General features: G+C 37.3%; 6 protein-coding genes, 3 long non-coding RNA genes, 2 other non-coding genes and 2 pseudogenes across 57 annotated transcripts; 6 read left to right on the forward strand and 7 right to left on the reverse strand.

Moving 5' to 3' along the window:
* Positions 1 to 114,292: 114,292 nt before the first annotated feature.
* On the reverse strand, positions 114,293 to 122,269 carry LOC134808472 (uncharacterized). Its single transcript, XR_010151479.1, has 3 exons — positions 122,137 to 122,269; positions 119,801 to 120,035; positions 114,293 to 114,835 (listed from the first exon to the last, which is right to left on the reverse strand). It is a non-coding gene; the product is annotated as an uncharacterized LOC134808472 (long non-coding RNA).
* Positions 122,270 to 127,272: 5,003 nt separating this feature from the next.
* Positions 127,273 to 257,227, reverse strand: CDC73 (cell division cycle 73). Its single transcript, XM_001167188.7, has 17 exons — positions 256,630 to 257,227; positions 253,751 to 253,856; positions 248,752 to 248,821; positions 243,552 to 243,614; positions 243,416 to 243,468; positions 240,832 to 240,920; positions 236,960 to 237,176; positions 231,040 to 231,138; positions 228,632 to 228,710; positions 226,570 to 226,634; positions 175,513 to 175,570; positions 167,232 to 167,267; positions 166,855 to 166,942; positions 147,669 to 147,830; positions 144,298 to 144,398; positions 130,780 to 130,921; positions 127,273 to 129,968 (listed from the first exon to the last, which is right to left on the reverse strand). The coding sequence occupies exons 1-17, from the start codon at positions 256,758 to 256,760 to the stop codon at positions 129,932 to 129,934; spliced, it is 1,596 nt and encodes a 531-aa protein (XP_001167188.1). The 5' UTR covers positions 256,761 to 257,227; the 3' UTR covers positions 127,273 to 129,931.
* Positions 192,708 to 200,337, forward strand: B3GALT2 (beta-1,3-galactosyltransferase 2). The gene is made up of 2 exons (XM_001167219.7): positions 192,708 to 193,348; positions 197,697 to 200,337. Exon 2 carries the CDS (start codon positions 197,817 to 197,819, stop codon positions 199,083 to 199,085), a length of 1,269 nt encoding a protein of 422 aa, XP_001167219.2. The 5' UTR covers positions 192,708 to 193,348; positions 197,697 to 197,816; the 3' UTR covers positions 199,086 to 200,337.
* Positions 242,422 to 242,501, reverse strand: MIR1278 (microRNA mir-1278). Its single transcript, NR_035628.2, has one exon. It is a non-coding gene; the product is annotated as a microRNA mir-1278 (primary transcript).
* Positions 257,192 to 296,491, forward strand: GLRX2 (glutaredoxin 2). Of its 16 annotated transcripts, XM_063794278.1 has the most exons (6): positions 272,891 to 272,942; positions 273,257 to 273,370; positions 277,788 to 277,851; positions 281,238 to 281,414; positions 282,240 to 282,351; positions 284,032 to 284,140. In XM_063794278.1, exons 3-6 carry the CDS (start codon positions 277,789 to 277,791, stop codon positions 284,082 to 284,084), a joined length of 405 nt encoding a protein of 134 aa, XP_063650348.1. In that variant the 5' UTR covers positions 272,891 to 272,942; positions 273,257 to 273,370; position 277,788; the 3' UTR covers positions 284,085 to 284,140. The 16 variants fall into 16 exon arrangements, with proteins under 16 accessions (XP_063650381.1, XP_063650342.1, XP_063650348.1 ...); XM_063794306.1 differs by lacking the exon at positions 284,032 to 284,140 and having other exon boundaries at positions 282,240 to 282,529; XM_063794291.1 differs by lacking the exon at positions 284,032 to 284,140 and adding an exon at positions 296,312 to 296,491 and having other exon boundaries at positions 272,911 to 273,370.
* Positions 293,018 to 319,443, reverse strand: RO60 (Ro60, Y RNA binding protein). Of its 6 annotated transcripts, XM_009439889.5 has the most exons (10): positions 319,241 to 319,392; positions 318,795 to 319,143; positions 309,372 to 309,972; positions 302,946 to 303,166; positions 302,339 to 302,485; positions 301,936 to 302,073; positions 297,519 to 297,635; positions 296,703 to 296,816; positions 296,294 to 296,440; positions 293,018 to 294,430 (listed from the first exon to the last, which is right to left on the reverse strand). In XM_009439889.5, exons 3-10 carry the CDS (start codon positions 309,949 to 309,951, stop codon positions 294,278 to 294,280), a joined length of 1,617 nt encoding a protein of 538 aa, XP_009438164.1. In that variant the 5' UTR covers positions 309,952 to 309,972; positions 318,795 to 319,143; positions 319,241 to 319,392; the 3' UTR covers positions 293,018 to 294,277. The 6 variants fall into 6 exon arrangements, with proteins under 6 accessions (XP_009438164.1, XP_009438170.1, XP_063650264.1 ...); XM_009439895.5 differs by lacking the exon at positions 318,795 to 319,143 and having other exon boundaries at positions 319,247 to 319,443; XM_063794194.1 differs by lacking the exon at positions 318,795 to 319,143 and having other exon boundaries at positions 319,241 to 319,443.
* On the forward strand, positions 319,019 to 364,633 carry UCHL5 (ubiquitin C-terminal hydrolase L5). 25 transcript variants are annotated; one of them, XM_063794256.1, is made up of 13 exons: positions 319,520 to 319,604; positions 327,204 to 327,267; positions 329,175 to 329,280; positions 349,327 to 349,452; positions 349,535 to 349,596; positions 349,675 to 349,805; positions 350,836 to 350,899; positions 351,030 to 351,110; positions 355,043 to 355,145; positions 355,952 to 356,062; positions 357,793 to 357,891; positions 358,584 to 358,658; positions 362,572 to 364,633. In XM_063794256.1, exons 1-12 carry the CDS (start codon positions 319,556 to 319,558, stop codon positions 358,620 to 358,622), a joined length of 1,035 nt encoding a protein of 344 aa, XP_063650326.1. In that variant the 5' UTR covers positions 319,520 to 319,555; the 3' UTR covers positions 358,623 to 358,658; positions 362,572 to 364,633. The 25 variants fall into 25 exon arrangements, 18 of the variants coding, with proteins under 18 accessions (XP_024206442.1, XP_024206445.1, XP_009438203.1 ...); XR_010151423.1 differs by having other exon boundaries at positions 319,541 to 319,832; positions 355,949 to 356,062; positions 358,509 to 358,658; XR_010151424.1 differs by having other exon boundaries at positions 319,541 to 319,832; positions 358,509 to 358,658.
* Positions 321,602 to 321,736, forward strand: LOC112207603 (small nucleolar RNA U109). Its single transcript, XR_002942031.1, has one exon. It is a non-coding gene; the product is annotated as a small nucleolar RNA U109 (small nucleolar RNA).
* A 3,963-nt stretch (positions 364,634 to 368,596) lies between the features above and the next one.
* Positions 368,597 to 389,478, forward strand: LOC129135733 (zinc finger protein 101-like; annotated as a pseudogene).
* A 34,129-nt stretch (positions 389,479 to 423,607) lies between these two features.
* LOC107969611 (uncharacterized) lies at positions 423,608 to 442,888 on the forward strand. 3 transcript variants are annotated; one of them, XR_010151493.1, is made up of 6 exons: positions 423,608 to 423,680; positions 429,213 to 429,425; positions 430,378 to 430,548; positions 431,283 to 431,340; positions 441,178 to 441,327; positions 442,724 to 442,888. It is a non-coding gene; the product is annotated as an uncharacterized LOC107969611 (long non-coding RNA). The 3 variants fall into 3 exon arrangements; XR_010151484.1 differs by lacking the exon at positions 429,213 to 429,425 and adding an exon at positions 430,939 to 431,029 and having other exon boundaries at positions 423,623 to 423,680; positions 430,375 to 430,548; positions 441,208 to 441,327; XR_010151486.1 differs by lacking the exons at positions 423,608 to 423,680; positions 429,213 to 429,425 and having other exon boundaries at positions 430,387 to 430,548; positions 441,208 to 441,327.
* Positions 442,889 to 510,882: 67,994 nt separating this feature from the next.
* On the reverse strand, positions 510,883 to 535,438 carry LOC107969608 (uncharacterized). The gene is made up of 3 exons (XR_001711544.3): positions 535,223 to 535,438; positions 525,823 to 525,996; positions 510,883 to 511,174 (listed from the first exon to the last, which is right to left on the reverse strand). It is a non-coding gene; the product is annotated as an uncharacterized LOC107969608 (long non-coding RNA).
* A 26,421-nt stretch (positions 535,439 to 561,859) lies between these two features.
* On the reverse strand, positions 561,860 to 565,345 carry RGS2 (regulator of G protein signaling 2). The gene is made up of 5 exons (XM_001166601.7): positions 564,960 to 565,345; positions 563,875 to 563,976; positions 563,711 to 563,772; positions 562,995 to 563,161; positions 561,860 to 562,733 (listed from the first exon to the last, which is right to left on the reverse strand). Exons 1-5 carry the CDS (start codon positions 565,067 to 565,069, stop codon positions 562,539 to 562,541), a joined length of 636 nt encoding a protein of 211 aa, XP_001166601.1. The 5' UTR covers positions 565,070 to 565,345; the 3' UTR covers positions 561,860 to 562,538.
* Positions 565,346 to 573,019: 7,674 nt separating this feature from the next.
* LOC100615758 (integrin beta-1-binding protein 1-like) lies at positions 573,020 to 573,627 on the reverse strand (annotated as a pseudogene).
* Between the last annotated feature and the right edge of the window lie 3,089 nt (positions 573,628 to 576,716).

The following is a 576,716-nucleotide window of genomic DNA, read 5'->3' on the forward strand; positions in this document are numbered from 1 at the left end:
ATTATTGTAAGTTTAACCAAGTGGTGATTCCAATTGCAACTGCTGTGCCAGATGTGGTTTCATTGCTTGAGCAAATTAACACATCTCCTGGTACCTGGTATACAGCCATTGATTTGGCAGATGGCTTTTTCTGCATTCCTGTCCATAAGGCCCACCAGAAGGAATTTGCCTTCAGCTGGCAAGGCCAGCAATATACCTTCACTGTCCTCTCCAGTTGTGTGTCATAATCTTGTTCAGAGGGATCTTGATCACTTTTCCCTTCCACAAGGTACCACACTGGTCCATTACATTAATGACATTATGCTGACTGGACCTAGTGAGCAAGAAGCAACAAACACACTGTACTTATTGGTGAGACATTTGTGTGCCAAGGGATAGGAAATAAATCCAACTAAAATTCAGGGACCTTATACCTCAGTGAAATTTCTAGGGAGTCCAGTGATGTGGGGCCTGTCAAAATATTTCTCCTAAAGTGAAGGATAAGTTTTTGCATTTAACCCTTCCTACAACCAAGAAAGAGGCAGGTGCCTAGTGGGCCTATTGATTCTGGAGGCAAAATATTCCTCAACTGGGTGTGTTACTCCAACCCATTTATCAAGTGACCCAAAAGGCTACCAGTTTTGAGTGGGGTCCACAACAGGACAAGGCTCTGCAACAGGTCCAGGGTGCTGTGCAAGCTGCTCTGCCACTTGGGCCATATGACCCAGCAGATCCAATCATGCTTGAGGTGTCAGTGGCAGATAGAGATGTTGTTTGGAGCCTTTGGCAGGCCCCCACAGGTGAACCACAGTGGAGGCCTCTAGGATTTTGGAGCAAGGCCCTGCCATCTTCTGTAGATAACTACTCTTCTCTTGAGAGACAGCTCTTAGCCTGTTACTGAACTTTGGTAGTAACTGAACGTTTGACTAAGGGTCATCAAGTCACCATGTGACCTGAACTACCTATCATGAATTGGGTGCTTTCTGACCCATCTAGCCATAAAGTTGGGCATGCACAGCAGCATTCCATCATCAAATGGAAGTGTTATATATGTAACTGGGCTTGAGCAGGTCCTGAAGGCACAAGTAAGTTGCATGAGGAAGTGGCTCAAATGTCCATGGTCTCTACTCTGCCACTCTGCCTTCTCCCCCCCAGCCTGCACTGATGGCCTCATGAGGATTTCCCTATGATCGTTGACAGGGGAAGAGGAGACTAGGCCTTTGTTCAGAGATGGTTCTGCACAATATGCAGACACCACCTGAAAGCAGACAACTGCAGCACTACAGCCTCTTTCTAGGACATTCCTGAAGGACAATGGTGAAGAGAAATCTTCCCAGTGGGCAGAACTTTGAGCAGTGTACCTGGTTGTACACTTTGCTTGGAAGGAGGAATGGCCAGATGTGCAAGTGGATACTAATTCATGGGCTATAACCAATGGTTTGGCTGGATGTCAGGGACTTAGGAGAAGGATGATTGGAAAATTGGTGACAAAAAAAAATTGGCGTATGAGTATGTTCTCACACTGCTATAAGGACAAACCTGAGACTAGGTAATTTATAAAGGAAAGAGGTTTTATTGACTCCACAGTTCAGCCTGGCTGGGGAGGCCTTGGGAAATGTACAATCATGGTGGAAGGGGGTGCAAACATGTCCTTCTTCACACGGTGGCAACAAGGAGAAGTGTAGAGTGATGTGGGAGAAAAAGCTCCTTACAAAACCATCAGATCTCAAGATAACTCATTCACTATCATGAGAATAGCATGAAGGTAACTGCCCCTATGATTCAATTACCTCCCACAACACATGGGAATTACGGGAACTAAAGTCTAAAATGAGATTTGGGTGGGAACGCAGCCAAACCATATCATTCTGCCCCTGGCCCCTCCCAAATCTCATGTCCTCACATTTCAAAACACAATCATGCCCTGCCAGCAGTCTGCCAAAATCTTAACTCATTCCAGCATTAACCCAAAAGTCCAAGTCCAAAGTCTCATCTGAAACAAGGCAAGTTCCTCTCGCCTATGAGAATATAAAATCAAAAGCAAGTTAGTTACTTCCTGGATACAATGGGGGTACAGGTATTGCATAAATACACCCATTCCAAATGGGGGAAATTGGCCAAAATCAAAGGGCTACAGGCCCAATGCAAGTCCAAAATCCAATAGGAGTCATTAAACTTTTAAGTTCCAAAATGATCTCTTTTGACTCCATGTCTCACATTCAGGTCATGCTGATGCAAGAAGTGGGCTGCCACAGTCTTGGGCAGCTTCACCTCTGTGGCTTTGCAGGGTACAGCCCCACCCCTGGATGCTTTCACTGGCTGGTGTTGGGTGTCTGTGGCTTTTCCAGGTGCATAGTGCAAGTTGTTGTTGGATCTACTATTCTAAGGTCCGGAGGATGGTGGCCCTCTTCTCACAGATACATGAGGTAGTGCCCCAGTGGAGACTCTCTGTGGGGGCTCCCATTTCACATTTCCCTTCCACACTACCCTAGCAGAGGTTCTCCATGACAGCCCTGCTCCTGCAGCAAACTTCTGCCTGGGGATCCATATGTTTCCATACATCTTGTGAAATCTAGGCAGAAGTTCCCAAACCTCAATTCTTGACTTCTGTGTATCTGCAGGCTGTGTATCTTCCACATGGAAGCTGCCAAGGCTTGGGGCTTGCACCCTCTGAGGCTACAACTTGAGCTGTACCATGGTCCGTTTTAGCCACAGCTGGAACAGCTGGGATGCAGGGCACCAAGTCCCTAGGCTGCACTCAGCAGTGGGACCCTGGACTTGGCCCGTGAAACCATTTTTCCCTCCTAGGCTTCCCAGCCTGTGATGGGAGGGGCTTCCATGAAGTTCCCTGATGTGCTCTGGAGACATTTTCCCCATTATCTTAGTGACTAGCAATTGGTTCTTCATTACTTATGCAAATTTCTGCAGCTGGCTTGAATTTCTTCCCAGAAAAGGGTTTTTCTTTTCTATTGCGTCATCAGGCTGCAAATTTTCTAAACTTTTATTCTCTGCTTCCCTTGAACACTTTGCCATTTAGAAATTTCCTCTGCCAGATATCCTAAATCATCTCTTTCAAGTTCAAAGTGCCACAGATCTCTAGTGCCATGGCAAAATGCCACCAGTCTCTTTGCATAGCTAGAGTGACCTTTACTCCATTTCCCAAAGTGGCTTCCATATTTTTTGCTTATGTTTATAGCAGCACCCCTTTCTATGGTACTAATTTACTGTATTAGTCCATTCTCATGATGCTATAATGACATACCTGAGACTGGTTAATTTATAAAGGAAAGAGGTTTAATTGATTCATAGTTTAGCATGGCTGGGGAGGCCTCAGGAAACTTACAGTAATGGCCACTCTCTGAGCGGCCAAAAACTGTGAAGATATTTGTATCCCATGTGAGTGCTCACCAACAGGTGACCTCAGCAGAAGAGGATTTTAATAGTCAAGTGGATAGGATAACTCATTCTGTGGACACTACTCAGCCTCTTTTGCCAGCCACCCTTGTCATCACACAGTGGGCCCATGAACAAAGTGGGATGGAGGTTATGCATGGGCTGAGCAACATGGACTTCCACTAACCAAGGCTCACCTGGCTACAGCCAACACTGAGTGCCCAATTTGCCAGCAGCAGTTATCAACACTGAGCCCTCAATATAGCACCGTACCTCGGGGTGGTCAGCCAGCTACTTGGTGGCAGGTTGATTATACTGGACCTTTTCCATCATGGAAAGGGCAACGGTTTGTCCTCACTGGAATATGCACTTACTCCAGCTATGGGTTTGCCAAGACTACCATCCATGGATTCATGGAATGACTTATCCACCATCATGGTATTCCACACAGCCTTGCCTCTGACCAAGGCACTCGCTTTACAGCTAAAGAAGTGTGGCAGTGAGGTTATGGTCATGGAATTCACTGGTCTTACCATGTTCCCCATTATCCTGAAGCAGCTGGATTGAGAGAATGCTGGAATGGCTTTTTGAAGTCACAATTACAACACAAACTAGGTGACAATACTTTGCATGGCTGGGACAAAGTTCTCCAGAAAGCTGTGTATGCCCTGAATCAGCATCCAATATGTGGTACTGTTTCTCCCATAGCCAGAATTCATGGGTTGAAAAATCAAGGCTGGAAGTGGAAGTGGCACCATTCACCATCACCCCTAGTGACCCACTAGCAAAACTTTTGCTTCCTGTTCCTGCGACATTACGTTCTACTGGCCTAGAGGTCTTAGTTTCAGAAGGAGGAATGCTGCCACCAGGAGACACAACAATGATTCCTTTAAACTGGAAGTTAAGATTGCCACCTGGCCACTTTGGTCTCCTCCCACCACAAGTCAACAGGCTAAGAAAGGAGTTACAATGTTGGCTGGGGTGATTGACCGAGACTATCAAGATGAAATCAGTCTACTACTCCACAATGGAGGTAAGGAAGAGTATGCGTGGAATACAAGAGATCCCTTAGGGCATCTGTTAGTATTATCATGCGTTGTGATTAAGGTCAATGAGAAACTACAACAACCCAATCTAGGCATAACTACAAATGGTCCAGGCCCTTCAGGAATGAACATTTGGGTCACTCCACCAGGTAAAAAACCACAACCTGCTGAGGTGTTTGCTGGAGGCAAGGGGAATACAGAATGGGTAGTCAAAAAAGGTAGTCATCTGTACCAGCTACCACAATGTGACAAGTTGCAGAAATGAGGACTGTAATTGTCATGAGTTTTCCTCCTTATTTTGTTAATAACATGTTTGTGCATGTATACACTTGTATTAAGAAAATGTCTTCATTGTATTTCTTTTTCCTTTATCGTGTGACATAAGATTTATTGACTTCATTTCAGCATTTAAGTGTTGTTACCTTTATGTAAGAGCATTTAGGTTTATTGCATTTCTGGTTGTACAAAGGATCGTAGTATTATGTTCGGCATAATTATGACCTTATTGTCTTTATTTGAAGATTATGTATGATTTAATGGGATGTCTATGGGTTCAAGTTCACAAGGGGTGGGCTTGTAATGGTTAATATTGAGTGTCAACTTCATTAGAATGAAGGATGCAAAGTATTGTTCTTGGGTGTGTCAGTGAGGGTGTTGACAAAGGAGATTAATATTTGAGTCAGTGGACTGGGAGAGGCAGACCAAACCTTAATCTGGGTGGGCACCATCTAATCACCTGTCAGCATAGCTAACAAAAAGCAAGCAGAAGAAGCTGGAAAGAGCGGACTTGCTGAGTCTTCTGGCCTTTATCTTTCTCCTGTGCTGGATGCTTCCTGCCCTCAAACATCAGACTCCAAGTTCTTCAGCTCTTGGACTCTTGGACTTAAACCAGTTGTTTTCCAGGGGCTCTTGGGCCTTTGGCCACAGACTGAAGTCTGTTCTGTCAGCCTCCCTACTTTTGAGGTTTTGGAACTGGGGCTGGCTTCCTTGCTCCTCAGCTTGCAGACAGCCTATTGTGGGACTTCACCTTGTGATCATGTGAATCAACACTCCTTAATAAACTCCCTTTCATATATACCTCTATCCTATTAGTTCTGTCCCTCTAGAGAACCATGACTAATACATAAGTGATCAGGGAATTGTAAATTAAAACAACAATGAGATACCACTACCCACCTATCATAATGGTGAAAATCCAAAACACTGACAACAGCAAATGCTGGCACAATGTGGAGCAACAGGAACTCTTATTTATTTCTTGTGGGAATGCAAAATCTTATAGCCACTTTGGAAGACAGTTTAGATGTTTCTTACAAAACTAAACATACCCATACATCAAATTCAGCAACCGCACTCCTTGCTATTTACCCGAATGAGGAGGGAGAGAGAAAAGGAGGGAGGGAGGAAGGGAGGGAGGGAGGGAGGGACAGAGGGAAGGGAGGGAGGGAAGGGAGGGAAGGAAGGATAAAGAAAGAAAAGGAAAAGAGAAAAGGGAAAGGGTACACAAGAAAATGTTTAGGGTGGTGGATATGTTCAATATCTTGATTGTAGTGATGATTTCATAGGTGCATACATGTGTCAAATGTACCTAGGTATGTGTAATTTGTTGGAGGTCAATTTTATCCCAGTCAAGCTGTAAAAAAAAATAATAAATACTAAAGCCTAATAAGAAAACAAAATATCCTATCATACTGACCCTCTGAGCCCTGCACTTTATATTGGTAGCAGTTTCTATCAACTTGTTAAAGCCTCCAATCTGGAAAGCAGTATGTGAGGTGCTGCCATTTAATCCTCTCAACTGACCACTGGCTGCCTCTCCCCCTTACAAGATTCCCCTGACACTCCCTTATGCCACCACTAGATTTTATTTTTATTTTATTTTTAATTTTTGTGAGCACATAGGAGGTGTATATATTCATAGGGTACATGAGATGTTAAAGAATTTATATAGGTGAAAATTTGTTCATAAAAAGATGCTGCATATCATTAGTTATTACGGAAATGCAAAATGGAACCACAGTAATATACCACTACACATCAATTAGAATGGCTAAAATTTGAAAAGACTAAGCATAAAAATTGTTGGCAATAACATGAAGGAACTAAACTCTCATATACTGCTATGGGAATGTAAAATGGTACAACCACTTTGAAAAACAATATGGCAGTTTCTTAAAATATTAAGCCTACACATACCATATAATGATACTCTGAATATGGAATCAAATTTATCAGTTTGTTCTTTTAGGGACTGTGCCTTTTATGTATATAAGAAAGCTTTGCCTAAGCCAAAATCGCAGAGGCTTTCTCTTTATATCGTCTATAAATTTTATAGGTTTAGGTTTTATGTTTAGGTTTGTGATGCATTTGAGTTAATATTTTTAATATGGCATAAGATAGGGATCTGAGTTTTAAAAAAAATATATTTATTTTTCCAAATAGATATTCAATTGTTCCAGCACCATTTATTGAAAAAGACTATCCTTTCTTTACTGAATTGCCTTTGCACCTTTGCCAAAAACCAGTTTTTCATATATGTTCGGATCTATTTCTGCATCCATCATCTTGAATTGCAATTACATTCTTATATGTCAAAATTTGTTGGGAATAACATACGTGCTGCCTTGTTCATGTTTATCTTCTCAGGTCTAGCATTATGCTTGTTTGAGGAATGAATCTCTAAATCAGGGAACAAACTATTATAATCTGTATGGAATTTTTCCTTCTAAGGTGCTTACAATTCTTGCTCAGTGTTTACAGTTCTTGAAAAATGTCTTTTGTTTTTCCCTTTTGGCCCTGTGTAATACAAACTGTACCAAAAATAAATTCAAAAGCTAGAAAATAAACTAAATCAGAATTTAAGGAGTTATAGTTATAACTCAGACTCCAGGCTGGGCACGGTGGCTCACACCTGTAATCCCAGCACTTTATGAGGCCAAGACAGGCAGATCACTTGAGGTTAGGAATTCCAGACCAGCCTGGCCAACATGTTGAATCCCTGTCTCTACTAAAAATACAAAAATTAGCCAGGCGTGGTGGCACACGCCTATAGTCCCAGCTATTCAGGAGGCTGAGGTGGAAGAATCACCAAACCCAGGAGGCGGATGTTGCAGTGGGCTGAGATTGCACCGCTGCACTCCTGCCTGGCTGACAGAGTAAGACTTCATGACATTAATTAATTAATTCAAATAAAACTCAGACTCCAGAAGTTTTTTTTTTTGTAGTCCCTCAGCTTAAAATTTTTAAAAAAAATTTAACTTTTGACTGTTGATACCACAGTGTTCAAAACATAACATGCTTCGAAAAGCCATGTTTGACATTGGGTTTCCAGGCGTTTTTCCTCCCTGTGTAAATGGCCTTATGTGGGTACCGTTTTACCTTGATGAAAACAAAGAGCAGGCAATTTTTCAGTCAGAAAACTGCTGAGAGATATTATTAAACTGTGTGAGATGAAGAACACAGAACTGACAGACTGCACAGCAGTTGGCAAGTTTGAAAAAAAAAAAAAAAAAAGATGTGAGGTAGAATATCCAAAGAGACCTGGGGAAGAGCTCTTAGCTTATAAATGGGGAGGAGTGATTTGCCTTGCAATCTCCAAGTGCATTTGCCATGTTAGTGCTGTCACTCTTCAATTCAGTCCAATAAACACTTCTCCAAGAGCCAGACCTATACTTCATAAATAGACAAAATTTCCATAGCAGCAGCCATAAAGGTAATAAGCATCTTGAACAAGGAGAGACCATCTTCTGAAAGGATTGTTTTATATTTATTTAGTATGATAACATCCTCTGTAATTTTCAAAGTGTTTTACAGGCTTAATTTCAAATAATCTTCAACCTAAAGTCACAAGGAGGATGGGGGAGGTATAAGTTCCACAGGGACTTGAAGAAGTTAAGGATCATGCCCACGATCACACTGTAATTTGGGGACTGAACTGGAACTGGAAACAGATCTGATTAAACCTGTAGCCTTTCCACTGTCTTCCTCTTAATTCTTGCTGACCTTCAAGAAACTTAAGGATGTCATCTTCTGGGGGGGGCGAAATAATTCCCTTTTCTAAGTCTTCAGCCTTCTGCCATAGCTCCTTTTTCTCTCCTTTTCCACCCAGCATCTTAAAGGAATTCCTTGTGATACAAGCATTCCTGCCTTCAGACCTCCACCCTCACCACTCTAAAAAATTGCTCTCTTGAAAGTCATCGGTAATTGCAAAATTCAGTTACCTTTCTCACACCTCATCATCTTACCAACCTTCAGTGTTTGGCCCAGTGAACTGTAAGCTCATTAAAAAAACAAAACAAAAAAAAAAAACCTCCAAACGTGCTAGATCATCAGCAGATAAAGTCTTAGGAAAATTGAATTATTCAGGGCTTTCTAGACTGAATAACAACAGTAAATTATTTTTAAAGAAGCTTTACAATAGTCTTGTCTTCTAGGCAAGTGCTAGATGAGTTCATGTATTTGGTCTCATTTTACTTTCACAATAATCCTGTGAAGCAGACATTGCCATCTCTAGTTTACATCTGAGAAATGCTAGGTTCAGAGAAATTGAAAAACTTGATCCACAAAGTTGCTAAGTGGTCCTGATCATAGACCTCCTTCTTCCAAAGCACAGCCCCCTCTTCCACCCATTAACCCGTTAGGGAACAATATGCTTTGTATAAATTAATTTTGCAGATAAATTTTCGAGCAAAACAAAAATTTTAAACCAAGGGGTTTTAAAATTATTTTTTACAGGTATCATTTCAAAAATTTATTCTTAAAGAATAGAAACATAATTTAACATCTTCTTAATGGCATAGTCATATTATGAACATCTATTTGCACAGTCCATGCAACATTCTTGTGTTCTTGCTTCCTCATTCAGCATTAGATTCTTGGTAAGCGCTGCTAACATTTTTGCTTTTTACAATTATGTCATACTACTTCTATTCTACGAGAGTATTTCGAAAACAATTAACTAGAACATGAAATAGCCAAAGTACTAACAGCTACTTGAAAAACAGGCCAAACCATTTTTGCATAAGAACATCCAGAATACTGTGTTTGCCTTTGGTTAGGGACTGCTTTGAGACATAATTTTTATTGGGAAGGGGTTTTTTGGGGTTTTTGTTAGGTGGGGGATGGCAGTTGCCCTGTTTGGTGTTCTTTCAGGCATTAATGGGAATTCTAATAAAAAAGGACTCTATAGGCAAATACATTTGGAAAGTGCTGCATGCCATTTCTTAGCCTTGGATATTCACAAGATATTTTGGCATGTGTTTTTAATGCCCCAGTATTTTATACTTATTCTACAGCTAAGTAGATGATAGATGCAGGAGTAGATGTAGATTTAGGTACTAGGGTTTCTGTCTTAGTCTTTTTGGGAATAGAAGCCAGCATGTATCTTACAGGCAATAAATGCTAGCTATTAATTTATATTAAATCATCATTGAATAACAAATATTATACAACCCATTTTTTAAAAAAAAAACAATGAAAACAAGATAAAAATATTACTAGCCATCAAATTTTACCAGCTCACAGCATTTTCACCATCTCTTTCAATACTCACCATTATTATAATGATGCCATGATTACTATTACTACAGGCATCAGTGACCTGAATAACTATAATAATATTAGTATGTGTAGTAACAGCAAATGAATTTGAATATTAATTTTCTCATAGGAAAATTATAAAAATCTGGTCTGCATGAAGTTCATGGTTTTTTTTTGTTTGTTTTGTTTTGTTTTATCTTTTGAGATGGAGTCTCACTCTGTCACCCAGGCTGGAGTGCAGTGGCACTATCTCGGCTCACTGCAAGCTCTGCCTCCCGGGTTCGCACCATTCTCCTGCCTCAGCCTCCCGAGTAGCTGAGACCACAGGTGCCTGCCACCATGCCCGGCTAATTTTTTGTATTTTCAGTAGAGATGGGGTTTCACCATGTTAGCCAGGATGGTCTCTATCTCCTGACCTCGTGATCCGCCCGCCTCGTCCTCCCAAAGTGCTAGGATTACAGGTGTGAGCCACCGCGCCCGCCCCAAAGTTCATGATTTTTTAAAGAATAAAAATTTGGGGCCAGGCACGGTGGCTCACGCCTGAAATCCCAACACTGTGGGAGACTGAGGTGGGTGAATCACCTGAGGTCAGGAGTTCGAGACCAGCCTGGCCAACATGGTGAAACCCTGTCTCTACTAAAAATACAAAAATTAGATGGGGGTGGTGGCGAGCACCTGTAGTCCCAGCTACTTGGGAGGCTGAGGCAGGAGAATCACTTGAACCCAGGAGGCAGAGGTTGCAGTGAGCCAGGATAGCACTACTGCACTCCAGCCTGGGTGACAGAGCAAAACTCTATCTAAAAAAAAAAAAAAAAAAAAAAAGAATAAAAGTTTTGGTTAGGCGCAGCAGCTCATGTCTGTAATCCCAACACTTTGGGAGGCCAAGGAGGGAGGGTCACTACAGCCCAGGAGTTTGAGACCAGCCTGCACAATATAGGGAGATCTGTCTCTAGGAAAAAAAAAAAACAAAAGATTGGCCGGGCTTGGTGGCACATGCCTATAGTCCCAGCTACTCAGGAGGCTGAGGTGGGAGAATTGCTTGAGCACGGGAGGTAAAGGGGGTAGTGAGCTGTGATTGTGCCAGCCACTGCACTCCAGCCTGGGTGACAGTGCAAGATCCTGTCTCAAAAAAAAAAAAAAAAGAATAAAAATTTTAAAATCATGATAGAAAGATGGCAAGATGGGAACAGGGAGATAAGATAAGAAAGAAATGTATTTATCCAAGAAAGATTTTGGTGCATGTCACAAAGACAAACTATATGTGGTTAGAGAGCTGGGGCTTTGAGCCATCTGATATCAGACAGGGGAAGGAGTCTAGAGCCAATGATCCAATCAATCATCCCTATGTAATGAAAGCCCAATTAAAACTCTGACAACAAAGCAGCTTCAGTGAGCTTCCCTGGTTGGTGATACTTTTGAATATTGTCACACACTGATGTACTGGACAGAAGTAGTGATGTCCAGGTCTCCACTGAGAGAGGATGACTAGGAGACTTACGCTTCAGCTCCTCCCAGACCTCATCCTATGCATCTCTCCTTTTGGTTGGTTCTGATTTGTATCCTTTTGCTATAATAAAATTGTAGCTATAAGTACAGGCATACACTGTTTTATTGTGAGTTGCTTTATTTTGCTACACAGATATTCTGTTTTTACAAATTGGAGGTTTGTGGCAACCCTGCACTAAATAAATCTATAGGTGTCATTTTTCCAACAGCATGTACTCACATCATTTTTCTGTGTCACATTTTGGTAGTTTTTGCAATATTTCAAACTTTTTCATCATTATTATATCAGTTATGGTGGTGTGTGCTCAGTAACCTTTGACATTATTATTGTAATTGTTTGGGGGCACCACAAACCATACCAGTATAAGAAAGCAAACTTAACTGATAAATGTTGTGTGTGTTCTGACTGCTCCAACCACCAGCCATTTCCTCATCTCTCTTCCATTTTTTGGGCCTCACTATTCCCTGAGACACGACAATACTAAAATTAGGCCAATTAATAATCCATTGCACAATGTTCTATAAGTGTTCAAATGAAAGAAAAATCGTCTGTCTCTCACTTTAAATCAAAAGCTAGAAATGATTAAGCTTAGTGAGCAGGCAAGTTGAAAGCCAAAACAGGCTGAAAGCAAGGCCTCTTTCACTAAATAGCCAAGTTGTGAATGCAAAGGAGAAGTTCCTGAAAGAAAATGAAAGTGCTACTCCAGTGAACTTACGAATGATAAGAAAGCAAAACAGCCTTATTGCAGATAGGGAGAAAGTTTGAGTGATCTGAATAGAAGATCAAACCAGCCACAACATTCCCATAAGCCAAATCCCGATCCACAATAAGGCCCTAACTTTCCTCAATTCTGTGAAGGCTTCCTCTGTGAGGAAGCTGCAAAAGAAAAGCTGGAAGCTAGCAGAGGTTGGTTCATGCTATTTAAGGAAAGAAGTCATCTCCTTAACATAAAAGTGTAAGGTGAAGCTGCAAGTGCTGATGTAGAAATGCAGTAAATTATCCAGAAGATCTAGTTAAGATCACTGATGAAGGTGGCTACACTAAACAATAGATTTTTACATAGACAAAAAAGCCTTCTATTGGAAGAAGATGCCATCTAGCACTTTCATAGCTAGAGAGGGGAAGTCAATGCCCATCTACAAAGCTTCAAAGGACAAGCTGACTCTCTTATTAAGGGCTAAGGAAGCTACTGACTTTACATTGAAGCCAATGTTCATTTATCATTCTGGGACTTTTAAGAATTATGCTAAATCCACTCTACTTTGGGACAAGAAAGCCTGGATGACTGCAGATGTGGTAGAAATAGCAAGAGAACCAGAATTAGAAGGGGAGCCTGAAGATGTGACTGAATTGCTACAGTCTCGTGATAAAACATGGATGGGTGAGGAGTTGCTTTTTATGGATGAGCAGAGAAAGTAGTTTCTTGAGAATCGACTCCTGGCAAAAATACTATAAACATTGTTGAAATGACAAGAAATGATTTAGAATATACAGTTCTGAAAGAATTTCTGCTTTAGGTGAAATGCTATCAAATAGCATCACGTGCTACAGAAAAATCTTTTGTGAGAGGAAGAGTCCATTGATGCAATAAACTTCATTGTTGTCTTATTTTAAGAAATTGCCACAGTCACTTCAACGTTCAGCAACCACCACTCTGATCAGTCAGCAGCCATCAACATCAAGGCAAAACCCACCACCAGGAAAAAGATTATAACTCGCTAAAGGCTCAGATGATTTTTAGCATGTTTTAATAATAAAATATTTTTTAGATTAAGGTATGTACATGTTTAAACATAATGCTATTATATACTTAATAGACTATGATATAGTGTAAACATAATTTTTATATGCAATGGGAAACCAAAAAATGTGTGTGACTCACTTCATTGCAGTGGGCTAGAACCAAACCTGAAATATCTCCAAGTTATGTTGGCACAGCACCTTCCTAAGTTCTGTGAATTATTCTAGCAAATAATTGAGGCTGATTGGATAGTAGAAACCCCCAATTTCTAGGCAGCTCATCAGAAGCCAGGGGGCCCTGAGGACACCAAGCCTGTGGCTGGTGTTTAAAGTGAGAGGACTCTTATAGAGCACCATGCCCTTAACCTGTGAAGTTTTCCTAACCCTGGATAGTTTGTGAGGGAAGTCATTGCAGCCACATAATGACCTAATGAGATTGGGATTGTTTATTATCCCTAGTTTACAGATAAGGAACTGAGGCACTGAGGGTCACTCAGCTGCCAACTGGGTAAAGCCAGATTCCAATCCTGGCAGGTCTGGCTCCAGAGTCCACAGTTTTATCCTCTCTATGATGCTCTACCATGCAGGGGGCTGGAGAGAAAGCAAGTGTAGAAAGCTTCAACATTAGTTTTCTCTTTTTTTTTTTCTTCTTTTTTTTTTTTTAGATGGAGTCTTGCTCTGTCGCCAGGCTGGAGTGCAGTGGCGCGATCTTGGCTCACTGCAACCTCCCCCTCCCGGGTTCAAGCGATTCTTCTGCCTCAGCCTCCCGAGTAGCTGGGACTACAGGCATGTGCCACAATGCCCAGCTAATTTTTCTATTTTTAGTAGAGACGGGGTTTCACCATGTTGACCAGGATGGTCTCGATCACTTCACTTCCTGATCTGTCCGCCTCGGCCTCCCAAAGTGTTGGGATTACAGGTGAGAGCCATCGTGCCCGGCCAACATTATTTTTCAATCCTCAATGTTTCTCGCCTATGTCTACTTGGAGAGCAATATTTTTAGCAATTAAATTTTATTGCATCTCTACACATCATTCAACTCAAATTTTCATGGCAACAATGTTCTCTTCTTTTTGCATTTATATGTTATCTGTTTATGTGTTATTTAAATTACATCATTTCAGGTGCAACTGGTGTAAAACGATTTGGGGGGAAATGCCATGCTTTCTGTAAGCAGACAAATTTAAAAGAGGAAAGCAAATGTGTCACAGCTTGCTAGAGACTAGTCTCCTAATCATGAGTGTGCAGTATACGCACACGTTGGATTTATATGCAGTAAGATTTATGGAGGGAATAAAAAGCATCAGTGAAACAGGAGGAGCTAGGTTAAGAGAGGTCCTAATATGTAAGAGAAAAAGTCTGCAATGACCATGACCTTCTATTGATCCCTTCCACTAGCTCAATTCTATGACCCTGGTCTCATTTACAATGGTATTTGTTCCTTTGGTCCTTCTTTATTATCCCACTCAATAAAGCCTCTTTTCAGATTCACATTCACCCAACATTGATTGAGAGCCCGTGTTTATTTATTTATGCACCATTCCATCGTCAAGCACCACAATCTGACCAATATTATGCCAGGTGCTTTCATATATATCACTTTCATCAGACCCATTTGATAAATGAGGCAGGAGGTTAAGGAGCTTACTGAATTCATGTCCTCTCATTTCCCATCTACTGTACCTCTCTAGAAACACCTCCTGACACACTGTGGATCTCAACCACTTCTGTGATGTTGTTACTAGCTCTCTGGAAACTTCAGGCCTCTACTCTTTCACCTTACTGGCCTCGTCCAATCCTGGGAAATGTCCTAGGTTCAAAAGTGCAGAAATATATGAAATCATTAGTCACTTGGACAAGCCTACAGCTGGTTTTTAGCCATTGAGCATTGCTGGGGAAATGTTCAATGTACCCTACTAACCTGAACGATTCCAAAATTCTCCAATTAAAAGAAATTATTTCTTCTGTTGAATTATCATAAAGTTTTATAATTGTATTTAACACTTTTTTGTATTTTTGCATATATATTATCTCCCCTTCTAGACGACAGTCTCTTTAAAGCTACTGTCTTATGCATTCTCATTCAACAAATATTTAACTCATATGGTTCCTTATATATTACTATCAGTCTATTACTACTAATAACAATAATGACATAAACACACGGCTCTACAATTTTTTCTCACAAATTTACAAGCACTATCACATTTACGTCTTACGCTAGTCTCATTACAAATAACTCCTTGAGTGAGTCTGGTGGATTGTATTAGTGTTTAACGTATTTGCTGCCTTCCCTAGAGAATTATCTTTCCCCACCCTAGTGATAGTGGGCTTGCCTGGGTGCTTGCAGGGCCCCTCTATAAGTGAGGATTGTACATCCCTGCATTTTGAAACCAGGATTGGCCAAGTGACCTGCTTTGGCCAATGAAATATGGGCTCAAGTAACACACTTCCAAGCAAAATCTTTAAAAGCAAGCTCATGGATTCCCACAGCTTTCCTTTCCTTCTGTCCTAAGACAGGCAATATCTTAAACAGAGTTTGTTCCATCAGTCTGTATCATGGAGTAAAGTGACATTGATCTGAACCCATGCGGACCTGTGAATGACATGTGGCTAAGCAAAAGGCAAACCTAGGTCTTTTTAAACCAGTAAGATTTGAGAATTGCTTGTTACTGCAGCATTACTTAGTTTACTCAAATAGACATCGGGGATATTAATATTTTGCCTATCTTAAAAATGAATAAATGAATGGCCAGTCTAATGGTATGGAGAAAACTGGGCATCAAGGCTATTTACTAATTGTACTTCCAGATTTAGTCATCACATAACATGTGACCTTGATTAAATGGCCCACAGGTCCAGATGGGACCACTCATGGTTCCCACTTTTCTACTTTATCCATATGCTCTAATAATTACTAAGGCAATGTATTCTGTGAATTGCACACAAATTTTACCCACAAAATAAGCAGTAATTTCCTTGAAAAAGGAGTCAGGTCCCCATTAGAATTTAAGTGGCACATTTGCATTATTTTGTCAATAAAGATATAAAAACAGGTATAAATTTCTGGGTAATAATTTGAAGTTAACGTGAATTTAGTTGCATCTTTACTTTCCAGAATCAATACAAGCAGTCACTAGAGTGCTAATGATTTAGTTAAGCCTGCTATCCCCCTACATAGCCCATTTAAAATTTTCCCTTTTTCTTGATTTATTCTTCAGGTGGTAAAACAAACTGCTCTAAAATAAAACTATCACTTAAATTATTTGACAGAACAGAAAGTTAAAATAAGATCATAGCCACTATTCCTGTCTAAATTTCAAAAGCGTATTACTTAATACCCAGTATCATAAAAGCTAGCAGTGATCCCCAGAAAACAACTTCTCTCCCCACACATTCAGGCCAACTTCTTCCTCTGAATCCAGAAAGATGAAATTAACTCAGTTTGAAAGATCTCCATACCTGTCCCTGGTTCCTGGCAGTGATTCTCATGTACACAACATGGAGTAACTCCCTTCAGGCAGCCAAACAGAGGTGCAGGAGACAGATTATGGACCAAGGTCTAACCTGACCTATGTCGCATCCTATTTTGACTTTCCCTTAGGTGCTTCACATCCTTATTAATCTCCAATGGGACATGTAAAAGGCATCTTATGAAGTTCCCAACCTACATTAATTCCAAGTTTACAATTTGGCACAAGTTATCCTAGAATTTAATCACATTTAAATAAGGAATGGCATTTGGCGATGCCCAAAAGGAAAAGAAAGGAAGCAGGGAAGACATTTTAAGGGATCATGAAACTCTTTGTACATGAATGCTTTTCATAGAGTAGCCTTTTATAGGTTGTATGGAATAGGAGGAGATGGAGCAATTGTTTTCCATGAAACAAGGGCATAATCCTCCCGGGGAGAAATTCTTGACTAAAAGCAACTGGTACCTATCCAAGTTCAATCTACTGAAAACATATTTATTAACTATTTTGCTGAACCCCAACTTTACCTGGCACTACCATCCATTAAAGCTGATTCACAACGAGACCTAAAGCCCTCAACTTAGAGGCCACTGGATGTGTTTAAAACAGAAGTAAAAATTCATAGGCACTGTGTTCTTCATAACTGAAGTGATGTTATTGACAGTATCTTTATTTCTAGACCTACCTGTGTCTCTGGAGTGATTTCGCGGCTCTTTGGAATACCCCTAAAGCAGCATACTTGGTGATGTTGGTGATAAGATAGCTGTAATGGAATTCATGATCTCAGTCGTCCAGGTGTCCAGGAGAATACTTATTTGGGAAAATAGTTTTCATTACGGTGGCAGCCAGCCTCCACAATGGTCCCCAACAATCTCTGCCTCCTGGTATGCCTCTTTTGTCTCCTATTCATGCCCTGTGTACTCTCCCACATTGCATAGAACAGACTTGTATAACCAATGGGATGTTGCAGAAATGATAGTGTTTGACCTCCAAGGTAGGTCATAAAAGACATCAAGGCTTCCATCTCATTTTCTTAAATCACTCGATCTGGAGGAAGCTAGCCACCATGTCATGAGGACACTCAAACAACCTTATAACGAAGTTTACATCATGAGGAACTGAGGCCTCCTACGTGAGATAACTGCTTATTTTAAAATCTAGGCTTGTGGGTAATTTGTTATGCAGAAATAGAAAACTAATGCAATTAACAATATAAAGATGACTTGCCAGGGTTGAAACACAATATTTGGCCACCAAGTAAACATTCCAGACACAAATCTATTAGTAAGAGAGAGCTCTATGTCTGCCCTACGTCTTCCCTGTCCTGATTACAGTATCATCTATTTTTTAGCGCTATAACAAAGTTCCTAAATTTCTGCTCTAAACCTATAAAAATAAACAGAAAATTGAGTTGTGAGGACAAAGGTGTTGATAGTGTTAAGTGCTAAAAATAAAAAAATAAAAAAACAGACACAGGATCAAGCTTGAGTTGTGCTTAGTCCAGTTGGTGTGTGAAAGGCTTCCAAAACATAATGTATTTGCAAGGAACATGATTCAGAAATGAATATTCTATTTGTACTTCAAAGGACATTTGATGCTTTATCTTAATTTTACCAGATAAAGCCAGTGCTGGACTCTCCTTTCATCTTATTCCATATAGCCAATTGAATAAAAAGCCAGGTATGTGTTCCGTGGACAAGAATTCTTTATACTGAAGGAAGCATGTTTATTTTCCTTACCAAAGATGAAACTAGAAATTTTTAGGCTTAAGAAAATTCTAAGAAGAACCTCCAAAAATCCCTAGGTCTGAAGTTCAACTAAACACTTACTATTCATCTTCATTAGTCCCACCTTGTCACTCCTAATGTGTTATTTCCTCTCCCAAGCCCCATCAGTGTTTGTGGCTCAAATCTTCCAGACCCTAGGCCTTTCTTTCCCCAGAATCTATGCCAGGAAGAATGTGGGAAAATATAAGAGGCATTGAAGTTGCAGAGCCTGGCGAAACCTATTAAGGTTTCCCTGGCATTGACATTTCCCCAAGATTCTATTCTGAGACTTTGATTCTTCTTTTTTTTTTACTTTTATTTTTTATTTCTTTTTAAATTTTTATTTCCATGGGTTTTTGAGGAACAGGTGGTATTCATTTACATGACTAAGTTCTTTAGTGGTGATTTGTGAGATTTTGGTGCACCCATCACCCGAGCAGTATACATTGAACCTGATTTGTAGTCTTTTATCCCTCACCCCACTCCCACCTTTTCCCCCGAGTCCCCAAAGTCTATTGTATCATTCTTATGCCTTTGCATCCTCATAGCTTAGCTCCCATGTATTAGTGAGAACATACAATGTATGGTTTTCCATTCCTGAGTTACTTCACTTAGAATAATGGTCTCCAATCCCATCCAGGTTGTTGAGAATGTCATTAATTCATTCCTATTTATAACTGAGTAGTATTCCGTTGTGTGTGTGTGAGTGTGTGTGGCACACACAACACAGTTTATCCACTCATTAATTGATGAACACCCGGGCTGGTTCCACATTTTTGGATTTTGTGAACTGTGCTGCTATAAACATGCATGTGCAAGTATCTTTTTCATATAGTAACTCCTTTTCCTCTGGGTAGATACCCAGTAGTGTGATTATTGGATCAAATGGTAGTTCTCTTTTTAGTGATTCTTCTTTTTTAAGACACCTTCCTATTGGTGTCTCAGGTCCAGTACTCATCTCTTTTTGCATTCTATTCTAGTGGCTCTTAAACTTCTCAGGGCAAAAGACCCCTTTGAGAGTCATGAAACCTTTGAACCATTATTTCCAGAAAAAAAAATGAATATGAAACTTAAAATTTTCATACAAGCTGTAAATGTTATGTTAAAATTTTCATACAAACTGTAAAGGTGCAGTACTCACTGAAACCCATATGTGTACTCTCCGGGAATCTAGCTTAAAAGCCTCAACAATAGATGTTTTCCCTGGATGATCTTAACTAGTGTCAGAGCTTCAATCATCATCCAAGTCTATTATTTCCAGCCCAGGCACCTGTCCTAAATCCTACAACTCTATCTCCAATAATCCAATGGACATTTTAACTTCGAAGGGCCATTCCCACTTCACTCTACAAAGTCTCCTCCTTTTATGCTCTCTGTTCAATAAATGGGATCAACATCCATTCAACCGCCCAAACCAAAAAACTGGGAGTCATCTGGACGTGTCTCTTTTCTTCATTCCCTATATAGAAACTACTACTAGCCAATTCTGTCTTCTCAAATCCACCCTCTTTTTTCAATCTCTTCTTCCCACATTTATAGTAATAAAGTATAAACTGTTCTTCCTGCCTCCAGGAAGGAAGATCACCTTCCTTCACCTGATTTGAAGATCTTGCATATCAATCTGAAACTTAAATTATCATTTTATTTTGATTTATTTTTAATTGACCAAAAACTGTGCATATTTATCGTGTACAACACGGTGTTTTTGAAATATGCATACATTATGGAATGGCTAGATGGAGCTAATTAACGTATGCATTGCCTCACATACTTATTTTTTGTGCTGAAAACACTTAAAATCTAAACTATTATTTAGATTGTAATCATGTCCCCCATTAACTCCAAAAATAACTTTGACTGGATCCTCATTTGTTTTAGAATAAAATCAAAAGTCGTGGAGTGAGATTACCCCACCCTGCTCTCAAAGTAACACTTAATATTGCCTTAACATGTTGCATGTTGTTTCTCTTCCCTACTACAATGTAAGATACTCTTAAAAGTCACTTTTTAAAATCTTAAGTTACAAACAAAGGTACTCATTATAACTTGTGACACAATGCAAACAAAAATAATAATTTTCCCCTCCCTACCCCACCCCACATTCAGGGCTGCGCATCAAGAATCCAAGTGTCTAAAAGGCAGAGATTGTACTTTTTCATAAACATATCTTGTGTTTTGCACAGTACATGCACAATGCAGGCACCCAATGATTATTTTCTAATAAATTGTTTACATCTTATGGCACTGTGGAATCAAGGCAGACTGCCTTCATTTATTCTAAACTCTTGCTATTCAAAATGCGGTCTGTGGGTCAGCAGCGCCAGCACCACATGGGAGCTTCCATATTGAGAAAAGCAGAATGTCAGCCCCCACCTCAGACCCACAGATTCAGAAGGTCCCCAGGGGACCAAAAGCACATTAAAGTTTAAGGAGCACTCCACTAAAGCACATTTTAGAGCAGCTGCCCCGAATGACCCATGGTCATTCTATGTAAAAGACACCCATAGAAGCCATCTCCTAAAGACATAAGGCAGATGTTGTAAAAGGACACCTAAATACCAAATCAGTTTACAGCAGTGGGTTCTAAACATAATGTTGTTGGTTTGCATGCTAAGTCGAAGCACTGCATTCTCTGATAACTGTATTTCAATTAAGAGATTTTCAGTGAAAGCTGGCCTTGAATGTTACACAGAGTATGTGGCTCTGGTGTAGAGCACAGCTACTAAAAGCAGAGACTATCAACTTTTGCTTTTATCGGGAAATATGTTTCTCTCCATTGAAACAACTGAAATTTAACTATCAAATCCTCAATACTTTAAGTAGGACACACTTCAGAACAATTATTAATATATGTACTTTCTAATACTCAGGCAGCAAGGCAAAATGGAAAACATGGCACTCAAGAGTTTGTTTTTGAGCTCGGTCTCTGTGTTAACCTATATAATTCTTCATACCCATTACCATAAGTACCCACATCTGTAAAACATGGATAAGACTCCCTTCCTCATAAGGTTATTGTGAAGACTTAATGTAATGTATACACAATTCGTGGCATGTAGAAGGCACTTGATAAAGGGTGGCTATTCATAAATATGATTATTTTATTGAATAATCTCAGAATCTTCACTAGCTCCTTTAAAACCCGTGCCTAACCTCAGAGAACAGCTTTCCCTAATCTAATAAATCATCAAAGTTTAACCTAGGCACCAACTCTGTAAAGATTTTGATACCCACTTCCACTTCACTCCCTCCCTCCCTTCTGTATGTTTCCTATACACTATATACATTTCTGTCGTCATAGCACTTAGTCTTTATTGTACTTCCTTTTTAACATCTTTCTCTTCTCTATATACTGCACTCTCTCAAATAAGGACAAGCTGTTTCTTTGGAGAAACCCTGGCATCTAGCACAATTAATGACACATACTAAGTAGTTAATTCACAATTGAGGAATAAGTTAATGAATAAATATCAGATCCTCCAGAAACTTCCTTTCGGACTGATCAACGACTTCTATTGCTCTGTCTTTGGTGGGAAGTCATTTTCAAATTCTCTGTTTTTCTCCTGTGACAGCCTCTTTAAAAAGTCTCTGCCCTCTTCACTGTCCCCAGCTGCCCATGCACCTCACATGCATTCCACCTCCAAATCATATTCAGGGCTCCCTCTTTATTTCTCTTGTCTCTATTGCTCTTTCCTTCCTACAGAATCTAAATTCTTCAATTGCAAGGGAGGAAGGGAGGTTGTTTTTGGCTCAGGTGTAACATTCCGTACACCCAAGTCAGAAATAAAGCCAAGAGAGGAAACTCTCTGCAGAAGGTTCTTTTTACCTGATTTTCCCACCACGGACACCTGATACTTATTTGTAAGAAACATGAAATCTACCCAATTTACTTAGGCTTTCATTAAGGAAACATACAGATTTTGGGGGTGAGTTGTTGCTCTGTTTCTCTCTGTGTGTCTCTCTCTCTTTTCTCTCTCTCTCTCTCTCTGTCTGTCTCTCTCTCTCCTCTCTACCCCTCTCTGTCTCCCCTCCTTCCTTTCCGCACCCTATTTGCTTGTTCAGCTCATCCTAAAATGGATTTAATTACTTATTTAATAGCCTGCATGATATTTCCTCACAAGGGGAAAAAAGATAGTGATTATAAACATTAAGAATGCAAAATTTAAACGGGAAAACAGAATCTTGCCTCATGGGTGGTCTTAGTTGCTCCTGAGGCATATGAAGGAAAAATGGGTTTCTAGAGTTTCCTTGCTCATTTCTAGAAACACCTGCAGGCCCTTGGGGAAGATCGTCTTTTAAAGTGCCTCATCAAAAGCTGTTTACAGTCTAATTTTTTTTTAACTCCCGTGTTTTAATTTACCTGTTTTCAAGCTGAATCTAATAAACTGCTGGTAATAGAAATATGATGCAGTCCCAAATTTGATCTTAATTCTCTAGAGATTTCTAAAAATTAAGTCAAGATCAGATGGACTTTAGTTCTTATGTTTTACAGTCACATGAAACAAATTTTCTAAGATTTACATCAGATTTAAAATGTTAAAATCCATTATAATTCTAGGCATTTTGTTTAGTTACTTCTCTGGGCAAAATTTTAGAACTTTATAGCATATTTGTAATTTCTGTGATACCAATTTCACTTACTTTAACTTATATTGATTATTTTTATTTGATGCCAGTTCTTACTTGGCAGAATCGCTACATCATTCCCAGTCAATTCTTCATTTTCAAATAGTCCTAGGATTATAGTAAGATTGTCAGATTTACTAAGTAAGAATGCAGAATGTCCAGTTAAATTAGAATCTCAGGTAAACGACAAATTATTTGTTAGTATTAGTATAGTCCCTGTAATATTTGGGACTTATTTATATTAAAGATGATTCAGCTGCTTGAAACAATAGAAATTTATTCTCTCAAAGTTTAGGAAGCCGGAAGTCTGAAATGAAGCCATCGGCAGGGCTATGCTCACTCCGAAGGCGCTAAGGGAGAATCCTTTCTTGCTTCTTCCAGCTTCTGGTGGTTCAGGCATTCCTGGGATGTGACTATAAAACCCTGATCTCTGCCTCTGTCCTCACATGACATTCTCCTCTAAGGCTCAAATCTCCCTCTGCCTTTACAGGGACATTTGTCATTGGATTAGGACCCATGCAGTTAATCAGGATGATCTCATCTTGAGATTCTTAATTACATCTGCAAAGACTTTTCCTTCCAAATAAAGTAACATTCACAAGGTCTGGGTATTAGGACATGAACACAACTTTTAGGGACCACCATTCAACCTACTGCAGAGAATGACTAAAACTTCAAACATCATCCGAGGTTGATAAATTCATGGCTTAGGTGTAACATGCAGTACACCCAAGTCAGAAGTAAAGCTAGTGGAGGCAAATCTGTGTAAGGTTCCTTTTACCTGGTTTTCCCACAGTGGGCACCAGATTCTTATTGAAAGAAATATATAAAGTGTACCTAACTCATTTAATCACTCATTCAATAGCAATCTTTTGAGTTCCTTTTATGTACCAGAGTCTGAGAATCAGGATAAGCCAAAGAAACTGCCCTCCTAAGGATTATTTTCTAATGAAAGGAGAAAATTAAATAATCAAATAAACAGGATTATTATATAATTTAATAAATGCTATGAAGAAAATAAATAAAGTAATGCAATAAAGAGTCACTGGGAACAAGACATGCTGCTTTACAAAGGGCAGTCAGGAAAGATTCTCAAAATAGATGACATTTGTGCTGAGTGCCAAGAGATGAGGGCGAGCCAGCCACGCGGAGATCCCAGCAAAAGTTTTACAGGATGAAGAATAGCAGGGATAAGGGCCTGAGGTGGGGAAAGGATCAATGTGTTCTAGAAAAAGGTGGAGGCCAGAGAAGCCAGAACATAGTGACTGGTGGAAAGCATGGTGCAAGGATAGCACTGGGTACACTAGAGCCAGGTCATTGCCAGGTCTTATGGCTCATGGTGCAGGGTACGGATTTTATTCTATGGAAATAGACACCAAAGGCCTTAAAGAAGAGTGATGACTTGGTTTCTGTTCTTATGAATTAGCAGCCACGGTGTCAGAAATGACTTGGTGGGGCAAGAATGGAAGCACGCTGACCAATTAGGTTATTGTAGTAAACCAGGCAAGGATGAGGACGCTTTAGACTAAAGTGTTGTTAGGAATATGGAGAATAATGGAAATCATTTGGAAGTTGGATTGTTCAAATTCAGTTACAGATTACATGCTAATGGTGAGAGAGGGAAGATGAAAAGATGACACCATCAATTTCAGGGCATAAATCCTCCCCGCTATAAACTATGTTGCCCAATCTTTCTTGCAGTTAAGTATGATTGTGTAAGTTCTACACAAGCAAATGTGAATAGAAGTGACATGAACAACCTCTGGGTCACACCCACAGGAAGAAGCTTGTTCGTCATTCCCTCTTTCCTCCTCCTAATGGCTGGGAAATGAGACATCTAATGGAGCTGCTTGACATCTAGAGAAAGAAGTCACATGTTGATGATGGCAAAGCTGTCCCAGTACCCAGGATCCTTAGATGGGCTCACTGAGCAGGACATGCCACCTGCCCTGAACTGCTCACCTACCTTGCTCTCTGTTATGTGAGAAATAAAATTCTATCTCATTTAAATCCCCCTCTTTTGGGACAGGGGTTTGTTGCAGCAGCCCAGTTTATATCCTAACTAATACTCTCAGAAATGACTTCAAGCTTCCCATATTCTCTTTTTCTCTCTAACCTGAATGTTCTGTTCTTACATTCTCATTCTCTTTCCTGTTTCCTGCCAAGATATGAGTTCTGCTTTCTGTGATAATGAGGCCAGAGCATCAGGGTCATTTAAAGCCATGTTGATGGAAAGAATTTCTTCCTCTATAAGAGTCCAAAGTCCAAAGGATTCTTGTTGCACAGTGTCATGACTCATACTGTACAATCCATTAAATATCACCTTAGGTACAGGAAATGATGGGTATTAACTGTTCAAATATTTTCATACCAAATATTATATTGATTACACAGGGACTCAACACTCAAGTTAAGACGTGTAAATTCTGGGTAGAATTTTAACACCAGTCTAGGAATTCAACAAAGAGCTTGAATCTCAGGACTTAAAGCATTAATTGTAGAAAAATAAATTAACATTTAGTGAGAAAATAATTACATAGATTGTGTAATTGCATAGTATTTTTTCTTTATTTTTAGCATAAACTCTAATATGAAATGAATCCTTTTGGTTAACTTTAGTTGTATTCAGAGTATATACAATTTATAATATATACTACTTTTCTACATCTAGGAATTTATTTTATTGAAAGTAAGTTCACACACACAAAAATCTGCTGTTGCTCTCCTTGGGGATTGGTAACAACACAAATGATAAGAATTATCCCCTAGTAAACAAGGAAAGTCACAACATTTAAGGTGCACTACTGTGCATTTAAGTCTGTATTTTGGATTAAATAGATAATGTTCTATCAAATATTATCAATTATTAAATATGTTAAACTAATAAACTGAAAAACATTTTAATTGTGGCATTTTATAATTAAAATTGAACCCTTAAATATCTTGTTCAAGTGGAATGTCTCTCAAAGAACAGTAACATATCTAATCAATATTTATAAAATACTACTTAGCATTTAAACTTTAAAGTGGAAAAGAACTTTTGTACATTTCACTTAATCTTTACAATAATAGTAAAAGGTATTACCATCAAACTTTTGTAAGTTAACACCTTTATGAGATTACGTAAATTGCCCAAGTTCATTCATCTAGCAGATGACTGGGCTTATACCAAGGTTTTTGTTTTGGTTTTTGTTTTCTGAGACAGAGTCTCGCCCAGGCTGGAGTGCAGTGGTACAATTCAGCTCACTGCAACCTCGGCCTCCCAGGTTAAAGCAATTCTCCTGCCTCAGCCTCCCAAGTAGCTGGGATTACAGGTGCCCATCACCATGCCTGGCTAATTTTTTTTTTTTTTTGTCGGGGGTAGAGATGGGGTTTCACTATGTTGGCCAGGCTGGTCTCAAACTCCTGACCTCAAGTGATCTACCTGCCTCAGCCTCCCAAAGTGCTAGGATTACAGGCAAGAGGCACCGTATTCAGCCCAAGATCTTCTATTTCTACCTTCAGTGCTCTTTACACTCAATAGCTGCTTGGAGTATATAAAGACCTAAAACCTAACAAACTAGCTTGCCAGTGCTAGATGTGCCGCTCTCCATAATTTTTCATAATTAAAGTAGGAAATGCTATGCAGGAACTGACTGTATTTTTTTTCTTTGTTACAACCTTCTTAAATTATATATTATATATTTTAAGGGATTATATATTAAGGAATTAAGATATGTATAAATAGAAAAATTATATATTCTGAAAATAATCACAATATTTCTCCCCCCCCCCCAACTTTTCCCACTCAGAACTATTCTGCCACCAAAATCCTGAGGGTTATGAAATCAGTGGACATGTCCTTTCTTCCCATTTCTCTAACCCACGTCTCCCATTAAACAGTCTCCCTGTCTTCATTAAGTCATTTTGTCCCTTGGCTCCTTCCTGTTCTCCCAGACCAATAATCCCAGTGCGGCTCCTTTTTCTTTTCAACTCAGCCTGGGCATCACAGTTACTTTCTTAGTTCGTAGTTCATTGGTTGTCACACCGGTTGTTCTCAACCTCCTGACCCTCAATAGTTCTCACCGTGCTGATTCCCATGGTCTATTCTTTCTGTCCCTACTTCCACAGAACTAGTATTCTCACAAATGTTACAGAGCCATGGTAATTTGTTCACCATAATAAATTCATAGAATCTAGTCTTAACTGGACCCTTCACAGGCCTCTCATTCAGTTTATTTGATAAACACCAAGTATTTGTTGAGCACTTTCAAAATGCCAACTATTGCACTATGATTTTCGGATATAAAATGAATAAGACAGACTCCCTTTTCTGGAAGAAGTCACAGTCTCAGGTACCCACTTAAATGTTCTTTGGAAACCTCTACTTTTAAGCCCACTCCTCATTTTCATCACATATGTTAGTCTCTCATTTAACCAAAAGGTTGATATGACTAACCTGAGCATCTTCAAAATCCTTCCACTTCATCCTGAACCTCTGCATTACTCAGGATTCCCCACAGAAACAGAAGCAATAGGACACGTATATATGGGTCGACTCAGGGTCCACTACTTTGAATGTTGATTCATCTTTAAAAGTACCTTCACAGCAAAATCCAGACTGGTGTTTCACCAAACAACTGAACACCATAGCCATCAAAATCTCTATCTTCATACTTCTTTCTTAATTGTAGTCTCTCAAAAGATGTTCTGCTTTTTTGCTAATGTGAGCTCTTGATCTCCCCTCTTGTATGTGTGTGTGTGTGTGTATATACATATATATGTATATATAAAGTATGTATGTGTATATATATGTATATATAAAGTATGTATGTATGTGTATGTGCGTGTGTGTGTGTGTGTGTGTGTGTGTGTATATATATATATGTAGAGAGAGAGAGAGATTTATTTTAAGGAATTGCCTAAAGCAATTGTGGGGCTAGCAAGTTCAAAATTTGCAGGGCAGGCCAGAGACTCAGGGAAGAGCTGATGTTGCAGCCTGAAACCCAAAGGCAGTCTAGAAATAGAATTCCTTCTATTCCTTCTTTCTCCGGGGACCTCAGTCTACGCTCTTAAAGCCATCAACTGATTGGATGAGGCCCACTCACCTTAAGTCATCTGCTTTACTCAGGGTCTACTACTTTGAATGTTGATTCATCTTTAAAAGTACCTTCACAGCAAAATCCAGACCAGTGTTTCACCAAACAACTGAACACCATTGCCACCAAAATCTCTATCTTCATACTTCTTTCTTCATTGTAGTCTCTCAAAAGATGTTCTGCTTCCTTGCTAATGTGAGCTCTTGATCTCCCCTCTTGTATCTCTTCCAAGAGTTTTTTCACAATGATGCTTTCTCTTTTGTATCATCAAACTCTCTATTTTCACTCACTTCTCCTTCTAGGTAAACATGTTCAAGTCCTAGCTTCAAACAGTCTTTTCTCTTTATAATATACTCTGTAGCTACTACCCTTTGGTCTCTTTAACTTCATTACCATATTTCTTGCAAGATTAGTTTTCTGCATTTGTTGCTTCCATTTATCACCCATTTACTCTTCCTTACTTTGCTCTCTGGCTTTGTTTGCCATTGCTTTAGGAACCTACTACTTTTTCCAGTTTGGCTCTCCTCAACCCATTCTTATAGAAATGTCCCACAGTCTGATTCTTCACCTCCACCTCTCTCTAATTCTTATTTACCACAAGGTCAATCAAGGGCAGAAGCTGCAATTAGGGGACTTGAAGCACGGAAAGGGGAAGCAAAGGAAAAGGGTAAATGACTCACAATTTGAAACCCAACAAGGCTTGAAAATATTGCAATAAATAATATCATTTGTATGGTTAAATCAAAGGAAAATCTGGTGTGAGAAAGCCCTGTACTAGCATACTTGAGTTCTTATGTAGGAACTGTAACTTAAGTTAGTAGGTAAGCAAACTGAAAACCTAACTTAGGAGTATACCTCTGTAACAGTAGCTGAGTCTCAGCCAATCATAGCAGCTGAGCTTCAACCGCTCATAGGCTGCTAACTGTCCAAACCATGTTCAAACAAGGCAAACACTGAGCTGTAAGCAACCCAGTTGTTTCTGTACTTCACCTTCCTTTCCTGTATGCCACTTTCCTTTCCTGTATGCCACTTTCCTTCTTCTGTCCATAAATCCTCTCCAGTCATGTGGCAGTCCGAGTCTTTGAATCTGTTCTGATTCTGAGGGTTGCCCAATTGGTAAATTGGTTCTTTTTTTTTTCTCTCAATTAAACTCTGTTAAATTTAATTTGTCTAAAGTTTTTCTTTTAATAATACTAAATAATACTTGTCTCAGGAAGGGAAGCAATCTTTCAATCACTGAGTTAATCTTTCTAAGAGATTGCAGAATACAAATTTTGCATAATTACTTACAAATTGTAGCTTTGACTACAAGTCGAGGGTCTTTGCTCATGAGGTTTTTCCAAAGCATAATTATAGATGATTGATTACTAGCTGACCATCTGTGTCCAATAATGGGAAGGTTTGGTCCAGACTAAGGAAAATCTCCCTAGAAATACAAATTTTAGAAATTGTTGTAATTGATTTCTAGTCATCCTAACAGTAACAAAAATACATGAACAAGAATATCTCAGAGGATAGTCATATTGCTATAGATACCTATAGAGGCAGACATAAAAAGAAAACAGCTATTGCTTCTCCTGAAACACATGACATGACAAATGTTAAGGAAAAGACTAGCTTGCATAGAAAGATTCCAGAGTTGCTGAAATCCCCAGATATATATTATTAATTCTTCTCTCAGTTCTGAATTTGTGTGATAATCAGAATGAGAAAAAGCTCATTCCCAAATTGTTTTAGAAAGGGGAACTATTAAATGAGAAAACCTGATAGTGGGAAATATGTGTCCCTTAAACTAACATACACCCAAATTAGTTGCGGAAGTAAGGCAAAGGGATATTTATGAATGCTTTGGCAAAAAGAAACCATTTTGCTCAACCCCTTCTGTTTCAGGGGAAGTGGCTTGAAATAGCTAAATCTTTGCAAATGAATAATTTATGAAAGCTCCAGTACCCTTTGAATAACATAATTTAAACTGAAGACATTACAGCATAAAAGGAAAAAGAAGAACTCGCTTCAAATTCTTCTAATTTCAACATGAATTAACACATAGTTTTGATTTAAGATAATCTAATAATCATTTTTGTTTCATTGTACCACTCTCAGATAACTCCCTGCTTATGTAGTCAAAGTACTACATAAAAATTAGAGTTCGAAGTCGCTTAGACGAACAAATTCATCTCACTGAAGACCTGGTTTAAGTCCATTTTAAAAATAAATTGTATCATAGATTGGTACATTTTAAAAACACATTCTGATTATAGATCAAAAGAGAAGACTTATGTACAAACAAGAATGGAAGCTGACCAACCATGTAAAAAACCAAGTCGATTATCATTTTTACTTATTGTGTCAAAAAAGGACTTATTTTATATTCCCGGCATTCTTTTTTAAAAGCTTATCTTCTAGTTAACATTTTGAAGTTACATAAATACAACATTATCATTAATTCCATATTTTCCTTAACAAGGCTATGTCTAAGAAATGAATAGAACAAATCTAGACTAAAGTAGCCTTTCCATCCTCTGATAAATAAAGAAAATCAAGCCAAATATAATACAGCAATCAGTCAGCTGGTTAGTGCTTCGACAGTTCTCTTCCTAAATGCATTTAAAGATCTCATTCTTAACACCTCACCCACTTCACATGAGTTTAAGCAGTTTTTTAAATCAACGCTATCTCTATCCCTTGAGCATACTTATATTACTATACTTAAAATGCTGTATAAAATTCAATTTGTTTACATGTATTTTTACCTGCCTAGATTAAATTCCTTAAGGTGTAGATTGGTGTATTCATCTTTTTATCCCCAGTACCTTGAAAATGGAACACTTTAAATCATTTGCAAATTGGAGGGCTAGTCCTATATTGTTAGGAAAATAGAGAAGGTGGTAAAAGAAATGAACACTGGAATAAAGTTCCTAAAGGAGGTAGAGGAAGCCGGTATATATGTGAATAATAAAATCATTTCTAGACCATTTTCTAATTGCTGATTGGTGGGATGTTGGGTCTTTTGTTGTGTGCTGCTTTTATTTTTTATATGTTCCTCTCACAAGTTTGTGAGTGCTGGGTTTCCTAAGACTAAAAATATTTTCATCCTCAAAACTTCTAAACTCAGTTCCTAAACTCTTCATTCTCTCCATCATACTGGGAATGCAGCCAGGTCCTGCCCTAGCTCCATTCCACTTAATTGGGCCACATTCCATGCACACAGTTACATGTCAATGTTAATTAGCAATAAGCAATCCATAACTTACAATCAAGTTACTTTAGCAGGGGTTTCCTCAAAGATCCCAAATAACTACAAACAGTGGCTCCTTTGACCCTCCACAAGACTGTCTTCTCTTCTCTATTCTGATTTTTTAGCAGCAAGCCAACCAGACAGAATAGGAAATACATGCTGGAAAGGAAGAAGAAAACTATTTTAAAGCTAAGCTTCTAGTCCAGGCCTTTACTACAAAATTCTATTTAGACCTCACACCAACCTGGCACTATCCCTTTTTGGATTTGTAGGTAAAAATGACAAAGGTGAGGCCCTTACAATGGAGGAGAAAAAAAGGTTGAGACAGGCCTCCATTCCACTAGAATTCAGACATAGAAGCTCTTAAGTGAAAGAATCTGGAAATAAAATCCTTGGCCTATTATACACCCTAAGAATGTAATCTCACCAGCCCACACTGCCTCTCTAAAAGCTTGATTTAGTCTGCTTTCTACTTCCACACCTTCTAATTGTGGAATTTCCTTTCATTTTTATTCTCCTCCGGGCCAAACTCTGATTAAACTGACACATATGGTTTCTAGGATTTTGAAACTGAGCTCCCCCAGCAAGAATCTACTTACAGAGTAAACCAGTCAGCCCTCTTCCGTTTTCCCTGCTTGAAATACACAGGGCAGTGCTCTGGTAGGCAATTAATTGACCCAGACTCCCTTGCATTTTCTCTTCTTGTCTTCTTTGTGAAGACAAGACAAAAATTCTCCTCTGGCAACTGCAGGCTGGATATCAATTTACCACTAGCTCAGCACATTCCAAGTTAATGTACTTAGCTTTTTAGGATCCAGCACAATGTTAACATATTATTTACAACTCAAAGATAACCTTACTTTCTAAAACTTAATTGAAACTCTCACTTTTTAAAAGAAAAAGCACTGATGGCTCCTTAAGTAAGACTTACGGAACATAGCCTTTTCAAGTTGACACTCTAATGTCTCAGAGAAATGGCAGCTGGCAGGAAGACGCAGTAATAGAGAGACTGGCACGTCCATCCTAATAACAAAACCACTTACACGCGCTGGATTGCTTCTCTAGTCATGTGAACATACAGGGTTTTCCCCACCTCTGCCTCTGCTCCATAAGCTTAGAGCTCAAAAAACTATGTGTCTTTTGCTTCCTTCGTTATCTCTATGTCAATTGATAGTTTTAGCAAGTCTAAAACATTTTCATATTCAATAAAAACAGCAAGGATATTTTAGCTATCTTTTGAACTTTTGTGAATACATATCTCTACATATTCATTGATATGTCTATACTTATGATATTTTATTGAGCACCTACTAGTATATGCCAGGCACTGTTCTAGGCCCTAGGAATAGGACAGGGAATAAGAAAGACAAAGTCCTTGCTTTCAGCTCTCATGGAGCTTCTGTTCTAGAAAAGAAGTTTATGTGGTTATTTTATATAGTTTAAGTTCTACAAAGAAAATAAATTAGAGAATGTAATGAAGCACGACTGAGGACCCCTTTGGAGACTGGAGCTGATTTCTGAATGACAAGATGACCTGGCAATGACAAGATAGGGAGCAGAGCATTCTAAACAAAGGATATAGCAAGTTCCACAGGCCCTAGATTTAGATGTGACTTTGGCCTGGTTGATGAATGGGAAGAAGGTCATTGTGCCTGGAGTTTAGTAAGAAAGGTAGAATGAGATGAAGTAGAAGAGAAGGCAGAAACCAGAATATGGAAATCTTTAAGGCGATAGTAAAGAGTTTGTATTTTATTCTAATGGTAGAGGGAAGGCACTCGACGGTCGTTTATAATTTTTAAGTAACGCTTTAACTGCTGCGTGGAGAATAGATGGTAGAATGGCAAGACTAGAAACAGAGAGACCACTTAGAGGTCATTGCAGAGGTCCACATGAGAGACAGTAGTAGCTTGTCCAAGTGGAAAATGAAAAGATGAAAAAAAAGTAGATAGGTTAAACAACTTTTTTGGAGGTAGAGCTGTCTAAACTTGTAGGATTATACACAGGGAGAGTAACCCTTTACTTGCATCTTTACTTGAGATGTCTATGACATATATCTGACTAAGAATGGACTTGGTTTGAAAAATAAGGAGGAATATTGTGGACATGTGAGATTCCTGCTAGACATTCAAGTGGAAAAGTCAAGTAGGCAGTTGGACATACAGGTGTATATCTCCAAACAGTGGTGAGAAATTTCTGCAAAGTCAAGACAGGGCACAATTTCACTGCAGAAAAATATCTGCCTAAGATGACTCATTTATCCATTTGTTTAGCCAACACCTAACAGCCACTGTGTACCTGACACTGCTCTAACTGAGGGAATATAGATTCACAAGATGCATATTTTTCCTTATAAAAGTTACCATCCAAAGGGAGGACACAAATAACAAGCAAACAAATAAACACATATATGCCAGATAGTTATGAACATCATGATAAAAACAAATCGTGGTGGTAACACATATGCACTTGATAATGACTTATAAGCATGTTCCTTTCATGTGAATATACCTTAATTTTGGCAGACATAGTTACACGGGTGGAAAAAGGACAATGTTTTGGTGACAAAAGAACTGGCAATCTGTCAGCTCTATCTGGTGCAGGCTTTCAGGTGAAACACAGATACTCAAAATTCAGAAAGAACTCATAAATGCATTTACAAGTAGAAGAGGTAAAAAAGAAAAAAAGACATTCTGTAACAGTCTAAATTCAGCCTAGCAAGATTATCAGAGCTCTTTTTCAAGTAAGACTTTATGGCCCATCCTCCCTCCCCATATCTGCTGCTCTTTTTATGTCTTCAGACAAAGAAACTGAAACAATAAAACATTTTTATCTGCTTTTATAACCTGATTCTGTGTGAAAATACCCACAGGGAATTTCCATTCTTTTTTGCCTTAAAATTCACTGGTATTGCTTCTCTCTAGTTTACTTGTCTCTCCCCTTGATGTTCAATTTCATTCTCTGTGACTAGTAGTATCAAGTTATCTCTATCCCTGAGAGAGAGACAAAGGTCAGTGCTAAAATAGTTGAGTCTGTGAGTGAGAGAAGTCATAAAAGGTCTCAAATCAACCTTGCCAGCTGTTTTTCCAAAGTCAAAGAAGAAAGTGAGAGGAAAACCAATAATCTGGAAGTTGATACAAATCTGATCCTAACATTTCATCTACCTCAGGAAGAACTACATAGTTGAGTACTGGAACACTGGGACTCTGAAATCACATTTTTACTGTAAGCTTAAAATAGAAGAGTAATATTCTGAAAGATATAACAAAAAAGCTGTGAGATTCCTATTTGATTTATATGATAATGCTTTTATAAAAAATAGAAAATTTCAATACCAAAAAGGACTAATAAATGATGATCCCCTTCCAAAGTTAAGTTGCAAACAACCATTATCTTAATGCCATACACTTGATACAATTAATTCAAAAATTAAACTTCTCTGACCTTACTAATCTTCTACAAATCTCCCCCTTGATAAAATACTGGCAAAAAAAAAAAAAAAAATTACTGGTGTACCTATAGTACCAATTACAGCTTAACTCTCAAACCAAAGTCATTGAAATTTTCCTTTCTGGTCAAAAATTAAATTAGAATGTATTGAAACAGCTCCTATTCCAATTCCCAGTACTAAAGCTGCTCCTATAAAACTGTAATGTGACACATCTTTTTAGCACAGGATTTTTTTTTTTTTTTCCGAGACGGAGTCTCGCTCTGTCGCCCAGGCTGGAGTGCAGTGGCGCCATCTCGGCTCACTGCACGCTCCGCCTCCCAGGTTCACGCCATTCTCCTGCCTCAGCCTCCCTAGTAGCTGGAACTACAGGTGCCCGCCACCACACCTGGCTAATTTTTTTTTTTTTTTTTTTTTTTTTTTTTTTTGTATTTTTACTAGAGATGGGGTTTCACTGTGTTAGCCAGGATGGTCTCGATCTCCTGACCTCGTGATCTGCCCGCCTTGGCCTCCCAAAGTGCTGGAATTACAGACATGAGCACTGCGCCCGGCCGGCACAGGTTTTCCATAGCTTAATCCACATTAGTGACATGGATTTTAAAAACTGGAATCAAATTTCAATCATTGTAATAGAAACTTGTAACTAGATTGGAAATGGAGTGATAATGAAGGAGTGTATAAAGGAATTAAATAAAACTCTAATGTCCCACTTAAATAAAATCATATATCTTTGTGAAGTAAAATCTGCACTTAAGGGTATATATTGGTATTTTCATTTTAAAGTTCATATTTACTTAAAAAATGAAAAAGATATATTTTCCACAAGATCTTTTGCAAACTTCCTCCATTTTCCTACTATCCCCAGACACAACCAGAAATAAGAAATTTCTGTTGACTAAATATTTGTCCTGTGGCAAACCTCTCTGCATTCACCATTTTTCAGCTGCAACTACTGAGATAATTTTTTTAATTTACTTCTGGCTCAGTATACCAGTCTTAAAATAACACTGAAGCATTGCTCTTAGAAGACGTGTATTAATCAAATGTTGCTGTAGGAACATGGAATTGAATGCATGCTTACTTGATAACAAAGTAAAGAGAAGTTGACAGTAGTTTTGAAGGGCTATTAATCTGTCCCTTTCTAATATCAATGTACTTAAAAACCGAAACCAAAATGTTCAATAATCAACCAACACTAATAAGTGAGATTAGAAAATCATCATGTTTCTGCATTTACTTTCCTTTCATTGGAAAGGCATGAAATTCTGTAAAGTGAAGACGAGCTTTTAAATCTACCTGTGGTGACTTCAACAGAATTATCTGTCTATTAATATCATTTCTGGATTTTTTACCGTAGTTAATTCTATATCAAATTATGTTACTTCAAAATGAAACTTCGTTTCTCCTGAAAAAAAAAAAAAACTCATAAAACCAATGACAATTAGAAAAAAAATCTTGTAAAATCCTATCATTTGTAGCAAGAGCTACAAACAATAAACAATATAGCTGGGCAGGTATCTAAGGGAAGAGGATTCCAGGCAACAGGACGAGCCAGCCCAAAGCCCCTTGGAGTGAACCTACCTTAGTACAGGTGAAGCCAGTAGAGACTTTGGAGTAAAGATTGGAGAGTTCTGACCAACTTTTAGATCATTCTGCCTGCTCAGTAGAGGAGCAAAATTACTCTTGGAAATCATCATAATTTATATGAATATTTGCTCTATATTTTCTACTGAGGCCATACCAAAATCTAAATAGTCTTAGATAATCATTATTAAATAATTCTCATTATCTTCTTCAATATATTACATTGGTGCAAAAGTAATTGTGGTTTTGCCATTACTTTTGCACCAACCTAATAGTAATATAAGCAGAAATAATCTGTATTTAATAGTGTAATCTTACTTACATGTCATTTGCAATTCATAATTGTCTAAAAGTTATCTTGCTATCACTGCTTTCACCAACGGTAGGGTCAATGTTGATTGAAGAGGAAAGTTGGTGTGTTTACGTTTTATTAACACAACAAATATGTATTGAATATGCCACTATGTGTCATGCAGCATGGGAGGCATGAGAGATATATAAGTGACAAAAAAGATATTGTCCCTTCTTTCACAAAACATATAATCTCATGGTAGGAGTTACAGTAAAGCACCTTGTAGAAAAAAGAGGTTTTGCTCACTTTTTTATAAAAGAGTTTAATGTTTGAATCTTCTGGTTAAGAAACAAATTGTCAGAGGCTTTTCAGACACTTAGCAATATCATGCCAATATTCACACAATCATTTCTTCTTCAGTTATATAGATAAGAAGAGAAAGATCTCAGGTAGCCAGCTTGAGTTACATAAGAAAATCTCATTATTTTTCATTACACCCAATTTTATTCTCTTCTCCAAAATTATAATACCTAGCATGATCAGCCACTTTATTTACCAAAGTTCACACCAAATAATTTTTGACTGGGTGCAAAATCAAACCCAATCATAAATAATGAAAAATTACCATTATCGACAATATGCAGAAAACTTTGCTTAAAGCTCTGAAGGCAATTTCTATAAAGAAGTCTCTAAAACATTTTAAGTAAAGGCAGAAACACTAGAGTGCTTTTTTTACAGTGAATATAATACTTTTAATACAAAATCCATATTTACAAAAAAAAAAAAACTACCTCTCATCAGAAGCACCTTCTACGTACTTTTATGTAGCTTATTGACAGTTTATAAAGGGACACCTGCCAGGCAAGGACTTAAACACTAATAGATACTGTTCATCGACTTTCAGTGTAATGATTTATTTAGCTATTCTTCCCTGAATTCAAACAAGGGTGTGCATGGGCGGGCGCCCGGGTGTGCATGGGTGCGCGTTCGGGCGCGCGCGCGCGCGCACACACACACACACACACACTCACACACACACAAATGGGAGTCACCAGCAGCTTCTGCAGAAACAGGAGAGTCCAGCAAGTGCCAACAGTTTCAGTAGCAGTTTAGGAGGAACACCTCACTTCAACTGCTTTGACGGATATTTTGTACAATCTGTCTAGAGCTTTGTGCCAGCAGAGGAGCACAATCACATTCACTTACCAAGTACTGTCAACTAGGCCACAGTAGTGGCAGCAGAAACAGGAAATTGTGCTGATGGGATATATTTCTTGATGAAAATGGCCAAAAGTAGAACCTTCTATTATTTCATGAATGCTTGCTCTACTGTATGATTAGGAACTACAGTAATCCCAAAATGAATAAAGTCCTACCCCTATGGGAGAAGAAGAAACAGTCTCTTTTGAATGAATGAATTTTAGAGATCTTCAAAAATCAGTGTGGCTAGTCATCTATAAACCAAAAAGTCTCCATCATTATGTGCCGGAGATATCAATATCAGGATGCCAATCTACTGAAAAAGAAGACTCTCCTCCTACTTTGAGACGGAGAGAATGGTCCCAAGATTGAAAGGAAATAGACTTACTGATTTAAAAGGAAAGTGTTTTACAAGAGTCAAGATCCCAACCAGATGGGATATTAGAGAACTTCTTGGAAGTCAGCAGCAAAGTGATTGGTCCTTAGAGAGGACCCTACAAGGGCAGAGACTGAGGTGTCTGGTAATTCTGGTAAGGATACAGGTAAAAAGGAGCTCAGCAGGAGCCAGGTGGATTGTGTCAGAGCTTGGAGGCAACAGTGGGTTATTTGAGGATCAAAGTTTATTCAGAGTGTAGATCTCATGTTAAGTCTTCTTACCACAATAAAATAAAATAAAATTGTGCTGAAAAAAATGTTAAAGACTGTGCTGTTTAAGTTTTATATAAACTTAAAGAGAGACAGAGAGAGCAAGAAAGCGCCCTTAATATGTAATCAAATTACTTGTAAATATTTCTCTGTCTCGGGTATGCTTAACGAGAAACCACAAAGGAACTCCATCCAAATAGAGGCTAGAGTTTCCTAAGGAGAAAGAAACATCCCTGGGGACTGAGCTAGTTCATCAGTACAGAGACAAAATTACAGAAATTGAGGGGAAAAGTACAATTCTGGGAGAAAGCAATGGAGACTACTGAATTCACACTCACTGCCCCTCTGGAAACTGTGTTCCAAGATCTCCCTCACTCAAAAATTGGATGGCTTTTTATTTTGTTTTTACCAAGTAAAATGGTTCCCTTGCAATAACTCTGTTTTATAATTGTTTTATCATCACTGTTTTCTTTTCTACAAGCATGATACTGTGCAACACAACAATTTCTTTGCCAACTTCAGTAACTCTGCATTCCTAAGGTCGCCACTGAGGCATATGCTCAAGCTAATTTCTAGGCCTTTGTAATTTAAACTCTTCTAGCTGGATAATTTGGACTAATGCCCAATAATCCACCCATTAAAACCAACACTGTTTATTACGCTGTTCAAAGTAACAAAATGTTCCCAGATTCAATCATAACACAAAACAGTACAATTTCTGAAATCAACTTTAATCCAATTATTTATTCATACTGAGTTTTATGTTGGAAAGTTTTGCAAATGATTATAAAACCAGCGTCTAGATTAAGGATTGCTCACTAAAATGCCAGCAAGAAAACCTAAGTCTGTGATATAACACATGAAGGCCAATAAAGAGGTGAGAATGTTGTTACAAACTGGGTAAGTACATTCAAACTCAAATTTTAATTGATTGTGCTGGACAAATAAAACATGCCTACAAGCTAAAGCCTCCAAATTAGCAGTTGTACCCTCAAGCATAGCTGCATAACATAGGTTGCTTTATACTACTCTTTAAATCATTGGTAATAAGAAAGAACAAAATGGCTGGGCGTGGTGGCTCACGCCTGTGATCCCAGCACTTTGAGGGTGGAGGCAGGTGGATCATGAGGTCAGGAGTTCGAGACCAGCCTGGCCAAATTGGTGAAACACCGTCTCTACTAAAAAATACAAAAACTAGCCAGGCGCGGTGGCAGGCACCTGTAATCCCAGCTACTCGGGAAGCTGAAGCAGGAGAATCACTTGAACCCAGGAGGCGGAATTTGCAGTGAGCCGAGATCGCACCACTGCACTCTAGCCTGGGCGACAGCGCAAGACTCCATCAAAAAAAAAAAAAAAAAAAAACTACCCTACCCTACCATAAAGTTATACGCAATCACCCAAAGCCACATACTGCACTGAAGCACTAGCAAAATATTAATTACCAAAGAACTTTAGTGCATATGTTAGAAGACTGATTTACTTTACATTAGCTTTATCACCGTTTTATCTTCTAAGACCTTAGTTCCATGATTTTCCTTCTGCTGTTCCTATGAGTGAAAGGCCTTTCTCCCCTCTTCATTACAGTACTTCTTTATATCAACTCTACTACCTTATTTCTGTAAAAATCTTTGACCTTGTTTTTTAAGTCCCAATTAATAAGGCACTTCCCCCAGGTACATTTCCAAGGAAACTAAACATTCCTTCTTTGGGTTTTTATTGCACTTTGCTATATCTAAGTACTTACACATTTCAAGGTATATTACAGCTTTTTGTGAGGCCTTTGTGGGGAAAGAATATGTCTTATTCATCTGTATGTATTCAAGACCTTGTACCATACTTGGCATGTAGTATTTACATAAGAAATGAATGTGAATGAAGCAATAAATAAATGAGGGAATAAGTGGGTTTATTAGATAGTGTAAAATTGAGGAATGCAAAATAATTACATTAAATCCCTTTCTGCTTATGGATGATTAGATAGGTCCAGAATTCCTTTAACTTTTCTTTTCAGGCCAGACGCGGTGGCTCACACCTATAATCCCAGCACTTTGGGAGGATGAGGTGGGTGGATCACCTGATGTCAGGGGTTCAAGACCAACATGGTGAAACCCCGTCTCTATAAAAATCCAAAAATTAGCCAGGCGTGGTGGTACATGCCTGTAACCCCAGTTACTCAGGAAGCTGAGGCAAAAGAGTTGCTTGAACCCAGAAGGCAGAGGTTGCAGTGAGTCGAGATCGCACCACTGCACTCCAGCCTGGGCAACAGAGCAAGACTCTGTCTCAAAAAACACTTTTCTTTTCAATATGTTTACCACATTTATTTCAAAAACAAAAGCAGACTACTTATAATGTTAGCTTTGTACGTCATCTTACTACAATTCTCTGTATAAGCTGGTTCAAATCATCTTACTTGGCAAAATAGAGCTTACCCGATCATAGATTAAAATGTAAACTGTGTGACATAAAGTGGCATACAGCCACTGTCACCACTCTTCTGGAATGCATTAGTGCATTAATATCTTTCCAGAGTCCTGTCCTGAGTAATGGTTTAACAGAATTTAGAGCAGATAAGCTCCAGATTTCATCTCCCCTCTGCCCTATTGACCTGCTTCTGAAATTCCAACTGCCTGACGCAGTCAGCTAGGGCTTTCCTCTGCCTTTCCAATGAAAATTATATATTTTCCAATGTAAACATTTAATTAATGTTGAATTAACTGAACCCAAAATATCGATGATTTATGACAAAATTTAGTAAAGGAAAATAACCATTTAAAGGCCTCCCCAGGAGGGATGGAAGGGTGGCAAGGGTTGAAATCCTACCTGTTGGGCACTGTGTTCACTATTTGGGTGATGGGTTCACTAGAATCCCAAATCTTAGTATTATGCAATATACCCATGTCATAAACCAGCACATGTACCCCTTGAATGTATACTAAAATAAAAATAAAAATTTTAAACTAAACACCTTATATTTTCACCAAAAATTAAAAATTAAAACCTCCCCAAAAATGGAGCTTTCGCAAAATCTGAGTTTCTAATTTCCATTCCAATATGTTCCTTTTCTTTAATTATTTCATTTATGTATTCATTTCTCAAGATATTTATGTGTTAAGTGCATAGAGCTAGATATAAGACAGGGAAATGCCTTCATGCCCCCATGCAGTCAAAATGGATTTAGAAACAACTAACTGATTATTACGATTTACTGTGAAGAATACTATAATCAGGAAAAGTGCTGAGCAAATGTTGGAAATGACAGAGGAAAATACTTCAGACTTAAAAAACTGAGATATGCAGGAAAACAAATGTAGTTGTCCCTCGGTATCCATGGGGGATTGGTTCTAGGACCCTCAAGGATACCAAAATCCAGGGATACCCAAGTCCTTTATATAAAATGGTGTAGTACTTGCATATAACCTACGCACATCATCCTGTGTACTTTCAATCATCTCTAGATTACTTACAATACCTAATACAATGTAAGTGCTGTGTAAATAGTTTTGTTATATTATATTATTCTTATCTGTTTTATTTGGTGTTGTATTGTTATTTTCTTTTCTCAAATATTTTCGAACCTCAGTTGGTTGCATCTGGATATGGATACAAAGGGCCAACTGTAGTAAAAATAAATCTCCTGGAACAGGGGAAATAAGACAACCACAGAGAGGAAGAAAAAGTATTTCTAAGCACATATTTGATCATTTCCCAAATTTCATACTTCATCATGTGTACAATACAAAGTATTCATTCTGAAACTCATAGTCAAGTTTTAGTAATGATGAAGTCATTTATATTTGACCAAGCCTCAGAAAGCTAACAATTATACCTCTCAACAAAGTTTTAAAAAACAAAACCATTTGAAGGCACCAGAGGGCAACCATAAGCAGGTAAAAACTATAGAAGATTAGGCTTCTGAAAGTATCAGGTTGTTGCAAAAGTATAATGGTGAAAACTACAATCCCAAAAGTAATTACTTATAATGGTGAAAACTGCAATTACTTTTGCAGAAACCTAAACCAAATTATGTTCACTGGGTGAGGTCCACGTTTCTATGGTTTTTCCTCAGGGGTAATTCCCAGTCCACATTTAATGCAGGATAGGCAGAACTCATGCAGAAAGGCAAAACATCATCGAATTGAGAAGTCAGTGTGTAGTGGCTCCCAGAATGGCAAGAATTTGAGGAGGAAACCCCCTCAAAAAGAAGGGGAAAGCCCCAAATCTATATATAAATTATCTTAAAATTCTTGGCTAACCACTGAACTGTGTATAATCAAGAACAACTCCAAGGAGCTCAGGAAAAAGAAACAGCTAGAAGTTTGAAAAAATTGAACAAATAAGTTATCTATTGTACACCACGGAGAGACAAAGTTTGGAGCTTGAATCCTACCAAATTAGAGGGGCTCAAGAAACATGAAGGCCTTTCCCAAGGTGTATTATAACAAAGCATAAGACCAAGCATTCCTAAGATAAAGGTGACAATCCAGTAACTGAATTGCTACTAGACCAAACAATCAAAACATCAAAGGTAACAGAGTCTAGTCTCCCTAATGCGTCATAAACAATGTTGTGTATGTAATTTTTTTGTTTGTTTTTTGAGACAGAGTCTCGCTCTGTCGCCCAGGCTGGAGTGCAGTGGTGCAATCTCGGCTCACTGCAAGCTCCGACACCCTGGCTCACGCCATTCTCCTGCCTCAGCCTCCCGAGTAGCTGGGACTACAGGCGCCCGCCACCTCTCCCGGCTAATTTTTTGTATATTTAGTAGAGAAGGGGTTTCATCGTGTTAGACAGGATGGTCTCTATCTCCTGACCTCGTGATCCGCCCGCCTCGGCCTCCCAAAAGTGCTGGGATTACAGGCTAAGCCACCGCGCCCAGCCATATGTATATACTTTTTTGAATTACTTCACATTTTAAATACTAAGTAAAGGTGACCCATAACCAAGAAAAAATAAAGCAGTCAGTAGAAACAGTTCCTGAAATGACCTATATGTTGGAATTGACAAACTAAGACTTTAAAGAAGCTATAATAAATATGTTTAAGAACTTAAAAATAAGTCATAATAACTTCAACACAGAAATGGAAACTATAAAAAATAACTAAATGAAAATTTTAGAACAGAAAATTATAATACCTGGAGTAAAAATTTCACTAGATGAATGCAAGAGCAAATTGGAGAATAAAAAGTTAGTGAACTTGAAGTTGTATCAATAGAAATTCATTCGAAGGAAAAGAGAAAATAATTAAGGAAAAAAAAAGCAGAGCTTCAGTGACAATATCAAATAGTCTGACCACATGCAATTGGAGTTTCAAAAAATATAGGAAGGAGAAATGGATAACAAAAAAATACTTGAAATAATGGTTAAAAATTTTCCACATTTGGTGAAAAAAAATTAACTTACAGATCCCACAAACTCATAAAACTACTGATATATCCAAAAATATGAATGAACCTGGGAAGCATAATGTTGGACAAATGAAGTTAGACATAAAACACTGCATACGTTTGTATTTATAGGAAGCCCTAGAACAGACAACACTAATTTATGCTGAGAAAAAGCAAAAGAATGTTTGCCTATAGCGGATGGGGAGGATAGAAGTAGGAATGGGAAAATGTTCTTTATCTTGACTGTAATGATACTTACACAGGAATATATATTTATCAAACTTATTAAATTGTACATACACTTAAGATCTGTGCACTTCACTGTATGAAAATTCTAACTCAATAAAAATAGAATATAAAAAAGAAGTTTGTTTTTATCAAATTCTGTTCTGTGCTAAAACTGTAAATATAGACCATCCTGAATGTTGAAACCAGCATCTGAGATAACAGGGAGAAAATGTTGTTTTTGCTATAAGTTACCCTATAATGAAATGTTTATCCACTTTGGACCTAGTGTCATTCATTAGCATATACAACAGTTTCTACTAAGCAAGTTTCTCAAATAAAAAAAAAGAGTACCATTCCAAACATCTCTGAAATAACTCACAGTACTTTTTGAATTCCTTACATTGTTTTTTAGTAATATATTTAAAAATCTGAACCGTGGGATGACAGCTGCTGTCTAACAGAACATGGTGGCATCTGGAGTTAAAACAAAGCTGCTTCCCTTTGAAAGGACTGCATTCATGATGCTTTAGAATCAGTGCATATCCTCTCCCAACTGGGCTTGCCCTGGAAGTAACCTCTGATGAATTGAGTGTCTCTCAGGAATGCTGACCAACTGGGGAATGAATAAAATGTCTTCTCAAAATAGAGAATTAAAGCCATATTCTAAAAATTACATACAGCTGGCATAGCACATGCAGTACTCTTAATAACTGCTTTCTCCAAATGGTCAAACATACAGCATTCATACTGGAGTTGCAGCAGAATGAAGCACAGTCAAGCTTAAACTTAAGAAGTTCATGGTACTTTTAAGCAGTGGCTACACTTACAGCTTCTTATCACGGTCAATGGAACTCTTGATGTCGATTGTCTCTTCATTTACCACAATCAAGAACAGCCCTAATTTGAGGTTATGGAAGTGGGTTTCTATGCATTACTAGGACCTACTAAAGTCCAGATGGGACCCTGGACATTTCACAGAATTGATAGATAAGACTAAGAGTCAGTTGTACACCTATGAATACCCAAGTTAGGTATCCTAGGACTTCGCCTGCTCCATCTAGTCATTATTGAATTACCTTGATTTTAATCTAAGTGGTCTACCTTGGAACTCTCTACTTGCAAGAGCAAGGGGGCTAAGCATAATGAAAGAGGAGACACATCCACGTACACTGACCTGTTAGTATCCCTGCCCCACTCTCAACATCTGAAGCTGAACTGAACCTACTGTATTTGGAGCCCTATTCTGCCTCTAAATGTTAACCTTGAATCTTAGGCCAATTGCAGATTAAATGCAGACGAGTGCGGAGGGGATACAAACATATAATCAAAACCATAAGCATGCATTTTCCTGGATATCTTTCCTGTTCTTCTCATTTCTAAATGAAGACCTAAAATGTTCATCTAAAAGGGCAAGATGATATGAGAAATCCTAAAATTTCTATGTCTCTGTATTTTCTTATACATCTATTACAGTATTTCCCATATTATACTTTAATATATCAGCACATACTTATGTAACAGAATGTCAAGTGAGATTATCTTATCCTGGAATTGAGGCTAATGCCCAAAGCAGAGAACAAAAAATACTAAGTATCTCACATTCTAAATAGAGCCCACTGCCAGTAGACTCACATCCCCACAGAGATTATTGAGCAGCATCAGATCAGAACAGCCCCAGTAAAGAAACAAACACTCTCACTTCAAATAATGTAAAAGGAAGCTGGGGAGAAACAAGTCATCAGCCTTGTGGGGAATTCAGTGCCTGTCATGAAGGGCTACTATTACCTCCTTTCTTTACTGGAGACAGAAGGGAGATATATTCTTCCACTCCAAGTTAAGAGGGAGGATAACAAATAGAAAAAAGTAAGGAAGAAACTTGAGGTTATGGGATCAAGAATGTAAATAATGGAGTTAGTCTTTAATTAGAGGAAGTGACAATGAATACCAGAGAAAGCCACCCTCTTGATGGGAATGGCAGTATCTATATTTCAATGGGTTTAAGAGTAATCAAGGTCTAATTTTTGATGCCTAGTTCACCACTGCAATTGAAAAAAAATTGAGTTTTGGTTGAGGGAAAAGCAAGATGGTGGAATAGAACTCTCCAGCAATCATCTCCTTACAGATACATCAATTAGAACAACTATCCATGGACAAAAATACCTTCACAAGAGTTAAGAAAGCCAGGTAAGCGATCACATTAACTGGTTATATCATAATAATAAGAAAAGACACAAATGAAGAGCGTAGAAAGGACACTTTTCCATTACCCATGTTACCCCTCCCTCAACCCCAGGCAGCATATCGTGGAGACAGATACCACCTGCTTAGGGGAAAGTAGGGAATTAAGCATAGAATTTTGTATTGGATCCCCAACACTGAGCCTACCACACTAAAAGCCAACAGTGGGCAGAGTCCCACAGCCCCTGACTTCAGGCCAGTACCCATGGACTGAACCACCAGACTTGTCCCAACACCAGGTGGGAACCCATAGCCCATGCCAAGCAGACTCAATCTATAGTTAGCATCACCACTGGACAACTACAGCAGCCTTGGACTCAGGACAAGCCCTAACAGAAGGCAGCCCTCAGAAGTCTGCTATAAGATTCACATGTACTCCAATGCTATGTTAGCCTTGGAGGACGCAGAATTCCAGACAGGTACTGCACTCATGGTGATACTGGGCTTAGGAAGCTTTCTAGTGCTGCAATGGCTGCAGTGCAGGCTTACAGGCCGGGCTTTGGGACCAGTACAGAGGATCTGCCTAGAAACTCTGAAAAGGCTTACTACTGAAGGGCATTCCCAGACAAAAATAGACTGCAAAGACGAAAATAAGCATTTACTTCTTCAATGTGCAGACAACAGCATGAACACAAAGATCAAGAACAATCAGAGAAACACGACATTTTTTGTCCAAATTGACAGAAAAGAAGGTGCTAGTGACTGACCCTAAAGAGACGGAGTATATAAACTACCTGATGAAAAGTCAAAATGAATGTTTTAAATAAGCTCAGTAAATTTCAACAAATACAGAGAAACAATTCAACAAAATGAGTAAAATAATAAGTGACAAGAACACAAAATTTAACAGAGAGATTGAAATAATTTAAAAAATCCAACAGAAATCCTGGTGCTGAAAAATACTATGAACGAAATGAAAAATGCAATAGAGCACATCAACAGCAGACTTGACCAGAAGAAAGAGTCTGCAAACTCAAAGACAGGTTGTTTGAAAATACACAGGCAGAGGAGAAAAAAGAACAAAAGAATAACAAAGAATTTAAAAAGCATATGGGATTTACGGGGCAACATTAAAAGAGCAAATATCCGAGTCATTTGTTTTCAAGAGTGAGTTGAGAAAGATAATTGGTAGAAAGTGTACTCAAAGAAATAATAGCAGAAAACTTTCCAAACCTGGGTAAAGATATAAATATTCATGTATAGGAAAGTCAAAATCCTCCAATAATATTCCATCTAAATAAGACTACTCCTTAGACATATTATATTCAAATTGTCAAGAGGATCCCCAAAACAGCAAGATAAAAGAATAAAATAACATATAGGGAAGTTTCAATAGGCCTAGCAGCAGACTTCTCAAGAGAGATCTTACAGGCCAGGAGAGAGTGGGATGATGTATTCAAAGTGATGAAGAAAAAAAAACCCTGCCAATCAAGAATTCTATGCCCAGAAAAGCTGTCCTTCAGGAATGAAGGAGAGATAAAGACTTTCCCAGAGAAACTAAAGCTGAGGAAGTTCAGTACCACCAGACTTGCCTTATAAGAAATGCTAAAAAAGTTATTTACCTGAAAGAAAAGATGATGCTAATGAGTAACACAAAAATATTGAAAATATAAAACTCGCTAAAAAAAGTAAGCCAAATTCAGAATACTATAATACTATAATGGCACTGTGTACATTATTTATATTATTAGTATACAGGTTAAAATACAAACTATTAAAAATAATAACTACAATAATTTGTTAAGGAATATGCAATAAAAAGATATAAATTTTCCTATCAAAAATTCAAAAGGGAGAGGGTGGACTAAAAGTATAGAGGGTATTTTTGCAATCAAATTAAGCTGTCATTAGCTTAAATGAACCAGTTATAATTATGTTTTTTGTAAGCCTTATGCTAACCGTAAAGAACCTATAACAGATACGCAAAAAATGAAAAGCAAGGGATCAAAACAATAACTAAAGAAAGTCACTTAACCACAAAGAAAGAGAAGAAGAAAAGAAGAAAGGATCTACCAAAAAACTAGAAAAAAAATAATGGCGCTAGTAAGTGCTTACCTATCAATAATTATCTTGAATGTAAATGAATTAAATTATTCAATAAAAAAATAGAAGGGATGAATAAAAAAAAAAACAAGACACAACTATATGTGACCTACAAGTGACATACTTCACTTATAAGGACACACATAGATTGAAAGTGAAGAAATGGAAAAAGATATTTCATTCAAATGAAAACCAAAAGTGAGCAGGAACAGCTATACTTAATCAGATAAGATACCACATCGAAAACAGAAAAAAGAGACAAAGAAGGTAATTTTATAATAATAAGGGTCAGTTCAGCAAGCAAACATAACAATTGTAAATATACATGCACCAAACATCAGAGTACCTAAATATAAAAGCAAATATTAAAATATGAAAGGATAGACAATAACACAGTAATAGCAGGATACTTTAACACCCCACTTTCAGAAATTAACAGATCATACAGACAGAAAATCAGTAAAGAAACATAGGATTTTAACTCCAGTTTATACCAAATAAACCTAACAGATATATAACAGAACATTTTTATCCAACAACTGTAGAATACATATTCTCTCAACTGCATATGGAGCATTCTCCAGCATATACCATGTTAGACCACAAAACAAGTCGTTAAAAATGTAAGAAGATTGGAATCATATCAATTGTCTTTTCTGACCACAATGGTATAAAACTTGAAATCAATACCAAAAGGAATTTCAGAAAAATTACTAATACGTGGAAATTTAAAACTATGCTACCGAGCCGGGTGCGGTGGCTCATGTCTATAATCCCAGCACTTTGGGAGGAGGAGGTGGGCAGATCGCCTGAGTTCGAAACCACCCAGGGCAACATGGTAAAACCTCATCTCTACTAAAGTACAAAAAATTAGCTAGGCATGGTGGCGCACACCTGTAGTCCCAGCTACTCGGGAGGCTAAGGCAGGAGAATCACTTAAGCCCTGGAGGCAGAAGTTGCAGTGAGCCAAGATCGTGTCACTGCACTTCAGCTTCGGCTACAGAGTGAGACTCCATCTCAAAAAACAAAAACAAAAAATAAATAAATAAAAATAAAAATATGCTACTGATCAACTAATGGGTCAATGAAGAGATAATTAAAAGGGAAATTTTAAAATTTCTTGAGACAAATGAAAATAGAAACACAACATACCAAAATGTATGGAGTACAGTACATCAAAAAAGATCTCAATCAACCTAACATTGAATCTTAAGGAACTAGAAAAATCAGAATAAATTAAACCAAAATTTGTAGAAGACAGGAAATAATGAACAGCAGAGCAGAAATAAATAACACAGAGACTAGAAGAGCAATAGAAAAGATCAACAAAATGAAGTACTGGTTTTTGAAAAGATAAGCAAAATCAACAAACCTTTAGTTAAGCTAAGAAAAGGAGAGAAGCATATAAATAAAATCAGATTGATATAGGAGACATTATAACTGATACCACAGAAATACAAAGAACTATGAGACGATTATGAACAATTATACACCAACAAATGGAATAACCTGAAATAAATAGATACATTCCTGTACACATACAACCTACCAAGATTGAATTATGAAGACACAGAAAATCTCAACAAACAAATAACCTGTAAGATTGAATCAGTAATAAAAATCTTTCTTTTTCTTTTTTTTTTTCTTTTTGAGAAAGAGTTTACTCTTGTCACCCAGGCTGGAGTGCGATCTTGGCTCACAGCAACCTCTGCTTCCAGGGTTCAAGTGATTCTCCCAAGTAGCTGAGATTATGGGCACCTGCCACCACACCCAGCTAATTTTTGTATTTTTAGTAGAGCCATGTTGGCCAGGCTGGTCTCAAACTCCTGACCTCAGGTGATGTGCCTGCCATGGCCTCCCAAAGTGCTGGGATTACAGGTATGAGCCACCATGTCTGGCCTAAAAATCTTTCATCAAAGGAAAGCCCAGGACCTAATGGCTTCACTGCTGAATTCTACCAACATTCAAAGAATGAATACCAATTGTTTTCAAATTCTTCCAAGGAATTAAAGAGAAGGAAATACTTCCAATCTCATTTTACAAGGTGAACATTACCCTGATACTCAAACCATACAAGGCCACAAACACACACACACACACACACACACACACACACTCAAAGAAAACTAAGGCCAATATCCCTGATGAACATTGAAACAAGAATCCTCAACAAAATACTAGCAAACCAAATTCAACAGCACATTAAAAAGATCATTCATTATGCTCAAGTGAGATTTATCTCAGGGATGCAAGGACGGTTTAACATATGTAATTCAAAAAGGTGATACATTGCATTAACAGAATTGAGGAATGAAAATCATATGATTATTTCAACAGAAGCAGAAAAGGAATTACACAAAATTCAACATCCCTTCATGATTAAAAAAAAAACCTCTCAACTCTTTAGGTGTAGAAGAAATGTACTTGAACATAATACAGGCCATATGCCACAAACCCATATATGAGGAAAGTTGAAAGCATTTTCTCTAGTATTTGGAACAAGAAAAAGATGTCCACTCTTGCCATTTCTATTCAACATTGTACTGGAAGTTCCAGTTAAAGTAATTAGACAAGAGAAAGAAATAATGGGCATCCAAATTGGAAAGAAAGAAGCTAAATTATCTTGTTTGCAGACAACATAATCTTATATAGAGAAAACCCTAAAGCCTCCACCAAAAAACTATTAGAACTAATAAACAAAATCAGTAAAGTGGCAGGATACAAAATCAACACGAAAATCAGCAGTGTTTCTATACATTAACAGTGAACTATCTAAAACTTTTTAAAATCCTATTTAAAACAGCAAAAAAAAAAATACTTAGAAATGAATTTCATCATGGAGGTAAGAGATTACACTTAAAACTATAAAATATTAATGAAACAAATTGAAGAAAACACAGATACATGAAAAAAATATATCATCTTCATGGATTTGAAGAATTAATATTATTAAAATGTGCATACTACCCAAAGCAATCTACAGATTCTATGCAGTCCCTAACAAAATATAACTTTCTTTACAGAAATAGGAAAAAATACTAAAATCTGTATAAAACCACAAATGACCCCAAATAGCCAAAACAATCTTGAGGTAAAAGAACACAGAGTCATCACACCACCTGACTTCAAACATATTATAAAGCTATAGTAACCAAACAGCATGGTACTGGCATAAAAAGAGACACACACAGACCAACAGTACAGAATACAGCGCCTAGAAATAAGTCCACAATCTTATAGCCAACTGATTTTTGACAAAAGTGCCAAGAAAACAGAATGGGGAAGGGATTGGTTTTTAAATAAGTGGTCCTGGTAAAATTGAATATTCACATGCAAGAGAATGAAGTTACATCCCTCTCTCTCACCATATACAAAAATCAACTCAAAATGGATTTAAGACTTAAGTGTAAGACCTGAAGCTATTACTAGAAGAAAACATGGGGGAAAAGTTTCATGAAATTTGCCTTGGCAATGATTTTTTTATATATGATCTCAAAAGCACAGTAAACAAAAGCAAAAATAGACAAATAAGATCAAACTGGCTTGGTGTCAGGGCTCACACCTGTAATCATAGCACATTGGGAGGCTGAGGCAGGAGGAATGCTTGAGCTCAGGAGTTCAAGCCCAGCCTGGGCAACATAGTGAGATCTCATTGCTACAAAAAATAAACAAAATTAGCTCCACGTAGTGGCATGCATCTGTGGACCCAGTTACTCCAGTGGCTGAGGCAAGAAGATTGCCTAAGCCCAGCAGGTCTAGGCTGCGGTGAGCCATGGATCATGCCACTGCACTCCAGCTTGGACAAGAGAGTGAGACCCTGTCTCAAAACAAAGAAGATCAAACTAAAAAAGCTTCTGCGCAGCAAAGGACTCAATTAACTGAATGAAGAGACAACATACAGAATGGAAGAAAATATTGGCAAACTATCCATCTAATAAGGGGATAATATTCAAAATAAATAAGGAACTCAAACAATTCAATAGCAAGAAAACAAATAGCCGAATTTGAAAATGGGAAAAAGACCTGAAGAAACATTTCTCAAAAGAAGACACACAAACACTTAACAGGTATATGAGAAAATGCTCAACATTATTAATCATCATGTAAATGCAAATTAAAACCACAATGAGATAGCACCACATTTCTGTTAGAATGTCTATTATCAAAAAGAAAAAAGATTTTTAAAAGTATTGGTGAGGTCATGGAGAAAAAAGGAATTCTCGCAAACTAGTGGTGGAAATGTAAATTAGTACAACCATTATGGAAAACAGTTTGGAGGGTTCTCAAAAAACTAAAAATAAACTAGCATATGATCCAGCAATCCCACTACTGGGTATATATCCAAAGAAATGAAATTACTATGTCAAAGACATATCTGCACTCCCACGTTTATTGCAGCACTATTCACAGTAGCCAAAATATGAAATCAACCTAAATGTCCATCAGTGGATGAATGAATAAAGAAAATGTGCTATATATGCCCACTGGAATACTATTCAGTCAATAAAAAGGAAGGAAATCCTGTCATTTACAACAACATGGATGAAACTATGGGACATTATGTTAAATGAAATAAGCTACACAGAAATAGCTACAGAAAGACATATATCACATTATCATACTCATGCGTGGAATTTGAAAAGCCAATTTCATGGAAGTAGTGATTAGAATGGTTGTTAACAGAAGCTGGGGTTCTTGGGGAGTGGGGTAGGGAAATATTGGCCAAAGGATACATAATTACAGTTAGATCGTTAGATCAAAGAAATACATTCAAACAATCTATTAGCATGGTAACTAGTTAATGATGATATATGGTATTCTTTAAAAATTCTGAGTGGATATTAAGTGTTCTCACCACAAAAATGATAACAATATGAGGCAATGCGCTTGTCAATTAGCTAGATTTAACCATAACACAATGTATTTAATTAGCCCTGCATTGCTTAATGACAGGGATACGTTCTGAGTGATACATCATTAGGTGATTTTGTCATTGTATGGACATCAGAGAGTGTACTTCCACAAACCTATGTGGTATATACTACTACATACCTAGACTATATGTATAACCTATTATTCCTAGGCTACAAAGCTGTATAGCATATTACTATACTGAGTACTCTAGGCAATTTTAACACATGGTAAATATTTGTGTATCCAAACATATCTAAACATAGAAAAGGTAATGCACTGTGCTACATTATGACAGCTATGACATCACTAGGTGATATAAATTTTTAGCTCCATTATAATCTTATGGGACCACCATCATATAAGCAGTCCATTGTTCACCAAAACATCAGTATGTGCCACATGACTGTACTTTAAAACATTATGTTGTACAGAATACATGCATATAACTTTATATACAAATTTTTCCAAAATAGTCAATTTGATAAATAAATAAATAAATAAACCTGTGATCTGCCTCACAGCTACAGGAGATAATAGTCTCCTTTATTCCTGTTGTAAAGGCTCACTGGCATTCCTAACACTCCAAAACTGGGTAACTAAGTGTCTTGAGCCTGCTTTTTAAATTTTTATGAAGTTTTAATGCAGTCATAAGATGCAATCCCAGAAAAGGAGGGTTAAGTAGGAAGGGAATGAGAGTCAGAGAAAGAGATTAAAAACAAGAAGGTACTACATTGAACTATATACAGCTTCTTAACAAGTGCCACTGATTGCTCTACTTCAAGCGGCTTCTTTGGATAAGAACAATAGCTGTCTTTGTCTTAGGACAGACCCATAGGGAAAGGGAAAAAATCATCTGATGGTTCCCTCCCATCTACTGTCTTCTTGGTGAATAAACCTTCAAGTGGTCCCAGTGAGTCACTTCTTTGTGTCAATCTCCTCCTGGAATGCAGATGGAACCTGTAACTTGCTTCTAACTAAAGAAAAGGATGTCACTTACTTGGTTAGGTTACATTATATGGCAAAGGTGATGAGATGTCACTCCCATCATAAAGTAGAATTAAAAATGTAATCATAAAGGTGATTATGTTTTGCCGTGGACCCTATCCCTGTTGGACTGAACAAAGGATGACGAACACGGGAATAAAGACAAAGACACAAGATTATATCTGGAAGAAGGGGTCAGGGCGCTCCTTGCTTCTAGTGAACAAGGGCCCTGAGCTTTTTCAGCTCTCCATGTTTATTAGGTAAAAGAGATAGCAAGAAGCGGTGGGGTAATTGTCGGGTGATTGTTGATCGGCAGTTTGATTTACAGCAGGCTTGCCAGACTGCATTCTTCGAACAATAGGCTCTAGGTGTCTCAGTAGATAACCTCAAGGAGCACAGTGCCAGGAAGTGATTGCCTTCAGCAAACCTTCTGGCAGCTGGAGCAGAAGTAAGTTTGCCCACATCCTGCATTCATGATAAACAGTTTGCTATTTGATCATATGGCCTCCAGTGGAATGTTGACTTGGTCACGATCCCTTTGCAGCTCTCTACAATGTTTCACTATACATGACTTTTCCTAGTAGACTATAGAAATATATTTTTGTGATGGCCTTAAAGAAGCAAATAGCCATATTATAAACTATTTATGGAAAGAGCCATGTGGCAAGGAAATGAAGACAGTCTCAAAAACAGGAACAAATTATGAATAAAAAATGAACTTGGAAAGAGATTCTTCCCTAGCCAAGCTTCCAAATGGAAATGAAGTCCAGATGACACCTCAATTGTAATCTTGTAAACTTGTGAGAACCTGATCTGAGGACCTAGCTAAACTGTGCTCAGACTCCTACCCATCATAACTGTGAATAAATAAATCAATAAATAAATGTGTCTTGCTTTAAGCTACCACATTTGTGGAAATTTTTTACTCAGCAACAAAAGAACTAATACAACATTAAAATAATACAACATTAAAAATACAACATTTAAAAAAAGAGAAAAATTGAGTCTTGGGTGAGCAGTAAAGTGGTGAACTGTAAAACTTCCATAGTGACCAAGAGACCATGAAATAGTTCCAGGTCAGTGGCATCCTCTGGCTTACAGCATGAGTAATGAGTAATTTCTCTCTGAAGGATAACATCTACAATTCCCATCTTAAACCCACAGGACTCCCATATGTTTAGATCAAAATAGATACCAAAATTTTAAATAAAATTTAGCAAACCGAATTCATCAGTCTTTACAAAAGATTATACACAACTAGGCAGAAGATCAACAAAGAAATAGAAGACTTGAACAACACTATAAAGCCAACAGACATTCATAGAATATTCCATCCAAAACAGCATAATACATATTCTTCTCAAGTGCACATGGAACATTCTCTAAGATAGACCATATATTAGGCAATAAAACAAGTCTCAATAAGTATACAGGAATTAAAATCACACAAAGTATGTACTATGACCACAATGAAGGAAATTAGAAATCTGTAAGAGAGGGACATTTGGAAAATTTCCAATTAGGCAGAAGTTAAACAATATACTTCTTTAAAAAAAAAAAAAAAAAAAAAAAAAAAAAAAACGAAAACAGCAATGGGCCAAAGAAGAAATGACAAGAGAAACTAGAAAATACTCTGAGATGAATAAAAATAAAAACACAACATACCAAAATGTATGAGATGCAAGTAAAGCAGTGTTTGGAGGAAATTTATAGCTGTAAATGCTGATATCAAAAAAATAAGAAAGATCTCAAATCAATAACCCTAAACTTCCACCCCAAGGAACTGGAAAAATAAGAACTAAACCCAAAGCAAGTAAAATGAAGAAAACAACAATTATAGCAGAAATAAATAAAATATAGAATAAGAAAGCAGTTTTCAAAATACAATGGGCCGAGCACGGTGGCTCACGCCTGTAATCCCAGCACTTTGGGAGGCGGAGGCAGGTGGATCATGAGGTCAGGAGATCGAGACCATCCTGGCTAACACGGTGAAACCCCGTCTTTACTAAAAAAAATAAAAAATAAATAGCCAGGCGTGGTGGCAGGCGCCTGTAGTCCCAGCTACTCAGGAGGCTGAGGCAGGAGAATGGCGTGAACCCAGGAGGCGGAGCTTGCAGCGAATCGAGATCGCGCCACTGCCCTCCAGCCTGGGCAACAGAGCAAAACTCCATCTCAAAACAAACAAGCAAAACAAAACAAAACAAAACAACAACAAAAAAACCACACATACACACACAATTAAACCACAAGTTGGTTGTTTGAAAAGATGTATAAAGTAGCTAGACCAACCAAGGAAAAATGGCGGGGCGGAATTCAAATTACTAAAATCAAGAATGAAATAGACATTACTACTGATCTTACAAAAATAAAAGAATTATATGAAAATACTATGAACAATTGTACACCAACAAATTAGATGGCCTAGATAAAATAGACAAATTCCTAGAAATAGACAAATCACCAAAAATGACTGGAGAAGGAAAATAAAAATCTGAATAGACCTAATACAAGTAAAATAATTTAGTTAGTGTTAAAACCTTCCCACAAAGAAAAATGCAGAATGAGACGCTTTCATTGGTGAATTCCACAAAATATTTAAAGAAGAATTAACATCAATCCTTCACAAACTCTTCCCCAAAAATCAGATGATGAAAAAACAATTCCCAATTCATTCTATGAGGCCAGTATTCCTGATACCAAAACCAGGCAAAAATATCAAAAGAAAAGAAAACTACAGGCTAATGTCCCTTATGAATATAGAGGCAAAACTTCTCAACAAAAAACTAAGCAACAAAAAGAATCAGCAGCAACATAGAATAGGTTTATATACCATGTCCAAATGGGATTTATCCTAGGAAAATCAATTATGTAATACACCATATTCATATAATGAAGGACAAAAACCACATGACCAATTCAATAAGCTCAGAAGAAGGAGCGACAAAATCCAATACCCTACATGATAAAAAAAAAAAAATACTAAAAAACTAGGAATAGAAGGAAACTAGCTCAACCTGAAATAAATCATCTATAAAAACTCAGCCAACGTTATACTTACTGGTCAAAGACTAAAATTTTCCTTCTAAGATCAGGAACAAGACAAAGATGTCACATGTGTCTTATAATATTGAACTGGGTGTTCTGGTCAGGGCAATTAGGCAAGAAAATAAAACAAAATGCATTAAGATTGGAAGGAAAAAGTAAAATTATCTTTATTTGCTGATCATATGATCTTATATGCAGAAAGTCCTAAGGAGCTCATACAACAATCAAATTGAAGGATATTTTTTCCAAAATTCTCAACATTATTAGCCATCAGAGAAATGTAAACCAAAACCACAAGATGATTCCACTTCACACCCAATCAGATAACTGTAATTAAAAAAAAAACAGACAATAACAAGTGTTGGTAATGATAAGGAGAAACAAGCCTCATACATTGCTTGTAGGAATGGAAAATGGTACAACTGCTTTGGAAAACAGTTTGACAATTCCTCAAATGATTAAACATAGAGTAGCCATATGACCCAGCAATTTTATGCCTAGGTATACCCAAGAGAATTGAAAACCTAGGTCCACACAGAAGCTTGTACAGAATGTTTATAACTGCTTTATTCATATAGCAAAAAGTGAAAACACCCCAAATGTACATCAACTGATGAATGAATAAATAAAATATAGTATATTTATACAATATAATATTACTCACTTATAAAAAGGAAAGAAGTATTGATTCATGCTACAATATAAATGAACCTTGAAAATATAATGCTAAGTAAAATAAGGTGAACACAAAAAGCCACATATTATATGATTCCATTCATATAGTATGTCCAGAACACACGAATCCATAGAGGCAGAAAGTATCAGCGGCTGACTAGGGCTGTGGAGGGGAGAGAGAATGGAATGTGACTGCTAATGGCTATGGAGTTTCCTTTTGGGTGATGAAAATATTCTGTAATTAGATAGTGGTGATGTTACACAACTTTGTGAATATACTAAAAACTACTGCATTGCACCCTTTAAAGTGTGCATTTTATGGTATAAATGGTATCTCAATTTTAAAAAAATTTATAGTATGCCCATAAAACATAAAACCTAACCTTTGTCAATGCCCTTCAGCTAAAAGATAGGAGGACCACACCTGTAGTTGGAAAAGTTGAGCTTATTTCTCATTGAAGCAAGGGAAAAAAGACCCCATTGGGAACCGTGGGACATGTCAGTAAGACAATATTAGAAGAAGTTATCAGTTTCAGGTCTATGGTAGGTGACTTTGGGAGAGTTTAAGGATGCCAGGCTTTCTTCTGGATTGAATGCTGCCAGTAAGCAGGGGTAATTCTATGACTGGATGACTGGGTATCTTTTTCTTTTTTTTCTTTTTTGAGACAGAATCTCACTCCATTGCCCAGGCTGATGCACAGTGGCATGATGTTGGCTCACTGCAGCCTCCGCCTCCCATGTTCGAGCAATTCTCCTGCCTCAGCCTCTCAAGTAGCTGGAACTACAGGCACACACCACCATGCTGGGCTAATTTTTGTATTTTTAGTAGAAGGAAGGTTTCACTATGTTGGCCAGGCTGGTGTCCAACTCCTGACCTCAAGTGATTTACCCACCTCGGCCTCTCACAGTGCTGGAATTACAGGCATCAGCCACCGTGCCCAGCCATGACTGGTTATCTTAATAAATTTTATCTAGTAGGAGGAAAGGCTATACTGAGGCTAAAGATGTAATTGGCATGAAGAAAAATAGAGAAGGAGAAAGCTACAGGCACTCATTCATTTTAGCCAGGATAGAGGGCTGTCTGGTCACTTTTGTGGTTTGCATGATATCCAGGCTTCCTTTGTGTTCAGACATAATTACAGAGTGGTTTTTTCTAGCCTTCATCAATCATGGACCCTATAAAAATTTGATGTTCTGTGACCAGAATACAAAAGAATACCAGGAGAGCACTACAGTCCAGCTATGAATGCCTGACCAGCTTAGAGTTAACACCTAGGCCCAGCTGTGATATAGTGCAATATATCACTATGTACAAAATGATAGCACAAGGACATGTCATGTACATTTAAAGACTGGAGTCACTATCAATCAACTTTTCAAATTAACAAACTAAGACTAGAAAGTAACTCCCTTATTCTGTACAAGATACCTGTATCAATTTCCTTTGCTGTTGTAGCAAATTACACAAACCTCCTGGAATAAATACCACAAAATTATTTTCTTACTGTTAGAACTCTGATACGGGTCTTACTGGGCTAGAATCAGGAGGTCAACAGGACTGTGTTCCATCTGGATGCTCTGCAGAAGAATCTATTTCCTTGTCTTTGTCTTTTCCAGCTTCTAGAGGTCACCCACATTCTTTGCTCAAAGTCCATTCTTCCATCTTCAAAGCCAGCAATAAAGGTTGAGTCTTTCCCATGCTGCCATCTCTCCTGTTTTCTCTCTTCTGCCATCCTCCTCCATTTATAAGAACCCTTGTGATTATATAAAGCCTATGCAAATAATCCTGGATAATCTCCTCATCTCAAGGTCATCTGATTAGCAACTTTAATTCCCCTTTACGATGTAACATATCATATGCACAGGTTAGGGATTATTAAATAGAATATGGACATCTTGGTGGGGTTGGGCATTATTCTGCTCACCACAGTATCTAAAAAAAGCCTATAGCATATATCAGAAGCTTCTGTTTTGAAACCAGGACTAATGAGAATGCCCACTGTCACTGCTTCAGTTCAAGACTAGGATAAAAGTTTTCTAGTTGTCAATACAGTGTTCCTTGGACTATACCACACTGTCATTACTAGTTTCTAAAATGCAAGCACGGTCCTAATAAAGACAATCTGCTCAGAGGTTACACATAAACATGCAAATACATGTCTTGAGTAAAAGCTAAATCAGAGCTAGCAAATGCATGGCACTGTGCCTCCAGACCAACTCTTGGGCCCCTGGTGAATGTTGTTCATACAGCACTATGCTTTCTCCCACAGATCAGGAGTAAAAATGCAGAATCCTTCCCAATATATTATTTGCAGCAACCACAACTGGTGGATAAGTGTTGGCACATAAAACAAAATCTATTTTCCAATCTTGATCTAGATAATTAAAACCTGATATATAAAGAAATGAGAACAGTCAGCTCCTTTTGTTCTAAACCACACACAACAAAGTGGAAGTGGGAAGTTTTACAACCAGAAGATTTAATTTCCTAAAGATGCCACAGACCTTTAAATTAGTATTTAATAAACCTCTAAGGGCAGTGGAATAATTTTCCCTTGACTCGCTTTATTCTTGATACAAAAAGAGCAACCTATAATTAGCAGCACGATCTGCTTAAACTAGCATCTTTTTCTTAGTGCCTAAGGATTAGACACTAAGGTAAAGGTACTGAAGCACTAGTTTATTAAAGTAGTCAATTAATAGAAGATGCTAACAGCTCAAATACTTTTTTATTCATAAAGAAAGCAAATTGAAAAATTCAGGCAAATATAAACTATTTTATTTCTCAAATTAATTGTTAAATGAGATTAGAAAACTAAACCTTTCTAAACCATCTGCAAGTTCCCAAAGAAAAATAATATCACTGATGATATGATTCCATACTTAGAAAACCCTAAGAACTCCACCAAAAGGCTATTAGAAATGAAAAATAAATGATTGTAACAAGGTTTCAGGATACAAAAATCAATGTACCAAAATCTGTGGCATTTCTACACATCAGTAACGCCCAGGCTGAGACTCAAATCAAGAACACAGTCCCATTTACAATAGCCACAAAGGAAATGAAATATCTAGGAATACAGCTAACCAAGAAGGTGAACAATCTTTACAAGGAGAACAAAACACTGCTGAAAGAAATCAGAGACAACACAAACAAATAGAAAAACATTCTATGCTTATGGATTGGAAGAACCAATATCATTAAGATGTCCATACTGCCCTAAGCAATCTACAGATTCAATGCTATTCCTAGCAAACTACCAACATCATTCTTCACAGAATTAGGGAAAAAACTATTCTAAAATTCATATGGAACCAAAAAAAGAGGTCAAATATCCAAAGCGATCTTAAGCAAAAAGAACAAAGCCAGAAACATCACACTACCTAACTTCAAACTATACTATAAGGCTACAGTAACCAAAACAGCAAGGTACTATACAAAAATAGGCACATACACAATGGAACAGAATAGAAAATTCAGAAATAAAGCTGCACACCTACAACCATCTCATCTTTGACCAGGCCAACAAAAACAAGCAATAGGAAAAAGACTCCCTATTCAATGAATGATGATGGGATAGCTGGCTAGCCATACGCAGAAAATGAAACTAGTCCCTCCTTACCTTTCACCATATACAAAAATTAACTCAAGATGGATTAAAGATTTAAATATAAGAACTCAAAATATAAAAATCCTAGAGAAAACCTAGGAAATACCCTTCTCAATATTAGCCTTGGCAAAGAATTTTTGGCTAAGTCTCCAAAAGCAATTGTAACAAAAACAAAAATTAACAAGTGGGACTTAATTAAACTAAAGAGCTAGTGTAGCAAAAGGCACTGTCAGCAGAGTAAACAGATAGCCTACAGAATGGGAAAAAATGTTTGCAAACAATGCATCCAACAAAGGTTTAGTATCCAGAATCTACAAGGAACTTAAATCAATCAGCAAGCAAAAAATAACCCTATTACAAAATAGGCAAAGGACATGAACAGACACTTCTCAAAAGAAGGCATACAAGTGGCCAAGAAACATGAAAAAAATGCTCATCATCACTAGTCATCAGAGAAATGCAAATCAAAACCACAATGAGCTACTACCTCACATCAGTCCAAATGGCTATTACTAAAAAGTCAAAAAACAACAGATGATGCTGAGGCTGTGGAGAAAAGGGAACACTTGTACACTGTTGGCAGAAATGAAAATGATTTCAGCCACTGTGGAATGCAGTTTAGAGATTTCCCAAAGAATTTAAAACAGAGTTACCATCCAGCAATCCCATTATTGGGTATATACTCAAAGGAAAATAGATCATTCTACCAAAAAGACACGTATGTTCATTGCTATGCTATTCATAATAGCAAAGACATGGTATCAACCTAGGTGCTCATCAATGGTAGACTGAATAAATAAAATGTGGTACATATACACAATGGAATACTATGCAGCCATAAAAGGAATAAAATCATTAACTTTGCAGCAACGTGGATGGAGGTGGAGGCCACAGTCTTAAGTGAATTAATGCAGGAACTGAAATCCAAATACTGCATATTCTCATTCATAAGTGGGAGCTAAGCATTGAGCACACCTAGACATAAACATGGGAACAATAGACACTGCAAGCTGTTAAGGATGGGGACATAGGTTGAAAAATTACCTATTGGATACAATGCTCGCTACCTGGGTGCAATATACCCCTGTAACAAACCTGCACATGTACCTCCTGTATCTAAAATAAAAGTTGAAATTTTAAATAATAATAACAGTATAGCTCCTAGAATCCAGCTTCCCTTAAATCTGTGTACTGCCTTTCTCAGAACCCGGAACCTACCACATGAATTTATGAAAATAGAGACTACTTTCTTATCCAAATTTGTAGTACAGTTTTTAAATACTAATTGCCCTCAAACAGATCTGCTTTTCCACTTTAGGATGATACTGAATCTTAACTTTCTTCTCTTCGGTGGGGAAAAATCCCATAGAGTATCCTCTAAGACACTTTTACATACAATGAACATCACATACCACTCAGGGAAAAAAATGTATTCTATTTCTGAAATTACTCAGACAGAGCCTAGATTTCATCACAAACCAGCTTTCCTTGGTATAAGAAATTCCCTAAATAAGGTTGACAAAATTTAAATTTTCCTGTAGCTGAGTTTAATAGATAGAATCTTCAAAGAATGGCAGGATTTCTTTGGCTGATTCCTACCCTATTATGAATCTGGGAACTTTTGAAAGTTAGGAGGAAGGTAAGAGGTGAGATAGTCAGGCTAATCTATTTTTTCTTTTTAAGGTGTAAGTCTATTTGTCACTGCTTTGTGTAAAGCCATTCTGTTGCTACCCACCACATTTAGGAACAAAACTGAACTCCTTAGCATGACCTATCAGGTGCTGCATGCGCTAGCTCTATCCTGCTTCCCTCTCTAGCCTTCTATCATTCCACCACTGTTCACTGGTCTTTCTCACACCAGCCTTTCTGCTGTTCTTAGGTAGGCCGAGCTCATTCGTGACTCAGGACCTTTGCACTAGCAATATCCCTCTTTCTGAAATAGTCCTCCCTGACATCCTCAAGTGATGTGTTCTTTCATTCCATTTGGGTCACCAGTGAAACATCACCCACTGACTGAGGGAACTCTTCCTGATGACCCCACTAAGAGATCCCTCTCCCTTTATTTTCTTCATAACACTTATTACCATGTACTTGTTTATTCTGTCTGCTCTGCTGAAATATAAATTTCAGGAGGGCAAGGAGGAACCAGACATCAGAAGAGTTCCTGGTACTCAATGAAAGCTCAATAAATGTGTAAGTGCTTTAAACGAATATCATTTCAATAGGGGGAAAAAGGTCCATGGTTTTTACAAAGGCATACACTTTGTAGGTCAGTTCTCTAATCCCTAGATGAGTTTCTAACCCTCTAAAATCACATTAATCCCTCTATTTTATTCCCCTCCCCCATTGGAATAGGTGACCCAAAAAGTCTTTTGGGAAATGGTAAATGCCCTTTTACTGTGATATATTTGAATTGTGACATTATAAGAACACCCTTCTCTAAAAAGTAGTTGTGAATTAAACAGGGGAAGATGAAGAAAGATGAGATAAAATATAAATGTGGGGGTTTAGGCATGTTCGAATGTCACAGCTTGTATAAAATCTTTTCTTCCTTTTACCAAAGTAATACATCCATATGGAAGATCTAGACAATATAATAGCCAAGTGAAGAAAATAAAAGTTGATCATAATTCCCTCAATCAGAGAGTCACTGTTAAAATTTTTGTCTTATATATTTACAGTTTTGTTTTCCATTTGTGCATGTAGAAACTTTTAAAAAATAGGTCTTGCTATGCATCTATGTTTGTAAACCGCTGTTTAAAAAATCTAATTATATTTTTATGCCACTAACTATCCATCCTTAGCTTGATTTTAATTAATTTATTCAACAAATATCTATTGGGCTTTACTGAATTCTTGTTCTTGAGGAAAGCAGATGAGGTTCCCTGGAGTCAAACACTTTCACTGCAGCCAATCATGGAGAAACAGAAACTTCAGGTCAGTTGTTTTAGAATGCAAAAGGACAAGAAGATCAAAATTTTGGATAACTCAAAATTATTTTTAGTTAAATTAAGAGTTTTAAGATGACGCTTGACAGAACACAGGATGAGTCAGTCCAGAATAGTTGCCCAGGACTCAAAATGCTTATTGATTAAAATAGAATACATCCTACTAGAATCATTTTAAGATTGAGAGCAAGATGAAAAGGACGTTAAAGGGAGAGGGAAGGAGGAAGGGTGGAGAGAGTAGTAGACACACAAGAACTGTTCTCCACTTGGGAAAATAAGCCACTTGTCCACAGCCTCAAAACCAAAAGAAAGGCTAATCAGAGATAACAGGGGAATAGAATCCAGAGGGCCAACTGACACCAAGAAAATAGCTTTAACTTACATCAAAGAGGGCTTTAAAATGGAGAAGCAATCCTTCTCCTTCCAGGACCAACAAGAGCTGAAAGAGAGGTTTCAGCCTCTAAGATGTGGGTGGAACAGGAAAATAATGATGTCTGGGACTTGGAGAAGGGAGGGTCCTGCAGATGGCAAGAGGTGGAGTGTAGCAAATGCTTCAAAGAAAGCACTGAATTATTTAGCCATGTGCCACATTCCTGCAGTAGACTACCAAGAAAATAGGTAAGAAGAGGGAAAATGTTATTGGTTACTTTAAGCAAGGAGGATCAGCTGAAAGGGAGACTGCCTTACCTTCTGGCATTTAACAGAGCTTTATATAAGCTGTAGGCTACCTCTTATAGGTGCTCCAGTTGGTCAGGGAAGAGAAGGAAGAAGGACACACAAATGTGTTCAGAAAGCAAATGCTCCCTTTCTATTCTCAGAAGATGGCCTAAGGATAAGATGGACAAGAAGAGTACATTCTGTGGGTATGAATCTTGCATCAAGGGGAAAAAGACAGTTTAAGCAAACCTGGGAGATGTTTACCCAGAGTAATGGGTGCTTTGGGCTTCGGCCTTGCAACTCATGGTCACATAGGTGTTGGAAAAGAATGTGTTTATGAGTTACGTAGGGGTTGCAGAAAAAAATCACACATGTCCCAAGTGAATAGCATGAGACTATTCTTTTGATCCCCAGGTGAAACACCCTTTCTCTTTTTTTTTTTTCTTTCTTTTTTTTTTAATAAGGTTCTCATGGTGAAGAAACACCCTTTCTAATTCCTTCTTTACCCATCCCCTACCTGCCACCCAACCAATCCCTGGCAAATGCAGTCTCTCTTAATCTGGATTGACCACAGCTTTTATGTGAAACTTACAAGAGTCCAATATCTGGGTATATAATCATCTATGCAAATGTCATATCTCTTTGTCTTTACCCTGAAGTTCTTAAGGGCAGAGTCCTTGCATGATTTATTTTATTTTATTTTATTTCATTTTACTTTATTTTTTGAGGTGGAGTCTCACTCTTGTTGCCCAGGCTGCAGTGCAATGGCGCGATCTCGGCTCACCAGAACCTCCACCTTCCAGGTTCAAGGGATTCTCCTGCCTCAGCTCCCTGAGTATCTGGGATTGCAGGCATGCACCACCATGCCCGGCTAATTTTTTGAATTTTTAGTAGAGATGGGGTTTCTCCATTTTGGTCAGGCTGGTCTCGAACTCCTGACCTCAGGTGATCCGCCAGCCTTGGCCTCCCAAAGTACTGGGATTACAGGCATGAGCTACCGCACCTGGCCCCCTGCATGATTTATAACTGAAGCTCCACAAGACTAAGACTAATGCTGTGCACTCAATCAGTGTTTGTTAAATGACTATCTACGTAACCTCTGTCTCCTATACGACAAAGCACAGATCCTACACGGCCCCTCTGTAGAAGTCCAGGCAATGTCATATGTGTGCTCACAGAGAATGAATAAATGAATCCTGGTTTTCTAGGCTTCCCTTCCTGCCCTGACCCTTCACCACAAAACCTTGTTCAGTGCTGATCACACTGTCATTCCCACCAAGTGTGATGCCAAGAAGGGAGAATAGCACAGGGTCTAAGACCTCGGGCTCTGTCCTAGACTGGCAGGGTTGGAAATGCTGTGTGCCTTTCTAGCTGTGTGGTTGCTTTTTTCATTGTGAAATGGGGATTACAATAATATTTACCATCTGGGATTGCTTCCTGTCGATTACATGAGTTACATGGAAAGTTCTTGGGGCCTGGCGCTAGATTGGCTCTGTCAGTGTTACTATGATGACTGTTTCCTCTTTCAGTCAGTGCCTTGGTCCTGACGTCCTGGAGCCCTCACAGAGTTCTCAGTTGAAGGCAATAAGACTATCTTTCTCTAACTTTAAACGCTACATTCTTTTTTGAGTTACCCAAGCAGTGGGTATCATTGTTCCCTAATACCAATTAGAATTTATAATGTGTTTATTCACAGATCCCTCTCTCTTCCTGGAGTCCCGGATTGACGTTCATGGGTGGCCAGGGTGAGGACAATGTATGATTGCATTCCGAATTGCCCCTCTGCCCTCACCTCTGAGGATCTGTTCCTGAGTTAGCTTCCCTCAGTTCTCTTCTGTGAGGAGGACGTCTCACTCGTGAGGGCTTCTCAGTTGTTCATATAAATAGACTTTGCCCACCCCAGATTACCAGGCACACCTGCACATGTTCAAATCTGACGCCACTGAGCCCTCCCTTCTGAACTCTGACCGAGTGCTCATGTATATTGTATCCCTGCATGCCTTTGAACTATAATAATAATTAAATAGCACTTGGACTATCACATGAGCTAAATAACAACAGACAGAATGAGGCAAGGAGGGGAACTGAAAGGTGAGATGTTTTCTGAGGTCAACTTGCCTTTCGAGTTCAAATGAATAAACCAGAATGCCCATTTCTCTTGCTGTAGGAAAGCTAGCGGCCCTGCAGTCTCCCCAGGGAAACGCATACTTTTCTCCTCAGGATATCTGGTTCCAAATTTCTGCACTCCCTCAGTTCATTCCAGTTTTGGAACATCTTGCCATGCAGCCCATGGCACCCCTTCAGCATACTACTTCACCCATGCTGGACACCACCTCAATCCCTTCATTCCCCAAAATGTCACCAACACGAAGGTACAAACAGAGCAGGTTTGGACTAAAAATTTCAAGAAATGGAAAGACTTTACATTACATCACAGCCAATAATTTAAAATCAAGTATTAGCTCCTATTCCATTTTTGGTTTTGTTTTGTTTTTTTAATAGAGACAGAATCTTGCTATGTTAGCCAGCCTGGACTTGAACTTCTGGGCTCAAGGGATTCTCTTGTCTCAGTCTCCTGAGTAGCTGGGACTACAGGTGCATGCCACCATGCCTGGCATCAACTATTGTTCAAGTATTTTGACTACCTTTCCACGTAGTTTTCCTTCAGGTCTCTTTTCTCCTGTGCAGTCCATCATGTTGGGACCTCCTTCCTGCTCTCCTCTGACCTCCTCCTCTCCCAGCAGGCGGTTTAGCACCCGCCCCCCCACCCACAAAGCCCTCTTAACTCTTTCAGCAGAGCAGTTTGCCATCTCATTGTTAAACATTTTCCTGATCATAACCCTGAGACTGTACCTCCCACCCCCACAGCATAACAGGTCTCATTAAAGCTGGTTATTCAAATAACATTTTTTTGACCTGCTATAGCTGGAAAAGAAAAAATATTGGGACCAGGCACTGTGTCTCATGCCTTTAATGCCAGCACTTTGGGAGGCCAAAGAGGGTGGATCACTTGAGCCCAGACATTCAAGATCAGCCTGGGCAACATGGCAAAACCACCAAATCGCTACAAAAATTAGCTGGGTATGGTGGTGTGTGCCTGTAATTCCAGCTACTTGGGAGGCTGAGGTAGGAGGATTGCTTGGCCCCAGGAGGTCGAGGCTGCAGGGAGCCATGATGATGCTGCGGCACTTCAACCCAGTTGACAGAGTGAGACCCTATCTAAAAAAAAAAAGAAAGGAAAAAGAGAGAGAGCGAGAACATTGGGAGAGTCTATAGACTGAAGTTGCAGTCTTTGGAGAAAAAAAAATCTCTTTAGTACCCCTGAGGATGGTCCTTCATCCATGACTTCTGGCAGTGGAGAATCCAGATCCACAGTTGGATAGCAAGTGAAGGCACACTTCTGTGAACGATGAAATGTGTAAGAAAATGTGTTACAACAAGAAGGAAAGCACACCTGGACATGACAAACATATGAATCCTAAGCTACACAAAACAGCATGAAACCCATTCTTGCTGAAATAAAACCCCATCTGTCCCACACAATCATTTCTCCCTTATTAAATAAGATGCCAAGTTGCTTTCATCAGATTGGCATTTGGCCTATTCAAGAACAAGCATCAGAATCTCCCTAAGTTTGTTCCTGGATATGAACAATGGTGATTACTGCTGTTGTTTGTGGAACTTCCCTGTCAAAGCAGCTGAGTGATTGGCAATAGGCAGGCAAGAGAAAGGCAGAGCAAAGGATGCCAGTATCTATTGCAGTCATTTGCCAGTATAACGTAGGCTTGTCAATTATCTTGTCATGCAGCAACTTATGTTGAGTTTAAAAACAGTAAATGTCATACAAAAGTATAAGTGATTTATATATGAGACTACAGGAACACTTAAAATCTGCAATGCAATAAAATGAGATACACCAACAGATTGCATGTGTTGTGGTTATTACCACAGAGAAAAAAAAAAGAAAAAACAAAAAAGCCTTGAGAAAATAACTATCTGAGAGCAATCAGCTCTAAAGCACGAACCAGAACCACTTCCCACTTCACCCCCTTCCCCAACTCTAAGACCATTTGATCGATCAATCTGACTATCTAATAATGCTTTAGTACTTTAAGTAACAAAAGCTATAGCACTCAAATCAAAAGCCAGGCTGTTGTCTACTGCACTTTGCAGCCTCACAATACACCATCTGACAAAATGCAAAAGGCCTTGCTAAAGGCAGAGGGAACATAACAACAACAACAACAACAAAAACACAGAAAATTCAAGATGGGTTATAAGCTATTGCTAAAGTGACCATACATAGGGTGACCTATTTTGAAACAGACAATCTTCCATTTGTTTTTAGAAGCTTGTTCTTTGGAATCACATTTTTAAATGGAAGCATTGAAATGTTTGGCTTTATTGTTAGATCTGTTACCAAGAACAAAACAAGTTGAGAGACAAGAAATCAGAAATTGGTCACACACCTAAGCTTCTCTTATTTTTCATTCCCTGCTCTGCTATTCCATCATGGAGGCTGCTTTGATCTAGTGCTTCTATTACTTCCTATCTGTTGACATGACTTTAATCTATCTCTCCACTTCCCTCTCGACTACTCTCAGCTTTGTTCTCAGTCTTCCTGTGTAAATTCTAACCTGTTTGCCTAGCTATTTTGCCCTCCAGATTGGCTTCTTGCACCTGGCTTACACATTTTATTTTTTCTGTCCTGTTTACATATCCACGCTGCCTGGGCAGTTTCCTATTTTGCCATTTCACCTCATAGTCCTTGGATTGTCTTTACTACTTTTTTTTTTTATCCTGCTATTTTTCCTACAGTACTTTTACTGTGGTTACTTTAATTGTATGTTCCTATAATACAGTCCACAAGCTAGTCACCAAATGTTCAATTCAACGGTTTGGTTTCATTGCTGCACAGCTAATTTTCCCAGCCAAAATTTCTGCCTTCCCTTTCCACCTTGATACTTCTGCACAAAGCCAGGGCACCTCAGCTCAGGCAGCAAGTGACTATACATAATTAAACATAATACAAAACAACCCTACATGATTACGGCCTGTCATGAAGAAACACTGCATTCTTTATTTGACAAAAGAGAAACATGAGAGGTTTTTTCAAGACCAAAGTGCATGGTCCAGACACTATATCTAAACTATTCTATTAATTATTGTTATTTTTATGAACTTCATCGAACATTAACAAATTCAAATGCGAGAAATGAGGGTTATCTTTAGGAAGGGAAATATGGAAGACTCCAACCTGAAGGTTCACCTTTGTTTTTTAATCATTTCCTGGCAACCTCAGCAGTTTATGAGGCAGGGCAGTCTTCATGGCACTCTTTGTGTGTGTGTGCTTTTATATTGTGATAATTTGACAGACCATCATATCTGTATATCTTACAGTTAAACCACCATACCTCAGTATATCTTATGCCTTATTGTTTTATTTTAAAAAGTTTAAAGGGGTTATTTTACCTAAAGAACATAGACATCTCTTTAAAATGTACGACTCTCTGTTTGACATATACTGCTACACTCTTTGACATCATCAACGAAAACTAGAATATAAACTAAGATTACATATAGTAAGCCATTATCTCACAAGCCCTAAAAGTCTCCCTTATCACAAGAGAGGTTCTGCTGAGAGGCACATTGATTCCTTTATTTATCACTCACTGGCACTCCTGATGGGTTGGGTACAAGTGGCAGGGTTCATGACTCCTGGTAGTTTACTTTCTAAAACGGAAGGATATCACAAATATAAAAAGAAATAACTACTATGCAAATAAACATGAATAAAAGATACCCAAGGAAAGCTCTTCAGCAGAGATAAACATTAATACTTTTACCAAGGAAATTACATAAAGGTGGGGGTATGTCTGAAATCAGACATAATTGAGTTCAGATCCCACATCTACTGCTACTAATTGTGAGAACCATGGCAAGTTATTTAATTTATATGATCTTCTTTTCTTTTGTTTTCATCTGGTAGAAAGGGATAATTTCAAATACAGTCATCCCTCAGTACCCATGGTGAGATTGGTTCCAGGATCCCAACAGACACCAAAATCTGCAGATGCTCAAGTCCCTGTTATAAAATGGCATAGTATTTGCATATAACCTACACACCTCCTCTCATACATTTTAAATCATCGCTAAATTACCTATCATGTCTGACACAATGTAAATGCTATGTAAATAGTTATTTGTACTCTATTGTTTAGGGGAATCGTGACAAGAAAAAAAGTCTGTACATGTTCAAATACAACCATCCCTTTTTTCTTTTTCAAATATTTTTAAATCTACAGTTGGTTGAAACTACAGATGCAGAACCCATGGATACATAGGGCCAAGTGGATCTTCAAAATTAAAAGCAGTAACATAAATTAAAAGGTTTAATAAATGCTATCTCTCTTTTTCTCTTCCATTGATGCTATTCAAAATGTTGGTTATACCATAGCCCCTACTGATCACTCTCCAGAATACTGGCCTCCTTCTGTTCCCTAAACCTAACCAAAGTGTCTCCCCAGGGCCTTTGCACTTGTTCTTTCCTGTGCCTGGAGGACTCATCACCAAGAGCTTCTCATGGCTAACTGCTGGCAATTCACCTCTCAGCCCAAATCTTCCACCTTTGGAAGAAAAGCTGCCCGTGCTCCAATTGCTCCCTATCCTATTACACTTTCATCATCTGTGTAGTACTTACTGCCACATGAACTCATCTTATTATTTGTTAGTGTCATTGTTTATTGACTGGTCCTCCTCCTACACACACACACACACACACACACACACACACAGAGAGAGAGAGAGAGAGAGAGAGAGAGAGAGAGAGAGAGAGATAAGATTAGTCTCCATGAAAAAAGAGAACTTGAATGCCTCATTCACTGCCAGACCAGCACAGTGTTTAGACATGACTCTGAGCAATGGAGAGTTAAGGGAGTGAATGAGAAGGTTATCATCTTAAAAAGATTACTCTGGCCACAGTGTGAGCAATGAATTGATTGTGGAAGAGGCAAAACCATAAAAACAGTCAAAAGATCAGTGACTAACAGGGATTAGTGAGAAGGAGAAATCAATAGGCAGAGCACAGAGGGTTTTTAGGGCAGCAAAAATACCTTATATGAAAGTATAATGGTAGATACACGTCACTACGTATTTCTCAAAACCCATACAATGTACAACACTAAGAGTGAGCCTTAATGTAAACCGTGGACTTTGGGTGATAATAGTGTGTCCATACAAGTTCGCCAGTTATAACAAATGTACCACTGTGGAGGGAGATGCTGGTAGTCGGGGAGGTTGCACATGTGTGGGCACAGAGGGTATATGGAAACTCTGTATACTTTCTGCCAGATATGCTGTGAATGTAAAACTGCTATAAAAGGTAAAAAGTATATTGTTAAAAAAGGAAAAAATAAGTTGGAGAAGCCAAAACTCTAGACAGGGAGAGTCGAACAGAATAGTGCCCTAATCAGGTAAGATTCACGTTACAGGTAGGTTTATATCCTCATTTTGCATAAATGCCCCTCTTGATGCAGAACTTCTTGGCATGGACACACCACCATGGCTAGCATCTTCCTGGAGTTAGTATAGTGGGTCTTTTACCTACATTGATCTATCTCTTTTGCTTTTTATTAATTAAAAACATTTTATTAATTTGAACAGTCAGTTCGTATAATAGGCTTTTAATGAGTTACAGTCACTAGTTCCCAAAAATATTTCACATAAAATACTGTCAAAACACATTTTTCTCCATCTTATATTTTTACAAATCTTCAGTGATTTCAGACCAACCTGCTAGGCTATTGTGACATTTTTGATTCCTCATTCATCCAATACAATAATTGGCTGGTCCATCCTTCCGAGATGTGTGTTGCCCACATATTTTACATGCATTCCTTCTATATTTTAATCCCATTGCAGTAAATGATTATAAGCAACTAGAGATTGTAGAGACTTTTAGAACCTACAAATACTCTTCACCTGTCATTTCAAGCTGTGTTCTATACACTAAATTATACTACAAGGAAGAGACTGTCTAGGAATTTTGTGAAAAAATTGATCAGTATAGTGCCAAGAGGTTTCTGTGGGACAAACCTAGAGAATCCATTCATTTTTATATCAATGCATTAATCAAATCTCTTTGATTTTAGTGGTTTTAGTTGATGAATCACATTTCTCCATCTTGTCTGTAAGGTTATCAAGAGACAACTCATTGAAATTGGTGATTGTGTTGAGACTAAGGTTGTAGTGACAACTGTTTAAATGCCAGACACCATTCTAGGTGAATACAGCACTAATCAAAAGTGTCACAAATCCCTGCCTTCATGGAGTTTACATTCTACAGGAATGACATTCTAGTGGTACCTGAATTCTGGCCTTTTCTTTTCTTTTCTTTTCTTTTCTTTTTTTTTTTTTGAGATGGAGTCTTGCTGTGTTGCCCAGGCTGGAGTGTAGTGGTGTGATCTCAGCTCATTCCAACCTCCGCCTCCCAGGTTCAAGCGATTCTCCTGCCTCAGCCTCCCGAGTAGCTGGGACTATAGTCACACGCCACCATGCCCGGCTAATTTTTGTATTTTTAGTAGAGACAGGGATTCAGCACGTAAGCCGGATGGTCTCGATCTCTTGACCTCGTGATCTGCCTGCTTTGGCCTCCCAAAGTGCTGAGATTACAGGCGTGAGCCACTGCACCCGGCCAATTCTGGCCTTTTCTATAAACCAGTTTATTCTGTTGAGTTAGCCTTTCTTTTGGGATTTCCAGGTCAGGATACACTTAAAAGTGTACGCTGTTTCTTTGTATTTGTGCTTGATACCTTGCCTAGTTTCATTTTATACATGCCCTTTTAAAATTCTGAACTCAACAGACTGGTTCTGAGACGGAGGCATTTATTTCTTTGGATGCCTCCCCTGACTTCATGCTGCTCATGACCACAGCTGGGGACAGAGAGATTTGCCTCCAGTCCTGGCTTTCCCACTTATTGGCTGTTACTAGAGCAAATTACTCTACCTCTCACAGCCTGTTTTCTCATCTATAAAACATGAAGAATCAGACAAACTGCAGAGCATTGTTGTGAAGAGTAAATGAGCTAACTGATATGGTACATCTAGCAAGGTGCCCAGCCATAAAGGAAACCCTCAGCATTTCTTTGTAGCAGGTCTAACCCTCTTGATTTATGCTTTCATTGTGAGTTTCTGACAATGTCATCAGATTTTTTCTTTATGAAGTTGTAAATCTATGTTCCAGTTTCAAATGTCACTTTCTCCTAGATACCATCTTTATTCCTCTATGTCTGTATGAGGCCAGTCACCCAGGCATCCACTGTCTCACCTATAAGATGGTGGGCTCCAAGAGAGCCAGGAGCTTGGTTTTATGTCTTTCTTCCAGTTGAATTTCCAGCAATTAATGCAATGCCGAGCACATAAAGGGCATGCAAATACTTGCTGAAGGAACTGTCTCAGTTTAGGAGATACAAGTACCTATGCCTGCTCTTCCTTACTCCATTAATACTAACTCAAGGATGAAAAGGCACTCTCTCAGCTACCGTCACTTATAAAACACTAACCACATTTTCTTGTACATCAGAATTAAGTAAAAAAAAAATCTCCTAATTGATGCTGTGCAATTTGAGTGATGATATTTCCATCTTATTAAACATAGGAATAAACTACATTTGTCTTGAAAGCTTAATGTGCACTAAAACTATTCTTGTGACTAATACATTAATGTTTGTGGAGATTCTTATGGTTGTTTTCACAGGTGTGCTTGAGCACAAAAATATGGAAGCACTTTATATGCAATAGTTGATTTCTGCCTGTTATGTGTTAAAGTCTAAAAATGACAGTCTACCAAGTAAGCATGTTAGCACTAGGTCTTATATAAATTAATAGCCTAGCCCTATAGATTATAAGGGTAATCTATAAGCATTTATTGAGTTATAAGTATTTATTAGAATACTGTTATGTGCATAGCACTGTAGTAATTACTATGATAATACAAAAAAACTGTCCAAAGAGCATATTTATATTAAAGGATACAAATGACACTTCAGCTAAATAAACCTGAGAGATCAGTGGCGTATTCTATTGTTAAAGTCCAGTTTGATACCACAGTCTTGGGCAATCTATACAAAGGAAACAAGAGTAACAAATACTAGGTTTTGTAGCTACGAATGTAAAAAATGTCAATGACAATCTACCAAACCCAGTCCTGAGAGGTGACAGCGTGCTGGCAGTCCTCAGAGCCCTCGCTTGCTCTCGGCACCTCCTGTGCCTGGGCTCCCACTTTGGCGGCATTTGAGGAGCCCTTCAGCCCACCACTGCACTGTGGGAGCCCCTTTCTGGGCTGGCCAAGGCTGGAGCCTGCTCCCTCAGCTTGTAGGGAGGTGTGGAGGGAGAGGCGAGAGCGGGAACCGGGGCTGCGTGTGAGCCAGCGAGACCACAAACCCACCAGAAGGAAGAAACTCTGAACACATCTGAACATCAGAAGGGACAGACTCCAGACGCGCCACCTTAAGAGCTGTAACACTCACCGCGAGGGTCCGCGGCTTCATTCTTGAAGTCAGTGAGACCAAGAACCCACCAATTCCGGACACAATCCCACACGTACACCTCCTTGGTTTACTTCCATTATCCTGTGATGAAAGGAAAACAGACAAGGACATGTCTTTATAAACAATATTACAGGCATCACTATCTGAGAGATTATCTGATAATGGAATCATTGTTAGGAAGGAGATAGGAATGGTCTAAGAAAGACATTTATGTATGTCTGTGTTATTTTCCCCCCATCACTGAAATGTATCTCTTAGTGATTGCTTATCTTACAACACAGCATGCTGAGTATGTATTCTCTATTAAATATCTGCTAGAATTTCTCAAGTTCAATAAGTTAGAGATGGCAGACAGGACTGAAGAGGGGCCTGTGTACATGGATTCTCCTTACCTAGTCTGGCACAATCTTTTATTTTCAGGATTCAGATTAATCCAAATACAATTAGAAATCCAACATCCACTAAAAAGCAACCTCCCTTAAAATAGCCCTCTAAGAGAAAAATCCTTAGGACCTATATACATGAAAATTTATACAACATTTTACACAGATATACAACTTTTACTAAGTAGTGATTCACAAGTTATTATTGTTTTAGCTTGGGATAGAAAGAGCTGATCTCTATTATGTCATGAATGAATTTTTTCTGTTTATCATTTCTTTGAGGTATTTAGGTAAATGATCTGTAAGGGACATTTTGATAAACACTTTTAAGGCTATAAAAATTCTTTCAAATACTAGCCAAAAATGTAAGCAACTTCATATATAACATGAAATCATTAGAGATAATCATGAGGTAAGTAAATGACAAATAGGTAACAAGTGTCATGTAATATTGAAACTGCCATTTTCTGAAACACGGAGTCAGCAAAATATAACCCACTGGCCAAATATGGGCTGTTACTTGTTTTTGTAAATGATGTTTTACTGGAACATGGCCATGTCCTCTGCTTTTCTACTACAATGACTTTGTTGAGTAGATGTCACAGAGACTGAATAGCCTTCAAAGCCTTAACATATGTATTATCTGGTCCTCTACATAAAAAGTTTGCTGACCTTTGCTCTGGAATATATAACTAATGTTCTAGCCAAAAAAAAGGATAATCTCTTTAGTAGATAAAATATATTTTAGTAATCACCAAAGCCAAATCAAATTGAAAGACTATAGAGTGTAGGTATAATATTCAAGCTTTATTGTTATAAAAAGACTTCAATAAACTCACCAATTAGTAGTTATAGTTGATACTTGTTCATAGCCACGTTACATATATCATTTCTAGTTTTCAAAACAACCCTCCAGGTGACAATTGGACACGTTCATTTTACAGCTGAGAAAGTCGAAACCAAGAAAACGTACTGAAGACTACTGTTATGGACTGGATGTTTGCCTCCCCCTAAAATTCACATGTTGAAGCCCTAATCTCTAATGTGATGATATTTGGAGATGGTGGCTTTCGGAGGTAATTTGGTTTCAATGAGGTCATGAGGGTGGACTTCTCATGATGGGATTAGTGCCCTTACAAGAAGAGACCCAGAGAGTTTGTCCTCTCTCTGTGTCTTTCTCTCTCTCTTCACTATGCAGGATACAGAAAAATAAATAAATAAAAATTTAAAGAAGACCCTCTGTAAGTCAGGAAGAGAACCTAAACAACCAGGCTGGCACCCTGAGCTCAGTCTTCCAGTCTTGAGAACTGTGAGAAATAAATGTTTGCTAGTTAAGCCACCCAGTCTATGGTGTTTTGTTATGGGCAGTCTCAGAAGACTGATACAGACACACAGATCTATTCAGCTCCAAATTTGGCATTTCAGGTGTCTCCTTAGCTCCAAATTTGGCATTTCAGGTGTCTCCTTAGCTCCAAATTTGGCATTTCAGGTGTCTCCTTAACATTTTAAAGAAGGCACATCAGGAACATTCGCCATAAGCAGTACTAGCATGAATTGATATCATAAGTAGCTCCAACATGCTTCTGCACCCTGCACTGAGAAAATGCTAATATAAAAATTACTTCTGGAGACTTCTCATTAAAATTAAGGAGTAAAGGCATTTATTTCCGCTCCACTTTCTTCTCTGAAACCAGTTGAAAAATGAGAGAGAAAATAAAACACAGTAAGTAGAAATAAGACCAACTCCACACTATAATCAATGAAGAAAAGTCACCAAGTGCAATGAAATTTGATTTATATCTAGGAAGAACATTAAGCAACAACACAAGGAGCTCTTGTCAAATGGTCCATGATTTATTTATCTGCTAGTTTGTTTTACTTCAAGTCAAGTCTTTGCATCAATGGGACTCATTTTTCCCCATGATCTAGTCAACTGAGCACATCAGTCTACATGCCTTGTTTAAACTAACATGAATCCCATTGAAACACCATAGAAAATGAAATAAAGAGTTGATTTTACCAGCTTGTCATAATCCCCTTCCATAGTCAGCTCTTCCTAACTTTTCTCTCTGCTTAACCTTTCAACTTCTGCTCCTTTCAGCAGTTTATATTGCCTCTTACTTTATTTCATATAAAACAGGAACGAGTAAAAATAATTGCTTTCATGTTCCTTATTACAGTTTCTATTCTTATATTAAAATCCCTATGTTGTTATAGGTCCAAAACTCCAACCAAATGGACCACTTGCTGTTCTTTTTTATGCTAGGAGAATCTTACTGAAGCGCAACTTACGTGTAGTAAAATGCATAAATGCTCTATGAATTTTGGCAAACATGTACACCTATTCACATCTATATAATTATCATCCAGATAAAGATATAGAACATTTTCATCACTCTAGAAACTTCTCTCATGCCCCCTTTCCAGACAATTTACCACTATACATTGAGGTAAAAAAATATTCTGATTTCTATCACTGTAGATGAGCTTTGTCTGTTCTAGAATTTCATACAAATGAAATCATTCAGTGTGCACTCTTTTGTGTCTGACTTGTTTAACACGTTTATGAGATTCATCCATAAACATTCCACACGTTTATGGTGCATGTACCAGTAGCTCATTTACTTTTATTGTGTAGATATAACACAAATTACTTACCTATTCCCTTCTTCATTAATCTTAGGATTGTGCCCAGATTTGAGCTACTATGGATAAAGCGAATATGAATATTCTTGTGAGTCTTTTTGTGAATATATGCTTTCTTTTCTTAGAGTATATACCTAGAGGTGAAATTTTTCAGTCATCAGGAAGGCATTTGTTTATGTGTTAAGTTCCAGCATCCTTTGGGGTCCATTTCATTGGCCTCATCTTCCATGAAGTATTTCTAGCCCCGACTCCTGCGCTATCAGCCACAATTTATTTTTTTCTACTTTAATTTTTCTCAGCATATTTGTTTCTTCTCCTAGAACTTTTTTTATTCAGGTTTTTGTATATTACATACCACGAAGGCAGGATTACGTTGTGTACTGTTGCCTTCCTCAGGCCTCAGTCACAGACAGTGCCAAGTATATAGCAAGTAACAGACTAAATATTTGTTGAATGAGGGAATGATTATTTTTATATATACTTTATCTTTTTCCAAAGATTATAAGCTCCTTGATGGCAGAAAATATGTCTCATTAATTTATATAATACCCAGAATTCTCTGCACTAAAATAGTTGAATATCTGATGTGTACATATAAAAATAATTTTATATATAATATATGTATACATATATAATTATACATGTACATATATAAAATGATTTTAAATCACTTCCAAAATACATGAATATTATAATTAAATCAAATTCAATTTGGAGGCCATGCAAATAATCAGTGGGTTTAAATTTTATCACATGGTTCTAATGGTCTACATTTTCCACCAAAAAGCTACCTTTTTGTTATACTGTAATATAAGGTGAAAGTGGAGGCATAAGTGCCCTTCCCCAAATCTTTATTTCAAATCAGAGCTGATTTCATATAATGTTTTCATAATACACATATATTTAAATGTAGTCACAGAGATTCTTAAACATTAATCAAGAGCACTTAAGCATTTAGTTTTTCCAACTGATTCTCATTTGATAGAAAATTTTTGAAGAGGCTGATGTATTACAACTCAATTATTTCTTAGGATATAATTGTATTAACATTCTCAATTTTAAATTTCCAGGCATATTAAATGGCAACAATAAAATTAATGTGTAAGTGGAGGAAAGTTTCTAGCCTTTAAAATAAAATATTTTGTTCAAGATAATTGTATAGGATCATTTAAACTCATAAAGTGGGTACTTATTTTAGAAGAAAGACAAAAAAAAACACCTTTCTGAAATGTTGCTTCATTATCTAGAATATCCATTCACCTCCTGAACTTAAAGGAATACTTCGGGATTTTTCTACATAAAGCTGTTTATTTGATGTCTTCTGATATTTTATCTGCTGTTCTAACACTTGGCTATTATGAGGAATGTCATAACACAAATGCAATTTATTGTCAGTAGAAATTTAAGAGGAGCTATGGGCTTGACATCGAATTCTAGTATTTTATTTAACTAGTTTAGTAGATGAGTTTTCAAGTAGAAAGGATTGAAAGAGGGAAAAAAATGAAATTTAAAAAGCACAACATAACAACTTTGCTTGGTAAGAGAAAAGTGTAAAACATAGGTAACTATGCCTTTGATAATTGTTATAACAAAAATAATGTCATAAAAATTTGAAAAGAACTGCTTAGGGAAGATTGCTTAGGTGGGTTGTGTGCTTAGTCTGATACTTTAAAAAGCATGGTTTTATCATTTAAACTAGGGGTCTGAACTTTTTCTGTAAAGGGTAAGATAGTAAATTGTTTTTTGCTTTGCAGCCCATATGATCTCTGCTACAACTACTGAACTCTGCTTTCAAAACTCCAAGCAGTCATACAAAATATGCAAACAAATGGGCATGACTGTCTCAGTTTTATTTCTACTTTAAGTAGACTCTTTTTTTTTTTTTGAGACAGAATCTCACTCTATCGCCCAGGCTGGAGTGCAGTAGTGCAATCTCGGCTCACTGCAACCTCCACCTCCCAGGTTCAAGCGATTCTCCTGCCTCAGTCTCCCGAGTTGATGGGACTATAGGCACCTGCCATCATGCCCAGCTAATTTTTGTATTTTTAGTAGAGATGGGGTTTCACCATGTTGGCCAGGATGGTCTCAATCTCTTGATCTTGTGATCCGCCCACCTCGGCCTCCCAAAGTGTTGGAATTACAGGCATGAGCCACCATGCCTGATTGTTAAGTAGACTCTTTAATGCAACGAAAGAGTAACATCTTCTCAGCATCACTTTACCCCAATCAGCCTTTTTAAAATTCTCATACTCTGCTATTTAACTGAAATGGCTCCACCAGGAAATAACTATTTGCATGTTATGTTTTTAAAAATGTAACAGAGGACTTCCAAATTCACCTCCAACATGAAAAGAGCTTAGAAATCATCACTTTGGTCTTCACAAGAAAAAAAAAAGCTGAACAAACTGAGAATCAGTGACTTTTCTTAAATCAATTAAAGAAATAAGTTTATAGGGAAACACCACCCAGAAATCTGGAGAGACAATCAAACACAAAGAATAACAGACATCAGCTTACCTGTAGTAGAAGCCCCTGGAGCCATAAACTAGTAGTAACAGCTGATTGGTAATTTTAACAAATTGCTGAAATTTTGTTTTAAGAGTGAGAAACACCTGAGTGGCCAGTGTTTCGTGGGTTTTACTTCCTCAAACTTCAACAGGTTCTAACAGTGAAGCTCTGAGGGAAAACAAAAACAAAAACAAAACCCTCTTGTTTCAAGCAAGGCAAGGGAGAAAGTCACCATTTTTAATAAACTCAGAGCATTCTCCACAATAAAATCTTGCTGTCCAAAAGAAATTACTTCATCAGAGCCTTATCTGAGGGCCTTATTTTCCTGTTTCACCAAAGGGTAGAAATAAAAATGATGGCTGGGCATGGTGGCTCACGCCTGTAATTCCAGCACTTTGGGAGGCTGAGGCAGGCGGATCACCTGAGGTCGGGAGTTCGAGACCAGCCTGACCAACATGAAGAAACCCCGTCTCTACTAAAAATGCAAAATTAGCTGGGCATGGTGGTGCACACCTGTAATCCCAGCTTGGGAGGCTGAGGCAGGAGAATTGTTTGAACCTAGGAGGCAGAGGTTGCAGTGAGCCGAGTTGCACCATTGCACTCCAGCCTGGGCAACAAAAGCAAAACACCATCTCAAAAAAAAAAAAAAAAGAAAGAAAGAAAGAAAAACGCTGAGAAACATTTCTGAAGGTCACAGGCCAGGGACTAGGGCCACTAAAAAACTGAGTTTTTTTTGTTTTTTTGTTTTGTTTTTTTTTTTTTTTTTGAGACAGGGTCTTGCTCTGTAGCCCAGGCTGGAGTGCAGTGGCACTATCAAGACTCAGTGAAGCTTTGAACTCCCCAGCTCAATCAGTCCTCCCACCTCAGCCTCCCAAGTAGCTGGGACTACAGGCACATGCCATGATGCCGGGCAATTTTTTGTATTTTTTGTAGAGATGGGTTTCTCCATGTTGCCCAGCTGGTCTTGAGCTCCTGGACTCAAGCTACCTGCCCACCTTGGCCTCCCAAAGTGCTGGGATTACAGGTGTGAGCCTTTAATATCTAGTTAAGACCTAGAAATAACTTCATACTGGATCATATGGTAAGAGTGTATTTCATTTTTTTTTTAAACTGCCAAACTCTTCCAAACTGGCTGTAGCACTTTGCATTCCCACCAGTAATAAATGAGAGTTCCTGTTGCTCTATATCCTCACCAGCACTGGGCACTGTCAGTGTTCTCGATTTTAGCTATTCTGGTAGGTATGTAGTGATACCACTTTGTTGTTTTAATTTGCATCTCCCTGATGATATATTATGTGGAGTATCTTTTCATATGCTTATTTGCCATCTGCATATCTTCATTGATGAGGTATCTGTTAAGGTCTTTGACTTATTTGAATTCAGTTATTTATTATCCAATTTAGTTCACTGAATACTTTGTATTTTGAAAATACTTTCTCTCAGTCTGCAGCTTATCTTCTTGTTCTTTTGACAGTGCTTTTCATAGAACAAAAGTTTTTAATTTCAATAAAGTCCAACTAATTAATTCTTTATTTCATGGATTATGTCTTTGGTATTGTATCTAAAAAGTCACTGCCAAACCCAAGGTTATCTAGATATTATGTTATCTTCCAGAAGTTTTATAGTTTTGTGTTTTACATTTAGGTCTATGATATATTTTGAGTTAATTTTTGCAAAGGGTGTAATGTCTATAATCAGATTCATTTTTGCATGTGGATATCCAGTTGTTCCAGCACCATTTATTGAAAAGACTTTATCTTTTCCCCATTGAATTACCTTGCCCCTTTGTCGAAGATCATTTTGCTGCTAAACCCATCAAATATATTCCTTATTTCTAATACAGTGTTTTTATTTCTAGCATTTCTTTTTGATTCTTAGAATTTCCATCTCATTGTTTGTATTACCCATCTGTTCTTGCATGTTTTCTACTTTTTCCATGAAAGTATTTAAAGTACATGAAGCATATTAATAATATAATTGTTTTAACTTTGCAATCTGATAATTCCCATATCCCTGTCATATCTGAGTCTGGCTCTGATCCTTGCTCAGTCTCTTTAAACTGTGGGAGGTTTGTCCTTCAATATGCATTGTAATTACTTTTTATAAGCTAGACATGATGCACTGGAGAAAAAGGTACTATGGTAAATAGGCCGTTAATGATGTGGTGGTAAAGTGTGGAGAAAGGGGTAGCATTCCATAGTCTATGAGTAGGTCTCAGTCTTAGTGAGCTTGTACCTGTAAACTGTAAACTTCACAAGTGCTTCTCAGTTTCCCAACCCCCCCCTTAGGTAAGACAAGAAAGCTGAAGGGGACTGGAGTTTGCTATTTTCTTTCCCTACATGGAAGGCTAGAGCAGAGTGGAGTTGGGTATTTCCTTTCCCCTGGGTTGGTTAGGCTCTAATAAAACCCCAAGAGGTTAGGCTTTGCAGGGGTAAAATATTTTCTCTTGAAAGCAGGCCTTGTTAAGAAGAACAGAATGCTCTGGGCATATTTCAAAATGACTACCTTTCTTTTCTTCTTGAAACACAAGGGGATTTTTCTTCAATCCTTACCTAGCAGAGCTCCTAGAGGTAAAACTCACAAGTCTGGGGCCTCCCTATGACTAGGTCGCCATGGTGTTTTTAACTCTTAGACTTGTCCACACTGAGCCTCTAGCAATTTATCAATCACAGTTCAGGTTTTCCGACTCTGGCAATGGTTCATACAAAGGTTTCTGCTTCAATTAAGTTGTGATTCTCAGTATCCACCTATCTGTCTCTCCAGTGTTTGCATCAACAGTTTGCATTATGACCTTGATTCTTGAACAGATCTAAGAAGTTATTGATTTTCCATTTGTTTGACCTTTTACTTGTTAGGACAGAGTGATGACTTCCAAGCTCCTTACATGCTGAACCAGAAACCAGTGCCAAAGAAAAACATTGCCAGACACTTGTTAAAGGTAGCAAGACAGATTTTATGAAGACTACTGCAAAAGAGGAGAGAAACTCCAGTATAAACTGAGCTCAGCTCCAACTAAGACAAAGGTGACCAAGGTTATTAAAGGGAGAACAAAAAGAGAACAAAAAGGGGTTATGAGGAAGTGAAAAGCGGGGAACAAGAAAAGGGACTGGGGAACTAGGGAGAAATGAAAATTACAGAAGGAAGGTAAGTGGAGAATTACTGAAAATGGTTTGTCAAGGTGTGTTGGAACAATGTATACTTTGCAGTTTGGCAATAGTGTGTTTTCTTGAGTAGAAACTAGGCATGGGAGTTAGAATCACCCTTATGAATGTGGCCTAATGCAAGTGGAAGCCACACTAAAGTTTGGTCAGATCTTTTAGCACAGTGTTGGGACAAGTCTTTTGTACCATATGAGAGTTCATAGTTCACAATTATATTCCTTTTCTTGATATATTTGAGCAACAATCTAAAATGGGTAAAGTATACAATGGTATTACAGCCCTCAAGGTTAATGGCTGCTTAACTTATACAAACATTTAATATAATTTTATAGTCCTAAAGAAACTTAATATTTAAGGTATCATAGCTTATTAGATCTGTTAGAAGCAATCATCTTGTGTGCAATTTAACAATTAGGCTATTTTTTCCCCAGATAACTCTGTATACACCTATTGCTGAAACAACTTTTGAAATAGTTTTTCTCTTTTTTCTGTATTTCTAGTGGTTTCCTTTTTTTTTTTTTTTTTTTTGTTCTTGTTGCCCAGGCTGGAGTGTAGTGGCACAATCTCAGCTCACTGCAACCTCCCCCTCTGGGTTCAGGCAATTCTGCATCAGCCTCCCAAGTAGCTGGGATTACAGGTGACCACCACCATGCCTGACTAAATTTTTGTATTTTTAGTAGAGACAGGATTTCATCACGTTGGCCAAGGTCTGAACTCCTGACCTCATGTGATCCACCTGCCTCGGCCTCCCAAAGTGCTGGGATTACAGGTGTGAGCCACCACACCCAGCCTAGTGGTTTCCTTTTAGAGGGTTAAACTTTGCCCTCAAATCTGTGTTTGAGAAATTTGTTTTAACAGGTATCTAATCATTTGTTACCTATTCCACTGAACATTTGAAGACCATCTTAGCTTCGACTCAACTTCCTTCTGCAGAAGAGCTTCACATGCTCAAAAAAAAAGCCAAATTTTCTTTGAAATAATATTTCAAAAATGTTCAGCACTTTATCTCATCACTATTAATATGAATGATCCATAAATATTGCATATTGGCTGCCCCATAAAGTCTTAACTTTTTTTTTTTTTTTTTTTTTTTGAGAGGGAGACTCGCTCTGTCACCAGCCTGGAGTGCAGTGGCACGATCTTGGCTCACTGCAACCTCCGCCTCCTGGGTTCAAGCTCCTGCCTCAGCCTCCCAAGTAGCTAGGACTACAGGTGCCCACCACCACACCTGGCTAATTTTTGTATTTTTAGTAGAGACAAAGTTTCACCAAGTTGACCAGGATGGTCATACTCTCTTGACCTCATGATCTGCCCACCTCAGCCTCCCAAAGTGCTGGGATTACAGGCATGAACCACCGCGCCCGGCCTTAACTCTTGAAAAATAATGTTTCTTCCCAAAGCAACTAAGGGTATATAACATGAAAATAATCTAAATTAGAAATTGGAAGTTTGGAAGTCTATTGTTCATTCACTTTGCCAATATAGGTTCACAATCCTTCACTGGAAAGCCTTGGGACCAGATGCATTTGGGAATTCAGATTTTTTTTTAAGTTTAGAAAAGTGATACGGTACATATACATATACTCTTTAGTATATAATGCCCACAGTGGAGTCTAGAATGAAACATATTAAGATTTTTGCAGCAAAACATATGAATATTCACACTAAGTGATATATATATTTATATATCACCTCGTTTCAGTTCAGGTCAGATTTCATACCCAAAGGCACTTTGGTGCCAAACTTATGAAAAACGTTCAGTTCACCGAGGATTTTACATTTCAGAATTGCAGATGAGGGACTGTAAACCTTTATAGCCGTGCACTTTTTTCTTAACTAAACTGAAGTCTTTTGAAGCGAATTAAAACCCATGTCAAACTGATGCAGCAAAATAGGATTTAGGCTAAATGTTATTTCTAATAATTTGTAACATGACTTAGAACTTCTCCTGAATTCAGTTTGATTGGTGTCTAATATTTGATAGCATTATTTCCTTTGGGGATCTGTACTGTGTAGACACATGCTGGTTGGTTGGTTGGTTTTTCACGTGGGCTTTTTTCAAGTGAAACACTTTGTTTTAGCCTCTGTTGTAACTGTCTGCATGCTCATGCATGACAATATCTAGTTCACATGCTCCTTCCAGCTTACAGTCTGTCAAGTTCCTTCTTGGCAACCTCCCTCTTGGGCTGATATTTTGACAAGCATCTGATATGCTGTAGCTCTCAAAATCCATTTCTTATCTTGTAAAAGTTAGAGTGACCATGGATTTTACGCTGTCTCCTCTGCCCACCCCCACACAGCCCTTTTAGAAGTTTTTGACAGGCAGTTTGAGGAGCGTTGTGCTAAGAGATGGCTCTCCTCTCAGCTTCTCTCAAATGCTACTTCAAAATTAATTTGAAAGTACTTTCTCTTCAATTTTTTTCCACCAGAAGACTTCCTTCCCAATCAAGCTTTATCCATGTATTTATCATTGTCAGAAAAGATGAATGGCAAAAGTATCACACAGAGGAAGATTAAAACTCAATGTTTTAATACTTTTAGAATCATGTTCTATTATTCTTCATGGGAACTTTAATAAAGACAGTCAATGACAGCCAGCAGTAAAATTCCCTGATGGTTCTAATTCTAGATTTTCTACTTAATAGATGACCTTGAACAAACTATATGGCTGGACTGTGTCTCACGTATCTCATCATGGGGATTAAATTACTTAATACTTTTACTCAGAACAGAGCCTGCATGTAGTAAGCACTCAATAAATATTTATTATTATTAAACTATATCTGAAATGGTCTAGAAAGCTCTATTCTGTACATAAAGCAAAAGGAAGAAAAATATATAAAATATACTAATAAAAAGCGCGTCTCAAAACCTATAACTTTTGAAGAGTAACTTTCTGCCTCCATTTTTGTCTATAGTACTATAAATTCATGTGATTTCAATACTGAGGGAAGTCATAAATTACTTCTCTGTGCATATACCCAACTGCTTAGCAATTTCTTTTTTCCTAAATCTAAAGTAGTTCAAAAGGTAATTCTCTCTCTTCTTTGCCTGAAATGACCTTCTCTCTTGTAGTTTCAAGAGTAATTTCGAGTTACCCTTTTAGACTAAAGCTGATATTTCCTCCAAGAAGCCTTTACAGATTTTCTTGTCCCACCTTAAATACACTGTGTATATCTCTCTCACTGTTGTTCTATATTGTTTAATAATTCTCTACCAGCTTCTTTAGGGCAAGGAAAATCTTGTTCATCTTTGTTTTTCTAGGGATTATTAGAGTGATTGGCACAGGTGAGGGGCTGAGGATACAAGGAAAAGTAAGTCAAGGGCTGATGGACTGAATGATTCAATGAATGAAGTAGACCAAAGTTATGCCAAAGCAAAATATCAACAATTTCTTATCATATTGGTTTCATTTTATGTGCATTGCATATTTCACTTGTAAAATATATTGCATGCAAAAATCTTGGAATAAACAGTATTTAGAACTCATGTCATTGTGTCTGATAATCTATGAATTAATCCCAAACGTTTTACTTGGCCCATCTTTATCTTCCATTGGAATCTTCCTTTTCACAAGTAAGAACATGTCATAAAATGAAACAAATTAGAAAATAATTTTCCTTGATGCTTCCATAGGTAAAGTGGTCTTATTGGGAAACATCATGGCAAATAAAAATTTTAGGCAAGACTTTGAAAACTTCATTAAGAGATTCCAAGAAGCTAGAATCACAGATGCAGGACATCCCCCTATTTGACTCACTAATGATGTAATAGTCCCTTACCTTATTCTGAACTATACTTTATTTCCTCTTTCACAGAATTAATATTTTTTCAAGATTTTTTTCTCTGACTACAAATGTTGTATGTGTTCACACAGAAATGTTGAAAATGTAAATAAGCTCAATGAAGAAAATTAAAATTCAGAATTCTGCAATCCAAATATAATCACTTAAAAATTATATTGTCCAATACAGTAGCCACTATTTATCTTTCCAATTTTTAAATAAATTTCTAACAAGTACTGTTTCATAATTTGCCTTTCATTCACCATAACATAAAATTTCTATGCCATTAAATATTTTCTTTAGCATCATCTTTTTTCCCCAGCTTTATTGAGGTATAATATTAGCCAAAGGGTACAAAATTTCAGATACAAAATGAGTAAGTTCTAGGGATCTAATGTATAGCATGCTGACTATAGTTAATAATACTGTAATTACTTGAAATTTGAATACTTGTAATTACTTGAAATTTGCTAAGAATAGAGGTTAGGTATGCTCACCATGCAAACACACACACACGTACACACGCAATATGCATGGTGATGGATGTGTTAATTAACTTGATTGTTATAATCATTTCATAACATGTTTGAGTATCACATCATTACATTGCACACTTTGAATATATGGAATATTTATTTGTCTACATAATCTGAATAACCACATACTACTCCAAAGAATGAATATATCATATTTACTCTTTCTGCTGTTTCTAATTTTCTATTATAAACAGGAAAGAGTACATACTAACTTTTTAATATGGCTTACCTTGGGGCAGGGAGCAACAGATATTTGTGGAAGGAGAGGGCAGGAAACAAGGTAGTCAAAAAAGGGGGGAAAAACTATATATATATACCCTTACCTATGATATGATGACCTATGACGTGATCTTTCTAAAATGTTTCTCAGTGACAACATGTACATATATCCTTTCATCCAGTGATTCAACTTACTAGTGGGTCCTAAGGAAACTCAATGGTTGACCAAATACATACATATCAGGACACTCATTGCAGTTTGAACTGTTTGAAACAGCATTCTTGAACCAGCCAATATCCAATAACTCAACAACTTTTGTCAAGGCCACAAATAATTTCCATGTTACAAAATTCAATACTGATCTTTCACCCTCTTCGTACACACTATCAAAGTCGATCACATCACTTTTCGAAACTCTCTTTGCTGGCTTCTGGTACTCAATGCTCTCTTAGTTCTTTTCTTACCCCACTTGCTTCTCTGCCCTTTTACTGATTCCGTTTCAACAGCACAACCTAGAAACATTAGAGTGCCTCAGGGTACAGTCCTTGCACCTCTTCCCTTATATTATCTCCTAATGATCTCATCTATCATCTTCCAGTTTGATAGCTTTAAACACATACAGTGATGCCTCCAGCCCTGATCCCTCTAGGGCTGGAGATCAGCCTCTCTCTTGAGCTCTAGCCTCAGATATCCAACTGTCTGCTTGCCATCTCCACTTGGGTGTCTAATAGACAGTGCAAATCTAGCAAATCTAAAACTGAACTCTTCCTGCCTCTGCTGGCCCTGCCCACACAAACCAGCCATAAACTTGCTCATCCACAGTCATTATCATTTCAATAAAAGGTAACTACATATTCTAAGTTCTCTAACCAAAAACCTGTAGGTATTCTTGACTTCCCTTTTTCTTTCACAAACCATTAACAAATTCTACTTTAACTTCAAAACACATCCAGAATCCTACCATTTCTTATCACTTCCGCAACAGGATTACTTGACAAAATTGCTTCAAGAGCCTCCTTTCTGATCTCCCTTCTATCTGTGTACTCTCAACAGAGCAGCCAGTCATCCTTTTAAAACATATTTCCCTACTCCCTCTCTGATTTCATCTCCTGTACTCTCCCTCTCTCTGGTTCTGCCCTATCCACATTAGCCTTCTTACATATTTCCAAGCACTCTTTGCCTCAGAGCCTTTGCCCTTGCTGTTCTTCCTGCTTGGAACAATTTTCTTCCAGATGTCTATGGACCTTCCTTCACTTAATTTATTACCCTGCTTTGTCCTTCTCCATATTATTCTTCACTTATTATCACCTGAAACGCTAAATATTTACTTATTTGTTTATTGCCTGACTCTCCCCTACTAGGATATATGCTCCATTAGCACAGAAACTTTGTTTGTTTTGTTCACTGCTACATTCCCAGTGCCGAGTATGGTGGGGAATATAGTAGATACATAAGAAATATTTGTTGAGTGAATAAAACAGAAAATTTCATGAAATGTAAAAACAGCATGAAATATTGCAGAAGGTTTCTTCTCTTCCATTGCTGTCATCTAGTATTTGTCAATGTTTTTTTCTGGAGCTGTATTGTCCAATACAGTAGCCACTAGACACATGTGGCTATGGAACATTTAAAGTGTTTCATCTAAATTAAGACGTGATGTAGCTGAATATTGCACATTTGGAATCAAAGACTTAGTACCCCCCAAAAGAATGTAAAATATTATATTAATAATTTCTGTGTGGATCACATGTTGAAATAATATTTTTGGATAGATTGAGTTAAATAAAATACATTAACATTAACTTTTCCTTTCTTTACTATTTTAATGTGGCTACAGATAAATTAGAAATTATATATGTGATCATGCTATCCTAAAATACACCTTTTCAAGTTTAGTCCTATTTTTACTCTTCTCAATTTATGTAGCAGAGATTTAGAGATCTACCCAAATATCTGTTTTCCCCTTTTCCTTTGGTAATAATGTCTACATGAGAAGAAGCGATGTGTGCCTGTGAAAGAGAAATGATGTCCGCTTCTATTTCTCTTGCCACTACTGGCTAAAATTTGGACAGAGTGATGTACCACCTTAGACCTCAAAAATCAGAACAAAACCATACAGATGGAAGAGCAAGATAAGGTCAAGACTGACTCCTCTATGACTGTGAAGATTATACATTTTGATGAGAGACATAAAATTCAATATTTTTCAAGCCATTGTTAATTTGCATCTCTGTTATAAGCAGTGAAAACAATAAATTTCCTAATCCAACTAACTAATATAACAAATCAATTTCACGGTACATTCATATAGCTTATTTCAGTTTTTCAAACACTTCTCAGTATCTTATTTGATGTTCACAACTCCATCAAGTCAGTAGGATAGATATTACTATCCTGATTTTATAGATGGGAAAACCAAGGCTTAAAGAGACTTTAAGAACTGTCAAAAGATTACACAGTTAGGAAGTCCGACACACTTGGAATTAATACTTAGGTTTTCTGCATTTTACTCTGATGCTCTTTCCTCTTTGCAACCCTGGAGTAGAGCGTGAACTTGTATCACACCTACAACAATAGCAAATTGGACATTTTGTCAGGCCAAATGAATACAACATAAATCTTTTCAAAAAACTATGTTTATTTTCCATATGAAGTATATTTAAAACTGGAGAACAGGAGGACACAGATCATATTTTCCATAAGTCATGTCTTTCTTTGCTCCCAGCACTCTGTCCAGTGGGTCACGTTAGTGGCAAAAAAACATAGAGAATGGTGCAGAGAGTTCTCTGGGACAAAGTAAGGGCCAGAAGTGATGTGTCATAGATGAAAAAGCAGATTACTAATGAAATTGAAGAAAAACAACATATGGCATGGAATTAACCCACAACTAGCAGTAGGACTTAAAGATGAGAAATATTAGAATTTTTTCAATGACAATATTATAATAAAGGAATAAAAGCATTGCTATCTAAGACACTGCTTACATCTGGATTTAAATTTAGCTATTTTCTTTTTCTAGACTATTATTATTTAAAAAGAGAAATGAAAATAAGAAATTTGATCACAATTAAATGGGATTCAACGAATCTTTTGCAACACATCATTTCTTATTAACCTGAGTTTTAGTGAAGGACCAACTGTAGTTTGGTGCTGTAAAAACAAAATCCTTTTTTTTTTTTTTGAGACAAAGTCTTGCTCTGTCGCCCAGGCTGGAGTGCAGTGGCGCGATCTCGGCTCACTGCAAGCTCCGCTTTCCGGGTTCACGCCATTCTCCTGCCTCAGCCTCCCGAGTAGCTGGGATTACAGGCGCCCGCCACAGCACCCAGCTAATTTTTTGTATTTTTATTAGAGACGGGGTTTCACCGTGGTCTCGATCTCCTGACCTCGTGATCCGCCCGCCTCGGCCTCCCAAAGTGCTGGGATTACAGGAGTGAGCCACCGCGCCCGGCCCCAAAATCCTTTTTTTTAACAACTGAGGTAGTAGAAGTTCCCACATTGCTTTCTACTTAAGCATCTCAACCTGTATCCATGAATCCACACCCAGGGACAAATCACTGGGTTGAGTTTCTGCCCATTCAGCTTCAGCCCCTGCTTGCTAAAACTGCCAGTAAGGTAGCTATTGCAATGGCAATTTGGGGGATGAAGGCATTGGTCTATAAGAAATTGAATTGAAAACATTTCTTTTTATATAATATCCAGCCATCAAGTGGTATAATTCAATCTCTATGAAGCCATGAAAAAAATGAAAATGCTTGAATTATCTTAGGAATAGAAATCTAGTTCCTATCTCCTTACATGTTTTTATTTGAATACTGTTTTAATTGGAATATCACTAAAGAATACATTTAAAATAATATGATTCTTTAAGCTTAAGATTACAGTAATCATGTTTTTGTAAAAATTGTATCCAAATAATTAGACTTTGTTTTAGTTGACTTTCTAAAATCATTGCTTTTTTAAATTAAAAGTTCTGAACTGAATCAGTGATAACTCACACTTCCACAAATGGGTTCCAAGTCAGTAAAACCAGAATATCCTAGTGATGACTAAATTATCAATTTCTACAATGAACAAGTCAGAAATCTTTGAGGTTTTATTGACATTTGCCTGTCTTTCATCCCCTAGATTCCAATCAGTACCTAAGACCTGACAACGCTCCTAAATAGCTCCACGATCCATCACGTTGTCATCTTCACTGCTAAAACCTTAGACAGTTCAGGTCACTGTCACCTCAGTACCTAGAGTATTCCAATAGATTCACCATGCCTCTCACATCTACTCTTGCCTTCCTTCCCTCCATTTCATTCTTTCACAGAAGCTACAATGACCTTTTTACATTAACTGTACTCAACAGAAACCCATATATATATATTTCACCAGAAAGGCAAAAAAGCATATTTATCCTGCAGAATATCCTGCAGCATTTTTTTTGTTTTGTTTTGTTTTTTGTTTTTTGTTTTTTTTTTAGACAGGGTCTCACTCTGTTGCCTACGCTGGGGTGCAGTGGCACCATCTCAGCTCACTGCAACCTTCACCTCCTGGGTTCAAGTGATTCTCCTGCCTCAGCCTCATGAGTAGCTAGGACTACCGCCACACACCATCTGACCCAGCTAAATTTTTTTCTATTTTTAGTAGAGACAGGGTTTCACTGTGTTTGTTGTTCAGGCTGTTCTCAAACTCCTGACCTTAAGTGATCCACCTGCCTTGGCCTCCCAAAGTGCTGGGATTACAGGCGTGAGCCACCAAGCCCAGCCATGAGCCACCACTCCTGGCCCTTATTTTAATAGCATCAAACGGTACACTCAAGTGCCCATAACAATAGAGGGGGTGCACTAGAATTCTATGTGGTAGAAAGTAGAAGGAGGTACAACCATGTGCAGCAACATGGCTGAATCAAATCTCACAAACATATTGAGTGAAGTAAATCAAACACAAAGAAATACACTTTAATAATTTCATATGTATAAAGTTCAAAATTAGGCAAAATCAATTTGTGATGTTGGAAGTCAAGATACTGATCATCCTGAGGAGAGATAATGACTAGAAGAGGGCATTCTGGGGCGCTGGGGCTTCCGCCCTTGATCCGGGTACTGGTTACATGGGGTGTTCACTTGGTGAAAATCAAGCTGCACACTTGATGTATGCTCTTTTCTCTACATGTATTATACATCAACAAAAAGTCTACTTAAAAAATTAGTTTGATCATGTCACGCTTCTATTTAACATTATTAATCCTGAGATTAAAGTTCAACACCATCAACGTAGCCTTGATAGTCCTTTACAACATGGCTCCAGCTTCATGAGAATCACCCTGCCTTTCTGCAAATTGTCGCTTTCCTCAAATGCTCAATGATTCTTCCCACTTCACGGCCAGCTCATGTGCCACTCTCTCTACCTGGAGGTCTCTTTTCCTGCCCTTTACCTAGTTAACTACTACTTATCTTTCAGATCTCGGCTTAAATCTACTTTTCATGGGGAGGCTTCCTGACCCTAGACTGGGTCAAGTCCTCCTGTTGTGCCTTCTCTCTTCACATCACTTGTAATCTTTATGACCTCTTCAACAATCTCATTCAGAAACATAGTTTCCTCTCTCTTTCCAATTACCCAAAAGCCCACAAGTAGCATTAAGAAGGAAGTCCACTATCTCCCTCTTGAGGTCTCCCCCTCAATGATGCAGGTATGCTGGAGTTCAATCAGTCCAAAATGCATATGCTTCCAAATCAAGAGCAGCTGGAGTCTGTATAGCCCACCACTGCTTCACTTCTCACATGCGTCACCACACAGAACTAGTTCCAAACAGCTTGATTGGCAAAATTGGTGAACAGCAGCTGCCTCGTTCTTATTAATCCAGATAAAGAGATTTTTATCTGGGCAGGCTTTGGTGGTATCCCAAACTTGTTTCACCTTCACTTACACAGCCATATTTCCCAAACCACCACATCATGTTGGCACCTCAGGTACCTGTTCTTGTCTTCCTCATATACAATTATAATTTGGGGCAGCCTACACATCAAATTCAGCTTGCAGATATTTTCTTTGTTCCAAACAGTGTTTTTTGTTTGTTTAAGATTGACCTTTAACTGTCAGAAGACATCACATGAAAATCTGGAGTTGTTGCTTCTCTTGAAAATCTGGAAGATCCTCTACCACTGGGCCTACATTCCAAAATGGCAACAATGGGCTGAAATCAATCAGCACTTGTTCTCTTAAACAAAGCATGCACCCTCCAGTTTGCCACAGTCCCTACTATCCCCTGTTGCCTCCACAACTCCAAGCCAAATGTCAGTTGCCATTATCACTGAAGATTCACTGTTAATTTTCCTTTCAAGAGAAAAGTGAACTACTCCTTTATATCTATTTCTCTCAGACATGAGGAAATGATAGACTAAGTATCTTGTGTTTCAAGAAAAATGGGAAAAGCATGTTTATTTGAGGATGTAGAAACATTCCTATGTACTTACAAGAAAAGGGTGTTGCTATCAAAAGAAGGCAAGACACCATAAAGACACAATCATAGAAGCCAGGCAAGAACTGTGCCCAATAAACCTAAAAGTGATGTGAACTAAATGCCCTAAAAAAACACTAAAACTTCAACTGTTTTTAATATTAATAAACTAGAGGATATGAAGCAAATCAAATATTAAATATACTAATTGGGCCAGGCATGGTGGCTCACGCCTATAATCCCAGCACTTTGGAAGGCCGAGGCAGGCAGATTGCTTGAGCTCAGGAGTTCAAGACCAGTCTAGGCAACATGGCAAAACTCATCTCAACAAAAATTAGCCAGGTATGGTGGTAAGCACCTGTGGTTCTAGCTACTTGAGAGGCTGAGGTGGGAGGATTGCTTGAGTTCAGGAGGTCGAGGCTGTGGTAAGCTGAGATCACACTACTGCACTCCACCCTGGGCAACAGAGCAAGACCCTGTCTCAGAAGCAAAACAAAACAAATATACTAATTGCCCAAGCATCATTATCTTTTGTAGATTAATCTATTTTAATGTGCCTACTGACTGCAGCAGAAATTATGTGTCCTGAACAGAAACAAATTTCTATAGTTTTATATCTTCCCAGAAATACTATTGTTCAACATGCTGAAAGATATAGCTGAGAACCTAAAGATCTAGTAATATGAAATGATGTTTGGCTTCTCTGAACTTACCACATCAAGAAGGCAGCAGTTTGCAAGCAATGCCCCTCCTCCACCAAAAAAGGCCTTATTATATTCTAAAACCAAGGAAACTGTTGTCCATTAATTTTGTAGTAGTTTAACTATAAGGCCTCTGAAGATCTGCTCCAAACCAACCTTTTGTCCCTGCCTGGAAGGAGAGGAGCTCACACTTTCCATGAACTTAAAACAAACAAAGAAAAACACAAACCTGTTATTATCACAACTGTAACTACATGAGTGTGAAGTTAGTTGTTTAAGGTGTATCTCATCTACCACATTGAAAATTTTATAAAGGTCAAAATCATTTGTCTGTTCACCACTAAGTAAACAAATCACCAGGGTTCAATAAATATGCTGAGATGAAATAGGTTTATTAAAGGCTATGTAGGCCGGCCAGGGTGGCTTGCGCCTGTAATCCCAGCACTTTAGGAGGCCGAGGTTGGCAGATCACTTTAGGCCAGGAGTTCGAGACCAGCCTGGCCAACATAGCAAAACCCATCTCTACTAAAAATACAAAAATTATCCGGGTGTGGTAGGAAGCACCTGTAGTCCCAGCTACTCAGGAGGCTGAGGCAGGAGAATCGCTTGAACCCTGGAGGCAGAGGTTGCAGTGAGCCAAGATCACACCACTGCACTCCTGCTTGGGCGACAGAGTGAAACCCTGACTCAAAACAAACAAACAAGGCTTTGTAGCTAGAGAGAGGCAAGATCAAAGAGATGGTTCAAATCTTATTGTTTCCAACTTCCTGCTAATGTAAGTGTTCCACACCTCCTCAAGATTCTCAAAATTTAGGCTATCTCACCCAGCCCTGCACCCAGGTCCCAGGCAGACCACTGTAAATGGCCCAGCTGCCCGCAGATAAGATAGTTAGGCTTTCAGTGGACACACAGGAACTGACTTCTCCAGCTGCCTTAGATGACCAGAAGTGCGTCCTAGGTGAAGCTCACCTGCCTCTGTTTGACAACTAGCCTCTGGGATGGCTCCCAATAAATCCCACCTCCTGGGTTTCACATTTGTGTAGTTCCCTCCACATTTACCAGTATTGGTTTGTGTGACTAACAGAATATGTTACTTACAAGATTTGGTAATAAAAAAGGCTGGGACTCTCTCTTTCCCTTTTGGATCATGACTCGGGGGAAAGCAAGCTACCCTGCTGTGAGCAGTCCTACATGCAGATGAATTGAAGCTTCCAGCCAACAGGCATGAAATAACTGAGGCCTGCTCAGAATGACATGAGTGTGTTTGAAAGTAGGATCTCTGGCCCCAGTTAAGCCATGAGATGACTGCAACCACAAGAGAGGCCCTGGGCCAGAACCACAGCTAAGTCACTCCTGGATTTCTGACCCTCATAAACTGTGAGACAATAATTGTTGTTTTAAGCAGCTAAGTTTCAGGATACTTTGTTATACAACAATAAATAAATAGTACTCTCTGAGAGTGATTTTAAGGCATGGCCCTATCAAAGGAGTAGCCTTACTTTAACACCTAATCCAGTGGATCTCAGAGGTATTAATATCTACCATTTGTGATTGTCTTATATTACCCAAAAGACTTAAGCTTTTAATGGGAAGGAAGATTATATGAACTTTTTTGATGTCCTAAAACAGCACAGTGCCAAGTGCATGTAAGTACTCTATAAATATTTCCTGAATTGATTTTTTAAACTACATTTTTTAAACTAGAATTCATGGGACTGAATCAAACTACATTTTAACAGAGCATACTATTGCATGTTCGTTCATCTTGATGCAGTTAGAAATTATTCAAGGTACTGGCTGGGCGTAGTGGCTCACGCCTGTAATTCTACCACTTTGGGAGGCCGAGGCTGGTGATCGCCTGAGGTCAGTAGTTCAAGACCAGCCTGGCCAACAGGTGAAACCCCGTCTCTACTAAAGTACAAAAATTAGCCAGGCATGGTGGTGCATGCCTGTAATCCCAGCTACTCAGGAGGCTGAGGCAGGAGAATTGCTTGAGCCTGGGAGGCGGAGGTTGCAGTGAGCCGAGATTGTGCCACTGCACTCCAGCCTGAGTAACAGAGCTAGACTCTGTCTCCAAAAAAAAAAAAAAAAGGAAAAAGAAAATTATTCAAGGTACTATGACTAAGTTAAAAAGAGTAATACACACAGGGAAGATATATGTCACTGAAGAATTGACTCCAAATACCATTCAAATAATTTGGCACTAGAAATATGTCCATTAAAATAAGACCTCTGACAAGGGTCTCTGATCTCTATAACTTTGATTTCTCTTTCTTGTAGACAAAGTGGACAGGAAAACATGTTAGGATAAGAAAAGCATCAGTGTAAAATAAACAGACACAGATGGAAGAATCTGACAATTAACATGAAATATTGGTATGATGTTGAATTATAGAAATGCAAAAACAAATATCTAGGGGAAAAGTTCTCAAGAAATCTCAAGTACATTGTTTAAAGTATCCTGATATGACAAAATAAAAAAAACAAAGTGAAAACTTTTCTATGTTGAGACCCACTAGTTAAGCATTCTTTCCCAGAGAGACTCTGTCAAAACTTTATTTAATGATATTTCTATGAAGATTTTTTAAAACGGGCAATATATCATTTAAACTTGGCCACCAAAAGAAAACTTGAAACATTTCCAAAATAAGGTTTTATTAAAATACTTTAAATTTTTCTATGATTTATAGCCAATTTTTCTGTCAACTGATATAAGCTTAAGGTATCAACAATAGATTTATCAGATGATAGTGTACCTTTCGGTGGTGACACATAGGCAGCTCTGTAATAAATTTAGTGAGGACTAGATAATGACTCCTTATGTGAAAAAAATTATCAGATTTTATATTAGATTTTATGTTAGTCTTATGACATTGCATGATTCAGATTATCAAAGCTAAATCTTGTGAGACTTCTTATGGCAGAAGGTAAGAAAGTGCTCAAAAATATGTTGGGGGAATGTCCTGTAGATACAGGAGACAACTTGAAGGGAATGTCACAGGCCAAACATGGAACAGTAATGAATTATAAGTCATTGAAAAAATAGGAATCTGTGAGACCAAACTGATAATGAATAAATTAATATAGAAATAGATTAGGAAAGGCTCTTGTTTACAGTAGACTGCTGATTGCCAACTGTGGAGACAGTGTTGGAATTGGAAAACTACCATTTTGTAATCATCATGGGAAAGATTAGTTCAGGCAAGAAATGTCAGTGGATGCTAAATCTAGGAGGAAAATTTGGATGAGAAGCATGATATTTGCACAGTCTTAAAAGTATCTCCCCACAAATTGCTTACTAAATATACAGGGAAAATATAGTAAATACATAGTGGAAAGATTGGACAACAGCTGAACCAAGTGATCAGAAGCATCATCACCAAAGAGGGGCAAATGGTTACTGTGTGCATCCAGATGTGGTACCTCAAGAAGGACTCAACGTCACTTACATCAGATTTCTATCAGGAACACTATCTGAGACTAGACATGAGAAAACATCTAACAAACCCAAAGGGAGGAACATTTCATTTAAAGGAAGATGACTATATTCTTTAAAAATGTTAGTGTCATAAGAGACTGAAAAACTATTTCAGATTAAAGGGTCGTGACAAATTAATGTATGATTCTAGACTGGATCTGTACTGGAGGGAAAAAATCCTATAAAAAAGAATATTATTGGGTTAACTGATAAAATTGGAATATGGATTAAAGTATTGCAACAATATTAAATTTACTTACATTGATAACTTTACTGTGATTATATAAAAGAATATCCCTATTTTCAGCCAATACACACCAGAATACTAGGACAATGGTATATGCAACTTACTTTCAAATGACATGAAAATCTGTGTGTGTGTGTGTGTGTGTGTGTGTGTGTGTGTGTGTGTGTTTAGGGGGTTGTAGAAAGAAAAAAGAGAGAGAGAGGGAACATGAGTACGAATGTTAAAGCATTTAAATGGTAACAATGTTAGGCTGGGCGCGGTAACTCAGCCTGTAATTCCAGCACTTTGGGAGATCAAGGCGGGCGGATCACCTGAGGTCAGGAGTTTGAGACCAGCCTGGCCAACACGGAGAAACCCAGTCTCTACTAAAAATACAAAAATTAGCTGGGCGTGGTGGCGTGTGCCTATAATTCCAGCTACTAAGGAGGCTGATGCAGGAGAATGGCATGAACCCGGGAGGCGGAGCTTGCAGTGAGCCCAGATGGCACCACTGCACTCCATCCTGGGCAACAGAGCGAGACTCCATCTCAAAAAAAAAAAAAAAAAAAAAAATTAGCCGGGCATGGTACTGTGTGCTTGTAATCCCTGCTACTCAGGAGGCTGAGGCAAGAGAATTGCTTGAACCTGGGAGGCGAAGGTTGCAGTGAGCTGAAATCACGCCACTGCACTCCAGCCTGGGCAACAGAGTGGGACTCCATCTCTAAGTAAATAAATAAATTTTAACAATGTTATACCGTAATAACACTATGTAATCTGAGTATAGTTTTTCTTAGCACTTTTCTTGCATCTTTTCCATAAATTATTTCCAGATAAAAGGTTTAAAAACTCTAAATCTTTACTTCAAATCCAAACACATAGAAAAAGATTTACAGTGCAAAATTTTAAACATTGAAAAAAACCCCACATTTTAAAGATGCTAGCTAATTCTCTAAGCACTATATATAAACTAAGGCTGGTTGCAGTGGCTCAGCCAGTGAACCCAGCACTTAGGTAGGCTGAGGTGGGATCCTTTGAGACCAGGAGTTCAAGGCTGCAGTGAGCCATGATCATACCACTGCACTTCAGCCTGGGTGACAGAGCAAGATCCCGTCACTAAATAAAAAGAAAATAAACTAAGTCCTGGATCACATCATTATTCATGTATAACTTTAGCAGAAATAATTTTGATTTGCACAGCCTCTTTATTTTATGGTCCCCAGGATTACTCCAATACTGTGCACACATGCATTTGAGGTTCACAGGCTTCAAAGCTGGGCATGAACTTGAGCATTTTGGCATTACATATAATCTTTGATCCTATAATAATGGTACTTAAACCCTAGCTATCTAAAAGTTGCTTCATAAAGTAAGGAAGCCTCTTATGACATTTCTTCTGTTAGTGCTCTTTCATGCTGCAAGTTCACACACACACAACACACAACACACAAAATTGGTCACAAAGAAATCCCTCAGTTTCCATGACTGAATTTTTTCCCTGCATATAAATTAGGTCTGGATGTTGAAATATTTGTGCATCCCCTTGTTTCTTCCCAGTGTTTTCCTCTTCCTGTCCATTCAAGCACAGCGTCTCCTCACAAATCCTTCCCTAGGAAAACATAGTCTTCAATACAAATGTCTTTATTCATTCTCTACCTATAAACCAACTGTAACCCCTCCTTTTTCCTCATTTCCTCCTCCCTCACAACATACAATTGTGAATCTGGAATTATTTTCAACTCTATAAGCCTCTTTTTCAAATCTATCACAGCATGTCCATCCCCACAGCTACCACTGTTTGCATAAAAAACCTACATCATCTGATACATCAAAGAGATACAAACCCTTCATTCTATCCTCCAACTATATTGCTGCCAGAATGTTTTCTCAAAACGAGCATGCTATTTGCACACTCATGTTCATAGCAGCACTCTTCATAATAGCCAAGCGGTAGAATCAACCCAAATGTCCATTGAATGGACAAAATGTGGCATATACTTAGAATGACATACTATTCCATCCTACAGAGGAAAGAAATCCTGCCATATGCTACAACAGGGATGAACTTTGAGGACATTATTTTAAGTGAAATAAGCCAGTTACAAAAGACATTATATGATTCCACTTACACGAGGTATTTCAATAGTACAACTTAGAGAAATAGAAAATAGAATGGTTACCAGGGGCATGGGGAGGGGGGCAAAGAGAGTTGTTTAATGAATATAGAGTTTCAGAGTCACAAGATGAAAAGGTTCTGGAGAGCTTTCAAAATATGAATGTACTTCATATTATAGAACTGTACACTTAACAGTGGGTTAAAGTTGGTAAATTTTATGTTATGTGTTTTTTAGCATAATAAAAAAATGAGCATATAATTCTTTTATTTAAAATTCCTCACCAGCTTTCTAGTGCCTCCAAACAAAGCCTAAACCCCTAACATTTCAAGAAGAATCTTTTATGATCTGGTTATATTACATAAAATTAAATCCCTCCATTCATCATTTTCCCTCATTCCTTCCTGTCTTTGCACATAAAGTACCCTCTGCCTGGTACAATCTTTGTTCTCATCCACCTTCAAGATCAGTCCAAGCATCACCCTCTCTTTTATTCTTTAGAGCCCATGGTTGAGGTAGGAGCCACCCACCTCCTTCTCATCTCACCCCATATGTATTTCAGCTTAGCACTCTCTTCTACAATATAATCATAGGATTCATTGCTAATCTCTCCAAATGATGATGATCTTGAGGATAGAAATAAAAAACATCACAGATTTGGTATTTCTGGATCTCTAGCCCTAGGACAGTGCCTCATACATGGTAGCAGATCAGTAAATCCTTATTGAATAAGTAAATGAATTCCTAATCAAGTTGACTCTTAAGAGAAATAAGAAATCATCTTTTTTTCTTTTTAAACATTCTAACATTTAAATATTTGTCAATATCATAAAAATGCTTTTTAAACATATACTCAATGTTATTCAATAAGGGCCCTTGTAGTTATTTTTGGTAAACCAATACTCATTTTGCTTTCTTTTAAGGGAATTAGCACATCCTCCATCAAATAAAGTCTGGTAAGAATGACAATAAAAGTGATGTTGATACAGGAGCTAGAAAGAAATTATTTAGGCAGGTAGTGAGGGTAACAGAGTCCTTGATAAGGTTTCCCTTTTAACAAAAAGCATCCACAAAATCATTTCTTTTCTAACAAAGAGCAGCCTGTAAAATCAAGCTGCAAGCATAAATAAGCAAGTTGGAAGCTTGCATAGGTAAATGCTGGCAGCTGTGCCAATAAGAAAAGGCTATCTGAGGGCCAGGCATGTTCAACATGGCAGCTCCATCTTCCCTTCTCTTTGTCAACCCTATGTACAGTAAAGAACAGACAACATGGCGCTGGCCAGGCAGAAAACCCATGTGCATATATACAAGATTAAGGTGGGGTGGCCAGCTTCTTTACGCACTAGGTAAATGTCACACCTGGTCTGACCAATCTCTCAGGCCCTATGTAAATCAGACCCTGCCTCCTCAAGATGCTCTCTAAAACCCCATGCACTTCACCGAGAAACCAGAACACCAACTTGGGTGCCCCTCTCTCTGCAGGAAAGAGAACTATTCTCTTTTCTCTTTCTTTTGCCTATTAAACCTCCACTCTTAAACTCACTTCTTGTGTCCATATCCTCAATTTCCCTGATGTGAGATGACAAACCTTGGATATTTACCCTAGACAACAATACCGCTTCAGTGTGCTTTCTTCTAGCCAACATATGGGCACATGACCCAGTCTACGTCAATTTACCTTTTTATTTATATAATTTGAATCTTGAGCAGAAGACAAAAGATTGAAAATCCATGTTTCTAAAATAGGCATCCATTAGCCTTCTTCGATATCAATTATGTTTTTTGCCACAATAATATTATGTAACCAACTACTCAGTGACTTAAAAGAATCAGCATTTCTTTTGGCTCATAAATCTGCAGATCGGTTATTTAGGCTGGGCTTTGTTTAATGGTTCTTCTTTGGGCTGAGTTCACCCACGTTTGGCATGTGATGACAAAATAGTAACAGCAAACAAGCTCCTTATGTCATATCAACTAACATCCCATTGACTAAGACAAGTCTCATAACTGAGTTCAGAGTGAAGGAGTGGAACAGAAAGGCACATCTGGAGTGGTGGGAGAACACTGCAAAGTTACACGACAAAGGTGTACACAGATATAGAGAGAGAGAATCCTAGCCATTAATGCATTCTATCTGCTACACACACCAACCCAAACCCATTCAAATTCCTCTGCTTCTCTTTTCTCATTCGAGTTCTTTACCCTTCCCTTCAATTCTGTGAGCTCTCCCATGGCCCTCAAAGGCTTTTCCCTTTATCTTTAAATCCAATTTAAAATGGATTTTGGATCGTCAAGGTGAACGGGAGGCAGGACTAGATTGCAGCTCCAACTGGGACAGAGGAGCATTCGGAGGCTCGCATCATGAACTTTTGCAAGAACAAATCAGCAATCCCGAGAGGACCCACAGACTCTATGAAGGAAGCACACTGCTCCTGCAGGACACGGGAGACACCCTAGATACTCAGCTGCAGCAAGACCCACCCAAGGAAAGGAGACCCTGAGCTCTGACAGGCCTAGCCCTGCTCCCACCCAATGGTTCTTCCCTACCCACCCTGGTAGCAGAAGACAAAGGGCATACAATCTTGGGAGTTCTAGGGCCCTGCCCACCACTGGATCCTTTTCATACTACCACCGCTGATGCTCTCTGGAAGGCGCCACCTCCTGGCAAGAGACCAACCAGCACAAAAATTGAGCATTAAACCACCACAGCTAAGAATCCTCATACAGTCCATTGCACTTCCCCTTCCCCCACCACCTCCACCAGAACAGGCGCTGGTATCCACAGCTGAGGGACCCATAGACGGTTCACATCACAGGACTCTGTGCAGACAGTCCCCAGTACCAGCCCAGAACCGGGTATACTTGCTGGGTGGCTAGACCCAGAAGAGAGACAATAATCACTGCAGTTCGGCTCACGGGAAGCCACATCCATAGGAAAAGGGGAAGAGTACTACATCAAGGGAACACCCTGTGGGACAAAAGAATCTGAACAACAATCTTCAGCAGAAGACCTTCCTTCTGACAGAGCCCATCCAAATGACAAGGAACCAGAAAACCAACTCTGTAATATGACAAAGCAAGGCTCTTTAACACCCTCCAAAAAATTACACTAGTTCACCAACAATGGATCCAAACCAAGAAAAAAATCCCTGATTTACCTGAAAAGGAATTCAGGAGGTTACTCATTAAGCTAATCAGGGAGGCACCAAGTGAAGCCCAATGCAAGGAAATCCAAAAAGCGATACAAGAAGTGAAGGGAGAAATATTCAAGGAAATAGATAGCTTAAAGAAAAAAACAATAAAAAAATTCAGGCAACATTGGACACACTTATAGAAATGCAAAATGCTCTGGAAAGTCTCAGCAATAGAACTGAACAAGCAGAAGAAGGAAATTCAGAGCTCAAAGACAAGGTCTTTGAATTAACCCAATCCAACAGAGACAAAGAAAAAAGAATTAAAAAAATGAACAAAGCCTCCAAGAAGTCTGGGATTATGTTAAACGATCAAACCTAAGAATAGTCAGTGTTCCTCAGGAAGAAGAGAATTCTAAAAGCTTGGAAAACATATTTGGGGGAATAATCAAGGAAAACTTCCCTGGCCTTGAGACCTAGACATGCAAATACAAGAAGCACAAAGAACATCTGGGAAATCCATCACAAAAAGATCATCACCTAGGCCCACTGTCATCAGATTATCCAAAGTTAAGACAAAGGAAAGAATCTTAAGAGCTGTGAGACACAAGCACCAGGTAACCTATAAAGGAAAACCTATCAGATTAACAGCAGATTTCTCAGCAGAAACCCTACAAGCTAGAAAGGATTGGGGCCCTACCTTCAGCCTCCTCAAACAAAACAATTATCAGCGAACAATTCTGTATCCAGCAAAACTAAGCAACATATATGAAGGAAAGGCATAGTCTTTTTCAAACAAACAAATGCTGAGGGAATTTGCCATTACCAAGCCACCACCACTACAAAACTGCTAAAAGAGGCTCTAAATCTTTAAACAAATACTGGAAACACATCAAAACAGAACCTCTTTAAAGCATAAATCACACAGGACCTATAAAACAAAAATATAAGTTAAAGCAAAAACAAAAAACAAAGTACACAGGCAACAAATAGCACAATGAATGCAACAGTACTTCATATCTCAATACTACTCAAACATTGAATGTAAATGGCCTAAATCCTCCACTTAAAAGACACAGAACCACAGAATGGGTAAGAACTCAGCAACCAACTAACTGCTGCCTTCAGGAGACTCACCTAACACATAAGGACTCACATAAACTTAAAGTAAAGGGGTGGGAAAAGGCATTTCACGCAAATGGACAGCAAAAGCAAGCAGGGGTAGCTAGTCTTATATCAGACAAAACAACTTTAAAACAACAGCAGTTAAAAGAGAAAAAGGGACATTATATAATGGTAAAAAGCCTTGCCCAACAGGAAAATATCACAATCCTAAATCTATATGCACCTAACACTGGAGCTCCCAAATTTATAAAACAATTACTAATAGACCTAAGAAATGGGATAGACAGCAGCACAATAATAGTGGGGGACTTTAGTACTCCACTGACCAGCACTAGATAGGTAATCAAGACAGAACATCAACAAAGAAACAATGGATTTAAACTATACCTTGGAACAAATGGACTTAACATATATACAGAACATTTCATCCAACAACCACAGAATACACATTCTATTCAACAGCACATGGAACCTTCTCCAAGATAGACCATATGATAGGCTATAAAACGAGCCTCAATAAATTTGGGACAATTGAAATTATATCAAGCACTCTCTCAGATCACAGTAAAATAAAACTGGAAGTCAACTCCAAAAGGAACCTTCAAAACTATGCAAATACATGGAAATTAAACAACCTGTTCCCGAATGAGCATTAGGTCAAAAATGAAATCAAGATGGAAATTAAAAAATTATTCGAACTGAACAACAATAATGACACAACCTATAAAAACCTCTGGGATACAGCAAAAGCAGTGCTAAGAGGAAAGCTCATAGCCCTAAACACCTGCATCAAAAAGACTGAAAGAGCACAAACTGACATTCTAAGGTCACACCTCAAGGAACTAGAGAAACAAGAAACAGAAGAAAGAAAATAACCAAGGTCAGAGCAGACCTAAATGAAATTGAAACACCACCACCAAAAAATACAAAAGATAAATGAAACAAAATGCTGATTCTTTGAAAAGATAAATAAAATTGATAGGCCACTAGCAAGATTAACCAAGAAAAGAAGAAGAGAAAATCCAAATAACCTCACTAAGAAACAAAAACAGGAGGTATTACAACTGACACCACTGAAATCAAGATCGTTTAAGGCTACTAAGAACACCTTTACATGCATAAACTAGAAAACCTAGAAGAGATAAATAAGTTCCTGGTAAAATACAACCCTCCTAGCTTAAATTGGGAAAAATTAGACACCCTAAATAGACCAATAACAAGCAGCAAGATTGAAATGGTAATTTAAAAATTACCAACAAAAAAAGTCCAGCACCAGAGGGATTCACAGCAGAATTCTACTAGATATTCAAAGAAGAATTGGTACCAATCCTTTTGACACTATCCCACAAGGTAGAGAATGATGGAACCCTCCCTAATTCATTCTATGAAGCCAGCATCACCCTAATACCAAAACCAGGAAAGGATATAACCAAAAAAGAAAACTACAGACAGATATCCTTGATGAACATAGATGCTAAAATCCTTAACAAAACACTAGCTAACCAAATCCAACAACATATCAAAAAGATAATCCACCATGATCAAGTGGGTTTCATACCAGGGATTCAGGGATGGTTTAATATACACAAGTCAATAAATGTGGTATACCACATAAACAGAATTAAAAACAAAAATCACATGATCATCTCAATAAATGCAGAAAAAGTATTTGACAAAATCCAGCATCCCTTTATGATTAAAAATCTCAGCAAAATCAGCATACAAGGGACATACCTCAATGTAGTAAAAGCCATCTATGACAAACCCACAGCCAACATAATACTAAATGGGGAAAAGTTGAAAGCATTCCCTCCGAGAACCGGAACAATACAAGGATGCCCACTCCCACCACTCCTCTTCAACACAGTACTGGAAGTTCTAGCCAGAGCAATCAGACAAGAGAAAGAAATAAAGGGTATCCAAATTGGTAAAGAGGAAGTCAAACTGTAACTGTTTGCTGATGCTATGATCATTTACCTTGAAAACCCTAAAGACTCCTCCGGAATGCTCCTAGAACTGATAAAAGAATTCAGCAAAGTTTCCGGATACAAGATTAATGTACACAAATCAGTAGCTCTTCTATATACCAACAGTGACCAAGCAGAGAATCAAATCAAGAACTCAACTCCTTTTACAATAGCTGCAAAACGAAACAAAACAAAAACTTAGGAATATACTTAACCAAGGAGTTGAAAGACCTCTACCAAGGAAAACTACAAAACACTGCTGAAAGAAATCATAGATGACACAAACAAATGGAAACAAATCCCATGCTCATGGATGGGAAGAATCAATATTGTGAAAATGACCATACTGCCAAAAGCAACCTATAAATTCGGCACAATCCCCATCAAAATACCACCATCATTCTTTACCGAATTGGGAAAAACAATTCTAAAATTCAAATAGAACCAAAAAACAGCCTGCATAGCCAAAGCAAAACTAAGCAAAAAGAACAAATCTGGAGGTATCACACTACCTGATTTCAAACTATACTATATGGCCACAGTCACCAAAACAGCATAGTGCTGGTATAAAATAGGCACATAGACCAATGGAACAGAATAGAGAATCCAGAAATAAACCCAAATACTTACAGCCAACTGATCTTTGAAAAAGCAAACAAAAACATAAAGTGGGGAAAGGACACCCTATTCAACAAATGGTGCTGGATAACTGGCAAGTCACATGTAGGAGAATGAAACTGGATCATCTCTCACCTTACACAAAAATCAACTCAAGATGGGTCAAGGACTTAAGTCCTGAAACACATCAAGGACTAAGACCTGAAACTAGAAAAATTCTAGAAGATAACACAGGAAAAACCCTTCTAGACAATGGCTTAGGCAAGGATTTCATGACCAAGAACCCAAAAGCAGATGCAATAAAAACAAAGATAAATGGCTGGGACTTAATTAAACTAAAGAGCTTTTGCAAGGCAAAAGGAACAGTCGGCAGAGTAAACAGTCAACCCACAGAGTGGGAGAAAAATCTTCAAATCTATACCTCTGACAAAGGACTAATATCCAGAATCTAAAACAAACTCAAATTAGCAAGAAAAAACAATCTTATGAAAAAGTGGGCTAAGGACATGAATAGACAATTCTCAACAGGAGATATACACATGACCAACAAGCATATGAAAAATGTTCAACATCACTGAATGACCACAGAAATGCAAATCAAAACCACAATGTGCTACCACCTGACTCATGCAAGAATGGCCATATTCGAAAAATTCAAAAAATCAAAAAAGAGTAGATGTTGGTGTGGATGTGGTGATCAGGGAATGCTTCTACACTGCTGGTGGAAATGTAAACTAGTACAGCCACTATGGAAAACACTATGGAGATTCCTTAAAGAACTAAAAGGAGAGCTACCATTTGATCCAGCAATCCCACTACTGGGTATCTACCTAGAGGAAAATAAGTCATTATATGAAAAAGATACCTGCACATGCATGTTTATAGCAGCACAATTCACAACTGCAAAATCATGGAACCAACCCAAATGCCCATGAATCAATGAGTGAATAAAGAAACTGAAGAAAAATAAAATTGAAGAAAAATAAAAGATTACACAAGAAAAATTGCAATTGGACCACATTACAAGCTAGGCTGGCTTAACGTACTGATTACACTAATAATGTTCAGTTTATAGATTGCAATTATGTAAATACATCTTATAGAAATTTAAATTTGAAGAGGCTCTAACATTCTGTAGTATAGTGCCTTTTTCCTAATATTTATGGACTGAACTGTAAAATCCGCATTTTGAAGTTCTTAACCCCAGTACCTCAGAGTGTAACTGTATTTGAAGATAGGGTTTTCAAGTGGTAACTAACTTAAAATGAGGTCATTAGGAGAGGAAAGACCATGAGAAGGAACAAGAAGAAGATGGTCATCCACAAGCCAAGCAGAGAGGGCACAAAAGCAGCCAACCCTGGTGACAACTTGCTCTCGGACTTCCAGCCTTCAGAACTATGAGAAAATAAGCTTCTGTTGTTTATGCCACCCAGTCTGTAGCACTTCTTAATGGCACCCCTAGCCAACCAATAACATTATACACAATTAGGAAGAGAAGAGGGATTTAGTAATTTGCAGGACATTTGTGTAAGGTTCAATTTAATTTTTGAAAATTTCCCTTGACCTATTATAAACTTCCTTTCCCTCTCAAGTATAAAATACAGGTTCAAGCACAATAATTCTAGTATTCATCACTACTGTAGCATGCTTTTCTCTGAGACAATACTTAAGGTTCTTTGGAGCATTCATAAACTTTTCATCACCCTTTATTCTATAGGCAGGAATCATCTATGATATTAATCAGGTACGAGGCTTCAATACAATGTACAACCGCTTTTGAGTATATTATTAATATACCCCCACTGGAAATAGATTAGAAATTGTGTCCCCGTCTGTATCAGAGGAATTAGGTTTGATATCATACCGAATTAAGATGCAGGTTTGTATTTTAATTCAGTCTACTTTCTACTTGTTTGAAGTGTTTCAGCAAACAACTCAGAACAGTTAGTGAATTTGGAAGCAAGTTTAACTACTGCAGGAAACCTCATTTCTCTATACTATTGATATGTCTATGATGAGAAAAAGGTTTTAAAATGCAATTAGACTTGTTAAATAGCTACTGTTAGAAGGTATAACTGACCCAAACCAAAATCATTGTATTTTGTAGGCATTAGCTAACATTTAATGGACTGTCTTACATAAACTCATTCACCAAAGAAATTAACTCATTAACTTGGGAATACTGTTTTTAGTTTCAGGAAGTTCTACCAGAAGTTTTACTCATTTCGCAGTATACATATTGAAGTTACTGTATAGGTAACAAGGTCAGCTCTAAATATCTACATTAAAATAGTTTAAGCTAATTGTAATTCCACTTCCATGATGTGGTTTAACCAAGGACTTATATAAGTACTTAAGCAGATTCACAGCTACATCTTTTGAGGAAAATGTAGACTGTATTTGGTGGTATCACTGTTGACATTTCCATGCAAAAATGCAAAGCTATAGCTAGCAAATAGTCAAGTTAAATTCTTATATTTTCACAATAGACTGACAACTCTTCCAGTCAAAAGGCATCTATTTGGAAATGGAAATGGAAAAAAACAGTTATTGTCAATAGTATTATAATATTCCTAGGTCTGACAATTATGGATAATACATGGAAAATGTAGTGATTCCTAGCTGTGTGACCACAAGCAAGTTTCTTCTCTGTGCCTTACTTATCTGCAACATGAGAGTAAGAGTACCAATCGGTGTTATAAGAATTAATAAGTAGATACATATAATTACACAAGTATATATTACTATGTGCAAGGCATTTTTCTGATAAGGAAATGAAAAGATGAACAATAATCTCAAACCTTAAGGAGAACCTACATGCTTGCAGTACACTGATGGCCCAAATTAATGACCTCCCTGTATCTACCCTCCTCATAATAATTTTGAAACTCCTCCAATCAAGAAGTAAAATTTATTTCCTCACCTTTTAAATCCAGGCTAGACTTGTCACTTGCTACAGCCAACAGAAAGTGGGAAAAACTAAAGTGTGGCAATTTTGAGCCCAGGCCTCTGCTCTCCCTTGGTTCCTCAGTCTTTGCCATGAGAACATGCCTGCATTCTTCAACTGGATAATAAGAGACATGTAGCCTAATTACCTGCTATTGCTCTAGTTATGAGCAAGCTAACTCCAGACATAAGAATTGAGTCCACTCTAGAGTAGCCAGACTGCAGAGAACCTACCAGCTTACTGCAGATGTATGCATAAACCAGCCATGACTAGCTAAACAGAGCCCAGATTAAGAGCAAACCCAGAAGAAATTTATTGCCCATAGACCAAAAAGCAATAATGGTTTGCGAATGGCATGTTATGCATGAATAGCTAAGCAATGTAACATTCATTGCCAACTTAGTCTTAACCCTTAAGAACATGATTCTGATAGTAATCCTCCCAAAACAGGCCCATACTTGGTATATGTAGAATCTAAATTATTCTTTCGGGGTTGTGAAGTTGGAACTGTGTTGTCTTTGAATGCAACTCTATACAGAAACTTAGAGACCACCAAAGCCAAATCCTGTTTTAAAATACATTTTGTTTGGCCAGTGAACAAACAGTACTTTTAAAAGCTTTGGATATGATTCCCTTTAGGACGTATACATATTCTTCGGTATTCTGCATTCCTACCATTTCCTATTATTTTAATCAGCCCAATTTACACATATGTTACTTGCCTGACCGTATGGATATTTCAAGTTGCAATGCTTAGTGTAGATTTTGACTGTGGGTTTTTGTGATTTTTTTTAAGTAGTACATCTCTAATTCAACATAGTAATAGAATTTCTAACCAGCACAATAAGGCATGAAAAATAAATAAAATGCACACAGATTAAAAAGGAAAAAATATAACCGGATCTATTTGTAGATGACATAATGATCTGTACAGAAAATAGTAAGAAATCACTGAAAATAACTTCTAGAACTATTAAATGAGTTTAGCAAGTTTAGCAAGGGTACAAAATCAACATTAAAAATCAATTACATTTCTATATACTAGCAATAAACATATGGAAACTGAAATTTAAAGAACAGTGTCATTTACAAGTGCTCAAAAAATAAATATTTAGGTATAAATATAACAGAACTTGAAAAAAATCATCGGCTGAACACTATAAAATGCTGATGAAAGAAACTAAAGAAAACCTAAATAAGTGGAGATGATGTACTAATTATATTCATGGATTAGAAGACTCAACATAGTAAAGATGGTAGTTTTTCCCAAATTGATCTATAAGTTTAACATAATTTCTATCCAAATCTTGGCAAGATATTTTGGAAAATATAAAGAAGTTTATTTTAAAGTTTACATGGAAAGGCAAAGGAATTAGACTAGCTAATAGAATTTTTAAAAAGAATAAAATGGGAGAAAACATTCTACCCAATATTATATTTTACTACATAGCTACAGTAATCAAGACAGCATAGTATTGAAAGGATAAATACATAAATCAATGGAACAGAACAGAGAACCCAGAAACAGACCAACACATAGATGGATAGCTGATTTCTGACAAAGGTGCAAAGGAAGGATTGTGAGTAGAGGGAGGATTGTCTTTTCAACAAATGGTGCTAAAGCAACTGGACACCTACAGGCAAAAGCAAACAAACAAAAAACCCCAAAAAACAATATAAGCCTCATATCTTATATAAAAATCAATTCATAATGGAACATAGGTTTGAGTAAGTAAACCTAGACCATAAACCTATAAAACTTTTTAAATAAAACATAGAAGAAAATCTTTGGGACCTATAACTAGGTAAAGAGTTCTGGCCGGGCGCAGTGGCTCATGCCTATAATCCCAGCACATGGGGGGGCCAAGGCGGGTGGATCACCTGAGGTCAGGAGCTCGAGACCAGCCTGACCAACATGGTGAAACCCCATCTCTACTAAAAAAAAATACAAAAATTAGCTGGGCATGGTGGCGGGCACCTGTAATCCCAGCTACTCAGGAAGCTGAGGCAGGAGAATCGCTTGAACCCGGGAGCTGGAGGTTGCAGTGAGCCAAGATCACGCCATCGCACTCCAGCCTGAGCGACAGAGTGAGACCCCGTCTCAAAAAAAAAAGAACAAAAAAAGTTCTTAGATGTGACACAAAAGGCACTATCTATAAAATTTTAAAAACAGATAAATTAGACTCCATCTCAACTAAAGCCTTTACTCTATGAAAGACCCTGTTAAGAGGATGAAAAGACAAGCTACAGGCCAAGAGAAAATATTTGCAAAACACAAATGCGACAAAGGACTTGTATCTTGAAGACACAAGCGCTCACTCCTTGCTTTGCATAGCAGGACCACAAAAATGGCCATGCAAGCTGAAACCACACAACGCAATCTTAAATCTTAATCAGTGGGAAAAGTTATGATTGTTCTATGACCTTTAAAAATTTGTTAAAACTTTCTTATTATTGGCAACAAATGTACAGGTAAATTTTAAAAGTAGTAAAACTAATATTTATTTAATACATTGTAATTTAAAGCATTAGAAACTTTTAGAATTAAAGTGCTTTATATCTTTGTAAAAAAACATCAGTAATAGTTTAAGCAGTGTCTTCTCATGATGTAACACAATAGAGCAAGCACCCTTTCTTTGCTTGGCGAATTGTCATATTCCTAAGTTTGGATCAGCTTTTGACGTTTTACCTTTTGCATTTTCAATGTCATGAGATATCTTTAAGAATTCCTTAAATGTGAAGATATATTTCACTTCCTCTGGGACATCTTCCTTATTTCCTTATTTATGCCAACAGTTTTGCTGTCACTAAATTTCTCTGGCTGGATGCATATGTAGAGTCTCTTGTTTGAATGGCAGCAGGATCAACATTCTCAGTCAACCATTTCATCTAAAACCCCACAAATGGTTAATTCAAATTTCACTTCCAGTGTTGTAACTTTTTGTTTCTGTGCTGTACTTTCATGTCTGTGGCCAAGTCTCTCTTTCACTTATCCATTTTTGTAAAATGTCAAGTGGGTTTATTACTGGGAGACAAGGAGGCAACAAAACCAAACATTTACTGTCTGTCTTAATAAGAGATGTGCAATGGTCAGTCATGAACAAATTTTCAAAAAAGTAATTGGTCAATGACCATATACATATTTGTTATATTGTGATTTGTAGACTGTAAGAGGGAGTACTTCATGCAATCACAGTTAATATGTCATAACTTCAATTTGAACCATTTAAGCCATGGCAAGTGGAAGTCATACATACTGAAATTGTGCAAAAGTGAGGGCTGCCTATATAAATAACTCTCAAAAGTCAATAGTAAAAAAAAAAAAAAATCAGGCTGGGCGTGGTGGCTCACACCTGTAATCCCAGCACTTTGGGAGGCCAAGGCGGGCAGATCACGAGGTCAAGAGATTGAAACCATCTTGGCCAACATGGTAAAACCCTGTCTCTACTAAAAATACAAAAATTAGTTGGCTGTGGTGGCACGTGCCTGTAGTCTCAGCTACTCAGGAGGCTGAGGCAGGAGAATCCCTTGAACCCAGGAGGCGGAGGTTGCAGTGAGCCGAGATCACATCACTGCACTTCAGCCTGGTGACACAGCAAGACTGCATCTCAAAAAAAAAAATCACATTACACAGTGGGCAAAAAACATGAACAGACAGTTCACCAAGGAGGATATATGTTATAGATAGCAAATTAATACCTGAATATATGCTCAACATCTTTAGCTGTTAGAGATGAATTAAGACCATGATGCTAAATCACTAAACATCCATTAGAACAAGTAAAAAACATTTTTTTAATCCTGACAATATTAAATGCTGGTGAGGATTTGGAGAAACTACATCTCTCATACATAGCTAATAAGAATGTACAGTGGTACAGTCACTCTGGAAAATAATTTGGCAGTTTCTTAAAAGAAAAACAATCATACAATACCATACAACCCGGCAACTGCATTCTTGGGCTTTTCTCCTAGCAAAATAAAAACATATGCCTACAAATTCATGTGTACATGAATGTTCATAGCATCTTTACTTGCCACAGTCAAAACTTAGAAACAATCCAAACGTCCTTCAGTGGGTGAATGGTTAAACAAACTGTGGTACATTAATATCATGGAACATTACTCAGAAATAAAAAGGAACAACCATTGACACATGCAACAACTTGGATGATCTTCAAGGGAATTACGGTGAGTGAAAAAACCCATCTCAATGGTTACATGCTATACGATTTCAATTATATTCTCAAAATAACAAAGTTACAGAGATGGAGAACAGATTAGCTGCTTGTCAATAGTTAGGAATGCAGTGATGACAAAAGGAGGAGAGGAGGTTTGGTATGACTATGAGGTAGCACAAGGGATCTTTGTGCTGACAGAACAGTTCTGCATCTTGTTTGAGGTTATACAAATCTACTCCTGATAAAAGCACATAAAACCACAAAGACACAGACACACATGCACACAAGGGCATGTAAAACTGGTGAAACCTGAATAAGGTTTGTAGATTGTACCAATGTGCTGGTTTTGATATGATATACCATGCTGTATCATGTTATGTAAGAACTAGGTGAAGAGAAACTAGGTGGGAGAAACTAGGTGAAGGGCAACTGGGGCCTCTCTGTCCTGTTTTTGCAACTTCTTATGAATCTATAATTATTTCAAAATAAAAAGTTTAAAAAAAAATGACCTCCAATCCAGTGGCGTCACTTTTAGGAATTTATCCAGGATACACTCATACATAGGTACAAAGAAGTATACACATGAATGTTCACTGCAACCCTGTTTATAATGGTAAAAAGACTATACTCAACCCAGACTCTCTCCAGTGTTGGCACAGCCATAGGTTGACAGGGTATGCAGCCAGTTAAAAGGAACAAGACATTTACTGTATAATGAATGCTTACCTCAATTAAAACATTTTTTTAAAGAAAACAATGATTTCCAAGATATACTATTAAGGGGACAAAGACACAGAAGAATACTAATATCTGTGTTAGAAAGAGAGGGAAAGAGAGAGAGGTATTTATACATCAGATACCTGGAAAGGTCCCAGGAATCTGCACATAGTAATTACCTCTAGAAAGAGAAACTGGGTGCCCTTTGAATTTTGTAGCTTATGAATAAATCAATATTCATTAATCTAAAGATTCCCACTACCACCACCACTGGTTTCGTACTCAGGTCAGTCACCAAGACTTTATCAAATCTCTTCTCTCTCTGGTTTCCACAGGATTACTTTGCCACAATGGTGTTTTCCTCTTTATGCTCCTCCTAACACTGTATATATTAATGTAAACCACAGCTCTAACACGTGACCCTTCCTGATACAATATGCCTTCTAGGACATAGTTTATTCACCACTCTGAAAGCAATCTCTCATGAGCAGCATACCCCAACGTATCAGTCAGGATCCAATCAGAAGGGAGATAGAAACCACACAGGAGGGAGATAGAAACAAATCACTAGGCATTTGTTTGTTTGTTTTTTTCTATAAAATCTAGATTCTGCACAAACTACTAATTTGAATAGAGAAAATATAGAAAATTGTTAATAAAAGATGGTTTACTAAAAGTTATAAAGAAGATTCTAACGGGTACGGAAATAACAAAGGGAGAAAGAATACTAAGAACTCATGAGTCACTCCCCAGCACTATTCCAGGGCTGAGACTCAGAACTCTTTGGAGAGGGCATAGTTGCCACAGGAACTTGGGCTGTAGATGGAAGAAATTTACCAAGGGGAAAAGCCAGAGCTGATCGAATCAGAGCACCTCACCCGGTAGAAGAATCACTGGAGGTTCTGGGTAGGCCAAAGGTGTTCTGTAGGGACATTTTACCAGGCAGCAGAGAAACTCGAAAGGAAGGTGTGGGCCACCCTTACGAAGGTTGTTGAGGTGAGACTGACCTTCTGCAGGCCAATCTGCTGGCAGCCAATCAAATAACAGCACACCAGAACCAGAAAGAGAAGCCTATTCCCCTTGCTATTGCCTTACTGTGTCCCTCCAATGAAAAAGCCTAACACTGAACCTGCTCACAAAGGAGAAACCTGTACAAGCATCGAGTTTCAACACTGCAAAGCAAGGTGTACCTTAGAGCTCACAGATAACAAATTGATAACTGGTACACCCCACAATTTTGAAGATGAATTACAGTGCGGTGATTACTATAATTTAATGGTGTGCTGATGTTATAAAAGTATGGAAGAGGGAAAAAGTGAATTTTTAATTACTCCTTACTAGATATTGCTATGACTTCTTAGTCTTCCATATATATTTGTGTGTGTGTGTTCATTTCTTCAGATACAATCTGTGATCATCCCCATACAAGTAGATTTGAAGATTTTGTAGTATATGTGTGGAAAATAAAGATCTGATTTTCATAAATCAATGAGAACACGGATAACATTGATGTAAACACATCTTTGCTCAATTAGCTTTAAGAGCATTAATTCTGGTCTATTTTTTTTCTCATATGGGATAATACTAACAATGGCAAATACCTTATGCTGTTCATAATGTGAAGAATCACAAAAACACACATCTGTTATTTGATATGTACAAACTAAGGTAGATTTCACAGATGTGAATTTGAGCTGACTCTTGAAGGGTAAGAACACATTCCAGGCAGGGAAAGAAACATTTACAGAGGTATGGAGATGCGAAAAGGAATGGTGTGTTGAGAGGCTGCAAAAGAATGTATGTGGCGCTCACGTCTTTGGGAGGGAAGGATTAGATGAGGCTGAAAGATAATTAGGCCTTAGGTTTTCTCAATCTTGTTAAATTTGTAGATCCCAAGGCTATAACCCACAAAGGCCTATTTAGTAAATTTGGGACGGGGCCAAGGAATCTGCATTTTAATCACACACCTACCATTGGATGCTAATGCTCATGACCCACACAAGACAAATACTGTATAAAAAGATTTTTACTTAGTACTATAGGTCTCCAAAGTAGGGCATACACACCTCAGGGAACATGCAAGATAATTCAGTGGGATGCTAGAAGAAGTTAAAATACATATTTGTATTTAAATTCAACTTTATTAATAGTTAATATACAGGTACAGATGGCTTCATCTGATCTGTATATAAGGTGAGGGGAGAACAAGACCTGACAGTGAAGCCTTATCCCCTCGCATCCAGCATACCATGACAGATAACAGTTTACAGATGCCACACAAAATGGAAAGTGGCACAAAAAGATTTCTAGGAAAAAAAAAAATCAATAGATTAAAAGATAACAGTAATAACGCAAGCATATGGGAACAAGGAAATGACAGGGTTAACCCTTCTCCTAAACCTGTATTAGCTCTTTGCCAAATTACAAGGATAAAAATTATAAAATCAGATGACCAGAAGTCTGTGAATACTTTTAGAAAAAAGTTTGTGCCACGTAAAGAACATTTTGAAATATCTTGAATATTAAAAACACTGTATTTTGTGCTTTTGTGGCTGCAAACATATTACCTACCAAAACTTTTTTATCTTCACAATATAACAACTTAGAAATAATTTCCTGACCTATTTAAAAATCTCCATAACCTCAAAAGAAGTTGTTTTAAAAAATATTCCAAAGGGCTTTAGTGGCTTTTAGAAAGCTACTTGTTAAAAATATGTAAGTTCTGATTAGTTGCAAGAACAAATGTTGTTCTTCCATGAAGGCAAACATTTGTTGTCACTAGGGTTGTGAAATTTAGAATGCTTTCACTCACTCTACTCCTCTGGCTCAGCTGTCACTTCTAAGTTTTGCTAAGATAGCTTACTTTAGTACTGATAGTTACTAGTGTGAGATTTTTCCATGTATTATCTTTTCTGCTTGAAGATTACTTAACACTTATGTTATAAATACCCAGTCACTCTATCAGAGAATACAGGCCTTTGTTATAATTTGCTGTCTGTTTAAAGTTTTTAAGTTATTTTCCTTATGTGAGGTTATACACATATAGATATATCATTTGGATCATTACATATCCTCAAGATGAATGATCTTACCTGAAAAAGGGATTCTTGGTTGCATTCTAAAGTCTAGAGATGTCATTTTCTTTTTCCTTTGTAAATTCCTCCTTTTACCCTGAAATTCAAGAATTTGAATATCTCCTCCATGTTTAATAGCATCTCAAACTCAACATTCCGAAACTAAATTGATTCCTCCAGCTGCTACCACTGCAAAATCTGATCCTTACACAATCCTCCCCATCACAGTATAAACAGAAACTCCATCCTGTTACTGAGGGGGAAAAAAAAAAAGAAGAAGTGTTTTTGATTTGTATCTCACACATTGTAATCCTATCCATCTACTTTCAAAATATTTACAGAATCTCACCATTTGTTTTACTCCACTGATACCACACGGGTCCAAGCCTGTGTCATTTCTTGTCTATATTGTTGCAATATCCAATGATCTGGTGTCCTAGCTTCTGCCTTTGCTACCAACAAGGTTGAGTCAATTACTCTTAAATCACATTATCACTCCTCTGCTTATAGCTCCTCAAATGGCTTCCCATATGTATCAGCAAATTAAAGCCAAAAAGGCTTCCATTCATCTACAAAGCTCCGTAATCTTGTTCACTACTGCCTCTGCCCTCATCGCTCACTCTTCTTGCTCCCTCCACACTAGCCAAGTGGATTCCTTAATGGTCCTTTAAATGGCAGGTATATTCCTGCCTGCCTTAAACTTCCTGTTCCCTATCTGGAATGCTGCTCCCCCTGCCCTTGCTCTCCCCCCACCACCACATATTTACCACACTAGATACCTCACTTCAAATTGCTGATCAAATGTCTTATCTGAGATGTCTCTGACCATCCATATAAAATAGTAAATCCTGCCACTACCTTATCCCAACATAGCCTAGTCACTCTACTATGCTTTATTTTTTTTTTTTGTATTACTTATTACCACCTGAGACATATTTATTCATTTACTTCCTTCCACCCAATAAAGGAACTAACATTGCTTTGTTCACCCTGTATTCCCAGCAACTAAAACAGTACTTGTCACTGCAGGAAGTAACAATAAATATTTGAATGAAATTTATCTGCCTAGGTGTGTCCCCACACTCCAACCCCGCCCATGTTGCTTGGAACCTATTAGAGTGAGAGCCCTTTCGAACTAAAGTTTCCTATAGTATTTAGTAATTGTGCCCTCCTGTATCGTTTCCCTTTTTCTCCTTGTGGTTCTTCACTTACTCACATTAAATATCTTAGACTCGTCTTCTAGGTGTTTTGATTTTTGAAATCTCCGTGTCTTTGGATTTTTACTTTTCCAAAGATAACTACTTCTACATGATATCCAAGGCCACTATTTAGTCCCCAATAGTGGCCATGCCTCTCTTTTTCTACCACATTTTAATGTAGTTTAATTGCTAGAAAGTTTATTTTATACTGACTGAATTTTCTCAGGTGCTTTTTCAAAATTAAAGTTGTCATTCATCTCCACCAGCAATTCTTTTTCACCATCCATTTCTTCTGTGTTCCTGTTCTCTCTAGATGCTATTTTTCTTTAGGTTTCCTTAGATATTCTTCTTTGTCCACTCACTCCCCATTTAGCATAAATCAAACTGTGGGATACTCTTGAGTGGAAACAAACTTGTGAGCAATAGAAGGCAGCTCTCTTCTGTAGGCTGATTATCTACTAACCAGCAAGTTGCCACTCCTCATCACAGATGACAGGAGGAAAATCTCTTCCAATCTCTTTTTTGTTTTTTTGCTATTTACTTCCCCTCCCCCAGCCTCACAGGGAGATGTGGAATTGTGCCCACCATGCAGCAACCAAACAGGTACTCTGAAGCTAGTCTTCCTAGTACCATACATATGAACTGCACCGCTTTTCCTCTAAATCCATTATCTTTGAAAGCAAGGTTCTTTCCGTTCAGACCTTTGCTGAAGGCTTCATAGCTGCCCGTCTCTAAACCTTCATCTGGATTACAGGAAGAAAATCAAAGCAAGCTCTCTTTCCCATCTTCTGGTAAAATCAAGGGACTGTATACACTCTTATTTGCCCAAAGGCTCCGGGCTCACAGCAGCTGCTCTATTCAAGACAGGGTAGTTGGCAGATGGAAACAGAGATTGAGGGGAGGGAATTTAAGATACATAATCAAACCATCTCCCTAGAACCTGTTTACCATGAAAGACATAACTAAGTTTAAAAGTGGGTGGAAAATAAATAAATACAGGGTGACAAGATGAAAATACAAGAAAGAGATACAGTAATAGTGCAAAATGCATGACAGAGTAGGAAAGGTGTAGGAGAAATACATATGAAGGACAAGTCCCTGATGGGTGACAGGATGTTTAAAACACTGGAATACGAGGAAATAAAAGATTCTTACATGCATACAGGTTTGTGAGATATAGCATTAAGAAGTCCATGGCTTCTGTTTCCTCTGTCATGAAAAGGTGAGGTCACTTCTGGGTGAAGAAAGTGTAAAGCTGGATCATAGCTGGATCATAACATCTAAGGAACTGGCAAGGGAGTGAGTGAGAACGAAAAACTCAACATCAATCGCCAAAAAAGAAAAGGTAAACAACTTCATGCTTGCTAACATGGAAATGGATTTGGGTAAGATCTAGATAAAGTTCAGAATAGCATCTAACCATCTCACTGTAGGCAAAGAAAATTCTCAACCTCCCAAGAATTCTCCCCTAAAACCCAGAACAAAGCAAACTGAGGAAATCAGCCAGCCCATAGAAAAGTCAAAGAAAAATCCTCAAGAATGAAAATCCTTTCCTACCACACCAAAATCTCCAGGGATTCCTTTTAGCCAGCCACCCACCATTGGGAACTGCTCAGGATATTCTCTCTTAGTAATGAGTTGCACATACAACTGGGGGAAGTGACCCAGCAACTGGGGCAAGTGACCCCAGCACTTAATGAAACCTTAGAGGGCATAGCTCAGATTTTCCAACAAAGGTTTTAACCACTTTCAGTATCATTAAGCGACAAAAGTAGCAAAGAATACAAGAACTAGCCTCACATGAGAGCAAACTTAGAAAACAAGACTCAGAGGGTGGGAAGGCTGTCAATAGCGTCTTAGTAAAAGTCCTCATCTGGGCTAATGGGACAAGTATGTAATTCTTTAACAATTTGGATGTTGGAGAAAGGCACTGAAATGATCTATACCTTTAACATTTTATTAATTCATCTTTAAATATATTTTCATCTTTAAATATTCATCTTTAAATATCTAATCAAAGTTTTTAAAGCATGGATCCTGTAAAGCTAATGCCAACCAGTCACCGGTTACCTTCTCCTTGTTGCCATCTTTCTCCTCACTCCTATGCTTGTCATTCTCATTTCAACACTCACACGAGTAATTGCAGCCCCATAGATCCTTGACTCCTCATTTTAATGAATACCTCACCCTCTCTATCTCAGTTACTTCCAAGGTCTTGACTTTTTCTCATCAATATCAGATCACCTCTGAAGTCTTGACTTCACACATCCCATCCTCTGACCACCTCCCCCTATCTTTCAGGCTCACTTCACTGTTGTTATCAGTTCACAGGACAGCACCACTTTCTCACCATTCACCACCTTCCCTCTATCATGTATTCCTTGAACAGCTTAGATTCCATGTTTCAGTACTACAATTATTACCTTGAAAATATCTCCAACTCCCTGGCCTGCTTCTACTGCCATCAAAATAGCTTAAAAATCTAACTGCAATTCTCTATACCTGAAATCAAGCAACTAAATGTCACTGGAGAAAAATCACACTAGGTTTGCCTAGCTTTTCTTAAATTCATGACAACCCCAGAAGCATATAACGCTGTCCAAATTAGTATTTTCCCATTAAGCTGAAGTCTTCTTCTCCTCAAATTCCTACATCAAACTGCTTTAGCCTTAAACTACTTTAATGCATCTCAAATTTATTTCATCATCAGTGACCCTTACACTTCCTTTTTGTCCTCAGTAGTGCATTATGGAATAAAAATATATTATCTAAAAATATAAATATTTTAAAACTGTGATATAGTCAAGCCCTTTAAAAACATTAGTGATGCTTAATTGTGCTAAAACAACTGAATGAGCCACAAGGAAGTTCACTTGATCTCCCCCCAACCATTTACACTGACTTGATAAACACTTTCAAACTATTCCATTTTAAAGAAAAATGTTTGTATTATTAAAAAGAGAGAAATAGATGGCCATTACACTTAGAGTATTCACATTGTGAACTCCATGAAGGCAGTTCTTCTGTGAGTATCCATTACTATATTTTATTAAAGTGAATATGTTGTATAACCCGATGTTTTGACTTGTACTTTGTTGGCAAAATAATCATAGTCCAATAAAATATCCAAATGTAATCAAAAGTATCTCCCAAATGTCTTCTGCTTCACTATGGTCTCAGCCCTATTTACATTACTTATGTAATAGAAATCATCATTCTCTACATGAGGGTGAATTATAAACTATAAATAATTCTGTGTCAAAGGATCCACAAGTAATTATGAGACAGATTCAACAACAAAGCCTTCTTCAGAGCTACTTTACATTGTTTTCTAGGGTCATTTAAGAAAATAGAGAGGAAAAATTATTCCAACTCACCATAAATGCTGATCATTACATGAGTAAATATGAAAGTACTTTAGAAAATGAAAGAAAAAATGCTTATTTGGCAATGTGCTGTTATTTATATACTAGCACCTTTGAGCCTTAAAAAAATTCAACAGCATTTACAACACATGCTATATCTATTTTAGCTATGAGATGCTCACTGAAAAGCAGATAATCAAAGGAACAGAACAGCAGAAATAAAATACATATTTAGTGGGCACTTATGAATTGAATAAAAATTAGGTTTGAATATAGCCCATTAAACTCATCATTAAAGAAATTTTGTTGCAGAAGATTCACAATTATTGGTACCACTGACATGATGCTGCTGTTAATGCTCTGATTATATGAGTACAGTTTGTTTTGAAACTACAAAATGTTAAAATCAGAATGCTCAAACTGTGAAGGTAATGTAATTTACCAGGACACACTCTTAATTCTACTATAATAATAACATAGAAAATTTGACCATAATCAAACTGTAAGTTCAGCAGAGCATGAACTTGCTACCATTACGAACTATGATTCTATACATTATTTAACTTGTTAACAGAAACTGTACATGGTTTTAACTCATTAGTTTCCAAAGTGAAATTTATATTTCATTTATTCCTCAGAGAAATACCATGCCTGACAAATCCCAATAATCTTTTCATGTAAAGATAGCATTCCAGCCCACAATACAGCTTCTAACTTCTTCGTATGAATGTTTTTGGGGGATTGAGGACAAAGGGAGAATGGAAATGTCCCTAGTGCTCTTAAAACAAAATAGGGCAACATGTTTTATTTACAATTAAACCTAAAATTTAAGAGCCCACCAAACTGGAATCAGAATGAGCAGAACAGGCCAGGCATGGTGGCTCACGCCTGTAATCCCAACATTTTGGGAAGCTGAGGCAGGTGGATCACCTGAGGTCAGGAGTTCAAGACCAGCCTGGCTAACATGGTGAAACTCTGTCTCCACTAAAAAATACAAATATAGCCAGGTGTGGTGGTGCGCACCCATAATCCCAGCTACTCGGGAGGCTGAGGCAGGAGAACTGCATGAACCCAGGAGGTGGAGGCTGCAGTGAGCCAAGATCGCAGCACTGCACTCCAGCCTGGGTGACAGAGTGAGACTCCATCTCAAAAACAAACAAAGAAAAACAAACAGAATGAAAAATAAAACAAAGAAAACAAAACAAAGAAAAACAAAAAGAATGAGTAGAATATTTTATGAGTTCACATGGCACCCAAACTTAAACTCTAATTAAGAACCACTTTGAGAAACAGCACCAACTGGTGGTTAAAAAATCACTTACAGCGCTTATCTCTATGTACATGAACTGCATTACTTATGAAGCATTATAATCAAACTCAGGTTAAATAGCTTTTAGTAAATTTAAAGTGGACAGAAATGGAATTCAATGGCAAACAAAATCCTCAGACAGATCATTTGCTTAAATTCGACATAGCATGAACCCCACTTTTTGAATTTTGGCAATAAAACTAGTTTTATTTCATTAGCTTTACTCATAAAAATGCCTACCACTTTTCAGTAAATGGCACATATTTATAACTTCCAAGATGCCCTTATAAAGATTACCTAAAATAATACACAGAAACCCAAAACACATAAAAAACCTGCAAGTATTATCTATTACATACTAACTAAATATAAATCTTTATACATCTATTATACATTTTCAATTTTTCCTTAGTTATTATTCCAACAGATATAAACAATGCTGGGATCAACATACTTGCAAATGTGCCAACAAATATGCCAGAATATATAGGACATGGCATTTCAAAATTCCCACTCCAATCCTTAAGTTAAGTCAACTTTAGTCATTTCTCCACTTTTTATTTCTATCATTAGAATAGCTGGGTGAATCTCAAACACAAGTGAATAAATAGTAGAAATTCAGTCAAGTAATATTAAGGCTAATGTAATTAAATTTTCATGTTGTACTTTTTTAAAGAAACAGAGCAGCTGCCAACTTTTCAGCTGAGAACAAATTTCTATAGTTCTTATTTTATAAATTACTTCTCAGCATTCTATATGGACTTTAACCAGACAAACCAATAATTTCTTTATTAAGAATCTTTTTTTTTAAAGTATGTGTATATGAAGGGCTTTAATAAACTTCCAAAAAAATTAAAAATAAAAAATTTAAAAAGACTTATCTTACTCATAATTTTGCATTTAAACAAGCAATTTCAAAACACAAAGTTTACAGCTACTTTCTAAGCCATTAATTTGACTAGCTTTTATAAATAATTGTTGTATTTGTAATATTATAAAATATACTGCTAGTCTCAAAAAATTTTATATACTTTAGTTCAACAAATATTCCTCCCCACCCCTCCAAAAAAGAACAATGTAATCACTTTAATTTTTGTTAGCAGTCAGAAAAATTTTTATTTAGGAAAAATATTCCCTCAATATTTATTAGATAATGAATCTTATTTAAATGAATAGTTTAGTTTTACTTTTCTGTGTAGACCAATTTAAAAGTATGCCACTTTCCTTTCATAAGCAAACTGTATTTGTCTCATTCTACATGGCAGATCAAAAATTAATACTTCTTTCTGCCTTAAAAATTATGAGATTTTCCTCATTATGAATTAGTTGTTTCTATATGGATTACTGTTGTGCTGCTAAAAACAAATGTTAGTAAAAGTTATGGAGACATGGGAAAAAAACAAACTATAATACTAGTTAATAATGAAATACATTAAACATTGTTTAAATATTCAACAGTAAAATACTCCTATATTAAATAAATAATTAAAAATTGCATTTGTCAATGGGAATATAGGCCAATACCACCAATAACAGGGATGGTCTAGTGCAAAGGGTGGCTACAAAACAACAACAACAACAAAAAATCAAAAACCACACATACATACAGAAAAGAAGGAAGAGGAAACACATTTAATACTGGTACTGTTTTCAATAACAAATTAAACCAGTGATTCTGAATCCTTCCTGCACATTCAAATTACCTGGAGAACTTTAAAAAAAATACTGATGACCAGGTCTTGTCTCAAATTACATGAAAATGGGAATCAAGATTCAGGCATGGATATTTTTTAAAACTCTCCAAATGATTCTAAAATGCAGTCAGGGTTGAGAGCAACTGATTGAAACCTACATATTTCTTACTGTTCCTTGACTGAGAAGAATGTCCTATAAGTATAGAAATAGAACTTTTTCCTTTACAGGTTGGGCATACAAGGGTATCTCCAGTTAGCAGTAACTTATGGAGGGGTAAGTCAAGTTATTAATTTATACTTCATTTCCATTAAAATATCTACTTATACCTCTCTTCATTCCCTGTAATTCTGTACTCTCAAACTCCAAGACCAAGAAGAGTCAAACTACACTTTTATAATAAATTTGTTACACTGAAAATACATTATTCATTCATGCATGTAAGTATTTACTGAATGCCTACTATGTGCAAGGCACTGTGTTAAGTGCTGCTATATAGGACCATGTCATGGGAGAATAAATGGGAGTGGCTGAAATTTTTTGTTTTTTAGAATAAACAGCTAAAAAATAATGGAATGAAATTAATTACATGGACCTAAATAAGAGACTAAATTGGCAAAGAGAAAAAGAAAAAGAGGTGCTTATACTAAGGGTCTGATTTTAAGATAGATGGTTATAGCATATTTGTCCTTTTCCTAATGTTCCTTTACAGTATTTCCATAAGCCTTTGAATATAGATAAGGCAAATTCAAAATGGAAAAATAAACCTCATTCAAAGTAGATGTTCCTAATTTTAACCATATTCTGTCTCAAGTAAAGTTCATAAATAAGTACAAATACCAAAAATCTTTATGGGAAGGTAGTTCATATTGACTTGTAGTAGTCTTGACAAGTAATCTTACATAAAAATATTACAGATTCTGGTCCTTGACTATTTCATCATGGAGAAAGTTTACACAACATGTAATTTATTTTGGAAATATATTTATATGCTAAGAAAGCCTAATGTAAACAAATTTGAGTTTTCTTTTATCTTTAAGGAAAGAAGACACTAAAAAGGGAGGAAAATAGGGGTAGAATCTGTTCAAACCTTGTAAGTATGCTAAAATCTAGTAATTTAAAATGCTGACTGTTCCCTTCTGAAGAGCCTTGTAAATATCATGTGAATAAATATCTTTTCTAGTTACTAGTGGTATGAACTATGTGATCACTTAAAAAATAATAACTTCTCATTTTTGTGACAGTGTTAAATTTCATTAAGAAGCTAGATAATGTCAGCTTAATACCTATGGAAGGCCTAAACGTTCACCAAAAATATGTTAACCTAGGAGAAAATTGCTAGGAATAAAAACAGAGAAAAAAATGACATAAGACTGTGATCAGCAAAAATTCCAATGGCAAAAACACTTTAGGAAAGTAAAGCTTCCTAGTTGCCTTTAAGGAAAAAAAAAAAACAAAGTGAAATCAAGGTTCAAGGCAAATGGTCACTTGATGTACCTTGGATGCAACATTTTGTCTGAAGTAGAGAAATAGTAAAATATTTCACTAAGTTAAAATATAGTTTTTATATTTTATACCATATTGAATACAGACATAAAAATACCAGTGTTTTTCTCGTTTCTTTTCAGACAATTAAGCAAATGTTTTCTTTGGTGCCTGGGAGTTTATCAATATTTAGGGATAATGGAAGATAAGAACTCCAAGACTGACAAGCCTAAAATAGAAGATTCAAAATCCTATATCATAAAAATTAGAATCAAAAGTGGACTAAAGAGAAAAGGAGCTTAAAGTTATACTGCAATAGGGCTGATACATATTCTTCCCCCAAATCATACTCTGGCTCCCAAAATAAAAAATACTACAGCCTATTGTGGTTTTAATCTGTGTTTTGAGATTTTTTTCAAATGGAAAGATATTACAGATAGAAACACATCATTCTAGGTTTCAAAATCACCAAAGTCAGTGAGAAGAATGTACATTCATTTAAATGTAATCATTTGTAAATAAAGAAATCTTGAAAAGGCTGAACAGTTGAATCAAATTGAAGAATTGATCTAGATTTTTCATTATTCTTTTTAAATAATGAGTAAGTGTAGATATAGTGTACATACAAGTTGACATTCTGATTCATTCAAAATAGTCACATCCCTTTGCTTGGTTTTGGATGTTCCAGAGACTAAAATTTAATACCATTCATAACATAGTATTTTCAGTAAAAAGAATTATAGAGCAATGAAAAATCAGAAGATGGCTCAGAGAGCCTTATAATCTCTAAATATACACACATTTATAACCTGCATTTATTTTCTAAAGAAACAAATTTTAAGTAATGCTAATTTAACCAATGGAGAAAAAACTTCTATCAAAATATACAATTTCCATTACAGACTAGAAGGCTAATATTAAAAAAATAGTTGTAAGCCAAAAAGTTTGCTTATATGGATGACAGGCATCATCTCCTTGAAGCACAAAGCATCAAATAAGGTCTTATAAAAGATCAATCTGTGACCTTCTTCATTTTTAAGTTCTTGATAAATTCATAAAGCTTGAGTCTCAATTTCCAGAAATGGAGGAGCCAAATAATTCAGAATCTCAAGTGGGATTTATGCTTTACCATGTACCTGAAAAAAATATTATGGTAGGTTATAATGACTATAGGAATTTTAGAATTTTTAGAATAATGCATGTAAAAACAAGTTGACATTTCTTAAAACTTAAAATCAACAGAATAAAATGCTGTTTTCTAGAAAACTGGAAATATAAAGACTTCTGGAATAAGCTAGAAATAACACTCCTCTTATTAAGTAATATAATCTAAGAGCTTCTAGCTAAAATAATATATGTTTCACAGATATGAGAGACTTGCACCAAAAATGTTACAGATTTTAAGGAGCATACCTCAAAGAGAACCGATTCAGTGGTATTTACTGTGATCATAGGCTGTTCTTAAATTTGCCGATTACAAAACTGTTATTAGTGTAAAGGGCTTTATGAACACTATACTAGTAATTAAAATAAATTTTAAAAAATCATTTCCTTTTGTGAACCATCCGTAACACAAATAAATCTAGAATCATAGATCTTTCAGTACTTGCAAAAAACACAGGGTTCTCTTAATCCAAAGTTCCTTGGATAGAAAATAAGGTTCAAAAAGGTCACACAGATAATTAGAGACAGATTACAAAACCAAGACTATAAGTCTAAGTCTTCTGACTCAGTTTAGTGTTACTTCTATCAGGCTATATTAAACTCTCCAACTAAAGTAATTATACAATAAAAAATTGTTAATTATGTACTGAAGATAAGCATCAAGTTAATGATGAAAGAAGGGAATTAGGGAATAAGACTGACAACTCTATGGAACTTAAAATTTAACTGAGACAGAAAAATTACAATAAAACACACACAAGCATATTTTAGAATCGGAATTACCTGTCCAATGTTTCCCAAAACCGTAAGAACACTGGTCTATCCAAATGACGTTTGTGATAGCTGAGTTCTAATACTGTTACATCCCATTTCTGAACATTTGGATCCAGACGAACTTCATCATACTTCAGATGGAAGGCTTTAACTATAGAGAGGGTGGAGAGAAGTTATCATTTTTACTCAAAATAAAAAAAAAGAAAAAAATTTCTTTCTTCCACCAACTGAAGCCGTATTATAACTAAAGTGATCTTTTAAAATATTATCTTTAAAAACATTCAGGGTTTATACACGCCAGCCACTGGACACTAAAATGAGGAATAAGGTAAGGTAAAATGCATATAGTCTAGTGAAGGACAGTAAGAAAGACTATAAGGTTGGTACGTTATCACAGAAACATAAGAGTGCAACCATACCTTGGAGATATTGTGGGTTCAGTTCCAGACCACCGCAATAAAGTATCATAATAAAATGAGTTACGCATATTTCCTGGTACCTCATTGCATTATTATAAAAGTTACGTTAACACTGTATCACAGTCTATATTACGTGTGCAATAGCATTATGTCTAAAAAACAATGTACATCCCCTAATTAAAATGTACTTTCTTGCTAAAAAATGCTAACAATCATCTGAGCCTTTAGCAAGTCCTAATTGTTTTTGCTGGTGTAGGATTATGCCTCAATGTTGATGGCTGTTGACTGAACAGGGTGTGGTGGTTGATGAAGGTTAGGGTGGCTGTAGCGATTTCTGAAAATAAGACAACAATGAAGTTTGCTGCACTGATTGACTCTGCCTTTCACAGAAGATTTCTCTACAGTATGTGATAATATTTGACAGCATTTTACTTACAGAAGAACTTCCTTTAAAATTGGAGTTAATCCTCTCAAACTCTGCCGCTTTACTATATTTATGTCATGTTCTAAATCCTTTGTTGTCATTTCAACAACGTTTATGGCATCTTCACGAAAGTGCTCACTGGAATGAATTCTATCTCAAAAAAACCACTTTCTTTGCTCATCTGTAAGAAGGAACTCCTCATCCATTCAAGTTCCAGCATGAGTGTGCAGCAATTCAGTCACATCTTCAAGCTCCACTTCTAATGCTAGTTTACTTGCTATTTCCACACCCTATCTTTATTTCCTCCACTGAAGTCTTGAACCCCTCAAAGTCATCTATGAACCATGAAGGTAGGAATCAACTTCTTCTAAACTTCTGGTTATGTTAATATTTTGACTTCCTCCTATTAATCACAAATGTTCTTAATGGCATCTAGAATGGTAAATCTTATTAAATTAAAAAGTTTCAATTTACTGTTCCCTGATCCATCAGAGGAATCACTATCTATAGCAGCTAAAGCCTTACAAAATTTATTTCTTAAATAATAAATCTTGAAAAGTCTAAATCACTCCTTGATCTATGGGCTAAGGAATAGATGTGTTAGTAATCATGAAAACAACATTCATCTCCTTGAACACCTTCATCAGAGCTCTTGCATGACTAGGTACATTGTCAATCAGCACGAATATTTTGAAAGGAATCTTTATTTCTGAGCAGTAGGTCTCAACAGTGGCCTTAAAATATTCACTGAACCCTGCTGTAAACACTGTTGTCATTCATGCTTTTTTGTTCAATTTCTAAAGCACAGGCAGAGTAGACTTAGCATAATTCTTAGCAGCCCTAGGATATTTAGAATGTTAAGTGACCACTGGTTGCAACTCAAAGTCCCCATCTGTATTAGCCCCTAACAAAAGAGTCAGTCTGTCCTCTGAAGTTTTGGAGCCAAAGCACAGCCTTCTCTGCAACTATAAAAGTACCAGATGGATCTTCTTCCAATAACAGGCTGTTTCATCTACGATGAAAATGTGTTGTTTAGTGTAGTCAACTTCATCAATAATATTCACTGTATCTTCTGGATAACTTGCTGCAGCTTCTTTATCAGCACTTGCTGCTTCACCTTACACTTTTATGTTATAGAGATGGCTTACTTCCTTAAATCCATGAACCATCTACTGCTACCTTCTAACTTTTCTTCTGCAGAATTCTCTCCTCTCTCAGCCTTCACAGAACTGAAGAGAGTTAGGGCACTGCTCAGGATCAGGCTTTGGCTTAGCAGAATATTATGGCTGGTTTGATCTGCTTTCCATACCAATCAAGCTTTCCCCATATCAGCAATAAGGTTGTTTTGCTTTCTTATTATTTGTGTGTCGACTGGAGTAGCACTTTTAACTTCCCTGAAGAAGTTTTCTTTTGCATTCACAACTTAGCTGTTTGGCATAATAGACCTAGCTTTTGGCCTGTCTCAGCTTTTGACATGCCTTCCTTACTAAGCTTAATCATGTCTAACTTTTGGTTTAAAATGAGAGATGTGCAACTCTTCCTTTCATTTAAACACCTGGAGGTCACTGTAGGGTTATTAATAGGCTTAATTTCAATACTGCTGTGTCTCAGGAAAAAGATAGGCCTGAAGAGAGAGAGAGAGATGAGGGACTAACTGGTCAGTGGGGCAGTCAGAACAACAGTTATCAATCTAAGTTTGCCATCTTATATGGGTGTGGTTTGTGGTGCCCAAAACAATTTTAATAGTAACATCAAAGATCACTAGTCCCATATCACCATAACAGATATAAAAATAATGAAAGTTTGAAATATTGTAAAAATCACCAATACGAAAGAGACACACACTGTTGGACAAATGGTGCCAATAGACTTATCAACACACAAGGTTGCCACAAACCAATTTGTTCACAAAAAAAATTCTGCAAAGCATGATAAAGCAAAGCACAAAACAAGCTATGCCTTGTACCTTACACGCACAAATTCAGTCAAAAACCTTGCAAAGGCACTGATGTCTAACCTAAGATCTAAAGGCCAAGTACGAATTAAGCGAGCACAGAACAAAAGTGACCTAGTGAATAAGCTGATCATGCTGAAAGAGAAAATGGATTAGTCTAGAAACTAGAGAAAGTTAATAGAACTGCATCGTGCAAAATAATGTAGGGAAGGGATATATATAGCACAGAGGTTCAGAAAAATGTTAGGCTTGCAGGCCATATTAAGTAGTTTTTATAATATTTAAGTGACATGGACAATCACTGCAAAGTATTTAGTAGAGAATAATTATAATTTATTAAGCTAGAGGATAAAGAGATTTTTCTTCAATAGAACAGAATATATATGGGTGGCAAGAGAAAAGTGGGGAATGAAAACTAACAAAATTTGTTAAGAAATGATGAAGAGAAAAAAACTGCTAGGAATTTTGGTGGTTTTTTTGATAGCTACTATAAATGGGATTGCCTTCTTGATTTCTTTTTCAGCTAGTTCACTGTTCATGTACCACAGTGCTAGTGGTTTTTGTATGATGATTCTGTATCCTGAAATTTTACTGAATTCATTTACCAGTTCTAAGAGTATTTTTGGTAAAGTCTTCAGGTTTTTCTAAATATAAGATCATGGCATCTGCAAACAAGAACAATTTAACTTCCACTGGGGAAAAGACAGTCTTCAATAAATGATGCAGGGAAAACTGTATATCTCTATATACAGAAGAATGAAACTAGATTCCTACCTCTCACCCCATACAAAATCAACTCAAGACCTAAATATAAGACCCCAAATTATAAAATTACTAGAAGAAAACATAGAGAAAACACTTCAGGACACTGGTCTGGGAAAAGGCTTTATGAATAAAAGCACTGACAACAAAAACAAAAATAAACAAATGAGATTATATCAAACTAAAAAGCTTCTGCACAGTAAAGGAAACAACCAACAGAGTGAAAAGACAACCTAAAGAATGGGAGAAAATATCTGCAAATTACTCATCTGACAGGGGATTAATAATCAGAATATACTAGAAACTTAAAAATTTCAAAGCATAAAAAATCAGATTTTATAATGTGGAAATGATCTAAACAGACATTTCTCAAAAGAAGACACAAAAATAGTCAACAAATATATTAAAATATGCTCAATGTCACTAATCGTCAGGAAATCCAAATCAAAACCACAATGAGGTATCATCTCACTCCAGTTGGGATGGCTATTATACAAAAGACAAGAAAATACCAAATGCTCTAGAGGATGTGGAGAAAGGGCAACTCTTATACATTGTTGGTGGGAATATAAACTAGTAGAGCCACTATGGAGAATAGTCTAGAGTTCTCAAAAAACTACCAAGAGAACTACCATATGATCCAGCAACCTCATTAATGGGCATTTATCCAAATGAAAGGAAATGAGTATACTGAAGAGATATCTGCACCCCCACGTTTAATGCATTCTATTCACAGTACTATTCACAACAGCAAAGATATGTAATCAACCTAAGGGTCCAACAACAGATAAATGGATAAAGAAAATGTGGCATACATGTACACAATAAAATACTATTCGGCCATAAAAAAAAATGAAATCCTGTCATTTGTGGCAACATGGATGGAAATGGAGGACATTATGTTAAGTGAAACAAGCCACAAACATAAAGTTAAACACCACAAGTTCTCTCTCATATGTAGAAGCTAAAAAAAAGTTGAACTCATAGAAGTAAAAAGTGCAACAGAAAATACTATTGGCTGGGAAGAGTAGGGGGTAGGGGGAATACAGAGAGATTTGTTATGACTGGATAGAAGAAATAAGTTCGAGTGTTCCACACCACTATAGGATTATAGTTAACAATAATACATAGTTTCAAATAGCTAGAAGGAGGAAACTGACTATTCCCAAAACAAAGAATGATAAACATTTGAGATGATAGCTATGCTAATTATGATAATCTGATAACTATACATTGTATGTATCAAAATATCACTATGTATCCCATAAATATGTACAATTATATGGCAATTTAAAAAGTTAAACTAAAAAATTATAATCAAAGATATATCTAACATACATTGTCTACTACACATTATGCATTATTGTAGGCACTAAAGGCACATAGTGACCAAGACAAAGTCTCCACCCTAAGGGAGTTTATATTCTAAGAGTCAACAGTTTAACAGATAAATATACAATACTCAGGTAGTATAAATGCTACTGAGGAAAAGTAAGGCAGAATAAGGACATAATACACGTGTGGAAGGTTTTTGTCAATAGTATTTAGAGAGGGGTTCTCAAGATTATCTAGAAGCAGGTAATTGAAAAAACAAGTCTTGCAAAGATTTGGGAGAGGAAGATTTTAGGCAGAAGGAACAGCTGACACAAAGATTCCAAGACGGAAGCAAGCACGGAATGTCCTATGTTGAAGAATAATTTTTTTGAAAAATGTTAAAAAACGTTACACTTGCTACTTTGTTTGTTTGGTTGGTTGGTCAGTTTGAGACAGGGTCTCACTATGTAGGCCAGGGCCTCAAACTTCTGGGCTCAAGTGACCCTCCTGGCCCAACCTCTCCAGCAGCTGGGACTGCAGGCACATACCACCACAATCAGCTTCAGTTTAACTTTCTTTGTAGGCAATAGCCTATATATACATTCTCAGCTACAGTGTAAAAAATCTGATTTTTATTCCACATGTGATAGTAAGCCACTGGAAAGTTTACAAGAAGAAGGTGAAATTATATGATTGCCATTTTAAAAAGACAACTCTGGATTGTTCGGCAGATGATATAATCTAGGGCAAAATTTCCCAACTAGTTGTACTAAAAACAGGTAGGTTATAAAATAATGATTTACAATCTTTTTCTCTCCTTAATAATCAAGTTGAATCATCCCAGCTAGTTTATCATTATATCTGCAATTCCTTTATTATCAAGGGAGCTTTTGTTTTGCATGTGCATGTACAAATGTTAAGCTTTTTCCCCCCAATTTTTTACTTTTTCACTAGCATATGATTATGATCAGTATCAACCTGGTATAAGAGGTTTTAAAGAGAAAACAATTGACTTTTAAAGTTTTTTCTGATAGCTATTTTATGGATTGCTTGTTTCATATTGCTTGCTAGCATATCGGCTTTTGATGTTAACAACTAATCAAGATTCAATTCTTAATAAACATTTAAAATGAATAATTTGTGTCCAGAAAAATAAACTTATTTCTAATTTATTTGCTTTTATAAATAAAAGTCTCTTCATCAGACATAAATTATTCATTTTGAATTTAATCAAACAAATTCATTAAAGGGGCTACATGTAATAACATTCAAGAAACTTACTTTCAAAGTAGTATTCATATGTGTAAAGTAAATTTGTCAATTAAAAAAATTTAAAACTCATGCATTCAGTGTAAATCAACATTTTAATCATTTCCATTCTGCTTAGGTGTTGCTTTTCTAACTTGTTCAACTATTTGCTAATCATTCTTCAGAATGCATCTAAGTTACATTTTTTAAAATGATCAAACTGAAGCCATAATGGCCTACAGTCTTCTTTAATAATTTCAACAGATTTCATCTTTATTGATATTTATTTTTCCACCAGAATAGACAACTTTTAAATTTAAAGCTAGGATACTAGAGTCCAAAAAGTGTAAGTCACTAATTTTTAAAAACATATAAAGTTTCACTCATACTTTATTCGCATGAAGCAATGATGCGAAACAAACTTACACCAACATATTATCATTAAAAAAAACTTTCCTATTCAGAAAAAGTATTAAAAGTTTTTAAGCCTCTGGAAGTTAAAAACAAGAAGTAAGCTGGGCACGGTGGCTCACGCCTGTAATCCCAGCACTTTGGGAGGCCAAGGAGAGCGGATCCTGAGGTCAGGAGTTTGAGACCAGACCAACATGATGAAATCCCGTCTCTACTACAAATACAAAAATTAGCCAGGCATGGTGGCGAGGGCCTGTAATCCCAGCTACTCAGGAGGCTGAGGCAGGGGAACTGCTTGAACCTGGGGGTTGCAGGGAGCCGAGATTGCACCACTGCACTCCAGCCTGGGCAACAGAGCAAGACTCCATCTCCAAAAAAAAAAAAAGAAGAAGAAGAAGAAAAAGAAATAAAGTTATTTTGTAAGAAGCCAGTTTTACTGCAGCACAATGAATTACAACTGCAAAATATTTCACACAACTCAGAATTGCTTGTTTTTGCAAACTTCATGAATGCTGCCAACATTTTTTGGGGAAAGCAACAAAGCAAAAGAGATCAAAGAGGTGCCCTTTTAAATAATATTTAGATATACTGATCACATGACAAATGATAAAGGGATAATACAGAAGATTATTAAATAAAAATATTTTTTCAATGGTAGCTAGCAATAATTTGAAGACATTTATCATTAAAAATATCTTGAGAGCGGCTTCAAGATAGCTAACTAGAGGCATCTGGCACCTGCCTCCTCCAAAAAGAAGAACCACCTTCTGTAAGTTACCAGGAGGGTCAACAAACAAAAAGAACCAAAACAGTGAGTAGATAATCACACTTTGAATAGGTGATCTAAGAGAGTGCACTGGAATTCAACAGATAAAGTGAGCAGAAACACCTAAGGCAAGGAAGGAGAAGGGAAGCCAGGATGGGCTCACCAGTGAGATAAGGGTGAGAGACCCCTAATGGTCCACATTCCCACCTCAGACTCCTGCAATCCTAGCCAGGGGAGAGCCACATGACCCTCAGGGGTCCTGACACCAACACAGACAGCTGCCTAGAGACCACAAGATGCTCCAGATAGGAGGTTCATGCTTGGGTCCTACACATGCCCTAAGCAGCTGCATGCAGCACAGCGCCATTTTGAGGGCTCGGCCCCCACCAGACTGCATCCTACCCTGGGGCCCAAGAGTCCTTACACCCTAAGTCGGGGTGGGGGAAGCACCTGAAGACAGCCCCCCAACCCCTGCAAACCTGCAGACGATGATACCTAAGTGCAAGCCACTGGCAGTGACCCCACAACTCCAACAGTCATGTATTTAAAAGCACCCTGAGGACAGATTCTCCCAATCACAGCCACCAACTGGCGGAAGCTCACATGCCCCAGATGCCTGCTTACTGGCCGTTGCCACTGAAAACAACGCTGCTCTCCCCAGCAGCAGGACCCAAGTGCTGGTAGCACGCTGCCAAGGACCTGAAGAACACCCCACCCCTGCCTGCGACCTGGAGGCCTGAGGACAGGCCAACTTGGCTGGGCTCTGTCCTCCCCTTCTGCCACCCTAGCAGTGCCTGAGCACACATTTTGGGGCCTGAGGGTAGCCCTGCAACATCCTCCACTGTTGGCACCTGAGCACTTTTCCCAGGGGCAGAAGACACGCCCAACCAACCTGCCACTACCACCACAACTGTTACCCACCCGCACACACCCCCTGTGGGCCTGCACACTGTCCTGTCCAGCCCATCAAAGCCACAATCGGTAACAGTGTGGACCTCTGGGGAGCCAGAGGTTGCCCCTTCACTGCTACTGCCATTGCCCACTGCCCAGAAACTTGACCTGCTCACCCTCCAGGCTCACCACTGCCACTGCTGGCACCCAAGATGATGTCTGGACTTACTAGCACAGGTGCCAGCATACGTGGCCTTGGGACTCAAAAACAGGCAGGTTCAGCCTGCTGCTGCCACCACTGGGGCCCAAGGAATAGCCTGCCTGATGTCACTGACCCCAGCAAAACTTCACCACACCCTCCACTAACAAGCAAACCTTAAGCCACTGAGGAAACCACAGACACCACTGACGCTGTTTATAGGTAAGAAATTACACAGCCAGTATGAAGAACCAAAGCCAAAGTGCCCCACCCAATCAAAATCATAGGTACATCTTCGGGAAAAGTCCTCCCCTAAAAAAGCAAATTCAAAAAACTAGAAGAAGCAATGTTTATACCAGATGTGCAGATATCAACACAGGACACAAGAAACAGAAAAAGTAAGAAATTATGATACCTCCAAAAAAAAAAATAATAATAATTCTCCAGCTACAGATCCCAATGAAAAATAAACTTAGGAAATATCAGAAAAAGAATTCAAAATAATGATGTCACAGAAACTGAGTGGAATACAAGAGAACACAGAAAAACATTGGAGAACTGCTTCGGGACACTGGTCGAGGCAAGGACTTTATGGCTAAGACCTCAAAAGCACAGGCAACAAAAATAGATGGGATTATATTAAAGTAAAAAGTTTCTGTACAGCAATGGAAACAATAAACAATGTGAAGAACAACCTGTTGAATGGGAGAAAATATTTGCAAACTATTCTTCCAACAAGGGACTAATATGCAAGAAACTCAACAATTAAAAAAAATCCCATTAAAAAGTGGGCAAAGGACATGAACAGAAATTTCTCAAAAGGTAACATACAAATAAATGGCGAACAAATATATGAAAAAATGTTCAACATCACTAACCATCAGGGAAGTGCAGATCAAAACCGTGATGAAATATCATCTTACCCCAATTAGAAGGGTTATTACTAAAAACAGAATAACAGATGCTGGCAAGGATGCAGAGAAAAGGGAACTCCTACACTGTTGGTGGAAATATAAGTTAGTAGAGCCACTATGGCAAACAGTATGAAGATTTCTCAAAACTAAAAACAGAACTACTGGATGATCCAGCAATCCTACTACTGGGTATTTTTCAAAAGGAAAGAAAATCAGTTTATCAAAGGGATACTTGCACCCCTTGTTTACTGTAGCACTATTCACAACAGTCAAGATCTGGAATCAACCTAAATCCATCAACAGATGAATAAAGAAAATGTAGTATATATACACACTGAAATACTGTGTGGCCATAAAAAAGAATGAAATCCTGTCATCTGTGGCAAGGCGACATGGACAGAACTGGAAGGTCCTTCTATTAAGTGAAAGAAACCAGGCACAGAAAGACAAATTTTCCTATGTTCTCACTTTTATGTGGGAACGTTAAAAGTTGATCTCATGGAGGTAGACAGTAAAATGATAAGATACTAGAGGGTTGGAAGGGTGTGTGTATGTGTGTGGCAGGAGGGAAGGAGAGGGATGAAAGGTGGTTGATTAATGTGTACAAACATACAGGTAGAAGAAATAAATTCTTTTTTTAATTTCTAACTTTTAAGTTCTGGGGTACATGTGCAGGATTGTTACACAGTTAAACATATGCCATGGTGAACAGCTGTACAAAGGAATAAATTCTAATGTTCAAAAGCAGAGTAGGAGGCTATACTTAACAATAATGTATTATATATTTCTAAACAGCTAGAAGAGATGACTTGAAATGTTCCCAAAACACAGAAATAATAAACACTCAAGGTGATACATACCCTAAATACTGACTCGATCATTACACATTCTATCCATGTAACAAAATATCACATGTACACCATAAATATGTACAAATATTATGTATCAACAAAAAAAAATTTTAAATGTCAACCAACAAATAAATATAGCCACGTCAAGTATAACATATCTAAAATATATCCAGATATCAGCTTAAACTTATTCTAAATTTGTAAAGATTTTATTTGGCAATTTTATGCAAATCAGTATTTAATCTTCTCTCAAACGATGTATTTCATTATAATTATGCAACATTAACAAAATATAATACAATTTTCTATCAAGGCCCACAGAGATGCTCCCAAATACCCTCAGTTTTCCCCCAATGCTGTACAGTGTAATCTGATGGAGAAAACAACTGGAAGCCAGAAGAGTGAAAGCAGAAAGATCAACCAAGAGCTAAGATAATATACTCCCAAGTTTCTGGCTTAGGCAAATTACTGAAAAGGACTAACAGATAATAAGAAATAGTTTGAGGAACAAGAAAGAGAGTAAAACCATCAATTCCATTTGGAAAAGGTTGAGTTTGATGTACCAATGAGATATCACAGAGAAGTTATCTCATAGTGAGTGAGGTATATAGGTCCAGAATATTGAGCTAGAGACATAATTTTTAGAATGAGGGAATATAAATGGTAATTGAAAGCTATGAGATCTTCTTGAGAGGGTATTTAGAATTATGGGAGAAGAGAAATAGGGACATAACCATATACATTTGATCCTTGAACAATACAAGTTCCAATTGAGTGGGTTCATTTATACATGGATTTTCTTCCACCTCTGCCACCTGGGACAGCAAGACTAACCCTTCCTCCTCCTCAACCTACTCAATGTGAAGACAATGAAGATGAAGACCTTTATGATAACCCACTCCCACTTAATGAACAGTAAATGTATTTTCTCTTTCTTACGATTTTCTTAACGTTTTCTTTTTCTCTACTTACTTTATCATAAGAATACAGTATACAATGCTAACATGTAAAATATTTGTTAATCGACTGTTTATGTTATCAGTTAAGGCATCCAGTCAACAGTAGGCTATTAGTATGTATGTTTGGGCTAAGTCAAAAGTTATATGGGAGTTTTCAACTGCATGATATTGAAGGGTCCACTCCAGTTGATAACCAGAGGAAAAGTAGCAAGAAAATCTGAGACAAAGTGTAACAGGTACTTGGAAAGTAACTTAAAAAGGAGTAAAGGAGTCAACAGAATCAAATTCTGATAAGTTAACAGTATCCAATATTTGAGTCACTGGTGACTTCAGTGAAAACAGCTTTAGTACAGAGCAAGAGCCAGACTACAGGGGATATGAACAGAAAATGAGTTGGTAGAGACAATTCTTTCCAAAGTGTAGCTATAAAAGGAAAAAGAAGAAGCTAGGGGAAAGGGTGAGGTCAACGGTAAGGGTTTTGTTTTGTTGTTTAAGAAGGAAGGGGAAAGAGTATTCTTAAACGCTGAGAAAAAGGAGTCAGAATAGAAGGAACAGGTGAAAGAGAAAGAACAGTTCATGAAAGTAAATCACTGATGATTGTTAAAAGAAAATTCTCTAAATTCTTATCTAAATTTCAGAAGACTAAATTTGAACAAAAATTAAAACTTTATATTCTTAATGAATTTCATACAACATTTATATCTTACAGACATCCTAATCATTTTTTGTTGAAACATTATTCAACAAGGCAAGCAAGTAGGTAAAAAAGAATTCTCGTTGACATTTTACTTTCATTAAAATTCTCATTCCCTTTTTATTTAACTTTCCATTTACCAACTCTGTGTATCACTCAAGTTTCAGAAATAACATAAAAAGCTATCATAATGTCAGTTGCCGGGCCCAACCTACAGATCCTGGCCGAACGACAGAAGGAAAATGTACGCAGACACAGGTTTTTTCCTGGACGTGCAGCTAGGGGACTAGGCCACTCACAGACGTCGAGGAGGATGCCGTAAAGAGTCACAGCAGCCACAGCCCTGACATGCCAGCATCTTTTTATTACAGATTTAATGACAAAGGCTTTGAGTCAACACACTTGTGGGTAATTAACGTGGTCACCACTGCCTCGCCACCCCACCACGCCACCTCCAACCCGCCACCCCTACCTCCCGACTCCTGCGGTTGATTAAAGGCCACGTTCCAGGAGGCCTAAGTAAACTAACTTATCTAGATCAATTTCTTTACATCCCCAGGTTATCTAATCTTTGCTATCAGGCTCCGGGTAAGAGAATCCAGTTGACTTCAGCCAAATTATCTTTCAAAGCTTTTGCAAAACCTCCCAGCCTTCCAAGAAGGTTTGCATCTTTTTTCTATTTCTCCCACCACTCTGACCAATTTCCTACAGTCAGTAATATTAGAATTCTTTTTTTTTTAATGAATGAAGGTAACAGAAGAACAAATGACTAAAACTTTCAAGCTTGGGTATTTTCTAAGGAAAAATGATGGTACCACTAACAAAAACTGGGGCTGCTAAAAACATAAGACATTTCAGAATTGTACAATTGACATTCATAATAACTAATGGGTAGATCACAAGGTCAGGAGATTGAAACCATCCTGGCTAATACAGTGAAGCCCCCTCTCTACTAAAAATACAAAAAATTAGCCGGGCGTGGTGGCGGACGCCTGTAGTCCTAGCTACTCAGGAGGTTGAGGCAGGAGAATGGCGTGAACCCGGGAGGCAGAGCTTGCAGTGAGCTGAGATCGCGCCACTGCAATCCAGCCTGGGCGACAGAGCCAGACTCCGTCTAAAAAAAAAAAAAAAACTGGCATCAATTTTAATCAAAATCTATGGACATGCAACAGTATTAATTTTTTTTTTCTATTGAGACGGAGTTTCGCTCTTGTTGCCCAGGCTGAAGTGATCTCGGCTCACTGCAAACTCCGCCTCCCGGGTTCAAGCGATTCTCCTGCCTCAGTCTCCCGAGTAGCTGGGATTACAGGTGTGCACCACCATGCCCGGCTAATTTTGTATTTTTAGTAGAGACAGGGTTTCATCATGTTGGTTAGGCTGGTCTCGACCTCCCGACCTAAGGTGATCCACCTGCCTCAGCTTCCCAAAGTGCTGAGATTACAGGTGTGAGCCACTGTGTCTGGCCAATGATTTTTAAGTGATCTAAAAATAATTAGTAATGTTGTGGGATAGGCAATATTCACTTTCAGATATACCTACACAGAAAGTATTAATATACAAAGCTTTTAAAAATATGTCACAGATGCTTAAACATTAACATATGTTACTTAACAGCAATCTTTTGACATACACATCATATGCGCAGAACTATATGACTGTTTCTCTTAAATAAAGTGAGAACATTTCTATACTGGATACAGTAAATACAAAGAGAATCTTACTTTTAGCAAATATATCAACTGGTGATCCATCAGGCAAAAGCCATGGCCAACCTTTGAACTGCCATGCAGGACCCTGCACAAAAACGGCTACAACGCGGTCCCTACAAGTAGAAAAGTGGGTGGGGGGAGGTAGGGGACAGACGGAGATTATTTCAAACTTGAGCTTTAGCTACTATAAATCCCTTAGGCAACAGTCCCATAAGCATTCATGTGATAGAATCTTATCAATCCTTCCATGAAGCAAATACAGTACTTACCACCTTTTCAATATGATATTGCCATTAGAATGTATTAATGATTGTTATACTTCTCATGTAACTGGTTTTTACACCTAAGTCTTTTAAACATAATTCAATGGACAATACTCGTATGTAATCTTGTTTGCCCTTTCTGTTCCCTTCTGTTAATTAGAGTAGTGGCCCACTTTTCCAATGTAATAGGGAATAGTGGTTGATAACTATTAATCAAAAAAGTTGTTTAAAAAATCATTTAAAATTCAAACACATCTTAAATATTTTACTTTAACTAAAAATATTACATTATAGGAACTCATCAACCATTTTACGAGGTCCCAGGGCCTTATCTGAGTTCTTGTGATTACTTAGGAAGTAATCTGAGTATAGAAACCATTTAGACTTTTATAATTTTTGCAATTGTTTTACAACTGTTTCATTCACCCTAAATTTATAAGTAGTTTTTAAAGCATTTTTTTCCCAACCAAACAACCCAGTTTTCCTAGAAAGAACAAACTTCTTTGTAGGCCCTCAAATTTCATTATTTTATAAAATACTTAATTGAATTGAGAAATTATAAGAAGTACTGCCATAAACAGTTAAAGCCAATAACTAAAGCGGTGGGAACAAAACAACAACATTATCAGCAATAATGGTTAACATTAGTAGCATTTATTGAGCATTTACTATGTGTCAAGTGCCATTTTAAGGACTTTATGCGTTACTTATGATGTTAACACATTTAATCTTCAAAACAATCCAATGACGTCACTGGACACTATTAGAAACCTCATTGTATAAATGAAGAAACAAGTGCATGGGCATGTTGGAGAAGAGAAAGGAGGAAGGTAGAAGTACAGAGAAAAGGAAGAAGAGAAGAAGAGAAGGAGGAGAATAAATTACTATGCTAGGGCACTGGGTATGCTACTGTTCCTATTTAAGGGCAGATAAATCATGAGAATAGCCATCTCAGTATTATTATGAAAACAGTTTTGACCTTGCAACTCTGTGAAAGGGTCTTAGGAATGACCTGAGGTCTGCAGACCACACTTTGATAACCACTGCAATTAATGAAGACTGCAGACATACAAAAAAACATTAAACCAGGGTTACCTTCTATTCAAGCAAAGACCTACAACTATTAAAAACTGCCAGCTTAAAGTTCTCAACCTGCTCAAAATCTCCCTAAAACTTAAAGTATAATAATAATAAAATAAAAAAATTAAAAAAAAATCTCTGAGACTAAAATTAAATCTTAAGTTAAAAAATTTCCCCTTTCATGGGATACATGCCTCAAACTGTCAAAATCATCTTTGGCAATGCAGCACACTATTAAATAATCTTTCAGTTTTTTTTTTTTTTTTTTTTTTTTTTTTTTTTTTGAGACGGAGTCTCGCTCTGTCGCCCAGGCTGGAGTGCAGTGGCGCGATCTCGGCTCACTGCAAGCTCCGCCTCCCGGGTTCACGCCATTCTCCTGCCTCAGCCTCCCGAGTAGCTGGGACTACAGGCGCCCGCTACCACGCCCGGCTAATTTTTTGTATTTTTAGTAGAGACGGGGTTTCACTGTGTTAGCCAGGATGGTCTCGATCTCCTGACCTCGTGATCCGCCCGCCTCGGCTTCCCAAAGTGCTGGGATTACAGGCGTGAGCCACCGCGCCCGGCCTCTTTCAGTTTTATGATGTAACTTACAACAGTTGAAAGCCCAAGATGCCTGCCAAAGCAAAGGGATTTTGCTGGACAGAGGTCACTTATATTCTACTGGATCTCATAGCATCAGCACGGAAGCAGAATAAAAATGTTATTCCCCATGAATTCTTGGAAGGACAATTAAAGGAAAAGGAAAATAAGGAAGTAGGGAAAATGCTGGAGGCTTCAATGGCTGGAGACCCTAACTAATATACACAAGCAGTATTTTACAGCATAGTGATGAGATTTGTATACACTGTATTATTTCTGCAAATACACTGCAAACATAAAATACAAGTGATATAACTTTCCTACTTGGTTTTAAGCTTGATATCTGAAATTCTCATCTTACTCATTTTCTATATTACTCAAAGTATCTATTAGGTACCAGAGAAGAATTATAATTTTAAAAAAATACATATATATATATATGAGAGAGAGAGAGAAAGAGAGAATTATCCTACCAGTCTTGAGGCATAAGTTTAAGGGGCTGGTCTACTACTCTATAAGATACTGTGACACTAATTAATTGCAGTGCCCCCTGGTTGCAATTTTCTTAAGAAAATTTTTAATATTAATATTCTCAATGCCTTGACTTCTTAATGCCTGAAAACTAACAAGTACTTCAAAGGTAAATTCATCTAATGTGCCATGTGTTGCGTTCTCTGTATCACGGATATATACTCAACTTTTACTCCCAGTTAAAGAAATAAGGTAATTTGTGTGTCTAAATTTATAGGCACTTTATATTATAAACAGCTTAATATTTTGTTAAAGGACATTTAAATTCAATAAAAGTGTTAAACCATGATAAAAGAGCTATTCCTATTTTTATTACATTATTCCCTTACAATAAAATATGCCTTCATTTTTTTCTTACCAGAAAATTGAAATTCTCCAAACCAAAAATCTAAACATAGAATACCTTACATTAGCCTAATTTGCTGGGTTCTACAAGCTGATCCAGAACAAATGAACAAGTGGAAAGAATTTTTTACACTGGGTTTTCCAGAAGTTGGAATGTTTCTTCTTATAAGTAAAATCAAGTTTACTTATCCAAAATATAAAGTTATTGAGGAATTATTACAATGTTAACATTATTGATGACCAAAGTAAATATACATCAACACACTTTTCAAAGACAGTTTCTATTTAGAACCCATGATAAAATTTGATAATTGCTCACATGAGAAAAAACAACCAACAATATACAGAAAACAAACGAATATTTAAAAAATATAGGCTGCCAGGTGCAGTGGCATGCACCTGTAGTCCTAGCTATTTGGGAGCCTGAGGCAGGATGACTGACAGAGCCCAGGAGTTCAAGTTCTGCCTAGGCAACATAGTGAGACCCCATCTCTTAAAAAGCAACGTCATCAACGGCAATAACAACATTCATTCTCTTGGGTTCAACACCTGTGAAAAGATATATATATATATAGACTATCTTACCAGTCTTGAGGCATAAGTTTAAGGGGCTGGTCTACTACTCTATAAGGTACTGTAACACTAATTGCAGTGCCCCCTGGTTGCATCTGGTCTTTTCTTCTTTGTATTAGAGTTTCATTTTCTCGTTGACAACCTTGTTTCTTCTTTTCATCTGATGGGACAAATCTTTGAAAAAACAGAGATGAGAAAAAGTCAATGTATTCCACGTGACGAAAATGGGAAGATAAACTATAATTTGAAATTTTTTTTTTTTTGAGACACAGTTTTTTCTTATTGCCCAGGCTAGAGTGCAGTGGTGCAATCTTGGCTCGCTGCAACCTCCACCTTCCAGTTTCAAGCGATTCTCCTGCCTCAGCCTCCCAAGTTGCTGGGATTACAGGTGCCCGCCACCACGCCCAGCTAATTTTTTTGTATTTTTAGTAGAGACGGGGTTTCACCATGTTGGTCAGGCTGGTCTCGAACTGCTGACCTTGTGATCCACCCGCCTCGGCCTCCCAAAGTGCTGAGATTACAGGCATGAGCCACCACGCCCGGTCTGAAATAATTTTTTAAACATTAATTAGTTTTAAACTAAAGATGTTTGTTTTTAAATAAACCTGCTCTGCAAGTACAGATCATGGAGTGTATAGGTCTTTCCTCTGTATACCAAATAGAACTCAAGCTCACTCAGGCCCTAAGTTGGGTGTGTGTGTGGGGGTGTGTGGGTGGGTGGGTGGGTGTGTGTGTGTGTGTGTGTGTGTGTAACACCACACAATTTATATTCATTCAACTAGCACTTAGCATTTTCCACACTAATACTTAATTTCTCAAATTCTATTAGAGGAAAACTTCATGATAAAGAGGAATTTTATTAGAAATCAAAAGGTCATTTGAAATGAAAAAGTTGTTGTGGCTAGTAGGCTTCTTTACGACTTAGCCTATCCAGGAGCTTCATAAAACTTTTTTTTTTTTAAGATTTTATGCTTCAGCAAAATTACAAAAATACCATCAAACTTCAGAGTAGCCTTGAAAATTTTAAAGTATGAAAATTAAATCAGTGCATGCTGATAACCTGCTATTATTATCAACTAGTGGCATTTATCAACTTACTTATGTGGATCCATTCTCAAGACAGATATTCTTAAAAATAACTTAGCAATCTGGATAGCTATTACCACCTGTAAAATTTGCTAGTGTTCACAAAGTATTTTAAAAGTCTTATTTTCTAAATATATACATAATCCTAACAGTCCAATAACATATTTTATTAACTATGATCTAGTCTCTCCAATAAAATGGAGGGAATACAATCAATATATTGAGAGTATCATTCTGCTTCTAAAGTTTAAAAGAGATGAAAGGGTGAAAGGACCAAAAAGCACAGGAGAACGTGCACTAATTAGAGTTCTCTGAAAAACTTCAATTCCACATATTGGATTCATCACATAATACTAATTTTATTGTCTAGAAAGTTTTTAGTTCATGGTGATAATGATGATACTGAACTTTGCTTCTGAGCTGATTGTTCTCACATCCATTTTACATTTGGTTAAAAAGTTAAGATTTCTATATCATTTAAAAATTTCCCCCAGATAATCATTTGCTTCCTATGGCATTTGGTTTATTTATTAATCAAGCTCACTTAGAAAATGCCAGACAGTACTAATACTTTGAATAATGAAACACATTATTTAGAAAATTTAATATGTGTGCATTGTTTGAAATTGCATTCTAATAAAAAGCCACAACAAAAATGTTTTAATAGTATGTGCAATATATTGTGCTATAAGTTTTATAATATACATAGTTGTACAAAACACAGTCCCTGCCCTCTTGAACTTATGTTCCACACACAGAGAACAAAGGGATTCTACTGCCAAGAGAAATGCTTTGTTTTATCTCAGTCTATAACTACATGGGATTTAAACTGTTTAAGTTGTTAAATATAAGACTGCATCTCCCTCTTTTCTGGCTTCTGAAATTTTAACATGGTGTTAAAGTTTAAATTTACTTGTACAAAATTACTTATAAACTTATAAACAAAATTACTTATAATCATATGACTAGAATGCAAAATACATACAAATGAGTGATCTATTACAATACCAAACTAATAAAAAGTCTATTATACACCTATTTCAACTTTTGCAGGTCTACACATTGGTTGATATGTTTTATAAAAGCTCAGAAACATTAACGTGGTTTTTACAATTAACCACCGTCCTAGAATTTTTAGATGCTGTAGCATGTTAATTTCTGATTATATCTACGTATTTTCTTAGAATTAGTCATCTCTATTAGCAATAAAAAAGGCTTTATTTCAAAACACTTTTCAGCAAGGATCTCATTTGAAAACATAAGGATAGATCTTATGACCTCTTCCCTAAAGTTAAGTCTACTAAAAAGATTAGTATTCCACAGAGTCAATATAATTTTACCTGTTCACCCTACTGCAGTTCATCAAATCTAAGACACAATGATTGTGAGCTACACCATTATATTGTACCACTATGAAAGGAAAAAACTACCGCCAATTAAACTATGATATTCTACATAAATCACAGTCATCATCCCTCCAGAAAACTGGTTATTTCTTCTGGCTTGGGCTGCACTGCTGGGTGTGTGATAGGCAATTGTTTCATATGTATCTCAGGCAAAATAGGTTCATCTACTATTGCTATCTTCCATTTTTAGGTTCCATAAAGCACCTGGTTGTTGCTTTGCAAAAAAAAAAAAAAAATACGGGATTAGGGCGAGGTGCAGTGGCTTATGCCTGTAATCCCAGCACTTTGGGGGGCCAAGGTGGGTGGATCATTTGAGGTCAGGGGTTCGAGACGTCTGGCCAACATGGTGAAATCCCGTCTCTACTAAATATACAAAAATTGGCTAGGTGTGGTGGCATGCACTTGTAATCCCAGCTACTCTGGAGGCCGAGGCAGGAAAATCACTTGATCTCAGAAGGCAGAGGTTGCAGCAAGCCGAGATCACGCCACTGCCCTCCAGCCTGGGGGACAGAGTGAGACTCTGCCTCAGGAGAAAAAAAAAAAAAAAAAAAAGAATGGGAATGTCATTCCTCTAATGCGGAAGAATTCAAACATCAAATCTGCACTCCACTGCTTCATTTTAGTGTATTTTTGAATATACAACATTTTTATTGACATAAAATTTACATACAGTGAAATGCACAAATAGATGAGTTTTGAAGAACGTATACTAAGTATAAGCACCATTCCAATCAAGATAAAGAACATCTGTGTCAACCAGAAAGTTTCCTTATATACCTTTCAGTCAAATGCCATTCCCTTCCTAACAAGCAACCACTCTGCTGCTTTCCATTAGTTTTTCCTGTTTTGGGAATTTATATACACACACTCATATACCAGATGTATTATTTTGTACCTGGCTTCTTTCATTCAATGTAATGTTTCTGATAATCATACCTGCTGTGGGATTTATCAGTAGTTCATTATTTTTTATTGCTAAGTAGAATTCTATTGTAAGAAAATACCATTCTCCTGCTAGTGGACATTTCGGTGTGTCTTAGTACGTTCAGGATACAGTAAGAGAAATAGCACAGACTGGGGTGGCTTGTAAACAGGAATTTCTTTATCACTGTTCTGGAGGCTACGAAGCCAAGACCAAGATATTGGCAAGGAAGCTCTCTGGGATCACTTTCATAAGGGTGCTTATCCTATTTGTGAGGGCAGAGCCCTTATGACCTAATTACTTCACAAATACCCTGGGGCATTAGCGACTAAGTTTCAACATATAAATTTTGTGGGACACAAATGTTCAGTATACAGCAGGGTAGTTTCAAGGTCTGGGTTCTTACAAGTAAAGCTAACATAAATAATTCCTGTATAAGTGTTTTTGTGAACACATGCTTTCATTTCTCTTATGTAAATACCTTTGAGTGAATCATGGGGTATGTATAACTTTATAAGAAACTGCCAGGAAGTTTTCCAAAGCAGTTGAACCATTTTATACTTCCACTAAAAATGTATGAGACTTCTAGTCTTTTGAATTTTAGTCTTTCTAATGGGTATGTGAAATAGTATCTCAACATCATTTTAATTTTTACTTCCTCAACAACTGATGATACTGAGAATTTTTTTCATGCGCTGATCGGCCATTTGTATACCTTGTTTTGTGGAGTGTCAACATCTCTTGCTTATTTTTAATAGGATTTTTAAAAATACTGACACACAGGATTCTAGACACAAATTTTCTGTTACAAATGTGCAATGAAAAGATTTTCTCCCAGCATGTGGCTGGCCTTTTTATTTTCTTAATGGTGTCTTTTGATGAACAGAAGTTTTAAAATTTCTTTTTATGGTTCACCCTTCAAAAAAAAAAACTATTTCAAAGTCACAAAAACATTCTATTATGCTTTATTCCAGAAGCCTTACAGTTTCAGCTTTTAAGTTTGTGTGTACAATCTACCTTAAAAAATGTTTGTGTATGGTGTTAGGTAATGGCTGACAGTCATTCCTCTCCACCCATATATTTATCCAATTGTTCCAGTACCATTTATTGCTAAGGCATTTGTTTCTTAATTGAATTGCATTGATGTCTTTGTCGAAAATAGTATAGCCCCATTTAAGCAATCTCCATTATTTTCATTCATCTATCTATCTTTACATCGTTAGTACAATGTGTGGATTATTGCAACTTGATAGTAAGTCTTGAAATCAGGTAGTGTGAGTCCTCTCTCTTTGTTCCTCCATAATAACTGTTTCAATGCTAAATTGCACCATATCTTTTTTGAAGATATTTTGCACTACATTTAAATTCAACATATATAGTACCATCTATGTACATATCTCACAGAACTGATGAAACTATGAATTGCCATCACTATTTTGTGCATGTGCCAGTAATAAAAACTATGTCAGGACTGCCACCTAGCCACAGCAACTCTAAGATACCGTCAATTATATGACATATTACAATTTCAGAGATATTAAATCATGAAAAATAACTGTATATATTGGAATTAGTAAAGTATATAATACTCTAGAGCTAATTAAACTTAACAAAGGATGTGACCAAAGTGCTATATATTACAGCACTATCAATTCAGCTACCCTAGGTCAACTGTCAAATGTATCCTGTTCCACTACAACTCCACTCTCAGCTTAGAAGCATCAGCTAATGGCAGCAATGACCAGATGGAATACAACTTAGGATGTTAAAGAGGGCAAAATTTAAGCCTATCAAGTACTACCCAGACTTAAGCCTTAAATAACAAACAACAGTACTTTATTTCTATGCCTCCTCTTGCACAAGAAATTTGAACAAATCACCTCTGGCCTATCAATATATAATAATACAGTTGTCCATAAGGTAGCATCCCAAAGGTAAAAATGCATCTGAAATTCAAATATGACGAATGTTATAATTTTTGCTTCCTAGCCTACAGAACTTTAAATATATCTCTATGGATATATTTAGGCATTTATTTAATTCTAAAGTTAAGCCATATGTATTTCACTATGAATTTACCTTCTTTATTCAAAGTAGAATTCAATTTTCTACAATTTTACAGTGGGCTTTTAAAATTATTATTATGATAATCTACAAAGTCTGTTATCTCCCTAACAGACTTCAGGTTTCCATTCTTGTAACTTTTCTTTCTTTTTTTTTTGAAACGAGGTCTTGCTGTAGTGCCTAGGCTGGTTTCAAACTTCAAACTCCTGGGCTCAAGCAATCTTCCCACCTCAGCCTCCCAAAGTGCTGAGATTACAGACATGAGGCACCACGCCAGACCTGGACAACAGTTTTCTTGAAGGCAAAGCCAATCGCTCAGATATATGGCACACCAACCAGTGTGCTGCTTTACATGTAGCATTCTCATCAGAGCAGAACTAAATGAAATTGAAACAAAAATAAAAAAATAGAAAAGATAAATGAAACAAAAAAAGCTGGTTCTTTGAAAAGATAAACAAAATGGGAGCTATTACACCTGACACCACCGAAAGACAAAATATCATTCAAGGCTACTATGAACACCTTTACATGCAAAAACTAGAAAACCTAGAATATATGGATAAATTCCTGGGAAGATTCAAACCTCCTAGCTTAAATCAGGAAGAACTGGATACCCTAAACAGACCAATAACAAGCAGCAAGATTAAAATGGTAATTTAAAAATTACCAACAAAAAAAAGTTCAGAATCAGAAGGATTCACAGCTGAATTGTATCAGACATTGAAAGAAGAATTGGTACCAATCCTTTTGACGCTATTCCACAAGATAGAGAAAGAGAATCCTCCCTAAATCATTCTATGAAGCCCGTAATACCCTAAGACCAAAACCAGGAAAGGATATAACCAAAAGAGAAAACTACAGACCAATATCCCTGATGAACACAGATGCAAAGATTCTTAACAAAATACATCTAACCAAATCCAACAACATATCAAAAAGATAATCCACCATGATCAAATGGGTTTCATACCAAGGATGCAGGGATGGTTTAACATACACAAGTCAATAAATGTGATACACTACATAAACAGAATTAAAAACAAAAATCACATGATCATCTCAATAGATGTAGAAAAAGCATCTGACAACATCTAGCATCCCTTTATGATTCAAACTCTCAGCAAAATTGGCAGACAAGAGACATACCTCAATGCAATAAAAGCCATCTATGACAAACCCACAGCTAACGTAGTTCTGAATGGGGAAAAGTTTAAAGCGTTCTGTCTGAAAACTGGAACAAGACAAAGATATCCACTCTCTTCATTTCATTCTCTTCTCTTCACTATAAGGACACAGTCACCAAAACAGCATGGCACTGGTATAAAATAGGCACAAGGACCAACGGAACAGAATAGAGAATCCAGAAATAAACCCAAATACTTACAGCCAACTGTAAGTATTTTGCCAACTGATCTTTGGCAAAACAAACAAAAACATAAAGTGGGGAAAGGACACCCTATTCAACATATGGTGCTGGGATAATTGGCAAGTCACATGTAGGAGAATGAAACTGGATCATCTCTCACCTTATACAAAAATCAACTCAAGATGGGTCAAGGACTTAAGTCCTGAAACACATCAAGGACAAAGACCTGAAACTAGAAAAATTCTAGAAGATAACACAGGAAAAACCCTTCTAGACACTGGCTTAGGCAAGGATTTCATGACCACGAACCAAAAAGCAGATGCAGTAAAAACAAATATAAATGGCTGAGACCTAATTAAACTAAAGAGCTTTTGCACGGCAAAAGGAACAGTCAGCAGAGTAGACAGTCAACTCACAGAGTGGGAGAAAAATCTTCATAATCTATACCTCTGACAAAGGACTAATATCCAGAATCTACATCAAACTCAAATTAGCAAGAAAAAAACAAACAATCCCATGAAAAAGTGGGCTAAGGGCAGGAAAAGACAATTCTCAAAGGAAGATAAACAAATGGCCAAGAAACATGAAAAAAATGCTCAACATCACTAATGATCAGGGAAATGCAAATCAAAACCAAAATGCAATACTGCCTTACTTCTGCAAGAATGGCCCTAGTCAAAAAATCAAAAAACAATAGATGTTGGCATTGATGAAGTGAAAAGGGAACACTTCTACATTGCTAGTGGGAATGTAAACTAGTACAGGCCACTATGGAAAACAGTGTGGAGATTCCTTAAAAAACTAAAAGGAGAACTGCCATTTGATTCAGCAATCCCACTACTGAGTATCTACCCAGAAGAAAAGAAGTCATGATACAAAAAAGATACCTGCACACGCATGTTTACAGCAGCACAATTCGCAATTGCAAAAATGTGGAACCAACCTAAATGCCCATTAATCAACTAGCGGATAAAGAAACCGTAGTATGTATATATGTATGTATGTGTGTGTATATATATATATATATATATATATATATATATATATATATATATATACACACACACACCATGGAATACTACTCAGCCATAAAAGGGAAGGCATTAATGGCATTTGCTGCAATCTGGATGGAACTGGAGACTATCAGCCTAAGTGAAGTAACTCAGGAATGGAAAACCAAACATCGAATGATCTCATTTGTAAGTGGGAGCTAAGCTATGAGGATGCAAAGGCATGAGAATGACAAAATTGACTTTGGGGATGCAGGGGGAAACTGTGGGAGGGGGGTGAGGGATAAAAGACTACAAATCAGGTTCAGCATATACGGTTCGGGTGATGGGCACACCAAAATCTCACAAACTACTTAGTCATGTAACCAAATACCACCTGTTCCCCAAAAACCCGTGGAAATAAATTTTTTTTTAAAGACAAAAGGTAAGAAGATAAATTTAGGCAACATAATAAATCTTTAAAACAATAGAAAAAAAAAGAAAACACATTCAGCATCCTCAAACATTGGTTGAGCTAAAAAATTGGTCTGAAATAATTATTTTGATAAAACCATGTAAGATTTCTAAGTGCTCTGAGACCACCATTTGGAAATTATGGCACTTGTACTCATATATGTACATATATGAATGCATATTTCTTATATGTATATATGTGAATGATTTCATATATGTGTATATGTGAATGCATATTTCATATATGTGTACATGTGAATGCATATTTCATATATGTGTACATGTGAATGCATATTTCATATGTGTACATGTGAATGCATATTTCATATGTGTATATGTGAATGCATATTTCATATATGTGTATATGTGAATGCATATTTCATATATGTGTATATGTGAATGCATAAATTTCGTATGTGTATATGTGAATGCATATTTCATATGTGTATATGTGAATGCATATTTCATATATGTGTATATGTGAATGCATATTTCATATATGTGTATATGTGAATGCATAAATTTCGTATGTGTATATGTGAATGCATATTTCATATATGTGTATATGTGAATGCATATTTCATATATATATACATGGAACAATGGCATTGAGTAAACGCTAACAAATTATGACCCTTAGAAACTATGACTTTATGCTGTTTCTGGTATAATATGACAGATCCCCTAAGTAACTGCAACAATAATTCCCAAAAAAAAACAAGTAAACAGTAAATCTCATGAAGTGAGTAGTCTGGTAGTTATCAGAGACCAGGAAGGGTGGGGGAGTGGAGGAGATAGAGGTTGATTAATGGGTACAGAAATACAGGTAGAAGAAATAAGACCTAGTTTTCAATAAATCAGCAGAGTGACTACAGTAAACAATGATTTACAGTATATTTCAAAATAGCTATCAAAGAATAATTTGAATATTTCCAACATAAAGATAAATGTTTAAGGTAATATATATCTTAATTACCCTGATTTATTACATATTATAAAAATGTGTCAAAATATTACATGTACCTCAAAATATGTGGGTCTATTACGTATCAATACAAAAAAAAAAAGGAAAAAAGAAAAAAAAATCTTAAAAGCCTATCTGAGCTAGCGCAAGGTATAAAAAATACTTAGACCAAAGACCAAGTGAAAAGAGAGGAACCCAAAGAAGTAAGAACAACACTGCAGACTGCTATTCATTGGATTTGCAAACCAATTAAAGTTAAGCCTGGTTTTTCACTATATTTCACTGGGCTCCTGAAATAGAAAATAAGTCCAAATTCTGCTCAAGGTAGAAAATCTAATAAGAGTTCCTTCCCTTATAAAGCTGAGACTCAGGGGTTAAGTTCAACATAATGGTAAACTAGAAATAAACTCACTGTTCACCCTCTTCCCCAACAACCCCTAACCCTAACCCTACCCTTATTTTGACAACTGCAAGGAAAATCAAATATCTCAAATGGTAAAACTGACCTCATTTGAATTTGCAGCAAGAACAACAGTATCTAGATATTTAAAACCTCCAATAGAGAATTTAATTTAAAGTTATGCTAGATTGGTAATGCTCCCAGGTGCTTAACAGACACAGATGCACATCTTCTCTGGAGTTCTGTCATATTCACTTGGAGATCAAAGAATTTCTACAGAAAATAATTCCAAGGAAAATGAACAGTAAATTAGTAAATTAACAAAATAAAAAAACAATAAAATGAACAGTAAAAAAACCCACAAGAAAACAAGTTATCATGTATGAAACAACATTCAAAGGAAGATGACTAAGGACTCCAAATGCTACAATTACCAAAAACCAAGGCTTAGAAAATAAAACAAGCTTGCAAATATGTACAGTAAAAAAGAATTACAAAGACAGATAATGGTTTGAAAAATAACTAAACAGAACCATAAAAACTGAAATATAAAATATCTGAAGTTTAAGGTGCAATGGATAGGCTTAAGATCAGATTAAGGTGTGGCCAAAGAAATGGACAACTATAAATTAAAAGTAACGAAATAATGAAAAATGCAGGCAACAGAGAAAATGAGACAGAAAATGGAATCATTTAAGAAACATGGAAGATAGAATGAGAAGGTCTAAAGTATGTCTCATTTAAGTTCCAAAAAGAGGTGAGAAAAAAGGGGGGATGGGGAACAGAACATATGCAAAAAAAAAAAAAAAAAAAAAAAAGCTTATTTCACGGATTATCAAAACGACCAAGACTTTGAGAACTGATGAAAAACACCAATACGCAGATTTAATTCTGACAAATTCCAAGTGGGGTATATAAAAAAGAAATCCACATCTAGCTACAGCAGATAAATTTAAAATGATCTTTAAAATAACCACACGGAACAGATTTCCCTCATAGGACTGATTATCACACTAACAACTAACTTATCATCAAAACAAAGGAAGCTAGAAGATAGTGGAGTAGTATTTTCAATGTGATGGGAAAAAAATAAACTCCCATATTATTTTCCAAAGTGGCTAGATCATTTTGCATTGCCTGGGGCTGTTGGGAACAAGTACTATTCTCAGTCCAGTCTACGCTCTGGTAATTTTTCTGCCTGTTTCTTTCCCGGTGACTTTTTCCCAGGCCTCATGTAGTTTTCTCACATACATGTGCTGAATAGTATTTGGCGGATGTAAGGAGAACCCTCTACATAGCATCTGAGCTCCTTCTGCGCACAATCTCTCCTCTTTGGAACTCGGCCCCATGTGGCTGCCAACATGGCCAAAATCAGGAAGTTACACCCAATCGTTTATTTTAAATGACCTTACAGTTCCAATAAACAACTTTCATGATCATGTTTATAGATGTAAAGTGTATTTTTTAAAATACTTCCATAATACAATCTCAATTTTGTTTGTTAGCATGTTAAAGGGTTTTATTATTATTTTTGTTTCATTTACTTATTGAAGGGATATACAAAACTAAAGAATCCTCAATTGTACATAAAACTAAATAGAATCTATGCTATTTGCAAGTTGGATATTTCTATCCAACTTGAGCTATGAGTTACAGCCAGTACCATAATTGTGTGGAGGAGGTTTCAATTATGCATTAATTACATAGCAAAGCCTCCAGCTGACTCAAACTGTAGGGGAGATGTCAGTTGCAATGAGGTGTTAAACAATGAAGGGAGTGTTTTAAACTTGGAAGAAACATTAGGCATGGTCTATCCTAAGAATGTGGTCTGTTTAATTGTCTGGTTTCTCTGTAGTAAACAAGACTAAAGAGAATGACACTAAAATTTACTTTGTGATTTCTTTCACTATTCACTATTTTCTGCTATAAAACAGTGTTTAAGTATTAGATTTGTAATACATTCAGATGAACACTGCAAAGGTTCTTGAGAGTGGAGAATGAAAAGACAATTTCTTTTTTTTAACATTCCACAAACTTAGTGTAAATTTTGTATAACCAGTTAAATATATTTATTTTTTAAAAAGTTGTCAATTACTAAAATTTGTGAGATTGGATAACACCAAATTCACAAATCATAAAATTGGTTAAAAAAATACAGTAAATGCCAAAAAAAAAAAACAAAAACAAAAAAAACCCAACACAATACCAAGTGTAATGAAGCATCATGGGAATTAAATCGAGTCCCAGGCGTGGATATGACTACTATGTATCAAAAAAGGTATTTCAATTTGGAGATAAATGCAATAAATTAATTCACAGGTTGCACAAACACACATACATAAAATCAAACTTTAAATTTCAGGTATACAAGTCCCCCATCCTCCAATCTTCTCTTCTCAATGTGCTCCCTCATCCTTTTCTTTTTATTTACTTAGTACTCATTATTTGGCTAACACTGTTTTAAACAATGTAGCTACAAATAACAATAAAATAACAAGCCCTTGTCTCTGAGGAAATCATAATTTAGTTGGAAAGACTAGAGATAGACTGCAAGACACAGAAACTATCACCAAAAAATACATGTATTTCAGATTATAAATCATGAAAAGCCATATATATTGACTAAAAGGTGGAAAGCTCATACAAAAACTAAACAATTTTTAGAAGCAGTTAATGTTATCCATTTCTGTGAGTCTGACAGTTTCTGTTATATTATCATATCTATTTCAAGGACCAAAAGTATATCTTGTTCACACAATTGTAAATTACTTGAGGAATCTCATCAGATGACATATGCAATCAAAAAACTCACATCTGCCAGAATACTAAAACTTTACTATAAAAGCCACACTATTAATGAAAAAACAGCTCAATGAATATTTTGTCATTCAAAAGTACTAAAAATTTTTTAAAAAAAGAATTCAGGTATGAATATACTTGTATGTGCCGGGATACCTAGATTTTGTAAAGAAAGCTACTTAAGTTGGAGGCACTTAAAATTCAATTCTACATTTAGTGAAACCTGAAATCCACATATATTGCAAATTGGCTTCTCACTTTGAATCAGTTAAAAGCAGTATGGTTTTTTTAGATGTGAAGGGGCTTTTCTTTAAAAGTTATCATTAGGCCAGGCACAGTGTCTCATGTCTGTAATCTCAGCAGTTTGGGAGGCCGAGGCAGGCAGAGTTTGAGACCAGCCTGACCAACATGGTGAAACCCCGTCTCTACTAAAAATACAAAAATTAACCAGGTGTTGTGCCGCACGCCTGTAATCCCAGCTACTCAGGAGGCTGAAGAAGGAGAATCGCTTGAACCCGGGAGGTGGAGGTTACAGTGAGCCAAGATCGCACCACTGCACTCCAGCCTGGGTGACACGGCGAGACTCCGTCTCAAAAAAAAAAAAAAAAAAAAAAGTTATCATTGTTACTTTACTGAGAAAGAAGCCAGAGCATTCACATTCCCCTTTTGGGTATTTATTATGTTGCTGAATAAAACTGTTTCCCAGTGATCAGTAAAATTTTTAACAGGAAATTTTCAACATTAGAGCATTCAGATTACAAAATATAATTATTCTAACACTGACTTAGGCCTTGACTCTTGTAGAAGACTTTGCTTTGTTCTGGATTATTATCACACTACTATCAAGACCAGAATAAAACCCAATTTCTTTATTTTGCTGTTCTTTCCTTTTATGGTCAAGAGGTACACGTACAGGTTTGTTACATGGGTATATTGCATGTCACTGGGGTATGGTGTACAAATTATTTCATGACCCAGGGTAATATGCACAGTACACAACAGGTAGTTTTTTGATCCTCTCCCTCTTCCCAGCTTCCACCCTCAAGTAGGCCCTGGTGTCTTTTGTTTCCCTCTTTGTGTACAACATGTACTCGATGTCTAGCTCCCACGTAGAACATGTGATATTTGGATTTCCGTTTCTGTGTTAATTTGTTAGGATAATGGCTTCCAGCTGCATCCATGTTGCTGCAAAGGACATGGTTTTGTTTTTTATGGCTGCATAGTATTCCGTGGCATGTATGTACCAGATTTCTTTATCCAATCCACCACTGATGGAAATTTTGGTTGATTCCATGTCTTTAATATTGTAAAACGTGCCACAATGAACTTAAAGAGTGCATGTGTCTTTTTGGTAGAAAGATTTATATTCCTCTAGGTATATATCCAGTAATCAGATTGCTGGGTCAGATGGTAGTTCTGTTGTAAGTTTTTTGAGAAATCTGCAAACTGCTTTCCATGGTGGCTGAACTAAATTACATTCCCACCAGGAGCACATAAGCATTCCCTTTTCTCCACAACCTCACCAAGATCTATTATTTTCTGATGTTTTCATAATAGCCATTTTGACTGGTGTGATGTGAGATGATATCTCATTGCAGTTTTGATTTGCATTTCTCTAATGATTAGTGATGTTAAACATTTCTTTCCTATGTTTGTTGGCCATGTGTATATCTTCTTTTGAGAAGTGTCTGTTCGTGTCCTTTGCTCAGTTAATGGGACTCTTTGTTTTATGCTTAAGGTCCTTATAAATTCTGGGTATTAGATCTTTGTCAGATGCATACCTTGCAAATATTCTCTCCCATTCTGTATGTTGTCTGTTTACTCTGTTGACAATGTCTTTTGCTGGGCAGAAGCTTTTTGGTTTAGCTCCCATTTGTCTACTTTTGTTTTTGCTGCACTTGCTTTTGAAGACTTTGTCATAAAATGTTTACCAAGGCCTAAGTCCAGAATGGCATGCCCTGTTTTTTTCCTAGGGTTTTTATAGTTTCAGGTCCTACATTTAAGTCTTTTAATCCATCTTGAGTTGATTTTTGCATATGGTGAAAGGAAGGGGTTCGGTTTCAATCTTCTGCATTTGGCTAGCCAGTTATCCCAGCATCACTGAATAAGGAGCACTTTCCCCACTGCTTGTTCCTGTCGACTTTGTCAAAAAGCAGACGGTTGCTGCTGGGCAGCTTTATTTGTGGATTCTCTAACTTGTTCCATTGGTCTGTGTGCCTGTTTTTGTACCAGTACTACACTGTTTTGGTTACTCTAGTCTTGTTGCATAGTTTGAAATTGTGTAGTGTGATGCCTCCAACTTTGGTCTTTTTGCTTAGGATGCTTTGGCTATTCTGCCTCCTTTTTGGTTCCATATGGATTTTAGAATAGTTTGTTCAAATTTCTGAGAAAAATGAAATCTGGTAGTTTGCTAGGAATAGCAGTGAATCTGTAAGTTGTTTTGGGCAGTATGGCCACTTTAACAATATTGATTCTTCCTATCCATGCACATGAAATGTTTTTCGATTTGTTTGTGTCTTCTCTAATTTCTTTCACAGTGTTTTGTAATTCTCATTGTAGAGATCTTTCACCTCCCTGGTTTAGCTGCATTCCCAGGTGTTTTGTGTGCGCATGTGTGAGTGTGTGGCTACTGTGAATAGGACTGAATTCTTGAGTTGGTTCTCAGCTTGGACATTATTAGTGTATAGAAATTCTACTTATTTTTGTACAGTGATTTTGTATCTGAAATTTCACTAAACTTGTTTATCAGTGCTAGGAATCTTTAGGTAGAGACTATGGGGTTTTCTAGGTATGGAATCATATCATCTACAAAGATAGAAGGCATCTCTATTTGGATGCCTTTTATTTCTTTCTTTGTCTTGCCTGAGTCCCCTGGCTAGTACAGTCTCTGAGGGTTTTCTGTATTTCTGTGGAGTTGGTGGTAATGTCCCTTTGTCATTTCTGATTGTGTTTATTGGGATCTTTTCTCTGTTTTTCTCTATTAATCTAGCTATTTCTCTATTAATCTTATTATTTCAAAGAACCAAATTTTGGTTTTACTGATCTTTTGCATGGATTTTCACATATCAATTTAGTTCAGCTCTGATTTTGGTTATTTTCTTCTGCTACCTTTGGGACTGGTTTGCTCTTGTTCTTCTAGTTCTTACAGGTGTGACGTTAGCTGGTTAATTTGAGATCTAACTTCGTGATACAGGCATTTAGCACTATGAACTTTCCTCTTAATACTGCTTTAGCTATGTCCCAGGGATTCCGGTACATTGTATCTTTGTTTTCATTTGTTTCAAAGAATTTTTTGAGGCTGGGCATGGTGGCTCATCCCTGTAATCCCAGCCCTTCGGGAGGCCAAGGCAGGCAGCTCACTTGGGCCCAGGAGTTCGAGACCAGCCTGGGCAACATGGCTAAGCCCAGTCTCTACAAAAAATACAAAAATTTGCCAGGTGTGGTAGTGCACACCTGTAGTCCCAGCTACTCAGAAGGCTGAGGCAAGAGGATTGCTTGAGCCCAGGAGGCAGAGGTTGCAGAGAGCCGAGATCACACCACTGCACTCCAGCCTGTGTGACAGAGAAAGACCCTGTCTCAAAAAAAAAAAAAAAACAAAACAAAACCTGTGTTAATTTCATTCTTTGCCCAAAAGCGATTTAGGACCAGGCTGTTTAATTTCTATGTAACTGTATAAAAACTTAATTTCTTAATCTGAATGTTTGTTAGGTATCTCCACAGTACAAATAATAAGACTACTAAATTGATCATCAGGAGATCTGGTTGTATTTCCTGCTCTGCAACTAAATGGCAGAGGTAAAAGGCTAAAATAGACTTTAAGTTTCTTTTATATATCAGTATTTTTGTTTAGGAATAAGAGTGGGTCAAACTAGATATACTGTATATCATTTTTAGGTCTCAAGTTGTAGAAAACAATACATTTCAAGTTGTTTATATACTATGAAAAATCACTATTATATACATTCTCACTAACAGCACATAATTTGAGAGAAGCTAGATAAAGCTTTTAAAGGCTAACTGTTGAGGTCTAATTTGTTTCTGAACCTATCTTCAGAATGTGATTCAAGTTTGCAGAGAGTCAAAAGACAGTATATTTTTCACTGTACTTAGAATAAGGCATTGAAACTGAGTTTTACACCAAGTGCTAAACACATTTCTCAGCAGCTGCAACTAGTGACAAACCAGTACCACTCTCATGTGAGCTCCTAGAAGGTTGGGCGTGTTGTATATTCATCTAGAGTAATTTACTTTTTAGTTATTGCTCTGTAGATGTTAGTTGAAACAACAAACCCAATATACACATCAATCTCCCCAAATGAGAGTTATCACTAAATTCATCCGAATCTGTCTCATAGTTAAGGCATCAACATCACTGATTAGAAAAACATTAAAACTTATTTCTAATGTCAAGTGTATCCCAACTGCAAACAATCTATAGCTAAGTGGCCAAATAGCTTATAAAATAATCTGCTATTTTTTTTTTATTTTCTGAGGAGTCTCGCTCTGTCGCCCAGGCTGGAGTGCAGTGGCGGCATCTCAGCTCACTGCAAGCTCCGCCTCCCAGGTTCACGCCATTCTCCTGCCTCAGCCTCCCATGTAGCTGGGACTACAGGCACCTGCCACCATGCCCGGCTAATTTTTTTTGTATTTTTAGTAGAGACGGGGTTTCACTGTGTTAGCCAGGATGGTCTCAATCTCCTGACCTCATGATCCACCCACCTCGGCCTCCCAAAGTGCTGTGATCACAGGCGTGAGCCACCGTGCCCAGCCAATAATCTGCATTTTTAATTCCCCTCAGGTACAACTCAAACAATTATGAAACATGAATTAAGAAATTTGCTACATTTGGCAGACTAATAAGTTCCTACTAAAATGGGTTATACTATCTGGTATACTGCATTATTGGAACGGGAACTTTATACATAAACACCTGGAAATGCTAAATACAATGTAACATATACCTGAAATGCTGAGCTAGAAAGAAAATAGTCATCGGCTACAAATGAAGAAAATGCTGACGACCAATAAAGTGCACTGGTGTTGCCCATGAGGAAAGTGTAGGCAGTACTAAGAATTGGCTTTTACCAACTACATAGGGAAAGGACACAGAGGAACTGGAACTAGAGCCACAGAAGAGTCACATGATCAACAAAAGGTTAAAGTAGAGGGAAAAACTGTTTCCAATCAAATGTCGGGGAAGCATATCCAACTTGCTCTACCTCTGGAGCAGGGGAAGAAAAGGGGCTCCTGGATAATTTGTCAGCCAGGTTCCAATGTCACTCAGGTCTGATTCAAATTTGAATTTATACTACCCAGATGGACTAGAAATCCTTATGTTAAGAATTTAACACAAAAATCAACTCAAGGCTTGAGATATTCTTGAAGCACCTGGCAAAGCAATCACAAAATCACTCTGGAAGGACGTAACTTCAAGCCAGTAGCACTTCAAATAATACCATATTAAGATTAGTGAGCAACAGTCCAAATTCCTAACAAATACCAAAATTAAATAATCAGGTATGTATGTAACACAACAGGACAATTTGACAGCTTCTGTTTAATAAGAAGTACCATGAGAATGCAACAAACACTACGAAAATATTAAAGCAGAACACAGTTAACCACCTTCGCTCCAACTAGTGATCACAACATCTCTCTTATCCTCTGAAAGAGTATGTATTACAATTTTTGAATTCCTCCATTTTCTATCCCCTGTTTCATAAAACGCATTCTGACAGAAGGAACTATCTTAAAATCCCACATCAGCCAATGGTATTTAGCTGAATATATAAAATATTCACCCATTTTAACAATGAGTATGACCAAAAAAAAAAAAATCTACTGAGGAAAAACTTTGCAACACTGTGTCTAAAAAACTTGATAGCATTCTGAAAATCACTTAAACATGGCTCATTTTAAACCTTGTTAATGTCTATATCATTGAAGATTACTTAAAACAATTTTTATATTGCCATCTTTCTTCTGTAAACTATAGCCAATCCAAGAAGTAGTACACAGATTTAAAAATAGTCACAATATTTAAAAGTGGTATGTCTACTCATATTCATTAATAGAAGAAATGCTATGGGAAAATATATGTAAACTACTTAAATTTTAAATCTGAAAGTGGTTGGGGATGGAAGAGATTTATTTTGTGCCCAATAACCATGATGTATGTTTATTAGAACAAACTGGGTACAAGTGTGACTGTATTCATTTTAATAAGGAAATGAGGAAGGAAAATAGACATTAAAATTTTTGAAAAGTTAAGCATTTGGAAATTTTATCATCATTTACAGGTTTCATTTTTCACTTCTTTAACTTTCACTGCTATCTAGGTTAAATAACTATGCCCCCACCTACCCGCCTACTTACTCCCGCTAGGGTATAACATCTAATATTCAGAGAGAACCTGAATTTGCTTTAGAACTTCCTCAAGCTCTCTCAGAGAAAATCATCAAAAGAAAACAATTCATATTAAAAGTTAATACGATAGTACCTTTTTTCATTAGGACTTTAGCCAGAAGTTTCTGTAACTTTCCCTAAAGGATCCAAATATAAAAGAATATATTCTATTTTGAAAAAGTATGCTTCATACTATGTGTAAGGCCTATAGCACAGAAACCGAAATTTTGTTTTCTCCAAATAAGTAATACTGATTCAGTAACTACTATTTTCCAATGATATCTCAATATCCTACGTACAGGATAGTTTAATAAATTACTTACTTCAGGTCCTGTAGAAGGTCTTTTGCATTAAGCATGGTTATTAAAGAGGTGGTAGCTGCAGGAATTATGATAATGGGTGTTCGAGATCCTATAAAGACAAGATTTTACAGGTAGAAAATATATTATTAGAAATTATACTTACTTTCTCTACTAAAAGTTAAAAGATTATAAATTGTAACTTTAACTTTGATCTAAAAAATATTTTAAGCCAGTGGATATTAAAAAATATTTAATAATCAGTGTGGCTTGGGCACTAATAAATCAGAATGGATACCAAGCACAAACATGTGATATAGCTGCACAAGAAAATTATCAGGCCTGGTTTTGCAATCATTTACTTTTTAAAGTTAAGTTTAAAATCATATGCACAACCTCACCTTTCTTCTGATTTGGGGGAGGTCTTGCTTGAGAAACTGTGAAAAAGAAAAAAAATCACAACTCTGTGTCATAAAAACCATATTCTTATTTTCAAACTTACAAATAAGGGATATTTTTTAAATTATGTGTATTCCCATATGACTAACTGTAAATCAGAAGACTTTTTTTACAACTATCTTCTCAACACTCTGTTTGACAAAAATATTAAAATGCATTATTCAACAATCTGTAGTCAAAAGGAAAGTGAATATACAACATCCATAGTTCTGTTTTCTGCAGTTTCAGTTAACCACAGTCCACTGTGGTCTGAAAATATTAAATAGAAAATTCCAGAAACAAACAATTCACAAGACTGAAACTGCACATTTTTCTCAGGAGCATAATGAAATCTCACACTGCCCCACCCAGGATGTGAATGCTCTTTGTCCAGCATATCCACATTCTATACACTACCTACCCTTTAGTCACTCAGTAGTCATCTCCCTCACTGTTATCACAGTGCTTGTTTCAAGTAGCCCTTGTTTTACTTGTGAATGGCCTCAAAGTGCAAGAGTGATAAGGCTGACAATTTGGATATGCCACTACCAAAAAAAAGACATTAAGTGTTTCCCTTAGGTGAAAAGGTGAAAATCTCTACTACTAAGTAGACAAGAAAATCTCTACTACTAAGTTGAAGAGAAAAAAATAAAATAAAATCACATCCCAAGGTTGCTAACATCTACAATAAAAATACTGAATCTACCATCCGTGTAACTGCGAAGAAGAAAAAGAAATTCGTGCTACTTTTGCCTTTGTACCTCAAACTGCGAAAGTTTCAGCCACAGTGAGTGATAGTGTTAAGATGGAAAAGGCATTAAATTTATGGGAGACATAAGAGAAACATGTTCTGGTTGACCGAATCTGGTTTGGTACTATCCCTCCCTGGTTTCAGGTATTCGCTGGGGGGGTCTTGGAATGTATGCCCTGCTAGTAAGTGGGGACTACTGTATTACAATGCCAGGCACTGAGTATCTTACATTCATGGATGTTCAGGTCTAGCAAAAAAGAGAAGAGTGAGACAAGAAATAATTTCATAATAAGCTGATTACCACTGTAATAACTGTGAAAAGAGAGCATACGAGCAAATATTACTGTGCGAAGTGCGAATACGCTTAACCATTTTGGAAGAAAAGGAAAGAAGTTATTGAGAGCTAAGGCTAAAAGATTCCTTTTATTTTTTTTTCTTTCTTTTAAAAATTGTTTCTTGTCTCTTTTTAGGTGAGAAATACAGCATCACAGGTAATCAGTCATGTGTATGTGAAGGTCTATATTATCTGAAAATGACCATATGATTGATTGTGATCATGTTATACATACACAAATCTTCCTATCTTTCTTTTTAACAAAAACAGGGTCTCGCTATGTCACCCAGGGTTGATCTCGAACTCCTGAGCTCAAGCTATCCTCCCACCTCAGCCTCCCAAAGTGCTGGGATTACACAGGTGAGCCACTGAGCCTGGCCCATATGTTTGTATTTTGTTTATATACAATGAACTTTTAATGCTTAGAAATATTTGTTGACATAATGGTAATAATAACCTAACATAAGATGAATACATCTTAGGATAAAAAGTGCTGCAAGTTCTATTTTCAGTATTTGACCATACAACAACTCAATGTGCTACAAGCTGTGCTTGAGTTTTGTTTTTTAAATGACAAAAATAAAGAAAAATTTAGGAGACTTAAAATTCTAATTCAATGTCAGTTCTTAAAAATGGATACCATCTTTAAAGTGAATAACACAGCACACACACTTTCAGAAAATGTTCTATTTAAAAAGCAACAAAATGCTACATTTTCACTAATTCTTTGTAATCCTTTATATAGCTCTCTCATTGTGATAAACTATCATAGGATTCAGTAGTATGACCTTCCCAGCCACAGAAAGCAGATAACTATATACACAAACACATACTGAGACATATGCCTTTACTATTACAGTTTTCTTATCTTTCTTCTTGCTGAGAAAAAATACTAGAATTTTCTTAAATCAATTTGAGAAATGAAGGGTCATGGATAAATCTCATTGGCTACATAGTGTCATGTGGAATATAATATAGTCTCGGTAAATATTTGGCATTTGTTGGAGAGATAAAGGGGTAACAGGATGGATAAACAGGAAACAGGAGTTGCTATTATGACTAAAGGGAACTACAAAAAAACAAAGAGGTTTCAAGAAAGAAATCTGTGATGGACAGATGAAAGGAAGGCAGAGAGGGGGGAGAGGAAGAGAGGGAAGAAGAAAGAGAGAGCAAGGGAGAAATCTCTGACTGAAGTACTGTTGGATTTGGTAAGGAAATCCACAAATGCCCTCAGGAATTTAGGCAAACATTTACTAAACTCAAGGCTGAGAAGACCCAATATAAGAAAAAGGCAAAATAAAAAAACTCACAAATGTTAAAAATAAAGTTTAGAGGTTTAGTTAAAAAAGATAACTGCAAAAGAATATAAACAAGTTCCCTAGTATGTAAGGACCCAGACTGAGACACTGTGATGAACATGTCAATGAGAAGCTTGATCTTAACGGGGGAGGGGGAGAGAAACATAAGGAGTTTGTATGACAGAGTGATCAACAGCAAAGGTCTGTACTCAGATTATTTTAGTTCATATCCTTATTTTGCCACTGTCTAGGCAAGCTGATTAACTTTGCTCGGCCTCAGTTTCCTCAATCGTAAAAGAGATAATAGTTTCTATATCTTGATACTGCTGTGAGAATTTAAAAAATAATAATGCATGCTAAAGTCCTTAATTAGGTGTTAGCACATACTTACCATTTACTGAATCCTGCAACTACAGTAGATGCTAACTGCTGCCACTTCTACTACTACCGCTACTCAAGCAAGTGTGCTAATTGCCAATTTACAAGCTGAGAATAAACCATAAGAAAAATTACTGTTGCTTTGTTTGATTTCAAATAAATTAGATTCTTAAGAAACATTTATTTGGAGCCTATGTACAAGCATCACTGCTAAGTTATTATTAAATTGCAAATAAAACAGAAGTAATTCCTGCCCTCAAAGAGCTTTCAGCAGAGTACGGGAGCTCAGACCATAAACAAAAATGCAACCAAACACATAATCTAATTGGAACACATACTAAGGGAACAAAATGAGTGTATAGTGGCAGAAAAGTGTCCTTTAGATATAATGCAAACAGCTTCTCAAAGAAAGTGGCATTTAAGCTGAAATTTGAAAGATGAAAACAAGCCAACTTGCGAAGAACAAGTAGGCGAACAGTCCAGATAAGAGGTAGGAATACGGGCAAATACCATAGGCAGGAAGAAACTGCTGCACTTGGGGAACTGAACAAAGCAGATGTGTAGACCACAGGGAAGAAAGGAAGAATGGCAGGAGATGAGGTTACAAATATATGCAGAGACCAATTCATGTAGGGCTTTTTAAGCAATATTAAGTTTACATTTAAGTGACACTGGAAAGTCCTATAACTATTAAGCCAGAAAGTGAAAAGATTTTATTTTCATGTCACAAGTCTGGAAGAAAAAAAACAATGGATTTGGACAAAGGATCGAAAAGAGTACAAGTGTGAAGGCAGAAAGCTCAGTTAGGACTATTACAACAGTCAACAATGGTGCTACTCAAACTATGTGTGGTTGAGTTTTTGTTTTAAATTCCAATTCAAAGCCAACTGAATAAAATATAATAGCAATGAATTTCTAGAAAGATGGTTATGTACTCAGATGCTATGACACTATTTTACCCTCAATTTCTATATCTATTTTGTTGGCACCAGAAATAAAAAGGTGCCACCAGAAATAAAAAGGTTGACACCAGGCAACCGACCACACTGAGACCCACTGGTCTAGAGAGATGATGATGGTTTCTACTTGAGTTGTGGTAGTGGAGATAAAGAAAAATAGATAAATTTGGAATACAGAAAAGGCACATCTGACAGAACCCACCAACAGAAAAGGAGTAAAGAAATGTGATGAATAAAGAATAACTTCCAAGTTTTTGATTTAAGAAACAAAGTTGATTGTGGTGTCACTCTATGAAAAAGCAGAAGACTATAGAGTAAGAGACCTTGGGGAAAATAGCAGGGAAAAATTTATCTTAATTAGTTTTAAAATGCCTACGGCAAATCCAAATGTTACACAGACAGTTAATATAAGATACCAGAGGTTTGAATTGGAGATAACAAATTTGGAAATCATCAGCACATAGATTTAAAACTATGGGATAAGAGGAGAAGTACTCCTTCCCTAATAATACTCTTATAATTTCTTATGCCTGTCTTTACTTTAATCTCTTAATCCCATTATCTTCGTAAGCTGAGAATGTATGTCACCTCAGGACCACTATTGTACAAATTGATTGTAAAACATGTGTGTTTGAACAATATGAAATCAGTGCACCTTGAAAAAGAAGAGAATAACAACGATTTTCAGGGAACAAGGGAAGATAACCATAAGGTCTGACTGCCTGTGGGGTCAGGCAGAATACAGCCATATTTTTCTTCTTGCAGAGAGCCTAAAAATGGGCATGCAAGTAAGAGAGATATCGCTGAATTCTTTCCCCAGCAAGGAATACCCTGGGGAAGGAATGCATTCCTGGGGGGAGGTCTATAAAGGGCTGCTCTAGGAGTGTCTGTCTTATGTGGTTGAGATAAGGACTGAAATACGCCCTGGTCTCCTGCAGTACCCTCAAGCTTACTATGATTGGGAAATTCCAGCCTGGTAAATTTTGGTCAGATTGGTTCTCTGCTCTCGAACCCTGTTTTCTGTTAAGATGTTTGTCAAGACAATATGTGCAGAGAGGGACATAGACCCTCATCAGTAATTCTAATCTTGCCTTTGCCTTGTGATCTTTATTGCCCTTTGAAGCATGTGATCTTTGTGACCTACTCCCTGTTCGTATACCCCTTTTAAAATCCCTAATAAAAACCCCTCCCTTTTTAAAATCCCTAATAAAAACTTGCTGGCTTTGTGGCTCAGGGGACATCACGGACCTACCAATATGTGATGTTACCCCTGGAGGCCCAGCTGTAAAATTCCTCTCTTTGTACTCTTTTTATTTCTCAGACAGGCTGACACTTAGGGAAAATAAAAAGAACCTATTTAAATATTGGGGGCTGGTTCCCCCGATACTTTCAACTGCCTGTATTTATGAATCCACTGGAAAACATGCGCCTCTTGTTAGTTATATTCCCTAAATGAATTTTGAGAGGTTGGAAATTTTTAGAGCTTTAGAGGTTTAAAGTGTTTAACTGTAAACACTTTAAAACATTAAATTTACCCAGAGACTTGCCTGGCACAACAGCACTAAATAAATATTTGATGAAATGAGAAATAAAAATTTGTAAATGCTCAAAAAACAGAACTCCACCCTTGAGGTATCTCATTCAAAGAGAGAACAGGTGAGACAGTCTCTCATTTCCAAATTATGCAAACTCTACCCAACAAATAACAGTTATACTTCTATAATCCCCCTTCTTACACTGGCCATATATATTTTGGGCATTCACATTTTTCAGATTTTAAAGAAATAATACTAGTGTACATGTCAGATATTAAACAATATCCTTTCAAAACTGGGCTACACCCCCATAAGCAGATGCATTTAATAGTTTTGGCAGCAAAATAAAAATACACTGATTAGGACAAATAAAGACTTCAAACTACTACTATCCATTCCAATCAAGTCTTATTGCTGAATGAGAGCAAAAACCTTAATTATTTTAGAATGATGGGTAGGAAATGTGGATGTATGGGTGTGAAGCAGTTAAGTGGAAGCAGAAAGCAGAAAGTTCACATGGATGAGCATTAGAATATCTGAGGTATGATGAGACACTCATTCAGAGTAATTTCCATTGGTTTAATCCCCAGGGCACTTTAGCTGAAAAGTAAGCTAGAACATTAAGAGGTGAAAGACTTAGAACCCCTTACTTTACACATATGATCTTCCCCTAGCCACATACCTGGCTAGTAAAATCCAGTCCCTTTAATTTTATCACAAGACACATATGAACAAAATGGTTTGTTTAGGTATCAGTGCCTCTCCCAGCCCTTTCCTTACATACTAACTTCTTTTATGAAAATGCGAAATAGAAAAAATTTTACATCACAGATTCTAAGTTAGAATCCTCAGGTGGTGGCTTTTCCCCTTTTATATAATACCATTTCTGACATACCATAACCTCCCATCCCTACCTTACAAAGAAAAACAAACAATTCTCTTATCTGTGATTCAACTGCCTCCACAATATTCCTATACTTCATGTTTAGTATTCTTTGGGCCCAACCCCATCTGTCCATCCCTATTTCCTTCACTTTTTTCTTCCTTCCTGTAAAAAGCTCCTTTAGCTTCTCTTAGTTTCTGGACAAGAGCCTATTATATAGAAATTCAAATAATATTTGTTGAATTTAATTGTTCTTCTTATGCTCTCACGATGGATTCTGGTATGATCATCCCTACTGAAAATTAGTCATGTCATCTTAACTACATCCAATCTAGTCTAAGTATAACAAGGCTGACAGAGCACTCCTCTTCTCCACACCTACTTAATAACAGCAATGACAAAAATTTCAAACAAACCTACTGTCAAACAAAAAACAAAAACAAAACAAGGAAATACTAGCCACATCTAAGAGGAGTATGAATACAAGACACAGGGAAATCACACTGCAAAAACATCCCAATATAAGCCCCATGTACCATACTTTTGATGTGCCTCCAGAAAATATTTAATATTCATAATCTACATAATTTTAGAATTAGCCTGTGTACATACTATGAATAAGAGGATATCCAAATCTGCACTATTGATACTGTGAAATTCATGCAGAAGATTCAGTTAAGTTCTTGCCTGTGCCTTTCCAATCCTTTATTTTCTTTCTTCATACTCACTTTCAACAGCACTGATGAGTTTAAAAAAAGGGGGGGGGGGGGAAGGGGGGACAGGTGGTATAGCCTAGCACTGAAATTATGCTAAATAAATGTAAAAATAAAACAAACACCAAACACCAAAAACAAACCCAAAAGACCAAAAATAAATACAGGGTTGGTATCTAAATGATCTATAAAGATCAGTCTTTTTAGTTACTAGGAATAGGGGGAAGACTTTTTCTAAAATAACTTCAATACCAGCTTTGCTTAACATATTTAAAAAAAAATGATACAGAATTTTAGGTGTTCAACACAGATATCTCAAGTTCTAAGCATCAAAGCTGAATATGATTCTATTAAAATTATAATTCTGTGCTGCTGCAGGAAAAAAATTCACATCTGTACATACTACCACGGAACTATGAGAGAACTGATGAAAGGATGTATATACATAAATAGCTTTTAAACATTTAAAAATGTTTTAAAACATGTTTCTAAAATCTTAACCAAAATGAAAACATTTTCTTAAAAAGTTTCTTTAACTCTTCTCTATACTATTTATTCAAGTAAATGTTCTATAGTATAAATCCATTATTGAAAAACAGTGTTTTATAACCTATTTTATCAATGACCTTTGAATCAAATTGGGGAAAACATTACTTCGGTAAAGAATATCAGTCGGGCATGGTGGCTCAAGCCTGTAATCCCAGCACTTTGGGAGTCCGAGGCAGGCGGATCATGAGGTCAGGAGATCAAGACCATCCTGGCTAACACAGTGAAACCCCGTCTCTACTAAAAATACAAAAAATTAGCCGGGCGTGGTGGCAGGCGCCTGTAGTCCCAGCTACTTGGAAGGCTGAGGCAGGAGAATGGCGTGAACCCAGGAGGCAGAGCTTGCAGTGAGACGAGATGGCGCCAGTGTACTCCAGCCTAGGTGACAGAGCAAGACTCTGTCTCAAAAAAAGAAGAAAAAAAAAAAATATATATATACACACACACACACACACATATATACACATATATATACACATATGTGTGTGTGTGTGTGTGTGTGTGTGTATATATATATATATATATATATATAAAACAAAATCCAGTTCAGCTGCTTAATACACTATAGGAAAATAAATAATTTACTATGCTTTCACTTTATTTATGTCTTTCTGCTAAAAACATGAACATTTACTAATGATGCTGACTGAAGTTTAGCAAGCATTTTATGTATATTATCACAGTTTTGAGATCTGCTTAAACAGTATCGACAGTCTTCAAAGAAACATGACTTTGCAATGTATTTTAAGTAAAATTTAAGTTTGTTCAAAGCATTATACGCATACTAAAAACTTGCACTGTTACGATCTTTTGAAAGAAAACAAAAAGCAAAGTTCTATATTTCTACCTGGTCTTGGTACTGGCTGGGCTGCAGGAGTCTGAGTCTTCCGGGCAGATGCACCCTCCTTTAAAAGAATAAGAATTGATATACAAGATCAAAGTTTCTTTACATAATAAACACTTTAATTATTCCAAAGAAATCTCATATCTCTCTGTCTCTTGTTCTGTTTTTCTCACTCAGTTGGTTACTCCACTGAACATGTTATGACCTACAGTTTAAGAAAAAAATAAAAATGAAAACTCTCCTGATCTTTTATGCTATTAGTCATGAGATCATAATAAACATCTTTAGCATAAAATAAACTTAGTTACTACAGAGTAGTTACTGTAAGCATGTAATATTTTTAAATGATTTGCTTAACTGCTGACAATTTTAATATTCTCAGAAATGTCACTGCCTGTTCTAAAATCAAGTCAATCTTTTTTTCTCTAGACAATCTCAAAATAAATAAATGATATATACCCTCCTGTTGGAAAAACCTAAAATATGTTATATTGGAATGTATTTAAAAAACAAACATTTCAAATAATTAAATGCCTTTAAAATATTCAGGAAAAATCACATTTATAAAGAAGAGATGTTACATTTGAATTAAGAGCAGATGAGAGTATCTTAAAAACTAAATGACAAATCTCAATAATTACTGAAAATGTAAGATGTACATGGAAATATGGTAAGTGTTGAAGTATATCAATTATATACTCAAGGATAGATGCCTCTGAAATGCTTAAGATTCTTAAAATGTCTGTTTTTAGTGCAATAGTTTCAATCATATTCACAGTGATATTTCATAATACATTTTTCTTTATAGAAAGTTGCAAGTGTAAATTTCATAACTATGAATTCATAAAGACTTTACACTAGTTGTACATAACAGAAGGAAATTTGACAAATTATCAGGGGAGGTACATAAATATATAAAAATTAAAATCAATATTAGCATCACAAAAAACATTTCCAAAGAAATACTGCTAAATACTAATTATAATTACATTACATTTTCTTCAAAATTTGAGATGGTAAACGTGGTAAAACTGTTTGAAATAGCAGGCTATCCCATGGCATTTTTAAAAAAATAAATGACTATAAAAATGAGTACAGGAGAAAAAAAGACTTTCACTTCAATACAGTGGTATTCCTAGCATTCAGTTAGAACATCACAGAAACCATTCTTTATTACAAGAAACAACAGCCGCAGGAGCAGGTAGGTAGCAAAAACTCCAAGAAGGGGAAAAAAAAAAAAAAAGACACCTGAGGACAGCAAAATATCCTTTTTCCAACATTCTCACTATTGTGCATTTAGTTATTAATATATATTGTTGTATTTACTACTGAGTCATTCTGGGTGCTGGTTTCATAGATGTATTGTTCATAAAAATTTATCAATCATACTTATGATATGGTTTTCCTCCAATTATATTACATTCAGGTAAAACTTTAAATGTAAAAAAAAAAGTGAGTCATAAGGTGGAGAGCATATCAAACATTTAACATCATTATGATGTGGGGGAACCTTCTGATTATATTTGTCTCTAAGTTCATGTTAGGGGACATAACTGTTTTTATTCTTCTTTGTAATTCCAGTACCTGGAGCATAGTAGGCTCTGGGCACTGCAGCTAGTTGAACTGAACTGCACCTAGATTTTTAAAAAATCAGAAGCCAGCGGATAATCATTAAATAGGAATCCATTAAAAGGAACATTAGCCCCTATATAAAGAATCAACTAGACATTATATAATAAGAGTAAACTAATCATATTACTTACCTATTCTAGTATGTAAATACTGACTCGTGGGGATGTGATTTAAGAGGAAAAACATAGAAAATGAGACAGAAAAACAATGAGCAGGCATATATGCAGACATCTTCTGTCCACATTTAACCATGAGTCTGGCTAGATTCAAATCAAAGCCCTTCTTTTTTTTTGGATTAGAGTGGCCTAAGTTCAAAATCACCAGAATAAAAATTATGTGCATATAAAGATAACTACACAAACCCAAAGTGATCCAATTAACTGCTGAATTAGTTGTACACCTGTATTATATAACAAAGAGTACGAATTTTACAACATGGGTCAGGCAAAAGGTATAAGCATATGTAAATAATATGGAAAAAAAAACCTTTTCCACTATAAATTGTAACCCTTAGGAATTTTTGTCTATTTTTGAATAAGCTCAAAACTTGATCCTTTTAAATACCAATAATGGGTATTTTCTGTTTTCCTAGTAATAATCCTTGTTTGATGACCCAATCACTCCCTTTTGGCAATAAGCTCTATCCTCTGGTCACTAGGAAAGGTTTATATCCTAGACTACATCTATCAAAAGTCCTTCTCTGGGATTATTTTTTATAGACTAGAGCTAGCTGTTAAAACCACTAGCTACAAGGAAATAAGCCTAAAATCACTGAAGATGATGACCCTTGACTCATGGAGAAAATGCATTGGCAGAATGAGAGAATTAAGCTATAACGCAAGAAAAGAGGTAGAATATAATACCCTTTATAATATCTACTATCTATTTCTAGTGGCCTGCAAGACCTACTTTACCCTTAACCATTCTTGATTACATGAGTCAAATCTCCCATCTCAGCACTCTACAAACCCCACACACACTTTCATTTGCCTCAGTTGAATCAAAGTCCTGTCCGTTGCAATAGAAAAAAAATGTTACCTAATTTTGTCTTCTCAAGGCTTACTGAAAATTTCAGTTGCCAAGGTCAGTACAGTACAACTTTAATTTTTGAGTTGGTATACACACCCACCCCGCCAATACACATACAAAGAGTTATACAGTTGTGACACACAACAGACTAATGACAAAACAGTAGAATATGACCTTCTTGGAACAAAACTGGGAAGTTCTTTGCAAATCACGCCATGAATTTATAGCCATTTCTAGGACTCCCCAGCCAACACCACCCAAGAGGCTAAAAGCACATTCTACTCTGATTTCCATTATTTTTAAGTAAAGGTGGAGTAGTCACTGCATAACGGAATGCAGAAATCAACCCCACCACCCTCCACCCTAAAGATGAAGAGACAAAGGTGAAGTCATTTTTCAAAGGCTATACGCACGCGCGCGCGCACACACACACACACACGCGGAATGTATTAAGAAACAGAAAAAATAATCTGGAATATGGAACAGACTGACAATTCTATATTTTTAAAGATTTGGATTGGAAGAAAAAACACTACCCAGCTGGGAAAAGAAAGGTATCGGCACAAAAACAAAAGAGCTGACAAGTTGTGCTAAGTGGAGAGGAAAACCTGCTTTCTCTTGAAAAGTCAGAAGCATTATAATTTCACCAAGACTTGAGGCATTCTAGAAAAGTAATAACTGAATTAACACAGAAGGGAAAAACAGTGAGAGAACCACATTTGCGAAGAATAAAAATACAAAACAAAGTATGCTGTTTACAAGCAATCCTTGCTTTCATTATTTTAGCAAATGAGATCATCTAAAATCTTCTGATATTTGCAAAGTACCAGTATGTGCTGCTTAAACAAGTGGAATAGATATCGTAATATATAATACCATCAGAAAAAAATATTTGTTGCAAGTGAAAAAGAACACACTATATACATTATATTTAATTTTAAAATGTTACCTGAAACAGTGAAATATTGAAAACTTTTTTTTAAAAAAACAGGATCTCACCCAGGTTGCAGTGCAGTGGTGCAATCTCGGCTCACTGCAGCCTTGACCTCTGGGGCTTAAGCAGTTTTCTCACCTCAGCCTCCAGGCACGCACCACCATGCCAGGCTAGTTTTTGTTTTTTTTGTTTTTTGTTTTTTGTTTTTTGGTGGAGACAGGGTTTCGCCATGTTGCCCAGGCTGGTATCAAACTCCTGAGCTCAAGTCTCCCAAAGTGCTAGGATTACAGGCGTGTACCACCACGCTTGGCCTGAAAGTTTTTATGAAGAAAACATATATAGAACATATATGCAGACTCCAGGAGTTTCCGATCTACTTTTCTGTTGTATTAATAAGGGCAAAAGTCACATATGTTTTAAAAATTATTTAAATATTAGTCATACCCTTGAATGCTTTTACCTTTATTTTAAAAAGTAACTTATTCCTATGAATTCTGGATAATTAGAATTCCCAAAGATTAGAATGTTTAAATATGTGTGTGAATCTCTTTTTTTTTTTTTTTTTTTTTGAGATGGAGTCTTGCTCTGTCACCCAGGCTGGAGTGCAGTGGTGTGATCTCGGCTCACTGCAACCTCTGCCTCCCAAGCTCAAGAGAGTCTCCTGCTTCAGCCACTCAAGTAGCTGGGGCTACAGGTGCGCACCATCAATGTCCGGCTAATGTTTGTATTTTTAGTAGAAACGGGGTTTCACCATGTTGGCCAGGCTGGTCTCAAATTCCTGACCTCAAGTGACCCACCCGCCTCTGCCTCCCAAAGTGCTGGGATTACAGGCATGAGCCATTGCGCCCGGCCTGAACTTCTAAACACATTGAATGAGTCTTTTTTTTAAGGGATCAGGCCTCATTTTGTTGCACAAGTTGGTCTCAAACTTCAAGCAAACCTCCTGCCTTGGCCTCCTAAAGCGCTGTGATTGCAGGAGAGAGCCACCATGTCCAGCTAGTCTTTTATAAGAGTGTTTTGAGAAACCTGTTGTAGAAAAAGGAAACAGCAATTCTGGGGACAAATTACAATGAGGCTAAAAAATATAAAGGATTTTAGAAGCAAAACATTACAACATAAATAATAAGCACAATTTTTTTAAGACTTCTTATAACCTTGAGTTATATGTATACGATATGTTGCTAACATAGAAAACAATTAACATACTTATAAAGCATAGTACTTCCCTCCCTTTAAATATACAGATAAAGGGCTATAAAATTTAAAAATAAATTTATCTTTCTTTCCCTAAGCCCAGAAACTCTCTCCAGAGAAGTAACCACTTAAACGGCTGAGACATGTTCTCTCTCATCACCCAACCTCTAAACAAACTGATTAAGGTAGATGTTGTATCTATTGTACGATGAGAAAATTAAACTACAACAAACAAACAAGCAAAAACCAGTTACTTGCCCAGGTCACATGCCTAGTAAGCAGAACAGATCTGGGCCTTTTTGAATCCAAAGCCTATGCTTCCTAACTACTAATACCTTGTAACCTCTGATTTGAAGACTTCCCTTCACAAACTTTTTTCTCTCTTTCCTCATTCTCTCTCTTCCCATAATTCCAATGTTCCCTTGTTTTGACCTTTTGGCATTTTCTGGATACCTTTATCATGTCTTAGGACATTTGTGCTACTATACCAAAATACCACACACTGGGCAATTTGTAAATAACAGAAACATATTTCTCAAAATTCTGAAGGCTGGAAAATCCAAGATTAAGGCACCTGCAGGTTTTGTGTCTCTCTGCTTCCAAAATGATGTCTTATTGTTGCATCCTCTGGAGGGGACAGACAGTGTCTTCACATGGTGGAAGGTGGAAGGGCAAAAAAGGATTTAAGCTAATTCCCTCCAGCCCTTTTACAGGGCATTAATTCATTTGTAAAGACCATGCCCTCATGACTTAATCACTTTCCAAATGGTCCTACTTCTTAATATCACCACAGTGGGGATTAATTTTCAACACACAAATTTTGGGAGGCATTCAGACCATAACACCTCATTATACTATATAATTCCCTAATTATTTGTCTGCTTCCCCCAATCAGACTGCAAGGTACTTTACTTCCCATCAGAAACTATTACTCCTCCAATCTTGATACAGCCAGGTGCATGGCAGGTGTTTAATCACTATACACTGACTAATTAAAACAAATATATTTGCCTTAGGATTACTGATTCATGACTATTACATTGAGTAAAAACTGCTTTATCTATTAAATGAATATGGCAAAAATAACTGTCACACAGGATTATTAAGAGAATTAAACAACATTCATTCTTTGCACATACACTTTTTTTTTTTTTTTTTTTTTTTTTTTTTTTGGTGAGATGGTATCTCACTTTGTTGCCCAGGCTGGAGTGCAGTGGCACAATCTCAGCTCACTGCAACCTCCACCTCCCAGTTCAAGCGATTCTTGTGCCTCAGCCTCCTGAGTAGCTGGGAGTGCAGGCGTGCACCATCAAACCTGGCTAATTTTTCTATTTTTAGTAGAGACGGGGTTTCACCATGTTGGCCGGGCTGGTCTTGAACTCCTGACCTCAAGTGATCCACCCACCTCAGCCTCCCAAAGTGCTGGGATTACAGGCACGAGCCACCGCACCTGGCCTCTACATACACTTACTGAAAGCATAGTAAGTGCCAAATAAGAAAACAGAAATGCAGAAATATAAACAAGAGCACGAGGTCCCTACCCTCATGGTGCTTGCAATCTAATGAAGGAGCTCGATAATAAATACGTGAAATGAAAAAATTATTAATACAATTACATATGTATTTAGTTACTTGCAATATGCATATGTGTTTCTGTCTGTGTATTTTCAGCTCACTGCCCAAAATAAAGTCGGACTAATAACTGTTAAACAATTTTAACACTCTTTATGTAAGGATAAGTCACGACCTAGCAAACTGAATTCAGCAGCAAATTAAAAGTATTATATACCATGACCTAATGGGATTCATTCTTGGAATGCAAAGGTGGTTCAACATATGAAAAATCAATGTATTAATATTTAATAATACACCACATTAACAGATAAAGGTGAAAAACCCTCATGGTCATCTCAAATGAGGTAGAAAAAAAAGACAAAAATTAATACTCTTTCATTAAAACATTTAAAAATTCAACTAGGAATGGAAGGCAATGTCCTCCACATAATAAAGATACATATGAAAAACCCACAGCTAACATCTTACTCAATGGTAAAAGACAAAGCTTTGTCCCTAAGATCAGGAACAAGACAAGGATGCCCACTTTCATCACTTCTATTCAACATGATACTGAAAGTTCCAGCCAGAGAAATTAGGCAAGAAAAACAGAAGGCATTCAAATTGGAAAGGAAGAGGTAAAATATGTTTGCAGATGACAAGATTTGTATGTTAAATAACCTAGAAATGACACCAAAAAAGTTATATTAATAATAGACAAGTTCTGCAAAGTTGCAGAATACAAAATCAACACACAAAAATTAGTTGTGTTTCTATACACTAACAATAGACGGTCCAAAAAGTAAATTAAGAAAACAATTCCACTTACAATAGCATTAAAAAGGATGAAATACTTAGGAATAAACTTAACCAAGGAAACAAAAGACTTGTACACTGAAACTATAAAATATTGCTAAAAGAATTAAAGACACAAACAAATGGAAAGACATTTGTATTCAGGGACTAGAAAAATATTAAGATTTCTATACTATCAGAAGCACAACACAATCCCTATCAAAACTCAACATTTTTGCAGAAATAGAAAAACTCATCCTAAAAGTCACATGGAATCTCACGGGACCTCAAATACTTAGCCAAACTCATCGTGAAAAAGATCAAAGTTGGAGGACTCAAACTTCCAGATTTCAAAACTTACTGCAAAGCAACAATAAACAGAAGAGGCATAAAGACAGACATACAGATTAATGGACTAGAATACCCAGAAATAACCTCACACGTATATGGTCAACTAATTTTTGACAAGGGTGTCCAGACCATTCAATAAGGAAAGGACAGCCTTTTCAACAAATGGTGCTGGGGAAACTGGATAGCCACACGCAAAAGGACGAAGTTGGACCATTACTTTAAACTATATACAAATTTAACTCAAAAAGGATCAAAAGACTAAACTTGAGTGAAAACTATAAAACTCTTAGAAGAAAACAGAGGAAAAGCTTCATGAAACTGAATTTAGCACTGATGTCTTGGATATGAAACCAAAAGTACAGACAACGGAAAAAGAAACAAACTGGATTCCATCAAAATTTAAAACTTTTGTGCAAAGGATATCAACACAGTGAAAAGGCAACCTACAGAAAGGGAAAAAATATTTGCAAGTCACACATATAAGAAATTAATATCCAGACTATATAAAGAACTCCTGCAACTCAACAATAACAAAACACAAACCAGCCAATTTAAATATGGGCAAAGGATTTGAATAGGTATTTCTCCAGAGATACAGATGGCTAATAAGTGCATGAAAATACACCAGACATCACTAATCGTTAGGGAACAGCAAATCAAATACCATGAGACATTACTTCAAATACATTTGAATGGTTATTATCAAAATCCAGTAACAAAATAAGAAAATAACAAGTATAAATGAGAAGATGGAGAAATTGGAATTCTTACATATGACTGGCAGGAATATAAAATGGCACAGCTATTGTGAAAAGTGTATGATGGTACTCCAAAAATTAAACAAAGAATTAACATATGATCCAACAATTCTGTTTGAGTATATATATCCAAAAAAATTTGAAATCACGGACTTAAATAGATATTTTTACACCCAAGTTCATAGCAGCATTATTCACAATAGGCAAAAAGTAGGAATAACTCTAATGAACGTCAACACATGAACAGATAAATTATATATATACACAATGGGATGTCATTTAGCCTTAAAAAGGAATGGAATTGTAATACATGCTACAACACAAATGAACCTTGAAAACATTATGCTAAACGAAATAGGCTGGACAAAAAAAAAATTCTGTGTGGGTTTGTGACGGTGTTTCTGGATGAGATTAATATTTGAATAGGAAGATTGAGTAAAGCAGATTCCCATTCCTAATGTGGGTAGGCTTCATCAAATTCAATGATGGTCTGAATATTACAAATGGGCAGAGTTAGAAGAGAATGCACTCTCAGCTGGCTGACACAGATCCTGAGACTTCTTAGACTCCATACCTGTGTGAGTCAATTCATTGTAACAATCTCCATATATACACATGTGTGCTTATGTTTTGTGTGTTAAACCACCAGTAAAATAAATACTAATAACTAATATACTAAATCTATATGTGTGTCTATGTACATACACATATAGAGATTTATTTCACAAATTATAAACAGATATAGAAACAGATTCTATTGGCTCCATTTCTCTAGAGAACCCAGACTAATATAGCAATTCAAATTGGAATCAAAAGAGAGAAAAGGTGATACAAATCACAAAATCTTTAAAAGGGGTACTCTTGCATATTAGAAAAACTTTTTTCATTTACTTATCTACTGATTAAAAAATGACATCCATGTGAATGTAGTTGAAATGTTTTATCACAGAACTGCAATTAGCAAAAATCCAAGCATGTCTATAATGCTTGGATTAATATCAAAGTCTATAATGATCTCATATCTTAGGGCACAGATGAATGATTCTGTCATAAGTCTCTCTGAGGTTTAATAAAACCACTATGTTCATTTAAAACTGGCAGAATTATTTTTATAGTGGCAGAGAAACATGGATAAGGTAGATGGTACACATAATCATTTGTGTAACATATGGGTCCATGAACTAAAAGAATATACCAAATAACCGGAAGTGTTAATCAGCGTGAAAAAAGTTGATCTGTAAGTCTTAAGAGCTATGTTCCAGCTTTGACTTGCCACAAAGTGAGGAACTTTGAGAAAATCACTGCCTCTCAGGGTCTTAGTTACTTCACCTATAAAGTGAGAAAAATAAATTTTTAGATGACCTCAAAGGTCCAATTCTGCTCTGAAATTTCATTTTTCTAATGTAAATAATACCTTTTCACTAGAAACAATGCCACTGTAGTACAACCTTGAATGTGCAATTAACTGATTTAAGTTTGAAGACATAATCCAAAATGGGTTTCTTCAAAGGTAGAAGAATGGTATACCATATAAATTTGCTCTTCTTTTGTTCCATGTAAATTAAAACATATTCTCCTGCCTAGTTCCTTCTATCACAGGGTATATCTTTGTAATCAGTTATTAGTTTAGCTGTTTTGGGAATCACAGAATTATAGTTACTGGCATACACGTAGAAAGATAAGTAACAACATTACAAGCTTTAAAAGAAAACATTTAGTATGATTCAATAAACTGACTGAGGAAGCTACACTGAAACAAATCTGTATGTATACTTAACTACCTGAAACCCATCACTGCCCCACAACACACACACACACACAAACACACACACACACACTACAAGTAAGACAGTTAGCTGAAATGTTCTGGAACATTATAAATTCTGGAGACAGTAATAAATTCCGTGAAAAGTTAGAAAAGGGTATATAAAACTCAAAGGTGAGAGAAAATCAGTGAAAAAGAAATATACAATATGTTCATTAGCAAATAAGGATAAATGGAGGATATAAACAGAAATACTACATTTTTCTTTTTTTGGCTCACTAAAACTCAGCAATTCTATTTTCTATGAGACCACATCTTATTTAAAATGGGTGAAAATACAGGAAATGCATGAGAAATCAAAAGAATAACAACATAATACAAACCAAGTTCAATTGGGAACATAAAAGTATCAAAACACAGTGAAAATGAGTGACACCATATGAATTTCAATTAAGAGTTTATATATGAAAGACAAAATTTAAACACCACTTATTTCCAATTATCTTGCTATCTTTATAATGATCTATGTATCCATCAAGGCTATCAGTTTCTTCAAAGAAAGGAACCTATTGATGCATCTCACAACCCCTTGTAGCTTGCATATAAAAAATGCCTAATGTATTTGCCAAAGGTTAGCAAACCCCTTATACAGCCTAAGAAGTTGGGGGCAGGGCACAGAATCAAACCCTAAAAGTCAAACATTATCTCTTGATCTGTAATCCTATAACCTTTACATGTCTCTTGTCTGCTTTGCTGTAACGGTTTGCTGTAGGGGCTTGGTCAGGGTGGTGGGAGAAATTATAAAATTACAGGAAAAAAGCAAACCTTCTTGGAAGGCCGGAAGGTTTTGCAAAAGCCTCTGGATAGGGTTATGGCTGAAAGCAGCCTAATTCTCTTACCTTGAGTTAACAGCTCAGAGTAGGTAAAAAGGAATGTAAGGGAGTTTATCTAAAGAGCTTGTTTACACATGTGGTCCTAAGACTGGCTTTTGATCATTCATAGGACTGCTCTCTCCAGCGGAGGGCGACCAGATTAACTAACCACACATGTGTTGACTCAATGCCTTTGTCATTAAATCTGTGCTGAATAAATGCCGGCAAGGCCAGTTAGTTGGCACGTGGCTGCCACAACTCCTTCTGTGAGTGGCCCCCTGCTCTTTCACTGAATATCAGTGTCTGAGTACGTTATTCATCCATCGTGCAGCCTGGTTCTGTAGGTCAGACCCCGGCACTTTGCAAAGTTCCTTTACACTGAAGTCCCTATTTCTAATCGGGCCATAACCAATCATACTGAAGATGGCTACATGAATCAAGTATGTTCAATGTTCCCTTCTTTCTTCAAAAAAGCCCTTTAGGAAAAAAAAAAATTCTATTTACTTACTTCCAACACTTGCTTTCTTGTTTTGTCTTTTATGAGACAGTGTCTCACTCTGTCGCCCAGGCTGGAGTGCAGTGGCGCGATCTCGGCTCACTGCAATTTCCGCCTCCCAGGTCCAAGTGAATCTCGTGCCTCAGCCTCCCAGGTAGCTGGGATTACAGGCATGTACCACCACGTCTGGCTGATTTTTGTATTTTTAGTAGAGATGGGGTTTTGCCATGTCAGCCAGGCTGGTCTTGAACTCACAATCTCAGGTGATTCGCCCATCTCGGCCTCCCAAAGTGCTGGAATTACAGGCATGAGCTACCATGCTTGGCTCCCAACACTTGCTTTCTATTCGTATCTACTACAGCCATTAAAATAAATACTTTCTGATACTAATAATTTATATTAGGGTAACTATGCTTCTTTGCAAAGTTTTAGTAGAATTTTAAATTTCGATATTTTACATATACTTGAATTTACAAATTGTTTGTTATACTTTAAATAAATTGTGTTAATAATTTTAAATATCAAGAATATGCTGGGTTTGCAAAGAATGGAGAGTAAGCTGCCTGAAATAATTTATTCAAAGGTGCTGACCCAGTGGATGTCACAGTTCTATCAAATTCAACACATGCCCTTTATATTTAGTTCACATGGAACAAGTATTTATATAAGAAATACTTTACAATGACCCCTCTTAACTACCTGAAATGAAATGCACAGGTAATACAACCAATCTACATATATATTTTAAAAATTAATACACTAATACAAATAAAATTTTTAAAGAAATTAATGATAGAGGCCAGGTGTGGTGGCTCAGGCCTATAATCCCCCACACTTTGGGAGGACGAGGTGGGCAGATCACTTGAGGTTAGGAGTTTGAGACCAGCCTGCAACATGACGAAACCGCGACTCTACTAAAAATACAAAAATTAGCCAGGTGTGGTGGCACACGCCTGTAATCCCAGCTACTCGGGTGGCTGACGCAGGAGAATCACTTGAAACTGGGAGGTGGAAGTTGCAGTGAGCCAAGATCATGCCACTGCACTCCAGCCTGGGCAACAGAGCGAGACTGTCTCAAAAAAACAAAAAAAAAGAGAGATTTATGATAAAAATATGCATTTCAGTATGTAAGTCTCAGACATGATTATACCAGAAGATACACTAACCAGATGCTAATACCTATACATAAAGTCATAGTGAATGTAACAATTACAAATGCCCATAAACGGGTATATTGGTGACTCAAATGCCATCAACACAATTTCATTTTTTGATATGGTGAACCACTGGCCAAGTTTAGAACAAAGCAAAGTACAAGCTTCCCTCATTGTACACTGTAGTTACATTTCTAGATAATTCAGTGCACGTTAAAACTGAACAAAATATACTTTATGTTCCAACAATGTTTTAAATTTACTTAATTATAAAAAAGTGTTTCACCTACACAGATAGCCAATGAAACACTCAGAAGTCCTGCAGAACACAGAGCTAGTCTTTGCTGTTTACAAAGACTGTCCCACACACTACTGGACTACTACCTACCCTGGCCCTAAAATGCCCTTAAAAATCATTCTGTTAACTAGAAACATCCTCACAAACTTCTAGAACACCTCGTAGAAATCAGTACTACCCCTACCACTGCCCCCTTGAGAACCACAGCTCTAAGAGTATTATTCCTGACTGAAACAGCTGTGCCTCAGAAAAACCAAGGAATACACAAGCATAATAAAGTATTTGCCAAATCACTGCTGATTGTAAATGCTCATTGTTAATAGTTTGCATGAATTAAAACAGATAAAGGTGTCTATAATTAGTTCTGAAAGAGACACTTAAATTTAGCTTTGTTTTCAAGTCAAAAGAAATTCTTAAACAACATGCCTATCTGCTGCACAAGAAAACTGAAGGAGAAAAATAAGGCAGGCAAACACTGACACTTGTGGTCATTCTGAGATTGCTTATTTGCAATCAGGCTAATTCTTGCTTTGTGAGTTCAAGGAAAGTAAAGCTGATTCATAAATCATCCACTGACTTTAGAGGAAAATTACAAGCTTTTAATAAACATTTGACTTCTCTTCAAAAAGGGGAAACTACCTATACTAATATTAAATAACCAAAAACAAGCCATTTGTCCAAATCCTTTATGTAATGAAAAAGACTGCATCTGATTAAACAGTCAAGAGAAATAAACTCCAAGCAAACATTATGCAAAATTGTCTAGTCATCTCAATAAAACTAAAATTGGTCTCTAAATAATTGTGTCAAGTGACAGTTTTCAGAGTGGTATGGTGGAAATTATACCTGATCTAAAACATTAAGATTTTTGTCCAACATGGGAAAAAATAGCTGGTATTTCTGGTAAGTCCTAGCTGAAATTAATTCCTTGAATTCAGGGACCAACCACTCATAATAAAGCACAAACAGGAAAGGAGACCAATATAAGAAGACCAGATTCATGTCTCCCTTCTAATGTTACTCAAGGATTTTGCTCATTCCCATTAGATGAAAATCATCCACCCTGGTTGAAGTGCTCTCCCCCTACCTTTCTCTTTTAATCTTTTTACCAAGGACATATTGTTGAATGTACATACATAGATAAATAGATGATGTAACTCCATGAGTTACTATTTAGTAGCCACTTGAACAGCAGATTTACATCTGATTCAACATGTAATAATCATTCAAAACCATTAACTACATGAATACAAAAATAATTATTTCTATACCCAGTAAAAACTGACAATTAGGAGGCATTACAATTCCTGTCTTTAAATTCTGACTCCTTGAAGTCTATACTAGACATGCCCAGGAAAATGCTAAAACCAGCCTGGACAGCTCTGGCCATGATGCACATAGTAACGGCCACCTATTTTGCCATCACGGATGTGTTGTAGGATTAAAAATAGACTTATGCAAGTGACAATTACAAGCCATTTATAACTATAAAACTTAACAAAATAGCTGCCAGTTTGCTGAATCTGAAAAAGAAACCTGTCACATTTACTGAGTTAGTTTAACCATAGAATTCAGATGTTAAAAGAAACTAGACTAAAGGAAGAACTTCTACAAGCTCTCCTGTCATAAGATTTTTACAGTTTCTCTTGACTGGAAACATGTAGGTTGCTACAAAAAGTTACTAAAGGAACTTTTATCTCACATCTGCCCTGTTTTCCTGAACTTTACGTAAAGTTCTTAACTAGCTTAACTTAAATTTAACAAACAGGTTGGCCGGGCACTGTGGCTCACGTCTGTAATCCTAGCACTTTGGGAGGCCAAGGCAGGTGGATCACCTGAGGTCAGGAGTTTGAGACTGGCCTGGGCAACATAGTAAAACCTCACTTCTAGTAAAAATACAACAATTAGCCGGGTGTGGTGGCACACGCCTGTAATCCCAGGTACTCGGCAGGCTGAAGCACGAGAATCTCTTGAACCTGGGAAGCAGAGGTTGCAGTGAGACAAGATCGTGCCACTGTACCCCAGCCTGGGCAATAGAGCAGAACTCTGTCTCCAAAAAAAAAAAAAAAAAAAAGACAGACAGAAAGAAAGAGGTTGCAGCTGTACTTTTAAAGTATGAAGTAAATTCCAGTTAAGTACACAGGCACCTTTTGTTAGTAATATTTGGAAGTTTCTTGCTGTTTAAATACTTGTCCCATAACAAGTAGTTCGGGGTGGGGGGGTCCCACTGGAAATTCAGGGACTCAACCCGATACTGGAGGGACCCACTAATGAATAGGTTACCCATATAACTCTCTTAATAATCAAAATCTATAATAATCCAGGGAGACATTAAAAAAATCCAATCAAAAGAACTGGCAAAAGAATAATAATTATTTAGTCCTTTCCTGGAAAAAGGGGTAGGGAATGTCTCTAAATCAACTTTGTATCCCCTATACTTAATAAGCTATGCCTAAATGCACATGTTGGTACACAGTAGTTAATCAATATGTACCTGTTGAAAAAGTGAAAATATAAACATTCATTTATTATTCTATTAATGATTCCTGGGTATGCTGTGCCAGTGTTCAGAAAAAAAAAAAAAAATCTCACAATTTCTCTAGCAGTGCCATGTAATAAAAAGTTTAAGAACAGAGATTAAAAAGAAAAAAAAAACACAGAGGATACGAATTTAGATAATCTTGCTTCAATTCCCAGCTTGGCCTCTATTCTTATCAGTATTTATCTGACATTTGGACTATTTTACAACTCCAGGCACTGGTTCTGCATCTTTTAAGTGGGTATTACAATAATAAAACTATTAGAAAAGAGCCATTTGCATAACAGCTCAAGTAAGCTTAGCACGCAATCTGATTTTCAGTAAATACTCCATAAATAGTCATTGTGGCTAGCTTCATAGTCAAATCCTATGTAAAGAATCACTGATAAATAAATACTGATCTACAAAAACACATCTGTACTTCTGGAAAATAAGTTATTTTAAGTAAGTTCTTAAGCATTACTCTGTTAACTAGTAAACTAATTTTAAAAACAAAACGGTAGTGAATGAGAATTGTAGTATGGGTGGATATAGACTACAAGGAAGTTGGGTTTTAGTCCTCTCCTTCAAACTTAACTAGGAAAAGTCAAAGCTCAGTCTAGGCTTTAGGTTTCCTATTTATAAAATTCTTTTTTTTCTTTAACGATCCTTCTAACATTTCTAATACAGTGGGGTTCTTAAAACTACAAAGCACATTTCATCAGCAAAGCTCAAAAATATGTGGACAAAATTTTTTTTAATATCAGAGAAAACAAATTCATATTCATTTGAAATAGCATATATTAATGGTGGAGGCAGTGAGATGAAGAATATGTATATAACTGTTAACCTTTAGCTTAAGCTCCAAAACTATAACTTTCTAGGATTGAATTACTGTCCCTAGAGTCACAGAGGAAAAACTGATAATAAAGGCTATTTACTACAACAAAAAATTTTAAAAACCTTCCCTACTGCTCTGCAGTAAGAAAAGAAGGTGCCAGCCCCAGAAACTAACCATATTAGAAAAATCTCAGTGAGTATGTAGTGTTAATAAAATCTGCTTCATGGCAAGTTATTAAATCTTTCTGAAACATCAGAATAAGTAAACATAATTAGTAAAATCTCATTACCCCCAGATCCTGTACAAGTGTGCTATATCTATTACATCATTTTACTGAATTCTACGATACATGTAATTTTAAAGGGAAGGAAAAATAAATAAAAAATAAATGACAACATTAAAAAGTGGTTTAAAATAAAGTTTTCTGCCATCAAGAACACCAAAAACCACCTAAGAGCAAAAAAGAAGTGGGCTGTATCACATCATGCATTAGTAAAGTAATCCATGACAGCTTATTTATACAAATCCCAGAAAACGGGGGGGGGGGGGGGGGGGGGGGAGAAGATCTAAATTACAAAGATACATGGTTTCAATAGAAACCATAGGTCTTAACTACGTATTAGTAAAAATCAAGAGCAATTTGAAAGCAGAGAAAAAAAACTTCAAGAAGAGAATGCACTGAAGGGGTTAAATTACACCAACTTACACACAAAAGCTTATACTGCTTACACCCTACAAAAGCATGTAAGAAACATGAAAACCAACATCTAACACAGAAAACACTTAGAAAGCCTGTACTTAAGAATAAAGTTAAAAAAAGGAAGCAAGCTGGAAAAAATAAAATCATAACCATTTCATAATCATCACATTTTCAAATTATTCACTCATCACTACACTTGCATTCAACATATATAATTTATCACATAAAAGCAAAATCCCTAAGCTTCTCCCTACCTTAGGTTTTTAGTCAAAATGAATGCAAACAATCACGTGGGATTCAGCCAAGCAGTGACGTTAAATTCTGCTCTGTCAGAGAGAGCATCTGTCAAGCCCACATTTAAACTGCTGCCTGCCTGTGCAGCAGCTGAGGAACCGTGGATTTCATATTATAGACTAAAACCCCATTAAAACTGCTCAAAATCCTTCCTGCAGCTGCCAGGCAACAACGAAAGAAGAGAGGTAAATCCTATTCTTTTCCAATACAACTGAAGCACTACATTTTAGCTCTGGCTGCTTTACATTGCAGCTCAGTGTTATTAGTAGAAATATGGATACTGAGACGAGAACACAGCACTGCATTGTCCAGCCAGGAAAATAGCAGATGTAAAAAGCTTCAATGCATCAACTGTCGGGAAGAGTCAACAGTGCTACAAGCAGAACGGGCAACTACAGCTCTTTTGTTTAACGAAAGAGAGAAAATGAAAGAAAGGGAAAATTTCAGAAGACTAGGACCCATGTGAACAAGGAGGGTAACTCGAAGACAAGCAGACAGATGGACACTTTGGATACTGTGAAAAGCAATCGCAGGAGGCAGACTGTTGGGGGATGTGCGCATGTTCGATAGCATCTTTTTTGCTGAAGTGATGGCGTGCCAAAAGTATTTTCAGTGGGCATAATCCTCTTCACATAAATGGCCTGACCAAGGAAGGTATGTCAATATCTTGTGTATGATAGTCATTTAAATGTGTTACCTTTTTATAGCCCTGGAGGCACTAATACCTGATAAGCAAGTTCATACAGCTCACTGCCCTTGAAACTACGAAAAGGTTTCTTAATATCTGATTTTAAAATCTGTCATTGTTTAGAAGACAAGCTGTCACTGCTTTATGCAGCTAAATATGTAGCTTGGAGTAATTCTGGGTTATAGACATCAGAGGGAAAAGGCAAATAAGAAGAAGATGTGTTTAAAGGATTCCTTAAGAAATTAAACTTAAAAAAAAAATCTGTAGCCCTTTACAAAAAACACAGCAATATTCTATCAAATTAGGTCATATTGAATCCTTATCTAGTAAATTAAATGCTCTCTTAAAAATGGCTATCAAAAGAGACAATGCAGTGAAATGTCATTAAATAGTAGCAAGGAAAACCTTAAGAGTTTTTTTTTCAAAGTCCTTTTAAAACAAAACCTTAATATGTAACAGCTTTTAGTAACAAAATCTTCCCCCAACATCTCCCTAAATGAAGATAATGAACACAACCAAAGAGAGTATCAACAAATTTTAAGTATTACCAAGCTACAAGAAGATACTAAAAGGAAAGCATTAACATAAGATCACATAAGGTAGTGTGAGTTTATGCATAACCCCACAATAGAGCCTCGTGTTATTATAGTGCCCATGAATAGAACTTTAAACAAAGGGACATCAATAGTGGCTTTAAAAATTAACTATTTTAAATAGCTTATATTTTATGTAAAAGACTGATTCCAAATGATCAAATTTAACGTTGTCTCTGATTATCATTTTAGAAGTGAAATTCAAAAACATAATATGGAAATACTTTGATACAAAAATATCCACAAACGGCAATACAAGGTCAAAAAATTAAATATAAATGTAGCTACTATGCTTCCAGGCTATATTAATATGCAGTAATGAACTACCGCCCCTATATGTGTGTGCAGGGCACAGATAAACCAAATAAACTATTTTAGCAACAATCATAGAATAGCAACTCAGGGCTCAAGAACTTAAAGATATTTCTAAAATTTTACAAATCTATCAAAGATCCTGATTTTTCCTCAATTTCACAACACAACTCAGTAATTATCTAATAATCACAAAAGGCAAACATTTTTTAAAAATATGTAAGTACTGCATTCCAAAATGAAGATTAAACAAGTTTACCAGACTCTATTACACCTCAACATCCCTCTCACCCATGAATTTTTATTCTAATAAAGACTAATAATAAATAGTACTAAAAAATATGGTTGTAAAAATTTCAAGTCGCTCTTGGTACCTTAATCTCTCAATATTGAAGTCACCAATTGAGCAGTTTTATAAGCTATACATCTCAAAACAAAAGTGTAAGTTTTTCTATTAAACCATCACCAATAGACTAAAGAGATCAACACTTTTAAAAGCCAAATGATAAAAACTGAGTGTGTACTGAACAGCATTTTACAGTAACATTCTCCCCATGAACTTCATCCACAAGCTATAAATACACATTAATAATGTGAAGATATCAAAAAAGAAGAGATAAACCAAAGCTATTTCTCTTCTAAAAATGTAAAAGTGCAGAACTATTTTGCATACTACTGAACTTTCTTGTTTTGCTCTCTCTTTTTAAGAATTAAAATACAACAGGCAATAAACTGGAGAATAATTTTATCATTTAATAAAAAGCAGGCATGGTTATTTTAATTTTATATTCTTTTTAACAAAAAAATTTATAAGACCTGAGAAACTTTTAATAAGGAATTTTTTAAAGGCTAGACACATGCACTTCATTTATCAATGGGAGATTTATAGTTATATATGGATTTAATATCTCAACAGCTTAACATCTAAAACATACAAATACCATGAAGTCTAAATTAAGATGCATCTCTATCACATACTGTTACAAAATCATATTAGGACCAAAACTATGTATTTATGCTACATTACAATATGCAATAATTTGCTGTTTTCTGTAATACTAAAATACTTTAGAGACATCTCAGGTATATTGTTCTTATAAAAGCAACATAAATTATGATTATTTTCCATCATTTATTTACTTAGTCCTTTAACTCAAACATCCATTCAAACATCTGACCGTATTGTTTACTCCTTCTTACACCACCAAATTTACACTTTAAAAAAAATCTGTATGATTGGACTTCAACCAGATTCCAAGTGTTATTATATCAGCAGAAAACAGATACACTTAATTTATCTTTGTAACACTTAGAACAGATTATCAAATAAATTTTAAAAGCAACTTTTGTTTCTTTTGAATTTACACACATAACCCTTATATCTACTGATATCCTTATGAAGTGGAGCGGAGAGTCATTATTATTTACCAAATATGTCATTTGGAAATAAAAGCTTAAAAAATAGTTCCCTGGTCTAAAAAGAATGGCCAGCTATTTAAAAGTACAAGAAGGAAAACACTGAGTTTCTAAATCAGAATGCTCAGCTCTATTATTTTCAGCTTAGCTTACAGCAGAACTATGTTTTGTTGGTACAGTGAATAGCCTTGGTTTTCATTACAGTAATGCTGAGTTTAAATTCATATAAACAAATTCTAACAAATAGCATACTAGATGATTTGCTTTTAAAATTCCAAACTTAAAAAAATTGTTCACATCTTTCAAAATGCTTAATTTTTTTACATTTTAGAAATATTATAACTTCTAAAAGTACTCTGTAATCTCAGAAACTAGAAATTTCAAACACTGGTGCCTATATGGTTGGACCTTAGATATTTGTTCAAATTCCCACCTACTTGCTCCTCCTAGTGGCTGCTACTATAATAGTACTTTCATTCATTTATGTCTAACATTTTCAATCAATATTTTCAAAGTACTTAACGTTATGTACGTGAATTTTACTTTATAACTATTCAATTACATGAAGATTTCCATGTAAATTCTATTTCCCAGAAGTAATTAAATTCATGCCAAGGTTAAACAAATTTAATATTAACCATGACTCTCTCAATATCACAGGCTAAATACATACATGTATTTATGCATACAGTGTAATTTCAAATAAATGCTCCTATATTAAAACTTTTTAATTGATTTCTTTTGCTTAAAGAAGTAATTTTCATAATAAAAAGTTGGAAAAATTAAAATTACATATTCATCACTCCTTCTTGCCAAAAAGTTTTCTCCTGTTTTAATGGAATTCAAACTATAGCTCTTTGCCCACCTCTACTCCCTCGACATATTGGTCCCCAAAAACTAAAAACAACAACAAAAACACTAAGAACAAATGTGAACAAATCTGTGCTATGCACTGAAAACCTTGTTGCAAGATAACATAACCAGTTCTTAATATATGCCATCATGAACCTCACATATTGCCATCTCATAACCTTTTTAAAATATAGGGCTCTAACTGTGCTAATGACAAGTTCTAAAAGTTTAACAAATTCTCTGCATGTAAATTTAGAATAAAGCACAACTCAAGGATATTTAAAAATATATTGTGTGAAATTCAGAATTTTAAACAGTTGGTTTCAAAGTAGTTCTTTTAATTCTAACATGGAGACTCAACCAAGATATGTAACAGTGTTCTGCCAAAGCCACAGATAATCAAAGATACTTACATGCTGTATTTTAAAATTAATCTTAAGTCTAAGAACAATTATATCATGAATACTTCATATTTACAAAGAAAAGTTAAAATTTTTGAAAGTGTTAATCATTTATTACTGTCTAAAAATCCTACACTGAAGTTACTAGACCCTGAAAATTAATTTTGACAGGTGCATCTTCTCATTGACTTTCTCAACACAGTAGGGGCCAATGGAAACATGCCAAGCAGTGTACTGTGACTAACAGAACTCTGCCATAATCAACCTTGCACCGTCTGTCCCACAACTGATACATGACCATTTTACAAAAAAGGCCTCTGACTGTGCACCATACCACCAATAGTATGTCAAATCAATTTTAATTAATGCCAATAAATTTTCCATCTGCTCTTAAGGCGTTTTTACACAACCTTTCTCAGAAATCTAGTAACATTTTTCTCGAATACATTCAACTTTTAAATCTTTAACTTGGGTCAAAAGTACAAATGACCAGTGTACCAAGACAATGAAATGAATCCATCACCTCATCTCTTTAAAATGCTCACTGTGCTACAAAGGTATATTTTTAAATAAATTAATCTTGTTCTCAGTGATGTTATGTTGCCAAGGGGAAATAAATTACAAGCTTCGTTCCTGGGTTATATTTTCACAGCTTAAGACATTCCTATTTGCCCTGATCATATTAGTACCCAAAGTCCCTTTCAGGCAGTTCTGTAAACTTTTGTGCTTCATTTTTATAGAATGACTACAAGAGAGACAATGTGACTGAATTAGAAAATGATTGCCAAAGAATAGTATTAAGGAGAAGAAAACATTTTTGGTCACCAATCTCTCATATACCACTACCGGATATTTACAACATGCTTCAGTGGAGGAGAAGACACTGCTGCTTTGCAAAAATGACCTGGAATGCCAAAAGGTCTCTGTTCCGCACTCATCTTATTGGAGTACTTTCTCTAGTGTTTCTTTTTGCTATGTTTTTGTTTTTCAATCATCATGACTGGCTGCCAGGCAGAGCTGGATTCAAAGAAAACCCTGTGACATATACTTTCCGAGGATTTCGGTCAACAAAAAGTGAGACAAACCACAGCTCCCTTCGGAACATTTGGAAAGAAACAGTCCCTCAAACCCTGAGGCCTCAAACAACAACTAACTCTAATAACACAGACCTGTCACCACAAGGAGTTACAGGCCTGGAGAATACACTTAGTGCCAATGGAAGTATTTACAATGAAAAAGGTACTGGACATCCAAATTCTTACCATTTCAAATATATTATTAATGAGCCTGAAAAATGCCAAGAGAAAAGTCCTTTTTTAATACTACTAATAGCTGCAGAGCCTGGACAAATAGAAGCTAGAAGAGCTATTCGGCAAACTTGGGGCAATGAAAGTCTAGCACCTGGTATTCAAATCACAAGAATATTTTTGTTGGGCTTAAGTATTAAGCTAAATGGCTACCTTCAACGTGCAATACTGGAAGAAAGCAGACAATATCATGATATAATTCAACAGGAATACTTAGATACGTACTATAATTTGACCATTAAAACACTAATGGGCATGAACTGGGTTGCAACATACTGTCCACATATTCCATATGTTATGAAAACTGACAGTGACATGTTTGTCAACACTGAATATTTAATCAATAAGTTACTGAAGCCAGATCTGCCTCCCAGACATAACTATTTCACTGGTTACCTAATGCGAGGATATGCACCCAATCGAAACAAAGATAGCAAGTGGTACATGCCACCAGACCTCTACCCAAGTGAGCGTTATCCTGTCTTCTGTTCTGGAACTGGTTATGTTTTTTCTGGAGATCTGGCAGAAAAGATTTTTAAAGTTTCTTTAGGTATCCGCCGTTTGCACTTGGAAGATGTATATGTAGGGATCTGTCTTGCCAAGTTGAGAATTGATCCTGTACCCCCTCCCAATGAGTTTGTGTTCAATCACTGGCGAGTCTCTTATTCGAGCTGTAAATACAGCCACCTAATTACCTCTCATCAGTTCCAGCCTAGTGAACTGATAAAATACTGGAACCATTTACAACAAAATAAGCACAATGCCTGTGCCAACGCAGCAAAAGAAAAGGCAGGCAGGTATCGCCACCGTAAACTACATTAGAAAAGACAATTTTTTTTCAAATGTGCAATTTGTAAATATTGCTAAAAGCATGTATAGTTAGAACTGATTACATCCGTAGGACAAGTTTTAGTTAAAACTCATCACATAAAGAAATTCAAGAAGTATTTTTTTAATTTCTGAAGAAGTTAATTCTTAAAACTATAACATTATATAACAAAAAAGGTTTCCCAAAACAATCTATTTAAAAAACTGTATAAGGAGATTCTGTGTATTAACATGCAATAACAAGCATGCATAAATCAATGGTTCAAGTCTTCTGTTAGGGGCCAATAAAATGTATCTGCATACGTTTTCCACGTAAATTTTAATTCAAGAAATGACAGTCAAAAGATCCTTCATTTTAGATTAAGCTTTTCATTTTCATATATAATTTAATGTAAATAAAACATCACTATCAATTTTAAGGAAACTTTTTAATTGTGCAAAGGATAAATTTTTTGACCTAACTATTTTAGGGTTCTAAATGCAATAAGATTTAGTTGAGTTATTCCACAAACACATTATAAAGTTCAGATGTTTCATCAATGCAGTTCTCATGAAAGTATTTACTTTTTAAAAATAACTGAGATATTATTTTAAATTTCTTTTATTAATACTTTCTTTTATTAATATATGGGGAAAATTATTTTGACATGACGTGGTAAAATGTGAAAAACTAATGTGTCTCAGGCTCAAGTTTTTATAGTTATTAAATGTTTCAAAATAGACAAGTTTTGTTTCCTCATTGGTGTTAAGAATCAAACTCCTATTTCAATGAGTTATTGGATTAGACCAATTACTGCACTCTTAAACAGCACCACCATTTAATTTCATGTATATCTAACTTCGAATATATCTGTAAAGATAATCGAAGCAAAAGTAATCACTTAAAGGCACAAATAGGATGTACTGTTGAAAAAGATAAAGAGTGCAGGTGCAGTTTCATTCAACACATTTTTAAGATGCATGTCTGCCAAAATGCAACATACGGGAAGTTTATTTCCTGACAGCAGGTGTACACATGCCAACACTTAATCATTTTATGGCACCTATTTCTTTCTTGGAGTGCCAAGTTTGCAAACCTGCAGTTTTTAATTTGGTAGATGACAAATATTCTGAATCACCAATTAAAAACCTTTTTGGGAGGGATGGGGAAAACTACAAACGTTTGACAAACACAATTCTAGGATGAACAATGTATACAATGCACTTTTATGAAGTTTTTAAAAATAAAGGAAAACAAAAAACTTTACTGAGTGTTATAAGTATTTTCACAATAATTTTGTTTGACTCCATCATGAATTTTAAAATCAAGAAATACCAACCTACTAAAATAGTGTTTTTATTCCATACAAGTATGTAAATTTGTCAATCTTAATTTAGTCAGAATGTTTCTTAATTCTAATAACAATCATTTTTACCTCTTATTCTATTATTAAGGGATAAATCACCAGAAGAGAATTGTAACATTTGTGAAACTTGAAAACACTAAAACTGTTTAAGTGCTTATCTCCATTTCAAATCAGTAGCCTAAGTGTTCTACTCTAAATCAAGTGATTCTGAAAGCTGATCTACGTAACACACCCCAGCTCTTGGATCAAGTCTGTTTTTCACTTAATTTATTCTATATGACTACAGAAATACCAGAATTACTTAATAAAAGTCACACATAAGGGGATAATACCAAATCAGATCAGTATGTTTGACAGAAGACAAAAGGAATCCTTCCCTCAGTGTAGAATAATGCTGATTTATGCTTCAAAAGTTTTAAACACAGTGTGTGTGTGTGCATACACAGGTGTGTACATAGAAAGAGAACTCAAGTTCTATTTGTCCAAATTATGACTATAGTGCAGGATCTTTGAAAGATAGTAATTTCCATCTGGAAAAAGTTTTTTAAAAAATGACTCATGAAAAACAGATAACAGACACCTAAATTCTTCCTATCTCAAGTTTCAATTTAAAATGTATAAAATTTATAAAATCTATATAAATTTCTATATTCCTAACATTATCTTGAAAAACGACAGTAATCTGATATCAGACACTGTGAGTTCTCAAAGGGGACTGGATCAAACAGTAAAGTGTCTTTGTACTGTTGAAAATCCTTACTTTAAAATAAATATTCTATTAATTTACTTTTGACTTTTCCGCAACAATATTCAAGTCATTTTCTTAAGCAAAATAAGCTGATAGTGTATATAAACATCTCACCACTTGTTAACTGTGTCTTCTTCATCCCGACACTATGTGATTTTTATATACATAAAAATATAATTTTAAATGACAGCTTTGCTTTTGGTCAAAGGGTACACAAATAACTAATCTTTATGTTCAAAGTGTTAATAGGTACTTAAGAAGATGAACACACCAAAACTTTCAATACTTAGAATACTTATTTATTTTCATCAAGTATATAAGTGGTGAAATTCTAATTCAACCAAATAATTGAGATTTCTCCTCACACCTCTTTGTATACAGCATAATCACATATAATCTCAACTGCAATTTTATTAATGTGCTATTTCCAGCAAATTCTACAAAACTAATACCAATAACAGCAGTAGAAACTATTTACTGATTGTACAAGCAGTATGCTTGGTACTGTGTTAAAGCACTTTACATACATGATCTCATACAACCCTCGGGAACAACACTAAGACAGGAAGGACTCGTGTAAGAGGTTAAATACCTAAGATCACACAGCTAGTAAAGCAGCAGATTTCCATTTCAAGGATCATGTTCTTTTTTTTTTTTTTTTTTTAAGACGGAGTCTTGCTCTGTCGCCCAGGCTGGAGTGCAGTGGCCCGATCTCGGCTCACTGCAAGCTCCGCCTCCCGGGTTCACGCCATTCTCCTGCCTCAGCCTCCCGAATAGCTGGGACTACAGGTGCCTGCCACCGCGCCCGGCTGATTTTTTTTTTTTTTTTGTATTTTTAGTAGAGATGGGGTTTCACCGTGTTAGCCAGGACGGTCTCGATCTCCTGACCTCGTGATTCGGCCTCCCAAAGTGCTGGGATTACAGGCTTGAGCCACCGCGCCCGGCTGAGGATCATGTTCTTAATCATTACACTGTTCTGCTATTATTTCACATATGACAGCTGATTAAAAAAAAAAAAGTCTAGAGCTGAGCAAAAATGGTCTGTCCCTTTATATTCCCATTCTCTGTTCTTCACCCTTTGCCAGGCCTCCAGGCTTCATACCATTTTCACACACTGGAGGGGCACCTGATATTAGGAGCAATAAAGACAAGAGAAAAGAGAGTATATCTGATCCCCCAATTATTTTCCCTTCTTTTCAGTTGTTGTTTAATGGTGACAAGAACCATTGCAAAACATACACATTACTGCTTATCTCTTGCTTCTTTGGGCCCTGAGGCACAAATGCAAACAGCAGGCAGGTGGCACTTAGAAATTATAAAATTTGCTTCTTTTTAAAGAACAACTGCTAATTTTTAATAGATAAAAGTAGAACTGCATTTACCCACCCTACTGTTTGGTCACCTACCATTTTGTCATGAGAAGGTAAAACCAGTTCATCCAGACTATTTGGATAAATTTTCTATTTTTTACTGTTTAACTAGGAAATTTCACTATGAGATTAACATAGCCTTAAAAACTAGAAAAAAAATTCCTATTGACAGACATTTCTAAGGCATCTCCAAGAATTTCAATGTATCATTTAGACATTAATCCCAGAAGGCAGATGATGTATATTAAATACTAAAATGGGATAGAAAACCCACTACCACCAAATTTTACAGTAATAAAATTGTTTGCTGCTCCTATGATGATTCTTTAATGCTCTGTAAGACAATGTCCTCTGTCTGCTATGCCACCTGAACAAATCCTTGGCAAATGGATCCAAGGACAACTTCTCCTAAAGAGGACATGCTGAAGATTTTTTGTCTGTTCATAATCAGTATCCATGACCAAGCCTCAAAAAAGCAAAACAGTTCTTGTGTATACAACATAATGGAGTTGATGCTATGTTGCAATAAATGCCTTATTACTGGGAAAAGATCAGGGAAACGGTTTAGGGGCCTATGTTCCTAGGGTCACACCACCATGAGGGAGGGCCAACACAGCCCCAAAAGTAACCACAAAAACTGACTACCTGGGCCTGATACAATGCAAGATGTTGTCTGAGCCTAGAAATTAATGAACAAAGAAAACTAGCCCAATGTTTCACATTTGCTTAACATTTAAAATTTGTTTTAAAAATGTGTTTAAAATTTTATTCCCTTATCAGGGATCTGTTTGTCTTCTGAAAAGGTTAATGGAAAAAAAAATAACTACAATCTTCTTCCTAACAGATTCATGCAAGAGAGGGAAGAGAATGACTCCTATATACTTCAGAGAGAAAGCTAATAACTGAGCAAAAAAAAGACAAGTAAACTTGATTTTTACAAAAGTAAAGTTTTAATCAAAGGTCATAAGCAAAACCTCTAATTTAGAGTACAATTATACCTCTGTATCTGTGGGGAATTGGCTCCAGGACTCTCTGCAGACACCAAAATCCACAGATGCTCAAGTCCCTTTTATAAAATGGCATACTGTTTACATATAAAATATGCACATCCTCCCTGCATACTTGTAAGTAATCTCTAGATTACTTATGATACCTAATACAATCTAAATGCTATATAAATAGTTGTTATGCTGTATTGTTTAAGAAAAAAATAACTCACACAAAAGTCTATACATGTTCAGCACAGGCGTTCTGGGTTTGGGTTTTTTGTTTTTAATATTTTCGATCGGCAGTTGGTTAAATCTACGGATGTGGAACCCACGGATATGGAGTGCCAACTGTGTCTGTATGTCTGTAAGTCATGTACACTTAATATAAACTAAAACCTAAGTTATCTTCTATCATCACCTTTGCCACTTCTTTCTCTTGCTATTGCCCATATCCATTTAACCCAAAGACTTACTTGGATCCCTACTGGAATCCATCTACTTTTCTTCATCTTGCCCCTATTTAAAACAGCATCACTCATTTTTTAACTACTCCAATACCTTTATAGCCAGTTTCCTCATATCCACACAATCTGTTGCCAATATTACAGCCATAATGTTACTTTCAAAACACAAAGCTAGGCATGCCATCCCACTGCTTCAATGGCTTCTCAAGGTACTATATACCAAAATCCCTAAAACCCTTGGCCAGCTACAAGGCCCATAAATGATTCTCTTCCTTGCTAAAGCTAATCCCTCTACCCAATCTTTTGATCCCATTCATACCTTCTATCTCACTGTAAATTATTCTCTCTCTCCCTCGAGACTTATTTAAAAGAAAAAAACAAAAAATTCCTGGATAAGGAATAGTGAATTACAACTTGACTCAATGAAACAGTCTCACCCTTTTCGTTTAAAGCATTTTCATTTCATTTAAAGGAAAATGTTTTACAGTATCAAATCAAGTTTTCTCTATAGTGAGAAAGGGTAGTAGTGACATGGAGAGAAGGGATTCCAGAGATGTCAGCAAGTAAGGTCTACAGGCCTTCATGATGGCTGGATACTAGAGATGAGAGAGGAGTAAGTGACAAGGATGATGCCTAGAACACTGGCCTGAACACTGACAGTGCCATTTACTGAGAAAGAAAACACTGTATAAAGAACCTGATTCGCCAGGAACAATGTAATAAAGAATCATCAAGCAATGTATGAAAGGATTGTCAAGTGGCACTTGAGGGCCTATATATTACAAAGCATCATTAACAGTAATAATGAATTACAATTACCACTCTACACCCATATGAAAGTATGGAAAATAACTAAAAATATAATGTATAACATAGGCTTCAGATTCATTTGAAAATACTTTTCAAGCAACATTTACATGCAAAATACTCTGTTCTCAGTACTGGAGATATAGTGGAAGGCAAGAAAGACATAGTTTCTACCTTCGAATTCATATATTTAAAGAAAGATAATCAAAGAAAACAAATGAACAAGATAACTAGAAGAAAAAGGGTCCTGAAAAAGTGGCTGATGAACTGAGATCTGAATTATGAGAAGGAATCAGTCTTATTAAGAGCAAGAGGAAGAATGTTCCAGACAAACAACTGGAAGGACAAAGGCTACGAGGTAAAGAACTCGTCAAGTTGTTGAAAAACTTAGAAAAAGCCACCGAGAAGACTTGTAGCCAAGACCTTTCTTAATATGTACTGCCCCTTTAGAGCATGGAATTGTGGATAGAATTCAGAAGAAATGTAACGGGAAAAAAATTTACAATTTTATTTTCATTAATCTCTTAATGAAATTAAGACTTTCTTCAGGAATGCAGATAAACCACAGTATTATTATTATAAATGGTTATAACTTTGCCACCAACAAAAATCAGATTTTTTCATAACATATTAGAATAAAGATATCCCAAAATTACATATGCTCATTAGACTTCTAAAATGTGGTATTTATCAAATTTGCCACTAGATCATGTTACATAATGCATTAGTAAAGAAGCACAAATCATGTCATAAATGTGTTTTTAAAAAATATCTTGATTTTACTTTAAATACAATTGGTTTTATCTTATGTATTTTCTTTTATGCCTTAAAAATATATTCAGAAAGAGGATTCATAGGATTTCCAGTCTGCCAAATGCACCAATGGCACAAAAAAATTATGAACTACAGCAAAAGATACTTGAGATTCCTAACAACTAAACGCAATTTATGGTGCTTGTTTGGGTCTTATTTCCAACAAACGAATTACAAAAAGACAATTTTCAGGAAATCGAAACTGTAAAATGAACTGTGTGTTAGGATTACATCAATATTATTTATTTTGTTGTATACAATGGCACTGTGGCTATGTAAAAGATGTCCATATGTTTAAGAGAGGCAAAGTGTGTAGGAACAAAATCACAGTGTTTAGATTTTGCATTTAAATACTTTAGAAAAAAAAGGAAGAGGTGGAACAGATAAGGAGAGCCTTTAAAAATGGTAATTATACAATCTGTGTGATGGGAAGATGGAAGATCACGTGCTATTTTCTCTCATTATATTTACGTTAGAAATGTTTTATAATTAAGTAATTAAGAAAACCAAGAAAAAGAAATAGAATAAGGCATACCCTTTTAACAGCTGCTTCACAATAAGGAGCCTCTCTAAAGGAAAAAGATCACAAAAAAGCACAACCTGCAGAGAGCAAACCAGAGAACAAGACTCCTTTCTCTAGGCTTATGTTGCCCTAGGCCAGGTTGCCTGACTTGATGAGTGTGCAATGTAACCAGGGATTTTCCTCTTTTCTCCACCACTGTGCTCAGGAAGACTGCAAGAATCCCTAAAACTTGCTATAGTATTCATATTTTTTGACTATGTACTCTATCTTAAGGCACTCATGCACTCATTTCAAAGAAAAAATAAACCTAAATCCATTATGTCAGTTGTCTGGGCCTAGAAAATTAAGTCTTTGATCAAACTGGTACATCTTGGTATTAGATATAGCAATGGTTTAGGAACAATAATCTTATAGTCTTAAGTTACCAAGTAACAATCAAGTTTAGGCCTTCTATTTAGGTGGACCTGACAATTCAGAACACAGGATGGCAAAAGGAAGAGGGAAAAAGGATGCAGTGCCAGGTAACTGTAGTCTTCACTACTGATAGAAAGCAAAACGTCTGAATGGAAGAGTGATGGAATGCTTGACTTAGGCAAGTGGGTCATACAAGATGGTTCCCGGATTGTCAAAAAAATGACAAGAACTGAAAGAGAACTCTTCATTTATGTTAACTGGGATGAACTATCCATCTCTCGGATCTTAGCATATTTAAGGTAGGAACACATAAAAGGCTCTATAACCTGCAGGAAGGTTGGCTCACTAATTCTCTCTTCTTCCCTAATCTATTTATACTGTCCTGCTCTCCTAATCTGTCATCAAACTCAGCAGTCTCTCACCAATCAACTGCTTATCTTTCCACTGCAAGTCAATACAAAAAAAAGAAACCTCATAACTTTATCATATGCTGTTATAAATCAGTTGGATATCTTAGCATAAATATTACTCATTTTAAGTAATTTTCTTAAAAAAAAAAAAAAAAAGGTACCAAAAATCAGCCGGGCGCAGTGGCTCACGCCTGTAATCCCAACACTTTGGGAGGCCGAGGTGGGTGAATCACTTGAGGTCAGACATTTGAGACCAACCTAGCCAACACGGTGAAACCCCATCTAAACTAAAAATACAAATATTAGCCAGGTGTGGTGGCGCACACCTGTAGTCTCAGCTACTGGGTAGGCTGACGCAGGAAAATCATTCGAATCCAGGAGACAGAGGTTGCAGAGAGCTGAGATGCCACTGCACTCCAGCCTGGGTGACAGAGAAAGACTCTGTCTCAAAACAAACAAAAATCAACTCTGTTTAACATTAAGCAACCAAAAATTCATAAAATTTTTATTCTTCCAACACTAACAAATACATCTTTTTTTCATTTATTAAAAAATATTGATTGAGTGTGGTGGTATGCAGAACAATGGTTCTCCAAAGATTTCCATTCGCCCTAGCCCCCAGAACCTGTGAATATTTTAACATTACATGGCAAAGTTACTTTGCAGATAACTTTAAAATAGGGAGATTTTCCTGATTGGCCCAGTATAATCACATGGACCCTTAAGAGGAAGGGAGAAGAGTCAGAGAGAAACACAGCAGAAGAGAAGAAGAACAAGGGAGAGTCAAAGCATGAGAGGGACTGTATCCACCAATGCTGACTTTCAAGATGAAGGAGGCCATGAACCAAGTGGCCTCCTGAAGGTTGAATTAGCCCTCAGTTTACATCCAGCAAACAATCAGGGACCTCAGTCTTAAAATCACAAGGAACTGAATTCAATCAACAACCTGAAGGAACTTGGAAGTGGGTCCTTCCCCTAAGTTTCCCAAAAGGAAAACATTGCTGTTGACACCTTGACTTCAGTCTGTGAGACTCTAAGTGGAGGCCTCTCCCTAAGCCACGATATACCTGAACCTTGGATTTACAGAACTGTAAGAGAATGTTTTAAGCTGCCAAACTTGTAGTAATTTATTACTGTGACAATAGAAAATGAATAGAGGTATCTACTTTGTCCCAAGAACTGTGCCAGGTACTGGGAATATAGCTGGGACCTAGACAGATTGATACCCTGATAGCTGGGACACAGGCTCAACCATGTGCAGTGTTCAGCAGAGGCTAGTTCTTTCTTGATCCTGTTTGCCAATAGTTCCTAAAGCAATTTGCTTGCCAGTGTGTGCCTCAGTCTCCACAGTTGAAAGACAGCAGTTATCACACAGGGCTTTTCTCTGGAGGGGTAAACACTTGTGAGTTATCCATATAGTCCTTGGATAACCTGTGCAGACTTAACTGCCTCCTGATGCTGAAATGCATCTCCCACCAAATGTGGCTGTGCCCCCTTTGCTCACAGATGTGGTTTAGAAAGATGTTGCCTCCAGTTCAGGGTGTAGCACTTACTTGATGAGATAATTAGACATCAAAAGTAACTCAACAAAAGCAAAAGATGACAAATAGGATCTAAGCAAAAGAGATTCTGCACAGCAAAAGAAACTATCAACAGAGTAAAAAGAAAACCAACAAAATATGGGAAAATTTTTGCAAACTATGCATCCAACAAAGGTCAAATATCCAGCATCTATATGGAACTTAAACAAATAAACAACAACAACAACAAAAATCATTAAAAAGTAGGCAAAGGGCATGATCACTTTTCCAAAGAAGACATACATGTGGCCAACAATCATATGAAAACAAGCTCAACATCACTAATCATTAGAGAAACGGAAATCAAAACCACAATAAAGATACCATCTCACGCCAGTCAAAACGGCTATCAAAAAACAAGATGCTGGCAAAGTTGTGTAGAAAAAGGTAGGCTTACACATTGTTGATGAAAGTGTAAATTAATTCAACCATTGTGAAAGAAACTGTGGTGATTCCTCAAAGACCTAAAGACAGAAATACCACTGAACCCAGCAATCTCATTACTGGTTATATACTCAAAGGAATATAAATCATTCTATTATAAAGACACATGCATGCATATATCCACTGCAGCACTAGTCACAGTAGCAAAGACATAGAATCAACCTAAATACCCATCAATGATAGACTGGATAAAGAAAATGTTACATATACACCATGGAATACTATGCAGTGATAAAAAAGAATGAGATCATAACCTTTGCAGGGACATGGATGGAGCTAGAGACCATTATCCTTAGCAAACTAACACAGGAACAAAAAAACAAATACCACATGTTCTCACGTATAAGTGGCAGCTAAATGATGATAATACACAGATACATAGATGGGAATCACACATACTGGGGCCTGTCGGAGGGTGGAGAGTAGAGAGAGAGGATCAGAAAAAATAACTAATGGGTATTAGGCTTAATACCTGGGTGACGAAATAATCTGTACAACAAACCCCCATGACACAAGTTTACATGTGTAACAAACCTGCACATGTACCCCTGAACTTAAAATAAAAGTTTTAAAAAAAAGAAATAAAATTACAAAAGGGATCACACTAAGAAAAAATATTTGTCAGGATTTTATTTTCAAAAACTCATTTGGAAATACATCTTACAGCATTGCCTCTTATTGCTTTATAAAATCCAAATTCATCATTAGCAATTTTCATTTAATATTCTTGCATCTCATAAGATAAACAGGAAAGTAATTTTATCTACAGTACATAGGCATCAGCCATTATGCAACTGCCTCCATTCTTACAAATTTATTTTTTATTTTTTTTTTGAGACAGAGTCTTGCTATGTCGCCCAGGCTGGGGTGCAGTGATGTGATCTTGGCTCACTGCGACCTCTGGTTCCTGGGCTCAAGTGATCCTCCCACCTCAGCCTCTTTAGTAGCTGGGATCATAGGCATGTGCCACCACACCCAGCTAATTTTTGTATTTTTAGTAGAGACAGGATTTCACCATGTTGGCCAGGCTGGTCTCGAACTCCTGGCCTCAAGTGATACACCGGCCTTGGCCTCCCCAAGTGCTAGGATTACAGGTGTGAGCCACCATACCCAGCATCATTCTCACAAATTGAATGTTAAAGTTCATATTTTTACTTAATGCATATGCCAGGTATGGGTGTGTTTAAATAGCATCCTTCTTAAAATTCATCTAAACATCAATTTCTAAAGACATAAAATGAGACAAGTACTAATTACTTGAATTAGAAATAAACAGTTGCCTCCATATCCACTGATAAAAATTTAAGTCAAGAGTAAGCAAAATACAGCAGTGAGCCAAATCCAGGCCGCTACTTGTTTTTGTATGGCACACAGGCCAAGACTGGTTTTTACACTTTAAATGGTTGGAAAAAAAAATCTAGATAATCAAAAGTATTATTTAAAATGTAAAAATTATATGAAATTCAAATTGTAGCATCTATAAAGATTTACTGTAATGCAACCAAACTCATTCATTTACCTATTGTTGATGACTGCCTTTAAAACAGCAGAGGTCAGCCAGACGCTGTGGCTCACGCCTGTAATCCCAGCACTTTGGGAGGCTGAGGCGGGTGGATCACCTGACGTCAGGTGTTTTGAGACCAGCCTGGCCAACTTGGTGAAACCCCGTCTCTACTAAAAATACAAAAATTAGCCAGCCATGGTGGCAGGCGCCTGTAATCCCAGCTACTCAGGAGGCTGGGCCAGAGAACTGCTTGAACCCAGGAAATGGAGGGTGCAGTGAGGCAAGATTGCACTACTGCATTCCATCTGGGTGACAGAGAGAGACTCTGTCTCAAAAAAAAAAAAAAGGCAGAGTTAAACATGGACAACAGAAACCTTATGTGGTACTCTCAGGTTTAGTTAGCACTGCCAGTTGGCACAATACAAATCACAAAAAATGCAATTATATTGCTTTACCTTACTTTAATCCTCCAAAAAGCATGTAACACTAAATTTTGTTTGTCCTCCCTCCTATTTATATCCCCAGGGCCTGCAATACTGCCTAGCATACAGCAGGCACACAGCAAACATTTCCTGGATGAATGCAAAACACAGCATTTTGTGTGCCAAGCATTTTGTCACATAAGGACATCTGAATTTTATTTTTTTAATTACTGGTACCTACATCACATTAAAACAAAAAGAGGCTGGTACCTACTCATCACATTAAAACAAAAAGAGGCCAGGCACAGTGGCTCACACCTGTAATCCCAGCACTCAGAGGTGGAGGCGGGCAGATCACTTGAGGTCAGGAGTTTGGGACCAGCCTGGCCAACATGGTGAAACCCTGTCTCTATTAAAAATACAAAAATTAGCCAGTCGTGGTGGCAGGCATCTGTAATCCCAGCTACTCAGGAGGCTGAGGCAGGAGAACTGCTTGAACCCGGGAGGCAGAGGTTGCAGTAAGCCAAGATTGCACCACTGTACTGAAGACTGGGCAACAGAGTGAGACTCCATCTCAAAAAAACAACAAAAAAAACACAAGAAAAGTAGTATGTTCTTTAATGTACAATAAAATTAGATGGCAAAGCACTGTTTACCATCTAATGCAATGACACTACAACTGTGCTAAAAGAATACAATATAAATATTACCAGACTAAGCACTCATTGCAACATTCCCAACTCACATGAAAGGAATGGTCAGAAAAATTAAAAACTTTAAAATGGATTATCTCATCACAAAATTTCTTTACAAAAATTAAAAAATTAAAATTAGGCTGTGAAGCAAATTTGAGAGGTTCCTTGTTAGCCAGGGAAGGAAAATGGTTAATCTATGGTTAATTAATTAAATTTGATTTGATTAAAGCAATCAAAAAATGTATTCAGAGGAAATAAATTTGTTTTAGACTATTAGCCTTTCACTACTGCTTAATGAGTTGAGGTCATGGTGTAGCAACATCAATTGTCAATCAGAAGTCAAGGCAAATGACTGAGTGGTTTTCTTTAGCGCTTGTTAACATGTTACTAATACCACTCAGTTATGGTTTATTCGAGGAGTCCAAATCATGTTTTGAAGTGGCTGAGGAATTAGCCTCTATGAGTAGCCTACATAAAAAAACTACAGGCAGGAGTAATTTCAAAGTAGTTCAGAAAACACTAATGAAGTACAACCTGAAGGGGAATCTATTAAGATGCTGATGCTACCAAACAAATAGTAGTTAAAACTATGTGTGGAGCTGAAAACAGCTCAGATGGGCAAATTTAGTCCATCTAAGAATTCTACTACACTATTTTCTTGATTATTTGCAGATTTATCACTGCCAAAGGAGGGTTATGTGGAAGTTCCCCAATTACATAGTTAATGAATTTTGAAATAATACATAAAATCTCATTATAAACCAGCATTGATGAATTTGCAATCAATTTTGGTCATAGAGAACACTAACTTGGAACTTCAATTAAGCAAAATGTTCCCTCACACCCAAAAAGAAATTCCATTATTCTCATTATCAAATCAGTATTGCAAATTATTATCATGCATTGTACTTGTCATTAAAAATTTGTGACCAGCCTGACCAACACGGAGAAACCCCGTCTCTGCTAAAAATACAAAATTAGCCGGGCGTGGTGGCACATAACTGTAATCCCAGCTACTCGGGAAGGCTGAGGCAGGACAATCACTTGAACCTGGTATGCAGAGGTTGTGGTGAGCCAAGATCACTCCATTGTACTCCAGTGGCAACAAGAGCAAAACTCGGTCTCAAAAAAAAAAAGAAAAAAAGTGTGAAAATTTGATTTATCTCTTGTTACATAAGCGCCTACATAATTTCCGTGGTTTTGTCTATCGGCCTGTAAGCCTAAAGTACTTAGTTTCTGGCCCTTTAAAGAAGAGGTTTGTCAATCCCCAACTTGAATCATTACATTTAAACCATTTTAAATCACTGTAGACTAAAAAATGTAAGGCAATAATGAAAACACACTTAAGGCTGGGCGCAGTGGCTCACACCTGTAATCTCTGCACTTTGAGAGGCCAAAGCAGGAGGATCGTTAGAGACCAGCCTGGGCAACACAGTGAACCGTGTCTCTACAAAATATACCAAAATTAGCTGGGCATTGCAGTGCATGCCTGTGGTCCCAGCTGAGGTGGGAGCAGTGATTGAGCTCAGGAAATAAAGGCTGCAATGAGCTCTAACTGTACAACTACATTCCAGCCTGGGTGACAGAGCAAGACCCTGTTTCCAAAAAGAAAGAAAGAAAAAAAAATGCACTTAAACTATACAAACTCCTGCTATATTACTTACTTTTGCTCATACCTGACTCTTCATTTTTATATTATCATTAAAAATAATTTCACATTAAAGTTTCTAAGAGTTCAGCTTAGATAACAAACACTGGTTTTGGAAACTAGGTTTTATGACTAACTTGATAATTGTTTTTTAACAAAGTCAACCTAAAATTACAAGGCATAACAGAACTTACATGTAAAACTCATAGTGAAAGGATGGCTGGCTTATTTTTATGGGCAAACACCAAATATCAATACAGTGTAAGTAAATAAGGGCACATATAAAAATGGTAGGTTGTTCCTTACAGACCAAATGTTAGCATGCTCAGCTTAAGTGTACCAGTGGAGACCTCAACCACATTTTGATCAATTTTATGCATATGTGGGAGGGAGAGAGAGATATGAATGCATGTGCATGCATTCATGTGTGAAAGAGAGAAAAAGACTAATTATTTTCTTCTATTACTGAAAATGGTTCTGGTAATTTCACTAAATACATTTTATGTAAATATAATCAAATGAGTAAAATGTAAACAAAACTTTTACACAATCCACCAATTATGAAAAATATTTCATGCTTTGCATTTATGCTGTATGTATCTTCACGTCTTTCAAATATGTCACAGCAGAATTTTTTAATGTGTCCATCCTGAGACTGTGTAAAACGTTCATCCCAACATATAATTATTACTTATCTACTGATACATAAAGTCTTCTTTATACTTCTCTATTTGTACTTTACAATGATACTACTTTATTTGCACTTTAACCATATTTGATTTTTTACTCATATTGACTGCATTCTGAATCTTAAGTACTTTTATACAATGCTAAGAAACACTTAAATTGTAATGTCTTTGCAGCACTGAAATTACTAATTGGGAGGGTGAGGTTTAAGAAGCCTCATTAATTTGACTATCAACCTGTAATAAGTGAAAGGTAGAGAAAGTGATTTCCATGCTGAGGAAAGTGGCATACACCTGCAATCTCAGGTACTTAAGGCAGGAGGATGACTTGAGCCCAGAGTTCAAGTCCAACCTGGGCAACGTAGTGAGACCTCATCTCTTTAAAAAGAAAGAAAGATTTCCAAAACCCAGCAGGAAATCCCTGCTCTTCTCTCCCCTTCCAAATCAACAAAGCTAAATGTGACTAATCCTAAATTTACAGCTCAAACTTGCAGAAAGGTCAGTCTATCGCTCCTCACCTCTCCTGTGACAAATCAGATCCTTTGGATATCTACATTATAAATCCCAAATTCAAAAGAGCTAGTTCCCTCACCAACACTTTTTAACAAATCAAATAGAATGGAATGAAACACAGTCCTAAAGCTGACTCAGTAATCTATACATCTAAAGAAATAACACATCACATCCATCTGGCAAGGGATTAGTCAGACACAACAAGGAACAGAAATCACAATGGCAAATCAAAACCTATCTAAGCAGTGCCCAAGGGGAAAGGTACCCTGGACTTGCAACAAGTCCTTTTTTTTAATGAAGAGTTAAAAATAACAGACTACTTTAATACCACTAAACATTTGAAGGATATAATTTATTATATGCTCATTGCACAGTATACTGTGATTTCCAATGTAGCTTTACACAGAGAACATGTTATGTGCTAGAGGTGAGAATCCAGTGCCCTTGTTAATTACATTTATCACTGCAAATTAATAAATCAGCATTTGATTTCAAATGCTACTCTCATAAGCTTAATTAAAATGAATCAGTTTCTCATGGTATACTAACATTACTTAGTTTCTCAGCCTTTCTCTGGGCTACAGCAAATTACTAACATAATGCCACCCTATGAGACAACTCAGGATTCAGGCAGCTGATCAACCATAGGCAACAAAACCTCTACACTGCTGTTCATCACCAGCAGTTATTTCTCCTTTGATCTGTTACACAGAAAATATGTTGACTGAAATTATTCAGTCACTTAGAACCAGTTACTATGTACTGTGGACTAGTCTTCGATGATCTACAAGAGGGTTCTAATATAAAATGTAAATGTAATACTGCCAGTATGACACAATGAAGCATAGTTTTGTAAAATCTACTATACTGGGCTGGGCATGGTGGCTCATGCTTGCAATCCCAGCACTTTGGGAGGCCACCGATCACTTGAGGTCAGGAGTTCAAGGCCAGCCTGGCCAACATGGCGAAACCCCATCTACTAAAAAGTACAAAAATTAGCTGGGTGTGGTGGCGGGCACCTGTAATCCCAGCTACTCAGAAGACTGAGGCAGGAGAACAGCTTGAACCTGGGAAGCGGAGGTTGCAGTTGATCCAGATCACACCACTGCACTCCAGCCTGGGTGACAAGAGTGAGACTCCATCTCAAAAAACAAAAAAATCTACCATACTATAGCCTTTTTACACTGATGTTTAAAGCTTTAAAAGTTATACAAACTTTTCAAAAATATTAATAATGACTCAGAAAGTTAGAAATAATACAAATGTCTATCACAGGTGCCCCAAAATTGGTATCTATCAATTTACTGGAAAATATGAGATGATTTATGTCTACTGCAGTTAACCTAGGTAAAGAAAAATATTTTCCAATATCAAGTTATTTAAATAGTTACGTTCTTGAAGTTTCTTCTTAAAGTAACTTCTTTTTTTGGGGGGCGGGCAGGGTCTCATTCTGTTGCCCACGCTGGAGTGTGGTGGCGCAATCATGGCTCACTACAGCCTTGACCTCCTGGGCTTAATCAATCTACCTGCCTCAGCCTCCTGAGTACCTGAGACTACAGGCACATACCACTACACTCGGCTAATTTTTGAATATTTTTGTAGAGGCGGGATTTTGCCAAATTGCCCAAGCTGGTCTCGAACTTCTGGGCTCAAGGAATCCACCCGCCTCAGCCTTCCAAAGTGCAGGGATTACAGGCATGAGCCACTGCGCCCAGCCTGTTAACTTTTCTAGGAGGGGGGAAAAAAAAAATATATACACACACACACACACACACACACACCCACCCAAAGTTCTTGATGAATTATAATGTACCTACAAATTTACTATCAGAATAATTGGTAATTATTCTGTCACTCTAAAACTCAGTAATTCCTAAGGATATTGTGAAATACCTTGTATAGCTAGATAAGTTACTAAAATATTATAATCCTATCAGAAGCTGAATGGGGTGTTATTTTCTAAAAGCCATCTATAGAACACAAGTAAGAATTCAGTAACTTCTGAAAGATCAAAAAGCTGCTTTATTTTAGTTCTCAAGTTTGGTATAATGAAATATATTAGGAATTCAATTCCAGAATATTTATGGCACCACACATAAGACAGAAATGACAAAAAGACACTGTAGAAAAACCGGAGCATCTCTCCAAAAATACCAAATTTGGGGAGGTAAATGATTACAGGATTGATAATGTCCAGAATTCACTGTAGAGGATGATAAAAGACTGAATCAATTCTAATTGTAATGTGTAAAAATGTTAAACTGGCGGGGTGTGGTGGCTCACGCCTGTAATCCCAGCACTTTGGAAGCCTGAGGTGGCAGATTACTTGAGGTCAGGAGTTCGAGACCAGCATGGCCAACATGGTGAAATCTCTACTAAAAATACAAAAAATTGCCAGGCCGTGGTGGTGCATGCCTGTAGTCTCAGCTACTCAGGAGGCTGAGGCAGGAGGATTGCTTGAACCTGGGAGGCAGAGGCTGCAGTGAGCTGAGATCGTGCCACTGCACTCCAGCCTGAGCGATAGAGACTCTGTCTTCATATATATATATACTATATATGATATATATGTATATCATAATATGTATGATATAATATAATATATATAATATATAACATATAATATATATCATATAATATATATATTATATACTATAATATATAATATATATAGTATATATGATATATAGTATATACTATATATGATATATATGTATATATCATATATAGTATATAGTATATATCATATATACTATATATATTATATATAGTATATATAATATATAATATATATATTATATAATATATATAATATATATTATATAATATATATAATATATATATTATATAATATATAATATATATTATATTATATGATAGATATATATTATATATTATATATTATATATATTATCTATCATATAATATATATTATATTATCTATTATATATTATCTATTATATATTATATAATAATATATATGCGTGCGTATAAAGTTAAATTGACTTGATTTCAAAATAAAACTAATTTGATCTTATATACAGTTTCAAAAATCTAAATGTAAAAATAAAAGCTTTTTCAATGACACCCATAAAATATGACAAGTTCAACAGTGAGAGAGTTATCTGAGTTCTATGGTATGACTTTTGTCTCTAATTAAAACAAAAGTAAGATCTTAAAATTTTTCATTTCTAAGCATTTCAAGTGAATATGTCTTCAATGGATTCAGTGCAAAGCACCATTCTGAAATTTCAAATAAGAACTTAGTTTCTAAATAGCAAGATTTGTCCAGTCCAGAAGCAAGTAAGAGTTTAAAAACAGGTATTTAAAAAAAACATGGGAACAGTCACTCACAGAGGAACATGAGAAGCAGGAAAGACAAGAAGAACAACACTAAAAGAAACATCCATCAAGAAAAAGACCTGGAAAAGAAACCAAAACTTAGAATTAAAGATCAAATGAGGTTTGGTAGGATGGGGGAGGGGAAAGGGGATGAACTAACTAGACACTTCAATGAATACTAAGACAAAAATACTGAGACAATTAATTTAAAAAATTTGAATGCAGGAATTATATAAAAGATTAAAAAGTCACTCAAAAATCTAAATCAATTTACAAAGACCGAGAAATTGATCCAACAAACTAATGTTCAGCCAGCAATAGCCAATGGAAAAGTTCCCATCAAGGACATGCCCAAACACCCAAATATAGCATGTTATTAAATATACTAGGTTTTTTTCATATGAACCAATTGATTTAAAACATCTGTCATAAAGTTAAAAGGGACATTAAAGATTAATATTTGTTCAAAATAATAAAGAGAAATACAGAAAATAAAAGCATTTGTATGTTAAAGAACAGCAGTGGTTAATCTAAAAATACAAGGAGTAGTAGGAAATTAAAAGTTATAAAATATGTTTAACACTGACAATAATTTTGTTAAAATTGAATTAAAGTTACACTGATGCAGGTAAACAGAAAGTGGAATAAAAAGCTCTATTAAGCTGAAAGAAAACTAAAATCTTTGTGCAATTCTGAAAGTCATCTATAACTACAGCATTACATACTAAACTATAAGAGAATATATGTAACCAAAACTATGTTTCATAGTATAAATTTTTGTTATTTAACAAAATATATTTCCAAACTGGTTTCTATGTTTCCTATTCTTACAACGATCAATATTACAGCATTTTAAAACAAAGTGATGTTAAATTTATTACTAAAAATTATTAGTCATCTTGATTTCAAGATTACTCTGATATACGTGGCAACAATAACTTTTCTTTCTTTCTAAAATAAATCTCAAGTGTTTTGTGATTGTGGCATTAACTCCATAGTCATCGGTAGAATAATTTTAAAAGTTATGTTACAGATATTAACTAAAACCTCTAATATGTTTTGGGTAAACTAATAGTTATTCTTTAACAAAATGCAAAGCTAAATTGAGTTGAATTGTACAGGCTTACACAAAATGTATCAACCAGCGTGCAATGGATTTTCAATAAATCTCAGTTAAGATATATAAACTAAACCACATAAAAATAATATTTGCTTTATATGTATTAAAATTCCCTGACATGAATATGTTGTTGCTGTAATTCATTTTTCTTGAAGTACATTAGCACCAAAATGCTAATAATGCTGGCAAAATATTAAGGTTAAATCAGATTCTAACACCTCTTACTACAAGGAAGGCACGAAATGATTTAATATTTACCCATCTAAATAAGTGTTCAGTCTAAATACTAGCCAATTAGAGAAAAAGAGTATATCTGTATTATTCAGTATAAAACGTTTACAAAATATTATATATGTTTAATATAAAAACATTTATGCAATAACTACAATTAATTCCATACTACAATCAAAAAGCAGTGAAAGGAGGCCTGGCACGGTGGCTCACGCCTGTAATCCAAGCACTTTGGGAGGCTGATGCAGGCAGATCACTTGAGGTCAGGAGTTCACAACCAGCCTGGCCAATACAGTCTCTACTAAAAATACAAAAAATTAGCCAGGCATGGTGGTGCACGCCTGTAATCCCAGCTACTTGGGAGGCTGAGGCAGGAGAATCACCTGAACCCAGGAGACGGATGTTGCACTGAGCTGAGATCATGCTACCGCACTCCAGCCTGGGTGAGACAGTGAAACTCCATCTCAAAAATAGTAATAAAAAAACAAAATAAACTTTTAAAGAAGCAGTGAAAAGGGCAATGCTAAACAAGGTGTAACTGGATACATTTAAACCTCAAAACAAATCCCTAAGGAAGTTATACCACCTTTCTGATGAGAAAACTGAAGCTTAATTTGCTGTAACAAACAGGCCAACAAATCATAATAGAAAGTTCTCTCTTTTATCTCCCTTATATTAAGACTTGGTCCAAATCTATAACCAGAACATTATCTGCCCCCGTCAAAAAAAGTTGGAAAAAATCACAAGGGGGAAAATTATTATAAAAGGGATATAAAGGATTTTTTACAAGTACCATTTGTTGAGCTTCTTTGTGCTAAAAGAGAAAAAAATATTGCCTATTCACTTACGTGATGGCTTCTTAGAAAAGTCTATGAAAAATGCATATCTAACAAAAAACTGTATACAACAGATAATATGCTAATACGGATATATGTTCCGTAACACATAATACGTTCATGTAACAGGTAACAAGTATATAAAATAAACTTTCAAAACTTAAGGGATACAATGGACTATTATATACATACTATCTTAATTTTTACATTTTGTAAACAGTTTTTACATATATATAAAAAATAGTGTTTCATTTAAGGGGTACACCTTTATACTGCTAGGCGGACACATGATAGAACCACTCTGTTTCCTGAAATATCAAGACAAGCAACAAGTTTTGAAAATTGTTTAAAGTGTAATATAATATTCTCAAATAGAATAATATGCCAGTCTAAACACAGAGTACAGAAAAAACATTTTATAAAAGTAATATTCCTACTTATAATTATGTAACTACATATTAAAATCCTGAACACTTTATATACTTTTCAGATGAAAGTTACTTAATTTTTTTTTTTTATTTTTAGAGACAGGGTCTCGCTGCTTTGCACAGGCTGGTCTCAAACTCCTGGCCTCAAGCTACCCTCCTGCCTCAGCCTCCCAAAGTTCTAGGATTATAGCTGTGAGCCACCATGCCTGTCCAGAAAATCAGTAACTTAAAACTAAAGAAATTACATTACTTTCTATGTATGAGTCCCAACAGATGGATGGAAAAGGCCAACCTAGTTATTACCCTCTTTATACAACTTATTTGCAGCTACTTTCTCTCAAATGCAAAAGATCTCTGCTATAAGATAAACATACATAGCTGTTGCAAAAATACCCCAATTACTTGAGAGAAAAAGACTATCATAAAATTTATATAAACTAGTCTTTATAACTTTGAATGAAAATTCTATCATTAATACTAAATACATATATTAATAAATATAATAAATTATAAGTACAATAAAGCTATATAGTTGCCTACATTTACACATACATCTAATTAAGTTTACAGAATCATAAATTAATAATACAAGTAGCTACCATTTGTTAAGCCTCTTTGTACTAAGCATTTTATACAGTGTCTCCCTTAATCTTCAACAATACTATGATGTAAGTTCTATTATATATATTATAAAATAAAAACAAAATCACTGATAGAAAGGTTAAATAACCTCCTCAACTTCACAAGCAGGAGAATGAATGGTAGAACTGAAAATCAAAGCCAGCACTGACTTCAAAGCCTTATATTTGCTGTATTTCCAACTGATTAACTTATCTTTAACAAACTGGTGCTGCCTCTAGAGCAGGGATTTCAAACTGGACGGCCAAAGCCGTCTATAGATGTAGCAGAAATAAGTAAAGAAGGCTAAGTAAAAGATAACAGAGTAATGAGGCCTGTGGCAATCTAGAGAAAACCTCTTATCTAAAGGAGGTAGCTCCTGCTCAGGTGGATGTGGCTGTTGCCATGTGAGACTACAGACCCAGTACGCAGTCATGCCAGATAGATTTTAAGGAAGCTGGAAATCCAGACTGTTTATGTGACAAGCTCTAATTTTTAAATGGTGGTGAATAAGATAAAAACTTAAATTATAATGGATGCCTAATAAAACATATCTGTGGCCACATTTAGATTGGCACAATGAATGACTCCACCAGAAGCATGCTAAAAGAGACATATGATCTACCTTACCATCTTCTTCTTCCTGACTGTTCATAAACGTTAGTGCAATGTAATGTAATAATCCACTAACATTTACGAACAGGCAGGAAGAAGAAAAACAAACTTTCCTACAAGCATCCTTAAAATATATACAATAACCAGTCTTCTTTCAAATCTTTCTACTCCCCACACTCTCCCCATCACAGGGCTTTTACTACTGCTTTTTGTTCACTGCTCCTAAAATGTGTTTTCCTGTCATCATCAACAGGTTAAATCCTACATAAACTTCTGATCTTATTCAAGCATTACCTCCTCAATGAAGTATTCTGACTCCTGCAACAAATCCCCCAATTTTAGGCTCTTGTTGCACAACGTACCTTTAACACTTGTCATAGTCACAATTTTATAGTGTGACTAATGTGTCCCTCCCCAACCAGATCATAAAGTCCGTACGAACACATCTGGTTTTGTTCATCTTTGATGTCCCAGCACTCAGCACACTGCAAGGCACACAGCATGCACTCAACGAATATTTGCTAAAGGAAAGAGGAAGAAAGGGAAATAGAGCCCCAAGGAAGACAGCTTTTAAAAGAGTCTCCATTATCTGCAGAGCTGAACTCTACACTCAACTCCAGAACATTACTGCTACTATAGCACTCCCGTAACACTTCAAGCAGAGATGAACAACAAATTAATCAATAACCAAATGGGAATGAAGGAAGCTTTATAAAACAGTGGTGGGGTGGGGAGAGTGCTATGTATGTGTTCCTGCTTTTAAGAATATAACCTGGTTGACAGACTGAGATTCTGGATCCTCCTGAGAATTGATGGTGATATTATCACACCTCTAACAAATTATATAAAGCTACCTAAGTTTACTTACTGTCAAAAAAAATCGTTCCCCAAAACATACTTAGTGTAAGAACTATGATGACTGTTGGAATAAATTCAAGCAAAGATCTTAAAGGAAAGCTTTTAATCTCTATAATTGCAGGGTGTGAGATGCTTCTGCAAAAATGAAGACAGTAAAGGTAATCAAGAGTCAATGATACTCACTAAGAACAAATAGAGGTTAGAGTCTGTAACCCTTCCAGTTAAATATGAACAGGCTAGACAGGTTAAAATGAAGTTGTTCTCAAGGCAACTACCAAATCCTTATTAATAAGAGTGAACTGTGATCACCATCTGATTATTTCTCCAGTGGAACCATAAATTGGTTCCTTGCAAACTAACAAAAACAGATCTTCATTATATCCTCTTATTTACTATACAATAAACTTTATCAAGTGACATTCTTTGTCTAATATGACCCTATCACAAAATGAAACCATGAAAATATATTGTTATTTCCCCCACTGAATGGTTTCTACTTCTAACACATAATTCTGAGATAGCTTTACTTAACCTGATTCTATGAAACACTAGTCCTTTCAAAGAATATTCCCTAGGTGTTAGGGTAGGGGCAAACTCGGGGGGTTAAATAAGCTTGAGAAAGACTGAATATTCTTCCAATTTAGATACTCATACATTAAAAACAATGAGATTCCTGAACCACAAAATCTGTTTAATCTAGTGGGGTTTTTTGTTTGTTTTTGAGACAGAGTCTCACTCTGTCACCCAGACTGGAGTGCAGTGGCATAATCCTGGCTCACTGCAGCCTCCTCCTCCTGGGTTCAAACAATTCTCCTGCCTCAGCCTCAGGAGTAGCTGGGATTACAGGCACACGTCATCACATCCTGGCTAATTTTTGTATTTTTAGTAGATGGGGTTTTGCCATGTTAACCAAGCTGGTCTTGAACTCCTGGCTTCAAGTGATCTGCCCGCCTTGGCCTCTCAAAGTGCTGGGATTACAGGCATGAGCCACTGCGCCTGGCCTAACCTAGTGTTTCTTAAACATTATAGAACCCAAGCAACAAATTTGGGGGAAAAGCTCCAAACTTGGAAAAGTTATCTATCAAATCAACAATTTTATGGCTTGGGCCTCTGGAATCTTTACTGTGAAACGTATTTCATGGCCTAAGTCAAAAGTTAACCAGAAACCCAACTATACAAACTTGTAACTTTAAAGATACCTGGGTTTCTGTTGCTATAAGTCTGAATAATTCTTACTTTCATAAAATATTATCAAAGCACTCTCCCTGGGGCCTTTACTTCTATAAAAACTTTCACTAACCCATGATTCTTATGAAATGTGATTATCAAAACATATCCTTCTCTACAACATATATATATAGGAAATTATCTGTATAAAAATATTCTAGCCATCTGCATAATTTAGTCTTGCATATAACAGAAATCTGATGTTTAACTTAAAAGATACATAGACTGATCCTAATTTTATTAACTATGTACATCAAAACCAGGCATATCAAAACCTTGGAGAACAATGGCTGCAAAAATGAACTATACATAAATTAGGAAGGAAGTTACATCTGGGCAGCAAAGCCTTTTAACATATATTTAACATCACTGTATGTCTGGGTGGATATTATAAAGGAGAAACTTTCTTGACTGGAGAATAAGGTAGAAAGTTGGTGCAACTCACAAGCTCACAAATAGGTAGTAATTCCAAAGCAGAAAAGAAGAGAAAAAAATATTAAATTGAAAACGTAAGTCTGAGATACAACTAAAAAATAATTATCTGAGAACTTCAAAGCTTTCAAGTTCAAATTTCTCTATGTATTAATTCTAACAACTGCATAAATCAGATCACAAGCAACACAGAGATTCAAACTGGGTATTAATATAACTATCAGCAATTTAACCATTTTTAGTCTTTCTGTTGCATTCCTACACAATGCCTTTTTCATGATTATTCTTTAAAAATCACACAGCATAAATTTGCTTAAGTTCACCTCTCTTTTCAGTATACTTCAGTATATTGCTTAAATTCACCTCTTTCAGTATATTTAGAACAGTCTCTGATGATGCCGCAGAATCACATCATTCTCATACTGATCAATAAAGAAGCTATCCTTAAATTTTAGAAAAACTGCTCTGTACAAAGCATCACTGTAAAACCCATCACAGATTTTACTACTTGCAAAGAAGCTCAGATAATAAAACCATTTCATGGCATTTCAGAGGTACAGGGATGGATGAGAAAAGTAAAAACAACAATCACAAAAATAACAAAAAACTTACTTTGATGGCTCCCCAAGGGTAACAACTTCATTCTACGACTAATTCACTCAGGGAATGATCAGCGGGCAAGTTCTGTCGCACTTAGGGAAATGATTAGTAGGCAAGTTCTGTTCCCAAGATGTCAATAACCAAATCACATAAGAATTTAAACTAAATCTTCAGCCATGAATTATATATTGAAGTCAGGAAGAACCAGGCAGATCGCATAAGATGGGAGTATCTAATCCCTGATGACTTTTCCCTTAGTTCTCCAAACTCTAGCAACACTGGCCTCCTTGCTGTTGCTCTACTGGACCTCAGTCTTGATCCCTGCCTTGACGTAGAGGAATGCTATCCAAGTCTCTCTGCTCAACTGTTACCTCCTGAGAGAAGTATCTCTGACTTCTCTCTCTAAACAAGGCTCATCTGTCTTATTCACAGCTGTATGACCAGCAACAAGAACAGGATCTGACACAAATGCTCAATAAGTATTTGTTGAATGAATTCATTAATCTACACATAATTTAATAATACAAAAACAAATCTGATGACAATTTAAAAACAAGTATATTAACAAAATATCTGATATCCAATCCCAATTTGAAGTCCAGAAAAAAACAAACTTAAAATCAGATCTCTATACTTGCTATTTGCTTTTGGAAATGAGTGAGTAAAACATGTAAAAGCCCACGTAGATATAAAGTTATATGTTAGTTCTGAGAAACCACAGCACATATATAATGATTCCATGTTATAGAGTCCGTAAAGATCTGATGATTCACAAGCAAAGACAAAAGTTTGGTATTAGTGTCTTAAGTATACTCTATTTAATACACACGCATAGTATTTTAAAAGTATAATAATCTAGAATATAAATAAAAGTATAAAAGGTAGAATGGTCTAGAATATAAATATGCAAAATGAGGTTAATAGAATTCCTGTTCTACATCACCAAGTCCAATCATTAAATAAAAATTAAAAGTGTTAAATATGGCTTGGTCAGAATATATAGAAATAACCATTTTTAGGAGGTTAAAAAAAGAAAGTTTGCTAAACATGAACCAAAGGCTTGTATTCACAGATACCCAAGTATTTAGTTCTGTTAATTACATACTTTGTAAGCATTATAATCACTATAATCCATCTCTTTAAAGAGCGAAAGACATTACATTGTTAAAAACAAGGCTGGGCACGGTGGCTCACACTTGTAATCCCAGCACTTCAGGAGGCTGAGGCGGGCGGATCACGAGGTCAGGAGATCGAGACCACGGCGAAACCCCGTCTCTACTAAAAATACAAGAAAATTAGCCGGGCGTGGTGGTGGGCACCTGTAGTCCCAGCTACTCGCAGAGGCTGAGGCAGGAGAATGGCGTGAACCCGGGAGGCGGAGGTTGCAGTGAGCCGAGATCGCGCCACTGCACTCCAGCCTGGGCGACAGAGCGAGACTCTGTCTCAAAAAAATAAATAAATAAATAAAAATAAAAACAAAAGATATTATGCGAAAAAGCTCTCCCAAACTGACCTCATAACTTAAAGGCTTTAAATACTGACCAGGTGGCATTGCCCTACTTGCAAGTTAATCAAATCAGCTTTTATTTACATATATTCAACTTAATTTGAAGGAAAAGAAAAATGAAACAGGATACCCATGAATCAAATAATACACCACACAGATCAATCAGCACAAGTGATCAATAAAGAAAAATGTTTGAAATAAAAAATATGAGAGACTAAAGATTTACTTCAACATGTGCTACTCACATAAAATCCCTGGAACAAAAGAACATCTACAGCCAAATTAACTTACCGTTACAGATTTCAGTGTCATACCATGGTAGGTTCCCATAGTGTCAATTTTGAAGCCTTCCGTTTCTATGAAAAAAAAGAGGCTTATTGTTAAGATTTTATAGATCATGTATCTTATGACCTATAACAAATCTAAAGTAATAATCTACATTGAATGTGATGGTTCAATAATATACAAAGCCTTGAATCTACCATGTAAAATTAAATTACGGACTTGTGAAGATAAAAACTTTAAAAAGGACTCTAGGTTAAAAAAATATTAATACATTAAATACAGACCAGCAAGCCTATTGTATAGAAGCTGGTTAAGACTATCCCTGCAATTATGTTCAAAAATTAGATTGAATACTTTATAACCCCAAATTACTTACTACTAATACTCAATGATAGTACCACTAAAAGCATCTAATACCATGAAAAGACCCAAAGTTATAAAAAGTAGTGTTCCAAAGTTTCAGTCATAAGGCATATACTTATTTTTATATACATACATACATATATATTTTTTCTTTTGAGACAGGGTCTCACTCTGTCACCTAGGCTGGAGTACAGTGGCACTGCAGTTCACTGCAACCTCTTCTCCCATCCCCTCTCCACAGGTTCAAGCAATCCTCCCACCTCAGCCTCCTGAGTAGCTAGGACCACTGGCATGCACCACCACACCCAGGTATTTTTTTGTATTTTTAGTAGAGATGCGGTTTTGCCATGTTGCTCAGGCTGGTCACAAAGTACTGAACTCAAGCAATCCTCCTGCCTCCACCTCCAAAAGTGCTGGGATTACAGGTGTGAGCTACAGCAATCAACCATATTACATATTTTATAGAAAGCAATGTTGTAAATAATGATTGGAGTGCCAGGACAGAATCCCAATATGCCTTTCTGTAAAGGCAAATATTTTAACATATTGCAAGCCTTAAAATCTGTCACAACTGCCCAATTCTGTATTTTAGTGCAAAAGCAGAATAAACAATATATGTGATCAATTGGGGGCAACCCAATTTGGCCCATGGAGGGTTATATTTAGTTTGGGGGCTGTAATTTACCAACCTCTGCTTTATATAATTCATTCCTCAAGAAAAACATTGAATATTATAATGAAAGAATGGACGTAGTCTTTCTATGGCACATATCCAGTGCATGCCTTTAACAACTGAATGAAGTCAGCACACAAAATTCATTGCATCAAGGCAACATATCATTTAAAAAAAACTTAAATGAAGATTTCAGATTATGCTTAAAAATATCATTAACTTCCAGTTGCTTCTACCTAATATTTTCATGAATCAAGTCATGATGAATGAAGATCCCAAGAGGAAGTTACACTGACATTAGTCTCACCTCACAACTGCAGAAATGGTGTTATTGCATTAGCCAGAATACCACGTAGACTATCACAAAGTAAGTCCTCCCATCATTGCTCAAAATTTGTTTCCAAGTTCTCAATGTACATACACATTTATAACTTGGGAAAAATGACTTAACATATAGAATCTCTACTTTAAATTATATAAAAACAAAAGCAGTATGAATAACAGCAAACATTTATAGATAATTTACTTACATATCAGATACTATTCTGGGAACTCAATATTTATTAACCAGTCCAATACTCACAATAACGATAAGAGACAGGCACTATAATAACATTTTAATTACACACAGGAGAAAATTAAGGCAGAATGCAGTTAAAGTAACATTAAAATTCACACAAAAAGTTACTACGACATAAGCTATCTGGATCCAGAATCCATGCTATTAACCAGGGGTTGGCCAACTTTTTTTCTGTAAAGGGCCAGATAATATTTTTAGGCTTTGTAGGCTACACAGTCTCTATTGAAATAATTCAATACTGATGTCACAAAGTCAAAGCAGCCATATATAAAATACATAAATGAATGAGTGTGGCTGTGTCCCAACAAAATGTTATTTAAGAAAAATTGCAGTGGGTAAGATCTGGTCTGTAGACATTACTTTGCCAACCCTTACCCTTAAACATCAGGCCACACTGCCTCTCAAGTTCAACACAACCACACTAAGGGGAAGATAAGAATTAAGCAACTTGCCTTCTTTTCCTTTGAATCTTTCCTGATCGTATCTGTTATAGGCAGCTGGGATAGGCTGTTTGGTGCGCAAAGTGGGATCCTGTAAAAAAAATTAATTATGAGTTACTTGTTAATATTTTTAAATGTCACTTATTTAATGTGCTGGAGTGCAGTAGCATGACCATGGCTCACTGCAGCCAAGACCTCCTGGGCCCAAGTGATCCTCCCACCTCAGCCTTCCAAGTAGCTGGGACCACAGGCATGCACCACCGCACTCAGCTAATTTTTTATTTTTTTATAAAGACAAAGTTTCACCATGCTGCTCAAGCTGGTTTTGAATCCCAGCCTCAGGTGATCGACCTCAGTCTCGCAAAGTGCTAAGATTACAGGCATGAGCCACCATACCTGGCTAAAGTACCTTTACGACATAATACTCTTCCCTGCAATTATGACTGTTTTAACAAAACAAAAAAACCCAAATTATTAATCCTTAAATAAACATGAAAGCCATGATGATTAATCCATTATAAACAGAGTAAGACTGAAGACGTATTTTTTTAAAATAATTAGAAAAGGCTGTCAGTCTAATGATGCATTATTTAATCACAAATACTTTATCAAAACTCACAATGTTTAACAAACTAAAAACACATATTTAGGAATATTCCCAAAGCTACTTGGAAAATTCATGAAGACTGAAATACTTTTCATTTTATTACGATAGGATTCTATATCAAATATTATGCCAAATAAAATATACTTATCAATACCTATCAAGAATGATAAGTATATGCTTACTTCACACTAGGCATATACTTCTATAGTCAAATGCCAAACATTAAAACCTTCAAGTATTCTAACGATTATAAAATATACAGAAAGAATAATCAGTCACAAATGGTAGAACTGTTTTAAGGTTTGACATGTTTCCTATCAACAGCTATTCAAAATGTCAACCAATTCATAATTCTAAGTACCTTGTGCTTTGCCATCATAGCTCTTACTCCACTACTTTAAAAAAAAAAAAAAAACATCTAATAAGTAGGGAACTGCTGAGAGATCTAGGTTACATGGTCGTTTGAGAATCTAACGAAACCCTGAGGATCTGAGGTGGAACAGTTTCATTCCAAAAACCTCCCCCTGGTCCATGAAAAAACTGTCTTCTACGAAACTGGTCCCTGGTGCCAAAAAGGTTGGGGACTGCTGTATTAGACTATAAGCTCAAAGAAAGTAGGGACTATAATCTTTCTCACTATTGTATCTCAAGATCATTAGCAGACTTCCTAATAGAAGGCACTAAGTACTTGATGGAGAGTCAACTAAAAGTATTTATCTAATTATCAACAAAAGCCTACCATTTTTAAAAGTTAAATTCCAACAATTTCATGAGCAAATAAAACTACTACAAAGTAGTTGCAAAGGCTGTATTAGTACTCTAATACATTTCAATGTGCCTTTTAAAACTTGAAACAGAGTTTTAAAAATATAGAAGATTTTCTGGAAGGCCGAGGTGGGCAGATCACCTGAGGTCAGAAGTTCAAGACCGGCCTGGTCTTGAACAGGACGAAACCCCATCTCTACTAAAAATACAAAAATTAGCTGGGCGGGGTGGCATGCACCTGTAATCCTGGCTACTTGGGAGGCTGAGGCAGAAGAATCGCTTGAACCCAGGAGGCAGAGGTTGCAGTGAGCCAAGATCGTGCCACTAACTCCAGCCTGGGCAACAGAGTGAGACTGTCTCAAAAAAAAAAAAAATTATAAATTTTCTATTTATAGAATCTTCTATTTTCTATTGCAGAAAATAGAAACAGTTTCATTTGTATGTTTTATTCCTTTGTTGAATCATATGAAAATAGCTGGAAGGATTTTCAACAAAATTAGAGGATGTTTGAATTTAAATATAGGCTATATGTCATACATGAAATTTACTTTGGGAGGGCCTTAAGTGGCACTTCAAAGAGAAGGCAGCCAACTCTCAGAGCAGCTGAAATGGAGGTACCATTAAAGGACAGCATGGCAGGTGATCAAGAGAAATACATTCACCAAGATGTAATAGATACAATGCCAAAAAGAACCCCAAACTGGGAGTTAACAGGGATTTATGTTATTAACAATGGTTAGCAATTGTCCCAAGCAACAATGAGTAGGCCAGCCACAATTTACCTAAAATAAATAGAGGGCTTTCCCTAATTAACCTTTTTCAGACTCTGACCCAGGTATATTAAGAATTACTGCTCCAGTTAAGAATTACTGCTGAAGTAAGTAACTTTTAATGTTGGGGAGGGCTTTCACATCTTTCAGATATTCTAAAGGAGCAAAAGGTTTAGAATCCACTGATTTTAAAATGTGAAGATGTCTTCAACGTTACTACACTGCAATATAAGTGGCAACTTCATTAAAATTACTGTAAAGCAGTAAAGCATTCTTACCACAGGTGCTGCATTTGGGGCAGGTCGCTGTTCAGGTGCACGCCCTTCTTCTCTGGCTTTTACAGATTGAAGAATTGCAAAAATGTTCTTGGAAAAATTCTAAAATATAAATGGATTTTAATTAAGCCCACTTTAAATATACAATAGTAAATTTAGTTGATAATTTAAGACTAAGTTATCTTACTATCGATTCTTCCCTACTACATATGTCATAAGGTATCATTATTATACACATATGTAAAAACCAACCACTACTAAGATATTGATCCAGAGACTGATTATTGTAAATCCCACGGTATTCATTTCATCATTTTCATTTTACTTAAACTGCTACATTCGGGAGGCCAAGGCAGGCAGATTACGAGGTCAGGAGATGGAGATCATCCTGGCTAACACAGGTGAAACCCCGTTTCTACTAAAAATACAAAAAATTGGCTGGGTGTGGTGGCAGGTGCCTGTAGTCCCAGCTACTCGGGAGGCTGAGGCAGGAGTATGGTGTGAACACGGGAGGCGGAGTTTGCAGTGAGCCAAGATCATGCCACTGCACTCCAGCCTGGGCAATAGAACGAGACTCCATCTCAAAAAAAAAAAGAAAAAAAAACTGCTACAAATGTATTCATATTCTGCATCTGTTCAAATATATAACCAGAAAGCAAGTTAAAATCTAAATAAGGCCGGGCACGGTGGCTCATGACTGTAATCCCAGCACTTTGGGAGGCAGAGGCAGGTGGATCATGAGGTCAGGAGATCAAGGCCATTCTGGCTAACACGGTGAAATCCCGTCTCTACCAAAACTACAAAAAATTAGCTGGGCGTGGTGGTGGACACCTATAGTCTCAGCTACTCGGGAGGCTGAGGCAGGAGAATGGCGTGAATCCAGCAGGTGGAGCTTGCAGTGAGCCGTGATAGCACCACTGCACTCCACCCTGGTAGACAGAGCAAGAATCCGTCTAAAAAAAAAAAATCTAAATAAAATATAAATATATTTGTCGAAAGAGGCTTCTAGTTCAGAAAAAAAAAATAATCAACTACTACATCCTCCTGTTAAACTCCAGTGCTAATTTCAGATTGCTACATATGAGTTTTGAGATACTATCAGAAGTCAATGTACACTTTTCAAAGATGTGTAAGTTGGAAAGTACAAATACAAATGCTCTTCAACTCACAATGCAATTACATGCTGATCAAAAGTCAACACAGCTAACTAATCTGACGACTCTTTCCTTCATGAAATATTCTTCCTTCATGCTATGGATTGAATGTCTCCTCTAAAACTCATGTTGAAATTTTATTCCATTCTAATAGTATTAGGAGGTGGAGCCTTTAGGAGGTGATTAGGTAGGTCACAGGGCTCCACCCTTACGAATGGATTAATGTTGTTATTGCAAAAGTGGGCTCGGATTCCCGAAAGAGTAAGTTTGGCCCCATTTCTCTCTGTGTCTCATTTGCTTGCTTGCTTGCTTGCTTGCTTGCTTGCTTGCTTGCTTGCTTGCTTCTGCCTTCTGCCATGAAATGACCCTCACCAGATGCCACTGCTATGCTCTTGGATTTCCCAGCCTACAGAAATGTGAGAAATAAATTTCTTGTCTTCATAAATTACCCAGTCTGTGATATCCACAGCAGCAGAAAACAGACAAAGATACTTGGCCTCTGAGATGCTACTCTCTCTTGGTTTTACCCCTAATGTCTGACAGTTCCTTTGGGGCTCTTCTTATGCTGCCTATCAATCACTTAACATTTGAAGGAATATGTAGTAAGAATCTACACTAAGCTAAACACCTTGCTTGGCACTTGGGTACAATGATGATCAAAAAAGACATGGTCACTGCCCTCATGAACCTCAAATACAACATAATTTCTCTTCTTTAAACAAAGCACTCTGTTTCCTTGGCTTGGACCACTCTTCCCACCTTACCCCTCTCACCTCCCTCACTAGTTTTTGTTCTTTAGGTATCACTCCTCTTTACTCTCAACTAAGTTAACTGCCCTTGCTGGGTGTCTGCCCTATAATGTACGTAATAATTACCCCTTATTTAATATTGACTTCTGCAAGAGTATAACTTCTGTGAGAGCTAGGACCAATGCACCTCTGGTCAGTGTTTAGCACTTGCCTAGTTTGTAGATGTTAAATAAATACTATACAAATAAATACGTATATAAAATGAGAGGCTGCTTGAAACATAACTATTATCACTATACCAGTTGCAGTGCTAACTAGTTCCTATAATTCTCTGGAGCAGCAAATATAAGTCTCAGGACCCCTTTGCACTCTTACAAATTACTGAGCACCCCAAAGAGCTTTAAGTTTGTGTGAACTACAGTATCTATTGAATTAAAGATTAAAACTGAAAAAAATTTAAATTCTTTTAAAAATAAGAAAACAAGATTCCATGTAAACATAATAGCATATTTCATGAAAAATCACTTTTCAAAATGCATAAAAGTAATGACAAGAAAGAGTGGCAGGTTTTAAATTTTTGCAAATTTCCTTAATCTCTGGCTTAATAGAAGACAGCTGTATTCTCAGATCAGCTTCTACATTCGACATTTATTGTGCTTTCTTATTTGGTCATAAATGTGCTATCTTATTTGGTCAAAGAATACCGAGAGAATCTATCCTCACACAAACAGCTGGAAAAGGGAAGAATATTCTAGTAGTTTTTCAGGTAACTGTGGATAGTCTTCTTTGATATCATACCAAAATGCAATAAATGGTTCTTAAAGGTTAATGCAACATGGAAACCACATCCATAAACTTTTTGCATAGGTACTTTAAAATCCATCAGTCTCCTTGCACTTTAAATGAACTTTCTACCCATGCATGATTTGTGACAGCATTCACTGGTCATCCGGAAAATATCAATCACTGAATTATGCACATTTTCCAAATATTAACATGGTTAATTATACAGTATCAACAAATTATACTTATTAATATTATTTGTAAAAGACTCACTAGAAGACTTTAAGAATTAGAAAATTGCTTGTTTCTTTACTTATGGGTGGAAAAAGAATTAGAAAAGTGTTATGGTGACAGCAGCATAAAGAAACTTCCCAAAATTCTAATTTTCTCACCAAAGCTGTCATTTTATCATTGGCAACAAATACTATCAGCTGCTTTCCTTCAAGGAACAAATTTATTTCCTTCATTTAAAAAAAAAAAAAAAAGTCTGCCAAATAACCAAGTCTGAATAACAGTTACTTAAATAAAAAAATGTTGATTCAGTTCATACTTCACACAATGGCACAAGTCTCTTGATGAGAATAACCATCATGTTTGCAGAAGTGCTTTCTACATTCCAATTTCGTCACACAAAATAATAAAAAGACACACTTGAGGGTTAAGATTTAACAAAATTCATAAATTTTAAAAACGTCATCAAGGACATTCGTGAGTAAAGAACACAATGGCTAAGTGCCATTGCCTTGATTCACACCATGACCAGCAGTTTTACCAACCATTTATTGTGTACCATCACTGCAAAGGTCAATACAATGAAAAATGCACATAAAATCTTAGTCTTATTATAAAAAATAGTTGAAAATATATGAAAAGCAAATCTCACTACTTTAAAAATAAAGAAGAATTAATCAATATTATCATCAATCTACTATGCAGTAGAATTACAGGTGATTAACATCTTCCTTCTAGTGATCTCCTTTTTATTAGTTTTTCAATGATGAACATATATTAATTTATATAAGTTTATACATGTTTCTCTTCAGATCGTATAAACCTTTCACCTAATTTATGTAAGTGTAAAGGTGGGTTTTCTAAATGGCATTATAAAATCAAGTTGCTTTATTTGGGGTCCTTGCAAAAATAATAACATATTTATACCTCTCATGAAATTTTATTTATTTATTTTTTTTTTGGTGAGACAGAGTCTCACTCTGTCACCCAGGCTAGAGTGCAATGGCACAATCTCAGCTCACAACAACCTCCACCTCCCAGGTTCAAGCAATTCTCCTCACTCAGCCTCCCAGGTAGCTGTGATTACAAGCGCATGCCACCATGCCCGACTAATTTTTGTATTTTTAGTAGAGACAGGGTTTCACCATGTTGGCCAGGCTGGAATCTAACTCCTGACCTCAACTGGTCCACCCACCTCGACTTCCCAAAGTGCTGGGATTACTGGCATGAGCCGCCGCACCCAGCCTCTCATGAATCTTGAACCTGACTTTTGTTCCTGAAACTCAAAAAATAAGAAAACCCTGATAACTAGTAATAATGAAGGTCTATCTAAAACCCACAGGGCTTTAAGTACCTAAGGGTATTTTTTTATTCTCACCTGCCTAAGAGTATTTTTAGAGTTTACCAGATAAAAACAATACACAGAAAGACTATCAAAGTATTTTTTATTTTTTAATACTAATAATACTCATTTAGGCAAGCCTAGCTACAAAACAATTCTTTTATTAACTTATTTTTTTAAAAGATATAGTGGTACCAACAATATTAAATCAGTAAGTTTAGAAATGATGGTACAATCCTGCCACCTAGAGCTCAAAGAAAACTGTTCACTTCAGTTACTTGAAAAAGTAATGTTTGGTCTAAAAGTTAGATAGGGTATATCACCTGTTTTTATTCTTCTACTATGAGTTTGAGATTTTTTTATTTTAATGAACACTGGTGGATCAACGTAAGTCACAATATTTCTCAAGTATTAGCCATGCTAGACAGTGAAAATCAGTATCAACAAGTCATTTTATTGTAAATAGCAAAAATGGAAGTTTACTCACATCCTCAGATTTCTCTATAATTCTAAGCTCTGGAGAATGATTCTTAATCTCAACCTTAGGTACTTTGTAAAACAAGTCAAAGTACAAAAGAAAAAGAAATGATTCTTTTCTTCATATACTCTTTTCATAGCTTTATTTCTACTAAAGTAGCAATGTAAATTTAAGACTAAAATCCCAAAATTCTACAATCAAAACCAATTTGCCTAAAACAATGTTAAATTTCAGTTTCACAAGTAACTTTGCACACTTCAGCATTCTTACTAGATCATCATTATTAACAACTGTGCATCAGTGGAGAAAACATTTAAGAGAAAATTGAGGCACTAAAGAGGAAAAGACAAATGAAAGTACATAAATCAGGATAAATGCATCCTCTTTTTGGAGATCCATGAAAATACTGGACATTCAGTATTTCAGATTTTTATCTTTCAAAATATAAAGTGCATATCTCCTTTAACCAGCAATTTGTTTCCAAGAATTAATCCTTTGGCTATATACACACAAACACACAAAGGTACATGTACAACAATGTTTTCTAATGCATTATTCATAATAGGGAAAAGGAAGTGAGGGAAGGAGGAAGAGAGGGAAACGGGAGGAGAAAGAGAGAAAGGAGGAGGGGGGCAGAGAGAAGAAAGGAAGGACAGAGAAAGGGAGAAAAATTGCACAATCTTTGGAGCAAAAACAAAAGAAAACAATTTCCATTAATAGGGAGCTAATGAAAAAACTGCTATACCCACACAACAGAATATAGTGTGTAAAATATACTCAATAAATGTTTGCTACAGATTTCCATAAGTTCTCTACCATGTGAGAAAAAAAAATAATGATGGCATTAATAACCAGAGAACTTGCCATCAATATTATTCCATTTATTAGGCTTGAGCAAAAATGACTCAACAGGAAAACTGGGCCATTCTTTGATTTGCAAATGATCTGTGAAGGAGCTTGCATTTTGATTCCTACTTTTTCATCAGCATCTCTGATGTCTAACAACCATATTCAAGAATGGAATGGTAAAAATGGCCATCTGGAAATCTACATTATTACTGAGCCTTCAAAGAGATAAAACTTGAAACTTCCACCTAAAAGCAAATTTTAACCAATTCTATAACCACAGATTAAATGCACTCTCTCTCTCTCTCACTCCAATGAATGAGTAAAATATTTTAATTACCTTTCCTGTGCTTTGTAAGATAGTTGTTCGTGTCCTCCATACTCTCTCTCTGCTGACAATATCTCGGGTCACATCTACCTCAGCATCCACAAAACTCCTCTGTTTAAGGGCAGTTATGTCATCATCTAGATCAGTCTTGATAGTAGATCTTTTCTTAGCCATAATTTTGGCTTTGATTGCAGCAATTTTTTCCACTGACATAGCTTCAGACAAAGACCTAAAAGCAATTTCTTTTTTAAATTTTCACAGCAAGCATTCCTGGAGTGTATCATAAATATATTTTGTTACATTTATAAATTTCTGGTAAAAACACTTAAATGGCAATAATTAAGGTTTTCTTATCTGTAAGACTGACTTGCTATTCTGCAATTATATAAAATTTTTATAAAGAATTCATGTCGAGATATTACTCTAAGAACAAATTAGTAATTTCTTAGAAGTATCAATGCAACAAAATTCTTCATGGTTTTTCATCTCTTCCCCACAAAAAAGCAGGACTCATTAATATAGGTGCTTTTCTTTATATTTTCTGTATCTATGGAAATTAAACACACACACAGATGCCACTTTGGAAGAAGGTAAAAAAATCCATCCTACAGAAAGTTCAAAGCCTAGGTTTTCCTTGAAATTTATTTCAGGGTTTCAAACTTGTATGCCATAGTGCAGAACATAATTTAAGTGACAGGCTTTTATATGCCACAAAAACATACTCCTTTAATCTCTGGAAGATAAAGCCATATTTTATACAGTTTTCTTTTTCTTCCCTTTTCTTGATTTTCAAATAGGCAAAATAGTTGAAAGAGACTATGTTTGCAGAAATATAAAAAAAGACAACACTGAAAGTATACATGTCATAAAATGATCATCTTAAGCAAAGTGTCTTTTATCATGTAAAATGAGAAGAAGAATTAAAAAGTGTTTGGGTACCTTAATAACAGTAGACAAAAATATTACTTTAGTCACAAGATGAAAATCTTGAAATATGTTTACACAAAATCTAGAAAAAGGACAAAAATTCCTGCAGGTTTAAATACAGTAGTATTATACAGTATTCTAATTTTATTCAGATTAGGTATGAAGGTACTTTATAGTAGTGCTCATATGCATCTGGCATTTGATGCATTTTGTGTAATACTGTGCAAATTTCCCTTAAAATCTAAAGCACACCAGCATACCTTAAGCCAAATTCAAATACAGTACTCCTGTTTGGCTTTCCACAGTTTCAGTTACCTGCTATCAACCACAGTCCAAAATATTAAATGGAAAATTCCAGAAATAAATAATTCGTAAGTTTTAAATTATGTGCCATGCTGAGTAGCCTGCTGAAATCTTGTACTGTCCTGCCTGGGACACCTGCCTGGGATATCCGGACACGAATGATCCCTTTGTCCAATGTATCCATACTGTATACACTGCCTGTTAGTCGCTTAATAGCCATCTCGGTTATCAGATCGACTATGGCAGCATCAAAGTACTTATGTTCAAGTAGCCCTTATTTTACCTAATAATGGCCCCAAAACACAAGAGTAGTGATGCTAGCAATTCGCATATGCCACTGCCAAAGTGCTTCTCTTAAACGACAAGGTGACCTTGGCACTCCTTGGCTAGAGTTCAGGACTATCCGAGGTTTCAGGCATCCACTGGAGGTCTTGGAACATATCCCCAGAGGGTGGATGGGGGACTACCGTACTTCTCCAAACTATAATCAAGCCTCCAATGGACTTTGAAACACAGAATTTTTACTTACAGCCAAGATGAAGTACCAGAGACTAGACTAACCCTCCAGCCTTTAAATAACCAGTCAAAATACATAAAACAATGGTTTACTAGATGCTAGATATCAAGCAATGAAGGACAGTAATTCCCTAACAAATGAGAAACAAACAAGGTAAGCCCTATGACTGCCTCAGCTTATTGCCTGTAAGTTTCCAAGACATGGCCTTGGAAGGAGAACCCATGTAGAGCTGAGAGGATTCTCTGATAAGAAGAAATGGAGCTGAGACTACAGCAAGACCAAGGTGTTTAGAATTCATAGGTCAGAACACCTGAGAACTGCACAGAAGATCCCCCTCACGTACCCCAGCAGAATTCTGACTAGCACAAATATGAAGAAACTATGTAAGGTTGAATAAAGAACCACCCAAGTGGATTAGACAGAATAATGCCTAGTGGTCACACAAAGTGAAGAATAGTGCCTGTTCCACTAGCCAGAATGAAACCTCACGTTCATGAGGTATTAGGTACTCAGAATGGTCTTCCCTCAGTGGGTGGGGAATAATTACCCTAGCTGACCAATGTTCAGATAAATTAAAATCAAGACCCAAAAGTAACAAACTGTTTCCAAGGGATTTAACTGTGTCCCAAAAAAAAGCTAAAGATGATGTGGGGAAATATAACAATATCTAGCACTCAACAAGGTAAAAAGTATATACGATGTTTGGTGTGCAAAGATCACATGACATGTAATAAAGCAGGAAAATGTAATAAAGCAGAACGAGGAGAAATATCAATCAATCTCAAGGCATGAAAATAATTACAAGAACTACGTTCTATATTTCAACAAGCTAAATGAAAAGATGAAGTAGGTATGTTTTTTAAAAAAGAGCAAAACATGCAAAAATTAGCCGGGCATGGTGGCATGCACCTGTAATCCCAGCTACTCGGGAGGCTGAGGCAGGAGAATCACTTGAACCCGGGAGGCAGAGGTTGCAGTGAGCCGAGATCACGCCACTGCACTCCAGCCTGGGTCACAAGAGCGAAACTCCGTCTCAAAAAAAAAAAGAGCAAAACAAACTTCAGATGAAAACTACAATGCTGGAGACTAAACATGCATGGAATTACATAAAAAAAATTAAGTAAAGTTGAAAACACAACAGAAACTATCCAAAAAGGACTCAAGAAAGAATTTAACAGATAGAAAGTTAATTCAAAAAAAGAGAAGAATGTAAGTGAACTGTCAAAGAAAAAAATACTAAAGTTCAGCTAGGCGCGGTGGCTCACGCCTGTAATCCCAGCACTTTGGGAGGCCAAGGCGGGCAGATCACGAGTTCAGGAGTTTGAGACCAGCCTGGCCAACATGGTGAAAACATCATCTCTACTAAAAGTATAAAAATTAGCCCGGCGTGGTGGCAGGCGCCTGTAATCCCAGCTACTCGGGAAGCTGAGGCAGGAGAATCGCTTGAAACCAGAAGACAGAGGTTGCAGTGAGCCAAGATCGCACCACTGCACTCTAGCCTGGGTGAAAAAGTGAAACTCCGTTTCCAAAAAAAAAAAAATTAAAGTTCAATACAACAGAAACTATCCAAACATAATTCAAAAAAGAATATAAACAGATAGAAAAGAATCCAAAAAAAAGAAAAGAATGTAAGTGAGCTGTCAAACAACTTCAAGTAGAGTTTGAGTAGCTGGAATCCAGAAAAATGAAAACATTTTTAAAAAGTGAAGAAACTATGCCCATCCATTCATGTATTGTCTATGGCTGCTTTCCCCACACCACAAAAGTTCAGTAGTTTCAAGAGACCATATTACCTTCAAAGCTAAAAATATTTAACATGTGGCACTTTCCAGAAAAAGCTTGCTGACCTCTGGTGTACGTAATCAATAAGAGGTAACATAAAATGAATTTCTCAGCTTATAAAGCAATTTTTAAAAAGAAAGACCAACATGGTAATAGAAACAAGAAGACTTTTCAAAAAGCATGATAAACACAATGACTTCCAATCCCCACACATGTTCTTACGAACTTAAGAGCAAAGAGGCATAAAATGAATCCAAGAGGTAAATGTAAATGTGGAGAGCATTTTAATATTCCTTTTCCTTATACTTTTACATATATCTAAACTACCTACTTTCTACTTAAAAAAAATTCTTACCTAATCTGTTCAGTCTGTACAATCCCTTCTTTGTGACCCTCCAAACGGGCAGCCAATCTCTCTTTATCAAGGCGCACACACTCTTCATCCTGGAAATAACCACTGGTTAATGCATTTAAAATTTTTATTTAACTTTTAGGAAGAAAAAACGCTACATGTAACTTTTCCTTACCAAATTTCCTACCTCTACAATTCTAGGTATCAGTGTCTTTAGGCCAACTTCAAGACTACTTTTGGCTACATAAAGATAATAACAATAAATATATGTTGAATCTTAAGACTGGAATCATCGAAAAGCTTAGGAAAAACTTGCTTAGCTACTTTTTTCTTTATGATTAAGTGCTCTTCCCATATCATAGCTGACTTTCTTCAGAAAGACACAACAAATAAACTCATCTTTTTGAGAAAGTTAATAACCAAATGTTATGACAAGCCTTCACCAGAGTCAACAATTTCATTTTGGTATCTCCATTTTTTTTTCATCTGTTGCTACAGGTCCTGAATCCATTAGCACTAATCAAAATGCTCTGAGGAAAACCTTAAAGGTTTTCAAAGGATGGTCCTTAGAACGTTAGAAGCTTCCAACTAAACGCCTCATGGGCCACTTCAAGACCTTGCCTGAAATTCAACCCTGGTAGCTCAGCTTTTATCTAATTCATATATTATGATGTCAAGTAAAATTTAGTCTGAAAAGCAGTTGGTTAAAAACAAAACAAAATCTGATAACCCTGATCCAGTTTAATGTCCACATTCAACAAATAACAAAACTGAGGACCAGAGTCAATGACTATGACTAATGAAATACAAAACTGTATAAAAACCATCAGCATACTCTAGAGATCCAAAAAGATGTTGGGCTCCAATTCATGTCCTATTATTAATCTATCATGTAAAAATCTTAAAATGAATAAATCAGCTGAAATAAATGCAAAAATATTTTGGCAAATGCATCCAACTTTTTCCATTTGCAATAAAGATATAGCCCAGATTTCTCAAATTCCTTACTACTGATTTTAAAGATAACTGCAGCCTAGATTTTTATTAAATCAGAAACTCTACCCTCAGTTTCTCTTTCCTAGCACAGTTCCTTATAGATCCTCAAAAGACATACACTGAACTGAAAACCAATGTTGAAAACCATAGCTGTTTATGTAACACATTTCAACCCCACAAATGATTTGGAAAAAAATGTATTATGCCATTTCCTGCTGATTTTTTAAGTTACTGGAATCCCAGGAAACTAGGACTTCTGCCATGTTGAATTTTTTCAAATAATTAGACTGTGATGTTCAGATTGTTTCAAATAAATGGCATCCCTTGAGCTGGGCGCAGTGGCTCATGGCAGTAATCCCAGCACTTTGGGAGGCCGAGGTGGGCAGAAGGCTTGAGGCCAGGAATTTGAGATCAAATAAATGGTATCCCTAAATTCATACACATTGTTTACCACAGGTCACAATCTCCTTTCATATAAGGGGAAATATTCAGTTTTACTGCCACAAAATTTATACCCAGTATAACGGAATGGCTAGAAACCAGACTGCCAAGGTTCCAACTGGTTCTTCAAACCTCACGAACTCACTCTGTCTGAGCCTATTCGCTCATAGATGATATGCACAGTACTACCAACTTAATGAGTTCTGGGAGTACTATGCATATCATCTATGAGCAAATACGATTACATGAGTTAATGCACATAAAGTACTTAGAATAACACATAGCATAGAGCAATAACAATGAATCAATTATCATCATTATCTCTTAAAAATATCAGATCCATTTCTCAGAATATCCTTAATTAAGATTACATTAAAGTAGTAAGTACTTCATGTTCACAGCTCTGAGCAGTAAAGCAAGCACCCATAACACATTGTTTCAAAGGTAGGCAAACTACATCCCAAAGACCAATTCTGGCCCGCCATCTGTTTTCTGAAGTTTTTTACAGAAACATAGCCACATCTGTTCATTTATGTATTGTCTATGAGTGCTTTCACACTACAATATTAAAGTAAAATAGTTGCAACATAAACTGTATGGCCCATAAGGCCTAAAATATTTACTATCTGGCCTTTCATAAAGAAAGTATTCTGCAGCCTGGCCAACATGGAAAACCCTGTCTCTATTAAAAAAAAAATCAAAAATTAACTGGGCATGGTGGCAGGCACCTGCAGTCCCAACTACTCGGGAGGCTGAGGTGGGGGGATCACTTAAACCCCGGAGGTCGAGGCTACAATAAGCTATGATCATACCACTGGACTCCAGCCTGGGTGAAAAGATTCTGCCTCAAAAAAAAAAAAAAAAAAAAAAAAAACAGAAAGGAAAAAGAATTCTGACCCTTGAGCCAATATGTTCATCCATAAGAATATAAAAGCAAAGAAAATAAAATGATTTGTCCATCACATAGCTTGCATGTGAGAGAGCTAAAACTATAGCTTTAGCTACTTATTAATCAATTGTTCTTTCTACCACAAAATTTTTTCCAGAAAAAAAGCTCCTCAGGTTACTGCAATCAAAGAATCCTTGTTACTAAAGAATCCCAATTTCAATAACAATATAAATAAAAATGTTTAAAATACAGTTTCTTTACCTCAATTCTTGGTTTCTTTGCTTCTGCTAAAACTTCATCTGCAGCTCGTTTGACTATAAAAGAAAGAGAAGTAAATAAATGTGTAGTTTTGGAATGGGCTTCTGAAAGTTCAATATAAATATGCAACAAGACATACCTTGAGTAGATCGCTGAAGACCTATTTCTAAGGGAGCGCTTCTGTCTATACTTGCCGATGTTGCTGAAGACATAAAAAGATTCACGTAAGGATTACTATTTCAACATATATATTGGGTATTATTACGAGTGAAATGCTTTAGGTTTTTTATATACTTCTATATGGTGATTTTCTCTAGGTAAAAAATTCAGTTTTAAAGCAGCTCTGCAAAAACATGTTATTTAAAAGATTAATCTATACTAGAAAGTCTCTAAGAGGACAAACTATTTTTAACAATTTAGCTTACAAATTACTGAGATGATCTGACTGAAATTAGTTGCTTCAAAGTATATGCTCCAATGTCATAACACAGACACCTAAAAAGGTATAAGTAAACACATAAATATATATATACACACACACATACACACACATATATATGGACAAGATTTTTTTTAAGTTAGCATTTACCCTAAACATGCAATTTTTAGTTATTCACAACTGGTAAAAAACTAAATTATTTTTAAAATTAAATTACTTAATTTTTGAATGGCTCAACAAAAAGGGGTATACCTGTCCCCATTCACCTAGTTCCCACCACCCTATGCAGCCAACTAGTCTCTTATATATCCTTCTAGAGTTTCTTTCTGTAGATATGAGAAATACAAAATTATTTTTACCCTTTTTAATACAAAAGGTGACATACTAAACATACTGTTCTGAACCCTGTTTTCTTTTTTACCTAACAACTTATCTCCCATAACCCTCCATATCAGTAAGTAGAGCATTTCCTTTACTTTTTTTTGAGACGGAGTCTCGCTCTGTCACCCAGGCTGGAGTGCAGTGGCGATCTTGGCTTACTGCAAGCTCCACCTCCCGGGTTCACGCCATTCTCCTGCCTCAGCCTCCCGAGTAGCTGGGACTACAGGCACACGCCACCACGCCCGGCTAATTTTTTTGTATTTTTAGTAGAGACGGAGTTTCACCATGTTAGCCAGAATGGTCTCGATCTCCTGACCTCGTGATCCGCCCGCCTCGGCCTCCCAAAGTGCTGGGATTACAGGTGTGAGCCACTGTGCCCGGCCCTCTTTAACCATTTTTTTATAGCTACTGAGTACTCTACTGTATGGCCTAACTACAATTTATTTAACTAGGTCCCTGTTGATGAGCTGTTCAATTTTAGTCTTCTGTTGTTACGAACAATGGCACAATAATATATGAATATAAAGTCACAAGTTTTCATAAATATATAAATGTACATATAGATATTATATATAATGGCAAGTTTTTTTAAAGTTAGCATTCACCCTACACATGTAATTTTTAGTTATTCACAACTGGTAAAAAAGCTAAACAAAATATACCTCTAGGATAAAGTTCCAGACACAGGATTTCTATGTTAAATTTGTAATGTTAGACTGCTGCCAATTCTTCAATGGGGGTGTAGGGGTGCACTGATTAACATTATAACCAACAATATAGTAGAATATCTGTTTTCTCATTGCTTCACCAGAGCATATTATCAAACTTACAGATTTTTTTCTATCAGGTTAAAAAAAAAAATCCTATCTCTGTATAGTTTAAATTTGCAATTCTCTTATTATAAATGATATTAAGCATTTTTCATGATTTTATCACCTTTTCTGTGAATTTTATGACATAATCCATAGAGTGTTTGGTCTTTTATGCATAAAGTTCCAGGACCCTTCATATATTAGTGAGATTAGCCCTTTATCTGTGATGAGTTGAAATATTAACATATTTTCCCAGTTTGTCATGTCTTTTGTTTTTTATAATACAGAACTTTACTACTTTTATCAGCTTGTAACTGAATAATCCCACCTTCCTCCCATTGACTTGACATGTCTCTTTAATCATATGTTAAATTCACATATAGATTTCTAACCTAACAGATAAAGTTGTTTTATTAGTGTATCTAGTCATTTAGTTGTTTCAAATTATCAGGGTTTTAAGTTCTCTAGAATGACTAGCCTTTTCTCAATGCTCTTCTACAAATTTTTAGGATGCTTACTTTTGCCAATGAACTTTAGAATCACCTTGTCTAGTTCTATTCCTACCTCAAGAAAAACTGGAGATTCTTATTGAGACCATGTTAAATGTATAAATTAAGAACCAACATCTTTAGCTATTATGTCTTCCTAAGAATACGGTCTTAATATTTGCTCAACCTTTTCATTAAACTATTAAATTAACAGTTTTTAAAAAGTGGCAAAGCAGTACGCTTAGTGACTAACTCTGTCCTATAAAAACTGCCAGGCGCGGTGGCTCACGCCTGTAATCCCAGCACTTTGGGAGGCCGAGGCAGGCAGATCACAAGGTCAGGAGATAGATACCATCCTAGCTAACACAGTGAAACCCGGTCTCTACTAAAAATACAAAAAGTTAGCCAGGCGTGGTGGCAGGCGCCTGTAGTCCCAGCTACTCAGGAGGCTGAGGCAGAAGAATGGCATGAACCCGGGAGGCGGAGCTTGCAGTGAGCCAAGATCGCGCCACTGCACTCCAGCCTGGGGCGACAGAGCAAGATTCCTTCTCAAAAAAAAAAAAAAAATCTACAGGAAATGACATAGATGGATAAAGGGCAACTCTACTTTTGATTCTAAAAAGAAAAATCATTTGCTCTAAAGCGCTTCCCCAAAACTAGCCTATTTATCAGGCTCACCTGCGATGCTTAAGAATAGAGAATCTTAGACCTTATATCACATCTTCTGAAGCCAAAAACAAACAAACAAAAAAACCACTATTTTCAAACCATATGATTCTCATCACTTAAAAAGTTAGAGAAACACTGCTCCAAAGAATCAAATTTGCTTTGATTAAAAAAAAAAAAAAATGGCTGGGCGCAGTGGCTCATGCCTGCAATCCCAACACTTTGGGAGGCCACGGGAGGAGGACTGCTTGAGCCCAAGAGTTCAAGACCAGCCTGAACAATGTAGCGAGACCCCATCTCTGAAAGAAAAAAAAAAGTTTCTTCTATCCTCCCCAACTCCATCCTCTTCACAGAATTGAGACTCCCTCTTTAATACTGCTGGGTTCTAAACTTTTGTGTATCCAGTCTCCCTTGCATGACAGTAAACATGTTTACATGTTTAAGACAGGGATTTGGCATTTTGCACAACACCCAGCATAATGCCTTTTAAGAATAAGCATGTAATAAGTCCTTATTGAATGAGGACAGCATAGGAAGAAAGCATTCCTAATGATGATCTTTCCATTATACACAAGATTCTCTGTGGAAATCAATCTTACTGCTTAAAGCCATGCATGACAAGACAGCTGTTAATGACTTAAAGGTACTACACGTCACACTCAGCAAAGTAAGACCCAATAGTTGTATTATATCAATGTACTTGTACTCTGTAAGAGAGTAAATTAATAATTACTCATTTATTCAGTTAAGAACCTACCATGCACCACTATTGTAAATGCTGGGTATTTAACAAGACAAACGACTGTCTGTCCCCTTAGGATTTACCTTCTAATGGGAAAGACAGACACTATGTACATAAACAGATATATAATTACAGGTCAATGTATGAGATCTGGTGAAAAATAAATCAGGATGGCACTATATAAAAACCACAGGAGGAGGAAAGGAATACTATATTTTCGATAGAGTGGTCAGAGAAGTCTTCTCTGATGGAACAACATTTGGAAAAACACTTGAGCACAGATCTAAATGAAATAGTAAGCAAGTGAGCCATGTGATAATGTAGAGAAAGATAACTCAAGATAGAAAGAGAAAGTGCAAAGGTGCTAATATTAGCATAGCTAAAAGACCAAAAAGACTGACTGTTATGAGCAAAGGAAGAATGGTAGAAGATGGAGTCACAGAGATTTAGGCAGAGGCAAGATGACTGCCAGGGTAACAAGTATGAGTTTTATTCTAAGAGTGATGGGAAGCCACAGGTGAGTGACACAATCAAGTTTATATACTTTTTCAAAAGCAGGACACTCTATTGCTAAGACTACACTATAGGAAATAAAGAGTAGGGACCTGTGAGGAAGCTATACAATAATCTAAAAAGCAAGGATGAAATAGGGTAGGTAGAATGGTAAGAAGTTGTCATACTTTTAAAAAGAGAAAAAAACAACTTGTTGATAGAATGGATGTGAGATGTGACAAAGATTTCACCAAAGTTCTGGCCTAAGCAACTGCAGGAATAGTGTCTCACTACCCCTTACTAAAGTGGGAACACTGAGAAAACAACAGACTTGTTTTTGTTCTGTGTGAGGGCAGAAGGGAAAGAGGGAATCAGGCATTCCATTTTCAATGTTAAATTTCAGATGCCTATTCAACATTCAAGGAAACATGTTGACAGTAAATTTATAAATCTGGTGCCCTGAAAGAAATCAATGCTGAAAAAAACACTTGAAATTTCATCAGCATATATATGATATCTAAGCCATAAAACTGAAAGAGATCGCCTAGAGAATACAGGTTAAAAGAAAAGATAAAAAAAAAAGATCAAGTCTTGGAAACTTCAAGAATTAGAGGTCAGGTACAGAAGTAACCAAAATAAACTGAGAGGTGAACAATGAGTAGAAAGAGAACCAAGAGGCTGGTGTTCCAAATGCCAAATGAAGAAAGGCTTTCAAAAATGAGTGGTCAACAGTATCAAATGCTATTGAGAGGTCAAGTATGGTACGAGAGACCAAAGGATGTAGCAATCCTTAAATCAGTTTTGACCTTACAAGGAGTGATTTTAGTGGGATGGTAAGGATGAAGGCCAGACTAGAGTGGCTTCAAGAAAGAAACAAAGGTAAAAAAGAAGCAATGATACCACACGAACTCTTGCAGAATATTTTACAGTATCAGGGAGGAGATAAATGAAGCAGTAGACAGTAGGAATGTGGGATCAAAAACATTTTTTAAACATGAAATCTTACTGTAGGTATTCTAAAAGGGAATGATCCAGAAGAAAGTAGAAAACTGATGATGTCAGAGAAACAACAATTTACGAAGACAAAGTCTTTGAGACTGTGAAAGGAGATGGAATCCACACACAAGGAAGGGGTGACTGGCCATAAGGGCAAAGACAGTGCATCCACTGTATAAGAAAAAGGTGAGCACATGGACAAAAATGAAGGTAGGTTAATTTTTTGGTGGAAATACAAATTCTCTTCCCTCTAATCATTATTTCATAGGGGAAAAAAGAAACAATGTCTGTTTAAGACTGGGAACAATTTAAAAAGTACTCACACGCTTCACCATTGAGATATCCAAGTAGATCTTTTCGATCAGGTCTTCTAACCACAGGAATATTTTCAGTCTAAAACCAAAATTTTAAATGAGATATGAAATGAATAACAATGATACACAACTTAATAAATATTAACATGTAATGTCTGAATTTTATTCCAACATATCTTGAAAAAACGTATTTTAAATCACATTTGTAAAAAATGACTAGGCTAAAAGAACCTAATAAAAATCCTGAAAGTTTATTAAACATGTTAGTTACTTTTAATAATTTTCTTACAACTTGATATTAACATGTAATGTCTGAATTTTATTCCAATATATCTTGATACAATATATTTTAAATCACATTTGAACAAAATGACTAGGCTAAAAGAACCTAATAAAAATCCTGAAAATGTATTAAACATGTTACTTTTAATAATTTTCTTGGCTGGGCGCGGTGGCTGACACCTAGAATCCCAGCACTTTGGGAGGCTGAGGCGGGTGGATCACCTGAGGTCAGGAGTTAAAGACCAGCCTGGCCAACATGGCAACACCCCGTCTCTACTAAAAAGACAAAAATTAGCTGGGTGTGGTGGAGCATGCTTGTAATCCCAGCTGCTCAGGAAGCTGAGGCAGGAGAATCACTGGAACCCAGGAGGCAGAGGCAGGCGTTTCAGTGAGCCGAGACTGCACCACTGCACTCCGGCCTGGGCAACATAGAGAGATTCCGTCTCTAAATAAATAAATAAATAAATTTCTTTTTGAAATTCCAGGAAGATATACAGAAAATAATCATTAGAAATAAAGCAATGACCAGGCACAGTGGCCCACACCTGTAATCCCAGCACTGCGGGAGGCCAAGGCGGGCGCATCACTTGAGGTCATGAGTTCAAGACCAGCCTGGCCAACATGGTCAAACTCCATCTCTACTAAAAACACAAAAATTAGGCAGGGCGCAGTGGCTCACACCTGTAATCCCAGCACTTTGGGAGGTCGAGACGGGTGGATCATGAGGTCGGGAGTTCAAGACCAGCCTGAGCAAGATGGTAAAACCCCATCTCTACTAAAACTACAAAAATTAGCTAGGCGCGGTGACAGGCGCCTGCAGTCCCTGCTACTCGGGAGGCTGAGGCAGGAGAATCGCTTGAACCTGGGCGGCAGAGGTTGCAGTAAGCCGAGATCACGCCACTGTACTCCAGCCTGGGTGACAGAGTGAGACACTGTCTCAAAAAAAAAAAAAAAAAAAAAAAAAATTAGCCTGGCGTGATGGCAGAAGCCTATAATCCCAGCTACTCGGGAGACTGAGGCGAGACCCAGTCTGAAACACAAACAAACAGTGCAAGAAAAATTGGTAGCTAACAGATTTCAGTTTAAATCCTTTGTCACTTTATATGTGTAACAATGAAGTAACAACAAGAACCTTTAGTATCTTTGGCCAATGACCTTATATTGAATACTTATTATAATTTACTGCACCAAACATTCTGCACTGACTCCTCAATGATTTAGATAAACTGTATTTAATCACTTAAAAATTAACCTTTTATTTTAAAAAGGTCAAGCTAAATTTTAGTTTCTCCTTATGAGTTTAAAAATTTGAGTGCAGAGTTTTTTTGTGCTTGTATTCTTTTAAACCAGCCTAGGCCAGGCATGGTGGTTCATGCCTGTAATCCTAACACTCTGGGAGGCCAAAGTGGGTGGATTGCTGGAGCCCAGGAGTTCGAGACCAGCCTGAGCAACACGGAAAAACTCCAACTCTACAAAAATATAAAAGTTAGCCAGCCATGGTGGCAAGTGCCTGCAGTCCCAGCTATACTCCCAGCTACTCAGGAGGCTGAAGGAGGAAGACAACTTGAGCCCGGGAGGGTAAGGCTGTGGCAAGCCAAGATCCTGCCACTGCACTCCAGCCTGGGTGACAGAGCAAGACTCTGTCTCAAAAAAATATAAAAAATAAAAATAAACCAGTCTATATGGAATATCATAAACAAAAGATTTGAGTTAATTTTAAGTTACTGTTTCTAAGTCTAATAACTTACATCATCATTTGGTCACTACTGAGTTATGTACACATCACAATCCACTGAAAAAGATTACATCTACTCACACTAAAATAGGAACTAAGGATCAGGAATCTGTTTTCAGAGTGGTCTGCTCAGCCGGACGCAGTGGCTCACGCCTGTAATCCCAACACTTTGGGAGGTCGAGGCGGGCGGATCGCGAGGTCAGGAAATCAAGACCAATCTGGCTAACGTGGTGAAACCCCGTCTCTACTAAAAATACAAAAAATTAGCCAGGCATGGTGGCGTGTGCCTGTAATTCTAGCTACTTGGGAGGCTGAGGCAGGAGAATCCCTTGAACCCAGGAGGCTGAGGTTGCAGTGAGCCGAGATCACGCCACTGCACTCAAAAAAAAAAAAAAAAAAAAAATGAGTGGTCTGCGCACAGGAAAGAGCAAATAACACAAAGTAATTAGGAGACAACAATCTCAAATTCATAGAATTTTGGAATTTTAGAATCCTACTCTTTCAATCTGGCAAATACTTAAGAAAAATGAGAGTTAAATCTTATGCAACCAAGGGTCCCAAGGTCCACAGTAACAATTACAGCTATCAGTTATATGCACAACCATTTCCCAAAAACAGAATCTATAAATCTAAGCCAACTATCTGAATCTTTGTTACACTAAAATGAATATATCCAACAAAACACTGTAAGAACTACCTAATTTAGTTTTTAAAGATCTGAGTTAAAATAACCTTAAAGACGGAGCTGGTGCTATTTTTTTCCCCTTATTTCCCCAAGTAGTCCCACTTTAATTTTATTTTTTTAAATATGTAACATAAATATATATTTCTTACTCAGGAAAGCAGAAGCCTTATGGTTTAATACAAAGCCCACTAAGTGACGGGATACTTTCTCAATTGCTATAAACACACACACACACACAATTTTTTTTTTTCCCTGAGACAGAGTCTTTGCTCTATCACCCAGGATAGATGCATTGGTGCGATCATGGCTTACTGCAGCCTCAACCTCCTGGGCCCAAGTGATCCTCCCACCTCAGCCCCTTGAGTAGCCAGCTGGGAGTATAGGTGCACACTACCACGCCTGGCTAATTTTTTTTATTTTTTGTTTTAACAAAGTTTCCCTATGTTGCCCAGGTTGGTCTTGAACTCCTGAGCTCAAGTGATCCTCCCACTTGAGCTCAGCCTCCCAAAGTGCTGGGACTACAGGCATGCACCACCACACCTGGCTTTTAGTTGCTTTAGACAACAAGTTATTGTTTGAAAGACACGTAAGCCAGAAACCTTAACTATTTCTAGTTGGGAGGGAGGTTAGAGTTATAGAAGTTAAGTTTCACACAGCTTAATGTGATCCAGCAACTGTGTTAGGTAACTCAAAAAGCAGCTCCAGTGATGACAGACACAGTGATATTTTAAAAAATTGTTTTAAGAACTATAAGAAAAGTTTAAGAAGATTGTTTAAAGAACTATAAGAAATGGGAAAAAGTAGTTATTTATAAATACATTTCATACTTAATTTTAAGTATATACTTGTAAGCAAAAGCAACAAATATTAAAAGCAGACATTTAATTATTTCAATTATATCTTCAAAAAATTTTATGTTCAACTCTACCAAAAATAATCTGAAGGAAAAGCTCATTTAAAAAAAGTAAATATCTTTTAGGCCATTTTATGTGGGCATTATAGTACTTTTCCATGTCATACAGCTATCCTATCCAAATAACTGAATCTTATTTACTTATCAATTATAATATACTGCTATAATTTAGGTCTTAATGATACTTCCCTACAGATGAAGAATCTCATCATCATAGTTTATGAAATCAGTTCTTTTCAAGTTGTTTCCAAATATTTCCTCTGAGTAATAAATTTTCAAACACTGAGAAAGCAAGCAAAACTAAAAACAAATGAACTTCTCCAGAGTACTAAAACAGCTGCACAAAACTGATTAAGAAACAATTTTTTTAAATGTCTGCTAATCTTAATCTTACAACCAAAAAAAGTATTCTTGAGATTAAACTAGAGTTCTGAAGTAACAGGGTCCTTCCACAGGCTTACAAGTTTTTCTAAACATCTCTATAAATACTTTTAGCGTTTTGGGTTTTCTTTTTCTTGAGATGGCATCTCACTATATTGCCCAGGCTGGTCTTGATCTCCTAGGCTCAAGCAACCCTACCGCCTTAGAGTCCCAAGTAGCTGGGATTACCAGCGTGCACTAAGAAGCCTGGCTCTATAAATCCCTTTAAAACTTCCTTTGTTATAAACATTACCCACACTTTACATGAAAAAATATCACAGATTAAAAAGTCTGTGTAAGTCACACAGTCACCTAATTTTGACTCTCCTGGAGACACTCATACAAACCTTTCATTCTTTTGATTTGAAACCCATGAGGGAAGCTATCCATTCCAAATGATACCTACTACCATGAAGCCAAAAAAAAAAAATGTGTTAATACAAAAATTAGCCCGGCATGGTGGGCCATGCCTATAGTCCCAGTTTCTCAGGAGACTGAGGTGGGAGGCTGGCTTGAGCCCGAGAAGTAGAGGGTACAGTAAGCCGAGATCACACCACTGCACTCCAGCTTAGGCAACAGAGCCAGATCCTATCTCAAAAAAAAAAAAAAAAAGTTTTAAAATGAATTATTGGCCAGGCGCAGTGATTCATGCCAGTAATCCCAGCACTTCGGGAAGCTGAGGCAGGGGATCCACTGAGGGTAGGAGTTCAAGACCAGCCTAGGCAACACAGCAAGACCCCCTCATCTTTAACAACAACAAAAAAAATTAGCCAGATACGGTGGCACAGGCCTGCAGTCCTGGCTACTTGAAGGCAGAGGTGGGAAGATCACTTGAGCCTAGGAGTTCGAGGCTGCAATGAGCTATGATCACACCACTGCACCCTAGCCCAGGCAACAAGGCCAGACCCTGTCTCTTAAATAAATAAAAATAAAACTGATAAATAGATAGATAAGTAAAATGAATTCTACTTACAGCTGCACGTCGGACATAAACAGGATGAGAAAGGTGCACATTATTAAGTAGAAATAAAATGGAATCCAATGTGTAGTACTCTCTGGGTTGGCCTTCCTTTCCAGTCCTGAAATAATTAAAGCAATATTTTTTTTACTGACAATTCTAATTCAACTCTTCAGGCTGGATTCATTTATATACACAACTTTGCTAACAACAATGAGTTTAACATAGCTAACAAAAAAAAAAGTATAAAATCTAATAATGAATAGACTGTCATGATCACAAAAGAAACACAAAGGAAGGCAATGACAAAAAGCAAGAAGTAGGGAAAATACAAAAAATTCATACTCTAAGGTACTACAAACTTTTTAGAATTAGGCCCAAATTAGGCTCTGGGCTTTATCAATAGAGAAATCTAACCAGATCCATATCGAAGAGGATCCATAAGAGAAAACAATTACACTGCTTAGAAGAACCACAATTATCACTGGTGCTAAATGTAAAAGAAATTTATCCTATGGCTCTTGATAAATAAGATACTGCTGAACAACATCCTTCACATTCTTACAGTAAACACAACACTGAATTTCAGGGGTATGACTGTTATGGCATCCCTCAAATTAGACCAATAATGTAAAACCAAAATGCTATTCTACCTGTGATAAAACAATGTAGTCTACTAACGGTGCAAGATCTCTAATGCAGGTACTAATATTACCTCATTCCAATCCTACCCTTCCTACTACACTTTCCCCTTCTATATCTTTGAATCCGTCTGAATATGGTCCACTATATTCAGCCCCAAACCTACTTTTCTACCTTCTAGTCCCATTTTTCCTCTAAACCAATGTATTTCAAACCACACACCACTATCAATTATTGTACTATGAAACCCAATAAATAGTTAACAACCATATTTTTTCTATTTTCAGAATAGAAAAGAACAGAAAAATAAAATGCACTGCATACAATAAGAAGAGTAAGTATTGTTTAGTGTTTTATATGTGTATATATTTCCATGTGCATGTGCACATATAGAAAATAAAAACAATTTCTTGGTGTGATAAACTGTTGAAAAAGTTTAAAATCTACTGTGATAAGCACTCCTTTTTCACTGGCTTCACCGGATTGCTGTCAACACATTTACTTTCCAGTTCTTTATGCCTTTAAGCATACGGTTCACTCATCTTGGAAGACTTAACCCATCATTTAGCCCAGAGAATTCCTACCTATTCTTTAAAGCTTATTTGTTTGTTCATTCATTCATTCATTCAAGAAAACTTCGTTGGATGTGAACTTGACAAAGACAATTCTATGGAACCTTCTCCTAAATAACCCCAACTAGAAGTGACTGCTGTCTTCAAAAGCTATTGTAGAAAGCATTTCACATCAACTTACAGAAAGCATTTCACATCAACTTATCTGTTTAATCTCCTCTATTCAGACTAAGTTAACCTCCTTTGAGGTAGAAACCAGAGTCTTAGGAATTTTTTTAATCCTCAGATTGAACCACTTCACATCCTAGGTACTCCTCAGCCATTGTCTAAAAAAAAAAAAAATTCACTAAAAATCCAACCACATGTAATTCTACCTATGCAAATTATTCGAAAGGGTAAAACACCAGAAACTCAGAATGTCATTTGATCAACATTTTATAAAGCTAATTAAATCGTAAGACAAAAAAATTTTAAAACCAACCAATAGGCAGGGCGCCGTGGCTCACGCCTGTAATCCAAGCACTTTGGGAAGCGGAGGCGGGCAGATCATTTGAGGTCAGGAGTTCGAGACCAGCCTGACCAACACGGTGAAACCACATCTCTACTAAACTACATAAATTAGCCGGCCATGGTGGCGGGGGCCTGCAACCTCAGCTACTCAGGAGGCTGAGGCAAGAGAATCACTTGAACCCAGGAGGCAAAGATTGCAGTGAGCCAAGATCGCGCCACTGCACTCCAGCCTGGGCGACAGAGCAAGACTCCCTCTCAAAAATAAATAAATAAATACCAACCAACAAACTAAATTTCCCTAGTTTTTCATCGACTCTTCATAAAGCTTCCATTCAAAGAAACAAAATGAGTAGGGAAGTTGTAGCTCAAGGTTCTAATTCTAGAAGCGACGCACCAATGACAGTGACATCATTAAAAAGGCCCCTAATGACTGTTAGAGCCGTCTCTAGAAGTTTTCCTGAATGACTTAAACTGATAAAACTTCACATGGACCAACATTCCCAAACATTTCCCTTTAAAATACACTTCCGAAAATCACACGCACCATCTATTTCTTAGATCTGTAAAGCTCACTCATTTCACCAACTCCTGAAGACCTCTCTAACACAGACTTTGATGACTCTTCCAAATTCACCAAATTTCTTTCCGGTCCTAACTTCAGGGTTGATTCCCTTTTCTCTTCTACAGGAATACCCCCACCCCAACAATGAAAGGAGATGAAATAAACCAGGAGTTGCAAAGACCAGCGGAGATAATTACATAGCAGCCTGGAAAAGAGAAAAAAAAAAATAAAGAACAAAAAGAGGCGTCTACGGCACCAGACGGTGTGCTCCTTTGTGCACCTATGTTCAGGTATCCCTTGCGCACCAGTCCCACACTTCGCTGGTACACATACCTACTTATAAAAATTAACTGTAAAAGTCAGAAACTCCCACGGTACCTTTCCTTCGGGCTTCTCAAAAATTTTAAGGGATGAACTGCTCTAGAGCTCCGCCCCTTCTTTCCTTACCCTATAAGTGCAACTTCTGCTCTAGAGAGAAACTTTCTTTTCCCCGAACACCCGTTTTATCCCATCCCCAGGGGAAACGGGGGGAGGGGTTAAGAAAGAGGTCGCCTGGGGGCGCCCAACTCTGCCCTGCCACCCCTGGGCCACAGCCATGCCGGACTTACCCCCAAACAACATAGTTGGTCTTCACATTCTTGGGCCAGGAGAACTCCCCGAAGATCACTTCGTCTCCCTTCACCACAATCTCCTTCTTCTGGATGTTGTACTGTCGCAGGACGCTAAGCACGTCCGCCATCTTCCACCCCCTCGCCTCCGCCGGCTCGGGGCGCCGCCGCTGCCGCCGCGCCTGCCTCCTTCTTCTCTTGTCGCCTCGCCCTCTTCCTCCTCCTCCTTCGCCGCCGCGACGAACCAACAGCAGCAGCACTAACAGCCGTCCTCGCCTACGACAGCAGCAGCGGCAGTAGCCACCCAGGCCGCCGAGGACCCCGCGCTGTAAGGCAAGGCCCCGCCGCCGGCTGCCCGCGGAGAACGCCTGACTGCGCCCCTCCAGCGAGGCACATCCGCCGCCAGGGGGAGCCGCGACCGCCTGGAAAAGTGCCCCTCCCAGACTTCAGCTGGGCACGGAGCCCACTCACTGGCTGAAACGCTGAGCGCTGGGGCACCGCGCCCACGTACGGCGCACGTACGGGGAACTTTGCCGGGCGCGCGCGCGCGGAGCACGTACCCAGTACCCCGCGGCGCGCACCAAGCGGCGTCAGGTGCGCGCGTACCTGAGCAGTGGGTCAGCACTTCCATCCCCAGCACGTGCACTGAGTATTTAACGAACTGTCTCGGGTGCGACCAGAGGCTCCCCCGGGTCCCTGCTTTGGCCGGGATGGAATTCGGCAAGGATTTGCGGAACACTAGAATTACCTTCCTATTTAGATCGGACCCAGGCCTAGCCAAAGACCTCTAGGACTTAGTGATCCGGAGAAGCCCTTTTGAAAGAGTGGGGCTCTTGGGGTTGGGGTTGGGGTTTTTTGTTTGCTTTTGATGTGGAAAAGAACGAGTTTTGGTTTTCTGTTGGTTTTGAGTGGAAAAGACCGAGTCCAGAAAAAAAAAAAAACAGTTCTGGGCACTGCTCGTCAAGTTACATAGCTTCTCACAGCATCAATTGGTTAATGAAGAAAATGGGGTTAATACGAAGATAAGGTAAACGCGCCTAGCAAGTCAATAAAATATCCTAAATGTTGGATCCTCCCTCTTCATTCTTTGGATGATGACTTTTTCCATCGCGGTCCCTTCTCCCCGCCAATCCCGAAGGGCTATATTCAAAAGGCTGTGTTCCAAGATGTAAATGGGAAAGTTGCCCTAACAGAAACCCCAAACGGTCTAATTTAGAACACTTCCAGACTACCCAATTTTTTAAATGGTACTCAGAAGTCTCAGTGGTGTCCTTGACATGCGTTTTGAGACGGTTAAGATAAGTTCAATATACTATGGCCAACCAAACACATCCTATGGGATTGTTTTTTTTCTTTTACCATGTCAGAAGGAAAAAAGAGGCAACTTTGTGTTTGACATAACCAAATTCCTTGACCTGTTTTGAAAAAAGTCAATCTTTTCACAACACAGAGGACTACAGATACAGAAGTGTGTGGTTCATTTCCTATATGATCTGTAGCCATTCTGCAACTGTTAGTTTGTGAAATTTTTTTCTGTTCCACCAATGTTTTCACCCCGTAGTATTCTCCTGAATCTCACCCCAAGCACACACATTATAAAGAAATGGCTATTATTACCTATCCCCACATTCTCTCTTCATACCTGTGTCAGAGCACTCAGTACCATATTACTTCCCTTTATAGTTTATTTGCCTGCATCCACAAAACTGAAACACCATAGATCTGTGTCCTCATATCCTACTGTCTAACAGATTATTTGGTACATATTAGTAATAAATGGATGAATTCAATAAATTGATGGAAGCTCCTAGTAAATATCGAGTTAATACATGGATAGAGGCTTCTAATAAATGTTGAAGTAATGAATGGAAAGATAAGCTCAAGGAAGCCAAGATTTCATGATTAGGAGGCTCGACTATAGTCCCTTCAAACGATACTTAATTTTATTTCATACTCAAATAATGATTAAAGTCTCTCTTTTCGGAGAAATTATGTTTTTTAGGTTAATGAATTTTAAAAAGTGGTAAGATAAGTCATTAGTAAGTTGTTGCTTTTAACAGTTAAAACATTGAAATTTGTAGATCATTTTTTTCCTGACCAGCCTGGGCAACATACCTAGACCCTGTGTCTACAGAAGCAATTGTAGATCATTCTTGTTTTTATCTAAGTACCCTTATAATTGCCCTACCAATACTGGTTCATTGGAGGATGTCAAAATACAATAAAAGGCAAGATTAGTGGTAGAGCTGAAAAATTAGAAAATTAATTAGAAAAAAAAACAGAAAAATAGTCTGGTTTCTTTGTCTTGGGCAAAAGCAGTCCACATCTCCAGATATTAGCTCCTGAAGAATTCCTAAAAAATCTTTAGTTTTATGTCTTCTGTTAGAATAAATGCCCAGCAATCAGAAGAAAGTGGTATGTCTTTTTAGTTGGAAACGATGGATCCAACATCATTACCTTGGAGTTTAAACCACTACCTCAATTGCTAACAGTACCCGATAAGGTTCTTTCCACCAATGCCCAAGGACAGTTTTATTCTGGTTCCTCTTCCAAAGGACCAAATTGCCAGGTTTTAGATCAATCAAAGTCTGCTTAGGTAAGTATTTTGGAAATGCACTTGAACCTACTAGGGATAATTCGGCAGGTAGCATAAGTCTCATGAAGCATTTATTTACATTACTCTGTAATGGTAGAACGTAGGATTGGAAGTAAAATTTTCAAATACATGGGTGGGGGGAGGCTGTTAATTCAAGAAGAGATAATCTGTGGGTCCCAGAAGGGGTTGATTTATTGTCATCAATCAATCATGACTAATGGCAATTTGAAGGGCCATGAAATTTGTTTTTCGAAACTGTTGATAATTTTAGTTTTAGGACTCTGTTAGTTCTCTTTACTTTTCCTAAAGTTTGGGGGAAATCAGTGTGTGGAGTTATAGCTCCCTAGCAAGGAAAAGCCTCAGTCCATCCAGAGAGTAAGCAAACAACAACCCAGACATAGTCATAGTTTATTCCAGGGAATTATTATGGGTTGGGTACTTAATTATGGGTTAATTATTTACTTGATGTCTTTGATATATATAGGTTTATTCAGATTGTCCATTTCTTCTTGTGTGAGTTTTGGCAGATTGTGTCTTTCAAGGGGTTCCATTTTATCTAGGTTATGAAATTAGTGGGATATAGTTGTTCACAGCATTTGTTATTATCCTTTTAATGTTCATGTCATCTGTAGAAATGTCCCCTCTTTTATTTCTGATTTTAGTAATTTGTGTCTTCTCTCTTCTTAGCGTGGCTAAGAGGTTCATTGATTTCATTGATCTTTTCAAAGAACCAGCTTTTGGTGTGATTACTGATTTTTTTACTTTCAGTTTTACCAGTTTATGCTTAACTTTTATTATTTCTCTTCTTTTGCTTACTTTAGATTTAATTTGCTCTTCTTTTTCTAGTTTCCTGAGGTAGAAGTTTAGATTATTGATTTTTAGGTCTTTCTTCTTTTCTAATATATACATTCAATGCTACAAATTTCCCTCTAAACACTACTTCGCTTCCTCCCATACACTTTGGTAAGTTATGTTTTTATTTTCTTGCAGCTCAAAATATTTTAAAATTTATCTTGAGATTTCTTCTTTGACTCGTGTTATTTAGAAATGTATTGTTTAAACTCGACATATTTTAGAATTTTCTCACTATCTTCCTATTATTGATTTCTAGTTTAATTTCATTGTGGTCTGAGAGTAGATATTGTATGCTTTATATAATTTTAAATCTACAAAAGTGTCTTCTATGGCCCAAAATGTGGTCTGTCATGGCGAATGTTCCTTGCATGTTTAGGAAGAATGTTTATTCTGTTGTTGTTGAATAGTCTATAGATGTCAACTATATCAAGATGACTGATGGTGTGGTTGAGTTCAATTACATCCTTATTGATTTTCTGCCTGCTGGTTCTGTTCATATCTGATACAGGGGTGTTGAAATCTTCCACTATAATAATGGATTCATATATTTTTCCTTGTAGTTCCATCAGTTTTTTGCCTTATATAATTTGACGCTCTGTTGTTAAGCACATACACATTAAGCATTGTTCTGTCTTATTGGAGAATTGACCCCTTATCATTACATAATGCTCTTCTTTATTCCAACAAACTTTCCTTGTTTTGAAGTCTGCTCTGTCTGAAATTAAAATAGCTAATCCTACTTTTTTTTATTGGTGTTAGCATGATGTATTTTTCTCCATTCATTTACTTTTTATCTATATGCGTGTTTACATTTAAAGTGGGATTTTGTGGATAACATAGAGTTGGGTCTCATATTTTGAACCACTCTGACAATCTCTTTTAATTGGTGCAGTTAGACCATTGATGTTCAAAGTTATTATTGATAAAGTTGGATTAATATCTACTGTATTTGTTATTGCTTTCTATTTGTTGCCCTTGTTCTCTGTTCCTATTTATGTCTGCCAGTTTTTCTCCTGTGTGTGTGCGTGTGTGTGTGTGTGTGTGTGTGTGTTAGAGAGAGACAGGGTCTTGCTCTGTAATCCAGGCTGGAACCTAATGGTGTGATCATAGCTCACGGCGGCTTCAAACTCCTGGGCTCAAGTGATCCTCCCACTGAAACCTCTAGAGCAGCTGAGACTACAGGTGTACACCACCACACCGAGCTAATTTTTAAATTTTTTGTAGAGACAGGGACCCACTTTATTTTTTAGGCTTGTATCAGATTCCTAGGCTCAAGAAATCCTCCTGCTTCAGCCTCCCAAAATGCTGGGATTACAGGCCTGAGCCACTGTGCCCAGCTGTTTGTGGTTTTAATTGAGCATTTTATATGGTTGTATTTTGTCAGTCTGTCTTTCTTTCTTTTTCTTTCCTTCTTTCTTTCTTTCCTTTCTTTCTTTCCTTCTTTCTTTCTCTTTCTTTCTTTCTCTCTCTCTCTTTCTTTCTTTCTCTTTCTTTCCTTCTTTCTTTCTCTTTCTTTCCTTCTTTCTTTCTCTCTCCCTCTCTCTCTCTTTCTTTCTTTCTTTCTTTTTGAGGTGGAGTCTCACTCTGTCGCCCAGCTGGAGTGTAATGGCGCAATCTTGGCTCACTGCAGCCTCCGTCTCCCGGGTTCAAATGATTCTCCTGCCTCAGCCTCCCGAGCAGCTGGGATTACAGGTGTGCACCACCACACCCAACTAATTTTTTGTATTTTTAGTAGAGACGGGGTTTCACTATGTTGGTGGGGGCTGGTCTCGAATTCCTGACCTCAGGTGATCTACGCACCTTGGTCTCCCAGAGTGCTGGAATTACAGGTGTGAGCCACCACACCCGGCCAATTTGAAGGATTTAAAAATCTTCATTGCTTCAAATATTTCTTCTGTCTTTTTCTTGCTTCTCCTTCTGATATTCCCATTATATGTACATTATACCTTTTGTAGTTGTCCTACAGTCCCTGAATATTCTGTTCTGGGGTTTTTTTTGTTTTTTTTTTTTTGTTTTTTTTTTTTGAGACGGAGTCTTGCTCTGTCACCCAGGCTGGAGTGCAGTGGTGTGATCTTGGCTCACTGCAACCTCTGCCTCCCGGGTTCACGCCATTCTTCTGCCTCAGCTTCCCGAGTAGCTGGGACTACAGGCGCCCGCCACCACACCTGGCTAATTTTTTTTGTTGTTATTTTTTAGTAAATACGGGGTTTCACTGTGTTAGCCAGGATGGTCTCGATCTCCTGACCTCGGGATCTGCCCGCCTGGGCCTCCCAAAGTGCTGGGATTACAGGCATGAGCCACCGTGCCCAGCCCTGTTCTGTTTTTTCAATCTTTGTTTTCTTTGCCATTCAGTTTCGGAGTTTTCTGTTGAGAGATCCTTTAACTTGGAGATTCTTTCCTCAGCCATTTCAGTCTACTAAAGAGCCCACCAAAGGCATTCATCATTTCTCTTACAGTTTTTTTTTTTTTTTCACTTCTAGCATTTTTTTTCAGGATTTTCATTCCTCTGCTTACATTGCACATCTGTTCTTGCATACTATCTACTTTATCCACTAAGACCCTTAGCATATTAATCATTGTTTTAAATTCCTGGTCTGATAATTCCAATATCTCTGCCATGCCTGGTTCTGATGCTTGCTCTGTCTCTTCAAATTCTGTTTTTTTCCTTTTATGTAATTTTTTTCTTAATAGCTGGACATGATATACCAGGTGAAAGGAGCTGCTATAAATAGGTCTTTCATAACGTGGTAGTAAGTTGTGGGGGAGAACAAGTGCTCTGTAGTTCTACGATTAGGTCACAGTCTTTTAATGACCCTATGCCTCTGAACTGTGGACTTAGTTCCCTCCTGCTTCCACCCTTAATCGGGACAGGATAGCTAAAGCAGGCTAGACTTGGTGTTTTCCTTCCCCCAAGTCACTGAGGCTCTGAAAAAAACCCCAGCAGGTTAGACTCTAGTTAACTAGTTTTTGCTGAGGGCAGGCCTTGTTAAGAACATAGTCCTCTAGTCTATTTCAGAATGATTCATTTTCCCTCCCCCTGCTGAAAACAAGTGAGGATTTTCTGAACATACTTACTGTGAGAACCAGGTCAAGCTCCTGGGGATGAGTCACAAAACTGTGAGTCCACTCCACCCACTTGAGTCAATCCCCCTGGAATTTTTAACTCTCAGACTTGTCCACACTAAGCATCCAGCAATTCACTGATCACAGTTTAGAAGTTCTTATCCTAGCACTGGTTCTGTGGCCATTTCCACTCATGAGTCTCTGCTCAGGTAAGCTGTGAATCCCTGTATTCATCTCTCTCTCTCTCCAATATTGGGGGCAGTGTTTGCCCTGTATCTTCATCTCTTTCACGGATCCAAGAAAAGTTGATTTTTCAATCTATTCAGTTTTTTTATTTAATGTTACAACAGAATGACAACTTACAAATTCCTTACATATGGAAATAAACATATAAGTTTTTTACTTAGAAACTGTTCTGGCTTCAAAACATTATTTATTAATTAAATTAATCATTTGTATAATGTCTTGAACGTAGTTAAGGATCTGAAATTTACCACGTTTGCTCTCACAGTAAATACTTATTTGTAGCACTGTAAGAATTTTATAAAATTTACCCCTAAAAAAATTATTACTCTTGCATTGCAAGAATACCATTACAAATGTTTTATTTATATATGTATACACACATATTTACATTTATATATGGAAATTTAAACATGTCGTAGAAGCAATGATAATTTATTTAACTCATAAAACCAACATAGGAAATATAGGAAGTATAAATCATGAGAAGTTTGTGGTCCTATTCAAAACAAAATATTGTATTGACATTACTTTTATATGGTATTGAAATTTAAAGATTCTGAATCATGCTAAAAGTTCTTCTTTTATCTTGGAAATAACTAAGATCTTGTCTTTTTACCTTTTAAGTACGGTAACAAGGGCTATTCAGTAAATTCAGGACTCACAAAATAAACACAAAGAGTTCGATGGCCTTTTCAGTGTACGTGCTGCCAAAATGAGTACTTTGATGACTTTTTTGTTTACTTTTACGTGATTATTTATCTAAACTATATATTCTTAGAGTGAGCACACAATAATTGAATGTTTTGGTTTTTTGTTTTTTGATTGTTAATCTTTAGAATTTTCTAGGAGAGGAATAAAACAGAGAAACAGAAGAAAATGAGAGAGTTGACTTCAGATAAATATAAAATTATCACCTTAAAAGGCTAATTATGCTTTCTCTGAAAAAAAGAGAAAATTTAGATATGGAAAAACTCATTTTTACATGTACACACACAAAAGAGCATTATAATAGCTGATTTAAAGAACAACTTGGGCCCTGGACAATTTTATCCACCCATACAGTGAAAAATCCAACACTTATTAATCTTCAAAGTAAGAACACAAAGGAAGAGATGTCTCCTACGTTAAATTAAATACTCTCTTTTTTAGACAAGCAAGAAAATTTCCTCATGAAGTCTTCCTCACTTTTTGTTCTAAAGCACCTCTCATATGAACAATCTTATTCTTGTCAAAAATAGCTAAAGTGGGTATTGTAATCTCAAACTGTCTCTGGTAAAACTGTACCAGTTAGACAGATAAACATGCAAGTTAATATTATAGTGTGAAAACATAAGGGAAGTAGGTTTTGTCAAGTAGAAAGCAGGTTTTAATTAAGAAGGCCCTATGAGTACTGCAGTGTTCCCTAAAATGGCATTTGTGTAACTCATGTCTTTATAAATTGGCCAAAGGTTAATGGTCACCAAACATGGGGTGGACAAACCTCCTGATTCCAAGCAGATAAAATTAAAGTACGAACACAAAGACAAAACCAAGGAGGATGTCTTTGCATAATTTGTAATGGAGACTCAAGACAAAGAGTTGGTTCAAAGAGAGTGGTCTGAGGAGACCTGAACTTCCCAGCCCCCAGGGCCAGCACAAGGATAGAATTATAGAGCCTCTGCCTGGTATCTTCTTGTAGACTTTTTCTCTAATTGACAACTTGGTAAGCAGACAGACCATAAAAGGAACAGCTGGAAGACTAGACAACAGTTTCACCAAGGAACGATACAAGTCTGATCAGATAATGGAAGGATGCCAGGGCACCTAATTCCTAAGAAAACAAAATAAAATTCAGTGCGAAGAACTTCAACAAAATATTGGAGCTCAATTCAGTATAAACTTACCTCCTCACTGTGTGCCAGGGGGCCTCAATCAGAAGACACAAGATTCCAGATGTGACGTCCACACTAGAGAGTTGAGGATCTTAGCCTGCAGCGGCAAGGTCTCAGCTGAATCTTGGTGGAAACTTCACTCTGTCAATGACTTGCAAACAAATATCACCAGGGGCACACTCTAGGCAGAGTTAGTTCACCACAGGCCCTGAGCATTCCTGCATATTCTTGCTGAGGATGCCAAATTGCAGAGCTATCTTTCTGCTGATTCTGAGTAGTTGCTGTAGCTCATCACATAGGTAACTAAATACATGAAGGTAGCCACAGCATTGAGACAGCCACATGGGAAGGAGTCCCTGAAGAAACTCCAACCACCCTGCCCACAGGGGTGGAGTCTCAGGAAGTTCACGATGTTTGCAGAGCGGGGAGCCTGGCCCCATCTCTTCTGTGTGGAAACTGGGATTCGAACTGCTGAGTAGGAAGCGCTCTAGCAGGGACTCTGGCCTAGCGAGAGTCCCTGTTTCCCCCTTTTCTTCCCTTTCACCCAATAAAACCCTGTCTTACTCACCATTCAAATTGTCTGCAAGCCTGAATTTTCATGGCAGTGGGACAAGGAACCCCGTCTTTAGCTGAACTAGGGAAAAGTCCTGCAACAGCATGATTACTGCTCATTCACTAGATGAAGAGGACTGGTTTGATTGCATCTTGCTGTAATATTCGTTCCTAGACCTTTGGCCCTGGGCAATTCTCTTAAAAAATAACCCACTGTGGGGGCCAGGCACGGAGGCTCACCCCTCAAATCCCAGCACTTTGGAAGGCCAAGGCGGGCGGATCACCAGGTCAAGAGATTGAGACCATCCTGGCCAACATGGTGAAACCCTGTCTCTACTAAAAATACAAAAATTAGCTGTAATGGCACGTGCCTGTAGTCCCAGCTACTCGGGAGGCTGAGGCAGGAGAATCGCTTGAACCCAGGAGAAGGAGGTTGCAGTGAGCCGAGATCGTGACACTGCACTCCAGCCTGGTGACAGAGCAAGACTCCATCTCAAAAAACAAACAAACAAACAAAAAAACCACTGTGGGTTGGGTGCGGTGGCTCATGCCTGTAATCCCAACACACTGGTAGGCCAAGGTGGGCATATTGCGTGAGTCCAGGAGTTTGAGACCAGCCTGGGCAACATGGCAAAATGCCATCTCTACAAAAAGTACAAAAATTAGACTGGCCTGGTAGTGTGTACCTGTAGTCCCAGCTATTTCAATGGGGCTGAGGTGGGAGGATGGCTTAAGCCTAGGAGATCAAGACTACAGTGAGCTGAGATCATGGCACTGCACTCCAGCCTGGGTGACAGAGTGAGACAGTGTCTCAAAAAAAAAAAAAGTAACTGCTGTCATCTGACCTTCCATGCCTCCCTGTTGCAACTGGGGCTCAGGAAACCAATGCAAATATGTTGACACTCTGGTTACTGCTTTCAGTAATAAAGCCCTTCATTGTTGATCCAAGTGTGTTGTCTCTGTGTCAGCATTCATGAAACCTACAAACTAATCTGTCAGCTTGCAAGGAGAATAAAATGTCCGACTCTTCACAGTTCTTGATCAGGAGGTGGCAGATTCTTTTCTGCAAAGAGCTAAATATTAAATATTTTAGGGTTTGTGGCCACATAAGGGCTCTGTCAAGTATTTTTCTGTATTGGTTTGTTTTGAAACAACTCTTAAAAATGTAAAAATTTCCAGGTGCAGTGGCTCACAACTGTATCCCAGCACTTTGGAAAGCTGAGGTGACAGGGTGGCTTGAGCCCAGGAGTTTGAGAGCAGCCTGAGCAGCATAACGTGACCCCATCTCTACAAAAACTAAAACATTAGCTGGGCATGGTGGCACACATCTGTAGTCTCTGCCACTCGGGATGCTGAGGTTGGAGGATTGCTTCAGCCCAGAAGGTCGAGGCTGCAGTGAGCTGTGATTGCATCATCGCACTCCAGCCTGGGTGACAGAGCAAGACTCTGTCTCAAGAAAAAAAAAAAAGTAATAATCTTTCTTAGCTTTTAGGCCATACAAAAACAGGCCACAGATAGGCTTTGGCTCCAGTTTGCCGACCCTGCTTTTAACACACATTTTTTAATCAAACAAAGTTAAGTTTATTGGCTGTTTGCTATAATCGAGACCACATATTATGTGTATCTGTGTAGTATTTCTGCAAGAAGGTGTTAGACTAGATCTGTTCAATTTTGTTTTTTGTAAGGGAATTTTGGAAAGGATTCAGTGATAAGGGGTTTTGCTCTGTATTGGTTCCTATCACAAAGCAAGGGTAATTTTATGATTGGGTCTCTTAATTTTCTCTAGAATAGAGATTAGTAAACTTTTTCTGGAAAGGGCCAGATAGAAAATACTTTAGGCTTTGCAAGTTACATATGGTTTCATTCATATATTCTTCTTTGAATAATATTTTAAAGAGTTTGTTGAACTCTTTAAAAAATGTTTAAACCATTCTAACCCAAGAGTTGTTAAAACGCGGGTTAGGAGTTACTTCCTCTGATATGCCTTCCCAGATTCTCAAATTCAATGTAGATTCCCCTCCCATGTATTCTCCTAGATTTTCGTGAATGCTAGATTCATTTATATACTGTTCACTACAGTGCCTGGCATATGGTGGACACATAATATTTGTTGAATGCAGGAATAAGAGTTTAATTATTTGTGGAATCCCATCACTTAATGGTGAGAGACAATATACAAATGGGAAATGGCCAGACTATATATAACAACAGAATTCTGACCCATAACTGCTGCAGCAAACAGACTTGGCCTGCAGAGTTGTATTTTTCTTTATCTAGAAGGTGGGAAGAATGAAGTGAGGCTAAAGCTGTAAGTGGCAAAGAAGTAGAAGTCACTCAAAGTGGTCATTTGGGGATCTGTGTTAAGATATGATTATTACTGATTGGTCTTGTTTTTTCTTATTTTGTTTTTTAGAGACAGAGTCTTGCTCTGTTGCCCAGACTGGAGAACAGTGGTGATTATAGCTACTGCAACCTCAAACTCCTGGACTCAAGCAATCCTCCCACTTCAGCCTCCCAAGTAGCTGGGACTACAGGCACATACCTGGCTAACTTTTTATTTTGTGTAGAGACAGGATCTCCCTTTGTTGCCTAGGCTGGTCTCAAACTCCTGGCTTTAAGCAATCCTCCTGCCTTGGCCCCCCAAATTGCTGGAATTACAGGCGTGAGCCACCACACCCAGCCCTTGTTTTGTCTTGATTCATTATGGTCACAGAGTGGTTTTATCTGGTTGTTGGTATTCTGAATTTATTTTTATTTAACAGGAAAACACAATGATCCAGCTGTTAGTGCCAATCCAGATCCTGAATGGCAGAGGCTGCTCTTCACTTTGTCTATAAGTAGGGGGAGTGGAACTGACTTCTTTCACTACTGCAGTCCTGACTATGCCCATATCAGATCCCTTATCAGATTTGTGCTTTATATAATAGCAATCAGCTTGATAGGTCTTTGTTCAGTGTTTGGACCATATAGTGGAGCTTTGGTAACACTAGAACTGGAGACTTGTGATTAAATCTCATTACCATTAATGTTAAGTATAGCCTTGTGTGGGAATGTTACAGAGAAAAGGACTTAGAGACTTACCAAATCGAAACTTTATGTCTCGGGAACTCTAAGGATAAAAGTAATTTTAAAAAAAGAAATGGAACAATTTTTTCTATCTTGGATAAAATACAATTGAATATTGTATTGGTCAGGGTTCTCCAGAGAAATAGAATATATATAAAGAGATTAATTGAAAGGAATTCACTCACATGATTATGGAGGCTGGCAAGTTTAATATATGCTGAACCAATGTCCTAGTTGGAGTCCAAAGGCCAGAAAGCTTCTGCAGAACCAAGGAGATCCAATTATCCAGTTTGAAGGCCATCAGGCAGGAACAGCTAATGTTCAGTTCCAAAGACATCTAGCAGAACTCTTTCCTGGCTGGAGGAAGGTCATCATTTTGTCCTATTCAGACTTCCAACTGATTTGATAAAGCCTACCCACATTATGGAGGGCAATCTGCTTTACTCGGTCTTCAAATTTAAATGTTAATTTCTTTCCAAAACATCCTCACAGAAACACCTAGTGGCCAAATACTTGGGCATCCATTGTCTAGTCAAGTTGACACATAAAAGTAATCATTAAAGATATTGGGCTTTTTTTTTTTTCAGAATTGAGTTGAGCTTGACTCAACAGCCATCTCTTAGCATAAATTGTACCTGTATTGATAATTATTCTAAGGTGCTCCAATAATATAGGGATCTGTTGGGGCTGGGGGATGATGGTCTGATCTCAGTCTGGTTGGCTACTGGTACAGCAGAAGAATAACATGTTGAATTTCCAATAAAAAGAAGCAGCAAGCCCAATTCAATAAAAACTTCAAAGAATATCTAATAAATAGCCTTTGCCAAACCAAGAAAAGAAAGTAGAGGGCAGTAAAAGTAAGGCATATGACAGAACTGAATTTGTTGGTTTATTTGCTCTTTCAACACGGATTTTTAAATATGGAAACACAGACAAGTCATGCTTGCTTTTTTAAACCAACAAATTAAAATTGCGAACATGGCTAATTTCAAATCAGATTAAATAAAAAATTTCTGCATGGAAAGCATGTAATAGCTTTTGTCTTCTTCCTTACCACCTGGCGAGCTCTTCCCCTTCCCTTCTCCCTCTGCCCCCACCTTGTCTGCCTAACTCTTACTCTTGTTAAAACCTTAGGTTACAAGTTTCTTCCTCTGCCATTCCTTCCCAAATATCAAATTCAATTTAGGCCTTCCTCTTATGTATTATCCTAGGTTTTCATGAATGCTAGTGTCATTTCTGTGCTGTTCACTACAGTGCTTGGCACATGGTGGGCACATAAAATTTATAGAATTCAGGAACAAGAGGTTAACTATGGAATCCCATCATTTAATGGTGAGGGACTGAATATATAAATGGATAATGGGCAGAACACACATGACAATAAAACTCTGACTTCGAGTAAACAGACCAGAACAATTAGAACTTGGTTAATGACTACCAGCTTTCCAAATATGCTCCCCAAACCAGTCATATAGGATGCTTCCCTTCCAGTTGGCCTGCCTTCACGTCTTCATGCCAACAACTTTTTTTTTTTTTTGAGATGGAGTCTCACTCTGTCACCCAGGATGTAATGCAGTGGCGCCATCTTGGCTCACTGCAACCTCCGCCTCCCGGGTTCAAGCAATTCTCCTGCCTCAGCCACCAGAGTAGCTGGGAATACAGGCATGCGCCACCACGCCCGGCTAATTTTTTTTGTATTTTTAGTAGAGATGGGGTTTCACCATATTGGCCAGGCTGGTCTCGAACTCCTGACCTTGTGATCCACCTGCCTCAGGCTCCCATAGTGCTGGGATTACAGGCGTGAGCCACCACGCCTGGTCTGTCACTTTACTTTTAAAATGCACAACTTGATATTTTGATACATGTATATGTCTTAGTCCATTTTCTGTTGCTTATAACAGAATATCTGAAGCTGAGTAATTTGTATATAAATTATTCTTACAGTATTGAATGCTGAGAAGTGCAAGGTCAAGAGGTCACATCTGGTAATGACCTTCTTGCTGGTGGGAACTCTGCAGATTCCCCAAGCCATGTAGGACATCATGGGACAAGGCAGCAGAGAACTCTGTTTTATAAAGCTGCCAGTTCTACTCCCATGATCACCCATTAATCCATTCATTCATGTTCCAGCTCTCATGCCCAATCATCTCTCAAAGGCCCCACCTGTCAGCACTGCCACATTGGACAGTTTCAACATAAGTGTCAGAGGGGACAAACATTCGTTCCAAAGCCTGATACACTGTATAATAACTATCACAATCAAGCTAATTAACATAGCCACCACCTTTCATATTTACCATTTTTTTCTATTCCCTTTATTTTCTTCTCTCTTTTTCTTTCTTTTTTTTTTTTTTCCAGACAGTCTTACTCTGTCGCTCAAGTTGGAGTGCAGTGACGCAATCTCAACTCACTGCAACCTCTGCCTCCCAGGTTCAAGCGATTCTCCTGCCTCAGCCTCCCGAGTAGCTGGGATTACAGGCGCGTGCTACCATGCTCGGCTAATTTTTGTATTTTTAGTTGAGATGGGGTTTCATCATATTGGCCAGGCTGGTCTTGAACTCCTGACCTCAGTTGATCCACCCATCTCAGCTTCCCAAATTGCTGGGATTACAGGCGTGAGCCACCGCACCTGGCCCCATTTTCTTTCTTGTGTGCGGGTGTGAGAACACAAGATCTACCCTCTTAGCAAATTTCAAGCATACATCGCGATTTTCCTAACTATAGTCACATTGCTGTACTTTAGCTCTCTAGAACTTACCTATCTCGCATAATTGAAACTCTGTACCCTTTGACCAACATCTCCCCATTTCCACCTTCTCCCAGGCCCTGGCAACCACCGTTCTACTGTCTGCTGACATATTTCTTAACTTGCTATTGCAGTCATCACAACTATGACCAAAAATAATAATCACTTCTGTAGCTACCCCACGAAGCACAAAGAAGTTGAAAATTATCAATATATTTATTAATATATTATGCTGAATTCAGGCATAACACTTTCTTCTGAAGTACTTTACATTCTGAAATCCTTAAAAAAATCTGTCCAGTGAATTCTGTGCTTGATAATAGTCCATCTATGCTGTATTAAAATTAAATTGTAACATGATCGGTTCACCTCATAATGATCTTTATTTCGTAAAACAATTTGAGATGAGGTAAAATTTGACTTCAAAACTAACATAACACCATAAATTTCCAAAATAGTTTTATAAAAAAATTAAAAAGCCCACAACACTATAGGTAGATAACATACCTTAATTTTTATTTTATTTTATTTATTTATTTTTTTATGAGACGGAGTTTTGCTCTTGTTGCCCAGGCTGGAGTGCAATCGTGTGATCTTGGCTCACTGCAAACTCTGCCTCATGGGTTCAAGCGATTCTCCTGCCTCAGCCTCCCGAGTAGCTGGGATTACAGGCATGCGCCACCACGCCCGGCTAATTTTGTATTTTTAGTAGAGACGGCGTTTCACCAATATTGGAGGGGCTGGTGTTGAACCCCCAACCTCAGGTGACCCGCCTGCCTCGGCTTCCCAAAGTACTGGGATTACAGGACTGGCCACTGCGGGAGCTGCGGCAGCTGCGGCCTCTGGGTACGGGGTCAGCGGGCAGTCCTGTAATGGCCACATTACAGGACAGGCCATCGCGCCTGGCCACATGCCTTAATTTTCAAAGTCAAATTTGTCTTTATGAAGAATGAATTCCTACCCTTTGGGGGTATTTATTTTTGCAACTAACTTCCATCCTTTTATTAAGTAATCAAACATAGCCCATTTGAATGTTGGAAAAGAACTGTCAGAAATACAAGTTCTTATTTTGTACTTTGGTAACATGAATTTTACACTTAGTTGAACATGAAGAATCAAAAAAGCTCTGGATTGTTGTAATAATTGTTTAGAATTTTAGATGTACCATTTGACCTTTGACTTTAAGATGAATTTCAGTGTCCTCAGTAAATAAAGGCTTACCCCCAACTTTAAATAGTGACGCACAAAGGCTATTATTACCACCACTGAATGGCTTAAATAATCCTGTCAACAGCAATCGCCCATTTCCAAAGCCATGGTGAAACATCTCTGTGCTAATTTCTTTTGTTTTGTTTCCTAATTTTTTTTTTTTTTTGGCAGGTGGTGGGAAATAATCTTTGTCTTCTTTGGAGTAAACCTTCAACACCGGATTTTTTCTTTTAATTATGGATGTAAACCCCAATATCCCCATAATTTACATTGGGTCTCGACCAATTGCCTAATTATAAGAGGATATATTTAGGCTCTTATTTCATCCACACAAAAACTTGTGTAACAGGTAGTTGGAAACATCTGAGGCACCACTTTGATTCTGTTTTGGATGGTCATGTTTTTTCTCCTCCGTTTCCCCAGCATGTCTGCCACCATCCTCATGCACTGCTTCCAAGTGCCTGGGAGCCTTTATGAGCGTCCCTAAACCTAAAAGAATCCAGAGGCGGGGCTCGGATGAACCCTCGAGATAAGCAAGTGAGCCGCTTCTCCCCTCTAAAGGATGTTTACACGTGGGTGGCACTCGCTGGAATCCAGCGCTCGGGCAGCCCTGGGAGGACGCGCTCAGCTGCGTGGAGGTGACCGGCGGCGGCGCGGGCAGCCCGGAGGGGCGGGACGGGGCGGGGCAAGGCGGGGGCCGGGCCGAAGGAGGCGGGCTCCCGGGATCCGCGGTGTCCGGCAGTAGAGCTCGCTGCAGATCCGGGCTCTGACCATGTTTTGGCGCCGCGCGGCGCTGGCGGGGACGCGGCTGGTTTGGAGCAGGAGCGGCTCGGCAGGCTGGCTTGACAGGGCGGCGGGAGCTGCGGGAGCTGCGGCAGCTGCGGCCTCTGGGTACGGGGTCAGCGGGCAGGAGCGCCGCGGCGTGGTGCGCAGGCCTTGCGGGGGTCTGGAGAAAGCGGTGGGCGGAGGTGCCCCTTTGCCCCGGCGCCGGGTGGACGAGGCGTACTAGCGCGTGGGCTCTGAGTCATAACACGCAGAGGCGCTCGAGGGATGGGCAGGGAAGGGTGCCCTCCGCGGCTGTGCTGACTTCAGGAGCCTGTGACTCTCGCGTTGAAAATACTTCACTCATGTTCACTTAGGCCATCCCTCTGTGAATTGCTAGATAAAATACAAGACGCCGCAATCAATTGGAATTTCTCTGAAAGAGCGAATGATTCTTAGTCCAAGTGTGTCCCAAATACTGCAGTGGACATAGGAAAAACGGAACAGTTTTCTGGTGTTTGGTAACAATTCTAATTTGACCGGGCGTCCTGCATTCTTGTTTGCTAAACTTAGCCACCCTACTGCAGGAAGTGAAGGCGATGATTCCCGCTGAATGGCCAGAGCTTTTAGGATAGAGGCTGACTGATGGTGATGCCGCCTGCGGCTAGACCGAGGATAGTGCTTTCCTTACACTTCCTCGTTTGGAATATCAGCGGCTTCGGGACCTGCAGTGGAAGGGACCTGCGGCTGTGCTGCCCACGCCCGCGCGGCTGGTGCCTGGCGGTCCTGCCGGCTCGCACTTCCGCGCCTGCCACTGCGCACTTGGCCGGAGAGTCTGTCTCGCTATCTACTTGATCTGGGAGCTTCTATCAGTTTTGCAAGATTCTAGGAATCTCAAGTTTAACTTTCCAGACCAAGCTAGAGACCCCTCCTGAAGGGCTAATCACAGGCTGTTAAGTGTTTGACAGCTCTTTGAGGCCCCGCCGTGTTTTTTTCTGCGTATCCCTGGGGTCAGTATAGCAGTTTGCCTACTTAGCACACTGTAGGCGCTCCATAAATGTGGCATGACTAGGTGCTTCATCTGTGTTGAAATGAAATGTTTATTGTGCACTTACTTCCTCCGTGCATGTTTCTATTCATAGTTCGCGACAGTTTTTACCAAGGTCAACTAGAAATTGAAGGGAAAGGGTGTCTTCCAGAAACTTTTATTTGGGTAATATTTCAGAATGCACCTCCTACCTCCTCTCACTACCCAAGAAAACATTCTCTTGTGTTCTATTGGAGCTCCTTCAGTAGTAAATGCTGTAGTAGATGGTTTGGGTGTGACAGTTTAAGTGCTGGACCTGAGATGAAAGGACTTGCTTTCTTAGTTGATAAACCAAATACAGCTTGCTGATTTATTCCACCAATGCTCTTCCTTAGGGCTAGGCCAGCGCTGCCTAACCTTTTCTGGTTTAGGCTTCAGGAACTCAACTTTCTTTTATCTTAAAGCTTCACCCTCCTGTCAGGTTGGCTGCAGTCTCCCTAGCTCGCTACCCCTAACTCCTTCCTGAGTTAAGCGCACAGGACTTTTTTTTTTGTTTTAAAGCGTTCCTTGCTAATACTATTAGGAAGCAAGGAATAATAGATTGTAAACATTGGGTAGGTTATAATGTTATAATGTTTAATTCCTGTCTCTTACTCTTCTTTGTTATAACTGAACAAACTGATGTTTGCTGTAGCTTCCTCACTCTAGGTGTGCTGATATCATAATCGTTCCCCCTTATCCGTGGTGGACACGTTCCAAGACCCTCGGTGGATGCCTAAAACCTCGGATAGTACTGAACCCTATACATGCTATTTTCCTATACATAATTGCCTATGATAAAGTTTAATTTATAAATTAGGCAGAGTAAGAGATTAACAACAATAATAAAAGAACAATCACTTTAATAACAAAATGCTCATGTCAAGGAATCCCTTGCTGAATCTTCTCATAGGCCCAGTGCTTTTTGGCATAACACATTGCTGTCAGTTGGAACACTTTTTCTGTTCTTGTCTCCACAAATTTAATACCTTTTCTGGCTTAACTAAGCACTTATACCTTGTGGCTGTAACTTGCAGTTTGAGGTGTGACATGAGAACTGCCATGAATTTTTTACTTCTTTACAACTGCACTGATAGAAGATCCGTTCTTACCATAGAGCTTAGCAACCTCAGCATGTGATTTTTTTTTTCTTATTAGGTGGAGAACTTTCACCGTTTCACTTAAAGGAAGCACTTTAGGGCTTCTCTTTGACGTACCTGAATTGCCAGCATCACTACTCTAGTGGTTTGGAGCCATTATTATTATTATTTAAGACGGAGTTTCACTCTTGTTGGAGCCATTATTAAGTAAAATAAGGGTTACTTGAACACAAGCATCACCACACTGTGACAGTCGATCTGGTCACCAAGACAGCTGTTGACTAAAGCGTGGGGAGCTTATACAGAGTCCATATGCTGGACAAAGGGAGGATTCATACCCTGGGTAGGAGGAAGCTAGATGGCTCAAGATTTCATCATGCTACTTAGAACTTAAAACTTAGGAACTATTTTCTTCTGAAATTTTCCATGTAATGTTTTTGGACCACAGCTGACCTTGGATAACTGAAACCGTGGATAAGGGGGGACTACTGTGTAGGGCAGATGTTCATTATCCAAGGATAAGATGTACTGGAAAAAGCTATTAGAGTGGATTCACTTAAAATAAGACTAGTATTTCAGGCCAGGCGCGGTGGCTTACACCTGTAATCCCAGCACTTTGGGAGGCCGAGGTAGGTTGATCATATGAGGTCAGGAGTTCGAGACCAGCCTGGTCAACATGGTGAAACCCCATCTCTACTAAAAATACAAAAAATTAGCCAGGTGTGGTGGTACATACCTGTAGTGTCAGTGACTCGGGAGTCTGAGGCAGGAGAATTGTTTGAACCTGGGAAGCGGAGATTGCAGTGAGCCAAGATCACGCCACTGCGCTCCAGGCTCGGTGACAGAGCAAGACTCCATCTCAAAAAGAAGACTAATATTTCATGCTATCCAGTTTAAAAAATTTTGCTTGGGACTTTTGCAAAAATTAAACAAAACATAAAAAGTAGCTTTATGTTTATATTTAAGAACATTTAAATTTTAAATGCACCCCCAATGAATGAATACAGTATTGATTTGAAGGCAGAATATTTGAGTTTTATAACATAATCACAAGGATAATAGTTTTTTAAATATTTGAAGTTTCAAAAATTCTCTTATTCTTTAGATATTCGAGTAATTCTCTTTTGAAACATCTATTATATGTCATAATCCTCTTGTAAGATTTGTAATTTTACTCTGCAGTTAGTTTGCATCATGGTGTTTGATATTGTTCCAACAGTGCGGTAGGGCCTGGTTGACCAAGAAAGATGAGTGGATGGGGAAGAAAAGGTTCCAGGGATAAAAAGATTTGATGATGATAAACTGGTTGAGTTTTTTTTTTAGTGATAATTTTCCTGACAATGAATGCTTCCTTTTACAAGCTCCCAATAGCTAGGTTTTGGATAATAAATACTGAGATAATGAGAGGTCCTGTATTCAGGAACTAATAGTAGTAATGTTAAACATTATTGAGCATTTACTATGTGGAAGGCACTTATCTGCTTTCTGCGTATGAATTCATTTAATCTTCACAAAATCCTTTGAGACGTGCCAGTGATTATTGTTTCCACTTTGCAGACTAGGAAATTTGGAGCTATGGCCCATTGCGGTTGAGATACCGTAGCTTCCTCAAAAATCTTTGAAGATTCCCTGCTTCACAGTGTGTTCATAGAGTTTTGGCATGTTTTACTAAGAAAATAGAAACTATATTTTTAAACCAATGGTCAGGTCATATGGCATAGGATGGAATATTTGAAATTTGCCAGTTATAAATAAGAGTGTGTCAAGCTTTAAACACAGTAAATATGATTTTATCAAATAATTAAGGGTGTTGGGAAGCTAGTTACATAAGCACACAGGCCTTTTTGGTTTTAGTGAAACAAATACTTTGTATATTGACATTTTGTACTGATAATAAGTAAAATTTTTTTCTATTTTGTAAGTTTGGCTATATTTGTTTATGAGATTGATTTTTTTTCAAATAGAACTCGTGATAAATTATCCTTAATGCTTAATAAACTACATTGTTCTCTTAAATTCCTTTTAGGATGGAGAGCAACACATCATCATCTTTGGAGAATTTAGCGACGGCGCCTGTGAACCAGATCCAAGTGAGTGATGTGGGAGATGATTGAAAAACTTTCCTCTGTAGAAAAAGAATTGTCCCTTATATATTTAATATGCTTATTCAATATCCAAACTTGAGATAGTTTAGCAAATGAATTAAGAGATTAATATTTATTTTAAAATCTGCTATGAAAATCATCCTTGTGACTAAGAAGTCCTAGATCATTTTGGTAATTAAAATGTATGAGATTTATTCTTAATGAAGTCTTCACTCCCTCTAAGTTGGATAATGAGGTTGGCTGCTCCTTTTCATCATACCCACTTCAGGTCTAGTGTTGATACCAGTCAAGCTGCCCTTAGCTAGGGATCCTATTTGATTTTGGCCTGGGCAGCAGTTTAACAGTTTTCTTTGTTAGTACAGAACCTAGTGTGCAGTAGTTACTCCATAAACCATCCTCTCAGGGATAGGACTTCTTTTCCTCTTTCTTTTACTGAGAAGCTTCGTTAATTCTGCCTTAGAAAATCTCTCTTACATGTATGTTTTTCTTCCCTTGCAACCTACAAGACATATCCATTTTTTCTCTCTTGCTTACCACTCACTACTACCACAAACAAAAAAAAATGTCTGCCTTTAGTCGATTTGGCTAAACTCCTAGCTGTTGACTATAACTGTGAGGGAATTGCTTTTTTATTTGTTTGTTTTGTTTTGTTTTGAGGCAGCGTCTCGCTCTGTTGCCCAGGCCAGAGTGCAGTGGTGCGATCTCAGCTCACTGCAACCTCTGCCTCCTGGGTTCAAGCAATTCTCCTGCCTCAGCCTCCCTAGTAGCTGGGATTACAGGCATCCACCACCACACACAACTTATTTTTGTATTTTAGTAGAGATGGGGTTTCACCATGTTGGCCAGGCTGGTCTTGAACTCCTGATTTCAAGCAATCTACCTGCCTCAGCCTCCCAAAGTGCTGGGATTACAAGCATGAACCACTGTGCCTGGCCTGAATTGCCTCTTTTAAAGTAAAAATACAACATCATGGAATATACAGTAAGGGCGAGCTTGAGAAGAAGTGGGAAGAGAGTTCTAGAAACCCTAACGCTGTCATCTTTAGTTTCAGCTCACTTTGGAATCTCTTCATCAGTGTCTAATATATGTCAGAGCCCTGGAAGCTCATCTCTCCCTACACGATGGTGTCAGTGTGTCTGTAACCTGAGGCAGCATGGTGGAGGGAAGAGCACTGGCTTTGGTGTTGTGACAAGGTTGAGTCAAATCCCATTATTACGAACCACTCAGCCTTAGTTTTGTCCTCCGTAAGATGGATTCATTAATACATCTCTGGTATGGCAGGCCCTCCCTAGGATGGACTTCTATACTAAATATTACTAGTAAACACAAGGGAATCATAAAAATAGACCAACTAGCAGACAGCTGGGCTAAAACTCAGGACCCTTCTGACACCCAAGGGTGGGTATAACTTCTGAAGCATGGGTCTTATACTTTCTGGTTTTTGGCCTTCATCTTGAAGGTACTGCTTATGATCCACCATAAAAGAACAGACTAGACAGGCTGGGCACAGTGGCTCATGTCTGTAATCCCAGCACTTTGGAAGGCCGAGGCAGGTAGATTGCTTGAGCCTAGGAGTTCAACACCAGCTTGGGCAACATGGCGAAACCCTGTCTCTACAAAAAATATCGAGGTGTGGTGACACATGTCTGTAGTCCCAGACACTTGGCAGGCTGAGGTGGGAGAATCACCTGAGCTCAGGAGGTTAAGGCTGCAGTGAGCTGAGATCGCACCCTTGTACTCCAGCCTGGACGACAGAGTAAGACTCTGTCTCAAAAAAAAAAAAAAAAAAAAAACGAAAAACCTAGACAAATGTCTGGGTGCTAAATCTATCCATTCAAAATCTTTTGAAGGTCCCAGGCATTCATATGTTTAGAAACAAAAAAACAAAAAGGAAAAACTTCATAGGCTGCGTGGATGCATAGCAGAATCTCATAGCCATTGTGGTAAAGGCCTGGAAGGTAGTTTTCAAACCAGGCTGATATCGTAATTATATGGAGAAGTTTTTTAAACATACAGTTTTCAACTTCTACCTCAAACTCATTGAATCAGCATTTCTGGAAGTAGCTTTTCCTGAATTAAGAGTATGAGAATACCTTATCAAGAGAGTAATGGCAGCTTTTGTACTATAAAGGTATATAGGAAAGGATAGAAGTAGAGGGGTAAGCCTTACATTTTAAGAAGAAATCATATACCATTCCTTACCATTGAAAGTTATAGAATAGAAGGTAAGGAGTTAACTCCTGAATACCTACTGAATATTTGAAAAGAAGTATAATGTTTTGGGGCTGGGCGCAGTGGCTCACACCTGTAATCCCAGCACTTTGGGAGGCTGAGGCGGGTGGATCACCTGAGGTCAGGAGTTTGAGACGAGCCTGGCCAACATGGTGAAACCCCGTCTCTACTAAAAAACAAAAATTAACTGGCCGTGGTGGCAGGTGCCTATAATCCTAACTACTCGGGAGGCTGAGGCATGAGAATCGCTTGAACCTGGGAGGCACAGGTTGCTGAGATCCCACCACTGCACTCCAGCCTGGGGGACACAGTGAGACTTTGTCTCAAAAAAAAGAAATGTACAATGTTTTGGTTTGTTTGTTTTTTTGTTTGTTTTGAGACAGAGTCCACTTACTGTGTTCCTCAGGCTGGAGAATCACTGGAACCACCTCCCTGGTTCAAGTGATTCTCCTGCCTCAGCCTTCTGAGTAGCTGGGATTACGGGGATGTGCCACCATGCCCGGCAACTTTTGTGTTTTTAGTAGAGATGGAGTTTCACCATTTTGGCCAGGCTGGTCTTGAACTCCTTACCTCAAGTGATCTGCCCGCCTCAGCCTCCCACAGTGCTGGGATTACAGGTATGAGCCACTGTACCCGGCTGAAAAAGGAGTATAATGGAGATTAAATATCTGGACTGTAGAGCCAGATTTGCCTGGGTCTAATCCCAGCTCTTCCACCTATTAGCTGAGAACCATGAACAAATTGTTGATCTTCCTCTGCACCTCACTTTCCTCAACTGTGAAATGGGGACAATAATAGGACCTACCTCAGGATTGTAGTGAGGTTTAAATAACCCAGTGAAGATAAAGTGTTGAGAATAGTACCTGGCACACAGAAATGGTTGCTGTATATGAATTGGCTACGATTATTATTTATTGTTATTGCTCTATGCCAGGCACTTTTTGTTATATCTTTTTTCCTAATAACATTGCTTTGAAATGAAAAATATCCTCAATCTGCAGATGAGAAAAAATAGATGATACTTAGTTTGAGCCCAGAATCATGAGAGACCAAAATCCATACCCTTTCCATTATATCTTAATTTCTTTCCAAATGGTAATGTCTAGAATTAAAATGATTTTTTTGTGGTTTTATTTCAGGAAACAATTTCTGATAATTGTGTGGTGATTTTCTCAAAAACATCCTGTTCTTACTGTACAATGGCAAAAAAGCTTTTCCATGACATGAATGTTAACTATAAAGTGGTGGAACTGGACCTGCTTGAATATGGAAACCAGTTCCAAGATGCTCTTTACAAAATGACTGGTGAAAGAACTGTGAGTATATCCTCTGTGGTGCTGTTCCTCTTTAATAGGTTGTAAACTAGATCACCCAGAGCCTAGAACCTTGTGTTAGGAAAATGAGCCAGACATTCTCTGAGGATAGATAAAGCAGCTGCAGATCTAGGAACCAGATTCTTAGAATAGGAAACAGCAGAGTTGATTTATTTTATTTTTATTCTGTGTGTGTGTTTTGACTGGGGTTGATGAGTAGTGTTATTATGAGTGCTTGTCTATGGATCTTTGAGTTCCTCTTGGAGCTCTTGGCAAGATGAAAGTATTCTTCCTCCCTTTACCTGGGCAATACAGGGGTTGGTCTTCAATTACTTTTCTAATAGGAGTGCTTTAGTGCTCCATGTTTTTAGATTCTTGAAATTTGGATTTTTCCATAATATGCATAATCAGAAAAATGTACAGTGTTGCCACTTTCAAGTTTATTGAAAGTTTATAGTGCACTCTTTCCCTTCAGTAAACAAATGTAAGAAATAACTAAATATTACTAGTTTATCTGCTTTAGTTTATCTAAAGCTTTAGTAAGCAGGAAGAAAGGTTTTAGAATCAGATTGTTTGGATTTGAATCCCAGTCTGTCATGTACCATCATTGTGATTTTGTGCAAGTTCCTATGCCTCATTTTCCTCCAAAACAGGGCTAAAAATAATACCTACCTTAAAGGGTAAAGATTTTAAGATTTAATTTGTGAAAGAGCTTTGTGGTGCCAGGCTCATAAAAGTACCCAGAGTTCAAATGTCTCGTTATTATGTGAAAGGATCTGAGTTCTGATACTAGAGTAAAGCCTAATTCTTCTTTTGTTTGTCCAACAGGTTCCAAGAATATTTGTCAATGGTACTTTTATTGGAGGTGCAACTGACACTCACAGGCTTCACAAAGAAGGAAAATTGCTCCCACTAGTTCATCAGTGTTATTTAAAAAAAAGTAAGAGGAAAGAATTTCAGTGATGTTTATACTAATAAGTTTGCTAGTACAGTGTCAGTTATTTAAAGTGGTAATGCCCGATAATGTCTTTTAAATGTTTGAGGATGTTTTAAATACATGCATTGTCTTCACGAAGATGTAAAAATAATGAACAATAAATTGCGGTGGAAACCTCTTCTTCCCACTTGCCAATTCTTGAGAAAAAGGGATGGTATTAAAAAAATGAAAGGTTGGAGTTGTATCAAGATAAGAATGTACTTTATTAGGAATTTAGATATGAATTTTACAACCAAGAGCTAGAAGGTAAGCATTTGGAATTCTTTATTTCCTATTCAGGAGTTAACTCTTTATCTCACATAGTTTTTCAGTGGTAAGGACTGATATGTGATTTCTCTTTAAAATTTAAGGCTTTTGCTGATACGCTTGTGAACTGGGCAGGAATATCTTATACGATATTGTGAAAAGCCTTCACACTTCGTACTTGTAGAGTAATAGAAGTATATTAAATTTTTAGCATGGAATGAAATTTATCTTAGAGAAACTAAATTACTCATTTAATGACTTAATAGTTCATTTGTCATTAAAACTATACCTATGGGCAGAAATTAAAAGGAGAAGATTTCGGCATTGTATGAGGATGAACTTTTGAAATAGTATAGAAATGTACTTTAGTTGGCATGGGATGGTGGCTCACGCCTGTGATTCTAGCACTTAGAGAGGCCAAGACGCAAGGATCATCTTAGCTCAGGTGTTCGAGATCAGCTTGGTCTACATAGCAAGACCCCCATATTTACAACAAATAAAAATTAGCCTGGTGTGATGGCACATGCCTGGAGTCCTAGCTACTCAGGAGGCTGAGGCAGGAGGATCTCTTGAGCCCAGAAGTTTGAGGTTTTATATATATATATATATAAATTTTGAGGTTTTATATATATATATTTTTGGAAAGTAGAACTCTCCACCTCACAATTTAACTCGAGTACATTTCATATATATATATACACACACACACACACACACACATTTTATATATTAAATGTGCTTGAATTAGATTGTGAGGTGGAGAGTTCTGCTTTCCAGAATTTATGTGTATTTTATTTATTTATTTATTTTGAGACAGAGTCTTGCTTTGTCGCCCAGGCTAGAGTGCAGTGGCGCGATCTCGGCTCACTGCAAACTCCGCGTCCCGGGTTCAAGCAATTCTCCTGCCTCAGCATCCTGAGTAGCTGGGATCACATGTGCCCGCCACCGCGCCTGGCTAATTTTTGTATTTTTTAGTAGAGACGGGGTTTCACCATCTTGGCCAGACTGGTCTCAAACTCCTGACCTCATGATCCACCTGCCTCGGCTTCCCAAAGTGCTGGGATTACAGGCGTGAGCCACCGTGCCCGGCCTTATGTGTATTTTAATACATATATATATGTATTAAATTTATATATATATATATATATATATATATATATATAAATTCTGGAAAGCAGAACTCTCCACCTCACAATTTAACTCAATTTCCAAGAGCCTTTGAACACTTAATGTGTTCAATACTGTTCAATACTGGGAATACTATTCAAACTGATTTCAATTCAGCTAAACTTAGCAAACAAGATTTATCCTATAGGAAGTCTTACTTTACAATGATTGAAGACGTTCAGTACTTCATTAATGAAATCGTCTTTCCAGCTTCCTATCAACGAGAATTTTTAAAGTGCCTACTATACAAAGCATTTTCCTAGTTGATCCCACAGAGTCACTTGGGGCAGATTACCAGATGCTGAGAAGAAAAAACCCTTCATCAGAGGTGGAGGAAAAATGGATTTCAAGAGTGCTTCTGGTTTTTGTCAGGATGGACCAGAGAATCTGGAACAGTCCTGAAGAATACAGCTGGTGGCTTCCTTGGCCTTTTGCCATCAATGATGCTTCTTACTTGGATTTAAACTGCCATTAGGAAACCTCGTGATCAAGAATTTAGACAAGAATTTCATTCCCATGTGATAATTTAGGTTATAACACTAGAATGGAACAAAGAGTAGAATGTCTTTAGTTCTTTATTTTGCATTATGTCGTAAGAAAGTTCTTGCTATGTTGTAAAATCGTTGTTAGATTCAGGCTTTTGGGGATTCTGAAAACACATTTTGTTAGAGAGTTGAAGTCTATTACCTGAGAAAGGTAAAACTGTGTCATAATCATTCATCATACTAGGTATTAAGGGTAGAGACAAGTTACTTCAAGGTATAGAAACACTGACCAGTACTCGACTGTGAAAAACATCTTTACCTTTAGCATTTTTTTTTTGAAACAGTCTCGCTCTGTTGCCCACACTGGGGGGCAATGGTGCAATCTCAGCTCACTGCAACTTCCACTTCCTGGGTACAAGCGATTCTCAAGCCTCAGCCTCCTGAGAGTAGCTGGGACTACAGGCGAGCACCACCACACTTCGCTAATTTTTTGTATTTTTAGTACAGCCGGGATTTCGCCATGTTGGCCAGGCTGGTCTCAAACTCCTGAGCTCAGGCGATCCGCCTGCCTTGGCCTCCCAAAGTGCTAGGATTACAGGCATGAGCCACTGCACCTGGCCTGTGAAGAAACATCTTTTATCATGCTTCCTAGACTGGTAGGACATAGGCTGAGAGGCGAGTGGTGGTTTGTTCTTGATTATGTTCAGATCTTGAAATAATTCAACATTAGGGAGAGAAGCCTTATCATCAAAAGCCTCAAAAACTACTGAAGGTAATATGATATCTGATTCTCACTATGGCTTTATTTAAAATAGAAGAAATAAACCCTTCTAATATCTGCCTCTTAGTCTTCTGAATTAAACTCATTGACTAATAAAAGATTTTTACTTTGGAGGGTTTAGCACTGCATCAAAAAGGAAGCAGATCTCCTATTTGTTAAACGCTAAGGAATGAAAGAAAATAACAATAAATCTGACCTCTTTTTGCCATATGGCACATTAAATATCTTTGAAAAAAACCCCAAAACAGTAACAAAAGCTTGCCGCTCTAAAACGTTTAAAATATCGGACACAATAATAAATTTTTAAGAATGCAAGGCTAAGCAGGTTTTAAAAAGTATAGGGACTCTCCAAGAGGAAAACAAAACCAGGAGCAGAATCCAAGGATATAGGGAAGCACTGAAGCCAGCAGCTCCCTTACTGACAGTGCCAATCGTGGAATGCCAACAGCTTTAGTTTTAACTGTATGCAAGGGGCTGGTTACAAAGCTGGGGGTTAAGGGAGAAAGATTTAGATAGGAGACCACAGCATACCACCACCAAATCTTCAGTTAAAAAAATTCATAATATACTTTCAGAGCATAGCTGATGATTTGTCAAGACAGACAAGCATTCAAATCACTAAAGGTGTAACCATTAGGTAGGTGACTTAACCTCCCAGAACTTCAAGTTTCTTATAAAATGTAGGTTATAGTACTTTCCTTTAGGATTTACTTTTTGAGGAATGGAGATAATACATGTAAATCATTCAGAGTGGTTTTTAATAGACAATACATAATGGCTATCATTAATCACAATGGTTCAGGTATGTGTGTTTTCTTGTGGACGCATCAGGGTTTTCCAAGATTCCTACCTGTACCCAGCCAAGAATTTAGGGGGCAGGGGAAGCCTCTGGGGTTTCATGTTGTCTTGGATATTGATTTCCATTTCTTCTCCCTTTCCATACCTTACAGCTGGATAAAAGTAAGAGACTGGTGACTAAGAAAAACTTGTAATTTTTTTCCTCAGTCCTTATTTTTACATTTTTTATTTACTTTTTTTTTTTTTTTTTTTTTTGAGACAGGGTCTCCCTCTGTAGCCCAGGATGGAGAACGGTGGCTCTATCATGGCTCACTGCACTCCTGGGCTGAAGTGATCCTCCTACCGTAGCCTTCTGAATAGCTAGGGCTACAGGCACATGCCACCATGCTCAACTAATTCTTTTTAGTTTTTTGTAAATATGGGGGTCTTACTGTGTTGCCCAGCAAGATCCCCATAGTTACAACTTTTTACAGTTTTGAACTCCTAGGCTCAAGCAGTCCTCCTGCTTTGGCCTCCTGAAGTGCTATGATTACAGGTGTAAGCCACAATGCCCGGCCCTTTATTTTAAGATCTGAAATATGAGCTGTTTACTGGAGTTCATTAACATAAAAAACCAGGCCATTTTTCACTTTATCATTAGATAATCAATATACATTTTAATTGCCAAAATATCTGTAATTGAAAAGCTGTTGAAAAAAAGGGATTTTCTGTACCTGGATTTTACTGTTTACTGATAAAAAATTACCATTTGAACAACATCTTTTAAAGTCAGGTTTTCTTCATAAGGTTTAATATTGTTAAAATTTATTAAATCTAGTATGTATAATTTGTGATCCTTCTCGTACAAGTGTTGAAATGAGTGCTGTAAAATCAACCAAATGTTTTGAAGTTTTGGTGAATATATTCTGATGTAACTTGCTTTCAGTTACCTACAGTTCAGATCTTAGAACTTTTCAGAAAATTTTTATGGGAATTGAGAGAAAAATGTCTGCAAATTGGCACTGAAACAGTGTTTTTATTTGCATAGTTGACTTTTTGTGTTTGGATGATAACTTTTGCCAAAGGCAATTTTGAGTAGATCTTTTCACAAAAGAATCCTATTTTAAAACTTTAAAGAATTTGTTTTCATTAAATCTAATCATTTGTTATAATTGAATTCCAGGGGTAAAGAATCTTTAACTTCATATACTTTTACTACTTACATAAAACTAGATACATTAAAAGGTCAATGTTAATTATCAAAACTTAAATTTTACCTTGTTCAAATACAAGATTACTAAAGGCTTTAGATTTTTTAAGGCATATTATAACCTTAACATTCGTATTTCTTGAAAGAGATAGACAGACACTTATTTAATGTGCATAGAGTTTATTTGGTACATCTATCAATTTCTACAATAACTGACCAAAAACAGTTCACACAGTGTCCACCTGCACTCCATGTCTAAAATGATTTATTTAGTAGGGTATTTTGCAAGGCTAGAAAGGAGAGAAAGGATTTCACAGTATCGGTGAAAACTGTTTTATCATGAAACAAATGTAATACATTAATATATTCATTCATTCTCTATTAGAAAACAGCAAAATTACATTGTTAGTTGTATTATTTACAGTGAAAACTTGGAAGACTTGACAAAGCATCAGTTAGTTTATCAACAGACCTAGGAAGCTCCCTGTCCCCTCCTTTCAGGGTCCTTTCCTTGGAAATGAAATAAACTTAAATCAGATTTTACATACCTTTAAGCACCAGCTTGACAATTTAAAGTTTTATTTCAGTTTTATAAAATACTCCTGCTTTGAAAGGCAAAGTGAATGTAAAAATGTGAATGTAATTAAACAAGTCACTGGCCTGGAAACTTTTTATTGCAATAGTCTTTATGTTTTACTACTATATTCACTTCTTGGAATGAATTTGCTTGTAGGTTTGAAACAAAATATTTGCCTTTTGTCTTGAAAAATTCCCTTAAAAAATTAATTATTTTTGGAACTGTACAACTACATTTTCATTCGATGTTAAATATGCAACTTGGTCCTTGGATATCATGTTACAAAGTCCAACCTGTTGGATAGCTTGTTATAGAAAACAATAAAAAACCTTAAACTATCATAAAATATTACTGATGTTAACAGTCATGTAGGTATAACACATCACTGTACCTAGATTTTCCTGTTATTGGATATTTAAATTACCAATGTACAATCAGGTTTTAAAATGTGATACTTAAATTTCCATTCACTATGTAAAATTAAAAGCTCTAAAAGACCCTTTGAGTTCTGTATTTCAGAAACATTAGAACACTATTAAGGCATTATTTAAACAGACCCCAAGGAAAGTAACTAGTATGCCTGAATTACAGAGCAAGTAATATTTTAAGGCAGTCAAAAGGTTCATTTTTTCACTTTAAGGCTCTTGAATACTTAAGTTTATTCTATGTAGACATTATTCTGTGTAATTTAAATATTCATCAAATGGTCAGTTATTGAAATCAAAGCCTTTATATAAAGCAAATGGACAGTTTAGAACTAGATTATAATACCCCATTCCCCACTGGTTTTTATAAAAGATGATTCTTATATCTCATCCCTTTGGAAAATTTCATTATCAGAAGCTGGCAATAAAAGGAAAAACATATAACTGAAATACATTACAGAAGTTATGCCCAGTCATGCCATACCAGATATAGAGAGTCCATATTCAGAGTAACAGTGCAACAAAAACACTTTGAGTACTATTCATTAATTGTATATTTTAAATCTAATTTGGCTACGTATGGATTATATATAGTTTACGTTACAAATAAAGCCAAGTTTCAATATGTTTGTTGATATAATATTCCATCAATTATATCTGGTAATGATATTTAAAACAGCAAGGTTTTAATTTCATTTACTGTCTTTATCCACATATCCATATCCACATCGAAGTGAAACCAGCAGACATATAGCTAATTTACTATTTCCTTTGTTCAAGCATATATTCTGATATCTAAAAGTGCATAAATTTAAACAACTTAAGATGAAAAGTTGGCCGGGTGCGGTGGCTCACGCCTGTAATCCTAGCACTTTGGAAGGCCGAGGCGGACAGATCACGAGGTCACGAGATCGAGGCCAGCCTGACCAACATGGTGAAACCCCGTCTCTACTAAAAATACAAAAATTAGGTGGGCGTGGTGGCGCGTGCCTGTAATCCCAGCTACTTGGGAGGCTGAGGCAGGAGAATTGCTTGAACCTGGGAAATGGAGGTTGCAGTGAGCTGAGATCGCGCCACCGCACTCCAGCCTGGTGACGGAGTGAGACTCTGTCTCAAAAAAAAAAAAAAGAAAAGTTAAATATCATTTATGTTCATAAAATTAATGTGGTGCATGGCAGGGCTAAATAAAACAGAAGCAAAGGGAAAAATCTTTTTAGGATGAGAAGGTTAGCTTTTGTATATTTTTGTTGTATACATAAATTCATTCTCACTGAAAATAATCATCGTAATTTCCACAATAGAATTTTCTAAGATGTTCTCCACTAGTTTGTTTCTTTCCACTATTTTCCAATATAACTTGGTATTTTCAGGGTTTAAGGAATTGTGCCATTTATTATAATTTTATTCAAACAGTATGCTTAACTACATTATTAGTTTTATACATGAAAAATACTACCTTAGAATTAAATTTTAACTTCATAATTTTCAAAAAAGCAAATAAAAAAATGCACCAATTAAAAAAAAGCCAAATGTGAGTTATCTACAAGACTTTTTATGCCACAAGCAACGTATCTCTATATATGCTCAGTGAAATATTTAGTAAACCAAAGATTTTGACAATGGTCTTTATAATTATGGAAATAAAAGCATTGAGACACCTGCTATTTTCTGAAAGAGTAATCAGTTAATTATTTTTCTAAGAGTGCTTATATAGTAAGCACTTATCTTTTCAACATAGCTGGATAACATAATTACAAAGGCTGAATAACTGATCTTAAAGGCCACAGAATTTCTGCAAACATCTAATATAAAAGATATACAATATAATTTGATTTGGGGAGAGAGTGTATCAATCTACTTATTGTTCCAAGAAGCCTGCCTATTACTAAGTTGAAAAAGAAAATATGATCTTATAATTGTATGAAACAAAAAGCAATCTGCAAAAGGTTCATCCCAAACCTCTATGTGGGTGACTTTCCTGTCATTCATTTTATTATCCAGATAGAGAAGGACTAGAAAAAGAAAGAACAGAAATGTAAGAAAGGAATTTTAAAAGAAAAAAAAGAGGTAGAAAAGTAATCTTCCAACAAATAAGAGATGAGGAAACAGACATCAAGGAAACACTAAATAAAATCCAAACAGTAAATACAACTAATTTCATTGATTAACCTGTCATTTTTTTTTTTTTACAAATTCTTTCTTGTGCGTGTTTACACTGATGCCATATGACATTTCTCCAGAGGGGATAGTGCCTTAACAATCACCCCAAACCTGCAGTATATAAGGCTAGAATTTTTCATTTTTGATTACCTACTGTAATAGCATCAGTTACCAAGAAATTTGTTATTTGTGGCTACAATAGGTCAAGTTAAAGTAAGTCCAACAAAACATTACAATGATTTAGCCTTTAGTTATTTAGGTGTAGCTTTACCATGCTTTTAAAGGTGTTTCTCACTTAATTGTGAGACCTTCAGATTTATTCAAGAATCCTACCTTATCTTTCCAAAATAATTTCACATTGTTTCTGTAAAATCTAGAAAATAAGAAAAAAAAATCCCTGATGAAAATAGTACTTTACTATTTGTAGATTTACTGGTTACTTTAAAAGATTAAGAGAATGTTTGCTGGCTGGGTGCAGTGGCTCATGCCTCTAATTCCAGCACTTCGGGAGGCCAAGGCAGGAAGATCCCTTGAGCCCAGGAGTTTGACACCAGCCTGGGCAACACAGTGAGACGTTGTCTCTAAAAAAAAAAAAAAAAAAAAGGCAGGCATGGTAGTGCAGTGCACACCAGTGTTCCTGGCTACTTGGGAGGATCACTTGAACTTGGGAGGTCAAGGCTGCAGTGAGCCGTGATCATGCCACTCCAGCCTGGGTGACAGAGGGATAGCCTGTCTCAAAAAAAAAAGTTTGTTAACAGCATTTCCTCAGAGTATAAGCTTGTTTTTCTAGGTCTGTCCAAGATCTTAGAGTTGGAGTATATTTTTTCTCCCTCTTCAGTAGAGAATAGTGACTTTTTGGGTAATACTTTAGCTGTGAAAATTTTTCTTCTAAATTTTTCTACTCTGAACAGGAATGTTGTAAAACACTGTTAGGCCTATTGAGTGAGCTATTTTTCTAAAACATTTTATCTTTTGAAATACATATCTTATTAACAAGAATGTTTTTAACCGAAAAAAAAAAAAAAAGAATTCTAACTTGTATTGCAAGCCCTCTTCCCAGTTTCAATTTTTATACAAATATTAAATCACTGATTCTTCTATGATCCAAGCACAGATATGTTACTTTTTAAGGATAAAAATAATCAAATCACTTAGGTTAAACTGGTTGTCTACAGTCACACAGTAAGTTAGATAAAGCAAAGGAGGTGTCAAAGGGTAACACTAAATTCCATTCACTAGCATCCTGCCTCATTAACACTCTCATAAAATAGATTACTAAATAATATAAGTATTAATAAATGGAATTTCCAAGAACTTTCAACTAATAAAGGGTGGGATTATAAGATTAGTTTTTGTTTTACTAATTACAACTATATCCTGGAACTATTTACATATTACCTAGGAAATAAAGTTTGTTTATTCTTGCAGGATTGTTTTTAAAACCAGTATTTTCCCAAATATTAATTTAACAGTAATCCTAAAAGTAACTCAGGAAATAAAAAACTTGTTTATCACTTCAGTACATTTTATTCATAATGAGGTAAAGTTTTTGTTTTTTCTCTATATATGTAGATATATATAGCAACACAGGTTAATTGTGCTTGAGGATTCCTATGAATTACAAGATTATACATGTTCCCATTCTATTTTTCTACTCCTAAAGCAATCGTATATACATTATTTCCTAATAACTCAATAAGGTAAAAGTCTTAAATAATTTTATTTTATCCTCTACTCTTCTGAGACCATGTATTCCCATGTTGTGGGGAAATAAATTCTGGTACAGGAATGAAGAGACCAAGATTTCTAGGTTATAGTACTTTAAAATCACACTCTGTCTTGGACCTCAGCTCTCTAACAAAAAGTTAAAAAATTAGCTTTTAGGTTTCTAAGGTTTCTTCCAGCTCGAATATGCCATGATTTGAAAAGTTACCTTCTGTGGTAGCTTCTCCTACTTATCCTTTCTTTCTTAAATGTTACCCTAGTCCATTTAATTAGACCTACCTAAATACTTCAGAAAGGTCATATCCATCCAATCTTGTATCCTTGATGGATTTAATATTAACTTATAGATATATTTGTCTAAAAGTATTATGGAAATACTGAAGGTAATGCACTTTTGTACTATATTCTATTTAACATTTCTATTAGGAATAAAATGATCATGTTATAATTTTTAAGATCTTGGGTTTACTTAATTCAATAACTATTACATAATTCTATTAGTTTCTTTAAACTTTAAATTCAATCTGAACGTAATATTTTAATGTGTCAAAAGTAGCTAATATATTCAGTTCAATGCTTGACAGGGTTAAAAACGTGAACAACATCAGAAGCAATGCATGTCTGGAGTGGGGGTGAGGGTGCTATGAGCTTTGCTGAACAAAAATATCTCAGGTAAATCACACTTAAAAACTGATACCAGTTGCCTTGAAGGAATGGGTACATATCAAAACCAGCATTAATATGTCAAATAAATTTGAAAGAAATATTTTCTTATTCCCAGAGCCCAAATTTCACATAAAACAGAAGAAAATATGTACAGAAATCCTCAGACTACTAAAGTCCCCCTTTCCCAAAAAACATAAACCCTCTAACCCCCAAGCACCTAAAAGGCTATAATTTACATTAACTACAGTTTGACTTTTCACATAACAGCGAGAAGGACCTTACAAACCCTCAGTAAATCTTCAATTAATATTTAGAGAACAACAGATACGCAAACAGGTTTTATGTGTAAGCTACCTTAGACGGCCATAATAAAATTATGAGCAAAGATAATGGCATTTCAACAGATTGCTTTAATGTTAAACCTCACAATGAAGGATACTTGCTCAATAAAATAATGCACTTTAGTGTAATGAAAAGTTTAATACATACAAATAATACTGAAAAAAATTCCTAGTGACTGGCTAGCTGGTAATATGCTACTCAAAAATTGCCTTTCAAACCTAAAGGACCTAGATTGCTTTATTATTTGTTTACACTATCAAAGAAGAATATTTTGCCACAAAATGAAAAATGGACAAAGAGGCCATTGACATGTATACTTTTAAAAATATTGACTAAAAAAATAGTTAAAAGTAAAAAATTTTATTTTAAAAGTAAGGAAAAAGCTAAACTGGTTATAGTTGAGATTTTAATTGTTATACTTTGTGAATGAGGGGGAGTTAAGCGCTTGAAACATTTTATATTATTTTCACTTAAGAGCATGAAAAAAAGTGTGAGACTACATCTGGCTATGTTATTATAATTCAGAGGAAATCATTATCAAGTCACACCCCTTGTAGCAATAAAATATAACAAAGCAAAAAAAAAAAAAAGCAAACCAAATAGAATCCCTCAGCCAACACAAACTTAGTCTATTCTTAGGGGTTGCCATGATGTTTCTGATTAATGGTAACATATTCCACAAGTGCAAATAAAACATCAGAAATAAAATATCTTTTTCACTGAATAAGAAAGCTGTTATTTGTGTGATCTTAGTAAAACTCTGAAAGGAATTTGTAAAACTCATTCATAATTTAATCAAATGCCTTAGTTTTTTTTTTTTTTTACCCCCTTGGTATAAAAGTTTACAGATGAGTTTCATATTTCATCACAGTTATATGGTCTAGTGCATTTCAGAGTATTTGGACATTATCAAAGCTGTCCTTTCCCAATGAAAACATTTAAGAAAACGTTAAGCACTTCTCAAGTAACATGATGTGGAATTACACTTTTTGCTCTTACCTCTTTTAGGTACACATGTATTATTCAACAAAGCAAAACTATTTTACAGTGTCTGTTAACAAAAAGTTCTCTATTAGATAGAGGAAACTACAGTATCCTGAAGCTATTTCCCCAAGAGCTAGTTTAGTAGATAGACCTTTGGGCCCATCTTATTTTTCCTTCTTTTTTTTTTTTCAGTAAGGTAACTTTCCATTATGCACATACTATACCATCATCATTCATTGGGTGGAGATTAGCTGGGAAGTAGCTGTATATTTTTAGTGAGATCACTGATGGCAATGGATCTCTGGATCGTGCTGCTGCTTATGGTTAAATCATATCTAATGTGAAATTTCGAATTACATCCAGAGCTCCAGTATCAAAGCCGCACATATCCAACATGCCTCTATCATCTGGGTCTGCAATGGTAAAACCATTTGATGTCATTCCACAAACAATCAATTTAGCTGGAATATCCATTTTCTGTAGAAAAAGACCAAAATACATGTTAAAAACATAAATGTAAGGAAATGCAAAATACCTCCAAAATTAAAACACTTTAACATTTCTCTTCCAGAGCTTTTTAAATACAAAGTCATTTTTTTGCGGGGGTCAATCTTTTAAGGCTAGAATATGGGAGTTTTAGAAGAATGGACAATAAAATTGTATAAGAATATGCCTGAAATTTCTACTTCTCTCTTCAATTACTTTACTTGTTCTATGGGCTGCAGTGTACATTATTGAGCACCCTAGGCACTTTGTACTTATGAAACCTGTCAGGTTATTAAGGGTGCCAGATATTTTTATCAACATATCAAATGCTGGGGCAGTGTGTATGAGTATATATAAGGACATATCTCTGGGATGATCAACTTTTGGCTGATGACTTTGATATGTGTGATATACACATGTTCCATGTAAGAACTTGTCCTCTACAGCTACATGTAAGATTAAAATAATTGAATTTTTGAGAAAAACCAACAATCACTGAATGTATACACGTGAGAAACTACAATGCACTGTTTAAATAATACATCTACCGTAACTGTTAAAACAACTCTAAGAGGTAAGTAACTTACTATGATGTAGATCAGTTAAATAATTTGCTCAGGTCCACACAGAGTAAGAGAAAGACTCGGGACTCACAACCAAACAGTCTTTACTCTACCTTCTATCCTGGTTGGGCAGTGCCTCATGGCTGTAATCTCAGTGCTTTGGGAGGCCAGAATTTCAAGTTACAGTAAGCTATGATAGCACCATTGCACTCCAGTGATGGAGACCCCATTTCTTAAAAAAACAAAACAAAACAAAACAAAACAATTCCCTTACCTGCAGCTTTCAAACTTAAGCCTGCATCAGAAATCCTCTGGAGGGCTTGTTAAAACACAGTCCCAACGTCAGAGTTTCTGATTCAGCAGGTCTCTGATGGGCTTCAGGAATTTGCATTTCTAATAAGGTCACAGGTGAGGCTAAGACTGCTGGTAGGGAAACCACACTTTGAGAACCACTACTCTTCATCAACAAGTTCTATTTCTACTTCTAGTCACACTAGCCATATTTTAAGTGCTCAAAAGTCCCATGTGATTAGTGGCAACCCACATTGGAGAGTGAAGATTTATGTCATTTCAGAAAGCTCAACTGGAGGATACTGATTAGAACACAGATATGTCCATAAAATATAGAGCATAGATTATAGCTTTAATTTTATGTAATCCTTTTGCAAAACTCACTAATACTTTCAATTTTTCAAGGAGCGCACTGAATTATTAAAAAAAACAGCTAAGGTAAAACAAATATTCTGATTATTACCAAAAATACTGTTTGCAAAGGATATTCTTAGTAATGTTTAGCAATGGAAACTGGTTAAAATAAATTATATGTGTATAACCAATACTTTTTCTTATTTTAAGTACTGCTGAGTCTATAACGGACACTGGCTCCTATACAAGATACAGAACTACTTGTAGTAACATTTTTTGAAAAACATAAGTGAATAAGAATCAAGAATGGCCAGGTGTGGTGGCTGTAATCCCAGCATGCTGGGAAGCCAAGGCTGGAGAATCGCTTGAGCCTAGGAGTTTGAGACCAGCCTGGGCAACATGGTGAAACCCCATTCCTACAAAAAATTAGGTGGGCGTGGTGGCACGCTCCTGTAGTTCCAGCTACTTGGGAGGCTGTGGTGGGAGAATCACTTAAGCCTGGGGGGTTGAGGTTGCAGTGAGCTATGACTGAGCCACTGCACTCCAGCCCGGGCAACAGAATGAGGTCCTATCTCCAAAAAAAAAAAAAAATCAAGTATTAAAATAATATTATTTGGGTGAGGAACCATATTAGAATTTGTTTTACCTTTCGATACTCCCTCAGAGCAACAGCAGGATGGACACCTCCAGCAAAGGTCTCATTATCAGTGAATACAATGAAGACATCAGCAGGTGTGTTTGTCTTCTGAGCCCAGATCATTGGAAGAGAGCAATCAGTTCCACCTGCTGGGATCTAATTCGGAACAAAAGCATGAATAAATAAGTAAATAAATCCTTAAAAATACTAGTTTTTACAGTATCATTTTGTTTAGCACCAATATATACAGCCTTCCCAAAGCCTGCATATATATTTTCGGTTTTGTACTTGTCATGCAAAAATTAAGACAAAAAAAATGTTGTTCTCACAGATTAATACCATACATGACATCAATATAAAATCATTCTACACGTTATGTAAACTTAACTAAGTAAACTTAAAAAACACAGTTTCTTACCTGACTCATAGCCATTAAAACCTGTTGTAAGGTCATATCTGTAGTCACTGGACATGGTACCATTTCATCGGAAAAAGCAACTACATAAGAATCTTTTTCTGTTCGTGTGACAACCTGAAAAATTCAATGGCAGTAATTTTCAGCAAATTTGAGGGGAAATACAATATTTTGAATTTTATCCAACTTCATGTTTAAAAGAAACACTGATGTTTATTTCTTAACTTTTTATTAGTGTGTTTTAGAACTATACATTAACAGTAGTACAGCTTTCAAAGTACTTTCACAAAAAAACTGGCTGTCATGACTATCCTTTGAAGCAAATACAGTAAATATTCTTCTTATTTTATTAGATAAGAAATAAAGCCCCAGTAAAGAAGCTAAAAAGTTTGCCTACTATTCATCTGTTTGTTATTCACTGACAGGATAGAACTAAAGTCTCTAGACACTCCTATTAGTTCCCAGATCTTTTAAGCTTCAAATCGTTAAATAATTTAAGCATTATTTTCAAAATAAATTTTTTAAAAATTTGTCTTTTTTTCATTTTATCTAAGCATTATCTACTTCCTAACGAATCCATTAATATTTAATCTTTTGTTGTAAAAATTAAAATTTCTATTCTGCTTCTTTAGACATACTTTTTCAACACACTTAACACTCTGGCTTTACACAATTATCTTTAAATATAAAATTAAAAATGTGACAAGCTGAAATGACAGAAAAAAGTGAAAACATAATTCTTAATCATTATTAATCTTATAGTTTTGCTCTACAGTAAACACGTTTTTAGAATGGCAAAATTGTCTTAGGTGTTCTCACCATGCACATTGCTGCAGCAACTGTACTAGCATTGAGTATACTACCCAAAACTCTTTGGTTCATAGAAGCACTGACATCAACAGCTAGTAAGAAACGTTTTCCAGTTGGTTCAACTGTCTACAGAGAAAACAAAACAATCATTAAAAGCATAACAGAAATTATAAGTAGACTAAATTTCTAAATCATATTTACTTATCTTACATTAAAAAGACTGATAAAAGGCCTTCAGATTTTTGATATACCAATTGACAACTATTTAAAAATGCTCATCTGGCATAGCAGCTATGACTGAAAATTAAAAAAATAATAATAAAAATACTTAGCTTTTACAGGTAAAACAAAGGAAATAACCTATTCAATAATTTTAGTTAAATAAGTTACCATCCTATTTTTAAAATCTTTCCTCATTGAAGTAAAATGAGAATTTTTAGTAGGAAATTTTTATTGTGGTAAAATATAACATAAATTTGACCTTTTTAACCATTTTTAGATGTACAATTTGGTGGCATTAAGTACATTCGCAATGTTGTGTAACTATTACCTCTATCTATTTCAAGAACTTTTTCATCATCCCAAATAGAACTTGTACCAATTAGGTACTAACTCCCCATTGTCATGTCTCTCCCTAGCCCCTGGCAACTTCTATTCCACTTTCTGTCTCTATAAATTTTCCTGCTGTAGATATCTCATATAATGGAATCATACAATACTTGTCCTTGTTTGTCTGGCTTATTTTACTTAGTATAATCTTTTCGAGATTTATCCATGGTGTAGCATGTATCAAATTTAATTCTTTTCTAAGGCTGAAAAATATTCCATTATATATACCACATTTTGCTTATCCATCTGCTGATGAACATTTGGGTTGTTCATCAAAATCAGTTGTATTTCTATATACTAGCAATGAACAATTCAAAAAAGAAAACTAAGAAAACATTTGTTCACAATAGCATCAAAAATAAAAGACAAGAATACATTTAACTCTTGGCTATTGTGAATAATGCTACTGTGACTACTGGTATACAAATATCTGTTTGAATACCTCTTTTCAATTCTTTTGGGTATATACCTAGAAATGGAATTGCTGGATGATATGGTAATTCTACGTTTAACCTTTTGAGAACTGCCAAATTGTTTTCCACAGGGGCTACACCATTTTACCATTTTACATTCCCACCAGAAATACACTAGGGTTCCAATTTCTCCACATCTTCCCCAACTCTTGTTTTCTGCTTTTTTGATATTAGCTATCCAACTAGATGTGAAGTAGTTATTAAACTGTCATCTTGATTTGCATTTCTCTGATTATTAATGATGTTGAGTATTTTTCATGTTTTTTTTTTTGTTTTTTGAGACGGAGTTTCACTCTTGTTGCCCAGGGTGGAGTGCAATGGCACAATCTCAGCTCACTGTAACCTCCACCTCCTGGGTTCAAGAGATTCTCCTGCCTCAACCTCATGAGTAGCTGGGATTACAGGCGCCCGCCACCACACTCAGCTAATTTTTTTTTTTTTTTTAGAGACGGGGTATCACCATGTTGGCCCGGCTGGTCTCGAACTCCTGACCTCAGGTGATCAACCCATATCGGCCTCCCAAAGTGCTGGGATTACAGGCGTGAGCCACTGCACCTGGCCCTTTTCATGTTTTTATTACTCATTTGTATATCATTAGAAAAATGTCTATTCAAGTACTTTGCCCATTTTTAAATTGGGTTTGTACTTTTGCTGAATTTGTAGTTTTCAGTATTCTGGATATTAGGCCCTTATTGGACATATGGTCTGCAAATATTTTCTCCCATTGTGTAGATTATCTTTTAACTGTCTTGATAGTATCCTTTAATATACAAAATGTTTAAGTTTGATGAAGTTCAATTTATTTTTTCTTTTGCTGCCTGTGTTTTTGGTGTTTTCTAGTTTTAGCTCTTAAATTTAGTCACTGATCCACTTTGAACTAATTCTTGTATTTGGTATAAGATAATGGTCCAACTTCATTCTTTTGTATGTGGATATGCAGTTTTCCCAATACCATTTGTTGAAGATTGTCCTTTCCCCAGTGAATATCTTGGCACCCTTATCAAAAGTCAACGGACATCCAGGTGCAGTGGTTCACGCCTGTAATCCCAGCACTTTGGGAGGCCAAGGTGGGCGGATCACTTGAGGCAAGGAGTTCAAGAAGAGACTGGCCAACACAGTGAAACCCTGTCCCTACTAAAAATGGAATAAATTAGCTGAGTGTGGTGGCGCATGCCTGTAATCCCAGCTACTTGGGAGGCTGAGGCATAAGAATCACTTGAACCCAGGAGGCGGAGGTTGCAGTGAGCTGATATTGCACCACTGCACTCCAAACTGGGTGGCACAGTGAGACTGTCTCAAAAAAAAAAAAAAAAAAAGTCAACTGAACATATATGCAAGGTTTCATCTCTGGACTCTCTATTTCATTGGTCTATATGTTTATTCTTTTGCCAGTGCCACACTGTTTTGATTACTGCAGCTTTGTAGTAACTGAAAGAGTTACTGAAGAGTCCTCCAGGTTTGTTCTTTTTTTAAAGATTGTTTTGGCTATTTGGGGTCACTTGAAATTTCTTAGGAATTTTAGAATGGGTTTTTCTATTTCTGTAAAACATGCCATTGGGATTTTGAAAGGGATTGCATTCAATCTGTAGATTGGCTGCTTTGGGTACTATTGTCATCTTAACAATATTAAGTCTTCCAATCTGTAAACACAGATGTGTTTCTATTTATTCATGATTTAATTTCTTTTAGCAATGTTTTGTAGTTCTCAGTGTATAAGTCTTACAGCTTCTTAAATTTACTCCTGTCTTTTATTTTTTGATGATATTGTAAATGGAAATGTTTTCTTAATTTCTTTTTTTGGATTGTTCATTGCTAGTATATAGAAATACAACTGATTTTTATGTGTTGGTTTTATACCCTGTAACTTTGCTGAATTCATTTGTTAACTTTAGGGTTTTCTAAATACAAGATCATGGCATCTGAGGATAATTTTACTTCTTTCTTTCCAATTGCAATGTCTTTCATTATTTCATTTTCTTGCCTTATTACTAGAACTTCCAATACTATGTGGAATTAAAGTGGAAAAATTGGGCATCCTTGTCTTTTTCTTGATTTTAGGGGAAAATCTTACAATCACTCACCATTATGACATTAGCTATGGGGTTTAAACATCTTTGTTTTTTAAATCTCTGGCCTTTATCATGTTGAGGAAGTTCATTTCAGGTTTAGTGGTTTTAGTTTTCATCATGAAGGAATGTTGAAATTTGTGAAATGCTTTTTCTGCATCAGTAAGATGATTATGTGGTTTTTGTCACTTCATTCTACTAATGTGATGTATTACATTGATTGGTTGTCATATGTTGTACTATCTTTGTATGCCAGGGATGAATATCACTTGGTTATGGTATGTAATCCTTTTATTTTGCTGCTGACTTTGGTTGCTAGTATTTTGTTATATAGCAAGATGTTTTAGCTTGTGTCTTTGATGTGAGATTTCCATTACTAAAAAACTCATTTTTTATCAAGACTGATGAGATCTATCTACCAATTAATGGGGAAAACAGAGGACCAAGTCAAAGGACCTGATAGGAATGCAAATTTCTAAAGTTAGTGATATGGGTTGGATTTGTGTCTCCACACCAGTCTTATGTTCACTGTAATCCCCAATGTTGAAGGTGGGACCTTGTGGGAGGTGACTGGATCATGGGGGCAGTTTCTAATAGTTTAGCACCATATCCCCCCTTCTGCCACGATTGATGATATGGTTTGGCTGTGTCCCCACCCAAATCTCATCTTGAATTGTAGTTCCCATAATCCCCACATGTTCAAGGGTGGGACCAGGTAGAGATAATTGAATCATGGGGGCGATTTCCCCTATACTGTTCTTGTGATAGTGAATGAGTTCTCACGAGATCTGATGGTTTTATAAGGAGCTTCCCCCCTTATGCTCATCACTTCTTCCTGCCGCCATGTGAAGAAGGACGTGTTTGCTTCCCCTTCTGCCATGATTGTAAGTTTCCCAAGGCATCCTCAGAAGCAGGGCAGTAGCCACTGTGCTTCCTCTACAACCTGTGGAACCATGTGCCGATTAAACCTCTCTTCTTTATAAACTACTCAGTCTCAGGTATTTCTTTATAGCACTGTGAGAACAAACTAATACAGTTAGTAACTTAAAAGTTACCAAAATGATCTTAGAATAATTAGTTGCTACCCAAAGGTAAAGATAAATACTTTACTTTTAAACTTACACGATATTAATTATATACCCACCACATATGAACTAAAGAAAAACAAATGAATACCTAATTAAATGATTAAACTACTAATACTATGTTTAAAATGTATTATTACAAAAGATATTAAGTCTTGAGTCATTTGTTTTAAAACAAAAATCATATCACTACCTTAAATGTTTTATAAAAAGCAGCATCCAATGCTTTCAAAATTTCTTCATCAGGGCGCCACTTCAGTTTCCCTCTGAGACCATGACCTGTCTTGTAAGTTTCTAATGCGATCAAAATATGAAATGGATGTATACGAGCCTAGAAACAAAGTATAAGGAAAATTTTAGCAAAAAACAGTGATTATGTATACTCCTTAGATTTTTGTGTTATTGTAGCTAATAACTACATTTCATATAGAAAAGAGAAAAATGAAAATGTATTAAACTTACACTTAAGAGCCATAATGCAATTTGGTATAATGAACATCTCGAAATACCTTAAAAATGCACTGACGGTATTTCTAAAATTTAGGAGCCACTTTCTCAGTTAGTAGTAGCTAATAAAGAACAGTGATAATGCTTACCTTTTTTAATAGTTTTTCATTACACAGTTTTTCGCATACTAAAGATACTTCTGAATTTCCTGGTTCAAGTACTGAATTAGCAGTCATCTTTCCTAGATTCCTTAGTAATGCAGTAAGCGGCATTTCTTGTAACAAAGCCTTCCAAACCTATTGCAATAACATAGGCAGAAATACCAGGAATTAAGGGAAAATAAATCAGTATAACATACCTATATAAAAAAAATTCATAATACAGTCTCTGAGGCTTTCATTTGGGGTTCAAAGTACTTTCAGAATGAAAAATGTCTAAGTAAAAGGCTTATCAAATAAGCTAACTTGTTTTTTACTAGAAAAAGGATGTGAAGTATATTTTATGAAGGAAATGCATAGATGATTTTTTTTTTTAATTAGCAAGGCAGTAGATTTTCTGGAGTGAAACTAACACAAATGCCACCTACATCATGTTGGACATCATGGTAGGTGTTTTAAATAGACATTAATTTCAAGATATATTTTAAATAATTTATTTTTAAAAGTATAAATATATAGCTACCCCAAGTTTATCCTTTTAGCACCTACACTAAATTACTCATGTTTAATCACACGCTGTAACATATAATTCACTCACCTCTTTAGACTTTAAGTGATTTGTTAAAAGATGTTCTCTAACTAATCTATGTTCTTCTATTAGATGAATGACTTCTAGCTCATCTCTTGTGCGCTTCACTTTCTCTACAGCCTCCAGATACTTTAATAATTTTTCAGTCTCCACAGAGAGTGCTTTTTCTTTATACAATTCATGAACTTCTTTCCAGCCCTTTGTAATATATTTGGTCACAATTGCAAGTCCTTTAACAAGATAAAGAATTGAAAAAGCATGCAGGATTACCAAGTAAAAAAATAGAACATGTTTCCTCAAAATGCATTATATGATCAACATAACTAGATACACAAGAGTTAATGCCCTTACACTGGGATGCTGCTTTCCATGATATAACAATTAAGCAAATGGGGTGAATTAATTTTCTTATTCCATCATTACTATTTAAATATGAGACTTTAGAGTAAAAAAACCTGTATCCTGAGTATTTTGTTACAGAGGCTTTTCTTTCTTTTCTTTTTAAAGACACCAGCATTAGAAAGTTTCAGGTCCACAATCTCAGAACAACTCACAAGAGTACAGATCTATCTCAATTAATATTGTACTGTATTGTATTATATTATATTAATTATATTCACTTGTCTCTTTTTGCTGTTGAATAAAATATATATATTTACAAAAACAGCAGAAATAAGTAGAAGTGGACAGGTAGGTAGGTTCTTTTACACTATGTTTTAATAGCTGAGAAGTATTACTGCTCAAAAAAAAAAAAAAGGAAACAGTAACTTGTTGATTTCCTCCACAATTTCTTCCAATAGAAGAAAGAGAAAAGAGCCTTGGATTGGGGGTGAGAAAGTCTGGGTTCTAGCCTATACTCTGCCAATAAATGGTGGTCTTTCTAGGTCTTAGTTTCACCACTTCTGTAAAACAGCAGGGATTGGATTACAACATTAAAATGTCTATGAGGGACAAGCAAATAAAATAAATAAAACCACCACGGTGAGGCCAGGCACCATGGCTCACGCCTGTAATCCTAGCACTTTGGGAGGCCAAGGCGTGTGGATCACCTGAGGTCAGGGGTTTGAGAACAGCGTGCCCAACGTGGCAAAACTCCGTCTCGAAAGCTGAAACTGGATCCCTTCCTTACACCTTATACAAAAATTAATTCAAGATGGATTAAAGACTTACATGTTACACCTAAAACCATAAAAACCCTAGAAGAAAACCTAGGCAATACCATTCAGGACATAGGCGTGGGCAAGGACTTCATGTCTAAAACACCAAAAGCAATGGCAACAAAAGCCAAAATTCACAAATGGTATCTAATTCAACTGAAGAGCTTCTGCACAGCAAAAGAAACTACCATCAGAGTGAACAGGCAACCTACAGAATGGGAGAAAATTTTTGCAACCTACTCATCTGACAAAGGGCTAATATCCAGAATCTACAAAGAACTCAAACAAATTTACAAGAAAAAAACAAACAACCCCATCAAAAAGTGGGCAAAGGTTATGAACAGACACTTCTCAAAAGAAGACATTTATGCAGCCAAAAGACATATGAAAACATGCTCAACATCACTGGCCATCAGAGAAATGCAATTCAAAACCACAATGAGATACCATCTCACACCAGTTAGAATGACGATCATTAAGAAGTCAGGAAACAACAGGTGCTGGAGAGGATGTGGAGAAACAGGAACACTTTTACACTGTTGGTGGGACTGTAAACTAGTTCAACCATTGTGGAAGTCAGTGTGGCGATTCCTCAGGGATCTAGAACTAGAAATACCATTTGACCCAGCAATCCCATTACGGGATATATACCCAAAGGATTATAAATCATGCTGCTATAAAGACACATGCACACGTATGTTTATTGCGGCACTATTCACAATAGCAAAGACTTGGAACCAGCCCAAATGTCCAGCAATGATAGACTGGATTAAGAAAATGTGGCACATATACACCATGGGATACTATGCAGCCATAAAAAAGGATGAGTTCATGTCCTTTGTAGGGACATGGATGAAGCTGGAAACCATTATTCTCAGCAAACTATTGCAAGGACAAAAAACGAAACACCGCATGTTCTCACTCATAGGTGGGAATTGAACAATGAGAACACATGGACACAGGAAGGGGAACATCACACACCAGGGCCTGTTGTGGGGTGGGGGGAGGGGGGAGGGATAGCATTAGGAGATATACGTAACGTTAAATGACGAGTTAATGGGTGCAGCACACCAACATGGCACATGTATACATATGTAACAAACCTGCACGTTGTGCACATGTACCCTAGAACTTAAAGTATAATAAAAAAAAAAATTAGCTGGGCGTGGTGGCACATGCCTGTAATACCAGCTACTCAGGAGGCTGAGGCAGGAGAATCACTTGAACTGAGGAGGCAGAGGTTACAGTGGGCCAAGATCGTGCCACTGTGCTCTAGCCTGGCCAACAGAGTGAGACTCCGTCTCAAACAAACAAACAAACAAACAAACAAACAAACACGGTGATGTAATAGAGAGTTGTTAGGGTGTGGTGACTGAACAGAATGTGCCCTGACAAGTGGTGTAGACACGTATTGACTTAGTGCTGCCAAAGAAAAAAAACTTACTTTCAAGAGAAGCCAGAATATGGGCTTTTATGTCTTCGATTTTTAAAGATAATAACAAAGAATTCATTTTTACCCAAAAATATTGTATAGGCCATATGAAACACATCTCTATGCCAATTGAGCCTATTATGTTATTTTTGAATGCTAAATAACTTGATCAAAAGTTAACACTAACATGCAGGAACTTTTCAAGTATTGTGACTCTTGCTATCTTCCAGATTTTGGTGCAAAATCATCTTAAATGAGTAAATGTTTCCTGTGAGTATATCTTCTATTTTGTTTTTCCAGTGAAAATAAAAATTCCTTAAAGCAGTTTTATCCTACCCAGTTCTGTAATCGCGCTGGCCCTGCAGTGGGTGCACAATAAAAATACCATACCTGATGACTTGAATCACATTTTGACTTGTTTTGTCTGTTATAAATACACATTACACTTAAGGCATTAAAATACTATTAATTCTGTAGCTTAGAGTTTTTCCAAATTTTTAAGCTTTGAAATGCTAGGGATTCTCTGTCCAATGTGATATTGCTATTACTAACATGGTTTCAATTGTGAGTTCTGCCCTCAACAATTTCAAATTAAAGAATCCTACGTGTGGAAGTAAGTTTAGGAAACATCTACTAATTCCTCATTATATAGACCAAAAAGACAAAGCACAGAATAATTATTTTCACAAGTTCAGAAACTAATTGGTCCAGTTAGAACTAGTAATGGGCAGTCTTTCTCTTAGTCTAGTACTTGCTCCACACTTCCAAGACACATCTCAACAAACCAATAAATAAAGCTGGATGCCTAAGTCCTTCTTATGTTGGATCAAATATTTGGATAAAAAATTTAAATGTAAAAAATAATGTTTCTTAACCAAGAAAATGTTAGGAAAAAACCACAGATAAATATTTTAGGTTGGAAAACGCCCTTCTAATCCTAACACAAAACATAAACCTATGAAGACATGGATAAATTTGACTACATTAAAATTCAAAACTTTAGTGTGCCAGAAATGTCCCCTAACCAAAAAAAAAAAAAAAGACAAAGGAAAAAAAAGAAGAAAAAATGCATGCACTATATATAAATAATACATTATCAACTCCTGTAATATGAACCCCAAGTTCTTAGAACAGTGTCTATCCATAGTAGGTGCTCAATAAATATTTGCTGAGGGCCAGGCACAGTGGTTCACGCCTATAATCCCAGCACTGTGGGAGGCCAAGGCAGGCGGATCACCTGAGGTCAGGAGTTCGAGACCAGCATTACCAACATGGTGATACCCTGCCTCTACTAAAAATACAAAAATTAGCCGAGCATGGCGGCAGGAGCTTGTAATCCCAGCTACTTGGGAGGCTGAGGCAGAAGAATTGCTTGAATCTGGGAGGTGGAGGTTACAGTGAGCCTAGATTGTGCCATTGCACTCCAGCCTGGGTGACAAAAGTGAAACTCCATCTCAAAATAAATACAACAAATAAATAAATAAATAAATAAATATTTGTTGAATGAATAGTGACCACAATCAATAGTTAAAAAGACAGTAACTAAGTGGACAAAAGGGCTATGATGTAATTGTATAATTATACATACATACACACACATACATATATATTATATATACATACATATAATTATATGCATACATATATAGGTATATATACATATATAGGTATATATATTATATACTATATACACTATATACTAATATTATATATTATATATATTATACAATATATAGGTGTATATATATATATAATCAGCACATGCAAAGATGAGCTTCTGCCCAAAAATGTAAATTCAAAGAATCTTTCATGATTCTACTGAAAGAGATTAAAAAATAATGACAACAGTTAAGTGTTCAAATGTGGGTACACTGATCCCTTTCACATACTGTTTGTGGATTTAACCATTATGAAAGTAGGTACTCTATGCAAGTGTTTTCATTGTAGTATTTTTGTAACAGTATAAAAAAACCAGAAACAACTCTTGTCAATAAGAGACTAGCTAATAAATTACAGTCATACAATGGTATATATGCAACTATTTTACTGACCTGAAAAAAACAGCAATAGCAATAGCAATAATACACTTTTTACTGAAACATAGAAGGCATGTAACAAAATTTAGTGAAACACAGTAATATATGTTTAGGAAAAATCTGGAGTAAATTACAACATCTGATATACAGCAAGGGCCCTCAACTCCCAGGCTATACACGGATACCAGTCCATGGCCTGTTAGGAACTGGGCTGCACAGCAGGAGGTGAGCAGCAGGCAAGTGAGCTCCCCTTCCTGTCAGATCAGTAGCTGGGCATTAGTCTCATAGGAGCACGAATCCTACTATGATCTGAGCATGTGAGGGATCTAGGTTGCGCTCTCCTTATGAGAATCTGATGCCTGATGATCTGAGGTGCAACAGTTTCATTCTGAAACCACCCTGCCCTCCCCACTGCCTGTGGAAAAACTGTCTTCCACAAAACCAGTCCCTGGTATCAGAAGGGTTAGGGACTGCTGATATGCAGTTATTTCTTTTGAAGAGTAGGACTGCATCATATTTTTCTGTATTATTCAACTATTTTAAAACATGTAATCTAATAAAATCAAAATAAAATGTTTATACATATAAATATTTGCAATTTATTATTTACATTTCATTTGAAAAACCCCAGTTATAGTTAAAAAATAAGTCAGGAATTACTAAAGAGATTCTGTATATAAAAATATGTGTGGAAGGGAGAAATAAAGAACCAAAGTGTACTTCTACTACATGTTAGGTGCTGGGACATTTAGTCTCAATAATTGTAAGCTTATGCTCCTTACCCTTCTTTTAATAGATGAAGGTCAGAAACTCAGCTTAACTTACTTGGCTTAAGGCCACAGAACTGAAATGTGAACCCACCCTTCTGAGTGGCTGTCTTTTCAAGTTTCACTTCCGGTGCAAAAAAAAAAAAAAGTCAAATTTTGGACATGTTGATTTTTGTGGAACTTCACACTTCAAATTACTCCTGCCCAAGAGTTTTTCTTATTTCTTTTCTTAAAAGGACTAGTAATTATTACGGAGCCAACTAACTTTTCAAAAGTCTCTTTCCATAGATACAGAAAAACTGCCCCAAGTTATTATGTCCCCTGACTAACTGCCTGAAGACAATTAACTTCCTGAATTGTTAAGTTCAGCACTATATCTGGTATATCCCTTTAGGTTCCATGGAAGATGGGTTCCTAGGAAGATGGGGAGGGAAAAAAGGAATGGGCTAGACCAGTGGGTACAGCATGGCCATCTGCCACCTACTGGCAAGGAGCTGATTTGCTTATTGCAACTTTTTTTTTTTTTTTTTTACTTTTCTACTTAGCATTTTATTGGTTACAGAGTAGTTTTCTATACATAATCTTATGGAACAGCTGTGTACAGTTACCTAAGTTTTACAAACGATTATACTGAGACCAAGATTGAATATCTGCTGAGTAACTGGCAAAGCTGGAACTCAAAAGCAGTTCCTTCTAGTGATTGTACCCATATCCAAGGCTTATTGCAACTTTTAATCTTGTCTCTGCTACTTACACAGTCCAGAATCACTTGGGTGAGCATTCCAGTTAGGACGGTGGCATTTTAAGATTCAGAATATTAACCTATAAACCTGTCATTTGATTCTTGATTATTAATGTCTGGATCGCCTGTGATAGGGGTGTAATCCCAGGAAGGCATTAAATATATTTGAATTAATGTATATTTTGAGAATAAAAGGCTATTTCTAGAAAATATTACACACTTGTCTTATGTTAAATAAAAATTTGCTATTTATTGAATATCCCTTACCCACCCTTCTTCCCAATGAAGATCTTATGCTTACCTTCACTGGAAGGTTTAAGATGTGACAATCTTAATAGATCTTTGTGAGACCAGCCATTTCTCTGTTTATATTTTGTAACTGCCAGAGCAAGGGCCATGCCACCTTTCTCATTGTACCAGTCCGCTATAGCCTTCCGGAGGGCACGACCCCACATGCCACATTTCATGCTTTCCTTCAGATCTTTCTTAAACTGGATAAAAGTAAAGAGATGGGTAGGAATGCGACAAACTTCAGAAACAGCTTTAAATGCTGCTTGTTTTGTGCTTATGTCGGAGCACTGGGAACAAATGGCAAGTGCAAAGAGCATAGGCTCTTGCTTTGTGGTTCTGCCTTCTTGACTAAATGACTTTATTTCTTGTATCACTTCACATCCTCTGCCATCTTCAATCAATCTAATTAAAGCTTCAGCATTTTCAAGGCCCAACTTCTGTTCTTTGATATAATAAGTCCCACCTTCAGAACCGAAACATAAGAACCGGTGTAGTCGATTCATGTCAGTGACTTGCCATACATATCCATCCTGAGAATTGGCTATCTGCTTCTCATTCAGTGGCTGCATTTGGTTTACAGATTCCTCCATTTTTTTTTGTCTTTAGGAAACCTAACAAAAAGGCAAAATGTTATTACAACTAGATGGGCACAATAAAATTACAAAAGGAAAACAAAATGTAAGTTTACTGAAATGTTATTAACTCTTTTAATTTAAAAACATCTTTTAAGTTCCATAGTTTTTCCCTCAGTACAAAATCAATATAAATGTCCTGAAGAAAAATCAGGAAAGGCAGAAAATGAAAGAAAAAAACCATATCTGAATACTTTGAAATGACTACCAGTAATATCTTCAGTTTTTAAAGTGTTTTTGTTTTGTATTCCTATTTTTAAAATCTAAAGAAACTAAAAGCCCTTCACAGCAAACAAACAAGATTATAGCCACAGTGGTGTGATAATCAGAAGCAACTAAGGCGTCACATTTTTGAGATACAGTGTGCTCCTTCAGAGATTAAGCAGGTAGATCAGTACGGTGTCTTGAGGCCCACACAGAGAATAAAAGAAGGGAGGGCAGCAATAGTAGCTGCCACTAAGTAAGAAAGATCATACTCTCTGAAGAATTGTGCAAACATTTTTGGTTGCCTATCTAACATTCATTCTTCCCCCTTCTCTCTTCTCCTCTTCTTGGCCTCATATCCTTCAAAGGAGGCTAGGCCTTTCCCTAGCCCCAAGGGATGGATCTTTATTGCTCTAAGCCAGTGGTTCTCAAACTCAGTGTACATCAAAATTACTTGAAGTACTAATTGAAACATAGATTGGTGGGTCAGCCCTCTCAGGCACTGCCCTGAGTTTCTTTCATAATTTAGTAGGTCTGCAGTGAGGCCTAAGCATGTATACTTATCACAAGTTCCCAGCTGATGCTGCTGCTGCTGCTGCTGCTTGACCCAGGCCCAATAATCATGGTGCTCTCCTTGCCACATGACTGGTATAGGGAGTTGGGCATGTGTCATGACTCTGGCCAGTATGACATGGTAAGTCAGCTGAGAACACTTTTGAGGTTTTCTTCAGTCTTAAAAGGGGGCTCAGGCTCTTAAAAAGAAATGTTCCCTTTTCTGCCTTCTGACATTTTCATTTGCAAGTGATGCCTGGAGTGGTAACAACCATCTTGAGACCTTGAGATAAGCCAGTTTAAGATGGCACATCAATATATAAAGAGAGCAGAACAGAAAAAACAAAGAACCTGGGTCCTTGATATCGGGTTACCTGAAACTGCCCTGCTTATACATTTCCTATTATGTCATAAATGTATCCTTATTGTTTAAGCCATTTTTAGGTTTACTGTTTTATGTAATCTGTAACTACCCTCACTCTACTCCTTTCATTAGCTCTAAAACTCCTAGAACTAGCTGTCTGGAAACAATATCCCTCTTTATCCTTCTAATGGAGGAACCACAATTGTCACTTCTTCATCAGTCCACCACTATTGTTACTACAGTATCACTGTTTATTGAGGTCCTTCAATCTGTCATGTTATTTCGGTGCACTGGGCTTCTGTCCATGGCTAACAAAACAGCACAACCAACAAAAACTTAAAACAGCATTTACTGAATACATACTATGTGTAAGACAGGAAGACAATTTCTCTCCCACTAAAGAGACTAAAAAAAAAAAATTTGGGCCGGGCACAGTGGCTCACGCCTGTAATCCCAGCACTTTGGGAGGCCGAGACGGGCGGACCACGAGGTCAGATCAAGACTATTCTGACTAAAATGGTGAAACCCCGTCTCTACTAAAAATACAAAAAATTAGCCAGGCGTGTTGGCAGGCGCTGTAGTCCCAGCTACTCGGGAGGGAGGCTGAGGCAGGAGAATGGCGTGAACCCGGGAGGCGGAGCTTGCAGTGAGCCAAGATCCTGCCACTGCACTCCAGCCTGGGGGACAGAGCGAGACTCTGTCTCAAAAAAAAAAAAAAAAAAAGAAAGAAAAAAAAATTTTTTTTCCTCCTCATCACAGGGAAATCACACTCATTTGTGGGGATAGAATCACAATGCAAACTGTAGTTAAGTGCTGTAGTAGAAAAGTATTATGAGTGAGCAAGGGAGTATAAAATAATATTGTCTCAATAATCCAGAAAGATTTGTGCAGAGAAGGCAAATCGTGATTAAGTGCTGTAGTAGAAAAGTGAGTGAGCAAGGAAGTATAAAATAATACTGTCTAAATAATCCAGAAGGATTTCAGCAGATAAGGCAAACTAAAAAACTGATAAAGTTTAGGGAAGGCGCTCCAGGAAGAGGTTTCTGAAATCTCGATCTGTCTTTATATTCTAGAAAAGAAACTGTCTAAGCATCCTGTACAGCCATAAAGACACGTTGACAGATATGGTCATAACTTAAAGAGGAACACAAGATAAAAGAAGTTTTGTTCTGAAGATCATGCTTACTTGAACATGTTTATATATTACAAGGAAGGCTAAGGATAGAATCTTGGTGAATATTAACCATTAAGAGCTAATGAGAGAAAGGCCTTTTAAAGAGAGACGGGAAAGGAGGTGCACAGAGTTGAAGAAAACCGACAGAGAATAGTATCATGGACTACAAGGAAGAGAACTTCAAGGAGTGAATGGCTGGTAATTTCAAATGGTCAGAGGAAAAGTAAATAAAAGGCTAGAAAATGACCACTGGATTTAGCAAGTAGGAGTGACTAGTGAGAGCAATAGCAGTAGAGTGGTACAAGAAGTAGCTTGATTACAGTGAGATCAGGAGAATATGCAGTGAGGAAGAAACTTCACAGCTAGACTACTCTTTTGTAGACACATACTTATAAACTATGAAGGAAAGTAAGAGAGGATGGGACTTAGAGAAAAAATCTTTTTACCTTTTTCAATGGGAAGATGCTAAGATTGAAAGATTCAATTTGGAGAGCTGAAGATACAGTAGAGAAGGGGGATAACTGAAGGAATTTCTTAAAGAAATGAGAATGAGCTTAGAGCATCCAGGTTGAGACTGGCCTACTGACAGCAAAAGAGATATTTCCTTTATCTTTTAAGGGTAAAGAGTATAGGTAAAGATAGATTTGAAGGAGTGAGGGATAACGAAACTGAAGACATTCCCCTCTGACAGGAGATGAAGAATGCCAAATGGTATGTGGAGAAGTTTGGTAGAGAGGGGAGGAACGAAAGACTGGGTCTCAGAGAGGGGAACACATAGTGGTGTAGGGATAAGTGCATGGGAGAATGAAGAGCCTCACATTTTGAATGTGACTGAGGGGGACAGTGATCTGAATTGTGTTCGGAATATTAGTGTCAATATTCCAAATAAGACTCTAGTATAAATTTGCTTATGTTAGTGGAAGCCTAGGTCTCAGGTGGCATCAGAGATGTAATGATCACATTAGTCATTAGGGACAAATTCATAGTTACTGAATACAGCATAGGCTGAAACTCCTGTTGCAGTGGATGCTGTTCTCCTATTTATTATTATCCTCTTTTCAATTTGGCTTTTATCTCTACCTTTCGATTCAAAACACTTTAAGAAGACTAATATGCTTCTCAAAGACTGATACCTTAATTGCCAATTCCAGTAGACAATGTTATGTTTTTCTGATCTTTACATTACATAGACTTTGCTAGTCTCTCCCTCAGCTTTCATAAAAACAGGCTCTGGTTGCACTTCAACCTGTCTACTTCTGCTTATTAGTTTTATTTGTTAGATGAGTAACACTGAAATGACATCTAATATCAGATAATTCTACTAAACTTGCTTTCCTGCACCAAGGCCCAAGTGGTGGGATTTAAAAGGTCCCAAACCAAACCTCAAAATTCCCTCTCCCCTCAAATTCTTTTCCTTGTATTATTCATTGTGACCACATGTAGCTACATTATTGGTTCCCTTGAGAGTAGAAACCAAATTTTATCATTTTTGTCTCCTCTTTTGTATTGCTTTTATGTAATTAGTAATACATACTTAAAGCCAAATATCATTAAAGTTGACTTTCTGAACCATTTGCCAAATAATTATGCACAATTGGTTTCTCTTTCCCATAACACATTTTGAGAATAAAAGCCTCAATATTTATAATCCAAAATATAATACAAGTCTTTAAGATAAATTCTGTAATCAGAATGATAAATGTACTATATGCAGGTAGTGAAAAATATAATCAAGAAAAAATAAAGTTCTAAAGAAAAGTAATGAATACTGAGTAAAAATGTCATCTAAGAACAAAATTTCTGTTTTTCTAACATATTTAAAACTAGGTATTCAAGTACTTCTCTAGAGCAAGCAGCAAAATGAACTTTTAAATCTATGAAGGATGTCTAAGAGGTAATCTCTAAGTATAATCCTTATAATCCCTATTAGAAGAAATAAAGTTACTTATTCATGGACTCTTCCTTTTGCATGTTATGATATAAATGACAACCCTGAGGACATACCCTTTCAGTATTTCTGCAGCAGAAACTGCTTAGGTTTTCCTATGCTTCTGTGACTGTACTTTCCAGAGTGCAACATAAAACAGTGGAACAGATAACATTATTAGCAGCCAGGGTACCTTCCTACTTGATTATATAAATTTACCAGGGTCATATTCATATTTTAAAAGACAGAAAACAGAATAACATGTCCCAAGTTACTCTCCTTGTCACTGAGTGTGATACACACATAAACTCAAAATTTGGCAAAGTGATGTGATACTGTGGCATCTTATAAGAGAGAGTATCTGGTCTTTGGACATAATACCCAGCAGAAAGTTTCAAAAACCCGTGGTATTTCCTGAGAAACAGGAGTGTCTTTGTTACATTAATGAGGCAACATGGGCCCCTAGGTAGCTTCAGGATGGGGGCTAATCACTAGAAAGACCAACCATATGTTTAGAGGAATAAACTGGTCAGGCCAACCTTCTAGGAAAGGAGGAGGACTTGAGATCAAGTTCAGCCATGTAGCTAATGATTTAATCAATCATGCCCATGTGATGAAACCTCATAAAAACTTTCTTCATCGATACTCAGTGGAGCATCCTTGGTGAACAAAAACTGATGTGCTGGGAAGGTGATGTGCCCACATTTCACAAGGATGGCATGGAAGTTCTGCATCCTTCCCTTGCCCCAGACCTTGCCATGTGTCTACTTCCTGTTTGGCTGTTCCTGAGTTGTATCCCACATTTCACAAGGATGGCATGGAAGTTCTGCATCCTTCCCTTGCCCCAGACCTTGCCATATGTGTCTACTTCCTGTTTGGCTGTTCCTGAGTTGTATCCCTTATAATAAAACTGTAATTGCAAGTAGAGCACTTTCAGTGAGTTATGTGAGTCATTCTAGTGAACTATCAGCCTTGAGGGGATTATGGGAAGTCTTGAATTTGTAGTCCGCAGGGCAGAAGTGTGAGTAGCCTGGGGACCCCATTTACAGCTGGTGTCCAAATTAATGGCATTCTTAGTGGGGACCTTGTCCTTTAATTTGTGGGATCTGATGCCAACCCTGGGCAGCTAGTGTCAGAACTAAACGGAAGTGGGGGACACCCAGCTGATGCTACAGAATTAGTGTTGGAACGCAGACACCAAAGGCAAAAGTGACAAAATAAAAAAATAAACTGGACTTTATCAAAATTTAAAACTTGTATTTCCAAGGACACCATCAAGAAAGTGAAAAGACAACCCAAGAATAGAGAAAATATTTGCAAATCATACATACAGTAAGTGACTTGTATCTAGAATATATTAAGAACACTTACAACTTAATAATAAAATGATAAATAACCCAAGTAAAAATAGGCAAAAGATGTGAATATTACTCCAAAGACACACAAATGGGTAAAGAATCTGAAAAGGTGTTTTTCCAAAGAAGATTATCAAATGGCCAGTAAACACATAAAAAGATGACGAACATCATTAGTCATCAGGGAAATGCAAATCAAAACCACAATAAGATACCACTTCACATCCACAAGGACAGCTATAATCAAAACAATAATATTAAGTGTTGGTGAGGATTTAGAGAAAATGAAACGCTCATATACTGCTGGTGGGAATGTAAAATCATACAGCCACTTTGGAAAACAGTCTGGCAGTTTCTCAAAAGGTTAAATATAGTTAGCATATGACCCAGGAATTCTACCACACACCTGAGAAAAATGAATACACGTATCTAAACCAAAAGTTGTATCCAGATGTTTTTATCAACATTATTCATAATGGTCAAAAAGGAGAAGCAACCCAAATGTCCATCAACTGATGAAGGGATGAAAAAAATATGGTACATCCATATAATGGACTATTATTAGACAATAAAAAGGGATGAAGTAGTGATACATGACACAATGTAAACAAACCTTGAAAACATTATGCCAAGTCAAAGAAGCCAGTCACAAAAGGCCACATATTGTATTACAATTCCATTTATATGAATTTTCCAGAGTAGGTAAATTCATAGAAATAAAAAGTACATTAGTCTAAGGTTGTCAGAGGCTGTCGGAGTGGGGGAACACTGGGAAGTGACTGCTAATGGGTAGGGGATTTCTTTTTGGGTGAAGAAAATGTTCGGAAATTAGTGGTGATGACTGCACAACTCCGTGAATATACTAGAACCCAATGCACTGGATACTTCAAAATAGTGAACTTCATGATATGTGAATTATATTCTAAAAATCTATTATTAAAAATACAAACATAAACTAGCCAGGTAAAATATATTTGGAAAGTTATTTAAATAAACAAGCACTTAACTCTGCTATTATCTATATCAGAATGGAGAGCACCAATACAATTGATTACACGAAAATTATATTTAGCCCTACAATTTTTATATTTGACTTTTAAAAGCAATTTGAGATACACACAAGACATATACAGCAACTTAATTTCTTCTTTCTCCAACTGCCATCATCTCCTGCCTCAAAGCTTAAGCTCCATTATCAGTGGTTTAGAAGGCAATTGGGCAGTGAGTGAGGTCAGAACCTGGTCATCAGTTAATCCATTCCTGGATAATCAAGTGTTGTAAATCCAGATTAACAACAAAAAGATACAGTTAATTCTTTGGATGGGCCTGACCTATCTATCTAGTGCTCTTAAAACACACCATACAACTAATGTTGTATTAAATCTCTATAAATTAAGTTCTTGAGAAGTTAAATATTACAATACTATAATATTAAAAGCATGGACACTTTTTTTGTTTGTTTGTTTTTTGAGACAGAGTCTCACTCTGTCACCCAGGCTGGAGTGTAGTGGCGCGATCTCCGCTCACTGTAACCTCCGCCCTCCAAGTTCAAGCGATTCTCCTGCCTCAGCCTCCTGAGTAGCTGGGATTACAGGCGCCTGCCACCGCACCCGGCTAATTTTTTGTATGTTTAGTAGAGACGGGGTTTCACCATGTTGGCCAGGCTGGTCTTGAACTCCTGACCTCGCGATCCACCCGCCTGGGCCTCCCAAAGTGCTGGGATTACAGGCGTGAGCCACGGTGCCCGGCCAAGCATGGCCGCATATTAAATTGGTTGTGGATATTTTATACAATGTCCATTTCTCTACTTTTAAAATTTAATTTAGAATGCAAAATCAGGAAATGCTAGTAACACACATTATATAATAGCACTTGTTTCACAATCATCAGAACTACAGCATATACAGTATCTTTTATCGTACTAATATGTTATTTCCAAGGAATCCTACATTTTTCTTGAATTTACACATCTCAATATCTTCCAAAGTCTCTTTATAATTTATTTGAAAATGCTGCCTTTCATCTCAAGAAGTCAAACACATTTGCAGATTATTCCTTTTTAAATGAAGTCAAAGCTGACATATCTATGAGAGTGCATGACAAATGTAAAGAAACAACACTAGAAAACTGGGCCCATGATAGAGGTTTGTTTACCCATGATACAGGTATCTGAATCCACTGATCAATGTGATGCTATAAAAACTGATGAGGAAGGAACTGTGGCAAAAATGACAGCATGCTAGTCTGAGGGGAGCTGCCAACTGGTTGCCACGTGGTATGGAACTAGTAGTTGCCAGATCTCATTTTTCTCAAAGATCCAGAAATCTGGCTTTTTATGTAAACTCTCAGGATTAAATGTTAACATAATGAAAGGCATTTTAACCCCCTTCTCTGCTTACTTCTAGATTGTGCCAAAGGCTAAATTTTCAGTTTGGTCTTTCCACAATAGGTACCATGTTAATTAAGTTGGGTATCAAGTACATTTTAGTTTTGATGTATTTTGCACAGAAAACATTTTCAAGTTCATAGCAATATTACAGATTAAAAAAAATACCACAAACTACTTTGGGCTCTGATGCCAATCATTCTGGACTCTTGTGCCTCTTAAACTTTTCCAATAAAGTATCTCAAGGAAATATACTGTACAGAATCCTCCTAGTCTCCAAGTTGAGGGCAGAGTTTCCGGAGATAAACTTCAAGAAAGTTACAAAAAAAAATTTTTTTAAACCAACACTTCATACAAATTTTGGCTTCTACCCCATAGCGTACTCAGGCTTCTTTTAATACAAAAGCTGCTCTGTTGCTTCCCTCAATAAAATTTACCACGTTTATTTCATGGCTTCACATAATCTGTAGCACAAGGCTCCCTAACTCCAGGGCACAAGTCACCTATTTGAGAAGGAAGGAGTCAGAGTTTTACCCACTATAACATTTTTTTTTCTGGAAGCCAAAGGTCTTTCTTGGAATATGTAGCTTTTAAGGAGTAAATATACACTTAACGACTTCAATATACTCTTAAAAACTTTAATCTTAACACTATAGTATAAGAGCCTGCTGAATGAGGGCAATTTAGTAAATATTTAGTAAATATTTGGTTTAACTCATCATCCAGTTTTAGAACCATTCCAAATGTTTTTAGATTAATACACGACATTTGTTTTCAACCTAATTTTCCCTTGACGCACCGCATCCCCTTCCACTAGTCTAGCAGCCCCATGGACAAACCTTTCTCCTCTCCCTCGTTATTCCTCTGTGATAAATTCACCCTGTCTTCCCACAAAGATCCTTCTTCCAAAACCCAGATCCCGGGCGACGCCTCTCCGCGCAGAAGCCGCGGGAGAAGGAGGAGAAAGAGGAGGAGTAAAGCAGGCCCTCTCGACGTCGGCCTGTGGGGAGCGGTGCCGACAAGCAGGAGCGGTCCCGGCTTCGGAAAGGGCCCACCCTCAGGAATGGTCCGGCCGGGCCTAGCGAGGATGTCCCTACCGCGATGCTGGTTCCGTTACCCAGGGTGGGAAGGCGCGGAAGCGGGACGGGGAAGAGCGATAGTTTCGCGGCGTTTGCCCAGCCTCAACCCCTGGGATGCGGGTGAGAGACATGGAGGACTGGTCAGAATTTGTGCGTCCCTGGGGCCGCACAAAAGGCTCCCAGCCGGCCTCCCGCAATGTCCTCACCTGTACCTGGCAGCCGACCCCCTGGACCCGCAGCGCCTCCAGGAGAAGTCCTGCGCAGCGCTGGGAAACGACAAAAGAAGGCAGCCTGACGGGCAGCGACAGCGACAGCAACAGCAACAGCCCCACTGCCGCCGGGGCTTCCAGGTTCGGTTCCCGGGAACGAGTCCTGCCCCTCTTCTTTTGCCCCGCCTCCGCCCCAGAGTGGCGAGGATCCCGGATGTTGCCTCCTCGGCGCTCTGAATCACCGCCCTTTCTTCTCAGGCCCCAGCCCTTCCGAATCCGCTACGGGTGCTGCAAGGCCTGGGAAGAGTTTCGATGTCTCTAGGGTGGCTAGAGCGTCCTCCCGCGCTCAGTCGCGCTGCAGGTGACGGCGCCCGGAGGCTGTCGGGAAGTAGGCGGGGTGACGTGTGGTTGACGAGCTCGGCGGCGGGTTTGCTGAGATCTGTGGCCGGCGGCAGCTGGTGCGGGGGGCAGCTGAGAGCGAGAGGTGGATCGGGGCGGTGTGTGGCCAGGGCCATGACGGGCAATGCCGGGGAGTGGTGCCTCATGGAAAGCGACCCCGGGGTCTTCACCGAGCTCATTAAAGGATTCGGTGAGAACCAAGGGGACCGTCCTGGGCCTGGGGTCACGGGAGGAGGCCCAAGCTGGGCATGGAGTGGTTCCCTGCGGCCACCGCCGCCCCGCGTCTGGAGAGGTGACTTCAGGAACCTGGAGTCCGGGTGGGGGAAATGTAGATGTTCTGCCCTCTCCTCAGCTCGAGACAGTCGCGTTTCCACAGTAATTTGAAGAGCCACACCACGAGGGCAAGGATCGTGTCAGTCTTGTGCCTGCTGCATCCTCAGGACCTGGCACCCAAATCCTGTAATTGACTTGAGGGCCCTCGCTCCCCAAGCTCTTAAGCACATATTGTCCTTTGCACTGCCCCTTCTCTGCGGCGCGCACCTTATCCCGGGCTGGTGAGGTCAAGTGCATTGCTCAGGCCATTAGTCCTGCAGAAGCCACCCTAGGGTGCGCCTTCTCAAGGGTGAGGTGTCTGCGGCTTAAGCCGCCCAGGAACTCGAGATTCTGGTTATTCAAAGCAGAACGCCTTGAATGTGTGAATAGCTCTTCCGGACGTCCACACACGCTGACTGCGTGGGCCTGAAAGGCCACTTCACTGGTTCCGCTCTCTGCTCATTTCTGGCTTCCGGTGAAGTGAGTTTTCTTGAGCTAGTGTTCTAGACTAGAAGCCACATGCTTTCCTCACAGTTTCTCTCTGGCTGTATTTAGTGCCTTCCGTCCTAAATAATCAACACATTTTACTTTTTATCCTTCCCTATTTATCTTGTTCTTAGTCTCTTCTTTGGACAGTACGTTTTTATCTATTTCCCAAGTGTTATTGACTCTACGATGTTAAAACTTTTACGCGGGATTAACAATTAAACGTTGATGTAGATATTGCCTATTGTACACAGCTTAATATTTGGAATGTCATTTATCAAGCATATGTTGTTCATCTTCTATATCTCAGGCACAGTGGTAAGGTTTGGGAAATTTTCTTTTTTTTGTTTGAGACAGAGTCTCGCTCTGTCGCCCAGGCTGGAGTGCAGTGGCGCGATCTTGGCCCACTGCAACCTCCATCTCTCGGGGTCAAGCGAATCTCCTACTTCAGCCTCCCGAGTAGCTGGGATTACAGGCACGCGCCACCATGCCCGGCTAATTTTTTTTTTTTTAGTAGAGACAGGGTTTCACCATGCTGGCCAGGCTGGTCTCAGCTCCTGACCTCGTGATCCACCTGCCTCGGCCTCCCAAAGTGTTGGGATTACAGGCGTGAGCCACGCGCCCACCCAAGGATTGGGAAATTTTCATGTGAATAAACCATAACTGCTGTTTCGAATAATTGACAGTCAAACTATAATATGGTGTGTTAATTGCTATGTTAGAGTATATACAAAATGTTAAAAGTACACAGGTCATGGAGGAGCACAGCCAGAAGGAAAAGCATAAACAGTAGTGATGTTAAAGTATATGGGTTAGCCAACAGCTAGCAAAGTGACTAGAACATAATATAGCAGACTGGAGGAATATTTATTTGGATCTGAAACTGAAAAGATAAACTGAGGACAGATTGTATGCCATGTTGTATAGTTTGAATTGCCCTGTAGTGACTGGGGATTTACCTACCAAATATATTTTAATGCTGAAATGACATTATTTTCATAATTAAGGTTTATTGTGCTTTTAAGTGTGCAGGGCAGGTTGGAATAAAGTGAGAGAAGCTAGACATCTCTTAAAATGGTTGGAGTCCGAGATGATTGGCTAAACTAGTGGGTTAGGAAGGAGGAGTTAGATTCAATAAGTTTGCTATATTTAAATCAACAGTTGCATGTGGTAATGTCTGCTCTTCATTCCTTTGGGAGCAGAAATACATCCATAACATGCTAAATTAAAAAAGGAGTTCTCAGGGCTGCCAACCTTACAGTAGAGGTTGAGTGGTAGTATATTACTCCTACATAAGAGAAAAAAAATCAAAAGGACTGCTTACTAAACGTTGGGGAAAAAAAGAGGCAAAAATAACTCCCTGGTTTCTAGCCTGGGTGGCTGGTGAAACACTCTTACAAGTGAAGAGCAGGCTTGATGGACAAGAAAATGGATTCAGATTTGGACAGACACTGCGTTTGACATGTCTGCAGATTTAGTCATATATTTTACGTTCAAAACCTTAACAATATGTTAAAGTTAACTTTCAGAAATGTTGTACTAGGTAAGTTTGTTTACTCCTTCAATTTCATATGTGCAGAAAACTTGGAGATCATGCATGAAAGAATGATATATAAATTCATCTTCTGTACATGCACATATGAAAAATCAGCAGCTATTAATAAATTGGCTTCATTAGCAGAAGAACCTGCAAACAATTAAATGGTGGTAGTTTATGTCACCATCAGATGCTTCAAAGAGAAAATCAGTTTATTCCAATTATTTCCATCATTTCCATTTTTTCACCCAATTTATAGATTTAAAAAAGCTTTTGGCTGTTGATTCTTTCAAAAATGAAATACCTGTATTGTGAATGCTGTCATAAATTCATTTCAAAAGTTCCATCATTGAAAGGGAAATGAATTGTAGATGCAGTAAGTATGTAAATACAGATTTTGGTAGAATGCAGTATCATTAAATTAAGAAACTGGTGGAGCAGAACTGTACTTTTAATTGGTATGGTCCACACATAATACATATGTGTGCCAAAACAAACCGTGATGGTCTGTTAATAAAAACAGAAGCTGTAAATATTTGGTTACAGCCAAGATAGAGTAATGGGGACTAGATTCATTTTTCTTACAACAAACCAGTGACCCCAGCTTTCATTTTATTATAAGAAAGTAGAAAACCTAGAGTAAGCAGATGACAGGAAATAATAAAGATCAGAGTTGAAATTAGTGGAACAGAAAAGAGAAAAAAATGGAGAAAATACATGAAACTAAGAGCTGTTTTTTGGGGAAGATCAATAGAATCACTCTAGCCAGACTGATCAGAAAAAAAGAAATGTTCCTGTATTTCAGTATAGGAATGAGAGAGGTGACATCACTAAAATTTTACAGATATTAAAAATAATATTATGAACAACTATGCCAATAAATTTGACAATTTAGATGAAATGTACAAATTCCTTTAAAGACACAAATTACCAAAGTTCACTTAAGAAATAGATAACCAGTATATGCCCTGTATTTATTAAAGAAATGGAAATTGTAGTTTAAAATTTTCCCACAAAGAAATTCTAGCCAAGGTGGCTTCACTGGTAAATTCTATCAAATATTTAATATTATAAATAATACCAATTCTACATAAAGTCTTCCAAAATAATTGGAGAGGAAGGAATGCTTCCCAACTCATTTTCTGAGGACCAGCATTATCCTGACACCAAACCAGACAAAGATATTACTAGAAAAGAAAATTGCAGACCTATATCCATCATTAACTTAAATGTACAAATTTTAAACCATTTTACCAAACTGAATTTAGTAATTCATTAAGTGAACAATACATCATGACTAAGTGGGATTTACCCCAGGAATTTAGGATTGGTTTAACATTTAAAAAATCAATGTAATGCACCATATTAATAAGCCAAAAAATCAAAAAAATGATCATGTCAATAGATGCAAAAGGCATTTGACAAAATCTAACATCTATTAAGAATTATTAAGTGTTAGATTTTATCCTGCTTGCCAGCAAATAAGTTGGCTTGACAGTTTCATAGATGCTAGCAGACAACTTTTGGTTTAGAGATAAGGGTTGTATTACTTATAGCATAGTAGGCAGCAGGAGATTCATTTTCACATTGGTTGCCTTTTCCTCCAAGTCCATGAGGCTGGAGGTGGGCTCTGGTGGATGCTGCACAAGTAGTGAGGCTGTATTACAGCTGAGGAACTCTCAGCTAGAGAACTAATCTTAACAAGGGGGGCCGCTAGCCAACCTGCTCAACTTTTGCCTTTAGGGACACATTATCTTTATTATCCTGGACAGCAAATCAGCCTTCCCTCTGCCTCAAAAAAAAGGTGCTGTCTCTGTCTTCCAAGTCTGTTTACTATATGAACATCCTTGAAAAGATGGTCCAGAGCAAAGCTGGTAATTCCTTGCAGAAGATGTGCAGAAACAGGAGAAACCCATTGAGAATTGTCTTGCAACAATATCCAGCCTTCTTTCTACACTAAATAGCCATTCCCTCAGCCATTCTGCTCAATATGACCTGACCGACAGGGTTGGTGCCAAATCTGTTTAATTTGTGTCTTTATAATGTTTACAGTAAAAAAACCAGATGGCTTTCTTGGATTTTTGTATTGACATTTCCTCTTGGCTCAGAGCATTAATCCAGGGACAGCAAGATGTATAAGTGATTTTGCAGACTCCACCTTGTCATGCAAGGAGGAAGAGTAATTCCATCATCTATAACAACTCTGACCCGTAAGTTAGGGCAGATTTGAAAGACGTTTGGGTCCAACGTGGTGTTTCCTTAACATGAAGGTCTATTATGACTGCTTCTAAGGTACATTTCATCTTGTTTTGAGGAAAGAGATAATGCCTGGCTTTCACACAAGAAGTCTTGGGGTGCATATGGTGCCCCTGGAAGCAAGTGTTGCTTACGATTGTTACAGCCCCTAAAATGGGACCAGCTCAGTTTAGGGGTACAAGGTAACAGTGCCTGCAATTTAGGGCTCCCATTTTAGTTAAAATAATTGGGTCTAGTCCTTGTTTAAGGAGAGACTACCTGAGTGCTGTCAATCCAGTTTTTCCTATTTGGTCACATCATCAGCCAAATGGAATTTATCTGTACCATGGAATGACTGAGACTGGGGTTGTGGAAGACATATGGGAGTGTTTTTTGGCAGAGGTGCAGAAGCTGGGGCCATTCTTGCTGCTTCTGATAGATTTATCGGTAGGGTTAGGGGAATGACAAGTTGTCAAAACCGTCTGTTGGAACATAGCATACCTAGCAGTTAAATTTAACACACTGACAACAGTTTGGGAGAACTCCACGAGTATTTTTCTTGGGGCTCCAGGTTGATTTTTAAGACAGTTATTTTTGAAATTTGTTTCTATCCCTAGACCCATCGGTATAATACAGATGTGTTAGTTAATAAATATTTCAAAGCATTTTAACGTTAGCACCCGCTTTCGCTTTGGAACAGGGTTCTGGTTTAGATGACAAATCGTATGATCATTTTTTAAAAGACCTAGTTCATTTATCTATGACAGTTTTTTGTTTTTTTTTTTGGTAACCAGTGCAGGTAGTAATGATCTCTCTTACCTCCGAACTTCCAGAACATGTTCTATATATGCTTCATATGTAATTTATACATTCTATACAGTTTTTGCATTGTATGTGCTTGTCTCCTACCAGATTGTGACATTTTTAAGTATTGTGACAATAGTTTATTAATTTCTGTCTTTGCCAGGGCCTAGTACCATGCTTGGCACGCAAAAGATATTTGGTAAATACCATTTTAAAACCTTCCCCCCTCCTCAACTTTTTATTTAATATATATTATTGGGGAGTCTGTATTAAGTGATTCTTTGTGTTTATTGTTTGATAATCTTATATACCTCACAAGAATTTTGTGGCTTGGATGAAGCAGGTAAATATCCTTGTTTTATATATGCATGGTGCAAGTGAGGCTCAAAGAAATTGTGTTCTTTCTCAAGGTTAAGACCTTTACGACAGTGCTGGGATCAGGATGTAGGTCTCTGGAATCAGCGCTTATTTCTCTTTCCATTATACCATGCCGTATTAGATATTTAACATATGTAAGGAGATAGATGCTAAATTGAATACTGTGTTTTCCTTACATGAACAGATGTGTTTGTGTTTAATGTGAGATTGTTTAAGCAGTGTCGCTACTTGAAATTCTACCAGTGCAGGAGGCTTTGAGGCACTTTTATTCAGCGTACTTTTTCTTTATTGTTGTGGTATGATGTAGAATGTTTTAATGTTTGGCCTGTTTTTTGATTTCCAATAGAAGTAACCAGTGTTAACAGTTGCATTAACATCCTTCCATGCCCTTCTTGACACTGATAGAAACATAGGTTTACATTTATGAGGTTTTTTCCCTAATTTGATATATGTGAATGTCTATTATTCTTAATCTGTTGCTAGATATTCAGATTTTTTCTGGTTCTCCTCCACCGCAAACCATGTAGTAACTCTCTTTGTACATGTATCTTTAATACCAGAATGGGCCTTTAATAGATATTTGCTGAATAGAGCAAACTGAGGCACAGAATGGCATGAATGCCCAGTCACATTGTTAGTTTACCCAACTTTTTTTTCTTTTTTAACCACTGTTTTTTTGCAGTAGTCTAAAGGCTTCTCTAGCTTTTACTTGAAAATCATATGCAAAATTAGAAAGTGCCCAGACTTTGAAACCTGATGTGGGTTTTAATTAGGTTTCTGGCACATACTAGCTGCACTTTATGTGGAGGACATAAAAAACTTTGGTAAATACGGTTGATTTTTGTATTGTGATAATAATACTGGCTAATAGTTGGTGGACCCTTAAGGTGTGCTGAGCACTGAATTAAATTATCTTCTACATTATCTCATTAATTCCTCCAAACAGCTCTGTGAGTGTGAGGAATGTAGAGTTTAAATGGCTGTATTGCTAGTAAATGTAGGAGCCAGGATTCAAACTCTGGCAGTTTGGAGCCCGAGCTCTTAACCACTACACGACTACTACTGTACGCTAGAGCAGAGTTTCTCAACCTTGGCACTGTTGATATTTTGGGCCAGGTATTACTTTGTTGTCAGGGGTTGTCCTGTGCAACGTAGGATATCTATCAGCATCCCTGGCCTCTACCAAATAGTTGCTAGTAGCCTCTCCCCTACCGTCCACACCAGTGACAATAATGACAATAAAAAAAAGTCTATCATTGCCAAATGTTCCCTGGGGAACAAAATCACCCTAGTTGAGAACTGCTGTCTTAGAAGGATATTTGGGAGGGGAGGAGGAGACGTGACTCTGAAGTAGTTGAAAATATACAGTTGGAATTCAGGATAAGGATCAGAACTAAAGATGTGATTTGAAAGTTACTGTTAAGTATTAGTTATTTACTTTCCCAGAAAAAAAAGTATAGACTAAGAAAAAAAAAATAATAATATAAGGCTAAAGACAGAGCTGGAGAAATGGAACAGTTGAGTGAAAAGAGTGGATAGAGGTGCCAGAGATTGAGAGAGAGAGAAGGAACAGTCATAGAGTGGTAATTCAATGAAAATAAACTCTTGAAACTCTTTAAATTATAAATATACTCCCACTGTAAATAATTGGGATATATTAAAGGGAGTAATGAGATTTGGCTGTGAGCTTTATTAGTTTTACCATTTTGTTTTGTCATGTGTTGCATTTCCTTTAGTTAATATTTTATTTCATGTTGAAGGAAAAAATGAATTATCCTGTTTACTGAAGAAAATAATTTATTATTTCAGGTTGCCGAGGAGCCCAAGTAGAAGAAATATGGAGTTTAGAGCCTGAGAATTTTGAAAAATTAAAGTAAGTATAATTTTAGTTGTGTTAATATGTATATATATATACTTTAACAAACTTAAAGGATATTCAGATTTGTTTGTTTATTTTACTTGGATTACTCTAGGTTGAATACGTTATGTCCTTTAAGTCTCTTCAATCCTGTGAGATAGATATTATTATTATTTTTTTATAACCAAGAACCTGAGGCTGATAGGTAACTTGCAAGGGAGTCAAACCTAAGGCTCTGTAATTCCATATCCACAAAGTACTGGTTGGTTGATTTTTTTTTTTTTTTTTTTTTTTTACGAAATTCACTTATATATCAATAGTGTTAGAACATGGAACACATTTTAACATAAAAAGCAAGAACAATAGCTCAGTGTACTAAAGCATATTTGATAGATAATATATATTTATAGTAATCCAGAACTTGCCTACACACTATCACATTACCTCTTGGGAAAGTTATATTTAAAGTTCCAAATGTTGATGCCAGAAACAACTTTTCTCCTTCCCCCATCTTTCTGACCAGAATCACCTCTTTTAACTTCTCCTTACCCCTGACTACCATGCCCTCAAACATTGACCCTGTATCTTCAAATGGAGGGCTAGAGGAATTTTCACTGGTGGGAGTCTTGGAGTCTGGAATGGGGTCAGGGAATCTTTTAAAAGGGAAAATAGGGACTTAGGAATATGCTAACTGTTGTTAATAGTAAGAAGGTGATAGGTAGTTTGCTTCTTCCTACCTTTCTCTTCCCTGTAAAAAGAGCAATCACTTTAGATGAAATGAGATCATTTGTGGCTAAGATCAGGGAAGGTTAATTAAAAATGGATCATTTGAACTGTCTTTAAAAAATGGGAGCCAGGCATGGTGGCATATGCCTGTAGTTGTAGCTACTCAGGAGGCTGAGGCGAGAAGATCGCTTGAGCCCAGGAGTTCAAGTCTAGCCCAGGCAACATAGTGAGACCCCATGTCTAAAATAAAATTGAATCAAATAAAAAGATAGGAAACCTTTTTTTTTTTTTTCTTTTTCTTTTTGAAACAGTCTCACTCTGTCATCTAGGTTGTAGTGCAGTGGTGCGATTTCGGCTCACTGCAGTCTCTGCCTCCCGGGTACAAGTGATTTTTCTGCCTCAGCCTCCCAGGTAGCTGGGATTACAGGCACGCTTCACCATGCCTGGCTAATTTTTTTGTTTTGTTTTTGTTTTTTTAGTAGAGATGTGGTTTCACTATGTTGTCCAGGCTGGTCTCGAACTCCTGGCCTCAAGTAATCTACCTACCTCAGCCTCCCAAAGTGCTGGAATTACAGGCTTGAGACACCATGCCCAGCCCTGAGGATAGGAAAAGTTTTTTGTGGAGTGGGAGGCAGTTGTGATAGATAGACTAGAAGGAATTTCAAAGTAGTGATTTAATGTTTTGTGCTCAAAAACAGTTCCTTTAGGAAAGTGGATGATTTCATTATGTATGAGATGGTAGCATCAATTCATACTGCAATATGAGGATTTTTCATGAATCCAATAATATATGAAGGTTACTTCCTATATTTAATATAGATAATATATGCTATCAACCATTTATCTATAAACATGATACATGAACTTTATATATTTTGGAGTTCAGCCAGCTTCTGGTTTTACTATATTCTTATTTTTTAAGTGAGGTAATATCAGGTAGAAATGAATAGTCTACAGATTTGAGAATAAACCTTTCACTACAATTTTATTTTAACTGATATAATTTTAAGTTGTATTAGCATCTTCTAAGGCAACAGTCTAGTAACTATGAATGGCAATAGTGATCTTTTAAAAATTTCCCATATTTACTTCATTTGTATTATATTTGTTAGATAACTGACTAAAATTTTATAGATTAACAATGTATTATGAAAGAAGCAGGGTTTGATGTCATTAATTTGTATTTTATTTTGTAGGCCAGTTCATGGGTTAATTTTTCTTTTCAAGTGGCAGCCAGGAGAAGAACCAGCAGGCTCTGTGGTTCAGGACTCCCGACTTGACACGATATTTTTTGCTAAGCAGGTATGGTCCTTGGATACTCTGAAAAGTCTCAAGAGCAACCCTTTTTATAAACAAGACTCTAGTTTACTACCGTTTGCTACTAGTGTAGTAGTCCTCAAACTCATACGCTCTTAAAAATTATTGACATCTCCAATTACTGTCTTAAAAATTATTGACATCTCAAAAGAGCTTTTGTTTCTGGGATTATCTATCAATGTTTGCCATATTAGACATTAAAACTGAAACATTTTAATAATATTTAGGCCAGGCATGGTGGCTTATAACTGTAATCCCAGCACTTTGGGGGCCGAGGCAGGAGGATCCCTTGAGCCCAGGAATTTGTTTTTTCTTTTTCTGAGATGGAGTCTTGCTCTGTCGCCCAGGCCAGAGTGCAATGGTGCGAGGCTCATTGCAACCTCCACCTCCCAGGTTCAAGCCGTTCTCCTGCCTCAGCCTCCCAAGAAGCTAGGATTACAGGCACATACCACCACACCAGGCTATTTTTGTATTTTTAGTAGAGATGGGGTTTCACCATGTTGGCCAGGCTGGTCTCAAACTCCTGACCTCTCAGGTGATACACCCGCCTTGGCCTCCCAAAGTGCTGGGATTACAGGCGTGAGTCACTGTGCCTGGCTGAGCCCAGGAATTTGACACCAGCCTGGGAAACCTGAAGAGACCCGTCTCTATAAAACAAAAGCAAAAAAATAAATTAGCTGGGCATGGTGGTGGCGTGCCTGTGGTCCCAGCTACTTGGGAGGCTGAGGTGGGAGCACTGCATGAGCCCAGGATATGGAGGCTGAGTGAGATATGTTCATACCACTACACTCCAGCCTGGGCAACAGAGCTTGACCCTGTCTCAAAAAAATAAAAAGAAAAAAAGAATTATGAATAGATTTGAAAGTAACAACAATAAACTTGTTACATGTTAACATCGATAACATTTTTTAATGAAAAATAACTATAGTTACCAAAAAATTAGCTAGAAGATTGCATTGTTTTACATTTTTGCAAATCTTTTAAATGTCTGCCTTAATAGCACAGCTGGATCCTATCTGCTTCTTCATTCAGTCTGTTGCAATGTTTTCGTTTTGTTTTGCTTTTGGTTGAAATCAATAAAAAAAGTTCTGTCTCACACATATGTGTAGTTGGAAAAAGAGAAATATTATCTTTTTCAGGTAAATATATTCTTTGACAGTATGTCAAAGCTTTAAAAGTATTGCTTTCTCAAAGGTTAGTTGTAATGTAAAATTTGTACTTTGTTATGGTAAAATCCTTTGGATTATGTTGCCCTTCAAATGGATCTTTTATTCCTGTATGATTTTGTAACATTGTACATTTACCGATTTATGAATGTCTTCTAAGTGTTGACACATTAGATATGATATTGTTGAGAAGTTAAATTACCCATAGCAAACCTTTTAAGCTCACAGTGGGAGATCTAAGTTTTACAAACTTCTAATTTTTAAATTTTCACTTGAAAATTCAAATTTTATCAACAACAACAAATATTATTAGGTGTTTGTTCACAAAGCCACAGACTGATTTAACTCATTTTTAAGAAAATATCTGCCAGATATCCTTGTCTGGAAAACCACATTTGTCTCTCGTTTGTTCTTTGAAGCAAAAATGATGTTCCAAGGGAAAAAGCTAACAATTTAGCTTACAAATCAATTGCTGAAGTACTTTCTTCAAGATAACTAGCATATCTTGGTATACAGCAGTAGTTCTTTATTTGTACTTCCTATTTCATTCCACAGAATATTAAAGACTTGTACTCCAAGGTCAAAATTTGATAAAAATAAGTTTTACTGCTTTATCAAAGACTTTTTTTTAGTAAAACTTGCTTTTGTTTTCTTTTTTTAAAACTCTTATGTATGTCAGTGAAATAGTTTAATGTCATTGCCTAGATTCATGCTAAAATACCACCAGTTTTACACACTGTTGCTTTTGTGCCAACAGTGCAGATGGAAAAGAAGAGGAAAAGGCAAAAACTGTCTTAGAATTACAATGGAAACCATTTTGAGCTCACAAACTCCTTGAAAAGGGTCTTAGGGATTCTTAGAGAGCCATAGATAATACTTTGATTGCATTTGTTTGAAAATTGCACTTATTTCTGAGACCCAAAAACTTGCTTAGAATAGTCTGATTAACCTTTAGAAAGGTGGAAAATAAAACTGCTTATTCTCATTACTGCCCTTGAGATAAAGCTTTTGCTACTAAGTAACTTGTTTTCTTTTTTCTTTTATTTTATTGCTGCTTTCCATTTTCCTCTGACTTTTTTGAATTGACTATTCTTAGAGAAATTAGAACTTCTTGCTTTTACTTTAAGGAAAATAGGGTTTTTTATAGTGTAGTTAAAAATGTATCATTTGTTTTTTTTCTGATAGCAGAACTTAACATTACAGCAATATAAATATAGTGATGAACATGAATATCCTTGTAATCCCACACCCATCTCTACTAACCTTTTAACAGTTTGACTCATCCATTTAATCAACAAGTAATCATTGAGCACCTACTTTGCTAGGCATTGTTTTAGATACTACATATATAATGGTTAACAAGAGAGGCATCCTCAACAACTATAATAATAATAATAGTAATAATACAAACAATAGGCAACATTTACCGCTCTTGTTGTGTGCCAGATATTGTAATTTAGGTATATTATTTAAAATTTGCAACAAGCCCATGAGGTTGTTGTCTTCATTTCACAAATGAAGAAATTGAGGCCTAGAAAAATTATTTGCCTGAGATCACAGAGATAATATGTAGTACATCCAGAACTCCAAGTATAAAACCCAGGTTTGTGATTCCATATGTCATACTTCCTCCCACATTTTCTGTTCATATGCTAACATGTTTTCCTTATAATTTTGTTTGCTAAAATTGGATTATTATGCAAAATATTTTGTTTTTTTTCACTTAGTAATGAAAGTTTGACTTTGTTTCATTTCACAACACATAATAAATATTAGTTAACATTTATTGAAAGCTTACTAAGTACTTTTATATATTTAAAATGATTATATTTTAAATTTAAATATACAAAAATTATAAATTTATATATAAATTTAATTATTATTTATATATTCTATAAATATATAAATTATTATATTTAAATATATTTAATATTTAAAATTATTAATCTGATCCCTTACAACAATTATCTGGTTTTGCAGGCTTCTCATCATTTTACAGATGTGGAAACCAAGTCCTAGAGAAGATAAGAAACTTGATCATGTTATGTAGCTAGTCAGTGGCAGAGCTAGGGTGCAAACCCACGCACTGTGGCTCTGAAGTCTGTACTATTAACCTGATCACAACACTGCCTCTTTTAGTGTTCTTGGTATAAATATCCTGTAATTTAATTAATTAATCTTTTAGTAGTCAACATTTTGAGTTTCTAATTATTTCCCTAGTCTAAATAATCTGGTCGGGCATGGTGGCTCATGTTTGTAATCCTATCATTTTGGAAGGCTGAGGTGGGAGGATCACTTGAGCCCAGGAGTTTGAGACCAGCCTGGGCGATATAGGGCGACCCTGTCTCTAAAAAAAAAAAAAAGTTAGCCAGACTTGGTAGCACACGCCTGTAGTCTTAGCTATTCTGGAGGCTGAGGTGGGAGGATTGCCTGAGCCCAGGAGGTTGAGGTTGCAGTAAGCTATGGTCATGCCACTGTACTCCAGCCTGGTCAGCAGAGCAAGACCTGTCTCAAAAACAAAACAAAAAATCCAAATAGTCGATTTGTATAATATTTTTCTGCTTATGTATCATTATACATACAGTAACTATAATTTTAAATCCACAGTTGTTTGTAAATTTTAAGATCTAGGTAGTAGAGAAAAGCTAGGGGACAGATGAGTTTAAAAGTCTGTCAGGTGATTTTTCTCCTTTTTAAAAATGTTTTTATTTTTTCAATGTATATAAGCATATATGCCATTATAAAAATTTAAACATTATAAAGTGGATGCTGTAGAAAATAAAAGTGTCTTGTAATCTCTGCTTTAGACATAACCACTGAAAACAATTTATATTTTTACAGATTTTTTTCCCATGTATGTTTGTATATATTTGTGTTAGGTTATTCTTGCATTGCTATAAAGAAATACCTGAGACTGGGTAATTTATAAAGAAAAGGTTTAATTGACCTACAGTTCTGCAGGCTTTATAGGAAGCCTGGTGCTGGCATCTGCTCGGCTTCTTGGGAGGCCTCAGGAAGCTTTTACTCATGGTGGTAGGCAAAGTAGGAACAGACATCTCACATGGCTGAGCTGGAGCAAGAGAGAAAGAGAGAGTGGGGCACACACTTTTAAATGATCAGATTTTGAGCAACAGCTCACTTAACACCAAGGGGATGGCCTAAGCCATTCATAAGGGATCCACCCCCATGATCCAAACACCTCCCACCAGGCCCCACCTTCAGCATTGGGGATTACATTTCAACATGAGGTTTGGGCAGGGACAAATTTAGAGACTGTATCAGTAAATTAATTAATTGTGTTTCTTCCACACTAAACTGTAAACCTGGGAGTTAGGGATTTTGTTTTTATATTCAGTCCTTGGTACGTGGTAGGTATCCAATAAATGCAGACCGAACTGTTCATCTCTAAGAATATTACTATTAAACAGTGCTAGAATTTACTAACACTAAGATACTAATGATGTCTGATTTATAGAGACCTAGCTATTTTTAAGGTATAAGAAAGTACTCTATAAAGAAAGAAAAAAATGATAGTAGAGTATGAATTTATAATTTCTGGAGTCCCTTGATATTTTTTAGTTCTGTGTTACATTTGTATTATTCCAGTTGTGTTTATGAAAGTGTCAGATTAGTGATTCCCCATATCATTGTTTTGGTACTTTATTTTGCTAACAGTTCATATTAAACTGACAGGTCAATAATTCCCCATTAATATCTGTCAGTCTTTTTAGTATATGCCTACTATAAGCCTATGCTAGGAGAGTTATAATATATATTACATCAATATGTAATAGTTGATTTTAGGTTTCAAGGGCTTACAGTAATAATTTCCAATCCAGGATGTCTGGAGTATTTTCAGAAATTTGAAAAAATTTAATGAAATCATATTTATTTGATAAGGTTATACAGATTAACTAAATGGCATTTATAATGGGATTACCTCAATATAGAGAGGTAACACTGGCTATTTTGTGCTGATCATATACTCTAATTCAAGGGGGTTGCGTGTGTGTGTGTGTCTGTGTATCATTGGTTAATAAAATATTGAGGAAAGAAATGTATCCTAGTAATTGCAATTTGTATGTAAGGATCCAGAAATGAAATTTTGATAACTGTTCTCCCTCCGCAAAATATTGTAGTCTTGTTATTTCACTGATGAGACAGCTGAGGTGTGATTTACTTGCTTAAAATCATGCTGCAGTGGTACTGGATTTGTGTGACTCCATGTGTTCAGTCTTTCAGGAAAGAATGACTGAATACCTACAATGTGCCAGATACTGTGGTGCTTGGAGAATGAAAAAGTGCCATGATTCCTGCCCTCAAATATGCTTAGAGTTTCGTGGAAGCAATTGATATTAATCAATTAAATGTTAAATTACAATGATGATAAGTGCTGAATGGAGTGAAATGAGGACTATATTATGAAATTTAGGAACTGTCCACAAAACTACCCTCACTTTGAACACCAACTGTAGAGTTCGACCAAGACCACCTTCACCTCTGACAGCATTGCAGGTTTGTGGTGGGGGGATCCCCAGATCATCCTCAGGTTCTATAATTGGTTAGAAGACTCATAGACGTTACTGAAAGCTGCTATACTCATGATTATGGCTTATTACAACAGAGGAATATACATTAAAATTAGCCAAGGGAAGAGCCACATGGGGTAGAGTTCAGGAAAGTTCCATGTGCAGAGCTTCCAGTTGTCTTCTCCCAGTAGTGTCACAGACAGTGCTCACTATTCTGGCAATGCTGTGTGACAATATGCAGAGTATTGCTATCCAAGGAACCCCATCCGATTCTTGGTGTCCAAAGTTTTTAGTGGGCCTTGGTCACATAGACCTGGTTGGCCACCCATGTGGCTGACCTTAGTCTCCAGCCCCACAGGAGGTTGAGCTGATAATCTTGACCCAATACCCCCACCCTAAGTCACATTATTAGACTATCAGTGTGGCCCAAAGCTCTCAGGTAAACAAAGATACTCTTAGGCATTCAAGGACTTAGAACTCATCTCCCAGGAACCAAGGGCAAAGCCCAGACCTCTCTTTGGGCAAGGTTAATTTCTTTACTATAGTCATAAAAGTGGGACTTCACCTTGTCAGAGAGAAAGCCTCTCTGAGTAAGTGACAGTTCAGCTGAAATCTAAAGGTTAAGTAGGTATTAACTAGGGGAGAGAGGTTCAGGATCATTCCAGATTAATTACAGCTTTATAGCAAAAGTGAGTAAGACTAGTAAAAGGTACAGGAAGAAGACCAATGTAGCTGAACTGTGCAGAGCAAAGGGGAAATGTCCTGAGATATGAAGCAGAACAGGAAATATGTTAGCCAGGATATTAGGTACAGTTAGGCATAGGCATAAAAAAAACAATTTTTTTTTTTTTTTTAATACTCAAGAGCTGTCAAGGCTCCAGGCTCTTTTGTTTTGCTCCTTTGTGTATGTTTTCTATTCCAAAGGTTATTTCATGGTCCAAGATGATTTCTGGGGCTTCATCCATTCTTTCTCAATTCCGTATTCAGACAGGAGGAAGGGGAAAACACACTCCTTTCCCTTTTATAGAATTTGCCTGTGTCACATGCATGCTTGTCTCTGGCCAAAACTCAGTCATTTGAGTTAGCAGTAGAGGACACTAAGAAAGTTGTCTTCATTCCAGGTGGTCATGAGCCTAGATAAAATTTATGCACTCTAGCCTACAGATGCAGACAGAGGTCAGATCTTACAGGGTATTTTAGGCTGTGATTGAGACTTTTGTCTTTATCTTTAGAGTAATAGAAAGTTACTGAAGTGTTCTAAGAAGAGTGTCATGAACAGATTTTCATTTAGAAGAGGCCATTTTGGCTCCAGTGTTGGGAATGCATTTGAGAAGTAGTGTAGGACAAGAGTAGATGTAAGTTAGGAGGCTTTTGCAGAAGTCCATGTGATAGTAAACAAAAAACTGGAAGTAAAGACAGATGTGAATAGAATTTAGAGATAAAGTATTACCACCTTTAATGTGTAATAGATTAGATGTGAGGACGGAGGAGGAAGACATTATGATGATGGCTGTTTTTCTTTTTTCCTAAAAAGTTGCTCTTAAGGTACCCAGAATGGGATTATAAGAATCCTTGGTTGATAACACATATATATGATTGGTTTACTCATGGTCTCCTTTTATTTATTTGATTATTTTAAGAAACAAAGTAAGTGCCTAAGAACCTACCGCTGAAATAAACTTTATCTATGTTACTTCCTTCTGTCCCACCCATCGTTCAATGTACTTCTCGTCTTCCCTCTCTCCATCCAGTGTAACCCTTAAGTTGAATTCTGTTTATCATTTTCTATTTATGTATTTTTTGTAATCCTGAAAAAGGTGTTTGTAAATAAAATTTTAACTTGATAAAAAGTATCGTGCTCTATATACATTTTGGGAGTGTTTTGTTTTTTCTTTTTTTGGAGACAGGATCTCGCTCTGTCACCCAGGCTGGAGTGCAATGGCATGATCACAGCTCATTGTAGCCTCAACCTCCTGCCTCAGCCTCCTGAGTAGCTGGGACTACAGATGCACACCACCATGCCCTGCTAATTTTTTATATTTTTGGTAGAGACAGAATCTCATTATGTTACTCAGGCTGGTCTCTAACTCCTAGACTCAAATTATTCTCCCATCTTTGCCCTCACAAAGTGCTGGGATTACAGATGTGAACCATTAAGCCTGGCCTACTTTTTTCACTTAATATTATATTGTTAAGATTCATCCATAAGTTTATTATGATAGTTCATTTATTTTGCATGCTATATGATACCAGCTGCACTAACATGCTACAGTTTACTTAATCTTCTGTAGTTTGTTCTTTGGGTTTTCAATTTGAGTTACTGTGAATTGTGTTGCTGTAAACATTTTTTGTACATGTGCAAGTTTCTCCTGGTGTATACCTAGAAGTAGAATGAGTATTTCATCTAATATGTAAATGTGCAACTTTTGAAGGAAATATCCAAACGTTTTCTGAAGTAGCTGTTCAAATTTGCATTTCCACTAACAATGTGTAGGAGTTGTTACAAAGCCACATATTATAACACGTGGCATTGCTAGGCTTTTAAATTTTTGTCAGCTAATTGGTTCCAAAATGCTACTTCATTTTTGTCTTGGCTTATGTCTCCCTGATCACTAATCATGTTGAAATGCCCTTCATGTGCTTAGTGGCCATATGTATTTCCTCTGTGAAATTCTTGTTTATGTTATTTTTCAATGGGGTTAATTATGCTTTTTTAAAAAAAAAATTTATTGATACATAGTAGATGTACATATTTTGGGGATACATGTGATAATTTAATACCTTCACATAATTTATAAAGATCAAATTAGTATAATTGGGATATCAGTCACCTTAAATATTTGTCTTTATGCTAGAAACATTCAAATTATCCTCTTATAGCTATTTTGAAATATATGATAGATTATTGTAAACAATAGGCACCCTACTGATTTGTCAAACACTAGGTCTTCTTTCTTCTGTTAAACTGTGTATTTGTACCCATTAATCAAACTCCCTTCATCCTCTTCACCACCCCACCCTTCCCAGCCTCTGGCAACCATCAGTCTACTTTCTATCCTGAAGATTTGCTGTTTTAGCTTTCACATGTGAGTGAGAACATGAGATATTTGTCTTTCTGTGCTTGGCTTATTTCATTTAACATAATGACCTCCATTTCCATATTGCTCCAAATAACAGGATTTCATTCTTTTTTATGGCTGAATAATCTCACATTGTATGTATATACTACATTTTCTTTATCCATTCATCCATTGATGGACACTTAAGTTGATTATATATTTTGGCTATTATTAATAGTGCCATAATAAAAACAAGGAGTGCAGATATCTCTTTGATATATTTATTTCCCTTCTTTCGGATCTGTATACCCAGTAGTGGATTGCTGGATTATACAATAGTTCATTTTTTAGTTTTGCATAACCTCCATACAGTTTTCCATAGTAGCTATACTAATTTACATTTCTACCAATAGTGTTTATGAGGGTTCCCCTTTCTCCACATCCTCACCACTTATCTGTCATTCCCTTTTTGTTAAAAGCCATTTTAACTTGGGTGAGATGATAACATTGCGGTTTTGATTTGCATTGCTCTGATGATTAATGATGTTGAGTATTTTTTTATATACCTGTTGGCCATTTGTATGTCTTTTGAGAAATGTCTATTCAGATCTTCTGTCCATTTTTAAATCTGATTTTTTTAATCTTCTCCTGTTGAGTTGCTTGAGCTTCTTATATATCCTGGTTGTTAATCCTTTATAAGATGGGTAGTTTGCAAATATTTTCTCCCATTCTGTGGGTTGTCGCTTTACTTTGTTGATTGGTTCCTTTGTTATGCAGAAGCTTCTTAGTTTGATGTAATCCTATTCATTTATTTTTGCTTTTGTTGTCTGTGCTTTTTGAGGTCTTACTAAAAAATTTTTGCCCCGACCAGTGTTCTGGAGATTTTCCCCAATGTTTTCTTATAGTAGCTTCATAATTTCAAGTCTTATATTTAAGTCTTTAATCCATTTTGATTTGATTTTTGTGTACGGTGGGACACTGGGATCTAGTTTCTTTTTTCTGCAATGGTTATCCAGTTTTCCCAGAACCATTTATTGGAGGAACTACCCTTTCTCTATTGTATATTCTTGGCACCTTTGTTGAAAATGATTTATCTGTAAATGCATGGAGTTATATCTGGATTCTCTATTCTGTTCCATTGGTCTATGTGTCTGTATTTATGCTAGAATCCTGTTGATTTGGTTATTATAGCTTTGTAGTCTATTTTGAAGTCAGATAATGTGATTCTTCCAGTTTTGTTCTTTTTGCTCAGGATTGCTTTGGCCATCTCGGGTCTTTTGTGTTCCGTATAAATTTTGGGATTGCTTTTTCTGTTTCTATGAAGAATGCCGTTGGTATTTTGATAGGGAGTGCATTGAATCTGTCCATTGCTTTCAGTAGAATTGTCATTTTAACAATATTAATTCTTCCAGTTCATGAGCATGGAATATCCAGTTTTTGGTGAACTCTTCATCAGTGCTTTATACTTGTCCTTGTATAGATCTTGCACTTCTTTGGTTAAATTGATTCTTAGGTATTTTAGATTATTATTATTATTATTTTTTGAGACATAGTCTCACTAGGTCACCCAGGCTGGAATGTAGTGGCACGATCTTGGCTCATCTCCGCCTTGCCTCCCAGGTTCAAGCTATTCTTGTGCCTCAGCCTCCCGAGTAGCTGGGATTACAGGCATGTGCCACCATGCCAGGCTAATTTTTGTATTTTTAGTAGAGATAGGATTTTGCCATGTTGGCCAGGTTGGTCTCAAACTTGAGGCCAGGTTGGCCTCAAGTGATCTGCCCGCCTTGGGCTCCCAAAGTACTGGGATTACAGGCTTGAGCCACTGCACCTGGCCTACTTTATATTCTTTGTAGCTCTTTTAAATAGGATTTTTTTCTTAATTTCTTTTTCAGATTCACTGTTGGCATATATAATAGCAGCCGATTTTTGTATGCTGATTTTATATTCTTCAACTTTTTTGTTTTTGAGACAGGGTCTTGCTCTGTCTGGAGTGAAGTAGCACAATCATAGCTCACTATAACCTTGTGCTCCTGGGCTCAAGCAATCCTCCTGCCTCAGCCTCCCGAGTAGCTAAGACTACAAGTTTGCACTAGCACAGGTGGCTAATTTTTAGAATTTTCTGTAGAGACAGGGTCTCATTATGTTGCCCAGCTGGTCTTAAACTCCTGGGCTCAAGCATTCCTCCTGCCTCAGCCTCCCAAAGTGCTGAGATTACAGGTGTGAGCTACTGTGCTTGGTTATATCCTGCAACTTTACTGAACTCGTTTATCAGTTCCAAGAGTTTTTTGGTGGTCTTTAGGTTTTTCTAAGATTATGTCAGCTATGAACAGTGCTAATTTTATTTCTTCCTTTCCAGTTTGGATGCCCTTTATTTCCTTCTCTTGCCTGGTTGCTCTAGGCAGGACTTGCAATATTACGTTGAATAAAATGGTAAAAATGATCATCCTTGTCTTGTTCCTGATCTTAGAGGAAAGACTGTGTTTTTTTTTTTTTTTTTTTGAGATGAAGTCTCACTCTGTCGCCCAGGCTGGAGTGCAGTGGCGCGATCTTGGCTCACTGCAAGCTCCGCCTCCCCGGTTCACGCCATTCTCCTGCCTCAGCCTCCCGAGTAGCTGGGACTACAGGCATCCGCCACCATGCCCAGCTAATTTTTTGTATTTTTAGTGGAGACAGGGTTTCACCGTGTTAGCCAGGATGGTCTTGATCTCCTGACCTCATAATCTGCCCGCCTCGGCCTCCCAAAGTGCTGCGATTACAGGCGTGAGCCACGGTGCCCGGCCTAAGACTTTAACTTTTTTTAAATTCAGTATGATATTAGCTGTGAGTCTGTTTTATATGGCTGTTATTGTGTTGAGGTATGTACCTTCCATATCCAGTGTATTGAGGGTTTTTGTCATAAAGGCATGTTAAATTTTATCGAATGCTTTTTCAGCATCTGTTGAAATAATTAGGTAGTTTTTTTCTTGGTATCACATTTATTGATTAGCACATATTGAACCATCTTGCATCCCTGGATGACTCTTACTTAATCAAGGTAAATGACCTTTTTTTTTTTTTTTTTAATACTTTAAGTCCTAGGGTACATGTGCACAACGTGCAGGTTTGGTTTGTTACATATGTATACATGTGCCATGTTGGTGTGCTGCACCCATTAGGTAAATAATCTTTTTAATGTGGTTTTATTTAATTTGGTTTGTTACTTTTGAATTTGGTTTGTTACTATTTGGTTGAAGATTTTTGCATCTATTATCATCAGTGATACTGGTCTGTAGTTTTTTTGTTGTGTCCTTGCCTGGTTTTGGTATCAGAATAATGCTGATTTTGTAGAATGGGTTGGAAAGCATTCCTTCTTCTTCAATTTTTTTGAAGAGTTTGAGTAAAATTAGCATTCATTCTTCTTTAAATGTTGAGTAGAATTTAGTAATGAAGTTGTCACATCCTGGGCTTTGCTTTACTTTTAATTATGGCTCTGATCTCATTACTTGTTATTAGATTGTTTAGATTTTTTTATTCCTTCCTGGTTCAGTCTTGGTAGGTTGTATGTATCTAGGAATTTGTCCATTTCTAGGTTTTCCAATTTTTTTGTATATAGCTGTTCATAATAGTTTCTAATGATTCTTTGTATTACTGTGATTTCAGATGTTATGTGTCCTTTTTTGTTTCTGATTTTATTTATTTGGATCGTCTTTCTTTTTTCTTAGCCTGGGTAAAGGTTTGTCAATTTTGTTTACCTTTCCTGAAGATTTTTCATTTCCTTGATCTTAATATTGTTTTTTTAAGTCTCAATTTCATTGATTTCTGCTCTGATCTTTATTATTTCTTTCCTTCTAATAATTTTGGGTTTGGTTTGTTCCTGCTTTTCTAGTTCCTTGGGGTATATAATTAGGTGGTTTATTTGGAGTCTTTCTACTTTTTTGATATTTTCGCTATGAATTTCCCTCTTAGTATGCTTTTGCCATATCTCATAGATTTTGGTATGCTGTATTTCCATTTTTATTTGTTTCAATGCATTTTAAATTTTTTTCTTATTTTCTTTATTGGCCTATTCATCATTTAGTAGCATGTTGTTTAATCTCTATGTGTTTGTGTAGTTTCCAAGGTTTCTATTATTGATTTCTAGTTTTATTCCATCGTGGTCTGAAAAGAAACTTGATATTTTACTATAAATCATATTATTCAGTGATTTATTGAGAACTTGTTTTGTGGACTAACATGGTCTATCCTCGGTGTATGCTGGATATCCATATGCTGATGAAAATAGTGAAAATAATGTGTATTTTGCAGCAGTTGGGTGAAATGTTCTGTAAATGTCAGTTAGGTTTATTTGGTTTAGTCTGTAGTTAACCTCTGATGTTTCTTTGTTGGTTTTCTGTTTGCATGATCTGTCAGAGAGAGTAGATAGTAGTATTTGCTTTAGATCTATAAACACTTGCTTTATATTTATACACTTGGGAACTCAGGTGTTAGGCGTATACATATTTATAATTGTTATATTCTCTTGCTAGATTGACCCCTTTATCATTATGTAGTGACCTTCTCTGTCTGTTTTTATAGTCTTTGCTTTGTAGTCTATTTTATCTGATATAAGGATAGTACTCCTGTTCTTTTTTTTTTTTTGGTTTCCAGTTGCACAGAATATCTTCTTCCACCCTTTCCCTTTTGGTCTATATATCTTTATAGGTGCGGTGGGTTATTTGTACGCACCATATTATGGGGTTTTATATCTTTATGAACTCAGAGACTCTATGCCTTTTAATTGAAGAATTGAGCCCATTTACATTCAGTGTTATTATTGATAAGTGAGGACTTATTACTGCCATTTTGTTGCTTGTTTTCTGGTTGTTTTGTAATTGGTCTCTTCCATTCTTATAGTCTTCCTTTGTTAAGAAATTTTCTCAGGTTGTATGTTTTAATTTGTTGTTTTTTATTTTTAGTGAATCTATTACAGGTTTTTGCATTGCGGTTACCATGAAGCTTACAAAACATATACATATGACATGTTATTATAAAGAGATAACAACTTAGATTATAAAGAAAAGAATAGAAGCAAAGAAAAAAACTCTACACTTTAACTTTTTACCCCTTATATTTTGACTTTGTGTTTTGTCAATATACGTATTTCTTATATTGTTTGTTTCAACAGGTTGCTATTGGTATTACTGTTTGGGGTAGATTTGTCTTTTGGGCTTTATACCAGAGTTATGAGCAAACTGCATACCATAGTGACAATATTATTCTGGGTTTCTTTGTGTATTTACTTTTACCAGTGGATTTTAGACCTTAAAATGTTTTGGTTTTGCGCATTAGTGTTTTTTTCTGTTCAGATTGAAGAAGTGCCCTTAGCATTTCTCATAAAACAAGTCTCGTTGTGGCCACTTCTCTCAGCTTTTGTATGGGAAAGACTTTACTTCTCATTCATATTTGAAGGATAGCTTTGCTGGAGAGAGTATTCTTGGATGGTGTTTTTTTTTTTCTTCTTTTAGAATTTGAAAATTTCATCCCACTCCCTCCTGGCCTGTATGGTGTCTGTTGAGAACCCCGTTGCTAGATGAATTGAAGCACCTTTAGATATTGTTTGCTTGTTTTCCCTTACTGCCTTTAGGATCCTCTCTTTGTCTTTAACCTTTGAGAGTTTGATTATTATATGACTTGGAGTAGTTTTCTTTGGGTAGTTTTATTTTTTAGGTTGTTGCCTTTGGCATAAAGACAGGCAGTTCACTTTCATCTATTAATATTATATTTAGCCATCCTGCTAAACTTTTCTATTATCACTAATAATTTGTTTTTTTTTTTCTTGAGTGGGTGTGTTTTTATCAAAATGACCATATCAGGTATAAATAATGATAGTTTTATTTCCTCCTTTATAATCCTTTTGACTCTAATTTATTTTTCTTGTCTTAGTTCCTGGCTAAGACCCTCCAATAAAACCACTTGCAACTTAAAAGAGAATGCCTTTTACCATTTCTCCATTTAGGATGATGTTTACTCCAGCTTTTTTATTTTTAATGTTCTGTTATTAATTAGTGTGTTTATTATGAAAGTATATTAAATTTTTTCAAATCCTTTTTCTGCCTCTATTGAGATGATCTTCTGTATTTTCTTCCTTTTACTAGGTTAATGCAGTTAATTATGTTTGGATTTTTCTAATATTAAATCATTCTTCCAAACCTGGGATAAGCCCACTTGGTCAGGGTGTATTCTCTTTTTATGCACTATTGGGTTAAATATAGTAGTATTTTGTTCAGGTTTTTGCATTTAAATTTTTGAATGAAATGTGTCTTAATTTTTCTTCTTCTGTAATGGCTTTGACTTGTTTTAGTATTAAGGTTATCCTGGCTTCATGAAATGAGTTGGAATTTTCTCTTATTTTTAGTGCCTTGAACAATTTGTGTAAAATTAAGGTGATATACTTCTTCAAATTTTTGTAGAATTGACCTGTATATCCATGTAGGCCTGGTATTTTCTTTGCGAGAATATTTTAAAATACTGCTTCATTTCAATAGTTAAGGGACTATTGTGGCTCTTTATTTTTTCTTGAGTTGGTTCTGGTAAGATGAATTTTTTTAAAAGATTTCTTCATTTCAGCTTAAATTTTCAAAATCATTTCATATGGTTGTTATTAATATTCTTTTACTCTTTTAAATCTTATTTTATTTTTAGTTATATTTCTAATTCCTAGATTTCTCACTTGCATGTTTGTGTGATAGTGGTTTTATGTATTATATTAACCTACCACTCTTTATTATTTCATACTTTTATTAGGGTAGGAACCTGGCTGATCTTATTTCTCCTTTTAGCCACCTTCAGTCCTTCCTGTAAATTGACTTAAACTGAATCTTTCTGAACCACTGTTTTGATTATTTTATTTCTATATTCAAAATGTCTTACTCTTTGGGTAAACTCCTAATTACTCAAGGCCAGTGACTTAACAAGGTGAAGAATAACCCCACTATGACTATAACCACACTAGTACAAATGACCAATATGCTCATTGTCTCTTGAACAACAAGCACATCAAACATCTTAATTTGTTCTTTTGTTCACACTGTTCTCACTTTTTAAAGTGAATTTCCTTCTCTATTCTCTAGTTCCTACCAAGCTTTCAAACCCCTATTAAAATTTCACATTTGTGAAAAAACTTTCTCTGATACTCCAGTATAAAATGATTTTTTCCTTTACTATTTTATTTTTCTGGTGTTCATCCCTTTTTTCTGTGTATCTTTCTTTATAGAGTCTTCACGAGCAGGACATTTATACTTTTTTTCAGTATCACTTTCTCTTGGGAAAGCTACTGTTACATTCTCAACCTTTTTCCTTGACTATTAAAAAATTTAAAATTGTATGTATTTATATTGCTATAGCTGTGACTCAATGAAGATTGACAATAATTTTTTAACTTAATATATATATATTTTGTATACTTTAAGATACATGTGCAGAATGTGCAGGTTTGTTACATAGGTATACACGTGCCATGGTCGTTTACTGCACTGATCGACCTATCGTCTCCATTAGGTATTTCTCCTAATGCTATCCCTCCCCTTGCCCCCAACCCCCCGACAAGCCCCAGTGTGTGATGTTCCCCTCCCTGTGCCCATGCGTTCTCATTGTTGAACTCCCACTTACGAGTGAGAACATGTGGTGTTTGGTTTTCTGTTCCTGTGTTAGTTTGCTGAGAATGGTGGTTTCCAGTTTCATCCATGTCCTTGCAAAGGACATGAACTCATCCTTTTTTATGGCCACATAGTATTCCATGGTGTATATGTGCCACATTTCCTTTTCCCAGTCTATCATTGATGAGCATTTGGGTTGGTTCCAAGTCTTTGCTATTGTGAACAATACTGCAATAAACATACATGTGCATGTTTCTTTATAGTAGAATGATTTAAAATCCTTTGGGTATATACCCAGTAATGGGATTGCTGGGTCAAATGGTATTTCTGGTTCTAGATCCTTGAGGAATTGCCACACTGTCTTCCACAATGGTTGAACAAATTTACACTCCCACCAACAATGTAAAAGCTTTCCTGTTTCTCCACATCCTCTCCAGTATCTGTTGTTTCCTGACTTTTTAATGATCGCCATTCTAACTGGCGTGAGATGGTATCTTGTTTTGGTTTTGATTTGCATTTCACTAATGACCAGTGATGATGAGCTTTCTTTCATATGTTTGTTGGCCACATAAATGTCTTCTTTTGAAAAGTGTCTGTTCATATCCTTTGCCCACTTTCTGATGGGGTTGTTTATTTTTTTCTTCTGCATTTGTTTAAGTTCCTTGTATATTCTGTGTATTAGCCCTTTGTCAGATGGATAGATTGCAAACATTTTCTTCCATTCTGTAGGTTGCCTGTTCACTCTGATGATAGTTTCTTTTGCTGTGCAGAAGCTCTTCAGTTTAACTGGATCCCATTTGTCAATTTTGGTTTTTGTTGCAATTGCTTTTGGTGTTTTAGTCATGACGTCTTTGCCCATGCCTATGTCCTGAATGGTATTGCCTAGGTTTTCTTCTAGGGTTTTTATAGTTTTAGGTCTTATGCTTAAATTTTTAATCCATCTTGAGTTAATTTTTGTATATGGTGTAAGGAAGGGGTCCAGCTTCAGTTTTCTGCATATGGCTAGCCAGTTTTCCCAATACCATTTATTAAATAGGGAATCCTTTCCCCATTGCTTGTTTTTTGATTGACTATAATTTATATAGGCAGTACTTTAAGCTATTTTTATATTATTCCTCTGGACATCTACTCTTCTTTTGTATAAGCTTTGAAAAGAAATTCTCTAGTCTGGGGATTACAAAATCAAATGCCTTCAGTATCAGGTTGTCATCATGAATGTGTGAATTGGATTGTGTGTAAGAAATAGAGAGTAGAAGTGCCCTGATAAACTAAAGACTGTATACCCTGGCATAGGAATTCAAACCAAACTCTTAAGGTTCTGGGTCAGTCCTACTTGAGACCCTCTGCTCTAGCCTCATTTCTATTATTGAACTCTACTGCTTTATTTTAAATTATCTTAAAAGCCAGAGTTAAAGTAGAACACTTAGGTAAGCTAAAGATTTTTAAAGTTGAGAACTACCTAAATAATTCATACTGCAATAGATTTTTTGTGACGTGAGTTACAGTTCTTTCAAATAGAACTTTGACTATATATAAGATTATTTTTATGTGAGATTTAGGAGGACAAGGACCACATCTTTCTTATTCACTGTTCAGCCTTTATTACAATGTCTGGCACGTAGTAGGTGCTCAGTAAGTATTATTTGAATGAATGAATGAATGGCTGTACACCTTTAAATTTTCTTTTGTTTTTTGTTAATTTTGTACTATGTATAGCATAACCACTTGGTGGCACTAAACTCATTTTAAAACTTGAAGACAATATTCTCATACCCATGTACATTGTAACTTTTCTTCTCACAGACACATACAAAATGAGTTCTAATATATCATGGACAGTGTAAATTATTATTGACATCAAAAAAGAAAGTAACCACAAGAATTTTTTCTACTTCTTAAAATCCTAAAATAATGGATTACAAATTTGAAGTCCTTAGATTATAGAAATGTTTGATAATCTTTTCTGCCGTAGCCTCACTGCCTAGTTTAGCATTGGGTATATATTAAATCTTTAAGGTGTCTTGATTTTGAAAGAATGCGTTAATAAGTATAAATTTTAACTTCTCCTAACTTTACTCCTCCCACTGTGCTATCCTCAGATAATTTCACCTTAGGTAATTTAGACCTAAGATAAGGGAGTACTAAGTGTTACAGTGTTTTAGTCAACCACATTTATAAAGTCCTCTTTAATCATTAAAGTTTTCATCCAAATTTACTAAAGAACTGTGATTCGGATCAAAATACATATTCGTATAAATCAGCAGCAATGTTAATTGGATTCTGGATCTAACACTGCTTTTTCCTAATTCATCAATTTTAAGACAGTTTTGAATACAAAATGCTTAAAGAGAAGAATTGTAGAAGCATGGTGATGTTATAGTTATTGAGAATTAGGAGTACGAGACTATTCTGTAATGGAGAGTGCAGTCTTATTAAGGAATTTCTCAAATATACTTCAGTCAACAGTTCAGGAACTGGTAGATATTCATAAGATCTTAAAAACCTCTACCAACATGAGAAATAGAGAACTATAAGAATTAAAGAAGGAAAATAATTGAATTTTTTTCTTCTGAAATCAGGCAGGATAAAAATAGATAATTTACTAAAATGTAAAATCATAAGCTAATTAGCATTATTGGAAAGACTAATTACAATATAGTAACATAATACTGTAGTAGGACTAAGCTGTAATTTAAAAAATTATTCAGCTGTGTGATTAACCTTGCTGGTGTTCACACTGATCATCTAAGGTTCTTTCCAGCTTCATGATCTCAATACCATAGGTGCTTAGGCAGTGTGGAAGAAACTGCTGTTCATAAAGTGGTTTATAATCTTGTTGGAGAGACCACGTGTATGTACAGAGATAGCCTAGCATGATGGCTATGTACACAAATTCTAGAACAAGGTCAGCTGTGTGCCCTTGGGCACTTACGTCTTTGTGCCTCAGCTTCTACAAATTTAAAATGAAGATGATAATAGTAATCCTTCTGCATAAGTTGTCGAGAGGATTAAAAGAAATAATACATGTAGAGTGCCTAGAAAAGTAACTGGCACATAGTAAATGCTATCTAAATGTTTTTTCCTTTGGCTAGAATGTAAGGTCCAGATAATTTGTTAAATGATTATAGCTAGATGATAGCAATGTAAAGACTGTACATGATTGAGTGAAAAAAAATATGTGGACATTGTATACCCTGTTTGGGAATTTAAATGAGGGTAGAAACTAATGTGAGTTGGGTTCAGAATTTCTCTAAAATCACACAGGTGAATTGAAGCTTATGCTCGGTTATAAAATACTAATTGAATTTGAATAGGTAGAAATGAGTCTAGGAGGAAATGAATAGGAGAGGGGGACAAGCTCTGTTGGCTTAATCAGCTATGTTTTCCATCAAGATGATTGGTCTTGTTACCCTAACTGGATTGGTTTTTGGTAATATTATGAGTTCATTGAGTTCATTTGGTTTCCTAGAATTTTCAACTCCAGAATTGCAGCAAATTTCTGAAAATAGATTAGGATAGAAATTAAACATATTTATTCTGTTTATGCTGAGACTTCATAAAATATAATTTGAAAACTGTTCATGTTTTGGGGCCATTGTGACCAGTTAAAAACCATTTTTTATTTTTTTAAACACATTGATATCTTCACTTTTATATTTTATAGGTAATTAATAATGCTTGTGCTACTCAAGCCATAGTGAGTGTGTTACTGAACTGTACCCACCAGGATGTCCATTTAGGCGAGACATTATCAGAGTTTAAAGAATTTTCACAAAGTTTTGATGCAGCTGTGAGTACAATCTTCTTATTCCTAAAATGTCATATTTGTGAAAGTTTGTGTATTAATAGGCTACTTTAAAAAATTATTTTAGATGAAAGGCTTGGCACTGAGCAATTCAGATGTGATTCGACAAGTACACAACAGTTTCGCCAGGTAAAGAGACTTTATGTTAAATAAATACTGTTTCTTTCTTTGCTTCTTTGAGTTTCACTATTTTTTTATTTACCGTAGACAGCAAATGTTTGAATTTGATACGAAGACATCAGCAAAAGAAGAAGATGCTTTTCACTTTGTCAGTTATGTTCCTGTTAATGGGAGACTGTATGAATTAGATGGATTAAGAGAAGGACCGATTGATTTAGGTAATGCAGTTCCTGTTCCTGATATTTCACTTTTGACAGGGGAAAATCTGTTGGGTATTTACCCTCATTCAGTGCTGCTTAAATTTTCAAGGTAAAAGTGACTATGAGGTAACATAATATAATGAAGGCCTTAAGCTCTTCAGTGTGTTATATTAAGATATAGGAAGGACATCTTGACTACCATAGTTCAGTTGATGCCTTTGAGTTTTTCCCAAGTAAAATAATTTTTTAACCTATAGGTTACATAATTTATATTTTATTTTCCATTTAACATTTAAAAACTACCCTTAGTGAATGTAAATAGTTACTCTTGTCATTTTTAACCCATTCGTAAGGGATAGCAAGCATTTCTTAACATCCGTATTAAAGTATTTTCATTTGGAATTGGATAATTTATTGTTTTGCAATCAAGAAAATATTTTTCTTAAAATTTCTCTATTTAAATAGTGTGTTAATGTGTTATCCTTTCTGCAAAAACATAGATTGTTCTGATCCTACCCCGTCTCTAATGCTGAGCAAAAAATGATAAACACTTATCAAAGTTGAAGGTACAATCTGTGGCTCTGAAAGATTACTGAAATAATAGGTTCACAAAATAATTTTAACTCCTTATTTTGACTTCATTAAATTTTCTTTTTCTTTTTTTAATAATAGGTTTGAAGTCCAACACAACTTGTTTTAGTTGAATCTAATGTTATAGGCTATTCATAAAACTTTATACTTTTAGATTTTAAAAAAATTAACATGGGTGCATTTTGTTTGTACTTTTTGCCATGCCCCATGCGTAGAACCAATAGTTTATCTAATGCAGATTTACATGCTGCCTCTATATTTAAAAATATTTATTTTTCTATGTGTGTTATAAAAATTTATTTATGGAATTGAAACAACATAATTATACTAAAAAGAGTTTTACTGCTCTAAATTTATTAAAATATTTGTAAAAAAATATTTTGGGCCAAACTTTTGCATGTTAAAGTTGATTGTTCTTATTTTTATTTGTGTTAACTGTTTTAAAATTTCTTTCTAGGTGCATGCAATCAAGATGATTGGATCAGTGCAGTAAGGCCTGTCATAGAAAAAAGGATACAAAAGTAAATGCTCAGCTAATCTCATTGGCATAATATTCTGTTTTTTAAGTATTTTTTAAACTTGTATTTTATTGTTATTTTAGCAGTGTGCATTGAACATCTACTTTTTTTTTTTCTTTTTAATTTTTCGTAGAGACGGGTTTTCACCATGTTGCCCAGGCTGGTCTCAGACTCCTGAGCTCAAGCCATCCGCCTGCCTCGACCTCCCAAAGTGGTAGGATTACAGGCGTGAGCCACTGTGCCCAGCCAAACATCTACTTTTGATTGGGTTAATGCATTTAAGAAGTCTATTTCAGAAAATCTCTAAATTTCATGTAGTAGTATGTCACCTTGTCTTTAGAGAAGTTAAACATGCGGATTTCCATTAAGTTAGATAATTTTTTATTTTCTTTTTTTTATTTTTTGAGACAGAGTCTCACTGGGTCGCCCAGGCTGGAGTGCAGTGGCGCAATCTCGGCTCACTGCAACCTCTGCCTCCCGAGTTCAAGCGATTCTCGTGTCTCAGCTTCCCAAGTAGCTGGGATTATGGGCACATGCCACCACACCCGGCTAATTTTTATATTTTCAGTAGAGGTGGGGTTTCACCATGTTCTCCAGGCTTGTCTCAAACTCCTGACCTCAAGTGATCTGCCCGCCTTGGCCTCCCGAAGTGCAGGGATTACAGGCATGAGCCACTGCACCCAGCTAGGTATTTTGTACTGTTGGATAATTGACAGTTATTTTGTAGAGTTTTATTTTTGAGGGTTTATTTTTAATATTAAGCTCTTTATTTTGGGGTAATTGTATATTCAATTTCAGATAATTATATATATATTCAGTTGTAAGAAATAATACAGAGACATCTTGTGTATTTTTTATCTTTCAGTGGCAACATCTTGCAAAACTATAGTGTAATATCGCAGCCAGGATACTGGCATTGATGTAGTCAAGATACAGCAAAATTTGCTCTCCACAAAATCCCTTATATTGTTCTTTTTAGGCACAACCACTTCTCTCCCTGCTGCCTTTCCCTTTCCTTTACTCCTTAATCCCTAATTCTATAATTTTTGTCATTTAAAGAATGTTATATATGAATTTTACAATATGTAACCTTTTCGCATTAGCTTTTTCACTCAGTTTATTTCTTGGAGATTCTTCCAAGTTTTTAAGTGTATCAGTAGTTCATTTTTTTATTCATAGATGGTATTCTGTGGTATGGATATACCAGCTTTTTGCCTCTTCATCCACTGAAGGACATCTGGATTGTTTTCTATTTTTTGGCTACTGAGAATAAAGCTACAATAAACGTTTTTGTGCAGATTTTTTGTGACTGCAAGTTTTCATTTCTCTGGGATAAATGCCTATGTGTTGCATTGCTGGGTTGCATGGTAAATGGATTTTTTTTTTTTTTTTAAGAAACTACCAAACTCTTTTCCAGAGTGACTGTACCATTTTATATTTCTACCAGCAATATATGAACGGTCTAGTTCCTCTGCATCCTTTTTAGCATTTGGTGTTACCACCATTTTTAGTTTAACCATTCTAATAGATGTATAGTGATACTTCATTGTGGTTTTAATCTGCATTTCCCTGATGACAAATGATGTTGAAAATCTTTTCGTGCCTTTAGCTCATTTTCTGATTGGATTGTTTTTTGACTCTTGAGTCTGAAGTTCTTTACGTATTTTAGATACTAATCCTTCATCAAACACGTTGCCTGCAAATATTCTCTCCCAGTCTGTAGCCCATCCACTTGTACTCCCAAAATGGTCTTTCACAGAGCAAAAGGTCTTAATCCTGATGAAGTACAGTTTATCAATATTTGACACTATGAATTGTGTTTTTGTTTTCAAGTCTAAGAATTCTTTGTCTCGGTGTAGATACCAAAAATTTTTTCCTGTGTTATTTTCTTAAAAGTTTATAGTTTAATGTTTTACATGTAAGTCTATGATGTATTTTGAGTTAATTTTTGTATATGGTATGACATTTAGATCACGGGTCATTTTTTTTTTTTTTTTTTTTTTTGCCTATGCATATTCAATTACTCAGGCACCAGTGGTTCAAAAGGCTATCCTTCCTCCACTGAATTCCTCCTGCACCTTTGCAAAAGTGGAGCATATTGGTGTGGGTCTATTTCTGGGCTCACTAGTCTGTCCATTGTTCCATTTATCTGTTCCTCTGCCAGTACTACATTGTGTTGATTACTGTAACTCTAAGTCTTGAAATCAGGTAGACCGATGCCTTTCATTGTATTCTTCTCTTCAAAATTGTTTTAACTACTATAGTTCCTCTGCCTTCCCATATAAATTTTAGTATAATCTTCTCTATATCTATAAAAGTAAGACTTTGGATCTTATTTAAAATTTCTGTGTGAGCTGGTTTTTATGGACATGGCTCTGACAGGGTAAATGTAAATTGTGGGTGCCACCTCATTACGCCAGGTGGGAGTAGAAGTCCAGCTTCCCTACTAGGCCTTCAGTGACAACTGAAATGGAATAAGGCTTCTTGTTATTGCTGGGCAGAGATGGGAGTTCTAGCCCCCAGCAGGGTTTCTGTTGATACCACTCTGGCTGAGAGGGGTAGGAGTGCCTTGCTATTGCTTTCCACTCATACTGAAGTGGAAGAGGCTACTTTGCCACTGGATGGCAGTGACAATTTTGGCTTCCCATTCTGTGTCCTTTGATACCACAAATGGGTGTTGTCATTACCACATGGCAGGGATGAAAGTCCCCATTCCCTACCCAGCCTTTTAAAATACCAACCTAGGAACCTTGTTAAAGGTTGGAAGACAAGACTGGAAGTCCAGCTCTCTATTCTGCTTTTACTGGTTTTGAGTAGGGGTAAGGTCACAGATTTTTCAATCATGTTTGGCTATAGTGGAATGATTATTGTCTAAAAGTTTTCTGTCTTCTGAGGCTGCACCTTTTCTGTTTGGCTAGAGAGAGCAGACTTTTGTTGGGGCTTTTTTTTGTCTGTGCCTGTTGGTATTTCTGGGTTGCTGGTTTCTTCAGCTCCAATTCTGGGATATATGAGGCAGAAAAAAACCTCAGGAAATTCACTATTGTATCATTCTTGGTTCCTGAGTTCCCCAGCTTGTCTGCTTTTTTTCTACCTTTCAGAATGTTCTTGCTTGCTCTTTTTAAAAAACATATTGTGTCCAGGGTTTTTAATTTTACTTACTGGCAGGAATAGGGACATGGAAGTCCCACAATCAGTGTTTTAAAGACATTTTTACATAGTTCAAATTACTATAGTTATGTTGGGGCCATTTCTTTTCAGTGAATAGAACTGTGTATGAGAAACTTTTAGAGATAAACTAATGCAAAATGGGCTTATATTTTCTATATATTTTCATCTTAATGCCATTTACATAGTGTTATGAATAATGCTTTTAATGTCAGTTGCTACCATGAACCAGCTTGTTATGAGATGCTTCATTGATATCAGAGTAGTGAAAATCAAACATTCAGAAATTTTACTATACGATATAATTATATATTATATTAATAAAATATGTTATATTTATTTACATATAAGATAAAATTTAAAATATATAAATTAAAAATAGAAAGTTCATCATGACTTGGAAAAAATTATATAATACGGAGCATAGTTAATACCCATCAAGATGCCAGTCTAAATAATTTAAGAAATATGGAGTCTCCATTTGTTTTTTTCTGAGCTCTTAAGTTAATGTGTTGCCATATTTCTTATAAAGGTAGGGAAATTGATGAAAATGTTTTTTATTTCAAATGTTTTATAACATTATTTTAGAATATTTAAAAAACATTTGTGATTGATGGAATTTAGCCAATTTTGTTTTTCTACAGTTGTCTTTCCTATATGAAAGCTTTTTTTTGTTTTTTTTTTAAGAGACAGGGTCTTGTTCTGTTGCCCAGACTGGAGTATAGTGCACTATCATAGCTCACTGCAGCCTCCAGCTTCTAAACTCAAAGGATCCTCTCCGCTCCTGAGCCTCCCAAGTAGCTGGGAGGCACCTATGTGCCTGACCTGAAAGCTTTTTAAAAGTGTCCATTTTTATTGCTACCCAATTGATAGACTTTTGTTTATACTAGAAAATCAAGAGGGGAATCACGATGGATTATCTTAACGGTAATAGTTGTACAATTCTTTATTACATTATAAACTTAAATAATTTTCTTCTAGGTACAGTGAAGGTGAAATTCGATTTAATTTAATGGCCATTGTGTCTGACAGAAAAATGATATATGAGCAGAAGATAGCAGAGTTACAAAGACAACTTGCAGAGGTTCGTGGCCATGTTTCTAAGTACAAAGTTCTAGCTTGGTTATTCTCTCAGGAAAAGTATTTACTTTAAATATATATATAATCAAGTGGTCTGAATGGTGGCTAAGCGAATACACACTGGATTCAGGCTGCCTAGATTCGGTTCCTGGCTTTGCACTTAGTGGATATAGGAATCTGAGTATATTTCCTTGTGCCTCAGTTTCTTCATATAGCATAAGGATAATAAATAGTATTTACCTTAGAAGCTTGTCATGAGGAGTAAATGAGGTATTATGTGTAAATCACTTAATGACTAACAAATGGTAAATGCTAAATAAGTGTTAGGAATGAACTATTTTAACTATTTTCTGTGACTTCATTATATAATTAAGCAAGTTAATTCTCAAAGAGTTAACTGGGTATATTTAGAGTCACATGTAGTCTTTACTAGTCTGATTACCTTTCTATAGTAAATGTCATTGGAGAAGAGATTTAGTAGACAAAGTTTATTTTACAATCCTTTGAGCACATTTTCTTAAGAGTATATTTAAGAAAATTTATTTTATAGTGTATTAGGAGAATATGGCAATAGAGTATATTACAGTGTAGGTTGTTTTTAGATGAAAATTCATATTATTAGAACATAGAAATATGGAAGGTACTATTTTGGGGCTTTTATCCTTTAATGCTGCTGTTAGGTGGGCATGCTGCTATCAATATGAAGAGTAAAAATTTGAAAATAATCATACTGTGTTTATCATTTTAAAATATTCTGAATGTAAGCCTCAATTATTAGGGTGTGCTATTTCTTTTCCTTCCCCCAAGGAGGAACCCATGGATACAGATCAAGGTAATAGTATGTTAAGTGCTATTCAGTCAGAAGTTGCCAAAAATCAGATGCTTATTGAAGAAGAAGTACAGAAATTAAAAAGATACAAGGTATGTTTTTAAAAATGTGTTCCTTTAATGTTTTAATATAGAGCAGTATATTTCAAGATGAAGGTACATTGAATATCTGATGGCTTTCCCTCCTATCATTTACCAGATTTCAAATAATTTGTTGATTGTCTGATACCCTACGAAGATAAGTAGTGAGATGTCTTTCATTTTTATTTTTGTAAAATATTATTAGGAATAGAATTTTAACCTATTTGGTGTTTCAGTTCACTGTAGTTATTATTCCTTTTTTTTTTTTTTTGGACAGAGTCTTGCTCTGTCGCCAAGGCTGGAGTGCAGTGGTGCAATCTTGGCTCACTGCAACCTCCACCTTCCAGGTTCAAGCAATTCTCCCGCCTCAGCCTCCCAAGTAGCTGGGATTACAGGTGTGCACCACCATGCCTGGCTAGGCTAATTTTTTGTGTTTTTAGTAGAGACAGGGTTTTGCCATGTTGGCCATGCTGATCTTGAACTCCTGACCTCAAGTGATCTGCCCGTCTCGGCCTCCCAAAGTGCTTGGATGTGGAATGTATATGTCATTTGTCATGTGTTATGGTAGTAAAGGATTATTTTTCATTTGAACCTCAGTGTAAGGCAAGAACTGTCCTTTTTGTTGCTCCCCACAGTGTCAGTAAAGTGTTTTGCATCATACTTAACAGACAACAGATACTTTGCATCATACTTAACAGACAACAGATGATTGTTAAGTGAAATGAATGGGCCTTAAACTAGTAGGATTTCTTCAGGTGAAAGTGGTAGGGGCAGGCAGGCAGGCTCTAGAGTATTCCAGGTGGGAAAAAGGGAGGGACAAGTTCATGGAGATAGGGAAGGAAAAAATAATAGCTTTCCCAATTATTTTCCATTTCACATGATATTAAAAAAAGTAAATTACCCATCTTTATATATACTTATGTGTTTATTATGTAATTAACTAACTTTTAATATCTGCCCAAAATACAACACAAAGTTTCCATAACTTCCATAAGGTGTCCTGCTTTATTGTTTGGGAATGCTTTGTTTAAAAAAAGATAAAATGATTGTCATACTGCTATAAAACAAACATGTTAGCTTTAATTTAATTAATTAACTGAAGGAACTCTAGTTAAAGGAGAAGTCAGAGAAGCTCAAATTTATATGAAGTTTAAATGAATTTATAAGAGATGGAAACTTTCTATGGAAGGGCAATCAATTATACTTCTACCAGGCAGAATATATAATAGGTCAGTGGCAGTAAAAGCCTAGAATCACATAACTTGAGAGGATGTTATCTAGACAGTGCATAGTTTTCCACTGAAGTAGAAATTTTTTCCTGCAGTGTACCCCCTTTCGATAAAAAATAATCTGAAGGAAAGATTGTGCTTGATCACAAAATAAAGCTGGTCTCATTAGACTTTGCCTGATTATTTGCACAGGTGAAGTAGCAAATGTTAATTTAGCTTGTAGATCTTTAGTTGTTTTTATAAATGACATTTTCATAAGTAATGTTAGATTGGACTTTTAAAGGCCTCTATTATTTGCTAAGTCAGGGGCAGGAGGCCCTTGCCCAAGAAACTCCCTCCACATGTTTTATTGTGTTAATTTTTATTCTCAGTGGGAATGGAATCTCATTATTTCTAAAATCATTTTCTTATGAGAATGGATATACCATTTCTATTTTGAGTTGGATGCAAAGAATAAAATATCAAAATTAGCAGAAATGTAGTTAGTGTGGATTGATGTTGTTTTATTTTCAGATTGAGAATATCAGAAGGAAGCATAATTATCTGCCTTTCATTATGGAATTGTTAAAGACTTTAGCAGAACACCAGCAGTTAATACCACTAGTAGAAAAGGTAAGTATTTTATTGGTAGATACTTAAATTAAGTTTAGAGTCTCCAAAAACATAAAATGTATTTTTTATTTTTTGCGTGAGTAGAGGTAAAATTTTTGGAAGCTTGTACGTTTTTATTCTTTTGCTTTTGCCTCTTGTTTTCTACTCTGTAAGAATTAGTTCAATTGAGACTGTAAAACAAAAATAAAGAATTACCCCACTGCTTTAGACCTCAGATTATGCTGTATTAAAATAAAATTTAAAACACTTCCTTTAAGCAAAAGTAGATTTTTAATGCTGATAACTGAAATAATATTTTCCTATTTAGCAAAAATTTGAGTTGATATAACAGAATTTAAAAGTAGAATGGACATTGTTGGGTTTAAAAAAAAAATAGCCTGTACTACGAAATAGGTTTTCTTATTTCTAATCTAGTATCCATTCCACTGAGGGAAAACTAGCATAAGTTAGTGAAGAATTCTGATTTCTATGATTTTTTTCATAAGTAACAATAAAATATTTGTTGAATAAGTAAAATGCAGTTAAATTGTTTTTAAGTTCATAGTGTAAATCAGTGTTTCTGAAAGTGAACATCAGTGGATACTCTTTAAAATACATGTTACCTGGCCCCTCCCCAGATATTCTGATATAGGGGAAGGATTCTTTAATAAGTTCCCCAAGTGATTCTAATGCAACTGGTCTGTGTACCACAGTTTGAGAAACACTTTGAGAAGACACTACTAGGCAAATAAAATTTTGGACCATTAACTTAAAGACGAGAATACATGGTAGGTATATTTTCCTTATTAATTTTAAAGTTTACAAAGCAAAGATTGATTTCAACCAAGCTGTTTCATGTTATACATTCTAAATAATATGAGATGTGAGCTAATAAGTTTTTTGTGTATATTACCTTATTGATTGAAACATGTGACCCAACTTTTAGCATTAAATGTAAAAATTATTGCAGAAGACTGCTAAATCTTCTCTTTTCCATTATAGGTTTTTCTGTTCATGCATCTCAGGGTGTATTCTAAGATGGGAAACTGTTTTTAAAGTTTTAGATTAATACAGGGTCCTGTGGTTCTCAAAGTTGCTTGGTTAACAAGAATACCTAGATATGATGTTATTAATCCTATCAAATGTTTTTCTGTTAAAAATATTAAAATAACTATAAAATGTGCTAAATATGTGATACATCAGATTTTAAGTTAGATAAATGTTACTAGGGACTAGGACCCTTAGATAAATATTAAATGTATAAATTTTGCATTAAAATTGATCTGTGAACAGAATTTTTTGTGTGTGCAAATTAGTAAGTAAAAGAACCACTGTTGTTTGATTTTTAATTACACTATATCCCCAGATTTTTTTGAGAGCATAGTTAGAGAACAACAGCTTGTCAGCTTAACATTAGAATAATTATTCCTTAGTTCACATTTTTTGGACACAAGGTGGCAGCATATAAATACCTGATGTTAGTGGAACACCATCTCTGTTGTGTTTGCCTTCATTTTCTTAAGGAAAGTAGTTATTGACCTTCTAGTTGCTTATTTCTCTAAGCTGTTCTTTTATTAATATTCCAGAAGCAATATTGAGATAGATTTATTTCTTGTATGCATGCAATAACTATTATTCTCCTAGGTTCTGAAGGAGCTTAGACTCATTTAATTGGAATTGTTGAAATGTTTTAAATTATTCATCAAACATTTATCTAGCTGCAAGGATATTCCAGGCACTCTGTTAAGGTCTAGGGATGTATACATAACTGAGACATATTATTTTCTCTTAAGCAACTCATGGTACAATTTGGGAAAGGAATAAATGAACAATTATGGTATTGTGCTAAATAGTATTATTTTGATAAATGCCAGGATAAAGTCAGGCTAAAGATCCCCAGCAATCACAGGGTAGCTCCTAAATAGCTTTATAGCCACTTAAAATTTCACATCCATAAAGTTTTAAATATGTGGTGGGAATTAAGTGCTTAATCTGTAGCACTATATCCGTTTCCTTTGCAAGAATATATTTTTGTTCATCTTATTTTGGAAAAAAAATGATACCATATTAAATATCATTTTCTGCAGATAAATGCAAATTTAAAAAATAAAGCATGTTGAAAAACTGTTAGAATAAAGATTAGATTTTATAATTATATAAAATCTTTACCAGTGATAGTTAATTACTTAATGGTAATACTTCTAAGAAAAATTACCTATAGAATTCAGAAATAGATAAGTTGGAATAGTGGATCTTACTATGTTTTGTTTTCAGGGAAAATAGGATAAAAGAACAAGGTGTGAGAAGGAATAGAAGGAAACAAACAGGAAAGATATGGCTGCACCATGCAGTGCTACTATATGCTGAGATTCTACAGGATGAGATTTTTGAATAGCTGAGGCAGTTGCCTATAATCTATGATGACATAAAAGTATTTGACCTAAAATCTTTTTATTTGCAAAATAATAAATAAAAAGTGATTCTCCCTCGGCATGGCTATAATGAACTTGGTTAGAACCTGTAAATGTTTTTGTTATATGAGACTTTTTAACCGATGAATTCGTTGAATACACACCACATTTAAAAACTGCCTAGGAGGTAATCCAAAAATATATAGTTATAAAACTTCTTGTATTATGTACCAAATCTCTTTCTTAAAATATAAAATAAAATTATCTAGTTTAAGATTACATTTGTGAGACTTCTATTTATTCAGGTATATTTATGATTAAAAAATTTTTGTCTACACATTTGTATGTAATTATGAATCATTGTCTATCTTAAGTTTTTAACTACCAATAACTTAACATGATGTAAAATCATAAATTCCATTGCTATGGGGAAATCCAAACAACTTCACAATATTGAATTTTGTCCACATTTTACTATGACTTTATGATTCAATTGGTAATAAGTAAGCTTCAGATCTTTTTCTATTTCTTAATAGAAATAAGGTAGAAGAATAGTTAAGGCTAATCAGAACAATATCTACATTAGTATCTATTAATGCAGAATTATCTGATTTGAGTCAGTACTTTTTAATATCATTGGTACACTGTATAGAAGGACAGTATTTTTAACAGCATATATGTTTCCATGTTATTTATAAATATGATTTTATTTTTATTTTTTAACAAAAACAGACCAAAATACAGGCTTTGAATTTAAATCTTATATATATGTTACTTATTAGCTGGAGCTTTTAGGCACTATTTACTTTCTTATAACCTCTTTCTCATCTGTAAACTGGGAATCATACCTACTTCACATTCTTGATGATTAAATGAGATCATATCTGTAAAGTGTATAAATTAGTGCTCAATTAATTGTGATAATTATTTTTAATTTTAATAAATGTATAGACACTCTGCCTTATATGTGCTTGCTCATTTAATTATGTTGTAAAGTTTATATCAGAAACCAGTAAATTTATTTCTTGTTAATCCTTCTCAATATTCTATTAAGTATACTCAGATCAATAAGGAAAGAAGCACATACTTTTATTTTAAATTATGCCTAAAACCAAATTATATTTATTATTTGAGGACAGAAAACTTTGTATGAGATGCGATACACATATCAAATTACAAATTATGCTTGTTAACTAAAAACGTTGATGTTGGCAATTAACTTTATTATTTTTAATATGGCACACAGACTATTTGCTCTTATTCTAAGGCACAGCACTGTTTTATCATACTGTTAAATAATAATTATACTACCTAATACATTACAAAAAGAGATTGTAATTGTTTTAATTGCTGTATTTTTTTATTTAAGGAAGTTTTAAAAAAAGTTGTATAATGTAGAAGTCTAATTCATTGACTCTTCTGAAGTGGCACAGTGGAAAAATATTGCATTGTAGTACTCTAAAATCTTGCTTTTAGAAATGTCTTCTGAACACCAGCAGAACTGGCATCATCTGAGAGTTTGTTAGAAATACAGAACCTCAGGCATTTTACTAAATCAGTCTGCATTTTAACAGGGTCTCTAAGTCATTGGTATATACATTGAGAAGCAATGCTATAAAGCATATGTCTTTGATCTGTATTGAGGACTTACTGTATACTAGCTGTGGGACTTTGGTCAAGCTTGATAACATCTATAAGCTCTGGCTTTTTCATTTGCTTAAGAATAAAACAAGTACTGTGTTCAAGCTATATAATTGTAATGAAGATCTATTGAACTAGTATGTAAAAACATTTTTTTTTTGGGTCATATAAATAAAGTTTGTTGACACTAGGGATACATAATCCTTTAGTGACATTATGTTAAAGTCACTTAAACTGTTATGTTAAACTCATTTATTCACATTTGCAGAAACTAATGTAAGATTTTTCTTATGCTCATGTGAATAGGAAATGGGCAAATATGTGTATATATATTGTTTTGGAATACTCATGAATGAGTTTGACTTTATGGAATTTTTAAATTATTACAATTATAATAATTCATTTCACCTTCAGATAGGAAAGAACTGCAAACCAAACATGATCCTTTCTTAGGGCAAAGAATAACTATGTAATTGTCCAGGAAAAGTTTGTTATAAGTCTCAAGTTATAAAACATAATGCTTTAGAAGTCTTATAAACAATGTATTTCAAGCCTTTCAGCTTGAGAATACCCTCTTAGGCACATTTTATTCTAATATAGTCTAAAACTGACTTTTAAAATTTTGTAACATACTATTTTTAATTTTTAGGCAAAAGAAAAACAGAACGCAAAGAAAGCTCAGGAAACCAAATGAAGATGTTTTCGGATATGTACACATTTCTGCTTCTGCACATATTTTCATGGAAACCATTATGTATAAAGAACTTAGAGCAACATCCTAATTGGCTCAGTGCACGTTTGGCAATAGTGCCAACCTGTCTTGTCTTTAATGCATGGATTCATAAACTTCTTCCCTACCTGCATCATGTGCATGTAGTGCATATTAAATGAAAGTGATATTAAGAGTGCTTTCCCAAATTCCATTATTTGACATTGAGTCTGACAACTGTTAGTTTTCTGGTTGTCTAACTACCATATGAAGCTAGAAAATGCACAAACGATATTCCTTATCTGTAATTTAAATACTTAAAATTTGCAATTGTCAGATCTTGATTAAACTGGTTGTCTTATTTCTTCTCATCATTAACGGAAAAAAAATCAGTATTTCTATCTTTGATATCTAAGTGTTTTGAGGATTTTAAAACTGAATTTTATCTGCTATACCAGTTATTTGAGAAAGTATGATTTTAATGTAAATCATTTAAAAAGGACAAAAGTATAATTTCCAGTGATTTTCACTGCTGTCAGTAGAAAAGTAATAAACATCTCAATTTTATTTTAGTAAATTTTCTTCAAGTGTTTGGGGTTATTTGTTTATGTATTAGAGAATTGTTTCAGGAAGGTCTGAGTATTATGCTTCAAAGCAAAATTTCAGGTTAAGAAGAAATTGTAAATCTTAAAGAATGTTGGTGTTACTCTCAATGGAATATTGTTTCAAGCTCGTAAGCTGTGTATAAAAAAACTGGAGGTCTGACAGTTCATGTTATCTGCCTTTTTAAAAAGATGGTAGTGGTGATGGGGGTCTTTCTATGCCAATTTGAATAAATTTCGTACAGCCTGCAGTTTTCAAGAGCCTATGTAATTTGCTCACAATTGATTTTTAAAAATTGATTTGGGAGTTGCTTTGTAATAATCTTCTGCTTCTAATCTTCCTTTGCAAGTCAGACTTTAAAGAAGACTTTATAAACCTTTCTTTTTTAAAGGAAGTAACCTACTTTTTTCTTTATCAAGAATATTTCTGAGGTTGATACATGACTTTAACATTTTATTATTTATTGTAAAATCAATTTAGCATAATTTATTTTATTAGGGAGAATGTGTACCCATCTTCCAGCTTCAGCACATTTTTAAGGATTGTTTTTAAGCTTAGTAATTGTGGTATTAAATGACTTAGAACTAATGGAGAAAAACCTGATAGGAAATTGATAGAAAAACGAATGAAATATTTTTCATACATAATTTCAGTTGGAGGTAATGGAAAATATGTAGTCTCTCAGTTATTTGTGGGTAAATATGTTTTGCTGTTGATACAGTAATAATTATGGAGTGTTTTCAAAGCCATGATATAATTTTTAAAAATAGATTTTTAAGGAAGGCTCATCTTGATCTCATTCGTTTATTTCAGCTTAACTTATATATTCTTTCCTATTGAGGCTTAAATTTTGTTAAGCAATGTGAGGATTATTGTGGTAAGTTGTATTTAGTAATCAATACAGTGTGGTACTGGCACTAGGATTGACAAATAAAGCAATGGAACAGAAGAGAGAGCCTGAAAACAGATCAACGTTTATATGATCACTTGATTTCGACAAAGGTGGCAAAACAATTCAACAGAGAAGGAAAGTGTTTTCAACAAATGGAGCCAGAATAGAATAGCTGAATATCCATATAGAAAAAAGAGAACAATGACCCCCTACCTCACAAAAATGACTTTGAGATGAATCATAGACCTAAATGTAATATTTTAAAAGTATGAAGCTTTTTAACTGAAAACAGATGATATTTTTGTGACTTGGGGGGTTAGCCAAAGGTTTCTTAGGTCACAGAAAGCAGTAACCATAAAAGATCCAAAATTAGAGCTCATCAGAATTGTCATTGAAAATGTTAACAAAAGTAATATCAAATGACATTTGAAAAATATCCTTGTAAAATGTATATTAATAGGTATAAGGATTTTTTCTTATTAATCTAATAAAATTCCTTAATAGGAATTTCCATAGCTTAAGAGTGGTTTATTTTATCTGCATCTTTGGTGATTGCAAATCCCTTGTGATACTTCATGATTACTTCTGTCTGTGAATAAAGAAGTGTGACTTGTCTGGGTGCTATATGTTGCTGGTTTGAAACTAAGTCATGAAGCTAGAGGGTAGAGAAAATGGAAGAATAAAGAGCAACCCATAAATAGATAAATGCTATTTGGAAAGTTTTTTTTTAATGATATTTTATAGAAAATCTTGCTCATTTCATATTTAGTCTTTTCTAAAATTTTATTTAATTATTGGGTAGGTGAAGGCACTTCCATTCTATTTTATGCCTTCAAAATAGCCAATTCTAAGGGATGTACTTCTGTTATTATCAACAAAAACCTTGCCAACAGCTGCGGCACTGGCTACTCTCACCTTATATGTTTAGTTCCCAAGATAGCTTGCCCTTTTCCTAACAGCAGTCAGCTCGACTGTGCCACTAGAACAGACAAATATTTGCTCGGGAATCACAACCACGGGGACTTGCTCCCCCAGTTAGGACCATGGTACATATTTGTGTGTATATTATGGTGTTACATGCAGATTAATACTTTCAATTAATCCTCCTAGTTGCCTGTAACGTTAACATTTCAAGATGCATTTATATATTTTTATCCTGTAGGAGGATTTTGTTTATTTGAGGGAAAAAAAGGGCTTTTAATGTATTCTCCTCAAAAACCATTTAGAGAAAACAGATAAGTAAAAATAAAATTTAAATTACCATATTTCTATTTACAGGGATGAGCACATTAACATTTTATGTATTTAGTGATCCTTTTTCCTCATGTGTACACATATGTTTTTGTGTGTTAGTCTTGCTTGCCCTTCCCATAGTCTGAAATAGTTCTATGAAGTTTATATTATTTTTAAACTTGATCATATACAAATTTTCAGGAAACAAACCACTCTAGCTATTTGAGGAGGAATGCAGATTTATATTGGGAGTTTTGAAACTACATAGTTTCTTACAAAATCATTGGAAGGTTTGGAGGAGCGGTTTCAAGCTTAAGTCTCCAGAGATTACTCCCATCCAAACATACAGTATTGGTGTACCTAGGGAACTGCTCACTTTTGCAACAGTCAGGGAGTTCACTGTTGGAACTATTGATGTTAGAACATGTTGCAGTAGTTGTGTTCAAGGAATGAGGAACCTGCTGTAACACTTAATGACTGTGCACTGGAATGCAGAAAAGTTAAACCTTCTATGCCTAAATGCCTAAAATAGACAAACTGGATAGTTATATTTTTGGAATGATACTGCGTTTTTTAGAGTAGTATGAATTCCTAGATCAGTCAAACATGCATGTTATTTAGTTTGTTCTTTAGTATATTGTTAACTGGCCTAAATCCAATGACTGACATGGTAAAGATTCACCACTTCTAGCATACTGGGCACTTTTTATTTTTGACTTGATTACATTAACTTTTTGAAAACTATTCAGTGATTTATTCAGCCAATCTTATGAGGTACATCTGAGTTGTTCTAGATGCTAGAGGATAGTATAACAGGAAAAAGCCCCTGCTCTCATGGTGAGACAGATAATAAGTATATAATACAACTTTTCAAATAGTAGTATGAATGGTAAAAAAAATAGGGAAAAGGGGTGGGAGGAGCTGAGGTTTGATAGAATGGTCATGGAAGATCCCATTAATGAGATGTACTTTAAGTAGAGACGTAAATGAAGATAATTTTTTCTCTAGTACTGAACTAGCACTGTACAAGTGGATTGCATATAGGCATATAGGCAGAACCAATGTGCAATAATTAAGAATATTAATTTGCAATCATGTTTGATGGTTAAATGGTTTATTAATGTTGGAGTGTCAATATGAAAATGGGTTGAATAAAAGATATATGGAAATGCCTAGGACTACTGCTCTATTTACTTTTTAGCTTATCCATATATTTTATGTAATATGCTTCTTTGATTCTTTCTTGTAGCAATGATAATATAATATTGAATAAACCATAAAACCAGTGGGGAAAGTCTCATGTAGGTGTATTTTTAAAAAACATTTTGAACTGTCCCCCGCCCTCCCATCATAACCATTAAGACTAAAACAGGCTGGGTCTGGTGGCTTATGCCTGTACTCCTAGCACTTTGGGAGGCTGAGGCAGAAGCTCAGAAGTTCAAGCCTAATGTGGGCAAGATGGCAAGACCCTGTCTCTTAAAAAAAAAAAAGCTGGGTATGGAGGTGATATGTGCCTATAGTCCCAGTTACCCAAAAGACTGAGGCTGGAAGGTCCCTTGAGCCAGGAGTTCGAGAATGCAGTGAGTTGTGATCAGCCACTGTACTCCATCCTGGATGAGAGAGTGAGACCCTATCTCAGAACAAAACAAATGAAAACAATGAAATTACTTGAAAAAATTTGGGAGAATATTTTATTACTTAGGGACAGGGAAAAGCTTCCTAAGCACCAAAGAAAACATAAAAGAACCCAGAAGAGAAATACTTGACAGTATAAAAATTAAAAATTTCTGTAAGGCAACAGACACCATAAAACTTTAAGAGACAGCAAGCCAACAAATAAAATTTTGTCATACATAATATGCAATATGCGTATTACAATCATTAGACAAATGTATAATACACAGTTCCTCTGTAAATTACATATTATATATGAGTAATATATTTATTGTGCAATCCTGCAATAAAGCTATAAAATATGATTGTAGGGTGTTCCCCATTGATGGCTATTCTAACATTTTAGATATATTTCACTTTATCTTCACACCAATCTTATGAGGTAAGTATTAACTTCATTTTAATACTTAAAAGATATCTGCTTTTTTCCTTCTATATACCTTTTCCCTTTCAATCAAACCATCTGTGTTCTGAGTACTCAGTGGGTGATCTGCAGACTAGCAGCAATGAGCATAACCTCAGAACTTGTTAGAAATGCAGAATCTGAAGTCCCACCCCAGAACATTGGAATCAGAATCTGCATTTTAAAAAGATGCCCAGTTGATTAAATTACATTTATGCACATTAAAATTTGACAGATAATCTCAGTTATTTTTATGCTTATGGAAATAATTATTGTCTCCATAATCAATAGGCATTGTGTTTTATTTTCTGAATTTAAAAAATTGGTTTTAGGACTTCTACAATTTCAGTAGCCAGATGTGAAAATGCAATCAATTAGAAAAAGTTATTAGGAATAAAATAGAAAACTATTCACAATGTGCCAAACATTGTCCTAAGTACTTTTTTTTTAGACAGAGTTTTGCTATTGTTGCCCAGGCTGGAGTGCAATGGTGCCATCCCGGCTTACCACAACCTCCGCCTCCAGGGTTCAAGCGATTCTCCTGCCTCAGCCTCTCGAGTAGCTGGGATTACAGGCATGTGCCACCACACCTGGCTAATTTTGTATTTTTAGTAGAGACAGGGTTTCTCCATGTTGGTCAGGGTGGTCTCGAACTCCCAACCTCAGATGATCCTCCCACCTTGGCCTCCCAGAGTGCTGGGATTACAGGCGTGAGCCACCATGCCCGGCGTCCTAAGTACTTTTTTGCACAGTAACTCCAGCCTTCACAGATATGAAATAAGTCACATTATCCCCATTTTTCAGATGAGGGACACTAAAGCACAGCAAAAGACAATGGGTACATTAGTTATGGTGTATTGGAATACTAGGCAGTCATTGAAAAGAATATGAATGTCTATGTATTAACATGGAAGGATGTCTGTGACTTATTTTTAAGGAAAATGAAAGTATAAGTAACTTGCCCAAGTTCATACAGCCAGTAAGTAGTAGATCTAGGATTCAAACTTGAACTCCTACTTGTACTTCTCTCTTTCACTTCCTCCCTCCCTCCATTCCTTCATTCCTTCCTCCCCCCGCCACACTTCCATCCTTCATCCTTCCCTTCTTTCTTCTTCTTCCTTTTTTTTTTTTTTTTTTTTTTTTGAGAGATAGAGTCTCGCTCTGTCACCCAGGCTGGAGTGCAGTGGCACAATCTTGGCTCACTGCAACCTCTGCCTCCCAGGTTCAAGTGATTCTCCTGCCTCAGTCTCCCGAGTAGCTGGGATTACAGGTGCGCACCTCCATGGCTAATTTTTGTATTTGTAGTAGAGACAGGGTTTCACCATGTTAGCTAGGCTGGTCTCAAACTCCTGGCCTCAAGTGATCCACCCGCCTTAGCCTCCCAAAGTGTTGTGATTACAGGTGTCAGCCACAGCACCCTGCTCTCCTTTCTTCTTTATGGTAATTTCTTGTGATGCTCAGCTGCACACATCCTTTATATACTTCCACGATTCTTCTCATAAAAATGATTCTTAGAGGTAAAATTTCATTATGGACAGAATTGTACAATGGAGGTGTTTATGTGAAAAAACTATCTCCGGATTTATTAGAAGCTTTGTAGGAGACATTGATGACCTTTGCTGAGTTATTAAGGAATGCCAAGAGTAAGTGGTAACTATGAGCTCTGAGATCCAGTGGCTCCCTGAGGGCTGGTAATTAGGATTTTGATTAGAGGCTAACAAGCGATCCAGGTTGGGCCTCCCAGGCTGTCTCCAAGTGAGGTTACCAAGGTCCAGGATCTGCCCTTTCAGCTTATGATTTGAGTATACTCATTGAAGGTGATAAGGACTTTGGGTAGTTAAGCCAACTTAATAAAACTTGCAGGAGACTAATGTACACCTGAAAAACAATCTATTAATTTACTTTACAATTATAACTGCCAGCAGACCAGACATTTCTGTCAGCTTATTGATACATTGTCTCCCTGGTAGATAAACTTACCAAGGAAACCGAATTAAGACCAGAAGGTTAGTTGACTATAGAACTGGACCAAAGGAAATTATTTGTTGTTTAAAGATACTTGCTATGATAGCCTGTGACATGGTTTGCCGTGTTAGACACCAACCAAATCTGCCTGTAGATAGGTTGAAAGCTAGGCCGCTTGTGCCAAACAGCCAAGTTTTGAATGTAAAGGAAAAGATCTTGAAAGAAATTAAAAGTGCTACTCCAGTGGACACATGAATGATAAGAAAATGAAACAGTCCTATTACTGATATGGAGAAAATGTGAGTGGCCTGGATAGAGGATCAAGCTGGCCACAATACACACCTCCTTGATCAAATTGTTACTGCATGCTTCTTCTACTGCTAGAGACACAATGACAAAATTTTAAACTTCATAATTATCACTTTTCTGGTTATTTCCCTGCTTCCTTTCTTGTGTCAACAGGTGTTTTCAAATGTATTGTAATTTAAGTTTAAATTTATTTGATTTGGCCAGGTGTGGTCATTCACGTCTGTAATCCCAGCACTTTGGGAGGCCGAGGCAGGTGGATCACTAGGTCAGGAGTTCAAGACCAGACTGGCCAAGATGGTGAAACCCCGCCTCTACAAAAAATACAAAAATTAGCCGGGTGTGGTGGCGTGTGCCTGTAGTCCAGCTACTCGGGAGGCTGAGGCAGAGAACTGCTTGAACCCAGGAGGCAGAGGTTGCAGTGACCCGAGATTGCACCACTGCACTCCAGCCTGTGCAACAGAGTGAGACTCTGTCTCAAAAAAAATTTTTTTTTTATTTGATTTTAATTTTTTTCTAATCTGGCCTTTTAGTGACATCTGGAGAGACTGCTTAATCTAATTTTTCAGACTGTCTCTAGATGAGGGGACTATTTCCTATAATCTATGTTATATCAGTGTATGAGGAATCAGTATTTCTATTCTAATAATGCCAATATGACCTTTCCTAATATCTTATGCCTGAAATAGCCTATATCTAACTTACTTGTTTAGAATGCTCTGCACACTTGGTACAACGTGAAAAGTTTTTCTCTTAGGGCATACAGGATAGTTATTGGAGTGGCTGCATTGCTTATACAGTGAACACCTTGGGTGATGCAGTTACTCTTCAGATTTCAGGCAGAAATTTACTTGAATTAATGTTTGTAATAAAAAACAATGGTGTGCCAACTTAAGTAGCCTCATTACATCTTCCATGAGTAACTTGCTCACTCTAGCCTCTATGGCCATTCTAAGAACTGTACTTTCTTGCCAATTTTATTGAGGTTGGTAAACACAACTTCACAGATAAGACAGTGGACTTTGTGCATATTCTTTTATTCTAAAATTGTAACCCTATATTGTAGTAAGTTGGAGAACAGACTACTGGATTTGGACTTAGGGGACCTGGGATTCTAGTCCTGCTAGTCTATTAACTATTGTGTGATCTTTGCTTATATTCTGTTATCTGCTGAAATGCACTTTGTCCTTTCCTTTGTTGTAATTTTCAAATAGCACTTATAGAGCAAACAGGTGGCTTTCACATCTGTTTATACAACTAAACCTTAAAACAAATATTGCTCTATTAAAACTTCATTGTATTAGACTTTCTCTCTCTCTCTCTCTCTCTGTCTCTTTTCTAGACCTCTCTTTTTCTGTTATGGTTGAATCCAAACATAAGAAATCAGACTTATAAAGCTTTTTTAAAGAACACATTTGAAGTTTAGGAAAAGTTTTGTCATATTTCCTTAGCTATTTTGACAACACTTTGGGAATCTATTTTCCCTCCAATAACAACTTCATAAGCTCATAAATGTAACTGATACTATTGTCTTGATGCGATCCTTTTTGCTAATTCTAACTTCCAAGATGATATAGAGTATAAGCTAATGTAAACAATATTTATTCTGATGGAGCATCTGCATCTTGGTATCTAGTCATCTGTACACACAATCTTTATAGCTTCTTTCCAAATGTATTCACAGAAAGGAAAATCAACTCTTTTCTAGATATGTCTTTAAATAAATGTATACAATTCTGGAGCCTAGTGATAGGATTACCATTTTAAAAGTTTTGAATTACATATTTTAGCATCAGTAAATATCAGGAGAGAAGAACTATTAGAAATACCACATGAATCCTTTTATTATAATAGACGAGGCAAGATTGAAGATAGGCTGAACATCTGCTTGTTCATTCATTAATTCATTCAATCAAAAAGTATATATTATCTACTCTGAGTCATGCTCAATGCTATGTATTTGGGTTACATGGGTGAAAAGACATATCTTGCTCTGTATCATGTTTTCTCAACTATTCTACAGCCTTGGGCTGGGTTTTAACCTGGGGATTATAATGTGCCCTGGGAATAACTTCCCTACACAATAGGTATTAGTAACTGTTACCAGTGTATTAGACAAAACAGTCTAAAATAGGACTAGTTTGTCCCCGTATGCTGTAATAATGTTCATCTATGAGCATACCTTGTTTTACTGTGCTTCACTTTATTGTACTTCATAGATACTGTGTTGTTCACAAACTGAAGATTTGTGGCAACCCTTCAATAGGCAAGTCTACAGGTGCCATTTTCCCAATAGCATGTGCTCACTTCATGTCCATGTATCACATTTTGGTAATTCTTGTACTATTTAAAACTTTTTGCCAACTATATCTGTTATGGAGATCAGTAATCAGTGATCTTTGATGTTACTATTGTAATTGTTTTGGGGTGCCATGAACCATGCCCATGTAAGACAGCAAACTTTAATGTTGTGTGTATTTTGACTGCTCCACTGACGCGTCTCTCTCCCTCTTCTTGGGTCTCTCTATTCCCTGAGACACAACAGTATTGAAATTAGGCTAATTAATAACCATTGTACAATGGCCTCTAAGTGTTCAAATGAAAGGAAGAATCACATCTCTCACTTTAAACCAAAAGCAGAAATGATTAAGTTTAGTAACGAAGGCATGTCAAAAGCCAAGATAGGCTGAAAGCTAGGCCTCTTGTGCCAAACAGCCAAGTTCTGAATGCAAAGGAAAAGATCTTGAAAGAAATTAAAAGTGCTACTCCAATGGACACATGAATGATAAGAAAATGAAACAGTCCTATTACTGATATGGAGAAAATGTGAGTGGTCTGGATAGAAGATCAAGCTGGCTACGGCATTCCTTTTTTTTTTTTTTTTTTTTAACTTTCAGTTTAGCTTCAGGGGTGCATGTGAAAGTTTGTTACACAGGTAAACCCGTGTCTCAGGGACTTGTTTTACAGATTATTTCATCATCCAGGTTTTAGCCCAGTACCCAATAGTTATATCTCCTGCTCTGCTTTCATCCTCCCACCCTTTACCCTCAAGCAGACCCCTGTGTTTGTTGTTTCCTCCTTTGTGTTCATAAGTTCTTACCATTTAGCTCCCACTTGTAAGTGAGAACATGCAGTATTTGGTTTTCTGTTTCTGCATTAGTTTGCAAAGGATAGTAGCCTCCAGCTTCATACATGTTCCCGCAAAAGACATGATCTCATTCTTTTTTATGGCTACATAGTATTTTTTATGGCTACATAGTATTCCATGGTATAGATGTACCACATTTTCTCTATCCAATCAGTCATCGATGGGCATTTAGGCCAGTTCTGTGTCTTCACTATTGTGAATAGCACTGTAGTGATCCATTCATGTGCACGTGTCTTTATGATAGAATTATTTATATTTTGCTGGGTATTGCTGGGTCGAATGGTAGTTCTGCTTTTAGCTCTTTGAGCAAATGCTTTCCACAATGGTTGAACTAATTTACACTCCCACCAACAGTGTTTAAGTGTTCCCTTTTTGCTGCAACCTCACCAGCATCTGTTATTTTTTGACTATTTAATAATAGCCATTCTGACTAGCATGAGATGGTATGTCATTGTGATTTTGATTTGCATTACTCTAATGATCAATGATATTGAGCTTTGTTTCATACTTTTGTTAGCCTCATGTATCTCTTCTTTTGAGAAGTGTCTGTTCATGCCCTTTACCCACTTTTTAATGGGATTGTCTGTTTTTCTCTTGTAAATTTGTTTAAGTTCCTTATAGATGCTGTATATTAGACTTTTGTCTGATGCATAGTTTGAAAATATTTTCTCCCATTCTGTAGGTTGTCTGTCTACTCTGTTGATAGTTTCTTTTGCTGTGCAGAAGCTCTTGTTTAATTAGATCCCATTTGTGAATTTTTGCTTTAGTTGTGATTGCTTTTGGCATCATTGTCATGAAGTCTTTGCCAGTTCCTATGTCCAGTTGGTATTGCCTAGGTTGTCTTCTAGGGTTTTCTAGAGTTTTGGGTTCTTTCATTTAAGTCTTCAATCCATCTTGAGTTGAATTTTGTATATGGTGTAAGGAAGGGGTCCAGCTTTAATTTTCTGCATGTGGCTAGCCAGATCTTTCACCCTCATAGTTAGCTGTATTCCTAGGTATTTTCTTCTTCTTGTGGCACTTGTGAATGTTATTGCTTTTCTGATTTGGATCTTGGTTTGCCTGTTGTTGGTGTAGAGGAATGCTAGTGATTTTTGTACATTGACTTGTATCCTGAAACTTTGCTCAAGTTGTTTGTCAGCTGAAGGAGTTTTTGGGCTGAGACTATGGGGTTTTCTAGATATAGAATCATGTCACCTACAAACAGAAATAGTTTTGACTTCCTCATCCTGTTTTGATGTGCTTTATTTCTTTCTCTTGCCTGATTGCTCTGGCTAGGACTTCCAATACTATGTTGAGTAGAAATGGTGAAGAGGGCATCCTTGTCTTGTATTGGTTTTCAAGGGGAATGTTTCTGGCTTTTGCCCTTTTAGTACAATGTTAGCTGTGGGTTGTTATAGATAGCTTACTATTTTAGATATGTTCCTTTAATATCTAGTTTATTGAGAGTTAACATGAAGGGTGTTGAATTTTAACGAAAGCCTTTTATGCATCTATTGAGATAATCACATGGTTTTTGTCTTTAGTTCTGTTAATGTGATGAATCACACTTATTTGATTTGGTATGTTGAACCAATCTTGCATCTTGGGGATAAAGCCTGCTAGATAGCGGTGGATAAGCTTTTTGATGTGCTGCTGGATTTGGTTTGTCAATATTTTACTGAGGATTTTTGCATCAATATTCATCAAGGGTATTGGCTTGGAGTTTTCTTTTTTTTTTTTTTTTCGTATCTCTGCCAGGTTTTGGTTTCAGGATGATGCTGGCCTCATAGAATGAGTTAGGGAGGAGTCCCTCCTTTTCAATTATTTGGAATAGTTTCAGTAAGAATAGTACTATTTCTTCTTTGTACCTCTGGCAGAATTCAGAAAACAGCCTTATATTGGAAAAAGATGCCATCTAGGACTTTCATAGCTAGAGAGGAGAAGTCAATGCCTGGCTTCAAAGCTTCAAAGGACAGACTATTTTCCTTGTTAAGGGTGAATGCAACTGGTGACTGTAAGTTGAAGCCAATGCTCATTTACCATTCTGAAAAATCCTAGGGTTCTTAAGAATTATGTTACATCTAATATGCCTGTGCTCTAGAAATGGAAGAAAACAGAACACATTTGTCTACAGCATGGTTTATTGAATATCTTAAGCCCACTTTTGGGCTACTGCTCAGAAAAAAGAAAAATTCCTTTCAAAATATTCCTGCTCATTGACAATGCACTTGGTCACCCAAGAGTTCTCATGGAGATGTATGAGGATATTAATTTTTTTTCATGCCTACTAACACAGCTAATTCTGTAGCCAATGGATGAAGGAATAATTTCAACTTTCAAGTCTTACAATTTAAGAAATAAATTTTATAAAGTTATAGCTGCCATAGAAAGAGATTTCTTTGATGGACCTGGGCAAATTAAATCAAAATCCTCAAGGGAAGGATTTACCATTATATTTGCCATTAAGAACATCCATGATTCATTGGAGAAGGCCAAAATGTCAACATTAACAGGAGTGTGGAAGAAGTTGATTCCAACCCTCATGGATAACATTGAAGGATTCAAGACTTCTGAGTTGGAAGTAACTGCAGATGTGGAAGAAATAGCAAGAAAGCTAGAATTAAAAGTGGATCCTGAAGATGTGAGTGACTTACTGCACACTTATGATAAAACTTGAATGGATGAGGAGTTGCATCTTATGGATGAGCAGAGAAAGCAGTTTATTGAGATAGAATCTATTCCTGGTAAAGAGGCTGTGAACATTGTTGAAATGACAAGAAAGTATTTAGAATATTACATAAACTTAGTTGATAAAGTAGAAGTAGGGTTTAGGAGGACTACAGTTTTGAAAGAAGTTCTACTGTGGATAAAATACTAGCAAACAGCATTGCATGCTACAGAGAAATCTTTTGTGAAAGGAAGAGTCAATTGATGTGACAAACTTAACTGTTGTCTTATTTTAAGAAATTGCCAGACCTTCATCGATCATCACACTGATTAGTCAGCAGCCATCAACATCCATGCAAAACCTTCCACCAGCAAAAAGATTCTGACTCACTGAAGGCTCAGATGATTGCTAACGTTTTTTTAAGCAATAAAGTGTTTGTTAATTAAGGTATGTAAATTTTTTAGATATAATTCTATTGCACACTTAATAGACTGCAGTATAGTGTAAACATAACTTTTGTATGCTCTGGAAAGCCAAAAAAATTTATGTGATTCACCTTATTCTGATATTTGCTTTACTGTGGTAGTCTGCAACTGAACTTGTGACATCTCTGAGGTATGCCTGTAGTTTGAACAAAAGTTTATGAAGATCGACTTCCACTTGAGACCCCAACTTACTATTAGATGTTGTGAACACAATATAAAAATTTCTGTTCATGGCCCGGCACGGTGTCTCACACCTGTAATCCCAGCACTTTGGGAGGCCGAGGTGGGCGGGTCATGAGGTCAAGAGATGGAGACCATCCTGGCCAACATGGTGAAACTCTGTCTCTACTAAAAATACAAAAATTAGCCGGGTGTGGTGGCATGTACCTGTAGTCCCAGCTACTGGGGAGGCTGAGGCAAGAGAATCGCTTGAGCCCGAGAGGTCGAGGTTGCGGAGCCAATATTGTGCCACTTCACTCCAGCCTGGCGGCAGAGCGAGACTCCGCCTCAAAAAAAAAAAATTCTGTTTATGTTTTTTCTTTTTTCAGATTCAGTAACAGCTTATTTCTGGGGAAAAGATAAGGGAAGAAAAAAAGAACAAAGGTATTAACTGGATTTCAGTTTAGGTTCAACTTTTTAAAAAATAGATTTGGGAATACAAGTGGGGTTTTGTTACATGGATATTTTGCTTAGTGGTAAAATCTGGTCTTTTGGTGTAACCATCACCTGAATAGTGTACATAGTCCCCCGAAAGTAATTTCTCATCCCTCCCACTTTCCTGTTCTCCAGTGTCTATTATTCTACAGTCTAGGTCCATGTATACACATTATTTAGCTCTCGCTTATAATTCAGAACATGTGGTATTTTACTTTCTGTTTCTGAGTTATTTCACTTAAGATAATAGCCTCCAGTTTCATCCATGTTGCTGCAAAAGGCATCATTTCATTCTGTTTTATGGCTAAGCAGTATTCCAAGGTGTATATATGGCACATTTTCTTTAACCAGTCATCTCCATTGATGGACACTTAAGTTAGTTCCATATCTTTGCTATTTTGAACAGTGCTGCGATAAACATACAAATGCAGATAACTTTTGGATGTAATGATTTCTTTTGTGTAGATACCCAGTAGCGGTATTGCTGGATTGAATGGTAGTTCTATTTTTAGTTCTTTGAGAAATATCCATACTGTTTTTTGTAGAGGTTGTACTAAGTTACATTTCCACCAACAGTATATAAGTGTTCCCTTTTCTCTGCATCCTCACCAACATCTGTTATTTTTTGAATTTTTAGTTATAGCCATCTCAACTAGTGTGAGAAGGTATCTCATTGTGGTTTTAATTTGCATTTCTCTGATGATTAGTGATGTGCATCTTTTCATATGCTTGTTGGACATTTGCATGTCTTCCTTTGGAAAATGTCGGTTCGTATCATTTGCCCAGTTTTTAATGGGGATATTTTACTTGCTTTTTTTTTGTTTTGTTTTGTTTTGTTTTGTTTTGTAGACAGAGTTTCACTCTTGTTGCCCAAGCTGGAGTGCAATGGCGAGATCTGGGTTCACTGCAACTTCCGCCTCCCGGGTTCAAGCGATTCTCCTGCCTCAGCCTCCTGAGTAGCTGGGATTACAGTTGCGTGCCACAACGCCTGGCTAAGTTTTTGTATTTTTAGTAGAAACGGGGTTTCACCATTTTAGTCGGAATGGTCTCGAACTCCCGACCTCAGGTGATCTGCCTGCCTCAGCCTCCCAAAGTGCTGGGATTACAGGCGTGAGCCACCGTGCCCAGCTATTTGCTTTTTTGTTGTTCTTGAGTTGTTTGAGTTCCCTGTAGCTTCTGGATATTAGTCCTTTGTTGGCTGTATCGTTTACAAATATTTTCTCACATCCCATAGGTTGTGTGTTCACTCTGTTCATAATTTTCTTTTTTCTTTCTTTCTTTTTTTTTTTTTTGCTGTGCAGCAGCTTTTTAGTTTAATTAAGTCCCTTTTGTCTATTTTTGTTTTTGTTACATTTACCTAAGCCAATGTCCAAAGGAAGTTTTCTAGGGTTTCTTCTAGAATTTTTATAGTTTCAGGTAATACATTTAAGTCTTTACTCCATCTTAATTTTTGTATATAGTGAGAGATAGGGATCTAGTTTCATTGTTCTGCAGACGGCTATCCAGTTTTCTCAGAACTATTTATTGAATTAGGATATCCCTCCTTCAGTTTAAGTTTCTGTTGATTTTGTTGAAGATCAGTTGTGTGTAGGTATGTGACTTTATGGGTTCTCTATTCTGTTGTATTGATCTATGTGTCTATTTTTATATCAATAACATGCTTTTTTTGGTTACTGCAGCCTTGTAGTATAATTTGAAGTCAAGTACTATGATGCCTCCAACTTTGTTCTTTTTGCTTAAGAGTGCTTTGGCTATTTGGGCTCTTTTTTGATATGAACTTTAGGATTGTTTTTTCTAACCGTGAATAGGGACATTGGTATTTTGATAGGAATTACAATGAAGCTATAAATTCTATGTTTTATAGTTCTTGTGTACATCTTCCACCTCTTTAGTTAAATGGATTTTTTGTAGCTGTTGTAAATGGAATTTAGTTACTGATTTGTCTCTTAGTTTGATCATTATTGTTGTATAGAAATGCTACCTATTTTTCTATGTTGATTTTTTTATCCTGAAACTTTTCTGGATTCATTTATCAAATCTAGGAATCTTTTGGAAGAGTCTTTAGGGTTTTCTAGGTTCAAGACTATATTGTCAGCAAACAGAAATAATTCAACTTCTTTTCCAATTTGGATGTCTTTTATTTATTTCTCTTGTCTGATTGCTCTGGCTAGAACTTCCCGTACTATGTTGAATAGAAGTGGTGAAAGTGGGCATCTTTGTCTCATGCCAGTGCTTAGGAGGAATGCTTTTAGCTTTTCCCCATTCAGTATGATGATGACTGTCTGTATGTCATAGATGGCTCTTATTATTATTATTATTAATTTATTTTACTTTAAGTTCCAGGATGCAAGTGCAGAATGTGTAGGTTTGTTACATAGGTATATGTGTGCTATGGTGGTTTGCTGTACCTATCAGCCCATCATCTAGGTTTTAAGCCCTGAATGCATAGCTATTTGTCTGAGTGCTCTCCCTCCCCTTGCCCCCCAACCCTCTACTGGCACCAGTGTGTGTTTTTCCCCTCCCTACATCCATGTGTCCTCATTGTTCAACTCCCACTTATGAGTGAGAACATGTGGTGTTTGGTTTTCTGTTCCTGTGTTCGTTTGCTAAGGATAATGGTTTCCAGCTTCATCCATGTCCCTGCAAGGGACATGGTCTCATTCCTTTATATGGCTGCATAGTATTCCATGGTGTATATGTGCCACATTTTCTTTATCCAGTTTATCATTGATGGGATTTGAGTTGGTTCCACATCTTCACTATTGTAAATAGTGCTGCCATAAACATACGTGTGCATGTGTCTTTATAGTAGAATGATTAATATTCCTTTGGGTATATATCCAGTAATGGAATTGCTGGGTCAAATGGTATTTCTGGCTCCAGATCCTTGAGGAATCTCCACACTGTCTTCCACAATGGTTGAACTAATTTACCTTCCCACCAACAGTGTAAAAACATTTCTATTTCTCCACAGTCTCGCCAGCATCTATTGTTTCTTGACTTTTTAATAATTGCCATTCTGACTGGCATGAGTTGGTATCTCATTGTGGTTTTGATTTGCATTTCTCTAATGATTAGTGATGTTGAGCTTCTTTTCATATGTTTGTTGGCCGCATAAATATCTTCTTTTGTGAACTGTCTGTTCATATCCTTTGCCCACTTTTTGATGGGGTTGTTTTTTTCTTGTAAATTTGTTTGAGTTCCTTGTTGATTCTGGATATTAGACCTTTGTCCGATGGGTAGATTGCAAAAATTTTCTTCCATTCTGTAGGTTGCCTGTTCACTCTGATGATAGTTTCTTTTGCTTGTGAGTGCTGTCAGGTGGCAAATACTCTGTATGAGTTCCTTGCTTATACATAGCCTCAGTGTGGTGGTTTCCTCAAATGCTAGTTGTAGTAACAGTGTACTGGACATGTAAGTAGACTCTTGGCCACCTGCAGAGATGGGAAGGTGGAGGTCTTGAGAAACTTATCTCATTCCCAACATTCCCAAGCACTGTGCATGGTGTCAACAGATTTTTGTATTGGGTTGTGTAGTTTGACCTCCAGGCCAGTAGGTGGCATTGGCAGGTAAGAGTCAGCTGCAGTGGTAGCAGTAGGGTGTGTGTTTGATCTTTTTTTTACCTAAAGAAGCTCTCTTGATGCCTCAGGCCGTGGACCACACTGTGGGACTCCACAATGGCCTAGGCTCTGCTCTCAGAGCTAGGCAAAGCTGGGTGAAGCTGCACGAGGCTCATTTGCTCTCAGGTCCCTCAAATGGCAGGTGCAAACACCAGCCCTGATTGGGGTAGTCGGAGAGTGGTGTAGGTTCTGTGAAATTTCCTTTGTTATAAATGGCCTTAGTGTGGTGGCTTTCTCAAATGCCAGCTGTAGTAGTAATGTACTTGAATGGACTCAAGGCCTCCTAAGTAGCCAGGATGGTGTGGGCACTGGTGGTAGCTGAGGTCCCATAAAGGATTTCTTCTTCCTGAGGGTTGTGTGATTGTGTCAGTAGATGTTATAATGGGCTGTGCAGGTTGACCTCCTGGCCAGTAGGTGGCACTTGCAGGAGAGAGACAGCTGTGACAGTGGCCGTGGGATTTATGTTTGACCTTTGTTAGCCAGAAGTACTCAGAAGTCCCAGCATATCACCTGGGCCATGGAACTCCTAGGGGTCCCTGTCCCATGTTCTGCCACCAAGGTGGGTAGGCAGGCAAAGCTGGGTCAGGCAAGTCTGCATTCAGGTTTCCCAATGGTGAGCACAGTAGCAGCCCCAACGAGGGTCTGAGGGCAGTTTCCTGTTTGCTGGGGCAGTGTTCCAAGGAAGGAGTGGAATCACCTCTGCTGTACAAAAGAGCCCTTATGAGGAGAGAGTGGAGCCTAGGCTTCACAGCCCAGCAGGCAGTAGTGGGACCCCAGTAGCTTTCAGGCCTTGACCTGGTGGGTCTCCCACCAACAGCCCACTGCTGGCAGGAAGCTGAAAAAGTCTTCTGAGTCCCAAGCAGTATGTGCTCAGTTTGTAAAATTGCCCCAGGCTGCAAGACTCTCTGCTCTGGACAGAAAGTGGCTCCCAGACAACACCTTGGCTGGTCTGGGCCTGCGAAGTGAGGGTATGCCCAGTTCCTGCACCTGTGGCAAGAGCCCATTACCCACTTGACTCTCAGTTCTGGCCATGAGGGTTTGTCCTCACTTTAGATTGCTGATCCCAGTTGGGATTCTCTCCCAACCTGTGACCACAGCTTAAGTTGTCTGGCAAATTTCTGCAAGGCTGCCTATGAATTAGGATCAAGAATGGCATGGGCTGCTTTCAACGTATTTGAAGTTTCTTTCATTTTTTTCTGTTGTGCTCCTATGTTCCTTTCTGAATAAAAATTCACACTGTGAATCTCTACACACTATTTTGCTCTTTCTAAGAAAGTGAAATGTGCTAACAAAACTTCCAATCCACTGTCTTGGAAAGACCCCCCTGCTCCTTTGAAGTTTTATCTGCATTTGGGGGCTAGTAAAGGGCTTCCTGGAACTTGGGAATTAAGGAAATGAGACTACATTCTGAAAATTAAATGGAAAGGTTAACACCTAACACATACAGCATAAATACAGAAAATCACTAAAAAGAGGTAGGCCACTCCTAGGCAATTTGAAAGTGACTATAACTTAGAAGTTACGAACTTCTACATACAGGGTCAAGCAGGTAATATAAAGGGGTAAAGGTGACCAGGTAGTAGCAAACTAAATAGGAAGTAATATTCTCTCACAAATATGTGTACTTTTCCCATTTTTCTTGACAGGTTGGTACCTCTTTGTCCAATTTTCTGTTTTCCCTCATCTGAGAGATAGAACAATAAAGATTTGTTTTTCTTTCGAGCTTACTATTGGGGGATGGAAGAACACACACAGGTTAATGGCAAGTGACACATGGCTGGAGTGGCAGGGACTATGGCAAACAGGAGAACACACACTCTAGCTAGATAGGGCAGCCATTCCTCAGGTGTAGTTGATTGTTGCCAGGTGAAAAGAAAAGCCCAGTTTTGTCAGATAGTCTCGTTTTTTGAGAGAAGCCAAAAATCTAGATTCATTGAAGTTTTCCAATTTGTAAATGTGTTCAATTTCTTTAAAACACTGAAGGCCAAAGTAAACAATCTGTGAGTTGAATTTGATCCAAAGTCTCAACTTTGCAATCTGTGCTATAACATATTTGAAGATATTAATATTTTATGACATATCTAATTCAAGGAGGAGCTTTCAAAAAGGAAAGGTCAACTATAGAAGTGAAGATATAATACAGTCATAGTTATATTGAAGTTTGTCTAGAGGAAGTCTTATCCATTAAATGCTTGAGTATTTCTGATCTCAACACAGACAATTCCAATGTTAAACTCACTTCACATTATTTGGATAAACCTAATTTGTTCCTGCTATAGTAGGCATTTTTCTATATTGTTAGATTTCATTTGCTCAAATTTTGTTTAGGATTTTTGCTACTGGGTCATGAGTAATATTGGCCTTCATTTTGCCTTTTTCATACTATTTTGCATGAGTGTTGATGCTAAGGTTATGCTGCCACATTACGAGTCTGATAATTCCATTATCTAAAGTCTTAAAGGATCCAGTCCAGGCGCGGAGGCTCAAGCCTGTAGCCCCAACACTTTGGGAGGCAGAGGTGGGTGGATCACTTGAAGCCAGGAGTTTGAGACCACCTTGACCAACATGGCAAGACCCCATCTCTACTAAAAATACAAAAATCAGCCACGCATGGTGGCGTGCACCTGTAGTCCCAGCTACTTGGGAGGCTGAGGCAGGAGAATTACTTGAACCTGGGAGGCGGAGGTTGCAGTGAGCCAAGATCGCGTCACTGTACTCGAGCCTGGGCAACACGAGTGAGATCCTGTCTCAAAAAATAAAAATAAAGTCTTAAAGGATCTGTTTTTTATTTTTGTGGTTTTCTCAAGTTGTCTTTGTGTGTGTGTGTGTGTGTGCAAGCGTGTGCGTGTGTGTGTGTATGCATGTGCACCTTCTTATCTAATGGTCTTGAGAAATTGTTTGTAGGAATACTTTGAGGCTAAGATAAAGGTATCTTCCTCCAAAGAAGACTTACATTCCTTATACCAGGGAGCTGAAGTCTCAGCAAGTTTGGGATACCCTTAATCTATGTTGAAGACCTGAGGTTTCCTGGCTGACACAAGTGATGAAAACCTGGACAACAAGACTATGGTTGAAAGGCTGGTTTAAGTATTGTTGTCCCTAATCCTAAATATGTAGTCTTTTGGAGTCCCAGTGTTGTTTTTTTTTTTTCTTTGTAGTGAGGGTCTCCAAACAGACTGTTATTTTGTGAGAGACAGAGCTTTGATTTCTATTCCTTTTGACCTGAGAGGTTGTAAAAATGAAAGTTTAAAATTTCAGAGTTTGGTAGATGTTCATAGGGCAAACACATCTTTCATATTCCCTTGATTCTCTTGGTTGTTCTTTTCTCTTCTCTGTGGCCTGGTAATTCCATACTATCTTATTTGTACTTTGTTCTTTATTTCATCTTATTTTTAAAAAGTTGTTTTAAGCAGGAGATTTAGTCGGCTACTGGGCCAGCATTACTAGACACTGAAATTTCTTCTCTGTTCATTTCTACAGTGTAAAAATTTTCAAGCTTTACTACTGGTTAACAATTATTTTTCAGAAATACGAATTTCAAGAAAAATAGAAAAATAACATGTAGTTGTTATCTCTACAGTAGTAGTGTTCTTTGTGTTTTTATGTTCCTTGATTACTAGTGGAGTTAATCTTTTCTGTGTTTAGTGGCCACTTATATTTCTTTTTTAATGAAGTACCTGTGATATACTTATTTTTCTTTTGGTATGTTAATATTTTTGTTATTCATTTGTAATAGTTTCTGATATTAAGAAATGTTGGAGTCTAAGGAAAGCTGAAATCTTATTTCTAATGCTTTTCTACCATCCAATTTTCCTATCAATAAGAAGGAGGAGCAGTGATATTGATGGCATAAGAATAAGGATATTTAGGCATGGGCCCCACTCGGGTCCGGGTTTCAGTTCCTTGGGGAGGCCCCTGGTGTCCAGATACCACAGCTTCTGTCACGTGGAACCTGCTCCGGCTGCTCCAGCCCCAGGGAGGACCCAGGACACCCAGAAGCCGGAAATGGACTCAGGGGCCTTTGAAGATGTGGCTGTGAACTTCACCCAGGAGGAGTGGGCTTTGCTGAGTCTTTCCCAGAAGAATCTCTACAGAGATGTGATGCTGGAAACCCTCAGGAACCTGGCCTCTGTCAAAGTCTGGCTGAGAGATTCTGTGGACATAAAGAAGGGAGTCAACATGGTGAACCCTTCAGCCAGATTCCTGATTGTCACCTGAAGAAGAAAAGTCATACTGGGGTAAAACCATGCAAACGCAGCGTGTGTGGGAAAGTCTTCCTCTGTCATTCATTCCTGGACAGGGACATGAGAGCTCACGCCGGACAGAAACGCTACCAGTGTGATGGGGAATGGGGAGAGAAGCCCTGTAAACAGAAACAATGTGGGAAAGCCTCCATTTCCCCCAATAGTGGTCCAAGGCGCACAGTAACACCAACTCAAAAGAAACCTTATGAATGCAGGGTGTGCGGGAAAGCCCATAATTCTCCCAATTTATTTCAAATTCATGAAAGAACTCGCACTGGAGAGAGGTCCTATAAATGTAGGGAAATTGTGAGAGCCTTTACTGTTTCCAGTTACTTTCGAAAACATGGAAAAATGCACACTGGAGAAAACCGCTATGAATGTAAATACTGTGGAGAACCTTTTGATTATCCCACTTTATTTCAAATTCATGTCACCCTGGAGAAAAACCTCACAAATGTAAAGAATGTGGTACAACTTACGTTCAGACACATGAAATCAGAACTCACCCTGGAGAAATCCCACCAATGTCAGGAATGTGGGAAGAAACTCAGTCGTTCCAGTTCCCTTCGCAGACATGAAAGGACCCATAGTGGAGGAAAACTCTATGAACGTCAAAAATGTGACCAAGTCTTAGATGTCCCATGTCCCTTCAAGCATATGAAAGAGCTCACGCTGGAGAGAGACCTTATGAATGTAATAAACGTGGTAAAACCTTCAATTATCCCAGTTGTTTTCGAAGACATGAAAAAACTCATAGTGGAGAAAAGCCATATGACTGTAAAAGGTGCGGTATGGCCTTCGGATGTGGCAGTTCCCTAAGGAGACATGAAATGACTCACACTAGAGAAAAACCCTTTGACTCTAAACAATGTGGTAAAGTCTTTACTTTTTAAAACTGCCTTTGACAACATGAAAAAAACTCATTTAGCCAGGTGCAGACAGTGCTTTTGGAGGCTGAGGCAGGGGGATCACCTGAGCCCAGGAGTTTGAGACCAGCCTGGGCAACATAAGAAGGCTGGGTATTGTGGAGATGGACGATGTAAATTGAAGAATGCACACTGGATGGAAATGTTAGTAGTCTGGAAAATACAGGAACGTTTTCGATTTTAACAATGACTCTATTTATTATTATTATTATTTTTGAGATGGAATCTCGCTTTGTCCCCCAGGCTGGAGTGCAGTGGCATGAACTTGGCTCACTGAAACCTCTGCCTCCCGAGTTCAGGTGATTCTCCTTCCTCTGCCTCCCAAGTGGCTGGGATTACAGGTGTGCACCACCATGCCCAGCTAATTTTTGTATTTTTAGTAGAGATGGGGTTTCACCATGTTGGTTGGGCTGGTCTCAGACTCCTGGCCTCGCGTGGTCTGCGCGCCTCTGCCTCCAGAGATGCTGGGGTTGCAGGCATGAGCCATCATGCCCGGCCTAGATACATGTTTTACATGTCTTTTTACAGAATATATAACATACAGCACCATGAAGAACAGTCTTCATATCCCTTAAGAAAATCTGTGGCTTGGGTGTGGTGGCTCACACCTGTAATCCCAGCACTTTGGGAAGCTGAGGTGGGAGGATCACTTGAGCCCGGGAGTTTGAGCCCAGACTGGGCAACATGGCAAGACCCCTTGTCTATGAAGGAATGCAAACAAATTAGCCAGGTGTGGTGTGGTGGTGGGTGCCTGTGGTCCCAGCTGCTCAGGAAGCTGGGGCCAGGGGATCGCTTGGGCCTAGGAATTCAAGACTATAGTGAACTATGATCCTGCCACTGCACTCCAGCCTGGGCGACAGAGCAGGACCCCATTTCTAAAAAAAAAAAAATATATATATATATATATATAAAGTCTGTGAAGTTTGTGCTTAGACAAAGATTTGTTTGGATTGCCTCCTGGAGAAAGGGTTTATGAATTTGACAGTGTTCATATGTCAGAACCTTAAGTTGACTCTGTGGGTGAGAGACTCTTTCAGGTGAAAATGAAAGTCTTGAAGTCTTGAAGGAGGGGGTATTTCCACACTGTGAGGGAGAGGTGGGCATGTTAACTTCCCAGAGTTAAATTCTTACATGTCCCTGCCTTGGCAATGGGGCTGGATCCGCTCTGGGGCTCCATTTCAGCCCAAGCTTGGGAATGTGTTTTGCCTTCTGAATGTGAGTTTTCCTTGTGAACTGTGGGTGCAGCCAGCTGCTTATCTAAGCGAGTTCAAATCTCTGTAGGCAGACAGGTAGAGTCTCCCAGGATTATAGGAATCCAATCAACTTGAGCAATCAGCCTAGTTTACAGCCTACTGCTAGGCAGCCTCTTCTTCCCCAAATCCCGAGTGGAATGCGGTGACCTTCTTTCTTTAAACCAGCTCTTTGTTTGTTTGTTTGAGACGGAGTCTCACTCTGTCACCCAGGCTGGAGTGCAGTGGCATGATCTTGGCTCACTACTACCTCTGCCTCCCAGGTTCAAGCAATTCTCTAGCCTCAGCCTCCCGAGTAGCTGGGATTACAGGCATGCACCACCACACCTGGCTAATTTTTTGTATTTTTAGTAGAAACAGGGTTTCACCATGTTGGCTAGGCTGGTCTCGAATGCCTGACCTCAAGTGATCCACCTGCCTCAGCCTCTCAAAGTGCTGGGATTACAGGCATGAGCCACGGCACTGGCCTTGTTTTTTTTTGTTTTTTTTTTTGAGACAAAGTCTCACTCTGTCACCTAGACTGGAGTGCAGTGGCATGATCTCAGCTCACTGCAACCTTCACCTCCCGGGTTCAAGCAATCCTCCTGCCTCAGCCTCCCAAGTAGGACTACAAGTGTGCCACCATGCCCAGCTACATTTTTGTATTTTTAGTAGAGATGGGGTTTCGCCATGTTGCCTAAGCTGGTCTTGAAATCCTGGCCTCAAGTGATTCACCTTCCTTGACCTCCCAAAGTTCTAGGATTACAGGTGTGAGCCACCATGTCCAGCCTGGATACTTATAGTTATTTCTTGATTATATGGTAAACAAGGGGAGGATTACTCATGAGTTTTCCAAGGAAGGGGGAGCAATTCCCAGAACTGAGGTTTCCTCTCCTTTTTAGACCATATAGGGTAACTTCCTGACATTGCCATGGCATCTGTAAAGTGTCGTGGTGGTCCTGGGAGTGTACTTTAGCATGCTAATGTATTATAATTAGTGTATAATCAGCAGTGAGGACAACCAGATGTTACTTGCATCAACCAGATGTCACTAGTCAAAACCATCTTGGTTTTGGTGGGATTTGGCCGCCTTCTTTAACCACAACCTGTTTTATCAGCAAGGTCTCTATGACTTGTATCTGTGCGGACCTCCTATGACTTAAAATACCTAACCTCCTGGAAATTCAGCCCAGTAGGTCTCAGCCTCATTTTACCCAGCCCCTCTTCAAGATGGGAGTTGTGCTTGTTCAAAGGCCCCTGACATGACGATGCTAAAATCTCCACTCAGGGAGGAGCTATAGCTCATGACCATCTCATGAGACCTTATGCTGGCAGAACGGCTCAGTGCATGTGTGCCACTGAAACTCCCTCCTCTACATGTGGTGACGCACCCTCTCCCCTCTCCATGGCCTCAGAAAACCCTCCTGTCACTTTGCCTCAGAGAGACACTGCTTTGGAGAATACTCCCCATGGCCTCCTTACTTGAGTCAAGTAGTAAAACCTCTACTGACGAAAAAAAAAAAAAAAAAAGAATAAGGATATTTATCTGGTTGTAGTGATGAGAACAATATCCTGTGGATCAGGTCATTTAATAAATATTTATTACCAAGTAATATTTATTACCCAATACTAAGTGTCGGGTGCTTAGTGAGTTTCTGGACATATAATGGTAAAAACAACAGACGTATTTTTTGTCTTCATGGAGCTTACCATTCAGTAAACTGGGTGAGACTGAGATACATGAGTCACAGTCACAAACATATAATTACAAGCCAGTGTAAATATATGAAAATAGGGTTTTGTGATCTTGTCAACAAGAGAACCTGACCTATTTGGGGACAGTTTAAGTTGAGATCTGAAAGACAAGTGGGAGTTAAATAGACAAAACCTGGGGGTTGTGTGTAGAGGAAGGTATTCTAGGCAGAAGGGAATAGAAAGGCTGTGAGAGGGGAAAGTTTAGTGCTTTAGAAACATTAAAAAGGCTAACATGACCGGGATGTACAAAGCAAATGCATGTATTGAGTTGGAGAGGTAGCCAGACTATGCAGGTTTTTGTGAATTATACCAAGGATGTTGGTCTTTATACTAAGATCAATAGAAGCCGTTAAAGGGGTTTGAGCAGCAGAATGATGTGGTCAGAGTTTTATAAGATCACACTTTCTGTAATGGAGAACTGACAGGTGGAAGGCAAATGTGGATATGAGGTGGAATGGACAAATGAAGAATTAAGCTCATTATGCTCTTTATACCTAGTTAAGTGCCATGAAACACCACAGACTCCCAGCTCATCTGTTATCCTCCTCATTCTAATTACTCTTAGACTCCTTGTATCCTTCTCCACCTCTCCTTTACTCTGGCAACTCTTCTACAGCATCCACAGTGTAATTTATGGCCCATTATTAGTAAAATCTCCTGCGTCTGCAACCTAGTTTTTAAATGTTTCTTTCTCCTTGCTCTAATGAAAATATGACTCTTCCCTGACAACATTGCCCAGCCATCCAGGCTGTTTTTTCCTCCCACTGAGCTTGGAAATTGGACAGGTCTTGTCCTCTTTGCTCACTGTGGCTTCTCTCATTCTCCCTCTTTTCCTTTTAAAAACTTACTGATTTTGTGCTGGTGAGAATGTGAAGAAAAGAGAACTCTTATACACTGTTGGTGGGAATGTAAAGTAGTACAACCACTATGGGAAGAGTATGGAGATTCCTTAAAAAAATACAACTAGAACTACCATATGATCCAGCAATCCCACTCCTGAGAATCTATCCACAGGAAAGGAAATTAGTGTATTGAAGAGACATCTGCATCCCCATTTTCATTGCAGCCCTATTCACAATAGGCAAGATATGGAATCAACCTAGGTGAATATGTATAATTATTATTTGTCTATTAAAAAAATTAAAAGATTTTAAAACTTGCTGATTTTGAGTCTCATGTAATCAGATTATATGACTCATCATTGTTAACACTCCTTATTTCTTTACACTTTTAACTTCAAATCGTACAATTTATTCTAGCACAACTCTTGCCACTAGTTCTTGATGATTTCAATAACAAAGAACTGGTTACTCAGTTCTTTGACGTCTTCTCCTTCAGTCAGCGATGCTCCTTTGTAGGAGCCCTCATGACTTTTATCATCACCAATAACTGGATCTTCTGTATAACCTGAATTTCATGTCTCTCACTCTAAACACCATCTCTTCCCTTCTCCCACCTCACTCTTTCCAGCTTCCTAATCCCAGCAATCTTTTGACCCCTTTGGAACTCTCATTTCCACTGATCACAACACTTTTTCACTGTTTCTCTCTGATATTTTTATTTTCTCTTTTCCCACCCTAAATTTCGTAGGCAGTTATTGTAAGCCTTCTTTTTCATACACCCTTAATTCTTTTGCCTTTCTCTCACTTTTTACCATTCTTTTGGCAAAACTATTACCACTTTCTAGTGAAGTCCAGCTCTCTATTATTCTGAACCTGTACCTTATCACCTAAAGTGGAGACTAGAGGAAAACACTCAACCAAGTTTCTTGATCTCATTTGAAATTCATGATCACGAATCTCAAGTAGGCCCTTAATGCTGTCAGGTAAACCTTCTCTACATCCTTAGTCCATCTGTCTTTTGCCTTCAGGATGATTATTTCAGACTTTTTCCATTTTGCTGAAACTCCAACATGTCTCTTATGCTCAGCTGATGACCATGCTTTCTCCTTTACTGAGAAAATGGAAGCAATCAGAAGAAAACTTGCATGGATGCCCACCACAACATCTACTTACTTAAAAGCACTGGCACCTCCCTCCGCCTTCCTACCTGTTACCTCAGATGAACTAACCATATTCCTATCTAAAGCCAGTTTCTCTACTTGTTCGTTATTTGCTATCTCTACTTGTCTACTCAAAGAGAATATTCTAGCAATTCTTTCCTCTTTTTCCTTATCATTTTTCACTTTCTACTGGATCATTCCAATTACCTCACACAAAAGTATCTTGACTCTACTTCCCTCAACAAATACCACTCAATTTTTTTGCTTCCCTCTGCAACATACCTCCTTAAGAGGATTGTCTGTATTCACTGTCTCCAAATTCTCTCCTTCCCTTTTCTCTTAAAACCATGCCAACAGGTATTTGACATCACTGCGTGGAAACTGCTCTCAAGATCACTGGTAACTTCATGATGCTAACCTTGGTGGTCAGTCTTTGTTTTCATCTCACTCGACTCTATCATCAGTATTTGCCATATGATCACTCCTACTGTGTCTGGAATTGGTGGGTTCTTGGTCTCACTGACTTCAAGAATGAAGCCGCGGACCCTCGCGGTGAGTGTTACAGCTCTTAAGGTGGCGTGTCTGGAGTTTGTTCCTTCTGACGTTCAGATGTGTTTGGAGTTTCTTCCTTCTGGTGGGTTCATGGTCTCCCTGGCTCAGGAATGAAGCTGCAGACCTTCACGGTGAGTGTTACAGCTCATAAAAGCAGCGTGGACCCAAAGAGTGAGCAGTAGCAAGATTTATTGCAAAGAGCGAAAGAACAAAACTTCCACAGTGTGGAAGGGGACCCGAGCGGGTTGCCACTGCTGGCTCGGGCAGCCTGCTTTTATTCTCTTATCTGGCCCCATCCACATCCTGCTGATTGGTAGAGCCAAGTGGTCTGTTTTGACAGGGCGCTGATTGGTGCATTTACAATCCCTGAGCTAGATACAAAGGTTCTCCATGTCCCCATCAGATTAGTTAGATACAGAGTATGGACACACAGGTTCTCCAAGGCCCCACCAGAGCAGCTAGATACAGTGTCGAATGGTGCACTCACAAACCCTGAGCTAGACACAGGTTGCTGATTGGTGTGTTTACAAACCTTGAGCTAGATACAGCGTGCCCATTGGTGTATTTACAATCCCTGCGCTAGACATAAATGTTCTCCACGTCCCCACCAGACTCAGGAGCCCAGCTGGCTTCACCCAATGGATCCCACACCAGGGCTGCAGGTGGAGCTGCCTGACAGTCCCGTGCCATGCGCTGGCACTCCTCAGCCCTTGGGTGGTCGATGGGACTGGGTGCCGTGGAGCAGGGGGGCGGCACTCCTCAGGGAGGCTTGGGTTGCACAGGAGCCCACGGAGGCGGGGGAAGGCTCAGGCATGGCGGGCTGCAGTCCCGAGGCCGGCCCCGCGGGAAGGCAGCTAAGGCCCGGTGAGAAATGGAGCGCAGCACCAGTGGGCTGGCACTGCTGGGGGACCCAGTACACCCTCCACAGCCGCTGGCCCGGGTGCTAAGTCCCTCATTGCCCGGGGCCGGCAGGGCCGGCCGGCTGCTCCGAGTGCGGAGCCCGCCAAGCCCACGCCCACCCGGAACTCCAGCTGGCCGCAAGCGCCACACACAGCCCCGGTTCCCGCTGGCGCCTCTCCCTCCACACCTCCCTGCAAGCTGAGGGAGCCGGCTCCGGCCTTGGCCAGCCCAGAAAGGGGCTGCCACAGTGCAGCGGTGGGCTGAAGGGCTCCTCAAGTGCCGCCAAAGTGGGAGCCCAGGCAGAGGAGGCGCCGAGAGCGAGTGAGGGCTGTGAGGACTGCCAGCACGCTGTCACCTCTCACTACTGCTTTGGTAAGTTTTCTTCACATGGCTTCCAGAATTTTCTGTTGCTCCACTAGCCACTCACTCCTTTGCAGGGTTTTCCTTTTCTCATACTTTTAGTGTAGGAATGCTCCACAGTTGAGCCCTTTTCCTCTTCCCAACTGTATCTACATTGTCTACTGTGGTGATCTTATGTTTACCCATGGCTTTAAATATTTATTTGCCAGTGACCCCCACATTTATATCTCTGGTTCAGATTCCTTTCTACATCTCCAACTCATATATTCAACTGTCAACGAATTATTCCAACTGAATGTCTTATAGACATCTCAAACTCAACATGTCCTAAACAACAAACCCCTGCTTTCTCTCTCTCTCATACACACACACACACACACACACACACACACACACACACACGCACGCAAAGACCTGCTGTATCAGAAGCCTTTTCCATTGCAGCTGAGCAATTACAGGTTATCAGCTCATCCCAGTTGCTCAAGCCAAGAAACCTTGAGTCATTTCAGACAGTTTCTTATTCATACCCCACATCCAATCCATTAAGACAGCCTGGTAGCCTTACTTTCAAAATATACATGGGATCTGAATTACTTCTCTCTGCCTACATTGCTGATTGGTAGGTACCACCATCATCTCTTTCCTGATTACTTCAATTTTTTTCTAATAGGTCTCCCTAATTCTCTCCTGGTACTCATACAAAATTATTTTCAGATAATTAGCCACAGTGATACATTGAAAAAGTAAGTCTGATTATATATTCCTACAGCTTAAAACACTGTAGCAATTACCCATTTCACCAGAATAAAGCCAAAATCCTCTCAATGGCCTACAATACCCCACGTAATCTGCTTTATCTATCATTATCGTTCTTTTTCTTTACCCTCTCACTCCAACTACTCTGGACTCCTTGCTATACCTTAAACTCACTATGCATAACTCAGAATTAAGAAATTTGCTCTTGATATGTTTGCTTCCTGAATACTATTTTCCCAGGTATTTTCTTTGTTAATTCTCTCACCTCCTTCAAGTCTTTGCTAATAAGGCCTAGGCTTACCACTCAATTTCAGATGGTAATTTCCCCAGCTCCCAGAACCTCCTTTGCTCTCATTATCTTTTTTCTTTTTCTTTCATAACAATGATCACTTTCTAACATATCAGGTAAATTACTTAGCTATTATGCTTATTGTGTATTATTTGTCTTCCCCTGCTGTCATATAAGCTTGAATGAGGACAGGGATCTTTTTGTTCACTGATGTATCTAAGCACCTGAAACAGCACGAGGCACATACTAGGAACTCAATTAATGTTTGAATGAAAGAAAAACAGAAAACAGAGTGAAGAATTCAGAACCTGACCAACATATATATGAAATAAAGTAAATGATAAAGGAAGCATCCTATTTAATAGGAAATTGGATTATTCAACAAATGGTGGTTTGTTATTCATTTGGAGGGGAGAAAAAGTTAGATTTATACCTATAAAAATGAATTTCCTAACATATAAGTTAGCCTCAGAACGAACCATTTCAGTGGAGGTTGGGGTTGGAGGAGAGATTTGAATAAATCTTGGTGTAATTTTTTTTCAACCCTTGTTTTGGTTTTCTTCTACTTGTATTATCTGCTTCTTTGGTATTTTGAGATATAATGTGATGGAAAGAGTGTAATTTCCATGATCTTATTCAACTAGGGTATTTCTTTTATATTCACAATGACATTAGTTTCATGGAGCTTCGCTTCTCCGAAAGCATGCTGCCACTACTTATTCCCCACTGTTTTCTGTCAACTTAATTTCTGGGTTAATTTTCTGGATTGCCTGATTGTAGAAAGATGGGGAAAAGAAACACAATTGGTTGATGGGTGTGGGGAGGGAGTAGAGGGAGGCAAATGGGAAGATTAGTGCTTGGGCTCATTGGATCCAGATTCATTCCCAAATGGTAGAGAAGCACTTTAGCCTTTCTGTTGGTACTGAACCTGGGTAGCAGAATCATAGACAAAGAACATAAAAATATGATACTTCTCATTTTTTTTTAAATTCAGTTCATCTCCTTTTCAGGAAGTGGCCAGGGTGTACTGGGAGATAAGGATAGAATATTTTCACTCAGCTCAGCTTCATTAGACTTATAATTGGAATCAAACCCTCTAAGATTCCGACATCAACTTACTTTTATTCTCATAGAATATTTCACTTATTCTGCATCTTATATACATTTAAAAAGAAATTAGGACAGGCTTCATGTGGTCATCAGATTAACAGCCCCTAAACCAGTCTCCTCAAACTTCTTTCTAAAATGTTTTCACATAAAATGACACAACAAAATTGTGAAACAGGTAACATGGCTATTGTAACACCCCCATGTATTTTCCCCATTTTTTTCCTCCACCCTGTGTTTTACCCCAACTGAAGGTGACTCTGGTTCACTTATGTCTTCATCTGTGGCTTTTTGGTGACATCTTCCTGCCATGGTTGAGTGATGACTTAGTTGTCTTCTGAATCACGGCTTTTAGCCTACCTGTTCTTCCCACAGTGTCCTTGGGACCACTCTGTTATCCTCTCACACTCTGCCCACACACAGGAGTGAGACATCTTCAGAAACATGTTAACCTATTTTCCATAGAACCTGGAAGCAAATTTACTATCAGTAACAGACTGCCCATAATTGTATTCAGGAAGAATCCAGGTTCTCATACAAGCCACTGGGCAAATGATAAAAGAAATGTTTTTCTACACTTGTGCTGTCTTTTCTGCCTCCCATTCACACATCCTCACTGAATTATCTATATTCAGTCCTCTCCCATACACATAATGAGAAGTAGCAAGGCTTTAATCCTGTGAGGATGAAAATAAGAAAAAATTATATGACATTTAAGGAGCATAACATTGCTTCCTTTCTAGTGATGTTCTATTTTCTTTATTAGCCACCTCCATTCTCATACAGGTTTAACTCACACATCTATATAGATGACTCTGAAGGTCTGGTTTCTCTCCCAATTTCCTGCCTGACCACCTACTGAACTTTTTGAAGTTCAGTAGATAACTTTAAACTAGATATTTTTAAAGCACTGTGGCCCAAAATATGCTCACGCCTTTCCTCCTGACGTACCTGTTCCCTTTCTGGTAATACTCACCAAACACTAAATGTTGTAGTCATCTTTGAGTCGTCCTCTGCCTTCTCCTCCTACACTCTGTGGCTGTCTTGTGGAGTTCGTTTACCTCTGCGATGACTCATCATCACCTTCTTTGCATTTCCATTGCTGCCACCCTAACCCTGGCAGGGCCATATTAAAACTTTAAGGTTCCCTCCTCTCCTATATATTCTTCAAATTTAAAACTGTGCTATATATATTCACTGAAAGTGAACTTGTTAATTTTCTTTGTGACTTAGCTTCACTGTTTGGAACTCAGAATACAGCTTCCTTTGGAATTAATCTTCTAAATAGAAATTATGTTCCCAAATGCTTATTTAATCCTTAACACAATGAAATAATAGAAAACTCAACCCAGGGGCATAACAATGATTCTATAGGGATATGAATTCAGACTTCCAATATGGGACTTTTCTCATTTTCTGCCCCACAGACTTGATCTAGAAGAAGTGTCTAGATGACTAAAACTCTCATTTGCAATAAACTTGGGGTGTGGATGCCTATGCCCTGGGGTAAGAACTCTGAAAGAGTGAAGGGGCAGAGAGTGCCCTAGGGTGAGAAGAACTGTGAGCTTATGGCCAAAATGCTATTTTGAGGGGAAGGGGAAGGGGAAGCATGTTTAGAACCCCGTTTCTTTCTCCTCTATATCTTGTTCTTTGCCTCTCCTTCCATGGCCCTTTGTAAATGGGCTCTTAGATTCATGACCGTGTAAAACTATCAGGAAGAGATCCCCAAGACCATCTCGTGCTTCCATTTTCAATTTGAAAAGTGAACAAAAAGGTCCAGTAGCCTTGGGAGTGAGTGCCACAGAAATTGTAGCTCAAATCTTAAATTCATCTTCGATTTCTAATTAGATTCCCACTATCGATGAGAATATAGGGTATTCAACTTCCTCAGAATCAGAGGGTCTAACAGCGCTTCCTGACTGTGAGCATATGACCAAGTCCTCCTTATAGAAGAGGTGTCTATTAGGCAAGCTAAGTTATGTCAAAACAAGCATCATAAAATGAGAAAAATATTAAAAACAATATTTATGTGGAAAATTGGATTATCATGGGATTTTTTTTTATACATCATATATGATATGGCATTTTTGAAGGTGGGTGGGGGTGGGGGGGGCATAAAGGTTTCATCGCTCCAGGATCTAAAGATCAGGCCCTGATCCCTGTTAACCCAGAGCTAGGGTGACCTGGTGACCCGTTGCGAGCTCCCACATTGACACATCTGAGGCTATTCTCATCTTTCAGTCCAGAGAGGATCACGTTCCTCCTTTCCCCGAAATTTGATCTTTTCCTTGGTGCAGCTGTTTGTAATCTATATTTGATTAGATGTCTGCTTCTTTATGTTTTAAAATTATAATCAATACTTATCTTCTTCTTTCTACCCTTTATGTTTTATTGCAGTTATTCACTGAGTGAATACCCAGTTTACGGGCTGTTAACTCTAACGTTAAAGACTTAATCTGGTCTCCATTTGCAGACTGGTGCTAATGCTATCATTAATCACAAATGTAGATTATAGCATCTCCCATCCAATATCTCCTCTACCTTCCAAGATACTATAGGATTCTAGCCCCTCACACTTTATAAAAAGTGAGGTGATGAAAACTACAGTGCTTGGATCAAACAAATAAAAGGAACTGTAAAAAAATCTTATGCCCTGCTAGCAACAAGTGAATAATTTGATGGTGGTTAAAGGACTTGAGAAAGTTCTAAGTCAGCAGTCTCCAACCTTTTTGGCACCAGGGACCAGTTTCATTGAAGACAACTTTTCCATGAATGGGATAGGGGGATGGTTTAGGGATGATTCAAGGGCATTGTACTTATTGTGAACTTTATTTTTATGATTATTACATTGTAATGTATAATGAAATAATTATACAACTCACCGTAAAGTAGAATCAGTGGGAGCCTTGAGCTTATAGTCCTGCAACTAGATGGTCCCATCTGGGGGTGACAGATGGGACACTGTTGGGAGACAGTAACACCCGATGTATGTTGCTATGTACCGTCTACTCCGGAATCTTATTTTGGTTTCTGTCACTCAAAAAACCCTGCTTCACAAAGATAGGAGGTTGGAAATGGAAGCAGGCTTTTCAGTGGTTTTGTGACAATCCCAGGATATTCCATCTTGACTTTAATCCAGAACATATGGAGATTTAACGTCTCAAACACACTTCTAAGGCCACAGTCATTTGCGATCTCAAGCAGTTGATCCTCTTCTCGCACAGACAAAGTCGATTCACCTGGCTTATTCACAAATGGATTGCAGATCCATTCCTTTACATTTCGGGGGTCTTTTGTGGTTAGGAAGTAATGCTCAAACTCTTTTGAAAGCTGAGATAGGAGATCATGAACCAGGTGGGAGAAAGGAGGCCCTGGCTCAGTCTCTTTCAAAATCTCTGCTAATGTTTGAAATATGTCAAAAATCCCAATGTTCACTCGTTGCCCCCGTAATTCCAATTTGGCTTTGAATGCAGCCCCTTTATCTGCTGACTTGAACACAGTGGTTGTTCTCCCATGAACTGGCAGATTGAGTTCATTGAGCAGGTTGAATGTGTCACACAAGTAAGCAAGTTTTGTGATCCATTCTGTGTCACTGAAATGTGCTGCCAATGGAGATCGTTTTTCTAAAAGAAATCTCTGGAGTGGCTCTCATAACTGAGAAACTCTGTTCAGCGATCTACCTTTAGAAAGCCATCTCACTTCTGGATATAAGAAAAGATGCTTGTGCTCTGCATCCATCTCCTCACAGAGCTGTGTGAAAAGATGTGAGTTAAGGACATATACTTTAATGTGGTTGATAATTTTAATCACATCCTGCAAAGCATGGTTAAGGTCAGGTGACATTTTTTAGCTAGCCAGGATTTTTCTATAGGAAGATGTAGTGTATAGACTCACATTTAGAAGCAACCTCTTTGATCCGGGTAGTGAAACCAGAAAGCCATCCAGTCATGGCAGCCACTCTGTCTGTGCATATACCAACACAAAATGCCCAACTCAGTTTTCCTGATATGTAATCATATAAAGACGTGAATAGTTCTGCAGCTGTGGTGTTGGTTGGCAACAAAAGTAAACACAACATATCTGTCAGGCCTCTGAGCCCAAGCCTGCATGTATACATACAGATGGCCTGAAGCAACTGAAGAATCACAAAAGAAGTGAAAATGGCAGGTTCCTGCCTTAGCAGATGACATTACCTTGTGAAATTCCTTCTCCTGGCTCAGAAGCTCCCGCACTGAGCACCTTGTGACCCCCGCCCCTGCCTGCCAGAGAACAATCCCCTTTGACTGTAATTTTCCACTACATACCCAAATCCTATAAAACGGCCCCACCCCTATCTCCCTTTGCTGACTCTTTTCGGACTCAGCCTGCCTGCACCCAGGTGATTAAAAAGCTCTATTGCTCACACAAAGCCTGTTTGGTGGTCTCTTCACACGGACGTGCGTGACATTTGGTGCCGTGACTCGGATCGGGGGACCTCCCTTGGGAGATCAATCCCTTGTCCTTCTGCTCTTTACTCCGTGAGAAAGATCCACCTATGATCTCTGGTCCTCAGACCAACCAGCCCAAGGAACATCTCACCAATTTTAAATTGGGTAAGCGGCCTCTTTTCACTCTCTTCTCCAGCCTCTCTCACTATCCTTGAATCTCCCTCTCTCACTACCCTTCAATCTCCCTGTCCTTCCAATTTCAGTTCTTTTTCCTCTCTAGTAGAGATAAGGAGACACATTTTATCCGTGGACCCAAAACTCCGCGCTGGTCACGGACTCGGGAAGACAGTCTTCCCTTGGTGTTTAATCATGCGGGGATGCCCGCCTGATTATTCACCCACACTCCACTGGTGTCTGATCACCGCAGGGATGCCTGCCTTAGTCATTCACCCACATTCCCTTGGTGGCAAATCAATTGCCGGGACGCCTACTTTGGCAGCTCACCCACATTGCAGCCCAGGGCTGCTCACCACCCCCTTCTCCGTGTCTCTGCCCTCTCTTTTCTCTGGGCTTGCTTCCTTCACTATGGGCAACCTTCCTCCCTCCATTTCTCCTTCTTCTCCCTTAGCCTGTGTCATCTTACACCTGACCTAAAACCTAAATGCCTTGTTTTCTTCTGCAATGCCGCTTGACCCCAATACAAACTCGACAATTGTTCCAAATAGCCAGAAAACGGCACTTTCAATTTCTCCATCCTACAAGATCTAGATAATTCTTGTCATAAAATGGGCAGATGGTCTGAGGTGCCTGATGTCCAGGCATTCTTTGACACATCGGTCACGCCCTAGTCTCTGTTCCCAATGAGACTCGTCCCAAATCCTCCTTCTTTCCCTCCCACCTGTCCCTCAGTCCCAACCCCAAAGCATCGATGAGTCTTTTCAATCTCCCTTTTCTACCGATCCATCTGACCTCTCCCCTCCTCCCCAGACTGCTCGTCCTCAGGTCACTCCCCACCAGGCTGAATCAGGCTCTAATTCTTCCTCAGCCTCGGCTCTCCCACCCTATAGTCCTTCTATCACCTGCCCTCCTCACACCTGGTCTGGCTTATGGTTTTGTTCGGCGACTAGCCCTCCCCGACCTGCCCAACAATTTCCTCTTAAAGAGGTGGCTGGAGCTAGAGGCATAGTCAAGGTTAATGCTCCTTTTTCTTTAGCTGACCTCTCCCAAATCAGTTAGTGTTTAGGCTCTTTTTCTTCAAATATAAAAACCCAGCCCAGGTCATGGCTTGTTTGGCAGCAACCCTGAGACGCTTTACAGCCCTAGACCATAAAAGGTCAGAAGGCTGTCTTATTCTCAATATGCATTTTATTACCCAATCCGCTCCTGACATTAAATAAAACTCCAAAAATTAGATTCTGGCCCTCAAACCCCACAACAGGACTTAATTAACTTTGCCTTCAAAGTGTACAGTAATAGAGAAGAGGCAGCCAAGCGACAACACAAACCCCTTTGACTGTAATTTTCCACTACCTACCCAAATCCTATAAAATGGCCCCACCCCTATCTCCCTTCGCTGACTCTCTTTTCGGACTCAGCCTGCCTGCACGCGGGTGATTAAAAACCTTTATTGTTCACACAAAGCCTGTTTGGTGGTCTCTTCACACAGAAGTGCATGACAATATCCTCCTGCACATGCTCCTGAAAAAAATACATCACACAAAAACAAGCATTGTTGCCTTGTTGTCAACACTGATAGACTCCTCAACTTGGATTGCATACCACAGTGACTCAATAATCCTCTCTAACTGTGGTGCCTCAATATCCTCTGCTATTTCATCAGTTCATCTAGATATGGTGCTGGCCCAAGGAGGAACATGTGCCACCTTTTGAACTGCAGCCTCTCCTAAAAGTTAATGGCAAACATCCTTAGCAGCAGGCAGGATCAACTCTTCACCAATAGTAAAGGATTTCTTCGCTTTAGTAGTGCCATTAGCCACTGAGAATGATGCTCTCAGTGCAGACACATTTGATGAAGTGGTGGCCTTCAATAATTGCTACTGTTCTTCATGTTCACATTATTTTTCTTTTGAAAGACGCAAAAGTTTTGTCTTTTAATGCAGGGTGCTTGGTCTGCATGTGGTGAAGAAGTTTTGAAGGTTTCATGGCTTCTTTGGGTAGCCAGTCACCACATATTATACAAAGCCAGCTTGGAGAATGTGAATCACCTGTTGGAATGAACCTGTAATTTAAGTCTCGGTATTTTCTTTTAAATGCAACTTTCTTTTTGTTGGCAGTCTTAGAGTCTTCTGCTGTCTCATCACTGGGTCTTTTCCCCTTTTCCAAGAAGCTCTCCAGTGATATTTGTTTTTTACTCACTGTGGCTAGGGTTAGCTCGTGGGCTTACCAAAACTGTGACTGAGACAAGTGCACAGTGTGGGAAAGAGGCATGAATGGAAGTGGTAAATAAAATAATGGGCGGGCCATAAGCGGATTAAAATGTGTCTGATTCTGACTTAAAGCCTGACATTAGATGCAGCTGTACAATTGAAATACATCAACTCACTGGTCACTATAAAGCCTGCCACCAGATGCAGCTTAATTTGTCACTTGCCACTCACTGATAGGGTTTTGATATGAGCCTGAAAGCAGTTGATTTATTATGGTCTCTGTGCAGTCAAACCTCGCTGCTAAGGTTAATCTGTATTTGCAGCTGCTCCCCAGTGCTAGCTAGCATCAGCACTTCAGCTCCACTTCAGATCGTCAGGCATTAGATTATCACAAGGAGCATGCAACCTAGATCTCTTGCATACGCGGTTCACAATAGGGTTCGTGCTCCTATGAGAATCTAATGCCTGCTGCTGATCTGACAGGAGGTAGAATTCAGCAGGTAATGCTTGCTCACCTCTTGCTGTGCTGCCCGGTTGCTAACAGGCCACAGACCCTGGTACCAGTCTGTGGCCCAGGGGGTTGGGGACCCCTGTAAATTCATCATAAAAGGTGTCCCAAGTATTCACTGAAATGTAAATAAAGCTAGATGCTAAGTTTGTCTAAACTTGAAGGATACAACTCTGACCTAGGCTTTTGATTCTTTCTATTTTAAATTCTGCTAACCAGTCTTCTTTTCCTACATGCTGTCAAATTTTAAAATCAATGAGCCCCTTATTCATAAACACTTAAAAAAATATTGATTTTTTTCAGGAGAGTCTTGGAAGTGCCCAGCGAATTAGGGGGTGTGAATGAGATTAATTTGCATCATACTAAGCAGCTCAGAACCTATTTTTGGGTTCCCCTTTTCCTTTTTTAAATTAACTTAAAATGATAAGTGGAGAGTATTTCTTCACCTGTCCTATGATATATTTTTTTTCTTCTTTTTCTTTCCCTTCTTATCTCACTTGCCTTCGTTTCAATACTCTTTATCTTTGCCAACAACTCCAGAGCCTGTCCCAACTCCCAAGCCCAAACACACTCCCTTAGGGCTGAGAGTGAGAGTTTGTGAAAGACTGGGGAAGGGGAATGTCAAAGGTGAAACAATTTGGCACCCACCTCCGTTGGGTGCATGAGCATTCCTCTTGTTGCTGGAGAGAAAAAAATAGATTTTTTGAAGAGTGAGAGTATTTTTGCAGCACACTAGCTGCTAAGTGTTTGCCAAAGTCTCCCAGTAGTTATCAATATTGTTCATAACATGTGCAGTTTTAGGCGTATTGTGCCTATCTCTGAGGAATTCAGTAGTATTCCAACATTCTCTCATTTTTATCATTTTAAATATTTTTAAAATCTCTATTTGACTTATAGGATAGGAGAAAAATAGTTTTTAACTATACCGTATGAATGGAGAGCACAGAGAAAGGTGCATTTATATCAGTTTCCGAAAGTTATGTAGGTAAATGCTAAGCTAAGTTTATTTTATTATTTCTTAAATATTTTTGGATTTTATATTATCTCAGAGGAGTCAATAACTTCCATTTGCTACTGCAGAAGATAAAACACTCCTGTCTCAACACAACATAATTGAATGATCCTTTTTGTGTAACACAAATGTTTAGAAACTTTGGCAATTATATCACTTTATTCATTTTCATCTGTGTTTGGCATCATATAGGTGCAACTGAAGCTAGCTCTTCTGTTTTCTGATGGGAGGTTAAAAGATTTCATAAGAATTGTGTAGTGGGAACGTTGAGCGTGTATGTCCCAGGCATTGTATAAATATTTTATACGTTTTATCTCATTGTATTCCTTACAACAGTATATGACGTCAGTACTGTAATTCTCATTTTACGCATGTGGAAATGAAGCTAATTGGAAGCTAAATGAAGATAATCAGTGGATTATCCAAGTCACACAGCAAGAAAGTGGCAAAATCAGAATTTTACCCAGGCCAATCTATCTTCGAAACTCCTACTGTTTTTAGTTCTTGTTTAAGATCAATGAATTGTCTGTATGTAATATGTGACTTTCTGAAACTCCACAATCCTATATGCATGAGGATTAGGGCAGTGAGTGTAATCGGTGAGTAGACAGGTCACACTGGCTGTGTCCACGGAAGGCTTTTGTACCAAGGAAGAGGCTCTGGAAATGGACAAAGAATCCTAATGATCAAATAAGCCTCAATGGAATAAACTAAAAAATGAAGTATCAGGCCAGCACCAAGTATTTGGTTTTTGTAGTTTTTTTTTTTTTAAGTATAAATACATTTAGAATTTTCAAAACTTTAGGAAAATAGTCAGTGATGTCAAGATGTATTCTTGGACTGGGGGATATTTTTCTGGCCATGGAATCACTACCATGGATTCAAATAAAGGTAGATTTTCCTGTTAGAAGAGTAATATTTGTCCATTAGAAAAAGTTTAAAATTGTAGAAAATATAAAATATGTTTTTCGATTGTCCCAGTTCCTAAAGACAACTGTTCATATTTTGGTTATTTCATAAATTTTAAAATTAAAGAATTATTTAGAGATTAACTGGACATTTTTAAGATGAGAGAACTGAGGGTTGAGAATGCTTAAGTGTCTTACCAAGGGATACTAATGATTAAAAAGAGGTATCACTTTGATCACGATGAGGCACTTTTGTTGCAATTACTCCCTCTAAACGACTCAAGTCTTTTGTTTCATCTGTAGACTTCACATGCAAATGATTAACTATCCCTGAGAATAACACTTGAAATGGCTTGCTTCACACTACGTGAATTCATATTTTAAAAATTCTTAGTTAGGTTTAATTAGTGCCATGACTCATAACAAAGGAACTACATTAAGCAAAGTCTAATGTAAGTCTTCTTTCCTTATGCAACTATGAGTGATTGGAATAAGTGGATTTGGTTAAGCAAGATCAGGTTTTGGGGTGGAAGTAAGCTTATCAAAGAATAGAAGGTGATTGCCTTGGTACTGTGGGCAATGTGGTTCACTTAGTCCTGGGTGCTGCAGCAGACACTTCCATCAATGCCCAAGGATCTTTTGGACTGGAATCTGAGCAGATGGTGCCTGAGAGCTCAGCTCTCTTGTTTCCCCTTCCCTGATCAACTTCTCCTTCTTCCATCTTTCTCAACTCTCTTTTCTTGGAACCTCCATAAGTTAGAATACAGAAATAACTGCTGCAGTGTTGTCAGGTTGAAACACGTTCCCCATTGATTGGTGGTCTCTTGCACTGGACACAGTTGTATAGCTTCTTTTTGCCTGTGGAGCCAATATCAGCTGCATCCTCCTAATCTCACTTTTGAGTTTATTTTGGAAACAAAGATTGGAAGAAGATTTTGCTCTTTGTTTTCATTTCCATTATTTAGCTGATATTTTTCACTCATTTTTTTTACTCATAATTGATTCCTTATCTAAGGATTAAAAAGTAATTTCCTCAGCTCTACTCATAGTCTTGTATCATTGTAATGGTTTTACTACTGATTTTTTTTAAAGGTAGAGATAGATGAATAAAAATAAGGATTTTTACAAACTGTGCAACCATGGGTAAATTACTTGACGTTGAGTCAAGAGGGATCAATGTTCTCACCTGAATCACAGGAGTAGTAATAGCACCTGACTCACTGGGTTGTTGTGGGGATGGAATGAAGGGCATTATGTAAAGCAATTAGCACCTTGCTAGAAGTAGTAAGTGCTCAATAGAGGGTAGCTATTATTATAATTGCTTTATATTAGATTCCGTTTCAGTAGGTCAGGGGTGGAGGCTGAGAACCACCAGTACCTTGGGTGATTCTGAAGCAACCCTTTTCTGCTCTAGGCATTATTCCCTATCTTTTTAATATTAATAAAGTAAAAAAGATTCATAGACTCAAATATGATAGTGGTTATGCTTTTCACATCCAGTGATTAGGAAACACATAATGGCAAAGTTGCCCTGAATGTATTAATGCTTTGAAATAAATTTGTATCTTTTAGTTCAGCATAATAGTTATGTTTGAAAATAGTAGTAGGTATATGTCACGGATATTGTATATTTAGCCCAAAGACAATGCCCATTTGGTATTTAAAATCTGTTTTCATAATGTATGGAGAGATTCCTTTTGGACCTTGTGCCTGCCAGGTCAGAAGTCAGACTACTTCATTCCCAAAGAATTCTGTGGAACATGACAGATCCTTTGCAAAAAAAAAAAATTATTTGGTATAAAGTTAATAGATATTTACCCAAAAGAAATGAAAACATATGTCAAAAGAGAAACTGGTGCTTGAATGTTTACAGCAGCTTTATTCATAAGGGCCCCAAATTTGAAAGAACACAAATGTCCATTAACTGGTGAATAGATAAACAAATTGTGCTACAAGCATTTAATGGACACTACTCAGTAATAAAAAGAAATAAATTATTGAGACAATACAGATAAATCTCAAAGACATTTACTAGGTAAAAGAAGTAAACACAAGCCATAAAAAGGAATGAAATAATGTCTTTTGCAGCAACTTCGATGAAGCATGAGGCCATTATCCTAAGTGAAGTAACACAGGAGTGGAAAAATCAAAAACTGTATGTTCTCACTTATGAGTGGGAAATAAGCTATGAGTATGCAAAGGCATAGAGTGACATAATGGACTTTGAGGATTCAGAAGGGGGAGAGTGATGGGGGTAGGAATAAAAAAGCTACACATTAGGTACAATGTACACTACTCAGGTGACAGCTGCACTAAAACCTCACAATTCACCGCTATATAATTCATCCATGTAAAAAAAACCATGTGTACCCCAAAAACTACTGAAATAAAAATTAAAAAAGGAAGTAAACACAAAATCTTCATACTATATAATTCCATTTATATAACATGCTGGAAAAAAAAAACAATAGAGAAATAATCAGATCAGTGGTTTTCAGGGGCTGGGGTTGGGTAAGGGGATTCACTACACAGAAGCCCGAGGAAAACATTTGGAGTGATCAAACTATTATATTTGTTTATGGTGATGGTTACATGACTGTACCCATTTCTTAAACCTCATTGCACTGTACAATTAAAGACATGAGTTTTACTGTATGTAAATTATATCTCAGTAAACCTGACTAAAAAAACTAAACTAAAAAATCCAACTAAAGCAAATGGAAAAAATTCTGAGTGGCTATATCCCTATGTAAAAATATATTTTATTTTTAAAATATAAAATGTATATAAATATATAAAATACGTAGATTTAAAATCTATATTAAATATTGCATATTTAATATATTTATATAATATAATTATGTAAATTATATAAATATAATTTAATATATATTAAATATATAAAAATCTACATATTTTATATATAAACTATATAATATATATTAAATATATCTATATGTTTTCTTTTTAGCTAGATTTCTTAATTCTGTGATTTCAATATTAATCTATATTGATACATGTAGATCAAATTCATTCATTTTTAATTGCTATATGGTATTATATTGCATTTATATGCTATTAATATATAATGTGTAGTATTTAAGTTACCACAATTTATTTATAGACATATATTTGGACTGTACCTAAATTTTCCTAATACAAGACCATAGTGAACAGCCAAATTTGTATCTTTTTGTGCATATATGCAAGCATTTCTCTAAGGTTATAAACCTAAAAGTAAATTCTTGAGCCAAAAGTATGTGAATCTTCGACTTTAGTATTGACAATTTACTGTTCAAATTTGTTGACCCATAGTATTTTCCCTTTTCTTTTCTTTTCTTTTTTTTTGGAGACGAAGTCTCACTCTGTTGCCCAGGCTGGAGTGCTGTGGTGTGATCTTGGCTCACTGCAACCTCCGCCTCCTGGTTTCAGGCTATTCTCCTGCTTCAGCCTCCCTGGTAGCTGGGATTACAGGCATGCCAGGCTAATTTTTGTATTTTTAGTAGAGACAGGGTTTCATCATGTTGGCCAGTCTGGTCTTGAACTCCTGACCTCACGTAATCCGACCCCTTCAGCCTTCCAAAGTGCTGGGATTACAGGGGTGAGCCACCATGCACTGCCAACCCATAGTATTTTCTATTTTGGGCGTTTTCTCTTCAAATTTTTTCCATTTCTTTTCTTTTTATACTGTTTGCTTAAGTCATTGGTTCTCAGCCCAAAGGATTTTAAATTATATAATGTCTAGGTCCCACTCCTGTGATTCTGACTTAGTTGATCAAAAATCTAGTGCACAGCTGGGTTTGAGAACCACTGCATTGGTTCATCTTATCCAAACCCATGGCCTTCAATACCATGAATACACCATGGGTCTCAAACATGGACATCTTGCCCAGATTGCTCTTCTGAACTTCAGTCGCCTATATCCATACTCTCTGATGTCAAATTCACCATGTCCAAAGCTGAATTCTTTAACCACATCCCCTCCCACTCCCCCAGGAATCCTCTGCTTCTCTCCTAATGTTCACAAACTCAGTAGAGCAACTATACCCGTGCTGGCTCAGGACAGAAAATCCTGGAGTCATCTTTACTCCTTTATTTCTTTTACTTCCCACAACCATTCCAATGGCAAATTCTGTGGGCTACGTTTTGGAAATATATCCAGGATTACACCAATTTATTTTATCACCTCCACTGCCTACTCTTATTGAAGGCATGGAATTTGATTTATTAATATGCTATTAATAGATAATATGTGACATTTAGTATATCACAATTTATTTAGCTACTTCCTCATAGACAGCTGGGTTGTTTCTAAATTTTCCTTGTTACAATACTAGAATGAACAGCTAAGTTCATACCTTTTTGTACATATATGCAAGTATTTTTCTAGGGTCCATCTACCTGGATATTGCAATATATACCACTTTGGTCTCCTTTTAGCAACCTTTGCCCCTCTATTATGATTTATTTCCTACAGAGTAGCTGGAGGGAACCTTTACAAATCTGTATTAAATAATATCCATCCTCTGCTCAAAGTCCTGCAAGACCTTTCAGATAAGATTGGGCACGTTCAGGGTGGTATGGCTATAAATCCTGCTAGACCTTTCAGTCAAGTTTGGGTAAAAGCCAATGCCTTTACCATTGGCTACAAAGCCTTTTATGACCGTAAGACCCTGCTATTCCTGTCTCTTTCTCTCCTCCCATTCTTCATTTTGCTTACTTTTCTCCAGACACATTGGCTTCAGTGTCCTTCATATGCTGCAAGCACGCCCCTGCCTCGGGACCTCTGTATTTGTTTCCATTACCTAGAAGCCCAATCCTTCATCAGCATGGCTGGCTTCCTTGTGTTTTCCTATCTTTACATAAATATTGTATTCCACAGCATCCTTTCTGAACCATTCTGTAAAAAAAATAGTGCCCCACCATCATTCTCTGTCTACTTTTATCTCCTTTATTCTTCCTTAGAACATTTATCACACATGAGCTATTATCTAATTATTTGTTTATTGTCTGCCTCTGTCTGCCTGGAATATATGTTACATGGGAACAAAATATGTGTGTTTAGATCATTGCTATATCCCAGCTCTTTAAAGCTCGGTATATTGTATGTATATATGTATGTAGGTATGTATTTTTCATAAACATTTATTATATATTTATTATGTATACATGTAATCCTCACATTAACTCATTTTGTGCTCACAATAGCTCTTGAAAGTATAATACTATTATCTTGATTTACAAATGAGAAAATGGAGGGTCAAAAAGGCTAGGTGACTTGACCAAGGTCAAAGAGCCAACTGAAAGAGGAGCCAGGATTTGCAATGTAGTCTGTGCTCTTGACCATTACATGGTACTGCTTCTCATTGTAGGTGCTCAAAAAACATTTGTTGAATGAATAAAACAATGATGGAGGAAGGATTTAAATGACAATGAAAAAGGGCATAGTTTATTAGATGTCTTTAAAGTCAAAGTCCTCATTTAAAGCCATGACTTTTTATTACACAAGTAAACAATCATGTGCTAATTTGCATGACTTCACTGCAAAGATTAGGATGCAATTTATTACCATTAATAAATTTATTGCCCTGTTTTAATATTCAGACAAGTTGTGAAACTTATAGAGAACACTCCCAAATCTTTTCCTTTCTAAGTAATAAACGAAGTTAGCATTTAGGATCTTCCAAGAGTATTGAAAAATGAGAAATTCCAAGTAGAATCTGAAATAACAGAAATAGTGGCAGCAGGACCTATTTTAGTGGCCCAGGTGGTTGTGTTTTAGTCCCAACCTTCAACATTTGAAAAAAGCACTCATTCCAGGATAAAAATAAGAAGCGTACATTACACATAACAGGGTCTGTTTTTCACCTTGATTCAGGGGAACAGACTGCTCTAAGAAATTCTTCTGGGAACTACACAATTCAGTTCTATTTTATAAACTTACAAAATAATTTATTTCTTAAAAGTGTGGTAACTTGAGGTTATAAAAGAAAAACAAGGCCCTGTGAATCTAGAGTGAGTCAGGAAAACTTTTATTCTGATTGAAACAGAGTTATTTGTATCTGTGCAAAAGCAATTTTTGTTCTAGTTAATTTGCCTTCTGTTCCTCTTTTTTCATTGTGGAAATAAGATAAGGCATAGAATGGAGCACGGGTTTTGTTCATGAGAACTGTGAGTTCAAATTCTGTCATTTACACACTGAGTGATGCCAAGCAACTTGCTCTCCCTTACTAGGTCTCAATTTCTTTAAAATAATGATGATGTTGCCTACCCTGTAGGGTTACTGTGAAGATTATAGTCTCTGTCTAAATGATAAATAAAAAATCTTAACAAATGTTTGTTCTTATGTCTCATTTTCCTATTAAATGGATCTAATAACGTTAGTTTTGTTGTGTGTCTTGGCCATGGGAAGCAATGCTATGTCATTTTGTCCATCTTTCCATTCATTTTCATATCACTATATATGCCACAGTAATGATTAGGTTAGGCCGAAAGTAACAAAATATGGACAGTAGTGGCTTAAAAAGGAAAAATGATTCCAGAGGTTAGTTGGTCAGGGCAGGTATGCTGGTTCCATGGAATCAAAGGCTGAAGTTCCTTCTGTCTCGTTGTTCTGCCAAACATGGCTTCAATTCCCAGGGTCACTTCCTGGGGCGTTCTACCTGCATTGTTGGAGCTCTGCTTACAAAAACCATAGTCCAGGAAGGAGGAAAGGGAGTGAAGATTAAAAGAAGGAGTCCTCTCCCTTTTAAGGCAGTTTCCTGGAAATGCCACACAACATGGTTACTTAGATGTAATATTTAGGAAACTGGTCAGTATGCTTAATAAAAAGAGCTCAAAATACAGTGCCACCTAGGTAGGACTTTGCTCCATGAAGGAATCCAAAGAGCTAAGCTAGTAAGGTGGTTCTAGCAACATGGTGGTTACAAGGTTGCTGCTGCTTTTGCCAGTTGCCACTTTCAGTCAATAAAAAGGAAAGGAAGGAATAGGAACAAAGCAAAATTTTTAGGAGGCTGATCTATCTATATAATCTTATAATTAGCAATAATATATGTAGTCATATTGTTAGCAATCTTTGCTCCACATATCAGTGGCCAGAATTTAGTCATTCAACTTCTCCTGACTGCAGTGGAGGCTAGGAAACGTTTTCTTTTGGTTGGGTGACAAAGTAACTAAACAACTGGAGTACTTTGGGGACAGTGAATATTGAGAGGAAACTGGCAATCTCTTTCACATTATGTGGTTAAACAGCTGGATACTAACACTTTCTTTACCAGGATCTCAAGTAGTTAAGGGCTGGGTTTTTCAAACTGTGAATCACTCTAATCAGTTATTTATATCCAAGGTAAAATGACTCAAGTGATAAAACTCATGACTCTTTATGACAGTGAAAGTCTGTCAATAATATCTGAAAATAAATTGATTTATATATTATGGTTTTGATAGAAACTAAAACTACTTGTACTAAGTTAATTGACATTTTAATTGCCATGTCCATAATTACTTGTCATTTCTTATCTTACTTCGCCTCCCTGGTGAATTTGTCAATATTGATTATTTTCTCCTCTGGAAACATTCTACTCCTTTGGTTTCTGAAACATTAACATTCAATTTGCTCTTCAGCACCCTCTGAGTTGCTCCTTCTTAGCAATTGCACTTCTTCTGCTTCTGCTTGTGTTCCTGAACCTTCTGTCAGGAGAGCTCACTTCCTCTCAGTGTGTTCTCCATGCGCAGTCTCACTTATTCCCATGGCTTCTGCTGCTATCTGCAGAAGATGACACCCATATCTCCTTCTCCAATATAAGCTTTCCTTCTTAAGCTGTTATGCATATATGCAGATACGTACTGAAGAATTCCGTCTACAATTTTTTAAAACTTAAAAATCATGAAATATAAAAATGCCAGAAAAGTGCACAAAGCATAAGTGCACAGTGTAATGAACAATAAAAGGAAACATCTGTGGAAACACATCCGAAAGATAACAGTGTTGTCAGCCCTGCTGAAGACTCCAGGCTATTCCTTACTAGCTATACCACCATTCCTTGCTCCTAGAAGTAACCATTGTTATAGTGTGTGTGGTAATAATACCTCTTTTACTTTTAAAAATATAGTTTTACAACCTAAGTATGCATCTCTAAAAATATAATCTTGTCTGTATTAAAACTCTACATAAATAGAATTATGCTGTATTTATTCTTTTAAAGCCATTGGTAATCTGTTTATTGGTAAACACATTTATATTTAGAATGTTAATCTTCAGTATGTTAAAACTTTTTTTGTTATAAGGGAATCCTCTTTATCTTCAATAGTGTATTTATCTTGCTTTTAACAGTTATTACATTATTTCAGTTACTACTAGAATGAGATATTTCCCCCACTTTTTGTTCTTATATTTTGGATGTCTCTTATAAACAACACATAGTGGAATTTAAATCGAGGCTGTCAATATTCGACTCTTACCTGGAGTATTTAGTACATTTATATTTAATGTAATTGCTGATATGTTTGGTTTTAAATCTACTGTTTTACTTTGCATTTTCTATTTATTTCATTTGTTTCGTACTTGTTTTTCTTTTCTTGCCTTCTGTTGGTTTAAGTTGGTGCTATGGTTTGAATATTTGTGTCTGCCCAAAATTCATATGTTGAATTCCTAATCCCCAAGGTGATAGAATTAAGAGGCAGGGCCCTTGAGAATTGACTAGATCATGACAGTGGAGCCCACATGACTGGGATTATGCCCTTATAGAAGAGACCAAAGAGAGCTAGCTAGCCCCTTCGACCATGTGACACAGCAAGAAGGTGCCGTCTATGAGGAAGAGAACTCTCACTAGACACTGAATCTGCTAGAACCTGGATCTTGGATTTTCTAGCCTCCAGAATGTGAGAAATATTTTTTGTTTGTTTATAAGCTACCCAGTTTATGGTATTTTGTTATAGCAGCCCAAAAGGACTAAGACCGTTGGTTCTGGTTTCTAAAAATTATCCTATTTTTTTAGTCCCTCTGTTGGTTTGAAGTTTCTTCTTGCCTTTATTTGCCTGGTAAATACCTTCTCATCATTAAAGGCATAACCTGTGTGTGTCTTCTACATCCTGTCCCTTCCCCTTTGCTAACCAAGCAGAGCTGTTCACCAGTTCCACTGTTCCACATGATACCTTGCATAAACCACATCTTTAGCACATATTACCCTGCAAGCCAAATGTTACTTAAATGTCTTTTTCCTTTATTAGATGGAGACACAGTTAATAACAGACAAAATGTCTAATTCATTTTTGTCAGTCTCTTAATATAGTTTTGTAGGATAACAAACATTATTAAATGTTTGTTAATAAGCAGTTGAAAGTACTTTTTAAAAATCTTTATTGAGGCACAAATGACAAAACATTGTATATATTTAAGGTTCACAACTTGATGTTGTAATATACACTTACATTGTGGAACGATTGCCACTATCAAGCTAAATTAACGTGTCTGCCACCTCAGAGTTACTTTTTTTTTTTTTGAGATGAGAACATTTAAGATCCTAGTAAATTTCAAGTATACAATATAGTAATATGAAATACAGTCACAATACTGTACATTATATCCCCAGGACTTATCCATCTTGCATATTGAAACTTTGGGCCTTTTGACCAAGATCTTCCTAGTCCCCAACAATCACCATTGCAATCTCTGCTTCTAGGAGTTCAACATTTTTAGATTCTACATATGGGTGAGATCATGCCGTATTTGCCTTTCTGTGCCTGGTGTATTTCACTTAGCATAGTGTCCTCTAGGCTCAATTATATTGTTGTGAATGACAGAATTTCCTTCTTTTGTAGGGAAGAATAATATTTTATTATTATATTACATTATAATAATATTTTATATATAATAACATGTATGGGGTATATATACACACACACACACATATACACACACACACATGCATTTTATTTCTCCATTCATCAATTGATAGACACTTAGATTGATTCCACATCTTGGCTATTGTGAATAATGCTATGATGAATATGGGAATATAGATATCTCTTCAACATACTGATTTCATTTCCTGTGGATGTGTACCCAGAGGTAGAATTGCTAGGTTATATGGTCATTTTATTTTAATGTTATTTAAAAATTATTATTATTATTATCATTTTGAGAGGGAGTCTCACTCTGTTGCTCAGGCTGGAGTATAGGGGCACAGTCTCGGCTCACTACAACCTCCATCTCCTGGGTTCAAGTAATTCTCCTGCCTCAGCCTCCCAAGTAGCTGGGATTACAGGCGTGCGCCACCATGCCCAGCTAATTTTTGGATTTTTAGTAGAGATGGGGTTTCATCATGTTGGCCAGGCTGGTCTCGAACTCCTGACCTCAGGTGATCTGCCCGCCTCGGCCTCCCAAAGTGCTGGGATTATAGGCGTGAGTCACCCCCAGGCCTAAAATTCTTTTTTTAAAGATAGGGTGTTACCATGTTGCCCAGGCTGGTATCGAACTCTTGACCTCAAATGATCTTCCTGCCTCAGCCTTCCAAAGTGCTAGGATTACAAGTTTGAGCCACCACACCCAGCCCCATTTTTAATTTTAGGGAAACTTCCATTTTGTTTTACATAATGGCTGTGCCAATTTACATTTCCACCCACAGTGTGCAAGAGTCCCTTTTTCTCCACATCTTTGTCAATACTTACGGCTTGTCTTTTTTACAATAGCCATTCTAACAAGTATGAGGTGATATCTTATTGTGGTTTTAATTTGCATTTCCTTGAGTAGTAATATTGAGCATTTTTAAAAAATATGCCTGTTGGCCATTTGTATGTCTTCTTTTGAGAAATGTCTGTTAGATCCTTTAACCCGTTAAAAAATGAGGTTATTTGTTTTCTTGCTATTGTTTGAGTTCCTTATATCATTTTGGATATTAACCCCTGAATATATGAACAGTTTGCAAATATTTTCTCCTATTCCATAGGTGTCTCTTCAGTCTGTTGACCATTTCCTTTGCTGTGCAGAGCTCCTTTGTTTGGTGCAATCCCATTTGTTTATTTTTGCTTTTATTGCCTGTGATTTTGGGTCATATCCAAAAAATCATGGCCTAGATCAGTGTCAAGAAGCTTTTCCCCTATGTTTTTGTCTAGTAATTGTACAGTTTTAGGTGTTACCTTACAGCCTTCAATCCATTTTGAGTTGATTTTTACATGTGATGAGAGATAAGTGTGCAATCTCATTTTCCATTTCTGTGAAAAATGTCATTAAAATTTTAATAGGGATTGCATTGAATCTGTAGATCACTTTGGGTCATATAGATATTTTAAAAATATTAATTCTTTTAATTCATAACCACAGGATATCTTTCCATTTGTTTATGTCTTCTTCAATTTCTTTTATTGGTGTTTTATGGTTTTCAGTGTACAGAAATTTCACCTAACTTTAACTTTACTGAATTCATTTATTAGTTCTAATAGTTTTCATACAGTCTTTAGGGTTTTCCATATGTAAAATTATGCATTAAAATAAAAACTTGAGGCCAGGTGTGCTGTCTCATGCCTGTAATCCCAGTACTTTGGGAGGTTGAGGCAGGTGGATCACTTGAGGTCAGGAGTTAGAGACCAGTCTGGGCAACCTGGTGAATCCTCCCTCATCTCTACTAAAAATACAAAATTAGCTGGGCATGGTGATGCATGTCTGTATTCCCAGCTACTCAGGAGGTTGCAGTGAGCCGAGATTGTACCATTGCACTCCAGCCTGGGCAACAGAGTGAGACTCTGTCTCAAAAAAAAAAAAAAAAAAAAAAAAAAGAAGAAAAACTTGAGACATAATAAAATTTAACAACATTTATTTGGCAAAGAACAGTTCATGAAGTGGGAAGCACCAAAACTGAAAGGAGATCATGGGCCTTGCTCTAGAAGTGTGAGCAGTGAGCTTTTATTGGTTGAACATGAAAACAAAGAAACTAGATTGGCCACAGCTAGGTATTTACCTTATTTCAATATGGTTTAACTGGAGGCTCCAAATTATATAACCAATCAGCTACTTGGCCATTTATGATTGGCTGAAACTTGATTCAAAATTAAGCAGATACAAGGAATGCCTCTAAGTTAATTTTGGATTGCTTGCATAATTGTGCCAGGTACAGAAATAATTCCAGGCTAATGGCCTCAGGCTTACTTTGCTTTAACACATGTCATCTGCAAACAGAGACAGTTCTACTTTTTCTTTTCTTAGTTAAATAACTTATTTCTGTTTCCTGCCTCATTGCTCTGTCTAGAACTTCCAGTGCTATATTGGACAGATGTGGTGAGAGTGGGCATCCATATCTTGTTTCTGATCTTAGAGAAAAAGCTTGTAGCTTTTAACCATTATGCATGATGTTATCTGTGGGATTGTCATGTATGGCCTTTATTATGTTGAGGTACATTCCTTCTATACGTAATTTTTAAGTGTTTTTTAAAATCGTGAAATGATGTTGGATTTTATTTTTAAAAACCTGCTTTTTCTGCCTCTATTGAGATGATCATATAACTTTTCCCTTCATTTCATTAATACGGTTTTATCACATTTATTGGCAAATGTAATAAATGCTTATGGAGAACTATCTTTGCATCCCAGGGATAAATCCCACTTGATCATGATACGTGTGTGATTGAATTCAGTTTATTAGCATTTTCTTGAGGATTTTTGCAATTATGTTATCAGGAATATTGGCCTATAATTTTTTTTTTCTTATAGTGTTCTTGTTTGCCCTTGGTATCAAGATAATGCTGGCCTTGTAAAATGAGTTTGGAAATGTTCCCCCTTCTCCAATTTTTGGAGCAGTTTGAGAAATATTGGCGTTAATTCATTTTTAAGTGTTGGGTAGAATTCACCAGTGAAGCCACTGGGTCCTGGGCTTTTCTTTGGTGGGAGGTTTTTGATTACTTCTTTAATCTCCTTACTTAATATTAGTCTGTTTACATTTTCTGTTCCTTCATGATTCAGTCTTGGCAGGTTGTATGTTTGTAAGAATATATGCATTTCTTTTAGGTTAAGCAAGTTGCTGGCATATAATTGTTCATATATTGGTCAATTTTGTTTATCTTTTCAAAAAAACCAACAGTTTCATTGTTCTTTTGTATTGTTTTTCTAGCCTCTATTTCAATTATTTCTGTTGTGATCTTTATTTCCTTTCTTCTGCTACCTTTGGGCTTAGATCCTCATGGTGTAATCTTATGCTTTTATTTGAAATCATAGCATTGGGGTGGGCCTAGTGAGGGGATCTGTGGTAAAATCAAGCGCTCACTTTACTCTCTTTCCCCTATACGAAGGGAGCTTTCTCCAAGCTGTGCTGTGTGGGCTTGTGGGAGGGGTGACATGGGTAATGTGAAACCGTTTTTTCTATCCTCCTCAATACATCTTCTCTTATTTCTCTGCTCCGTCCAAGTGCTATAAACTCTTTCGTGGATTTCTTAGCTCTTTTGAAGATAATTTTGTGCATGGATGGTTTTTCTTTTATTAATTTTTAATTTTTCTGAGTACATAGTAGGTGTATATATTTTTAATGGTTTTTCTTTTCTTTTTCTTTTTCTTTTTTTTTTTGAGATGGAGTCTTGCTCTGTCACCTAGGTTGGAGTACAGTGGCACGATCTTGGCTCACTGCAATTTCCACCTCCCAGGTTCAAGTGATTCTCCTGCCTCAGCCTCCAGAGTAGCTGGGATTACAGGTGGGCACCACCATGACTGGCTAAGTTTTGTATTTTTAGTGGAGATGGGGTTTCACCATGTTGGCCAGGCTGGTCTTGAACTCCTGACCTCAAGTGATCTGCTGCCTCAGCCTCCCAAAGTGCTGGGATTATAGGCGTGAGCCACCACACCTGGCCTTGAATGGTTTTCCAAATTGATGTTTTCATGAGGGGATAAATGGAAACTCCTATTCTGCCATCTTGCTGACATCAGTGCCAGTTGAAAGTACTTCTATCAAAATCCCAGTTCTACCTAAAATGCACATTATTTGTATATAAGAGGGTATTAGTCTGTTCTCATGCTGCTAATAAAGACATACCTGAGAATGGGTAATTTATAAAGAAAAGAGGTTTAATTGACTCATAGTTCAGCATGACTGGGGCGGCCTCAAAAAACTTACAATCATGGCAGAAGGGGAAGCAAATATGTTCTTCTTTACATGTTGGCAGCAAGAAGTGCCCAGCAAAAGGGGGAAAAGCCCCTTATAACACCATCAGATTTCATGAGAACTCACTCACTGTCATGAGAATAACAGCATGGGGGTAACTGCCTCCATGATTCAATTACCTCCTCTGGGTCCCTCTCATAACATGTGGGGATTATGGGAAATACAATTCAAGATGAGATTTGGGCAGGGACACAGTCAAACCATATCAAGGAGATACACCTCTGAAATTGTTAATATTTGATCTTACAGCTAAAATTAATGAGCTCTTTCCCTTTTAATCTTTTTTCCATTCAATTAGGTGTAGTTATTTATTACAGTGATATACTTGCCAAATATCTGACTAAACAGTTCTCAAATTTTAGCATCAACTAGAAGTACTGGGAAGAGTTTGTTAAAAATGTAGATTCCTGGGACCCATCTCCAATTTCCTCTCCTCCTTTCTTCACCTACTAAAATTATCCAATCCTTGGAGTCTAGTTCAAAAACCACATTCTCTGTAAATACAATTTCACAAAGAATTCTTTCTTCCTACTCCTGTAAGCCTCAGTCTTAAAGGCTCACACTGAATTCTTGAGGTTGGTACATGTTCTGTTCCATACTCCCCTCCCTTTCCCACCTGGATTCCTGCTGTTGGCTTTTTTTTTTTTTTTTTTTAAGTGATGCTCCTTTTGCTTGTTTTCCACAGGGGCTTTGCCAAATGGAAGTTCTGGTCAGCATTTTGCCTTCTGGACCTAATCTATTTTTCTGTTCTTTTCAGTTTCCAGTGCTGATTCTATTTCTCTCTTTTATTTTTCCTTACAGCTAAATGTGGTATAGTAAAGTAAAAAATGAACTTAGGAAAAGCAAGGCTAGTTTCAAATCTCAGTCCTACCACAACTACCCCTATGCCCTTGGGTAGTCATTTCATCTCTCTGGGTTTTGTTTCCTTCCTCTGTCAAACAGGTCAAAAAGAGTGTTATGAAGTTTTATTGCAGTGCAAGAAAGATACACAGAAGGTGTTCAACAAGTGTTACTTCATTTAAAATAATGTTGATTTCCTGAAGAGGTTAGGTAATGGGTACAAAAAGTACATTTTGATAGAAAGAATAAGTTCTAGTGTTCAATAGCATAGTAGCATGACAATGCTTATCAGTAATTTATTATGTATTTCAAAATATCTAGAAAAGATTTGGAATGTTCTCAACACAAGGGAATGTTAAATGTCTGAAGTGATGGGTATCCTAAATACTCTTTCTTGGTGATTACACATTGTATCACATGTACTGCATAAATATGTACAATTATTATGTATCAGTAAAACATAAATAGATAAAGAAGCACAGAGTTGATGTCTTATTTATCTTTGTGACTTCTCAGATTTTTTTTCAGTGTTTTGTGCATAGGATATACCAAGAAATTTTGTTAAATTGAATTAAATGGAATGAATCCAACTAATTCTAAGTAATTAGAAATAATTTGAAACCCTGTTTCAAAACTCAGGAGAGATTTTAAGCCACACACTTAATTTACTCTTTTAATAATGCTGCTTGTCCTAACATGAGGTACCTTGAAACATTTTGAAATGGACAATTAATTATGGCACTTGCATTTAGAGAAGTTTAATGCAATGTGCTATTTCAGGTTGATATTTTCTTTATAATATTTAGAAAGAGGAGCTTTACTTTTTTGTAAATTTGATAGATTTTTGTTGACTAAAGTCAACTAATTTATCTTGATTTTTTCCCATTTATTTGATTAATAATAATAAATATAAAATAAGCCTTACTATTTAAGTCACTGCAGTTGAGCAGAACAAATGACATCACAGGCCAGGTTCAGGTTTCTCCTGACTCATTACAATAATGTCTTCAACATTTGGTTTAGCTTTGTCTTTGCTATCCCTAGGGATATGCAGTTTCATGATAGCATAATTTAGAAATGCATTGAAGATAATTTGTAGTATAATCTGTAACAATAGGGTTCACCATTATTTTACTGAGTTATTCAATTGTATTTTGAAGATTCAGTAACTGCTATCATTAAAACTTAATTATTCAAGTAACTATTTGGGTATCAATTAAGCAGTCTAAGGATAATCTGTGCCTTTGACTTAATTATATATATTTCCTTAGAATTATTCTCTGTTTTGTCCTATTTTTTAGTTAAAATTTTTTATTTATTCTAAAATATTTTACTAATTAGGAATTTGAGTAACAGAAATGAAGCCTGGTTTAGAATGCACAAAAATGTGATTTAGAGCTAACACAGATGTGCTGATCACAAGAAGACCTCTAGAGATCATCCAGCCTTTCCTTTACCTTTTTATTATATTCAGGTTCTCAACAGTTTGGATAATGTTTCACCTGTGTCAGCAGATTTTCTTTACTCAGTCTACCAATTCAAATTCTAATTTCTTCCAGAAACACCCTCACAGACACACTCAGAAATAATGTTTTACCAGCTATCTGGGCATTCCTTAGCCTAGACAAGTTGACACATAAAATTAACCATTACACATTTGTAGTTAAGGGTGGCCATGCTAAAAGTTTTGCAAATGTAACATACTTGGGAGTAACCTCTTCTCCTTATTCTTTTTCCTTCCTAAAACTCTGGAGGTACAGTGGTTGTTTTGAGACCATGGAGACTGAATATACTATAGGGAAGAAGAGCAGGACAACTAAAGGAACTGGGTACCTGATGGCATTATTTAGATACAGAATCCAGCCTGGATTGCACACTCCCAGGTTTTTGCTGTGTGACTAAATAAGAATTAACCACTACATTAGATTTTCTTGCATTCACTTGAATGCAATCCTAGCAGCTACACTCAACATATCTCTAATTTATATTATCCTATGTCTCTCACCTTTCTTCTTATTTCTCACCTTTTCTCATATCCATGAGTGGTACTCCCATTAGTCCAGGATCTCAAACCAGAATTACAGAGTGAAATTCAATTCTTCCATCTCCTTCATGACCCTGTCCTCCTAATACCTCTTTAACATTGCATCAGTCCATCTACTTCTCTTTGTCCTGCTGCCATATGTTAGTACAGGATTTGCCTAGATTATTGTAGCAAACTTTTTTTTTTTTTTTTTTTTTTTTAGATGGAGTTTTGCTCTTGTTGCCCAGGCTGGAGTGCAATGGCAGCTATCTCAGCTCACTGTAACCTCTGCCTCCCGGGTTCAAGCGATTCTCCTGCCTCAGCCTCCTGAGTAGCTGGGATTACAGGCATGCGCCACCATGCCTGGCTAATTTTGTATTTTTAGTAGAGACAGGGTTTCTCCATGCTGGTCAGGCTGGCCTCGAACTCCTGGCCTCAGGAGATCTGCCTGCCTCGGCCTCCCAAAGTGCTGGGATTACAGTGTGAGCCACCATGCCTGGCCTGTAGCAAACATTTAAAACTGATCTCTGTGTATTTAGTCTTGCTCTACTTCAGGACATTCTCAATACTGCAGCAAAAGTTATTCTAAAATGCAAATCTCATTTTGGCAGGAATGCTGCTAAATATCCTACAGTGCACAGAACGGCCACCAACGACCAAGAATTATCCGGTCCAAAATGTCAGTAAAGCTGAGGTTAAGAAATCCTGTTCCAGAATATCACATTTTTTGGTAAGTCTTCTGTTAGGCTTAAGTGATTTTCTGTTACCCCAACATACCCATTATTGTAGTGGATTTTATTGGTCTGTTTGTCTCACCCCTGAGTAAGGTCAGAGTTCATATCTTACTCATTGTTCACTCCTCATTACTTAGCACAGAACCTGGCACAATGAAGGTAACTATTAGTATTTTTTGAATTACATTGCAATTGAGCATGTGTATCATTAACTCAGAGAAGACCCTCTTGGCTTACTCCAATCGCTTGAGAGAGCTCAACTCTTCTCCTTATTATACCACTTGAGAAGAAGAGGCTTATGTGCAATTATTAGGATTCAGAGATTTTGGAATGAGGGGAAAACAAATTTAAAACTTTTTTTTTTTTTTTTTGAGATGGAGTCTTGCTCTGTCGCACAGGCTGGAGTGCAGTGGCATAATCTTGGCTCACTGCAGCCTCTGCCTCCCTGGTTCAAGCAATTCTCCTGCCTTAGCCTCCTGAGTAGCTTGGACTACAGGCACACACCGCCATGCCTGGCTAATTTTTGTATTTTTAGTAGAGACGGGGTTTCACCATGTTGGCAAGGATGGTCTTGAACTCCTGACCTCATGATCTGCCCTCCTTGGCCTCCCAAAGTGCTGGGATTGCAGGCGTGAGCCACCGCGCCTGGCCTAAAACTCTTTTTTTTATGTGGACTGTTTTTTGAATTGCTCCTTTTTCTGAATCCCCAAGTAGCTGATATCACCAGAAGGCTTTGGGAGAGGTAGAGCATCTGACTTGGCAGGGATTCTCTATTTCTCTACTAGGAACAAGGTGGAATCCAATGGGAAGGATGTGGGGTGGGCTATTTGACTGACTGTGCTCTAGTCTCTAAGAAAACACTCTTCTTTGGGTTGGTCATTCCTTTGTTGGAGTGGAAGACCTTGATGGCTAAAGGTAAGATGTTGGCTAGGAGAAAGGAACATAGGCTAGGAGGAAGGGGGCCAATTTCTAGTATAGGCCTTAGAAATATGGGCAGGGGAGTCCTTAAAGCATGTACACTCCTCAGGCCTCACCAAGTGTAGCAGTTTACTAGGACTATTGTAAAAACATACCACGGGCTGGGTGGTTTGAAACAACAGGAGCTTATTCTTTCGCTGATCTGGAGGCCATTAGTCTGAACTTAAGATGTCGGCAAGGTGGGTTCCTTCTAGAGTCTCTGAAGGAGAATCTGTTCCCTGCCTCTCTCCTTCCTTCTGCAGGTTGCTGGCAATTATTGGCGTCAATAGCTTGTAGCTTCATCTGTCCAATATCCGCCTTTGTTGTCACATGGCCTCCTTCCTTGTGTGTCTCTGTGTCTGTCTTCTTCTTATAAAAACATTAAGTGACTGAATTTAGCCCTAGTATCCTACTCATTCCCTACCCCAGTATGACCTCATCATAACTAATTATATCTGCAAAGACCTTATTTCCAAATAAGGTCATGAATGAGGCCCTGGGTGGACATGAATTTTGGGGGAGACTATTCAATCCACATAGGTGTGGGAGTCTCCTAAGGAGTTTCTAGTCAAAGCCCTGTAGAATGAAGTGTATATTTTTTGCAGAGTCTTCACTCTACAAATATCTCACAAATTTACTGTGGGGACAAGTGGTGGATCTAGAATTTAGAAATGCCTTTTTTTCTGGCTACCCTCATTGTAACAAATACATCTTACCTTGGTTGTGGCTCTTTAAATTTTGTAGGTGTAGCCTAATTTATTTAACATGTGTAGTATCCTATTTAAATTTTTTCAACTGACCAAAGTAAATGGTTACCAAATAAATGGTATTCTGCCATGTAGAATACATACTCTGTTGTATTCTACATGGCAGAATACCATCTTACCAGAAGATTGGAGTAAGCTTATTGATAACTCATTATATATCAGTGGTGATAACATATTGAGTCAAAAGAATCAGCCACATAATATAAGAAGAGGCCCAGTACTTTATTCTTAAAACTCAAAACTCACATTTCTTCTCTATAACATTTAAAGATTCCATCAACCCAATGCAAATTCTTTTTCTCTTCACCATAGTCAAAAACATATCAAGCACTTAAAGGGGCTATCTTTTCAAAATTGTGATTTTAAAAAACTCACAAAATCAGAATTGCTAGTTTTGTGATAGCATTTCTTAAAGGAAGATGGGCAAGGAGGGTGTTGCAACCAGAGTTTTAGCAGGAGGCATTACATCACAGTAAGCTGCATCACGGGTGTCATTTGTGATGATTTGAAACCATAGAAACAAATCAAAGCTACTGCTCATGTTTGCATTGAGCTAAGATTGCAGGCGCGTGAACTGTTCACACCACCAAAAATGGTAAGAATTTTTACCAGCCCAAAATAGATTCAGGTACATTTGTCCTGTCTCAATGCATTTGTGAGCGCTTAATAATGTTGACAGTTACGCAATCATCTCTCTGGTCTCCTGACATCGTTGAAAAAGTGGCTTCAGTTGTTTTTTATGATAATTCAAGCTGGGGGTGAGAATAGGTTGAGAAGAAATAAGATTGCAAAGCTAAACGGTAAAATGACCATTAGCACCATGACTGTAAAACAAAATCCACCATAAAATGGCATAGGAAAGCACTCATGCCTCTTTGTTAGCATATGGATGGTATATACAGTTTAGAGTGCTTAAAAAAGAGATGGAAAGCAGCCATCTTTGACACATTAACCAAGGAAATAAAAATATTGAATTCCTATTAGATACAATACCACTTGAGTAGAAATGAGAAAGATAATTGAATATGCTGGGAATTTTAAAAAACTTACCATTAAGAAGTATGAGCTATTTTATTTCTGTTGAGAATTAGTCGTGAAAACATAAAACTATTGGGCATAATAATTTAGGGAAACTTCTGTTTGATATTATATATGAAAAAATCCATACACGAAATACAGCCAAACAGAATTGATTTTGAATACGTTGAAAACTAATTTTTTCTTTTTTAAAATAAAGGACAGAAATGTTTTAGAATAATGATTAAACTTCAAATTTCTGCAGCTGTCTCTACATTTGTATATTAGAAATTAGATATCTTCAAATGATTCTCCTCCATTCTTCTACTAACAGCCATAGATTGACAGACCAAGGGTCACATCTGGTTCTCAAGTGTGTTTCTTTTGACATTTACAGTTTCTTTAAAATTGTTTTCAATGTGAATGTCTTTCTTTCTCCAACTGGTCTTTTCTACTAACCTTGATTTTTATTTTCCTGTTCTTTTTTTTTTTCCTTGACTTTCTAATATGTACAGTCGCATTTTCCATATCACAATAGGGTCCATCTGATGCCATTTTTTCTATCTCAGATAACTGTTTTCTTCAATCTTCTGAACTGCGGCTACTGTTCTTTCTAGATTCCTGAAAATCTGCTTTCTCCATTAGATTTGTCATAATGATTTATAACTTGCTTTTCTGTTTTCCAACATGCCTATCAGCAAGATAATATAGTACAAAGAAACAGAGTGCTGACAAAACTCAAATTGGTTTAATTTCTTTTTTTTTTTTTTTTGAGACAGAGTCTCACTCTGTCGCTCAGGCTGGAGTGCAGTGGCGCGATCTCGGCTCACTGCAATCTCTGCCTCCCCTGTTCAAGCAATTCTCTGCCTCAGCCTCCCGAGTGGCCTCCTCTGAGGATTACAGGTGCCCGCCACCATGCCTGGCTAATTTTTTTTTGTATTTTTAGTAGAGACGGGGTTTCACCATCTTGGCCAGGCTGGTCTTGAACTCCTGACCTTGTGATCCACCCGCCTAGGCCTCCAAAAGTGCTGGGATTACATGCGTGAGCCACTGCTCCCGGCCTCAAGTTGGTTTAATTTCTAAGTACTCCCCATTGCTCTAGAATTGATAAGCTGGCTGGACACCAAACTGGTATTAATAAATAGTTTTCCTTCTATCTCTACCAGGGTCATCACTTTTATTGAGTATTAATTTTATTGATTATTAATTCATTATTAATTGACTTGTAGAGTAATTTCACTGCTGTAGAAAGAAGACTAGTGACAAAGATGGAACAGTGAGAAAAGCACCACATCAGAACTCTGTGAATCTCTCGTTACTAATTTTGCTCAAGTACCCATCCCTTTAGCATACCACCTATGTTTAAGGAAATGGCTCCATCCCCAACTCAGGCAAATGTATTCTGATTATTTTAAGCCATTTATCTTAGTTCTATGGTATCCTTTTTAGGCCAAAGAGATATGAGGAGGGGTTGGATGAAGGCTTCTGGAAAAATTTATCCACTTTTAAGTAGGTAACACTGAAAAATCAGACCTTTTCAACTTCTCCACTTCATTCTGTCTGGATGTGATAGCTAGAAATGCTACCAGCTGAGGAAGAAGCCAAAATGTGGAGAAGGACAGAATCAAGAGAATTGTGAAGAAGCTGAGTTGGAATCCTGACAAACCATGCTGGAGTTGCCCTACCTCCGTTGTTTCAGGCATTTTGAGTCAGGGCTTTCCGGTACTTACAGTCAAAGGCATCTAAATGACAGTCTCCAAAATTCACCATAGCATTGTGTAAGAGGCAAAATACCCTGACTTACTTAACCTCCAGAAATCTCTTTGTTACTTTGTTATCCTTTGGTATAAAACACTTCCCAGAATTCTTTTCTGGGAAAAAAATCTCTGCAGAAAAATTAGTCCAGTGCTACACTGAGAAAGTTACTAAATAGTTAATCACTATTTCAATTTGATTATAATTATTATAACTTCTGACTGCAAAATAGTTTAAAGTTTGCGAATTGCTTTGTTTCATTTCATTTAATTCTATTAACAGCTCTGTGAGATAGAGGAAAAGATGAAGATGTGAAAAATGGAGCACAGAAAGATTACAATATTGACCAAGATCATGAATCTAGAAAGTGTCATAGTCAGGACTTAAGTCTAAGTCCTCTGATCTAGTGCTCTTTCCATCAAATCACAGCTAGAGGTTGGAGCAAACCTATGAGTTATGAGAGAAGTAGGAAGGCAGCTCCAGACCACTTGCAAGGAAACTGGGATCTGCTCTGGGTTGTGTCATCCACCAGCTGTGAAAACTTAGCTGAGTCATTTTTATTTCTCTGAGCCACAATTTCAAGGAACTACACTAGACAATCTATTATGTGCTTCCCGATTCTAACATCCTATGGCTCTGTAACTGAGAATGCTTATGCAAATAAGGTACAAATCATGCTTTATATAAACTATGAGTCTTCCCCGGTGACTACCGGAGAAACCCACTGTGTATGTTCTGCTGGGGTTCTATTTTAGCTTCCACATTCATGTCCCATGAACACCTGTGAAAATGTCAGCAGTTAACAGATGAGTTGAACATCAACTTAAACTAGCTTTATAACCCAAGTCACGGGCTTCTCATTTGCAGAATAATTTTACTCTAGAGCTGCAAAAATCATTCGTTGATGAGCTAATTTTGTCGCTGTGATTCTTAGAACACATTTAAACGGGCATAAAAAGGCAGTCTTACAGAGTCTTCAAGATGCTTATTTACTATACACTCGAATGGCAAGTTTCCACAATTAATTGTCCTATGACTGATTTCCCTTCACTATTTTAATGAAGCATGTGATATTTGCTACCTCAATAGGTTTAGGTTTGCAAATTTAGCACTAGAGGAGCTATTTTCCCCTAAGCAATTTGTCAGCAGTTTGAGAAAATTGTCATCAGGGAAACCATGTACTTTGGCTGCAGTTTCGCAGTCCAAAAGCTTGTCTTCACACAGACAAATTATTAAGTCAAAGAAAATGTAGCACAGCATCACTTAAATCTCTGAACTAGAAACTAGTCTATGTTAGAAAGCACAAAATGATACTAGCAGAGAAATTGTAAAGTATAAAATAATGCTTTATGAAGAATTTTAAGCACTGGCTGACTGGAAATATTAGGGGTTATGGCTACATAAGGAAAATAACTAAAGGGGTATGGGGAAAAGATTGGAGGAAGTCCAGTTGAGTGTGGAATACAGTGGTTTTTGCCTTTATTCTTAGAAAAAAGATGCTGGAAATGGAGTCCTCAGAGGAATGAATCAAGTGCAAAGGTGGTGATATAAAACTTTGTGTTAGGTCTTTTTCTAAGTGACCTAACTTACACTAGTCAAGTAAAATAGAATCTATTGGCTCATATAAATGGCATGTCCAAAGGGCAGGCTGAACGCCCGACTGTAACCAGGCACTCAGATGATTTCATCTTTCAGCTCCGCATCTTGCTGGATATTGGCTTCCTTCTGTGGGTAAGCTCTTGATACACACTGGAAAAGGTGGCTACAGGAAGCTCAAGGCTGTATCCTTTTCCTTCCCAGGGAAGTATATGTAAATTCTAGGAAACCATCTGATTAGCCCTGTTTAGTTCATAAACTTACCCTGGATCAATCACTGTGCCAAGGAGATGGCATACTCTTATTGGCCAGCCTGGGTCACTGCTGATGCCTGGGTTAGGGAAGCATTATGACAGACATTCCATTGGGAACTTATGTTGTAGGGGTGGGGAGTTTACCCAAAGTAAGGGATTTTGGATGGACAAAATTGTAGGTCTACTTGAAGGTTCTCTTGAAATTTCTTATAAAGTTTTCATTTTTAACACTAAACCTAAAGCTAAAGAACTAAAAAGAAAAGTGAGTCATGGACAAGCTTTTACAAATTATCCCGAAATACTTTGCCCTAAATTAGAATAAATAAAATAATTAGAATGAATAAAACTTAAAGTAGGTAGTGTGCTCTTTTCATCTAATTCATATTTTTACTATAAACTTGTTATTAAAAGAAATACAAATTGCTAAATGTAAAATGACTGATAATTTAGAAGAAAATTTAAATAACATGAATTAGACAATGCTTTCCTAATGGCAGAATCCATCCTCAATTATTAATTTGTTTCCACACTTGAATAAATCTAATGTAACCCAGGAGATACTGGAAATAATGTGCTTATTAACCTTAATGTAATTAGTAATTAGAGTGGGTTCCATGGAACAGACTCTGAGATGAAAGACATGCAGACTTATAAGAAAGGGAGGAAGGCAGGATTAAGCAGAGGGAAAAGCTGATCTGCCATGCAATTGCAACTGAAATCTCAGCCCATCCATAGGAGCTCTGGAGCTGGTGTGGCCCTTTAAAGTTCCTAAATTGAGGCAAGGGGCCAGGCCTTTGTACTTCTACATTGACCAGTTACTTAATGCACGCTGACCCAGGGTGGAGAGAGGGACATAAACGTGGGCCAGGAAACTCCCTCAGCTGAGGGCAATTCCTAGGCAGGGACTCAGCTGTGAGCTTTAAGCAGAAAACATTGCTGGGAGCTGGGGGAGTGAATGCCTTAGAGCTTTAGCGCATCACAGCATCCACTACAGGGACTGCCGCTTGAAAGACATATCATGACAGTACGCAAATGCCAGGACTAGTTTCATTTTGGTCTCCAGACGGAAACAGTCTCTTTTGGCCAGAGAACATTTAAATGTTTCCCATTGTCACAACAGACAAGATAACAAAGGAGTCAGATCAAAGAATGCTAATCCTGGTTAGAGGAGGCAGTTACTCAAAAGAACAGAGATAAGGAATAAGGTAATTCCAGTGAGAGGAGCACAAAGCATCACATAGGTGCTCCTAGGGTTTACAAGCAAAGAATCATCTGCATAGAACCTTGAAGCAAGATTTTTTTTTTGAGACGGTCTTGCTCTGTTGTCCAGGCTAGAGTGCAGTGGTGCAATCATGGCTCACTGCAGCCTCCATTTCTTGGGCTCAGCTGATCCTCCCCTCTAAGCCTTCCAAGTAGCTGGGACTATAGGTGCATGTCACCATGCCTGGCTAGTTTTTTGTAGACACAATTTTTTGTATTTTTTGGGTTTTGTCTCCATTGCCCAGGCTAGGACTGAAGCAAGCCACCCACCTCAACCTCCCAAAGTGTTGGCATCACAGGCATGATCCACCACACTCAGCCTTGAAACCAGATTTAAATATCTCAGCCCAGACAGTGTCTTAACAGAAACAGAACAGCTGAGGCAAAAAAAGAAGATTCTCTTAGCCCAAAGTCAGTGCCCTCATCCAAACTACTTAGTTGTGATCACCAGTACCGTGGTAAGAGCTGGAGTGGATATTACATTATAATTTATTCAATACATTTGTTAAAACAAAGGTGTCAATTTTTGCTTCTCCTTAAAAGTCTTTAGGCTGGCATTTTAGGGTAAAATAGAAGGGTATTATATATCCAATCTCAAGTTGTCTATCTAGCAATTTTTCTCTAAATCAAGTTCTTTTCATCATCTCTAGCTCCACTAACGGGCAAAATTTTTCCTCCTTGCTTGTCCGAAACCCCTGAGAGGTAGCATCTCTGTTCTCATGAGTACCAAAAATGGGAAAATGTGGGACAATTCTCATTTCTCTTTACTGCTCTGCCCCTTTGTTTATCGTATTAATTACACAGAAGACTACACAGATATATTAGATTTTACTGATTGGTTGGAGGTGGCTGATGAAAATTATAATGTAGGGTGAGAAAAAAAAGCTATTTCTTTTTCTTTTGAGAGAGGGTCTCTGTTGCCCAGGCTGGAGTGCAGTGGCAGTATCTTGGCTTGCAGCAGCCTCAAATTCCCGGGCCCAAGAGATCCTCCCACCTCAGCCTCCCAAATAGCTGGAACTATAGGTGCACCACACCTGGCTAGTTTTTGTATTTTTTGTAGAAACAAGGTTTCACTATGTTGCCCAGGCTGGTCTCGAACTCCTGAGCTCAAATGATACACCCACTTCGGCCTCCCAAAGTGCCAAGATTACAGGTGTGAGCCACCGTGCCTGGCCGAAAGAGCCATTTCTGTGTAATTTTTCTGCATAGTTTAACATAAAACCATGTAAGAAACTGACTGTCATAGGCAGTTATAGTTCTCCCCAGTCCTTGTTCCTTTAAGTTTAGATCTCTTTGCAAGAATATAAACTTCTAACTCTGCCCATAGCTCCCCATGTACTTTTCAGGTAATTCTATCTTTAGTCATGAAAGTTGATGTTCCCTCAGGATTCACGCTTCTTTTCTCAGCAGTATCTTTAGCCAAATCTGAATTAATCTGTTCAGAATGAACAAGCAGAATAGTCTTTGGATTTGATCCAAATCCCTGAAGCACTTTGGGAATGAGAATGGCTATGCCAGACAGAGAGACCCTGGCGACTTATGATACTGCAGAACACAACAGGCACTTCAGATTGGTCCCAGGTAAGGCTTCTCCACCAGTGTGTCACACACTTCTCTTTATTCTTTCACTTGTCTGACAAATAACAGTTGAATCCAATATCTACCCCCAAAGCCCCCTTTTAGGGACAGACTAAACCCGTATGAAAGAAGAAAAATGTTTTCTTACTAGTTCTTTAATTTGCAAAGTCAAATTCTTCTCTTGAGGTGTAATTGATATAATACACAGAGTATTTCATGTCATACTGTCTGCCTCTTCCCAACTTTGAATTGCAGACTTGGGTCCATTAGAAATAAGAAACTGATCATTTACTGAGTTAAGCATTTCCATTTAATCATCATTCCATCTTATATATTTTTCATTTTAGAGTTGCTTCAGTTATATTCAACAAATTCTTTTAAACCCTCATTTAGTCCTCTACGTATTGATATATATATATAGATGCCTAAACCAAATGGACCTCATTTCCTTTAAAATTCTGATATCCAAAATAAGCAGCACCAGGTAAGTAACTCCTGTTATGGGATCTTGTCTGGGCATGCTATACTTTATACTAAATCACCTGAAATATTCCTTGGTTCTTAGGAAAACAAGCATCCTAGGTGATTTAGATAATTTAGGGTGCTTATTTGAAAAAAGGTTTGGGGCTTTATTTAATCATTTTATTTATATATTTTTAAATTATTTGAGCATAATAAAATATTAAAAGAGTGTTTTTCCTCCTTTGTTATTTCTGAAGTATTGAATTTATTTGCAGTTAAGTTGAGGGAGAGCAGTGATATTGAGCAGTCAGCTAAAGAAACAAAGCTGTAGAGGTAAGTAGACCAGGTCTTAGAAAACCTTGTCTTTCATGCTAAGAAGTTTAGACATAAAATCAATAGCTTAAGGCAGTGGGAATCCACTGTAGACCTCCCTTTTTTTTCCTTTTTTCCATTGAAGGATTTTTTTACAGTAAAGTGATATGACTCTGTTTTTGTTTTAGAAAGATTAGGTTAGTGGCAGTGTAGAAAATAAATTTAAGAAGCATTGATCCATTTGTTCATCTAACAAATATTAAATATTATGAATGTTCTTTTCCCTCAGGGAGCTTAATTTTTTGAGGGAGACAAATGACAACCATTTATATAATAAGTAATTTATTTATACTTGGGAGGATTGCTATGAATGAGGAGTACAGCATTGAATAAGAATGTATAATGAGGAGGCCAGGCGCAGTGTCTCATGCCTGTAATTTCAACATTTTGGGAGGCCTAGGCAAGCTGATCAATTGAGGCCAGGAGTTGGAGACCAGCCTGGCCAACATGGTGAAACCCCATCTCTACTAAAAACACAAAAATTAGCCAGGCATGGTGGCAGGTGTCTGTAATCCCAGCTACTCAGGAGGCTGAGGCAAGAGAATCGCTTGAACTTGAGAGGCGAAGATTGCAGTGAGCCGAGATCAGCCACTGCACTGCAGAGTCTCACTCTGTCAGGAAAAAAAAAAAAAAGAAGAATGTATAAGGAGAAAACCAGTTTTGTGGAGGTTCAGGGAAGCCTTCTGGAGAATAAGACTTGAGGCGCAGAGACAAATTATGTCTGTTGCCTAACTGAAATTGGATGAAATTGAATCCGTTGGGGATATATCACATAGAATTAAATAGATCCCCCAAAGTGTTGACGATTATGTGTAAGTGGGGAAGCTAGGATTCTAGGAGGATACACAAGTATTTGGCTTAGACAACTGGATGGATGATGGTTGGGAGGTGAGGGAAGATGTTGATTTTGGAATGTTCATAGGCCATGGTAGTTCACACCCCCAGAAAGTAATTGGGTATAGAAATTTGGAATAAAAGAAAAACCTTTGGACTAAAGATATCATTTTCGAGTCATTGAGACTGAGTTGATAAATATAGGTATAGAATTAGAAGAGATAATTTGTAAATAATTTTCAGAATGAGACTAGAAAAAACTTAGTACATAATCTTAAAAAATAGTAACATTTAAGGGATAGACAGAGGAAGTGGAATTCATGGAAAATACTGAGAAGAAACTAATAGAGAGCCAGGAAGGAAACTTTGGTGTCATGATCTGTGGAAAGCAGAAGAAGAACGAGGGCTTGGCCACTGATGTCAAATGCTACAGAGAGCTCGAGCAGATATGGAAAAGTATCAACCAGCTTTAGTAACAAAGGCATCACATGATCAGGATAGTTTCTGTGGAGTGGTAACGAAGGCCAGATTGCAAAGAATCACTGAACAATGAGAAACAAATGCAGACCATTCATTTAAGATTCTTGACTATAGAGAGATGAAAGAGATCACCATGGATGAGTTTACTATAGTCTAAGCACTGTTTTTATTTTTTTTAAGATTTCTTTTTAATTTTTAGCTGATAAAGATCTGAGCATGTGATGAATATGGGAAAAAGCCAATCAGAGAAAGAATGGTCAGAGATACAGGAGAGTGGGAGTGTCCTGACAAGAGTGAAGTCCCACAGCAATAGGTGGGGTGGGATCCTGACGGCTGGTGGAGAGAGAGAGATGACTTCCTGTTAAAGTCAGCATTTGTCACTTTCCTCTTGATCTTGTAATAGAGTGATTACAACAGAATAAATTCATACAGTTTCACAGACGAGAATGAAAGAGGTGTCAGGAAAAAGAGGGAGTTCAGCAAGATTCTAGAAGATGGAAAGTGAATGGCGTTTTCACAGATGTAGTAGGGAGGCTGCAGCCAAGAGGGTCTCAGAAAAGATATGAGTAAGAAGAAAAATGATTTTCTTGCAGAACCCAGTGAGGGTCAGAAGATATTTTTAGACGTTAGGTTCAGCAGAGAAAAGTTCAAAACATGGAGATGGAAGTCTATACATGGAATTGCCAATTACTACAATGTACATAATACTGGCATAATTTCCTCTAATTCCCAGTTAGAAGATCAGAAGTTTCTTCTCTAAGTAAATTGGACAGTGTCCCCCCACCCCCCCAACAAATGACCTCTAAATGGTGTCATTTAAGAACGCTGGTATAATAACTTGTTTACTGAGTCATCTCCCTAAAGCAAATCAGCCAGTTGAAACACTTCATTCATGTTAGCAGAACCTTAGATATGAACAAAGGCTAAGGGATCGCTAGAGATTTCAGATAACATGAACACAAGTGGAAAACAAAGAAATCTCTGGTCCTCGAGGAAATACATATAGTGCAAAGAACAAGAGAGAAACAATGTGTAGCAACTTGGATGTAGCTGGAGGCCATTATTCTAAATGAAGTGACTCAGGAATGGAAAACCAAATGTGATGTGTTCTCACTTATAAGTGGGTGCTAAGCTATGAAGATGTAAAGTTGTAAGAATGATGTAATGGACTTTGGGGACTCGAAGGGGACGGTTGGGAGGGAGGTGGGGGATAAAATACTACATATTGGGTATAGTGTACACTGCTCGGGTGATGGGTGCACTGAAATCCTAGGAATCTGAAGAACTTACTCATCTAACTAAAAATCACCAGTACCCAGAAAAACTATTCAAAAACAAATGACAAAGGACTTGTATAGTAATTTCACTGAAGAGATATATAATACTATACAAAGAGATATATATTACTATACAAAGAGACTTGTATAGTAATTTCACTGAAGAGATATACAAATGACAAATAAACTTAGATTTCCAAATGGAAAATTGAAGATGCCCAACATCACTGATTATTAGAAAAATGCAAATAAACATTTTATTATGGACACACAGTTACCATAATAGAATATTATTCAGCCTTAAAAAAGGAGGGAGATTCTGACACAAGTTACAACATGGAGAAACCTTGAGGATATCACGTTAAATGAAATAAGCCAGTCATAAAAGGACAAATGGTGTATGATTTTACTTATATGTAGTCCTTGGAATAGTGAAACTCATAGAAAAAGAACTAGAAAGCTGATTGCCAAGGGCTGAAGGGAGAGGGGAAAGGGGAATGATTGTTTAATTGGTATAAAGTTTTGAAAAATAAAGAGTTCTGAAAATGGAAGAAAAAAGAGAGAAACACCAAGTAAATTCTAATTAGTATTCTCACGGGAATTAAGGATGCCTTGAGAAAGGAATTCAGAGACCAAAAAATAGATCCTGGAAATAGAAAATATTCATTAAAAATTTTAAAAATTCTATAAAGTAAATGAAAGATAATGTTGAGAAGAATCTCCCAGAAAGTATCACAAAATAGCTAAATGGAGGGCAGATATTTCATGGAAATCCCTAAAAAAGATTTTAAATATATTTTATATAAAAATTTAAAGTTGTTGATATACAAAAGAGGAGAAAGAGCTGACGGAGATACCCAAGATTGTTAGGCAGTAAGTGATTCTGGAAAAGGTAGTGATAAAGGCAACAGTAGAGACAGCTGTGGTTACACAGCTGTGTGAATTTCAACAAGCAGCGTAACCTCTTTGACATTTCTCAACAGTAAATTCAAGACAATCGGACAATCATTAAAAAGGCTAAATTAGTTCAAATAAGAAGCAGCACCTGCCTCATAGTAAATGCTCTCTAAGTGTTGGCAATTAATATGACCCGAATCTCTTTTTCTTTGGAAAACCAAGCTCTTGGAAAAAAAAAAAAATCAAAACACAGATAGGGATTCTATGTTCAAAAATCCACACTTGTAGATAAGCCTTTACTTAACTTTCAGACCATTTGTTCTGCTATGAGTTAAAACATTCATTTCGCTGCTCCTTTAAATTCTTCGTTCTGTCTGTAGTGTTGTGCCTCTCTTCTCCCAAGGCACCGGGGAACACTGTGGAATTACAAGGATAACAAACTTGGTGTCTAACTCTAAAGTTAATTGCATCACAGGAACAGATGTAAGATTTCAAATGTTACAAGATCTACAAAAGAGTCAGATGATGGCAGGATTATATGTTCTTGAGGTTTAAAATAGTGATAACCCAGACTTAGGTTGAAACAAACAGCAACCCCTGTAGCTTCTGTAGAGGAAGTGAGGCCTGCTTTGATGGGAATTCTCATTTGGACATGCAGGAAACATGATGAGTATTTCTCCTGGGCCTCTACCTGTAATAGTAGCAACCCTCAGTGGAAAAAAAGGACGCTTTTGTGGAAGGGGTAACTTTTCTTCCTTTTTGCTTCTTTCCTCAGGGACATTCCACTTTCCCAGGCTTTTGTATGACCTGGTATGGTTTTTGTGATTATGACAGGATTTTCTGTTCTTATGCACTGTGTGTAAGTTCCCTGTAAGTCTGAACCAAGCCTATAATCTTTCAGTTTTCTGTAAATCTTGAAGCAGGCCCCTCCAAGGCTTTGTGTTTCCAAGTATTAGAATTGTGATTTGATTGGGAAGATGTATGAATCAGGGCACATGGCTGCAAGTGACAAAAAGATCTTCTCAAAACAACTTTATCAAAAAGAAATACTTGTTTGCCTACCTACCTGGAAAGTCTGGAATACAGCTGACTTCAGATATAGTGGAGTACAACAGCTTAAATGAGAATTAGAGATGTCTCTCTGCTTTTCATCTCTGCTTATTTCTGTTTATGTTAGCACATTGGGCCTCTTTTTCTGGTGATACAGACAGGCTTCTTCCATATGACTTGGGAAGATGGCTATTAAGCAGCTTAAATTTAAATCTTCCTAGAATTGTGACTCCAAAGGCAAAGAAGGAAGTGCTCCTAATTTGAACTAATCTAATAGTCACATGGAGGATTCTGACTGGCCCGTGTGGGGCCTTGTGCTCATGTTCTAAGGAATCATTGTTGCTTGAAGCATGGACAACTCTGGCCTGACATGGTCCCTGGCTCGTACCTGTGACAGGACACTGAGGTAAGGGGGAGGCCTTTCTCAATGAAGAGGGGATGTGCTGTTATCACACATGAAGCAGATAAAACTATAGTTACTGCATTTAACATGATGAAAGAAAAGAGGAAGCCGATCCTCTTTTGTTTTCATTATATCTTTGGCTTGATAACCATATTCAATCTTAGCTCCTCAGAGACCTGGTGGATATTCTTGATTATTAAATTAGTGCTTGGCAGATATATTTGGCAATTGGCATTCATACACATTCACGCACAATATTATGACAATACATTTTGAATAATGCTTTTGATTGAGCTGTTTATTCATTCTCACTTTCAACAAGCTTCTGTCAAGTACCTAGTACAGGACATGTACTAGAACAAGTCATGGTCTCTGCCCTCATCAAATTTACAGGGTAATGAAGGAGGAAGAGACAGATAGACAGGCACATACCCTTTGAAACTGTACTAAGTACTGCAAGATTATATAACAAGAGTAGATACCTTGGTTATATAGGCATATGAGAGACACTGTCTCACAAGAAGTTATATTTAGGTGGAGTCTTGAATGATGAATTCAAGTTAATCAGTTGAAGGTCTTAAGAATGAGCTTCTAGGGAGAAGAAACAACATGTGTGAAGGACCCAGACTGGAAGGAAAGTACTGAATGAAATCTGCTGTATGAGACCGAGGAGAGTGAAGGGCACAAAATGTGAGGTGAAAGATGAAGTAGTAGATCATATAGGGCCTTACAGGCTGGACTATGAACTGCACATTTTTATCCTACATACTAGTGGGGAGTCCCTGAACGATTTCATTCAAGGCAGTGATAATTTGATGTATGTTGGCAAAAATCATTCTGGTTATTTCATTCATTTATTTGTTTTGGCTATGGACTGTGGAACTAGGGCACAAGACTGCTTGGGCTTGAAGTCTAATTCTTCCACTTACATGACCCAGAAGAAGTTATCTAATTTCTTTGTGCCTCCATTTCCTCATCTGCAAAATTAGACTAGCAATAGTAACTACCCTCATAGGGCTGTTAAGAAAATTAAATGAGTTAAAATGTATAAAGGTAAGAAAAGTCAAATACTGCATGTTCCCACTTAAAAGTGGGAGCTAAACATTGGGTACACATGGACACAAAGATGGGAACAACAGACACTGGGGACACTAAAAGAGGGGAGGGAGAGGGTCAAGGGTTGAAAAACTACCTATTGGGTACTGTGTTCACTATTTGGGTGACAGGTTCAATAGAAGCCCAAAGCTCAGCATCACACAATATATCCATGTAACAAACCTGTACATGTCCCTCCTGAATCTAAAACTTAAAAAAATAGGAAAGAAAGAAAAGTGCTTTGTATATAGCATTATCTAAATCTTGGCTATTATTGTTATTTAACATATCTTTATTGAGCAGCTGCTATGAGACAGACATTGAGGAAGTATGAAATTGTCTTTGCAAAGTATGACAGTGTTTGCTCACTAGAGAAATTATGTAATAAGGGTCAGAGAGTGTTGGGTGTCATTTTGAATTTGGGTGATCCTGATTTTATAAGGTTATCAGTCTGCCCACTTTGCAATTATGCAGGTTATTGTCTATAGATTTTAGAGTTAGACAGGCAGAACCTGAATTTTATTTCTGGCTTTGCCTCTTACCAAATATCTTCATTTAATAAGTGTCAGTACCCTTATCTGTAATATGGGAACGTTAAATTTACCTACCTCATACTGTTACTATAAAGAATAAACAAGATTATATATGTATGTATATATGTATGTGTGTATTTATACATATTGAATTTTTAGCACTGTGTGTGCTACATGATAAGAACTCACTAAATGGTAGTTACTGTGAATCCTAATTTAAGAAGTCGTGATGGTATGTTTATTTCAATGCAAATTTCCGTGCTTAATGTATTTGTCTGTCTAATATGCGCCCTGAGCTATTGACAAATTGGATTCATTGTTAGTTGCTTAAAATATACCCCAAAGAGGAAGAATGCACACTGGGCTAGTATTATAGTTATTTTTAACTATAATAAAAAATGGAATGGAAAAAAGCAGAATAGAAATAAGAGAGATTTACAGTGTTGCTAAAAATACTTATGGATTTCTTAAAGCTTTGATGATGAAATTATAAGTTAAATTTATGTTAAAAATAATTATTGAGAAGAAGAAGATAAAATTGTGGAAGAGATATATCCAAAATACTTCCTTAGCTAACAAAGAATTAACATTTTAAAATTATCATTTTTAAAACTTGCATATGGAGCTTCAAATTTTATCCTCTTATTATTTATAAGGAAACAAATAAATTTAGTGAATTTTATAAAGCACAAATGTTTGCTCTTTAAAAGATGAAGTCTGATTTAAATATCTTTTTGTCATTTTCAAACTTATTTTCAAATCTACCCTTCTGATTCCTATTCTTGTCTCTAAACATGCATTATTATATGCTAGAGCTAGATGGATTTAATTTTTTATGATCTAACACAAATAGAAAGTGAAATATGAAAAGGATATTTCCATTTATATAGCAATAAGTTAACATTAAATCTAGCTTTATGATGTTTAACTTTGAGGTATCCTGCCAAAACACAATTGACTGATAGGATGGAAATGAAAGCCACTAATGGGATGCCTTGTTCTATAAATCAGAGTTGAGGATTATGGAGCTAAGGTCATTTTCTTTATCGCTCTTTGAGGGAAGGCAAAGTAAGTAAACAAGCTTAAATGAGTCTATGGGCCTGGGTTCTCTGCAGGGATACTAAGAGAAGACTAAGACTAAGAGGTAACTAACCTCGGGAAGTTTATCAGCCTGTGGCAGATACCTACAACCACTCAGGAAACAAACTAGGAGTAGGTGCTTGCAAGTAAATTGACTATAGGAGAAAGAAAAGAACAACATTAGAAAGAGAAGATCACACAGAGGAAAAGTGAATTATAAGGTGAAACGCCCAGCAAATATCCTGTAATTCCTCTGCACTGCACAAGCCAGAACATGATTCTAATTCTTCCATGCTAGAATTGACAACACAATCTACTGAGAGAGGTTCTTTAGCGTTTAAAAAATATGAGAATAAAGATTTATTTGGCAAAAATTTTCTTCTTATTAAAAAAATTTTAGATAATTTTTTAAAGCCCTCTGTGCAGAAGACACGTATCTCATAAAGGAAAGACATTTATATATACACGCACCTTGCATTTTAAGCCTCAAACGATTCTCCTAAAAATACAAAGTATAAACTAGGTATTTGGCACGAAAAATTTAAAAGAAGAATGTACAATGTCTCTTTTTTAAAATAAAATATTTATTTCAACTTTGCAGGAAACTAACGCTTTATTTGTTATTAAATTCAGTTCCTTTTTCACCTCCACATTTTCTCCTAGACCACTGGAATTTCCTCTAACTCTTTGATTGCTCGCTTGTTTTTATGTGTTTTGCCCTGCTTATTTTCCTTTTTCTGGCTAGTTTCAGCATCTAGTGAAACTACACAACTGTAGTCCAGTAGTTCCCTGAACTTCAGCTTTAATGAACAAGAAAGTAAAAATACATTAGGGGACACCAACATGGGATTGCCAATTTCCTTTTTGTTTTGCTAATGAGAGACATTAAAAATAAATTTCAAAATACTGAATAAAGACTCAGAAGAGTGGGAGGGTGAGAGGGGGTGAGAGATGAGTAGATGGTGAGAGGAGGGAACCATGTACACTATTCAGGTGATGGTTATACTAAAAGCCCACTACACAGTCTATCCATGTAACAAAACTGCGCTCGTGCTCCTTAAATGTACACACATTAAAATAAAATACAGAATAGATTTAGTTTTATACAAAATTCCCTTCATTGTTCTTATGTCTGTTATTTCCCCCTGGTCTGGTGAGAAATGTGTTATTGGCTGATGCCAGTCCGGAGCCCCACTTTGGATGTGCTGCTCTACTCCAAGAGAATTAGTCTAAAGGATCTAAAGCTTCAGGTTAAGAACAAAGAGTTAGTTCCCTATATCCTTTGTTCTATGATTACAAAAATTTACATAAAAACACTTTTAAAATTATGTGTTCTTTTTTGTTAAAGAAAATATAATCTTCAATGACTCTTCATGATGTTGAAGGTGAAATCTCATTTGGAGATGATTACTTTTTCTTTTCTTTTTCTTTCTGTCTTTTTTTTTTTTTTTGAGATGGGGTCTTACTGTGTTGCCTAGGCTGGAGTGCAGTGGTGTGATCACGGCTCACTGCAGCCTTGACCTCCCAGGCTAAAGTGATCCTCCTGCCTCAGCCTCCTGAGTAGCTAGGGCTACAGGTGTGTGCCACCACACTCAGCTAATTTAAAAAAAAATTTTTTTGCAGAGACAGAGGTGTCACTATGTTGCCCAGGTTAGTCTTGAACTCATTGACTCAAGCAATCCTCTTGCCTTCGCTTCCCAAAGTGCTGGGATTAACAAGAGTGAGCCACCATGCCCGGCTGGCTTACATTTTCATTATCTGGGCCCCATTTGCTGTTACAGCCTCTTGCTACCACTTACACTCCCTTCCATATGTGGGTCTCCATACGCCCCTGTCTGAGGTCCAGTCCTACTGAATTGCCAGGCTCCTTTATGCTTTATAATGTGCTGTTTATTTTCTGAGGACTTTTCATTTAAAACCCAATTTAAAGACCAACTCCTTGAGGGAGCCTACCTGGGTACCTCCAGGTAGAGGCAGTGACTTCTTCCTCTGTGTTTTTCTAAAAGAGCTCCTTAAAGATAGAAACTATGTTCTTTGAGATTTTTGTTATGCAAATAATGTGCATTGCTCTAAAGTTAAAATGTATTAGGCAAAACTTACCCTAAATTTTGAAATTTTAATCTTTCTTTTAACATGATTAAAATCTTAGGCAAGATTCCTTTTGTACTGGCTTGTGTAGGCAAAAGAAAGCAGTATAGAGATTTATTCTCCCACTGGCATGAAAGCTGTGATTCTGACCACCTTCTACATCACTGTCTACCACCCCTACACCAGCTCTTAGAAGACAGAGTAACTGCAGGCAAGTGTTTTGTTTGTTTAAGATAGCACACTACACGCTCAATATATCTATGTATATACATGAATAATGAAAAAAAAATCTGGATAAATACATACACACAGTCTCTACTCACACATACACACAGAAAAGTAAACAATGCTTATGGATATATATTTTCCTTTATTGTGAACATCTTTCCATGCCAATAAATGTACTTTTATTTCATTATTTTTCTGCTAGCTGCCTGGATGGCTATATTTTATTTAGATTTTTAATTCTTTGGAACAGTGTTCTAGAATAAATATTTGTCAAATGAAGGACAAAACATCTCCTCAGTGCTTTCATCAAAGCCTGATTTGAGACTCTAATGAGTCCAGAAGTGACCTTAACTGCAACCTCCAATAGGAAAACAGGAAGGAAAACGATAGAGAAGTGGTGGCAATGGAGTGACTCATTCTGTTTTTGTGTTTTTCCCCTCCTATCACAAAGTAAAAAACAGTAGCTGAAAAAAAGATGTGGTTTCACAAAACATCATCATCATTTCCTTACTAAAATGACAATGTAGCAACATATGATTATGAAAATTGACTTGGGTGCCCAGATTATATGCCCTTGACGCAGGATGCAACGGTTACTTTACCCAAAACATTACCTTTACTGAGGTATTAAGAATTCTGACATCATGTTATGAAATAAAGTAATTGACAAAACAATAAATTGATTTGAGATTTGAATTGATTTGAGAAACTCTTTAAATATATGGATTGCATTATATGACTGGCAAGAGACATGCAATTGGGAAGGACCTACCCTCAGAGTGCCTAAGATTGATGCCTAATGATGTTATGAGGCTCACCTGCCCAACACTAGGAAGGAAGAGAAGAACTTACAAACTTCTCTAAAAATCTTGACCTTGAACTATGGCCTCTCTCTGCTCCTGTCCTCCTTATGGACCTGACCACCTAGTGATTTGAGTAGGATGTGAAGGTGCCATGGCCCAAACCCCAAACCATCATCTATTGAATAAGGTCTGTTGTTGCCTAGAGGAACTCCCAACCACCATCTTCCCAGCCTTTGTAAAGGAGCCATTGTTCTAAATAGGGAGAGAAGCCCTTTACTTTACCTTCTCCTCCAACAGGCTTCAGGGAATAGCTGTGGTTCCTTAACGTTGTGAGTTGCCTAGTCAAGAGCCAGTCTCCCTTTTTCTTTGTTAGCGAAGCCCTGACTTCTCTTCCTGTGCCTCAAAGGTAAAACACTGCTCAGTTTTGGTAATACTTTTGTCTTATCAGAGACTGGTGTAAGGATGAGTATGTGATCTAGGTCTAGCTGATAAGAACTCAGCTGGAGAGCTTCTGGAAAAAATCTCTTCATTATTAAAAGGAGATGCAGGGATGAAACAGTCTCTTTTCTTACATAGGATGCTGTGGTACCTGGAGTGATGCCAGACTGCAGAGGCCACCTGGTGACATGAGGAGAGATTCAACTTAACATGGTGAGGATGGCAGAGTAGAGCTAAAGTGGAAAAAGCATTTCCCTGATGAATTTAAGAAGCTACTGAATAAATATGTCTGGAAGTACCTAACTCTGGACTAAGTGGCTTTATTTGGTTAAATTGAGATTCTACTTCTTGTAGCCAGAAGCAAACTTATTGTTTAATTCTCAATATTAAGAAGTCCTAATGATTCCTTCTGTTGCTTCTACCAAATCTGGTTTTAGAACTCCTGGGACACACATATTCTTTATCATATAGGAATCTTTACTAACACTATTCCATCTACGGAAAATAACTGTTTATTGCACTGCTATTTAATGAAAATATATTGATCCTTTTAATCTAGTCTAAATCCTATTACCTGAGATAGCCTTCCAACATTCCACCAGTCAAAATGACTTCCTTTAGTCTATGTATTGCACTTGGTTTGGATCAGCCTTTCTGCAGTTATCCTTTTTTGCTTTAATCTATATGTATACATTACTGAATCTCTTCAAGTAGATATAAACCTTCTTTAACACAGAAATGAAATAATTTTTTTCCAAATGATTTAAGGAATCATGCATCTTTTTTTCCCATCAAGATCTCTCCTACAGCCCTGGTACAGTACCTCTTAGCAGGCGCTCCTTACGATTTACCCAATTGGTCATGTGTGAAATGAAAAGGTTGAATTAAATGATATTGACAATCTCTTCTGACTATAAGATACAGTGATGATGTCTACACTGAAGTGAAACCATACTTCTCACAGATATATAGAAGTTTGAGAGTTAAACATGAAAAAAAGGAAAACTCTAAGCGTGGGTGGTGGTGAAATACAAATATCTTGTATTTTTAAAAATATCACTGTTTTTAATACTACTAATTTTGAACATCTTTACTCATGATATTTACTTTTTGGTGATTATCCAGAATAGCTCTTTGAAAATGCAGAAAGTCCTGTTGTTTAGGAAGAATGTACTAGAAATAGAGTCTCATAATACGTGGCCAATCATAAATATTTTACAGGCCTGCCAATATTTTGGGATTTATTGTAGAGTCCTCTGCCCTTGTTTTAAACTTTGCACACCCATGACATGTTGGGTTTGGAGGAGGATTTGCTTTGTTTGGGGGAAACACTCCAGTGGGCTATTTTTGAATTATGTTTGACATTTAGACTTGGAAATACTGTATTTCCAAGATGCTTATCCCTCAATAAGCTCGCAATGCTTATGTAAAAGTATATCAAGAGAAAATTTTAATCACCTGTTGATGTGATTTTTTTCATAAAGGACTTGCCTAATGTGGACTTCTCTTCATGTAGATTAAGTGGTGGGTACAAAAATAAACACAAGATGGGGGAAAGTATTCAAGGTTCAAGAACTCAGACTTATCCCTTAATTATTTTGCTCTTATTCTCATTTCTAAGATTTATGAACCTAGGAAAGACACACACACACACACACACACACACACACACACACACACACACACAAAATCCCTAGAGACTCTGTGTTTTGGTTTAGCTTAATGATGGATCAAATCTCTGCTTGTTTTTCCACTGGTACCTTGATTAGTTCTATTGGCTCACATGAGAACAGGCAGCTAGGTACACATTAGCTTCTTGCAAGGTTCCATTGAAGAGATGGAGTGGAGGTGGGGGTGTGGAGGAGACAATAGGAGGAAGAAAATGAAGACTGATGCAGGAAGACAAGGGAGGGAGAGCAGGGAGCTTCATGCATTCCTTGGCTGGGCATAGAAAATGGTGACTTTACCTAGCTGCAGAGCTGAAGCTTCTTAGGTAGAAATCCTGCCCTGTGCTTGTCTAGAAGGAGACACAGTGTGGGGAATTTAGCAGAGTTACCTGCAGCTAAGGCCAAAGCAATTGCAAACTGTAGAAGTGGAAGGCACTTGTTGTGTTAAATCAAACTATGTTTTTGACTAATGATCATTTTCTCAAAATGAAAAGTAGCCATGAAACCAACCTGTTTTCAGTTTCTATAAAACACAACAGTTCAATATCTCTGCACCTTTGCTCATGTTATTCCCTCTATCTGGAAACATCCCTGTTTCTCCACCTATCTATCTCTTACCCTTTCTCCCAAACCTGAGAGAACCTAAACATTCCTTAAAGTCCCCTTTTCTCTGAAGCCTCTTCTGATCTCACTTTTACCTCTAATCAGGTAGAATTTACCATTCTGGTTTTGAGCTTCCCACTATAAATGATAAAATTTGTTGTAGCCCCTATAATACTTTAGTGAATTTATTTTATATATTTTTCTTCTATTATTGTGTTTTTACCCTCTTTAGGGCAGGGACTGATTCCTAATTATCTTTATATCCTTAGAATTCAGCACTGAGACTGGCTTATTGTAGGGATTTAGTATGTTAGTCCTGTGCGTAAGTAAATGAAGAGTGGTGAGGGAGGAGGTTTAGCGACTAAATTGGTAAGGGCAAAAGGATTTCATACCCTTACTTGGTAGATCTATGCGGTGGTGGTTACCACCCTACAACTTCTTCAGAAGCTGTCATTTCCATGGGGCGTGGAGCTCTGCAATGAGGAGCATCCCTTCCCTGCTCTGTTTAGGAATCCTGCTATTAGTATACTTTCTGGGCTTATCTTCTCTTTCCCCAACTAAATCCCTTGTGACCTCATGGAAAAAATGAAAAATAACCAATTATCTGAAAAAGTTTGCTTATTTGCACCTAAATTTATTCAACAACCTTCACCAAGTATTTACTGAGTATTTATTATGCTCCCAGCACGATGATAACCTACATGAGAGCTAGGGGATATTGCAATTTGCAAAATCTACACAAGTCACTGTCACTCCTTTGAGGTTCCCAAGAAAAAAGTTCCAGAAAGCAATTCACCAGTGCCCTACATTTTAATTTTGTTCTTATATTTATTGGGGATGAATGAAGAGTTCAGCAGGAAATTTCTCCTTTGCTCTGGAAGGTATTTGGCCTTATAGAAAAGAATATTGGCTTTGGAGGCAGCTAGAACAGTCTTAGACTCCCTTCTCTTCATTTGAAGCTATATGGTAATTCACTCAACACCTATAAACATCAATTTCTTTATCAACAAAAATGATAATACCTATACTTTGTAATTATATTAAGAATTAAATGATATAATGAACACGTGAACACATCTAGGAAACAACGGTGCTCACAAAATGTTAGGTACTCTCAGTATTATTATTATTTCACATAGTGCAGAGTGCTAAGAGTAATACCCTTCAGCAAACCTTGTGCCATCTTTATGAATGTGTTATGATTTGCACATTTAGAGCAGACTGTATCTATTAATTCTTTTGTGGAGTGATAGGGATTGCTTATAACATACTGTAAAAATACCTTGATGGAGAAGAGAATCTGATAAGAGAATATCAAGGCTGTCATCATTGTTACAACACTGGGATTTCTTCCTTGGAGTCTTGGAACTACTCCAGGCCCAGAATTCTCCAGCTCAGCTCTGCCAGGACTAGATGAGTGGTGGTATGTTGAGGCTCAAAAGATAGCACCAACCATAGAATTTGCACTATGGAGTTAAAAATACTCAAGTTTAAAACAAAATAATGCTTCTCCCACTATGATGTCCATATCCTAAATCCCTAGAATGCATGAGTATGTTGCCTTATGTGGCAAAAGGGACTTTACATTACAAATGTGATTAAGTTAAGGACCTTGATATGCAAAAATATCCTGGATTATCCAGGTGGGCTCAGTGTCATCAAAGGGTCTTTATAAGAGGGACACAGGAGGAATCAGAATCTGATAAAGGAGATGGGACACTGGAACCTGAGTTTGGAATGATGTACATAGAAGATGGAGGAAGGAGCCACAAGCCAAAGGATGAAGGTGGCTGCAGAAGCTGAAAAGGCAAGGCATTGAAAGAATTCGCCCCTGAAGCTTCCAGAAGGAATGTAATTCTGCTGATAAATGCTGTTTTAAGTCACTATGTTTGTGGTAATTTGTTGCAGCAGCAATAGAAAACTACACACATATTAAGTTTGGATAAAGAAAATGTAGTATATTGTGGAATAATGAAATATATTCAGCCTTAAAAAAAGAAGGAAATCCTGCCACGTGTAACAACATGGATGGGCTTGGAAGGCATTATGTTAAGTGAAGTAAGTCAGACACAGAAAGACAAATACTACATGATCTCACTTATATGTGAAATCTAAATAATAGTCAAACTCCTAGAAGCACAGAGTACAGTGGTGGTACCAGGGGTTGGGAAGGGAGGGAAGTGGGAAGATATTGGTCAAAGAGTACAAAGTTTCAGGTACGTGAGATGAATAAGTTCTAGAGAGCTAAAATACAGCATGGTGACTATAGTTAACAGTACTCTATTGTGCACATGAGATTTGCTAAGAGAGTAAGAGAGATCTGCCAAAAAAATAATTATTATATAGCTATGGATATGTTAACTAGCTTGATTGTGGTAATCATTTTACAATGAAAATGTTTATCAAAACATCAAATTGTATGCATTAAATATATGCCATGTTTATTTGTCAATTATACTCCAATAAAGCTGAAAAAAAAATCATTTTGGCACTTTGAATTGGAGCTTAGAGGAGAAGTCAGAGCTGGAGGCATTTTTCAGTATGAAGTTGGTATTCCAGCTACAGGACTGGTGAACTTTGCTCTGCCACAGAGTGTAGGTGGAAAGTTTGGGCCCTGGAGCAGCAGGGGTCACGCAGGGAAAGAGGAGCTCAGAAGGAGAGGCCAAGGAGGTGGATAAAACCTTCAGAGGGCAAGTGTCCCAGAAGCTAAGTGAATGAAGAACGTGCTTAAGAATGAGGATGGAATCACCTTTGTCAAAAAAAAGTCTCTCTCAGCCTTGTTTCATTATCTAGAGATAACATACAAACAAAAATGGTCAGAGCTCCTAGAAAACCTTCCAAATGATTGTTGTAGTCAATGCTATTATTGATAAATGAATTCAGATCTCTTTTGATTGTTCAGAAACATTTTAGAGCAGACCAACCTTGAAGCAGCCCAGTTAATTTTTTTCCTTCTTTTAGCATCTTCTCTGTTTCGTTCTTAGTGGTTCCCTTATAATCATGGGTTCTATAGACAGTAAAGACTGGTCAAAAGACAGAAAACAAGCACTAACTTGGCTCTTTTCTTGTGTAAGGAATAGCTCTTGAAAGACAATAGCAAATGATGATACTTTGATGCAGCTAGAGAAAAGACTGTTTACTAAAGTACCCTGCTTGCTTTGCGCCTTTTCCAATATAATTAAATGACAATAAAATCCCACATGAGAGTACATAAACAATTGCAGTGGAAAGACTGGAAACTTCATTATGCATTTATTAACTAAAGATTTGAGTAAATGATTGCTAACCTTTCTATTTTAAGACAGCCTGTTTATTTGATTTTTTGGTCATCAGTCACTCTCCGCTCTTTCTTATAAGAGTTGTAATGAAATAGTTTAACTATTTTAATTAAATTTAATTTTGTTCCAAAATTCTGATGTTCCTTAAGGTCACTGGAGAGAGTTGCAGTGTTAAAAACTACATATGGGAATAGCTGGGCTAAAAGGAAAAACAAGTGCACAATGGGGCTAATAATTCATTTCAACTTGAAAGCATTTCTTAGGATTTGCTGTCATTTAAAATCACTTTGAAGTCTAGTTTTTTAGTCAAGGGTTTTGGAACACCATTCATTCCTTGTCCTAGTCTACGGTGGCTCTAAGTTGGCCTTACCATCCCCGGATATTATAATAGATAGAGCTTCTTCCTTTTGCTTACAGAGTCGATTTGCTTACAGAGGCTCCTGATTTTCTTTCTAGCTCCATCTGATGCCTCTTTCCCCCTGGGCGTCTGTATTCCAGCATTTTTTTTTTTTTGGAAGTGCCCTCCTATCTCCTGCTTCAGGGCCTTGGCAAGAAATGTTTTCTCTGTGGGAGCTTACACAAACCAGTCCTCAGAGTAGGAGCATACATTCAATAGCTGGGCTTTAGAATCTGAGCCTAGGGCCCTCCAGGGATGCCCAATAAACCTGCTAACATTCTGGCCAGTGCCACGGCATTGGATCTGCCTCTCTGGGGAAACCACTCCCTACCACTCTCATCTTTTGTGGTTCCAAACCACAGTAGATGGCAGGACATCTTCATAGTCATGAGGAACCTGTTGTTCAAGTCCATAAGAATTGCCACAATATCATATGAAGCCACTTCTTCATCTAGCAAGCAGAGACTACTAATTCCCTCAGATCCCCTTCTTACCATGGAATCTGGCACATTTTAGACACTCAACAAATATTTGAAGAGTAAATGTATCCCTCCTGCCTTTCTTTCACTGTGCCATACTTTCCTCACATTCCCGTTTCCCTCCTTACTCAGCTTAGTTCCTGCAATCCTTCATTATAATCAGTCTTTGTCTACCCTTCACTCCTTTCCCTCTATCTCCCTCTGTATTCATTTTCTATGCTGCAGTAACAAATAATTACAGACTTAATAGATTAAAACAACAGCTATTTGTGATTGCATCGTTTCCAAGAGTCAGAAGCCCAGGCACACGTTTACCAAGTCTTCTCCTCTGGCCTTACAATGTGGCACTAGTCAAGATGCAGAGTCTTCCCCTAAACTCACACAATCGTTGGCAGAATTCTTTGCTTACAGCTGTAGAACTCACACTGGTTTGTTTCTCTAAGGCCAGCAGGAGAGTGTCTCTGAGCTCAGAGAAGGTCTAAGGTTTCTGTGAAGGCTTGCTTGATTAGGTCAGGCCCACCCAGAATAATTTCCTTTTGATTAGAGACCTGTAAAATCTCTTTACCACATAACAACGTAATCGTGGGAGTGATGTGCCATCATATTCGCAGGCCCTGCCTACACTAAGGGGAAGATGTGTTTACCAAGGAATGTGGAATTCTGGGGGCTATCTTATTCTCTCTACTGCACTGCCTATTGCATGCATCCCCTGAAACCCCAGACTCCTCAGTTATATTTAACATTTCACCCAAATATATGTATTCACATGGTTGACAAAAATACACAAACATACCGATTGCTCTCACTTTAAATTCTCAAGCACAAACTGAACCCTTAACTTCAACTGGGCTTTCAAGGTTTCCAGCAACCCAGTCAGTTTGTTCTATTCTTCCTCTAGGTAAACACTCCCCTGTCATGTTCTCCTACCCCCACTTACAGCTTTCTAGAGTGAAAATTTAGACACGAATGGCAGATGACTCCACATGCCCTCACTACCACATCTGCCATTTTCCTTGCGCCTGCGTCTATGCCCACACACTCTGCTCTCCTTCCTGTTGCGCTGGATGAGGGGTCTACATGCCTGTCTCAGGCCAACCTCCCTTACGTTGCCCTGAATCCCATCTCATCACCTGCTGAAGGACATTGCTCTTGTAATTGTCTTGTTTTCATATTCCATCACTCAATTTTCCTGCTGTAAATGGATCATTCTTAATTTCATACCAACATCTTATAATATGTTCAGTATTAAAAAATACGCCTCTCTTAACTCCACTTGCAATCCCATTATTCTATTCCCTTTTATAACAAAGTTCTTTGGAAATTATTTGTGGTGAGTGATGCCTTCTTTTCCTCCATTCTATCTTGAATCCATTTCAATCAGCTATTGCCTCCCCCACTTGGCGTTCTCTAACAATCATTCGTGTCAAAGTCATAAGTGACTTCCTTTTTGCCAAATGCAGTAGTCCATTCTCAATTCCCATCTTACGATAGCATTTCACATAGCACATACTTCTCTCTTTGAAACATTTTCTTCACATGGTTTCCCAGGATATCCAGGAGGATATCACCCTCTATTGCTTTTGTTATTTCATGATATAGTATGATATCCAATAGTTAAACACACAAAAGTAAGGTACAAGAAAATGTGTATATAACTGTATACTATTGGTGTAAAAATATGTATTTGCTTTTATAGGCAAAAATGTACTTGCAGGGAAACACAAGAGCATTGCTTCTAAGACAGGGAATCTGGGTAGCTGGGACAGCACTTATGTCCTTTTGTATCTTTTAAATTTTTTGGCATGTGTATTATTCAAGAGTAAATTAAATTAAAAACATATAAATCTATATCATCTGAATTGGCCAGTTATGTCAGAAATGGTAGCAAACTTGCAGCTACTGTGAGTGTCTGGTGCCAGCAGCCTCCCTGCTGGAGTCACCAAGCAGTTAAGGACACAGAACACTGTGTATCCTCAGTGCTCTCTGCTCCCTGAACAATGGCACAGAGATTTCTAGGGTGAAAGATGATTTTGTCTGCAAGACCAACTAAGCAATTTAATCAACTTGTAAAACAATGTCAATGGGAAGCATGGCTGTATCTTTTCTGCCTTGGAAAAAAGAAACACACACAAGGCAGCGTTACATAAAGCAAAAAGTGGTCAAGTACTTGAGGTATTCCTCAAATTCTTGTATTAATAATACCAGGGCAATGAAAAGAGAAGCAAAAAAAGAAAAAAGAAAATTCACCAAAGAAGGAAAAATAACCTAGAAGAGTTTGATTAAAGATATAATTAAAAGGAATCTTGAGTGTATATTAATTTCAATTAAAATACTTTTTTTCTAGAAGACAACATTATTATTGCCAAAGTTTATTTATTTCAGGCACAATATTGTTATTATTTATTACTCATAAAGTATGTAAATCTCATGTTCCTTATTTCCCAGCTGAAAAAATCCTCTCCACTCACAGAAGCTGATAAATTTAAGTTCTTCAGTATTGTGTTCTATTATAATAGGGATGGTTTAAGGCGGTGGTTTTAAGGTGAATGTGTATCTATGAAGACTGCGTATGCGTCTGTGTAGGGGTACTGGTGGAGATTCCTTTTAAAAAATAACTAAATATCTAAATGAGTTATGGAAACTTCTGTTTGATCTGGTCCTATGAGAGCCCTCGCTTTCCTATTTCCAAACTGAATCTGACTCTACAAATTACTCTTCTATCTATTTCATTATTTGAGGATGTGAGAATAAAATGGTAAGTTCCTCATTTATTAAAGCTGTCTTTGCTGATTCTAAATTCTCAAGCTCTTTAAACTTATGTCATTTATTTGGTATATAGGTAGTGAGGAGTGTGGGGAAATGCCAGATTTGCTAGGTCCATATCAATAGAGTTGTTAAAGTAAATTAAATGGTAGGTTTTTTTAAAAAAACCTTCAAGAGGATAATAAGGACAGTAATAGCCCTCTCGATGCAGACTTGGCAATACATTGAGTATACTGTACTCTTATGAGGATATTTTTTGAGAAGGTTGGAAGAATGGTGAAGAGGTGAGAGCTGATACTTGCCTTAAAGGTTTTAAGGATGAGAATGAGGACAAGAGCTTAGACTTGAGATAAATGCCAAGTGGTGAAATTTGGACCAAATGTTGTAGGAAGGTGGAAGAATTTAGATCAAGACTTGTACAAAGTTGCAGGAAAAAGGATTTCCCCCAGAGATAGAATGAGAGAATTCCAGACAGAGCACACACTGGAGGTGCTCCAGCATAGGCTGTGGAGGTTTAATTTTCAGTTGGATTATTAGAGACGATGGTATTTCATGTCTTTTCTGTTACTATTTGTACTCTAGAACAGTAGTTCTTGATGTTTCCTGAGTCTTGGGTTCTTCTGAAAATCTAATAAATGCTATCACCTTCCTTCCTAGGAACAAATGCACATATGTTGCCATTTCTTCCTGTAAAAGATGTAAAACACACACACAAAGAAAACAGCTCTGGGGAAGAACCCCTAGGTCACCAAAGATCAAATTTTGAAAACTACTGCTCTGGGTTATTGCTTGCTTGCAGAGGGTTTGAATAAGGCTTCATAAGAAACTAAAAATGCTTTTCAATCTGCTTCAAGAAATAGCGTTTTCCTCCAAATTCATTAAACATAGCACATAGATCTTTGAAATTAATTTGTTTTAATGGGCTTTGGAACAAATAGATTAGAAATAATAAGATTAAATATTTATTAATGTGGAAGTCTTCTGGAAACCATTCTAAATTTAGCTGAGTTTAAGTGCTAGCTATTTATAGATCAATTTATAATGCATTACTTCACCTATCTTGTTAATTGGTCCTGCTGAGAGCCCTATGCTGTAGGCAGAGTACAGCTGATGCTTGAACAACATGGGTTTGAACTGAGTGAATACACTTACATGCGGATTTTCTTCCACCTCTGCCACCCCCGAGACAGCAAGACCAACACCTTTTCTTCTTTTTCCTCCTCAGCCTACTCAACATGAAGACGAGTGAAGACCTTTATAATGATCCACTTCTGCTTAATGAATAGTAAATATATTTTCTTTTGATTTTCTTAATGACATTTTCCTTTCTCTAGCTTACTTTATTGTAGTAATGTAGTATATAATACATGTAACATACTAAATATGTGTTAATCAACTATTTATGTTATCGGTAAGGCTTCCCGGTCAACAGTAGGTTATTAGTAGTTAAGTTTTTGGGAAGCCAAAAGTTATATGCAGATTTTTGACAGTGCAGGGGGTCAGCATTTCTAACCCCTGGGTTATTCAAGGATCATCTATATTTATTTTATTTTAAAATTTATTTTATTTTAGATTCAGGGGACACATGTGCATGATTGTTAACATAGGTATGTTGTGCACTGGTGGGAACTGGGCTTCTCGTGCACTTATTACCCAAATAGTGAACCTTGTACCTGATAGGTTATTTGTCAACCCTTCCCCTCTTCCAATGCTCCCCCTTTTGGAGTCCTAGTGTCTATTATTTCTACCTTTGTGTCCATGTATACCGCAGTTTAGCTTCTACTTATAAGTGAGAAGAGTGGCATTTGGTTTTCTGTTTCTGAGTTAGTTCACTTTGGATAATGGGCTCTAGCTCCATCCAAGTTGCTGCAAAGGACATGATTTCATTATTATTATTATTATTATTATTATTATTATTTTTGAGACAAAGTCTAGCTCTGTCACCCAGGCTGGAGTGCAGTGGCTCGATCTTGGCTCACTGCAACCTCTGCCTCCCGGGTTCAAGTGATTCTTCTGCTTCAGCCTCCTGAGTAGCTGGGACTACAGGTGTGCGCCACCACACCCAGCTAATTTTTATATTTTTAGTATAAATGGGGTTTCACCATGTTGAACAGGCTGGTCTCGAACTCCTGACCTCGTGATCCGCCCGCCTCAGCCTCCCACAGTCCTGGGATTAGAGGCGTGAGCCACCACACCCGGCTGATTTCATTATTTTTTATGGCTGCATCATATTCCATGGTGTATATAGAATATTTAAAATACAAAAAAAACTTGTCCACCTCCCCCCCTTTTTATTTTTTAAAAAATCTAGCATATCTTCTTTATCCAGTCAACTGTTGACAGGTTGGTTCCATGACTTTGCTATTGTGAATAGTGCTGTGATGAACATATGGGTGCAGGTGTACTTTTTATGTAATGATTTATTTTCCTTTGGGTAGATACCCAGTAGTGGGATTGCCAGGTAGAATAGTAATTCTATTTTTAGTTCATTGAAAAACCTCCATACTGTTTTCACAGAGGTTGAACTAATTTACATTCCCACGCACAGTGTATAAGTGTTTCTTTTCTCTGCATCCGCACCAGCATCTGTTGTTTTTTGACTTTTTAATAATAATAGCCATTCCAACTGGTGTAGGATGATATCTCTTTGTGGTTTTAATTTTCATTTCTCTGATGATTAGTGATGTTGAACATTTTTTCATGTGTTTATTGGCAGCTTGTATTTCTTCTTTTGAGAAATGTCTGTTCATGTTGTTTGTCTCATTTTTAATGGGCTTGTTTTATTCTTGCTAAATTATTTGAGCTCCTTGTGAGTTGTGGATATTAGTCCTTTGTCAGATGCATAATTTACAAATATTTTCTCCCATTCTGTAGGTTGTTTGTTTACTCTGCTAATTGTTTCTTTTCTGTGCAGAAGCTTTTAGTTTAATTGTCCCATTTGTCTATTTTTGTTTTTGTTGCATTTGCTTTGGGTTTCTTCATCATAAATTCTTTGCCTAGGCCAATGTCCAGAATAATTTTCCTTAGGTTTTCTTCTGGGATTTTAATAGTTTCAGGTCTTATGTTTAAGTCTTTACTCCATTTTCAGTTAATTTTTATATATGGTGAGAGATAGGGGTCCAGTTTCATTCTCCTGCATATGACTAACCCATTTTCCCAGCATTATTTATTGAATAGGGTATCTTTTTCCTGTTTATTTTTGTTGACTTTGTTGAAGATAAGTTGCTTGTAGGTAGGTGGCTTTATTTTTGGGTCCTCTGTTATGTTCCGTTCACCTTTATGACTGTTTTTGTACTAGTACCATGTTGTTTTAGTTACTAGAGCCTTGTAGTATAATTTGAAGTCAGGTAATGCGATGTCTCTAGATTTGTTCTTTTTGCTTAGGATTGCTTTGGCTATCCAGGTTCTTTTTTGGTTCCATATGAACTTTAGGATTTTTTTTCTAATTCTGTGAAAAATGACATTGGTGATTTGATAGAGATTGCACTGAATTTGTAGATTGCTTTGGGTAGTATGGTCATTTTAATGATATTGATTCTTCTAATCCAAGAGCATGGGATGTTTTTTCATTTCTTCATGTCATCTACAATTTCTTTCATCATTGTTTTGTAGTTCTCCTGGATTGAACTGGATTCAATTCCTAGTTCTCATGCATGACTTTAGAGAACGTAACATCCCTATACCTCAGTTTCCTCTTTTGTAAGTGGGGGTAATAGTAGTGTTAACTCTCTAGAGGTGTTGTCAACCTTTCAATTAAATTTTTGTCTTTCTTACACATGGGCAAGGAGTTACTAAGGCATGTGTTCTAAGATAATATGTGTAAAGCGCTGAGCACAAAGGCTAGCTCACAGCAAGCAATTAAAAAATGTATATATAATTAATGAGAGAATTAAAACAGAACCTGAGTCTCTAGGCCGTGGATAACACAATGCCTTCTAAGACATACACAGTTTTAGTAAAAGTAACAAATCAGTTTTAATAAAAAATTTAATTTTGTTTAGTATTCAGAAAAATGTTATATGCAGGGATGAGAATAGAAACCTAAATTTGATTGTCAATATTGTTATTTACTAGTGTTACTGGTTACTATTTATTGTTATTTACTATTCTGAGCAAGTCGTTTAACCATCTATTGTAGTTATCTAATGCTGTGCAACAATATCCTGAAAAGTCAGTGGCATAAAAAAGCCCTACATTGTGCTTCTGGTTTTTGGGTTAGGATTTTAGGGCACAAAGGGAAAGGCTCATCTCTACTCCAACCAGCTTCATCTGGTAATGTTTCAAAGACTGGGGACTGAAATCATTATTTCATTCATATCTAGTTGGTGACACAGGGAAGACTCAAACAGCTGAGGCCTGGGCTGTAGGAAACCTTGAGCCTGTCTCTATCTCTGCATGGCAAGTGGTCTTTCTAGATGGTATTATAGCTGCAGGGTAGCTGTACTTCCTGCACATCAGCAAAGAATTTCTAAAGCATGTGTCTTGAGAGAAAGAGAGAGAGTGCCAGGCCAAAGCTATGTCTCCTTTTCTGACTTATCCTCAGAAGGCACATAGTATTGCTTCTGCTGCCTTATTTTATTAGAAGCAAGCCACTAAGGCCACTTGTATTGAAGGAGAGAATTTGACTCTACTTTTTTATGGAAGGTTTTAAAACCATTGTGCTCTTCAAGCCTCACAATAACCTCTTTATTAATTAATATCATGGGCAAGTTATGTAAGCACTTTGGGGTGGGGAGAGCAGCTGTACAAAAAGAAAAAAGACTTCATCTCTGTTCTCAAGAAGATTACATTCTAGTTGGGGAAGACAGTAGTTTCCTAAGAAAAGATAACTAAGACTACCTTTGAAGTAAAAAGTTCCAGATGATAGAATGTGCTTCTAATGTAGAAGATCTGTGCTTTTTTAGTTCCAGTCCTATACCTACCATGTTGTATGACAATGACCATGCCATTCAGTGTCTCTAGATTTCCATTTCTTTATCAGAGTATATGGAGGTGAGATAGAGTCTGTGTGGAGACTGGGGAACCCTCTGCTACTTCTTTGGTGCTCCTTGAAGCAGTAAATCTGGCATGGTATGGACTATGAAAGAGGATGAACTTGAATTTACTAATTTCTTAAAGTCGATCAAGTATGCCATATGTGCAAGGTATTCTGCTAAGTGCTGTAGGGAATGAAGAGTTAAATTAATTCGTATGTACTTAATGAACTGGTGCATCTATATATTATTATATATATATTATGTAGGTAGTATACAGTTGTCCTTTGGTAACTCTTGGAAACCAAAATCCTTAGATGCTCAAATCCCTCATATTAAATAGTATAGTATTTGCATATAACCTATGAACATCCTCCTGTACACTTTAAAACATCTCTAGATGACTTATAATACCTAATACAATGTAAATGCTATGTAAATCTGTATTGTTTAGGGGTAATGTCAAGAAAAAAATCTGCATGTGTACAGATGCAATTTCTTTTTTGAATATTTTCCATTTGCATTTGGTTGAATTCATGCATGTGAAACCCAAGAATACAGAGAGCTAACTGTATATATATTCTTACAAATATACAGGTAGAAAAGTGTTTATTTCTTTGCTATATATATTATATAAAACAAATATAAAAGGAAATGTGAAGAATTCTATGTACATATAAAATATAAAACATTCACAAATCTAATATATATACATAATTTATGTATAAATTGTATATATATAATGTATGTATAAATTTAACAATTATATGTCAAATAATAATCTGCAATGACATATCCTTTGGAGTAATATATAGTTGCTACTATCATTACCTAGTTTGGACAAATTGCTTATCTTCACTAAACCTAAATAGCCACATGTGTAGAATAACAGTCTTGAACTATTTACTTTACAAAGTTCCTTCAAACTCTTAAAAAAGCATTGATTTACTAACTTTGCTTTTTTGTTTATAACTATTTGTGACTCAAACACGTGTATTAAAACGTTCTGATTTCTTTCTCATTTATTGAGTGTCTATGGTGTAAATGCTTGAATACATTATGATCTTTAGATAAAATTTTCTATTGAATACTCTATGAAGCAAAAGAGAAAACCCTTCTATAAGAACAACTCTGTACTGCACTCAGATTTTTTAATATTCTGAAGTGCATCATACATGTATCTACAAAACAACAGTGGTTTGCCTTATGTGTTCCTGGGCATCATCAAAGTGTTTCATTGGTTAGAATTCTGATTTTGTCTATATCCTGGGCTTCTCTGTTCCTGCCCTTTTAAGGTCCTTCTCTGGCCAGTCACAGCACTTCTGGGCCCCAACCCAAAACCTCCTTGATGGGTAAACAGTATATTCCCATGTAAGAGGGATAAGACTAAATCTTAGCAGGCAGCATTCCCAGAAAAACTATCTATTAGGGTCAGGCAATCAGTACTTCAGGAAAATTACTGAATTATACTCAATTATAGAATGCTGCATTCCTTACATCGTGGCCTAGGAGTCTGCCTAGATTTTTGAGGAGGAGGGTAAAGTCCAACGTATGTGCTTTGCTTTCCTTAATCCTCAAACAATTTTGTGTGATGAGTACCATGGGGTGCAAAAGGGCTAGGTAATTTGCCTGAGGCAAAAAATTTAGTAAGCGTGCAGTGGCAGGAAAAAAGGTTGAGTTCGGCCTGGGCCCCACAGCGTCTCTGCAAAGGTGCCTGCCCCGGACTAGCAGCACCAGCAGTGCCAAGGTGTGTTTGGCAGGCAATTCGGTGGGGGTGTGTGTGTCCTGGTGTTGAGGTTGCAATACCCTTGGGAATCTGCAGCTCCTGGCAGGAGAAACCCAGGAGCTGTCATGCCCAAGGATAGCATGCACCCTGCAATTTAGTTCAGGAGCCTATGAGGGTCAGCACTGCCCCTTCATTATCCCTGTGCTTGAGGGATCATGACATTAAACAGTGAGTAAGAAACCACCATCACAGGTTGAGAGAGACCATGTGGATGAAAGGAAAAAATTGTACATTTCAGTACTTTTAAGGGTATGTTTTTCTTGCTTTTTAAACAAGGGGGTTTACATTTTCATTTTGCACTGGACTCTGCAAATTATGTAGCTGGTCCTGGTTATTATGCTTTAAACATCTTATCCACTTATAAATTCCAATCTCATATTCAACTCAACATGCTCTCCTCCCTCTTATGTAAGCTCCTTCAGGGTCAGGGGTAGAGAAAGGCAACATCACTTTAGTGAACATGGTGTTGAGGTAGGAGGTGGGACTTTACTCCTGACCAGATTGAAGACTGGCTGAAACAGGGACTTCTCCATAACGTATGCCCCCCTAGTACCATATCAGTTTACCATTGCCATGAAAACACCCAGAAGTTACCACCCCTTTCCATGGCAATGACCTGGAAATTACCTTTTTTCTATAAGTTCCTAAACAACCCACTTACCCCTTAATTTGCATGGAATTAAAACTGTGTATAAAAATGACTGCATGACATCCCCACACCTGCTACTCTGCCTAGAGGGTAGCCGTACTCTGCTGGAGCAGTCACAAAGCTGTAACGCTGTTGCCTCAATAAAACTGGTTTCTTCTACCACTGGCTAGCTCTTGAATTCTTTCCTGTGTGAAGCCAAGAACTTTCCTGGGCTAAGCCCCAATTCTGGGCTCGACTGTCCCACATCAGTGGGATAGCCCCATGTCTGTGATGGTGAGGATATTGTTTGGTTTCTGTTGTTCATCGTGGTTGCTCTAGCTCCTTGTCTACAGGCCTCTAGTTGGTAGTTTCAGGCACGATTCATCTGAAGCAGGCAGGAACAATTTGCTTGACCAGGGCTCCATTCCATCCTCTGTGGCCCCAACTCTGGAGACTGATGGCACAGACAAGTACTGTCTTGTGTACCTCCAGGGGAGGATTCAGTTCCTCTCTGCCATGCTAATTTTCTCCTATTCAGTAGTAGCACTGGGGTGGACTGGCCATTCTGGTGGCTCAGAGGATATCCAACTGGGTAACAAAGTACCATTATCACTGTCTCTCAGTTACCCAAAACTTCAGAAGCAAGTTTTCTTGAATTAAGCTCACATTTTTCAAGACAAAGCATTCATAAAAAGCTGTTAATAAAAGAAGACAGCCTCTCCTTATAAACACTGCCTTCCTCCTCCTCCCCAACATCCCTGTTTGGGGGCATAGAGTTCCCTCTTACATCTCTTATGGCTAAAGGATGTCAAAGCAGGTCATCCTCTCTTGTACCTGAGGGCAGAGCAGGGCTCTACCTGCAAAAACCAAGCCCTCTTTGAACTTGAATTGTGTATCTCTGCTTTCAACAAAACACCAACTCCTTGTCAATCCCTGCAATCATTTGGTAATCTCCTAGGCTAGGAAAAGATCTTAATAAGCAGTTCCTCACAAAATCCTGTATCATTTAACAAGTTAAATGCAGCAAATATACATGCCAACATGATTAATAAATATTTACTGAGTATGTGTCATGTGCATAATATTTAGGGAGATTCTGGGTAAGGCATAGTCCTTATCCTTGAGTACATTTAAAGGATTAAAGAGAAGGGACATGAACATGAAGATAACAGGAAGAATGCATGATAATATATGAGAGGTGCTAAAAGAATAGCATAGGCAAGCAAGAGTTGTATAAAGTTGGAGAGAGGAGAGATTTCTGTGGCAGAGAGTCTTTCTGATGACATAGAGGATGGAGAACATGAGCACAGTAGTGTCTTGAAGGGTGAGTACCATTAGAGAAGCTGTAAGAAGGAAGAAGTGCTTTTTAGGGAGGGGAAATTATTAAACAAGAGTGGAGTTCAGATTGTCCGTTGTGTTTGAGAAATACTCCGCAATACACAGAATCTTTGCCCACCTTCTCCTTTAAGAGTTCTCAGTGCCTTCACACAGAGCTAGTCTTGCCCTCAGAGCTATCCTACTGTAGATGATCAGCAGGACACAGGGATCGAGTTATTCATTCTAGCTGGCTACCATGATAGTGGGACTCTGCCGGGCCCTCTGGGCTGGCCTTTGGCATTCCAAGGCCAGGACAGAAGGACAATTTGTCGTGACCATCAGCAGTGAACTAGTGAGCCACCCACAGACACACATATGCTCAAAGATAGACATTAGTTCTCAGATACTGGACAATACAGATACTTGCTCAGGAAATAAAATCATTTCCTTGAGCCAAAAATATCTGTCTTAGGTTGGGCTCCCTAGAAGGAGGGCCCGCGCCAGGGGCTGGGGTACCTGTGATGACTGAGGATAAGCTCTTCAGGAGAAACCTCTCAGAGACTGAGGGAGATAGGGCAGGGGAGGCATGGAGCCAGGCAAGGATGTGAGCTCAGATGAAATCTGTCTCAGGCCTTATCCAGGAGATGGGATGGGTGAGGGGGCTGGGCTCCAGAGCATAAAATCACACTCCAGAGGGTGTCCTTCTTGAGGTATGATGGCTGCACTTTTGTAGCCAATGACAGTCATGGGCTGTGGGCTCTGGTAGAAGGATGGCAGAAACTAAGGTCCCGCACTCGACCCTACTGGGCAGAGGCTTGGAGTAGGGGAATAGGTGTGAGCTGCTGGCAGCCAATACTCCTAGCAGCTGGGCGATGGGTTTATAAGCTCAGTGAAGTAGCTGTGAGCAGAGCGAGGCTGGCACTCCATGTAACTACTTCAGTATCAGTACAGGGACTCACATTATTAAGCAGCTTGTTAAATCAAGTTTAGCCTGAAGCTGCCTCCTTTCATATTTAAGTTCAGCCTGAAGGTTTTTCCATTCATTGTGAACTATAACAAGTGGAGGTATAAACTGACCATAGCCCACACCTATACCAATCACTGAGTTTTGGCCAATCAATGTAGTCAACTGTTCAGACCGTGTTCAAATAAGGCAAATGCTGATCCATAACAAATTCAGTTGTCTCTGTACCTCACTTCCGTTTTCTTACGTCACTTTCCTTTTGCTGTCCATAAATTTTCTTCCAGCACATGGCTGCACCATAGTCTCTCTGAATCTGCTGTGATTCTGGGAGCTGCCCGATTCACAAATCGTTCATTGCTCAATTAAACTCTTTCAAATTTAATTCGGCTGAAGTTTTTCTTTTAACAAGCTCAAGGTCACTCTCCATCCTACTCCACTTCCCTGGGCCACCTCCCCCCAAAACCAGGGCCCATCACAAAGCCTTCTATTGGTAGCTATTCAAAGAGGCCAAAGCTGGCTCATACCTGTAATCCCAGCACTTTGGGAGGCCAAGGCGAGTGGGTCATGTGAGCTTGGGAGTTCAAGACCAGCCTGGGCAACACAGAGAAACTCCGTCTCTACAAAAAATACAAAAATTAGCAGGGCATGGTGGCTCGTGCCTATAGTCTCAGCTACTTAGGAGGCTGAGGTAGGAGGATCACCTAAGCCCCAGAGGTGGAGGCTGCAGTTGCCTGAGCTCACACTCCCGCCTGTGTGACAGAGAGGGGCACAGTCTCAAAAAAAGAAAAAGAAAAAGAAAAAAGTCAAAACTTCAACATTTCTTTTCCTTGCTCTAGGCCAATGGCTCTTCTAGGCAAGGAAGGGTGTCCCCACCTCATTTTGTGTAAATCAAAACAAGGCAATTAACAGTTCTTCAGTACAAACAGCCCCCAAGGACCAGGAATTGGGACAATGTGTGTGTAGGTTTCCTCTTTTCCAGTTATACGAGGAAGTAACATTGGCCTTGAAGTTGCAATATCTATGATTTATAGTATTTCCAAAATTGATTCATTTTATAGCATCAGACCAACACACTTCCTCATTAACTGGAAAAAAAAAAACCAGGGAGACAAATCTATTTAGACTCCAGATTTTCTTACTGTAATTGAACTACGAAGCTTTTAACATTAATTGTAAAAAGAAAGAGAATGATGCAGTTTTAAATTCATATGAATTCTTATGAGGACAAAGGGAATGGTGTCTTTGGGGAAGTAGGTGGCAGTGAAGTGGGGTAGGGAGAATGACAGGAATGAATTGTTCCGGATCAAAGAAAAAAATAGTACTGTTTTAAAAAAATTAAAATACTTTTCTTGAAATTGACTTGATATTTCCAAAGTAATCAATTTTTAGAATTGTATACACACAGACATACAAAATGGGATCACAAGGTGCAAATAGTTCTGTAACCTTTTTAAAAATACTAATGAATGTTTTCATCTATTATAAACATTTTTTTCTCAAAACACGTCTTTAAATGGTCTTCCATTTTATGAATGTGTCATAATGTATTTAATTCATCATCTAGTGAACATTTCATTTATTTGCAGGGCAGTGACATTTTCATTTTAATTATGCACAGTACTAAACAAAGTATCCTGAATAAATAGACTGGATTCATATTGTTTGGTTATAGGATTGTCATTGCCATCGAATAAAATTTGCAAAAGTACGTTTACATTTCAGAAGAATAAAATTTAGTAAGTGGTTGTGTTCTTGACGAAATGCCTCCTGTGACAGAGACCAGTGCTATTTAAAAGTAAAATTTTATTTTAGAATTATCCAACAGACATGTGCTTCCACAAGCAGAATTTTCCGTTCCACGGCTTTTGAGGCTAAGGAAATTGGTATAATCCTTATTTCCACAGTAAAATTAAAATAATGCCACAATAAAATCATTATACTAAGCTCTGAGTGACTCCAAGAAAATGATTTTTAATTACAGAAAACACACAAATAACGTTTAATCACTAGCTTTCTTCGTAAATCATTCATTACTAAGAAAATTGGGAAAACATCACTTGATCTGAAAGTCAATACAAGCCACACCATTGTTCAGGTTCTTAGATGTTCTAGAAACTGAGATGTGCCCCCAGCTCTGATGTTCCAGTTGGTATGTCTTGCAAGTTCTTGCCTGTAAATAGAGTAGGGTGCCTCTGTATGACCTCTATTTCCTTCTGTCCCAAGAACAGAAATTCTAATTACGGAAGGATGCAGAAATTCACATGGAGACAGGTCCAGGGCCAAGGGTACTGGATTTCTATGATGTTGAGCTCTTCAGAAAACACACACACTCACAGTTAATTTAAAACAAAATATCAGAAGACTGATCCCAAACTCAGCTAAATCATTAACTAGCTGCCTTAGATTTCATCTTTGTGTGTCAGTTTCTGCATTTATAAAATGAGGAATTAAACTAGAACAGATGATGACTCATAGATGTTTAGTACTGGAAGATACCTTGTTGAACCAATCCAATCCCTTCCTTTTCCAAATAGGAAACTTCATGCTATAGAGATTAAGTGACTTGGCTGGAGTTGAACAGAGGAAAGGGCAAAGCTTAAATTCATGCCCAGATCATTTAATATCCAAGTCTAGCATTCTTTTTCCTGACCACGGAACTCTACAGCTATTTTGCTCTGAAATTTATGAATTTAAGATGATCCAAATGAGGGTTTATTTATACTATGAACGTTAATGACTAGACACCTATAAATTTGTCATGTTTTTTAGGTTGCTCAAAATTGGCAATTAACTAGCCAGATCTGAGTGCTCTTTAAATAGGAGAACATTGTTTTGGTCTTCATCCTTTGAGAACAAATTTAAGCCATGATTTATCTTTCTTGAGTCCATATCTGCCTGCTTTCAGACTCAATCCTGTGGCTAAAAGCATAGCCAAAAATAGTAACAGAAAAATAGATACAAACAAGTGGTAAGGCAGCAAATGATGGTAGAGCAGCCTGTGCTGTTTATTAGATTCCAATCTTAAAATAGGAGCAGGGATAATCTGTGGACACAGTCTTATTTTGAAATAAAATACATCATTTCAAACATCAGCTGTCCTTGGGACTAACGTTAATTCAGCTTTGCAAGAAATTACTTTGTAGATGACATAGTGGATCAACAGATTTGCCTACAACTGAGAGCCGTGTTAGGATAATTTTGGCTCCTTCTCTGGGAGTGGAAGGCCTCAAGCAAGTCTTAACGTGCAGACAGTGGTAGAGGCTTCTTCAGAGGCAGCAAAGTGGGTGGTGGGGGAGGATTCTCTGATTTCAATCATCTTCTCTGATGTAGATGTTGTTGGGTGGATGAGGTGTTTTTAGCAGCTAGAATCAACAGTTCAAGGGGGTGGGGACCTGAGAAATATGCAGCAAACTGAGAACTGCAAGTTCCTTGGTCATGCAGAATTCACAAGGAGGAGTTGGGCCCAGCGCCAGTGGATGGAGCTTTCTTTTCTGCCTGTTTATCACGCACAGGTGAATTTCTTTCTTTCTTGTTTTTTTTTTTTTGGAATATATATTTAAATTTTTAAAAATTTATTTTTAGTTGAAAAATAATAATTGTGTATATTTGTGGGGTACAACTGAATGTTTTGATCTATGTATGCATCATAGAAAGATTTGATCCAGCTAATCAACGTATACATCACCTCACCAACACCATTTTTTTGTGTGTGTGGTGAGAACATTAAAAGTCGATTCTTTCAACAATTTTGAAATTACAATATTATTAAGTGTGGTTATCTCTAATAGAGTTCAGGGCAAGTTTATTTGAGAAATGAGAAAGTGAAATTATCCCATTCCCCATTCACTGATTAAGCTTGAGTGTGAATTTTCCTCCCACTCAAGGGCACAAAACGTTAGTTAAACAGACCATTACTCAATCTGCTAGAAAATTCCTAGAGAAATTGACTCCTCCTCGGTTTCCTATAAATTATGATGCTATGTCAACATGCCATAGAGAAGAAGTCAGTAAACTTTTCTATAAAGGCCCAGATAGTATTTCCAACTTATCTGGCCATATAATGTTGAAACTACACAACTCTGCCGTTGCAGAGTGAAAGTAACCACAGACAATATGTAAACAAATGAGTGTGGCTGCATTTCAATAACATTTTATTTACAAAAAGAGGGGATATTTTATTTGCAACCCCTGCCAGAAAACATAAACCTATTCCATATCTGTTTTAAATATAGGTGGTGCCATTTTCTTGCAGTTACACAGACAGAAATCTTGGGATAACCTTCTATCATCTTTTCTCCTTTATTTTCTACATTTAATCAATAATCAATACTGTGGATTCCACCTTCTCAATGTCTTTTCTGTCATCTGCTCAGTGGGGCCTTTTTGGACCAAACTATCTGAAATAGATTCAACTCATTTACTGTCCATCTCATCATGCTGTGTGTCTCCTTAAAAGCTCAGGTTATGACCTAAAGTTACCTCATTTATTTGTTCACTTGTTTATTATTTGTCCTCCCATAACTCCTTGAGGGCAAGGACTCTGCCTCTCTTCTTCACTGCTGAAAAGATTATACTATAATATAATCATTATATTATAATGATTATACTATTCATAGGAATCCAGCAGTATGGTTATTTTTATACATTATTGCAAATAAAGAATCTGAGTCTCAGAGAGAGCTGGCTGTAACCACCTTACCCCACTGATGAATCTGAGCATAGCTAATAATGGAACGGCCTGAAGTGGTGAGCCTCTTTATGTGATGTAATGTGAGGCACAGAGCACCTCCTATGAAGGATTCTTGCCAAAATAGTTAGCCTGGATCTGGTCAAGTCTTTAGATCCAAGAACAAGTTTGCAGGGAATATGGAGAATAGAAGATCATGCTAAAATACAACTTGAAGAAGAAACAATCAGACCAAAATATGAAATGGGACCTCCTATCAGAATATTGCTCTAATTTCTGCCAAAGGTCAATTTTACGGAAAAAAAGAGATGGAGAACCATTCTAGATTAAGAGACATAGCAGTTATAACCACCAACTACAATGTTTAGGGATTGTTGGGATCCTTGTTTGCCCAAAGTCATAAAGCATATATCAGCAGAGGTGTAATTCAAGCTTATCGAGGTCTGCCCAAGGTTGTAGAGATGCTGTCCATGCCCTGCCCATATCCTCTTGGCATTCACTGTTCTCACACTAGCCTTTCTGTTTCAAAGGGTTCTGACTTCAAGCACCTGAGACTCTCTACCTGGGCCTTTCTTTTGGCCCATGCCTGGAGCAGTCCAGGAAAGATTGGAGCTATGGCCTTGAGAGTAGACCTCAGCCAACAAGGGAAGGAGTTGGAGTGTAAGCGTCTCAGCTTCCTCTTTTGTGTGGACAGTTCTGATGACTGGTCTCCACAATTTCCCAGAAGTCCCAGTAGGATTTATTCCCAGTTACAGAATTAACATTTGCATTAACACACCTTGTATGGGTATCTTCTTTCTGTCTTACTTCTTCAGCTCATCCAGCAGTGCTTCCTGGAATCACTTTCCAAATAATCCATGAACATATCCTTTCCTCAGGGTCTGCTTCTAGGGGAACCCATCCTAAAATAGAGGATAAAACTTCTGCTCTTTCCACTGAACAATTCTGCCTCCTTCATCCATTCTGTCTTGTGATGCAATTGATAAGAGGCTGCATGACGCAGTTCACATGAGGAACTCTGTAGGCACACAAACCCAGGGCTTCACCCTAGCTTCTGCACTTGTTAATCACCTGACCTTAGGCAACTGAAACTCTTGAGTCTCAACATTCTCATTGGTAAAATAGGTCAACAATAGAGAAGTTCCTCTATTACACTTTCAACTGCTTCCACTTGATGCTGTTTCTAATACTAGATTTGTTTATGAGCACCTATGAAAGTTAATAAATCTAAATAATAATAAAGAAGTAACTTGCGGCAAGATGTTAGTGATAGCTTGAATAAAGTCATTTTGTACTTTTGCATAAATGGACTTAGAACAGCCTCTAGGAACATGTCGTACTGGTGAGTCAGGGAGTTTCTGTGCCTACTGGGCAGAGATAGTGTGAGTATGGCACATATTTGTGTGAAGAATACAGCCTCATGTCTGACAAGAGGAGCTGAGTGAAAGAGAGTCTTTGTAGTTGCCTGTCTCACTCTAGATTTTACATTCCTAGATGGCAGAAACTGTTTTATTAATCTGAGATATTTCATTATAGCAACTGTGCAAAAATTAATAAGATAAATTTTACACTCCGCAATTCTTTTTATAACATATTTGCAGTATTCATAACATATGAAACAAACCAAGTAACCAGCAGCTCGCTGTACTGGAAGCTCACTTACCAAATACAATCTCATTCATTTCCACAGCTTCCTTACAGCAGATTTCCTTCTTTCATTTCTCTGTCCCATTATCACATCATTGGGCTTGCTTTAATTCATCTACTTTTTAAAAATTTTTTAATTTTATTATTATTATACTTCAAGTTTTAGGGTACATGTGCACAATGTGCAGGTTAGTTACATATGTATACATGTGCCATGCTGGTGTGCTGCACCCATTAACTCGTCATTTAGCATTAGGTATATCTCCTAATCTTGCCTCTTCTGAGAGCTTTCCTTCCCGGATTCTCAGCCTTTGGATCTCATCTTCTAACTATCAACTTAGTCTTCCTTGTCTCCTTAATGCACTGGGGTGGTTTCTGGAGTTGGAAAATTGTTTTTTTCACTTATATTACTGACTTCATCTAACTTCCAACTTCTATATATATAACAACTAATAACATATTCACAGCTACAAATAATTTTCTCTCAATAACAATTCAATAATATTACATAGTTACTGTCTCTTACTCATTTAGTATTTCCTGAACTCTTCTTCTCAGATAAATACAGATGGTTAAATCCCTTTTCTTATTCTTAAATTGTCTACTTTCACTATTTCTCTCCTTTCATCAGGTTAATTACCTACTTAAACCCAATGTTGTCTTACTCCGTGGGTTTTTATCTAGACCAGTGTTGCCCAATAGAAATTTCTAAGATGATGGAAATGTTCTATGTCGGGCTGTGTAATAAGGTACTCACCAGCCACAAGGGGCTACTGAGCACTTGAAATGTGGCTAGTGTGACCACGTATTAATAATTGATAATACTTCATTCTCTATCCACTGGAAACTTACATTGAGGAGCAATATAGCTCTGTGGCTGGGAGGACAGGCTTTGGAGTGAGGTGGCTCTGGGTTGTTACACTGGATTTACTAGCAGAGTGACTTTGGTTTGAGCAAGTCAGTCCATCTCTATAGGTCCCCATTTCCTCAGTTAGAATATGGGCATAATAATAGTCCCTATCCCATAGGGTTGGTGTGACTATTAAATAAAATACCCAATGAAAAGTGCTTAACCTCGTGCTGGGTATGTAGTAATTATCAAATAAATGTTTTTGCTGATGTTATTATTAAAAAAATTATTTTCTAGAGCAAAATTACTTCTATGCTCCCAAATGAATCTCCAAGGATAAAACTGCAGCAACAGTAGATAGTTTGGAGATAGATAGTTGTTGAATGAATGAATAAACAATGAATGAATGAATTACTATGACGAACAAATGTTCTGTTCTTTACATGCTCAGGGTCACTTGCTGAGTCAGAAGTAGAGGCAGCAGTAAGAACTCCGGCTATGGCCGGGTACGGTGGCTCACTCCTGTAATCCTAGCACTTTGGGAGGCTGAGGTGGGTGGATCACCTGAGGTCGGGAGTTCGAGACCAGCCTGAACCCATCAGGCTGAACATGGAGAAACCCCGTCTCTTCTAAAAATACAAAATTAGCTGGGTGTGGTGGCACATGCCTGTAATCCCAGCTACTTGGGAGGCTGAGGCAGGAGAATTGCTTGAACCTGGGAGGTGGAGGTTGCGGTGAGCCAAGGTCTCACCATTGCACTCCAGCCTGGGCAACAAGAGTGAAATTCTGTTTCAAGAAAAAAGAACTCCAGCTTTGACTAAATTTGTCTCTGTGCTCTCAGAAAGTTTGCTATATAAGATGAGCATAAAACTCTTACCCATGGCAAGTGTAATTGGGCAGGATGGGACTTTAAATTTCTACTTTATGTCCTGCCTTGTTTGAATTTCTTAGAAGCATGGATTATTTTTATAGTAAGAACAAGCAATTACTGTATATACAATTAATTATACTAATAAAATAGTCACAAAGTAGCATCAAGTACCTTGAATTAGTATTACAGTACCTTATGTGGATAATGCCTGACTGAACAAGATTAGTAATATTTGGCAATTTTAATTAAAATGTTTGATAGGTTTTTGGGATTAATATTTTCTTTCTGGTCAGCAATGTAAAAAAAAGTAAGATTCACATGAAATTGACATAACAGACCCTCAATATACTCATACACACACATTCTTTTATAAAAATTTGATACAGGAAATTTTAGTCAGAACAGGTGAACATAGTTACCAAACTTCATAGTGATCAAAGCCTTGAGGTCATTATGTACTCATGTTTTTCTCAGAAAGAGACAAAGAGAGGACAGAATTAAAAAAAAAAGAGACTGTCCTTCCTCAAAGCCAGTAGCTATTGCATAATATGTTTTTTTCAATCCATGTGGAGTATAGTGTGAAAGAATTTTATTATTTGCTTTCAGAATTGTATTTGTACTTAGAAATGCTTTGCAATTAGTGGACTATGATATTTTAATAGTTGAATCAATTAAATAAACATGCTAATGTTCATATTTTCCACTTGTAGCTCCCAGATTTAATATAACAACAAAATAAGGAAGTTTATTATTTTATATTATATGCTTAAATTAAGAGAATCATTCATGATTGATTTGGATACATTTGTAAAACCTACATGATGTATCCCTGGTGAAGTCCTGTGAAACACAACCGCTGAACATTGCTAAACTGTACAAAACTTTTAAATAAAACATTCCTATCTCTAATATGTTTGCCAGAATAATGAATCACAGTAGGCTGCTGTCGGTAAGCTAGCGGCCAGTGACGTGTGTTCCTTTTGCTTTCCTTTAACTTTGAGCAAGTGGTTGCAGTTATTATCACCAAAACCAAACTACTGGGAGTGTTCTGATCTGTACGACAGTTTATGCCTCACATGACTGATCTTCTCAAAAAGGTTGTGATGGGCACGCATCGCTGACTCAGTTACAATTTGTCAAAATCATGAACAAAACACACATACGCCCCCACTTCTGTTTCTTTAGACTTTTTTATAACCACACTTCATTTCCTTGGCATGTCAGTGTGGGGCTGATGGCAGGATTCAGTGAAAAGTTGGCAAATGTAATAAAGAGTATTCAAACTTTGGAGTAAGTCACTACCTCTACTTCTCAAACAGTTTTGCATTTGTACAATGAGGATATTTACACTTACAGAATAACTGAGCACTTACTGAAATACGTTAAGGCATTTTAAAATTGTTTTTAAATTTGTAAAATAGTACATATTCACCATAGAAATTTTTAAGATACCAAAAAGCATAAAGAACAAAATAAAAGCAATGTATTATTCCACTACTTCGAGATTACCACTAACAATTTTTTTCTTTTTCTTAACACCAAAATATAAATATATAACTTTGTATCCTGCTTTTTTCACCTCATCTTATAGAAAGTTATTCATCCAAAGTCACTGAATAATAAAGCTTTATTTTTAAACTGTAAAATGCTACATAAATACAAGGTCCATGTGCTATTTGCTGTTCAATCTTCAGTTCTGAGTCTGAAAAAGACTAATGCATTATCAAGGAGACTTGAAGTATCTATTGCTTATTCCTCAGTGCCCAAATTGACTATTTAGTTTGTTGAATTGAGATGGACTTTTTATTTTCATGTTAATATCAAATTGAAAAGTGCAAGACGTACTCACTGTCAAGTAATGGTAGACCTGAACTAACACGGTAAAAACACATTCACAATTTAAGTAGAGAAGCATCTTTGAATTCTACTTTCAATTTCCTAAGCATTTCACCAAGTAGTATGGGAAGCATGGGTTTTTGTCAACAGCATCTCCATGAGTGAAGCTTTGCAAACAAATGAAATAACTTTTGTGAGCCATTAGCAAGACTAGGAAATTAGCAAATTAGTAAACAGGCCAAATTTAAGTTATAAAGTTTTTTGATTGAAATAAGACATTTGGGTAATTTGTAAATCAATAAGGACAGAGGAATAAAGTAGTTCCATACAAATTCATATATAGAATGCCAAGAAACTTCTTTATTTTCCAATATTATAAAAGAAGTAGAAGTGGTCTTAAGAAAGAGAAACCCTTTTAATTATGACTTGGTGATATAAACACTAACGAGACACGTGGCCCAGTGAAATCCCGATGTACCACAGCTGTCTGGCATCCCACTGCACACTGGCAATAGAACATTCCCTGTAGCCTATATTTAAACTTGGCACCTGCTGGGGAATCCCCTGGTGTGGTCCTGAAGTCAGTGGTGCAGTTGTTAATTTCCACAGTTTGCTTTATTTACTAGGAGGCTGTTGCCAGATTAGGAAGACAGAGGGCCGTATGGATAAAAGACGTACCAGAGCCCTTGGAGTTGCTAGAACATTTCAGAGATCTAGTATGATAGGCCAGATGGACCAGGTTGTGTCACAATTTAGTTCTTGAATTTGGGGCAATAAGCATGGACATAGGGAAACAGCATGAAATGAAACATTCATTATTTATTCAAAGTCTATCAACTGAGTTCCCACTATGTGACAGAGACTTTCCATTTTCTGGAGATGTAGTAATGAACACTATAAATGATATGTTTGTTATCTTAAAGTATATAATAAAATAATCAGCTTTCTTAATGTTTGTTTTTGTATTAAATCTAGAAGATGCAAGTGAAAAATATGAACCTTAGCATGTTTAGTAGAAGAAAAAGACTGTAAATATACTACTGAAGAAACAAAACATGGAATATAGTAAGTTAAATATAACAAAATTAAAACAAGACTATAAGTAATAGGGAGTAAATGGGTTGCTATTTTACACTGGGTGATCAGGAAGACCTTTCTAAGGAGATGGCATTTAAGGTGAGACCCAAATAACTCGAAGGATAGAGCCATGCAAAGATGGAGGAGTGAGAACAAGGGAAGATGCTGTCGGCAGGAGGAGCAGTTAGTGCCGAGGTTGAGGAACTGAACAGAAGTGTGGCTGCAGGGTCAGGAGAAGCAAGGGATGGTGTAAAATGAGCCCTAGGTGCCTGATTCTGAGAGCTTTATTAGCCAAAGTAAGGAGTTTGGGTTTATTCTAAATGGTATTGGATGCATTTAAATGGAGCCGTAATATGACAGGCCTCATTTGAATTCCAGCTCCACAGTTCATTTACTATGTGACTTGGGGTAAATTTAGTTAATTTGTCCAATACTCAAGACAGTGTTAGCCAGACCTGGTACTACATTCCAGGGATTACACAGATGCATTAGATATAGTCTTTAAAATAGTTCACAGCCTAGTGGGAGACTTCATCTTTTTAAACCTCTTTCCTACTCTGGACAATTAAAATAATAACCTCCAAATTCTTTACAGTATTAGACATGATGCAGAACAAAAAAACTTCTTAATAAATGGTAGTTATGAAGTCTGTTATTATTATGCACTTCCAGTAGGTTATATAAAAGCTTTTAAAAGGAAGTAAAATATAAAAATGTGAGTATTTAATATTTCACATGAGTTTCTTACCACAGAAAGTAATAAAATGATATCAGTTCTTTAGGAAATGTCTGAAATAAAACATGGAACTGGTCATATGAGGAAAGGTAGGGAATCTGTTTGCATGAGATTTGTATAATATTAGAAAATATATAACACATTTATACACACCACACACACACACACACATTTCCTAGGACTGCTGTGACAAAGTAAAACAAACTGGGTGGCTTAAAACAACAGAAATGTATCTTCTTGCAGTTCTGGAAGCTGGAAGCCCAAAATCAAGGTGTTGGAAGGGCCATGCTCTCTTTGAAAGCTTTGGTGGAGAATTTGTCCCATGCCCTTCTCTTAGATTCTATTATCACTGGCAATCCTTGGCATTCCTTGGCTTGCAGCTGCATGACTCCAATCTCTGTCTCCATTGCCAACTGGCATTCTTCTTGTATGTCTGTCTCTTCTCCTCTTCTTGTAAGGACACTAGTCATATTGGTTAAGGGCCCACTCTACTCCAATATTTTTTCCATAGTGAAAATGTCTTTCCAAATCTTTTGCCCATTTAAAAAAATTGGGTTGTTTGCTATTTTGTTTTAAGACTTCTTTATATATGTATTCTAGATACAAGTCCTTTATCAGACACTGTACATATTTTGCAAATATTTTCTCCCAATATGTGGCTTGTGTTTTCATTCTCTTAGTAGTGTCTTTCAAAGAGTAGAACTTTTGAAGTCTAATCTTTGGTTTTGAAGTCTAATCTTCATTAATTTACTTTTATGGATTTAGCTTTTGGCGTCATATCTAAGAACTTTGTCTAACCCAAATATTTTCTCCTACATTTTCTTCCAGAAGTTTTAGTTATTGGTTTTGCATTTAGGTCTCTGATTCATTATGAGTTAATTTTTGTATAAAGCAGAAGGTATGGCTTAAAGTTTATTTTTATTTTTTTGCACGTGAGTATCTCATTTGTTACAACACAATTTTTCGAAAAGACTATCTTTTTTCCATTGACTTGCATTTGCACCTTTTTGAAAATGTATTGACCATGTATGTGTGGATCTATTTCTGTTCCAAGAGTCCACATCCCCATATTTTTGCCAATGCCATAGTTTCTTCATTATTGTAGCTTTATAGTAAGTCTGGAAATCGAGTAGTGTGGTACCTCCAGCTTTCTCCTCTTTTTAAAATAATTTTTTGGCTATTCTAAATATTTTGTCTTTCCAGCTTGTTGCTTTCTAGTTTTTTTAAAAAAGTCTTGTTAGGTTTTTGACAGAGATTGCATTGGATGTATAGATTCGTTTGAAAAGATCTGATTTTTAATCTTAAAAGTATAGAGTTTTCCAATTTATGAACACAATATGTATCTTCATTTATTTAGGTCTTTGCCGACTGTAAGATAAAGGAGAGGAAGGACGAGCATTTGCCTTAAGCTGTGTCTGTGTCTAAGTTGGGTACTATTGTAATAGAGGATACTACAAAGCAGAAACTTTGTGCCACTTTTTCAGTTAGCATATTATGTGATAGTCATTGCTCCTGAACATAGGTTGTTTTTTTTTTGGCATTCTTTTAAACATTTTTGGATGGAGAATGTAGAATTGTAAAATTAAAGAAATAAGTTAACATGAAATCATTCTGTACCATGTTTGACTATTTTTAAAAAATGATCACATCCACCCATTATCCCAGGTAGAGTTGACTATATTACTAACAGTAGTCCTGGGCTTGTGAATGGTTTACTTAGAAAATGAAATATGCTTTGGGAGGCCAAGGTGGGCGGATGACGAGGTCAGGAAATGGAGACCATCCTGGCCAACATGGTGAAACCCCGTCTCTACTAAAAATACAAAAATTAGCTGGGCGTGGTAGCACACACCTGTAATCCCAGCTACTTGGGAGGCTGAGGCAGGAGAATCACTTGAACCCACCAGGCGGAGGTTGCAGTGAGCCGAGATCACATCACTGCACTCCAGCCTGGTGACAGAGCTAGACTCCGTCTAAAAAAAAAAAAAGAAAGAAAGAAAATGAAATATGCTTACAATAATCCAGAATGAATTACCATTTCTGGTGTATCATTAGTGCTTTACTTTCCCTCAAACATTTTCATCCTGTAAATACCTTTGAATCTTTTATATCTTTTTTTTTTTTTTTTTTTGAGACATAGCCTAGCTCTGTCACCAGGCTGGAGTGCAGTGGTGCGATCTCGGGTCACTGCAACCTCTACCTCCCGGGTTCAAGCGATTCTCCTGCCTCAGCCTCCCGAGTAGCTGGGATTACAGGTGCGTGCCACCATGCCCGGCTAATTTTTGTATTTTTAGTAAAGACAGGGCTTCACCATGTTGACCAAACTGATCTTGAACTCCTGACCTCAGGCGATCCTCCTGCCTTGGTCTCCCAAAGTGCTGGGATTACAGGTGTGAACCACCACACCCAGCAAATCTTTTATATCTTTTAAAGCATTAGGAAATAATTGTCAACTAAGGCTCTGAAACTTATATTGTAAATTCAACTGTCATAGGAACCAGGCAAGTACAGAAATGGGACAAACCAGCTGGAACAAAAGACAATAAGAAGAGATGGAGACCCTGGTAAAGCAGGGAACACGTGTCTAAAGGCAGAGCAGCAAGTCAGTTTTAGTGATTGTTGCCAAGTGGAACTACAGTACCAGTGTTGACAGATATAATTTTTTTATGGAAAGAAGTTTTGATTATTGGTTATAATTTCTCAAATTAAAAATTTTAAATTAAAAATACTTAAATTGCTGTTTGCCAAACAAATACATCTAGGATTGACTCCAGCCCGTGATTGTCTGTTTTTAACTTCTGCTTTAAAACTTCAGTGAGAGCAGCAGCAAAGGATCTTATTAGGTTATGCCCAATATTTAATGAGTGCTTTTGTTGCAGAATAATGAGATGTCTGTTACCAGAAACCTTCCTGAAATAAGTGGATGCTTGTAATAGCATGCACTAGGTGGTGTAAGAAATTCAGAGGTGTCCTGCTGATGAACTAGTTTGGATCCTACCTTAGCAATTGAAATGATATTTGATGATAGTCTCTGAGTTTAATATCAAAGGGTTTGCCCAGGGATTTGATAAGATGTTTGAGGTTTGTCTATCTCTAACTGTCCTTGTGATCATAAGCAACCCACTTTAGCAGTCTGAGTCAGTTCTTACGTCTTTTAGATGAGAAGATGGGACTATATGTTTTTCAAAGGTGCCACTGCCTTAATTTCAAACGTCAGTGGGACTTTAAAAATGGTATAGTCCTATCTTAGTTCTTTATGTCTCTGAGAAAATGTGGGCCTAAAAACAAATGTTACTGTCTCTGAAATTAAAACAGCTGTCTAAAGAAGATGTAGAGATGTTAGATCTAAACATATCTATTGTGTAGACTTATCTATCTATCCTTAAAATTTAAAGAAATTCCAATGGCATAGTCACCAAGCTATGAAATATACTTAATGATCATTATGTTGCTATCAAGTGGACTGATGAGGAGAACATCGTTTGGGGAGCACAGAAAGATAAACTTCTCACATGCTTTTGAGATAATGGAGACTTGGCAAAGCATTTTAGAATGGTATCTAGAAATCAATACCTACTTTTAATAGTTTTTGATGGACCGTTTATTGAATTAAGTGACAATTGGGAAATTTAAGATACCCACTGCAATGCAACAGATACATGAAAACTGCCTAGATGCTATTTTAAATGATTGCATCTTTAATTTGTCAACCACTAAACATTATTTTAATACTTCACTGATGGCTCTCTGGTGAGTGTTCCATTCACATGTGTGTACCTTCAAGCACTGCATGCATAAAAATCTCTGGAGCAAGATGATCACATTTACAAACTATCTATTTTGGGTAAGGTGATCTATGGAGAATATTTCAGGGACCACGAGTAGACTTTTCTTTTCCTTTTTGACTCTCATCACCTGGATGACTTAATTAAAAGTATTTTTACTACGCAAACATTTTAGGCCAACTGTATCTTTAGGAAAATATAATTCTCTTCATTGAGAAAACAGAAAAGAGTCAGAGCAATATCAATATTTATCATTTTCCATAAATTATTGCTGTTATTAGGATGCTCTTCTGATGGTTGGATTTATTCAGATCTAGAGGAAAGAGTTATATTTCAGAATATTTACTTAAACAAATGGTGAAAAGGTTTATTTGTTCTCAATACTATTAAGAAACAAAGAAAAATAGGTAATCTCAACTTAAAAGATGAGCTAGATTGTTCTGCACAGCAGTGAGGACCCAATGAAAACAGCCTGTTTAGAGATTAGAAATGGATTGGCTGTTGAATGGCACTGCCCTCCAATTTTTATATCATATCACACTTTCATGGAGTGAGGATTTGTCCCTCATAAAACTGTCCTAAAAACTGATTATCCTTATACATTACTGGTTGCTAAAAATTGCACCTCATCTAATAGGTATTATATGGCAGTCAATTACACCAAAATTCCCGAAGTAAGAGCTATTCCACCATTATTGGAGAACCTAAGCATTTTCTCAACTTTCAAGGGGACTCAGAGACTGCACCTCTCTTGGCTCCTTTCTGCTATCTGGACAAGAGCATCTGCTAACCTAGAGATTATGAAGAGTGCTAGAGGTTTATAATTGTTGACTGGAAGAAGCAGCTGATGAGAATTTTGAGGAAGCTGACACATTTTAAACTGGGAAGTCAAAACAAATATACACCTCAAATCATCAATAACAGGAGAAAACAATTATTTTAAAGTTTTGTTCTTAATTGTCACATAATAATTGTACCTATTTATGGGATATAGTGTGATGTTTGCATACATGTATACATTGTGTAATGATCAAATCATGGCAAATAGCATATCCATCACCTCAAACACTTGTCATTTCTTTGTGGTGGGTGCATTCAAAATCCTGTCTTCTAGCTATTTTGAAGTATATAATACATTATTGTTAACTATTGTCACTCTACTGTGTATTAGAATGCCAGAACTTATTCCTCTTGTCTAACCATAACTTTGTACCTGTTGACCAACCTCTCCCCATCCCCTTCACTCTTCCAAGCCTCTGGTAACCACTAGTCTACCCTCTATTTCTATAAGATCAACTTTTTAAGATTCCACATAGGAGTGAGATCACATGGTATTGTGCTTCTGTGCTTGGCTTATTTCATTTAACAAAATGTTCTCAAGGTTCATCCATATTGTTGCAAATGCAGAATTTCATTCTTTTTCATGGTTCAATAGTATTCCATTGTGTATATACATATATATATATATATATATATAATTTAAAAATATCCATTCATTTGTTGATGGACACTTAGGTTTATTCTACATCTTGGCTATTGTAATTAGCATAGGAATAAACATCACTCATCATCAGGGAAATACAAATCAGTACCACATAAAACATTACCTCACCCTAGTTGAAATGGCTGTTATTAAAAAGACAAAAAATAAGAAATTCTGGTGAGGACATGGAGAAAGAGGAATTCACACATTGTTGGTGGGAATGTAAATTCCTATAGCTAGTATGATGAAAGTATGGAGGTTCCTCAAAAAATTAAAAATAGAATTACCATATGACCCAACAATCCAACTTCTGGATATATATTCAGTGGAAATGAAATCAGTATGTAGAAGAGGTACATCTGCACTCCCATGTTTGTTAAAGAAGAGAAAATTTCTATTTCTTAAAGACTAAGGTGCACTTTGTATGAATTTCCATACATTTTGACATACAATTACTACCTAAATCTTTAGTGATTAGTGCTGATATTGTGCAGAGATTTTTCTGATCTGGAATTTTCGTGGTAATCTGGATTCTAGTGACAGACTATCTGTACCTTTTTAGTATTTCCCACAATACTCTTTTCTTGCTCTTCCCTCTTTCCTTTTTCTTATCCCCTTTTCTTCTATTTTTACTTCATTTTTTCTTTCTCTTTTTTTTCTCTTTTTCTTTAATTGTAAAGCCTTAAATCTCTCCATTGGCCTAAGGTTAAAATTATTTTAAGCCCTATATTTCTTTTCCTTATAGCCAAATATAAGCCAAAACCTTCTGGTATTCACCATAAGAACTCCCTTTCATACTGTGGGTTTGTAAAACCCAGAGCTTGACTGTTACTAGTGAGAGGTGAAGCCAGCTGGGCTTCTGGGTCAGGTGGGGACTTGGAGAACTTTTCTGTCTAGCTAAAGGATTGTAAACACACCAATCAGTGCTCTGTGTCTAGCTAAAGGTTTGTAAATGCACCAATCAGCACTCTAAAAATGCAGCAATTGGCGCTCTGTGTCTAGTAAAAATGCACCAATCGGCACTCTGTGTCTAGCTAAAGGTTTGTAAACACACCAATCAGCACTCTGTAAAAACGGACCAATCAGCAGTCTGTAAAATGGACCAATCAGTGCTCTGTAAAATGGACCAGTCAGCAGGATGTGGGCAGGGCCAAATAAGGGAATAAAAGCTGGCCACCTGAGCCAGCAGCCGGAAGCTGGGTCCGTTTCCACATTGTGGAAACTTAGTTCTTTGTCTCTTCACAATAAATCTTGCTGCTGCTCACTCTTTGGGTCTGCACTGCCTTTGTGGGCTGTGGCACTCACTGTGAGGGTCTGCGGCTTCACTCCTGAAGTCAGAGAGACCACAAACCCACTGGGAAGAACAAACAACTTAGGACGTGCCACCTTTAAGAGCTGTAACAGTTGCTGCGAAGGTCTGTGGCTTCACTCCTGAAGTCAAGTGAGACCATGAACCCAATGGAAGGAAGAAACTGTGGACACGTCTGAACATCTGAAGGAACAAACTCCGGACACACTGTCTTTAAGAACTGTAACACTCACCACGAGGGTCCATGGCTTCGTTCTTGAAGTCAGAGAGACCAAGAACCCACCGGAAGGAACCAATTCCGGACACACTAGTAGTTAATGACTGTGAGTTATGAGGCACATGAATCCGTGAAATTGGAAAAAGAGTATCTATTTGGGTTCAAAATTATTTCTGTCAACCCCTGTGGTTACTTCTGACTGATTTTTTTTCTTATTAAGACATATTAATGACTTTTTAACTTTGTAAACATTTAATTTCTTACTTTCTCATTTGTTTCTTTTTCATTTGATGCCACCAGTTTTCCAAATTTCAAGTCACCTAAGCTTGGCAAGGCAGAACTATCTATGATATCATCATTAAAAATATACTATGCAATATAAATTATATAAAGAAGTAAAAGATGGGTTCTTCCCTCAATGAGTTGATAATCTAGTTGTGATATACAGTATTTGTTTCCACTTTTAGGAGGGCCCATCCCCTTCTTTCCTATCTAAAGTCATTCTTTAGTTATCGGCTCCTCCAGAATGCCACTGGGGAGAAATGATCTCTTTCTTGGCCAACACCTTTTCGTTAAAATGGTCCCTCAGTTTTGTAGTTATTTACATATCAGTTTCACTATTAGGGTTTGAGCTCCTGGAGAGCATATCTTTGGTTGTATTCATCCAATTCCTGGCATATAGTAGGTGCTCCAAAATGTTAGGTTTTAGAGTGAAGAAATAAACCCTGAATGATAGTGTTATCAGACACACAAAAAAGTTTTCAAAAATATTAAAGTGAATCAGAATTTCTTGACTTGTTATATTATCCCCCCAAAATCAGAAATCATAAGCATTCTTTTATGCTTATGCTTTTTTAAGCATTCTAACTCTTAGCTCTCAATTTTGTAGTTCTTATTAGAGGTTCCTTTATCAATATTTCTGTTAGCTCCAACAAATACTACATTTATATAGGTCTTTATTTGATTGTTGACATAGCCCTTTTTGAAGCTATTCATCTTCTTATTAAAAGTAATGCTTTTTTTTTTTTAGTTTACTGGATGTTGAGCAGGAGGCTGCAATGAGGTTTTGCTAAATTAAAGTTTGTACAATAAATCGACCTTTTTTTTTCTGTTCAAGCTTATGGAGCAGTTGACTTTGTGTTCTTTTAAGACTGATAACAATTGTTTTTTTTATACCCTATTATTAGATTGCATGTGTTTGCAAATGCTTCAGAAAATACTGCAAAGGGTCAAACAGTTTTATTTGGGGCATGTTTTATGTTTTATAATAGATTCTTCTGGACCTAGCATATGTATGTCAGGTTTAAATTTATTAGATATAATGCTTCCAACATTTTAACCCTTAGAAAGGAGAATGAAAGGAAAGCCCGATTAATTGCTGGTATGATGATCCTTTGGCCATGCTTGCTGAATGATTTACGCTGGTGTTTTGTTAGACACAGCTGAACAAAGCCTCATTTGCTGTGGGTGTTCAATAAAAACAGTTATGGGGTTAGGAACTTACATTCTCAAAGAAAATATGGTACAGTCTGAACAAATGAAATTTCTAATTTAATGTCTTCAAGATTTTTCTGCCCAAATCATCTTTCTTTTAATCCCTTTGATCACATTTATTCTTTCAGAAGCATGGACTATCTATGTTTTAATGCCAAACTCAAATTATCTCTTTAGTATTCAGCATTCTTTGCTTGTTTAGCCATGTCTACATAATTCTTCTGCTTCTCATTTTCCAGGGTTTTCATTTCCAATAAACTTCCTTCCATGCTCTTCAGAGATAATCATCTTAGTGAGGTGATTCATGAGAAGATGCTCTATTCTACTTTGCTGTCCTGTGACTGGTCCATAGGACTGTTTTTAAAGCAGATCACGTTTCTTGGGAGGAATTACATTTAGTCTTTTTTGTTCTTACCTTCTTTGGCCAGTCTAGACACGGCCCTTTAAATAGATCTTTAAATAACAAGTGCCAGCACACTTGAGAGGAGCAGAACATTTGAGGGTGTTGTTTTACATATTAATCACTCATGAATGTTTATTTCAGTATTGAGAAGTCAGTTAACCAGTTGGACACACTTTGGTTTTTTACATGCAGTCACATGCCATATACTATTAGGTGTTGGAGGGAGAAAGCAGAATGAAACAGTTCTAGATCTCAAGGCCTAAGGCAGAAAAATGAACCAATGGTGACTTTGTGGTATAATATATCCTATGATGGCATTCCAGGCCAGCCTGGAAGACATGTCCCTGCAAGATTTTACAAAGAGATGATGTCCAAAGTGGACCTTGAAAGATGAGTAGCATTAGGAGAATAAAGAGGTGGATGTGAAATGAGCATTCTAGACAGGGTATAGCATGAGTAAGAATAGTGTGACATACCCAGGAATTATATGTATCTCAATATCACTGAGTGATGAGAGTAAAAAAGAGTGATAAAAATCGAAGCTGAAGAGAGAGCTGGAGGCCAAGTCAGGGACACCTTGGGAATTGTGCTGAGGGTGCTTGAGGTGATGGCAATGCTGGGCTTTAGAATTATGGTAAATAGTGCTATTTGTTACTGAACCATCAATATTTTGGGAGGAGGTGATATTTTGGTTCTGGTATTTAAAAATGAATTCTGAATCATTTATATCCAGAGTGTTATATACTGCAATAAAAGCTAAATGAAATTGAAGTGTACTGTTTTAGAAGGAGAGATGTTCTGACAACATCTCTCCTGGTTTTTTTTTGTTTTTTGTTTTTTTTTCGAGACAGAGTTTCGCTCTTGTTGCCCAGGCTGGAGTGCGATGGCCCGATCTCAGCTCACTGCAACCTCCACCTCCCAGGTTCAAGCGATTCTCTGCCTCATCCTCCTGAGTAGCTGGGATTACAGGCACCCACCACCATGACTGGCTAATTTTTTGTAGAGACGGGGTTTCACCATGGTGGCCAGGCTGGCCTTGAACTCCTAACCTCAGGTTATCCACCCGCCTCAGCCTCCCAAAGTGCTGGGATTACAGGCATGAGTCACTGTGCCCTACCATCTCACCTATTTTAAACCTCTTCGGGGTCCCTTGATGTTTTAATTACAATTTTACCAGTTCTTAGATTAATGATGGCAGCAACTGCTCCAGACGGCCTGCTGCTGGCTGGCTGCAGCAGGGAGACACTACAGGGACAGCAGGCTCCATGGAGCCCACAGGAGCCGGGAACAAGCGGGAGACCCACCTTTTCTGACTTGGGGAGCAAGCTCCCTGGGTGCCACTGCAGTTGCCCAAACCATGGCTGCAGACCTGGGCCTCCTGCTCCACAGAGCAGGCAGAAGACCCTGCCCTCCTGGGTGGGGCTGTGGCCACCCAAGTTGTGGCTGCATAGCCAAGCCTCCCTGTGCTCTTGGGACTGGGAACAGGCAGGATTCCTGCCCTCCTGGGTGCAGCTGCAGCCACCCAAACTATAGCTGTAGACCTGGGCTTCCTGCTCCAGGGAGCAGGAAGCAGCCTGACCTGGGTGCAGCTACAGCTGCCCACATGGCTGCAGGCTCAGGTATCTCTGCACTCTTTGGAGCCCGGGAAGGCCCCAGTGCCTTTGGATGCTCAGAAGTGCCTCTTCCCACTGCCTAACTTCTCCCTCCTGTGGGTGCCTGCTGGGATCTCACAGCAAAGACAGGGGGAGCCTGGGTGTCATGAACATCTGTGGGAGGCAGACAGATTCCTGGGCAGAGGGGGTGGTCCCAGTAAGGCCTCACCTTCAGGCCAGGGAGGTCTTGAAGGCTGGGGGTTGGGCTGCTATTCCACTGTCCAGAGTGGGGACTTGTGGTGCCTTTTCCGGCAGCCCGTGGCTGCCTATGGACCAATCGGCATGCACTTCCTTCCCTCTGAGGCCCATAAAAGCCCTGGTCTCAGCCAGAGCAGGGCAGAGGATGGAGACCACAGGATGACCAGCTGCAGAGAGGAGCTACCTTCTCTGCTAAGAGCTGGGATGATCAGCTGCAGAGAGGAACTACCTTCTCTGCTGAGAGCTTCAGAGACCTGCAGAGGCACTGGGACTACCAGCTGCAGAGAGGAGCCACCCAATCCAGGGCCTTCTCTCTGCTGAGAGCTGAACACTGGACAGAATGACCTGCCTGCAGAGAGGAGTTACCCACTGTGGGTCTCCTCTGAGCTGTTCTAATACTCAATAAAGCTCCTCTTTGTCTTGCTCACCCTCCACTTGTCTGCATACCTCATTCTTCCTGGACACAGGACATGAACTTGGGCAAAGACGCCACTGGCTGCAGAGGTTTCCGGTGAGAAAAGCAACACCCCAAAGATCCTGTAACATTAGGATTATTTATTTAGTTGTTATCTGTATTGCTTCAAAGCCAGTGTGGGCCCTGGTTGACTACCTAGGTTTTAATTTAGTTTTGCTTTCCCCATGTGGTTTTAGGCCGCCTAGCACAAGGGCAAATGGAATCTGCCTCTGGAGTACTGTGCCCAGAGGGGATGGAGTACTTGTGCGTTATGGAAATATTACTAGATAGAGAATGGAAAGAATATCGGCCATGGTTATATAACTGTGCTATTGACTAGAACGTGACTGTGGACAAATCAGATTCCAGTTCCTTCATCTGTAAAATAAAGGGATTGTACTGGATATTTTCTAAATTACTCTTCAGTGAAGACTTCTGATCCCTATAATTGTGAAAATGAGGGCTCTGACCTGGCTGATCCCTAAAATCCATCTCAGCTCCAAAATTCTATAATATTCTCTTGAACTCATTGTCATGGATAGCTGAAAGTTATTTTTAATTCATAAATATAGTGTCTGCTGGTGCTTCTTCAAAAGGAAAGGCAGGAAGGTTTGGTGGTTAAAAGCAAGGATTTTGGTGTCAGGCCAGGCACAGGGAGCTTAAACCCTGGTTCTGCTACTTATCAACAGTGTGACTTGGGACAAGTAATGAGCTCTCGGAGCCTTGGTTTCCTCATCTGGGAAAATGAGGATGATAATAATAGTCTCACTGGGCAGATGGAAAGATTACAACCGACAACATGTATAAATTTCTGGACCAAAATAATTATTCAAGAAATGGTACTTGTTATTGTATACTAACCAAATGACAAACAATTGTCAAGGTTGGGCCTAACCAGATTCAGCATAAGCCATTTGGACTTGGTAATGAATTTCTGCTCACTCTGTACAATGACCTCCAGCAAGATGTCTAAACTTACTGCTGCTATTAGGCCTTGTAATATGTTTCTCTTCTGTTTAGGGAGGATATCTACTACATGACTCTCAAGATAAAAGTAGTAAATTTTTTTTTAATGAAATAGAATTCTTTCCTCTCAATTCTAAATTATTTAGCATAATATGCTCACAAAGATTCATTTATTCTGGGAAAATTGGCCTATATTTAAAGATATATAAATACATCAAAGCAGATTCAGTTCATAAAACCAGAGATAGATTTATGGATTTAGGTAGAAAATACTTGATGAAAATCTTCTTAGAACCAAAGGAAAAATTTTAATGGTGGAATTTCAGATTTTAGGAGAGTACCAGAAACATAATTTTGTGAAACAATAGTTAACATTTGTTGAGGAACTAGTATGTACTGTCTCAATCCATTACACATATTAATTCTTTTAATTTTTCCAACAACTGTGTAAGAAAGGTATTATTACTATGCTCATTTTACACATGAAGAAATTAAGGCACTAAGAGTTTCAGTAGCTTATGTAATGTCATGCAGATGGTAATAAGAACAGCAAGGATTTCAATCCAAACAATTTGACTCCTGAGCCCTCACACTTTTCTTTATAATGAGTAAGGATGAATTTATCTTTTTCAAATAATACCACGTAGACAGTGTAGGTAGCCACTCCCATTAGATATTTAATCCTTTGGGTAATGAGGTTTTCGGTTCTAAGAAATGTCTACCAAAATTTATATACCCAGGAAGGCACAACACTTGAACTCTGATTTCCTTTTAAAATTGTTTACTCCTTATCTCCAAGCTACCACCACTTGAGTAATCAGAAGAAACCACAAACTCAATGTGTCCAAACTAAGCCCTTCATCTTCCATTCCAATCTTTCTCCTTCTGGGTTCCTGCTATTGACTGAATTGTGTCTCTCTAAAATTCATATATTGAAGCGCTAACCCACCATTTGATGGTATTCGAAGACAAGGCCTTTGGCAGGTAATAAGATTTAGATGAGGTCATGTGGGTGGGGTCCTCAGGATGGAATTAATGCTCTTATAAAAAGAGACCAGGGCTCTTTCTCTTTCTAGCTTCCATGTAAAGACATAGCAATAAGATGACTATCTGGGGGCCCAAAATTAGGCCCTTACCAGCAACCAAATTGGCAGCACCTTGATCTTGGATTTCCCAGCCTCCAAAACTGTAAAAAATAAATGTTTCTTGTTTAAGGCACCCAGTTTATGGTATTTTGTTATAACAGCCTGAATAGACTAAGATGGTTCTGCATTTCTTTCAGTGACACCACATTCTCAGTCAGGCAGGCTGGATGTTTGGAAATCATCCTCAACTCCTCCTGTTTCTGCTCCGACGATCCATTACTAAATTCTGTTAGTTCTCTTTTTTGGTATTCTTGCTCTGTGTTCAGTACGACAGTGCCTTGTCATTTATTGTCTGGATTATTTATATAATATCCTCATTGGTTCACTTTTTGTCTATGAGTTCCTGGAGACTTAAAGAAGAAGAATTTGAGACACAATGAAGCATCCTTCTTCAAAAATTTCCAGTGGCTTTCCATTGCCTGAAGAATAACATTCAAACTCCTAAGCAAAGAATTTACAGCACCCCATGATAAGGCCTCAATCGCCTCTTCAGCCTCAGATCCTAATATACTTAGCCATATGCCTTTTACTGCAGCCATGTGGGTTCACCAAACATGTTTTCAAGTTCTGGGGTCTTTGCATCTCTGCTTGGTAGAGTTCTTGACTTTTCATCCTGTTCTGAAATCCTACTCATTCTTCAAGACTCTTTTGAAGTGCTTCCTCCCTCTAGCCACCCCATGATTTGTCTCATTAAATGCTTATGTTTCAAACACTGCAAAGTATTTTGTTTCTACCTTGTCATGTCACTTAATTTTCAACATGATTGTCATCTTGTTTAGACCGACAGGTTTGTAAGGACTGGGACCTTTGTACATTGTGTGTTGTACATTAAAGTTGCTCAATAAATGTTTATTGAACTTAATACCTTTGGAGAAAGAGTTAACAAGGACCTATAAGCAAGACGGAAATTTAGGTAAACGGGAGGGCATTGAAATAGAAAAAGAGTGTACTGAAGAGAAAACAGTTTTCTCTTTGTCTTTTGCCCAAGTAAGTCCTCCTTAGGATAGAATCAATGCTTTTTTACCCTGGAGGTACACATTCAAGTCACAAAATCTTTGTGTCATCTACACCAGACTTATGACTTTCATACTTCAGATGTGTACTATAAATAACAAACACAGAATTCTTATTTGTCTTTTAAATATTTGTTGGTTTTATGTCATTTTGCCATTCTTGGTTTAATGTCTGCTACGTAATAGAGGATTTGTCTGGTCTTTGCCCCAGGTTTCTGACATGAAGCTTCTAAAACCCTTGGAATTTCCTGAGAGATAGAAGTCTTTTTGTTATTCCTGAGCCTCCTGGATGGTACCTGAGTTTATGCTAATGAGGTGACTGACGGTGGGCTATTCGATAGCTTTGGGACAGGGGCTGGGCGCCAGAAGGACCAACCATGTGATTAGAGGGTTGAAACTTTGAGCCAGTCTGACTTCCAGGGAGGACAAGGTGTGGAGATTGAGTTCAGTCATGTTGCTAATGATTTAATCAAGTATGCCTACCTAATGGAACCTCAATAAAAACTGAATACCAAAGCTTAGTGGTGCTTCCTGGTTGGTGAACACATCGATGTGCTGGGAAGGTGCCATGACTTGATTTGATAGGAAGACGATACAGAAATTGTGCACTAGGGACCCTCCCAGACCTTCCCCATGTGTCTTTTCATTGGGCTGATCCAGAATGTATCCTATATAATAAAACTCTAATCCTAAGTATTACACTTTCCTGAGTTCTGAGTTGTTCCAGTAAATTATTGAACCTAATGAGAGACAGGACTAGCTGGATTTCCTAGGCCGACTAAGAATCTAAGCCTAGCTGGGAAGGTGACCACATCCACCTTTAAACATGGGGCTTGCAACTTAGCTCACACCCAACCAATCAGAGAGCTCACTAAAATGCTAATTAGGCAAAAACAGGAGGTAAAGAAATAGCCAATCATCTATTGCCTGAGAGCACAGCAGGAGGGACAAGGATTGGGATATAAACCCAGGCATTCGAGCCGGCAACGGCAACCCCCTTTGGGTCCCCTCCCTTTGTATGGGAGCTCTGTTTTCACTCTGTTTCACTCTATTAAATCTTGCAACTGCACTCTTCTGGTCCATGTTTGTTATGGCTCAAGCTGAGCTTTTGCTCACCGTCCACCACTGCTGTTTGCCACTGTCGCAGACCTGCCGCTGACTCCCATACCTCCAGATCCAGCAGGGTGTCTGCTGTGCTCCTGATCCAGTGAGACTCCCATTGCCACTTCCGATCGTGCTAAAGGCTTGCCATTGTTCCTGCACGGCTAAGTGCCTGGGTTCGTCCTAATTGAGCTGAACACTAGTCACTGGGTTCCACGGTTCTCTTTCATGACCCACAGCTTCTAATAGAGCTATAACACTCATCACATGGCCCAAGATTCCATTCCTTGGAATCTGTGAAGCCAAGAACCCCAGGTCAGAGAACACGAGGCTTGCCACCACCTTGGAAGCGCCTGCCACCATGTTGGAAGCAGCTCGCCACCATCTTGGGAGCTCTGTGAGCAAGGACCCCCAGTAACACTAAGAGGGTCATGGGAATCACCAAATTTATAGTTAGTTGCTCAGAAGTGTGGGTGACCTAGGGACCGCCAAAGTACAGCTGGAATCTGAAGTAAGAGAAGATTTGTGAAGGATTAAGCCCTTAACTTATGGAGTCTGCACTAACTCTAAATGGTCAGTGCCAGAAATGACTTTTAGTACACCAATTTTGGTTGAAACAGAAAAATGTCACAGAATGAAAACCATTTTTGTAAATAGCAATAATTCAGTCATTTTTGGTGGAAATTCTTTGGTGTGATCTAAACCAAAATGAGATCAGCTTTGCTTCAAAAAGATTTTGCCAAATAAGAGAAACTGCTGAATATTTAATGTTTAAAATATCAATTTCTATGCATTTTTCCTTTTTCATGGTGTTCAGGAATTAATTTTGATAGCAGTCAAGATTGCTTAATCCTCAGAGTTACATTTCCATTTTGCAAAGTAACAACTGGTTGGTTTTTACTCTTAGTTTCCCTTTCCCCACCCAGCATGTAAACAACCTACCATATTGTTGCAGAAAGGCAAATAGGGTTAAAATTGGAGACAAGACTTCCATCATTTTTGCCAAGCAGAGAGGAAAGAACTCAGCAGTCACATAATTCTGCTCAAACTAAGTGTATCTGAGAACTATTCAAATGTTCACAGGAGGACATATCACCTCTCTCTTCCCCGTTTCTCTTGGGATGTTACACTGTGTCATTTGTCATCAAAATTGGCCTTTTCCTTTATCTCTTTGTGGTAAAGCTTGATGGCATCTGAATTTACACTGTCTCCTTGACAGTTGTGCTGCTTCTGCTTCTTTCTGGCAGTTTCTACTTTTCCTTTCATTTTATTATCCTGCTTTTTATTTCAATTTTGTTTTTATAGTCTCTGTGTACTGTCTTGACCTTTAGATGGTCTTACCTTCAACATGGCAAGGATGTCACACTATCACGTACAAATAACAATGTGCTTTCTTAGCTCATTTCCCTAGCATGCCTTTTTTTGAGACGTCAAAAGCAAGTTTTTGAGAAACTAATTGCGTTTTTATTTTGCCCTAAGGGTTCTTAACCCAATGTCTCTTCTTTTATTCTTATTTTATTACCCAAGGGAAAAAAATTTACTTAGTTTATTTTTTTAAAGCCAGTACTCTGCTTGTCAATTAATGTTTGTTGAATTTATTCCCACTGGATAAGTAGTTGTATTCTTTTGAAATAATGTGTCAAATCTTTGTACCCAAAGATTAAGAAAATAAAAGTAAAATACATCTTACCAGATGTGCTTGGAAGATCTCATTTCTTTGCAGAGGACGACTTATTTTTTTCAGTGAATGTGTTTTTCTTTGGAAAATATAATTAGTTAACAGTAAGGGGTCAAGCTTCACTGAACAGAATTGCTCATCCAAGTAAGATGAATGAATTTTGGTTTGAGGGCATCATAGTATGCTTTACTTATAGTTGACTAGGTTGCTGCAGTTACTGAAGAGCATTCATATGCCACTTAGTGTAGTAAGACAGTGCATAAACCCTGTTCATCACATTTTTTTACATTATAATTCTGTTTTATTGTAAGCAATGGATTTGCAAACAGTAAATAATTTTACAGGTTCAAACTCAAAGCATTCATTGGTTTATTAAGATAAATTTGCAAAGCTAATATTGTTGGCTGCTTTCCTACTCTATGGTTTTGTTCTAGTTCTCTTAACTGTATTCTTTTGTCCACATTTTGTATAGGAAATATAATATTTTCTCCCCTTCTGTGTATTCTTGTGAAGAGGGGATAAATGTCAACAGTGATGGGATCCACTCTAATTATTTGCCAAGACTAAAAACCCATAAACAACTCTGTTTGTCAAGTCAAAGGAATGCTGCATAAAAATTTTGTAGTAAGTTGATTTTTTTTCCCGATTGTAAAAGTAATACATGCCATCACAGGAAATTTAGAAACATAGCAAATCACACGAAAGTATATCATTCCATGAGAATATCTGGTCACTTCCTGTGCGTTTCCTGCCAGTCCTCTCTTTACGTGGATTTCTTTAATATGCACACAGATAAGCAGTTGCTTTTGCGACAGAGTTGAGATCATATTTATAACTACCTTTTAGTTGATTTTTGCTTTAATTACACTTTATCCTCAGCAGACAGAAAGAAGATTAGGACAAATTTACAAAAGCAGTCTTTATTCTTCTTTACATAAAACTGCATACATAACTGCATTGAGAGAAGGTAATATAGTTTATTATTTTGCTATTTCTCTGTGCTCTGTGTTTGCTTTCTACTTTGTACTTTCTCTTCAATGGTCAGATATTACCCACTTGTTATCTAATCAGAATAAAATCTTCAAAAATAAAATTTGTTTCAGCTTTCAGTGTGACTCTGAGTCAAAACTGATCAAATTGCTGGAAGAGCTAAATATCTCACAGAATAAAGCCCACCTGGTACAATTATCTTCTGTAGCTGCATTAGCCTGAATAATCCATCTGTAATTTATGTGTGTGTCTGAAAACATTTGCTACAACATTGCTTTCCCTATGTCTAAATCATGTTTAAACATTGATTAAAATTGCTAGTCTATCAGCCACAACCAAGTATCCAATTCTTTGTGTGTATACTGTTTAAGTTTAGATAGCTTTCAAAGAAAACTAGAATTTGTGGTTTCTGACCTTAGGATGCTTACTCCTAATCAGGAACAGGAAGAGAGAAGAAGGGAATTAACACCTATCGCTTACTTCTATTTTGGACATTGTTAGGTACTCGATACACTAAATCAACAGTCCCCAACCTTTTTGGCACCAAGGACTGGTTTCGTGGAAGACAATTTTTCCACGGATGTGTTGGTGGTGGGGGATGGTTCTGGGATGAAACTGTTCCCCCTCAGATCATCTGGCATTAGTTAGATTTGCATAAGGAGTGTGCAACCTAGATCCCTCGCATGCACAGTTCACAATAGGGTTCATGCTCCTATGAGAATCTAATGCCACCACTGATCTGACAGGAGGCAGAGCTCAGGCAGTAATGCTTCCTCACCTGCCAATCGCCTCATCCTATGTGACTGGGTTCCTAACCAGCTATGGACCAGTACTGGTCAGTGGCCCGGAGGGTGGGGTCCCCTACGCTAAATCCTTACAAAAATTCTGCAAAGTAAGTCTCCATCCTACATCTACTAAATTCTGTCAGTTCTGTCTCTCAATAATTGCATTGCATTGCATGCATATTGGTAAAAAGATTTATTTATTTTAACCTAACAAATAATATTCAGGACAATAGTCCAGGACTGGCATAACTGTTTTAGGAAGTGCATTGCAAAGGCATCTGAGGGGTAAGTCTTAGTGGGCATAACTGTAAATAAATGAGGGTAATACTAATGATGAAGGAGAAAATGAATGCCTCTAGAATTTCTCTGTTATTATCACCCCTTATTCATTAGGATCAATATCCTCTTTTGCCTGAATTTCTGCAATTGTCTTATAATTTGCCACTCAGCGTCTCGTCTTATTTAACACCAGTCCACTCTTTTTTTTCTTTTCTTTTTTTTTTTTTGTTTTGAGACAGAGTCTTGCTCTGTCGCCCAGACTGGAGTGCAGTGGTGCTATCTTGGCTCACTGCAACCTCTGCCTCCTGGGTTCAAGCGATTCTCCTGCCTCATCCTCCCAAGTAGCTGGGATTACAGGCACGCGCCACCACGCTGGGCTAATTTTTGTATTTTTAGTAGAGATGAGGTTTCACCATGTTGAGGTTTCACCGTGTTGGCCAGGCTGGTCTCAAACTCTTAACCTCGTGATCTGCCCGCCTTGGCCTCCCAAAGTGGGGATTACAGGCGTGAGCCACTGCACCTAGCCCCCAGTCTACTCTTCATACTCTGGCAGACTGATCTGTTTTCCTTGACACAAACAGGAGCACATCACTCATTTGCTTTAAGCACTTCAATGGCTCCTCATTGCTGTTAGGACTAAGTTCAGACTTTTTAAAATGGCATTCAAAGGCCTTCAAAATTTGGAGTTTATTACGTCTTCCATCTCCGTGTCACACATTATGCTTTAGCCAGACCACATTTTCTTTCTTTCTTTACTTATTTTTATTTTTTTTTATTTTATTTTTTCATAAGTTAATGGGGTACAGGTGGTATTTGGTTATATGAGTAGGTTCTTTAGCAGTGATTTGTGAGATCCTGTTGCACCCATCACCCAAGCAGTATACACTGCACCATATTTTGTTGTCTTTTAACCCTTGCCCCTCTCCTACTCTTACCCTCAAGTCCCCAAAGTCCATTGTATCATTCTTTTTTTTTTCTGATTTTCAGAGATACATTTTATAAATTCAAAAATGGCAATAGGTCCTCAAGTCCCCTCCTAACACCGTACAGTACCCATTGGCTTCCAAATAAGGCTGAGGGAGGGAGGGTGAGTTTTTCCGAGAAAGTCTTTTTTTTAAAATATATATATGTCTTTTATATATATGTCTTTTACATATAAAAGACATATTTTATATATAAATATATTTATATATAAATTATATATATAAATTTATATACATAATATATACAATATATTATATTTATATATTATGAATATATAAATATATAAATAATATATATTATTTATAAATATAATTTTTTCTTTTTAAATATATTTTAATGATTTTATAGAAATGATTTTAATAAGTCATTTATCTATATATTTTATAAATAATGTATATTATTTATATTATTTAATATAAATTTAATTTAATTTAATTTAATATATAAATAATATGAATAATATATATTATTTATAAAAATATATAACTAATATATATTATATATTTATATATTTATTTATATATTATAAATAAATAAATAATGTATATATTTAAATTTTTATTTCATTTTAAGTTCTGGGATACATGTGCAGAATGTGCAGGTTTGTTACACAGGTATACATGTGCCATGGTGGTTTGCTGCTCCTATCAACTCGTCATCTAGGTTTTAGGCCCCACATGCATTACATATTTGTCTTAATGCTCTCCCTCCCCTTGCCCCCCACCCCCCAACAGGTCCCGGTGTGTGATGTTCCCCTCCTGTGCCCCTGTGTTCTCATTGTTCAACTCCCACTTATGAGTGAGAACACGTGGTGTTTGGTTTTCTGTTCCTGTGTTAGTTTGCTGAGAATGATGGCTTCCAGCTTCATCCATGTTCCTGCAAAGGACATGAACTTATTCTTTTTTATGGCTGCGTAGTATTCCATGGTGTATATGTGCTACATTTTCTTTATCCAGTCTCTCATGGATGGGCATTTGGTTTGGTTTCAAATCTTTGCTATTGTAAATAGTGCTGCAATAAACATATGTGAGCCAGAGTACTTTTTCAATTCCTTAAATGTACCCTAGCTCTTTCATCTTTCAGCCTTTATTTGGACTGTTCCAAGGAAAACAACCCCAAATGCCTTCAAAATATTGAATAAAGCAGGTTAGAATTTTGCATAGGCATGTTCCTCTCTTCCAAACATCAATCCATTATCTATATTTTTCTTGAAACTTGTAGCCCCTATCAGTCTATCTTTCATTTTCCTGCTGTTGATAGGCACATGGCTGTGGTATATAATCAGTTGGTGTCCTAATTCTTTTTGAGGTAAATAATGGAACATATACAGTTATAAAAGGCAATGTCTTTCAGTGTCAAGGTCCATAATGGAGGCAGTGTATAACTGAGAGCTAGAGTATTATTCAAATATAGCCATTTTTTTCTAATCTTTTAAGTATTTAAAGACAAGCTGGAATTACATGTTCTTAATGTAAATTTTGATTTTTAAACATGAGCCAACTCTGTGGCCAAATAAAACATCTCTGTTGATGAAATCCAACTCCAACTCAATAGCTGCCAGTTTGCAATCTTTGTACTATTCCTTTGGCCTGAAATATTTTTTTTTCTTCTTACTTCATTCACTTCACACCAACCCTTGATTTTTGCTTTTTGTTTGTCTAACTTCTCCATTTTCAGGTCATACTTTAAATATCATTTCCTCCCAGGAGCCTTCCCAGATCTGGGTTAATTCCTTCTCCCATGTACTCCAGCAATGGCCTGCTCTATCTGCATCAGCGTGTTACTGACACCTCATTATGTTTGGAAGTTTAGTGAGAACTGGGGTCATTTCTCTCTTAATGATTTATTTATTCCTTCAACAAATGTTTTAATGGGCACCTGCTATGTGCTAGTGCTATCCTAGACACTAGGGATTCAGCAACTAACAAGATAGAAAAACTCCCTACCTTCATGAGCTGGGGAGAAAGATAATAAACAGGAGAAAGAAATAAATTATACAGTAAATAATATAGTGACTGTCTCTGAATCTCTTCTAGGTAAACTGAAATAACTTACTCTATGCTAGGTCCTTTATCTATATGCTACTCTGTAAGTAAGGACAGGCTTAAATGCTTCTCAATCTTTCTTTTTTTTCATTATTTGCATCCTTAAGGAGTCTTTCTAGGCTTTTTTTTCCCTCTAAATCCATGCCAACTCCCCCTTCCCCTCCAAGACATTTTAATACCACAAGTATACCTTACATTGGTTTATGTACTACGGTCTTTTGGAGAGCCATAGACCATTATATATTTTTTCACAACTCAAGAACAAATTTTTGTTCCTTTGAGGGGCAATATTGCCCCTGTTGAGAATGCATAGGTTATATTATGCTGCTATTGCAATTATTCCCAGTGTTGGTGGTCAAAAGCAACAACAGTATGCTACATAACCATCAGAGGTCAGCTGTGTGCTCTGGGACCCAGGGTGACAGTCACTATCTGTAACATTGCTAATCTCCAGACAGAGAGAAAGAGAGCATGGTGAGTCACAAAGAACTGTTCACAGCCTCTAAAGCTTCTGCTCAGCAGTGACACGAGCTGCTTTTCCCATTTCATGAGCAAACCAAATCACATGCCCATACCTTATTTTTTGCTGGGGAGAGGTGGGATGGAAAGTACAATTTTACCAAATGGCTGCAAGGAAAATAGTTACCAGAATACTCATAAAGAGCCCTAATGACTATCATACTTACCCGCCCAATAATCCTGTGAGGTGGGGAGGGAGAATCAACCAACACTTAGAGAATCAAAGTAATTTGTCCAAAAGCCCACAGAGGCCAAGCTAGGACCCAGGTAACTGTCTGGCTCTTACCTGTTTTTCTTATTCCTTGCCTCTGGGGTTCAACCTTGCCCCACACTGATGCACTTGGTTCACAGACTTCCCAAGAGGTCTTCAGATCCCTTCCTCTAGAGCCAAGCAAGCTACAAGGTCCCTGTGATAGGCCTTAGGAGAGGAGAGGGGGCTAATTTCAAGGAAGGCATTTTTCCCTTGCCAGAGATTTGGAACATGGAATTTCTTGTTCTGTTTTAGCAAGACAACATAGCAGAGGAGAAAATTTTGGATTTTCTTGTGTTAGAGTGTAGCTGGGTTCATTTCTGGCAGGCTTCATGATGATTCTGCTGTCAATGATCTTCTCTTCAGCAAGTCTACATATGGGGCCTGCTCAATGTTCATTTGGAAGGAGCACGTGTTAGAATGATTATTTGCTGGGAGTTGATGGAAGCTGGGCATAGCATAGTTTAGGGTATGTCGAGGTTTTCGGGAACCTGAACAGTAATCTGGTTTAACCCTACTTTTGGACCAATGAGAAAACAGTGACTGAGGTTCCCACAGTGGCCAGTGGCAGAGAAATCAATCCCAGGGCTCTTGCCTGTCAGTATGATGTGCTTCTCTTTTCCCCTGGGAGGAGGATTTTCTGTACATCCAAAGGGGAGATCCTCCTATGGATGCCCTTTGCTTCCTTGCCAAGTTCCCTTGTCCTTAGGCCCCCTTACTAATTTCTTCTTCTCAAAAGAGAAAGACATTGTGGTTTCTAGAGGAGAGTCTAGGTCTGAGCTTTTCCAAACTTGGCAGAAGCTCTTGGCAAGTTTCCTCTTGGGCTGTCTGGTTTAGTTCCGTGGGCTGTTCTGGGACATCACAGCTGGAGAGCAACTGGGCTCTCTCAAGGGCTGGGAAAATGCCATGTGAATTCTCTGCAACTCATGGTCCACTGTGGATTTTCAGCAGCAAAACCGTCCTGGGCCCTGAAGAGTCCCAGTACCCAGAGTGCTTGCTTTTGAGCCCTCTGAATATGCTATGGGAATTCTGGAGCCACCTGACATAGCTTCTGCGGCTCTCCCCAACTTATCAAGCCTGGACCGTACTGATTCTGTAGCTTTTTGTCCAAAACAGTTTGTGTATCTCATAAGTACTTACTGATTCAAAATGCACTGGATTTAACAGAATTGAACTGCAGATGAAAAAGAGAAAGCTCTGAGAATTTTGAGTATATTGATCAAAGTTGCACAGCGAGTAAGGAGTTGAGTTCAGAATTTGAATTCAGACTGTCTGACTCCACTGCATTATGTTACCTCCATGATCCAGGTTGAATTAAACAATGAAGTTACTATGAGGAATACCTGTAGTAGACTGGGTGACTAGGAAAGCTCCTGTCTCGTCCACACATTGGAATTGTTTAGAACAGTGAAGAAGGCAATGAAACTAGCCTGACTGCCCCTAAAATAGCCTAAATTCTTTATAGTTATCTTGTCATAAAGTAGTGAGAAGGGCCACATACAGAAGCAGGAGTCAGTCACCTCTGTGGTCTTCGCCTGGTAAACTTGCATTATGGTAATTGGCCCAATCTGCTTTGTGGTAAACCACTAGTGCCCTTTTCTCATGGTTTGTTTGTGCACAGAATGTGTCTAGTCTGAGGAACTAAACATATTAGGAAAGAGGGCTCAGTTCAGCTTGCTTCAGCCCAAAGCTTGACCGGTAGCTGAACTCCTAGGAGGTTCCCCAAGCTCCAGTTTAAATAAAAAAATGAAATAGCAAAGATCTTCCAACCCCCCGAAAAAACAAATAAATAATATGTACTCTTGCAATTCTTGTTTTCATTGGAGATCTGGATGAAGATAAGGTGGAAATCATGCCACTGCCTGTTTCTATATGATTTAGAGCCAAAATACAGTCACTGAATTTGGTGTATCTTCAAGAACTGCACTGGAAATTTATAGGCTACACTATAAACCCTGCATCTCATTTCTGAAAACCTGTTCCTGGGCTTGAACTACCTCAACAGATTCCTACAACTGTGGATGATTTTGTTGCAGCTAAGAAGCCTGATGTGCTTTATTCTAGGCATACTTTTTTTTTCTCCCCAAAGAGACTCAAAACAACCCTAGTGGTTCAAAGGCATTCATCAAAGGTAATTTTTTAGAAATGGGATTAATATTGTCACACTCTATTTGCATTATGGAAGGATTAACTTTGAATATTTATATGAAACCAAATTGTGCATATTTCTTCCCTTCAAGTACAAATTTCCTTAGAAAAGAAGACAGGTATATTAATATTCTGCCTGGCAGTGACTGGAAAGGCAGGAATTCACATAAGATAAAACACACTTATGGCCCTTACTTCTACATTAGGTTATTTTATCATGTCACAGATGGTATACAACAGACTTTAAGTCTGGTTTAGTTCCGTGAGCTGTTCGGAGACATCACAGCTGGAGAGCAACCAACCTATTTCAAGGGCTGGGAAAATGCCACATGAATTCTCTGCAACTCATGGTCCACTATGAGTTTTCAGCAGCAAAATTGTCCAGGGCCTTGGAGAGTCTCAGTACCCAGAGTACTTGCCTTCAAGCCCTCTGAACACACTGTGGGAATTCTGCAGCCACTTGACATGGTGTATGGACAACCAACACACTGGTTGGTATTTGTTCTTTTCATTGTGACCATTTATCATAAGGAAATCAGGCAGTGTGTCCTGGTTATATCTGCTTGAAGGCACACAATAAGAAAATAAAAACAAAAGAATCAAAGATAAAATTTTTAAAAAATAAAGAAACTGGGCAGTATGTAGCGTGAAGTGACCAATCCTAGTTTCAAAGTAAGATTTAGGTAGAAAAATAGCAACTCACAAATTGACAGTTTCTGGGATTTGAAGAAAATGACAGCATCTCAAGCAGTCTTGTACTGAAATGGATAGCTGTGATTATCTCTTCTTTGTCTCCTGCAACCAGAGGGAAAGTTCTTAAAGAGATTCTAATAGTCAAAGATCCATGGAGCAACGGACACATCTTTCAGTTAGGATTTCTGGTTGGAATCCAGTTGCTTAGTGTTGAAAAGAGAGTTGTTACTGACCCTCCCACTGGCTGTACTTGACAGTGGAATCTACTGAAACACATCCAGGAATAGTTCAATATGCACCGTAATAAAGTATTCACAGAGATTATTATTTTTTTCTTCTCATCTACCTCTTTTTTTCCCTAAAGGAGAGCTGATTTTAATTGGAATTCCAATACAATTCCATTACAGTCAAGGTCTGTAAAGGAAATAGAGGACCTTGCATGTGAGGGCGATCTGGCTGCAACAATCTTTCATGCCATTGATTGTCAGGGTTGATTTGGCTGCTCTGGCTACCTAGGTGAGTCTCCCCTTCCTTCCTCGTTGCTCCATGTGCATCCCTTCTGAAGCTGCATGCTTGGTCAAAGGGGAGGACCATTTCCAAGAGAGGACTGGTCTTTGGTCAAGGATATACAAGTAACTGCACTCCCCTGCTAGAACCTCCAAATAAGCTCTCAAGGAAATACAGGACCCACAAGATAAGCCTCCTCCCATTTTTTGTCAATTGACAGCAGCTAATTTTTCTAAGCCTTTTCCTTAATCCTTTGTTTAGAAAGCTATTTCCCTGCTGCTGCTTTTCTGTCTTCTTTTTCCCTAAGATTAAGATCAAAGGCACAGTTCAGGTCACTTATCCTCACTCAACCGAGCTACTATTTTGATTAGAGCGTGAATATTCATTAGATTCTACCAATATGCGATGGCTCGTTAATCGTATTACCCTGAGGACTCATGTCACCTTGTGTACTTCACATTAATCCAGACTTTTTAATTTTGTTCAACTCATCTCTTCAGATAGACAGTCTTCCAACTATCTCTTCATCTCTGACATAAAGAGCTGCTAACATTCAGCACTAGATTGAAAGAGAAGAGCAGAGAGCCTGTCTCATACATGAAGAAATTCCCTGAAGTGTTTTGCACAATTTGTATGCATTAGATACTCTGTGAGTGTTCATTAAAGGAATGAATGAGAGAATGAGGAAAAGTCAGTATCCAGCTTTGCATCTACTCAGCCACTCACTAGCTGTGTGGCTTTGGGTGAGCCATTTGACCTCTCCAACCTCCATTTCCTTACCTGTAAATAAGTGAGGGGGTCAGATGATTCCTCATTCGCTTTCAATACTTAGGTTAGATATTCTTATCCACTTAACTTTTGACCTACACCCAATACAGCAGGGACTTAATATAGGGCTTGCAAATCTTTCCTAAACCAGCAGCAAAATCCCTAAAGGATGCTTAATGTGCATGTTTTTTTCTAACTACTTCATACAATATCTTTAAACTAGGACTAAGAAGAATTAATGAGAAAAAGTCAAAAGACTTTCAAGTTCCAGTAAGAGGGGAACTTGCCTTTTCTGAGAGGTGCTACCAAAGCTTAATATTTTGGAGAGAAACAAAGAACTCTGGAAGACAATTGTATTTTCATTCTCTCCCTGCAAAAAATATCTTTACAAATCATATTGTAATACTTTTCTGTTTCATCCAATATTGATAAACTACTCAAGCGCATTGACCAGGGCATTTTCAATTACTTTTGTATCCCAAGTACCTAGATTAGTGTCTCATGATAGATGCTCAATAATGTTGAGCTACACTGTTAAAATGGAGGTTCAGAAAGGCTTGAAATAACTTGCCAGGATAACTTGGCTAGTGGTGGTGCAAGATTATGAAACTATTTTCTGATTCCAGACACACAGCTCTTTCTAATATGCTGCCTGATTACACTGAGCCGTTACCAACCTTTAATTTCTGAGCAAAGACTAGTTATCCGATGGTGGCACCAATTATGAGGACCACATACTGAGTCATTTTGATGGATTTGGGATGCACAAGATACAAGCTGCAGCCAGGGTGGCTCTGAGTAGCCAGGAGTGGGTACGGAGATTCCCTGTCTCAAAAATTTTGTTTAAATGAAGCAAGCAAGGAAGAGATGAGTTAAAATCTCCTACGGCTTCTCAAAAATAAGTTTGCTAGAGTGGAGACTGAATGACCCAAAAGACAATTTGAATTTCAACCCTGGGTGGATGCTAGACTAGGTAAACTGATGTGGAGAGATTTTCTGCTACATTTTTCTTATACACCCTTGAAAACAATGATTTTTTTTCAATCAAAAGAAGTGAGGAATGTTACATAAGTCATTTTGGAAATGGTCTGAAGCAATTTCATCTGAAGCAATAATTACTTCCAGTATGTAACTCATCAAGAGAAGTTGAAAACAGGAAAATAGCAAAACTACTGAGTATAAGAGCCAGGAATTGTGTGAAACAGGATCACTTACTTAATTTTATTTTTTGATGTGACTAATAAACCAAATCAAGCATTGCATCTTGAATTCTGAAAAAAAATGAAGCAAAACAAGTATATATATAAATGCAGTGCATTTTTTTTAGCTTTTGACTTGGTTAAAATTTAATGACATAAAAAAAATTTAGTGATAGATTTACACTATGATTTTGGTGAATATTGTTTCAAATTCATATACATGTCTATATATTGACAAAAATTTTTATCTGACTTGTTGTATAATTTTAAAAGTAATTTGCTCTATGCTGTTTTCTATTATTTATGTAAAAACTATAGAAAAAGTGTTTAGAAGGCTTTTTTCTTTCTCTTGTCACTTTTCTTTTAATTTGAAGATGTGATGAGTAGAGAGAAACCATGAAATTTGTTTTATAAAAATATTTGTTAAAATTCTTCAGAAATAGAAAATATAAATCATTGAAATAATCTTAAAAGTTATTAAAATTGTTTTCTTTTATATAAGGCAACAACTTGCTTTTTGGTTGCTATTTCAATTCAGATGATACAAAATTTTTTCTTCTTTGAAAAAGAAGCAATTTAAAATACAGCCCTATTATAATTCAAGTTGATTTGTCATCTTAACTCTGCTATTCTCTTCCATTTACTACCTTTCACCCAAATAGAGTCAGGAAGCACGTGAGCCTACAGCTGAACTTCACTGTAGAAAGTTGTAAGGAAAAGGCCAAGAACTGAAGCAGAAGAGCAAGCAAGAAAGAAAATTCTCTGCAGGCTCTGTCTTGCACTGGAGTTGCTACCTTTAGCCCAGTGGATCACTGTGCTTGAAATTCCCACATTATTCATTCTGCAGAGTTAAGACATAAAGTAAGATCCTGACAAAAGAGTCTTTCCTTTGACCAGGTAATTCCAGTTTCTGAAGTTCACATTTTAAAAATAATCTAAGAGAAATAAAAAGCTAGAAGCACAGTGGTGCTCACTGAAATATTATCTCTAATAACAAAGAGAGGAAAATAATAAAAAGTAGCCAATATGAGGAGAATGGTGAAATGAATGATTTATGCTCTTTGTTTGTAATACACTAACAATAATGAACCGTCACACCTCCGTCCTTCACACAGGGTGTTCCTCTGGCTTGGCATGTCCTCACTGCTTCATATTTGTCCATCTGTCCCCCTATTTGGGACCTTCTCTGATGGCCTTCAGTTAACCACCATCTTCTGGGTTTTCATCTCTTTCAACCGAACACATCTCTAGCATTGAACTTGGTACACATGTGTATATAGGTCAATCGATTCTTCAGAATTTTCAAATTCCTTTCTATACCCATTCTCAGCACCTGCGCACAGCTCTCAATAAGAGCCTGGGCACTCAATAAGTATCAGAAGAAATGAATACTAAGTAGATCTATAAAGAATACTGTGTGATCTTCAAAGTGAAAATATAAAAATAGGTGATAGATTATTATGTGACACATAAAATATAAAATAGTATCTCATTTTTACTTAAAGTTTGTAAAAAATACATGAGGATGGTTATATGCAAAAAGTTATATAAGGGTAGTCTGAAGGAAGATGATGAATGACTAAAACAAATATCTCTTTCGAACGGTTTTAAAATTGTGCTCACTCTCTGTAGGAAATGCTGCTGCTCATTTTTCATCCTTCACTTCAGGGCACAACGGCCCAACTTGCAACTGTCAGCTCCTGTATTTCTTTGTCTGAGGCATTGTCTGGTCATCTGAGTCAATGTGAAATGTGTGGTAGGCTGAAAGTGTCAGAGAATGAATGTTTCTTCAGGAGCAGCATGTAGGTGGTAGTTGGTGTATAAATAAATACCCCAGCTCCTGCTTTATTTTGAGGTGTGTCATCTACTGGTGCCCACGTTCGTCAGAGGGATTATGCACTATTTACACACAGTGGGGAATTGTCTGATAATTCACACTTTATTTGCTATCACTTCTCTACCCCTCACTCTTCCACTGCTCTACAATTTCTGGTATTACCTCCTGTATTAGCTTGTTCTCCACTGCTATGAAAACACCTGAGACTGGCTAATTTATAAAGAAAAGCAGTTTAATTGACTTATGGTTCTGTGGGCTGTATAGGTTTCTGCTTCTGGGGAGACCTCGGGCAACTTATAAGCATGGCAGAAGGTGAAGGAGAAGTAGGCACATCTTCACATGGCTGGCAGGAGACAGAAAGAGAGCAAAGAGGGAGATGCTACACACTTTCAAATAATCAGATCTCATGAGAACTCTGTACTGAGACAGCACTAGAGGGATGGTGCTAAACCACCCCCATGATTCAATCACCTCCCACCAGGCCCCACTTCCAACAATGGGGATTACAATTCAACATGAGATTTGGTGGGGACACAGAGCCAGACCATATCATCTCCAAAATTACTATTTGCACTTTAATCTTGTCTTAGGGTAAGTTTCTAAGATAACACAAATTAAGACACTCTCTCTCTTTTTTTTTTTTTTTCTTCTGTCTTTTGGGATGAAGTCTCACTCTGTTGCCCAGGCTGGAATGCAGTGGCATAATCAAAGCTCACTTCAGCCTCAAGTTCCCAGACTGAAGCGATCTTCCCACCTTAGCCTTCTGAGTAGCTAGGACTACAGATATGCACCACCACACCTGGCTAGATTTTTTCTTTTTCTTTTTAAATTTCTTGTAGAGATGGGGCCTCACTACATTGCCCAGGCTGGTCTCAAACTGGGCTCAAGCAATCCTCCTGCCTTAGCCTCCAAAAGTGCTGGAATTACAACAGTAAGCCACCACATCTGGCCAACGCATGCTCTAATAACAACAAAGTTAATAATAATGTAGCAAAGCAAATTAAAATGTAAATATTATTGGGAAGGTGTAACACCTTAGTTTCCAAAAGATGTTATGAAATTAATTACAATTAATGATTAAAGCTGGGCACAGTTTTTACACTTGATCTTAGCTGAAAGGCTGAGAAGTGATGGGCACAGTTTTTGTATGTTTTTCTAGTTTCTAATAGCTACCATCATCTGCATTGTCTTTCATCTCCACTGAGAATGTGAACCACCTAAGCACAGGAATTTTGTCTATCACCTCCCCTCCATCATGCCATATATATCATTGAGAAAGTGCTCAATAACTGCTTGTGGAAAAAAATTACATAATTTAATAAAAGAAAAGAAGACCAATTTTGATCTTCTCAGACTCACTTATTGCAAATCTTAAATTTGTGATTGATATAGTTATTTCAAAGGGTATCATGAATCATTTTAAGCTTAATGTCCTTAAATTAAAAGAAAATTACGCTGTCACAAAGTTTCTATTCAAAGAAGTGTTAGGATACATTATATCAACAAAGATCCCTTCTCTAGATTGTTCCAAGGTAGAATTGTTTGGAAAGAAAATAACATAACCTTTTAGATAATAATTTCCCAATTGTTACAATAACATTTTAGATTATTACAATACAATAATATAATAACCTTTTAGATAATAATTTCCCAATTGTTTAATAATATTTTAGTTTTATTCATAAAAGCAAATTTAGGCAAACAACTATTTAATTTTATTATCTGTACAGCTCAGTTCTATAATAGATTGTATACAACAAAAATTTTTCTGGATATATTTTTTGATAGTAAGAGGGCTTAAAAAAACGATTAAGAAAAGTAGGTGGGTGCAGTGGCTCACACCTGTAATCCCAGCACTTTGGGAGGCCAAGGCAGAAGGATCCCTTGAGCCCAAGAGTTTGAGACCAGCCTGGGCAGCAAAACAAGACTGTCACTACAAAGAAAAAATTCAAATAAATAATAAAAGTGGAACTTTTTTGTAGGAATCCACACATTTCAGCCATTTGTGTAATATTAGACATATCTAAATATCTAGAAATGTATGAATACATTTATGTTGTTACATACAGATATTTGGTGGTCTATTGATAGAAACTGGATAAAATACAAACATTTCTTTTATAGCATGCTTATTCATTACGGGAACTGGATTCATCATAATAAAATAATTCAGATGTTTCATTATAATGATCATAACTGGTTGTTATAAGATTATTAGCAACAACACCTCCCAAGGATGAAAAAAAAGTTAAATGCTGATATATAAAAGCATGGAAATGAGATCTTTTTATTTAGTAGCTGGTATCTTGTTAGCGCTTTTGTTTTTCTGTTTACTGATGACAGTTGTGACTGTACTACAAGTAATAAGTCAAGGTCAGGGTCAACGGCCCAGCATGAGTATTTGAATCAAAGGACAAATGTGAAATTATTTTGATTTGTTTTTGTCAGCTTTGAGCATGCAATTTATTTTTTTAAAAAATTGATAAAAACCAGGATTCTCAGGCTCCATCCTAAGGATTTGGATACAATAGGTCTGGGATAGAGTTTAGGAATCTGCCTTTTTACTGAGTTCTTCAAATAATCTTATGCAAGTGGACCTCAAACCACACATTGAGAAACACTGTTCCAGACTCTAGCTGCCTTTTCAAAAAATAAATATATATGATTTTTTTTGCAAGAGATTCTTAATGAATACAGATATCATATATTATCGGAACAGACTGTAATGTGCTGCAGGCCTGTCAAACCAGTGTTAATAAGATTTTATCTGAACCCTTCTCACCTTACCAGAGCAGAGAAGCTGTGGAACTAACAGCTGCTTTTGAGAAGAATGATCAAAATGAAGAAGCTGTAACAAAATCTTTAAAAACAAACAAAATACTTATTTTACAGTTTCCTTTAATTGCCTATCTTTCATAAGAATATGTTAATTCATTGTTTACTGGATACCTGGTTTCTTAAAGGCCTAATGGAAAAATGTGAGGAGTCTTTGCTGTCTTGTCTTAGAAGCCCAATGTTGGACTTTAACTATGTATCTTGGAGAGGAATGGTGCCATGCTTACTCCACAGAAGTGTTTCATGATATAACGGGTGGCAAGTCTTAACCAAAAAATGGGAGTGGGCTTAGACAGAGAAAGGGATGATGACAACCTAGAATGTTGCATATTTTTAAAGGCAGAGATAATTCTAGAATGTTGTTTGGTGTGGGAGGGTCCTACAGCCAAGCCCAAGCCCACCTGGCTTCATTGAAATCCTTTCTTTTGGCCCTGAAAGCAACATTGTTTTCACTCAGTCCCTGCACTCTCTGCCCACAAAGTATTATGATGATTAATTTTTAGTGCAATCATAAATATTTTACATATGTGTATAGAAATGCCAACATTTGGTGGGGAGCAGAGGCTCACGCCTGTAATCCCAGCACTTTGGGAGGTGAGGCAGGTGGATCACCTGAGGTCAGGAGTTCGAGACCAGCCTGGCCAACATGATGAAAACCCATCTCTATTAAAAATACAAAAATTAGCCAGGTGTCATGGTGGGCGCCTGTAATCCCAGCTACTTGTGAGGCTGAGGCACGAGAATCACTTGAACCCGGGAGGTGGAGGTTGCAGTGATCTGAGATTGCACCAGTGCACTCCAACCTGGGCGACAGACCAAGACTCCTTCCAAAAAAAAAAAAAAAAAAAAAAAAAGAAATGCCAATGTTTAGTTATCTAAAATTTAAACACAAATAGTCACCAGATCTTCTTTGAAGAGTCATAAGAAAAGCTACTTTGCTGGGTTAACTCCAGAATGTCAAAAAACATTATAAGCTTACAGAATTAGTAAAACCATGAAGTTAAATTTGTAAATTATTTTTCTAAATGAACCAATTCTATATTCTCTTCCTTTGGAAAAAAACTAGCATGTTACAAGTATCTATCCTTACAAAATGGTTATAAATCAGTTTACTTTGGGGATGTTACAAACAAACAAATCCTGAAACCTTAAAAATTTAAAGCTAAACTAAATTGTAATGATTCCTTAATTCAACCTCTTCAGTTCACTAAGGTCTCCTCAGTATACCAAGGCCTAAGTTAATTGACTTGCTCAGGTTCTCAAACCTCCAATTGCTAGTTATTCTTGTATTCTAAAACATAAAAACAAAATTAAAAGAGAAAAAATATTGTCTTTTCCAAGAAACTATTTACTCTTGTGGCCACTTTAATCACCTCAGCATCAGTAAGTGATCATTGTTATAGCCAATGCTTTTAATTTGATGTCTTAATTTTGGTATTTCTAATTCAAAACATATTTGTATTCTATGTTTCTCTGGTTATATGAGATAGGAATAAAACTATGAAGAACTGGAAGGAACAAAGAACCTCAGATAGGGAGAAAAAGGGAAAACCTAAAATGTTACGTTTTTACATCTGTGTTTTAGTAGCATGCTTCATTTGTTTATTGATTCATTCACTAGTTTATTCCTCAAAAATGCTAGGAGTACAGAGATAATTATGACAGTCTCTCTATTACAGAACTCACTATTTAGCCAGAGTCGGAAGGCAACAAATACTTGAAAAATGGCAGGTGCCGTGATGAGATGCAATAAAAGGAGCATCTTTAGTGCCAGGTGAGTTGAAGTTCTTCAGATTGAGAAAAGCAGAGGGCTAAATCTATCTGAGGGATGTGGTTTATGTCAAAGCATGTGGGTGTGGATAAACTGGTCAAGTCAGGGAATGGCTGAAGCAGTGTGTAGAGGCGGAGATAGGGTTGGAAACATGCTCTGAGGTCAGGTTACAGCCCAGTGCCGAAGACACTAACTACATATGGCTACTTTAAATTGAGAAGTGCTGTATGTATAAAATACACATTGAATTTTAAAGATTTAGTAGAAAGAAAAGAATGTCGACCATCTCACTAATAATGTTTCATATTGATTATATGTTAAAATGCCCATATTTTAGATATGCTAAAGAAAATACATTATTAAATTAATTTCGGATTTTTTATTTTTTTAAAATGTGGTTGCTAGAACATTTAAATTGCATATATGGCTCACATTATATTTCCATTTTAGTGGCATTGTTTTATGGACGATGATAATGTACTCAAATTGTAGGCTTTTAAAATTTACTTTTTGTTTTTAATTCTGTAGTACTTTAAAGTTGCCAATATCATAATTTTACCTATCATGATTTAGTTTATATCTCTTAAAAAAACCATTTTTCTATATAAACAAATAACACTATCAAATTGTTAAATATAGACAACTCTTTAACATTGTCTATTGTTCAGTCTGTGTTAAAAATATCTCAGTGGTCCCCAAAATGTCTTTATATTTGCTTTGTCAAAATCAGGATCCAATCCAGGACCACTATTATATTTGTTGTTATGGTCCTTGAACCCGTTTTAACTTAGATTAGCTCCTTCCCTCCCGCTTATTTTTTGGCGGTCACTAACTTTATAAATAGACCAGTGCAGATACCCGTGTTTTACCTTCTGGGTTCTCTGGTTTGTTTGTATTGTTTAGCTTCTTACTTCATTCTTTGTATTTCATATCAAGTGTGAATTAGACCTATAAGCCTGAGTAGATTCTAGTAAAACATTTTTTTCTTTAATATAACACATGCAATATTGGGTACTTCCTGTTTTTCACTTCAAGAGATAAGACATGTAAGATTTCACCATGATTAGTGGTGCCAAGGCTGATCATTGGATTGCAGTGAGAGCAGCCTCATTCCCTCAGTACACAGTTATAATTTTCCCTTGGCAACCAGGAAGCTTTTAATTAAGAGAGTACTGTAGTTAGATCTTCACTGTGGAATAGTGTAGATTGTAGGAGGGACTAAGAGAAGAAAAGAGAAAGCAGTGAGACTATCAAAGTTATTTACTATAGTTGTCTACAAAAGAGAGAGATGATGATGATCTTACTCTGAGCACCGTGGGTACTATGCTAATTTCTCAGCATGGGTTACCTTTTTAAATTCTCATACAGGGCTGGGTGCGGTGGCTCAGGCCTGTAATCCCAGCACTTTGGGAGGCCGAGGTGGGTGGATCACCTGAGGTCAGGAGTTCTAGACCAGCCTGGCCAACATGGTAAAACCCCGTCTCTACTAACAATACAAAAATTAGCCAGGGGTGGTGGCAGGCGCCTATAATCCCAGCTACTCAGGGGCCGAGGCAGGAGAATCACTTGCACCCGGGAGGCAGACGTTGCAGTGAGCTGAGATCGTGCCATCGCACTCCAGTCTGGGGGACAAGAGCGAGACTTCATCTCAAAAAAAAAAAAAAAAAAAAAATTCTCAAACAGGGCCGGGTGCAGTGGTTCATGCCTGTAATCTCAGCACTTTGGGAGGCTGAGGCACTTGAGGTCAGGAGTTCGAGACCAGCCTGGCCAACATGGTGAAACTGTCTCCACTAAAAATACAAAAAGTAGCCAGGCATGATGGCGCATGCCTGTAATCCCAGCTAATTGGGAGACTGAGTCTGGAGAATCTCTTGAACTTGGGAAGCAGAGGCTGCAGTGAGCTGAGATTGTGCCACTGCACTCCAGCCTAGGTGACAGAGCGAGACTCCATCTCAAAATAATAATAATAATAATAATAATGATAATAATAAATAAATTCTCACACAGCCCTAAATGATAGTTTTCTTATCCCCATTATCTGTCCAAAACTTAGATTTAGAGAGACTGAATAACGAGTCTACTCTCATACCAGCAGTGGCAAAATGGTGATTAAAGCCCAGGTCTGTCTGACATCAAAATCCATGTGTTGAACCACTTTCCTGTGGTGACTGCATAACAATTTGGTTGGAAGGGCTGTGAAGGTTATGAACATTTTTCTTAATTTGGTGACCAATGGACTACTCAGTGTATGGAAGGAAATAACTCAGAAAGATCTATGTCTGATGATTAGAATATGATTTTGTTGAATTTAGGATGTCAGTTGGATAAGTCAACTGAAAATATAGGTCTGGAGTTAGGCAAGAGAAAACAAAAGTCTGGAGTTCATAAGACAGGTCAAAGAAAAAGTAGACTACAAAGTATAGATTAAAGAGTCATCTGCACAGAGATGTAGCTTAGACCAGGGGAGTGTATAAAGTCACCTGGTAAAATTCTATAGCATAGAGATACCTTCACTTCGTATTTGTAAGCCATTTGAGACTAGCAAACCAACATCAAAAGGAAGACAACTGCGCAAATTAAAAATACCATTTCTGATTTTCATAGTCCTAAAAAAGTTGAAATATCATTAAGAATTATTAGTATAATATTTTGGTATAAGTTCTTTACGCTACTGTACTAGGAGGTTAGAGTATTTCTAAGGGAAGGCATTTTCCATATGGTCAGTGGGTATCATGACATTATATCCAAATCATGGTCTGACAAGCTGAAGTTCACTTATTCATAGAATGGGACAGAAGTGTTTATATTAGGCTGGTCATAGAAAACCTAGGTTATATACTCACCATATGAGAGGCTAACCTATACTCTGAACAATTTTGCATTAAAAGACACCACAGTTGCCTCTGGAACACTCCTTAGTATAGGAGTATAGCATTCTGAAAATTTGTTTTACTCTTTTTGAGGTTATCTGCAATGGTATGTGTTGGTAAAATAATTGTTTGAATGTTTAACAAAAGATAAAAGTTATTTTCCTGCCATCTGAAATTATTCTTCTTCCTCTAGGGAAACATTAAGGATCCACTATTATTCATTTAATGGTCTTTTTTCAATGATCTTTTGTGGAATATGATAATTCATTTCTCTCAATGCTGGTTTAAATGGACATTCATCAAATGAACAGATATATTTGCTCCATATTTATAAAGCTATAGAAAGATGAACTTTTTTCCCCAAGTATTTTTTATTAATTTAAATGGCAATTACAGTAGGAAAAAAGACAATTTCTGGGACATAGGTCAGGTAAAATTAAATAGATTTTAGGAAATCCTTCAAGGGGAAAAAGTAATCAATTAAAAAAATACACATTGAGAACTATGTATGGAAAGTGAAGAGACACAGTCCCCCCTCTGTCTTAGAGATGCTCTTCCAGAAGTGGGTGGTCATATTGGCTGATTATTTCCATACAACTGAGATCTCTTCCAGGCATAGGATGATCTTGGCTTGTCTTCTTCTCCTCAGTGTCTGGAAACAAAAGGATGAACTGAACATGAAAATGAAAATCGGCCGGAGGCGGTGGCCCACGCCTGTAATCCCAGGCGTGGGATTTGGGAGGCCGAGGGGGCGGATCACGAGGTCAGGAGATTGAGACCATCCTGGCTAACACTGTGAAACCCCGTCTCTACTAAAAATACAAAAAATTAGCAGGGAGTGGTGGCGGGCGCCTGTAGTTCTAGCTACTTGGGAGGCTGAGGCAGGAGAATGGCGTGAACCTGGGAGGCAGAGCATGCAGTGAGCCGAGATCGCGCCACTGCACTCCCAGCCTGGGCTACAGAGTGAGACTCCATCTCAAAAACAAAACAAAACAAAACAAAACAAAACAAAAAAACAACAAAAAAACCTATTTATTCTTAAAATTAGAAAATTGCAGTGACAAGGACACTTTGGTTAGCCCAGTAAATAGATTTCTTTAATTCTAACCTTCAGAAGGCTCTAAAATGCTTGCTGGTGCAACCCTATGTTTTATTGCAGCTTATTCACAAGAATAGTTTACATATTTTTCCATATAGAACACTACTGTAAACTTTATTAGCTTTAGCTAATATTTATGCATATCAGTGTTTATGGTAGTAAATCATTACTAAAGGAGTGAATACCACCATGGAGTCAACTATTGATTTGCAGATTTGAGAATTTCAACATTCTGCCAATTAAATTCTACATTTAGACCAACTCTTTTATAGATGATAAAACTGGAACACTACAGAGATAAGGAATTTATCCAAAGTCATACACACAATTAGAGCCAGAATTAGCCTGGAATCCAGATTTCCAGATTTCTGGCCTGAAGCTCTTCCTGTTGCCTTCACACTTACATGGGGTCAGTTTTCCCATGGGTTAGTTCTTATCTTTAGCATTTATGAAGTTTCTCTTCTGAGATGTCAAGTTATTTTATATATATATATATATAATATGTATATTATATATATTTTTTCTCTGTCTATATATATATATATATATATATATATTTTTTTTTTTTTTTTTTTTTGAGACAGGATCTCACTCTGTCACCCAGGCTGGAGTGCAATGGCATGATCTTGGCTCACTGCAACCTCTGCCTTCTGGCCTCAAGTGATTCTCCTGCTTCAGCCTCCTAAGTAGCTGGGACTACAGGCACACACCATTACACCTGGCTAATTTTTTGTACTTTTTGTAAAGACAGGGATTTGTCATGTTGCCCAGGCTGGTCTTGAACTCATGAGCTCAGGTGATCCACTCGCCTCGGACTCCCAAAGTTCTGGGATTACAGGCGTGAGCCACCACGCCCAGCCTCATTTTATATATTGTTAATAGCAAGATTAGATCAATTCTCTAGAATAATTTGTATTATATCTGTCTGGATGTATTATTTGTAGTCACTTTTGAAAAATGGTGGATTGTTTAGAGGCATTTTATTTTCCTGGAGCATTGGAGATATCTGAAAATAGCCAAATGCAGTAGAAGGAAGCCACACCCAGAAACCTGGATTATAGTTCTGTCTTAATCACTGATCCTGCAGAAGTTGCTTAATGTTATAGCATCTCAGTTTTTCAGCTTGTAGAATAGAGATCATAATATCTATTTAAATCTCTCATATGGTCAGTATAAAGATAAAATAGACTAATGATGATGAAAACATGTTAGACAGGTGTAATATGCTTTATGTCTATAGCAAAGCTAGGGAACTTTTAAAAAGATCATTTAAACTTGTAACATGTTTAGACTGGCCAAATGATAAGCCTATAAAGACATATTTATATTGTTTGCTTTGGGAGTTTCTTAGTTTCTTAGGCTGACTGCTATCATTGATGACTCTACAGGTGTGGTGATAAAAATAAACATCCTATTTATTTTGTCATGCAGTTCTGATGAAATACATTGTTGTGAGCTTAAAGAGCAATGACTACTACTAATTAAAATTATGCCAAATTTTATAACATCCTAAGGAAGGTTGGACAGAACTGACTCACTTCCATTGTACACGGTGTTCTCACTTAGCAAACAAGAACACAGTGGACTCCTGAAGCTTGAGACGTGAACGTTTTCTATCAGTTTCAAGGAACTTGTACATTATTTGCACAGCTGTTCTGTCATATCGCTTTTACAGAAGACAGAAATTACTCCAAAGTCTCTCAGTAATAATAATGATAAAAATAATACCTATAATTTCTTGGTCTCCTATTTTATGTCAGTCATTGTGCAAAGGTTTTACATGCATTATTTCTAATTCTCAAAGCAACTCTATAAAAGGTGAGTATTATTATACCTACTTTACTTTATAATATCCTTATCGAAAGAAAGTAAGATACGTTATAATTTGTCAATTTCCATTTGTATTATGGCAGGTATGCTTGCATTTCTTCTCCTGACTGTTCTCTCAGATAAGCAGATGCAAACATTATGAATTCCAGCTAGCAGATAAACTAGGACAAATGAAGCTAAATAACTTGCTTAAATATCAATAAGACTTCTGACTGGGACTTTAATTTTTTTTTTTTTTTGAGACGAAGTCTCACTCTTGTTCCCCAGGCTGGAGTGTAATGGCGCCATCTCGGCGCACTGCAACCTCCGCCTCCTGGGTTCAAGCGATTCTCCTGCCTCAGCCTCCTGACTAGCTGAGATTACAGGCGTCTGCCACCATGCCTGGCTAATTTTTGTATTTTTAGTAGAGACGGGTTTTCACCATGTTGGCCAAGCTGGTCTCGGACCCCTGACTTCAGCTGATCCGCCCACCTTGGCCTTCCAATGTGCTGGGATTACAGGCGTGGGCCACTGCGCCCGGCCGGGACTTTAGTTTTTATAGTTTCTCTGTAAGATACTTTTTACTTTTTCATTAGGTCATTGGTTTTCAAATTAATGAATTCAACAGTTATATGCTGGACATGTTTCAGATTGTAGGGAGGAAACAGACATAGCCTCCACCCTAACTGGGTGGAGATGAACTGAAATCAGAGCTCTTTGAACAGGCCTACCTTTGGGGTTTTGGATGGTGTCATCTTTCACTTTCCTTTCTCCCGCAATGTATTTACACAGATTAACATAGGTTTAAATAGTTAAAATAACTCATCATCACTACCACTTATTGAGCATCTTGTTTAAAGTGCTCTGCTTATATTATCTTATTTAATCTCTATGGCACCCTGGTAGAAAGGATGATACTACTTTTTTTTTGCCTGGGAGGAAGAGAAACATGAAGAGGATGAGCTGCAAGATAGCAAGAGGCAGAGGTCAGAGTCAAGCCTAATCTCCATGTTCCAAAGCCAGCCATTCTGTCTCCTACCTCATAGGGCCTCTTGGGTAACAGGCATCAGGTTTTTTTAAAGAGCAACTGGTGAAGCCATCATCTCTCTTACCCTGTAGGCTACAAGGGCAAGGAGAAGTGATGGATGCAGGGAGTTCAGAGAAAGGGGAAAACCTGGGTCCTTTGCCTATTAAAAAAAATATTTATAATAATAAATATTATTTATTACAGGAAAGTTTGTGTTTTTTTGTTTGTTTTTGTTTTTCTTTTTTTTTTAAAGAGTTTAGTAGTAGCAGGCTAGCATTGTGAGCTTTATGAAAGGGGAGATTTGACTTTTGAACCCTCTCCATGAAGTGGCTTAGTTATGGCACTGAGAATTCAAACACCAAACTTGTATTATGTGGCAAACTGGAGACTTGGGAAGATTAAGGGAAATCTTGGGGAAATGATTGGATGAAAAGTTTCAAAGCCCCTAGCTAGGATCATTACTAGTTTTTCAATGTATTTAATACTAAGCTAAGTTCTATATTTGAAAAAGTTTAGCTAGTCTATATGGTGAGATTTCTTTCACATCATTTCTGTTTAATTTCTCATATTTGATCCTAAATGTCCAGCTCTCCTCACAACACCACTCCCTGTAAATGGATCATAGTTCTGCTTGCTGAAGTACAGCTTCTTATCTAGTAGAGCTCCAAATATATGTAATTAATGAGTAAAAGTAAAGATAAAGAATTCCAGTTAGCATGTTGTTGGCATAGTTATTACTTTTGGCAGGTGTTGATGAATTGTTTTACCTTGTTGATTGTAGAATCACTTTCTAAAGAAGAAAAAAGTGCTTAATCAATCATATTCTATTACATGTACAATGCTACTTCTCTGCTTTGTATCTTGAAAAACAGATGTCAGTTTCTTATTTCTAGCAGGCAGCCCAACTTCTTGATACACTGATTTAAATCACCTATTAATCAGTTTTTGATTCCTAATTTTTCCACCTCAACAATAACTCAATAGATAGTACTTTGTTTTAAAGTCTGTTAGAATACCAGAAGGATGTTTTATTTTTAAGTACTGAAAGAATGTAATAAAATAAAATGTAAATTATATAACTAACCATTGATAAAAATCAGGTAAAGGGATAATCTTTAACTGTATCTTTATTCTATATATTTTAAATAGATAAACTGTATATCATTTTCAGGATTATTTATTTGATATTGTACTAGCCACTTGGAACTTTTTTTTTTTTTTTTCGAGATAGGGTCTTACTCTGTTACCTAGGCTGGAGTGCAGTGGCACAATCTTGGCTCACTGCAACTTCCACCTCTCAGGCTCAGGCCATCCTCCCATCTCAGCCTCCCAAGTAACTGAGACCACAGGCACATTCCACCACACCCAGCTGATTTTTTTTCTTTTTGTATTTTTGGCAGAGACAGGGTTTTGCCACATTGCCCAGGCTGGTATCAAACTTCTGAGCTCAAGTGATCCGCCTGCTTCAGCATCCCAAAGTGCTGGGATTACAGGTGTGAGCCACTGCACCCGGCCAACTTGGAACATTTTTAATGTACTACTATACTTTGGTCCTAAATTCATTTAAAATTGTGAATTTTAAGAGTATTTGTTATTTTATTTATTCATTTATTAAAAATGTATTAAGTACATACTGCTTGTCAGTCTTGGGTCACATTGCTTAAAGGCTTAAAATACATTTAGTATCAGGCTCTAGGGAATTATGATACGAAATGACATAGTTCAACGTTTACAGATACCTTTGTTATTTTATCACTTAGTATACAAGGCAATATTGAACATGTTTGAGTGGCTTATGAATGTTTAAAGATCACTTGGATCATTGATAAATGATTGGATTCTGCCTCACTGTCTTTACTGACAAAATATTCAGAAAAATAATTACCATGTTAGAAAATAATAACTGATGATACATTTTTCTATGCCCTAAAGTATGATAACGGAAAATAGTTCAAGAGAAAAACCACAAGTTAAAACCAGAAAATGCTCAGTGCTTAGACATTTTTCTTTCAGTTCCTTTACTAATCTTGTCCAGCAACTTCATTTTATAAATAAACCAAACCTGGTGACCAGTTGTTCAACCTGAAATTTCCTCATATTCTTAATCTTTAAAAGTAAGAGTTTAAGTGACTTTGACTTTCAAAGAGATTTTTAAAGGCCTGAGGCCCAACCACACCCCAGATTGATTGGATTAGATTCCCCAGAGGTGGAATCTAGGCCATGGAATTTTTTTTTTTTAAGTTCCCAGGTGATTTCAATGTGTAGAACTGGGGATAGCAACTCTGAGCTCCAAACTCTTATAGCAGTGCCTTTTCACAGCGTTTTTGGGGCTTCTCCTCCACATTTTACTCTTTTTCACAGCTGATTCCTTTGAAGAGTAATTATTGTTTCTCTTTAAAGTCAATTTAGTCTATTCACTTTAGGATATTAGTGAAGGTTTAGGTGTGTCATTTCATAATTTTAAAACATTTTCTGTTATTCTAATTTGAGTTTTTCTGTTTTCTCTTTTTTGCTATGCTATTCCACCCTATGAATGACAACTTTGACTACTTAGAGCAACCATAACTGTAAAATGTGTATAGAGGAAAGCTATGAGTTAGTAATATTTCCTGCAAGCTACAAATTCCACATTAATAATATTATCTTAGGGTCAAGACATATAGAAGTCAATTTTAACATCCTAGTTAATAGCTCCATAGGTTTATAATGTCTCTTACTTCTTTAGCAATAAAAGATTATTTAAGTTTAAAGTTTAAAATTCTTGGCCGGGAGTGGTGGCTCACGCCTGTAATCCCAGCACTTTGGGAGGCCAAGGCGGGTGGATCACGTGAGGTCAGGAGTTCGAGACCAGCCAGACCAATGTGGTGAAATCCCGTCTCTACTAAAAATACAAAAATTAGCCAGGTGTGGTGGTATGCACCTGTAGTCCTAGCTACTGGAGAGGCTGAGACAGGAGAACTGCTTGAACCTGGGAGGCAGAGGGTGCAGTGAGCCAAGATAGTGCCATAGCACTCCAGCCTGGGCCACAGAGCAAGACTCTGTCTCAAAAAAAAAAAAAAAAAAAAATTCTTCAACATTTTCCATGATCTTGAAAAATAGTTTGACATTATGTATGCATTAAATTATAGATTTAGGCTGGTTGCGGTTGCTCATGCCTGTAATCCCAGCACTTTGGGAGGCTGAGGCAGGTGGATCACTTGAGCTTGGGAGTTAGAAACCATCCTGGCCAACATGGTGAAACCCCGTCTCTACTAAAATACAAAAATTAGCCGGGCGTGGTGGCGCATGCCTGTAATCCCAGCTACTGGGGAGGCTGAGGTGGGAGAATCGCTTGAACCCGGGAGGTGGAGGTTGCAGTGAGCCCAGATGGCACCACTGCACTGCAGCCTGGGTGACAGAGTGAGATTCCATCTCAAAAAAAAAAAAAAAATTATAGATTTAATTGTAATTGTATTCATTTACACTTCCAAAAAGACAATTTGATTCAATAGATTAACTACTAAATCACACCAGAATTATAACAACATGTTATATTATGACACTTTCTACTGGAGATCCCCATTAATCATTAGTTCAGAGCCTCCTTACCCTAAACTGGACTATTAAGAAAAGACAATGTTGAACCATAAGCCATTTAGATACAACTTATACCACAATAAGAAACATAGGTGGTTTGCTTGGGACTTACCTTACCCTCTCCTTAGGTGTTTTTTTTTTTTCCTCTTCCACTTTTTTGATCAGACCTTTCTGATCATTTCACTGTTTCTAGTCAGTCTTCTGTGATTCTCTTCTCTAATGTCCTTGTTTTCTCTTCTCTTTCCTAAGCAAGTTGTTTGCTTAAGGTAACAAGTCACCAGCTTCCATTTGTACCATCTTTTCTATCAATGTTAACCCACCATATAAACATCCTCCCTCCTCAAACAACTACTCTTGCTTTGTAATTTACTCTTCAGTCTCTGTAAACATTTGAGGATAAAAGTGTGCCAGTGGTCTAACAAGATTCTGGCTAAAGCAGAGAAGGCCAGGTAGTATCTTGACTAGCTGCTATGGAACTTGGCCTTTCCTTTGAAGGCCCACGACATACTCTAGTTGATGTCCAGGTCTAAAAGGGTCTTGAGAGACTAAGTAGCAATAGCTAAAATCCAAACAAAACTTAAGTAGATACCAAAATACCAATTTAATAATTTACTGTAAGAAAACAGCAGGAGAAGGGAGAAGCTAACAACCTTCATAGTCAGCTCATGTTCTTCGTGTAGTTATCTACACAGGAATCATAATTAGAAATTTCCTTTGGTGAGATTAAAGCCAAAATAAAAATAATTTCCATCAATTTATGAAGGGTATCTCTGTCATATAGAATAAGAAGCATCAATCTAGCTTAGGTAATGTAAATGGGTAAATTCAACCCGGAGGGGAATTTGGAAACTGGAGAAGTCAGGCCTCTTTGAGGTTCTCTCAGTCACTCTGATCCAAAGCATTATTGCCCCAGTTTTGCCAGAGCACTGACTTTTCAATGAAAGTCGGAAATCTGAATTTCAAAAAAATCACTGCGTTATGGCTAAATCTGTTTCAAATTTGAGCATCGAAATAAATAATGATAGCAAAATTATAATCCATTGTATTTATATGTATGAATTATGATCAATAGAATGAATTGATACTGATATGTAAGTAAATAAAATCAAAGGAGAGGAGGTAAAGGTTTTCCTTATAGTAGAAAGCTGACAACAAATGACAGTGGAATGGGGGAAATGACCATTTGGCAGCCATGATAATAGTGATTAACTCAGGCAGAAGTCACTGATAAATGCTATCATTAATGTGTAAAAGTTTGAGAAATAATAGGATAGTTCCATATTATCAAATTAGCTCCCCATCAAATTTGTATTAATTACAAAGGAGAAAATAGTAATTTTACAGTGGAGAAACCTGGCAGAAAATACCTTAACACAGTGATTAAAGTTGACATCACCAATAATAGGGCAAATCAACATGAGTAGCTCCTGATATGATGCACTAGAAAGATAGGAACATCACTCTGCGATATTCTTCAAAACATGCTTAAAGGTAACCTAATCACAAACATCTGACAAATCCAAATTGTGGGCCATTCATAAAACAAGTGATGTGTATGATTTAAATGTCACTGCCATGAAGGACTGAGGAACAGTTTCAGATAAAAGGAAGCTAAAGAGACATGACAATGGAATCAATGCTTGAGCTGGGATTTGTGTTATTATTGTAAAGGACATTAATGGGACATTAGTGAAATCTGAATAAAGTCTGTGGAAAAAAGGTGACAGTATTGAACCAATGTTAATTTTTTGATTTTGATAATTGTGACATGGCTAGATAAGAAATATACTCTGAAGTATTTAGAAGTAAAAGGGCATTATGTCTCCAACTTATGATCAAATAGTTAAAAAAATTATACACATATACTGAGAAAGAAAGATGATAAAGCAAATGTAAAATACTAACATTAACATTTGGGTTAAGAGTAAACAGGAATTCTTTGTACTATTCTTGCAGCTTTTCTGTCAGTTGGAAATTTTACCAAAATGTAACTGTGAAAACAGTCACTAGTGTGAATCAATGCTCTCTACAAAGAACTTACACCCAGAAATGGAACTCTTGAAGTCCTTTGGGTCAATCTCTGGAGTTACAGTGTGACAGAATGCATGAGGATCAGGTAGCTGTGTTATTCCTTTTCTTTTTGTTCTCTTCCTTAGATATCTTAATATGGTTGTCAATGCCACAGTTTTAAATACTGAGAGATCCCAACCAGAGCTGCACTCTGATTCAAGGACAATTTCAGCTTCCTATTTACAAGTCATTGCCCAGGACAGTGCCTGATATTTTTAGGAACAACTTCCACCTCTCAGAGTTATTTTCAGTTTAATTTTTTTCAGGAGGCAGTCCTGAATTTCAAGTTTTAGGGTATAACTTCCAAATATTGATAATATCTTTACCATCTCTTCTCCTAGGTGGACTAAATCCGTGGCAGCCGCAGCCCTAACTAAATTGCTTTATTATTTAAAATTTTGAATTCCCTATGGGCTAATAATCTTTACTTATTACTGGATTTCTTTGTCCCTGGCCTAGCCTTGGGCATACACAGGACTTCCCCTTCAATAGCATTTATTATAGTCATGTTAGTAATTACATATTACCTGAAAGCAAATGCTTTCAGTGAACACATTAATGTACCATTCAGCAAGTGCCCTTGAATTATAACAAGGATTTCCATTTTAATAAGGCTTGACTAAAGTGCAGCAGTCTCTGCAAATTATCTAAAGTGGTACAGTACCTGCACTAGAAATTCAGTCATGCCTGTGTTAGGGATCAACAGAGGCAAGCTTATTTCCACCCTCGTTTCTCTTCCTTAAAAGGAAAGAATTACTGGATAATCCACTTTAATAGCAGAGGAAGCAGCAAATTGATTTTTTGACAGGATTACTGAGGAGAATGATGAGGAGTGGGTGGAATTGACTGAGCAAAATGAGAGATGAATGATAATGGCCAAGGATAAGCCAGGATCCTGATAGTGAATGTTGGGCATAAGCTAAAATAACCAAAATACTGTTTTTGAAGTTGTCTGGAGGGAGGAAAACCATATGTAGATGGATTTTCAAACAATTAAATTTAAGGCTTTTCTGTGATCGTCATAGAAACCATTCTGTAAAACAAAATGTGGCATATGTCAAATACTACCATGTGGAATATGGGATTTTAGCCTGAAGATTTTGATGGGAAGAATGCTACTTCTGGACAGAGAAAGATTAGAAAATATAGGTGGCAAAGAGAAGGAAAGAGAGTAGGCGGAAGAGAAAGGCTTTGATCTTGCTTTAGTAAAGACTGAGAGGACCAGTCAGGAATAAGGTGGAGAAATAAGAGGGGAAGTTAGGTGGAGGGAGGCTGGAAAGGAGAAAAGCGTTGTAACAACTGGCATTTCAGATAAATGGTTCTCTGAAACCGTTTCTAAATTTGACAGGAGCAACATTCACTGACAGCTTAAAGTCTAGTAAGGATAAATATTTCAAATATTTCAACCAAGTGGGACAGGTTCTTCTCCCACAAATGGTGGGGAAGGAATCTGCCTGCTTGCCCTTTTTCTCAGAATAAAGAAAGCTATCTTCTTTCTGTTCTTCTCTGAAATATCTGAGCAGTGAGCCTGTTGAGAGGGAGGAACAAGCAGAAATGTCTCTAGCCAGGCTGAGGCAGAGTTATGGCCATTTTTGCTCTCAGAAAATAATGAGTTTCTACAGAGACTGCTCAGCAGCTGAGAACAGTTGTGTTTTGTTTTGTTTGAGACGGAGTCTCATTCTGTCATCCAGGCTGGAGTGTAGTGGCGTGATCTTGGCTCATTGCAACCACCTCTTCCCGGGTTCAAGTGATTCTCCTGCCTCAACCTCCTGAGTAGCTGAGATTACAGGCAGGCGCCACCACGCCCGGATAATTTTTGCATTTTTGCTAGAGATGGGGTTTCGCCATGTTGGCCAGGCTGAGAAAACTGTTTTTAAGGCTGTTTTGTCAATTCAATGGCCATGATGCTTTGTTGTAGAGAGACCTGGCTTCAGACTCTGGCTTTGTTTTTATCAGCAAATTTCTTTGTCTTCCTTCCCATTATCAAATTTACAAACCAACGCACATGTGCACCTGTTTTCTACTTCTTTGCCTTACAATACAGAGGCAGTGTTCCTCTTGTGTTAATGGCTATTCTCTGCATTTGAGTTACAGACCCTATTTTCTCTCGCTTTCTCTAGGAATGCACAGTGTTCTTTCAATATTTTCTACGACAGACACTGCTCCTCTCTACTGGGTCTTTTCTATTAGCATGAAGACAGGTCTTAATATCTCCTATGTTGAAAAAGACCTCACTTGCAAACACGTCTCTCCTCGTTTCTCAGCTCCCTTTCATAATCACATCCTTCCTCTCCCCACCTCTCATGTATTCTTCCACCCCCTCCAATCCATATTCTACTATTACTTTTGACAGGATTGCTGAGGAGAATGATGAGGAGTGGGTGGAACTGAAAGAGCAAAATGAGAGATGAGGGATAATGGCCAAGGATTAGCCAGTATCCTGATAGTGAATGTTGGGCATAAGCTAAAATAACCAAAATACTGTTTTTGAAATTATCTGGAGGGAGGAAAACCATATTTAGAAGAATTTTCTCCAATCCATATTCTACTATTACTTCCTAAAGAACTTTTTCGTGTTTGTTAGTGAGTTCTATGTAGCCAAATCCAATAGATGCTCTCTGTCTTTTTTTTCTAAATTCTTATCAGAATTTGCATCTAGTTGGAATTTTTCTGTACTTGACACATTTTGCAATTCCTTTCCTTCTCTCTCTCTCTTTCTTTCCTTTTATTTGTTAACATGATTTTTGCCTCTCTATACAATGCAAATGGAAAGGATGACCTTGTGTAGAAGGCAGGGAATGTGCAAGTAACAGAGTGGAACCACACAGCCAGAGTTTGAATCATCGATGTGTTCCCCTTGGTGTTTTTAACTTTTCTTTCTTTCTCTTTTTTTTTTTTCTGAGATGAAGTTTCACTCTTGTTGTCCAGGCTGGAGTGCAATGGCACGATCTTGGGTTACTGCAACCTCCGCCTCCCAGGTTCAAGCAATTCTCCTGCCTCAGCTGCCCAAGTAGCTGGGATTATAGGCATGCACAACCATGCCCAGCTAATTTTTTGTATTTTTAGTAGAGACAGGGTTTCACCATGTTGGCCAGGCTGGTCTTGAACTCCTGACCTCAGGTGATCCACCCACCTCAGCCTCCCAAAGTGCTGAGATTACAGGTGTGAGCCACCGCGCCCAGCTATTTAACTTTTCTAAACCTCAGTTTTCTAATCTTTAAAATGTGGACGATAAAACAAACCTCCTAGAGTTGGTGTGAGAAGTATATGAGACTATAAATACAGAGTTATTTGTATAAGGTTTGGTACATAATGAACATTCCACAACTCTTACCTAATAATTTTGCTGTTCACTTTTTATTCCCCAACAGCCAATCCAATGCTTGGAACCCAGTAGGCTCTTATTAATTATTTGTTCAATGATTAAATAAAGGAATAAGTTGTAGACTCAATTTAATTCATACAGTTGTTTTGAGGACAAGTCAAAGCATATATGAAGTGATTAAGACAGTGCCTGGTACACTGGGAGTGCTCAATAAAACCGTATTATCATTAGTACTCAGAAAGGCTGCTGATCCAATCAATTAATATGATTAAGAACTATTCTCAGGGCTCTTATTTAAAGCAATCATCATTTTAAACTGTCCACGGGGCCCCAACCCCTCATAATAAAGGACATAAGCTCCTGCAATTGTCTGCCTTTTTTTCATTTTCCTTCCTCTCACTTTCCTGGATCCCCACCAAGAAATAAATTGGCTGAAACAATTTTTATTTTATTTTAGCAATCCTTGCCTTGAATCCTATCTCTCTCCAATTACCGTCACATTTCTCTTCTTTTTATTACAATAAAACTATTTAAAGGAGTTGTCCATAATCTCTGTCTCTGGTTTTTCCTCTCCAATTCTCCCTTAAGCTATTCCAATCATACTAGCTTCATATCTCTCCACAGAAACTTCCTTTGTCAAGGTGGTTAATGACTTTACACAATTGTCAAATCAAATGTTAAATTCTGGATCCTTAATGTACCTGACAGATCAGCAGCATTGACAGTTACTTCCTCTTTTTTTTTTTTTGGTAAGTTTTTTACTTGGTTTTCAGGACACTGTTCCATTCATTCCTGATTATTCTTGTGCGTAACTTCTGCCTACTTTTTCTTAGTTTCGCCTTTGCTGGTTCCTCCTCATGTTTCCAACTTCTAAATTTTGTCTCAGTATTAGACTCTCACCTTCTTTATTTTAGTTTCTACATAACTTCAACCAATGCCATAGCTTTAAATATCCTCTAAAAGCTGACGATTCCCAAGTTTATACTTTCACCTTCAACCTCTCTGCAACTCCATACATACAAATGGCTACTTGGTTTTTTCATTTGGGTATCTATTAGGCATCTCAAATGTAACATGTTCAAATCTGTAGTCTTGATCCCAGCTTCCTCTTGCTCCCCCAATTTTACCTCCTCCCCAGTTTTCCCATCTTGGTATGACGACTCCATCCTTTTTCAGTTGCTTGAACCAAAAACCTTATGCTCATCTTTGATTATTCTATATGCCTTAGGCCATAAACAAATCTTGCAGGTCTATCTGGAAAAATAGATCATGAATACAACTACTTCTTATCACCTCAAGGGCACTTTCCTTTCTCTGAGCCAGGATCACCTCTGAATGTGATTACTGCAGTAGCTGTCTCTTTAGTCTCCCGGCTTCCCGCTCCTATCTTCCATACAGCTACCAGAATAATTCTTTTAAAATGCCACCTCATTACTCTCCTCAAAACCATCAAATCAGTTTCCATTGAGAGCAAAAGCTAAATAACTTACAAGGCCTGAATGTTCTATAGAATCTTTCTGCCCTTCTCTGGCCCCAGCACCTTTATGAACCTATTCTCCCACCCCTTTCCCTTGCTTGACTCCAATCACAACAGCCAGCTTCCTATATATAGAACAGTCTAAGGGTAGCCCTGCTCCATGGGGTTTGGCATTGTTGTTCCCTGCCTGGATCTTTTTTTCGCCAGATATATTTACATGGCTCATTCCTCACCTTCTTCAAGTCTCCAGTGTCTCCTTTCTGAGAGGCCTTCTTTAACCATCCAGTGTGAAATTGTACTCCCGCCATCACCATCATTATCATCTTTAACCTGTTTATTTTTCTTCATTTTACCCATCACCCACTGACACATGATATATTTGTTTACAGTCACTAGTAAATTCCATGAGAATAGGGACTGTATTCTATTCACCTCTTTACTCCTTGACCCTAGAATGGTAGGCATTAAAAATATTTGCCAAATCAGTAAATGGATTAGTAAATATTTTGATGTTCTACTGACTTCTAAGTTTTTCTACTTAGGTTAAGCTTTTGCTTATTAACGGTAACCTGATAGAAATGACAAATGCTCCCTTTGGTACAGTGATTTGTATTATAGATAGAAAAATGTTGAATTTTTTGATGTCTCTCAAATTCCCCTAAGTAGGTGACTGTTCCTTTCTTCTATGCATATAACTAGCTCTACCTACTTCCAAAATCCAACTTTATTTATGGTAGATTTTGTTTCAACTTTAAATCACTCTACACATTGCAATGCATTTATATTATTATGGGATGACTCATTACAGGACTTTAAATATTCCCAGGCCCTCCTTTCTCGGCTCCTCCCTGTCACCTACTAATTGACTATTTAAAATGGGCATGGGGAAGAAAATCTTGTTTGAAGGCAGGACTTACTGTGATTCAGAGTTGATAAATGTGCCTTTTGGCTTTTTGTTCTCCCAGAGACACAGTGTAGCTTGTTTAATCTCCTGCTTCGTCAGTGACCAAGTGCAATCTGGTTTCCATTTGAAGCTAGTTGTGCTTCTGATGTGATGATTAGCATATCCATTGAGGGGTCACAGCATCCTCCTAGGAACAGAACAACACCATAAAATATAAAACCTCCCTAGTGACTTTCATTCCAAAGCCAGGCCTATATATGAAAGTTATTTGTGCAATTGTGATGATGATCAACAACGACAAAACCAACTTAAATTTCAAACATTTCTTCCTTTTTCTTTATTTTTCCTTTTTATGAACCAGCTGTCTGGACATGAAGTGCCATGTTTGCCCTCAGTTTTTCATGTATATTGCATATTAGATTAAGCCTAAACTCCCACCAAAACCTTATTTAAAAGTTTCAGTATTTTGTGATTTATCAATAATAATAATTTAAAATTTAAAACATGTCTTCCACAGGAAACTTGAAAGTGTTTTTGCTTCTCTTCTTCCAGGAAAATCTTATAATTGAGAGCTAGTGAATACATGCCCTAACACTTTCTAAATGTGTTAGAAATGTTTGGTAGCAACTTAGATGCTACTGATGATAATAATTACAAACATCATAATTATGACATTTATTTAGTACAACTTGTGTCCACATAGTCATGTGGTGAGCTAATTAGTATGTGAGCATCTTTGTGAGTGCCAACTTAACTACCAGATTGCCTTTAAAAATTGGCCAGTTGCGGTGGCTCATGCCTGTAATCCCAGCACTTTGGGAGGCCAAGGTGGGAGGATCACCTGAGGTCAGGAGTTCAAGACCAGCCTGGCCAACATAGTGAAACTCCATCTCTACTAAAAATATAAAAACTAGCCAGGTGTGGTGGTGTGCACCTGTAATCCAGCTACTCAGGAGGCTGAGGAGAAGAATCATTTGAACCCGGGAGACAGAGGCTGCAGTGAGCCAAGATCGCGCCATTGCACTCCGCCACTGCACTCCAGCCTGGGCAACAGAGCAAGACTCCGTCTCAAAATAATAAATAAATAAATAAATCCATAAGAGGTAATACTTCTAATAAAACAAATATAGAGTAGGGTTAACTTTCCTATTCATAAGAGGTCTCTTTACCATCAGCCTTTCCCCCATCTTGATCATCTAGTGTAGGTAGATAAATCTTCTTAAGACATTGTTTACTCATGCTGTGTCACTATTAAAAGCCTTTAATTGTTTTGCATTTCCAATAGATGCTAACTCAATTTTACACACACACACACACACACACACACACACACACACACACTGGGTGCCTACTCAGTATTTTCTTATAAGAAAAGGCAGTAGGCTAAGCTAGCAGGAAACTACAAGAATAAAAAAGATACAGCTCCTGTCCTCAAATACAGTTTTACAAGGTTGGATAAGGGCAGAATTTGACATCTTTACACTCAATGCCTTTTAAAATCTTACCCTAACCTACTTTTCTAACTTTATCTTCCACTGAACCTTAAATAAATTCTCCACTTAAGACTAAATGTCTACTTATTCTCCCCAATTTGTGCATCCTTGATTCTTACCCAGTTCATATTTTTTCTAACCTATTTTCTCACTTTTTTTCCTGTAATTCCTGCTCAAATTATACCTTGTTCCCTCATCCTAGTCTACACAGATTTCCCCCTTTACTTCGACATCATACACTGATTTGCTAGTGAAGTTTTTATGCATGTATCTTATCTTCCCAAGTTGATTGTGACCTTCCTAAGGACAGAACTGTGTCTTGTTTATTTTTATATGCCTCACACCGATCCCAGACCATGCTACCTTTGAGGGATTACTTTTCAGATGGTTTGCTCATCACTAACCACATTGTAAAGTGGTACCTTCTGGACCGAACTTCATGATGCAGATAATCTACTCTACAGGCTGAAGACTTTTATTATCCTTACACTTCTCCAATTTCTGGTATATACATAACATATTCTAAAAGTGGTTTGTTCATATTTATTGGTAATATTTACTTTTTACAAAAAGTAAACTTAAGGCTTTTAAAAGTTAATTACTTGGTTTGTATCCTTGCTTCTTAACAGCTATTAGGGCATGTGAATTATGGCATTTATTATTAAAAAATGAGTCAGCATTTATAATTTCTAGTAGTGACTGATAATAAGGGGACAAGTTAAAATATGCAACTCTAACAATAAATAAAAATAGTTGGAAAGAAGTTGGGGGATGAGAGAAATTCTTGTCAGTGTGAAGCTTTGTCGGTGTTAAAAGTTGACCACTTTTTAAATTATTCAATAGTTTATGATTTTTTTCTCTAGCTACACTTTTATCACATTAAAAGAAACCCCTACTTTGCTCTTTAATTCTGCAGGAAAATTTGTTTGAAAATCTTTCAGATGTCAAGATTTGATATAGAAATACATTAATTGCTGTTGTTTCAATTGGGCATTGTGTTACAATAGAAGTTATTCTGTTTTAAAGAGTTGAGTCTGATCCTCCTCTAAACTATGCATTATTGGCAAATGAAACAAAATAAATAAAATTAATCTTTGAGGAGCTGCAGTAAAACAAAATCCTCCTAATATAAATAACACTAGAACAGAATGTGCCTGTTAAAACAATAACAACAAGAACAGCCAGACGCCTGCAATTCCAGCACTTTTGGGAGGCTGAGGCAGGAGAACTGCATGAGTCCAGTAGTTTGAGACCAGTCTGGGCAACATAGTGAGACTCCATCTCTACAACAAATGAAAAATTAGCCAGGCATGGTGGTGCACACCTGTAGTCCCAGTTACTCAGGAGGCTGAGGCAGGAGGATTGCTTTAGCCCAGGAGGTCGAGGCTGCAATAAGTCGTGATTGCACCACTGCACTCCAGCCTGGGTGACAGAGTGAGACCCTGTCTCAAAAAATAAATGAATAAAATATCAACAACAACAGAACTGAACTGACCACAGTCATTCACAGCCAACCGAAAAATTCCTTTTCATGTTTCAGCAGGATTCCTACTCTATTGTATAAGGTGTTTAACAATAGAAGCAATGAAATCATATGGAAATTCTTACTGTTACTCAAGACACTTCCTATAACAGTATTAGCTGGCCAACATATAGATTTACAATTTACATATTGTTTTCTTGAATTTATTTGATCAAAAGAGGAATTGGTGACATAAGGAGATGGAAAAATATGAGCTGATTTTATAAAAAATAATTTTTAGGTTAGTTGTAATTATTCATTTAGTTGTCATGGTAAAATATTTTGTAGTAGTCTTAATTATGTCTTCACAAATACCTTATTTCCTCAACTAGATCATAAACTCATTGAAAGCTTTCCACAAATTTTATTTTTTTGCATTTATCTTATGTATAGAAAAGAAATTTTTATGTGTTCTCTGCTTAATAAATGTGTTTTGCATTTTTATTAAGAAAGGAGATGTGGGGCTAAAAGTATGATTTATGTACTACTTGGATTAGCAATTTACAGAAAATAAGAACATAGTAAAATATACTCTGTCTATTTTTAGCATATTTCAATAGATACCTCAGAGCCTAATCTAGATGCTAGAGAACGACGTTATTTTATTTTGTAAATGCACACGTACTAGCTAATAAAAGGCTCAAATTAACAGCACAGTAAATTTGATTTTATCATGTACATAAACTGATGACTAATATATAAGCTTTTGTTATATAGGCAAATTTATCACAGTACAAGAAGTAAATCACAGGAGAATTAAATTAGGCAAATAAGTAGAAAACAAGTTAAAAAAAGTATATTAATAAAATGATCTGTGAGAGTTTTTTGGTAAAAATACCAGGGTGACGTAAAATTTAACAACTTCTAGAAACTTTTCCCTTTTATACTTTTTAAAAAAGGCAATATAGCACTAAACAGAGAGTGAGAGAAAATGTTTTATTTCCAAAAAAACTTTTTAAAAAAGTCCAATTTCTTGGCTATTTTTTTTTAAAGCAAATGTAAATTATGAGGAACAAGAAGCTTTGAATAATGAGTCTTTGATATTGTATTACTGTACATTTAATAATTTAACACTGATAAGCTATTTAGAAGGCAACAATTTTATTTACAACTTTATTTTCTTAATGGCTATGATTTATATTACCCTTTCCTTCTGAATTTGCTGAAAGTTTATAATAACCATTGTGTGAGTGTTTATAAAATTATAGACTCAAAATTTTTTAGAGACCTCCTTAAAAACCTCTTGGCAAATCTGTTTCCCACCATAGCAATTCACAGCAACACGGCTTAACATAGCCCCTTAGCTATTGCACATACATTTGGAGCATCACGCTTAGTGTTTTATAGACGATTCTTAATTTGGCAGTAAATGTCCCACATTCTATGCAATCCCACAATTGGTCTTTATTCTGCCCTGTAAAATCTGTCTTGCCCTTTGAATCAACCTCCCTCCCCACTCTCTTTTGTTCTGTTAAAATTTCTAGTTTCCCCCCAACAAAAACTCACAGTTTTTTTTGGCTGTCAACCATCATTCTAGTAGATTTGTTTTATACTCCTTCAGCTTCTCAGGAGTGTCCTTCTTAAAGTTTTTGACTCCTGGAACTGAACACACTTCTGGGGTTGATATAAGCAACATGTTGATCTCATACCTTTCTTATTCTGAACATGAATTTTCTGGTAACACAGCCAACAGGACATTTGTTTTTAGCATCTACCTAGCACTAATGCTTACATTAATCTTAATTAAATCACAGATCCATATCTCAGTAACTATTAACCTGGTTCTTATGCAACCTGAGCTTGTGAAGTGCATATTTTGAAACTCAATTGCACAGTTTTACAAATACATTTTTTTTGGATTTCATGTTGCCAGGATTGTTCTTAAGTCTTCTACATTTAGTCTTAGCATCTCTTCTTTCCGGTGCATCCTTACGGACTGCTGCCAGACTTGATATTTCCATTCTGTTTATGTAAGTCCTCTGCCCAAAAAACAAGGTAAGTCAAACATTTTGGCCTGGCATTCAAAATCCTGTGTAATAAGGCACTTTAGTGGCTCCAAAGTGCTTATGGAGAAAGCATGGCAGTGTGGACGGAGCATCTGTCAAATAGGCAGCAGGTCTAGTTTCTAGTCCGACTCTGATACTTGTTGTTTGCTAACTTAGAAAGTCACTCAGACTCAATTTCCTTAACTGTATTAAAATGAGAACAAAAGCAACCATCTACCTACTTCAAAGTTTTGTGCATGTTAGGAAAGATAATGCATGTGGAAATGAAGGCCTATAAAACTGCAAGTTGCTGATAATACAGAGAATGCCAAGCCCCTATCATGCTGTTGAAAGTCTTTTATGTTCTCATCCTGACCTACTTTCCAATCTTGTTTTCTGCTTCTTGCTGCTGCATCCTTACCTGAACATTTAAATGCTTTTTATTTCTCACTAGTCCCTAAACACTTTCATATATTCATGCTTTTATGTGTTTGCTAAAACTGCCTGGAATATTTGCCCTAAACTTACTAGCTCTTTTTCTCTCTCCCTTACTTCCACTGGGAGAACTCCTACCCCTAATTCAAGGCCAAACTCAAATGCCATCTCTTTCTTAAAGACTTGATTTCCTTAGCCAGAATTAATATCTTCCTTCCTAATATTCCTATAGAAGTCAATCTATAACCTCAATATTTTATTTTCATATCCTATCCTATATTCCAGGCAATTTTATTCCCATTCATTTGCCCAACATGAGGGGCAGTTGCATGTCTTACATACTCTATATTTTCGCAGTACTCAGAATTGTGCTTTCTTGTTATTGCCATTTTTATAAGATTGAGGTGTAGGCAAGGCAGAGAGGTCAAGTCATTTGCTAAACTTAAGTTATCTTAAAAAGAAGCAAGAAGATGCTTGTCTGTCTGATTTGAAATCTTGGGCTTTTTCTACAGTGCCTTACAGGCTTCTCCACCTCCATCTTGAGGACTCTCAGTAAATGTTTGCTAATATGAATTAACACTCAACTTATTTTCTTCCTGAGCCTCATCTTCCTCCTTTAGTGCTCCTTTTAGGGAATTGTATATCTTTGCTCTGGAATTTTGAAATATACTTTCATGTCATCTGGAGAGCATTGTTTACTGTATCCATATTGACCATCTTTTGCTCTTAAGGTTAAAGTGGTATTGTTTTTCTCTCTTAGGATTTTTATAATTTTCACATCCCCAGTGAGATAGTTCTTGCTGATCAGAATAAATCTAGATTAACAACTACTCAATGTTTCCTATAACTTCTTATTTTAATTAATTAATTAATTAATTAATTTATTTTATTATACTTTAAGTTCTAGGGTACATGTGCACAACGTGCAGGTTTATTACATATGTATACATGTGCCATGTTGGTGTGCTTGCACCCATTAACTAGTCATTTACATTAGGTGTATCTCCTAATGCTATCCCTCCCCCGCTCCCTTAACTTCTAAAGTATGACATTCAGTATCACATGTTCTGTTCTGATGAAAATCATGTTAAAAGTCTGCTGGTAGTGAAGCAATGCCCAGTGCATGCTTGGAACACATCCCTGGGCGCTCTCCTTCACTCTGCTTGCTTGCTTACCTTGGACTGATTTTCCTGGATTGAACCTTTTCCAAATTATCCCTGCTTCTGATGTCTTACCAGTTCCATGCCATGAGGTAGCCAGATGCAGAATTTAGTTCAGCTCAGGTCTTGGGGTATTTATAACCCTATGCTTTTTACAACTAATCCATAGTTTCGAATCTGTGCCTGATAGACATATAATGAATTCTAGGGGTCTTTGACTTAATAATAGTGCCCCAAATTGATATTTATTGAATGCTTATTCTGTGTCAGGCACTGGGTTAAGGTCTTACATATATTGTCTCTTTTCAGGTCAGAGTGCTGAAAGTATTCCCTCCTCAACAGGTGAGAAAGCGAGGCTTATAAAGGTTAATTGACTTGCTTAAGGAGTGATAGGGCTTGATTCTAAGCCTGTCTTGTGCCAAAACCCATAGCCTTGGGCAGGACCTCATCATTTCTGTCTTTTCCCACCTGACAGCTAATCATGAACTGGCACTTATACCTATGTTATTGAAAATCATTTATTGTTTACATTCAATTTATATGTACCTATATATTTGAATTGTACATAGGTGGTGTAAACCAAAAATAAATTTCTAAGCCCCCCAACGGACTGAATGGACCCCTCTCTTGGCTAAGGGGATTCCAGGATTCCAAAAAAAACCTGAAAAAGGACCCAGGAGGTAGAGGTTGCAGTGTGCTGAGGTCGCACCACTGCACTCCAGCCTGGGCTACAGAGCGAGACTCCGTCTCAAACAAAACAAAACAAAACAAAACAAAACACCTGAAAAACTAGTTCGTGTCATGAGAGTAAAAGGGAGGAGATAGGTCTTGCCTCATTATACCCTCTCCCTGTTGTAGTTTAGACACAACTGACTAGCGTTAACATTAAAATAGAGATCCCAAGACTGACAGAGCAGACCCTTTACAGCAATAAGATAGCAAATCCAACCTGACTCTAGTATCACATGACATAACAGGCCCTAAAGGAAATCAAAGTATTTTAACACAAAATATATGTCTTTGGCATATTTTGGAGTGGGCTTGCAAAGCTGTCTTTTATGAGAAAAATTTACATCCTGTAGAGAATCCTCTTTCCTTACTAGGATTTTCCCTGATCCAGGAGAGATTTAACTAAGAGTCTGACATGTTTTAAGGTCTGATAACCTATACTTACCATCTGTTCTCTCTGAAGCCTGCTACCTGGAGGCTTCATTTACATAACAAGAACCTTGGCTTCCACAAACCCCCATATCTTAACCTCAAGCATTTCTTTCTGCTGACTTCAGCAATTTAGGAAAGGCTTAACTCTTTTAATCCATTGCCTATCAGAAAATCTTTGAATCTACTTATGACCTGGAATCCTCTCTCTCTTCCCCCTTTCGAGATGTCCCACCTTTCTGGGCCAAACAGATATATACCACCTTAGGGGTATTAATTTATGTCTTTACCTGTAACTTCTGTCTCCCTAAAATGTATAAAATCAACCTGAAACCCGACCACCTTGGGTACATATTCCTAGGACCTCTTCAGGCTGTGTCACAGGTTGTGGTCCTCACAGATACCTCAGAATAAACCTCTTCAAATATTTTACAGAGTTTGCCTTTTTCTAATCAACAGTGACTTTTGTATTTTTCTCATAACAATAAGTATTATACTAATAATATGCAAATTATTCAATAAACAATAAAAATACTTGCAGTTATTTTTTAACCCTGGACTTTAATATTCATAAAAAGCATTGGTATATAGCATGAGTTTTATAATAATAATAGATAACACCTAAAGAGTGTTTTCTAGATGGTAGATATTGTTTAAAGTGCTTTTCATGTATTATTTCATTTATCTTCTCAACCCAGCAAAACACGGTTATTATTCTTTTGTTTTTAAGTTAAGGAAAACAGAGGTGCAGAGATAGGTGTCTTTTGCCCTAGAGCCTAGCTATCCATGAACCAGCGGCATCTGTATCACCTGGGAACTTGTTAGAAATGCAGATTCTCAAGCCGCACCCTACACCCCACACCCACAAAATCAGAATATGCAAATAACAATATTCTTAGGTATTCATACGCACATTAAAGTTAGAGATACACTAACCTAAATCACACAGCTATGAGACTTTGAAACCAGAATTCTCAAACACTACAGGAGGTTGTCTTAATCTCAGAATGAAAAAATATTTCTGAATGAGAGATATTTTATATGCCAATGGATTATGTGAAACATAAGTAGGATTTTGCTTTTATAAATTATACTTAATGAAAATATTTCTCATAAATTACTTTTGTATTTGGTGACTTACCATAATCTAACTTTATTATTCTACTCTCCTCCTTCCCTTTTTAAATTCATTCTTTAAACATTCACTCATTTATTCCATAGGCATTTGTAGAGTGCCTAATATTGTCAAGCATTTTTTTTTTAGATGTGGGGAAACAAAGAAGAATTATATACAATTCCTGATCTTAAGACATTTAGTGGCATTGGAAGACAGACAATTACAAGTTTAAATGACTGACGTCGTAAAGTTACATACACAGTGCACTGGCAAGATAGCAGAAAGGATGTCTTAGTTGAGGTTCTACTGAAGCAGACCCTAAGATTCAAATGCAAGTAGTGCTTTTGGTAAGTAAAGGAAATGCCAATAGGAGGGTAGTTAAGGAAGATGGGAAAGGGAGAGTGGACAATGCAGGACATTATCAAGCCAGCTACTATGGATGACTAGAATCAAACCCCACTGGAGGGCTTGGGGGAGTCTGTATAAAAAACAAGCCCCAGACTTGTTTTCTATCCAACAGGTAGGGAGTTGGAATATTTATACCTGAACTTCCATTAGTCGTAGGTTGAAGTTGCTCCCGGGAGTATTCCTTTGGACCAATTTGGGCTTGCTCCACAGGCAAAAGACATGTGTCCTTGGGCAAAGAAATGCAGATACCAGCAGTTGGAAAGCAGGCTTGAATGCCCTGAGGTGGTGAGGGCTAGGGATATGGACCAGCCATCCACAGCCTCTGCTACAAAGAGGTACTTAAACCAGACTGAGAAGCTCAAGGAAAGCTCCAGTGAGAAAGTGATTCGAGTGTACTGTTGATGGCAAAAGATTTCCACTAGGCAGATATGGCAGAATCATGAATATCTTTTCCAGGAAGAAGGAACAGCATGTGCAGACAGAGAAGCATGAAAGAACATGCAAACTTAAGAAACTAAAAGTTGTTTAATGCTCCTCAAGTCTGAGAGGTTGCACCCAGAAATGAAACTGGACTAATAGATTGCACCAGATAAACAGGACTCTGTGCGCTATTTCGTGTTCAGTTCTTCCTTACAGGAAATAGGAAACCACTGAAAATTTTTGAGTGGAGGAATGACTTGTTCAGATTTACATTTTTTAGAAAATCTCTTAGGCTAAAGTACTGGAAATTGATTAAAGGAGGTGGAATAAAGGCAGGGAGATTTTGAAAAAAGCTTTAGCAAGACACGATGGGTGAGGGTGGCAGTGAGAATGGAGGGCAATTTTGAGACAGTTTATATGGTTAAAAAATGGGGCTTTGTGTGGCTGTTGTGCTAAAATAGGTGAAATGGGGGCAGGGCGATATCAAGGAGGGACTCAGGATGACTCCAAGACTCTGGAATGGGTGACTGTTCTTACCCACAAGAGACCACACAAGAAGAGGTCAAGGGAAGGAGGAAAACAGGAACTTTGAGTGTGGAGAGCAAATATGTGTAAGAGAGGGGGCTAAGAGTGAACAATGGTTGGGGTGCCCATGGATCATTCAGGAGGACATGTTTTGTAGGAAAAGGACACATGGGTCTGGTTGAGAGTGTCACTAAATGTCGTTGTATATTCTCTCTTCACATCAGGAAATCGAATTCAACATTCCCAGATTTTGCAGCTGGGTTAACTCCTAAAAGTAGGAGAAAAACAGATAGAACCAAGAAAAGCACATATTATTTCATCTTCTAGAAATCCAAATGTCTAGTAGCTGATCTTTTGGGAACTCAGATAACTTGGCAGCATGATTTTTAAGTCAATTTTCCCCACAATTTGTTTGGAATCATGGTCTCTCATGTAAAGAAATATTTGTATAGCCAGTAGGGCTAAAAATGACTTACCTAAAAAGTGGTTTTAAGAAAGAAAGTCCTTTGGGAGGCAGAGGTGGGTGGATGACTAGAGGCCAGAAGTTCAAGACCAGCCTGGCCAAAATGGTCAAACCCCATCTCTACTAAAAATACAAAAATTAGCCAGGCATGGTGGTGCACACCTATAATCCCAGCTCCCAGCTACTCGGATGGCTGAGGCATGAGAATTCCTTTAACCCAAGAGGCAGAGGTTGCAGTGAGCTGAGATTGCACCACTGCACTCCAGCCTGTGTGACAGAGTGAGACTCTGTCTCAAAAAAAAAAAAAAAAGTCCTCTACAATCTTACAGTCTAAAAGGAGTTGAGACATTTAGGATGAAAAATTTGGGCCCTACATTATCCATTCTTCCTCTTAACTACCATATAAAAACGTGCTAGATATTGACACCTGCAGCCAGTTCCAAGGATTGTCAGAGCCACGCATTCCTAATCACCTCAGATTGGGAATGGCCTCAGGGTACACCCAATGGTCCAGACCAAATAATAGAATTTTATAAGTGTGCCATGATGTGAAAAATGTTGGGAAACATTTTTGTAATGTATGCTTAAAGTCAACATCATTCATTCATTAACAAATACTTATTGAAGTCTGCCTCTATTCTTTTTTTTTTTTTTTTGAGATGGATCCTTGCTCTGTCACCCAGACTGGAGTGCAGTGGCACGATCTTGGCTCACTGCAACCTGTGCCTCCTGGGTTCAAGCAATTCTCCTGTCTCAGCATCCCAAATAGCTGGGACTACAGGCGTACGCCACCATGCCCAGCTAATTTTTGAGACTCTGTCTCAAAAAAAAAAAAAAAAAATGGTGTCCTCTCAGGGAACACGCATGGAAATAACTGTGATGATGCAGTAAGATGTGCTAACTGGCCTTGGGCGAAGTGTTTCTGGAGCAAAAAAGATGCTCAGAGGGTTTTGGCCAAGTGCTGAGGAAGAAATAATCTTTCTCTTGCTTCTTTCTTTGAAGTCCTGGATTTGATATTTTGTTCCTTTTTATATACATTTTCAATTTTAGAAGAAAATTTATGCTATAAATGTTTCATGTGACAAATATCATGCAAAACATGTTGTAAGGAGTAGAAAACTGCATGGTCTTCTTAGCCATCCCTTCTCTGGGAACTGCCCCATGGTCCATCCCACCATACATACGTCACAAAAGTGAACTTTTTGGAGTCAGTCTGTAAAATATAACTCTGCCTCATGATGAGGGACAATCACCAGATCCAAATTCAATTCGAATCTCTTTCATAGAATTCTACTACTAAGACCCACAGAATGAGATTCATTTTCTCTGAGAACTGGACATTTGTCTAATCAGGAGCCTTAGAAGTCTTACACTGCCATGTGGATTTAAGGATAAAGGAGACCAATTCAAACACAGAAGAGACCGTATACCAATGGAGAAGGAGAAGCAAAGGATGGAGAGAAAGTTTCAGTGACTTTGTACCCCTGGTTCCAGATCCTTCTGGTAGCATTCATACTCTTAAGCCTAAGTGATTTTTGGGAAGCCTTATAATAAAGTGCCATTTTCTGCTTAGGCTAATTAGAAATGGTTTCTGCAATTAAAAAAAATATCCTAAATAACTTGCAATGGGCATCTGTTGCTTACTCCTCAGAATTCTCGCTTGATTTCCACCCGCCTGCCTTCCCCTCTTCTACCAGCATCCAGCTATTTCTTTTGGGAAACTTCTTTAACATTCTTACCCATTTTAGGCCTGACTTCACCTTCAGGACCAGGGAGGGTCCTCATTGCCCATCTTCAAAGCCCCTTACTCTTTACTTATAGTAATTGGTTTAAGAGTGGGCCTGTGACTGTCTCCCTTCCTTTCTTCTTAACTGGATGAGTAAGATGTCAAGTAAGAGATTTTGGAAAAATACTCCTGTTCTCTTTTGAAAGAGTGACTAGGAGAAACTTTCTCATTTCTTACAGAAAAGGTGGCATGAGGACGTTAGGTCTGGAACTCCTGCAGGTCTTTCTTTTAGAAAGGAAGCTAGAAAGAGGACAAAGCTGACTCAGAAGGAGGGCAGAACTGAGAGCACATGGAGAAACAGACATGGTGGACTTCTGGAAGTCAACATTGTTTCTGTATATCTATTTTTTCCTTTATTTCTTTTTGTTTGTTTGTTTAAGAAATTTGAATCAGATTTACTCTTATTTCTAATCAAAAGCATCATAACCAACATAATTTTTTTTTTTTCTAACATCTTGGGGCCTAAAATCCCTCTGGCTTATGGACTCTGGGTTTATAAATTTAATCACCTCTGGGCTGCTCTTTGTGAAATGTTGGTCTTCTAGTGTTGCTCTTACTTACACAGCACAGTGAGACTCCATTTGACAGGTCACGATTACAAATGAGGAACAGAATGTTAGAGATGAGGGGAGAGAATGAGATGTGCTCTTTTGATCAGGGATATCCTAATACAGTATTCTGTACTCAGGAATTGGAGTGACCTTAGAAACGTTAGTTTTTAGGACACTATTTTTTTGTGAATACTTTCGACTAATATTTTTAGATTTTTAGGCTTTCATTAAGGATTGGAAAGCTTCTGGCGAGGCGTGTTGTAAACTTCCCTCTCCTGAAGCAGGCCACGTCTCCATACATTGTTAAATGATAGTCTTTAACTTAGACAAGTATTTGTTGTAAAAAGGAGTGATAAAATTTTCTGACAACTTAAGATCAAACTGTCCCTCTGGAAGTACAGATATTCTATAACTGAGCTTGTCTTCCTAGCTAGCCAGTTGCATCTGAGAAAATATGAGAGTGAATTATGTGTTTCTTTGTTAGCACCAAGCATTGCAGTTTTATTTTTCTGCTGGAGGAGTCAGAATTCTCATATTTCCTGTAAATGTAGACAAGTTAAAATTCTCCTCCCTTTCATTCCTCCTTTTCCTTCTTCTTTCTCCTTTTTCCTCTTTCTGCCTTTCTTATTATAATGAACTCAAAGAATATTTTTACTGGAGACATCAATCTCTCTTTAAACTTCTTATGATAAAACCAATGAATTGACTGCAAACTCATCCAGCCAAATATTTATTTATGTTTAACTCAAATTACCAGATAACTGTGAATAAAATAACAAACCTAAATTATCTGCTTACTGGCTTCTCTATTTCATGTTTTAGGCATCTGGCCTTTTATGAAAAAGCTATTTTTAGATTTCCAAGCCACGTGATCATAAATATTAGCTGACTTTTCTCTCCTTGGAAGATAATTTGGACAAACATGTTTTAACTATTTTCTAGACTGTGTGTTCTTTTATTACAGTATCCTTCTGTGTATTAGCACCTCAACCACTTGACATGTTCTTAGTATTACTAGTTAAAAGCAGGTCTGAGCAACATTTTTTTACATAATGACATTTAGAAGTCACACTCCAGACAATAACTTTTTTAGTTTTTTTTTTTTTTTTTTTGAGGTGGAGTCTCATTCTGTCACCCAGGCTGGAGTGCAGTGGTGCAATCTCGGCTCACTGCATCCTCTGCCTTCCAGGTTCAAGCGATTCTCCTGCCTCAGCCTCATAAGTAGCTAGGACTACAGATGCACACCACCAAGCCCAGCTAATGTTTTTATTTTTAGTAGAGACAGGGTTTTGCCATGTTAGCCAGGCTGGTCTTGAACTCCTGACCTCAGGTGATCCACCTACCTCAGCCTCCCAAAGTGCTGAGATTACGGGTGTGAGCCACCGAGCCCAAACAAACAATAACTTCTTAGAGTGCTGTGATCTACAAGACTTGTGACTGAAATAATCAAGTTTAGAAAAGAATCCAAAGATGTAGTGTTCTTTTATAATACATTAAATGAGAGCTGAATACAGTTGTCAAAGACATGGAAACAGGGCTACTGCACAGAAGGGTTTAGTTGTTAGCCCAAGGTCACACAGCAAGTAAGTGATGGAGCAGGAGTTTAAGCTCAGGTCCTCCTAGCCTATAGTCTAGGTCCTTAACCAGAAGAATAATAATTTAATAATTGCAAAGACTCATTGAGCATTTCTTTTTCTTTCTTTTCCTTTTTTTTTTTTTTGAGACGGAGTCTTGCTCTGTCACCCAGGCTGGAGTGCAGTGGCACGATCTCGGCTCACTGCAACCTCCACCTCCCAGGTTCAAACAATTCTCCTGCCTCAGCCTCCCGAGTAGCTGGGATTACAGATGTGCACCACCATGGCTAATTTTTATATTTTTAGTAGAGATAAAGTTTCACCATATTGTCCAGGCTGGCCTCGAACTCCTGACCTTGTGATCTGACAGCCTCAGCCTCCCAAAGTGCTGGTATTACAGGTATGAGCCGCTGTGCCTGGCCCTCACTGAGCATTTCTTATGAGCCAGGCACAGCCTCACACGCAGTAATTTGGCAGTCTCTTACTTTCCAGTGAGATTCTTGAGAGTAGAAATAATTTTATTTTTGTGTGTCTTGTGCCTGGACAGTGTGACATCGCAATAGCTGTTAGTTTAAATGGACCCTCACGGGCCTGCAAGACAGGGTGGGATTTTGACAGAAGTGAGGCTGAGGGTGGGAGTTTGGGTGGTGGGGAGAGGACCTGTTGTTGTGGGGAAGAGAATTGGAGGTTTTTTGTAAGAATAACTGCCAGATAACGCTGCTGGCTTTGTTCCATGTCAAGGTGCTCATACTTCACAGATTGTTGCAGAAGTTGGATGCCTTCTCCCCTTCTTCCATAACAAATCCCTTGATTTTTTTTTTTTTTTTTTTGAGCAGCAGCAAGATTTATTGCAGAGTGAAAAAACAAAGCTTCCACAGTGTGGAAGGGGACCTAAGCAGGTTGCCCTTTTTTTTTTTTTAATCCCTTGATTTTTTATCTGGTCACAGCTGCAGAAGTGGTGTATGTGACTTCCAGGGAATGTTCTTAAAGAGTAGAAACTTGCCTTTCTTTTCTGCTTCTGCCCCCCTGCCTGGAATGGGGACTGAAAAACTGGAGCTCTAGGAACCATTGTGTACTATGAGAGAATCTTTGGAATGAGTCAGTAAGGTAGGTCCTGATATGAAGGGCCATGCCTGTCTTGGAATGAAGATCTTTGGATCCTTGAATGTGAGAGTAAAGGAAATTTCTCTCTTGTTTAAATCATATTCATGACTTATTTTGTTTGCTACTCATAGCTGAAATACATCCTAACTAATCCATGTGTATCATTTAATGTGATCCTGACAATGACCCTCTGAGGTAAGCACTATGATGATCTCCATTGACGGGGGAAGAAAATGAGACCCAGAGAACCTAAGTCACTTTCTTGGGGTCACATAGCTAGTGAATGGTAAAGCTGGGATTCTAACACCCCTTCTTTAGCACTATACTATATTCACCATATATAAGTTGAACTGGACAAAAGAACCCTACTGGTCTTATGTCTGTAGTTAGGACACAAGAACCCTGCTGGTCTTATGTCCATAGTTAGGACACCTTTCTAATAAGACTAAATGATGAATCTGACTCTTTAGTGGCCTGTTTAGTAAATGTGGATTGTTCAGTGCAAAGCCCTTGCATAATCAGATTCCTGGTAGAGAATACATGATGTTTTGGTTAGGATGTTTTTTGACGTCAAGTTACTGAAAATTCAACTTAAATTGGCTTGACTAATTAAAAAATTTGTTAGCTCACATTAAAGGAGATTCAGATGTAGGGTGGTCTTCAGGGTTGGTTGATTCAGCAGCTAAATGATGTTATCAAGAAAAAAGGTTCTTTTCACCTCTGCTCCATGACCCATAGCATCAGCGTCATCTGTAAGTCGGTTTTCCTTGTGGTAACAAGGAGGCTGTTTGTAGCAACCAGGATTACTCACTGTCTTATTCACATCTAGCAGAAAGAGAAAGACATCTCCTGTCATTCTTTTACAATTAAGGTAGAACTTTCCCAGAAGATTCCTGCCGACCTTCTCCTGTCCAGTTGGTTGTAGGTGTGGTCTCAAGGAGGACATCAATACATAAATGGTAATTGGCACCATGAGGGTGGGTGAGGTGCAGGGCTGCCTGCTGGCAAGCACATTAATTGTAATGTTTAGAAAAGGACTCTCCCTCTGGACCAAATAATTTGAAATCTGCCCTACATCCCTTTTTCCCCTAAGATTGGCCCTGCTCTTGCATTAGGACTCCAGTGGTGAATAACTCCCCTCCCCCCTTGACCAGGTGTCTCCATACAGGAAACTCCCTTCATAACGATATGTGGCAACAGGGATGAGATGGTCCTGCGGAGTGGCAGACTGAGAAAAGAAGAGGGCTTTGGGAAGAACCCCAAGGACCACATCTTCTTTTCACAGCCTGGTATCCAGAACTGTAGAGATGCTTCAGCCATGACAGGTCCACAGCAGAGTGAGCCTATCACCTCCTGAATCCTAAATACCCAGTCTCTGTTAACACAGCCTGATACTGCATCAGATTTTGGAGGATGACAAAAAGCTGTCAATTTATGCTAACTTGAACTCCTACGTGTTTTTCATATAGGCTACTTCTCAGATATATCCCTACCAGGCTTGCTGTCTGGAGGGCGATGTCTATTCTTATTACATAGTCCTCTGTCTCTCTGAAGCAGTGGAATGCATGAAGTGCGGTTAATTCTCCCCAAGCCCTGCTGTGAGGACTCGGCCCACCTCCTTTACCCTCTCCTCCAATGTGCTCTACCTTCCAGGACTCAGTACTTCTCTACCAGGCTCCTCAAGTGCACTATTTTCTTCCTTCCTTCCCTCCTTCCCTCCCTCCCTCCCTTCCTTCCTTCCTCTTTCTTTCCTTTTCTTCTTTCTCGATTTTTCATGAAGAAGGAAGAGTGTGGGTGAGAAGGGTTGCAGTCTCTGCCTGTGTCTGTAGAGAGAGGTAACTGAGGGGAGTACTGGGGAATAGTATCCTAGCAACCTCAGAAAACAGTACGCTGGTTTCTGTGCTGAAAGGCAGGCACTAAGAAAATCTCTACTTCTCTGCAGGCAGTTTTCTTCTTTTTCAGGTTATAAACCATGTATCATCAAAAGACTGTGATTCCTAAATCAGCTGCATGGGGCATTAGAATAGCAGAATTTCCTCTCAGAAGCTTGTAATAAATTGCCTGTCAATCATAGGTTTTAGTGTTTTGCATTATTATTATTATTATTATACTTTAAGTTCTGGGATACATGTGTAGAACGTGCAGGTTTGTTACATAGGTATACACATGCCATGGTGGTTTGCTGCACCCATCAACCCGTCATCTACATTAGGTATTTCTCCTAATGCTATCCCTCCCCTAGCTCCCCACTGCCTGACAGGCCCAGCGTGTGATGTTCCCCTCCCTGTGTCCATGTATTCTCATTGTTCAACTCCCACTTATGAGTGAGAACATGTGGTGTTTGGTTTTCTGTTCCTGTGTTAGTTTGCTCAGAATGATGGTTTCCAGTTTCATCCATGTCCCTGAAAAGGACATGAACTCATCCTTTTTTATGGCCACATAGTATTCCGTGGGGTATATGTGCCACATTTTCATTTTCCAGTCTATCATTGATGGGCATTTGGATTGGTTCCAAGTCTTTGCTATTGTGAACAGTACTGAAATAAACATACATGTGCATGTTTCTTTATAGTAGAATGATTTAAAATCCTTTGGGTATATACCCAGTAATGGGATTGCTGGGTCAAATGGTATTTCTGGTTCTAGATCCTTGAGGAATCGCCCCACTGTCTTCCACAATGGTTGAACGAATTTACACTCCCAGCAACAGTGTAAAAGCGTTTCTATTTCTTCACATCCTCTCCAGCATCTGTTGTTTCCTGACTCTTTAATGATCACCATTCTAACTGGCATGAGATGGTATCTCATTGTGGTTTTGATTTGCATTTCTCTAATGACCAATGATGATGAGCTTTTTTCCATATGGTTGTTGGCCACATAAATGTCTTGTTTTGAGAAGTGTCTGTTCATATCCTTTGCCCACTTTTTGATGGGGTTGTTTGTTTTTTTCTTGTAAATTTGTTTAAGTTCCTTGTGGATTCTGGATATTAGCTGTTTGTCAGATGGGTAGATTGCAAAAATTTTTTCCCATTCTATATGTTGCCTGTTCACTCTGATGATAGTTTATTTTGCTGTGCAGAAGGGTTTTAGTTTAATTAGATCCCATTTGTCTATTTTGGCTTTTGTTGCCATTTCTTTTGGTGTTTTAATCATGAAGTCTTTGCCCATGCCTATGTCCTCAATGATGTTGCCTAGGTTTTCTTCTAGGGTTTTTATGGTTTTAGGTCTTACGTTTAAGTCTTTAATCAATCTTGAGTTAATTTTTGTATAAGGTGTAAGGAATGGATCCAGTTTCAGTTTTCTGCATATGGCTAACCAGTTTTCCCAACACCATTTATTAAATAGGGAATCCTTTCCCCATTGCTTGTTTTGGTCAGGTTTGTCAAAGATCAGATGGTTGTAGATGTGTGGCATTATTTCTGATGCCTCTGTTCTGTTCCATTGGTCTATATATCTGTTTTGGTACCAGTACCATGCTGTTTTTGGTTACTGTAGCCTTGTAGTGTAGTTTGAAGTCAGGTAGCATGATGCCTCCAGCTTTGTTCTTTTTGCTTAGGATCGTCTTGGCTCTATGGGCTCTTTTTTGGTTCCATATGAAATTTAAAGTAGTTTTTTTTAATTCTGTGAAGAAAGTCAATGGTAGCATGATGGGGATACCATTGAATCTATACATTACTTTGGGCATTATGGCCATTTTCATGATATTGATTCTTCCTATCCATGTGCATGGAATATTTTTCCATTTGTTTGTGTCCTCTCTTATTTCCTTGAGCAGTGGTTTGTAGTTCTCCTTGAAGAGGTCCTTCACATCCCTTGTAAGTTGTATTCCTAGGTATTTTATTCTCTTTGTAGCAATTGTGAATGGGAGTTCACCCATGATTTGGCTCTCTGTTTGTCTGTTATTTGTGTATAGGAATGCTTGTGATTTTTGCACACTGATTTTGTATCCTGAGATTTTGCTGAAGTTGCTTATCAGCTTAAAGAGATTTTGGGCTGAGACAATGGGGTTTTATAAATATACAATCATGTCATCTGCAAACAGAGACAATTTGACTTCCTTTCTTCCTATTTGAAAACCTTTTATTTCTTTCTCTTTCCTGAGTGACCTAGCCGGAGCTTGCAATACTATGTTGAATAGGAGTGGAGAGAGAGGGCATCCTTGTCTTGTGCTGGTTTTCAAAGGGAATGCTTCCAGTTTTTGCCCATTCAGATATTGGCTGTGGGTTTGTCATAAATAGCTCTTATTATTTTGAGATACATTCCATCAATACCTAGTTTTCAGCATGATATGGTGTTGAATTTTATCGAAGGCCTTTTCTGCATCTATTGAGATAATCGTGTGGTTTTTGTCATTGGTTCTGTATATGTGATGGATTACATTTATTGATTTTTGTATGTTGAACCAGCCTTGCATCCCAGGGATGAAGCCAACTTGATTGTGGTGGATAGGTTTTTGATGTGCTGCTGGATTTGGGTGGCTGTTTTGCTCTTTTAAAAAAAATTCTTCACAGAAACTTTAGGGAGCATCGTGAGATACTGCCTCAAGGAGTGCTAGCCAATTGGTCATTTAAAACTGCATTCTTGGCTGCAGTATTTAAATAAGTACATTTATAAAGCCAATTAAAATAATTTTTCTATTTAAAAATGAAAAGAAGTTATCAATACTAATTTGCCTTGATGCCTATTTAAATGCCTAACTCCACTTTGACTTAATTACTGATTTTTCTATTGGAAGTTAATACATAATTTTTAAAGCAATACTTTCTCTTCAAATCTAAAATAATGCTGCCTAGCTTCTATAGAAAAGTATGTTGAGTGACCTGCCTATACCCAAACTTCTTTATCAAAGCATTCCTGATATCAGCACTTACTGTACATGCCACAGAATTTCCTCTTAACAAGTAATATGGACTTGTATTGACAACTAACTTTATAAATATCTGTGTTTTGTATGCATTGTGCTTATAATATATCTAAAATATGTTTTGTATTTTATCAAAACTTTACTTCCATTTTTGTTTTATTGTAATTCAAATCACAAATCTATTTTTATTTAAGCATAGAAATCAAATCATCTACCTTAAAAATCCTCTTTTCTTATCTATCTGGGCTGTGCAGAAGGTGTGCCCTCTGAAACCTGACTGGATCTATTAATTCTTCCATGGTTCTCATCTCACTGATGAAGAGTTCCGGACAGGTTATTCATTCATTACTGTCGTCAGCGGCCTCACTCACAGTATTAGCTGTCAGTTTCACTGCCAAGCTGTCTTTGTCATTGGCTTTAATAAGACTAACTCAGATTTATCTTTTATGACAGTTCATAGGATGTCCTGTAAACCCTACCCAGATAGGAGGCGTGGAATGTCACCCTTCTTTACAAGTTGTCATACTTGATGCTGGTACCATTTCCTAACTCTTAGTCATTTCCTTTCAATTCCTGGATAATGTTCATTCCATTTCTTGAACTTATCTGGGTAGCTAGTTAACATAAGAAGTTAATTTTTTAAATCATTATTTGCTTTCAAGAAGACTTTGCTATGGAGTAGGGCTACATGGGTTAAAGATTTATGAGATTGCACTCAAGATTTTTATCTTTTTGTATTTTTGAACTCTGGCTAACTAAAGATATTACCATTAGTCACTGGCGGATCACTCTGGAATTTATCTGAATCCATTTTATTTCTAGGGTTATACTCTCCAGACTGTTGCCCCAGGACGTGTTTACCTTGGCCTTTTGAATGTGGGTAAGGAAGTGGAGGAGGGAAATGGCATTTTTGTGACTGGACCTGGAAACTTTGTGTCACTCATTAACATATCTATGAGGTAGCAACATGCATGACATCTGTGCCAGATGGTCTGTGAAATAGAGAAAATGTGCATACATTTTGTTGTCTAAATTCAGATTAGTAGTAGTAGATAAGTAAGAAGATACTAGAAATGCTACAGCCCAAGAAATAACTAGTAATAGTTGTTTTAAATAATCTAAGAATGCTTTTTTTAATTAAAATAGAAATACGCAAACATGAGGTATTTGATAAATCCTAAATATACCATTTTTCTGCAGTATAGACTTATTTGTTCATTTAGTAACATTGATTAGGCATCTGCCATGTGCTTTATACTCTGCTAAACACTGAAAATAAAAGGAAAAAATGAAACATAGTTCATTTCCTCTGAGGAATTCACCATCTAATGAAAGAGTAGATACACATTTAAATGCAAAATGGGTGAACAGTCCCTCTCATGTCCTGATGTATGAGTTTTCCCTGCTGCTTCACCACTTGCCACCAGGATGACAAACACCTGTATCTCCTGTCAGAGTGGAAGGCATGCCTATGAATATTCTGGGCCATTGAAAAGGGATTTCCAATGTAGTGGAAATTAAGAAGGGGCTATCCTGGGGAATGGAAAGCCCATACCCAAAGTGATGGATGAATGGTTAACTTTACTTCTCAAGTGGGGTGACAGGTGGTGATCTCTGAGTTTTGAGGATGGTTTGTAGGCTTGGGCCACCAAGGCAACAGCCTTGCAAGACAATAGATGGCTCCCTACTCCCTCCAAGTCATCAATCTAGCTCTAGTTACTCTTCTCCATGTGACCCTTGGGGGGTTAGAGAGGGTACCTGGAAGTTAGAAAGCCAACGTGTGCTCTAAAGAAGGGAGTTGTGCCCATTGCTTCATCGTGGAATATAATTCTTTGCTGCTTCTTTCTGGTCTCAAACTTTTAATATTTTTCTCTAAAATGGCTCATGGTGGTTCCATGCCATGGACCTTGATGGCTATGTGGTGATTCTCAGAAAATTGTTTGTAAATGCATAAACGAAATTTGTGGGATTGCAAAGGAAACCAGTTATATTGAAATATAGTAATCAAACTATTAAAAATGGTAATAGAGAAGACTTCTACTTTTTGGAGGATGGAATAGACATATCTTTCCTTATTTCTCCCACTAATTTCAACTAAAAACCCTGCATATTATGTATGAAACAAATATTAAAAACTCAAGAAAATGTAGAGAGGTAGAAGGACTGGTTGGAGACTTTAGGTCCCAATGAATGATATGGTGGTAAGTTCCTTAGACTGTCTTTTTGCCTTATATTTCTCAGATTTGGAGCCAAAAAACTGGCAATCCACAATAGCCCAGGAAAACAGAAAAAAAAGTCCCCGAAGAAAAGTCTTTTTTCTTCAGCCAAAGAACTAGGAAAGGGGAAGCCTAGCAAGACAGATACTTTTAAACAATAAATGTCCACGTCCACCTAAGCCAGTAAAGGCTGAGTGGGGAGTATAATCTTCTACCTTTGTCAAGCTGTAAGACACATGACCATCAGTGGCAACCTGCTGGGAAGCTGAAATTCTCACCCCTGTCGAAAAGTAAAAAGGAGAATCTCTTCCTATTGGGTATCAATAAAGGCCAAACAAACCTGGACTTATATCCCACCTGAAAAAATAAGGCAGCATCCCCCTTCTGCTGAAGTAGCATCAAATGAAGCCAGCTAAAACAGAAGTTTAAATGTGATCCAAGGTCTCATCATAAAATATTCAAAAATTTCAAGTTTTAATAGAAAATCACTTGGCATATTAAGAACCAAGAAAATCTCAAGTTGAATGAAACAAGACAATCAGTAGATGCCAACACTGACATGATAAAGATATTAGAATTATATGACAAAGATTTCAAAGAAGCCGTTATAAAAATACTTTAATAAACAAATACAAACATACTTAAAACAAATGAAAAAACAGAAAATGTAAGCAAAGAAATAGGAAGTCTCAACAAAGATGTAGAAGAGATAAGCAACCAAATGGGAAAATGGGAACTGAAAAATACAATAACTTACATAAAAATACTTGATGAATGGTCCTAACATCAGAATAGATGAAACAGAGGAAGCAGTTAGTAACATTGAAGATAATGTAGAAATTACCCAATCTGAAAAAAAGAGAAAATAGACTGAAAAAATATACAAAGCCTCAGAGACCTCTGAGACTACAGCAAAAAAAATCCTAACAATTTTGTCACTAGACTTCTGAAAGGAAAGGAAAAAGAGAGTGGATCTGGAAAAGAACCAAAAAAATTAATGGCTGAAAACTTCCAAAGTTGGCAAGAGAGCTAAACCTACATATTCAAGGAGGCAAGTAAATCTCAAAAAGGATAAACTCATAGAAATCTACATTAAGACACCTCATGATCACACTTCTAAAACTAAAGACAAAGGAAAACATCCAAAAATATTTTGGACCTAGGGCTAGACGAGTTCTTAAGCTTGACATTAGAAGCATGATTCATACGAGGAAAAATTAATAAATTGGAGTTCATTGAAATTAAAAACTTTTGCTCTGTTAAAAGGATAAAGAAACAAGCTATAGGTTGGGCAGAAAATGCAAACCACATATCTGATGAAGGACTTGTATGTAGAAAATATAAAAAACACTCAAGTCTCAACAGTAAAATAAATAATCCAATTAGAAAATGGACAAAAGGTATGAACAGACATATCACCATTAACACAAACTGCTCTGAGGATGGGCAAAACCTCGATCACTCATAAATACATTGCTGATGAGAATGTAAAATGGTACAGAGCCACTCTTAAAAAGTTTGGTATTTTTCTCCTAAAACTAAATATGCAACTAGTGTATGACCTAGCCATTGTACTCCCGGGCAGTTATTCCAGAGAAGTGGAAACTTATGTTGACACAGCAACATGTACATGAAAGTTTATAATAGTTTAATTTGTAATAGCCAAAACTGAGGCAGTCCAGATGTTTTTTCAATGGGTTAAACAACCTGTAGTATAGTCACACTATGGAATACTAGTCAGCAGTAAAAGGAACAAGCCACTGATACATGCAACATCTTGAATGAATCTCCAGAGAGTTGTGCTGAGTGGAAAGGTCATCACAAAATGTTACGTACTGTAGGATTCCATATCAATAACATCTGAGAGATGACAAAATTGTAGAAATGGAGAGGAGATTAGTGGTTGCCAGGGTTTAAGGATGGGATGGGATGGGAGGGAAGTATGTGAGGCTATAAAAGTGCAACACATGGGATCCTTGTGGTGATGAAAATGTTCTGTATATCTTGACCATATCAGTATCAATATCCTAGTTCTGATATTTTACTATAGTTTTTCAAGATGTTATCACCTGGGAAAAGTGAGTAGCGAGTACGCAGGATCTATCTTTTTTTTTTTTTTTTTTACAACTGCCTGAGAATCTACAATTATTTCAAAATAAAACATTTAATTAAAAAACTATGATAGAGCAATATACTGTTTGTACTTTATTAACACTTTAAACAAGATTTATTTTCAGATCTAGTTACTATTGAAGTTCGGAAATAACAATCTTTAACAATTGTAACGTGAAAAGATCTGAAAATTCTGTTTGTGGTAGTCACATGTACTGCTACTGCTGCTTCTTTCTTTCTCTCACTCTCTCTTTCCTTCTTTCTTTTCTTTTCTCCTTTCTTTTCTTCCTTCCTTTCTTTCTTTCATTGAGATAGAGTCTCGCTCTGTTGCCCAGGCTGGAGTGCAGTGGTGTGATCTTGGCTCACTGCAACCACCACCGCCTGGGTTCAAGGGATTCTTGTGCCTCAGCCTCCCTAGTAGCTGGGTTTACTGGTGCGCACTACCACGCCTGGCTAATTATTTTTTATTTTTTATTTTTTGGAGTTTTACTAGAGATGGGGTTTCACCATGTTGGTCAGGCTGGTCTTGAACTCTGGACCTCAGGTAATGCACCCGCCTCGGCCTCCCAAAGTGCTGGGATTACAGGCGTGAGCCACTGCACCTGGCCTGGCTTATTTCTTAGACTCACAAAGGAAGAAAATGCTACATTTTAATTAGGGGTTAGAAAAAAGAATGTGTAATTTTTTCTTATCCAAGGGCAGAGACCACTAAAAGGTCTATGGACAGGTCCAGAACTCCTTCTCTAGAGCCTATATTTTAAATGTTAAAAAATAACAAACAGGCCAGGTGCGGTGGCTCATGCCTGTAATCCTAGCACTTTGGGAGGCCAAGGCGGGCAGATCACGAGGTCAGGAGATTGACACCATCCTGGCTAACACGGTGAAACGCCGTCTATACTAAAAATACAAAAACTTAGGCGGGCGTGGTAGCGGGCACCTGTAGTCCCAGCTACTCGGGAGGCTGAGGCAGGAGAATAGCATGAACCCGGGAGGCAGAGCTTGCAGTGAGCCGAGGTCGTGCCACTGCACTCCAGCCTGGGGGACAGAGTGAGACTCTGTCTCAAAAAAAACCAACCAAACAAACAAAGTGGACACTGACCAAGATATAGAGTTCCTTTTCCTCCTCTGGAACAATTTGATTGACAAGGGAAATGTCTCTACAAGTAAATACAGAAAACACTAATGTTTTGAGATAGATGTTATTTCAATAAAAATGCTATCATGGAGGTATGAACAAAACAATGCAGGCAACCAGAAGAAGAAAGTATTCATTCTCTAGGGTTCATCTGTGAAATTTTGCAGAAGTCAAATTTTATCAAGGATTTGAAAAACAAAAGTATCAATCAGAGAAGAAAAGGGCATTTCAGGCAAGAAAACAGCACATGCAAAGGGCTAAAGGTATGGAGCTGCCTGGGAAGCTGTTGCTGTCAAGGAACAGTGAGATGTCTGCTTGGTGGCAGGCCAGAGTGCGTTAGTGGAGGGTGAGGAGGATCGTTAAGAAACTATGAAAGAAAGCTAGAAAAGGAAGTTGAGAACCAAAATGAGAAGAGCCTGCTAGTAGGTTTGGAGTTGACTGTGTACGTTATTTGTGGTGCTGAACAGGTTTTCCTAGATGGAGAAATTAAATGTTCTGATGAGATTTTTAAGTAGACAAATTTGGATGTCTACTAACTGCCCAGCATAGTGATTAAGTACAACTTATGCAATATTTCTTACATTTCTTAAAACTGTTTATAAGGTTGATAGTGATCTAGGGTGAGGATCCATAATCTGAAAATCTGAAATAAAAAATACTCCTAAATCCAAAATCTTATGAGTGCTGATATGATGCCACAAGTAAAAAATTCTACACCTGGCCTCATGTGATGGGTTGCTGTCACAATGCGTGTGCACAACAATGATGATGCTGTTAACACTGCAGAAAAGTGCCCATAGATGACATGGTGAACATGTGTGATGGGCTTATTGAAGGACTAGAGCAGCATGCATTTGTGACAGAAAAAACAAATCACGTCAGTTTACAAAAGCAAAGAGAGATGTCTAGGATAAAAACTGTTGTTAGTGAAGCAGATGACTCTGGAGGAAACACTTTAAAAAGCCATCCCGCAGAGCGCCTCCTCATCCATAGAGGACCCACTTCCTGGTCCTTCAACTGCTTCTGATGTTTCTTCTCACCTAGAAAAATAAAATACAGTGCACAATAACCTTTTAATAAAAACATAGCATCATGAGTGGAGACCAAAAGCTTGCCATTGTTTGTTGCTGCGGTTAACAGCTGATACAGATATTCTGGGTGATGCTACTGCGCTGCTTAGTTCCCTAGAGTTCATTATTTTTTCATTATTTTTCACTTAGTTCCCTAGAGTGCATCATTAATAATGATACGTCATATTTTATACTGTTACATAGTGATGTGTGAATAAATATTAGAAAATGATTACTTATTGCTAGCAGATAAATTCAGAGTCAGGAATGATAGTGATGCCAGACAACCATGGATTGTCCACAGGGGTGGCTGAGTTAGTGAAACCTTTGCTTTCTGATGGCATGTACACAAACTTTGTTTTATGAGCAAACTTATTAAAATATTGCATACAGTTACAGTTAGGCTATAAGTATAAGGTGTATATGAAACATAAATGAATTTCGTGTTTTACTTGTGTCCCCTCCCCAATATATTTCATTATGCATATGCAAATATTTGAAAATCCAAAGAAATACAAAAATCTAAAACACTTCTGGTCCTAAGCATTTTGGGTAAGGGATAATCAACCTGTTCTGTCCTCAATTAACAAGTAAGAAAACAGTCCTGATAGAAGCTTAGTATTGTATCAAAGGCTGAGCAACTAATTCAACTGGTGGAATCAAGATGACAGTAGAAGTCTTGACAGCCTTTCAGCTCCACGTTCTTTCCACTCCAGTCTTCTGGTGGGATGAAATGGACTCAGGTGTTTGGAGGCAGGAGAGGTTTCAGGCGAAAGTTGTAGTCAAGAATCCAGGTAATTCAAAAAGAGTAATTTCTATTTAAAGAAAAAAAAAAAGAATCCAGATAAGAGATGGTGATGGACTCCCCATAGGTAGACTGCCTTCACATTAATTTAATGGAGGGGAATTCTCAGGGGAACCTCTGGAGTTTAGTAACTCAGTAAGTTTGAATGGCCGAGGTTTACAGCTTTCGAAAAAGTCCCTATATAGTGGCAGGTTTTTAGCTGGAAGGATAGAGTGGATGAAAACATCAGCGACATGACAGGGCACCAAAGAGAAGAATGTTAGATGGCACCTAAGGAAATACGCTGTTTAAAAAAACAATGAGAAGGATAAAGGTTATCTAGAAACATTAACCTGGTATATTATAATAACATTAGCAAAATATTTGGGTAGACCTGGTAGGCCTGGTAATTTGAGAGATACCTTCTCAAGGATTATTTATATTTTAGGGCTTTAATAATGCTGGGTGTAATGAGTTGCTGAAAAGATTATTCTTTTTATACATAAAATTATTTTGGAATTAATAGAAAATTATGGTTTAGCTAAAACAACTTTTATATCTGTTCCATTCAGAGAATATTTATTATTTCAAAGCAGAAGAAGGCTTTACTTTATCAGTCAGTGAACACAAACTCACGCAACCTTTGACAACCCTCTGCACAGGTAAACATGTGCCTTGCTAGACCAGCCAGTGTCTTCCCTATCTCACTGCATAGCTTATTTCCTTCATCAGCGTTTGCCATACTCTAGAATTATCTTATTCGTTTATTTGCTCATTTGGTCATTATCTATTGACCCCAGCAGAATATAAGTTCCACGGGTTGCAGGCAACCTCTCTTTTTTATTTGGCATGGTGTCCCAGTGCTTTGCACAGAGTAGGCACTCAGCAAGTATTTGTTGAGTGCAAGATTGGATGCAGAGATTAATGAAATTTGTGTCATGGAAAGCTGAGATGGGTCTTGGGGAATATTAGGTTATGGGTAGAATAAATGGAGTAGGGGCCTATCCAGACAGAAAGTCAATATGAGTGAAATGATAGGAGTTTTGTTAATGGGAATAGGAAGGAAAGCAGATGGAATAAAGCAGTAATTTTATGTTAGATTGTTTGAGGAAAAAAAAATTACAATTGTCAGGGTAGGGATAGAATGCAGAAAATAATCCAAAGCCAAGCAAGATTTTAGAGCTGGAAGAGACGTTAGTAATGCAATCAACTCCCTTACAGTGAAATAGCTGACGTCCTAAGAGGTGATGATTCCCAAGTTAGCTAGAAAGTTAATGGCATTATGACCAGCATCTCATTCTGTTGGCTTTTAATCTGGTACTCTTTGCATGCTACTTTGGAAATAGGAAGGCAATAAAACTTTTTGAATGGAAAACAATATATGGTAAAATTGGTGTTTATGAAAAATAGTCTTGCTCCATATGCACGGTGAATTGGACAGAGGAAACCCTAATTCCAAGAGAACAGGGAAAAGACTATGAAGTAATAGTGGTATGATACAAAGAAGGCCTAGATAATGGTAGCAGAGTGGTAGGGGGAAAGAATAGATAATCATTGGAGGACAAATAGAACTAAACTAAGTTATACTGTTTCTAAAATGGAACTTTCTGTGAGAAAATACTTAACTCTTACTCCTAAGATATTTTTATTCAGTACCATCTTGAATATTTACTTTTTAGAATGCATTTTGAGTGAGGAAGTGGTTAATAGTTTGCCTTTGCACAAGTTAAAAAAGAAATGTGTATTATATTTTAAGTAGTTAGAACACAAAAATAATATGCCAACATGAGGTCTACCTTAGGTTTTTAAATCATATCAATCATAATTGAGGGCTTATCAAATCAAAGATATAGGACTGGGGACTGCCTTGCCTAAAACTTGTTTAGTATGAAATGTGTCTGACATGGATCTGCATGGGCTGCAAGTGTAAAATATGCACCAGAATTTGAAGACCAAATAAAAAATATTAAACTATCTCTTTCATAATTTATCATATTGATTACATGTTGAAATGATAATATTATAAATATAATGGGTTACATAAAATATATTATTCAAATCAATTTCACCTATTTCTTTTAAATTATTTAAATTTCATTATAATATTTGACATTACATATGTGGCATATATATATATATATATTTTTTTTGAGACAGTGTCTCACACTGTCGCCCAGGCTGGAGTGCAGTGGCGCCATCTCAGCTCACTGCAACCTCCGCCTCCTGGGTTCAAGCCATTCTCCTGCCTCAACCTCCCAAGTAGCTGGAATCACAGGCGTGTGCCACCATGCCTGGCTAATTGTTTTGTATTTTTAGTAGAGATGAGGTTTCACCATGTTGGCCAGGCTGATCTCGACTTACTGACCTCAGGTGATCCACCCACCTTGGCCTCCCAAAGTGCTGGGATTACAGGCATGAGCCACCCTACTGGACTGCATATAGTCTTATATTGTATTATTATAATATACATCATAACACATATATGATGATATATAAATGATATATAAATTATTAATCATAATATATGATGATATATAATATATCATAATATTATAAAATATTACTTTATTTTTTATTGTATAGTACTACTTTACTGCTTTTGTGGTCAATATTCTTTCTGAGTTATTTTTTACATTCTATGGCTAACTAATCTCTCAAAGTTCAGAAGTACTTCATTAGTATTAACATTTTCAGTGGTAACTGGTTTTTCTGAAAATGTGTGATGACTACAATTATTTCTGAAATAGTTGCATTATTCGTTGCTCTTAAAATGTTAATCATATTACTAGAACTTTTATAGAGTGTTATAGGAGTTGTGAAACTCTGGCATCTGAAAAACAGAAGTAGAAGAAATTAGAAAGAAGTAGAACTTTAAGTCCTGACATTTATGTCACAATGCTCAGTGGCCACTTTTGCAAGAAAATTACCCTATGTGAGAATATGTTGGTTTGTGCCAAGTGGAGATTTAATACTGTAAGCTTCCCGGCAAGCAGGGAAAGATCTACTAAGTACCACCTGCCTTTCAAACAAAAGTTTTATATCTGGTCTTTGTCAGACTACACCACAGCTCATGTAAACCGCATACTTTTCTTAGTTCTTTCAACAGTGCAGTTTCAAACGCACTCATTGTAGATTACCTGTGGTTGCATTCTGAAGCTAAAGACTGGGAGAGTAATTTGGGGTGGAGGTGGGAATAGTCCTATAAGACTGGAAGTTGCAAACGCATTAAAAAAAAAAAATCAACTCCCTCTTCACTCCAAATAGACAGCAGGGAAATAGTTTCTTCTCACTCTTCCTTTTGGCCCACTTTTCTTTTTCATTATTTTGATTTTGGTGTGACATCTGTACATGTCTAAGATATACACCAGCTTAATAAACACACAGAATCACTCCTAAAGGAAGCTTCCTTATAGATCAGTGCACTTTTAAAACCATACAAATATCAGATTAATTTGGGATTTGAGAAAATCTAACATTAGGATCTCATCCAAGATCCACATAGTTCAGTTTTACTATAAATTTGCAAGGCAAAAATGTAGAGCCAAGATTAAAATATGTAGACTTCTGAAAAAACTGTTATTTTTTACAAGTCAGTTTAGCATATTTAAACGAAATCATTTATATCACTGCATGGATTTTTACTGAAGACTTTGTGAGTCAATCAACCAACCAGTAAGTTAATAAGATCATCAATGAGCAATGAGTATCAATAATATGGAACTTTATTAGTCACTTTGAAAATGGAGTAAGTCGGAATGGTCCGGTTAGTGACCACTTAATTGGAGATACGACTGATGCACCCATGGAAATATTTTATGGAGGTGAAATTTTGAGTCTTAAAAAATGAGTATAACTTAAGGGAAGAGAGAGAGGGCTTTGGGCAAAGGGAAATTTTTGATTTAATAATAGGAGAATAATATATCTCAGAGGCAATAAGAAAAACCAGTATCAAATGTTTCATGTCAACAGTGGGAAATACGATTGGATGGGCCAAAATTTTACAAAAATGGTAGAAGAGTTTTTTGCCTTAGGCATAGGAATTTCCCTTGATTTGGGAGATACGAGGGAATTTATGTACTTTTCTGAGCATAAGAGTAGCGTGAGAAAATTAGCGTTCAAATGGCATTCTAGGGAAGGGATGAGAAGCAGAATACAGGATCTGAGGCCTATTGAGATAGGTGAGAGGAGGATGACCATGGTGAGTAAGCACTTGGCTGTAGTAAGGGAAGGGAAAGATGCCTGGGAAATCATGAAGAAAGATTTGATAAAGCTTAATAACTGTGATGATGATCTTATGAAAATCAACTTTTAGGAAAAATTAAGTGCAGCTTTTAGTTGCGTTTTGAGGTTCTAGTCTTCTACTCTTATAGACCTGTCTTGCCCAGAGAAGTCCTTCATAAGTATTTATCTATATATTTACTTTTAATATTTGTTAAAAAACGAATCAATGGACTAGTTTTCAAATATACATCCCCATTAAAAATATCTGCCTACAAAAATATCACAGCACAATGCAACAGGTAATCCTACTTTTCCCCTTTCCTTCGATTTAGACTGTTTCTCCACCTTGAATAATCTCTCCTTTATCTCTCTGAAATTCAACACATTTATTAAATACCAACAAAAATGCCACTTCACTGTGTTTCTTGATTTATTCCAGCTAAAGGTATCTGCACTTTTATTTTCATAATTAATCAGCAATCATAGCTCACACTCTGTTTTAATTTGGTATATTTATTTCATCAGCTACTTAATTGGTACTTCTTGGAGGATAGGGAATGTGTCTCATGGGTCTTTATATTTATTCCCTATGTAGTTTAGATCAGTGTTCTGCATGGAGTAGGTGATGTATAATTTACTATTAAGTTACACTGAATTATTTGGTGACACCGTCCTGGTTCAGACACATGGCTGGTTCTCATGTGAGCTATTATTGCAGCCTGCTAACTCATCGCCCTGTCTCCAATCGAGCCTTATATTGATACCCAAGTCATTTCCATAAATTTTACTTGAGATTGGTGTCACATTCCTGCAGAATAATATCCCAACCACTAGTATTTAAGGCTATCACCTGGTGATTCCTTTTTCTATCCTTTAGGCCACAGGAGAAGCTCTTTTGAGGTGTTATCATTACCTCAAGCAGCCCCAAGCTGCTCTTTAGCTAAGATGTCAGAAATTAGATAAAACACTTGTGCTTATTGCCATTGGCCAAAATGGCTTCCTAAAGTTGTCAAAAAGCATCAAAGTCAGACCCAGGGAACGTGTATACATGTTAACACTTACATTCAATAGTGGTGATGTTCTCTGTAAAGTCAGGTTAAGTCCTTTAGCTGCAATTTTGAGCTAACATAGGAAAACAAAGAAACAGTCTAGTGGCTGACACAGGCAGACACTTCCTAGTCTCTATACTGTCCAAATACACAATGCACTCCCTTGCATAACACCTCTCAAGACACAGAGAAATGCACAATCACTGTTTCCCTTCACTGTCCAACCCCACAAGGTGAGAATCACTACCATACACGATCAAATACTGTGGTTAAACAACAACACAACACAAACACATCTACTAAAGATCTGCTTCCTATGACATTTTGGGTGACCACTATAGGTAATTTTATTGAAACTCATTTATTGTCTCCCTGTGCTCACATGACAGATAACATATGTTTCTATTTTTTTTAGTAAGATCATATGAAATTAATATATTTTAAAATATCGTTGGGCTGAAAATATATGAACAATGAAATATCAAAATGAGTGGACTGTGGATCCTAAGTGTGTGAACTCTGGGAAACTGGAACATTAAGTAATATTTATTTGTGGGTGAATGTGGTTTCTAATCTTAAATCTATTTCAGTTTGTTCCACACTACAGAACATTGGAAAATACTACCTGAATATAGTCTGTGCTTTTAGCAGCCCTGAAAATAAAAACTTCTGTTTTTTGTTAGTGTAATCTGGCCTCTTCTTTTATTAAAGGTCAAAAGTTATAGAGACTTTGCCAACTAAGAGGTAGTTACTTATTTTTGCCAAAGAAAAAAGTTCTACAGATATTTTCAGACATTTGAGCCAGTGGGGTTTAAAAAAAGTCTTGTCCTTAATTGCTTGTGCATTGGTAGATCCTTGTTTCATCAAAATTTGTTTGCAAGATCTTTTAATACTATCCATTCATTCAACAACTATTTATGCAGCTCCCATTGTACAGCAGGCACTATGCTAGGTGTTGGGATTCAGTGGTGAGCGGAAAAAGGCCAAGGGTCCTCAAATTGTGGTTCCTACAATTTGGTGGAGGAAGATATAGAATTATTAAATAATCAGACAAATTAATGAGAACTTACAACTCCATTAAGTGCTCTAAATTAGAGAACCTGGTGCTATAAGACCATCTAAAAGGGGATCTGACCGAGGTAAGGAGGTCAGGGAAGCTTCCCTAAGGAAGTGGCAATTGCATTGATATGTGCATGAGTAAGAGCTAAAACTGAATTCCACGCAGAGGAACTATTAGGTGCTAAGGTCCTGTGAGGCCAGTGGGCATGGCACCTGCTAGGAAAGTAGGACAGTGTGGCTTAGCAGAAAGAGCTGGGAGAAATGTGGTAGAGTCAAGGTTGGAACAAAAGGAGGGGTCAAGCCATGCAGGTGTTAGGCCATATTAGAGATACTGTCTTTATCCTAATTGTTTGCAAAACCTGTCAAGGTGTTTATAAGCAACTGGAGACAAGATCAGATTTGTCTTGAAGGGATCCCTAGAGTTAAAAGGCAGGAACACATTGGTGTGGGAGAGGGGGAAGAGTGGGTGAGAGGAGATGAGACTATTGCAGTGATCTAGGCATTAGATGGTGGTGTCTTTGATCAGAGTGGTAACAGAGAGTAGGCTGTAGAGAGGTTTGAAGTAAAATAAATGACGTGGTGACAAATAGGATGATATATGGCATGACTCCTGAGTTCCTCTGTTGGTCAAAATCTTTCCAAATTAAGGATTATGCTAGACCTGACACATTTATTCTCCAAAGAAATATTTGTTTCAATGACTCTTTGGATTCATTTATTCAACCAATATTTATGGAGCACCTATTATGTATTATTCTGGCTGCTGTGATACAGTAGACAAGGCAGTCTCTCTAATAGAGCTTGTGCCTGTTGGTGCCAGAAACTCTGGCTAAGGTGAAAATTAGTGCAATCACAATGGAAACAGTAAACTACTGGAGGTTAATTTTTCTTTTGGCAAATCAGAAAAAAAATATTCTTAGTGCTTTATGATTTCTAAAGTCCCTTACTATTTTATAAAACCAGAAAGGCAGGAAGGTCTAAAATGAAGAGTCAGAGAAGACAATGGGGACACCCAAGGTCACAAAGCTATGAGAAATGATTACTTTGGGTCAGTTCTTCCAACTCTAAAATCAGGGTTCCTCCTCCTTTTTTATTAAGACCATAATCAAGGACATTGAAAAAAACAGCCTGCTGAGGAAGGGGTGTTTTTTAATTAGCCAGTTTGAAAACAGATTCAAGGGCTTCCTCTCTCAAGTGGAAAAAAGCACATTTCTGGATTTAAGTCTAAGAAACGAAAGCGCACTTCTTTTGACTTTATCATTACCTAAAGTAACAGATTCTTTGTTGGCCAAATGAAGGCATGAAAATCAGGAAAATTCTGAGATTTTCTATTGATACATTATGGAAGGGAACAATTTCAGGTATGTATCTTGGAAGCCCATGCTGGTACCTGTGGGGGAGCTTGGAACCAATGGAAAGTAAATAAAGATAGGCCTACATTGACCTTATTTGGCTTCTTTCTTCATTTGAGAAGCTTAATTATGTGAATAATTTTTGTGCTTGTCTCCATTACATTTACTTCTCATATTTAGCCGGTACTTAGATACTCACAGAAGGCTTTAGATTGGCGTTTCATTAACAAGCTTGATTTTTTTTTTTTTAAGATTAGAAAGCATAAATGCAGTGGTTCTAAGGATGTGACTTCCTTAGGTCTGCATAATGCTTATAGGTTTTTAAAAAAGAATTATCTGTCTACAACTATCATTTCTCAGTTCTGAAGACTGTCAGTTCTCACTGGGCAGGCACAAGAACTGAAATGTCTTTTACTATAAAGATGTTTTCCCTTTATCTGCCACATTTCCAGTTATCAAAAATAAAATCACATCTATACTCCAAGTGTTCAATATTATTTATCAAAATAAATTTATTAAAAGTATTCAAAGACCACTTCAAAGTGTAGCTGCCTTCAAGACAGATTTTTGGCACTCATAACGGACACTGCAGTTTTCAACACCATAGCACTCATTCTATTTCACACATCATTTTTAACAATGCAAACACGGACCATTTCAGTTTTAGCATTACATGAGACAACAGTACTGATGATCTGTGGTCATAAGAACTTCAATACCCTTGCACATAGTAAACACTTCACTGTCACTGAATCCTAAACTAAAACTACTATGTGGTAACATGGATCGATTTAGGGAAAGATGTACAACCAGCTACCTAAGGCCACATAATCCCAGATCTATTGATTTTAAATGCTTTTGGACCAACAGTATTACATTGTCTCTTTCATCATCTTACATTCCTGCTTTTCAGAGTGAGACACCACGTTCAGACCACCTATTCCCTTCTTGCGTTCTGTACACAGTGAGGGAAGCTGTTCTGATACCAGCTTCTCCTAGTCAGTTACTGGCTTCCTGATTCACTACCCAACTTTGAATCAATAGTTCTGAGTGATGTTTCCTGAACACCCAGGCTGAATTCAAGGTCAGTCTTTATGGCAGGTCACAGTCCTTCCCCTCAGGAAAAAGAATGAAATGTCCTCCATTTCTGGGCTCCCTTTTACATTTCATGTAGCATGAGGCTCTGTGATGATTTGTGGCTTTTTACACAAGTCCTGGTAGAATTCTGACTCCAAGAAACGGGGATAAGAGTTGTTCTCCATCAAGCTGTATACCCTTTTCTGGGCAGTTGTAAAGCAGCCACTTGTAGCTTCTTGTATATTCTGGGCAATCAGAGTTTTGGTTTGAAAATCTATGTTTATCTGAAATAAAACAAAAAAGTTGTTTATTTGGTATTCAGAGTTAAAGATTAAAATTTAGTATTTGAAAACAAAAAATAAAAATTATAATGTGTGATTAGCTTTACTAGCTAAGTCACAGGAGAACTTTAACATAACTGAAAGCTACAACATGGAGGGACTTTTTACCCCTCCTTCTAGCCCTGCTTTGTCCTTGATTATTTTGTTTCACTTTTGTGCTAAAGATGTCCAGATTGTGCTGAAATTAGGAACTTGTTTCCTTACCTCTTTTGGAGCTTCCTTTTCTATGAAGTCAGTATATATTTTCCTTGCTTTTGAGGACAGCTTTTGGGGTGATTTGGTTTTTTTGAAGTCTTCACAGGCCAGCCAGAATTCAATATTTTCTTCACAGAATTCCGACTTTAAAAAAGCCCTGAATGCAGCAAGACCATCTGAAGGGGGGAGAAAAGAAAGCATGCAGAATGTGAAGAACTGAGAGACCAAATGATTCCTTATGTTTCTCCTATCCCTCACATTTTAATTATTTCTAAATGAATTTTCTAGATTTCGCTCAAACCTGTAATTCTCAAAATTTAGCTTTTTAAAGACTAAGATACCAGTAGGCAAAAGGCTTATGTTGGCACTCTGCTGCAAAAATATAAGTACTTTGCTGTCAATGCAAAGTAAATATTTATAGGGGAGCCATAAATTCTCTGGGAACTAAGCCTCTTGAAAACATTGTATGCAATGGAAAAACTGACTCAACCTTAACTATAAGCAACTGCCACTTTAATTTGTTTAGGCTGATTTTCTTCCCCACCTGGAGAGAATATATGCATTTATTTGTTAAACCCTGGGAAATAAAGGAGAGAAAAGCAGGCTTTATCCTATAGTGACTGCAGTCTAATCCCCCTCAGGCAACTTGCTCTTTTGTTAGGTGGACGCAGCCTTTCCAGGCTTTTGCGATGTTAGCAATGGCTCAAATTCAAGAGTTAACTTACATTTGCTGGCTAGCAGCTCGTCAAATGCTTCTGACCACAGCTGTGCTTCCTCAGGAGAAGGCCTGCAAGAGAGGTTCTGTATGTTAGCTTACGCACATCAGAGTTCCCCTTTTCAGTTCAGCAGCTAACTATTGATATTTGCAAGCACAGGATTCTCAACTTACTTGATGAAAGCTTGCTGTTTGCTTTTTTTGCCGGTTTTGGGCTTCCCAGGAGTAGAGGAATTTTGCAAGAAGTAGCTCAAACGGGTCTTCCAATCTTTTAAACTAAAACAAAAAATTAAAAAGATAATTACTAAGTAGCAACACTTGAATATGCTACTGCAGCTGAACGCATTTTTACCAAATAAAGTCACCCAGTAACTAGAGACAAACCGCATAAGGCAAAGCAAGAACTCTTCAAATAACAGTCTTATCCACCTAACATTTAAACCTCATGTACTGAGCAGTTTCGTCCATTAATCTGACCGTATCTACTAGTTTTACAACTAAGGGCAGGGCTACCTAGAATCACTAGGGTATTTTAAAGAATTGTTAATGAATTTAGTTCAAAAGGCAGACACTATTTCTGGCTCACAAAGGGCATCAGTTTGTTTGCAAGGTTAATTACAATTCCGAGACGTTTTGCACTTTAATGAAAAGGACAGACATGGAACTGTCTGGAGCCGGCCCACGTTTCTCTCTTTAGAGCAGGAGGTTCTGGACCACGCCAGAGACTGTACAAAGAGGTGGGTGACTCCCCTGCACTCTTCCTTCCCCACCTACGACACTTCTTTTAAGCAGACGCTGCATAACAATTATTTGTTCCACATTCGGACTGGGTGAGATCTGCTCTATAATTAAAAAACAAAACTGGATTTTAAACGAGTATATTCAGAACCAGCAAGAGCATCACCTTCCAGTAGCTGTGTAAGCTGATGAGAACTCATCATGCAACGTATGAATGCTGGGGACGCGCTTCAGCCGCAGGATTCTGATGTCATTTTGAATGCAGGAGGACAAAAAGCCAACCCGCAATTTCTTAGCGCATCAACCACCGCCCTCATATCAACTGTCTCCCTCGGTTCTTAAACTGTACCCGAGCATCACCCAGATTTAACCTTACTTAACAAATTGACCTTTTCGATTTTTTTTTTCCCTGCAGAGGCTCAGGCTAGTTTCCTAACGTCAAAGGCAGCCCGAAAGTACCGCGTTTGCAGCTCGCAGTGTGGGGCAGGGGGTGGCGGGAGAGGGAAGAAAGCCATACTCACAGGGTCCGTTTCATCTTTTCCCGCTTCTCCTCGCTCTTGTGGCCGCTGCCTGCGCTCTTGTCCATGGGTCTGCAGTCGTGTTGAACAGCCAAGAACATAGCACTTTGCATTATCGTTCTCCCGCTGGAGCCCCGGCTGTTTGCGGCTGGGCGTGCGTCGCAGCATTTATAAGAGGCCTCGGCGTGGGGGCGGGGCCTCGCGGCTCCGGCCCCGCCTCAAGAGGACGCGGATTGGTCGGCTGCAGACGGGCACGGGGATGGGGTCAGCGCCCGCCGGCGGCAGTCACGGCTGCTGCCGAAGGGTCTCGAAGCCGGGGCGCTGCTGACGTCTGCGGCCCCGGCTTCTTGCGCACTCGGGCCACATAGCAGCGGCCAGCTGGGGCAGGTGTGGGAGCAGATGGAGAGTCTTCAGTGTGGGCCGCTGCGCACGACCTTTTGCTGAAGCGTGGCGGCCGGGCGGGCTCGAGGGCTTTGCGACGGAGGGAGGGAGCCGAATTTGGCGGCGGCCCGGCGGGGGCGCCGGCGCTCCCTCACCCACCCTGACGGTCTCCCCAGCCCGAGGCCAGAGCGGCGATTCCCTGGCAGGAGGAGGTCGCCCGCCACGAGGCCGGAGTGCAGTGGCCTGATTTCGAATGAAGAGTGGGATTTTTCTTCCTTTTTTGAGCGCGTTCCCTGACCCCGCGCCTCATTTCTTGTTTGCTGTCCTGCTGTAGGACTCATTCGACACCCCCTGGTCTGTGAACTGAGGCAACGGGGAGACCCTCGCCCGTTTCTCTCTGCCACTTAACTTAAGGAAGGAGTAACCTGAAACGTTGATTGCCCAGGGGCAGGGTGGGATCTGCTCTGCAGCTTGCTGGGGCGTCTTGGAACACTTTGAGAATGAACATTAGGGATTGAACAAGAGAAAGTGACTTTATCAGAAGACAGTGCTTTAATTGGGTTTGCATTTTTGATCACTACTAGGCACGTGGCTGGGTCTGTCTATAGGGTCATTCCTCAGGAGTCCTTGGTCACATCTCCTGCCAAAATAGAAATCACAGATTTCCTTATGGTGGGAGAGAAAGCTGCAGACATAGAGATTTCATAGCTGTAATGCACCAGAATCAGTGAGTTCAAGGAGTCAGGATTTCCTCATGAGTTATTCTTGTTGATTTAGGATTTACCAGAACATTTAATAACTGGCAAAAAGTAGGGGGGAGAATGAGTTAACAGTTTCCTTGATTAAGTTTTATTTGTTAATTCTTCAAGTATCATCTCTACTCCTGAAGGTTTTAAAACGACTTGATTGGTAAAGACAAATAGATTACCTCAACCACAAAATGAGTTGATTTCGGATAATATTACCAGAACTAGCCAGTGAAATGTTTAAGCGGCTTTGCAACCAAGCTGCAGATATTCTCTCTACTTTGTATTCGACTTCTTAAAAGAAAATTGGAAATAATTAATATATTCTTACGGTGAGCTGCCAGTAGTTGGAGCTCCAAGTTTGACTTGGAGGGCAAAACCTGCAGTTATTATTTAAGACAACAGTTGTGGACTTTATTGTGGAAAGGAAAATCGTGTAGATTTCAGTAATAGATACTTTGAAACATGCTTGTTAACTCTAGGAATGCCATTTTTTCTTAAGCATATGCTCTTCCTCTCCTATACTTTGCATAATAGTCCTACATCTATTTTCACTTTCTGATGACTCAATACGTATTTATCAGCTGTCTGTAATACGCAGACACTTGCTTTTTCTCACCACTGTAAACCTCAATATATTTTATACTTAGAACCTTAGATGTTAGAATTTACTCATAGTTAAATTCGCTGGCAGGCCAGGAGTTCTGACAAAGAGGCAGCAGAGAGAGAGAGCTGGAGTTCTGACAAAGAGGCAGCAGAGAGAGAGAGAGCTGGACTTCTGTCAGGAGACCCAGTTAGAGCCTGGGCTTACCCAGTAAATGCTAAGTAACTGTTGGGACACTAGCTTCACACCTCTTTGAGTCCCAGTTTCTCATCTGTAATAAGAGTAACATGTATTTTCTTGCCAGCCTCATAGGATATTATGTGACTCTTACATGAAAGGTCTTTTCTAAGCTCTAAAGTACTGTACGGAAGTTTATTACTGATTTGCATATGTGTGGCAAAAGGAAATGTTCAGATCATAGCTGTTCAAGATGGAAAAAATCGTACGAGGATTAACTCAGACGTAATTAGGTTATAAATATGTAGGTACTATTAAATATCAAGATGTTTCAATTTGTAGGTACACAAATACACAAGATACACAAATTTGTAGAAGATCAAGCTCATTATAGATATTTAATAAATGCTCACTGGATAATACGTAGGAAAAATAAGGAAACTGATTAACATTTCAACTTTTCAGGCTGGGTATTGTGGTTCATGCTGGAAATCCCAGCACTTTGGGAGGCTGAAGCAGGTGGAAGGCTTGAGCTCAGAAGTTCGAGGTTCAAGCATTCAAGTTACAGTGAGCTATGATTGTGCCATTGCACTCCAACCTGAGTGATAGAGTGAGACCCTGTCTCTTAAAATAATAATAATAATTAATTACACTTTTCAGATATCTCCAAGCCAAGGAAGTTTAATCATCTCAATATATTAATGAAAGTGAATATACATGTACCTGCATAAGCAACTGGTTTAAATATAGATTATTCTTGATGTTTTTGTGTTTAATATAATTCTTTGCTTTTTTCATAAACCTTCCAGATCAGTGACTGATGTTAGGTGGCAGAAAATTAATTTTTCTCTGAAAATTATGTGGTTGGTTAATAAATCTGGATATAAATCAACTTGTAATTTTTGTATCTATATGTAATTTTAAGAGTTAAGGCAGTACCTGCTATAGAAACCTTTTCCTCAAAAACTTGCCATGTTAATGTCTTTTAAAAGACAGGCCAATATATGTATATTTACATATACATGTAATATATGTGACATGAATATATACATCATATATTTCACGCATATATGTAATATGTATTACATGTATATTTACATATGCATTACATATATTTACGTATATATAGGCAAAACAAAAGCTGGAATCTTTGATGACTTCCCTTTTTGTTGTTGCAACTGGCTTTTAGGTAAACAGAATTGCTCCACATAAAGATGACACGTATTTTCCATCCTGTGGTAGAGGAAGAAACAATGCAGTGGGTTGTAAAAGTTGCACAGCAAAACCTCAGTTTGAGAGTGGCTGATAACCTAACCATACATTTTCTGTGTTGAACCTACCATGCCCTCTACTGGAGAGATTGATTGAACAGATTAGTGGTGGAGGTTTTCCAGATAATTTATGAACTTTCTATATTTTTTTAAAAGTTTATAGAAGAAGGCAAAGAAAAAATACAAGTTTCTTGCATAATGTATCTGAGATTCTTGTATTATATATCTTGCGTGTCTTAAATTATGAAGAGTAAAAATTTCCCCTGTCATACTTCTCCCTTCTGCTCCCACTGTATGCTAACCATTATTAATAAAAGTTATTAATTCCTATTCCTATTAACTAAAAATATTTATATAAAATAACTCGCCTACTTAAGCTTTAGAAATGTGAAAGCCATTGGATGCTGTGGCTCACGCCTGTAATCACAGCAGTTTGGAAGGCCAAGGAAGGAGGCTTGCTTGGGCCCAGGAGTTCAAGACCAGCTTTGGCAGCATAGCTAGACCCCGTCTGTACAAAAATATATTAAAAAAAATTACCTACGCATGGTAGCATGCACCTGTAGCCCCGTCTACTCAGTCAGTTGAAGTGGGAGGATTGCTTGAGCCCAGGGACTTTGAGGCTACAGTGAGCCATGATGGTGCCACTGCCCTCTAGCCTGGGTGACAGAGGGAGACCCTGCCTCTTAAAAAAAATAAATTAATTAAAAATAAAGAAATAAATAAATAAAAATAGGAAATTTAGGAACCAAGATACTTGCTTTTAAAAACACAAAAGTATCATTCTATGTATTATTCTGTGCTTTGCTTTTTTCAGTTAGTAAGATATTTTAGTTTCCAAATTTCTAAGAGCTGTAAACCTATCGTTTACCTTATGAAATGTTAAGTAGGTGGGTTAGTTAAAAAAAAAAAAAGGAAAAAATCAGGAAGTTACATGCTATATGGTGATGAGTAATTGGAAAAAATGAAAACTTTTATTACCCTAGTTGTTGAATATATTTAAAGAAGTATAATGCCTGTCTTTAAAAAATTTTTTTGTCCTATTTAACTTTAGTTGGTGAAATATTCTTTTAACAGAATGAAAATATGACCTCATGAGATTTTGTACTATACTCCTTAACCCCTGATATGATCTGAGATTTAAAAATTATGATTAATTTTTGAGAATGTAATTTTCATACCCAGAAGCTGAGAGAAAATGAGTGTTTTGGTCAGAAATGAATCACAGGTTAAACCTAATACTTGACATGTATTATAGCTAAGTTAATAATTTTACCAATCCTTGTATTGATAATTCCAGTTAGTGTAATTCCATGGTTCTGTCTTAAATTTGTACCAAGTATATGCCAAGTATATGATATGGAGTATGTGATTCTTCCAATGCAGGCAGGTCGTGCTTAAATTTAATAGCCCCCTCTTTACAAAAACATCTAGATGCCCTTCATAAAGCAACAACAGGAGCATCATGAAGTTTTTTTTTTTTTTCCTAAAAAAATACTAATGTATATTGAAATACCTTGGATAGATTGTTGTAGCTATTAGGTCTGTAAGGTAAAGGACTGTAAGTATGAGGTCTGAGTAAGGGAATTGTTGTGTGTTCCTGCTGCTACACTCTTTTTGTGCATGGAATACCAGGGGAGAATAGGTGATATAAATACTGTCCTATAAAATAGGTTACATAGTTGGCATATTGTCTATGAGTTAAAGCTAGGAATTTCTTTTTTGGTGTTTTTTTTGACTGAGATTTTAATTTCTGTCCCTGGAATTTTGCCAAACCATTGGAGTGTCAAGTGTCCTATTGACTACTTTTTTGAAATTTGGGGATATTAAGTTAACAAAATATAAAATTTTAAATATCTATATGATAATAGTCACAAAGTCTTTTTTAAAAGTCTGAAGAAAGCCATTTTTCATCTAGTAAATAAGGAATCCGTTTACATTAGTATTTCTTTTTCACTATACTGATGACTATTCCTATGTAGAGAGCATTAATCCATTTTAGACATTGGTTTTCACAGGTTTTTATTCATGGACTATTTCCTAATAACCTAAAACCTTGTGGATTTCTCTCCCAAACACATTTTTGAAACAAAAATTCCAAAATCTCAACAGAATTAATTTAAAAAAATAATGCTTTTAAGAGATGTCTGTAGGCCTTGACACAATTGCTATGTGGCACTAGTCCCCTCAAAAGTTCCCAGTTTCAAAAGACAGAATAATTTTGCAGTTCTTTTCATGAAGTACCCTTAGGAGAGTGGGATGGCTAGAGGGGTTGTCCATAATTGGGATATTTGCTTTTTGTTCCTAGTTTCTGCCCTAATTTACTTAGAACTCAGGCATATTGTTTAGCTTTCTTATGCTTAAGCTACTTATCTTTCAGGCACAAGTAGTTATAGAACTCTTCCTTTGTAGGAATTTAAAAGAAAACAATACTGGAAATGTCCTGGACAGCTTGGTAGATGATAGTACATAGTTCTCAGGACTGGCCTTGAGCTAAACTTTGTAGTAGGACTAGTTTCTTCTAGGTGACTCTTTTGTCCATTTTTCTGTCTTGCTCCTATGCAGGACCCTCATTGTTTTTGGTGGATCTGTTTGTTTATGAAGTTTCCTGGTGGTCCTCTTGGGCCCTTCCAAATGCTCCTCTGGGCACATCAGCAATGTAAGGTTACTTTTTAATTTAAAGAGTATTTTTGTAGAGCAGATTACAGCACATTTGAGAGGAAGGTACAGAGGTAGCGCATATGTCTTCTGCTCCCATACATACATAACCTCCCCATTACTAATATCCGACAGCTGATAAACTTATATTGACACATCATTACCACCCAGAGTCCATAGTTGACATTAGGGTTTGTTCTTGGTGTTGTACATTCTGTGGGTTTAGACAAATTTATAATGGCATGTATCCACCATTATAACATCATAGTATTTTCACTCTGCCCTAAAAATTCTCTGTGCTCTGCCCATTCCTCCCTCCCTCCCCCATAACTCTATAACCCCTAGCAACCACCAATTTTCTGTTTTCTGTCTCCATAGTTTTGCCTTTTCCAGAGTGTTATAGTTGGAATCATACAATATGTAGCCTTTTCAGATTGGCTTCTTTCATTTAGTAATATGCATTTATGTTTCCTCCATGTCTTTTCAGGGCTTAATAGCTCATTTCTTTTTAGTGCTGAATAATATTCCATTGTCTAGATGTACCACAGTTTATCCACTCACCTACTGAAGGACATCTTGGTTGCTTCCAAGTTTTGACAAATATGAATAATGCTGGTATAAACATTCATGTGCAGGTTTTTGTGTGGGCACAAGTTTTCAACTCCTTTGGGCAGATATTAAAGGGCATAATTGCTCAATCATAAGGTAAGAGTATGATTAGTTTCATGAGAAACCACCAACCACTTCCAAAGTGACTGTACCATGTTGCATTCCCACCAGCAACAAATGGGAATTCCTGTTGTTGCATATCCTTTTTGGCATTTGCTGTAGTCAGTGTTCTGGATTTTGGCCATTTTAACAGGTGTGTATTGGTATCTCATTGTTGTTTCATTTTGCATTTCTCTAATGACATATGATGTAGAGTATCTTTTCACATGCTTATTTGCCATATGTATTATCTTGGGTGAGATGTCTGGTATGTTCTTTGGCCCATTTTTTAGTTGAATTGTTTGTTTTCTTATTGTTGAGTTTTAAGAATTCTTTGTGTATTTTGGATTACAGGTTTTTTAGAATCAGATACCCCCTTTGCAAGTATCTTCTCCCAATCTGTGGCTTGTCTTTCCGCTACACTGATGTTGTCTTTTGCAGAACAGAGATTTTTTTTTTTTAATTTTAATGAAGTCCAGTTTATCAATTCTTTCTTTCATGGACTGGATCTTGATGTGATATTCATTTTCATATCCAAGGTCATCTAGATTTTCTCCTTGGCGATTCTCTTCTAGGAATTTATAGTTTTGCATTTTACATTTAGGCTGGTGATCCATTTTGAGTTATTTTTCTGAATGAAGTTACTTTCCCAAATATTTATGTTCTTCCTCAAAAATGTTTTGGAAATGTACAGCTCTTTACATGTTAATCTTTTAATCTTTTTTTGTAGGCTTCTTCACTATCTTTACAGAGTGAATTATCTCCACGTTAGATATTTGGTGAAAACATTTCTTTTTCTCAGTGCACTGTAGGAAGGACTTAAAGTTGCCACTGGAGCTTTTGTCTCTCCCTCTCTGACTGCATTTCCCCCCATTTCTGATTGTAGTGAAGATTTCTCACTTGGAGACTTATAATTTTTCAGTGCGTCAACTATTTTATCTCCTTCAGTTAATTTACAGTGAACATCTGGTTAAGAGTTTCTAAAATAAATTTGAAAACAAGCCCAGCTGAAGCCAGGATAGCCACTTGGCCTAGCCCAGCCTAGATGAGCTGTATTTAACTACACAACATTAGTCATATTTTTTCAGAATTCTTTTGGATTTATTTTTACAAGTACCCATACTCTGATGCATCCATTATATCTAATTTCAGGATTCCACTGTTCATGTTTTCTTCTTCATCAACAGCAGGCTGATCTGTCATCTTTAGCAAATGGTGGATCTGACTTTATCATTTAAAACTTATTCCATATGCACTACTTTTTTTAAACTTTATTTTCCTGATTACTAAGTTTGCTCATCTTTCTATCCACTCTTTAGCTTCTTTTTTTCCCACTGTTTAATACAAAACATCTTATTATAAAAACAAATGATCAATATTTTATTTATTGCATTTTCTTAAGAAAATCCAGAAAAGGGATCACTTCATATTTCCATAATAGTACAACATTGCATATTAAAAAAACTGTTTTGAACACAGCTGAACTTTCAGATAAATTGACTTTCACTTGATTTGCAGGATTCAACATTTCTCAGATGTTAATACAGATAGAAAGTGGCAGATAGAACTTTTCAAATTGCTTATGTTTGTTCCAGCCGGTTGCACTGATGAACCCACAGGCTGTATTCATCACTGCTTGCATCTGTGTTCTTCAGAGCCAATAAGTGTTTTTCCACCCCAGACCATCATCATAACACACCATCCAGATGATTAAATATAGAACATGCCTATACAAAATATCATACTGATCTGATGTTGATACTTGTATTATATTTGGAAACTCCCATTATAAATTTTTCCTCCAGAGGAACAAGAGGCAACTTTTCATCTTGCTGGGCAACATCTATATAATTTATCAGGTCTAGTGGCCCTTTAAGACATCTTCTCTCAGAGAGTTTCAGTGTCTTAATGGCACCAACATATTTTATTTGAAATTCTGCACACATATTTGAATTATTGTTGCTTTATTCTGAGCTCTTGGTGGAATCTGTATTGAGGCTGGCCACAGGGCTGGACTATGAAAGGCCCCCAAGGCTAGAATCTACAGACTTGCTCTTAGTACTGATTTCACCACTTTGGGAACTGCTACTACGGTGTCTGTTTTTTCTTTTTTTTCCTTTCCAAAACATTTTTCACCATAGCTTCATCTAGAGAATATCACCGTAGAATCAAATATTATTTTATTATCTTCAAAGGTTCTAAAGACAGGTCTGCACAGATAGCTTCCTTTCATTCTAATGCAGTCAGTTCTTTTTATGGAAACAATGTACATCAACGCCAAGCATAGGCAGAGGGCCGCCTATGCTGCTGTTAGAGTCAGAGCACTCCAAACCTCCTTAGTTTCTTGTGAAGACAGTTTTATACTTCTCATAATATAGGAATTTTCATCTGAAGCATCTCCTCAGTGCTGTCTGAAGTTGTTCTTCAGTCTTCTGATATATTTTGAAGGCTGTTGGCTTGTAGCTACTTGAAATTCAATGTGTCTTTAATGCATTGTCTATTATTTTGCTTGATAAATCTTCTGGATATTTCTTGTAATGTCAGGTTCAACTTGTTCTAAATGTTCAGGTCACTCTTTGCTAAGTCCTTTTCTAAAAGAATGTATTCTAAGTCCAAGCAAAGAGTTGGAGATTTTCAGCTCTTTTTTAATGCCTTCCAGTTTTTCCATTTCCGATAGTTTGTTTTTGAGCATGGATTCCATTAAAGTTAATTCAAGGCCTTCATGTTATTTTTGAATAAGGTTAAATGTGTAAAAAATTTGAAAGTATTTCCTCTAGAAGAACAGAAACATCAGTGGCTAGTTCTTTGTCTTTACTTGCATAAGATAGGCCTTTAATTATTAAAAATCTGACCATAAGTAACACTATCTTCCACAGCAATCCATGGGTATCAGGATCTGGTTGAAAGTCCTCTGGCAGGGCTGCCACTGGCTGGCACAGTGTCCCCTAGAACCACTGCAACACTGAGCATCACGGCTATGAACAGACCCTCTGTGATCCCCTAGGCTGTTGTGAGGCACTTCAGTTTGTCAGGTCTCGTGGACCATCATAGAGCACCAGAGAGTATTCTGCCTGGAACCAAATCAGTGCCTGGTAGATTTCAGTGGAGGTGAGAGAGAAAGAATAAATACAGTAAATTACTGGCTAATTCTTCTCCTTCAATTTTTTTTTTTTTAGGGACAGGGTCTTGCTATGTTGCCCAGGCTGGAGTGCAATGGCTATTCCCAAGTACCATCATAGCATACTACAACCTCAAACTAGGCTCAAACAATCCTCCCACCTCAGCTTCCTGAGTAACTAGGAGGAGGTTTGCACCCCTGCACCTGGCTTCTCTTTCTCTTAAATAAACTTTTCTTTTTGTGGCCCTGGATCATTTTAGCCACAGAGCACCAAAAACTTCTTATTCTCAGAGCCTCTTCATGTCTGGCTGGCCTTGACTATTCACAGAGAGGGCAGAACACAAGTGGGGAAAAGATTATGGAGGACCCTACAAAGGATTTCAACTTACTTCACCAATTATGCCTTTAAAAACAAAGGAAGAAATGGCCGGGAGCAGTGGCTCATGCCTGTAATCCCAGCACTTTGGGAGGACAAGGCAGGCAGATCATCTGAGGTCAAGAGTTCGAGACCAGCCTGGCCAACATGGTCAAACCCCATCTCTACTAAAAATAAAAAATTAGCCAGGTATGGTGGCATGCACCTGTAGACCCAGCTACTTGGGAGGCTGAGGCAGGAGAATTGTTTGAACGTGGGAGGCAGAGGTTGCAGTGAGCCAAGATCGCACCACTGCACTCCAGCCTGGGCAATAGAGTGAGACTCTGTCTCAAAAAACAAACAAATAAACAAACAAAAAAAAAACAAAGGAAGAAATAAGTTGGAATTTTAAAAAGTTTTCACACCTCCAGACTGTACTGTCCAATTATGAGCCAGGAAAACTCAATTTTCTCAAACTCTTTTTGCATGTGGTGAAATGTTTGATGATGCAGAAGCCCTTCAAGATATTTCTTTTCAGAATGATCATCTTTGAGGGTATTAGATGCTGATGCAGCTTTCCTCACAGGGGCTGATCCCTAGGAAGTGGGGGACCCAGGCTTTGTTCAGCTGAATTTAACAACTCAGTCTTGGCCAGGCTTGGTAACTCACACCTGTAATCCCAGTACTTTGGAAGGCCAAGGTGGGAGGCTTGCTTGAGCCCAGGAGTTCTAGATCAGGCTGGGCAACATAGCGAGACCCTGTCTTTACAAAGAAACAAACAAACAAATGAAAATTAGCTGGGCACAGTGATGTTTTCCCATGGTACTAGCTATTCTGAGGCTGAGATGGAAGGATCACTTGAGCCCAGGGGTTTGAGACCTCAGTGAACTATGATTGTGTCACTGCACTTTAGCCTGGGCAACAGAGTGAGACCCTGTCTCTAAAAATCACTTTATCAGGCCATTCTTGCATTGCTATAAATAATTACCTGAGACTAGGGTAATTTATAAGAGGTTTAATTGGCTCATGGTTCTGCAGGCCGTACAGGAAGCATAGCACTGCGACTGCTTATGGTGATGTCTTGGGAGCTTTTACTTATGGCAGAAGGCAAAGTGGGAGCTTGCACGTCACGCGGTCAAAGCAGGAACAAGAGGGAGAGGGAGGGAGGGGAGGTTCCACATATTTTTAAACGATTGGATCTTCTAAGAACTAAGTCACTATGGTGAGGACAGCACCAAGCCATGAGAGATCTGCCCCCATGATCGAAATACCTTCCACCAGGCCCTACCTCCAACACTGGGGATTATATTTCAATAGGAGATTTGGAGGGCACATCCAAGCTATATCACACACACCATCTCATTGACAACAAATTGGTAGGAATTTTTAAAATTCCATTTATTTCTACCTTCTTCTTTTTTTTCTTGGAGACAGCATCTGGCTCTGTCACCCAGGCTGGAGTGCAGTGGCACGTTCATGGCTCACTTCAGCCTCAATTTCCTATGGTCAGGTGATCCTCCCTCCTCAGCCTCCTGAGCAGCTGTGACCGTAGGTGTAAGCCTCCACACCTGGCTAAATTTTTTGAGTTTTAGTAGAGACAAGGTCTTGCTATGTCACCTAGGCTAGTCTTGAACTCCTGAGCTCAAGGGTCCTCCTGCCTCAGTCTCCCAAAGTGCTGGGATTACAGATGTGAGCCACTGTGCCCAGCTCTTCCTTCATTTTAAAAAGTGAAATTGGTGAAGTAA

The sequence above is a fragment of the Pan troglodytes genome, chromosome 1 (genome assembly GCF_028858775.2).
Source record: "Pan troglodytes isolate AG18354 chromosome 1, NHGRI_mPanTro3-v2.0_pri, whole genome shotgun sequence".
NCBI classification, from domain to species: domain Eukaryota; kingdom Metazoa; phylum Chordata; class Mammalia; order Primates; family Hominidae; genus Pan; species Pan troglodytes.

Coding starts and splice junctions, on each gene's coding strand:
- B3GALT2 (XM_001167219.7), top strand. CDS start 197,817: ATGCTTCAGTGGAGGAGAAGACACTGCTGCTTTGCAAAAATGACCTGG.
- CDC73 (XM_001167188.7), bottom strand. CDS start 256,760: ATGGCGGACGTGCTTAGCGTCCTGCGACAGTACAACATCCAGAAGAAG. Junction 243,615..248,751: donor ATATCTCAATGGTGAAGCGT/GTGAGTACTTTT, acceptor TTATGTCTTCAG/CAACATCGGCAAGTATAGAC. Junction 144,399..147,668: donor AAACTTATGCCTCAAGACTG/GTAAGATAGTCT, acceptor TTCTACTTGTAG/GGACCGCGTTGTAGCCGTTT.
- GLRX2 (XM_016934598.3), top strand. CDS start 273,606: ATGTTTTGGCGCCGCGCGGCGCTGGCGGGGACGCGGCTGGTTTGGAGC. Junction 273,725..277,787: donor GCGGCAGCTGCGGCCTCTGG/GTACGGGGTCAG, acceptor AATTCCTTTTAG/GATGGAGAGCAACACATCAT. Junction 277,852..281,237: donor CGCCTGTGAACCAGATCCAA/GTGAGTGATGTG, acceptor GTTTTATTTCAG/GAAACAATTTCTGATAATTG.
- RO60 (XM_009439895.5), bottom strand. CDS start 309,951: ATGGAGGAATCTGTAAACCAAATGCAGCCACTGAATGAGAAGCAGATA. Junction 303,167..309,371: donor TCTTAAACCTTCCAGTGAAG/GTAAGCATAAGA, acceptor ATCTTGTTAAAG/GACTTGCAATTGTGACCAAA. Junction 296,441..296,702: donor TTTTAATGGCTATGAGTCAG/GTAAGAAACTGT, acceptor GTTCCGAATTAG/ATCCCAGCAGGTGGAACTGA.
- UCHL5 (XM_009439905.5), top strand. CDS start 319,556: ATGTCTCTAGGGTGGCTAGAGCGTCCTCCCGCGCTCAGTCGCGCTGCA. Junction 329,281..349,326: donor CGATATTTTTTGCTAAGCAG/GTATGGTCCTTG, acceptor TATATTTTATAG/GTAATTAATAATGCTTGTGC. Junction 351,111..355,042: donor TGCCTCGACCTCCCAAAGTG/GTAGGATTACAG, acceptor ATTTTCTTCTAG/GTACAGTGAAGGTGAAATTC.
- RGS2 (XM_001166601.7), bottom strand. CDS start 565,069: ATGCAAAGTGCTATGTTCTTGGCTGTTCAACACGACTGCAGACCCATG. Junction 563,977..564,959: donor GAAAAGATGAAACGGACCCT/GTGAGTATGGCT, acceptor TTTTTGTTTTAG/TTTAAAAGATTGGAAGACCC. Junction 563,162..563,710: donor CGAGCTGCTAGCCAGCAAAT/GTAAGTTAACTC, acceptor TCCCCCCTTCAG/ATGGTCTTGCTGCATTCAGG.